Source organism: Anabrus simplex, chromosome 1, assembly GCF_040414725.1.
Source record: "Anabrus simplex isolate iqAnaSimp1 chromosome 1, ASM4041472v1, whole genome shotgun sequence".
NCBI classification, from domain to species: Eukaryota; Metazoa; Arthropoda; class Insecta; order Orthoptera; family Tettigoniidae; genus Anabrus; species Anabrus simplex.
This window is the reverse complement of record NC_090265.1, coordinates 1,444,212,156-1,444,788,871: the sequence shown is the minus strand read 5'-3', so window position 1 is coordinate 1,444,788,871 and position 576,716 is coordinate 1,444,212,156. Positions and strand designations below refer to the sequence as shown.

Genomic DNA, 576,716 nt, shown 5'->3' with positions numbered 1-576,716 from the left:
CCATGACCATAAATGGTCATTGTGTTCACGAGGGTCGAATTGCAACCCTCCAGAAGTCAACGGTTCCACCACCCAAGTGGATGGATGGTCAAAAGTGTAAAATATTAATATGTGAAAATTTCAGGAATGATTCGCCAAATTACCGGCAAAATAAGGGTCAACGAATTTTGTGTGTGTTCAACATTTAATTTCAATAAAATGTTCCTTCAACTTTTGCAAGGAAACAGTTCCAGGAGTTTGTTCTTGTAGAAAAGTAAACCCTTGGTGACCGTTTAAATATCCGTCCCCATTCCTTAGATGGAGCCTTCCAATTTTTCCGTTGATCCGATTTAATATATTTTTGTGTGCTTTTATGATGAGCCTTAAAGTTAATGATTAGAGTGTCCCGTTCAATCCTGTAGTACTGATTAGATTGGCGCCCGTACATTTAATTGCAGATCTTATACCTTCATATTTTTTTAATTATTTATTAGTTACGATAGATTCGGACCGTAACACCCCCTGAGATAAATGTTGGTTGGGGCTCAGGTTTGAGCGGGTACAGTACATTTCATCTAACACAACTGATACCATCTTATCCTCATTCTGAAGGAATTTGCTTTTCTCTTTGAAAAATGCTTTATGTGAAGTTCCTATGCCTGGTCAAACGGGGCCAATTTTACCTAAGAATTGCTTAAGGTAAACATGATGTGACAAATTCAAAACCTATGTCTGTCTCATGGACTGATATGCACCAGGAAATGAGTAGCACATTGTTGCAGGCCAAATCAGGAGTTCTTGGGAATATCTGACTTGTTTCATTAGAGAGAGCTCCAACTCTTCCAGACAGAATTATATTTTATTACCCTTTTATGTATGAAAACTATTTAAATCTAGAGCCTGTTTCAAGAAGTTTATTAGCAATATAATCCTTTCATCAATTTCAATTCTCTCGTCATTAAAACTCTGAAGATGACTCACCAGATTGTCATTTTGACCATATATTGCACTTTAGATCACGTTGGCCTTCTGATTCTAGTATCCACTTGAAGTTTTCTGGAGGCACATACATATTTTTGTAAAACACTTTAACATCCAAACAACTGGTAACCTTAAAACTTACTGTAAGTGATGGGATATCGGTAGATCCTTACTCCTTTACATTAATAAAAAGAACATAGTCTTTATTGACTAATGCGGAATGGTTTTGTGTCGATTTTCATCACCTCACTTTTAAAGTCATCAAAACTAGAAATCTTATCGTGTTCACACCAGTTGCTGAAATATTGTTCATCTCTAATTAACAGGCGCTCTGAACGAGCGGCTGAGTCTTTCCTAGCTTTAGGGACCTTAACAGTGAGATACGAGGGTTGAACGGAAAAAATACTGGGGTAGGCATAATCTCTGAGTCTGGGCTTTTTCCGGAGCACAATCACTGTTTTACCACCAAATACAGGAAAAACTACCTCTATAATTATACATTTATCTTCAAAATGTGTAATGCACACTAGTGAGTTATCTGTCACTACAAAATCGTCACGATGGATACATTTGATCCATGTCTGTCGTACCACTTCATCCTTAGGGAATCTAAATCGTGAAGTGTCTTTAGCACCGTAATTGGATTTGCATCCAGCCACAAAGCACGAACAACCCATTCTAATAAGTCATACCACACTTGTTTTAAATCGTAGATAAACTAGATTTAAAAATAGAACAGTAATAAACCCTGTCTTAATGCAACTCGAGGCAAGAACTACACTCGCGTTTCGCACATGTTTACAACCGATCGTGCCGACATTTTGATTAGTGCAGCACCTCCTAGATATAAGGCATCACAACCGTTCTAGTAATATACTGTGACGTCAGCATCGGCAGGCAAGCTTGCATCTATTCCGTAATAACACAGCAATGAGTTTGGCCATGTAACGCTGAAATTAGAAGAGTTTTAATTCGTTTAATGGTACCAATTCTAATACCGTTGTACGTAATGGTACTGATGCGTTGGGTACTCAACTGTAAGGAGAATTACGACAGTGATAATGAAGTGCATGGATTATGTTTCCAAAAGACGAGGTTATGCGGCAGATATGTTTACGTGCAATTCCAAGACAAGACTACAGATTTACTAATAACTCAGTGGTGAGTAACTATTATTATTACATACTCACACAATCATAATGAGCATAGACCTATGACGTATTTAACTACACGCAACAGCTGCTGATATGTAGGCATATTTACTCTTCAATGATATAAGGTTATGTTAGCTCACAATCATGGAACGCATTATTTCTACGGTATTATTCATTTTATTGTTATTACACGCATTAAAACATACCACCTACAAGAGCTGCTGGTGTAGGCCGATTCACTCTGTAAATGCACGAATTTCGCTCACGGTGAAACGTTATTTTACAGGTATGCTACAGACATTTCAAAGTCGGTGATGTTTTATGGGAATAACTGGTACTGATCCTCAGGAAAAACTTTTAACTGCGCCTCTACCAAGACCATGACTATCAGAGACTGCAGTGCTTTATGTCTTTCCCAACTGCCCATCACATTTATCGTCACATTCCGGCAGGTGAAGAGAAGAACCAGGCAAGAAAGTATAATGGAAGGAGGAGCAATAAACAGAGTCATTGAAGATAGTACATATCTCATACCGTACACACAGTTTCATTCCACAGTCATATACACCTGATAAGTACAATAAACGTGTTGTAACCTGATGGTTGTTGTACTGTGATGAAGGGAACAAAAGTAATTTTTCTGTACGTCGATACATCAAGGCAACCATACTGCATAGCATATGTAATCATCTAATAGGACCTGGCCTTTATTCTAAACGGGTTTTATTAAAGTATAAAATATTTCTAATGTATATGTGAACAAAATTACTAATACAAATGCGGTATAGTCTTTAGTTACAAAACATCATAGCTGCATTACAAGGAATGAGTGTAACAATGTGTGGAAAGATTCAAGAAATAAGTTAATTCTAGTCCTAGTTGGTGACTTGAACACCGAGGATGATGTCCCCAGAGTTAATTTAACAGTCACAGTTAAAACATTTCTTAGTTCATAAAGGAGTATGTGTTTGATTTTCTTGTTATACGTTCAACCTTCTGCCTGATATCTCCTCATGTTTACAAATTTACGGCCGACATCGAGGTGAAGGGATATAATGCCTGCTTCTTACCCGGAGGCCCCGAGTTCGATTCCCGGCTAAGTCAGGGATTTTTACCTAGATCTGAGGGCTGATTCGAGGTCCACTCAGCCTACGTGATTACATTTGCGAGGTATCGTACGGTGAGATAGCGGACCTGGTCTAGAAAGCCAAGAATAACAGCCGAGAGGATTCGTCCTGCTGAATACAAGACACCTCGTATGCTAATATGCTAATATTATACGTGCTAGTTTTCTTTTAAGTGCATGTAATGCCTATTTAAATTGAAGTATATTTGTAACATCATGTTGTGCTGTTAGCAATTTGGCCTAAGTAAGTTAACATTGCAAGATGCTGTCGTGTTTTACAACTGTTAAAGATAATGACCGAGTCACTAAAATACGGTAATAACGACAGTATAATTCAGTATACTTTAAAATTTAAACGCTATTTGTCAGTAAATAAATTATTCCATTGGCAAAAAAAATATTAAAGTCACGTCTGTGTTTAACCATGTTCTGCTTTTCTCTGCATTGCTATCGCCTCCTTAGTGTGACGTCACCACGCTGTTGTTAGTCCTTATTATCTAGGAGGTGTTGACTAGTGTCGATCGGTGTATTAGGGTCTGAGTATTGTAGATGGTCTTGGTTTAGGCAGTGGGGAATTAGAAAATATTAACGATCATAAATGCTCATTCGAAAATTGCTTCCTCGCTGTTAGTTTCATGCTTTACTTTTAATGTCTGTACAGAACGCTGAAACATGGTTTTTATCACAAAAAATTGGGTATTAATGAAATCTGATAAAGAAACACCTTAATTAAATAAAATAAATGTTCAGGTTTGATCTGTTGTTAAATGTTTCGTTTTTCAGGTATTTTATAATAAATAAATTAGTTTCGACAGACAGAAGAACAGTTATGGATTAACTAAGACGTTTATCTGACAAAACAAGACAGGTACGAGTAAAATATTAAACATGTAGGTCTTGTTCAATAACATTTGGTATATTGATATCGCCATGTTTTGTATACCTGTATGTATAATATTATATTTCTAACACATCTTATGAACAAATTGTAGTGGATGGCACAACACAAACAGCCGTAAATCGCGGAAAAGAATAGTTTGACGATGCACGTGGTTTCACGCAGCAAGAATTCATACGAATAAAGATAAAATTACTGTCATGGATACTTTCGCTGTCTGTCAAAATGCTGACTAAGATGCGCGCCTCTACGTCTTACAGTTTCATATTTCGTGGGTTCCCTTCCCATGATGCTCCAGTGAAGTCAGGTTTCAAATAACTTCGAAACCAGTGCAGAGAAATAGCACTCATGTTCGCCCGGAGTCGGACCAGTCAGCCAACCAGCGGAGCTGAACATGCGTGGTTCTGAGACACCTACACCAATCGGGACCGTTGGAGTCGTTCTTGGACCAATCTAGAGTTGGGAACGGAGCAGTTGCTCCCATGATTGTTATCGGTAATGCGAGTGCAGCGCTCCATCCGGTATTAACCGGTAATAAACTGTTGCTTAGAAACCAATCGGTGCTTTGGAGGGCGAGCGGAGGACGGAGGAACAGTGTTGAATGTGTGCTCGCTTGCAGTTCCAGTAGTAGTGGTGCGCAGCGGATGCGCTAGCGACGTAGTAAACACTGCTTTATAAGTATGAACAAGGCGAATATATGAGATATATACATTTTCACTTATCATTAGTGTTTAATTATAATAAGAATAAATATATATTGTTGTTTAAAGGGGCCTAACATCTAAGGTCATCGGCCCTAATGATATATTATTATTATTTTATTATTATTGTTGTTCACCACTGTGGTATAGTGGTTAGTGTGATTAGCTGCCACCCCAGGAGGCCCGGGTTCGATTCCCGGCTCTGCCACGGAATTTGAAGTGGTATGAGAGCTGGAAAGGTGTCCACTTAGCCACAGGAAGTCAACTGAGTAGAGGGGAGGTTCAATTCCCTCATCAGCCATCCTCGAAGTGGTTTTCCGTGGTTTCCCACTTCTCCTCCAGGTAAATGCCGGGATGGTACGTAACGTAAGGCAACGGCCGCTTCTTTCCTTCTTCCTTGTCTATCCGACACTGCTATTGAGGCAGTAGTGGTGGAATCCCTCGCTGAGTCCGAGGGTGAAACGAACCCAGGAGGGTAAACGGAAAGATATATTATTATTATTATTATTATTATTATTATTATTATTATTATTATTATTATTATTATTATTATTATTGTTACGGAGTTATCCGTGGAAGGCAGAGGTGAAAGAAGGTGCGGGCTGGAATGGGTCTAACTGCAAGGCCGAAAGATTAATTAAAATTTAAATAAAGGTTATATTTTCAATAGACAACAATGTTTAACAAATTTTCACTAGGCGAAATAACAATGAAAAATCAGGTACAATTATAACTTTACAAACGAAAGCACAAGTTAAGGGGTCTTTACAAATTTTGGGCTTCGAGCCCCAAGTTTATAATTCCTGAGCTCTCAGCTCACTACCACAAATTACCAAAGGGCAGAAAACCCCTCTTTCAAGGAGCACTTGCTCCCAACTTTTAACCCCAAGCCTCCCAGAGGCACTTTTCAAACACAAGAAAGAGCCGAGCCGCTCTCAATTTTTCAAGCCTATTGAAGGCAATACCAGACTATTACACAAATTGCCATCAAGGCACCACTTACATCAAATAAAACGGGGGTATCTCGTACCCAACCTACTGGGCCTTAGTGGAAAGAAAAGATTAATTAAATGGCCCAAAATACCAAGATGAATGGAGGCGTTGCTTGCACTCCTACATTAAACCTTATAAAACCTAAGGGGCACTAGGCCGATGATACAGGGGCTATTCCCAAACTAGGGAGGTGACTCGTATAAAAAAATTTTAATACATTAAGAGAAGAAAATCGGTTATGAAAACGTAGTCACCTCAACTCAAAATGAAGGGGAGCTCGAAAGGGTAAAGCACTCTCTATCCCCGATTTACAGTTAAAGTAATTAGAAATTTTTACATAAGCCGGCACTAAGTTACATTTTTAGAGAGGTAGGTTACAATTGAAAAGGTTTCGGACCTTCCCCAAGGGCTAAACTTCTGAGCTATCAAGAAATAAAGATGTTAAAAGGCCATTACCTTGTAGAAAAGCCGCTGGCGGATGAAAGAGGCGCTTTCCGCCTCCTGCTATACTTCCATACACTAAGCTAGATGTAGTACGAGTGGCGGAGAGCCAGGAAAATCAGCAGTTTTTATACTCTCGGGGAAGATTCGAGACCTTTCATGAATGATTAAGACACACCCACAGTCGTTTATTGGGTAGCTTACAGTTACACATCAACATTGGAGAAGAAAGATGCCATTGGCTGAAAGTTAATGACAGAAATTTACGATTGGCTAATTTCAAAACTGGCGGAAAGAAAGATTAATATTGCCAACCCACAAATGAAAGAACAACATTTAGTAAAAAAACAAACTTATGAATACAAAATATCTTCAAGAAAAGTTCCTTCACTTCGCACCAGGGTGCATGATCATAGTTTTTGGTAGAGACATCTGTGAGAGAATATCCACACTTCTTGATAATTAGTAAACAAAAACAATTCGAAATTAACCCAGTGACATCTTCTGATAAACGGTTGAATTAATTCAGTTTTAAAGTTCAGAGTTTCAATTGTAGAGGAGTACTTTAAGGCGGAAAATTCAAATGTGCGGCGTATAGGGGTACCAACCGGAACAATTATTATTATTATTATTATTATTATTATTATTATTATTATTATTATTATTATTATTATTATTATTATTATTATTATTATTATTATTGTTGTTGTTGTTGTTGTTGTTGTTGTTGTTGTTGTTGTTGTTGTACGTCCCACTAAACATTCCAGCGGTTTTCTGCGACGTCGAGGTGCGGGAATTCTGTCCTACAGGAGTTCTTTAATGTGCCGGTAAACCTGCCGACATGAGGCTGTTGTATTTGAGCACGTTCGAGTACCACCGAGCAAAGTCATAATTGAAACCGCAAACTTGAGCTCAGAAGGCCGGCGCTCTACCGTCTGAACTACTCATCCCTGTACATCATATTAAAACATTCCAATCAGTTTCAGTAATAAATGAGCTACGAGCATCGTATATAATACATGTTTACATGCAATGGAATATAAGTATTACATAAACATTTTTACCATTAATAATATTGTAAATGCATTTGCAAGGGTATAATATACGCCAATATTCAATGTATATTATTCTATCCACCTGCATCTATTGCAAACTGAATTTCAGCAGATCAATATCTGTTATTCACAGTGTTACAAATAATGCGGCAATCTTGAAACGACTGCAGCATTTGAATGACAAACGTAGGAAAACACACGCATCTGTTGAGTTAGTACTGATACCTAACTTGTAATTCCACCCAAGTTCACCGTTACAACATTACCCACATTAGCATTTGAACTTTCCGCGAGTCAGTTAAATCACAGGACTACCGGAGGTCTCCGGAGGAAGAACGAAAAGAACTGCTCTGCCTTTCTCCTACCGTTCTCAGCTGTAGACCAATCCCGTCGAGTGCAGGTGATACGGAACACTGTTCTTTCGGAACGGGGTGTTACTAGACCAGTCCCGCCGAGTGCAGGTGATACGGAACACTGTTCTTTCGGAACGGAGTGTTGCTAGACCAATCCAGCTGAGTGCAGGCAATACGGAACACTGTTCTTTCGGAACAGGGTGTTGCTAGACCAATCCAGCTGAGTGCAGGCAATACGGAACACTGTTCTTTTGGAACAGGGTGTTGCTAGGCCAATCCAGCTGAGTGCAGGCAATACGGAACACTGTTCTTTCGGAACAGCGTGTTGCTAGACCAATCCCGGCGAGTGCAGGCGATACGGAACACTGTTCTTTCGGAATAGGGTGTTGCTAGACCAATACACAGACATATAGATCTAGACTGGCAATGAGCAGCACGATTCTGAAGCCGGAAGCGTGCGGCCGCCGTCATCTTACGTCACTACACTATCCCAATGCATTAATGTAAAACAGTGTCCGACTCGTTGGCTGAAAGGTCAGCGTACTGGCCTTCGGTTCAGAGGGTCCCGGGTTCGATTCCCGGCCAGGCCGGGGATTTTAACCTTAATTGGTTAATTCCAATGGCACGGGGGCTGGGTGTATGTGTTGTCTTCATCATCATTTCATCCTCATCACGACGCGCAGGTCGCCTACGGGAGTCGTATAGAAAGACCTGCACTTGGCGAGCCGAACCCATCCTGGGATATCCCGGCACTAAAAGCCATACGACATTTCAATGTAAAACAGTGCCCGAAACGGGAATACTGCACAGGAGATAATTAAGATAATTAAAAGCACATAGAAATAAGAACAGTACTACTGATTAATTCGACCTACTAGGTCCTGTATATCAATTTACAAATGCTTTAAAATAGCCAGCCTTTTATAGAGCAATCTATGGTCAAATCTGTTTCCATTCACTCTCTTACAGCATGATTCGCACTTATATTCAAGTACGGTGATAAGGGGCGGCCGTACCTTATGTGCTGAAGTGCTGCAGCACATTGCCTATTTGAAAAACAAACGACTTTAAAAATATTATGTTGAATCAAATACAGTGCATTGAAAAAGACCTCAGCCAAAGAATAGGAAATCATTCAACTTCCCTCATAACCAGGTAACTAACTTGCCATTTGCTTTACGTCGCACCGACACAGATATGTCTTACCGGCGACGATGGGACAGGAACGGCCTAGGAATTGGAAGGAAGCGGCCGTGGCCTTAAGTAAGGTACAGCCGCGGCATTTGCCTGGTGTGAAAATGGGAAACTACGGAAAACCATCTTCAGGGCTGCCGACAGTGGGGCTCGAATCCACTGTCTCCCGATTACTGGATACTGGCTGCACTTAAGCGACTGCAGCTATCGAGCTCGGTAAAGGGTAACTAACTAGTCGTGTGCTCCACGCCGGGTGCTGTGCGGATCACAGCTCAGCGAGTTTCTCTAAGCTTTTTGCCAGAAAGCAGGAATTCTGCCTTTTGCGCATGCGTGCCCAACTTTTTCGATAGGCTGTGGACACAACAGCCAAAACCGACAAGACATCGCTTCACAGCGATTCTTCTTTCGATCACAGAGAGGGAGCACTAGTCACACTTGCATTCCGACCGAAATGAGAACGTGGCAGGTGGCACCCTCTCGACTCAGCGGTAGTATTTAAGAGGGGGTCGCTCAAAGCAATCGGGAGAACAAAATACTGTAGAGTTGTTCCATCCAGGTCTTTTAATACCAAAGAGGATATAATACTCCCAACTTGCCTATTCCATAGCCACCTTTGTAAATCAATGAACTATAAAAATTGTACTTTTTATGTTGTCAAAATAAGGACATGATATTTGAATTTCTTTAATAAAATGTCTAGTTTATAAATGTCACTACAAAAACATAACATGTAACTTAGCATTAAGACGTTGCTGGTTTTATTAAAATGATTTTGGTAACATTGGGAAGTTCTGTTTTTGCTCCCTCACACCATGTGTTTGAGTTCATGAATATTTTGCCATTGCAGGTGTTATTGTGTGTTTAATTGTATCGTTTTATAGTTTTCTTTATGAGAAATGTGTATATGTGTTGGGGTTGTTTGCGTGTTTCTTCAGCGTGGAAAAACTCAGTGGAGAGCCCCTTGAAAACCGCATACCGGTATGTTTCTCAATATTTTTATTTTCTGGAGGGGAGATGGGTTACAGCACACAAGTGATTTTCTGCACCAGCCGCCACTGAGGGTGATGCAATTACACTAATAAGGCCTGCCGGGCTAAGTGGTTCAAACGGTTGTTCTTCTGATTCCAACTTGGCAGGTTGGATCCTGGCTCAGTCCGGTAGTATTTGAAGGTGCTCAGATACGTCAGCCTCGTATCGGTAAATTTATTGGTACGTAAAAGGTCTTCTGCAGGACTAAATTCTGGCACATCAGAATCTCCGAAGATGTAAAAGGAGTTAGTGGGACGTAACGCCAATAACTTCATTATTATCAGTGCCTATTATTATTATTATTATTATTATTATTATTATTATTATTATTATTATTATTATTATTATTGTCCAACTCATTAGCTGAATGGTCAGATGACACCCTTCCACATGATGTCGCATGTTGATTGGCTGACTTTGGCGAAGTACTGCATTTGTCATATTCACTGAACTTGGTGGAACGCTAAAAACGGATGCACCAAGTGCGTATGAACCAGCATTTGCTGATCGATATGGGAAACATTCCTTGAATGTAATGCTCATATGAGGACCAAATTTAGAATTCTACAGTTGAGAGCGTGGTTTGGCAACCACGGGGCTCTTAGCTGAGTTCTTGCATTGCTCCCACTTACTTGTGCCAGGCTCCTCACTTTCATCTATACTATCCGACCTCCCTTGGTTAATTCTTGTTCTTTTCCGACCCCGATGGTATTAGGTTGCGAGGTCTAGGGAGTCTTTCATTTTCACGCCCTTCGTGGCCCTTGTCTTACGTTGGCCGATACCTTCATTTTTGAAGTATCGGATCCCTTCCATTTTTCTTTCTGATTAGTATTATATAGAGGATTGTTGCGTAGTTGTACTTCCTCTTAAAACTATAATAATCATCACCACCACCACTTAGAATTCTATTATGTTTGTGGGAATTGGCCTGGTAGTGTCAACGATGTGGGCTCTAAGGCTAAGTGACTTGAACAATAAGATGACTAATGGTTTGAGACCTTTCCCTGGCGCAGTTCTGCTCGGAGACTCAGTCTATCCTTCTATGCTTCGCTTATACTACCAGTAAACCAAGATTTTGTTAGTCCATCTTAACAGAGATTTCCAAGAGAACATAAAAAATGAAAAATCAAGGAAGTTTATAGAATGTGCAATATACTGCAACCCAAAAACTTTTCGCAAAGGACATTTCTACTCTCACATTACTTTCAATTCTTTTACTGGTACCCTTCTCCCTATGTACCCTAAGTCAGAATCAAGTGAGCCTATTGAACATATGGATTAATAGCCAGTTGTAATCAAGCACTTTGAACATATGGATTAATAGCCAGTTGTAGTTAAGCAATAGCCTACTGCTGGGAACAAACACAAACCAAGAACACATGCAACAAACCGATTCTAACCTCCAATTGGGTCAGTTGACTAATTATGAGTGAAGACATTTTATTAGTCATGTATACATCTTTATGAAACAGAGTTTGGTTAACCAATAAATATTTTTATGAGTTCTAATATTATTATATTATTAGTTAGTTTTAGTTACGGTAGTTTTCTTTCGGAACAGGGTGTTGATAGACTTGTCCCGCCGAATGCAGGCGATACGGAACACTCAGTGTTGCAAATCCAGTGTTCATTTAATAATGTAGATTATCATCCAATATAAGCTAGAAGAAGCTAAATCAGAACTAGAAAATATTTTTAAAAGTAAGGCAAATATTTATAACACTGCTCATAGGGTTAGGAATGAAACAGTTCGTTGTTCCGTCCTTCAATTAGCAAACTACTATAACCGCAAGCAACGGATATTTTAATTACGTACACTGAGCTAGTCTTGAGAGGTGGAGGTGGTGATTACTATTTTAAAAGGAAGTACAACTGGGCACTATCTTTCTTAACACTAATCAGAAGGAAAAAATTGAAGGGGTCTGACACTTCGAAAAATGAAGTTATCGACCAAAGGAACACGAAGGGCGTGAAAGTAAAACACTCTAAGTCTCGTGACCTAATACCGCCGGGGTCGGAAAAGAACAAGAGTTGACCAAGGGAGATCGGATAGGATACGGTAGATGAAAGTGAGGAGCCTGGCACAAGCAAGGAAGTTTTGTGAGGACGTCGGAAGATATTAAAACTCAAGGATGAGAAAGACTGTCTTAATATTACATCATAAAGGCACATTCCATGCTCCCGCTGGACCATTAATGAGTTACGTACCATGACTAAATGATCATAGCTAGTTTCGCAGTTGCTACCATATCATACATGAAGGGAACATAGGGAGAGAGAAAGAGAGAGAGAGTAAAAATAAGTCTTCGTTGATAACTGGGGATACCACAAAGCCACATCACGTAAGGTACGTTGGATGAAATAAGTTAGATTTAGCAGGGAAAAAAGCTGCAGCGAAAATATTGTTCTTTTACGTTAACGATGGATTAAATAAGCTAGATTTAGCGGGGAAAAGCTAAGTTGGCAATACTGGGAACTGTTCTTTCTGAACAGGATGCTGCTAGACCAATCTCGCTGGAGTGCAGGCTTGGTGCAGGCGATACGGAGCACTGTTCTTTCGGAACAGGATGTTCCGGCATACTGTTCATTTAAAGATCAGAGGCCTGTTCCACGAACGAACTTTGCAACTTTCCAACTTTGCACTTTTCACTTTTCATTTCTTGCAAAGTGCAGAGTCTTACTGTTCCACCATGATCTACTATACGCGAACCTTTTCTTGATACCTAAACTCCCCAGTGCTGATTCGGTAGACCTCGGTTATCTTCGAGATTCGTATCAGCAACATTTGAAACACAAACCATGAATCGGTTATGCATCGCCGTGAGACATCTGGCATACACTTTACGTACTAGTACTGTTGTTTACACAACAAAGCCAAACTATAGAATTCTTGCTAGGAACAAAATTCGCATCGAGAAATGTTATACAATGGGCGTGTGGCACAGTTGTTGGCTTAATATAATAAAAGTTCAGAAAATTCATATCGATCGATCATATTATCGATTCAATTCAGATTTCATTTCTATTCAGTTGGCAGTATAACCTGAACCGGGAGAGCTCCCTCCTTACTCCTCAACCCCGTGAAACCCGGTATCAAGAAAATGTTCGCGTATAGTAGGTTGTACTTTTCCATTTCTTCGCAAAGTGAAAAGTGATCCGATCAAGTTTATTCCATGGTCCAACTGTATAGGCCTAATACTCCATGACTTCAATGATTTGTTTTAGAGCTGGGAACGGTAGGAGCAGAGCGGAGCAGTTGTTTTCGTGTAATGGTGATCTTGGGTAGAATTACAATTTAGGTTTCAATACTAACTCCACAGATGCATGTGTTTTACTACATTTGTCATTCAAATACTTCAGTCGTTTCAAGATTGCCGCATTATTTGTTCCGCTGTGAATAACAGATTTTGATCTGCTGAAATTCAGTTTGCAATAGGTGAAGGTGGATAGAATAATATACATTGAATATTGGCGTATATTATACCCTTGCAAATGCATTTACACTATTATTAATAGTAAAAATGGTTAAGTAATACTTGTATTTCATTGCATGTAAACATGTATTATATACGATGCTCGTAGCTCATTTATTACTGAAACTGATTGGAATGTTTTAATATGACGTACAGGGATGAGTAGTTCAGACGGTAGAGCGCCGGCCTTCTGAGCTCAAGTTTGCGGTTTCAATTATGACTTTGCTCGGTGGTACTCGAACGTGCTCAAATACGACAGCCTCATGTCGGCAGGTTTACCGGCACATTAAAGAACTCCTGTAGGACAGAATTCCCGCACCTCGACATCGCAGAAAACCACAGGAATGGTTAGTGGGACGTACAATAATAATAATAATAATAATAATAATAATAATAATAATAATAATAATAATAATAATAATAACTTAATAATAACCTTTCTTTTAGTTTACCCTCCAGGGTTGGTTTTACCCTCGGACTCAGCGAGGGATTCCACTTCTACCGCCTCAAGGGCAGTGTCGGATAGACAAGGGAGAGGGGAAAGAAGCGGCCGTGGCCTTACGTTACGTACCATCGCGGCATTTACCTGGAGAAGTGGGAGACCACGGAAAACCACTTCGAGGATGGCTCATGAGGGAATCGAACCTCCCCTCTACTCAGTTGACCTCCCGAGGCTAAGTGGACACCGTTCCAGCCCCATTACCACTTTAAATTCCGTGGCAGAGCCGGTAATCGAACCCGGGCCTCCGGGGGTGGCAGCTAATCACACTAACCACTACACCACAGTGGTGGGCAATAATAATAATAATAGAAATAATAATAATAAATCATTAGGGCCGATGACCTTAGATGTTAGGCCCCTTTAAACAACAAGCATCATCGTCATCAATATATCATTATTCTTATTATAATTAAACACTAATGATAAATGAAAATGTATGTCTACATATATATAAAATAAGAGTTTTGTCTGTACATTGCTCAGATTTTGAAAATAATTGTATTTCTGTATCGGTCATGTCCATAGTAACAAGAAAATGCACTGTTTACTTTTCCGTAATTTCTGTCTGTCTGTCTGTCTGTCTGTCTGTATGTATGTATGTATGTACACGCATCACGAGAAAACGGTTGAAGAGAATTTAATGAAAATCGGTATGTGAAGTCGGGGGATGAGCCTCTACAATCTGGGCTATAAATCATTTTGCTCACGCTGAGTGAAATGGTAGTTTAGGGGAAGGCCTAAAATTGAATTCTCAACTATTAAGTTATTAGTAGTCGTATTTTAAAGAAAATGGGTATGCAAAGTTGGGGAATAAGTTGCTACAATCTAGGCTATCAATAATTGTATTCACGCTGAGAAAAATGGTAGTTTAGGGGAAGGCCTAAAATTTAATTCTCAAATATTGTTGTTATTAGTAGTCCTATCTTGATGAAAATCGGTAGCCAAAGTCAGAAAATAAGTCGCTATAGTTTAGGCTGTAAATTATTTTATTCACGCTGAGTGAAATGGTAGTTTAGGGGAAGGCCTAAAATGTAATTCTCAAATATTTCTTATTAGAGGTGTAATCGATGAATGCTACATAACTAAGGTTATTAAATTTCCTATTATTCATGTCTTATACATTGTTACCGTACTGGCTATGATCACAAAGATATTCATGACTTTGGATTTTTGTTACTAAGTCCATATCAGCGCCGAGTAACGAGAAAATGGGTAAACAGTATTTAATGAAAATCGGTATGTAAAGTCGGAGAATAAGAAACTACAGTTTATGGTATAAAATATTTTACAAATCACAAAGTCGAAAGAAAACTAAATGTGAAGGCCTACAATATAGAAAGCTCATAACATTGATCAACAATAACATTACATTGACCATTGTTTGTCGTGATGTGCTTTATGTCTTCTGTTGCCCCTCATCTCCGGTAGATAGGATTGCTGCTGCGTACAGAGTATTTTTTATTTGATTTACGTTGCATCGATACAGATAGGTTTTATGGCGACGATGGGATAGGAAAGGGCTAGGAGTGCCTTCGGCCTTATTAAGGTACAGGCCCAGCATTTGACTGGTGTGAAAGTGGGAAACCACGGAATACCATCTTCAGCGCTGCCGACAATGGGGTTCGAATCCACTATCACTCGCATGCAAGCTCACAGCTGCGCACCGCTAACCACACGGTCAACTCGCCCAGTCGTACCGAGTGTAACAGCCTGTCTGAATATTGATGGGAAGTAGCTGGGGAGTTAGATAGCTTTCTTCTTTAGCATGCCATTCCCCTGGTTTATAAATTTTCTGATACTACTGGTACGTAACACACTGGATCATCATAGCATTCGGGCTATTCAATCCCTACTCTGAGGCACTGATTGCATATTTAGCGGAATAATGGCAGATGAGTGTTCATGGCAATCTGCGGCCTGGTCATCCCAGCTCTGGAATTTTGGACTATTAGATTGGCATCGCAATCTAACCGCAGCACTGTTCGTTAAAAGTGATAAAACGTGCGACTTTCCATTTGATCGAGTATTTTATATGATAGCATTGCTTTTAATCGCTACATTCATACTTACGTTTTTGTAATGACCTATGTTGATTTCAGGTTAGGAAAACCACAAAGTCAGTCTTTCTGAGAATCCCGTAGCGAAGCACGGGTACATCAGCTAGTATTTTATATATTCGCCTTGTTCATACTTATAAAGCAGTATTTACTACGTCACTAGCACATCCGTTGCGCACCACCACTACTAGAACTGCAAGCGAGCACACATTCAGTACTTTTCCTCCGTCCTTCGCTCGCCCTCCGCTCGTCATCCGAAGCTCCGATTGGTTTCTAAGCAACAGTTTACTACCGGATAATACCGGCTGGAGCGCTGCACTCGCACTACCGATTGCTATCATGGGAACAACACTACAGGTGCTGCTTGGCAGCGGACCTGAACGGTTTGGCTGGTATAGTGTGTGCGGTTGCGAGTAACGTACGGTCAAGTGTAGTGTAGTGCAGTGTGTGCTACATAGTGTATTACAGGGGCGGTTTCTCCATAAGGTTGCAGGTTTGCGCTACCCCCATTAAATTTTTATGTTTATTTTAGGTAAAGTTTTATCATTTGGATTACTCAACAACTGTATTTTCATTCAACAAGACAAACCTTTCAAGAGGTTGAAAGAGCAAATATTGACTACAGGGTACTTTACAAGCCGGTACTCTTAGATGTTCACTGCAGGAGCCGAAAAGTTTGCACCGGGAAGTCAACCTAAGGTAGGATGAAACCAGGGCTGTTCGAGGGGTGCGCGGGGTTGCTAAAAGTGTGCTTTCTGGCTGCTAGAGGGGTGCGCGGGGAGAGGAGAAGATAGTTCTTATACATTGCTTAAATGGAGGTTTATCAACCTGGCTCTTCCTACCACGGCCGACTGCATCCCTCGCTGCGCTAAGGAGCTAGCTAGAGCGAAGCATCAAATCGGCCGTGCTCCTACTAGCAAAGTCAACTCAAGACCTTAGCGGTCTCTTTGATGTTAGTCAAACTTCTGGTCGGTGAAAAGGCTTCCGCAGCGCCAAATAGTTCCCTAGGTTTGTTACTTGTTCCTGAAGTCAGGAGCTTTCTTCAGTTTGGTTATATATTCCGGTGAACTGACTTGACGAATTAAACTTTTTTGTGGAAATATATCACAGTTTGTATGTTATTGGGGTTCGTTACCAACTCTTATATTTCGTACATAGAAGGCTATGAATAGTTATTGTTCTCAGTGGTGTATGTAGCAAAATAATAGTAATTTAATATGATATTGATATCTTATTGCACTGTGTACTTAGTAAGCTTCGTTCGAGTTCATTCCATTGCTGATAAGTTCACATAATATGTGCGACGTTGAAGATGGATCCAAGAAAACTGTTGGCAATACTGGCAGCAACAGCATGTTCCATATTCATAATGGCTGTCAGCTGTGAGCAAGACGTGTGTGATGCTGTGACGCTTGAGTCCCCTGTGAAATACTTTAAAGTGGAGAAAAATTAAGTAGGAAATGTAAACCAAATTGTTTTAAACGTTTACAGTAGCTTACGAGATTAGAATCCGCTGTGGACTGTGCAAGACGTGAAAAAGACCGCGTAGCTGACCGGCGTTTCTGTGTACAGTGTTTACGCCGCTCGCTTGGAATTTAAACTCCACGGAAAATCCAAGTCTCCAGTGAAAGGTCGATGTGTCAGGTCAGTTCAAACTATGCACTCGCCGTAAATAAAACAGGAAGGGCCTTAATACGGTATGGGAATAGGATCCTTGGCGTATTCGATAATAATAGTAATAATAATTTGTACTTTATATTCGTAACCGCCCTTTACCTGCATAAATGTTGTCATGAGGGGATCATGAGTTCGTTTTTACTTTCCAAATGACGAGACTACAATATTTACAACATTCCTGGAAACATTGTATTTTGCAATCCCACTCACGAGTGGGTTTTTCAGCTTTTTGAACTGTGAGAAACTGCCACTGACAGTCGTTGCGCGAGAGCGGAATCTTATACTTATGTTGTTAAGCCTCCATGTGCCTCACACAAATTGCATTATGGAATAAAAATAAACCTTGCTTCTCTCGCCTCGGTACTCGTCAGTAATGTGTAGGTTTTACATGGTCAATAAAGGAATAAATAGGTATGGTACGTAATCAAAGTACAGCTATGTGAAAGGAAGTGATTTCGTTGGATGCTTCACTATTTCAGAATGAAGTACTTGTCAGATAGACGCACGGCGTTAATAATTAACTGGTTGTGGCGGAGATGGAGAACGGTGACGAAAAGGGGGAACAGGGGATATGCTCACGTGCGGAAGGATAATTTTCCTAAGCTCTTGAGTTGAATTTCAGTACAGAGACCGTTGCTGCTCAATGTAAGATTATGTTATAGAACAGGAGTGTCATCTAGCGACACCGGATAGAAGTTCATCTGCTGGATCACGGCCGGTTGGATCCCTCGCTGCGCTCCGTAAGGAGCTAGCTAGAGCTATTCGTCCTGGCTAGAGCGACGCATCAATTCGGCCGTGGCTGGATATATAACTAATGGCTCTAAATTTGAAAATAAACACCGCCATTTCTTTCAGTATAGTCGTGAGCTGTGTTATGTGCGTACAAGCTAAGTAGCTTATTGATTCAATTGTGTAAACATTCGTGTCAGCATATGTGTTTTTATTATTATGCGTTTTTATCAGTTAGTGGTATTTTGCCAGATCATGAATTCGGTGCAGCCTTTAATGTCTAGGCCGTATCCGCAACGGACTGCCGAAGAAAAATCCGAGGTGAAACGAATGGGAAGGCCCACGCGACGTTTAATTTCGAAACCAGATACATTACAAGAGGATATTTTTTCAATACCGGAATTAGGCTACCTCCAAGTGTTTCATTTCAGTATGGTAAAATAATTTTTTAATGAAAAAATATTCATGCGTTATAGTAATATTCCTGAAAATAGAAATGTAAAATGTTTCTGTTATTTTTAATAATAAAAAAGTATTGTTGATGTATCTAGATTTGAAAATTAGCCTGTAATCATATTATAGCTGTCACTGGGATACCCGTGGAATGCAGAGGTGAAAGAAGGTGCGGGCTGGAAATGGGTCTAACTACAAAGCTGAGATATTGATTAAAATTGCATTAAAGGTTATATTTTCGAGAATAACAAAACTTAACAAGTTTCACATAGAATTTCAGAGTTTAACAAATAACAAGAAGTTAACAAATCAGGTACAAGACCAGGAAAACCAAGATATAGAGATAATTTAACAAGCTGGGCTACAAGCCCCACTTTACACAATTTCTGAGCTCTCCGCTCACAATCACATATTTACCAAAGGGCAGAAAACCTCCAATAACATGGAGCACTTGCTCCCACCTAGCACTGTCTGGCCTCCTAGAGGCACATATCCAAAAGCAAGAAAGAGCTGACCCGCTCTAAATTTTTCAAGCCTATTAAGGGCAATACCAGACTTTTACACATGATTGCCGTCAAGGCACAACTTACAATGAGACAGGGATATCTTGTACCCAACCTAACGGGCCTTAGCCGACAAGAAAAGATTAAGTAAATGGCCCGCAACACCAAGTAGAATGGAAGTGTGTACTTGCACTCCTACGTGAAAGCTTTTCAAAACCTAAGAGGCACTAGGCCGATGAAACAGGGGCTATTCCCAAACTATGGAGATGACTCGTATAAGAAAAATTTAAGACATTACAGAAAGGAAGAAAACCAGTTACAAAACGTAGTCACCTCAAACTAGTATGAAGGGGAGCTCGAGAGGGTAAAGCACTCTCTATCCCCGAATTACAGTTAAAGATATTTGAATTCTTACACAAACGATGGGAGATTACATGTTTATTACATAGCAAACGTTTCGGACCTTCCCCGCGGATTAAACTGCTGAGCCAGCAAGAAATAAATATGTTAAGTGGTCATTACCTTGTTGAAGAGCTGCTGCCGGATGAAAGAGGCGCTACCCGCCTCCTGCTACACTTCCATACATTATGCTAGATGTTGTCCGAGTAGCCCAGAGGCAAGAAAATCAGCAGTTTTATACCCTCGGGGAAGATTCGAGACCTTTCATGAATAATCAAGCCACACCCCCTTTCTTTATTGGTCCGTCTTGAAAATGCACTCAAAGTCGAAGAAGAAATACATGATTGGTCAAAAATTAATTACAGAAATTCTGGATTGGATAAGTTCAAAACTGGCGGAAAGAAAAGATTTATATTGCCAACCCACAAATGAAAGAACGAAGTGTAGTAAAGAACAAACTTATGAATACAAAATTTCTTCAAATAAAGATCTACTTCGCACCAGGGTGCATGGTCATAGTTTTTTAGTAGATACATCTATAAGAGAATGTCCACACTTCTTGATCAATGGAAAATAAAACAAGTTGAACTCCACACAGTATTGACAACTTCGTAATCACAAAATTTACTGTAGTGACATCATCTGAGAAACTAATGAGTTGATCCATTTTTTAAAGTTCAGAGTTTCTCCTGTAGAGGAGTATTTATTGGCGCAATATTTAAACTTGCGGCGTGGAGGTGTACCTCCCGGTACAATATCATTGGTAAAAATTGTGCACCACTGAACTTTTAAACCACCAGCCGCCACTGGTGTATTACTATATTTTACCTCTTCGTGTAGTGCGTGTGATATGGCAGAGCATAGTGGGGGTGACGAATCGCCTGATCCGTCACAACTACAGGTTGAACGGGAAATAGAAATCCGTATGGAAGATGATAACTCACTACTTGATTCCGTTCAATTATCCAATTCTTCTTCTCAAAATATGAAAGGAGCTAATGATCCACCCCGCTCTGTTCTACTCCGCTTGTTGTAACTGAAACGTATCCTAGTACTCACTATGGACCATATATTGTATATGGGAAATCTACCAATCCACAACATATGAGTCATTTATACCCGATGGCTTTGGGGCGCTAATTTCACGAAAATAATTTAAAGTGCGAAATCCATTACTCGCAAAGGACGTAATCGCCTTCAGATTAAATTCGCATATGCAGTGCAAGCCAATACGTTCTTAACTAATCCTCTTCTCACTATTTTTCAAGTTAAAGCATTCATACCCAGTTCCAATATTGTGCGTGTAGGTTGAAAAAACACGTACTGAATCTGAGATTCTTAAAAACTTAAAATCCACGATCCCAGTCAAACCTGTTAAACGCCTTAACCGTTGAGTCACGCAACTAGGTAGTACAGAATATCTACCCACGGGCTCTGTTAAGGTAGTATTTCGTGGTCAGGCGCTACCTCAACATGTTTCCCTATACGGTGTTTATATGGAGTTGAACCGTTTATTTTTGTTCGTATTCTTTGCCGCAAGTGCCAAAGATATGGCCATAGGGACAAGAATAGTCGGACAAATACTAAAGGATGTGGTCGCTACTGACTCTTTCATTCTACTGAAGACTGTCTACAAATATTCTTTAAATGCGTCCACTGTCACGGTCCCCATCTGACTGGCTCTGCCTGTTGTCCCGAACAACAACACCAGCTCCACATTAAGAAAATTATGAGCACTGAGAATATCTCCTTTAATGAAGCCTTGCCTAAGCTTCATCCCCCAAGTTATTCTCCTGATCGGCTTAAGCAACAATTTCCCCCTCTACCTCAGGCTACATCCCCTATGCCTGCCGAGCAACCAAGAAAACGCAAATTCACTCAAATTGTTACTCATCAACTTCGACCTGTACCTGTACGAGGATATGACCGAAATCGTTATCTAAATCTCATCCATGCTCCTCCAGCACCAGTTTCTCAACCCCTTTCATTGCCGTCCACTATCCATTCAACCGCCCCATCTGTACCGCCCGCTTTCGGAGCTCGTCCTGTATCCGGAAGTGAGTCACACCCACCGTCGTTAGACAATAACCAACGCCAACTTCTGGGAGATAATCATCAAGTATCTAATGATCTTCACATGCTAAAAGACAGTGCATACTCTATGTTTTCTTTTTATGATTAGTCTCACGCAGGGAACGCCAGGAGTATCCTAACTAAAAACATGAACTAAAATTACGTATCCAACAAACACACCCTCAGACGGTAGCTTTATAAGAAACATGGTTTTACCGTGTCATTTTCTTCTGTTCCAGGTTATAATATTGAACGGTATGATGGACGAGAATTTGGTGGATTTGGCACTCCTCGTTGAAAATAACATGCCATATCAACCATTACACATTACTACTCAACTTCCTTCCACCTTCAGTATCGGTATACTTTATCGTGATATATACCTTATCAATATGAATAACAATCAATCACTACTGATCTGCATTTAACGCAGTCGCCCAGGTAGCAGATTCCATATCTGTTGTTTTCCTAGCCTTTTCTTAAATGATTGCAAAGAAATTGGAAATTTATTGAACACCTCGCTTGGTATGTTATTCCAATCCCTAACTCCTTTTCCTATAAACGAATATTTACCCCAGTTTGTCCTCTTGAATTCCATCTTTATCTTCACATTGTGATCTTTCCTTCTTTTAAAGACACCATCCATACGTATTCGTCTACTGATGTCCTCCCATGGCATCTCTCCACTGACAGCTCGGAACATACCACGTAGTCGAGCAGCTCGTCTCCTTTCTCCCGAGTCTTCCCAGCCCAAACTTTGCAACATGTTTGTAACACTACTCCTTTGACGGAAATCGCCCAGAACAAGTCGATCTGCTTTTCTTTGGATTTTTTCCCGTTCCTGAATCAAGTAATACAGGTAAGGGTCCCATACACTGAAACCATACTATAGTTGGGGTCTCACCAAAGACAAATATGCTCTCTCCTTTACATCCTTACTACAACCCCTAAATACTCACACAACCATGTAGGGAGATCTGTACCCTTTATTTACAAGTCCATTCATGTGATTACCAAAATGAAGATCATTCCTTATATTAATACCTAGGTATTTACAATGATCCCCAAAGGGAACTTTCACCCCATCAACGCAGTAATTAAAACTGAGAGGACTTTTCCTATTTGTGAAACTCACAACCTGACTTTTATTCCCGTTGATCATAATACCATTGCCTACTGTCCAACTCACTACATTATCGAAGTCATTTTGCAGTTGCTCACAATCTTCTAACTTATTTATTACTCTGTACAGAATAACATCATCTGCCAAAAGCCTTACCTCTGATTCAACTTCTTTACACATATCATTTATATATATAAGAAAACATAAAGGTCCAATAATACTGCCTTGAGGAATTCCCCCCTTAATTTTTACAGGGACAAATAAAGCTTCACCTACTCTAATTCTCTGAGTTCTATTTTCTAGAAACAGAGCCACCAATGTAGTCAGTCTCTTGTCTAGTCCAACTGCACTCATTTTTGCCAGTAGTCTCCCATGATCTACCCTATCAAATGCCTTAGAAAGGTCAATCGCGATACAGTCCAATTGTCCTCCTGAATCCAGGATATCTGCTATATCTTGCTGGAATCCTACAAGTTGAGCTTCAGTGGAATAACCTTTCCTAAACCCAAACTGCCTTCTATCAAACCAGTTATTAATTTCACAAACATGTCTAATATAATCAGAAAAAATGCTTTCCCAAAGCTTACATACAATGCATGTGAAACTCACTGGCCTGTAATTTTCAGCTTTATGTCTATCACCCTTTCCTTTATACACAGGAGCTACTATAGGAACTCTCCACTCATTTGGTATAGCTCCTCCGACCAAACAATAATCAAATAAGTACTTCAGATATGGTACTATATCCCAACCCATTGTCTTTAGTATATCCCCCGAAACCTTATCAATTCCAGCTGCTTTTCTAGTTTTCAAATTTTGTATCTTACTGTAAATGTCATTGCTGTCAGAGGTAAATGTTAATACTTCTTTAGTATTAGTCACGTCCTCCATCTGGACATTATCATTGTAACCAACAATCTTTACACACTGCTGGCTGAATACTTCTGCTTTCTGAAGATCCTCGCATACACACTCCCGTTGTTCATTAATGATTCCTGGAATGTCCTTCTTGGAACCTGTTTCTGCCTTAAAGTACCCATACATACTCTTCCATTTTTCACTAAAATTAGTATAGACACCAATTATGCTTGCCATCATGTTATCCTTAACTGACTTCTTTGCTAGATTCAATTTCCTAGTAAGTTCCTTCAATTTCTCCTTACTTCCGCAGCCATTTCTAACTCTATTTCTTTCCAGTCTGCACCTCCTTCTTACTCTCTTTTCTTCTCTGTTATAATATAGTGGATCTTTACCATTCCTTACCACCTTTAAAGGTACAAACCCATTTTCACATTCCTCAACAATTGCTTTAAACCCATCCCAGAGTCTGTTTACATTTTTTCCGAGCTCGATAGCTGCAGTCGCTTAAGTGCGACCAGTGTCCAGTATTCGGGAGATAGTAGGTTCGAATCCCACTGTCGGCAGCCCTGAAAATGGTTTTCCGTGGTTTCCCATTTTCACACCAGGCAAATGCTGGGGCTGTACCTTAATTAAGGCGACGACCGCTTCCTTCCCACTCCTAGCCCTTTCCTGCCCCATCGTCGCCAGAAGACCTATCTGTGTCGGTGCGACATAAAACAACTAGAAAAAGTTTACATTTTTATTTACCGTTTTTCACCGACCATAGTTATTAAAAACTCCATCATGCCGGCTTTATCAGCCATATGGTACTGCCTAACAGTCCTAATTTTAATCTCTTCCTTTCACATTTATTTTTAACTACCACAAAAACAGCTCCGTGATCACTAATACCATCTATTACTTCGGTTTCTCTATAGAGCTCATCTGGTTTTACCAGCACCGCTTCCAGAATATTCTTCCCTCTAGTTGGTTCCATCACTTTCTGAATCAGCTGTCCTTCCCATATTAACTTATTTGTCATTTGTTGGTCATGCTTCCTGTCGTTCGCATTACCTTCCCAATTGACATTTAGTAAATTGACATCACCCGCTACAATCACGTCCCCTTCCTTATCATTTCCCACATAGCTGATCATCTTATCAAATAATTCTGAATCAGCATCTGCGCTACCCTTTCCTGGTCTGTACACTCCAAAGGCAGCAAGTTGCCCATTATCTTTAGAGGTGAGCCTTACCGATATAATTTCGTGTTCGTCATCTTTAACTTTTTCGTAGCTTACAAATTCTTCTTTCACGAGAATAAATACTCCCCCTCCTACCATTTCTATCCTATCTCTACGATATACCCTCCAGTTCCGTGAGAAAATTTCTGCATCCATTATATCATTTCTCAGCCATGATTCAACTCCTATTACAATATCTGGTAAGTATATATCTATTACATTACTTAATTCTATTCATTTCTTTACAATACTTCTACAGTTGAGCACTAAGAGTTTTATGTCATCCCTACTTGATTTACAGTTCCCTGTTCCCTTAACACCGCTCCTTAGGCCACCCTGTTTCCCTGAATGTACCTCCCTATAACCCTTCTAAACAAATTTCCTAACTTATATATACCACTGCGGTTTAAGTGAATGTCATCTAAGCGCAGATCCCTATCTCCTACCCGCCCATTAGGATCTAGAAATTTCACTCCCATTTTCCTTCATACCCAGTCCATAGTCTCATTTAAATCTCCAATCACCTTCCAGTCAGATCCCTCCTACACAGTATTCCACTGATAACGATCTCCGCTTCCTTAAACTTCACCCGTGCTGTATTTACCAGATCCCACACATCCCCAACTATGTTGGTACATATACCTGCTTGTCTTACGTTGTTAGTACCAACGTGAAACACTACCACCTTCTCCCTTCCCTCCGCCTTCTCTTCTACTTTCCTCAACATTTGTCTTAATCTAATTCCTGGATAACTCTCTACGCTGGTACCCTTTCCTCCACACACTTTCCCGACATGTCTAATGATAGAATCTCCCATGACCAGAGCCTCAACCCTACCCACCTCATTTAATCCCCTCCCCTCCTGGTCAGTCCTATCTTTCCTGACAGCTGCAGAAGTTACTTCCTCCTCCCTTTTCTCCATCCCATGACCCTGTTCCACCTGTCTTTTCCTATCCACTACTCAACATTTCCCTTTCCTATCTCTTCCCTTTCTCGAACCTCCACATTCTGGCAACAGTTCCCTGTTCACCATCTTCCCTCGGTTGTTCTACCTGCAGTCTATTGCCCCCCGGATATTTATCTTTCAGAAGAACAATGTTCGAACTATTTCGCTCAATATGATCATGCCTCAAAGATCCTAATCCTCGGATATCTTAATTGTCACCATACAGTGCGGGGTAGTGACTCTGACTCGTCAAAAGTACCCATCGCTTAGATGCGTCATATCAACATAAACTCACAATACTCAACGATGGCTCTCCTACAAGATTGAATCCCCCAGGATCCCCTCCCAGCGCGCTAGATCTTACTCTATGTCGTAGTTCTATGGCACCACTCACAACCTGGCATTCTTTGGTGGATACCTTTACAAGCGATCACTTTCACATCATTATTACGTACGGCCTCAGTAGATCGAACCCGTCTCTGTTTGAAACCAGACATATTCCTACTGTACGATCGCTTAAGAACTTTGACGCGAACACCTTCCGCTACTTTATCGCGACTCAACTTTCTTTTATGCCTTCTCATATGCGAACATAAGAATCACTCCTGCAGATCGTCTTTCGCTATATCAATATCTATCACCCTTTTAAAGTCGTTCAAACTACTCATTCACGGCAACCTTGTCGCCTGCGTTGGTGGTATGATGAGTACCACAACATTATACAGAAAAGTAAAAGATTATTTAGCCTTTATCGAAAAAACTTATCGCCTCACAACTATTTCGCTTTAAAACATCATATTGCTTATTCCCGCCAAGTTTTAGTGCCCAGCGACAGGAAGCGTGAGGAGCTTTATTTCATCACTCACAACATCCACACCGGTTACGCAACTCTGGAATGCTATTCGAAAACTGACACCTGTTTCTCAACATGCCGCAAGTGCGATAATCCCTACAGATGTGCTTGAGTAGTTTCTTCATTATCTCACTCTGGTCAATGTCGTCCCTGCCGGTACCTTTTCACAAGCCTATTCCAGTCGTTATTCTTCCGTTTTATTACAACCTATTACACTATATGAATTCGAAGCAGTTATCCCTACATCCTCTCAGTCAGCACCCGGCCCTGATTACATTACCTACAGTATGCTGCACTTGTTGCCTCCCACAGCTATGCAAGTCATTCTTAAATACTAGTGCCCTATCAAAGGAATTACTTCTTTCTTGTGCCAATCCTTAAACCGAATAAGATAGCCTCTGATTTCCACAGTTCCTCAGTTCGTGTATGAGGAAAACATTTCTTAAAATACTACTCCAGAGATTTCATTGGGTGCTCGAATATTATAAACTGGTCCCAAAAAATCAATATGCGTTTCTAAAAGGCCGTAGCACTCACGATGCTATAAACACCTTTGTACTCGATCTAATATCGGCTAAGGAACATCGCCACAGTACCATAACTACGTTTCTTGAAATTCAAGGAGCATGTGACTCTATTCCGTTACATATGTTATGGGATTTTCTTTCTGCTAAGAATTTCCCACCTGGTTTTATTTCCATTTTACATCAATTATTTACATACCGTAATCTTATAATAAAATCGTCTCAACATCCTATTTCTAGTCGGAAGACGTCAAATGGATTACCACAAAGAGACATTTCCAGCGGGATACTTTTTAATCTTTATATGAGCGATTTTGACAGGTTAATAACGCGCTCCGCCCGAATAACAGCGTACGCTGACGATATCGTTCTTTACCTATCTCACATCAACATAGATACATGCCGCGAGCGAATGTCGCAACTTATGAGTGAGGCTACCTCATGGTTGGATTCCCATGGCCTTCAGCTTGCAACATCCAAATACTCAGCGATGATCTTTACCCATCGCCGTAAATATGACCTGAACCCTCTTCTATTCGATAAGTATTCTATCCCTATCTGTACCTATTATAAATACCTTGGACTACATTTAGACCATAAACTAATGTGGACTCACCATATTAAATATTTACGTAATAAAACTACTTCTTATTTAAATATCCTCCCAACTGTTACACGCAGAACTTGGGGAGCGGACCCGGCGACCGCTCTTTCTTTATATCAGGCCACCCTGCGTTCCTATTTGGACTATGGTGCCCATGCCCTAGATATGGCTTTAGTACATCTAAATACGATACACTTCAGCGCTCTCCGCAACTGTCTTGGTGCTTTTCACACAACACCTACTAACGCATTACTTGTGGAAGCTGGCGATCCCCTCTAAAAACACGACGACTTATGTTAACAACAACATACCTCTTCAAGAAATTTGCCATCATCGCTACTCCCCTCACGCCAATATTACAACTATTGTTCGAACTTTCCGCTCTTCCCCGTCAAAATCTTCAAAAATTGCCGGCACTATACCACGCATATAGGTATTTACATGAATATCGCGATGCTCTTTTGCGCACCCCTACATTGCCGTATTACTCTTTTTCTTATGAATGTTTCATTCATCGTCCTTATATTATTCTCCCTACTGCCTCTAACTACTGCCGCGTTGCAAATCAGCACTGCACACAGCTTCAGCTTCACAAAAATGTACGTGTCTCTCCCTTTAAATGCATTGTCGATATGTACACAGATGGCTCTAAGTCATCGACTGGCGTTGGAGCGGCCTACTTCGTTGTTCAACCTCAGTTTGCCCAACAATTTGGATTACCTAATTACTTCTCCATTTATTCTGCTGAACTCTTTGCCGTACGCCAAGCTCTCCTTTTTGTTACACAACACAATTTGCAAAAGCAACCATCTACACCGATTCTATGAGCTTATTACAATCACTCTCCTGCACCTACTTCTTATACAATTGGTACCTATATAACGTAAAACATCGTAGGTTATGATTTCATTTCCGTGCTGACGTACAACTAATATGATAGAGTTTGAGGAATGTTCCAACATTCAACACACTGTAAAATATATTAAATTTATTGGGCGAAGACCGGTTTCGACTCCCTTGGAGTTATCATCAGTTCTTGTTCAATATCAAATCAAGGGGAATCAGATAACAATCATCGTTAGTGTTGCCTACATACAACTCGATTGGTTGACATAAGACATGATAATAAAAAAATACACACATAATGGCGATTGCCTAAAAACACATCAATGGGTTGCAGAACATACACCTTGAATTGTAACTTACACATAGTATGCGATACTTGCAACTTAAAAAGTTCTTAGTTCTGGTTTAAACTGTCATCTGTTCATGGAACACGGAACACTGGAGACATATGCATTGGTTGAAAATATATACAACTCTACATGAAACACATATAATGATATTAAACACATGGAGCTTTAAGAATGTACTTGGACTTGATAGTCTAATTTCTATCTAATTAAACTGGATGAAAGATATACACGTTGAAATGAAATACACACAAACATAAACTACTTGGCACTTAAAAAGTTTTTGGTTCTGGTTTAAAAAACTGGCGTGTGTTCGTGGAACACGGAATAGACTTGTTGGTCTTGTTTCAATCTATTGGAAACAAATGCACTAGTTGAAAATATACGCATTGACATGAACATTTATACATTTATACGAAACACATGGCACTTAAATGTTCTTGGATTAGGGTTGAAAAATACTGGCGTATGTTTGTATAACTCAGCATAGACTTATCCATCAGTCTTGTCACAATCATCTGAAAACATGTGAAACTTTTGAAACAAAACTTAATGACTAATTATACCACACAATCACATGAAACGTTTGATAATTTACGAAATTTCTTGGACCTGGTCTAAAACACTGCACGTGTGTTTGAAGAACGCGGAATAGATTGTTTGGACCTTTCAGCTACTTGGATAAATGAATCAGCGCAATATATATATACATTGGCTTGAAATGCTTGGTATCTTAAGAAAGTTCTAGGGTCTGATTGAAAAATATTGCCGTGTGTTTGTGGGACACGGAACATAATTTCCGGTCCTGTTTCAGTCAACTTGAATATATGATATGTGCCAATTTAAATCTACCAATAAGTTTATTCCATACTATTCTAAAGCACTGCTAGATTACGTAAACTAAAACAAGCAATTTCTACATTTATTAAATGTTTCAATGTCAAACGTATTTCATTTCAATTATGTCATATATTCAAGTTGACTGAAACAGGACAGACAATTATGTTCCGTGTCCCACAAACACACGGCAATATTTTTCAATCAGACCCAATAACTTTCTTAAGATACCAAGCATTTCAAGCCAATGTATATATATATATATATATATATATATATATTTCAGCTGATTCATTTATCCAAGTAGATGAAAGGTCCAAAAAATCTATTCCGCGTTCTTCAAACACACGTGCACTGTTTTAGCCCAGATCCAAGAAATTTCGTAAATAACCAAACGTTTCATGTGATTGTGTGGTAAATTAGTCATTAAGTTTTGTTTCAAAAGTTCACATGTTTTCAGATTATTGTGACAAGACTGATGGATAAGTCTATGCTGAATTATACAAACATACGTCAGTATTTTTCAATCTAAATCCAAGAATATTAAAGTGCCATGTGTTTCACATCAATGTATAAATTTTCATGACAATGTGTATATTTTCAACTAGTGCATTTGTTTCCAATAGATTGAAGCAATCCAACAAGTCTATTCCGTGTTTCACGAACACACGTCAGTTTTTTAAACCAGAACCAAAAACTTTTGAAGTGCCAAGTAGTTTATGTCTTTGTGTGCATTTCATTTCAATGTGTATATATTTCATCCAGTTTAATTAGATAGAAACTATACTATCAAGTCCAAGAACATTCTTAAATTTCCATGTGTTTAATATCATTATATTTGTTTCATGTAGAGTTGTATATATTTTCAACCAGTGCATATGTCTCTAGTGTTCCGTGTTCCATGAACAGATGGCAGTTTAAACCAGAACTAAGAACTTTTTAAGTTGCAAGTATCGCATACTATGTGTGTGTTACAATTCAAGGTGTATGTTTTGCAACCTATTGATATGTTTTTAGGCAATCGTCATTATGTGTGTAAATTTTTATTATGTTGTATTATGTCAACCAATTGAGTTGTATGTAGGCAACCCTAATGATGACTGTTATCAGATTCCCTTTAATTTGATATTCAACAAGAAATGACGACGACTCCAAGGGAGTCGAAACCGGTCTTCGCCCAATAAATTTAATATATTTTACAATGTATTGAATGGTGGAATATCCCTCAAACTCTATTATATTAACGTAAAACATCTCATTTATACACTTGATCATTCTAACGTATACCTCACTTTCATCTGGGTGCCAGCGCATATTGGAATATTGGGAAATGAACGAGCCGATACTTATGCAAAGCAAGCAGCACGTCTTCCGCTTCCCGCCTCTACTATAGCCATTCCCCCCATTGATTATTTTATACATGTCAAAAACAAGACCCACTCTGAATGGCATGATACTGCCAAGTACAAAGGTAGATCGTGTTCTCAACCGCAAGCTGTTATTCCCTTACAACCGTGGTTCATAACAGGCCAGTACTTTAGACGACATATTACTACTATCATCCGTCTAATATTTAATCATGTCCTTACTCCGCTTTATAAATATCGATTTCATCTGACAACTCACCCCCTATTGTGAATATGGTTACCCCGATGGAGATGCTAATCATATATTTTTCTAATGTCCTTTATATCGTTCAGCCTGCCAACATTTTTTACACCGCCTTGCCCAGCACAAATTTTCATTACCTACCAGTATTTCTTTTTACTCTGCAATTTCAATGATTACCACTTTTCTTGATGACTCCAACCTCACTATATGACTCGATATCATATTATTTTCATTTGTCTTTTGTCGGTATGCTCCTGGCTTCCTTTGTGTATATAACCTGATCGTTTTTTTGTGGTGACTCTTTATCCATTCTCAGTTAATCTTCTATTTTGTTACTACCTCCTCTATGAAGCTTATCCCTTGCATACGATACAGTTACCGCTCTATGAGTTAATCAAATATATAATGGGCACCTCTTTTTCCAAACCCCTGTGTCTTCTGTCGCGTGTATAACGCAGTGCTTCCATTTGTATATCTATTTATTTTACGGTGTTTTATAACTCTCATAAGAATATTGACTGGGCAAAACTCACAACGAGCCCAACACAACATTTCACGTAAAAGGAGAAGAAGAAGAGCAACTGCTCCGTTCCCGGCTCTACTTTATTTTTCTCTTTGTCGCGGCGAACTTAACGGTATAATTGTGGTACCGTTAGTTTTAAAGTTTTAGTAGGCCCTATCATGTTAAAGAAAGGTTATTACAAGAAGCTGGCCGTGCTGGAAGTTGTCAAGGAGAAACGGGACATCCTTTTTGGTAACTTTAAAAATAACCACTCAAATGATGACGCGCCTCAATATTAACGAAAGTAACACCAACACATCCACACACAGAGGGAAATTCACCCTTCATTGGAAATCCCGTTGCTATATTAAATGGATTATCAGGCCAACGTACTATGCTAGGAAATATTACATTTACTATAACATCTACGACTTTGATAACAGTTCTGCAAATAATTGATTTTGATGTCCCATGCATTGCTGCTGCACTGTGCAGCTGGGCACTATCAAAGCCTACTAGATTCTAGAAGGCCTGGACTTCCTTTCTATCCTCTTTGGCCAGGACAGAGAGACAATTTCTTGCATTAAAAGCGGGGTAATAATTTTTCTCTTTCCCAACGCTAGGTTCTGTTGTTTGACGCGAATTCTATGATTACGTGTGTTACTGCAACGTGTTTTATGAGAAGAAATAACATATTAAACTTCATTTTATAAGGCAAGGCCTTATCTAACATGAAATATGAAGAGTTTTGTCCATTTTTAATTTATTTGGTCTCACGATTTGCTATATATGGATGGTTGCTGAGATGCACTTAACATTTGTTTAGTTATGTGCTTCCAAATTACCGTCAAGGTGGTGGTGATAATTGTTTTAAGAGGAAGTACAACTAGGCAACCATCCTCTATATAACACTAATCAGAGAGAGAAACTGGAAGGGACCAGACACTTCGAAAAATGAAAGTATCGGCCAAAGGAAGACAAGGGCCACAAAGGGCGTGAAAATGAAAGACTCCTTACCCTTCGGAAACCTAATAGCGTCGGGGTCGGCAAAGAACCAGAGTTGACCAAGGAAGGTCGGATAGGATACATGAAATTTAGGAACCTGGCAAAGTAAGTGGAAGAAATGCCAGCACTCAGCTAAGTGCCCCGTGGTCACCAAACCAAGCTCCAAATTTCAGAGCCCCTGGGTCCAATTGCCGTCAAGTTTCTCTTTCCATTCTGTAGGTTAAGGTGGTTTATTGTTGCGTGCCTAACTGCACATCTGACACAGCAAAGAAATATACACAAATATAAATCTTCACCTTTTTCCTAAAGATCCGAGTTTAGGGGACAAATGGAGGCTTGCTATTTCTCGACAGGGCAGCAGAAAAGGATTTCTTTGGGCTCCTAATGATAACTCCAGAATATGTAGCTTGCACTTTGTTGAATCAGATTACAGTGTAAGTACAGTGAGGGGAATTATGCTCCCCGACAAAGTGCCGACGCATATTCGTCTTCTTCTTAAAAATGTATTAATATTTACAACGCAGGCGTTAGAATATCTCGGGAAATGTAACCTTGTACGAAAGCTGAAATTCCGTACCGCTCCAAAGTTTAAAGAGACGTTTCAGTGCCGCGACTGTGATCAAGCACACATCACATACGTCATACAAAAATTTTCAGGCCTGTTCTTGATACTAATGCAAAGAAAGTGACTAAAGACTGTGATTTATTAAACAAATTCAAGAGAGAGCCTCTGAGCAGAAAAGTGTTGAAATTATAGAAATAGGGAAAATCGTGTGAGTACTTCTATTTAGGCCTATTTCCCTATTTTTTATTCTTGTGTGATAATCAAGTGCAAAATGAAAGAAATATATGTAGTTTCTAAGTTGTTTTATATATTTATATCTGATTCACACCGGGCATAATGATAATAAAATGTATTATTTCACGTTATTGTATGAATCTTCAATGTAAGGACATAGACAGAACATGAGAACAACAGAACATAAACGCGATCCAAGCGGCCATTGCCTGAACTACTTTGTTCGCCCAGAAATGTGCCGGCTTGTCCAGGCCATCTATTATAGCGTAGGCAACGGCACAATTTACTAATCAATGTAAACATATACGAATCTGTTCTTTTTTCGGAAAGGGATTGACTGACTTCCTTTTGTTGCATTCGCCGTAAAATGATAACATCTAAATATTTACTTAAAAGATTTGCCCTGGCTCAACACCCATTGCTTCCTAAATTGCAATTATTAGATGAATACTCTCTTCTTTCACAGGCCCGCCGTCGTAAGATGCCTGCTTTGTTGTATGCATATCAATTTCTTCTCTCCTATAAAAATACTATCTTACGCACTGCTTCTTCTCCCTTTTATTCAGTGTATTTTGACTGTTTATTTTTGTCCCTTCTATCATTATCTCCCCTTCATCTTCTGTTTCCTCTTCTATTCCTGGTTCTTCTTTGACTGGCCCTCCTTTTTAAAAACTACGTTTTGCTCTAAGTGATTCTGGCGTCAACATATATACAGACGGCTCAAAAAACTCTCCCCCTTTGGGTGGGAGCGGTAGAATAACACCCACGGTATCCCCTGCCTGTCGTGAGAGGCGACTAAAAGGGGCCTCAGGGGCTCTGAACTTTGGAGCGTGGGTTGGCGATCACGGGGCCCTCAGCTGAGTCCTGGCATTTCTTACACTTACTTGCCCCAGGCTCCTCACTTTCATCTATCCTATCCGACCTCTCTTGATCAACTCTTGTTCTTTTCCGACCCCGACGCTATTAGGTTTGCGAGGGCTAGGGAGTCTTTCATTTTCACGCCCTTCGTGGCCATTGTCTTCCTTTGGCCGATACCTTCATTTTTCGAAGGTCGGACCCCTTCCCTTTTTTCCCTCTGATTAATGTTATTAAATAGAGGATGGTTGCCTAGTTGTACTTCCTCTTAAAACAATGATCACCACCATCACCACCTCAAAAAAATTTTGGTGTTGGAGCAGCGTTCTATATTGTCAATACCAATGTTGCTGAACTCTATCGTTTACACAGTGACTTTTCTATCTACACTGCGGAAATGTTTGCTATTCGTCAAGCTCTCATGTACATTAAGCATCATTCTATACCTAAAGCAGCTATTCATACGGATTCTCTCAGTGCCGTTCAGTCGCTCATGTCCTCTCATCTTTCTTTTTACTTGTATTTGTATCATGTTAAAAGTCTAATTCATTCCTTGCATCAAACTGGAGTGGTTCTCACCTTTGTCTGGATCCCTAGTCATATAGGTATTTATGGGAATGAACAAGCGGATTTATTCGCTAAGCGAGCTGCTCGTGATGGAAAATCCCTACTTAAAATTGGAGTTCCTCTACCCGATTTTTACCCTGTTCTTAAACACTCCGCTGTGGCAAGAAGATTGGACTCGATCAGCTTCTTATAAAGGTCGCTATTATTACAATATTCAGCCTTGTATTCCTCCCTATCCTTGGTATTTGAAGGGTAACTATTCTCGCCGTCACATTACCAACATTATTCGTCTTCGCTTTAATCTTGCCCTTACTCCTCTGTATAAACATCGTTTTAACCTCTCCCCCCACTCCTCCTGTCTATGTGGTACTCCGAGTGCTGATGTAAATCATTCTTTTCGTCCGGCTTTTATTTCTCGTCTTATCAGTCTCCTGCTATAATAATGCTATCAATCAATATCTGGATGACTCTCATATTCATTTGTAAATGACTGTCTTTTTATTGTTCGCACGGTTACATACTCCTGCTTGAACTGTTTTTTACTTCTACGTACTTCCTTTGTTATGTTACGCGCTACTTAAGATGTGTACATAGACATGATGCTCAGACCTGCGTAGTGAGACTCATTGCATGTGACCTTCGTAGTGTGAATAATTGCGTGTGATTTCGCATTATAAGTGTAAAATCACGATAATAAGTGTAGTGGCTGGGTGAAATAATAGAGCCCATAACCTCTCCAACAACAACAACAACAACCTTTTGTTGCATGTTTCAATAAATTGCCTACCATTTCAAGAATATAGTCAGCCTGTTTTGTGGTAATACGAAATCACTCGCGAAATTCCGTCGAAGTGAGGTTATGAAAATTAAACCTGTCTTTTGCACGTTCTCTTGTTGGATTTTTCATCATTGTCCTCACTTCATGCTAACAAAAACTCTCGTCGTAACGTGTTTATATCACTAAACTAGTGATAGGCGAATGATGCGCAAATTCGAGCAGGCTCGATACGCTACGTAGGCTCGATACGGTATCGAATCTGTTCGAACTCACAGGTGGCCCAGATAGGTTGCGCAGTAGATGTTAGTTTTCCCTCGTCCTGCTCGTGACGTCATCACAGGAGCACCGTGACTGTGTAGCATACAACCGCATGTGTTTCTCATTTCGTTGTTTATATATGTCTGTCTTATAAAGAAAGGATTTCCACGTAATAACCATACGTAATTTCTTTCCGTATATTGCTGTTGTTTTATATGGCGGCCTACTGTATTTTGCATAGTGTGTGTGTCGTAGTTAGTTTCTGTGAGATCTCTGTTGAGTTGCTGTGTTTCGTGCAGTGAGGTGCACTTATTTTCTTGTCGTTAGTTGCGTGAACAGTGTAATAGTAGCTGGAGTGAAATTTATGTGTTCATTGTACATTATCATTGCGAAAGAAAACTGTGCCGTTAATGATTCACCGACCGAGCTCGATAGCTGCAGTCGCTTAAGTGCGGCCAGTATTCGGGAGATAGTGGGTTCGAACCCCACTGTCGGCAGCCCTGAAGATAGTTTTCCGTGGTTTCCCATTTTCACACCGGGCAAATGCTGGGGCTGTACCTTAAGGCCACGGACGCTTCCTTCCCATTCCTAGGCCTTTCCTGTCTCATCGTCGCCATAAGACCTATCTGTGTCGGTGCGACATAAAGCAAATAGCAAAAAAAAAAAAAGATTCACCGCAATCTACAGCGACACCTGATTGTTCAGCAGAGGGATTTCGGTACCCCGCCGGCTACATCGCCGACCGTGAGAAAAGTATGACAGGTCAATGCCAATTCCCACTGGGGAAATGCTTTCCATTTCTTCTGGTACAGCCCCTGTGGGATGGATAGAAATGTTATCTCGGGGAGGTCTACTCGTTCCATCGTTAGAATGGTAAACCAAATAAAGGAATTTGAGTAAATTTTCAGGGACACTCACGGACTGCTGAACTGTGACGCATACCTAATATTATACGCAAAGTGTGTCAAATAATTAGCAGTAAATTCCCCGCTGTACCACCAGAAATATTAAAAATGTATGTTACAACGAGAATATTCATACGCATACGACAAATGAACATTCGAACAAGAACTGAAAAATCCATAGCAGCTCATCGGCGAAAGGCACGACAGTGGATTTCATCTTCAAAAGCACCACTCCATGACATCTAATCTCACAGGTAGAATTGTGTTCTAATGAAGTGTTTTTTCTGTTCTTTCTTATTGTTTAATTTTTAAAAAGTTGACTATCTATGCGGAGCCTCCGTGACCCAGACGGTAGCGCGTCGGCTTCTCACCACTGGATACCGTGGTTCAAATCCCGGTCACTCCATGTGAGATTTGTGCTGGTCAAAGTGAAGGCGGAACAGGTTTTTCTCCGGGTACTCCGGTTTTCCCTGTCATCATTCATTCCAGCAACACTCTCCATTATCATAGCATTTATCAGTCATTAATAAATCACTTTGGGAGTGGCGACCCCATTGTAATAATAGCCTATATGTGGTTCATTCATTACATCTCTGACCCGGTCAATGACTGGAAAACAGGTTGTAGGTTTTCCGGGACTATCCATGCATGGTTTCGAATATGAACTTACTTCTGCTGCTGTTATAATATGTGTTAAGCTTTAAACTCGATACCTGCGGAATTGAGTCAGTATATCGTATGTTAACATACGGTAGTTCCATCACGGAATTTTTGCTTAAAGATTTAATATGACAAAGATTTCATATCTCTGAATATTTATGTTTACAGATTTGAAAGCGCGTAACCTTCCTCAAACTGAATAGAGGAACTTGGAAATGTTAATAAATTTCAAGCGTTGGTCAGTGTGCCGTCACGTTACATTTACGCCTTATTCGTAATGGAAATAATGAAAAGTTACTATGCTGTACTCTTTTTCAATCTTATAACAGCAGTAATCTTTATGTCTGGTCTGCAATTAGTTCTGAGAAACTGTAATGTTTGCTGATATTATGAGATTCCTACTGATTTGCGCGCTCTGTGCTCGGCTGCTTTGCTCCTACAGCTCCTACTGTGACGTCATTTCGATAACAATAGCAGCTCGGCTCGTGTTGGGCCCAACCTTTAGTAGTGTTTAAGAACCTTGGTTCGAACTGTCAGGCGACCTCACACCAAAAAGCTCGAGAAATGCTCGAACTTTTTCGAACTCCAACGTCATCTGTTCGAGAAGCACGAGCCGGCCTCAAGCACATCGTTACACTAAACCAAATTTTACGCCGAGAACCTCGTGTATGTTCTTGTTAATTAAGTTAACAGAATCTTTGCAATATTTCTGAAACTTTTCACTTCATTTCTTTGCACTTTGCGTTTCTGTACCAATGGAGGAACATAACAGAAACATTTCACTTTGCAAGCTAAATCTGAAAAGTGATGGTGGAACAAAATCTGAACTGAAAAGTGCAAAGTGAAAAGTTTCACAGTTCGTTCGTGGAACAGGTCCCAGTTCCGAGTCCGGAACAAATCCAAAATAACTGCTGTGTTATTTTTTGCCCATCTCTTATTTGTTGGATTATTGTAAAGAAGAAATCGTATATGCATGGTAATGTAAATTAGCGACACCTTTAATAAAGTATCCGATGTATTTAATATTTAAACGAGCCCAGGATACTACAGTCTTGATTTCACGAACCGAGGGCCAAAAAACGTTTTACTCTGGTTGAATAACAAAAGAGAATCGTACTCCGCCTTTTATTCAGTATCAGTGCTCACTACTTATTCTCTTTGGTGCTCACTACTCATTAAAGTGTGTACTAGAGTCTCGTCCGCGACATCGTACTGTACGGTTCGTAGTGTTCGAGGTTTCGTGTTCGGTGTCTGAAGTTTCTAGAACTTACTCCTGCGTTCGAGTGCTAGCTTGCGTGTGATTGTGAAGTGGTGGCATGAGTTCTGATAGTGGAGGTACTCGGGACTTTCATCCCGCGTCAAATAGTAATGTTGAACGGGAAGAAGAAGTGAAAATGGATACAAACGTGAATGATAGTTCTACTACTACCCCTTCGTTGCAAACTTCGACCCAATGCAATACTAACCCTCCCCTTCCTGCTCAACCTCCTAATACTAGTGCATGTAATTTATACCCATTAAACCACCCAGGACCATATCTTGTTTTTGTTTCATCCAAACAAGGTAATAACATTGGCAACCTACACCCTATGGCTATTGGGCGTTTACTCCATGAAAGGAACTTTCCTGTTAAATCCATCCAGTATAAAGGCCGTCACAGAATTCAGGTAAACTTTCACTCTCCTAATCATGCTAATGACTTTTTGCAGAATAAGTTCCTTGATACACACAAGTTGCATGCCTTTATTCCTCACTCTAATATCTTCCGCGTAGGCATTATACGCGGTGTTGAGAAAGATCTAACTGAATCCGATATTCTTACTTTACTTAAGAGTGACGTCAAAGTTCATTCTGTTCATCGCCTACGCCGTAAATCCCTCCAAGATGATCAGGCAGTATATCTACCTACCGGCTCCGTAAAGATTGTTTTTTGCTCCAAAACGTTGCCCAAATATGTTTCAATCTATCATGTAGTGTTAGAAGTCAATCCCTTTATATTTTACCCCATTATTTGTTCCAAATGCCAGCGTTATGGACACACCATACGCAATTGCCAGTCCACTAACTTTCGCTGTCGCAACTGTGGTTTGAATCATCCTCCCTCAGACTGCCTTGCTAATGTCAAATTATGTGTACATTGCAATCGGGAACACGAAACGGGTTCATCAGATTGTGCTGTTCATCAGAAGCAAGTGGAAATCAAAAAACTAATGTGCACTGATAACATCTCCTTCTCAGAAGCTTCTGCTCGACTATTTCCACCTACTTATTCTGAGTATAATAACATTCAACAATTTCCTCCCCTACCCTCTCAACATCCTTCTCCAATACCAGACACCCCTCGCAAACGCAAATTCACACAAGTGATTGTTACGGATTTGCCACCTAAGCCTTCTCCCGGATATGATAGAGCTGGGTATCTCCAGCTAGTGCAATCCACTACATCCTCTCGCCCCTCTCAATCTCTGAGTTATCAATACGCCATTCAACCCAGTCAGCCAACTCCCTCAACATCGAGCCCGTCAATGCCTCTGCAACCCGCACAGCATCCCCAAACAGGTTCTACACTCCCACAGCGAGAACATGTTCAACAGTGTGTTCTCAATCTTCTCATGCAGCTTACTCAACTAATTGGAGATCACCCCAATATCTTACCAGTTATTAGTCAACTTCGCGAAAGTTTACACCTTATCTTTAATAATGGTAGTACGCATCCTTCAATGGAATGCTAGGAGCCTACAAAATAAACAATACGAATTCAAAATTCTCATGCACGAAACATCTCCTCATATAGTCGTTTTGCAAGAAACTTGGGTTTCTCATACAACTAACTTTTATTTTCCAGGATATTCTATCGAACGCCATGACGGACCAGGATTTGATGGTGTCGCACTTATGATACATACTTCGTTATCGTACACTCCATTACATCTACAATACATAATACCAAATCCTATTCCCTAGGTCTTATATATCAGAACACATATGTTATAAACTTGTATAATCCCCCTGATAACTACATCTCTTTTGCCCAATGGTTCAAATTTTTTAATCAGTTTCCACCTGATACCCAACTGTTGTTTTGGGGAATGTCAATATTCATCATACTCAGTGGGGAGCCCCGCTCAACACCTCCAAAGGCACACAGTTCTTACATGCTGTAACTCAACATAATCTCTTGCTTCTGAACGGTGGTTCCCCTACCAGGCTCACTCCTCCTGGTTCGTTGCCTAGTGCAGTCGATCTATCACTTTGCCGCAACTCTATTGCCTCTATAACCACGTGGCGGGTACTCAGTGACACTCATACAAGTAATCACTTTCCTATCCTCATTACTTATGGCCATGGGTATATTACTAAAAACCCACTTAACGACCATTATATCGCTTCGCTACGTTCCATGAAACAGTTCAATGCTTCGTGCTTTAACTCCTACATGGTAACCCAATTGGAGACCTTCCCTGTAACAGAATTATCCTATCACTCACTTCTCAAAATAATAACACGGTATCTGGACCTATGCCATCCTTTTACACCACCATCAAACTCCATGACAACTGGTGCCTCTAAATTAAAGTGGTGGGACAGTGAATGTCACCAATTAATCCTTAAACGCAAGAGACTCTTCAAAATTTATCGTAAAACTCTAACCCCTTCACAGTACTTTCACCTCAAACATCATATTGCTCATATCAGACGTGTATTCAATCATGCAACCCGACAAAGATAAAAACAGGAATGATAATAAAACCCCATAAATATAACCAAATGAGCACAAGAAGCAAAATACTTACCATCGAGCAGGAGCAGTATTAACAAAACCAGCGTGGAGGGCACAGAACATAAGGGAAAGGACTGGATCGAGCTAACTACTTGAGGGGTTGCCAGGTCAATATTGCTAAATGAAAGCAAGATTAATGTTTAAATAACTTGAACTTTACTTAAAATTAGGAAAAATTTAAACAGAATTTAGGAATGAAAACTGTAGAACAAATAATAAATTTGTAAATAATGTCTTTCAATTATAGGTAAAAATAAATTTTTAAAGCAAAAATTACTATGAGTGCGCACTCGGATAACAATGTAAAATAATTTTTATGTAGTAATAAATAAGTAAATAGAAGAAAGATAAAAATTGTAATAATTCAACTCATTAAATTAGGAGACAAATGTCTATTTTTAGGATAAATAAAATCGTGAAAACACACTCAGATTACAAGCTACACTTTGCCTTAGAATAAATGAATGCCAAATGTTAAAACGGATCCGTGCATTAAATATTAATTACATAACTGGCCAGCTTTTCTTGGTGAGTAAGTATACTACAATGAATCACAATAAACTGGAATTTGCTTCCGGAACCAGTACACAAGGATTTCAATCACCCCGAAACACGGAAACACACTCAATATATAAGGCAACGATAGCAGACCCAAAAAAAAATTCCACACGAAAATAATGAAAGGACACAAGAGAAAATCGCACGAACCCGAATAAAAATATGTCTCAAATAAACTACAAATTAGGAAGGGAAACACTTAAAATTTCACAGACAACAAAACAATGGTACACACGAAGCATACAGCTTCCCAAAACAGAAGCCAACATCCAACTTAAAGAGACAATAGGCAAAGCCCACACAAAATTAGCGTACCGGAGATAAGATAAAAACATGGCACGCAATAATGAAAGAAGAAGGAAAGAAAAACGGACGCGAATAATCTGAGGAGGGCAAAAGTATCATCAAGAAATAGGGAACAAATTCCAGTTTATTATAACCAGAATATTACAATAATTATGTATAGTCTTTTAAATTTAACATTTCTTCCAACCAAAATATTAATAAAGGATTTAAATGCCGGTTACACAATTTTAATTTTAGGAGGCCTTGGAAAACGGTAATGGCCGAATAAGACCGGAAATAAACCATCCCTTTAAGTAATTAAACAATGAGCCATTACGAAAACAATACTAGTACATAACGTCTTTCAAAACGTTGTCAACAGTCCATCGGATGCCACAAATATGAGCCAAGAAATGTAAAAAGTAATCCACCAACAAAATTAATAATAATAATAACTTTAAGAAACAGAAAAAGGCAGCACAACGATAATCTCAGTTAAATTAAAATCATGGAATAATAGGTCTCTCACCCGCGCATATACCATGTTCCAGAATTACTTCATAAGAATAATTTGGATATAGAACATTACCAAAATCACGTTAAGTTACATTTTAATATTTAGCAGATACAATTTATATCACTAAAATGTCCGATGAAGAAGAAAGTCCAGCTTAATTTAATGCATAAACGGTGGTCACCAGGTCCATAAACTATAGGCCTAATTTCAATTACAGTAGCGGAGTAGAGACGAAGTAATATTAACAGCGTTGCCAAAACATTTCTTCTAATATAATAGTTGTCGCAGATAGCTTGATACACACGTTCTTCTCCAAATAATCCGGCAGCAGAACAGTTTCGAAACAATTAAGTAGATACTTGTACTTACATTTTTGGGTGTCCAATTTAATATACTGTAATCCAATAGCTTACATTCTAGCTCATTTTGTAATGAAGAACCCTCCTTCAGATAGTTCGGTCACACTAATTTTAAAAAAACAGTAAATATGAAACACACAACATTATTTCGCTATAATTCAGGCAATGCTTTAATTAACGAGGCTATTAGCCTGGTTTATCAAACTCCACTCCAACAACTTTCAATCGCATTTTGTACACAACTTCTCCAAACGCGTCCATCTTGGCGAGCTGCTGGTAACAGACTGGCGTGCAGGCCGGACAAGCCGCGCGTCGCTCAGTTGAAGCTCGACACTGCGCACACTCAAGTCAAAAATTTGCTTATTGAGCCAATCAGAATTTCGAAGCAACCGACGTAACAATGGTAAGAAGATACATTTTAAATCGCCACAGTTTCAGGCACATAATTTAACGGCAATGCAAACAATGGCCGAGAATTGCAGATTAAAGTCCCCACACACAAATGTATATGTCCAACAATGAGGGTATCGTAAATTATTGTCTCAAATCAAAAACGACGACAGGCCTGGAAAACTTTTATATCCTCTTTCCATAACCATATTTCTGCATCTCAATTATGGAATGCTATCCGTGCTCTCACCCGGGCTTCCACTCACGTCCCACGCCCTCAAATCCCGCCGACTATTCTGAATGACTTTCTAAGGTCCCTCACTCCAGATCATGCACTTCCACCTTATACTCCAGCTATCTCTCTTTCCACTCGTCAGTGTTCAGTCCTTTCTCGTCCCATCACTCTCCCTGAGCTCACGTCCGTTCTTAACTCCTGCAAATCATCCACTCCCGGTCCTGATTATATCTCTTATGCTATGTTACAACAGTTGCCGACCAAAGCCCTACAAGTGCTTGTTCAGTACTTTAATTTTGTGTTACATACTACCATTCTCTTTGCATACTACGACTCCTCCTCCCGAGTGGAACACTTTTTTCCTAGTCCCGGTTCCAAAGCCTCGACGTCCAATGACCTCCCCTCACAATATTAGGGGAATAATTTTGCCATCTTGTATACGCAAACTATTTCTTAAACTCATGCTCCAAAGGTTTCTCTGGTACTTAGAATATTATTCCCTCCTTCCCAAGTATCAGTATGCTTACTGTAAAGGTCGAAATGCTCAGGATGCGATCAATATGCTTATAATAGACATCTTACTAGCTAAATCTCGAAAAAAAAACACTATTGCTGTCTTCCTCGATATACGAGGTGCCTTTGATTCCGTCCCCCTATCTACTATTATTCGTAGTCATGTGCTACCATACTATTCTGTGGCATACGACGTGATTCAATATACTCCTACTATTATTCATTCTAAAGAATCTTCTTTTGCTATGCTCCCTTACCGGCTTTCATTTTTTCTTCTACATTCTAAAAAAGTTCGCATCTCATCCACTAATGCTTGTCCCAATTTTTATACTGATGGATCCAAAAATTCTTGTGGTGTCGGCGCTGCTTTCTATTACGAACAGACTCAGTATGCTGAATTGTTTCATTTATCGTCCCACTTTTCTATTTTTTCTGCAGAACTCCTTGCCATACGACAAACATTACTGTACATCAAACATTCATCCATACAATCTGCTAATATATTCACTGACTCTCTCTCCGTGCTCCAAACACTAAAATCTAACAAGTTTACGCTGAACTGGTATGTGTATAATGTCAAACACATCCTCTTCAATTTACACCAATTAGGTGTCCAAATAACCCTCATTTGGACACCTGCACATAAGAACATACCAGGCAATGAACGAGCCGATCGCTTAGCGTAAGAGGCTTCCCTCTTATCTACAACCCCAGCTACATTTTCTGTTCCAGCCACAGATTTCATATCTCTCCTCAAATCACAACAACGACAAATATGGCAAAACACATGGACAACATCTGCATGTCAGAAGGGCAAATTCTAATCATAGTCTCCAACCCATATTACCTACTACTTTCTGGTATCAACATGCCACCTACACTCGTCGTCATATCATCAATATCATACGTCTTCGCTTTAATCATTCCCTCACACCTCTATATAAATTTCGATTTCGCTTACAACCGCATCCCCTATGTCATTGTGGATCTGTAGATGCTGATATCAATCATCTCTTTTTTCAATGCCCATTGTACAACTCTCCTCGCCGATACCTGTACTCCAGCTTAATACAATACAATTATCCACTCCCCTCGTCAATTGCATGTCTCGTATACAAGCCCTCTCCCACAATCATGCGTATCTTAAATCAGTTCTTAGATCACTCTAATTTACAACTCTAACCCCACTTTCCCACAATACATTGACACTACTTACATATTTCACCATATTCTCATTTGCCTCCCGCCCTCCCTAACGCCTCCTCTTCAACCAAGACACATAGCTACCGTTTATTCTCATCTCCCCCTCCACCGATCGCGTGTACATTTTCATTGATGTTCAAATCAACACACTGTCGCCCCACTTCATCTTTTGTTTGCGATTTCACCTTTCTCTTACATGGTCCTTGGATTTCACTGACACTTTGCGCTCTCTACATCCCCCATATACGTTGCTCAGATATTTATTTCCATCTGTCCAAAGTCCTACACTCTCACATATATCCACCCCTCCGTCGTTCCACTGCCCTCTCCTGCTTATCCCTTATATGTTGGCCCGGTGTGTATGTTTTGTAGAAGTCGCTGAGACGGCCACTCTAGCGTGAAGATTAGTATACCTTGTGTCCCTGTGCTTTTCCTATATCTCCTAATCTTGTATACATATTTCCTCACTCTCCGTTGTCTAGGTGATACGTCTTTTCCTGAACTACTTCAAATGCTTTGAACACATTTTGTGAGTCCGCTGCATGGTCTACTTCCCTCAATCTCTTCAAGTACTGTACTTCGTACTCCGAAAACATTGTAAACTGCATTGGTGTACTACTTTATTGGAATTGTGCGCGCGTGTAGAACTAGTACAAATATAATACAGTATTGTGTCTGGGTGAAATAACGAGCCCAAATCAACTTCACGAACAGAACAGAACAAACTCATTAAAGTGTGGTTAAAGTACTATAATTATTGTTGTGCGGTTGTATGGTTGTTTGCCTTTGCACTGTCATGCTTGAATGGTAACCACATTTTTAGGAGGTACTAAATTGGAGTAACATGTGGAAGATTTTCCTTTCCGCGCTTGATGAGAATTCTGCACGCCTAAAATAAGGAGAAAACTTTTTGCGAGACCAATTGCTTAATTTATATCGATGGCCTTTCAACCACCGAATGCTCGACAAGGTAATCTTTATTGGTAATATGAACTGATGGACAATTTATTTCTTACGGAATATAATAAGCGGAAGGTTGTCCAAGGGATTGTGTTCTTAGACCGGCCGAGGCGGGTACTTCTGCCTTGCATTATCAGAGTCTGATACTGATCAGCTGATTGTCATTTAACTTCCAACTAGGACTAGAATGTTATTTTTTATATCATTATACACCCTTACGCCGACCAACTTGAGTTTAGTAAAAATAAAAACTTCTTGCGTGAAAATCTACGTGCAATTATTGTTATAACCTTTTCGTTCATTTTTAATGCATTTCCCCAAGCTTTTGAAGTCGTATTCGATGGCACGTATTTGTAGCTATTACTTAAGGCACTTGAATGAAATTACTGTACAATTGGAGTATAAAAGTTCATTTGATATTAGCTGTTGGAATTTTAATGGAGTTTCAGCTTTCACCATGCATTTCTGTATCATTGCATATAAATACCTAAAACTTCACATGTTGAAAAAAAAAATACGTAATCACTACTACACATTAAGCTGTATACAGATATAACAATGTATATAGGATATAATATTTCCTGAAACATGAGTGCATTTATAGACAAAACTTTCTTGTTCTGAATTAATGTTGTTGGAACTAGTGTCTTCTTCCACACATTCACTATCACTACAGTCACTTTTACTCCCTATACAGTCCAACAGAATATGCTGTATTTCTGTGTCAGTTGTTGCTTGTTTTCTAGAACATACCATGTTGTAAATCACTGAATTACAATATGTGATAAATCCATAGATAATCAATAGATCGGGTTGATACACGGGCCTACATCAAATGAAAATCTGGCTCTTCTTTTCGACCTTGTGAGTTTTGTTTATGTAGTATCTGTAGAGGGCAAGTAATGGCTACACAAGTCACAAAGTCAACTGCTTTTTTGTGGGACACATTATCTCTATAGGCCTAAGGCAGGGGCTAAGAATGATAGATATGTGTAGAACTCATCATCCATCACAAAGGAGTTAAACAGAAATGTTGATTGTTGCACTTAGTTTGTGAAGCGCATTCAATTGCTGAATGGCCTAGAACATGTCTCTGAGTGTTTAGGTATGACCTTGGGCCCCATTCTGAGCTGTGTCCTTCCTCAGTGACCCACAGCTTGAGACATGGACCGGTGAGGACAAGTTTCCAGCCGAGCCTGAATTGCATGTAATTCCGTATGTCTGGCTCCTCCCTTTCGTTTTTTGCTATACGATTTTCCTTGGAACTCTTGTTCCCTTCTTACACGTATGGTATCAGATTTACAAGGCTTAGGGAGTTTTTTGTTTTCTCATCTATCAATGATCCTGGCCTTTCTTTAGTTTTTTCTTTACCATCTGCTTTAAGCTGCACCGACACAGATATGCCTTAACTAAGGGAAAAAATGGAAACTATCTTCAGGGTTGCCAACAGTGAGGTTCAAACCCACTATCTCCCGAATGCAAGCTGATAGCTATGTGACCCATATCGCACAGCCACTTGCTCAGTTTTCTTTAATCTAACCCTCCTCAGGAGTGGAAACTGTCCCTCTTTCTGCTAGGTATGATTGTTATAAAAGTTTGAATTGCTATTGTTTGGGAGTGAGAGTCACATTTTGCTCCCTCTAAACAACAATCACCCCTCTCAAGACCATTGCTTTTTCCCTTCAAACATCAGTCACCACCACCACCACCACCTTTCTTGCGGATAGACACTAAGGTTTACATAATTTGCATGAATTTATTTGCAAGTTAAGCTCCAACAGTTCTATTGTCGAACTATAGAAACCAGACTTGACTCATCTCGATCACAAGTAATAGGGAAAAGGAGGTCTAATTCTCATCACTTATATAAACATTCCTGTGAAGATGTGTCACACAATTCGTCTTAGATTGGATCTCTTGCAGCACAGCTTTTCACATCATTGGTTCGTTCCCCCATGCGGTCTAGATAGTTCGAGACCTAGCTCGCTCCTCCCTGTGTCTAACCTTGAATTAGCCCAGCATGTCACGTGATACCCTTGGCTCTCTGCGAGGACTTGACAAAATAGAATAAAACACCACATCATGTCGGGCGAACAAGCATCAGCTGTCAGTTTCATGGTCAAGGTTGCCTTAATAAAAAGGATGTCACCAAATTAACACGCTAGGCATAAATAAATGTAACTGTTAGAGAAAAATATGTGTAAGTGCACTTATGTCATTATTTTGATAGGGACTGTACATTGTGGCTGGATGGACAACAGAGCTTTTTTTTTTTTTTTGGCGTCCTTCTGTCACTCAGCATACCCTCTCCACTTCATCCGTGCTGCATTTGCCCTCCCTTGAATCTCTTGCAGCAGATCATGGGTACATGTTGTCCGTGACCCAAATTCATGAAGGATTCAGTTTTCTTCAACTCTCTTCCATCAATGTTGATCATTGCTTTGTCATTGCATACATTAGCCATGTACTCTGTTTTGTCTAAGTTTAATCTCAGTCTAGTTATCAAAGAGGTTCTTCCATGTTGTGTTAAGTCTTGTAGTTCTTCTCGTGAACTTGCAGCCAGCAGTACATCATCGGCATACAGAAGAGACCAAAGTATCTGTTACTGGAACTTTTTAGTGTTGTTATCCATTATGATGATGAAAAGGAGAAGAGAGAGAGTGCCAAACCTTTGTGGTCTCCAACATGTTCGCCTATAGGAAAGGAATCTGACATTCCAAGTACATGTCCTCCTGCACTTGTGGACCCTCTGATAACTACTGTACGCACACTTTTTATTGATAGATTTTTGTACTTGGTTGAGGAGTAAGAAGGGAGCACTGCCGGTTCTGGTAGCACTGCCAACTGAATGGAAATGAAATCTGAATTAAATCGATAATGTGATCGATCGATATGAATTTTCTAAACCTTTATTATCTTACGTCAACAACTGTGTCACACACACAACATATAATACTATATAACATTTCCCGATACGAAACGTGTTCCTAGCATGAATTCTATAGTTTGGCTTTGCTGTGTAAACAACAACAGTACGAGTACTTATTGTACGCCAGATGTCGCACAGCTATGATAAGCAATTCTTAGTTTGTGTTTCAAAGGTTGCCAATATGAATCTCAAAAATAACCAAAGTCGACCGATTCAGCACTAGGGTGTAAATCTATCGCTAAAAAGTGTGCAGATAATATACAGCCCATCAGTTTTTTCATCTGTTCTTTAGTATATCAGTAATGATAATTATTGTAATAATAGGAATGTTAAGATTTATGAGCATGTATTCAAGAATATTCAGAATATGAATGTAGTCTATGTAGCCTACTGATGATATTTTTCTTTTCAGAACTGGCAAATCGTAAAATATTGGAAGAACTTCAATTGAAAAAACAACTGCTTTTGAAACAAGGTGTTCAAACTACTCTTAGTACTCCAAATATAACCACTCCAGTTCTTGGCCCTGGATCTGGTGTTAGTATAATTGATTTCTTTCCTTAGTATAATTGATTTCTTTCCTTCCATTCACAATGCCTTTGTTATATTATTATGAAGAAAATATCACTCATAAGAGTAGTTCACTTCCACAACTGCATAACCATTGGTAGATGTTTGTGAAGACTTGAAATTGCTCTTGTAAGAGACCTCTTTATGTTGGGCCAGTCCAATTGCAATGAAACATGGTAGGATGATCAATTAAGGCACCATAAACTTCATGGTAATAGTCATTCTGCTGTAAAATAATATTTACGTACTTAAAAAGTAGTAACTGCTTGCTGCTGTTTCTAAAAGGAACAAGATGTATCAAAGATATCAGTTGCAATAAAACTTGGCATTATGATCAAGTAAAACTTCAGATCTCTGCATGTGTGACATTATTGCATATGCTAAAATGAGGAATCCAGCAGTTTCCTCTCTTGTGCTTATAAAACATTAACGTAGCTGCTACGCTACATTAGGTGACCCCCTCCATTTGTGTGCCATTTTGAATTAAATATGGTATCTCCTTATTTCCTATTTTATTATGTGTATGTGCTGGTAATGAATCATAAATAAGGCAAAAATGTTAATATTCAGGCGCTCACAACTAACGTGCCAATTGGGTCAGCACATTTACATTTGGTTATTACAAGTACTTAAAATATAACCTCTGACCTGATCGGGCATTGGCCATTGTTTAGTCTTTCGTAGGAAAAATTAAATGGTGTATGGCTTTTAGTGCCAGGAATGTCCGAGGACAAGTTCGACTTGCCAGGTGCAGGACTTTTGAATTGACACTCATAGGCGTCCTGCACATCATGATGAGTATGAAATTATGATGAAGATGGCACATACACCAGCCCCTCTGCCAGCGGAATTAACCAGTTATGATTAAAATTTCCGATTCCATCGGGAATCGAATCTGTGACTCCGGTGACTAAAGGCCAGCACGTTAACCATTTAGCCATTCCGCAGGAGATTTGGTGCAAGAACTTCAAGCCACATTTTTTTGCTTACTTTCACTACATCAAAGTCTACTGAGTGTTAGTGTCTATAAAAATGAGTGATTTACTTAGATGCAAGTGGCATCCTTCAAACAATGGACCGTCCCTTATCGAGTGAACTTAACCATTATTGTTTTTCGAAGAATAAGCTATTAATTTTCGTAAGGAACTTTGGTTTAATCCCCCTAAAGACCCAATTTAACAGTGAGTTTGAGGAAAACAGACAGATTGGTGAAATGGAATGTGATGAATTGGATGTTATAGCCTTTGATCTGGACCCTTCATCACACATTGAATATGGCAGTTCCTGAAGCAATTAGTCATTTGAAGATACCACATTGAACGCAGGTGAACATCTTATATGTGATCTGTATCATATAAGTGAGGGATGTGAAGGGGTGGAATGGCACTTGTATCAAGATAAAAAAATAAAAAAACATTTTCCTTTTACTGGTAATTCTAATTTCAGTTTTAATTTCCCACATAGATCAAAACCACCTGATTACTACGAACAGTTTGTAACTGATGAAATCATTCAGCTCATGGAGGATCGGAGAAACCAACATGCTGTGAGTCATTAATGGGTCTAGACTACAACACAGTAACATCCAACAAACAGCAAAGAAATGGAAAATTTCCTCGGCATTCTCACCAGGAAGGGATTAGCATCATTCCCTAGAATCAAGTGATTGTTAGTCAAAGAAAATTCTTTATTAAACTCTGTAATCAGCAAAGTAATGAGTAGGAATCTGTTTCAGTTATTGCTTCAGTTTTGGTATTTCATCTTGCAAAAATATCACCCATCAGTTCAAAGCTTAATGACTCTCTTTCACATCAAAATATTGTGCAGAAAATTTGGTTATAGATGAAAGCACGATTTTTGTGGAAATCTGTCAAACAGTTCAGTCCTGACAAGTCACATCAGTATGGCATAAGCTAAAGATTTTAAAAATTTGTGATAACAGTGGATACACACCAAAAGTGAAAGTGTATATGAGGAAAGGTACTGCGATGAATACAGGCAAGTCTATGGCAAAATCTGTCCTAATGGAACTGATGAATCATTTTTTAGATCTAGGGCATGTAGTGTATACATACAACTTCCACACCTAACTAGCAAATGAATTACTCACCTTGGTGGCACTGTGAGGAAGAACCGAAGAGTTTTACCAAGAAATCTGCCTGGTGCAAAATTAGAAAGAGGGGAAATGACTTGTGGCAAGAATGCAAGTGGTATTGTGGTTACCAAATGGGTTGACAAGAGAGAAGTGAACATGATACATACTAAGTATCCCCTTGAATTTGTTGACACAGGGAAATGAAACAGAAAAAATGGTATAGTTTTCAAGCCCTGTGTTGTAATAGAATAGAACAAAGAAAAAATAGAAATTGATGTTTCAGACCAGATGTCCTCCTTCAACACTGCTGTCAAAAAAACAATATGATGTAACCATAAAATTTTTGAACTACTTCTAGGAACAACTATTATATAATTCTTTGCTTACTTACAGAAACTACACAGGGGCAGTCAAGGTGAAAGTCTTGCAATATCCATAACTGCTTTCAGGGAAAACTATCCTCGTGACTTCATGAGGCTACAGGAAGAAGTCATTACAGCTGTCAACCTGACAGGACATCATTACCTGTATGAAGCCAACATCTTTCCTGGAAAAGGGAAGAATAAAAGAAGAACCTGTCGGAGTTTGCTATAAGAGAAATGTCAAAGCAGACAGTTGTGCAAAAGCAAAAAATCTGAATGAAGAAGGTGAAAGCATTTTATGAACAGTGTCCTGATAGGCCCTACTTATGTAAACTTATTTGTTAAAGAAGTTTCCTTGAATTTTATCACATTGCTTTCCGCTTTAGAAACACATTACGAGTTTGATGTAAACACAAAAAGACTTCATTATCACCAGAAGAATACTAAACTATGTATGAGATTTTTATTTTCTGTTTAATTATTTTTCATCTTTAAATACACACAAATGATTCTTGTATAGTTTTCTACTGAAATACATTGTAATGTCAAATAATTTGTTCAAATTTACCTTGGCCATTATCACATAAAATTATATACTGACCCAATTGGGCCGATAAGTGACATCACATATTGCATAATTTTGTAAATGTTCTATGCTGCGTAGGTGACCGAATTGAATTGGGTGACAGTGTTACGTTATTAGCTTATCAAGGAGTCTCTTGAGATACCAGGGTTCATTTTTTCCACACTAGAATGCGTGCAGTTGGTATAAGAGTTCCATTTCATGTTGTTGGCCTGGTCGGACCGGCATTGGTATTCATAAATACCTACCGTATCCTGCCGGTATGATTTGATCTTCATGGCAGATAACATGTTAATAGCAGGCATATCTATATACAGATGACCAGTATTTCAAAGTATATAATATTTCAGCTTCGTTATAAATTGTACTGAAGGGATTAAAACCCAACTATTTATATACTGGATATTCTTATACTTTACATGCTGGTAAAATAGGTATGTAGGTCATTAAATTTCATTCATGATATCAAAATCTCATTTTATGTAATAGAACTCTGTATACTTCTGAAGCGCATAACAAGGCCTTTGCAAATCGTCATCAGCTAACATTTTTATAAAAATATTTGAAGCCATTTCTTTTCAGTTTTGACTCAGTTATTTTATAACTGTTGGGTTCTTCAGTCTGCCAAAACTAATTTTGAGTAATAAATTTATAAACTACCTGCAAGAAAACACATGCTAATGGTATTACACTTGAAAAAGAAATAACTTAATTAAAATAGAATGACATTTTTCGTTCTTAAAAGGACATCAGATTCTATAAATCACACTCAAATATTTAGAAACTAGCAAATGTACCCGTGCTTCGCTACGGTACTCTACATTGTATACGGATATCGAAGTAAATTACTGCACATGAAGTGAATAAGATTTTAAAATTGGGTGTGTCTTGGCTTTATCCGAGAAACAGCATTGTGAAATCCACAGACGTTGTTTCCAATGAAAGTGTGATTTGCGGAATTGCGATGATAATGGCAAGTCCACTTGTCTACTGCAATTCACAAAGAAGTTGGTAATATTCATTTAACGCCTGGCCCCATTGCCTAGTGCGCGACCAAAATCGATTTGGGGAGGTTTCATTACAATGGCAGATCCCATTTCCTACTTTCAGATAGATTACAGTTGAGGAACTTTTAATATATTTGCAAGGACCTTCCTTACTGCCAGTCAAAAGTGAGTTGCGTTCTTATCATTATAATGGCAGACGCATTTTCTAATGCCAGTCACCTTACTGCCAGTCAAACCGAGTTGGTGAGTTTCCATTATAATAGCAGGCCACTATGCCTAACGTCAGTCACATTTTAGATGGGTAAAATTGCTTATAATGGAAGACACCCTTGCCTACTGACAAACAGGATCGGGTAAAAGAGTCTTGAAAAAAAATTCACGCTCCCTTGTCTTCTGCTAGTCGAATCGAGAAGCAAAATATGCATTAAAATATTGCACACGAGATGGAGGACGACCCAATTCTTACTGCCTGTCAAAGTCGATGTGGGGAGGAGTGTATACAATAGCAAACACCCTCCTTCTGACAGTCACTGTCGATTTGCATAGTATTTAATAACAATGGCAGACAAACCCTTTCTAGATCGCTACAAATCGACGTCAATGAATGAATATAGTCGTCATACGGAAGTATATGGATGTTTACCTTCATTTACAGAATAACTGCTACTAAACGGCACATCAAATCGAAAAAAGGATTGTAGGTGGTCCTATGATTTATTAATATTTATATATACATCGCACCAGTCCGACTTGCTTTTATATATATAAATGACGGATAAGCATGAGCACGTTGAAAAGTGAAGACTTCCACTTCGAGATTCATAACTCCTAAACGGTGCATGATATTAACAAACGGTTTGCGCCATCAGACGCCTCATTTATCACTCTACATGTTTGTTTCTAAACCATTTCCTCGTATCTCTCCTATTTAGTGGGTAAATTGAGTTCAAAATTTGGAAAGGGTGAAATTTGGGTACATTTGTAACGTTTTACATTACTTTTTGCCTACTTATGTATAAGCTAGAATCATGAAATTTGGTCCACATATGGCACTTGATCGTGCCAATGTGCGAACCCAATTTGATGATCCTATCATTCATATAAGTGTGTCAAACCATGAAATATACTTGTAAAAATCACCAAATTTATGAACAATCCAGAAACACGGCCAAATCTAACGTATAAGGGAGAGAGATACGACAAAATGTCATAGGACCAAAGATGTAGATCACTCCGAATTGAAGCGAGATTGTGCCATCCGTTTTGTGATACGACTTCCCATTTACCCAACACATTGCTCAAATTTACCTCCATATTTCGATATCTTTGGAAGTAAAAAGTGAAAAATTTGAACATTTTGGAACTTTTCCGTCGGTTAGGGACCAAAAGCTATAATTTCACCAAATTTCAATTTTCTACCTCGTCTGGCAGGTTGTGCCACCATCTTGATTTGGGGGATGGGGGATAAAAAATAGGAAATTCCCGAAAATTTTTAAGCCCACGAAACCTATAGGTTGTCGTTTTGGATAAATTATACGACTGCGTTCTTATGCTGAGCCCAAAATTTGAGGCCCCCCAGCGTGCCCCCTTGAGGAAATATTGAGAATTTTTTATTTTTCTTAGGGATCCTGGGGTCATCAGCTTCTCCCGTACCAAGTTTCAAATTTCTGAGATTTCTGGAAGTGCCTCATTAATTCACGTCTTTTTTCATTTTAAATATTTATATATACATCGCTCCAGACCGACTTGCTTTTATATATATAGATGACAGATAAGCATGAGCACATTGAAAAGTGCAGACTTCCACTTCGAGATTCATAACTCCTAAACGGTGCATGATATTAACAAACGGTTTGCGCCATCAGGCGCCTCATTTATCACTCTACATGTTTGTTTCTAAACTATTTCCTCGTATCTCCCCCATTTAGTGGGTAAATTGAGTTCAAATTTGGATAGGGTGAAATTTGGGTACATTTGTAACGTTTTACATTACTTTTTGCCTACTTATGTATAAGCTAGAATCATGATATTTGGTCCACATATGGCACTTGATCGTGCCAATGTACGAACCCAACTTGATGATCCTATCATTCATATAAGTGTGTCAAACCATGAAATATACTTGTAAAAATCATCAAATTTATGAACCATCCAGAAATAGGCCAAATCTAACGTATAAGGGAGAGAGATACGACAAAATGTTATAGGACCAAGGTTGTAGATCACTCCGAATTGAAGTGAGATTGTGCTCAAAAGGAATGTCTGCACAGTCATTAAATTTGCCTCCATATTTCGATATCTTTGGGGGTAAAAAGTGAAAAATTTAAACATTTTGGAATTTTTCCGTCGGTTAGGGACCAAAAGCTATAATTTCACCAAATTTCAATTTACTACCTCATCTGGCAGAATGTGCCGCCATCTTGATTTGGGGGGACGGGGGATAAAAAATAGGAAATTCCCAAAAATTATTAAGCCAACGAAACCTATAGGTTGTCGTTTTGGATAAATTATACGACTGCGTTCTTATGCTGAGCCCAAAATTTGAAGCCCCCCCAGCGTGCCCCCTTCAGGGAATTTTGAGAATTTTCGATTTTTCTAGGGATCCTGGGGTCATCAGCTTCTCCCGTACCAAGTTTCAAATTTCTGAGATTTCTGGAAGTGCCTCATTAATTCACGTCTTTTTTCATTTTTAAATATTTATATATACATTGCTCCAGACCGACTTGCTTTTATATATATAGATGTATAAACATGTTTATTTCTGTTTAGAAAAGTGTAAACATTTATGTTTATTTCTGTTTAAATACTTGTGGATTTGAAAATCGGGAACTTGTTCCTATATTGTTAAAAATTGTGTTTGTTATGGTTATGATTATTTGATAAACATTTCTGAGTGGCATTTTTATAATTAGGTTGATATACTTTGTTGAAGTAAGATAATATTATTGCTAGAGTATTCTTTAGTCTAAGTTCAGTATTCTGCTTCCAGATTTTCAAGTTCGTAAGTATTTAAACAAAAATAAACATAAATGTTTATACTTTTTTGAATATTGAAATGTGATTTGATAGAATCTTTCTTTTAAGAAAGAAACATTTCATTCTATTTTAATTAAGTTGTTTCTTTTTCAGGTATAATACTGTTACTGTATGTTTTCTTGCAGGTTATTACTCAAAAATTTGTTTTGGCAGCCTGAAGAACCTAACAGTTGTTATTTTTAAAAATAAAAAATCAGCTAACATGGCATGTATCAAGCTAAAGGTACTAGAATACCTTCAAGAAGTTGAGGTGTTTCGGCTGCTGTTGATTTTACAGCAAAATAATTATTACCATTAAATTTAATACAGTATATATTAATTCATAATTCACCCAAGTTTCATTGAAATCTGCACGTTCCAACCCAACCAGTTCCTTTGTTAGAAATGAGGTAAAGAGAAGGTCAAATTCCTTTGTATCTTGCTGTTTCAGGACTACTGTGTGTCAATGCTTATTTTTTACTCTAAGGAAATTCCTGTGAATATTGAAGATAATGTTTTGCTTTACAGGCTGCAGCCATGATTCCTGAAGGCTACGTAATATCATCATCACAGAGAGCAGCTCTGCAGCATGCCAACAGCCAGTCTTTTGGCTACTTTGTGCCTCAAGATTCGTCATTTGGCAATTTGATTTTACCCGTTCTTCCACGGTATGAGAGTAAATAGTACACAAAATATGGCGTGTATCAAGCTGAAGGTACTAGAAGAATACCTTCAAGAAGTTGAGGTATTTGAGAAACCAAAAGTGGAATTAGAACAGTATGCAACCTCACCTCACATTGCATCTCGAATGCTACACACTATACAGGCCTCTTTTGGTGATATTGAAGGCAAGCTCATTGCTGACCTAGGATGTGGATGTGGTACGCTGTCTATTGGAGCAGCAATGCTGGGTGCAGGATTGTGTGTTGGTGTTGATATTGATTCTGACGCATTGTCGATATTCAGTAAAAATGTTGAAGAATTTGAGATTTCTAATGTTGAAGGTGTGCAGTGTAATGTAATTACTAATATACCAGAACAATGGGACAATAAATTTGATACTGTAATAATGAACCCTCCATTTGGAACTAAGCACAATTCTGGAGCAGATATGGAGTTTCTTCGTGTTGCATTAAGACTAGCTAATACAGTTGTTTATTCGCTTCACAAGTCATCTACCCGAGAACATATTTTATTGAAGGCATGTGATTGGGGTGTCAAGGCCAGAGTTATTGCTCAGTTACGCTTTGACTTGGCAGCCACATACAAATTCCACAAGAAGCAATCTGTAGATGTTGAAGTTGATCTGGTGAGATTTACTTTACCTATGTGAAAGTGTTGATAAAATGCTATATTGTTAAAAAATTGTTTCTTATAGTCATGATTATTTGATAAACATTTCTGAGTATCATTTTTATAATTAGGTTGATATTTTGCTGAAGTAGGGTAATTATTGCTAGAGTATTCTTTAGTGTAAGTTCATTATTATTCTTCAGTCATTATTGAGAGATTACAAACTGACATGCTCTAGTGTAGTCTCATTTATGAAGACCAGTGCTGTTATATTATTCATTTCATCGTGCATAAAATTATGAACGTAATAAAAAAGACATCTTGGTGTTCTTTATTGACAGTAAATTGTAAAGCTAAGATAAGACAGAGTTGTTTGATGTTGGTGAAAACTGGTAATTTATAATGCAGGTTTTATTTTACTATCTAATCCTCTTTTTTGTTCTTAATTCATTCTGCATGGGTTTTGTATGCATGATATGTTTCAAAATGGTGGTCAGTCGCCAGAACTGAGATTGGCGAATTGGAAAATTTGACTTATAGAAAATAGCATAGTCATTGGGTGGTGTGAATAAAATTGAGCACACACTCTTTACTCATGAATTTAGAGCAGGCATTCGCAATGAGGTGAATAAAATCCGCCTGTCGGAAGCAATCACTCACAGCAAACCTGTGACCGTGAGCACACACTCCAGTCGCTCAAGTAGCAGAGTGGGCGCTCCAGATTTCTGGTGAATAAAGATAAAGCAGGCACTCTTTCCAGTAAGCGCCTGCTCACGTTTCCTTGAGCTAATTCAGTAGGTGACTCCAAATGATAGCGTCAAGTTCAATAGCATGACAGAGGTAATGGTGGTGGTTAATAAGAAAAAAAAATTATATAAACTTTGCAGAGAATCATCTCAACTGGATTACAGAGTATTATAAAGGTCCAGTAAGGAGCATGCTGAAGAGCCTCCGTGGCTCAGGCGGCAGCGCATCGGCCTTTTACCTTTGGGTTCCGTGGTTTAAATCTCGGCCACTCCATGTGGGATTTGTGCCGGACAAAGCGGAGGCGGGACAGGTTTTTCTCCGGGTACTCCAGTTCTTCCTGTCATCTTTCATTCGAGCAGCACTCTCCAACATCATTATATTTCATCTGTCAGTCATTTATCATTGCCCCAGAGGAGTGCGACAGGCTTTGGCAGCCAGCATGATTCCTATGGTCACTGCTTCATTCATGCCATTCCTGACCTGGTCAAATGACTGGAAACAGGCTGTGGATTTTCAAGGAGCATGTTGAATGGTTGTCTGTCTGTCTGTTAGATCATCAGCCCAGAGGCTGGTTGGATCCTCAAATAGCACCACCAAAGGTTATACGGTTATAAGGAAACCCCAAAAACCAATGGCAGCACCAAAATGAGGCATACTAGGCAAGATGAGTAGTGAAGTAGTTTGCCATTGCTTTCCTCACTGGGTCAGAAAGTACTATTGCAGCACAACTGACCCTATGAGCAGCACCTTTCATAACACTCAGATGCACTAGTCATGTTCTGAATGTCATTACTCAGCACTACCCATACCCCAGCAACTTCCATATTGTCACAGCCATGGTTGTTGACTGGGACTTCGGTGGAAGCTACACTTTACTCTGGCCTGTGCCAAGAGATGGATGCAAAAGTACTGTATCCATCAAGAAATGACAGCAGGCAGAGCTGAATTGTTAGTGGAGCATTTCCTTGGGCAATCCCAAGAAACAAGAGGGGGTGCACTGACAAATGAAAAAATGTAAGTCTTCTTGCATTATGTTGGTGACCGTGGGTTTCAGTGTAGAGTTGGTGAAGACATCTCGGAGAACAGTCAAAAACAGTTTCGCAGGTTTTGACATGAACAGAAATGAAAGCAGATTATTAGATAAAATTCCAACAAATGTTGCTTGGATGCAGGAAGCACGGGCTAAGTAGCAAGAACGTTTGAGCTTCCCTTATGCTGTCTGGACTGTAGACTGTACTCATGTACAAATTAAGAAGCCACATGTTCATGAAAATGACTACATTTGCAGAAAAGGCATCCATAGCATCAATGTACAGGCCACTTGCAATGGAAAGGAAGAATTCAACCAGTGTAGATGTATCGCGGCCTGACTCTGTCTATGACTCCGAAATTTGGACAAACTCCGATGTTTGCAGAATTTTGACGCCTCTGCATGCAGTCGAAGGGATGACAACTTCTGCAGGTCTTACAACTTGGCTTACGTCACGCCGGCACAGATAGGTCTTATGGCAACGATGGAATAGGAATGGCGTAGGAGTAGGAAGGGAGCGGCCGTGGCCTTAATTAAGGTACAACCCCAGCATTTGCGTACTGTGAAAATGGGAAACCATGGAAAACCATCTTCAAGGCTGCTGACAGTGGGGATCGAACCCACTATCTCTCGGATGCAAGCTCACAGCTGTGCGCCCTTAACCGCATGGCCAACTCATCCGGTCCTGCAGATCTGGCTCCTTTAAAAATTTCATTCAATTGACAATATATTATTTTCATAATTAATGTTTGTTATTTACGTTATAGGCCAACCATTTTCCTCAATTTATTAATGTCGTAATATTCAGGCTATGATTTCATACCTTTCAGACGACCGATGGTAGGGTTATTCTCCCCCTGCATCAGATTCATCAGCCACTTCTCCCATTATTTTAACGATATGCATTTGTTTCCCATACGCTTTAATTCTACTTTATATTTCAGTCTTGTTTTCATGTTTAGTAATCTTTTACCAACAGTTGTTGGACGGAGATTCTTCTTCCCTTTCTACCACTTTTCCCACCTCTGTGGGGTCCTGTGTGTGAATTGTGTCGCACATGTGGATTTGGCCCTTTTTTACGGCCGGATGCTCTTCCTGACGCCAACCCTAGATGGAGGCATGTAAATCAGTTAATCACTATTGCATGTTTCTGTGATGGTTGGTAGTATAGTGTGTTGTGCGAATATGAAGAGGAAAGTGTTGGGACAAACACAAACACCCACTCTCTGGACCAGAAGAATTAATCAGAGGCAATCCTCGACCCAGCCGGGACCCTCTGAACCGAAGGTCTCAGTGCTGACCATTCAGCCAATCGGACAGTTGTTGGATGGAAATGTTTAAGTAAATTTAGCGAGTAGTTCACTCTGAACTGCATTTATTGCACTTGTTTTCTTGTGCTTCTTACCTGGTAACTGTGACTTTGAAAACATAATTGTATGTTCCTATAAAATGGAGATAAAAGCGGACTGGAATTCCACACTGTCGTCTGCCATGTTAAGCCTTGAACTACCCGGAAGTCATCGAAGTGTTATCACAGTCTAAGGTGTTATGTACATTGCACGTGCACGACCTTGATCAGTGACACTGAGTGGATGCTCCAGACACTCGAGTGTATGCTGTGCTTCTGCTCAATATTTTTATTCACCTCAAATGCGGAGTCAAAGCTTATCGGCAGGAAGACACTCGGGCACTCAGCGAGCACACACTCACTCGCTTAGACTCATTTTTATTCACACCACCCATTGTGTAATGAGTCTGGCAAAGAAACTTTGCTGTATGGGCTGATCGCAATTTAGAACATGATACAGTCAAACTTCTGCAACTCAAATTTTTTTTAGTTAGAAGAAACTTTGCTCAGTGAAAGAAGGGTCGAAATAAGTGAGCACTTTTTTCGGCTTATCCCTAGACACTCGACCGTTTCCAAGAAAATGGCGGTCAAAGTTTCTGATGTGCTTTACATGCCTATTAGTGTGTAGTAAGTTCAACCGGCGTGGTGGTGCAGTGCCTTATGCCGCGACTTCACACTTTTGCCCCAATGAATTTTTTTTTTTTCATTTATTTACAATTGTCCATTGACAATTGCTGCACGAAAGGTTTTGTTCAGTGTATTTTACAATATTGTTGTCCTTATTCATCTTTGTTCTGTCTGGTAAATGCATTTTGAAACATCAAAAAATGCATGTAACAACTTATTTGAAATTGTTTGATCCATTATGCGTGGTTTGCTGCAAACGTTTTGCCAACATGTGAAATCTTCAGTATTATTAACAACATTTCTTTCTCAAGTGGTATTCCCACCCAGAAATGTAACTGTGGCAAACCCACCTTTGCACGATGCTTGTGGTCTGCGAAATTTCTATGTTTCGAATGTTTCTTTTTTCGGTATCATCCAAGGGAATGCACTGTATCAGCCTGAAGCGTTAATATAAGAATGAACCTACAAAACATTGTAATCGCTGAAAAATCACACATACAGTATAACCTCGATTTTGTGTGACCTCAATTTAGCATAAACCTGTATTTAACGGAAGAAATTTCCAGTCCCGAAAATTGTTCCATGAGAGCAATTCAATTTTATATTCAATTTAACATAATTCACAATTGAGGAAAACCTGCATTTAGCGTTAAGGAAATGTTAAAATTTATATATATATATATATATATATATATATATATATATTTCTATTCGTTTTCGTTATGAGACATTAAGAACCTAATTTTAAGATTCACATAAGCTTGCTAAGGAAGTTTCAAGGTAGAAGAGGAATTTAGTACGTGGGCACTTAGGACTAAAGTGAGATGTCGGACTCAAATAAACATTCAGTCGCTCTAGCAGAAGAGAACCCCCGTTTTAATGATAGTGTTATTATAACCTTCGAAAATTCCTATATAGTAATCTGTGCAATATCCTTCTGTTACAATGAGAACCCTTGTACTGATTCATCCATTATTATGGGCGAATTCGCGCCTGTTACCTTTTATCCATTATCAGTATTCATACACTCAACTCCAGCGTTTATATTGAATGCGACTAATCATCTCCTGTATTGATTCCTCGGCACGCGCGAGCAAGTCGATCTTGAGCGAGCCTGAGGTCTCCTCACAACTCTGACTGGTGTAAACAAAAATTGAGAGAACATGTTTTCTCAGTAAGTGCAATGACAGTAGTTGTTAACTCGTTAGAAGTAAAGGCTGAAATAAACTATTGCTTAATTTTAATACTATGTACTGAAATAAAATAAGAAGGTGATACTTCCCCTTCTCAAGACTCATTGGTGTGCATAACTAATTTCAGAGGTTAGGTTATGTATTTTCGGTCTTCTTAAATTTCAGAAAGGCTATTACCATGTTAATTTATAGTGAAAATGTTATGATTATTCCACAGAGCTTGAAATATGTTTTCATATTTATTTTTTTATTTCCTAGTGGCTTTACGTCACACCCACACAGATAGGTTTTATGGCGACGATGGGATAGAAAGGCCTAGGAGTTGGAAGGAAGCAGCAGTGGCCTTAATTAAAGTACAGCCCCACCATTTGCCTGGTGTGAAAATGGGAAAAGGACAGAAAACCATCTTCAGGGCTGCCGACAGTGGGCGTTTTCATAATACGTGCACGGTAAATCTGGGTTAGGTGATGCTTTTTGAAGTAAGAAAGGGTTTTCCACAAGCCTCTGGAGTGATGCTATTACAATTTTTAAGAATGAAACTGAATATGCATGTTAGGACTAATGGAATTAGTAAATACTTGCTAATGAGTAAGCCACTGCTTGGAAAACATCCACGAAAATTTTTAAACAAACCGATTGCTGTTCTTAATACAACTTCCCACATGAGGAGGCTGCCACAAGACAAAGTATGTCGACTACACAGTATTTTGTCTTTTAAGTTATTGACGAGTTTGCTAGTGCGCCAGACAGAAATAACCATCACAGGACTCAGGAATAAATTGGGAATGTGGCATGATGTACATCTCGTCAAATGTTATATAGATGATTGCGGAGTACGGTTACTGAACCTCATATTGCTGCATTAGCGATGTCATGAAGTCGTGTCCAGTTGAGACCGAGATAATCTCATAGCTGTACAAGAAATTTAGGAATGGAGCCTCGAGCTCCAAAATGGACGGAAATATTGTCTAGGTGATATCTGTCTTTATAGTAGTTGATGATTGGCTGGTAAATCGACTTCTTCTCGGTGTCCACATCTTCGACCTAGCCAGCCTGCAACTCGAAGCATGTTGTGGGATCTAAGATTAGTCTTTGCTTGCTACCTGGTCGAAAGGCTATCACGTCAATACGCCTGTTACTCCCATCGCTAGCTAGGCCAGAAACCTCTTCGTACAGCTTGAAACTGTGATCCCTCAGCGAGATCGCGATCATGTGTCGTATTGAATGATGACGGGAATTTCTCAGTACCTCCCCATGAGGACAGGCACACAGGACATGGGCAAGAGTTTCGTGCTCTCTGTGGTAATGCCGAGGGTGTTGTCCTGAGACCTTCCCGGCACGGAGTGAACAGCGCACACATTAGCTGTCATCTTGATGACCTCTCTCCATTCCGCACAGGATAAGCCTCGGTGATTTCTTATCCATTTGTTCCCTGGCGTGTATTCCTGGAAGAGCCCAACGCCCTTTCCTTTGTGCGGCAGCTTCATCCATGACTGAACTTCTCTGTCTCGTAGTATCTGTCGGACCTTCCTTACATTGGGAAGATTGCTGCTTTTGGATATAACTTGATTATTCATTTCCATGCCTAGATCTTGCAAACAAATTATGTGTTCTTGCTCCAAGTTTCTAGTTGCATTAATGTAGCCATTATTTGCAAGCGTTAATTTATTACAGATGTTAATATGCTGCAGTTTGGCTTCCCAAGTGGTGCAAAACAAACCGAGGTCTTTATACCTCCTTTCGGTGTACACCATGTAATCCGGAACGTTTGCTGGTAGTTGGAATACTTCTTTAGTTCCACTCTTTAATATTTTATCCGCATCTGATAGAAAAGTTTGAGGGATCTTGTTAAGGGGAGTAACTTGAAGTGGGTAAATAAGAGTAGGTGATATTGAAATATTTAGAATTGAAATTTCTGGTCTGATTGCAGCAATGGTGAGCTAACAAGGGTGTCAATCTTGTTTCACGTCTTGTCAAGTACGGCTTGTGGATCCATTTTTAAGTTCATTAATGAAGTTTACACCTAAGTAGCGAATTGCACTTCAGTTTCACTGTGATTTAATTTCACAGTCTTTATTTATGATGATATTCTCGACCGTTAGCTGACCTTTCTTGACAGAAAGACAAGCTGATTTTGAAGCGCTGATGTCTAGACCAAGTTCTTTAAATCTTTCTATAGCGATCCTGGCTAGTTCAGTGGCAGATTCAGTGTTTTACTCAAATATTACCGTATTGTCGGCAAAACACATTATAGTGAGGTTAGGCTGCTTGTTTGCAATCGAGTAACCATAATTCCCTGCTAAAGAATGTTCAGATTGTTCTTCCACAGTATGATTGGTAGCGATGTTAAATAATGCCGGTGACAAAGCGTGGCCTTGAAGCACACCGCTATTAATTTTGACGGGTTTTGTTCCCTGTTTTCGGATCTGTATCTGTGTTATGTTTCCGTCTTGTAGAGCAATTAGCAGCCTCGTCAGTTTTTCGGGCACTCCGACTGACTCCATTGTGCTCTGGAGATTCGCATGTCCGATGTTATCAAAAGCTTTTCGAACGTCCAGAAATATAATGCTGCTTTGTCCTTTTTTTGCTTAGTGTGCTGTAAAACGGCTTCCAAAATTGAGGTATTTAAAGTACTGGGTGTATTGGTGAAACCCCTTTAATTGTCATGAAACACAATGTAATTCCGAAGCTGTTTATCAAGAACTTTCTCGATGACTCGTCTAATAACTGATCATGTTGTAATTGGATGCCAGTTACTGGGATCATTTACGTCACCTTCTTTATGAACTAGAATTGTACGAGCTTTCTTGAAAGTCGATGATACTAACCCTGTTGTTAGCATTCTAGTGGCGATAATTGTGATTCTCTGAAATCATGTTTTTTTAATAGCTCGGACAATTACGTGGTCAGGACCGCTTGCAGTGTCTATCTTGATTTTCTGCATTGTCTGAACAATGTCTTCTTTAGATATGACCGGATTGTATAAGTCATTAGCCTCCATGAGTTCACTCTCAGTGCCCTTTTGAGGGTACTCTGGTCTTTTGTGTTTGTTCAGCCTAGAAAATATGATGTAGATGTTGATTCCCATAGGGAACCTGAAATCATGCTGTTCTTAATAGCTTGGACGATTACGTGGTCAGGACCACTTGCAGTGTCTATCTTGATTTTCTGCGTTGCCTGAACATTCATATTCGGAGCTGGTTGTGTTGGTTGTGGTATCATTAGATGCCAAGCAGGCATCAATTTTTGGTAATGAGACAAAGTCTTTCATAGTGCATTGGCACTGCCAGTGGCTCCAAGTAGCCTATGCAGTGACCTCCACGGTATGCACTAGCCATGCGTCTTGGTGGGTGTGCTATGTACCAACTGATGAGCCCAACTTAGCACATGGGGCTGAAATGCTGGCAACTAGGAATGAGTTAGCTGGAAAATTGATAATGTCCAATAACGGACCGTTTATATTGGCTAGAAAATATGTCTGAAAAGCATGTGTGCAATAAATCAAATCAAATCAAAATCTCTTTATTTGCAAATGAGGTGTCTACCTCGGTGGCAAATGGTACACTAAAATACACTATTGTCAAGCACTAAATTTTAAATTAACAAGAGACGAAGAAAATTTTCCTAGAATACAATATTACACAATTTACGCTAATAATTTGTTCTATTAAACACACACATCATCCTTAATAAATTTATATTGTTTACAAAATTCTACTTATAATATCTTACAAACATAGTCAACTCATATACAGTATGTGAAATTACTTATAATAATATACAACTGGTATAAGATTAAAATTAACATTGAATTTATTTACATATTTATATTTTACCCATTTTGGAACCTAAGTAGCATAACGACCTGCTGCGTCTTAACCAGAGCCCCTTTTGCCACCACTTTTCAGAGTTCCTGAAGGGCCTTCACAGCTACCATAGCGGTCCCAGGGCCCTCGAAGTCCCCACTGTACTTCACCCCTACAGGCAGTCCCCTACTTGGGCTGTCCAAACTCCATAGACCAGGGGATGAAATTAATTTAATCACACACATTTTTTATTTACAATATTCTTTACTGGTCGAATGCCCTCTAACATTTCATTTATTTTCTCTGTTGTTGTTTATTCTCTTCTTGAATATCTGTACAGATTTTGGAAAAGGATCAAACACTACCCCTGGTAAACTGTTCCACTCCTTCACGCCCTTCCCAATGAATGAAAATTTACCCCAATCGCTTCTGCTAAAATTCCTTCTAATTTTGTACTTGTGGTCAGTTCTACCAATATAATTATTTTCCAACTGAAGCCTTTCACGGATATCTCTCCATGCTTCTTCTCCTGTATAGGCTCTATATAATCCTATAAGTCTAGTTTTCTCCCTTCTCTTAAAGGTTCCCAACCAAGTTCCTTTAACATTTCTGATACACTACTCTTTCTCCTGACATCCCCTGTTACAAACCTTGCTGCTTTCCTCTGCACACCATCTAGTTCTTTTATTAGGTATTCTTGGTGAGGATCCCAAACACTGTTTGCATATTCCAATAATGGACGAACCATACTTAAGTAACTTTTTTCTTTTAATTCTTTGTTGCATCCTTTAAGTAGCCTCATTTTGACATGTAACGATCTGTATGCTTTCCCAACAATGTCATCAACATGACCCTTCCAGTGCAAATTACTTTCAAATCTCACACCTAAGTATTTGCACTTGCCATCTTTAGGGATAACTACCTCATCCAAAGTATATTCAAATTCAGTTTTAAAGCTCCTGTTTTTAAATGTTGTAACAGTTGATTTGCCTCCATTAATCTTCATATTATTTTCTTCAACCCATTCTTGGATACTCTCAAGGTCCCTTTGTAATTCTGAGCAATCCTCAATGTTATTTATTTCCCTATAAACAATTATGTCATCTGCATACAATCTTATTTTCGATGTTATATTGTTCCCTAAATCATTTGCGTATATTAAGAAAAGTAACGGACCGATTATACTACCCTGTACAATTCCCTTCCAAACTTTCTCTTCCTGTGATATATTATTTCCTACTTTGACTTTCTGAACCCTTGAATTTAGAAATGTTTTTACCCAACGTGTAACCCTTACGTCCAATCCTATTCCCTCCAATTTCTTTAATAATATTCCATGTTCCACTCTATCAAAGGCTTTGAAAAGATCTATGGCTATGCAATCTAACTGGCCTCCTGAATCCAACTGATCTGATATGTCCTGCTGAAGTCCCACCAGTTGTGCCTTGCAAGAAAATTTCTTTCTAAATCCATACTGGCTCCTCATGAACCAATTTTTATCATCACATATCCCTCTGATGTACTTTGCTATTAAACTCTCCAGTATTTTACAAACTATACTGGTCAGGCTGATTGGTCTGTAGTTCTCTGGTTTCCTTTTATCACCCTTTCCTTTATAAATTGGTATTATTATAGATTCCTTCCATTCCATTGGTATTACACTATTATTTATGACATAGTCAAAGAGAAATTTTAAATAAGGCACTATATACCACCCCATTGTCTTTAATACCTCCCCAGTAATTATATCACTTCCTGTTGCTTTTCCTTGCTGAAGCAGTTGGATTTCTCTGAAAATATCTTCATTTGTGAATGAGAAGCTTCTTGTTTCCCTATGTGTCTCTCCCTCTCTATCTTCTGTTATGGTTTCCAAGTCCTGACAATCTTCTACTGAATCTCTGAATTCCCTACTGAAGAGGTTTGCTTTCTCAGTATCTATTAAATAGTGTTCACCCCCTTCTCCCACCATTGTAGGAATTTGGATTCCTTTTCCTTTTTGATTCCTGATATATGAATACAGCTTTTTCCATTTCCCTTTGTGGTCATTACCCTCTTGAAGAATGCCATTCATATAATTCTCTTTTGCTTCCTTTTTCACTCTATTCAGTTCCCTCATTAGCTGTTTTCTAGTTTCTCTATTCTCCCTACCCTTTTTGATTTTCCTGTTTACTATTCTACATTTTCTTTTTAATTTTCTTATTTCCCTTGTATAATAAACAGGGTCTGAGGTCATTTTACCCTTCTTAACAGGTACAAATCTCTTCTCTCCTTCCCAAATGATTCCTTTAAATTTAGCCCAAAGTGTATCCACATTACTCCCTTCACTTATCCAACAAATGAATTGTGATTTAAGGTAAGTCCCAAATTCATCAACTTCAGTTTTTCTGTATAATTTCTTGTCTTGTGTGACCCTCTTATTAAGCCTTTTTGGTACCAGTCCTACATCCATTATTACAGCCTTATGGTCACCTATTCCTTCAATTACCTCAGTTTTATCAACAATTTCCCATGGTTTAACCAAGAATACATCTAGTAAGTTATTGAGACGAGTCGGTTCTTGTACTACTTGTGTAAATTCTCCTTCCCAAATTAACTTATTTGCCAGTTTCTGTTCATGGGCTTCACTTGCAGCTCCATTCCATTCAACTTCAGGCAAGTTTAGATCTCCCCCAATTATTACCATATCATTATTGTTTTTATGAGTATAATCTATTATTTTCTCAAATATTTCCATGTCTCTTTCCTCTCTTCCAGGCCTGTATGTTCCTATAATTCCCACCTCCTTCATATTATGACAAACTAATTTTATCCCTAATATTTCATCCCTTTCATCGGTAAACCATTCATGTGAACAATAAGTTTCCTTCACCAGAATAAACACCCCCCCTCCCTTTTTATCTCCTCGGTCTCTACGATAGACTGTGTACCCTTCTGGAAATACTTCTCTATTACCCACCCCTTCTCTCAACCATGATTCTACTCCCATCACCACATCAGTCTCATAAGATTCCATCAATGTACCGAATTTTAATTGTTTATTTACTACACTCTGACAGTTTACCAAGAGCAATCTCAGACCTCCTTCCTCCCTAAAACTTGACTATTGCAATTGGGTAACGTTTGACTCATGAGTTGAGAACGTCCCTGGAACCCAGGTCCTTGTACATAGATCTTGATTTAAGGGTCTGGGTTTTCTGGCAAGTTTCCCTGTATGTGCCAGTTTAGTGGTATGGGTTTTCTTAAGTACAGATTAGTTTGCAAATCTCTGTTGATAATTGTAGCAATTTGTCTACCGAGATTTGCTTTTCCATTAGCATTCAGATGTAACCCATGCCTAGTGAACATTTGCCTGCCAAGACCTAAAGTATCTACTACCGGTACATAGACATTTCTAAAACTCTTACATAATCTCTTGATTTTTATATTTACATCATGTACAGCTTTGTTCACACATGAGTCCTCTAAAAGGTCATACCTAGGTGGCACATTAACTACAATTACTTTTGAGTCGGGTAGTTTGGAAATCTTACCTCTGAGAGTTGTAATTATTTCCTCACCTTCATTTGCAGCAATGTCATTTGTACCACTCACAATTACCACATAATTGTCCTTCTCTAACACAGGATCACAACTTGAAAGGACGTCTTCAGTTTTGGCACCTGGTTTTATTAGTCCTAAAACCTCAGTTTCTGGATTCTGCAGCTCATCCTTGATGCCTTCTGTCATACCCCGCCCTTGACTGTCTGCGTAGAGATGAATCTTTGGAGATCTTGACTTTCGGTTGGTTTTCTTCTTCTGTAGGTTACCTCCACTGGATTTAAAATTATTTGGAAAACTTGGTGTGTCTTCTTCTGGAACTTGCTGAAGTAATTGAAATCTATTTTGGCACTGCAAAGAGTTTTTTCCCGGTTTTAAGTTGTACGTAGTTTCTCCCATATGTTTAACATTAGGCCTAAAATGGCTACGCGTCACTTCCGTCCACGGCGATCTTTCTTCTCCAATGTCTTCTTTATCTTCCAGTTTCTTTATTCTGTCCTTTAAGCTTTCATTTTCATGTTTCAGAGCGCATAAGTCTTCTTGTAGCACTCCTAAAATCTTAATTATAGTTTCGTATGTCTCTCTTTCTTGTTGTTCTGCCTCACTATCGGTTTGTTTACACTCGGGACACAGCCACTCACTTTCTTCAATATCAGTCCTATTTACAATATTTGCACAACGAAAATGGTACCATTCATCACACTTACGACACGGAATCCCATTTTTAACTACTCTTCTGCATTTGCCACATTTTTCACTGCATTTTACACCATTATCTACTACGGATATCACAGACTCACACACAGTAGTCGCCATCTTACCGGCTACGTTTTATACTTCTTCTTTCAGCCTGTAAATCGGTTGTTCGTTTATAAACACATTGCGTATGGCTTTTTGCCACTGATTGTAATAGTAGAACTGAGTTAATTAATACATGTACTTCATTCTCCTCCTCTCTCTTCCCCTATTCGTTGATTTTTCAGGGTTTGAAGAGGTCCTCTATGAATGTTGGGCTGAATTAAGTTGGCTTTTTCTTCTCAGTTCATAATATTTCTGAGCAGGGTGTTTTGGCCTGGGAAGAATATGAGGCACTGAAGCTAAGAATTGGACAGTCATTAACAGCATTGTCGAAGTTGTAGTCTGTTAGGTTTTCAGAAAACTTTGATTTCCATTTAATCAGCTGATGGTTGTGCTCATTCATATTCGGAGCTGGAGTAGTAGTGGTGTTGGTTATGGTATCATTAGACTGACGATTCTCTGGGGAATTTCGTAAAATACTGATTTGACTTTGCTTCTTGACCAGCGTATCTCTGTGCACTGTAGGGTGAGCTCTGTTAATGTGTATGCTTACACCCCTATCGGGTCGATATTATTTTCCACATTGTACACCATGTGATTGTTGTTCATCGGAAAGATTATTAGCCATACTACGAACACGTATATGTATATGTGACCATATAACTTATAATTGAAATATTCTTATCGATTCGCTGTTATCCAGAAAGGAATATAAAATTAACCACGTGATCTTCTAACATAACTGTTGTGTCGACTTGATTTTCTGAATGAGGCAACAGAATAGTATAAAATATATAACAACCAACAATCACATAACAAGAGACAGGTATAAAAGGTAACCTTACTAAACGTATCAACTATCAAAAATCTACACCACATGATAAAATTAAAAACTATATACACTTCTAGTCCTCTCGGATAAAGGATGTACTCCAAAAGCAAAAGCTGTAAAAACATGTAAGTTTAAAGTAATAAATATCTTCCTTTATCATTATCTCCACAAAACTGTGTCACGTTTTATACCTTCCGCCAGCTTTGAGTGAAATGTAGATCATATCCTATGCAACACCATGCGAAGAGTGCAGGTTGCCCTTCTTATAGACAGCTTAGTGAATGTCAAAAGTAGTAAACATGGATGGACATAAGTATATAATTGAAAAAAAAAAAACACCAACTACAATTAATTGGGATTTGAACACAACACAAAAGTGTAAAATCGCGGCGATAGCTGCTGCGCCACCTCGTCTTTTGAACTTGTTACTTGCAAAAAGGCACATCAAGCACATCAGAAACTTTGACCATCATTTCCTTGGAAACGGTCAAGTCTCTATGGATAAGCCGAAACATGTTCGCTTATTTCGACCCCTCTCTTGGTAAGCAAAGTTTCTGGAAAATTGGGTTGCTACACTTGGCGGGTTCCCCTCATAAGTTCTATTAATCAAATTTTTAAATGTCTCTAAGAACATTTCAAAGCCAGTGGTAATTTTTATATACAGAGCATTCTAGATTATCCCCACATAAAACTTGTTCCTGTAGTAAGAACCTCGGTCATCTCCTTACTCGAGAATAAGCTGCCTCTGCATTTTAGTCAAGAGTGTATTGCTTGACTAGCCATATGCCATAGCATCTTAATAGTACTGCACCTCACAACCTTGAGTAACCCCATAACATATTTACTTGAAACCCTACTTTAGACTACTTTGCAGCCCTCAGCAAGCTATTTACATTATGAGGTGAAGTGTAAGTTGGGAGTTCCTGATCTGCTGGATTACTCGGCCCTGCTCAGAACAGTAACATCAGTGCCATGCAGAAGAAATGTGTGCTGAAAAGTTCAGGTGCAATTGAAAAACAGAAGTTGATTGAAGAAGTAGGAAAAGGTGGAAGAAAGTCATTGCAGCAGAATTTGGCATTTCACAGCTAATGGGCTGTCAACCATCATGGAAAAGACAGGCTAGATTTCTAATGCTACGCAAGAGCAGGTTTTTCTTAGAAAAAATCTTCCACACTTCCACTCCTAGGCTCTATGCTTTATGAACCAGCCAGAAATTTGCTAAGGAGTGAGGTATTCAATAGTTCCAGTCTCCTATAGGTTTGTTAGATAAATTTAAGACCAGGTAAGTGGCTGCATGGTTTGGGTCACGTAGTCATCAGCTTGCATTCGGGAGATAGTGGGCTCGAACCCCACTGTCGGCAGCCCTGAATGTGGTTTTCTGTGATTTCCCATTTTCAGACCAGGTAAATCCTCGGCCTGTACCTTAATTAAGACCACAGTTGCTTCCTTCCCTCTCCTAGCCCTTTCCTATCCAATCATTGCCATAAGACCTATCTGTGTCGATGCGACATAAAGCAAATTGTGAAAAAACAAGGAATGCAGCAGAATCGTAGGCTACAGAAAGTGGTTATCGGTGAATGCTGGTATACCCAAAGCTGACTGTGAAGAACGTCGTAGTAATGTGCTACCAGCTCTTCTGGAAGACTATGAACCTTGTGTTTTCCCTGCTGATGAAACAAGCTTGTTTCTCAAGTGTTTACCTGAAAACCTTCCACACTTAATGGTTAAGAATTTAACAATGGAAGAAGCAGCAAGGAAAGAGTAACTGTAATGGTTGCAGCAAATATGACTGGTACTGAAAAATTAAAATTACTGGTGATTTTTTTTCATAATTGTTTGGCTCTTCAGTCTGCTGAAACTAATTTTGATCAAATAGAATTGTATTTTAATTAAGTTGTTTCTTTTTCAAGTATAATACTGTTACCATGTTTTCCTTTTCAGATAGTTTTTAAATTTATTAATCTAAATTAGCTTTGGCAGACTGAAGAACCTAACAGTTATAATGGAGTTGAAACTGAAAAGAGATGGCTACAAATATTACCAAAAAAATACTAGTGATTAGTAAATCTGTAAAGACCTTGAAGTATCAAAACACCGAGCTCGATAGCTGCAGTCGCTTAAGTGCGGCCAGTATCCAGTAATCGGGAGATCGTGGGTTCGAGCCCCACTGTCGGCAGCCCTGAAGATGGTTTTCCGTGGTTTCCCATTTTCACACCAGGCAAATGCTGGGGCTGTACCTTAAGGCCACGGCCGCTTCCTTCCACATCCTAGGCCTTTCCCATCCCATCGTCGCTATAAGACATATCTGTGTCGGTGCGACGTAAACCAAATAGCAAAAAAAAAAAAAAAAAGTATCAAAACAAATAAGAAATCATGGATAACCAGTGAATTTTTTAAATCATGGCAGTAGCATGCATTGTGGGTATGCAGGCTAAGCCGGGCTTACCCGTTGAATTAGAAAAGCAAAGTAAGCACTAACTCAACTGTAAGTGTAACAATTCACTTTATGTTGTCAGTTGTCAATACTGTTTTTTTTAATAAATTTGCTGCAGTGTGGTTTTCTGCAGTACCGGTAGCGAGGGTACGCTATACACTAGTGATGGGCAACGCTCTTGCTCGAGACTGACGTCGCAGATCTCGAGACCGATCCTCCTGTAGTGCAAGCTGTGCGACGTACCAGTAACTACGACTGCAAACTTGATAGTATATCATTGGCAGTTATTGCGTGAAATAACGTTCTCGTATGAAAATGTGTGAGCCAATACATTTTGTCAAAACCATGGAAAAGTACTGCGTGTTCGACTATGAACCCCTTAATACCATTAACGAAAGTGAAAACCGAATGTCAACATCTGAAACTGTTCACGGCTCATTTGAGGTGGACATCTTAGCTGAATAACCCTGCAAAATTTGTGAATAACTGTTGATAGAATGTACACCTACTTGGATACTAGAGGCGTGCATTATTCGAACTTGAGACGGGGAAGATGTGCTTTGCTACATATGCAACCCCCATTACACATGAGTGGAACGTGTAATCTAAAATGCCCGACTTTGCTCCAATTCTTTCAGCAGGGATGATGGGCAACGCTCTCGAGGCCGATTCTCGTGTGCTGCGAGCTGTGTCAGTTCTCATATGGAAACATGTGTGACGATAAATTTTGTCACAAGGCTAGGAAAGCACTGCATGTTGATTTATGAGCTCCTTAATACCATTAACGAAAGTGAAGACAGAATGCCAGTATCTTAAACTGTTCACGAGTTATTTGAGGTGGACTTCTTAGCTGAATAACCCGTCTTATTTGTTAGTAACTGTTATTATGATGTAAACCTACCTGGATGTCTCACAATCGTTGTCGGCAGGGTAGCTTCTTGTGATTCAGACCGGGCCGGAGGTGTTCTGTGACTATTCCTCTTCATTTATATTTTGAGTTTTTAAGTGTCGGATTATCCCAGAATTATTTCTGCCGACGTAATTTACTTCTTTTGAATAAATAACACAGCGGACTGTGCAATGTGGCATCTCTTCAAAATAACCGACATCCACGTTGCATTCCGGACATCGTCTTCAAATTGTCGCGTACAACTAGACACAATTACACATTGCACTGTCATATACCGAAATACCTAATTATTATTATTAACAAATACATCGCAGATGGGCAGTGTAACAATAACCGGCATACTGTTGTGGGCAAGTTTTCCTTCGGAAACAGGACCATAAGGGATTGGAATAAATTACCTGCAGCAGTCTTTGATAGATTCTCTTCCGGTATCAAATTTAAGATGATGATTAGTGCTAGTGCGAAGTAAAATGTTGTTAACGACGGATACTGAATTTGTGATTGTCTGCTGGATTTAGAATGTTAAACTAGTACCGTAGTACTTCTTTTAGTACTTTCTCTCCATGGAATTGCTTGTTGTAGCTGTTGGGTAGTTATGTTTTAACTTTAATATCACTTGTAGTGTTACGCTAGTAGTAGGTAAGTTCAACCTATAGTATTGTAAGCCATAGTGTTAAATAATGGAAATATTTAAGTTGTGTGTGAATTTGTGTAAAATGAAGCTGGATTTAGAAAGTTAAACTAGTAGTATTTCTTGTCATATATTCGTTCGTTGTTGTAGTTACAGTTGTAGGGTAACGATGGGTTAACTTCATTTTATCACCACTTGTAATGTTAAGCTAGTAGAAAGCTCAACCTATTGTATTATAAGCGGTAGTGTTAAGCACTGGAAATACTGAATTTGTGTATGATGCTGGATTTAGAATGTTAAATTAGTAGTACTTGTAATATTTCCTTTCCATGGAATTGCTTGTGGTACGCTTGCTTTGTTGGGTAATTATGCTAGCTTTACGTATGACGCAAATACCCTTTAGCATTGTAAGGAATTATTTTCTTCGTCACCAGAATATCGGTAAACACAAACAGTGGTCATAATATGATATTGAATGTAGGGTCTGATAACGATGTACACCTACCTATCGAAAGAATTGGAGCAAACTGAAGCTTTTTAGATTACACATTCCACTAATGCTTAATGGTGGTTGCATATGCAGCACGGCGCATCTTGCCTCGTCTCGAGTTCGAATAATGCACGCCTCTAGTATCCAGGTACGTGCACCTACTGTAGCCGTCAGGTACCAGTACCTACCAGTGCATACAATGCCAGCATGCGTATCTTTTTTAACTATGTTGTACTGTGTCAAAGTAGACCTCGGTAGAAGTGAACGCCCTAGTCGCTTGTTGACACGTATTTACGAAATTGAGAAGGCCCGTGGTTGGCTATTCACATACACGGCACAAACAACATTCAGCCCCGACTTGCTGTAGGCCTACGACACGCTACTCGCCGCACAATGCGGGGACAACGCTCTCGAGATATCTCGAGATTTCTCGCGAGAAGTAGTGCCTGCGCTGGTCTTGAGAAATCCCGAGAAATCTCGATACCTCGTCTCAGACTGCCCATCACTACGAGTAAGTTCAATGCATCCAAATAAGCACCCCTGTCGAAGAATCTTCACCCTCAGAATGTCTACGGAGTGGTAATTCGTGAGAGGCTAAAAAATACACAACATCAATCAATCAATCAATCACTTGAGCACCTCTGTTTTTCCGAACGGTCCCGCTATATTGTACAGTGTTTTGCACGCAATTGGGCATTAAGGTGAATAGCAATTCTAGATTTTCCAAACGTTCTCACAGCTCTAACGGTGTAGAAATGTGTGACTGCGATTTCTCATGCTTTTGAATGGCATTGTGCAAGTTACTCAGATTATCAAAACCAGTGTCGGACAAAATAGTTTGTTCTTTTGCAAATAGTGAACATGGCCAGCAAAACAGTTTATTAAACTTAGAACGTCCAGCAATCCATTCTGTTTCACTATACTGTGAAGTTTGAAAAGACAAACGTACTCTTGATTTTTGTTTTTATGCGTCCCTTTAAGATTGGGCACATCTGAAGAAGGTTTTTCCAGATTGGAAAATCTCCAGTTTCTCACATAAGCTCCTAAAACGAAACGGTTTGTCCAACAGTGGTTTAATCACACAAATTGAGTCAGCCATCGCAAATATTACGATAGTTAAAACTAAGAAGAAATTATATTTCACTAAATAGGCTACTTCTACAAAGATACACAATTACGCACTCACGACACAGGCTAATTATAAGCACTTCCATGTTGTATGTTGTTGTTATTATGAAAATCATTACAATGTACGCTCCTACAAACACGCCACATGGTCCACTACAATGGTGGTACCGGTACTTACTAGTAGGCAAGTTTTTCTCACACATTTACATTTAAGAAGAAACGAATTCTCAATTCTAAAAGGAACTGGATACTCGTACTTTTAAAAAGTTTTTCACTGCTGTCAGTTGTCACTCTCAAGACCTGTTCCAGCAATAAGCCAAATCACAGTACATCAACTTATCATTAATTCTCAAAAAGCTGCTTCACACTGCTACACCGTGCGATCAAGCGGGGCAGCGTTGAGTTCTCGGCTTACCAAGCTCGCTTACTGGCGCGGTTACTACGCATGCATTACCTTGTACCCAACAACTACAACAAGCAATTCCATGGAGAGAAAATATTAGAAGAAGTACTACTAGTTTAACATTCTAAATCCAGTAGACAATCACAAATTCAGTGTCCGTCGTTAACAGCATTTTACTTCGCACTAGCACTAATCATCATCTTATTTGATACCGGAAGAGAATCTATCAAAGACTGCTGCAGGTAATTTATTCCAATCCCTTATGGTCCTGTTTACGAAGGAAAACTTGCACACAACAGTATGCTGGTTATTGTTACACTACTGTAAGTGACCATTGTCACCGGGATATTCCCCATCTGCGATGTATTTTTTAATAATAATAATTAGCTACTTCGGTATATGACAGTGCAATGTGTAATTGTGCCTAGTTGTACGCGACAACTTGAAGACGATGTCCGGAATGCAATGTGGATGTCGGTTATTTTGAAGAGATGCCACATTGCACAGTCCGCTGTGTTATTTATTCAAAAGAAGTAAATTACGTCGGCAGAAATAATTCTGGGATAATCCGACACTTAAAAACTCAAAATATAAATGAAGAGGAATAGTCACAGAACACCTCCGGCCCGGTCTGAATCACAAGAAGCTACCCTGCCGACAACGATTGTGAGACATCCAGGTAGGTTTACATCATAATAACAGTTACTAACAAGTCATTTAGTTACTAACAAATAAGACGGGTTATTCAGCTAAGAAGTCCACCTCAAATAACTCGTGAACAGTTTAAGATACTGGCATTCTGTCTTCACTTTCGTTAACGGTATTAAGGAGCTCATAGGTCAACATGCACTGCTTTCCTAGCCTTGTGACAAAATTTATCGTCACACATGTTTCCATATGAGAACTGACACTCGTAGTTACTGGGACGTCGCGTCGCACAGCTCGCAGCACACGAGAATCGGCCTCGAGAGCGTTGCCCATCATCCCTGCTGAAAGAATTGGAGCAAAGTCGGGCATTTTAGATTACACGTTCCACTCATGTGTAATGGGGGTTGCATTTGTAGCAAAGCACATCTTCCCCGTCTCAAGTTCGAATAATGCACGCCTCTAGTATCCAAGTAGGTGTACATTCTATCAACAGTTATTCACAAATTTTGCAGGGTTATTCAGCTAAGATGTCCACCTCAAATGAGCCGTGAACAGTTTCAGATGCTGACATTCGGTTTTCACTTTCGTTAATGGTATTAAGGGGTTCATAGTTGAACACGCAGTACTTTTCCATGGTTTTGACAAAATGTATTAATGCTATTTCCTTTACGTCCCACTAACTATTCTTTTACGGTTTTCGGAGACGCCGAGGTGCCGGAATTTTGTCCCGCAGGAGTTCTTTTACGTGCCAGTAAATCTACTGACACGAGGCTGACGTATTTGAGCACCTTCAAATACCACCGGACTGAGCCAGGATCGAACCTGCCAAGTTGGTGTCAGAAGGCCAGCGGCTCAACCGACTGAGCCACTCAGCCCGGCACAAAATGTATTGGCTCACACGTTTTCATACGAGAACGTTATTTCACGCAATAACTGCCAATGATATACTATCAACTTACAGTCGTAGTTACTGGTACGTCGCACAGCTTGCACTACAGGAGGATCGGTCTCGAGATCTACGACGTCAGTCTCGAGCAAGAGCGTTGCCCATCACTAGTGTGTAGCGTACCCTCCCTACCGGTACTGCAGAAAACCACACTGCAGCAAATTTGTTATTTAAAAAAAACAGTATTGACAACTGACAAGATAAAGTGAATTGTTACACTTACAGTTGAGTTAGTGCTTACTTTGCTTTTCTAATTCAACGGGTAAGCTCGGCTTAGCATGCATACCCACAATGCATGCTACTGCTATGATTAAAACAATTCTCTGGTTATCCATGATTTCTTATTTGTTTTGATACTTCAAGGGCTTTACAGATTTACTAATCACTAGTATTTTTTTTTTTTGGTAATATTTGAAGCCATCTCTTTTCAGTTTCAACTCCATTATAACTGTTAGGTTCTTCAGTCTGCCAAAGCTAATTTTGATTAATAAATTTAAAAACTATCTGAAAAGGAAAACATGGTAACAGTATTATACTTGAAAAAAGAAACAACTTAATTAAAATACAATTCTATTTGATCAAAATTAGTTTCAGCAGACTGAAGAGCCAAACAATTATGAAAAAAAAAAATCACCAGTAATTTTAATTTTTCAGTACCAGTCATATTTGCTGCAACCATTACAGTTACTCTTTCCTTGCTGCTTCTTCCATTGTTAAATTCTTAACCATTAAGTGTGGAAGGTTTTCTGGTAAACACTTGAGAAACAAGCTTGTTTCATCAGCAGAGAAAACACAAGGTTCATAGTCTTCCAGAAGAGCTGGTAGCACATTACTACAACGTTCTTCACAGTCAGCTTTGGGTATACCAGCATTCACCGATAACCAATTTCGTGTAGCCTACGATTCTGTTGCATTCTTTGTTTTTTCACAATTTGCTTTATGTCGCATCGACACAGATAGGTCTTATGGCAGTGATTGGATAGGAAAGGGCTAGGAGAGGGAAGGAAGCAACTGTGGTCTTAATTAAGATACAGGCCGAGGATTTACCTGGTCTGAAAATGGGAAATCACAGAAAACCACATTCAGGGCTGCCGACAGTGGGGTTCGAGCCCACTATCTCCCGAATGCAAGCTGATGACTACGTGACCCAAACCATGCAGCCACTTACCTGGTCTTAAATTTATCTAACAAACCTATAGGAGACTGGAACTATTCAGTACCTCACTCCTTAGCAAATTTCTGGCTGGTCCATAAAGCATAGAGTCTAGGAGTGGAAGTGTTTGGCAACTCATAAATTTCATCCATTTAAACATTATTTCTTCTAACTGTGGAAGATTTTTTCTAAGAAAAACCTGCTCTTGCGTAGCATTAGAAATCTAGCCTGTCTTTTCCATGATGGTTGACAGCCCATTAGCTGTGAAATGCCAAATTCTGCTGCAATGACTTTCTTCCACCTTTTCCTACTTCTTCAATCAACTTCTGTTTTTCAATTGCACCTGAACTTTTCAGCACACATTTCTTCTGCATGGCACTGATGTTACTGTTCTGAGCAGGGCTGAGTAATCTAGCAGAACAGGAACTCCCAAATTACACTTCACCTCATAATGTAAATAGCTTGCTGAGGTTTGCAAAGTAGTCTAAAGTGGGGTTTCAAGTAAATATGTTATGGGGTTACTCAAGGTTGTGAGGTGCAGTACTATTAAGATGCTATGGCATATGGCTAGTCAAGCAGTACACTCTTGAATAAAATGCAGAGGCAGCTTATTCTCGAGTAAGAAGATGACCGAGGTTCTTACTTCAGGAATAAGTTTTATGTGGGGATAATCTAGAATGCTCTGTATAAAATAATATTTTACCACTGGCTTTGAAATGTTCTTAGAGACATTTAAAAATTTGATTAATAGAACTTATGAGGGGAACCCGCCAAGTGCATTGCAAGAATTTCTGAATCTTGTTGTTTAAGTGTCATTCATGAATTATTTTTGTTACCGTGTTTTGATGGATCAGCGGAGCTGAAAGAAGGTGCGGGCTGGAATGGGTCTAACTACAAGTCCGAAGATGAATTTAAAATTTAAATAAAGGTTATATTTTCAACAGGTAACAAGAGTGAACAATTTTTCACTAAGTGAAATAACAATGAATATTCAGGTACAATAATAATTTTACAAGCGAAGACACAAGTTAAGGTGTCTTTACAAATCCTGGGCTTTGAGCCCCAATTTTACAATCCTTGAGCTCTCCGCTCACAACCACAAAATACCAAAGGGCAGAAAACCCCTAATTACATGGAGCACTTGCTCCCGCCTAGTAATATCAAGCCTCCTAGAGGCACCTTTCAAAATATCAGAAAGAGCTGACCGCTCTCTATCTTTCAAGCCTATCAAAGGTAACAACCAACATTACTATCAACTGCCCTCAATGCAGACCTATCAAGAAACAGGGGTATCTATTACCCAATCTACTGGGCCTTCGTGGAAAAGGAACAGATTAATTAAATGGCCCCAAAAAAGAATCAAGATGAATGGAGGCGTGTACTTGCACTCCTACATGAAAGCTTGTTAAAACCTAAGTGGCGTTAAGCCGATACACAGGGGCTATTCCCATACTATACAGGTGACTCGTATAAGAAAAAATAATTTAACACATTAATGAAGAGAAGAAAATCGGTTATGAAAACGAAGTCACCTCAAATCCAAATTGAAGGGGAGCTCGAGAGGGTAAGGCACTCTCTATCCCCGATTTACTGTTAAAGTAATAAGAAAATGTTTACATAAGCCGGCACTAAGTTACATTTTTGAACTTTGAAAAGGTTTCGAACCTTCCCCGGGGGTTAAACTGCTGACCAAGAAAGAAATAAAGATGTTAAAAGGCCATTATCTTTGCTGAAGAGCTGCTGCTCGAAGGAAGAGGCGCAACCCGCCCCTTGCTATACTTCCATACACTAAGCAAGATGTTGTTGAAGTGGCGACGAGTCATGAAAATCAGCAGTTTTTAAACCCTCATGGAAGATTCAAGACCTTTCATGAATAATTAAGACACACCCACAGGCGTTTATTGGTTCCCCAAAAGTTACAGATCAAAAATTGAGGAAGAAGGACACTATTGGTCCAAAATTAATTAAAGAAATTCGGGATTGGATTAGTTCAAAACTGGCGGAAAGAAAGATTTATATTGCCAACCTACAAATGAAAGAACGAAATTTAGTTATAGGAAAACTTATGAGTATAAAATATCTTCAAGAAAAGTTCCATCACTTCGCACCGGGGTGCATGATCATAGTTTTTGGTAGAGACATCTGTGAGAGGATGCCCACACTTCTTGATAATTAGTAAACAAAAACAATTCGAAATTAACACAGCGACATCTTCAGATAAACGGTTGAATTAATTCAGTTTTAAAGTTCAGAGTTTCGGCTTAGAGGAGTAATTTAAGGCGGAAAATTCAAATGTGCGGCGTATAGGTGTACCAACCGGTACAATTTTATTTCTTTAAGTAAATACTTTGATTTGAGCTTTTATTTCGTCTCTTATTTGGTAGCCTTAGTCACCTTGAACTACTAACTTGTCAAGTGTTAAATTAAGATCCTGCCCTCTTCTCCTTCTTTTATTTTGGGCCCTCTTCCATATTTTATTTGTATGCTACTGCCCCAAGGTAAGTAATTTTGTGCTTTAATGTTGTTTTTGTTATTTTACTGTATTCGTTGTAGTCTGTGTCCTTGGGCGTTGCAATTCTGACGCCTACACAATAGAACAGTATCACTCTTATTACAGGATTAAGACACAATCTGTTTTGTACAACTTATTTTTATATACGAGTCAACTTGCACTGATAAAGTTCACATTTGCCTTCCATAGTTCCTTAAAAGCAATGGCTTTCACGACACTGCATTTTATTATAATGACAGGACGAATATTTATTGCGCACTAACTGCATTTTTATAGCGACAGAATGGTTTTGTTGTAAATGCCTAGAGTTTGGTCTCTCCTTTCCTCATTTTTCTGAGAAATAGCACAAAAATGATAATATACGCTATATGTTATCTTTATCATCATACGTCAGCCAAGAAAACTGTTCTACCAACTTTATTGGAAACTTGCAGATCGTTTCAAACTTAATTCATATTTTGAGTTGAGTGTCTAAGACTTGCATAATAAATTGTATTTCGCACCATCCAAAGTGCCTTGCTTATTTAAATTACATTTGGTAACTTTTTCGTAGTTCAATAATTACTTGTCTCGGAATATTTACTGCAACATGCAGACTAGTCAATTTGTAACACAGTATCAACCCTTCCTTCTCCATTAACACTTTCATTAACAGATCCAATATTTCTGACAGTTTCTAATTGTTTAGGAATAAAAAAACAAATGAATACATGTTTTGGCTAGTTTACTTAATTATGCATTAGTATCACCTTTTTGTTTAAATTTAGTTGGAACATTGTCTTTAAATAATAACATACTATAAGAAAGTACAAAAAGTTTACAATTTAACACTTCACTTCTTACTACTTCCTATCACTACAAAAAATAAAACCAAGCACTGTTAATACTACCAAGCAAGTGATCAACAATATCTCATTTTTACTCCAGTAACTTAACCAGCGGTAAGCATTTGCAATGTAATCAGATTCTTGAGATTAGCTATACAAATACAGTACATTACAAAAATTACTTAAAATTTTTAACCAGCCCACCTGGTGGCTATGATCCTTAAAGCATCAAGTCTATATGTTCTGACACCATAGTTAGCCAGTTTGAGTCCCGTAGGTGGAAAAATGTTCACAGTTAGAACGCTGGGCGGCAGGGAAGGAGAGGTGGAGGTATACAATTTATAATCACTAGATAGCGTTCCATAAACCTGGATTCAATTCCAAACCTCTCCGCTGTGCTCATATAGAGTGAGGGCATATGATACTGTTGATGGTGGTTCGTCGGTATGATGGAGACGTAAGGCTTTGACAAGACCCCTGGCTATGTGCTGGCACCAGAAACTTGCTACGAAGATTCACCTCACTTCATAACCGACCCCATAGACAAATGGAACAAGGGATGGAAATGAACTCTTTAACTGGGTGTGTAATCCGCTACAGCTATGGAGCCAAGCTCTGAATACAGGAGACGAGTAGAATCTAATCCTGCCGTCGGCTGTACTGAGAATGGTTTTCTGTGGTTTCCCCTTTTCACTTCCCGGCAAACACCAGAACAGTTCATATTGACCAGCAAAAGTCGGTTGATACCTTCCAACTCCCTGCCCTCATCCCCCAACCTCATCAACAGAAGACCAGCTGTATCATGGAAGAAGATCGGCCGATTGAACGAAGAGCTTCAGTGGGTTGCCGAAATTTCCGGGTCACTATTTGTAGACGGCAACAGTTGTATCGACGACAGGGACTTCAGCAGGGATGGACTTCATCTGAACCAGCGAGGGGTGGCGAGAGTTGGTGAACTCTTTTCGAGGGTTATTGGGTCCTTTTCCACCCAAACGGATGACGGCGCAGAACGGGCATTCGAATGACGATCCACGACGGGAGCAGATTCGATGCAAATACAACGACATCGGGGCCACCAACAGGACATTGTGAGAGGCAGTGATACCGGATCGGGTAAGTTTCTTAGATTGTTGCAGGTAAACTACGGAAGTATTGGTAATAAAATCGCAAAATTCGAAAACTTAGTTGATGCGAGTGCTCCTGATATAATTGTAGGAACGGAAAGTTGATTTATCGGATAATATATAATTCAGAAATATTCAGGTCTAAATTTCTAAAGTCTAGACGGGGTGGATGGTCTAATGGAGGGGAAATTTTCGTTTATGTTAGGTCAGAGCTAAGCAGTACGTTAAAATATGTTCTCTATGACTGGGAAATAATTGGGTTGGAGGTAAATAATCGATAGAATAAACAAAATATAGTAATTATTGAAGCTTATCGCCCGCCGAAATCAGGTTTAAACACGATCACTCGTCTTTCAGAATTGACATGTGCAAATATAAGCTACGGGAAAAGAACTATGATTGGAGGGGATATATCGTCAGTAAACTGGGCTGGGTCAACTACTGGGGGCCTATCACAGGAAGCGGTGAACCTATTAGTGTGGAATAATGGCTTTTTCCAGGTCTTTACAAAGAACACACATAAACGAGCACTCTTAAACATTTTTCTAGTCAGACCGAATGACATAGTTATATCTTGTGACGTAATTCAGGAAATGAGTGACCACAGTGCAGTGGTATTCGATCTCTCTTGGGAAACTTGTAATACGAGGCATGTGGGAATTTCTAAGACTATTTAGTGCAATGCGAAGGGAGACTCCGTAGGTTTCCAAACTATCTGAGGTTGTGCTATACTAATTGGTTAAAGGAGGGCAAGGGGATGGATGACATTTGGGAGAACTTCAATACTATTTTAAATACTGTGCTGAATAAATTCCTTCCCTAAACGATAATTAGGGAAATTTCAAATCCGCCGTACTACACCGCGACTATTAGGAAGCTTAAACGTAAGACTAGGAGAACGTTCAACAGAAGAAATAATAACGATGCGTGCAAAGCGGAGTATAGGCGTTTGGTGAAGCTTTTGCTAACAGAAAAGAAAATGGCTGAAGAGAAATATCTTGCCAATATCCTTAATGAAAATCAGAATTCCTGGAACCCTTTTTGTATACAGGATGAACAAAAAATGCCACACGTGGAGGTCGGCACGTGGTTCCTCGTCGAAATTCACGACAAAACTTTATCTTGCAAAACCTAGTCCCACCAATAGGTTTAATAGAAATGCAAGTTAAGAAACGAGGCCCTGACAACGCTGAAACGGCGTGCAGCGTAGCCAAGCACACGTCACATGAACTCGTTGCTCCGCCGGAGCTGTCTCATTAGCTCAGTGAGACGAGGTAATGCCATAAATCGCGGTTGTACGGACTCGCCGATGTTCGAGTCGCGTTCGTGCCAATTATTTTTCAGTGAATGTATCAAATTTTATCCAATGTACACCTCCACTATGCAATACACTATGTTCTGTCTTACCGTTACAGTTACCGGTACCTTTATTTAAACATTCAAACATAACATGAACTTCTTACAGACGTAAGCGACAACTTTGTTTCGTCCATGGCACAAATAAAGCCAATACGTAGAACATAATAGCATAGCCGGTATGTACACTTACGAGCAACGTTCACTTCACAGCAGATGTTCAAAACGACCACCTTGCATTTGCAAACACTTCGCCACTCGCTGGAGCATATTTTGCCGGACCCTACGCAACACACCTGCATCCACCATTGCCGATGCAGCTACACGCGAGCTATTAGGTCTTGTACATCCATGGGTGGAGTACTATAAACATGTTCCTTTAGGTGTCCCCACAAATAATAATCTAGTGAATTAAGGTCTGCGGAACCTGGACGCCAGAACATTGGACCTCCACGACCAATCCATTTCCCTGGAAACACTTCATTTCACCAGTTACGCAGTCATTCCAAAGTGTGGCGGTGCACCATGCTGAAATCATAGCTGTCGCCGAATACCAAGTGGAACGTTTTCTAAAGCGTCAAGCAAAGTATTGCCCAGAAACGTACGATAGCGCGGCGCATTCAACTTGTCCGACAATAGGCAAGGGCCTAAAAGCACTCCTCCAAAGCTTCCAGCCCACAGGTTTATGCCAAAGCGTGCCTGAAAGCCACGTTCACGGTTGACATGTGGGTTGTGGTCGGACAAATAATGGCTGTTGTGATGGTTGAAAATACCTTCCCGAGTGAAACTACATTCGTCAATCCATATCACATTCTTTACAAAATGTTCGTTATCTTCAACTTGTTTGAAAAGCCATTCACAGAACTGTACTCGTTGAATGCAGTCTTCTGGTCGCTGGTGTTGAGTTAACGTGTAATGATATGGATCCAGTTTTTCGTCGTGCAACACGTCAACAACCAGTGTTGAGATGCCTGGAACCGCCTTGCAATATCACGGGTACTTCGCCGAGGTGATTGGTGAACGGCTTCAAAAATCTCGTCCTCTGTTTGTGGAGTACGTCTAGTCCTTGGACGACCTCTGTCCACTACTTGTCTACGAAGTTTACCGGTTTCCTGCAGGCGTTGCTCAAGGCGACGGAAAACATTATTATCGGGACGGCGCCTTTGAGGGTGCCGTGCTGCACACTCACGAGCAGCAGCAGAAGCTTGGTTATCGGATGCACCCAACACTAAAAGCATATCGACGTATTCGCCATTTGTGTACTCCATGCCGCCCTACATGCACTTGACAGGACCAGTTATGGTTGTGTACTGCGTGGTTAATCGACTCATGCATTCAGTTGAATGGATCACACTGTCATGTGTTCGATTATTGTCATATGACAACAGGATGTCATGCTTTCAAACGCAGCTACACGACGGGAACTAGGGACCTGACGTCACACACACAAAAGAAAAAACCTGACGTAGATTCGAGCCGTAGCTCCATGGTGTATGTGGGTTTGATAACCCAGCCGTCTACTCAGTGAGCTGCGACGGCTGGTACGGTAGAGCGGGATGAAGCACGTTTCTCTATTACATTCCGATGCGATGCAGGATGTGACAGTGTTGCCAGCTTCTCGTTTCCGACTTGTTTTCCAACAGCACCAGATTCGATTTGGCTATAGACACTTTTGTCTTGCAATGGGATGAGGAATCGAATGCCGACCTCCAAGTGCGACACTTTTTGTTCACCCTGTATATACGAAGATCGAAGGGAGAGAACAAGTCAGTTCCTTCTCTTTGTATAGGAGGCGATTTATTGGCGACAACAGATATAGATGAAGCGGAAGCATTAACTAAGCACTACGGAAAGGTTTTTAATCCAGCGGCACAGTTATTCAGGGAAAATTTTCCGAAAACTAATAATGATTTCCAAATTAAAGTCTTTCTAAACTCAGACGAAGTAAATCATGTGGGCCAGATTCTATTTCCAGAGAGGCAATTAAACTCGGGGGTGAACTGAAACAGAAAGGTCTCCACATCTCTCACCTCAAGGTAGCAGCAGCGAAGTGATTGGTTGGGAAATGTGTTGTGCCTCGAGGAGGTCGTGTGCTCTTTCCAGTCTCGAATCCACCTGCCGAAATAGGCAGGGTGGCGAGAATATATAGGGCTAGATATAATCCTAGAAAGTGTGCTGTGAAAAACAGCTGAGCTGGTGACTTATGACGTCAGCGAAAGATAAATAGATGAATATGCAATATGGCGACCAGTCAAACTTTAGCGGGATGGAGTGGAGGATTAAACGTTATAACATGAGCATTGTAGAGATGAAGAGGTTAGGTTCTCCAAAACTGTAAAATCAATATATATAACACACGAAGTATATGGCACAATATCTCCACACGTGCGAAAAAAGTTCAGAAGAGCATTTTTAGCAGCGATGATGTGATCCGGAGTATTCAACAGTGCAAGTCCAGCATAGGTGGATAATGTAGGTAGAATCTTGAAGAGTAGACGATGAGATGTTCCAATTGCGAAGTGTGGTGCTGGATCAGTGGTGGCGCCAACCAGGAAACAGCAACACTTGGAAGTCCGTCGAAAGGTAGAAAAGTAAGATGCACACACGCTGGAAGAAGAAAATCAACGAAGCAGTAAGGCCGTACTAGAGAATCGCAGGTGTGTTTCAGGAGGAAAGGGTAAAAGAAAAGAAAGGGGGATAGGGATAATAGAGCGCTCCATAAAAAGGTGGGGGATAGTATAGAAGGTTACAATAGTAAATGTTTAAAATATTGTTATATTAATGTGATCCAAGGATGTCTTGAATATGAAGAAAGCACAAGTGAATGAATGAGCGAGGCAGAATCGAGAAGATAGGAAAAACAGTGAGCACAGTGAGAAATGAGGCTTGACATATAGAGACATAAACATGTTAAGATACATATAATTTAAGTTGAGAGAGGTGAGCTCCCTTTACATCAAAAGGAGAGGACACCAATTGTAAAATGGCACTGACAGGAGCTGGGAGAGCGATCACAACGGTGTGGCCCTGTCCAAGAAAGAGAAAGCTTAGCTGAAATAGTGTCCGGAGCAGAGCTCTGAGGGTGGGTTTGTAGCAAGACCAAACCACCGATTTTAAATTTAGACTGAACATGATGACGATTATAAAGAGTCCGGTGAATTTTCTACGCGACATACAAATTCTGAAGGGCAGTTTGCGATAAAGTTTTAGAGGAATGTGAAGGTTGATCAGATAGAAGGGTGGAAAGGTTCCAATTCAAAGATAATGGAGAATTTAACTAACGACCTAAAACAATAGAGCAGGGGAATAACGTGCAGATTCATTAAGGAAATAATTAAATACTAGTGTTAAAGATGGCAATAAAGTATCCCATTGTTTATGATTATCATATGAAAAATGTAAAGGGGTATTTCTAAGTTACAGTGATAACGTACAACCATATTTGCTTGAGGACGGTAGAGGGTAGTAGTCACTTTTAATGCCTAAAGAGAAACAGACATCATAAAATAGTTTAGATGTAAAAATACTGTCATAATCGCAGACCAATTTCTTTGGAATTCCAACAATAAGAAACACGCGTGTGGTGAGGACATTAACCAAAATGCTTGAGGAAATATTACGTAAAGGGCGAAGCACGAGCAATTTAGAGAAACCGCCCAAAATGGTGAAGAAGTATCAGTTGCCGTGAGATGATTTAGTGATAGACCGACGATATAAATATAAAACGTCTCCGCAGGGTAAGGGGTAGCATGTGTCCCTGATGGTAAAGAATTACGGAGCTTAGCTGCTTGGCACATGTGACACCGACGAACGAAATCATAGATGGTTTTCCGCATGTGAGGCCAAAAAATAAAGATGATATACGTGAATGGGTTTTCGCCATGCCAAAATGTCCACCTACTGGGGAAGAATGGTAATAATTTAAGATCATGATTTGTAGGGATTTGGGTAAAACAACTTGGGAATAGATCTAGGATTTAGTTTGAAGACAATTAAACATTTAAGGATGCGAAAAGAACCTTTGTATTAAATAGAGTTACTTAATTGTTGGCAAAAAGGATCAGAGGCTTGGTAAGAAGGACAAGATTCAAATGAAGTAGGTAGTTAAGTCAAAGATGATTTGGTATTAACACAAAATGTAGAAATATTGGAATCAGAAACAAGCGGATCAGCATGAAGATCATGAGTCTGCGAATCTGGGGGCGAGTCAATAAGGCGAGGAAGAGCATCAGCAACTGGATTATCATTACCAGAAACAGAATGTAATGAAAATTTAAATCTGGAAAGGCGCAGTAGTCAGCGACCGGTACGTCCAATTTTGGGGGCATGATTTAACAGCCAGGTAAAAACTTGATTGTCGGTCTTGATTACGAACTCTTTATGCTCTAAAAGTGAGAGATATGTTCTAGTGTCAAAATTAGAACTAAGACTTCGCGCTCATAAGTGGAATATTGTCGCTCAGTAGGAGAGATATGACTGAAAAAGTCTACGTGTGAAATATTACCATGTTTAACTTGATGGAGGGCACGTCCAATGGCAGTGTCTGAAGCGTCAGTATGAACTTCAAAGGGTAGTGTAAAGTCTGGACATTGTAAAATAGGAGCTTGTACAAGAAGTGATTTTAAATGATCAAAAGCAAATTGCTGTGGTTCTGACCAGCAAAATGTTATCCCTTTAGGCTTCAAATAATTGGGCGTTTCAATGATTTGAGAATAAGAGGGGATAAACTTATTATAAAATGCAGTCATGCCAAAAAACGGCACGTAGCTGTCTAATATTTCTAGGGGGAGGAATATGATTAATAGCAGCGATACGCTCAGGGTCAACGGAGATACATTGCCTGGACAAAATGTGCCCTAGAAATTTAAAGGAAGGACGTGCCACAATTATTTCAGCAGGATTGACAGTAAGATTGGCTGCCCTTAATCGTGACAATACTTCAGTCAAATGGTGAATATGGGTAGAAAAATCAGGGATAAATATAAGCAGGTCGTCAATATATGGGTAAGTAAACTTATATTTAATGTCCGAAAATAATGAATCCACTAATCTTTGTGTAATTTGAGAACCTAAGTTTAAACCGAACGGGAATTAAGTGAATTTAAACAAGCCATTAGGAGTTATAAAGGCGGTACATCTGCGACTAGCAAGATCAGGGGGAATTTGATGACAAGCAGAATTTAAGTCAAAGATGGAAAAATATTTAGAGTTAGAAAAATATTGAAATGCCGTATGAAAGTTTGGAATAGAGTAAGCATCATATACTATGTTACTATGTAGTTTTCTGTAATCTACGACCAAGCGTGAAGAACTATCAGGTTTATCCACTAAAAATGCAGGGGTGGCATAATGAGAAAAAGACGGAACGATGGTACCTTCGGCTAACATTTTGTCGAGTATTTGGTTAAGTCGTGTTTTTCGCGAGGGACGTAATTGATAGGGTACTGAACGAACTGGAATGTTGTCGTGAAGATCGATATGAGCTTCATAGTTATGAGCAGTTCCCAAGTTAGGGGATATAACATCCTGAAATTCTGTTAGTAGCTGATTATGATCTTCACTTTCAGGAGTAGAATAAAAAACAGTTATTGAAATAGGAAAGGTTAGAGCATGGGTTCACTAAAGGGATCTTGATGGTGCGGTCGAAATGAAAAGATACTGATAAGTTAATAGTATCACAAATTAACCCTCTGAGAGGTAAAAGTCGTATCCCAAAATTACCGGGAACGGCAAATCTCTAACGACATGGAATCGATAGGGCCAAGCGAGATGTTGAATTAAATGTCACAACACATGCAGTGTACAGATGAAGAGGTAAGTTCACCAAAACTTTAAAGTCAATATATATAGCAAACGAAGTAGGGTGGCATACACCCTAGTGCTAGAAATAAGACGTGGACGTTGATACCCAGGCATTTTTTCAAATGGTTCTCCTGTAAAATAGGTGTAAATGTCGACAATGAAATCAACAAATAACAATGTTATAATAACGGTTATATTAAAACTTACCTAAACTGTTTTATACACCAAATCCATCCATTTCTTCGCTGCAAAAGTATCAATGACCTTTCTAAAAAGGCGGCGTTAGAGGATATTTCTCCTGAAGTTCTTTTTTTCTACAGCTAAAATGCTTATATCACACAAACGGGGATTCATTATTGAGTCTCTTAGGGTGAGTCCAAAGCCTTGAAGCAGCCTGAGACACATCATCAACAATGACACAGTTATTCCGAGGCGTCTGCATGCCAAGCCGACCAATCAATGGATTGAACTACAATTCCCTCAAGGAAGTATAAATAAATAAATAAATAAATAATAGAGTCTCTTAAACATGTTTTAACCCTCAACCACAGACGTGCGGTCAAAAGCATAGAATATCCCTAGTGGTCTCGTAGACCGCACGTCTGTGGGAGCGTGATTGTTTTTATCCGTTGTCAGAATGGATACTAGACAAGGTCTTTCGCATAAAGTCAGAGTTATTGATGAAAACTTTGATGACACAGTGCTTGAGACAATGGAGAATGACGATAGTGAAGTTGACTACGGAGATGAACAAGATTACGTTCTTCAGAGTGATCATACATCTGGTTCGGAATTATCAGCTGACGAATGTGAGGAAGTGTCGTGTTCCAGGAGCGAACCTCGGAACCGGAAGAATTACTGTGGTAAGAATAACTATAAGTAATCCTCAGAAACATTCACAAGTCGTTTCAGAAGAAGACAACATAATATTGTAGTACGTCTCCCTGGGTTACGCCCTCCCGCTCGAACAGCTACTAAAGAAGATCCTTGCCAAGTGTGGACTTTTTTATAACTGAGACTATGCAGCAAGATATAGTTACATGGATAAATGTGAAAATCCGGATGGAAAGAATAAAGTATAACAACCAACTGTCTTGTGATATGGCTGATGTCACTGAAATGAAAGCTTTTATTGGGTTGCTGCTATATTCTGCCATATTCAAATCTAATTCCGAGGATACCCGATCTCTGTTTTCTACTGATGGTACAGTACGTGATATATTTCGGTGTGTTATGAACTGTAACAGATTTGCATTACTCCTGTCTTTTCTGTATTTGACAACTCAATTAACCAAACAGAGCGAAAAGATCTAGATCCCGCTGCTCCCATTTCACAGATGTTCGATCAGTTTGTTCACAAGTGTCAGAATATTCACACCATTGGGACTGCTGCTTTTGTGGATGAGATGTTTGTAGCTTTTCGTGGCCGCTGCAAGTTCAAAGTTTTCATGCCTAACAAACTAAGTACGGACTAAAAATCATGTGCCTTACCGATGCTCGCAACAACTACTTTCCCAATGGGTACACATATGTTGGGAAAGATTCAGATGGAACTAAACTCTCCCCTGAAGAAAAGAAGCTAGCAAAGTCAACTCAAGCCTTTCTACTCACATACAAGGAACAAATAGGAACGTCACAGCTAACAGTTGGTTCAGTTCAATTGAAATGATGAAGGCACTGAAGGACAGAGGGCTAACATACGTAGGGACCTTAAAAAATAAGCGTGACGTACCTAATGAGTTCCTGCCCAATAGATCACGAAAAGAAGGTACCTCGCTTTTCAGTTTCACGAAAGATGCAACAATAGTGTTCTTTGTTCCAAAAAAGGCAAGGCCGTAATACTAATTTCATCAATGAATCACGATAAGTCGATCGATGATGAAACAGGCAAATCATCGATGATTTCCTACTACAATGATACAAAGGGGGAGTAGACTAACTTGATGAGAAATGTGCTATCTACCCAGTAAGTCGCAGAACTAGAAGGTGGCTAATAGCGATTTTCTTTCGAATTCTGGACAAAAGTTTTGTAAATGATTTCATTCTGTTCAGCTCCTATAAAAAATCCTGTAATTAAAAGGTTTGATTTTATGAAGACCTTGTTAGGACAGCTCGTGGAAGAACATATGCAGAGCAGGATGAAAAATCCTCACGTTAGCCGGGAAGTCCGAGGGTGCATAGAAAAGTTCTAGGAATTCGTACCGAGCTCGATAGCTGCAGTCGCTTAAGTGCGGCCAGTATCCAGTAATCGGGAGATCGTGGGTTCGAGCCCCACTGTCGGCAGCCCTGAAGATGGTTTTCCGTGGTTTCCCATTTTCACACCAGGCAAATGCCGGGGCTGTACCTTAATTAAGGCCACGGCCACTTAATTCCAATTCCTAGGCCTTTCACATCCCATCGTCGCCATAAGACATATCTATGTCGGTGCGACGTAAAGCAAATAGAAATAAATAATGTAGGAATTCGTGACGATCTTATCATGGGGAAAGAGGAAAAGCTAGGGAAACGAAAAACATGCTACACTTGTGACCCACGGAAGAAAAAAAATAGCGTACCTCTGTCAAATGTGCAAAAAACTGGTGTGCTTGGAGTATACAAAGAAAGTGTGTAAATCGTGCATGGAAGATGTGTGATAACATTGAGAAAAGAGAAGTTGACAGTAAACTTTGAAACTGTAAACGCAAAAGCGCCACGAATGGCTTGAGCATTCTTTTATTGCCTGTTGAAAGTAGTGTTTTAAGCCATTCTATTTTTTTCTTTAAACATATCCTAGTTTAGTTTTTATTTCATTCAATAATTAAATGGATAGTACTCCACTAATTTCATTCTATGACGAACATTACTACTTATTGAATTTCGATAGATACGTTCATATGCACACTCACGTATTTCCAACTAGTAGTTGCTACGGCACTGTCCGACTCGTTGGCTGAACGGTCAGCGTACTGGCCTTCTGTTCAGAGGGTCCCGGGTTCGATTCCCGGCCGGGTCGGGGATTTTAATCGTCTCTGATTAATTCTTCTAGCCCGGGGACCGGGTGTTTGTCCCAACACTTTCCTCTTCATATTCACACAACACACTACACTACCAACCACCACAGAAACACGCAATAGTGATTACATCCCTTCATATAGGGTTGCGTCAGGAAGGGCATACGGCCGTAAAACAGGGCCAAATCCACATGTGCGACACAGTTCGCACCCGCGACCCCACAGGTGTGGGATAAGCGGTAGAAAAAGAAGAAAGAAGAAGAAGTTGCTACGGCACTGAGCATTTCTTATTTTATAATTAAAGTATTCCATATATTGCATCTTTGCTTCTTAAATCAAGGGCTGCCTGGCTGAGGCGGTAAGGGCGTGCTCAGTTCGCACGGAAGGATGTGGGTTCGAATCCCCGTCAGGAAGTCGTAAAATTTAAGAAATGAGATTTCCACTTCCGGAGGTGCATATGGCCCTGAGGTTCACTCAGCCTACACCAAAAATGAGTACCCGGTTAATTCCAGGGGGCAAAGGCGGCAGGGCCTAGTGGTAACCACTCTACCCCATCAAGTGCCGTGGTTACGGATAGCGGAAGCCTTTACCTTCCACCCTCCAAGGGCCTTCATGGCCTGTACGGAGATAACTTTGCTTTGCTTTGCTTTGCTTTTTGCTTCTTAAATCAAGCAAAGGAGTGTAATATAACATCAATGTAGTTATTTTACATCCATTGTCTTATTATTGTGCCAACAACATATTAAATACAACAGCGGTATCTGAGACCGGTCTGTGTTGACGGCTCATATTACGCACGTCTGGTTGAGGGTTAATCCTCTTGCATGTACTCATGGCTCACTCACTGCTTGCTGTGGTAGCGGGATAACAATAGCTTAGTGACCTCCACTGATATGGAGTCCGTCATTTAAAAACAAGTACATCGGTAGGTTTTGTGGTAAAAATGCTTTTGATCGTAATCTCTGTGGCTCAGGCAGCAAGCAATGTGCCAGCCTCTCAGCACTGGGCTCCGTTGTTCAATCCAGATCAATCCATGTGAGATTTTTGCTGGTCAAAACAAATGCAGGACTGGTTTTTCTCGGGTACCCCGGTTTTTCTTGTCATTTTTCATTCCAGGAACACTCTCCAATATTATTTCATCTGCCAGTCATTAATCATTGCTCCAGAGGAATGCAACAGGCTTCGGCAATTGACAAAACTCCAGTCCTTGCCGCTAGAAGGAGCTTCATTCTCTCCATTTCTGACGTGGAAATAGGCTGATAATTTTCATTTTCTAATGCTTTTGCTCATCAGCATAAATAATGAAAACCTCATTTTTTTGCTAGGGCTTTACGTCGCACCGACACAGACAGGTCTTATGGCGACGACGGGATAGGAAAGGCCTAGGAGTTGGAAGGAAGCGGCCGTGGCCTTAATTAAGGTACAGCCCCAGCATTTGCCTGGTGTGAAAATAGGAAACCACGGAAAACCATTTTCAGGGCTGCCGATAGTGGGATTCGAACCTACTATCTCCCGGATGCAAGCTCACAGCCGCGCGACCTCATTTTCAGTCTGTTCTTCAACCGGAGTACTATTTTATTAGTTTATACATTTTTGTCTTAGGAAATTATTTATTGTGTTATGTTAAACTTCTTTTCATTCACTTATTCTACATAGCCTACTGGATATGTCCCAGTCTAGCCTAAGCAAGTATCGCGAGCGGACGTGCCATGGCTAGTGTGCCGGTCGTGAAGAGTGGAGTAGAGGAGGGAGCGGAAGGGTCAACCGGAGTGTGACTAGGAAGATGATCGGTGTGGAGCAGTTTAGGGTCGCTGTAGGAAGATGGCAAGGAAGAATAAAGAAGAGAACAGTCAGAAGCAATGAAGGCAAAATGGAGATAGGTCTGAAGGTAGAGTTGTAGTTGGTGGCGGCGGTGGTCACAGTGTTGTTGGTGATTGGTGGAATATAAGTTAATCCAGACCATATGAACAGTGGTAACATGAGCTGGGAGGACGTCGAAGATATAAGGAAGATAGTTGAGGAAGTAATAGAGGAGTTCTGTCCTTTTGATAAAAAGCTTGTTGCAGGAGCAAGCTAAGGAACATGAAAAGACGAGGCTATGATTCGAGGAGATCATGAAAGAAACTAGAACAAAAATGGAAAGTAGTGACAGGCAAATTGTATTTTTAAGGGAGAAAATAAAAACCTTGGAAGAGGAGGTGAGAAACTTAAGGCGGGAAACAGCGGACGTTAGACAAGAACGTAGAGAAAAATCCATATTTATTCACGGTATGAAGGGAGAGAAGACAAAAGCGAAGGTGGATATCATTTATAAAGTGGTAGATATCGTTCAACAGAGAATGACAATAAACTTCAGTGAGGTTGACATAGACGATGTTGTGAGAGTAGGTAGAATAAGGGGGAGTAGACCAATAAAGGTTACGTTGATATTAACACTGATGGAGGACATATTGGTGAAGGACGCCGGAAATCTGCAGGGTGATACAATGTGGATTAAAAGAGACATAGGAAGAGACGAGAACGAGAAGTACAAGACTCTAAGGAAGCATCTAGTGAGAGCAAGACTGCAAGGGTTGAGGGCGCAGATCACGGGCCAGATATTAGTAGTTACCAATGGGAAATGGACGCGGAGGTGGTCTGTGTCCAAACTCAAGGCAATGGAAGAGGGAATGGGAGTGAGAGTGGCAGAAAGACAGGTTCCAGAAAATAGTTCTGAAGAAGACGTTCTTGGTTTGGCAGATAAGGCGATAGGAGGTTGTGTGTCGAGGGAGTCTATCATAAGGACAACATCCAACTCCGATCAGAGTTATTATGGACAGTCTTAAAGAGACAATAAGTGATCAGAACAGAATTATTATGGATAATCTTGATGAGTCAATAAAATATATGAGAGGTACGATGAAGGACAGAGAAGGGCAGAAAGAGAGAAGAGTGACACCTAGCAAAGAAGAGGGCCTTGAGGAAAGGAATAAGTATGAGTTTAAAAGAACTGTGGGGCATGAAAGGCCATAAAGATGAGGGTGCAGTAACGAGAAGCAGGAAGTTAAGTAAAGAGAGTCAGTAGATGATGATGGTATGGATAAGTGAAAATGTATTACTATTATGGCAAGAGAGTAATATTGTAATGGGGTATTATGTCTGAATGTTAAGAGGGGTAGTGGAGGTATTATATCTGACTGATAAGAGAGCTAGTATTGATGTAGTTGGCTGTTGATAGATGTGAGTGGATCATGGTAAGAGAGGAATTGTATTGAGGTATTATGTCGGATTGATAACAGAGGTAGAGTTGATGTGGTTGGCTGATGATGTATGTGGTCGGCTGTTGATGTATTGTTATATATAAGAGGTGGAGTTGGTGGTGTAGTGGAGACAAGAATGATTGATTTATAGAGGTGGTATGGTAATAATTGAAAGAGAAAGAAGTGGTGGATGATTGAATGGTAAGAGAGGTAATTATGTCTAGTTGGTAATTATGGATGGTGGAAGAGGTTGAGTTTGTGGAGTAGTGGAGATGTCTGATTGATAAGAGAGGTAGTGTTGATGTGGATGGCTGTTGATGTATTGTCATATGTAAGAGGTAGAATTGGTGGACTAGTGGAGATAAGTAATAATAATATCATTTGTTTTACGTCCTACTAACTACTTTTACGGTCTTCGGAGACGCCGATGTGCCGGAATTTAGTCCCGCAGGAGTTCTTTTACGTGCCAGTAAATCTACCGACACGAGGCTGTCGCATTTGAGCACCTTCAAATACCACCGGACTGAGCCTTGATCGAACCTGCCAAGTTGGGTTTAGAATGCCAGCGCCTTAAACGTATAGAGCCACTCAGCCCGGCAGTGGAGATAAGAATGATGGATTTATAGATATGGTACGGTAATAATTGAAGGAGAAATAAGTGGTGGAAGGATTACTATACATGAGAGGATTTTGTTTTGAAATGGGTTGAGCGGAAGCTTGGTGAGGTATGCCTGAGTGAAAAGTGGTAGTGATGATCTGGTGGGCGATTGAAGTATTGTTAGATGTAAGACGTGAAGCTGGTGGCATAGTAGTGGTAAGAGTGATTATTTGAGACATTGTTTTGGATGTGAGGCCAAGTAAAGCTGTCTGGCAAGAAGGAAGTAGACCATGTGGTAATTGCAAAGTGTGGAGTTTTGTGTCACACTAGCGTAACGTGGTGGCTGACTTAGCAAATTGACTAGGTCAGGAGGTAGGGCAATAGCTGAGGTGGAATGTACCGGGTCTGCGATGTCAGCCAGGTGGGAGGTGTAGTTTTGTAGTTTTCCAGTGTCGTACTGCCGATGTTGCATTTTATTTTATTTATATTTTATGTTTCTGCCTTATTTCCAGGGCTAACGGCTCTTCGGAAGTCAGCTGACCGTGGGCCATTTGTTTCCAAATACTATATTGTTTTATTTAATCGAAATATTATTTTGTCATTGTTCTCAAGCAGGGAAGTTTATACATTCTGTCTTTCCTTGGGCTATTATGGATTTGAACACTGTATTGGGCGAAGGCCTGTAAGGTTCAATAAATCCAGTTGAGTGTAAACCCAGTTAAGTATTATTAAAACTACAATAACTTAGTGAAATACGAATTTTTTAAATTAACTTCATGTGAAGTCTGGAGCTGAGGAAAATCTATAATTCTGCATTTCATTTGAACAACTTGGCAGTCGATGATATCATGTCAGTGCTTTCAATCTCGACTTTTGGGAGTCACTGAAACTTACATTGCCATTCAGATGGACACCTTTTTGCACACACTTTTCAATGAAGGCCTCACATCTTAGGTCCTGCACATTTGCAAAAGCTTTACAAGACTCTAATTTGTACACCTCTTTGTCGGTCTGCCATTACCCAGCAAACATAGTAGGTTTGACTTATAATGTTATTCTTGCCTTTATTCCAGTCTTCCAAAACTATACGAACATTTCTTCATTGCTATCTTGAACTCAATACCGGAAAATGATGCTCGTCGGCATGGATTGAAACAAAAGAACATTCTTGAATTTCTGACATTATGCTGTCCTCAACAACAGAAGTTATAACCTCAATAAGTTCATTTTGAATATCTGCTGAGATGTTTGGAAGGAGTGGTTTACGAGGAAGTTAAATCCCTGACAGAGGATTTGTGTCAACGAAGTGGCTCGTTCGAAAGTCACAGTGTAACAGATGTATTCAGACTACAGCATATGACCTCAAGAGTCCTAACACAGACGTCAAAGTCCTCACAGAAGTTCCGCACTCAGGATGATCTTCCCTGCCTGTGCGCATGTGTCCCTTCTATATTGCCATATTTATTGAGATTTGAGAGGGTAGAGAATGCACATGATTTCCCGGCATGGCGAAGGATCTCCAACATCCTGCGGTACACCTACATTTGAGACGGTTCACCCTTCCACACTGTAAAACAGCACAGATAAATCAATACTCCACAACTCCCCGACAATTTTGAAATCAGAGATAACAGTTGCACACAAGGATCTTTCTTCTTGCAGTGTTAATGCTTGTTTTACTTTCTATATCGGAATCCCATTCTTGCATTAGCCAGCACCGTATGCTCTTGATAGTAACAAGCATCGGCACTTATATACCCTCTCCCAGGGGACAGAGCAAAGTGTAATTACCACCATTATGCATCTCCTCCTGTTAGCCAAGAAAGTAGACTTTCTCAATGGAGTTTCTTCAGTTTTGAGTAGCAAGAGAACAAAAACCGAGCCAGAAAGATCCTGAGCCATATTGCACAACTACAATTGGACCCTTCAGTCAGTGGTGATTTAAATCCAGCATTGGTAATATTTTCTGATGCGGCGTGGTTTGGTTTGATCGAGTGGTTAAATGCACAATATAACCACTATTGGTCCTGGGAAAAAAGTGATTAATTCATGACACTCCACTTCACCAATATGGGCGTTCGGTGTGTCATTAACAACGGCGTTCGTTTTCAAGAGACCACGAACTCTGACCGTTATATTGAGTTGATCCTCAAAATCGTTTTTCTACAACTGACCAAGGAGGAAAGTACACTTGGATGGGTACAATTCAACAAGATGAGGCTACAACCTGACGACTGCAATGTATAATGTTTTAGAGGAACAGGTAATTGCAACAGGTTTATGGTCTATCCGCAGTCCAGAAAAACGCATTGCAAATTTTATTTATGGTGGAGTTTAAGAGATAAGTTGTATAAAAGTAACCAAAGCACAACAGAAGATTTACGTCCTACTAATGATTCTCAAGATTACCAGAGATACTTGAAATTTGTCCCGCACCTGTTTTTGAAGTTCCCTGTGTATTTAATTCTCTTTGTCTACTTTCTGGCAAATCAAATCGAATCGAACAAATTCTCTTTATTTGCAAATGAGGTGTCTACCACGGTGGCAAATGGTACACTAAAATACATTATTGTCAAGCACTAAATTTTAAATTAACAAGAGAAGAAGACATTTTCCTACAATACAATATTATACAATTTACGCTAACAATTTTTTCTATTAAACACGCAGCTCATCCTTAATAAATTTATATTATTTACAAGATTCTACTTATAATATCTCCTGTACTTACAAACATAGTCAACTCATATATAGTATGTGGAATTACTTCAGATAATACTATACAACTGGAATAAGATTAAAATTTACATTGCATTTATATATTTATTTTTTAACAATTTTGGAACATAAGTAGCATAACGACCTGCTGCGTTTTAACCAGAGCCCCCTTTGCCACCGCTTTTCAGAGTTCTTGAAGGTCCTTCACAGCTACCGTAGCGGTCCCAGGGCCCTCGAAGTCCCCACCGTACTTCACCCCTACATGCAGTCCCCTACTTCAGCTGTCCATTCTCCACAGACCAGGGGATGGAATTAATTTATTCACACACAGTTTTTATTTACAATAACCTGTACTGGTCGAATGCCCTCTAACATTTCACATATTTTCTCTGTTGCCGTTTATTCTCTTCTTGAATATCTGTACAGATTTTGGAAAAGGATCAAACACTATCCCTAGTAAACTGTTCCACTCTTTCACACCCTTCCCAATGAATGAAAATTTACCCCAATCGCTTCTGCTAAAATTCCTTCTAACTTTATACTTGTGGTCCGTCCTGCCGATATAATTATTTTCCAACTGAAGCCTCTCATGATTTCTCCCATGCTTCCTCTCCTGTATATTCTCTATATAATCCTATAAGTGTAGTATTCTCCCTTCTCTTACTTAAAGTTTCCCACCCAAGTTCCTCTAACATTTCTGATTCACTACTTTTTCTCCTGAAATCCTCTGTTACTAATCTTGCTGCTTTCCTTTGCACACTATCTATTTCTTTTATTAGGTTTTCTTGGTGAGGGTCCCAAACACTGTTTGCATAATCCAATAATGGACGAACCATTCTTAAGTAACTTTTCTCTTTTAATTCTTTGTTGCATCCTTTAAGTAGCCTCATTATGACATAACGATCTTTATGCCTTCCCAACAATGTAATCAACATGGCCCTTCCTGTGCAAATTACTTTCAAATATCACTCCTAAGTATTTGCACTTGCCATCTTTTGGGAAAACTACTAGTGATGGGCAACGCTCTCGCTCGAGACTCTCGAGACTGACGTCGCAGATCTCGAGACTCTCGCGAGAATCTCGAGACCGATCCTCCTGTAGTGCGGGCATGCGACGTACCAGTAACTACGACTGTAAACTTATCTTTCTCATATGAAAACGTGTGAGCCAATACACTTTGTCAAAAGCCTGGAAAAGTACTGCATGCTTAACTATGAACCCCTTAATACCATTAACGAAAGTGATAACGGAAAGACCGAGCTCGATAGCTGCAGTCGCTTAAGAGCGGCCAGTATCCAGTAATCGGGAGATAGTGGGTTCGAACCCCACTGTCGGCAGCCCTGAAGATTGTTTTCTGTGATTTCCCATTTTCACACCAGGCAAATGCCGGGGCCTGTACCTTAAGGCCACGGCCGCTTCCTTCCACTTCCTAGGCCTTTCCTACCCGATCTTTGCCATAAGACCTATCTGTGTCGATGCGACGTAAAACAAATAGCAAAAAAGATAACGGAATGTCAGTATCTTAAACTGTTCACGACTCATTTGAGGTGGGCATCTGAGCTGAATAACCCTGCATAATTTGTTGAATAACTGTAGATAGTGTGTGCACCTACTTGGATACTAGAGGCGTGCATTATTCGAACTTGAGGCAGGGAAGATGTGCTTTGCTACATATGCAACCCCCATTACATGAGTGGAACGAGTAATATAAAATGCCCGACTTTGCTCCAATTCTTTCAGCAGGGATGATGGGCAACGCTCTCGAGAACGATTCTCGTGTGCTGCGAGCTTTGCGACGCGACGTCCCAGTAACTACGAGTGTAAGCTTGGTAGATATCATCAGCAGTTCTCATATGGAAACGTGGGTGACGATAAATTTTGTCAAAAGCCTAGGAAAGCACTGCATGTTGAACTATGAGCTCCTTAATACCATTTATGAAAATGAAGACAGAATGCCAGTATCTTAAACTGTTCACGAGTTACTTTAGGTGGAATTCTTAGCTGAATAACCCGTATAATTTGTTAATAAGTGTTGTTAGGATGTAAACTTGCCTGGATGCCTCACAATCGTTGTTGGCAGGGAAGCTTCTTGTGATTCAGACCGGGTCGGAGGTGTTCTATGACTATTCCTCTTCACTTATATTATGTGTTTTTAAGTGTCGGATCATCCCAGAAGTTATTCTGCCGATGTACCGGTATTTTACTTCTTTTGAATAAACAACACAGCGGGCTGTTCTATGTGGAATCTCTTCAAAATAACCGACATCCACGACTTACGTTGCGTTTAGGTACATCGTCTTCAAGTTGTCGCGTACACCTAGTACAATTTCACATTGCACCGTCATACATCGAAGTACCAAATTATGCCGGGAATACTCTACAACATTGTAAGGAATTACATCCTTCGTCACCAAAATATCGGTAAACACAAGCAGTGGTCGTATGTTATTGAATGTGGTGTCTGATACCGATGTACACCTATCTGTAGAAAGAATTGGAGCAAACTGAACCACTTTAGATTACACATTCCACTCATGCGTAATGGTGGTTGCATACGCATCAAGGCGTATCTTGCCTCTTCTCGAGTTCGAATAATGCACCCCTCTAGTATCCAGGTAGGTGTACCTACAGTAGCCATCAGTTTCTGTACTTGGCCTATTCATTCGTGTACTTTCCACTGCGTACAATGCCAGAATGCGTATCCTTTATAATTATGGTATACTGCGTCAAAATAGAACTCGATAAAAATGAACGCCACAGTCGCTTGTTGACACGTATTTACGAAATGGAGAAGGCTTACTCGGCACAAACAACATTCAGCTCCGACTACCTGTCCTGTAGGACTACGACACTCTGCTCGCCGCACAATGCGGGGACAACGCTCTCGAGATCTCTAGAAATTTCTCGCGAGAAATAGTGCCTGCGGTAGTATCGAGAAATCCTGAGAAATCTCGAGACCTAGTCTCAGACTGCCCATCACTAAAAACTACCTCATCCAAAGTATGTTTAAATTCATATTTAAAGCTCCTGTTTGTAAACGTTTTAACAGTTGATTTGCCTCCATTAACGTTCATATTATTTTTTCAACCCATTGTTGGATACTCTCAAGGTCCGCTTGTAATTCTGAACAATCCTCAATGTTATAATCACAGCAATAGAACCAGCTTTTGGGTGGTTAGGCCGTGTGCATAAAGCAGAGTTTCGTCCAGACGTGCCATTTGGACTCATCAGCTGGAATGGCACGCCCCTCCAGGACTCTGCTTAGCAGTGGCAGACCAAACTGTGTGGCCCCGCCGAGTTAGCAAATCAAGTTTGCTAACCTGCTAAAGGAGAAAAGATTTCTCCGTTCAAAAAACGCTCCCCCATTGGAGATACAACATCAAAAAAGGCTTTCACAGCCGCAGATCTTATAATCACAGCAATAGAACCAGCTTTTGGGTGGTTAGGCCGTGTGCATAAAGCAGAGTTTCGTCCAGACGTGCCATTTGGACTCATCAGCTGGAATGGCACGCCCCTCCAGGACTCTGCTTAGCAGTGGCAGACCAAACTGTGTGGCCCCGCCGAGTTAGCAAATCAAGTTTGCTAACCTGCTAAAGGAGAAAAGATTTCTCCGTTCAAAAAACGCTCCCCCATTGGAGATACAACATCAAAAAAGGCTTTCACAGCCGCAGATCTTATAATCACAGCAATAGAACCAGCTTTTGGGTGGTTAGGCCGTGTGCATAAAGCCTCAATGTTATTTAATTCCCTATAAACAATTATGTCATCTGCATACAATCTTATTTTTGATTTTATATTATTCCCTAAGAGCCTCCGTTGCTCAGACGGCAGCGCGTCGGCCTCTCATCGCTGGATACCATGGTTCAAATCCCGTTCTCTCCATGTGAGATTTGTGCTGGACAAAGCGGAGGCGGGATAGGCTTTTCTCTGGGTACTCCGGTTTTCCCTGTCATCTTCCATTCCAGCAACACTCTCCATTCTCATTGCATAGCATCCATCAGTCATTAATAAATCACTTTGGGAATGAAGACCCCATCGTACTAATAGCCTATATCTGCTTCATTCACTACATCTCTGACCCGGTCAATGACTGGAAAACAGGCTGCACGTTTTCATTATTCCCTAAAACATTTACATATATTAAGAAAAGTAACGGACCGATTATACTACCCTGTGCAGTTCCCTTCCAAACTTCTCTTCCTGTGATACATTATTTCCTACTTTGACTTTCTGAACTCTTAAATTTAGAAATGTTTTTATCCAACGTATAACCCTTACGTCCAAACCTATTCCCTCCAATTTCTTTAATAATGATATTTCATGTTCCACTATATAAAAAGGCTTTGGAAAGATCTATGGCTATGCAACCTAACTGGCCTCCTGAATCCAACTGATCTGATATGTCTCGCTGAAATCCCACCAGTTGTACCTCACAAGAAAATTTCTTTCTAAATCTATACTGGCTCCTCAAGAACCAATTTTTATCATCACATATCCCTCTGATGTACTTTGTTATTAAACTCTCCAGTATTTTACAAACTACACTGGTCAGATGATTGGTCTGTAGTTCTCGCGTTTCCTTTTATTACCCTTTCCTTTATAAATATGTATTATTATAGATTCTTTCCATTCATTAGGTATTACACTATTATTTACGTCATAGTCAAAGAGAAATTTTAAATACGGCACTATGTACCACCCCATTGTCTTTAATACCTCCCCAGTAATTTGATCACTTCCTGCTGCATTTCCTTGCTGAAGCAGTTGGATTTCTATGAAAATATCTTCATTTGTGACTGAGAAGCTACCTGTTTCCCTATGTGTCTCTCCCTCTCTATCTTCTGTTTCGGTTTCCAACTCCTGACAATCTTCTACTGAATCTCTGAATTTCCTACTAAATAGATTTGCTTTCTCAGTATCTGCCAAATAAGTGTTCAACCCATCCTCCCACCATTGTGAGAATTTGGATTCCTTTTCCTTTTGGATTCCTAATATATGAATACAGCATTTTAAATTTCTCTTTGTGGTTATTTCCCTCTTGAAGTATGCCATTCACATAATTATCTTTTGCTTCCTTTCTCACTCTATTCATTTCCCTCATTAGCTGTTTTCTAATTTCTCGACTCTCCTTACCCTCTTTGATTTTCCTGTTTACTATTCTATATTTCTTAATTTTCTTTTCTCCCCTTGTATAATAAACAGGGTCTGAAGACATTTTACCCTTCTTAACAGGTACCTACAAATCTCTTCTCTCCTTCCCAAATGATTTAAATTTAGCCCAAAGCGTATCCACATTACTCCTTTCACTTATCCAACAACTGAATTGTAATTTAAGGTAAGTCCCACATTCATCAACATTAGGTTTTCTGTACAATTTCTGGTCTTGTGTACCCTCTTATTAAGCCTTTTTGGTACCAGTCCTACATCCATTATTACAGACTTATGGTCACCTATTTTTTCAATTACCTGAGTTTTATCAACAATTTCCCATGGTTTAACCAAGGATACATCTAGCAAGTTATTGAGACGAGTTAGTTCTTGAATTACTTGTGTAAATCCCCCTCCCAAATTAACTTATTGGCCAATTTCTATTCATGGGCTTCACTTGCAGCTCCATTCCATTCAACTTCAGGCAAGTTTAGATCCCTCAATTATTACCATATCATTATCATTGTTTTTAATGACTATAATATATGATTTTGTCAAATATTTCCGTGTCTCTTTCCTCTCTTCCAGGCCTATATGTTTCTATAATTCCCACCTCCGTCATATTATCACAAATGAATTTAACCCTAATATTTCATCCCTTTCATCGGTAAACCATTCATGTGAATAAGTTTCCTTCACCAGAATAAACACCTCCCACCCATTTTATTCTCGGTCTCTATAATAGACTGTATACCCTTCTGGAAATACTTCTCTATTATCCACCCCTTCTCTCAACCACGATTCCACTCCTATTACGACACCAGTCTCATAAGATTCCATCAATGAACCGAATTTTAATTGTTTATTTACTACACTCTGACAGTTGCCCCATACTTTCCCGAACAATAGCAATATAGAGTTATAACGAAATAATTATTGCATAGAGCCTTGCCCTGTCTCTGTATCACAAAGCATGCCTTGTCCATATGCTCAACTGTTCCTTTCCACTTATAAAATTCCTATTCTGATAGAAATTCGCGAGTTTTTGTCTTGCTTGTAATACCATGGGCCTCACACACCTGATCCTTGTAACTGTCAAGGTCATAACAACCTTGCTGACAAATTGTATTCTACTAAAATAGGCATGATACAGTTTCTAGGTTGAATATTAGAAGTGTGTCGTTTTAAACTGAACCTTGCGGGGAAAGACTGCTTACAAATTTCACAGCAAAATGGATTATTAACCAGCGGGTTTCTCGTGGATTATATTACATTCCAGGATGAATTTCAGAAATGCGTTATTTTAAATTGTAAATTCTGGGAAAAATTTTGTCACAAATTCGATAGCTAATGAGAGGAGGCATTTCGTTCACGGAATTTTATCTCTAAATATAAAAAATTAAACGGCCGTGCACAGACGCCATGGATTGCTGTAGGAAATCCTACTTACCAACCCAGTCTCACTATACGGAACACAAAATTAAAATACAGCACGTGATACAAAACACAAAATAAAAATAATTTCACTTCATTTTCCCACAAAACAGGGAAAAGGACAGCTATGTTCCAAAGGCAGAACACCTGAAGTATCTGCAACAAACGAAACCTACACTGAAGAACATGGAACTTGCAACACCCAGAAGGAGTGGTGCTACATTGCTGCAATTGGACATGCAGGACGAGTGTTCGGTTGTGATTCGATTATTACACTTTCACGACCCTCTGACCGCAAGTTTGGACAATAATCAATACCGGATGTGCCCATCACGAGTTGCAATACATTGATGAATTCGTCGAGGCATGGAGTCAATAAGGCCCTGGATCGCTTCCTGAGGAATTGTGGCCTATGCTTGCTGCACTGCACGGGTCACTTGTTCCAGAGTTGTGGGTGGTTGAGGACGGTTGGCCAGTTGTCGACCCATCATGTCCCACACATGCTCAATAGGACTGAGGTCCGGGGATCTGGGGGGGCATTCTATGGTTGTGATGTCGTGGAGAGCTTCTCTGGAGATGCGTGCAGTGTGAACCCGGGCATTGTCCTGCTGAAACATCCCATTAGCAATGTTCGCCATCATAGGGACAACCACCGGATTGAATACTGTACCCTATCAACGTACTGTCGAGCAGTCATAGTGCCCTCAACAAGCATTAATTGTGATTTCACATTAAAGCCAATAGCTCCCCAGACCATAATGCTTGGTGTTGGCCCTGAGTGCCTATCGACAATAAGATCTGGGGGGCCCCTCTCCTCGGCACGTCGGCGCACACGATTCCGGCGATCACTGCGGGCAAGACAGAAGCGCGATTCATCACTAAAGACGACCCTATGCCATTCGTCGACCCACGACGATCTTTCTCGACACCAGGCCAGCCTTACACGTCGCTGTTGTGGGGTCAATGGAACACCTGCAGGGACGCGGGCTCGTAAGCTAGCTGTACGCAGGCGATTACCAACTGTTTATTGTGTAACGTGGGGTGCCACAGCTGCTCGAATTTGCGCTGCCGTTGCATGGGGTTTCATCCGGGCCATCCGAATGATGCGGCGATCCTCTCTCACACTTGTCTGTCCCGCTGGGCCTGTGCCAGGTCTACGAGTGTGGGTACCTTCATTTGACCACTGCTGCCATACACGTTGTACCGTAGATGCCTGTCGGCCAACACGTGCAGCGACAGTCCTTAGAGATAATCCAGCCTCACACAGCCCAATTATCCGAGCCCTCTCAAACGGCGACAGTTGTTGATAGCATGCTCTTCTCTGTCGTCAGGCATGTTTGACGGGGAACACTTCACTGCATGGACTGCAAGTTAACTACGCTACACCAGAGTCCGTATACTGGAGTTGATTCCTCCGCGACCAATCACGTGCGGAGACCTGTAGCAACAATCCAATGGGTCTGAAACCTTGATCGTTTACATACCTACATGGCATCGTTCCATATCTTGAAAATCAACACAAACGACCAATGCCTTCATGGTGTTGCAATTTCCATTTTCTTAAGTGTATTACATAATTGGCAACTAACACAAGGAGGCATTTCATTCTCTGAAGTTTTACACAAAATACAAAAATGTGTTAAAATAGCCACGATCAGAACACGTTGAGAGTTGTGAAACGCTACTTCCACAAAATAAAAACAGGGATGATCATAATGTATGGTGTAAAACTACTTACAACCATACATTCACTGAATTTTATCACAAATAAAAACTAGGCATTCGTTTGTAGAACATTTTATCCAGAAGAAACGTCAGAGCTAGAAAACTTTGAATTCTACCCCACTTCTACGAATTATGGCCCCTTCTCCGCAATCGGACTCCGTCCAAGTCGTCTTAAAAACAAAACATCACCCCCACCACAGTGTTCCCACTGAAGTATTGTACAGTACGATGGCTTGAAGATGTTCATTGTCTGGTACGATTAGAAGTATTTCACCATATCAAGGCATATGTTGCAAATGCTAATTTGCCAAAAATTAAGTCCTGTAAAAATATTAAAGAACAAATCCAACACCCTTTAATAAAATGCACACTAGCATTCTTTTAAAACATTTCTTTGGAACGTGAGCCTTTTCTCAGGCGATTTCATAGTAACATACCACTTGCTCCATTTTTGTACTCCCATCTGAATGAACTACTAAGAAGTTTGATGAATCACTTTGTCAAGCGTCGTAAATTGGCAAATGCCATTGATATTAAGAGTGTGATTTTGCTTGATCTATAGGATCCAACAAAATTGAGGTAGGTAAAGTTGATGTTGGATTTAGTACGAAAAAAGGTACTTAAAGAACAAAAATTGTCACAGAAAGAAATTCTTGTTTTTAAACACAAATGACAGAAAATATTAGTGGCAGTTGTGACAAAACTGTTGGATAAGAGTCCTTTAAAGTGTAGATTAGTGAAAGGTCTTACGAGTTTGAATCCACACATAATATATCAGCAACCAAGTCTTCGTCAGACCCGAATGGAATATGTCTCAGAAGTGTTGCATGAAGCTAACAGAATAACTGAAAATGTGGCTGATAGGGCTAAAGCACAATACATTTCTCTGTGTTGTGAATTAAAAGAAGCTTTGGCAACTAAATTCCAAGAATATATCTCAATATCTGATAATCATATGGGTTCAGGCATTTCCTTTGCTGACATTTTAGCAGAAAACAAACGGTATAGTGAACCTTGGCAAGTAATAAAGCTTTGTCGTATACTGTCTCATGGAAATGCTACAGTAGAGAGTGGCTTTTCTATAAATAAATCAATGTTGGTAGAAAACATGCACGAGGAGTCAATTATTGCACAGAGACGAGTGTACGATTCCATTTTGTACTATGGAGGTGTCAGATGCATACCAATTAATCATAGAATGTTGTTATCAGTGAGATGTGCTCATAAGAAATACCAGGATTACTTGGAGAAGACACGTCTGAAGGACAAAGAAGAGGACAGAAAATAAAGCTGAGAAACGAAGAATAAGTGATGAAATAAGAAGTTGGAAGACGAAGAAAAGTTAAAGGAATGCAGTCACAAGAATGTGAAGCCAGAATTGAAACCAGAGAAAACTCTGTGTAATTATGTTGTTGTGCTGAATTATTATTATTTTTTACATTATTACCTACATTGTGTATTCATTAGTAATTGTAATACTTTCCTTATTCATGAATAAATAAATTGTATTAACATTTATTATTATCTGACATGCCATTATTAAATTGTATGTACTTTACAGTGCAAAATGTTGTAATACCTATTTCAGTAATAAATATTGTGAACAGGTGTTCACGAGCTAATGGTGGAAGATGGTGTTACAAATTGTGCAAATGCAAAATTTTTGTCAGGGAAATACAATATTTTTGTTCAGAGAAATTAGTTTGACACTCTGGCTGGAATCCCTGTTATAGGAAATCTTTCACTTCGGTCCTCATTCTTAGTCTAATTTTCGTTATCCTGTTGCTGATGTTCTCTACCATAACCACATACTCCTCCAGCTGTTTCGAAATTATTAGGTCTATTCCAATTTTTTGTCTCTTGGCCACTACTCCAGTATAGTGTATATCCTTTCCTCATTCTCTTTTTTCTTTTCCTCTCCCCCTACTTTGTTCAACCCCATCATTTCTGTACACCCTTTGCCATTTTCCAGGAAGGTTTCCCTTTTGCTTGACCTAGCCTTTCCAGATTATTACCACAATCTTCCCAAGACTATTTCTTGAATTCAACAATTAATTTTTTAACTCCGTTTCTTTCATCTATGTACAATTCTCTGTACGCTCCAGTCCTTGTTTAAATCCATTTCTGACATGCCTTCCTTTTACATTTACAGGCTGCCCTCACTTCATAATTCCACCACGATGTTTTTTTTGCTTTTTCCCCATCTTTACACACTGTTGTTCCAAGGCATTCCCTTGCTGTTTCTACTACAGCTCCCTGCATGCCATCCATTCTCTTTCATATCCTGAACCTGCTTAATGTCTATTCATTGCAACATTTCATTAATCATATCCATGTACTTCTGTTTAATTTCCTCGTCCTGGAGATTTTGTACTCTTATTCACCTGCACACACATTTCAATTTATTTATTCTAGGCCTAGAAATACTTAGCTTGCTACAAAACAGATAGTAATCTGTATTATAAAAAAATTCCCACAATACATGCACATCCCGACAGATTTCCTAAATTCAAAATACCAAATGAGTTGATCCGTTATTGGACATTATACATTCTCTGCTATGATATAATTTATTATCAATCTGGTGCCCTTAACTTCCCATGTGAAGAGGTGTTCATAACTGCTTCCCATTCCTAGTAGCTTACATATCCTTCCCACATTTTCGTATCCTTCAGTTCTACGAGGGTAAATCAATAAGTGTCTGCAATAAATTTTTTTGCTAGTGGCTTTACGTCGCACCGACACAGATAGGCCTTATGGCGACGATAGGACAGGAAAGGGCTAGGAATGGGAAGGAAGCGGCCGTGGCCTTAAGGTACAGCCCCAGCATTTGCCTGGTGTGAAAATGGGAAACCATGGAAAACCATCTTCAGGGCTGCCGACAGTGGGGTTACTTTGTGACTGCAGTATTACTTTGTGACAGTGAGGCATCACCACATATATTTTAATTTCACAGTTTTGCACAATGTCTTGCAGGCAACTTTTTCCAATATTTCTGAAGTATAGTATATGCTGCCACATATTAGAAACTTTTCGGACTTGGTTTCAACTTTATCTTGAAATAGAGTTATAACTTCTGTGGGCTTTGATACCGCGCGTTTTTTTTTTTTTACTTGTGAAAATGTGTGATATCGTGGATGATTGGTTAGACACATTCAGATAAAGGTAAGTAAAACATGTTTTACTACTAATCAGCTCTCTCAGGTTTAAATTTTAAGTTCATGGGATCATTTTAAATAGTGAAATCACGGGGCTGTTATTGGAACCGGGCAGTGCTGGGGTAACTTTGTGACACAAGTGTTTGGGATGTTCCAAATTGATTCCGAAGAGTTAATAGCACCTAATTCAGAGAGTATCGGACGTAAATCAAAGTAGTTAATGTTTATAGCATAGAATCCAAAGAGTTTTAAGGATAACAAATAATACCAATGAAAAATTGTTACATTTCAGTACCGAAGATGGCGCGGAAGTATATCCGCCGAGTTGGTTCCCGCCCATACAGAAACTGTCCAAGAAGCTTTGGAGGAAATTAAAAACAAGATTTCACTCCGTAGCGCTGCAAAAAGTATGGTATTCATAGGGACACACTGTGGATGAAATTAAAAGAAAAACATCCGATGTCATATGGGAGTCCAAAAAGTCTTCAGTGAAGAGGAAGAACGTGCATTCGGTGCTCATTCAATTGCCATATCCAAGTTCGGATTTCCCGTCATAACATACGACTTGCGATGTGTGATAAAATGGTATTTAGACTGCAGAGGACGAAGTTATTCCTCGGACAGCAGTGACATGGAAGATGTTCCACATGAAGACAGTGATGATAGCGCACCAAACGGAGAATTGTCATCTGATGGAGAGGGAACACGCAACGAGAGTGATAAAACAACTGGAAATTATGTCATTGTGATTTTTGATGGGGAATTCTTTCTAGGAATAATAACAAATGCAACAGAATATGGAGCTCATGTAAATGTCATGAAACGGTGGTGAAAGCAGTGGAAATGGCCAAGTGAGGACGAGATATTTTACGCGAATGAAATATTTACGAGAATTAACAAACCCATACAAAGAGGCAGAAGAGAGATACTTGATGTGCCCGAAACGGAAATGTTTGACGAGGAAAACTAGTCGTTATGCATTATAAGAAACTGAGAAGCAAGTTATCTTTTTCTTTCATGTGATTGTGTTTCTAAAATTAATGTTGTGTTCGTAATTTTGGGCAATAATATTGTTTTAATATAATTGATTTTTTATTTTCTCCTTGTATGTAGTACCTATTGGTTCGCTGAGGTAACATGGGGTAACTTTGTGACATTTTATTTTGAAAATATTTTGTAATGCATACAAGAAAACGTAACCATTATTTCCTTGATTAAAGATAAAGGTTCTAGTTTTGGAATTGTGCCGCTGAAAGAGTGCAAATGTATATATATTCGCCTTTATTTTCAAAAAACACTAAAAACTGTCACAAAGTAACTGCACTTTACGGTATCTCCCGGATGCGACCTCACAGCTGTGCGCCCCTAACCGCACGGCCAACTCGCCTGGTCAATTTTTATGATTTATTACAAAAAGAGTACACACTTATTATTGATATAATTTTTCAACATAGTTACCCTGCTTTTCAATGCACATGGTCCACGGTTTCACAAGCTTTCTAATACCCTCTGCAAAAAAAGTTTTTGGTTGCGCAGCAAGCCACATATGCACCACTTCCTTCACCTGTTGATCAGAGCTGAATTGACGGCCTCTTAGAGCATTTTTAAGTCGACCAAAACAGATGGTAATCCGACGGGGTGAGATCGGAACTGTACACAGAATGTTCTACCACCTTGAAACGCAGCATCTGAAGAGTCTGAGTGGTGTGGGCAGCGGTATGTGGATGCGCATTGTCATGCAACAAAAGAACTCCTTCCGACAAATCGACCTCGGCATTTGTTGTGAATTGCGGGTTTCAACTTGTTTACCAGCATATCACTGTAACGTTCACTGTTTCCCCCTTTTCCTGGTAATGTTCCAGGGTTGGCCCTTGAGAGTGCCAAAACACTGTGAGCATCACTTTTCCTGCCGAAGGTTGACTCTTGAATTTCTTTTCGACTGGGGATCTGGGATACTTCCATTCTATGCTCTGACGTTTGCTCTCTGGTTCGAAGTGATGAACCTATATTTCATCTCCAGTGATGATCCGTTTGAGAAACGTTTCACCTTTGTTAGCATGATGGTCCAGTAGGTGCTGACAGATTCTCACACGTTTGCACTTCTGCTCAATGAAGTTTTTTTGGAACCCATCTCGAACAGACTTTGTGAAAGTTAAGCCTGTTATGCACGATTTCATATGCAGAATCATGGCTAATGTGCATATGGTTTGCCATGTCATCAACAGTCACTCATCTGTTATTCAGGATCATATCAAGTACTTGTTCAATATTGGTATCAGTTATGGCTGCAGATGGACGCCCGGATATTTCCTCATCCTTCAAGCTCGTGCGACCCTTTTTGAACTGTTCAATCCACTGGTAAACACTTCGCTGTGACAAAACATTGTCCCCGTATTGTGCTGAAAGTCTTCTATGAATTTCTGCTCCTGGTACACCCTCAGATCACAAAAAAAAAAAAAAAAAAAAGGATTACAGAACATTGTTCTTTCTAGGTGCGAACAGTGTGTGTCGTGGCCATCTTTACATCGCAACAGCGTAAGCTGTAGTAGTCTGATAACGCTGACACCTATCAAGACATAGACAATAGTGCCATCTAGCGGCTGGGGAGCACACAACGCCACAGAGCCAACCTAAAGACAATTATAGCAAAATTGCAGATACTTACTGACTTGCCTGTGTATTTTCAACTCTTGTATTGAAATCGGCCATTAGTAATATCCTCTATCCTAAACTTGCTGTTCACCCAGAGTACAATGTCAATCAATGGTTCATAGAACTTGTTAACCTCGTCTTCATCTGCACCCTCACACAGTGAGTAGACTGAGACAATTCTCGCACTCATTCCTCCAACACCAAAATCTACGCACATAATCCACTTATTTACATGGCTAACAGAATCTGTTGCGTGCAATAGTATTCTTGCTGAACAGTCCTACGTCACACTCTGCCCTTCCTTCTTTAACCCGAATATCATTCTTGTAACTCATCCAGGCGCAAAATCTTTGTCGACTCACCCAGTTCTACTTTACTCCCTACTGAATTCCATTTTGTTCACCAAGTTGTTTCCAAGGAGTCCCTGGACTATGAAAGTGGGACCCCGTTACTCCCATAGGTCTGATAATTGTTTAAAATGGTCTGAACTTGATAAATTCTGTGAAGCAGGATGTCTACACATAGTCCCAGAGAGGATATCTCTAACGGGTTAGGGACTACCGAAGGATTGTACAGTCCTTGCCACCTGAGCACAAGGAGGGTCCTGACTCAGAATATGTCCTGAGATATTTCCATAGCAACAGGTATCCTGACTCTCAGCATAACTTACTAGCCTCCCACTCAGCCACTGCCCATGGTTCACGAACTTGAACAAGACTACAGTAACCCACAATCCTCATCCTATTTCCTCCAACAGCTTAATATGCCCACATCATTTGCTCATTTACGAGGCTAACAGAAACTGTGTGTGCAAATTCAGAAAATACCAGCACTTTCAGATTAAAATTCACCGACAGTTACCAATTCAACTGGATTGGAAGATGCAATCATCATAGATTACCATCATCATCAATGTCCCACTCCAGTCACCCGGGTGTGGTTAACAAGCCTTCTCCACTCTTTTCTATCCTTCCACTTTTCCAACTCCATTACTTCCGCCACATCCAATCCAGGTTCTCTAATGTCCTTCCAAATCAGATCCATCCACCTTCTCGGTCTTCCAACTGGTCTCTTTCCAATTCCCTTCCTGCTACCCCTTCCTTTCCCATTCTTTCTACATGTCCAAACCATCTTGGTCTTGCTTTCTGTATGTTCTGTACTAACGGTTCTATATTTAACTCTTCTCTGATTTTAATATTTTGAATTATATCTCTTCTTGTCTTTTTAATCGATGTTCTTAAAAATTTAATTTCTACTGCTTGGATCTTACTATCTTGTCTCTTATTAGTTACCATCGTTTCTAGTCCGTATGTTACAATAGGTACGAAATACCGTTTATATATATACAGTGGAACCTCAATTCTCCGTTTTTGGAGGGACCATTAAAATAAAACGTAGAAGGGAAAACGGAAACTCCAGGAATGAATGAAAGCAATCAGCAATTTGGCTAAACATCACAAAAATGAAATATGTTATAATATTACAACACTCTTAAACCAAACCAAAATACAGCCCTAATGGGCCTTTGCCTGCCAAGCGACCGCTGCTCAGCTCGAAGGCCTGCAGATTACGAGATGACGCATGGTCAGTGTGACGAATCCTCTCCGCCGTTATTCCTGGTGGCTCTCTATATCGGGGCCGCAATCTCACCATTAGATAGCTCCTCAATTAAAGTTAATCACGCAGGGTGAGTGGACCTGGAGCCAGAACTTATGTCCAGGTAAAATTGCCTGACCTGGCCGGGAATCAAACCCGGGCCCTCCAGATGAGAGGTACGCAAGTTAGATCACGAAACAGGCGTCAAACATTAATTACCGGTACGCGAATTCAAAATCTCGATACTTTACATTCAGTTTTACAGAGGAAACTTCGTCAGTTTACCGTGAAAACTTCTTTTAGTTCAGCAACTTCGATTAGCCAAACTCTTCGAAAAATCTAATGTCAAGCCAAACGACAATCGACCGCAAGTAGTTTTTAATTCTCTCATCTAATAAAATAAAGCACATTAGATACAAAATTGCCCACCATGATGGCTAAATCCCTTCTTTTCTTAATCTTCCATTGTAATTTGGTCTCTGGTTCGTAGTTAGTTTCTTGAAATCTTGTACTGTACCACGTAAGTTAGGCCTACATCGACTTTTAAAGATTATGTTGAACTCAAGAATGATTTTGAAGGTATCGATTCTCAGAAGTTCTCGAATGCATTATATTCAATTCTGCCCATCACCAAATACAGTAGAGACAATACGCGACACTCAGCAAGATATCGAGTACAGCTATTAGAGCTCTCTCTAGCGGATTGACCTGAGAACTACTGATTCTGTCATAAGAGCATGTGTATTTGTGTGTGAAGTTTTTGGTGTTATTTATGCGTTTTCAGTGAGTTACCATAGTTGATATCTCCTCTCAACATGAGGGGAAAGGTATGTGCTGTGTTTGGCTGCAGTAACTATGAAGTAGAGAAGAATGCACGGTCTTTCTTTAGTTTCCCTCGTGACAAGAAAATGTAAGTAATATTGTGTTTGCATATATATTATTCCAGTGACATCTTTATAGTAATTCATAATCTTCTGACCTGCTCGATCCATATTTTAACTGGCTTAAAATATAATACGCATATTTTATTGTATAGTGCAGTAGTTAATCTTCAATACCAATGTGTTGTTGTAGGTGTGATCTGTGGGTTTGATTTAATTCAGGAAAATACATACGCATATGAGTGTGGCTAGTTGTGTTCCCAGTTATCCCATTTGGAATGCCATAATGCGTTGCCAAGCACTGAAGAAAATATGGGTGATTTAAGAAATGTACATATTTTGTTGAAACAATATGATGATGCAAATTTGCTTTACCCTAATGTAATGGCATTATGGCAAGTATTGCTTATAGGGAAAGTCTGAATGTTTTTGAGGCTAAATTTACAGATTTTCTTTCTGTCAGTAGGCTTCATGTTAAAAGGAAAACTGTCCAGCTCTTAAATGTAAATTCATTAAATAATGTGTGTAAGGAATGGCCGATATTTTTTTGACAAGTGTTTTAATATGATACAATGCTTTTAAATGAGAAAAAAGAAAAATCTAGTTGTGAACATTCAGGCAGGAATTCTAAAGCTAAAAAAGTAATGCATAAATGAAAGATCAAGCCCTTTCACAGCAGTCCATTTCACATCTTGATTATACGTCTAATTTCAGTCTTTAAATAATAACCTGTTAAATAATTCTTCATTCATTTATCCAGAATTGCTTTAGTAACTTTGAAGTTAATATCTTAGTAACACTTTCTTTCTAGATGTAATTTACTTATCTATTTCTGTTGATATTTGAATTTAGCGCAAATTTTCAGGTCAAGCCACTAGGAACGCCACTTGCGACTTGTCTCCCATTTTAACAAGGCTAAATCTGGAAGTGTCGCGTATTGTCTCTACTGTATTTGCCGTCACTAATCCAATCAAATTGGAAAGAGAAAGAAAATCATCAAAACATTAGAAATTATGGTTATTCGTGACCTTGGGTTCAGCTGGAAAGCGCTTGCTGCACATGTCAGTACGAGTTGGAAATGATACAAACCATATATTTTGTACATGTAACGTGCACAAATAAAACGACTACGGTTTTTTATTTTTAACATGAAAACTTAAAATTTCCAGTCTTATATTAAGACCAAAACAGTAACAGGCAATCCCAAGACCTCCCGTGGCTTTTTGCATATAAGGTGCAATATCTGTTCGGGTCTTGATAACATAATCGTATACGATAATATTAAAATACTAGGTTTGTGCAAGATTTGTGTTAAGAAGGAGCAGTTTTGATTCCTGCTTGAAAGTCCAGTTACTATACAGTGCCCTGAGGAAAGTGCTGAAAACCTGTTCGGCAAATCGAAAAAAGTAAAAGAGCTGTCGAAATGCTCTGCATCTCCTTACAATTATTGTGGCCACTCCTCGCTTTATAATTTCCAAGATTCTCTAAACAGTACCACCCGAATTCGATGCTAAGATGGTCCCTTATGCAAGTTCACTGCCGATCGCTTGTCCAGTAGAGTACCGGTACTTGCTCTAATTATCGCAATGACGACTATAGTTTTTCGTGAGGTACAGTTTATTGAAAAACGCTTGATCGAGGATTTAGCATTGATGCGACTGAAATTTCTGGAAGGTTGATCTGGAAAATCATTTCTTCGAGGAACGAATAATGCGGGATTTTTACACGATTTAATTACGATGCTCGCAAGACCACGTAATTTGAATGCATGATCCAGGAAAACAGATTCCAAGAACGGATAATCGAGGTTCCACTGTAATGTTAATTTTGTTCTCTTGGGTACTTTGTCATCCCATAAAAGCTCTCTGACTTGATGATAAAATATTGTACGCCGTGCGCGTAGAGGCGCGCGGCTGTGAAGCTTGCATCCGGGAGATAGTAGGTTCGAATCCCACTATCGGCAGCCCTGAAAATGGTTTTCCGTGGTTTCCCATTTTCACACCAGGCAAATGCTGGGGCTGTACCTTAATTAAGGCCACGGCCGCTTCCTTCCAACTCCTAGGCCTTTCCTATCCCATCGTCGCCATAAGACCTATCTGTGTCGGTGCGACGTAAAGCCCATAGCAAAAAAAAAAAATAAAATATATTGTACCTTTACTTAGTCTGTTATTAATTTTAAGGTTGATTTCATTACTTCCATTAATAATGATACCCAGGTATGTAAACTGTTCTACATTCTCCATCTATGTTCACTTGGCTTTTCTTTTTCTCTTTTCAACAGTGCATGACTACAGTTTTCTTTTTACTAATTACCATTCCAAACTTCTTCAGATTTTCATTTCAAAAGTCCACTCCTTTTTACTTACTTCCTTTTCTCTCTTTCCCCAAATCACCACATCTGCAAATACCAAAGCATTCACTTCATCACTACTGATACTCTATTTTACACGTTTTATGAGTTCATCCATCAATATAATAAACAATAATGGTGACAGTGCACTTCCTTGCTTGAGACCTTTTTTTGTATAAAATGTTTCAGTCACCACTCCCCACTTCTACACTGCTTTTCTTCTTCTTCTTCTTCTTTTATGACCACATAGGATCACTTTAGTCAGTCCGTCGTTCAGGTCTCTTTGAAGGGATTGTTCGGGCTTTGCGGTCCTCCCAGTACTTCTTTAGACGCTCCGATCTTCGTGCCCTTTCCTCAGTTGAAAATGTGCGTGTTGTTGGTTTGTTTTGTGTAAGGGTAAAGCGGAGGTTTGTATTCTTGAGTTTTGTATTCAATTTTATTTTATTTTTGGTGTCTTCTGTTGTAAGGCCTATTTCCTTCAGATCCTCTCTTACTTCTCTGATCCATTTACATCCTGTTGTGGTATTTTTTGAGACGAGATTGTGTTGTACTAGTTGTTTCAGAAGTCTCGAGTCCTGCATCCTCATGATATGTCCAAAGAATCCCAGTCTCCTCTTACGCATAGTATCTGTAATGGGTTCTAGCTCTTTGTACACGACTTTGTTAGGTATTAACCGCCACTGTCCATCTTTCTGATATTTTTTGTTGATACAGGTTCTTCCAATCCTCCTTTCAATTTTCTGAAGTCTGTCAGTCTTTGATTGTTTATTCAGGTAAAAGAGTGTTTCTGCTGCATATGTAGCTTCCGGTTTTATAACTGTGTTGTAGTGTTTTATTTTTGTATTTATTGATAGACATTTCTTTTTGTAGATATCCCATGTTAATTTTTGTGCTTTAGCTAATCTATTTGTTCTTACTTGGATTGAGATTTTTTCATTTAAGTTATGTGTTATTACTTCTCCAAGATATTTAAACTGAGTTACTATTTTGATTTTATTACCATTTATGGTGACTTCTTTTAGCTGTGTTGGTTTTTGGGGCATAATTTCTGTTTTTTCAAATGATATTTTGAGGCCAATTTTATTTGCAATGTTTTGAAGTTCTGATATCTGGGTTTTTGCTTCTTTTATGTCCACTGCTAGTAATGCTAAATCGTCAGCAAAACCCAGGCAATTTGTTTTGATTTTTCGGCCAATCTTTATTTTGGGGGGACATTTTCTAAACCATTCCCTCATTACCATTTCTAGAGCACAGTTAAATAATAGTGGTGAGAGCCCATCTCCCTGCCGTAGTCCAGTTTTAATTTCAAATGTCTCTGATGTTTCACCCCTAAACTTCACTTTTGACTTGGTATTGGTGAGAGTCAATTTTATCATGTTTATTAATTTGGGGTGTAGTCCAAGGTGTCTTAAAATTTTAAACAGAGATTCTCTATGGATGCAATCATAAGCTTTCTTGAAATCTACAAATGTTATCACCATATCTCTGTTTCTTCTCCTGTTATAGTCCATTATCAACTTAAGACTCATGATCTGATCAGGACAGCTCCTCCAGGGTCTGAAACCTCCTTGATATTCTCCTAGTTCTTTCTCAAGTTGTAAACTTATCCTATTAAGGATGATTATTGAAAATATTTTGTATGTTATATCTAGGAGAGAGATTCCCCTGTAGTTATTAGGGTCGGTTTTGTCCCCTTTTTTGTGCAGAGGATGAATGAGGGCTGTAGTCCAGTGTTCTGGTAGTTCTTCTTTAATCCAGATAGAGACAAGTTGTTGATGGAGGGCAACTTTTGCTGAGTTTCCTGCATATTTCCAGATTTCCGCAAAGGTCTGATCTTCTCCTGGCGCTTTGTAGTTTTTTAATTTATTCAGAGCCTGGTAGACTTCCTTTATTGTGGGGGGATTGATGTTTTCTGGTGATGTTTTTATCGGGGTGTTGGTGTCCAAATGAAGGAGTTCTGTAGGTTCCTCACAATTTAAAAGCTTCTTGAAATGTTTAGCCAGAATTTCTGCATTGTCTTTATTGTTATGGGCCAGCTTACCATCTTCATCCTTCATCAGTAGGGTCGGGGGTTCATATTTTTGGAGTTGCTTTCTGAAGGTTTTGTAGTAGTCCCTTGATTTAGTTTTACTGAACTGTTCTTCAATTAACTGCAGGGTGTCCTTATGATGTTGTCTTTTTATTCTTCTTAAGACTTGGGTAGTTTCTTTTCTCTGTTTTACTAGCTTTTGATAGGATATTTCTGTCTTTTGGGACTGATGTAATAGCCATGCCTGATGTCTTTTCTCCACTGTTTCATCACATTCACTGTTCCACCATTGGTGTTTTTTACGTGGTTTAATTGGAGCTAGGTCTTCTGCAATTTGTTTAAGCTTGTGTACTAAGTCTTCAAGTTTGTCTGTGATTTTTATTTTTTCAGTTGCTTTCTGGTAATTTTTGTTGTTGATTAGCTGGGTAGGATCTATTTTTCTTTTAGTTTTAAGGGCTTGCTTTTGTTGTCTCCTCTGGGGAGTGAGTTTAATTTTAATTTTAACTACGTAGTGATCTGAACCTGTGTCTATTCCTCGGAGGACTTTGACGTTATAGATCTCTTTGTGGTGGTATTTGTCCATGCAGACGTGGTCCAGTTGCCATTCTCCTTTAGTGTAGTCAGGGTGTTTCCATGTTTTGAGTTTTTGAGGTTTCCTCTTAAAACATGTAGATTTTGAGATTAAATTATGGTTTCTACACAGGTCAACTAGTCTCTCTCCATTTTTATTTGTTTTCTTGTGTGCTGGCCATTTTCCGATGATGTCACGGTATTTTCTTTCTCTGCCTAGTTGAGCGTTGAAGTCGCCTATTAATAATTTTATATGGTGTTTGGGGATGTTATCTATGGTCTGGTCCAATAGGTCCCAAAATTCTCCTGTTTCCTCCTGGTCTTTTGAGGAGTTGTTTTTATCATTAGTGGGAGCATGGGCATTTATTATAGTATAGATTTTATTAGATGCCTTTAAGGTGAGCGTTGAGAGTCGTGGAGACTGTGATCTGAATTCTTGAACTGAGTTTATTATTTTAAGGCTGACCAAAAATCCTGTTCCAAATTGTGGGACATTCTTCATCACTCTCTTCCCGGGTATACCTTTATAAAGTCTGTACCCTTGAGATTCCAAGGCATCCTGGTCAGTGTTTCTAATTTCCTGTAATCCCATGATAAGAATTTTGTGTTGGTCCATTATGTCGGTGATCACTTTTAGTTTACCGGTTTGCATGAGTGAGTTTATGTTGTGTGTAGAGAAGTATGTTATCTGCTTTGGTTTGATTCTTGATTTTGTCTCATTCGTGTATGTAGTACTGGGGTATTTCCGTGCCTCCGACTTCACGGTATCTTTCAGGTGGCAGCCCACCGTATCCGAATGCTGCCTTCTCTGAACTCTTGGTTCAGCCGGTGGAGTATTCCTTAAAACTGCTTTTACTCTCATGATATAACATTTTTATCTTGTTAATTAATGATTTTGGTACATTCCTTTTCAGTAGGCATTCCCATACATGTTTTCTTTTAACTGTATCATAAGCTTTTTCCAAATCCAAAAATACAAATATGATTTCCTTGTTCCTTTCCAGGTGTTTTTCCATTATTGTTTGCACTGTAAATATCAAGTCTAATATAGATTACCATTCCCACCCCCCAACTATTTGCAAATTTTATTCCGTCTGGAAATATGAAGTAGAAGTGAACTGAAGAATGGTCCTCCTAAGTACCTCCACTGTGGCACACCATTAAAAAGCAGAATGCTAGGCCCATGGGACTTGACCTACCCCGTCATCTTTGGGCTCAGGATGCAAACCAATCATGGACGCAGTGCTGACAAATATGACTTAAAGCAGTTTCCTGTGACTGTAGAAATGACAATCAGACCATCAGCCACATTGCATTTGGATGTCCTGTCAAGTCCTATACAGGCAAAAGATAAAATTTCATTGTTGTCATTACTGAGGTAACTGACTGGCTGAAGAATCTTGATTGTCAGCAGCAAGGCCTGCTGCACCACAGCCCATTGAATTCTCTCCTTTTCATTTGTTAAAAATGCATCTTCTTCAATTTTATTTCCCCAACATGCTCTGAATGTCGATAGACAGACAGATGAATAAATAAACTGGTATTTAATAGGAGGAAAGACCTGTTCTGGTGCATATCAGTTCAGCATTTCACTTCAAAGGAAAACAGTTGAAAATGCAACACACAACAAACATCCGAGGACTGAACTACTGTTCTTCTACGGGTCAACCAACTCAATCCACTGGAAAGTAGGGGACACTTTCACCTTAAAAGATGGCTGCTTGAAGAGGAGATTTCCATAAAGACATTCTTAAGTCATTATAGGCTAATGAACCAGAGGTCTTGTAAGTATTTTCTTGATCATAGGAGGGAATACTAAAACAGCATAAGAGAAATAAATTTTAAAAGTATAACTGCAATTAATCATGTTTATTCATTCAATGAACTGAACATTAAATTTTGTTGCCAATTTGTGTTAGATAACACAGATGTATCTACCATTACAACAAAACAAACTTCAAAGAATACCAGCACTTGCACATTCAAATTCACCAAATGTTTGTATATTTGAACTGAAAAATTCATAGAGAGCAATTATTATTATTCTTTTAAATTTTGCCTTTCAAAATCTTTGAACAAAATATTCTTCTCCAGAACATGAAAACTAATCTTTACTTTTCCAACAAATAATAACACAAAGAATGTATACATAAAAATCATAAACAAGAGTTTCTTTAATTCTTTCATATGAAATACAGTAGAAGTCCGCTATAGCAAGAATTCATAACAGCGAAAAATTTATTCGCTGTAACGGATATTCGTTATATCCGATTTTTATTTTGTAAAACCCCCATACACATTAAAACAGTATGAAACAGCAATCAGTTTGTTCAAAACTTGCATCTTCGTGGATAATATCCACTCTACGGCTTACTTGTTTGTTATTTTTCAAAATCTGATACGTGAAGTGTATGTTTAATTTCATTCAGAAAAAATTATAGTACCGTATTTCTCCGAATCCAAGACACCCCCAGTTTTTCCTTCAAAACATTTTAATCAAATCAGTCTTAAAAAAAAGTGCTTTGTAAAATCATATGAATGCCTTTCTTTTACAATACGCATTTTAGACTATTTTTAGACGCCAAACATTGTCTTTAGTTATGGCGTATTATTTTACAGCTGCACAATTATTCTTTATTTCAGCAGGTTTAATAACCATTAACTTAAAATTGGTGTCATAATATCGACGAGCACCTGTTGAAAATTTGCCAGCAATACCTGTTCCACGTATCTTTATAGTACGACGATCCATCACGAAAATATTCCTCCTATCTATAAAACTTAATTTTACTAAGTGTCAGGTACAGTAAACTCGTTATAACTCTGCTTCTGAGTAGCCATGACCTTTCTAAGAATTCAAAGGCTCACATTTTTTGATGCCATTCTGCAGATTTGAGAAATTATTGTGTAGAGGCTAATAGAATATCATTCTCTCTTCACTATTTCCTGAGATCCAGTGACATTACACATAGGCACTGTACAACCAGTCGCCGCTGCTTGCGATGTATAATAAAGAGACGGTCGTATATTGTCAAAGAGTTTTGTGTGCACGCGCGAGGGGGGAGGGGGTTGAAAGTAGCAGCGTGGTTGCTACAGTAGTTGCCAAGGCCGCAAATGGAAGACGACCCTTGATTTTTCACGAGATTCTGAGAAAAAAAATTGCCGTCTTGGATTCGGAGAAATATGGTATCACTCCACAGGCTTCTGTGGCAAACATTTCTGTTTTCTTCTGCAAACAGCATCACCTAACCTAACCGTATAGGTATCATGAAAATATATTTCAAAGGCACGTAAAGAAATGATAACCTCCTCGCTAAAATTTACAGGGGAATAGCCATTCCAAAATTCAACTGGACGCGAGAAAACAAACTATCCTCTGAAATCAGTGATGTACTCTGCCATATCTAGAGGTGGGTTATGTACATCAAAGGTATCGACGAAATATCACTGTAATATTTGTCCCAAATGGAACATAATAATTGCTTTTACACCAATAAAGTGAAAAATCTGCGATAAATTAAGAAATACCGTCGTTACTAGAGAAATATCTATACGTACTTACGGGCTGTAGACAGGACTCCTTTACGTTGTATTCCACTGATTGTGCCGTCTTTTCTTTCTTTCTTTCTTTCTTTCTTTCTTGAGGTCCAGGGCTTGCACCAACGAATGGGAGTGCTATGTCTGTGAACTGTCATTATCTTTGTCCATATGACTAGCGCGGACAGTTCAAACAGCAAAATAGCATGATCCCTGGACCAATAAATATATTACTTCTTTGTTAAAAGGAAAATAGCATGATCCATGGACTAATATATATATATATATTTTAATGAACGAGTTAGGGCACAAAATGAATTAGCAACATGAAGAAAACGATACCTAATGAATTCAAACAACTTCAGTGAGCAAAGACATCACACCACACATACGGAAGTGCTACGACGTAGCAGAAAAAAATAGTTGTAAAGTAGTAAAGTATATATTCATATTATCCCCTGCTAGTAAAATATTTCGTACTATTTCTTAATTTACAGCAGATTTTACACTTTATTTGAGTAAATAGAATTATTATATTTGGGACAAATATTACAGTGACATTCGTCGATACCTCTCGTCTATATAACCCTAGAGGTGTATCACGTTCTTACTTAATTTCAGTATATAACATTAAAATTAAGAGGCCGTTTACTTCAGCCTTTATTTTAACAATTAAACAACTGCTATCGGCCGCATTATTTACGCACTTATTACGGAAACGTGTTGTCCTCTTTCATTTCAAATTTACTTTTTGAGGACAGGAGTTGACGGGTATTACTAATCAACACCAACATTGCTTTCGAATGTCGATGAGAGATCTCGCAAATGCACATAACAAGAAAACACCGTACTGAAGATGATCGATAGCTATTTGTGGCAACCATTTTAGTTTTTCTTATTCAAACAGCGTCACCTAACCTAACTTAAACCGCATTACATTTATCGTGAATACACACGTATTTCTAGCGTCAGTAGAAAATATCCTTCTCACTATAAATTTACATGATAATAGCCTTTCTGAAATTTAATAGATGCGAGAAAATAGAAACTAACCTCTGAAATCAATGATGCATGCTCAGCCAGATCTTGAGGTGTATTCCATCCATAATTAATTGCAGTATTTAATATTGAAATTAAGCGATAGTTTTCTCAGCCTTTATTTTTAACGAGTTAACAACTGTTATCGGACACATTATTTACGCATTTATTACGCAAAAAGTTCTTTCAGTTTGAATTTTCTTTACGGAACAGCAGTTGGTGGGTATTACTAATCGACTCCGACATCGCCTTCGAATGTCGATGAAAGAACTCGCTAGCGGACATAGTGAGGAAACGATACCGAAGGTGATCAATCGTATGCGACATAATCGCTGGGGTGCATAAATATCGGTAACGGAAAAAATCGCCCGTAATAATGGATGCATCAGTGATAGGGCTCTCGCTCTAATTGAAGGATAATACGCAGTTTAATATATGAATTTTGAAGGGACCACAAAAATTGTTGTTACAACGGGGCTCTCGTCATATGCTGTACTTGCTATAGCGGCCTTCTACTGTATTTCCTTTAATAAGTTTGAGTAAAAATACATAAATAATGTCTACGCAAACATTTGCATACTGAAAGGACAGACCTCAAATTTTGATCCTAAGTGCAGGAAATTTCAAATTTGTCACTTTAGTTCTCAAATGTTCGTGGAGGGGTAATAATGTAGTACCATATTCACCAGGACAATTTTCACACTGCTCTATCAGCATATTAAAATACATAACTTCCCACTGACTACTGGTAAACAAACCATTTGCTTTGTAGAGACATGTTATACTAAAATAATTAGGCATTTCATATTAGAAAGGAAAAATTAAAAGTTACAAAATCTAATGAGAGGGCATAAATAATGAAGAGACACTACATCCAATCAGTTCAATATTTAATAACATTTTAAAAACCTGGCCAACGGCCGTAGCCGTGTTGAAACACCGGATCCCGTGAGATCTCCGAAGTTAAGCAACATTGGGCGTGGTCAAGATTTGGATGGTTTGCCACGCGCTGTTGGTGGGGGGTAAAGGAATGGAGGAGCGGAAAGGAACTGGCCATTCTACTGTATGTAAACTATGGCTCGGGCATACCTCTGCAGAGGTTCAGACCTGCTTTCGGGCAGAATACACCCTTACCTTACCTTTAAAAACCTGGTGACCCTTGTTTTCTCCCTGCTGTAAACATGTAGATATGAAACAAATTAATTTGTAGGTATGATGTGTAGACTATTAAGAAACAACAAACCAACAGGAACACAGGCTACTGCTAATTTCTTGAAGTGGACACAAACTTACTGCATGTATAAACAGAACAAAAAGAATTGCTTATGGGCTTTAGGTTTATCTCCATGAAACTCAAAACCAAGAAATTGGTGTCTGTGTCTTCATGAACATAAGGACAGGAAATGACCCAAAAGGGGAACGTCTACATGTCATGAGCAGCTCACACTTTTTAAGCTACAAGAAACTTGTTCCACAAGTATATTTTAATTAATTGAATTTTAGCGTTATTTATTGATTATTAAACATATTACACTCTATTCTGAGGATTTCATTACAGACAGAGCAACAAAGTACTCTGATTTAACAGTATCAAAAGAGTCATACGAGAAAGGAATTCTTAACCTCAGCTACACAGAGCATTACGAGTGACATATCAACCAAATATTTACCCATAATTAAAGCGGTGGGTGAACAAGAAAATATTATAGTGTGGCATAACAGACAAACAAATGTTACATTTATGTCAATGCCAACAGAGATGCAATAATTCTGAAACAATTACGCTATGTGTGCATGCGTGTGAAAATGATGTAGGTAAATCTGATGACATACTATTACCCCTTCACCTATCGCATTACCAACACAAAATTTCTACACAACAAATTATCACATTTTATTATTACAACTTTACACAAAGTTTAGCAGCACCTAAATGTTACAAAAAAGATGAATACGATCAGAAGTAGTTGCCTTCAATTTAAAAATGTACTACTACTTTTACCTAATACAATAGTGTGTCAATTATCCAAACTAATCAGGATTCAGGGCCATTAATCACCTCAATTAACACTGAAAAGGAAAGTGTATTACAGTAGGAATACAAAAATTAAAATCAAATTTAGTCAAGATTAAAAAGTCGCAAAATAATTATATACGAGCGATACAAATATGAAAAACTTACAGTTATCATCTAGTGTTACATCACCAGGCGAGTTGGGGATGAGGTTAGGGGTGCGCAGCTGTGAGCTTGCATCCAGGAGATAGTGGGTTTGAGCCCCATTGTTGGCAGCCCTGAAGATGGTTTTCCGTGGTTTCCCATTTTCACACCAGGCAAATGCTGGGGGTTGTACCTCAATCAAGGCCATGGGTGCTTCTTTCCCATTCATTTCCAATCCCATCATTGACAAAAGACCTATATGTGTCAGTGCGACGTAAAGCCAATTGTTCTAGTGTTACATCATAATACTTTACTTTCAGAAACAACCTTTTTCAAATGTGCAAGGAATTAATTGAGCTATTCAATTAAGCTGTCCTAATGTATCTTTCTTCCATTAAAAGCAAAGCTTAATTCTTAACAGCCTTCATCTTGGAGAATTTACACAGATAAATAGAGATGAACAATGTTAACACTCATACTAACATGAACTGAAACGGGGTAAAGTATCCTTTCTTTGATTTACAATGCTAAGCAGATACCAAGCTTAACCCCTCAGCGCCAACCTCTATACGTGGTATAGACCCTCTTTTCTTCCGTAACCGCTGACCTCTATACGTGGTATAGACCCATACATGGTTTCACATTTACGGCTATAGCGCGAAGAGTTTTGGAGTTACTGATATGCAAATTGTTTTGTTTCCAAGAAGACAGTTTCGGGTTTATCAGTGTTGTAAATAAGAATTGAAAAATCGTTATAATGTAGTTGTTTCTGCAAGGATAATTATTTGTCAAGTAAGTCTGAGCACTAATCTCTTGCTTTTTTTAAAGTCTGTTTGCTTCATTCTTTCCCACAGAATAAAATAAAGAAATGATGATCTGAGAAGTTTGTCTTTTCGTGTGATGTTCTTTGCTCTATTTGTACATTGGGAGTGCGGTTTATTTATTATATTTGTCTTTATTTCTCAGCTTGTAATATTTTCGTAACTCTCCACGAGCGCTCTGTGTAGGCATCAGTTAGTGCTGCTTTCTGGCATACGATACAAGAACCAGTTGTTCATTGTATATATCTCGTTTGAAAGACGTTGTCTCGACCTTTTATCTGAAATACGTATCGAGTTGGTTTGTTTCGTCATAAATGTTATTCCCCCTCATTCAGTTTCGTCCTGTTGCTTTCGGTCTCGCTGCAGCTTCATCAGTCCGTGTGACGCGCCGCGCTCAGCCGTGGTATGACTGACAGTAACGTGCTTGAAATATTGTATAATTCAGATGAAAGTTTAGTCGGAAGTAGTAGTGACAGCATAAGCAGCAGTGATAATGAAATAGATGATGTAGCAGTGGTAAATGATGAGAGTGACGAGGAGGAGGAAACGGTACTTGGAAATTTCATGTAAGAGACTATAGATAATTATACAGGTCAAAGAGAAGTTTTCAACGGTGAATTCTGATTGCTAAATTCTCTAATAATACTCACACAGGTCACAGAGACAAATATTGAGCAATTACCTTATCGGGTTCAGCTGGTGAAAGGTTTGTTTACAAAATACACTCGCTCGGGAGGGGAACGAAATATTCAAGGCCAGCGCGCATCAGATAATACAGTTCCAAGGTTGCAGGAAAGATATTTTATCAGGAAATTAGCACCCAAGAGTTGGAAATCCAAACCTCAGAGACATTGTATCCTGTGTTCAAAACACGGCGAAAAGAAGACATCAGTGTACTGCTGCCAGAAGTGTGACTTGAGTCCCTGTCTCAAAGAGTGCTTCGAACTCTATCACATGGAACTAAATTACTAAGGAAATGTGAAACAATTATGTAATTATCTGCATGTACAGTTCTGTCATAAGGAATTCCAAATTTCATGAAAATCGGGCTACTCTTATACTTGCAGTAATGCTTTAAGTGAATCGATGTATTTCAGTCGCGCGTAGTTGAAATCTCATCCGGCCGCGGAGTAGGAAGCTATTTAAATGGCTGCGACGCTGAGGGGTTAAGGTTACAGAATTTACTTCTCTCTAAAATGATACATAGCAATATTTTCTCAATGCAACGAATTAAAAATAATATACGTAGAAAAAGTTTGAGAGTTAAGGTTGAATGAAAATGAAAATCATGCAAGGCAATTATTTGCAAACAAAGAACCTAGCTCTGAAAATGTTGTCATCCATTGTAGAAAGAACGTGATTTCCAACTCGGCTAAGAGCCCCCACTGCAGCTGCGTGATAATGGGGAAAAGGCACTGAATTCTTGAACTTAACAGGATAAATTGCACCTTCAGGGAGCAAGTCATTAGCCTCAGAAATGCTCAGTTTTGCTTGCCAGTTAGCAGTGAAACTGCAGAATAACACAATGAGCCTGTTTGTGCTTGTATTTCGTATTCCATTCAGAAGTTAGAAATTATTTTGTGTTTAGTTGTACAGTGAAGGGTAGTGAATATTTGTCATGCAATAGCCTACATATGGAATATAATAGTGTGAAATTGACCAGCGTGGTGCATATTTGTCTTGTGATAGGTTAATTATGAATACGGAAAAAGTCGTGAAATTCCTTCCTAATGAAGGCAAATTTAAAGCCTGTCAACAAGTTGATTGGCATCCACTTTTTTAAGTGCACAGAGTTGGCATGAATATTGAAACTCGCACCTTCCAATTTTGACTCAATCACTTGTATCGGTCTTTGTGGGTCGAAGTTTTGTTTGATTCACAATGGCGGCCAAAGTCATTCTGCTGCAGTCACACATGGCCGTGTATAACCTCCAATTCATCGTCTAAGTGTGTGACCAGAAAAATAATGTTTAATAACCAACTGATCCAAAATAAAAGGCTTCTAATAACATTTGTGTTAGAGTGTGATCTGCAGTAATACTTTGATATTTTTATGGGACCCATTCAAATGTTTTCATATTTGTTGTTTGGTGTTTTTAACACTTTTGAGTGCACTATTATTTTATAAGCCCCAGCGGAATAAGTTTTCATATTTGTTCTCTCGTATTTTTCATACCTTTTAATACTCTCTCATAGAGTTTTCATTGTACCTGCGGATATACAACGTAAAATTCCATTAAAATTGTATCTAGTGTTTCCATATCCCTGCTGGATAGTTTTTATTCATGCATTCAGTAGTACATTTTCCTTGTCTCCTGCAGAAACATCTCAACAAGGTTTTACTGAAATTTTTTTTATATTTCTAGTTGCTTTACGTCGCACCGACACAGATAAGTCTTATGGCGACGATGGGACAGGAAGTCTAATGGCCTAAATTAAGGTACAGCCCCAGCATTTGCCTGGTGCGAAAATGGGAAACCACGGAAAACCATCTTCAGGGCTGCCGACAGTGGGGTTCGAACCTACTATCTCCTGAACACTGGATACCGGCCGCACTTAGGCAACTGCAGCTACAGAGCTCGGTTTACTGTATTTTAAAACCACATGTTAACCTACTCTCGCAGTTGATGGTTTAACTATAGCTTTCATATGGCACGAAGGCTGAAAATATAAAACAAATCAAACAGGGTATGTGACATTTAAAATCCTTCATTGGGATAAATGAAAATTTAAACACATATGGACATGCCGTATGGTATCAAAATCGCTAATATCTTAACATTTGCTTGTCAACCATATTATATCCTGGTAATAGACCAGAGAGCGCACATACAACCCATATACAGTAAATGCCATTATAACGAACGCCAGTTTAATGAAATGTTCAGAATAGCGAAATTATTTTTAGGCCCCTTCCCATTTCCCTATTTAATGTGTTAAAATATTTCACTGTAACACATTTCGAACTTTCAACATAATAAATTACAATGTAGCCTTTCTGCTTATATTTAATACCTTCTTCCTTCAAAATATAATTGAAATTCATCCTGTTTTAAACGCCGCGTATTTCGCACAACATATCTCTATACAGCTAGTACCAGGCGGTACACACTATACAACACAGGCGAAACTGCCCAATTACAAATCAGCGAGAGGTAAGCAAACACATAATTCTGACGAGCAGGTTGCCTACCCAACAGCACATGAAGATTATCTTATTCAGTTTTGGTGTACCAGTACTGAACGTTATTATGTACGAGTAATTTCTTGTACACAAAACGCAAATTAAAGCCAATTTTCTATTAATAAAAACATTTTCAAATATTGGGGTGCGCAGATTGGATTACAGTATTCGCATTTACAGGATACGGTTCAGGTAGCCACTTTTCATACTTGTATGCGATTGGTCGAGCTGGATATCGATTTCAATGTAACCAATACGCAATAAGTAACGCTATTGGCTGGGTAGGAACGCCATATTTACAATCAACCAATGAACGTTACACTTTCACATCTCTACACTCAGTACTGCAATTTGTTTATTCACGTCTCACGACGCGTTCATTGTTTATCTTTCGTTCGTGAAGCAACGTGTGTATTAGTGTGCCAGTTAACTCTTTCACCAATATGGATCAAAATAAGCAAAAGCAGTTTTCTTTAAAAGAAAAATGTAAAATACTTCGGGAAATGGAGAAAGGAGGAAAGAAAGGAGAAATAGCGAAGAAGTATGACATCAGCCCTTCAGAGTCGTAAAATTCCTTACTAATGAAGACAAAATTAAAATCTGTCAGAAAATGGACTGGGCGTCCGCATCTTGAAGCAAGCAGAGGTTGCAAATGTTGAACTCACACCTTCGAGTTTCGACTCTATCACTTAAGTTGGTCGAAGGTTTGTTTGATTCAAAATGGCGGCCAAAGTAATTCCTGCCAGTCGCACATGATCTAGTGTAACCTCCAATTCACTGTCAAAGAGTGTGACCAGAGAATAATGTTTAATAACCCCCTGCTCTGAACTAAAAGGCTTCTACTAAAGTTTGTTTTAGAGAGAGTGTGATCTGCAATGCCCTCGCGCACGTTTTCATATTTGGTGTTTTGTGTTTTTCTCAACTTTCAGTGCACATGTTATATTATGAGCCCCAGCAGAAAAGGTGTTTTCATATTTGTTCTCTCGTGTTTTTCACATCTTTTAATAATACTTTCCTCTCATCTTTAAGATAGGGTAAATATAGTTTGCACTATACCTGCGCATACACGACGTAAAATGCCCTCATTACACGTTATAATTCTCATGTTAGGTCCGTACTGAAACGTACGTAAATACAAAGTATGTTACAAGTGTTGTTATTTTTTTTAATATCCACCTATTCAATATAAAGAGAACTTTTTTAGAAATTAATTAAATGAATCTATTTTGGAAATTAATTAAATTTAATTAATTTAATTTCTAAAACAGATCTCTTTATATTGAATAGGAGGATATTAAAAAAATAATAACACTTGTAACATACTTTGTATTTAAATGCCCTCATGTCGGAAAAAGTCGTATTTAGTGTTTCTATATCCTGTTGAATAGTTTTAACACAAGAACCTTGTTTATCCGTATTAAGTGGGACCAGAACTGATCCGGATTATCGAAAATCTGGATAATCCGGAAAAAACTTTAAAAAATACAGTACATGTTATATTATTTATTAACATAAGTTGTACAGTAATACATTTTTTCAATTGTACAAAAAAATAAGAACACTTTACTACACTTACGACTGTTTTATGCACTAAAATAATGTGTAAGTTTTTCTATTTTACATTTGTATAGTGTTTGCGCGCAGCACGATCACGAAGACATTTTACTAACAACAGTTGTGTCGGTGTGGTTTCGGTCTAGGATTCTAAATACGCCATCAGTTTGTCCAGCTGCATTGTTCCCTCTCCATGAGTCATTGATTCTTCCGATTGAGCGCTGGTTTCATTTCCGAATTCACCATCAGTGAATTAGTAGTGCGTTGCATTCAGAAGAGCGTGGATTCAAAACCCACCTCGGCCATCCTGTGAATGGTTTTCCACGGTTTCCCATTCGCAATTCCAGGTGAATGCCGGGACAGTACCTTTGATAAACCGTGGCCGAATTACTTCCAATTCCTGTCCTTTACTATCCTTGGCGGAAAAGATATTCAAGAAGAGTTGACCCCCTAAAAGAAATACTGTACAAGTAAAAATGAATTTTTATAATTTTTGATCCAGATAAACCGGAGATCCAGATTAAAGAGGGCCGGATAAACGAGGTTCTTGTGTATTTGTATATTCAGTAGTACGTTTTCTTGCTTAACATGTTCTTTTGTGTTGTCCGCTGTAGAAACGTCTTAACGAGGTTTTACTGTACCAGTATATCATAAATGTCATAAGAGAATACTAAACTGTACCAGTACATCATAAATGTCATAAAAGAATACTAAAACTACACTATTCATAATTCATAAAATAAACACATCTGTAAGTTCTATAGTAAATTTTAGCAATAGTCCAACCTATATCATGGCAAAGTTTATACAGATTTTTTAAAAGAAACATTTTAAGTTTACTTCGACAGCAGTACCAGTACTCAACAACATAATTAAATTTTGCAACAGAACCATGGATTTTGAAGTAGAGGAAAGTAACACAAAGTAACATTTAAGTTAACATAAAAGACATGTATTCCAACATACAGATTTCTAAAACAATAGATATTATAACTGGTAGGAATCCATGTGATGATGAGGAGGAAGAGGAAGATGTGCCTCAAAGTGTTCAACAGAGTCTGACTCTTGTGCAGCCAAGAAACATGGCATTTAGTTTTCAGGATTTTCTTCTGGCACTAAGTGATGTGCCAGAATCTGTGTCAAATTCAAGTGCAGTGGTTGCCGACTGCCTTGAATATTTGTTTGTGTCTGGGAGTGCTCAGAATAAAATCTGAGACTTTTAGTCAAGGACATACTGTACCGGTAAGGGTAAAATTTGAGATACTGAGAACTTCTTGCAAGTACCTGTATGTTACATCATTACCATGTATATATATGTATCTTAATTTTTCTCTCATTTAATAAATACAGTATTAAGGTTTATTATGTGTAAATTTACGTTGAAATAACATATATTCTTCAACAGGTTTAGCAAGGGGCAAGTTCTTAACAATTGATTAATTCCAGTACAACAAAATTTCACTATAACAAACTAAATTCTGAGGTCCCCAAAACGTTGTTATACTGGTATTTTACTGTATATAACTAATAACAAATATAAGAAAACAAATGTTATCAGAAGAGACTGGATATTTTCAATGAATCTGACATTCGGTTAATCAACACACCACTGAATATACATGCCAGTTGCAGATGACCTATATATAAATTTTAAAATAAATATACCATTTTACAAGATATTAGACCTGTTGTCATCCAAAGCCTGGGAATAATGCTGAACTTGGTAAGGGTATTTTTTAATGTTTACCTTGTGACTCCTTATCAAGTTACCATTACATATTCCATCCTTACATGTACAGGTCATGTTTCTTACATTTTTGTTTAATTATATTTTACACAGGTTTACTATACTTGGATGCAACCAAGGCACAATATGTATTATTAAACCAAGATGCTGGTAGATAAAAGAATATAAAATTTAAATCAGAGCAATAACAGAATACCTCAACAGAGACAAATGATATATGTTTATTGATCAAGCAGGTAGAAGTTGTATAATTTCCAGTTATGTATGACAATTAGCTTGAGAATGACAAATGCGAGTTTAATATTCCAGCAACTTGGTTATGATTTCTTGCACACCACTGAACTGCACAGGATACACTTGCACATCAACAGCTATACAAAACATGAACAATGTATGATGAATTATAGGAAATTTTAGAATTTCACTGGTAGGTAAGAGATCTAGGGACTTCAAGCTATAGTCTGAAGACATTTTTAGTTTTCTCAAATATTAAGAAGTATTATTTATAGGAAACAAAACAGAGCTATTACTACTTGCAGTGTTGTGAAGTTTAGTGATATGAAACAGTGTTTGGTTAAATACTTCTGGAATTTATAAAGACTACTGGACATGCATGCACAGTCACTATGGTGCAGTAAAGGAGTATACGGTATTAGAATTTTAGGTTAGAAAATGTAAACAAATATGAAGGGGCAAATTCTCTATAGTGGCAGCTTATCAATTTTAATCGACATACAAACACTAAAAATAAAATCTAATATTATCATAGCACGTAAGTAACTACAGTACAATGATTAAAAAGAATACAAAAGATGTATAAGAATGAAACTCTATTTTGAACAAACTGCAGAATAATGCTCAAATGGTGAAAATAAAGAAACAAAAAATATAATTTACTGATCAAATATAATCCATTATTTGCAACGATACTGACTGGGAGGAAGATAATAGACTTTATGCATTTTAAGTTAGGAAACATAACGCTTGGATGGAAAAGATCACGACTTCTAAATGAAGGTTTCCTTTCGTCTGTAAACAGATTGGACTGATACAATTGTTCAACCAAGAAGTTAATCAACCTGATATTTACTGATTTTATGGAGAGAAAAAAAATATTTGAGTTTCACAATTCAAGTGTCCTTCCAAAAGTAAAATTCAGTTAGTAGTGATGCAAAATTAATTTTTGTGATTAAATTTGATGATAGAGATTTCTTTTGCAGGGTGTAGTGCATAACTAGAATGAAATTATAGTGGCGAGACTAATGAACTACGTACCTTGATCAAAGTTGTCTTGTAAGAGCCTTGGCAACTTTTTACATTCTAATTTTCTAACTTATTTCAGACAAACAGCTCACAATGGCTTAAAACCATGTTCAAAAAATCATAAGCAAAGCAGACTGGTCAAAAAAAGGGTAACATTTCAAAGTTGCTCTATTTTACACAGAACGTTGACTATAGAGCCTCTTAGTTAAATTACTATTGTTATACAAAAGATGTTTGCCTTCAATCTTCAAGCTCATAATTGGTTTTCAGAGCATCAGTTATAATTTGTGTAGAAAGGAGACATTTTAACAGGTATTCTTCAGGAAATGCTTGTTTATCAGAATTGTGTCAATTGAAGAAAACTTATTTAATTGAAGCAAACTTATTTCAGAATTTACATTTTGATTCCAATAAATTAAAATAAAATGCAAGTGATGTCAGAACTTACAGAGCAATTGGATATTATTGACGAAGGTGAATTGCTACACCTTGAATAATAATTTCAAAATTCATTTACACTAGCATTCATTCACATTAGAAACAAACACATACATAAAAAATTACAGCAAGAAAACCAAGCTTCTGGAGTATTAGGCTGTGGGTGTGTGCAGAGTTTCACCCAGGGTGTGCTATTTGGGCGGAACGCTGCACATGTCCGTGGCCTAATTACTCAAAAGCCTGGATCTATTGCTGTGATTTTTCAATCTAAAGCCGTGAGAGTCTTAATTGGCAAACACATACAGGCCTTGTTAAAATGTATTAAGACTATATTTAGCAAGTAGCCTACATACATGCAAAATGAACACATCACTAAATACTTTAATTTCACACATTTTGCAATTCTAATTAGGAATCAGGGCTGTGTGAAATCAGAATACGTTTATAAAAAGTTCTAAGAGGCACAGTGGACCAAAACCACAAAAGAAAAATAATTCAGATAGTTAATAGGTAGAGAACAATTTCTCCTGACTGACCAACAGAAAAGCACTACACAATGGCCAAAGGAAAGGTACAACTGTAATCATACAAGAAATGTTAATGAACAAAGTAAATAAGTATGTACTAGGTTATATTTCTGCTAAGAAATGAAAATGGTATTCCTGTAGAAATAGGGCCAACACACATTTAATGGTAAGCATGCATATTAATATATGCTAAGACCTTTCCTAACAATGTTTACAATCCTACAAGACATTCAACATTGATTGAAACTATCCTAAACTCTGTGTTTAAAAAATTGATGTCTGGCAAAATGATAAGTGTGTCAGGATTTTTTAGTTGCTTGATTTTTTGAGTGGAAAACAGATGAAATCAATCTCTCTCAATTTCAAATATTGAGCTACGGAGACAAAACAAACATTTATAGTATACAGCTTAACTGATATTGTCAGAATCAATCTGTGCTAAAAAAAAATAATTATAAATACAGAAAGAACTGAAACATACAATTTTATTTGGAAGTCATAATACAGATATTTTCAGAGAAGATCCACTGGTAATAAATAGCAGCACATTCATGTTGCAACAATTTAACACTCTGCTTAGTTGCAGTTTCACAATTATACTGCAATGATTTCATTTTATCTTTGTGAAGACTACTATTTGTAGAAGTTTAAATAAGAAAAGAAATGCTTTATAGCCATACCTAATGAATCTTGGCAAATAAAGGAATAGCAAATTCAGTTATATACCATAGTACTTTTTACCTTATGTGTTTCCTTTCCATTGCATTTATATTTAAATTAGTAATGGCTTTGATAATTATGTAAGTCTACATTTATAAGTTTTTGAAGGAAAATTTCTTCTTAGCCATGTGACTAGTGTCTTCTTGTTACAGATATTAGATCATATCACAAATATGTTTCATGACATAAAAATGTTAAAATCTCCCTCGAATCAGAAAGATATTGCGTATTATATTACTTCAACAATTGTACAGACTGTCACAACAGTGGTAAAAAACAGAACATCTTCAAATGACAACCATTTTATGAAGAAATATGGGTATACAACTGCTGAGAGATTATAACGAATTTTTAACCCCTGGAATGTTAGCTGAACTTGAACTTTCCACAACAAATTCTACATATTAGCAATTGGAAGAAAAGCACGCAAATAGGCTAGTAACATTATAAGGAGAAAAAAAAAAAAAATCTCATGGGTGAATTCTATAATTAGTAAATTTAATCTTTCTCTCAGACAGTCAATTTGGTAAGGTCTTATCAATTGCAAAGTTGGAGATCTTACACTATCTTAATGGGAGAGCATTTATATAATCACATCCCTAAAACAAATGTTTCATACTTTGTAAGTAATGAAACTGAATATACAGATATACGGTAATTATTCGGTAGTAGAAACTGCACCACCCCTGAGACATTAGCGAAACAAAGAAACGTCTCATACTAGACTTATAGTATAATTCAGTGTTACAGGAACAAATATCTAAAAACATAATTACAGTGGAACCTCGATATCTCAAATCACCTCGGGAGCTAAATTTTATTTTGAGTTGTCGAAATTTTGAGCTAGCAAATCTCTACCTATTAACTATTATAAATAAAGAGATATAGAGAATACCGTTTATGAGCATATATAGCGCATAATTGAATCATATGTATCTACGGACTTATGCTGAATACAGTATCTTTTACAGTATTTAGAAATATATTAACAAATTCATATTTTACGGCATCGCTTTAATTATGACCCTTATTAAAGTAACATCGGTGCGATGTAAAACAACAAAAAGATAGAATACAGTACATACAGAAGTGAAACAAGAAACATACCTCCATTAATAAATCGTTACTCTTTTCTGTGTTTTACTGTTAACCCTCTTTTTTTTAACATACTTTTCAACAACATTTATTGCTGTGAGAAACACTGTCATTTATATTCGACGGACTCTGTATGTAGGTACGAAACCACGCAGCCAAGATTCGTAAATGGAGCTTGTCATCCACGACTTCCGGGGTTGCTTTCATATGTGACCAGTAATGAAATCACACCTGAAAAACAATAAGGCTTTATCGATTTTTTGATTGCTAGAAGTTTGTTTTTCGGTTCCCGTCATATTAGCTCCCATCATCACTGTAACCATTTCTTTACTTGTTAACTGTTCCTCACAAACTACAAATGCTGTATTGCACAGTCAATGTTGTACAAAATTCGAGTTACGGAGTATTTTTTGCTTCAAGGGAGGATATGTTTGCTTTGAGAAATCGAGAAATTTGTGTAACCAAATTTATAATAATAGAGAAATAAATACACGTGAAGAATAGGACAAATGGCCGGGAAAGAAGTTACTTCAGGATACTGAAAATTCGAGTAATGGAGGTTCGAGATATCGAGGTTTGACTGTATAATAAAAGGCACAATATGCAGTAACTGCCTAAGAAATTTATACGACAATGTTAACAAATCACCATCCACATCTCCAGCTTCATGGAGTTTATACACATACTAACAAACATAAACTTCATTAAACCTTATGATTTTTTCAAAAAAATTTCAGATGATATGAAGATGTATAAAAAGTGTAATGAAAATGCAACACTGTTACTGCTTAATAAGGTTAGTCCTTTAACAAACAAAAATCATAATATTCTCAAAAAGAGAACTGTCATTAAAAAAAAAAATACTACAGGAAGTCAAAGTATTTCTACTCCCTGTCAATCAAGAGTTGGGAAAATGAATCTGAAAACCAAATTAACAGGAAGATCCCAACAGGTTTCTAAATAGTAATAACACACAACTTACTATGCTCTAACTAAAAATACATTAAGCATAAATAAATAAAAAAAATAATAACAATAAAAAAATCTGAAATGAAGCATTAAACACACCGACTGTCAATAGAGTTTTCTTTTTCTTAATGCTTGCACTGACCATGAGTTCAATATTTGGAGGATGGTGCTGTTTGTCCTTAGTTGAGATACAGAACTCCTGGCCAAGCTAGCAAATCTGAAACTAGACCATCACCACTACTGTTACGGGACATATTTAAAGAGGGTACATCAACATAAAACACTCACATAGATTATATATAAATTAAAACTCAAAACAACAGTATGTCGACAGTTGTCAATTACATATTTCAATAAACATATTTGTGGGTATTCACCATCATTAAAATGGTAACTATATTCAGTGGCATTCATCATTTAAACTGTAGATTTAACAAGTTTTTTTTTTTACCTATGTCTTTTGAAGTAATTTCTAATAATTACCAAAACACATGCCTTCTCTTCTAGACTTCAAAACTATTTTAAGAACACACCACTGATAAGGAATTGATACAGAGGGAAGGAGTATACTGTATATTAGATATAGAAATAATAATAATAATAATAATAATAATAATAATAATAATAATAATAATGTATTATTATTCACTAAAAGTTGTTCCAGTGCCTGTAAAAATGATCATATGCTAAATTTCAATTCGGTTTATTATCAAACAACCTGCCACAAAGTTTGAAAACTGCAATTCTTTGAGCATCTGTCAGAATGGTGTGGTGGAACTGCTCACCATTGCGAAAGTCATTAATGTACTCAGTTCGCCATCATAAAATGAACCATGTTTTAAAGTCTGTTTATTACCATGAGAGGAGCAAGAAACAAAGGTTCAAGCGAAGTTAGCCATTTTATGGTCTGACAAAATAACTTAAATGAGTACAGCACCCAAACGTCACACTTCTGGCAGGATTTTCTTTTGTTCTTAATACAGCATCATTCAGTGCACACTACCTAAGAAAGGTAGATGAGAACATAGCTGGCTACATTTTGGTCCCGAAGACATTGGTTAAAAACAGCTTTTACTGATTAATAATAATAATAATAATAATAATAATAATAATAATAATAATACAAGAACTTCCTCAAAACATAACATTTTATAAAATGGGGCTTAAAATACCTACACTTTTTTTTTTCCTTCTGCAATGATTTTCCAACAAATAAAATATTGTATATCTATACACATTCTTTCAGCACCGTTTACTGCAGTGTTTAAATTAATTTACCAAACCTGTTAGATTGACACAGAATCCCCTTTATAGGACAAACATCTATACCATACTCAATTTTTAACAGGACATCAGTCACACAAGCTATCTGTGTAATTACAACATTTCTACTTGTACAAAAAGACTCTGAAACTACCCTTCTTTTAATAGTTCTATCTAACTCGATTTGTTCGATATTGTATAAGGTTTTTATATTTTTAAATAATTTTATGATCCTTATATTTCACACTGAATATAGAAGTGTCCCTAACAACATTTGATGTCTCAGAGATTGACATTCACATATTAAAAAAAAACTATTAAATCAAACTTTGGGGAATGGTTAAGGCATAAAGGTAACTCATAATAAAACTAAAATCTTAGAACTGTTTCTCAAGGAGTATCCACGGCAGATATATTCATTATCATATCCAGCTGAAATGTTTATCTGTATTCAAATGATCCATGGAGTGGATACACCTTTAAAAAACATTTTATGAACCAGTGACATAAACACAACAGCTTCATATTATGTCCTAATTCTACATAGCAGAGACCATGTTAAAATGGACAATAGCAGTGACCTCTGAAACAATTTATAAAACTAGAGGCAAAGTACAAACATAAATCCCTAATTCTCATTTTATTTGGCAATCACTACGATATCCAAGGTCAACAAAATATAAAACATTCATACACAACATTACCATTTGCAAGAAGCCCCATTAATGCACAACAGGCAACAAAGCACAGGGGCTGAAGTAAAGGGGACACAGTATCACTTCCAACATACCACTACACATGTGGATCTTGGTTATATAACTCTCTTTCTTATTCTCAGCCATCTTGAACAATACAAAAATTACCATTTTTTTTTTTTTTTGTAATAGCAAATCAATCCCATTGTGGTTGAACTTAAATTCAGAAACACACATGGATTAAGAGCCATTACATGGATTATCACTCATTAAAAAAATCCTGCTTCAATATCATCTGACACAGATGCAGGAAATATAAGTGATTAAAAAATAATTACATTACACATTTACTGGAGGGGGAGGGAGGAGAGGGGTATATAATATACAAGGAAAAATAATGGAAATGAAAAGCAACCATATTAAATTACTGATCACTTCTAATTAATATTGCCTAGACAGGTTCTACCTTTACAAGGTCACTGGTCGGAATGCCCGTACACATCCATGAAATAATGGACAGGCCACTCCCTTCAAACATGATGAGTCAGCCCAGAACTGACAAGGAACAGTAGCTAAATCATGTGAAACATGGCAATGAGGACGTTCGCAGCTACCCTCCAATAAAAAGCTGCAAGTCCGCTGACTGGCAGAATGTCTCCTATTAAACAAAATAAATGTGATTCATTACATACAACCAATCTGGTGTCTTACTGAATAGAAAAAGCATGATCAAAGAGATAATATTTCAACAGAAAGATTACTCACAGGATTGTAGATAAAGTTATTCTTAAAATAAAACAAATTTTAGGAGTTTTTAGAAAATAAAATTATTAACTAAAGATTCCTCTTTTTTCTAACATGGAATTTAATAATTTTTAAAAGTAGTACTGCTTAAGAGCAAAGAAATAGGGGAATTAAAATATTCTTTGTCAGCATAGAAAATATCAAATTATTTTCTGTTCACTGAACTCAACAGACTAAAAACCAGTGGAAGTCTTATAATGGGCGTGGTTAAGATATTTGCCAATCTTATGCTACTTCCTGCACCTCCATGGCACTAGAGCCCTGACGAACCTTGGCCTATCAGGCGACTGCTGCTCAGCCCGAAGACCTGCAGATTACGAGGTGACACACAGTCAATGTGTGACGAATCCTCTCAGTCATTATTCTCGGTTTTCTAGACTGGAATTGCCATCTAACCGCCAGATAGCTCCTCAATCACGTAGGCTGAGTGGACCTCGAACCAACCCTCATGACCAGGTAAATATCCCAGACCTAACTGGGAATCAAACCCGGGGCTTTGGGGAGAGACCACAGGGCCCAGACATGCTTTCTGCAAGCGAGATAGAAAAAAACACCCTCTTTGTTCAGATGTTTTGACTTTTTCTGTTCAATGTTATGGGTCAATTTCTCCAATACGAATCGATCACCTGTTTATAATAATGTTATTTGCTTTACATCCCACGAACTACTTTGACGGTTTTCGGAGAAACCGAGGCGCCGGAATTTAGTCCCACAGGAGTTCTTTTATGTGCCAGTAAATGTAAGACATGAGGCTGACGTATCTGAGCACCTTCAAATACCACGGGACTGAGCCAGGATCGAACCTGCCAAGTTGGGGTCAGAAGGCCAGCGCCTCAACCGTCTGAGCCACTCAGCCCGGTGATCACCTGTTTAGTGTGGTAGTAGCTTAAATCTGTGAATGCCTTTGAAATTCTGCCAAAGACAAAATATAATCTTCTTTATGTAGCTGTTTTGGTGGTTGTGAAGCCTAATCCCAAGATCCTTTCGATATTAAATTATTATTGACAATCCACTTTTTTATAGTCACTGTTTCACATCTCTCTCTCTTTCTCAGTCCAACCTTCAAATGAATATGGCAGTATAAGACAAGTTTTCATACAATTTGTTACCTATCAACTTTGTCTTGGACTGGATGAATGGCTCCGTGAAGGCTCTGTCTAATCAGACTTCTCATTAGATCCACTCACTGAGTTTATGTTCATTCAGTTGGTAATCATTAACTTTCCTCTTAATGACTAGTTCATCACTCCAAGTTTTCTATTACTGAGTTCATATCGTGAAAGCAGAATGAGCTCTTATGGTCAATGCCTTTCTTATGGGTGAATGAAGCATACTGTTGCCAAATACAATATGTTGATTTTCAAGTCTAGATAAACAAACAAATAGAATCAAAGTAAGAAGGCTTTCACAGCCAGAGTCAATATAATCAAAATCTTCTTGGCTATTCTGCTGTGGTCTACTCCTCTCATTCCTGACACATTTTGACTACTGCTGTGGCAGTCATCTTCTGTGGCATCGTCTAAGTACTCTCTCCTGTGTGCCACCGGCGACTGCGATGGTTGCTGGGGAGGCAGCTATATTTATATCTGAGCGTGCGGCCTCCAATTGGTTTGTCCATGCAGTCTGTCATCTGATTATCTGAGTGCACGACCTCCGATTGGGTTGTGCTGAGCAGTCTGTCGTTTGACTGAATCGCTGGGCACATGATCTCCAATTGGTCCGCTGTTATCTTGAACACCGTGGATTATGAACATAAGATCGAAGAACTTCTTGATCCATCAATCTACAAGAAACTTCCCCGCAATCCGACTATGAGGATTCTGCGCAAGACCAATGCTCTGATTAAGAAATCTTCTATTTTACCAGATGAACAAAAGAAGCTGAAGAAATCAGAAGCCTTATCTCCAAAACTGTATGGTCTGCCTAAGATCCAAAAGTCTGACGTTCCTCTTCGTCCCATCGTTAGTGCCATTGGCTCTCCATCTTATGAAGCTGCAAAATATTTAGGCAACTTACTAAACCCTTACATAGGAAATATTCAGAGACTCTGCCTATTCATAGACAGATTGCGACATCGAGGGATATACTAGTCAGTTTTGACGTCGTCTCACTCTTGGTGCCTATCAAGGATAATCTTGAACATATTCCATATGGAATAACAGTTTTATTTGGAGTTCTTTGAGGAGGAAGCTATGCAGGCTGCTCTGATATGTGAATATTTCCTATGTAATGTTTTAGTAAGTTGCCTAAATATCTTGCAACTTCATAAGTTGGAGAGCCAATGGCTCTAACGATGGGACGAAGAGGAATGTCACACTTGTGGACATGGAGAGGAGGCACATGATGGCTTTCTTACACATCTGAACAGCATTCATGCTCGTACACGATTCACTATGCAGAAGAAAAAGGAAGAGGTCAGGAGGCCACTCCATCCCAGAAGACAGCCAGCTGACAATAAAAGAGAACTACCCAGGAAGAAAGGCATCGCTTTTTTGTCATATATTCAGGACGTTTCAGATCATATTGGGAGGTTCCTTGTCAAGACCATTAATCAGCCGACCCGACAGTTACAAAATATGTTATGCTCTGCGAAAGATCCATGTGACCCTCTAACATCTACTGGAGTCTACAGGATACCGTACAGCTGTGGAGCTGTTTATATTGGCACGACTGGTAGAAGTGTCAAGACTCGCCTGACGGAGCACAAAAGGAACTGTAGCTTGGGGCAATAAGAAAAGTCAGCAGTAGCAGAGCATGAACTGCTTGACATAAAGGATGGGATCTGTTATGAGGATACTAATATACTGGCCACAACATCCCACTTCCACGCCCGTCTCTACAGGGAAGCTATTGACAAACCTCCAGATAACCTTAACAGCAAGGAGGAAGGAATTTAGCTCAGCAAGGCCTGACACACCCACTATATAACCTATGGCTGAAGCCAACTAAGATCAGGAACATCACAGTCAACCAACCAGAGGACCAACTGATCGGCACGATCCAATCGGAAGTCGTGTGCTCTGAGATACAATCAAATGACAGACTGCTCACTGCAACCCAATTAGAGGTCATGCGCTCAGATATTTAATCAGATGACAGACGGCACGGCAAAAACCAATCGGAGGCCGCATGCTCAGATATAAATATAGCTGCCTCTCCAACAACCATTTCAGTCATCAGCAGGATACAGGAGAGAGTACTTAGACAATGTCACAGAAGATGGCTACCGCAGCAGTAGTCAAAACATCTGCCAGGAATGAGAGGAATGGACCACAGCAGAATAGCCAAGAAGATTTTGATTATTAAAAATAGAATATGCAATCCTGTACGATATTTTATCGAGAACATGACGGTTAGCAAGAAAATTAGGAAAATGCTTTCTTACATTTATTAAATAATAACATTATAAGTTTCCTTCGAAACAAAATTTTTCCTCTTTTTTTTTTTTTTCCACTTTGACCTTCAAATTATTGCCATAGGTGATGGTAGTGCTTAAAAGTTTTGATATTTTAGGTGCATTCCTTTTAAAAAATTCAAATGAAGTGTGAGGATATTTTTATCAATAGAAAACGTCATCGCGACCAATTTTTTTGCTTTATAAGCCAAAATAAAACAAAATACAAAGTTGTGGTGAAATATTTGTTTATCTTCAAATGAAACTTGCCAGAAACAATACTTCCATGAAACTGCAGTTTCCTTTTGAACAGCACTCATGAGAAGAGTTCACCGACTCCCCTGTGGGTGTCCAAGGTATTTTATCCATAAATAAATTGAAGCACGCCACCGAACCACGCTGTATATCACAATTTTGATCAAGTTGAATTTATGGCCCAACACTGATGTATAGAGCATTCTGCAAGAAACATGGTAGGAAGTTATTTACAAGCACCTAGTTGTGCTGCTGTAAGTTTGACACCAGGTAGAACAACACTCATACCCGCCAACTTTCCAAATGATCTATAAGTAAAATCCCTGTACGTCAAAATACCGTATAATCCCGAATGCGGGTCGTATTCAAGCCGTTCATTCTCGTAAATATTTACTATGTTTACACGGAGTATTGAAATAGATATGAATACGGTTACTGTACTCAATATACCACATGTAACCGGGCATTCAGGTCTTAATGTGTTTTAGTTGCGTCCTAGAAAACAAAATCGATTTTTTTCTCAATACGGTTACAGTGGCATGTAAAAGTGAAATGTAAGGTAATGAAATACAGTAAATCAAAGAATATGGGTAAATATATGGTAAATATGAAAGCCGCTGCTGCGGATGCTCGATCAACATTTGTTTCACAAGTGTTCGCGAATAGCTGATCTCGTGGGATATCGTACTTTGCGAGAGTCGAGACTGTTGGTTACGGAGGTCTACCTCGCTCACATTCGAGTTCCGTATCTGTCCCGTAAAAGTGCTGTCTCGATAGTAAGCAATGGATTCAAAACGGCATCTGCAGTCATTTACCGTGAGCGAGAAACTTAAAGTTGTAAGTGAAGCAGAAATATACGGAAATTGTGCCGTTGGCAGAAAATACGATATTGATGAATTGTGTATTCGTAATTGGCGGAAGGAAAATCTTCTAAAAAGTAACGCCAATCGCAGAGCGTTCCGCGGGCAGAGTGCAGTGTTTACGGAAATTGAAGAACGACTCCACAAATTTGTGATAGAAAAACGTGAGTTAGGATATAGTGTTTCTAGTGAAATGTGTCAATTGAAAGCACTAGAGATCTAAAAAGAACTCATAACACAGGGTTTTACTGCAGGCCACGGATGGATCCGAAACTTTTATCAAAGAAAGGGATTGTGCATTCGGAGACGTACATCTATTTCACAACGTCTCCCTGGGGCATATGAAGAAAAGTTAACGGCCCTTCAGCATTACATTATTCATTTGAGGAAGCAAAATTCTTATTTGCCGTTGCAAATTGGGAATGCTGACCAGACACCTGTCTATTTTGAAATGCCGTTGGAAAATACAAAGGATACAAAGGGTTCTAAAAGTGTAACCATCAGAACAGGTGGTAACGAAAGCAATGATGCACAGTAATGTGCGTATTAACGGATGGAACCAAACTCCCTCCATATGCGGTTCTGAAAAGGAAAACACTTCTGAAAGGAAACTTGTTGTCCGGTGTTATTGTTAGAACACATGAACCGGGCGAGCTGGCCGTGCACGTAGAGGCGCGCGGCTGTGAGCTTGCATCTGGAAGATAGTAGGTTCGAATCCCACTATTGGCAGCCCTGAATATGGTTTTCCGTGGTTTCCCATTTTCACACCAGGCAAATGCTGGGGCTGTACCTTAATTAAGGCCACGGCCGCTTCCTTCCAACTCCTAGGCCTTTCCTATCCCATCGTCGCCATAAAACCTATCTGTGTCGGTGCGACGTAAAGCCCCTAGCAAGAAGAACACACGAGTCCGGCTGGATGGACAGTGCGTTAGTTCAGGACTGGGTGAAATGCGTTTGGCAACGTCGTCCGGGAGCTTTATTACAAAAACGAAACATGCTTGTGTTGGACAGTTACCAAGGACGTACAACTGACGCCATGGAAGGTATGATGAGAAAAGGAAAAACCGACCTTGCGATAATTTCTAGAGGACTCTCTTCTATTCTATAGCTGTTACATGTGTGCGTGAACTGGCCTTTCAAAACTGCAATGAAACAGTTGTACACCGAATGGATGTCTGATGGTGATTACGCGTTAACACCAACTGGACGAGTGAAGAGGCCTGAAGTGGGACTAATATGCAGCTGAATCAAGACCGCATGGGTGCGCATTCCCAAGGATCTAGTGTCCAAAAGCTTTAAGAAATGTGGAATTTCAAATTCAGTGGACGGTAGTGAGAACGACTCTTTGTGGAAAGATGCCAGCGACAAAAGTTCCTATGGTGAAACTTCAGATGACGACTGTGAATTGTGAATGACCTGAGTATTGGACCGATTTTATTTACGATTTTTGTGATGATTTTATTAATTGTTATCTGTTTGAATTTATATTTGTGGTATATTTGAAGAACATTAAATACTGTAGGTTATGTAAGTCATTTTATATTTTTCTGTATTTTGTCACCTTAGATTTAGGGTGCGGGTGTTATTCGGTGGCGGGTGGTATTCAGGATTATATGGTACGCAGGAGTACAATGCACCAAAATGTGGTAAAACATGATAAAAGTCATGTATTTTCTTCACTTAAGATAATTATGAGATTAACAGCATTAATATAAAACACTGATGACATTATAAGGGACAAAATATTTCACTTCAGTTAAACTAACACAAATATCTTTAAAATATGGCACTGAAATCAACTTACACAATGTCATTTGTTAATTCATACAACTAATTAAAACTTTGAAGTAAAGAGTGTGTTGGTGTGCATAATTATATGCACACAAGTTATTTACATTATTTACACCTTCACATGCACATCTTCATTCTGATTCAACAGCTTAAGTTGTGGCTTGCTTTGCTTTCTTCAGAAAGTCAATAGAATGTGTGTTTATGCATAACATGCTTCAGAACTTCAGGTCTTCAAGAAGGAAATGGCTTCCAGAGTTCCATTGGACATGAACTTGAACTGTGCACTATTCTTCTTAATCAAGCTAAAAATTCATTTACACTCTGCTTTACTATGTGATATAAGAACAGACAGCATGAATCTAGAGATCCTATCATTTATTATGTCCATTCACTCCATGGATATTCAACAGCTGTGCCCATTTTGAATCATTTGTAGCTTGATTATTTACAACACTATAAAAGTCGTCTATCTGAAGAGCCGTAAACTGACTTGCTGTAGGAAGCAGGCAATGTTAGAAAAAAAAAAAAAGAAAAAAAAGAAAGTCAGTGCTTTTTCTACATCAGACATTAGAGATTTACTTCCTTGCCTAAGGTCCTAAGTCAACCTAAAGACGACATATTATGACAAGAAGATCATAACCATAATTTTTGTTATTATATGTATTTCAAAATTATAATTATTCCTGCAACATTGTCTTTGTCTGGTATACAAATGTTTTAGTTATCATCCCTCTTTTACAAGTTTCAAGGGACCAAGGAATATTGGTGTAAAAGGGGGGAAAGTGTAAATCGTAGGTGGTTAAAAATTTGTGGAATATATTCTTTTATTACAGTAGTTACTTTCTTAGAATGGCTATAGAATTATCTAATGCAATATTTTCTCTGAATGAAACATTTTAATTGCTACTATTGTACCTGTATTTACAACATCAACACAAATTTATTCCAGATGGAAAACTACACAATCACTGCTGCCTACCAAAATAGTCCAGAATCGATTTCTGTTTACACTTCTTATTTCTTATGACCTCTATTTGTTTTTCAAGCTCATAAAGGTTATGAAAATTATTTTCATCCCCCTCTACAGATGACAAGATACCTGCATAAAACATCCACTTGCTGCACTTGCATCATGAGAACTGGTAGGCATCACTTCACTGTCTTCCTCTGCTTCATCACTGTCACTGGTGGGAGACTTGGCTGCTGTTTGCTCAGCAACCAACTCCTGCACACTTCTTTCCTCTGCAGTGATCACAGAATCATCTAGCTGAAGAAAATATTCAGTAGTGCAGTCTGACTGCAACATTCTCCATACATCAGGTAGCAAGTCGTCTTCTTCTTCTTCTTGCAACTGAGATTCGGCATGATTCTTGAAAAAATCCTGCTTTCAAGAAACAATCTGAGATGGTAGTCTGCTTCACAGCTTTTCAAGACTATGCAATGAAGTGAAGCGCATCCAGGATTGAAATTTTACTGTAAATGATGATGGATCCTTTCCAGCGTCCATAAGGAATAAAATTTGCTGCACCAGGTTCTTCCTATAAAGTGACTTAAAGGAATGAATAACCCCTAAATCCATAGGTTGTAGCTTGCTTGTGCAGTTAGCAGGAAGAAATTCTATCTGCACATTCCTCAAATTAACATACACGGGACGTGCAGGACAACGGTCTATGGAAAGAACGATCTTCCTATTTTGCGCACCCATTTTTGAATCCAGAGCAATTAACTGCTGCCAGAAAAGATCTGAGGTCATCTAAGCTTTATGGTTGGCATCACAGGCAGTAGGTAGTGATCGCACATTCTTGAAGCAACGATGCTTTTTAGATTTCCCTATCACATAGGGGTGGAGCTTCTCAGAGCCATCAGCATTGGCTCCCAACATCACTGTGAGTCTCATCTTGCTACGTTTCCCACCATGGCATTTACCTCCTTTGACTGCCAAAGTCTTGTTGGGAAACACACTGAAGAACAGTCTCATCTAGGTTAAAAATGTTCCTGGGTTCGTAATCCTTGGCCAGCTCCTGCAATCTTCTATCGATCCATTCTTCCACAGTTTTATCACTAACTGCATTAGATTCCCCAATAGGTTAGGTTATACCTTTTCCTTAATCGGTCGATCCAGCCATTGGACGCACTGAAATTTTCAATGCCAAGAATGTTTGTCACTTTAAGCGCCTTTTCCCTTAAGATTACACCATCAATTGGAATGCCTGTGGCTCTTGAATTTCAAATTAACGTTTTACAATTTTTTCCATTTTATCGTATTTGCAGTATGACGCATAATTGGAGTTTGGTCCGCATTCTGAAGCACTTGATGTAATGCTTCCTCTGTTTTTCACAATTGTATTCAGCATGGATACATGAAGGTGCAATTCGCGTGCCAATGAAACACGTGTTCTGCAATACAAATCAACCTTTTCTAATATTCAAACTTTCTCATCCACAGTGAAAGTTTTTCTTTCTTTCTTTTTTTCCATTAGTAGCAGGAAAACAATAAAGTGATAACAAAGAAGGATTAACAAATACACACAATGAGAAAGGAAGATCACGGCAATTCACTCTGACTGCTCAACTCACATAACAAAAACAAAAATGTAACAAAAAAACAAAAATTCAGTAAATGTGACAAATCAGCGACAATAACTTTAACAACTCCAACAACAAACGCAAATGTAAAACAATAACCGTGAAATAACGAACTCTAGCAAGACAAATACTGAATCACTTGATAACGTCTCCTTCTTGTGGCTTATACTGTACTTGCCTTTTCTTATCTTGATAATTTGATGGGCTTCGCGTGATAGTGGTTATACTGTACTTAGCAATAGAGCAAACATCTGCTATTTCCTTCTCCTTTGCGGTTTTGTTAATTCAACTCATTGGATTTCTTCTTCTTCTTGAAAGATTAATGGGCACTTTATTGTTGTCGGATTTGAAAATAAGGTTTAGGACGTTGTGAAAAACACCTGATATCTAAGAATGCGCTGCGTTGGTTACGTGGAAGTTCAATACTGAGAGTTCTAAGAGTTATTATAGACCATGGTTGTTTAATTTGCTCGTCATGCCATGGTTACTCAAAGCGTTTTAGGTTAGTTGTGACACCATTTTACCTCGAATTCTTCTTCCTCTCGAACGGCCTGTCGTGGCGTAAATAGCGGGAAGCATAAAATGTCGCAAACGTAATTTTGGGGATTTTAATACATTGTGAGCAAAGGAAATCTCAGGGGACCAACAAAAAATGTTGTAAAAGATGGGAAAACGTAAAAGCCGGGAACATAAATGCGGGGTAATACTGTAATTTTATTTGGCTGAACATGGCCACTAAGTTGCTGAAACTAGTCCCAAGACTGATGTAATATTATTTACTTGTATTGAAAATACAATTTATTGTCAATTTATTTCTTATAATTAGAGACAAGAATTATAGGCACTAAAAACAGTTAAAATAGGCAGGCCTATAGGCTCTTAAATTAGCCAAAAAAAAGGCATTTAAATAGGCACTAACATGTAAAACAGGCAACAAAATAGGCATGGAAAAATTACTTATAATTCATTAACACACTCAATTACTATAAAAGGAATTTACAAGCAACATTTCAATGTTTTCCGGTAACAATCTTGTTTTCCTCTCGTGCATTATGTTTTTTTACTGAGAGAAAGATCTCTCAACATCACATGAAGTGATTGGACAAAACTTCAGTGAAGTCACTTCCCAACTGGTTTTATTTCGCTGACAGCGGCTGCCTTCCCAGAGGTTCAGACAAAACTTCCTCTGACTTCTTCCACAATCCTAAATGACTCCACCAGGGTCATGCCACTCTTCTGCAAGTTGGTGTTGCTCCTGGCAGCTTGTTGAAATTTGAAGATGCTCTGGTTTATACAGGGGCATATTAGCTCCCAACACTGCAGTGCATAGGTCTGAAGAAAATGGTTGTTGGTCGCTGCCCAAAGTGGACTAGTAGAAAAGTTGCGTTGATACAGATTTCTGTACTCGTATCAGATGCATTGCAGTAATCCTAAGTTGATCTATGTGGTATTTTTCTCACATTTGATCTGAAAAATAATACAATTGACATAAATTACATTGTCCCTATGTCTTAAATTTCTACAGTTTGGGCTAATTGGCAATAATGCTTAGTATATATCATGCATTTGTACAAAACTTCAAAGTAGGAACAAGGGAATTAGTAAGTTACATGGAAATACGTGAAAGATGCGAACGATACCAGAGTAGCGTAGAGGAGAAATCCGTCCTTTATGCTTACCAAGGACCCACCAAGCTGGCCCTAGCAGTATTCTTACTTATATACAAGAATGAAAGTGAAATTTAGACACTACAGCACAGTGGTAAAGCCAGAGGGTCTCTACGCTTCAGAGAGCCTGACAATGAATAAAATGGGTGAACTTCAAGATCTCGAAAAAAAGGAGAGGAGAAAAAGAAAATTTTAGGACCACAGAAAATTGCTGATGGCGAGTGGAGGAATAGAAAAGAAAAGAAAAAATCACTGTCACCATGCGAAAGCAAAAGCTAAAATTCTATGGGCATCTAGAAAGAACGGATGAGAAACAGCTAACTAAGAAAGAGATGCAATAGAAAGTGGAGTTACAATGGATATGATTCACAACAGAAAATAATTTAAAAGCCGAGTGTACAGCATCAAAACATTCCAGGAGAAACCATCGAAATGTAGACCCAAATTGGTCATATCTGAGAAAGAAAGGAAGATTAGAAGTGAAAGGAAGAATAAGAAGAAGAAGAAGAAGAAGAAGAAGAAGAAGAAGAAGAAGCCTTAGGTTCAATGCAGTCCATAGGCAGCCAAATTCGGAAATAAGAAGAAGAAGAAGAAGAATGAAAACGGAGGCACTATGAATCTTAGATTTGTGAACATTTTATTTGTTTCTATTCGCCAGCTTTGGTCAGCCAGGTCAGCTGTCATGAAGACTATTTTCTATTGCCTGCAATAGATCCTGCATCATGTGTGCCCACAAGGCCGCTACCCTCGTTGAAAATTAAAAACCGCAAAATTTGAAACTGTCGTGACATGCGCCCATAACCTTATTTTTGTCACAATTTAGTAAGACTCTAGAGGGGATGCTAGAGGCTTGTTAACCTGGGAGCTTATGCCCCTCAGACTCTCTTTACTTCCCCCCCAAAAGCACAACGGTTACTAACCGGACCTCAGCAGTCCAGACGAACGGTCTTTTCGCTGGCCTGGTCTTGTAAAGATAGTCTTGGCAACCTTGTGAAACACGCTGTGGTGTCGTCCTAGCCGGGCTACATTGTATCTGCAACCTGTGCTTAGCGACTGCAACCTGTGCTTAGCGAAGTGTAATAGAATTCACGATTTTTTATATATATATATATTTTCTTGCAAGTTGCTTTACGTCGCACCGACATAGATAGGTCTTATGGCGACGATGGGACAGGAAAGGGCTAGGAGTGGTTAGGAAGTGGCCGTGGCCTTAATTAAGGTACAGCCCCTAGTGTGTGCCTGGTGTGAAAATGGGAAACCACGGGAAACCATCCTCAGGGCTGCAGACAGTGGGGTTCGAACACACTATTTCCCAAATACTGGATACTGGCTGCACTTAAGCGACTGCAGTTATTAAGCTTGGTTCACAATTTTTAAAGAGAGTTTTGAAAATTGCATTTCAGTTGTAAATCTCTATTGTCACAGGAAATGATCACAATTCAAAATACCGATTTAATTTTCATCCATTCTGTGTTAAGAGACCACCGGCGTTCTAACTCATCGTTCAGTAATTTAATTATTTACATTTTAGCAATATAAAAGAATAATTGAAAGTTCACGACTAATACAGCATTGCAACAAAACAACTTGCCAGAATACATAAATTAATTGGCTTATATATGCTACAGTGAAATGTGATTATAGTTCTCAATCACAAAAACGATAAAAGGAACAAATGAACTTACCTCCTTACTACAAGCTTGACAGACTACCCTTCCATCCGTAGTGAAACTGGGATCCCCTGTGATCCACTGCTTCAGCCAGTAGGACTTCGGTGATTTTTCTTTGGGCATTGCCGCAAACATACTTCTTTTTCTTCTTCCACTTCACCATAAATCACAACAGTTCTGAACATAAAGGGTACGTGTTCAACAGTTCGCATCAAAAGGGAGGTACAGGGCATATGGGTTGTGCAACATAGTTCGACGTTGACTGGTTCTCTCATATGTCTTAGGTCTTAGGAGGTTGGAGGGGTTGAAGGCTTCGAGGTCAAATTGTTCCTTGTTTCTCCTGATGGAAATTTCCCTAGAACTACTTCTGGTGACTTCTGAGAATTCCCATTTTTGTTCGTAGGGTAAACAGATATTGAAAAAAAGAGAAGATAATTCTGTCGAGCACAGTAGCTACAATATAATGCACTGGAAGAAAATCGGCTTTTTAAAAATACAGCCAAATGGCATCAGATAGGCATTTGTACTCCAAATAGGCACAAACCCCTGAAATAGGCATTCATAGGCACAATAAAACCATCAAAATATAGCTAAAAAGATCCTCAAACAGATTTATATTTCAAAAGCCAACGTTTCCGAACACAGGAATAAAATAGGCAAATTCCCGTCTCTACTTGTAATTGCCTCTGAATGTTGGCAAGAGAGCTTGCAAGTGTACGTAGCGAGAAAACGATACCAAAGTTGTTTGATCGCATTTTGTGGCAAACGGTTCAGTTTTCGTATTCACACAGTGCCACTTAACCTAACTTAACTGTACTGTGTGTATGATGAAAACATATTTTAAGCGCCAGTAAAGAAAGGATAACTTCTCGCGTATGTGGGTAAAGCCTTTCCAAAATTTAACCGGACACGAGAAAATATATCAACTAACCTCTAGAAACAGTGATGCGCTCTGCCATATCTTGAGGTGTATTGCATTCTTACTTAATTTCACAGTATAGTATTAAAATTTAGCTACTGTTTACTTAGCCTTTATTTGATTCATTTTGGTTTATGAAACAGCAGTCAACAGGTATTACTAATTAACCCCAAAATCGCCTATGAATGTTGACGAGAGAGCTCGCTAGTGGACATAGTGAGGAAACAATACTGAAGATGATTGATCGCATGCAACATAATAGCTGGTGTGCATAAATATTGGTAAAGGACAAAAAATTGCACATGCTTTATCGCTCGTAATAACGTATGCGTCAGCGATAGGGCTCTCGCTATAATCGAAGGATAATATACAGTTTAGTATACGAATTTTGAAGGAACAGACAAAAGCTGTCGTTATAATGGGGTTCTCGTTATGTGCCGTACTCGCTATAGCGTATTTCCACTGTATATCCCACATACGGAGCAATACATGAAACAACAAGTGTATTAATCCTTATGCTTTCAAGGTAATGATCTATCGGTAACCACGATTTCTGCAAAAAACTGACATGGTAAAGATCCATCGTTACATGCCTTTGTTGTTATTATTTTGTTATTTACATACCAGATTGCAGCATTTTGCACGGAATAAGAAGAGCACATTTTTAACTTATGCTATACTCCGCGGGAACTGCCGACTATCCGTATTTATCGATATTCTTAGAGTTTAAGACGTGCTTACTGGAGTTCGATGTCTTGTTTACATTGTGGTTGGCAGCAAACATGCGAGCGTTTCTCTCTGTTTTTGTTGATGATACGGGATTAAATAGTGCAATTAAGCAGTATCATATGCATTATATTTAATTTACTTGCTAGTTCATTAATTAAATAGTTTTCTTAGGTAATCAGGTGCATATTGTAAGCAAAGTGTTAGATATAGCCTAGTCGGATATAGTTTATTTAGGTTAGGCCTAGTTATTTATCGCATGCAACACGGTGAAGAGTGTTCATTTAGCTGACGATATCACTGAATATCTCGACAATTATTCAAGTGTTGATGTTTCTTTGTCCGAATCAGGAAGTGTAGATGGCGATGATAATAATCCAGCACCTACACTAAGAAATGTGTATTTTATACAAAATGTTTCAAACAAATTTATTAAAAACCACCATTCCAATACTTTACAATCTTTAAGTTTAAGATACAAATGTTACATAGATGTTAAAATAGGACATGTTTCGCTTAAGCTTTGTTAATTTGTCTAACACTAGTTTTTCAGACAGTGAAATGGCTCTCCTAAATAAAGGGTTGAAATTCAATTGGCCTAATCCTAACAATACGGACGATTTAATCACCACAATTGCCGAAATTGAATTCAATATTGCAAACCTTCCCGTTGATAAACAAAATGACGTCAAATACAAAATAAAAATAACTTCCTTCTTTAGCTAATGAACTATGGTCCACGTCCGATCCGATTCTTGAGAAACAGATACACGAGATAAAGAGTAAAATTAAGAACAATAATATAATTGTTACGAAAGCAGATAAAGGTTCCACAACCGTGTTGCTTAATAAAGATGATTACATAAAAAAAATTGAAGACTTCTTTTATACTAGCACATATACCATAATAAATAAAGACCCAATCCCTAAAATCCAACAAGGTTTAAATAATTTATTGAAAAATTCGTCCTTTCTTTTACAAGAATACGAATGTCACAAGCTTATATTAATGAATCCTAAGCTACCAACGGCCAAAGCCTTACCAAAAATTCATAAAAACGAAGGACCCGTGCACCCTATCATAAATGGTAGAAACAGCCCCACCCACAATGTCTCAAAATTCTTACATAGTTTCTTGAGTAAACTCTTTAAATTTAATAACAATGCCTAGGTCAAAAATTCCATTGATTTTTGCAAAAAACTCTCCAAATTTATGTTACTAAACAATCATATAATGGTTTTACATGACACTGTCAACATGTATTTGAATATACCTATAAACGAAACTATAAGTATCATTAAGAGGCGGCCGGAGCTGGAACGGCCGGCCACCAGCTCAGTAGTTGTTGTAACATGGGTCAAAAGTTTGTAAGAGTTTTTATAAGGAAACAGAACAAGGTAAAATTATTTTGTTTTTATAGCGCACGGTAGTCTGTGATACACTTTTCATTAGTGCAAAAGCATTTCAAAATGAAATGCAAATATAGTTATAAAATGGTAGTTAAAATAACGAATCTCCATATGAAATTGAGCTCTGAACCACGGTTTTCCTAAACTTGTTTTAAGTCAAGATGGTGTTCAAATTAGAAGCAAACTATACCGTAGGGAAGTTATTTTCTTCTCTAAGGGGCTACTTTAACATACTTCAAAATTAGGGATTCTTTATATATTTAATCGTGATTTTAATAAAGCTCTGCTTATTGACTTAAGAGTGTCGGCCAAATTCTAGTGCTGGTAGTTCAGGCAGTTTCCGTCAGATGCCGCAGCGTCACAAAGCCTTGTCCTAGAAGAGGGATGATGACAGATTAGCTCTTACCCATGCAGGGATGTGGTGAGTGAGATCTGCAGCTGTTATCAGTCGCTTCCTCACCCTTGCATAACAAGCGGCAGTGGACACGCTCACAATACTTTGTTACTCGCTAGTTGTGGTATGACTTTTCAATAGCACGTTACATTTTGTCGTGTTTTATTATGCCGTATCTTTTTACCAAGTGCAATGGAATGGCAAAATGCTTGATTTGTAATAAGACATTAAACTTTATTAAAAATTTTAACACTGGGCGAATTGGCCGTGCGGCTAGAGGCGCGCGGCTGTGAGCTTGCATCCGGGAGATAGTGGGTTCGAATCCCACTGTCGGCAGCCCTGAAGATGGTTTTACGTGGTTTCCCATTTTCACACCAGGCAAATGCTGGGGCTGTACCTTAATTAAGGCCGCGGCCGCTTCCTTCCAACTTCTAGCCTTTCCTATCCCATCGTCGCCATAAGACCTATCTGTGTCGGTGCGACGTAAAACCACTAGCAAAAAAAAATTAACATTCATCAACATTATTCTTTAAAACACGCTGAAGAATATGACAAATATGTTGGTGAAGAACACCATGAAATTGCGAATGAACTTATCTGAGGTAGGTGTTATCCGACTTTATTGAATTGTCTTTGTTATATTAGTGACGCAATGATGCTTACTATTCAAACTGAGACAATGAACTTATTTTTATTGGTAATTGTACGTCGGAGGTGAATCGTCAGTTCAAATAAGCTACAACATACCTCACTAAAAGAATGGCTAAATGGCATAACGTTACAGAAAGAGATGCAGTAATAGTTGAGAATACGCATACTGAATAGTAGTTGCTACTAATGTTTTTGTATTATCTCTATGTGTATACGTTTATAAAACTATTTTAAGGTTTAGTAGAATAAGAATAAATTGTTATAAATATATGTTGTTTCTCTTTCAGTTGTAGCCTATTACAATATGGGCAGTGGCGGTTCTAGATACTTAAAAACCGAGCTCGATAGCTGCAGTCGCTTAAGTGCAGCCAGTATCCAGTATTCGGGAGATAGTAGGTTCGAACCCCACTGTCGGCAGCCCTAAATATGGTTTTCCGCTGTTTCCCATTTTCACACCAGGCAAATGCCGGGGCTATACCTTAATTAAGGCCACGGCCGCTTCCTTCCCACTCCTAGCCCTTCCCTGTTCCATCGTCGCCATAAGACCTATCTGTGTCGGTGCAATGTAAAGCAACTAGCGAAAAAAAAAAGAAAGAAAAAGTTAAAATGGGCGGGGGGCCTGTTTGGAATTGAAAGTCTTGGTAACGGAATTCAAAAGATAAATAACCATGTTTATGAAAATACAATGGGCAACATTAGCACAACCATTAACATGTTTATTTCAAATACGTTATATCTGTAAATTATCAATTTCTTTACTAATCAAGGAATTTTAAAATAATTATTTCACTAAAACTGAGCCCCCCGCCGCCAGGGCTAGAATCGCCTCTGGATGTGGGTTTAAATCTAAGTTTGTTACTAGTGTGCACAGAAACTCACCGCTGCACTGCTTCCCTTGCTCTCGATACGAGGCTGGCAGGCAGACTTCCCCTGTTTCTGCATTACAACCCTCCTTGAGGCTCCGTGCATGTGTCACTGTAATACCTATTACAGCTGGGACAGATAGAACGCAACCGTTTCGGGAACACAACGATTGTTGAATGAAACAGTTACAAGTGTATAACCATTTTTCGGTTTGGTGGTGATTATTTTTGTTACGGAGTTTTTCCGTGGTAGGTAGAGGTGAAAGAAGGTGCGGGTGTGAATAGGTCTCCAGCTACGAAAGCAAAATTAATTTAAAATTTAACAAGGTTATATTTTCTTTTCAAAAACAAAAAATAACAAGCATGGCAGGTACAAAGTAGCAAGTCAAAAAGGGTAGTTACAATATTTACAGGAATTGGGCTTCGCGCCCTGATTTTACACAGCTTGGGCAATCAGCTCAGTTTTACCCCAAACACGAGTTTTAACAGAGGGGCAGAAAACCCCATTCATACCTAGGAGCCCTTGCTCCAAATTACACTGAAAAGCCTCCACGAGGCATACAACACTGAATTTTCAAAAGAGCCACTCGCTCTCAAAATTTAAGCCTCTCCCAGGCCACACCAAACTCCACCTTCAAGTTGTCCTCACTGGACATAGACACAGGGGTAAAATACCCAACCTACTGAGGTCTATTAAATAAAAATGAGCAATTACATGACCTCTAAAATAACAATTTGAGAGGAGGCGATCTTGCACTCCTAATACACTTGTTTTTTAAAAACCTAATCTGGCTCTAGGCCACTAATGCAAGGGCTAATCCCATACTACCGAGGTGACTTTAGAAAAGATCAATTTGTTTTACATTAACGAAGAATAGGTTGAGAAAATAAGTTCACCTCAAGACAATGTGAGTGGGAGCTCGAGAGGGTTAGCACTCTCTATCCCAATATGCAGCTTAAAAGAGAATAGAAGAAAAGATCGTTACATTTTAGGAAAAGGTTACATGGAGGAACGCTTCGCACCCGCCCCGAGAGTTAAACTGCTGAGCTAGCAAAGAAAGAATTTATTAATCGGCCATTACCTTATTGATGACCGCTGCCGAGGAAAGAGGCGCTTCCCGCCTCCTGCTATGTACTTTATACACTGAAAGATGGAACAGAAGTGGCCCGGAGACCCTAAAATCAGCAGTTTATATCCTCTCGCGGAAGGTTCTAGGCGTTAGGGGAATGAAAACACCCTCCCACAAACTTTTTATTGGCTCGGGTACAGAAACATATCCAAGTTGGGGGAAGATACATCGGATTGGTCGGAAATAACTCAAAGAAATTCAGGATTGGTTAAATGCAAAACAAGGGGAAAGAGAGGGGTATACAGCCAACTTAAACAATAACAGAAAGAAATTTTTGCAAGGACAAACATTTGAAATAAAAATTTCTCCAACAAAATAGTTCTTTGACTTCGCACTAGGTTGCACTATTGTTGATCTTCAGTAGTGTCCTCTAGAAGAGAAAGTTCACACTTCTTACTTCAAGCGAAACAAAAACACATCACAAATGACACAGTTCAAAAACTCAAAGTTTTCCATGTGGTGACATCTTCAGAGAAGGTAAAGAATTAATAGCGTAGATAAAGTTCAGACTTCCTCCAGCAGAGGAGTTTCAACTGGCGCACATTTTAAATTAGCGGAGTGGAGGTGTACCGCCCGGTACAGACCTCCGCCCCCAAAAGTTCCTCCCGGGGTGACACATGAAATTGTTTGAAAACAAGGTCCAAGTTTTGATGTAGATATGGAGATTAATTGCCAAAAAAAAATTTATAAGATTTTCTTAATTTGGTTTGATTTAGTTTCAAAATTTTGTTGTTGCAGATGAAGTATAGTTTTTAAGTTTGTAGAAGTAGAATTCTGAGGATAAACTTTTAATACTTAAAAGTGATGAAAAATTTTGCAATGTCCACCAAATATTGCAGTTGAATTCCCAAGTGTAGTCATTGCTTATAGTAACTGTCCAGGTAGTTGATGTTGATGAAGTTGGATGGCCAGACCGGCCGTTGCAGCTTGCGTCCAAAGGAGGCCGCTCGGACCCCTCAAGTACCCTGAGATACCGCTCGCCCGCACTATGAGGGGAGCAGTGGTGTTGAAACACGCCGTGCCCGCGGTGAAGGAATACAGGCTGCGGGCAAGTAGCAGGACGTGCGCCGCACATCAGCCTAGGCCGGGAGGAGAGCTCCGGCTCGCCGTGCACATGTCGTCCTCGCTGGGGCCGAGGGGGCCCGTCCTCGAACCCAGCCGCGGCACAGCGCCGCGCGGCTGCGGGGGCACTGAAACATTTAAGCTAGGCGGCAGAATTGTGTTGGACCATCATGTTTCTTTTGAGGGCACAGGCATGTAGAGAGATTGAGGGGCCAGCGGCGTGCAGATATCCATGGCATTTCAACTAAGCCAGCCACTGTGTGTAGTGGAGCAGGAGACGGGAGCGTGGTAATGGCCGTGGCAAGGACAGGATGGCAGTTTAACAAATCGGGGGAGGTTTTACAGAAATGCTTACATATAAAATAAAATAGAAGGAGCAGAATGCCTTAAGAGTGGAACTCAAAAAAAAATATAACCTTCATATTCCTATCAAATTATATGAAGCAAGTTGACACAAAATTTACACCGGTTTCACCTGGGACAGGTGAACCCTAAATATCCTCTCGGTGGCTGGATTGCTTACTAACAATGTAACCGGCGTAAGAAAATCGAGAATAATGCATGGCCCATGAAATCTGGGGGTAAGCTTGCCCGCGGGAACAAAATTCTTGACCATCACCTGGTCACCTACCTTCAAAGTGGTGGGTCTCCGTCCACGATCATACTTTTCTCTAACCTTTTCATGAGATACCTTAAGATTGGCTTTAGCCTTCTTCCAAAGATCTTTAATATTATCCGGATCTATTGTCTCGGGTAGAATGTCACTCAGAGACCAAAGGTTAGAGAGCGGCGTGTTGGGAACAAACTTGAACATCAAGGAAGCTGGAGTGAACTTATGAGATTCATGAACCGCCGAATTCAAAGCAAAAGCTAACCAATGCAGGGACGTGTCCCACCTGGAATGATCTTCATGATGATAGGCAATAAGTGCGGACCTGAGATTACGATTAACCCGTTCAGCCAGAGATGGTTGAGGGTAATAAGCAGAAGTAGTTACATGAGAGATGGATAAGTCAAAACAGAATTTACGAAATAAGTTAGATGTAAAAGCCTTAGCATTATCAGATACAATATATTGGCACGGACCAAAAGAAGCAAAAATAGAATTTAAGCAAGTAATGGTAGACTGAGCGGTAGCCAGCTTAGTCGGAAATAACCAAGAAAATCTGGTAAAACCATCTACACACACAAGGATGAACTTGTTGGCATTACCCTTTGACTGGGGGAATGGTCCTACATAATCAATATACAGGCGTTCCATGGGGCGCGACGCTTGCTGAGAAGACAAGAGGCCTACCTTGGTGGACATGGTCGGTTTACTAAGCAAACAGGATTTACAAGCCTTTACTAGTTCACGGATTTCACCGTCCATACCTTTCCAGATGAACATTTCACGAATCTTTTCACGAGTTTTAAAGATTCCAAGATGCCCTCCTAATGGGGTCTCATGATAATACTTGAAGATCATAGGTACAAGAACCGCTGGAACAACAACTTTCATCACCTTATCATGCCTCGAAGGGCAACATAGAACACCATTCCTCAGAACATAAGGGACAACATGTTCCCCAGAAGAAAGGGTTTCCATTATCGGAGCCAGCGTCGGATCTTCACGTTGGTATTTCTCGATATCCCTAAAGAGCATGGGAGCATCTGTTAGGATGGCATTAACCTTAGATAGTATGGACTCGGAAGGTGATGAATTGTCGACCGGTTCGTGGGTCTCGACGTCGTTAGAAAACATACGGCTGAGTCCATCAGCAACAACATTTTCGGTACCTCTAATATGTCTAACATCAAACTGGAAGGCAGAAATACGGATGGCCCAGCGGGCTATACGACCAGTACGACGCGGCCTACCTAAGACCCAGTTTAAGGCTTGATTATCTGTCTCCAGGTCGAATTTGACATGTTCCAGATAGAGACGGAACTTCTCTAAGGCGAATAAGACTGCCAAACCTTCGAGCTCATAGATGGAATACTTGGCTTCTTGAGCTGACAATGTCCTAGACGCATAGGCGATGGGGCGCCTCCCTAGTTCAGTCTCTTGAAGAAGGACTGCAGCTACCGCTGACGACGATGCGTCGGTTTGGACAATGAATTTCTTCGAGAAATCAGGCATAGCAAGTACAGGGGCATTACAAAGAGCTAATTTAAGGTCTTCAAAAGCGGCTTGTTGAGAAGGTCCCCACTCGAATTTGATGCCTTTCCTACGAAGAAGGTTTAAGGGCGCCGCTCTATTAGCGAAGTTAGGAATAAACTTCCTGAAGAAATTCACCATACCAATGAACCTGGCGATACCTTTAATGTCCTTAGGAGGTTTAAAATCACGGATGGCCTGTGTTCTAGAATGATCGACTGCTACACCATCAGGTGACACAATATGCCCTAGGAAAGACATAGAGGGCTTAGCAAAGGCAACCTTGGACAACTTAACAGTTAACCCAGCCTTACGAAGGCGATCGAGAACCTCTCGCAGATGATCTAGATGTTCTTCAAAAGTCTCTGAAAATACGACGACATCATCCAAGTAGTGATATAAGTACTCAAATTTGATGTCGGAGAAGACCCTATCTAGTAGCCTAGTGAGTACAGCTGCTCCCGTGGGGAGCCCGAAAGGCACGCGGTTGTATTCATATAAATTCCAGTCCGTGGCAAACGCTGTAACATGTTTAGACTCTTCGGCAAGGGGAATTTGATTATAGGCCTGATTCAAGTCCAAGATAGTAAAGAACTTGGCCTTACGAAACCATGAAAAACAAGAATGAAGGTCGGGAAGGGGCACAGATTGTAACACCACCTTCCGATTGAGAGCCCTGTAATCAATGACAGGCCTGAAGCCTCCTTGGGGTTTCGGGACTAAAAAAATAGGCGAAGAATACGCTGACTTAGAGGGCCTAATAATACCGTCCTTCAACATCTGATCGATGATTTCTTTTAGAGCCTTCATTTTAGGTGGAGATAGCCTATAAGGTGGAAAACGGACAGGAATCGAATCCGTGACCTCAATTTTGTATTCAGTAAGGTCAGTAACACCAAGAGTATCAGAGAACACCTCGGGAAACGACTGACACAATTTGCGAATACTATCAGCCTGCTCCTCAGGTAGATGCCTAAGGTCTAACAACATCTCATCCTGGGTAGGCGAAATAGAAGAACATGATGCAGAATTACACTTTAATAGAGGGATATTACAATTAGAGGCAAATTTGAAAGTGCAAGACCTATTCTGAAGATCGAGCACAAGACCAGTGTGAGAAATAAAGTCCGCTCCCAATATAATGGGGCAAGACAAGTGCTTGGCCACAAACAATTTAACTTTCCATGTGAATTGAAAAATACGAATTTTGACATATAAGGAACCGAGAATTTCTAATGGAGAGGAATTAGCCGAAACGTATTGGATCGCCGACAAACAATAGTTAGGAAGCTTACAAACAGATTTCAATTTTGAATACCAATCAGCCGAAATAATAGAACAAACACTACCTGAATCTAAGAGAGCTGTTATAGGCTCGTTATTTAACTCAATTTTGAGAAAAGGGACCGGTGCGGGGGAATCCGCCGCAATCCTAAGACAGTCTTTGGGACCTTCAAAAGATGAATTTGAAAATTGCTCGGTCCCTGAATTTACAACCTGTTTACCAGGGGCTGAGTCTCGGGAAGATGGATTAGTCGACTCAGCCGAAGCCACTAGTCACTTTTTATTATTGGCATAGGTGGAATTTGCACCAGAAGTTGAGCAGGAGGGGGTGCTATTCGAATTGGGACAATTCTTGGCGATATGTGAGAAAGCCCCACATTTAAAACAGCCTTGTGATGACCCGGCTCCATTCCTTGTCCCACTTGACTTGATCAGTGGACACTTGTTGCGCAGATGGTCAGGCGACCCGCAAGCATAACATTTACGGGGATTGACTGGTCGGCGAGGTGGAGGCCGAGTATTACTAAAGGAAAGCGGGGGTTCTTTCGCGACACGCAAAGAATCGGCGTATCTAACTCCTTCCGCTGAGACGGCCAATGCTTCAAGTTCAGAGAAAGTTTGCGGGCACGCCGCGAAACACAAATATGACCTGTAGGGTGGTGAAATCCCTTCCACAATAGCTTGTACAATCTGATCCTCAGGGAAATGAAGAGCAAACACCCTAGTATAAAACTTAATGTCCTGTATGAAATCAGCCAAGTTTTCATCCAAGCGTTGTACACGGTAATAGTACTTCTGAATAAGGGAGGACCTGGCCCTAGCCGGGATGAAGTTAGCTAGCAAATGGGCATGGAAATCCTCAATAGATGATTGCTCGGCAATGGCTCTTACGATTTTATCTGAGAGAATACCAATAGCATACGGATAGATAATTTGCAAAATTTGACATGGAGAAAGAGAAAACACAAGGGCATGATCCTGAAATTCAACTAGAAATCTTAAAAATGAAATTACATCACTGGTGGTATTAACGGAAAACTTAGAGATGCCTCTGAGCAACATTGCCAATGGATGAGGCAAGCTGCTAAACCCGGGTGACATAGTAGGTAAAGGTTTCAATGGCAAGGAAGTTAATTCAGAACGGATGTTACTCAATGATGCACGACGTTCAGATTCGTTGTCCAATGGGGCAGGGATAGTTTGAGCAGCAACGGTTATCCTATTCACTTCTCCCTTGGGAGGCGCTTCCTCACTACCTGCATTCACTGTGGTGGGTAGATCGCTTTTGGGAGGAACCTCCCCTGTTAACAATTGAGTGACCTTGCTAGATAATTCAGACATATTTTCAAGCAGCGTACTAGCTTCCTTCTTCTGAACGTCATTCAACTTTAGAGACAACAGATCGTTAACCCTATTCGAAAAATGATATAGCCTAGCTTGCACACGCTTAATTTGATTAGGAGAAGGATCATTTTCATCAAAAAAACTAACTACAGAAGCTAGCCCAGTAATATTCTCCGTGATCGTGGAAAGAGAGTCGTCAATTTCTTTCTCTCCCAAATTGGGGATGGAAATGGGCAAATCTAGGGACTCTCTAAGCTTGTTTGTGTCTACTGCAACCGTGCCTCCAGATTGTACGTTTCTAATAGTCAATTCATAGATCAACTCCTCCTTGCGCAAATAGTTAAGATGGAGAACATCGCGAGGGCCGGGCATGGTGACAGAACAATTTTGAAAAACTCAAAAAAATTCCAGCAACTGGGAAAATAGTTAGAGTTCGGAACAAACAATGTTTAGCCGTCAAAAGGGGCTAAATTGAGACCCATTCAACCACGCTCTGCTACCACTTGTTACGGAGTTTTTCCGTGGTAGGTAGAGGTGAAAGAAGGTGCGGGTGTGAATAGGTCTCCAGCTACGAAAGCAAAATTAATTTAAAATTTAACAAGGTTATATTTTCTTTTCAAAAACAAAAAATAACAAGCATGGCAGGTACAAAGTAGCAAGTCAAAAAGGGTAGTTACAATATTTACAGGAATTGGGCTTCGCGCCCTGATTTTACACAGCTTGGGCAATCAGCTCAGTTTTACCCCAAACACGAGTTTTAACAGAGGGGCAGAAAACCCCATTCATACCTAGGAGCCCTTGCTCCAAATTACACTGAAAAGCCTCCACGAGGCATACAACACTGAATTTTCAAAAGAGCCACTCGCTCTCAAAATTTAAGCCTCTCCCAGGCCACACCAAACTCCACCTTCAAGTTGTCCTCACTGGACATAGACACAGGGGTAAAATACCCAACCTACTGAGGTCTATTAAATAAAAATGGGCAATTACATGACCTCTAAAATAACAATTTGAGAGGAGGCGATCTTGCACTCCTAATACACTTGTTTTTTAAAAACCTAATCTGGCTCTAGGCCACTAATGCAAGGGCTAATCCCATACTACCGAGGTGACTTAAGAAAAGATCAATTTGTTTTACATTAACGAAGAATAGGTTGAGAAAATAAGTTCACCTCAAGACAATGTGAGTGGGAGCTCGAGAGGGTTAGCACTCTCTATCCCAATATGCAGCTTAAAAGAGAATAGAAGAAAAGATCGTTACATTTTAGGAAAAGGTTACATGGAGGAACGCTTCGCACCCGCCCCGAGAGTTAAACTGCTGAGCTAGCAAAGAAAGAATTTATTAATCGGCCATTACCTTATTGATGACCGCTGCCGAGGAAAGAGGCGCTTCCCGCCTCCTGCTATGTACTTTATACACTGAAAGATGGAACAGAAGTGGCCCGGAGACCCTAAAATCAGCAGTTTATATCCTCTCGCGGAAGGTTCTAGGCGTTAGGGGAATGAAAACACCCTCCCACAAACTTTTTATTGGCTCGGGTACAGAAACATATCCAAGTTGGGGGAAGATACATCGGATTGGTCGGAAATAACTCAAAGAAATTCAGGATTGGTTAAATGCAAAACAAGGGGAAAGAGAGGGGTATACAGCCAACTTAAACAATAACAGAAAGAAATTTTTGCAAGGACAAACATTTGAAATAAAAATTTCTCCAACAAAATAGTTCTTTGACTTCGCACTAGGTTGCACTATTGTTGATCTTCAGTAGTGTCCTCTAGAAGAGAAAGTTCACACTTCTTACTTCAAGCGAAACAAAAACACATCACAAATGACACAGTTCAAAAACTCAAAGTTTTCCATGTGGTGACATCTTCAGAGAAGGTAAAGAATTAATAGCGTAGATAAAGTTCAGACTTCCTCCAGCAGAGGAGTTTCAACTGGCGCACATTTTAAATTAGCGGAGTGGAGGTGTACCGCCCGGTACAATTTTTATTTTTTTGCTAGAGGCTTTACGTTGCGATTATCGTTTTAAGAGGAAGTACAACTAGGCAACCATCCGCTATATAACTCTAATCAGAGAGAAAAAATGGAAGGGATCCGACTCTTCGAAAAATGAAGGTATCGGCCAAGGAAAGACAAGGGCCACGAAGGGTGTAAAAATGAAAGACTCCATAGGCCCCCTTACATAATACCGTCGGGGTTGGAAAAGAACAAGAGTTGATCAAATGTGGTCGGATAGGATAGATGAGAGAAGAGAATATCGTCTACTGCAGCTGGTTATTCAAGGGAAGATACAAGGCAAAAGAAGACCAGGAAGAAGGCGCATTCCTTGGATTGATAATTTGAAAACTTGGTTCAACTGCTCCACTACTGAGCAACATCCAAAGCAAGAATCTCTATGATGGTAGCCGATCTTCTGAAAGGAGACGAACCAAGCTCGATAGCTGCAGTCGTGTAAGTGCGGCCAGTATCCAGTATTCGGGGGATAGTAGGTTCGAACCCCACTGTCGCCCCCTGTGGGTAGGGGTGGTAGAATAACACCCATGGTATCCCCTGCCTGTCATAAGAGGCGACTAATAGGGGGCCCAGGGGCTCTGTACTTTGGTGGAGTATAGGCTGGCGACCACGAGGCCCTTAGCTGAGTCCTGGCATTGCTTCCACTTACTTGTGCTAGGCTCCTAACGTTCATCTATCCTACTTGACCTCCCTTGGTCTACTCTTCTTCTCTTCCAACCCCGACGCTATCAGGTTTGCAAGGGCTAGGGAGTCTTTCACTTTCACGTCCTTCGTGGCTCTTGTCTTTCTTTGACCGATATCTTCATTTTTCGAAGTGTCGGATCCCTTCAATTTTTTCTCTCTGATTAGTGTTAATAGAGGATGGTTGCCTACTGTAGTTGTACTTCCTCTTAAAACAATAATCACCACCACCCCACTGTCGGCAGCCCTGGAAATGGTTTTCCGTGGTTTCCCATTTTCACACCAGGCAAATGCTGGGGCTGTACCTTAATTGAATCGATTATTTCAGAAACCAGTCAAGTGCCAAGTCTGTCATTTATGGGAAAATGAAAGAAACTGTCTAGCATCAGACAATATGTTATGGTATGTTAATATTTTAGCTTGAAAGTATTATTTCTCTTAATAATTTCTATCTAAGGAAAAATATTTTGTGCTTATTAACTTCGCTGTAAAAAAACCGGAAAAAAATTCCACTTAACTGGTTTCTGAAATAAACGAGTGTTGCAAACATATTTTTATGGGACAATTCTTGAATTTTGAAGGGATTTTGTCATAAACCCCATATTTGTTAAAAAAACATTTTAATAGGTTTAGACTGTATTGCTGATACAAAAGGATGAAATCAGCAATGCCTGCTCATCATGACAGGAGGTAATCAATCTGCATAAACAAACTCCACAGCACATTCTGTCTCTGTAGTAGGCTATTGTAAAATGCTGTCATAAAAGTGTTCATATTCTGTCAGGTAAGGTTTTAAGGCATTTAGTTCATGTATCTTCTTGATATTGATGGGCACCTAAAACAAACAATAACAAAGAATAATGTAGGGCTCAGACCAGGTACTTCCTTGTCTGAGTAAGAAATATAACCTTCTCCTTTTACCCTTGCATTCCGAATAATATTACGCGTGTGAGTTTGTTTGTCTACCACTCCTTGTTTCCTTTTAAGATACAGGTTTGTCTTCTGATTTTCTTTTGCTACAGTAGTGGCTTTACATCGCACCGACACAGATAGGTCTTATGGCGACGACGGGATAGGAAAGGCCTAGGAGTTAGAAGGAAGCGTCCGTGGCCTTAATTAAGTTACAGCCCCAGCATTTTCCTGTTGTGAAAGTGGGAAACCACAGAAAAGCATCTTCAGGGCTGCCGACAGTGGGATTCGAACCCGCTTCTGAATTTTCAGACATATCACTAAGAATATAAAAAACACTGCACTAAACAAAAGAAACACTTTTTGAATCTGTTGTTCACAAAACTAGGAACATGCGATTCCAGAAACACAACAATGACAACAAAAACAGATGAACAGCTGGTTATTCTGGATTCAGAACAGTAGCGCCAACTGGAAAGGTACCAGCAGTTTACCGCAGAAACCAACCAAGCGGTGTCATTTAACTGGTTTCTGAACTAAATACGAAATTCAACGTAATGCCTGACCATTATAAGACGACGTTTCTTGACTGGTTTCAGCACCAAAATGTGCGTATACCCTCTTAGTAACATATTCTGCCATTAACTCATTTTTCCATTTTTTGGCACTTGACTGCTTTCTGAAATAATTGATTCAATTAAGGCCACGACCGCTTCCTTCCCACTCCTAGCCCTTTCCTGTCCCATTGTCGCCATAAGACCTATCTGTGTCGGTGCGACGTAAAGCAACTAGCAAAAAATAGAGATGTCACTTGAAGAAGAAGGATATATGAAAGTGAGGAGCCCGGCTCAAGTAAGTGGAAATAAAGCTAGGACTCAGCTAAGGGCTCCGTGGTCGCCAACCCAGACTCCCAAGTTCACAGCCTATGGGGCCCGCTTTGGTCGCCTCTTACGACAGGCAGGGGATACTCTGGGTGTTATTCTACTACCCCCACCTACAGAGGGAAGTTGCAGTGCCCCTCAGGGCTCTCACCAGCACCGTTTCCGAGTTTCATAATGGGTAGGTATACAAAACCATCGTTTACAATCCTTGTATTTCTTTGAAATGGGGTTTTCCAACGTTACTAGAATAACTCACAGGTCAGATAGGTCATTCTGGTGAGCAGCGTTGCTATTGGCTAAAGCGCCTGACATCACCGAGAGCGAGAATGAAGTGGTAATTTTTGAGCTTAGTAGTTACTCTAATTACACTCCACTCAAGTCATGAAATACAGAACTAATGGACCTTTAGATGCTGTAACATGCATTATTTACAACTTATACGAAAACATACTACTTCAAATCCGTCTTTGTAAAGACAAAGAGCCTCTCACAACGGCTCGAAGGTTGGAACGCAGGCCTTCTGCCCCTTGGCAGGTTCGATCCTGGCTCAGTGCGGTGGTATTGGAAGGTCGACACGTTAAAGAACTCTTGCGGGACAACATTCCGGCACCTCTGCATCTCCGAAAACAAGTTATTTGATTGAATTCAAATTTTAACACAGTATGCAATGGGATGTTTTATACATTGTTTATATATTTCAGAACTATTTGTTTCCAAGAGGAAAACATGGTTATAAATTTGTAAGGCTTTCTTTTACTCAGAATTGTTGGAAAATTCCGTTCTTGGTCGCGTTACAATATTTATCGTATGTCCACAGATTCACTGTGTGACTAAAAAATGCGTAAATGAATTAACTTCTGTTATATCAGTTTGTATTTTCATTGGATGGAATTATATTATGTATCACTGACTGGCCGGTACAGGGAAAGATGTGAGGCGGGGACGGGTTTGATGCACTACTTCATTTCAACATCGGAAACAGTGTCTGGCGTGCTGGCCTTTGGTCACAGGGGTCCCGGGTTCGATTCCCGGCAGGGTCGGGAATTTTAACCATAATTGGTTAATTTCTCTGGCATGGGGGCTGGGTGTATGTGTCATCTCCATCATTTCATCCTCATCACGACGCGCAGGTCGCCTACGGGAGTCAAATCAAAAGACCTGCATTTGGCGAACCGAACTTGTCTCCGGACACTCCCAGCACTAAAAGCCATTCGCCATTTCATTTATTTTTGTCGGAAACAGTACCTTATTTCGACTGTTTTGCTCAGCACTAACCCAGGCTCAATAATTTCCTGGAATGTTTCGCATTCCGTACAAATGTCAACACCATCAGCTCCGTGCAAGTACTGTATCACAATTTCCTGGTGACAGACTGTGACGCTGGAGGGTGAGAGGGGAATCGCTCGCTCGGCCTTGGCCTTTCTTACTGACATCTATGCACCCGCGATGTAACTATCAGTGGAGTTAGCTGTCGACAGCAAGGAGACTAGTGGCGATATTTTGAAATAAAATGTGGATCTAGAACCGACTCCCGCCGCCTCTTAAAACTAATCTTTCAAAACAGAATAACTTAAGTAAATTTGAAATAGAAGAATTCATCAATCTACTGAAATTTGTTCTAAAACATAACTTTTTCACATTTAACAACAAAATCTACATCAAAAGGACCTTGCAATGGGCGACCCAAAATCGGGTCTTCTTGCCGATATTTTCATGGACAACTTAGAAACTAATAAGATAATTAACAGAATCAATGGTCTTCAATTGTGGCTGAGATTTGCAGATGATACATTCGCATCATCGACAAACATTAAAATAACAATGATAATATATTACAGTACCTCAATGACCTTGACAATAATATCAAATTCACTAAAGAAGACAAATCCAATAATTCTTTGAATTTCTTGGATTTAAATTTGTAACAGAGGCTAATGATATTTTTATATTCCAAATTTACAGGAAACCTTCGTCTGCTCCGTTGACTATAAAGAATTATTCTTTGCACCCACATTCTCATAAGCAAGCAACTTTCAACAGCTTAAGCCACAGGGCTCTAAAAATCCCACCTTCTAATGCCAATAGAAAAAAAGAATTTGGTTATATTAAAGATTTAGCTGAACTTAATGGCTACAAACCAGATATGGTCAATAAAATTATAGGTAAAATCAAACTAAGAACCGCTTCAAAATTAACCCCTGAAAAACCTAAAAAAACAAGTTTCACTGCCTTTACCTTTACTAACCCGACTATATATCGTATAACAAATCCGCTAAAGAAATATGACGTCAAAATTGCGTATAAAACTCGAAACATAAATCGTAATATGTTTTTTAACTCCAATACCATAAGTTCAGTAGATAATAAATTCTCGAATTCCGGAATCTATAGACTCAAATGTGCCCAATGTACTTTTACGTACAAAGGGCAAACCGGACGCAGTTTCAAAACTAGATATTTGGAACACTACAATGCCTCAAAACATAGAAAATATTCAGCTATGAGCAATCATATGAAGGATACTGGTCATAACTTTACCATGATTGAAGAAGACCTTCGTATTATAAAATGCATCAACAACAGTAAACTGATGACCGAGTTCGAAAATGTCTACATTTTTTCGGATCAGCATTATAACATTAACAGTAATCTAAACGATGTTCTCGACATAAATAGCCCTTTAATTGAACAAATCGCTAATTTACTCACTGCCTTTAATATAAATACCAATAATTTCAGGAAAATATTTAATTATAAACACGTTAACAACTTCCTACCGCAATAGTAGCCATTTCCGAGTCACCAATTCACGCATGCTACACCCCCTCCGCCTACTCCTAATGTCCTCAATGCTCCGCCTACCCCCTCTCTTGACTCATTCTCCGCCTTCACAGATGCAACCCTACAATACATGTAGTAGCAGAATAACGACTGCCAGATTGTCTCAAACAACCAACAAGGCTAGTCACCTCTCTGTCAACACTAGGGGTAAGCGTTGTTAAACGTCCACTTATTAGTAGAATGTTCTCTGTGTTTCCAAAACTTACATTTATTTTTCCTATACATTTCAGTCTTCAACACATGTCACACTGCGAATTCTCCCACATCTAAGGCTTTATTGAACACGCTATTTGTTGAATCTACGCAAGACAGCTCATGACTACAATCTACTACAAAGATTATTCCATGAAAGAGACACAACACTTCTATACACTAATGCTTCAAGCACCTTTTGACCTTATTATGCAACTACTTGGAGTCAACAACTCTACTGTAATTCTACGTACCTGATTCTCATTCAACAATGTTCAGATATTTATTTTTCGATATTTTAATTAATCCATGCTTCATTAATATCAACAAATTTGTACAATCCAATTGTATGTTGGATATTTATGACTATGTCTCATTCTAAAAATACTCAACTTGTACTATTTTTAGACAAACACTAATATTCATTCCATGTACATATAATACTATGACAAGTTTATTATTGAATTCTAGTTACATTTAAGCATAGCTTTCTCCACAGACTAGATTTTTATGACTGTTTTATGTTGTATTAACACATGTATTATACTTTAATGAGGAACCCAGTTCAGGGCCCTGACTTAGCTGAAGATGCTTACAAAGCTTAAGCGCGGCATGTCCCATTTTAACATCTATGTAACGTTTGTATCTTAAACTTAAAGACTGTAAAGTATTGGAATGGTGGTTTAAAAAAAAATTGTTTGAAACATTTTATATTCTGTACTCCAATATGGTTATCATAATGAGATTCATAACATGTAATAATTTTTTTTTAAGGGATACATAATGTTACACAATTCAATCTATCCTTGGATCTAATGCACATAGAATCTTTATATTTACCATGCTAATGACAAGTAATATGAGCTTTCTACTAACTTCAATCATAAATTTATGCACTGAACACTATTTCTCAGAATTACTTTATAACTTTCAAAATCTGAAACTTGTAACTTTGTTTCCGCACTTGTTATTTTTTTAAAAATTGAACCCTCTGGTTTAGGGACACGACTTACATGCAGTGATAATAAGTGATATACTGTATACTATATAAGTTCACAAACTTTCATGTTGATATATTTATTGGTGTGCCTTCCATGTAATTTCAAAATAAATGTATGCATAGTGGGGTAAATATAGCTGACAGTTTTCACACAAACATCAGTTGAGAGCTTGAAAGCGAAAGGGTTAACCATACACAGCAAATGCCACAAACAAGATAGTTAAGCTATTCAAGAAACTTGAAATACACACAAAATTCAACTCCAGGCTAGAGGTATGAAGTCTTCTTCCACTAATGAAAACGTAACAGTTCCATGAGCAGTATACCAAGGATATGGTTTTGTAGATAGAGGACCTTCAGAAGGGAGACAGGATAATCCATACGTACCAAATTAACAAATTACATGAGACGTAACAGTATATCAACCAACTGTAAAAACTACTACAGCAAACCATTTACTGTATCGCACATACTCCGTACACTTCAGTGAAGCTAAGCTTCCAGCATACAGTACATCACCTCCAAAGAAAAATCAGAGAAGCATCAAAATACAGGAACATCCTATGATCTTTTAACACATATGATGAATTATGCCTTTCTAATGTCTGAAGAATGGCATCATAATAACAAGAACTACCATAGAGCAGCTGCATGCAAACCTTGATGGTGGTAGTTCGTCTTCACAATCTGATCTAGTAGCAACAATCCAGCTGCCTCTGGCAGCCAGCCTTGACAAAACCTACTGATAGACCAATTCTGAAGGCAAAAAGTTCACCTCTGTACAGGCCATGAAGGCCGCTGGAGAGGTGAAAGATAAAGGCTTCCACTACCTGTAACCTTGGCACTTGGTGGGATAGAGTGGTTAGCTCTATTCCTGGCCGCTTTTGCCCCCAGGAATTAACCTGGTGCTCATTTTTGGTGTAGGTTGAATGAACCACGAGCACATCTGGAAGTGGAAATCCTGTTTCTTAAATTTTTTAATTTCCCAACTGGAATTGAACCCATGTCTTCCGTGAGAACCGAGCACACTTCTACCACTTCAGGCAGGCAGCTCCTGAAGTGGACACTACAGCCAATACAAAATTTGTACGGACTTCTTTCTTCTGAAATATATCTTGTTAAAGTTAATTATGGAACATTGCAGGTCAATTCAATTATGACAAAATGGAGACTCCAAAGAGGATTTACCTTTTACGGTCCTTCTGGGGAGTTCTAGCATTGAAGGTTCGTTCGTTTAATTTATGCTCAGCTTCTGGTCCAGTAGAAAGCACAAATTTCTTCGGAACAGCACTCGATGATGATATAAAGTTGTCCACAGACTATAAAAAAGTAAGTTATACATAAGAAAACTGTAAATTAGTGAAAGATAAAAAGAAGTTAGACAGCTGATATCTCATCAATTACGCTCAAGAAAATGTGACAAACGTAAAGAGAGGAAACAATTCCCATATCATCCTGAAATGTATAGTTGGCGACAAAACATGACAGCCTAAGTTCTTGGAAGCAAGCTGGAAGGCAGCTGTCAATCCCACCCTGCACCCTGCTGAGTTAATGAGCTCTGAGTGATCCTTGCTTGGTAGGCTTCAGTCTTGACTCTTTCTTCGTGTCAAGTGCAGTGTAGTGATCTAGTGAACATTATTAATAGTAACATGGAATAATTGATATTTGTAATATTTATAACTTATCAGTTTAACGCAAGAGTAGTAATATGTTGGTCTTCTTCCGGCCATGGGTAAATCAGGAATCACAGTGTAATGAAGCGAAAGTAAATCAGCAGCCTTCTTATTTTTCTTCTTCACCAAGAATTCCAACTAAGTGTGACAAAAATATGATTGGCAGAGGTGTTAAATTATGAAAACAAACCGTGGTGTTGGTGACAAACATTAAAAATTTCTTACGAGGTGTTCTAGGAAATGGCGATGTTATAACTGGCAAAAATTTAAATAATTTAGCATTGGAAGCGTCAGGAATCTATGTTACTATGGTGAAACAAAATTAGTTAAAATCAGTGATGTCAATGCCTATGTAAACCCCACTAAAAAAAGTTCAGAAGCATAAATTAAAATTTGATAAATTAGACAATTTCACTTGGGACATACAGTAGAGCGAACTAATTAGGACTGGAGTCTGTTCGGATTATGAAGTTTTTGGATTAACCTGAAAATATTTTCTAATAAGAATGTTATTGTTTTCACGTCCCGATAACTACTTTTACGGCTTCCTGAGACGCCTATGTGCCGGGATTTTCTCCCGCAGGAGTTCATTTATGTGCCAGTAAATCTACTTACACAAGGCTGACATATTTGAGCACCTTCAAATACCACTGGACTGAGCAAGGATCGAACCTGCCAAGTTGGAGTCAGAAAGTCAGCGCCTCAACCGCCTGAGGAAAATAGTTTCTACAATACAGTACAGTACATACTGTAACTTGAAATATCCATTCTTTAGCAGTTACATTAATAAAATACTGTATAAAATTACAGTAGGGTAGTTAAGAACCTGTAGAAGAAAAAACGACATTGAAAATGACATTAGCGAGTGGATGGAAGCTGACTGTCATCAATTACAAACAGACCAAGAAATTGTAGCTATGGCGGAGAAAGAATCTGGAGATGACGAGGAACAGAGTGATGACGAAGAAGGCCACAATGAATAACTAGGGTCACATTCAGATTCCGCGGCCGCCTTAGAACTTGCCGTACGCTACGTCGAGCAACACTCCTCTGCTACGCCAACTGATGTGATGTTTATGAGACGCTGGTTTAACACTGCATCTTCGAGTAGGTTCAAATCACTATGGCAAAAGAAACTAACAGACTTTGTAAAGATAAACTACCAGTGATTGATGGTTTATGATGTGTAATTATGTTTACATTAAGTTATTCTTGTAAAATATGACTACAAAAATGCAAGTAAATCTTCATTCTATTATGTTCTTTCATTTCAATAAGGAGCATTTATTTTAAAAAAATTGAATATTTTAGTTCGGATTAACGGGACTCTAGTGTACTTCGAACAATTTTTGAGCAATATAGGGATGGTAAATCTCCAACAATATGTGACCTAACAGAATTGATGAAACAGAAGACAGTTGGGACAGTGATACAGACCACTATCTGATCTGTAGTGAACTAAGTATCTCTAGACCTAGGGTAGAGAAAGTGAAATCTGTCTGCAAACGAATGAGGGTAGAAAATCTCCAGGACGAGGAAATTAGAAGTACATGGATATGATTACTGAGAAAATTTGAACAGTGGACTGTAAGCAGGTTCAGGATATAGAAATTGAATGGGTGGCATACAAGGATGCTGTAGTAGAAACAGCAAGGGAATGCCAAAGAACAACTGTGTGTAAAGATGGGAAATGGCAGAATGATGAAGTGAGAGCAGCTTGTAAACATAAAAAGAAGGCTTATCAGAAATGGCTCCAAACAAGGATTTGTAAGTTAGATGAAAGAAACAGAGCAAAACAAATAGTTGTTGAATCCAAAAAGAAGTCGTGGGAAGATTTTGGTAATAACCTGGAAAGGCTAGCTCAGTCAGTGGGGAAACCTTTCTGGACAGTAATAAAGAATCCTAGGAAGGGAGCAAAAAAAAAAAAAAAAAAAAAAGGAAATAAACAGTGTCTTGAATAATTAAGGTGAACTCATAATAGATCCCAGGGAATCACTGGAGAGGTGGAGGGAATATTTTGAACTTCTTCTCAATGTAAAAGGAAATATTTCTGGTGGTGCTGCGAATAGCTAAGCTCATGGGGAGGAGGAAAATGATGTTTGTGAAATTATGCTTGAGGAAGTGGAAAGGATGGTAAATAAACTCCAATGTCATAAAGCAGCAGGGAAATTAAGACCTGAAATGGTGAAGTATAGTGGGAAGGCAGGGATGAAATGGCTTCATAGAGTAGTAAAATTAGCATGGAGTGTTGGTAAGGTACCTTCAGATTGGACAAAAGCAGTAATTGCACCTAGCTATAAGCAAGGGAACAGGATGGATTGCAACAATTTTCGAGGTATCTCATTGATTGGTATACCAGGCATTCACTGGCATCTTGGAAGGGAGGGTGCAATCAGTCGTTGAGAGGAAGTTGGATGAAAACCAGTGTGGTTTCAGACCACAGAGATGCTGTCAGAATCAGATTTTCAGTATGCGGCAGGTAACTGAAAAATGCTACGAGAGGAATAGGCAGTTGTGTTTATGTTTCGTAGATCTAGAGAAAGCATATGACAGGGTACCGAGGGAAAAAATGTTCGCCATACTGGGGGACTATGGAATTAAAGGTAGATTATTAAAATCAATCAAAGGCATTTATGTTGACAATTGGGCTTCAGCGAGAATTGACGGTAGAATGAGTTCTTGGTTCAGGGTACTTACAGGGGTTAGACAAGGCTGTAATCTTTCACCTTTGCTGTTCGTAGTTTACATGGATCATCTGCTGAAAGGTATAAAATGGCAGGGAGGGATTCAGTTAGGTGGAAATGTAGTAAGCAGTCTGGCCTATGCTGACGACTTGGTCTTAATGGCAGATTGTGCCGAAAGCATGCAGTCTAATATCTTAGAACTGGAAAATAGGTGCAATGAGTATGGTGAGAATATTAGCCTCTCGAAGACTAAATTGATGTCAGTAGGTAAGAAATTCAACAGAACTGAATGTCAGATTGGTGATACAAAGCTAGAACAGGTCAATAATTTCAAGTATTTAGGTTGTGTGTTCTCCCAGGATGGTAGTATAGTAAGTGAGACTGAATCAAGGTGTACTAAAGCTAATGCAGTGACCTCGCAGTTGCGATCAACAGTATTCTGTAAGAAGGAAGTCAGCTCCCAGACGAAACTATCTTTACATCAGTCTGTTTTCAGACCAACTTTGCTTTACAGGAGCAAAAGCTAGGTGGACTCAGGATATGTTATTTCATAAGTTAGAAGTAACAGGCACGAAAGTAGCAAGAATGATTGGTGGTACAAACAGGTGGTAACAATGGCGGGAGGGTATTCGGAATGAGGAGATAAAGGCTAAATTTAGGAATGAACTCGATGGATGAAGCTGTACGCATAAACCGGCTTCGGTGGTGGGGTCATGTGAGGCGAATGGAGGAGGATAGGTTACCTAGGAGAATAATGGACTCTGTAAGGGAGGGTAAGAGAAGTAGAGGTAGACCAAGACGACGATAGTTAGACTTGGTTTTTAACGATTTGAAGATAAGAGGTATAGAACTAAATGAGGCCACAACACTAGTTGCAAATGGAGGATTGTGGCGACGTCTAGTAAATTTACAAAGGCTTGCAGACTGAAACGCTGAAAGGCATAACAGTCTATAATGATAATGTATTTATGTTGTTTTTTTTGCTTTACATCATACTGACACAAATAGGTCTAATGGCAATAATGGTATAGGTAGGGTCTAGGAGTGGGAAGAGGGGCTGTGGCCTTAATTAAGGTACAGCCCCAGCATTTGCCTGATATGAAAATGGGAAACCACGGAAAACCATCTTCAGGGCTGTCGACAGTGGGGATTGAACCCACTATCGTCCAGATGTAAGCTCACAGCTGTGCGCCCCTAACCGCATGGCCACCTAACCTGGTGTTGGAGAATGAAGAACTGGACAGACAATTCTGACAATTTTGTTGTAACAACCCCATTCAAGAAATACAATTGTTATTGTTCATTGCGGTGGACGGTTTGGTTTTATTAGGGATGCTCTTCTAGATACACATACTAAAATGGCGGATGCTCCCGCGGATTACCACAGCAGCATGAAAAACTGGTTTGAAGAGAAGATACTATGATGCTTAGAAGGATCACCTGTGATAGTTATGGACCATGCCTCCTACCACAGCCGTGTATTTAACCGTAAACACAATCAATCCTGGAAGGAAGATCGAAACCTTCAATATATGATTGACAAAAATATTCCTGGCCCTCATCCTGTTCCTATAATTCAAGTACTTCTCGAAATTATTGCAGAGAACACGTCTATTGGAGAAAACAAAAAGTATGTAGTAAACGAACTGGCAGCGAGTTATGGAAACATAGTTTTGCACATACCACCATACCACTGCATTTTTAATCCAATTCAGGTGGTGTAGTCAGAGATGAAAAGGAGGACCACATCACAAAATCTAAGAAAGAAACCATTGGAAGAAATTACTCAATTATTGAAGGAAGCCTGTACGCTCGTGACACCTGACAAGTGGAGAAATTACGTCAGCCATGTGGAGAAAAAAGAAAATATCTACAGAACATCCACTCCATTTTTGACAATGACAGGATTTGTACACAGCTAACAGATTCTTCTTCTGAGGAGGAAGACAATGAGGATTAAGGTGAAAATTTTAATAAGAAGAAATTAAATGCTTTAATTGAAATAGGCACGTATATGATGATACTGGATTTAGAATGTTAAACTAGTCATATTTCTTGTAATATTTTCTTTCCATGGAATTGCTTGTTGTACTCTTGTTGTTGTTGTTGTTGTTATAGTAGTTGGGTACTTATGTTTTAACTTTTACTTTATTATCACACTACTGTAAGTGACCACTGCCATCGGTTCCCAATTGTGATGTATTTGTTAACAACAACAACAACAACTAAATAATAATAATAATAATAATAATAATAATAATAATAATACTTTTTCTGGGGATGCATGTGTCAAATTAAATGCCTTTTTTTCCTGTTAACAAATATTTATGATTAATAATGTAAAGTAAGAGCCTCCGTGGCTCAGATGGCAGCGCGTTGGCCTCTCACCGCTGGATACCGTGGTTCAAATCCCGGTCACTCCATGTGAGATTTGTGCTGGACAAAGCGGAGGCGGGACAGGTTTTTCTTTGGGTACTCCGGTTTTCCCTGTCATCTTTCATTCCAGCAACACTCTCTATTCTCATTTCATAGCATCTATCAGTCATTAATAAAAATAACTTTCGGAGTGGCAACACCATCATACTAACAGCCTATTTATGATTCATTCATTACATCCCTGACCCAGTCAATGACTGGAAAACAGGCTGTAGGTTTTCAATGTAAAGTAAAATAAAGTAAAAGTAAAAAAAAATAACAATAAAACCGGCCTGCAAAGATTTTCCAACAATAGTAATTGTATGTGATATTCTTTGCAAAATAATTTGTATGGAGTACACTTCAGTATGGAAGTGAGAGTTGGACTCTGGGTAGATTAGAAAGGAATCGACCTGAAGCTGCTGAAATGTGGATATGGCGGAAAATGACCAGAACGAGCTGGACGGAAAGAAAAACCAACCTAGAAGTCTTAAGGGAAGTTAAAGAAGAGAGAAGATTTTTAAACGAACTTGAAAACAGGAAATTAAAATTTATTGGACATGTCATCAGACACAATACTTTCATCACTAACATACTTGAAGGGAAAGTGCTGGGAAAGAAAGGGAGAGGAAGACCTAGGATGAAGTATTTGGACGACATCAAGAAGAGGTTAGGTTGTGTCAATTACATGGAACTGAAACGAACAGCCAATGAAAGAAAAGAGTGGTTGCATCGACAAGGCATTAGCCTTTAGTATATTGATTGATGTAAAAAATAATACCAGTTGTTTCGTATCACGTACAAATGTGTCACAAGTCCATCTCATGTTGATGTTAATGGAGCTTCGTTGTTGCAAATGAGGTTTGGATTGGTTGTATGGAATGCAGGTATGGACATATCTGACAGAAAATACTGTATGTGCTCTGTTTTAGAGAGGAGTATAGGAACACTGGAAGAACAATTAGAACAGTTGCAGTTCACACATGCGCAATGTCAGACAAGTTCAAAATGACAGGATCGCGTTTCTCTGTAGTCTGAGAGGAGAATCTGAGAACGTGTACCACGCCTTTGTCTACAAGTTACAACATGCACTTGAAGTCGACTGAGTGAATGTGAATTAGTTTCTGTTAAAATGGCAAGTGGCAGTGATGTTCGGAGGTGAAAATGTGTGAATAATCCCAACTCTTTCTGTTATATATGTGGCCAGTATACAATTAAAGGCCAGAAGAGAAATATTATGCCATTTACAAAAGGCCTGTATTAGGCATATTTTAACATGAAGTTAGGTGATCAGGACAAGAATTTTTCACCCCATATTGTGTGTAAAATGTGTGAAGAAAACATGTGACAATGGTACAATGGTTGTTGCCGTCAATGCCATTCGGAATCCCAATGGCTATGTGGAAACAAAGAAATAATTTTGACGAATGTTATTACTGTGTATGTAAAGTGTCCGGGTTCAATACGAAAAACAAAAAGCATGTTGTGTATCCCTGCCTTCCATTTGCCATAACCCCCTTACCAAATAAACCAGATATTCCTGTCCCAAAACCACCAATACAGTTACCACAGAGTGTGTCTTCGTCGCCTTCAAGTGCGGAGGATGGTGGTGATGATACCTTTGTGCTGGATGTTGAGGATAAAACTCCACTTTTTTATAATTAGTGTGACTTAAATGATTTGATGCGTAACCTAGGCCTCACTAAAGAAAAGAGTGAACTTTTAGGATCAAGATTAAAAGAGAGACTTTTTTTACTTCCTGGGACATTCATATCGGGAGGAAGAATTCCGGCAGAGTTTTGTTCACGAAGATGAACTTGTGTTTTGCTGTGATATACCGGGCTTGATTCGTTGTCTTAGAAACTATTTACCAAGGAAAGGACTGGCGTCTATTTATTGATACCAGTAAAAGAAGTCTCAAAGGTGTTCTTCTGCACAATGGAAATAAACTTGCTTCAGTGCCACTTGCCCATTCAACACCTCTTCATGAAAACTATCACAATTTATCTATGGTGTTGCAGAAACTGAATTACAACGATCACAGATGGTTACTGTGCTGTGATTTAAAAGTATGCAGTATCATATTAGGGCAGCAAGGAGGATATACAAAGTTCCCATGTTTTCTGTGCAAGTGGAACTCTTGGGACAGGGATCGTCACTGGTTAGTGTCTGAGTGGCCCAAGAGGAAACAGTTCGTATCTGGAGAAAATTTTTTTGTAAATTGGCCATTAATTGATCCTCAAAGTGTGTTATTGCCCCCTTTATATATTAAATTGGGAATTACGAAACAGTATGTGAAGAGTTTGGATAGAGGCAGTCCCTGCTTTCGGTACCTCTGTCAGAAATTTCCAGGGCTGTCAGATGACAAAATTACGGAAGATGTTTTTTACGGCCCCCAAATTTGGAAGCTTATGAAGGATGCGACATTCAGTACGACGATGAACGAAATACAGCTTCCGGCATGGGAATCATTCAACGATGTTTGTAGCAAATTCCTGGGTAATATTAAAGATGTCAACTACCAACAGATTGTGGAAACCATGCTGTATAATTTCCAGAAATCGGGTTGTCGCATGAGCTTAAAATTACATTTCCACCACAGTCATCTGGATTATTTTCCTGCAAATTCAGGAGCATTCAGCGAGGAACATGGCGAGCGGTTCCATCAGGATCTAAAAGAAATGGAACGAAGGTATCAGGGGCGATGGGCGATGTCAAATTACTGTTGGTGTCTAGTGCGAGATAACACTACTGCACAAATGCAAATGAACACAGCGTTCATTCACATCAAAGTGCAGCAAACAATAGAGTTCTTGTAGTGGGATTCATACATTCTAGCAATGAACATGTTGTATTTTTGTGTATTTGTTGCAATTTGATCATGTTCCATTAAAATTACATATATTCTCTATTATGGTGTTTTCTATCGAAATTACAACAATATGCCAAATTTGGATTTCAAATACTGTACTGTACGTGATGGGCAAAAATGGTTTACATATTTTAAATCAGCACACCTAAATTAGGGTAAATCACCCCTTCAACCTTTCGCCGGAGCAAAATTTTTTCTTTTCGCAGGCCGGTGTAATCCAACAGCTTTTTATGGTATGCAAACACCCTAAAGTGGGAGTTAATGCCTTAAAGTGTACTGTGCTGTGAGCTTGCATCCGGGAGATGGTAGGTTCGAATCCCACTGTAGGCAGCCCTGAAGATGGTTTTCCGTGGTTTCCCATTTTCACACCAGGCAAATGCTGGGGCTGTACCTTAATTAAGGCCATGGCCAATTCCTTCCAACTCCTAGGCCTTTCCTCTCCCATCGTCGCCATAAGACCTATCTGTGCCTATGCGACGTAAAGCCAATATAAAAAAAAATGTATACTGCTTTCCCTTAACTGTCAGACGCTACAGCCTGGGCCATGGAGGAGCCAGTAATAATACTAATTATGAACAATAATTAATAATAATTCTGTTGTCTATTCATTCACTATGAATAAATTATTTTTTTCACTTTTCAAATTAGTTTACATTACAGTGTCCAGCCTATTCATGGGATAAAATTGGGTAATTTGATCATTAATTCTGTTAACAATTATATGATAGTAGCAGCAACAATAACAGCAAATGATATTATTATTATTATTATTATTATTATTATTATTCACATGGCTATGGCCCTTGCCTTCATTTGGCCGATACCATTTTTCGAAGCGTTGGATCCCTTCCATGTTTTCTCTTTCATAGTGTTAGATAGAGGAATGTTGCCTAGTTGTACATCTTAAAACAATAATTGCCACCACATCATTCTTATAATGTTCCAGCATTTATGTGGCGTTGAAATGGAAAACTAGAGAAATCATTTCAAGAACAGCCGATGGTGGGATTTGAACCCAAAGCACCTCCCGACTTCGGGTTACTAGCCCGTCGCCCATCACTGAGCTAGTCCAGTTTTATGTGTCATTTAAGTTTATGCTTTAGTATTCAGGGGTCTCTTTTCATAACCTAATAACCTACTTTAGATTGCCATAATACAGTATTAACATTATTTTCTTCATGTCTAAATTCCTGAGCTGCTGCTGCTACTACTACTACTACTACTACTACAACAATAATAATAATAATAATAATAATAATAATAATAATAATAATAATAATAATAATAATAATAATAATAATAATAATAATAATAATAATACAGCTTACAACAAAATGATAAATTCCATAAAAATGTTTTATTCCTGCTCTGGCTCGTTTGGTGCTGAGGTAGACGACTTGGCAACTTTGACTACGGTAGACATAGTAAATCCTATAAGCCGCTAATAGACACCAGGCTACTGCTGGAGGGTAGTGGTGAGGCGAGATCATCATGTTTTGTCTCCAAGTATAACACTGCTAATCATTCTGTGTAACTTTTCAGCACATCTTCAAATGGCACTTTTCTACATGTTTTTAATATTCAAAGTTCATGTTTTAGGTGAAACATAGGATTGGCCAGGCTCAAGTATTATTCAGTAATGGCATAGAATGTTTACTCAAGTGATTTTTACCTATTCTTCCAGGATATTTAGTATATTTTGTTAATTCTGATATGACAACTGATAATTGAACTGCATCTTGCAGGTTGTATTTTTTTCTTTTTTCTCTAAACATATCTTAGTTGGTACAGGCCCCTTTGAAACTAACTTACTGGAACATTAAATTATTATCTACCCATAAAGCTGTTATTTCATTGGCAAACAATATTCCGTATTTACGCAAATAATCCCCGCATTTTTTTTAAAATTTCGGGCACGAAATTGGGGTGCGGGTTACAATTGCGTCAAGGTTTGCAACACGCTCCTGGTTCGCATAGTTTTCAATGTTAGGTACAGTTATGCTTTGTGTAACCGTAGATGGAAGAAAACTGCACCCATATGTCATATTTAAACTGAAAACAATTCAGACTTTTAATTCAAAACTGCCTTTACATATTTAAAAAAAGTATTTTACAGAGCAATTTAAATTAACATTTTTCAGAGCCTCGATAAAAGCGCGTCTTCCGGAACGTGCACGGGTAGCTTTCCGCAAATTTCACTCACTTCAGTGTGTCTACGGTGTTTTTCATAATTGCTAAGTTTGAGTGAAATCGTAATTTGTTTGTATTCAGCATTTTAAGGAATGCCACTATATCACGTACAGTAGCAGGCAGTGTACGGAGAAACAGGATCTGCGAACACTGGCGATCAACAGTTGGCGAAAAAGATTGGCTCATAATTATAATCAATTTATATGCTCCGAACAATATTGTCAATGCCAATGAACCTGCATCATTTTTTTTTTTTAATGCCGAGATCAAACGGACTTATGGTTTCAAAGGAGATGGGGTCACTGTACAGCGTTGCAGTGCAGATGAAGCGAAAGACTTCCTCACCTCGTCATAGGAAAGTTCGATAAGCCACGATGTTTCTGAGCAGGTATAAGACATCTAAAAGTGCAAACAGTACAGTAATTTAAAAAATAAGGCACCTGCACAGGGGAGCCAGCATCATTTGTCCTCGTCTTTGAATCTTTTTTTTCTTCTTTTGTTGCATGAAGTTATGTTTGCCAGTGATTTATCCAAGTGCTATATTTGAAAAATGGAAATGCACCTTGTTGAATACATTTTGGAAATAGTTTTTTCCCCATGACATTGAAAGGTTTAAACTGTGAATCAAGATGATTGCATGCAATGCCTTAGAATATTTTGCACACTTGTAAACTACAAGAGAAGAACCATTGCGGGAAATCATAAAAGGATAGTGTCACTATCCTGCGTTGCAATGCAGGCTGAAGTGGGAGACTTTCTACTTCCTCCCCTCGTCATAGGAACGTTTGATAAGCCACAATGATTTAAGGGCATCAGGTACTTTCCGTGCGAGTACAAGGCATCTAAAATGCATGAAATACAGTAACCCAAAGAATAAAGCTCTTGCACAGGGGAGCAAGCATAGATTTCTCCTCGTCTTTGAATAATTATTTTCCTTTTTTCTTTTGTTGCTTGAATTATGTTTGCCAGGGAGTTATCCAAGTGCATTATTTGAATACTGTAAATGCACCTTGTTGGATACATTTTGGAAATAGTTTTTTTCCATGGCATGTGAAAGGTTTAAACTGTGAATCAATGTTAATTGCATGCAGTAACGAGTCTTAGAATATATTGTGACGCAGAAAGGGTTGGCATTTCTTAATTACGAGTTGGCGGTTAATTTGAAATCACGTAATTCAAAGTAACATTTTTGCTTCCAAATGACTTCGAACTAACGAGGTTTTACTGTATCGCAAAACTAACAAACGAGTTGGCAGGTGTCTGTTTCAAGTGTTTACATTGCACAAAAAGAATTATCCACCACTGGTTGCGTTACTAACCGAGTAAAAAGAGACCACGCGGGAGAAGTCTTTCAGATGTGGAGTGTGATAAATTTGTAAATAATTTAGGAAAGAATTCTAGTGATGCAAAAGACAAAGAAACTTCCGATCTAAAGCAAATGGACCCCATTGCAAGGTCAGATGAATTAAATACCTGTCACGTAAGAAAGCCTGCTTGCTAATTTTCATGGCATATATATTTTATAGCAGTAATAATGCATTTTTATAATCTCAAATATGTTCAGGCAAAGTAGCTATACAGTCATGATCGCGTGAAACTCTAGGAGTGATATTGATGTATCCACAAAGACACACAAAATGCTGTCAGTTGTGTACACTAATTTATTTACAAATTTTCACAACACACATAACCTAATCAACTGCCATCAGAAACTAAAAAAACACTACTACGGAGAATAAGAAGAATGCGACTGACATCTTGAAAAACATTTAACTGTTAGAGTAACATGTGATCAGAATCACAACATGGGCTCATGAAAACAACTCCTGTTAAACAATAATTCAATTCCATCATCAAGACTGCCTCCTTATATATGTTGCCTGGCCCGGCTTCTAGGAGGATATTTCACAACATATCTTCTCGTAAATTCAAGAGTGCCTAATAGCCTAGTTATGATGTAAAGAACTTTCTACAACCATCTAGTGCAAGCGATTCCAACTGAGGTGCTCCCATGGCCCCGGCTGGCCCCGGTGCTGTGCTGTAGCCCCAGAGAGGTGGTGGGGAAGGAGGGGAAGTGGCAGAGGCAGAATCACAGGTCGTCAAGTCAGCGCGCAGCTTATGAAAACAATATTATTTATGACAATTCTGTGAACACATAAACAAACAATTCATTCTGTACAGACATTGCGTTTGCCACAATGTACTTTTAGTGTGTAAGTCGATTGTTGACATCGTTTTACGGCAATTAATTTACTAATAATGGGTACAATCGATTTGGCAGTAGAAATTCTAAGCACAGCCTCTAAGACAACATCAGACGGAGAAGTCCTAGTTCTACATTTATTTAAATTCAGAATTGAAAACATCTGTTCGCATGCATAGGTTGTACCGAACATTGACGTAAATTTTAAGGCAAGTGCATGAAGTCTGAGAAATTCTTGTGGATGAACACCTTTGTAAAAGGAAATTAAATCACCATCGTAGTGGTAGTACCTGTCCTTTAGGATTGCGTTGCACTGTAGTTTTATCAGCTCTGTTTGGAAATATGATTGTGATTTTTCAGGACGTGCTGAAAATGGTGTCATAAATATTTCAAGTTGAGGTGCCATATCATTTATTTCTTTGAATTGAGAATTGAATTCATGGTGCAAAGTCTGTAACAACATCTGATAGTCTCTAAGATATTTGTAAGTAGACAAATGTAATGATTTTAATGAAGTAAAATAGTCAAAATTTCCGGCTTCAAGCTGACTTTTCAATAACAAACTCTGCATTTTGAAAGCCTTAATTCCATCACACGTGGTGCTAATCAATGTTTCTCCCTTGCAATGAAATATTTAAATCATTCAAATAAGACGTTATGTCCGCCAAGAAAGCGAGGTCAGCTACCCATTGTTTATTCCGCAAAGTTGGTTGTAGAGAACCTTTCATCTCCATTAACAGAGCAATTTCTTCAATTATTGCAAAGGAGGTTGCTAGCAATTTCGCGCAACTTAACCAGCGCACAATACAATAAACGGGAATGTCCCTACATTCTGCCTCGAGATCTTTTAAAAATTCTTTGAACCCCGGATGGTTCAAACCTTACTTTCTGCAAAAAATTCACACATTTTGACACAGTATCCATAACATATTTAGAGTTGCAAAACTTTTTTGCACATAATTATTCTTGATGTAAAATACAATGCACTGCGTGGAGTAGGTGGGGAAGGAGGGGAACGGTGTTGCTGAGTGCAGCGCTGGTGTTGGAATGGCCTGATCTAGTGTCAAAGATACGCCATTCTGGATATTACAGCGCGTTCCACAATACTGTAGTGGATTATTCATCATATATACATATATTACATATATATATATATATATATACATATAGTATATATACTATTAATGTGGTGTTCTTCCATTAAATAAACACATATTAATATATATACAGCACATGTTTAATGGCATAACCTGACAAATAATACGATTGTCCGTAAATAATAATAATAATAATAATAATAATAATAATAATAATAATAATAATAATAATAATAAATGGATGTAAACACTTCATAGCCATACCTCACAAGTCATAATAATAATAATAGTAATAGTAATAATAATAAAGATTCGATCTTGATACTTACATTACTTACCCAAGAGTTAAAGAACATTGTTTTCAAGTTATATCAGTCCATTACATTTGCGTCAAAATGAAATGTTTGTTTATGCCTACGTTACTCTATCGATGGAATTTTAGTTAATTTCATTTTTTTCAAAATAATCCTAAAATTAGGATGCGGGAATTGTTCACGTAAATATGGTAGTAAATCATATTTCAATTATATCAATCATACGGGGGGGATCAACTATAAACAAGACTTTTATTTTTTATTTAATTTAATTTATCGGAAAACACAAAGCAATTACAATTTATTTTTCCACATAGTTTCTTGCTCTGGAAATGTATTTGTCCCAGCGCATGGGCAGCTTTTTGATGCCCTCATCGTAAAAAAAAAAAACAGGGTTGTGTCACCAGCCACACTCTTGTAATCTTCAAATTGTTGCCCTCCTAGAGCTTCTTTAAACGGTCCGAACAAATGGAAATTGCAAGGCGATACGTTTGGGGTGTAAGGAAGATGATCAAGTGTAGTTAGTGCATTTGCTGTAGCTTGGAGACAGAGCTGCAGTATGGGGGCCGCGCATTGTTCTGGAGGAGGATGACCTGTCGAATTGGTTGGTCTCGTCTTTTGCGGCGATATGCAACTTTCGCCTTGTACAACAGCTCACAGTAGTAAGCAGCATTGATTCTGCGTCGCACATGCAAAAAAATTAATCAGTAAAATGCCTCGCCGATCGAAAAAAATGGTTGCAAGAACCTTGCCAGCTAACAGTCAAGTCTTTGCTTTCACTGGTGCTGCCTCCCCTTTCCTCCGCCACTCCTTATTGGCTTGTTTGGATTTGGGAGTATAGTGGTGGACCCATGTTTCGTCGCAGGTGATGATCCGACTCAAAAATGCATCACCTTATTCCACAAACCTAGCTGTAAGCCTCTGACAGACCTGCAAACGTCTCAACTTCAGATTTTCAGTCAAATGACGAGGGACCCATCTAGAATACACTTTACGGAACAGCACGTCATTGCTTCACAGCTCCCATAACTGATTCAGACTTACTCTGCAATATCTGATACTCTCACCCGTCGATTGTCATCAATAATGTCTTCAACAGCACAAATGTTTTCGTCTGTAATGCTGGTCCGAGGACGGCGATCGTATTGCTGATTTTCCACACGTCTCGTCCTTCCTTGAACTTTTTATGCCAGGCAAACACACGCTTCCTTGACAATGTTTGATCACCAAACTGTGCAGTCAACTCTGGCAAATTTCTGCTACTGGAACTCCTTCACGAGCAAGAAATTTTATAATAATGCGTTGCGCAGTGCAGGGGTGCACCTGTTGCTCCAACATCGTGAGCGTTGCTGACGAAACGACGGAAAATATCTAACAGTACACTCTCCCCACTCTCAACGGTCCTGCCTAAACATTGCAGTAGCATGGGACCAGTCCAACCAACGGTTGATGTCCAGGAACAAAAATCCTGTTTATATTTGATCGACCTTTGTATTTTGTAAATTATCACTGAGGGTACAAATTTGCAACATCTTGATATGTTTATATTATGTCTGTTATTTATCTTCATTTTACTGATTTTATGTTAGTTTTATGATGTTTACAATGCATAAATATTTATATTGGGAAAAATTCCCTTTTTGTTTTTCAAAAATTATAACCATTATGCAATCATCATCATTATTAATTAATTAATTTACTGTCAATCGGTCATCACCATTGATCTGCATTGAGGGCTGTTGTCCAGCTGGCAATTTCCCTATCAGTTCTTTACCTAGTCTGTTCTCAAATGATTTCAAGGAAGTTGAAAATTTATCAAACATCTCCTTTAATAAATTATTCCAATTCCTAATTCCTCTTCCTATAAATGAACATTTGCCCCAATTTTTTATCTTTAAATCCAACGTAATAGTCATTTTGTGATCTTTCGTAAGTACCAGGAGCAGCAAACAATCAGGGGTAAGCACAACCCACCAGCGACTGCCAGTCAGCGATCAAGCAGCACCCAACACCCTGAATGGCACAAGTAGTCATCCAGACTGCGCAGTCAACAGTGTGCCACCTTCTTATATGTCTGGAGTGCACAGCCACAGCATCAGTTCATTACTGACCTTCAAAGAGAGAGCAGACCTCTTCAGAATGCTGGATGCAGTTTCTAAGAGATACCAACCCAATTCGACCACGTCCTAAAAGCTTAGAAAATAATTTTGCTATATTCATCAACTGCATTTCTTTGCAGATGAAAGCTACCTGAATTTTACATTGTCTCGTTCATGTCACCATGTATAAGACTACAAAATATTTTTGAGAAAATTCAAGGTAATTTCATTCCTCTTACCTTAGTCTCAACTTCACTTAGCTCCTCGTTCAAGGCGCGAAATTCAATCAAATGAACTGGCAAGCTCCGAGAACAACTTGACTCTTCATCATAAAATTGAAGTTCTTGTGAAGACTCTCCAGCAGGAGAAAGACACTGCAACTTCTAAATTCAGGAAACAATATTATATGAATTATAGTCATCTTAAAATGTGCTAATGGAACACAATACACACACGATTAATAAAACACAGTCTGTATGAACACACAATAATGCAATTTATCAAAAGTGGTTTTTGGATTTATATTTCATCATGAGTGTATGTATGTCCAACCCTTGTCTCGTTTTTCTATGGGGTACGGGTACGAAGGGTGATAAGTCTTCGTAATGAGTTTTTACGACTGTATGCCCTTCCTGATATCACCCTCATCAGAGGAGTTACCGAGATAAAATGAATGACATGGTATATGTATGATATTAGGGAGGGAGAGGGTGAAATTTGGTGCTGGCACACAGCCAACTCCTGTCAAGTAGCACCAAGGGGTCTGCTCAAGGCTTAATGTCCCTATCCCATGAACAAATTACCATCAACAGCATCATAAGTTGTTTGGAATTGAATCCAGTCTTTTGGCGTGCAATCTAGTGATTAGAAATTGAAAACTACCACCTCTCCTAACCTCCTGGCTAATATTCTGATGGTAAATTTATTTCGACCAATGAGATTCGAATTGGCTAACCACGGTGTCAGACCATATAGATTTGAAGCCTTAATGATCATGGCCACCAGGTGGGCTTGTCCCATCATTAGTGAAATTCCTAAAATTACATTAAATATGACCTAAAACATACATGACAATATCCACATAAAGTTTATAGTTAATCATAGTCCAGCTCTGTGGCTAAATGGCTAACGTGCTGGCCTTTGGTCAAAGGTTCCCGGGTTCAATTCCTGGCAGGATTGGGAATTTTAACCATCATTGGTTAATTTCGCTAGCACAGGGGCTGGGTGTATGTGTTGTCTTCATCATAATTTCATCCTCAGCAAGATAGGCAGGTCTCATACGGGTGTCAAATCAAAAGACCTGCACCTGGCTAGCCGAACATGTCCTCAAACACTCCCGGCACTAAAAACCTTACGCCTATTCATTACAGGGACATAGGTCACGAAATAACGAAAGCCTTTAGATTAAGAAATAATTTTAAAATGTTATCAATCAATGAAGATGTAAGATTTAACCCTCTGATAGGTGCACACTCTAAAAGTTCGGTCATGCATATTTGAGAGATACTCGCCAAGATTTATCTCAATGCTGCCCATAAAAATGGGAGGTCTAAGATGACAGACCGCATATTTATACACAACAATGCATTTAATGTCTTAAACGTGCTACATATTCATATTTTCAAGACGGAAAATCATTATTACTACAAGAAGCAGACAACTCCAACTAAATAAAGCAGGCTGAAAAGTGCCTTCATCTCAATGAAATCTGTTTCCTGTGCATCCTACGACCAAATGTAATTGCAGCAAATGGAGCACACATATTTGTTTGTATAGTCTAGGATCTGTTGGATCAAACACATGGAAAAAAGGCAAGTACAAAGGGACTTTAGTATATAACGCAACACATTCTTTTCTACAAGCAGGTAGGTTTTATTGAGGATTCAAAAACAGCATGTTATTCCACAATCCTTTTGCTACAATAGGCCCTACCCTGTTTTTCAACATAATCTCCATCCAATGCTCCGGCCGTACGCCACCGTAATGCGAGGGCCTGTATGCCTGCATGGTACCACTCGATTGGTCGATGTCGGAGCCAACGTCATGTTGCATCGACGATTCCCCCATCGTCCACATAGTGCTTCCCACGGAGTGCATCCTTTATTGGGCCAAACAGATGGAACTCGGAAAGCGTGAGATCCGGGCGGATGAAGAACAATCCATTGAAGTTTCGAGAGCTTCTGTCGGGTACGCAGACTTGTGTGAGGTCTTGCGTGTCATGGACAAGGATAATGGACAAGGAGATGTTCGTTTGCATTTTTGTGGCTGTGAACACGCTGAAGTCGTTTCTTGAATTTCCTTAGAGTAGCACAATACACTTCAGAGTTGATCGTTTCACCAAGGAGGAGGACATCAAACAGAATAACACCTTCAGAGTCCCAGAAGACCGTAGCCATGACTTTACCAGCTAAGGGTACAGATTTGAACTTTTTCTACGTGGGAGAGTTGGTGTGGCGTCACTCCATGGATTGCCGTTTTCTTTTCAATTTGAAGTGAGATCCACGTTTCATCGCCTGCGACAATGTTTCACAAGAAATTGTCACCTTCAGCCTCATAATGAGCAAGCAATTCCACATAGATGTTTCTTCTTTTCTCTTTATGGTCTTCCGTTAGGGGTCGAGGAAGCCAGCGGGAACAAAGCTTTGAATACTCCAACTGGTGAATAAGTGTATCAGCACTACGAACAGAGACATAAAAGTTTCGAAGTTCAGCAGCGATGTGTTGGACTGTGATCTGCTGATCATCTCAAATAAGGGTGTCCGCACGTTCCAACTTTGCAGGCGGCACAGCTGTGTGCGGTCGGGTGGCTCGCACGAGATCAGACAGGTTTTTTTCGACCTTGCTGTGATGATGAAACACACTTCGCCCAACGACTCACTGTGCTTTTGTCCACTGCCAGGTCTCCGTAGACATTCTGCTAGTGCCTATGAATATCTCTGATGCCCTGGTTTTCCCCAAAAGAAACTCAATAACTGCTCTCTGTCTGGTACACACCTCCATTACAGACACCATTTTGAAGGCTAGTTGTAGCGGTGCCGCCGACCAGAAATAAATGAAACTCTATGAGACGAAGCGGGAATATTCAAAGATGTCCCAAACAAAATTCCAATTGTTTTAAACCGAAATTGGCCAAGAAATAAAATGTGTTGCATTATATATTGAACGCCCCTCAATATATATTCCAAGAATATTTGTGTAAATTTTTTGGCCGGTCCTATTACTTCTGGACGATAGAGCAAAATTTTATGGCTTGGATGTTTTACTCTGTGCAGTGGAGTTTTCAGCCGATTCCAAGAGCTTATAATTTTATTATTTTTCGTTTGATAAGCTATATAACATTCCCTTCATCAGCCACAAATATAAAATTCACTTAGTATGTTTCATAATAGTACTAATATTACTATTCAACCACAATATTTCAAGTAAGTCCATTTGTGGATAAAATGACTTGTTAAAACTGATGATCCATATGTCTCTTGATGTGATTTTCACTGCCCCTTTAGTGCATCAAATCCTTGTTGAATGAAGCCTTTCAATGTGTACGTCTGTAGCGACAAGGTAATAGACTATGATAAGGCGTATCCTTAAAATGATAACTACAAAGGATTTATCCGCCAGGTTGTGTGTGTTTCTGCAATATCTACAAAAAGGAGTAATGAACTAAAATGATGATAACCCTACTGAAACTTCACATAATAAAACACAGGTATAAAGTGAGCAAAAGCTTACATTCCTGGGAGGCAGCTGTTACATATCAATATCAATAATAATAATAATAATAATAATAATAATAATAATAATAATAATAATAATAATAATAATAATAATAATAATAATAATAATAATAATAATAATGTTATTTGCTTTACGTCCCACTAACTACTTTTACGGTCTTCGGAGATGCCGAGGTGCCGGAATGTTGTCCCACAGGAGTTCTTTTACGTGCCAGTAAATCTACAGACACGGGGCTGTCGTATTTGAGCACCTTCAAATATCACCGGACTGAGCCAGGATCGAACCTGCCAAGTTGGGGTTAGAAGGCCAGCGCCTTAACCGTCTGAGCCACTCAGCCCGGCTGTTACATATCATGAGGTGGGCCTTCTGCATCTGCTAGTTTTAACTGCAGGTTTTCTTCTGCAGCATATTTATTCAAATTATTATTCCTAGTTTGTTTTTGCGACCTGTAAATTTCCAACTTTTCCAATAAATCCATGTGTCTCCCTTAATTCACCAGATATTAGCATCATCATCATCGTTACAAGATATTACAATCATTGCATATTGATGGTTTTCACTTTATAAAGGAAAAATTAAATGTATCCTCCTAATTCAATACAAAACATAATTCCATCATTAGATGGAGCAATAAAATTCAAACATGTTTAGACTTATTTGAGCCATCTTCAGTGGAATATGGGGGCGGGGGGTTAAAGTAATCTACACAATACAAGCTAAAAAATTGCTAAAAACATAATGAAGGAATAAATTAAAAATAAAAGAGAGAAGTGGAAATAAAAACAATAACAATACACAATATTTACATCACTAGATGAGACAAATTCAGTGAAAAAAGGGGTTAATATAAAACATAATTGAATCCAAAAAATGTGTTAAACTTAAGAAGAAAATAAAGATAACAGATGGAACTAAAAAACAGTTACAAGTAACTAATCTCATATCTGTTCCGTATTGAAGATAACAATAGGTAAAATTCTTTCAAGAATAAAACTTACTGTGTCCACCTATTCAACACAATTATATTCTGTAGTGATGAAATCCTACATGAATTACATATACTAATTAGGAACATGTTTCGCCCTAGTTTTGGGCATCTTCAGGCTAGTAATAATCTTCCAAGAGCTTATAATTTTATTATTTTTCGTTTGATAAGCTATATAACATTCCCTTCATCAGCCACAAATATAAAATTCACTTAGTATGTTTCATAATAGTACTAATATTACTATTCAACCACAATATTTCAAGTAAGTCCGTTTGTGGATAAAATGACTTGTTAAAACTGATGATCCATATGTCTCTTGATGTGATTTTCACTGCCCCTTTAGTGCATCAAATCCTTGTTGAATGAAGCCTTTCAATGTGTACGTCTGTAGCGACAAGGTAATAGACTACGATAAGGCGTATCCTTAAAATGATAACTACAAAGGATTTATCCGCCAGGTTGTGTGTGTTTCTGCAATATCTACAAAAAGGAGTAATGAACTAAAATGATGATAACCCTACTGAAACTTCACATAATAAAACACAGGTATAAAGTGAGCAAAAGCTTACATTCCTGGGAGGCAGCTGTTACATATCAATAATAATAATAATAATAATAATAATAATAATAATAATAATAATAATAATAATAATAATAATAATAATAATAATAATAATAATAATAATAATAATAATAATAATGTTATTTGCTTTACGTCCCACTAACTACTTTTACGGTCTTCGGAGATGCCGAGGTGCCGGAATGTTGTCCCACAGGAGTTCTTTTACGTGCCAGTAAATCTACAGACACGGGGCTGTCGTATTTGAGCACCTTCAAATATCACCGGACTGAGCCAGGATCGAACCTGCCAAGTTGGGGTTAGAAGGCCAGCGCCTTAACCGTCTGAGCCACTCAGCCCGGCTGTTACATATCATGAGGTGGGCCTTCTGCATCTGCTAGTTTTAACTGCAGGTTTTCTTCTGCAGCATATTTATTCAAATTATTATTCCTAGTTTGTTTTTGCGACCTGTAAATTTCCAACTTTTCCAATAAATCCATGTGTCTCCCTTAATTCACCAGATATTAGCATCATCATCATCGTTACAAGATATTACAATCATTGCATATTGATGGTTTTCACTTTATAAAGGAAAAATTAAATGTATCCTCCTAATTCAATACAAAACATAATTCCATCATTAGATGGAGCAATAAAATTCAAACATGTTTAGACTTATTTGAGCCATCTTCAGTGGAATATGGGGGGGGGGGGGTTAAAGTAATCTACACAATACAAGCTAAAAAATTGCTAAAAACATAATGAAGGAATAAATTAAAAATAAAAGAGAGAAGTGGAAATAAAAACAATAACAATACACAATATTTACATCACTAGATGAGACAAATTCAGTGAAAAAAGGGGTTAATATAAAACATAATTGAATCCAAAAAATGTGTTAAACTTAAGAAGAAAATAAAGATAACAGATGGAACTAAAAAACAGTTACAAGTAACTAATCTCATATCTGTTCCGTATTGAAGATAACAATAGGTAAAATTCTTTCAAGAATAAAACTTACTGTGTCCACCTATTCAACACAATTATATTCTGTAGTGATGAAATCCTACATGAATTACATATACTAATTAGGAACATGTTTCGCCCTAGTTTTGGGCATCTTCAGGCTAGTAATAATCTTAAGGTCAAGTCTTTAAACCAATTAAACATTAGAACTTAAAACTAAATACAAGGGTCGTATGCTTAAATTTTTTTTTTTTTTTACAAAACGTTGTGCTTAGGTGATATTTACATAGATTTGCAATGTGTACATTAATTAAAATCCAGAATTTGTGACAAGGAAGCAATTAAAATTATCATACAATTACTAGAAAATCTCCAAAGCGTTAATTGGAACTTCTCCAACTGTATGAATGAACCATTAGGTTGATAGTTTATACAAATGTGTTCACGTTGACTAGAAATTGACCAAAGCGTAAAATGGAACTTCTCCAACTTATGGATGAATCATTAGGTTGGCAGTTTATACAACTGTGTTCATTCAAAGGTGGTGATGGTCACCTATGTCGTAAGTATACAGCTACAATAATAATGTTATTTGTTTAACGTCCCACCAACTACTTTTTAAGGTCTTCGGAGACGCTGAGGTGCCGGAATTTAGTCCCGCAGGAGTTCTTTTACGTGCCAGTAAATCTACCAACACGGGGCTGTCGTATTTGAGCACCTTCAAATACCACCGGACTGAGCCAGGATCGAACCTGCCAAGTTGGGGTTAGAAGGCCAGAGCCTTAACCGTCAGTATACAGCTACAAAACCAGAACCGTGGTATAATGTCGATCTTGTTGGGCTCGAAGCATGGTTGGATGGTAATATTTTAGAGGTTAAACGTGTATGTTGGAACATATTGTCAATATCATTCATTATTCAGGTGCTCATCTGATAAAATGTTTCTTGGAATTTTGTGCCATTCTTGTCGGATTACTGCTCCGGTTGGTACATTGTTCTACCTTTGGTAGGATTTATGAGTATTGTCTGTAACTGAATAAGAGAAAAAAAGGAATTTAGAATGATGAATGTAGAGCCCACATAATAATTGTAAAGATGAAAGTGTTATAGCCCATAAATGTGGGCGAACTTACTTGTCCAGTCAGATGTTAGCTGGATCCACTTGTTCCGGTTGTGTCTGAATGACTAACCTTGTTACTTCTAGTGAAGTATCGATGCGGTAATGGAGGGACGGAGCATAGAGGGGAAAGGTGAGTGAGTTTTAACTTGTGCGCCTGTATTATTGCTTGAGAGGCATTACTCGATTTGGACTGGGCGGGCCTAGCATTAGGTGTGATAACTGGAGCGCATGTGTACTGTGACTGAAACATACTGGGGACTTTATTCAGATTTACAGCCTGGATTAACCTTGGAGTTGCCTCATATAACGGATTTTTGTTGTCAATGACGTCATTAAGATTATTATTTTTATTATAAGTTTGCTCCAAATAAATGTAAAAGTTTTCCATCTCACTCAATAATTTCCCCTTATCTAGGCTTCTAACGATCGTCAAATCTTTCTCTATTGAGGTGAATTTATATCCCGTTTTCACTCATATGCTGGCTCATGGCTGAATACTTATGTTTGGAAGCATTGTAATGTTCCAGATACCTTGTAAAATCAAATAAAATCAAAATCTCTTTATTTGCAAATGAGGTGTCTACCTCGGTGGCAAATGGTACATTAAAATACATTATTGTCAAGCACTAAATATTAAATTAACAAGAGAAGAAAAAATTTTCCTATAATACAATGTTATACAATTTACGCTAACAATTTTTTCTATTAAACACACAGCTCAACCTTAATAAATTTATATTGTTTACAAAATTCTACTTATAATATATGCCTTTGCTGGCGGGACCTAGTGTTTACACTGCACTAAGTCTTCTGGTATGGGCTAGAGCAATTTTGTTACTTTCATTGATCTGTCTCTGTCTTATCCTTGGCTTTGACAAAATGAAAGTGACTGAGGTATGAGCGATGATAGTAATGCCATTCCTTACGCAGCCAGTCCCTGCTATGAATGGTGTGAAACTGTTGCTCACAGGGTCGGTTGGTGCATCCATTTCAGTGGGCTTGGCAGACTGATATGTAATAGCAACTTCTGGCTCGGTGAGGAAAGCAACGGGAAACTACCTCACTCCTCATTTCCCTAGTACGCCTCTTCAGTGATGCCTAGGCCATCTATGACAGCTCATGGCGGAACTGTTGAGGATCCAACCAGCCTTCGGGCTGATGACTAAACATACATACACTTATAATATCTCTTGTACTACTTACAAATATAGTTAACTGATATACAGTATGTGGAATTACTTCAAATGATACTATACAACTGGTATAAGATTAAACTTCACATTGCATTTACTTTTTTTTTTCTTTTTTTAAACCCATTCTGGAACCTAAGTAGCAAAACGACCTGCTGCGTCTTAACCAGAGCCCCTTTTGCCACCACTTTTCAGAGTTCCTGAAGGGCCTTCACAGCTACCGTAGCGGTCCCAGGGCCCTCGAAGTCCCCACTGTACTTCACCCCTACAGGCAGTCCCCTACTTTGGCTGTCCAACTCCTTAGACCAGGGGATGGAATTAATTTATTCACACACATTTTTTTTTAAATTTATAATAACCTGCGATTCCTTTAAATTTAGTCCAAAGTGTATCCACATTACTCCCTTCACTTATCCAACAACTGAATTGTGATTTAAGGAAAGTCCCAAATTCATCAACTTTAGTTTTTCTGTACAATTTCTTGTCTTGTGCAACCCTCTTATTAAGCCTTTTTTGTACGAGTCCTACATCCGTTATTACAGCCTTATGGTCTCCTATTCCTTCAATTACCCCAGTTTTATCAACAATTTCCCATGGTTTAACCAAGAATACATCTAGTAAGTTATTGAGACGAGTCGGTTCTTGTACTACTTATGTAAATCCTCCCTCCCAAATTAACTTATTTGCCAGTTTCTGTTCATGGGCTTCACTTGCAGCTCCATTCCATTCAACATCAGGGAAATTTAGATCTCCCCCAATAGGGATGTATAGAACTAGCACCGATAGAGCGCAGTGCTGTTGTACTGGGTAAGCGCAAGGCGCTCTTCATTTGTCTCCTGTGTACTCATGCCGCTGATATCCACGAATTTAAGTTGTTTAAATTGTTATTTTCGTGACTATGCCGAGCTATTGTAGTGTTCCTCTTTGTAAAAATCAGGGAAGCTCGTTTTCGTTTCATCAGTTTCCACAAAATAAAGAAATGAGGAAGAAATGGTTACATGCTATTAGAAGGAAACATTTCGGTGAGAAGAATCTGACCGAAAATATTAAAGTGTGTTCCCATCACTTTCAACCCGGAGACTTCACGAAAACTTTGTTGGGTAAGTGCGACTTACGAACGGAAATAATTCGTATTTTCTACCTATAAAGTGATTAGGCATTTAAAGGTGAGAGGGCAAGATTAAAACCGGGCGCTGTTCAATCGCTTTTTCCATGGACCACGAACACAAAACAAGGAAGAGGCCATACACCAGAAAATCGCCGGATTACCACGATAAGCTTATAATATTGGAATCTGCAGAAATCATCCCCATTGAAGTACGGGAAGAAATCGTGAATATACCCGAAGAAGTGAATGTAACATCTGTAACTCCCATTTTCAAAGACGTCAGTACTCAGACAAATACTACAGGTAATTTGGTTGTTGAGCAAATAATGAATAATCCTGATGCCGTATTGCTTTATACAGGGTTTGCAGACATCCAACATTTTAATTTGGTGTTTGCTGTTTTGGGAGAAAACAGATACAATTTACAAATATTCCCTCTTGAATCCAGACTGTGTTTCTTATTGACAGTTATGAAGCTAAGGACCAACAAATCTGACCAGGAACTAGGCCTTAACTTCGGAATCCATAAAACTACTGTTGGAAGAATATTTAATGTTTGGATTAATTTCATGTACTGCCAATTTAAAGAGTTGAACATATGGCCTGATAGAGAAAATGTCCTTGGAAACAGCCCCCTTGCTTTTAGACAGAAATACCCCTCGACTAGAGCAATAATTGATGCAACTGAGATTACAATAGCAAAACGTAAGAACCCTACAGCACAGGAAGCTACATTTTCTACATACAAAAATGCAAACACAACAAAGGTATTAATAGGTATAAATCCATCTGGTTTCATAAGTTTCATATCTGATGCATGTGGTGGGGCAATATCAGATAGGCAGTTATTTATCAGATCAGGAATGTTAGATCTCTTGGAAGAAGGAGATTCAGTTTTGGCAGATAGGGGGTTCAACATTCAGGATCTGTTATGCACTAAAGATGTAACATTAAATATCCCACCATTTCTGAAAGGCAAAAGGCAGTTTACTCCATCAGAAAACATTGAAACTAGGAGGATAGCCTCTAAAAGAATACACATAGAACAGGCCTTAGGACTTGCTAAAACATACAAAATACTGCAGTCAAAATTGCATGTCAGTAAAATTCGTCTTTCAGGGAGGATAATATTTGTATGTTTTATGTTATGCAATTTCAGTAAAACCATTATGTCAGGTTAGAATGACTGGAACAAAATATTCATGGTAAAACTTGTCTAATTTTGCCACCATTTCATGAATGAAAACGTCATCACTCTCTCTATTTCCAACACTAGCATGTCAACAGCAGTGTACACAACAAAGCTACAATAATGTCTGCCTGTAACAAACAGCTGGCCTTGCACTTGGAAGTAATGGTTGTGATTTTTCTTGAGTATCACTGCACCACTGCTTTCGCCCAAGTATGGAACACATTTGATTGAAATAGCTTCATTTTTATTACTTGGCAACCCTTTAAGTTCCAAGACTCTATCCTGTCCAATTAATCCATCACAAGATGCTGCCAGATAATGTCTGGTAGGATGAATAATTAGGCCACACTTTTGGACTACATGGCCTGTTAGCTGAGAATATCTGTCCCTTGCTGAGTCTTCCATTTGAAGTCCCCATTTCATATCACTGGAGCAAAACAAACTTCCCTTGAATAAGGATTTTGCTAGGGCTTTAGGAGTTTTTGAGTGACAGATTTTCCCAAAATTACTTGCTGTCAAACGATATTTCCTCTCTTTGAACCATATACTTTGCTGGGATTGTTGTCTAGTATTTTCCTCAATTTTCTTCCTTTCCTTATCATTGACTCTTACAAGATTTTCAGCTTGTGTCGCGCATGGATCCTCACCATAATGGTGGTCATGAATGACATCAAAGCAGCCGGACTGTTCTTTTTTTTAGAGCAAAAGAAAAAGCAAGCTTATGTTGGGAACTTTTCACAATACCTTCAATATATTGCTGATATCCAGGCTGATTAACTCCTGACAATGGCCTAACATCACGACAGGGTTCCTGGAAAACTTGTTCCAAGGGCAAACATTCCACTTTCATAGGGCTAACTGGCCTCAACCGTTTGGAAGGGGGGTGGTGAAAAATTTGTAAATTTCGGGTGCATGTTTCTGAACACTGAATAATACCAGCCTTGGAGAAGTGCTCTAATGCATAGCTTACAGCAGCAATATGCTTACAACATGCCTTGGGGCCTGCTCCAGCAACACATTCACATTCCCCTCCTATAATGTCACCAGGTACTCCTAAAATAAGCTTCACATTACAGCTCTTATGTTTTGTGTACTCGGATTTCAGAGCACTGCATATTAGAATTTCATTCGATTGAAAAAAAAACATTTTATAAACAAAACAAACTTTTCACTGAAAAGTCTGTATCCAGCATCACACAATGATTTGTAGTTGGAAACAGGTGCTCCATCTATTTCCAATTTTCTAAATACAAAATAATCCATCAAATGCACATTTGTGATGGTGATCTTCACCTTATGGCTGATGGTCAATTCTTCAAAGGATCCAGTACTAGGAAACTGAAGAAATTCACATGCCTTTGGTGGTGGACAAGGCTGTATCTGCAGTTTCATGTAAGCCATCAACCTAAAAAAATACGTGAATTGAAGACTATAAGCAAGTAGAGTAAGTGCGTATTTAAATCTCTATTTATGATATAAGTCTTGTGGAGGTATATTTATATATTTCTTAATGTACAATAATCAAGTAATTGTAATCTTTAAGAAAAGGCATGCTGACTCCTATTCATTATTTAGATAATAAAGCGTGTTAGAATTTTGTAATTACCGCTGTACTAATTCTTCCTTCCTCCCGCTAGTTTTAGCGCCTCTGGTCCGTAGCTCATTTTTCAGCTGTTTAACGCTTAAAGGCTGAAAATCGTCCATAATATACTAGGGGATAAACCTGTACAAATAATTAATATCGTCTTGGAGTAAAATTAGAGAATATATAGTAGGCTTCAGCTTAGGAAACTTGGTCACAATCTGTACATTTCTCGCAGCTGACTGGGAGAAACATAAGACGATCGCCTTGCGCTTACCCAGTAGTACACGAGCGCTATCTGGCGCGAACTTTCTCTGCCTACATCCCTATTATTACCATATCATTATTATTGTTTTTATGAGTATAATCTATTATTTTCTCAAATGTATCCATGTCTCTTTCCTCTCTTCCAGGCCTGTATTTTCCTATAATTCCCATCTCCTTCATATTATCACAAACTAATTTTATCCCTAATATTTCATCCCTTTCATCGGTAAACCATTCACGTGAATAATAAGTTTCCTTCACCAGAAAACCCCCCCCCTCCTCCCTTTTTATCTCCTCGGTCTCTACGATAGACTGTGTACCCTTCTGAAAACACTTCTCTATTACCCACCCCTTCTCTCAACCACGATTCCACTCGTATCACCACATCAGTCACATAAGATTCCATCAATGTACCGAATTTTAATTGTTTATTTACTACACTTTGACAGTTTACCAAGAGCAGTCTTAGACCCCCTTCCTCCCTAAAACTTGACTGTTGCAACTGGGTAACTTGAAATTCCTTACTTTCCTGAGTTTCATTTTCTAGTTGACTGAGCCAGCTTGTGTAAAAGCTTCTCCCTGTTTGACCGAGATACGTGAACCCACACTGTGTACACTTTAACCTATAAACACCAGATCTTGAGTAAACGTTGTTATTATTATTGACCTTATTGTGGTTGAGGAATATGTTATTTACTGTACTGAAAGGCTATGCTGACGTGTTCTTTTTTTAACCTGATGAGTGCTACGCCCACCTATAGACGGGCTGACGCGGCCGGTCCACCAGTGCTACGCCCGTCTATAAACGATGCACGAGAATTTTAATTTATTTGAGTTTCCCGGTTCACTTTCGAGTGTGAATTTGATCTCTGACATGTTCTGCCATCTGTTGGGCATTATGTAGAACTAACTGATCAGAGATTATAGATTCGGGAAGTAACTTACAGAGGTTTTTGTAAACGTCTGTGGAGTTCATCTGTGGTGTAAACAAACATGGCGGAACTACAATTTAGTTGCTCTTGCAGCGATATTATTTTGGATCAGAGAATCTTTCAGTTACTAACCACAGCGGAAAATGATGATGGAGATGATCATTTTAAGGAATTGTTAAGCGATTTTGAAAGTGAGTGTGATAGAGAGAGTGCCGTAAATATTGTATGTGAGAGAGAAACAGAGCCTCCTTCTAAACAAAAGAAGAAAAACACGGCGAGTACAAAAGCTATTTTATCACTAACTTCGTGGCGGACGGATTACTTTTCGTCACCAGAGATTCAGGTAACTGTGACAGGCTCTGTGGGCCAAGTAGTGTTTGATGACAACCCGAAAATCATTGATTTTTTAGAAACTTGCATGCCAGTGGAGTTGGTGCAGATAGTTGAACAAATCGGCATCACAAAAAACCAGTAGAAAACATTTATCACCACATTCCAGCTTTGGAAATGTATTTTTTTAAAATATCAACTTATATACTTCTATGAAGTTACATGTATTAGTTGCCTACACATTTTAGGAAAAAATATTATTTTGGACTCTTTACTTTGTATAAAGAAAATGCACGCATGGGCACATAAGTGCAATTTTGTTTTCTCTCAAAATAATATTGAACATAAGTGTAGGATTTCCCCTTTTCATTTAGATTTATAAACAACCAACATTTATAAACATTTTGAGCTAATCACCCCACTGATAAGCTAAAAATTAAGGCTTCTACAATTTTTTTTACATACATACATACATACATACATACATACATACATACATTATCATTATAGACTGTTATGCCTTTCAGCGTTCAGTCTGCAAGCCTCAGAATTTACTAAACGTTGCCACAATCCTCGATTTGCAACTAGTGTTGTGGCATCATTTAGTTCTATACCTCTTATCTTTAAATCGTTAGAAACCGAGTCTAACCATCATCGTCTTGGTCTCCCTCTACTTCTCTTACCCTCCATAACAGAGTCCATTATTCTCTTAGGTAATCTATCCTCCTCCATTCACCTCACGACCACACCACCGGAGCCGGTTTATGCGTACAGCTTCATCCATCGAGTTCATTCCTAAATTACCCTTTATCTCCTCATTCAGAGTACCCTCCTGCCATTGTTCCCACCTGTTTGTACCAACAATCATTCTTGCTACTTTCATGTCTGTTACTTCTAACTTATGAATAAGATATCCTAAGTCCACCCAGCTTTCGCTCCCGTAAAGCAAAGTTGGTCTGAAAACAGACCGATGTAACGATAGTTTCGTCTGGGAGCTGACTTCCTTCTTACAGAATACTGCTGATCGCAACTGCGAGCTCACTGCATTAGCTTTACTACAACTTGATTCAATCTCACTTACTATATTACCATCCTGGGAGAACACACAACCTAAATACTTGAAATTATCGACCTGCTCTAGCTTTGTATCACCAATCAGACATTCAATTCTGTTGAATTTCTTACACACTGACATCAATTTAGTCGTCGAGAGGCTAATTTTCATACCATACTCATTGCACCTATTTTCAAGTTCCAAGATATTAGACTGCAGGTTTTCGGCACAGTCTGCCATTAAGACCAAGTCATCAGCATAGGCCAAACTGCTTACTACATTTCCACCTAACTGAATCCCTCCCTGCCATTTTATACCTTTCAGCAGATGATCCATGTAAATTACAAACAGCAAAGGTGAAAGCTTACAGCCTTGTCTAACTCCTGTAAGTACCCTGAACCAAGAACTCATTCTACCATCAATTCTCACTGAAGCCCAATTGTCAACATAAATGCCTTTGATTGATTTTAATAATCTACCTTTAATTCCATACTCCCCCAGCATGGCGAACATCTTTTCCCTCGGTACCCTGTCATATGCTTTCTCTAGATCTACGAAACATAAACACAACTGCCTATTCCTCTCGTAGCATTTTTCAGTTACCTGCCACATACTGAAAATCTGATTCTGACAGCATCTCTGTGGTCTGAAACCACACTGGTTTTCATCCAACTTCCTCTCAATGACTGATCGCACCCTCCCTTCCAAGATGCCAGTGAATACTTTGCCTGGTATACTAATCAATGAGATACCTCGATAGTTGTTGCAATCCTTCCTGTTCCCTTGCTTATAGAGAGGTGCAATTACTGCTTTTGTCCAATCTGAAGGTACCTTACCAACACTCCACGCTAATTTTACTACTCTATGAAGCCATTTCATCCCTGCCTTCCCACTATACTTCACCATTTCAGGTCTAATTTCATCTATTCCTGCTGCTTTATGACAATGGAGTTTATTTACTATCCTTTCCACTTCCTCAAGCATAATTTCACCAACATTATTTTCCTCCTCCCCATGAGCTTGGCTGTTTGCAACACCACCAGGATGATTTCCTTTTACATTGAGAAGATGGTCAAAATATTCCCTCCACCTCTCCAGTGATTCCCTGGGATCTATTATGAGTTCACCTGAATTACTCAAAACACTGTTCATTTCCTTTTTCCCTCCCTTCCTAAGATTCTTTATCACTGTCCAGAAAGGTTTCCCTGCTGCTTGACCTAGCCTTTCCAGTTTATTACCAAAATCTTCCCATGACATCTTTTTGGATTCAACAACTATTTGTTTCGCTCTGTTTCTTTCATCTACGTACCAATCCCTGTCAGCCTCGGCCCTTGTTTGGAGCCATTTCTGATAAGCCTTCTTTTTACGTTTACAGGCTGCTCTCACTTTATCATTCCACCAAGATGTTCGCCTTTTCCCATCTTTACACACAGTTGTTCCTAGGCATTCCCTTGCTGTTTCTACTACAGCATCCCTGTATGCCACCCATTCACTTTCTATATCCTGAACCTGCTTTCTGTCTACTGTTCGAAACTTCTCACTGATCATATCCACGTACTTCTGTCTAATTTCCTCGTCCTGGAGATCTTCTACCCTTATTCGTTTGCAGACAGATTTCACTTTCTCTACCCTAGGCCTAGAGATACTTAGATCACTAGAGATCAGATAGTGGTCTGTATCATCGAAAAATCCGCGAAAAACTCGTACATTCCTAACAGATTTCCTGAATTCAAAGTCTGTTAAGATATAGTCTATTATGGATCTGGTACCCCTAGCCTCCCATGTGTAGCGGTGAATAGCCTTATGCTTGAAGAATGTATTTGTAACAGCTAAACCCATACTAGCACAGAAGTCCAGCAAACGCTTCCCATTCCCATTAGCTTCCATATCTTCCCCCACATTTTCCAATCACCCTTTCGTATCTTTCAGTTCTATTCCCAACTCTCGCATTGAAATCGCCCATTAGCACTATTCTATCCTTGCTGTTGACCCTGACCACGATGTCACTCAATGCTTCATAAAACTTGTCAACTTCATCCTCATCTGCACCCTCACATGGTGAATACACGGACACAATTCTTGTCCTAATTCCTCCCACTGACAAATCTACCCACATCATTCGCTCATTTACGTGCCTAACAGAAACTATGTTGCGTGCAATGGTATTCCTGATAAAGAGCCCTACCCCAGACTCTGCCCTTCCCTTTCTAACACCCGTCAAGTACACTTTATAATCTCCTATCTCTTCCTCATTATCTCCCCTTACCCGAATATCACTTACTCCTAGCACATCCAGATGCATCTTTGCTGACTCAGCCAGTTCTACCTTCTTTCTTCCATAAGCCCCATTAATATTGATAGCTCCCCATCGAATTCCATTTCGTTCGCCAAGTTGTTTCCAAGGAGTCCCTCGCCTGTCAAATGGGAGTGGGACTCCATTACTCCCATAGGTCCGAGGCTTGCTTAAAGTGTTCTGAGCTCGGTAAATTCATGAAGCAGGATGCTGCCCTACTTGCACATAGTCCAAGTGAGGATCTCTCCTCTAACGGGTTATGGACCACCGGTGAATTGTATAGTCCTAGCCGCCTGAGCACAAGGAGGGCCACGACTCAGAATATGTCCGAGATGCCCACTCCCATTCCATAGCAACTGGTATCCCGACTATCAGGACCACTTACTAGGCTACTCAGCCGTTGCCCATGGTTCACGAACTAGGACGTGACTACAGTAACCCACAAACATGAACCATATGAAACTCAGCACTGAGGTACCAAACAGTCAACTGGTAACTCAGCACTTAAAAGGTTAAACATTAGTGATTTGATGAATAGCCGGGCTGTTATACGTAAATGTGGCATAGCTATTTTTCTTTGATTTCTCTGGGACTAGGTTGGAAGATAGCCTAATTTTGATCTTATTAATTAACCAATTGATTATACTTATTTTAAAGCCATTTAACCGAGCTAACTGTCTTATATAATTCAGTTCTATTTCCAAACTTTTTGGCAAAAGAGGAATTTTTAGTGCTTTGACTATGATAGGCAGCTAGTTTTTGGGTCTTAGGATGCATGCATCAATCGGTTGTTGAATGTCATAAAATTATTTGTTGGAATACACATTAAAATAATTTTGTTACTATTGGCGTGAGCTTTTCCACATATTGTACCTTACGGAAATGAAATCTTAGTGCACTCACAAAACAGCTGACATTCTACAATTTTAACAGATTTTAAATGTATTTATATATGAGACTAACTAGTGACATTGTATTTCAAATATTAGAACAAGGTTTTAAAGTTTCAAACACAACAAATAGTTATATTGTTTTTAATAAGACAACGTAATATATAAAGCTTTATATTTAAGAGAATTTCAAAAGTTTATTATGGTTAAGTTTGTTAACAGTAAACAATAAGGGTAAGTTTCTAGAATAATGTTACCGGTTTAACCTTGTTAAGAATGTTTATAGCTGAAAATGTTCAAAATTTGAATGAAACATGTCCTATGTTTTTAATAATTTAGCAATAAAATAAGGATGAGATCCTAATTTTATAATTGCCTTTAATGTATTGAATAGGTGGAAATCAAAGTTTTATTGTTCTCCTTTCCCTTCACTGTATCACTCAATACAGAATAAATTTCTAACTTCTGAATTGAATGTGAAATACAAGCACAAGCAGGCTTTCTGGGTTATTCAGCAATATCAATGAAAACCAGAGAACAAACTGAACTTTCCTGAGGCTAACGACTTGTTTACCCTCTACAGTTCAGGAATTCAAGGCCATTTCTCATTTTCTCTGACCGGCCTCCTCTTGTGAGTGCTCTAATCTGTGTTGGAAATCACGTTCCTTTCACAAGGGATGACGAAGAACATTTCCAGGGCTAGGAAAAATGTGATTGTACTAAGCGGTAACAGTGAAAATTTATGACGCGATGAGTGAGGTATTATTATGAAGATTTAATAAGACGTCAAACAGGACTTTGAATTTACCAAGCGCTAACTGAGAAATTGTCTTAATGAGGAAATCCACTAATGAGGTTATACTGTATTTTTTGCATCTCGTTAAATTTTGGAATGGCTATTCGCATGTAAATTTATAGCATAACGTTTATCATTCTCTACTGGTGCTTGAAATATGTAGGTTAAGTTAGGTTAGATAATCTGTCTGAATAAGAAAACTAAAACATTTGCCATAGAAGCCACTCCAATTTTTCAGAATGAATTTGAACATACAATACACGTTCATATTTCTCGGAATTAGAAAAATAACTAACGAGTAGGACATAGTATTGAAAACTGCAAAAATGTAAGTTTTGAATAAACTGATTGCCATTTCATGCTGATTTTAATGTGTGTGGGGTTTCCCCTCAACTTTTTACAAGAAATCGGATATAACGACAACCCATTATAGCGAGTAAATTTTTTGCTGATATGAATTCTTGCTGTAACGAACTTCTACTGTATTTATTCACCATAACAAAACATTACAACCTTAAACAAACTCACCATGCCACACCACAATGATAAACAATACAGTAAATTAAAATAATTCTTACTCGAAAAGTAGTGCCATCTCTGACTCTATTAAATGAATAAACAATGCCTTTTAAAAAAAGAAAGCTGCATTAACAAGTGATCACAATAATTGAACTTATTTAAGCCATACCCCATCAACCTCCTAAACACCACAACAATCATTACCAAAAAAAAACTTTAAAAAGAGGGGTTTGACAAGGTCTTGAATTTGAGAGTTATAGCCATCCTCTACTGGCAACAGAAAACCAATGACAGGGAGGAAAAGGAACAAATCTGAGCATTGCATAATTTTACCAGATCTTCTGCAGAATCGGATAAAATAACATTCAAAATAGACTTTCAGTACACATACTGCAGTATACCAAAAAGATGTTAAGTACAGAATAAAAAATGACCAACAATATTACCAGCAAACCTCAGAGTTTTGATTTCCTCTCCTTAAGATTGTGATTACCTTTCCAAATCCCTCTTTGATTTCCTTTACTACATGTTCTATAGAAATACTGAAAAGGAGAGGGGACAAACTGCAGTCTTGTTTCACTCCTTTCTAAATTGCTGCTTCACTGCAGACTAACTTTTGTATAGACTGTAGAAAAGATCACCAGATTTGAGCAATGTGATACTGACTTTTCATTTCAAAGCTGCCAATGAGAACAGGATTTCCAGTCCCGTGGCATCTAATAAGAGAGACACCTTCAACTATGACTCAGCAGCAAGTAAGAGAAGGACTTTAAGACAATGATGAAACAGCTTGAAACGGCAGAAGTTTCAGAACCCTCATATTTTAAGTTCTGCAGTCACTGACTTGAAACTGGAAGAAATAATTAACTGATGGGAGGTCAGGAAGCATTCTGATAAATCTGAAATCTCCCACCTAAAGTAAATAGGAGAGCTGGCAAGTATGACTCCGGTACTGGTCAACACTGCCGACATGTTAACTGCAATGTCTTTCTTTGCTTCAGAGACTTTAAAAAGGGGGGGGTTTGACAAGGTCTTGAATTTGAGAGTTATAGCCATCCTCTACTGGCAACAAAAAACCAACGACAGAGTCAGGATCAAATGATTTTTTTTACAACTGGCTTTACGTCGCATCAACACAGGTAGGTCTTATGGCGACAATGGGATAGGAAAGGGCTAGAAGTGGGAAGGAAATGGCCATGGCCTTAATTAAGGTACAGTTCCAGCATTTGCCTGGTGTGAAAATTGGAAAACACGGAAAACCATCTTCAGGACTGGCGACAGTGGGGTTCGAACCCACTATCTCCTGAATATTGGATAGTGACCGTACTTAAGTGACTGCAGCTATCGAGCTCGGTAGAGATCAAATACTAGAAGAGGTCAAAATAAAATACAGAATGAGACAAAAGTGTATATCGGCACCTTTGATCTTCAACTGTTACTCCAAGCACATCTTCCAAACAGTCTTCAATGACATACAAGATGGCATCAACATCAGCAGAGTGCCGATCAACAACATTAACTAACCAGATGACACCGTGTTGACTGTTGATAGTCAGGAAGGACTACAGAGGCTACTGGATCACATGTGATGGCATGTGAGGAGTTTGGGTTGAGGCTGAATGTCATGACCAAATGATAATGACCAAGCAGCCAGTGGCACATCGAGGCATGTCAAACCTCTCCACAGAGTTGCAAAGATGACTTACTCGAACCTAGGGTCAGTGAGGACTGGGACCATTCCCATGTCGTATGAGGTGACTAAAAAGGGCCCCAAGGGCTCTGAACTGAGCGAGCATGGGTTGGTGAAGACAGGGCCCCTAGCTGAGTCCTGGCATTGCTTCCACTTACTTGTACCAGGCTCGTCACTTTCATCTATCGTATCCAACCTCACTTGGTCAACGCTTGTTCTTTTCGACCCCGACGGTATTAGGTTGCGATTCCTAGGGAGTCTTTCGTCTTTCTGCCTTTCATGGCCATTGTCTTCCTTTGGCCGATATCTTCATTTTTCGAAGTGTCGGATCCCTTTCATTTTATCTCTCTGATTAGTGTTAAAGAGGATGGTTGCCCAGTTGTATATTCTCTTAAAACAATCACCACCACCTCCACTGCTGTATTAATAATGGTGTATGGTCTCCAAAGAGGCCTGGCGCAGGTCTTTCAAGTTGACACCATATGAAGTGACCTGCGTGTCTGGAAGTACGGGGCCCTACCTATGATGAATTCTAATGATGAAGACAGCATATACACCCAGCCCCCGAGCCATCGGAATTCACCAATAAAGGTTAAAATCTATAACCCGGCCGGAAACTGAACAGGGACCCCCTGGACTAAAGACCAGCACGCTAACCATTTAGCCATGGAGCCAGACAGTTAAAAATAATGACCACCACATTTCCATATAAAGACAGTCATAAGTGCACATTGTCATCTAGGAATCAGCGATCTATCATTGATTGTCGTCTGCAACCAAAATCTAGCAGAATCAATTTTGGATGTAAAGAGTATATCAAGGTCCTGAAATGGAAACAGATCATTTCTCAGTAGTTTCACCAGTTCGCACAAAGCCAAGATGGATGAAGGAAAATACACCCTGCATGGAACAAAAAGAAACACCTTACAAAATATTGGTCTTTTAAGAAATCAAAGCATAAAATGGCTATACCAAAATAGACTTTTAAAAAAATGTTATCTGTTCAGGGCGTCGACCCATATGGATCTGTTGCCCCTACTGGCACCATATTATATGAACCTGCATGTACTTGGAATGGTGGTAGTGTGGAATGTTGTGTGTGAGGAAAGGAAGATTAAGAATGTCACAAACACCCAGTCCCCAGGCCAGGGATTAAAAACCCCTGAACTGGCTGGGAATCGAACCCGGGGCCGCCGGGTGACAGGCGGATGCGTTGCCCCCTACACCACAGGGCCGGACAAAAATTAGACTTAATAATCTAATTCAAGCAAAACCAGTGAGTACCAATGTGGAGGAAGAATGGTCAAATTTTAGCTTAGCTTTGAAACAAGCAGCTTTTGAAAGTTTAGGAATAAAAAGAAAATGGAAGAGAAAAAAAGGGCCTGAGAATCTGGGATGAAGAGATTAAAAGGGTCATATCAGAAAAAAAGAGATGCTTACAAGAAATTTCGGTCAACTGGTAAAATACAAGATAAACTAAAGTACAATTATAAGACAGCAGTAGCTAAACGTGAAGTTAGACGAAAACATAGAGAAAGTTGGGAAAATTTTGTATCTACATTGGAAACAGACTTAACAAGACCACAACCACAAACTTATAACATTTTGAAGAAATTAAACAGGGAAGTTAAGGAAGAGGTAGAACTTGAAACAATACCACCAAATGACTGGCTTAATTATTTTCAAATGCTCTGGACAAGTTCAAAAAATGAAGTGTTAACTTTGCCAATATCTAAAAACAATAAATTTGAATTTATAACATTAGAAGACCTAGACCAAACTTTGAAGAAACTAAGGAATGGTAAAGCACCTGGAGAGGATGCAATACATGCTGAACTGTTCAAATATTCAAGTAAAACTTTCAAACAAAGATTCCTCAGCTTTTAAAATCAAATTTGGAATGGAGACAATCCACCAGAAATTTGGCAGAAGGCAATAGTTATACCACTTCATAAAAAAGGTGACATAAAATACTGAAAATTACAGAGGAATTAGCATTGTTAACTCAGGTTATAAAATACTGTATATGCAAATATCATTAGATAAGTTGCAGCAACATTATGAAGATAAATTGGGGAATGAACAACAAGATTTCCATAAAGGGTACTCCTGCACTGATCCATATTTCACTATGAAAATAGTAAACTTTATTTGTCTCATAGAAATAGAAAAATGTAGAGAATTCAATATGGAAACACACACTGTACTTGTGGACTTTAAAAAGGCCTTTGAACAAGTATACAGAAACAATTTGCTTGAAAAGCTAAAACAAGACAATATCTCTAAACAGATTATTAAAAATATCTATGGGGTTGATGCACAAGTTCGTGCGGTGTTCTTTTGGGTTGGCAACAATGCAGCGTGAAGTGATTGCTTATCGTTATTCCGTTGTTTTAACTGAGTTTGGAGTATGTGCGTTGTGAAACACAGGTTTTCTTGATTGTGAACATATTATTTGTGTACACTTCAGACAAACAGATATGGAATGTCAAGTTGAGAAAAGTAAGCATTTGCGACATGTTTTACTCTTTGAGTTTAACCGAGGATCCAGTGCAGCAGGAGCGGCGAGAAGTGAAGTGTACGGGAATAAAGCAATTGCTGAAAGAACAGCACAAAAATGGTTTTCCCACTTTTGAGCAGGACAGTGACTTGTCTGATGATCCACATTCTGGAGGACTTTCAGATTTTGACGAAAATCGCTTGAATGAGTTGCTTCACAAGAATCCTCGACAAACAACACGGGAAATGGCGCAAGTTTTTTAATGTGATCAGTCAACTATTGTACGCCATTTGCATTCGATGGGTAAGGTACAGAAATTGGGTATATGGGTACCACATGTGCTAAGTGACAGCAACAAAAATCAACGAGTAAATATCTGCTCGTCATTGCTTGCCCGGCACCGGCTGGCTTGTGATAGGCACGAAGCATTCCTTTCGAACATTGTCACCGGTGACGAGAAATGGTGCCTGTATTTCAACATAAAGAAGAGAAAAGAGTGGCTCAGCCCATCAAAAACTGCAATTCCCCATGCCAAGGATAGTGTCCATCCACAGAAAATCATGTTGTGTGTTTGGTGGAACAAAGATGGCATTCTTCACCACAAACTTCTGAAAAACGTAACGATTACCTCTGCTGTGTATAGTGACTAGCGAAGACTGCTTGCAGTTGCTATTGACAACAAAAGACGAAGACAACAACCAGTCTTATTGTTCCATGATAATGCTCAACCGCATACAGCGCGATTGACCAAAGGTGCGATTGCTGAACTTGGCTGGGAACCTCTTCCTCATCCTCCGTATTCTCTGACCTTGCCCCCTCAGATTTCCATCTTTTCCGCTCTCTTTCTAACCACATTCAGGGGTAAGTGTTGCTGACGAAGCTTCTCTTGACCAATGGCTAGCAGATTTCTTCCAGTCAAAACCAAAACAGTTCTACAGGCGAGGCATTCAACTGCTACCTGAACGTTGGCAGAAAGTCATAGAGAGTGTAGGTGAATACATCACTGATTGATTGTGATTGAGAGTTACAGTACGTAACAGTGACAGTAATATAAAATATGAAATATAAGAACCACACGAACTTATGCATTGACCCAATACAATATCTACAAATCCAATCTAATTTCTGTAAAATTGAACAAGAACCAGACCAAGTGGAAATAAATAAATGATGGTGTACAACAAGGCTGCGGACTCTCCCTTCTACTGTTTATAATATATGTGAATGCAATAATGGAAACAAGGACGCCATCGATCAATATCAATAAAGACACCTTGAACACCTAGACACCATATTATATGCTGATGTTGCATTGCTGGCTACGACTGAAGATGACCTAAAAGATCAGTTTTCAATCTAAGAAATGTTTCCTCAGATTTTAATATGATTATTTCAACAGGAAAAGACAAAAATAATGGCCTTCAAGGGAGGAGAACTGATACAACATTGGAATGTGTTCAATTATCTCGGGTACAACTTATCATACCAAACAGTTTTAGATATACCAGCAAAAATTAATAAATTCACAAAAAACTGCAGGAATAATGAACAACATGAAACCATCACTTGTTCAGAAACATACTCGATTGCACCTTTATAATACCCTAGCTAAACCAACATTTTGCTATGGATGCGAGGCATGGACGTTGAATTACAGCATGAGAAATGACACTCATGCGTTGTACAGCAGGGTATACAAAATGGGACCAAAAAAGGAATGAAGAGGTGCTAAGAGAACTGAAAGTACAACCGATAACTGACTACAACATCTTGTTATCAGGAAAGCTGGAAACATCATACACAAAGGATGGAACTTGACAGATTGCTAAAAGAGATTCTTCGATACCAACCCAGAGAAAAAGATCTGTAGGACATCCAATGAAGAGATGAAGGGAAAATGCAAGACTGTAACGGGACACATGGCTCAATACTTGGAAGGATGATGATGATGATGATGCCAGACAGTGCTGTATTGAGGAGGTGAGAACCACATTATTCAAGCTCTAGAAAATTCTCAAACCTCAACCTAGACACCAGAGTATGTCATCTCCATTGCTAAGTCTTTTCAGACCTCCTTTACAGAGCAGACCTGGACAATGACCAAAAGCTTCCCTGAAGAAAGAAGGAAAAAGAGAGAGAGAGAGAGAGAGAGAGAGGCTTCAATATAAGATACTAACACCATATGCTCTGGATCAGCTGGGTACACTGGATGTGAAACGTAGACATTTTGACACAGATAACACAGATATGGGCGATTGCTAAGACCGTCTAGTCCTGGAAATCTGATACTTCAGTCGTATGTCTGCTCCATCCCATCTGCAGGGAAAGATATGCGGAAAATGCAGCCCACACAAAACAAGAATCTTGGCTGTTAAATCAACGTCAGTGGTTCAACATGATTGCAAATGCTTTGTTATCGTGAATCCTTGCTGATACTGTTCCACTACCATCCTTCCAGTCCTGGGCACGATTACAGTTACCCATTTTGTATCCTTTTCCACCTTGTAGGTAGATTGTCTGTACCAGCAATGTTTCATGATAAACAGACTACTACTACTACTACTACTACTACTACTACTACTACTACTACTACAAGTGCTATGCATGTAACCGGGCACTGGCAAGGAACTGACTGTTCCAGAATAAGCAGGATTGAAAAGAAAAACTACTAAAGAACACACCCAGAATAGGCACTCTGGAACTAGGATCTCCGATCTTCGAACAAACAGCTTCCTAATCAGCTTCTCTTTAAGGTGAAGTATGACAGAAGGTGAAGCAGATTTAAATTCTGCCTTGAATGAATTTTATAGCACTTCCTAGACCACTCTGCTTTGCTTTAAAGACCTTTGACAAGTGGTTAAGTCCAAGTATCAATTTATTTATTTTCATCTTGTACTCTTTCTCCGATACTGTGCCTGTTCCATTTAAAAATTTCTCCTGATTTCATGCAGACTGATGTAAAAACAATCTCTTGTACTCTTTCTCCGATACTGTGCCTGTTCCATTTAAAAATTTCTCCCGATTTCATGCAGACTGATGTAAAAACAATCTGACAAACTGGTACAGCTGAAGCTCCTTATGTCATAGAATCTGCAGTATCTTATAAATGACTTTGGAGAATAGCTATTCTCCATTATGAAAGAGAATAACAATTTACCCACCCTTGAGACTCGAATCTTATATCAAAATAAAATAAAATCAAAATCTCTTTATTTGCAAATGAGGTGTCTACCTCGGTGGCAAATGGTACACTAAAATATATTATTGTCAAGCACTAAATTTTAAATTAACAAGAGAAGAAGAAAATTTTCCTAGAATACAATATTATACAATTTACACTAACAATTTTTTCTATTAAACACACAGCTCATCCTTAATAAATTTATATTGTTTACAAAATTCTACTTATAATATCTCCTGTACTTATAAACATAGTCAATACAGTATATGGAATTACTTCAAATAATACTATACTATACTATACAATACAACTGATATAAGATTAAAATTTACATTGCATCATTTTTATCATCACATATCCCTCTGATGTACTTTGATATTAAACTCTCCAGTATTTTACAAACTATACTGGTCAGGCTGATTGGTCTGTAGTTCTCTGGTTTCCTTTCATTACCCTTTCCTTCATAAATTGGTATTATTATAGATTCCTTCCATTCCTTTGGTATTACACTATTATTTATGACATAGTCAAAGAGAAATTTTAAATAAGGCACTATGTACCACCCCATTGTCTTTAATACCTCCCCAGTAATTTGATCACTTCCTGCTGCTTTTCCTTGCTGAAGCAGTTGGATTTCTCTGAAAATATCTTCATTTGTGAATGAGAAGCTTCTTGTTTCCCAATGTGTCTCTCCCTCTCTATCTTCTGTTACGGTTTCCAACTCCTGACAATCTTCTATTGAATCTCTGAATTCCCTACTAAATAGATTTGCTTTCTCAGTATCTGTTAAACAGTGTTCACCCTCTTCCCCCACCACTGTAGGAATTTGGATTCCTTTTCCTTTGTGATTCCTAATATATGAATACAGCTTTTTCCATTTTCCTTTGTGGTCATTTCCCTCTTGAAGTATGCCATTCATATAATTCTCTTTTGCTTCCTTTTTCACTCTATTCAGTTCCCCCAGTAGCCGTTTCCTAGTTTCTCTATTCTCCCTACCCTCTTTGATTTTCCTGTTTACTATTCTACATTTTCTCTTTAATTTTCTTATTTCCCTTGTATAATAAACAGGGTCTCAGGTCATTTTTCCCTGACCTTCCTTGTTACACGCTTTCCCCTTTTATTCTGTTGAAATTGTGTTCTCTCTCTTTTTTAATTAGTCCCAGTTGGGTATATGTTCCAACTCATTAAAAATTGGTATACAGTGATACATATTCTGGCCAATATACTCCTAACATAACGAAGGACAGGTTTTATTTAGGAATCTTCTTTCATGCAAGATACTTTTTATCATGATCCTACATCCATTTTTTTCTCTCGCATAACAATTAACATGAATCTAGGTTCCACTGGCTATTCATACAATAAAATAGAAAATGTTACAGGTTGCCAAATAATGGTATAATTAAAAGTCAGGTATCTTGCCTGTGGTGGCAACAGTGCATGCTCCCCCTGATCATCCAGCCAGTCTGATCCCAGGTACAGATGCTGAAGGTAACTCAAGTCCGACAGAAGCTGTTCACCATCCTCGCTCAGCTCCTTGCGTAGCCGACAGTACTGCAGGCTCTTTCCACTGTCCACGCCAGCATGGCCAGGGCTCCCACAGCAGTCGGGGCAGAGCACTGGCCTGGGACCAGGGCTGCCTCGCCAGATATCATACCTGCCACCAAAGCAAACTTTCAGGAACAAACATTTTGAGGAGTTTAGGTCATTTTACTTACTATAGCTTAAGCAAAGACTTAACATAATATAGCGCTGGACATTTTTTCCATTTCAATGTCTACAGTATTGTTACATGCCAGCCTTGTTGGTAGCCCCTTTCAGTACTACCTAGAAGGGACTAGTGAGTCAGAAGATCTGGGATCTCCCAGCTGTGCTGTAGAGCGAGACTGGTTTTTCCATTTATTGTTATGATCAGCTGGTTTACCTGTGAGTTTCTGGGAGATGCAACGAGAATGTTCCGCCTCTAGCCACATTGCAAATATTCTGGTACACATCACCCAAGCTATAGAAAGGGAGGCTAGCCACAGTTGGCCAGTGTTGGATTCCGTGGTGGACTCAGTGTGAGACTCCATGTGCTGAGGTTCGGTGGTTGGGCTAAAGGCGACAGAGGTGTTGGCTATCGTTAGTGTACCATCAAGGTCTGAATGAGGAGATCCGATTGTTGTTACGTCGGGAGTGTAGAGTGTGTAGGTGGACTGAAGACGGTGTATGGGATAGAAGACTGCGAGTGTAATTAGAAATGCGATAAGTTTTGTGAGGAGTACTGTCCTACTGTTTAGCAATATTCAGCTGTCGCTGTTTAGTTGTTCATTGCGCTTCACTGTGTGAATAATTAGACTGCCCCTGGAGTTGAACCCAGGAACAGTCATCGTGTGTTGTGTAGCTGGTAGCCTGTTACCATACCTAGCTGTCTGCATGCAGTTGCTGTGAGTGCAAGTGAAAGGCCTGTCAATCAGGATTAAACCCCCCAGCGTGTGAGGAGCAACAGTGCGCCCACTTGTCTGCTATGGTCACAGCAATGGTGCGCCATGACATTTGAAACGCTAGTTATGTTGCTTTCGTAATAGTTATTTGTTTTATCGTAAGAAGGAAGGAAGAGTTAACCTTCGGCTATACTATCTATCTATTACTGCCAAAAGATGTCGCATATATTCACATTAATTTATTTTTTAAAGCTCTGCACACATGTTTCAAGTTTGTTTTAAACTTTTCAGGTCCTGGAGCAGTTGTAGGTGACACAGAATTATCTAATTTACTCGTTAATAATGGTGGTGAGAGTAATGCAGAGGATGAGTTTGCTATTACTTCCAGTGAAGATAGTAACTCCAATGATGTATTTCGTGATAATATGCTGAGAAATTTGAACACGTAGGGTGACTACTACACAGTCATGGTACTGTAACGGTTCAAATCCCGTTACAAGGTGATATATGTATTTTTATTATTGTATGATTTTATCTGTATTTTATTATTATTATTATTATTATTATTATTATTACTATGTCAGTATTATTATTATTTTATCTGTGATATTGTTACTATTATTGTAATTATCCGTTTTATTCAATTTTGCAATTGCCTGTTGCTTGCAAGATTGCACTTAGATGTATACACATATACGTATGTGTAGTATAACACTCAATACCTGTACAGTGAGAATTGTTGTATATATCAGAGATCGGATGTGACGTTGGTGCATTGTGCAATATTGTTGGCGATTCTGCCAAGTCATCGCCACTCCATGGCTACGTCATTGTATTTATTTAGAATATGCGCTCAGAGAGTCAGCCTCCGGGCTATTTCACCACTGGATGTAATATCTGTCGCGTAGGTGGGAGTATGTCATTGTTATTTCTGGAGATTACGTAGCTGTGTCAAACAACGTCTATATAAGGTGGGTCCATATTGTAGCGTCAGTCATTACTTATACGGATGCAGTACAGTGAAGTAGTCTACTAGATCAAGAGGCCTTAAGTGGTCAGCCAACCAGTGTGAACGAGAGATGGTGAAGACTCAGTGAGCCATTATTGGTCATTGAGAGAGTGAGACCAAATGGTTGGTCCGTCACTTAGTGGAAGACGCGGACGCAAGGCTTACCACGGAGTCAGAGAGGGCAACCCTGGACCTGCCAAGAGGTCATACCATATTGACTTACAAAGAAGTCAGATGATATGGAGAAGAAGCAGTCTCAAGGATGTATCACCACGTTAGGCGTGACACATCTACAGTAAACACCAGAGCAATGGATTACGTCGTAATTACACTCAAAGTGTTAAAGGTACAGTCAAGTGAATCAGTGAGGGAAATATTTCGTATAAATTGTTAAATGTCCGGTCAAGAAGAATTCAAATTCATGCCTAGTTTCTGTCAGTTGCAATGTCATAATTTCATATTCTCATCTGTTTTATCGCAACAAGACTCACTATTTTTTGATATATTATTTAAAGAATATATATTGTTCTATCAAACGAATTCAGAGTTTCATTTCATTGACAGTAAAATATCTTAACCTCAAAATTAATGGGGAAACCGAACGCCAATCTCCTTTTCCCAGAACTTATATGGTATGTTGTCAAAAGTAAGCTTATTACCCCACACCCTAGAGATAGTCAAGAGTCTCATTCTATTATTGCTGTACTGAGTGACAGCTGGCGCCCTTCAAATAACGTATGTGTAAGTAAGCAGGTAACAAGTAAGTGTGAGTACAAGGTCCAACAAGTGTGTATTTTATTTAATGAATGTTAATTTTCATCATTTCCATTTTAAATCCAGATATTCAGATTTTTCAAGTTAAAATTCAGATTAATATGTTTCAAAAGTTAGGAACATGTTTACAGTACTGACCTGCAGCTGGCCAGGGATAATCAGGTTAGCATATGTTTATAATATTATGTAGTATGTTATTCTTATTGTGCATTTTTTGACAATTTCTCACCTGCCCGTTTGGAAATCATCACAAAATTCATACAATACCACATTCAACATTGGGATTAGGCTAGAAATAAAGCAAGTTGCGGTTGCAGCCCGTGTTTTACAATGTCGCGCTTGAGGGGTTAAAGCTAGAAGCTTAAAGGTAGTAACGAGCCAGTCGTGCCCATTCATGGTTTAATAGAAATGTGTGTGTGTGTGTGTGTTTGTGTGCGCACGCGCATTTATTGGGTCATCCTGAAATAAATTAAGAGTAATAAAACAGATGGCATTTTATTCATAAACAAACTAGTGTCAGAAGTTAGAATAGAGCCTGTGATAGATCATTGTAACCTGAGTGAATCAGTGAGCCAGATACTGCAGGTTTCGACCACCACTGGGAGCATTCCCAAGCATCGGTGTATAGAGAAAAGAAAAGAACACACACACAAATCTTTACATTTTCATCTTGTGTTAACTGCTGGATCCCAGCTGAGACCAGAGACCACGCTAAAATGGAAACTAAGTTAAATTCGCTCTTTGATATTATGATGAAGACGATGGAGAAGAAGATGAAAGAACGCCACCAGAGGAGTGGTGGTAGTTAGGGTGTACCTTATTTTCCGACTTTGAAATTTCTGCACGTTCACCCTCCAATTTTGTTTGAATTACTCTAAAACATGCCTATACAAAATTCTAAGCCGTGCCGATTTGAGTGTGAAGTCACATGAAGAACAAGTCTGGACTTGCCACCCAGCGCTGAGTTAGGCCTGAGCCTATCGGTTCATGCATTGTTATCTATCATGTCACACATATTTTTGAGTCGCTAATCTAACAATGTTTTTAATAGGAGATATAAAACACCAAATAACTAGACACAAATTACCACCCAAGAGACAAGTGTTTCAAGTTTTGTTTTATAACATACGGGAGATAAAATTAACTTTCAGTGTAAGTGCTAAACTTGTGGTTCATGAGTGCATGATATTATGAGAGAAGCAAGAATTCTGACAAGAGCTAATCAGCATTGTACACAAAAACTTATTAACTTGTACTAAGATTTACATTCAAGAAGTATTTGACGTTAAATTGTACTCAGATTGCAAAAAAAGGTGAAGATATTTTTCAGCATCGTGAAGAGGAGTTTAGAAATAATTTGCAGATCTATTTGATATTGCACAAGCAAATACTCTACAAATGATGAATTGGAAGAAGACAGGATGTTTTTTTGTTGGCAGAGAGAGCCAGGACATACAGGCTACATTGGAAGAGCAGAAAAATAATCACGGATAAAGAAGAAATGACGAGGCAAAGAAAATCACCAGAAGAGAAAAGGAAAGAGAAACAACAGAGTGCAGTGTCTACTTCTCCTGCTGTACCCCCTTTTTCATCATCTGAAGATGACAAGGTGAATGTCAAGGGCCCAAAAGAAGAAAGATTTTCAATTGTTAATATTATCATTTAGACTTTCACGGGCCGTGTAACTATTCATGAGGTATATTTTTGGGCTTATGCAGTGTAATTAATTATAAAACACACTCAACGCATTTCGAAAGGAACGTTGCCGCTCCCTAGCATCTTCAAATACCACCGGTCTGAGCCAGGATCGAACCTGCCAAGTTGGGGTCAGAAGGCCAGAGTCTCAATCGTCTGAGCCACTCGCCCTGACAGTTGGAGAAGCAACTTTTCAGGGGAGTGCTGGGGCTTCCTCTTCTCCTTCTGACTGTTCTGGTCTTTGGTAGGAAGGCTGGAAAAGTTTCTGGGAGAAGTCCTTTTCGTTGCCTTTGTCTGGGAGGACATCCCGGCCGAACGTGCCGGGGAAGTGCTCTCCCTAGATGATGTTGGCAGTGATGTACTTGCAGGTTTCCAGGAAATTACAGCTACTTTCTTTGGATCTCCAGTTTCCTTACTTGCTGTAGTTTGTTTGTGGCTTGAGAATTTTCAATGACAGTGTTTTACTGGTAAACGGTACAGAACAATCTGGTGAGATCCGCACTTTCGTGGCTTTCTCAGCGAAGGAGACGGAGACCTCCGGAGCAGCCATGGATACGAGCAGGACGGATTACCAATGGCAGCACTGGCTTCTGGAATTTTAGCTAACATATACCTCGATTATTTGGAACACATTCAGATAGTAGGCCACATTGAAGGACTGGATCTATGGCTACGATATGATGATGACACCTATGCCATAATAAATGGAGAAATCAATGACAGTCTAAGTATTCTAAATGTTTTAAATGGTTTAGACATTAACATTAAATTTACAGCCAAAGAAGAATAAGAAGATGGTATGCTCAATTTTCTAGATATTCAAACAATTCGGAAAAACAACATTTTTCCAGTTTAAAATTTACAGAAAACCTACTTTTACACTGACCACAATAAAAAGTGATTCTTTACATCCCATTTCACAAAAGAAATCTGCTTACTATAGTTTTGTCAACAGGGCCTTTGAAATACCGTTAACAGAAAGTGAGAGAAAGAAGGAACTATCTTACATTCGTCAACAAGCCCTACATAATGGTTTCAGTCTGAAATTCATCAACAAAATCATCTCTAAATCCAAATATCAACAACAAATTAAACAGCCATCAGAAAAGACTAAGAGGTACATCAAATTCACCTTTAATAACCCGAGGATTTATGAAATCACAAATTTGTTTAAGAAATACAACGCCAAAGTAACTTTTTCAACCAAAAACAATACGAAAGATTCTTTAATCACAATACAGCCAATAAACTTCAAGATGACGAATTCCAAGAATCTGGCATTTATAAGTTGACATGTACTCAGTGTAAAAAGCATATGTGGGACAATCAGGAAGGAGCTTCATAATTAGATATCAAGAACATGTCAATGCAGAGAAATACAGAAGATTCTCTGCTATGGGAGCTCATATGAAAGAAGCGAACCACAAATTCATCAATATCAAACAGGACCTTCAAATCATAAGTAAGATCAATAAAGGAACACTAATGAACAACCTAGAAAACATCTACATTATTCTTGATAAATTCGAAAATGGGGAAAGGAATCTTAACGAAATGAATGAGCAAAAAGACCTCTTATACGAGCACATCAGCAAATACATGGAATGGGTTGACAGACAACAAATAAGACGAAAAAATGTAATAATCAAGCACGACATCGCGGATTCACTGCTAAGTCTCGCTCCTCCCTCAAATGACGTACTAGATGATGACACAACTCCACTTCCCATTTCTTCTGTGGATTTCACGAACAATCAAACCGTGTCACATTGCTACTACACTAGGTTGTGCACAAAGACAGGTTCCCAAGGCAGCGCGGAATAAACATCTTTCCAAGATATGATAACGTGAGACAAGCTGCCCTATCCAGATGACCGCCATTTTATAACAGAGAAGATACCAGAGAACTTTTACCAATCAAACAATCGACACAGCAAATATTTTTTCCATAACCTATAGATTAACGCTTGTGCTTATTGTCCAATATTTTTCTTCTAAGTTTTCCTTATACAGCTGATGATGACCACTAAGTGGTTGAAACATGTTCTGTGAGTGATAATGTATATTTAATTTTGCCCAACGCAAAAAATATATATCGATTAGGTGGTTCTTTAATTATACTTGTTGATTATACTCATCGATACGGTCATGATGTGGACAACTTGCAATATCCCGGCTTCACGAAAATAATAATACTTCTGGGCTACAAAATGCATTAATTCATGCTTTAAACAGGATACGCCAATGAATCCGTATCTACTTACATCATAGGCCAATGATTTGTAGATGAACACAACAATCAAGAAGAAATCCATGTTAAACTGCAGCAGGCATGGCGAATATTAGTTTGGAGCATACACAACAGGACTTCCTTGATAAATTAAGCAGATATGCGATAACTGGAAAAGGCTTTACACAATAAAACTTGTTTAAAATAACACACACTCCAAATCACATGCTAGTCTGACTTTAAACTCATTTTTGTGACCTTTTTAGCTTCCTGCACAAGGTCTTAAGAAAATGTTTTGTCATAACAGGAACCAGAACTCCTGGTCTTCAAAATAGAAATAGACTCCAGAGATTCATTGGACATGCATGATCTGAACTCTGTTCTAGTTTTCTTCACAAGGCTGGAAACACGTTCACATTCTGCATTGCTATGGGGTATGGTGAGAATAGAGAGCATTACTCTAGAAATTCAGTTATACTTAAGAAGTCCATCGGTTCCACAAATTCTTGATATTTGTGCCCAACTGGAATCATTTGCAGCATCTTGATTTGCAGCCGAAGTGTCATCTACCTGAAGAACACAAAAACTCGAACACTTCCTTAAAAGGCCAAAACTTTTGAGGAACGCCAACTTCGTGAACAAAGTACATCAAAGAATATAGGTTAAATCATAACAAGCGAACAGAACGGAACAAAGAATTTTCAGAGCAAAGTCTGTCGACACCTAAGATTCAAAATCAAAAATCTCTTTATTTGCAAATGAGGTGTCTACCTCGGTGGCAAATGGTACACTAAAATACATTATTGTCAAGCACTAAATATTAAATTAACAAGAGAAGAAAATTTTTCCTATAATACAATATTATACAATTTACGCTAACAATGTTTTCTATTAAACACACAGCTCATCCTTAATAAATTTATATTGTTTACAAAATTCTACTTATAATATATCCTGTCCTACTTACAAATATAGTCAACTGATATACAGTATGTGGAATTACTTCAAATGATACTATACAACTGGTATAAGATTAATATTTACATTGCATTTATTTATTTACTTTTTTTTTTTTTTTTTTTTTTTACCCGTTCTGGATCCTGGATCACACAGAAGAACTGTCATCCCGGCTTTAAATTAAATTCCAATAATGACACAAACATCACACGGTTAAAAATACCAATCATATCAAAGAATGAGTTATCGACTATCGTGGACTTGGCTTCGACCAAGACCGAGCGTGCTTCGAGCCAAGCAAACAATCAATTGTACGGAAGTGGAGTAATTATCGAATGTTAACGTTTCAAATTTCTGTCTATGAAGTCGTAAAATGACACCGTCCATCCGTAAAATGCTGCAGTTTCCGTAAATTTTATGGATAAACCGTAAAAGTTAGCAGGTATGCACATCTCATCAAGACTATGAATTCTGAATTGTATCTACTTTCTTGAATACTACGAAGAATATTTTAAGACTTCTTCTCATATATTCCTACAGCTAAGTGAACTAATTTCTTACAACAAATGTGTTTTCAGGAAATTCTATAAACAATTTTTCATAGTGTCAAACTTATAGGTTTTAAGACCATCTTTAAAACAACTGTGTTTCAAATACTTTGTTCTACACGCGATATGGCTGAAGATGACCTTTAAATGGATCAAAACTAGTCCCATTAAATGTTTATTTAATAAGCACTATTTAATTTGTATTGAAAAGGTGGAATAACCCACTCATTTGATTTGATTAAAAAATTACAAACCTACTGTGTACCTAACATAGTGATACCAGGTGCAAATAAAAGTGACCCATGGTGTTCCCTGCGTGGTGGTACTGATTACAAATAGTTTCATGGCTCTAATTCGATCATCCCTTAGTCACCCCTTTTAGTCGCCTCTTAGACAGGCAAGGGATATCGTGGATGTATTCTTCACCTGCGTCCCCCACCCACAGGGGGGCAAAAGAAGACTGAAGACGCCTAGAATAACATGGAGAATGATCAGATGAAGACAGAAGACCACCAGGAGAAGATGAAAGATCACCAGGAGAAGACAGCCAGAAGAAGATGGACGATGAACAGAGGAAGGTCGACAAGGGTCTCCATGAGATAAAGCACGTTCCACAGGTCGATGCTCTGCCCCGAAGACCTTGTCCACAAGACTGCAAGTCCTGATCCAGGAGAAAGATCATGTGTTAAAGATGTTGACATTTGAACGTAGCAGCAAATGCTTACACACTTACCAGTAGGACTGGTAACTAAGTGAAGTTTAAGCTTGTAGATACTTCTTTGTTGTTCTGTTGTGGTAATAAAGTGTTAGCAAGAAAGATGAAGTTAATATTTACAAGTTGCAAGTCAACACCAAGCATCAAGTTTCCTGCTGAGCAACCATTGTGGTGTTTGAAGGAAACTGGAGCTGTGAAGCCTGGATGTAACTGCAGAGGAACAGCAATAGTCACCTTCCCTTTGTCTCGTTGGCTTACCAGTCTGCAATACACGAGGCTGCGGGATTTACACCAGCGAGGACGCTGACTGGAACTGTGCCTTTGGCCGACATGAGGTTTATCCCGCCCCGATCCACTGGTACTGCCTGAATCTGACAAGAGTACGAGTACAGAGAACAGTGAAGGCATGGTACGCCCAACAAGTGTACACCATTGGAAATCATGAGAACGACCTAAGATGGCTACATAACCCTGTAAGGAAGAGAGGTTTGTCTCCCAAGCTCCGGAGGAGGTGGAAATACACTTACCACATTCTGACGGGATTAAATGACATCAGCTACCAAGTACGACCAAGGCCAAGATGCAAGATGAAGGTGGTACATCTAGACCGACGGGCGCCATCCCGAGGAAGAGTTGAGAAGATAACTGACCGGGACGATCAGCTCTCAAATGGAGCCAACGTTATGTGCCAGCCCTGTGTTAGCCCGTTTCGGTACTTCCTAGAAGGGGCTAGTGAGTCAGATGACCAAGAATCTCCCAGCCTGGTTGTAGGACAGGGCCGTGTATTGTTCTAATTGGCCAGTATACCTGTGAGTTTTTGGGAGATGTGACGAGAATGTTCCATCTAGACACATACGAGTAACAACACAGTAAAGGTTTCCACCTATTCAATACAAAATATATTCACAATATTTTAAAATTACATGGAACTAGTTTCGACCCATCTAGGGGTCATCATCAGCCACATCAAAGCAAAGATCACTCTTGACGAAATCCTAAGAACATGTTAATTTTAACAGTAAAATTATTATGGAATAACAAGTGAATGTGGTAAATGAAAAGATGCAAGCTCACAGCTGCACGCCCCAGTTAGGAAGTTTCAGAAAAATAATATGTAATATAAAGTAGTGAATATCATGTGAATCTGTTAAATCAAGATGAAGAGGATTTGCAGTTAGGGAATACTGAATATGTATATCCTTGAAAATGAACACCTACAACCTGTTTTCCAGTCTTTGACCAGGTCAGGGATGTAATGAATGAAACATATATAGGCTGTTGTTACAATGGGGTCGCCACTCCCAAGGTGATTTATTAATAACTGATAGATGCTATGAAATGAGAATGGAGAGTGTTGCTGGAATGAAAGACGACAGGGAAAACCGGAGTACCCGGAGAAAAACCTGTCCCGCCTCCGCTTTGTCCAGCACAAATCACACATGGAGTGACCGGGATTTGAACTACGGTATCCAGCGGTGAGAGGCCAACGCGCTGCCGTCTGAGCCACGGAGGCTCACCATGTATATCCCTATTTTTGTATAATTTATAATTTGGGTAAGAGCCTGTACACATGGCCTAACAGTGAAGATTGTGCAACATGGGAAACGGTGACTATATTGGGTAAGACGGATGAAGTTGATTAAAAGTGTTGCAACAAGTGGCTTGGCAACCCAGGGTACAGCCGGGAAGTATAGGCTGAAGATTGCTATTCATCACGTGTTCGCTTATTTGTGCACCAACCACTCTGTATCCAACCCGGAAGCTTCGATTTTGAACAAGCTTGCGTCGACCGAATGATGCTTGAAGATGCTTCAGAGGTAGCGTTGCTACCAGTTGTCCTTTGGCAGATGCTATGCCACATGCGCCAAGCATATACAATGGTATATAATATGTACAAATATACATGTGCACATGCGACGAGTTGACAATTATTAACAGAGTCATTACGAGTGTATTACGAGGTTATGACTAGTCATTCCTGGTGGGTATCCTGGCGAAAATGCTACATAGTGTTCATTTATCAGTCATACTCTGGTTTATTCTTCTCTGAGATGATGCACAGTATGTGTAAGAATGTTCTGTAGATTGTAGATGTTTATTTTTTTAAGCAGCAAAATAAGTTGGTCTCATCATGTGATGATTATTGTTGGTGCTTACGGTATTTTGTTTTGTTTTATTTTGTTTTGGGAGTAAATTCTAGTAGTGAAACTTATAATAAATCTTTTATAGGTGGAGTAAGGAAAACTTGGCATGCTAGCCAAATTTATTTCCAGAGTTAAATAGTAGCAGATAAGGTAATGAAGCAAGTTTGGAGCATTGTCAGCCTGATGACCGTCGCCTTGGGAGGAGTTCATTCATACTCTACAGAGTCAACTATTCCAGTAAATCTTTTGCAGGTGGTGCCCAATTTCATCACTTTAATATTTTATTCTAGTTACAAATTATCAATTTCGTGTTTCAATATCGCCAATCTGTGACAACAAACAAGAGTTTTGTCTGTACATTGTTAAGAATTAAGAGAACTGTATTTTTGTATTGGTCATGTCCACAGAATGGAGGAAATGCAATTTTAATTTTCTGTCATATCTGTATGTATGTATGTATGTATGTATGTATGTATGTACACATACGCATCACTAGAAAATGGCCAAACAGAACTTACTTAAAATCGGCATTCAAAGGCTGAGAATAAAGCACCCCCTATAGTCTAGGCTATGAATAATTTTATTCACCCAGGGTGAAATGGTAGTTTATGGGAAGGCGCCTCAAATATAAGTCTCAAATCTGTGTTATTAGTGGTTCTATCTTCAAAACAAAAGTGATACGGAATACAATTTTTGATTATTTATCTCATACATTTTTATCATACGAGCTATGATAACAGAGATATTAATGAATTTAAACTTGTGTTGCTTAGGCTGCATCAGTGCCAAGCATTGCAAATATGGAAATACTGTTCTATCTTATTTAATCAAAATTGGTAAGTTAAATTGGGGAATAAGACACTACAGTCGAGGGTATAAATAATTTGATTCACGCTGGCTGAAATGGTGGTTTAGGGAAGGGCCTAAAATTTAATTCTCAAATATCTATGTTATAAGTAGTCCTATTGATAAATACTACGTAACAAAAGATGTAGAATCGAGCTCAATAGCTGAAGTCGCTTAACTGCGGCCAGTATTCAGGAGATAGTGGGTTCGAACCCCACTGTCGGCAGCCCTGAAGATGATTTTCCATGGTTTCCCCATTTTCACACCAGGCAAATGCTGGGGCTGTACCATAATTAAGGCCACAGCCGATTCCTTCCCACTCCTAGCCCTTTCCTATCCCATCGTCGCCATAAGACCTACCTGTGTCAGTGCGACGTAATTCTTTACTTAACACTTCAGTTCGTTTCCAGCACATTTCATACATCGGAGTAACATTACATTTGTATATGCGGTATATTTGTTATGGCAAAAACAGCCCTATCAATATGACGTCAACAATCCCACAAAAGCCGTCAGCCGCACGACTGTACGTACGTATCTAGACAGCGCGGTCCGAAGATTGTCCGTCTGTTTCAGGTCTCCTCACTGCCACAGTGTAGTCGTAGCAGGGGAAGGAGCGGTAGTCCGACGGCCCAGTGCTCCCTGAGTGTGACTGTGCTCTCCGAGCGCAATGACTGGATGGCCCTGCACTAGCACTAATGATCTTAAACGTTTTGATACCAGACTGGAATCTCTCAAAGACTGCTACAGGTAATTTATTCCAATCCCTTAGGGTCCCATTTATAAAGGAAAACTTGCCCACATCTGTATGCTGGTTTCTGGCCCAATTGTATGCTTGTGATAATTTCTCGATAAGTACGAGCAAGGTTCCAACTTATTCCTAATACTACTCCAGGCAGCCCTTCCCATGTAGCTTTTATAAAGACCACACAGGCTAGCTCTAGTTCTTCTAGATTCAAGACTTTCCCAATTAATGGTATACCTTCTATTCCTGTTTACGAAACTCATCACACTTCACTGAACTTTTTCTAGGGAACATATTAAACATACCCTGCACGGATTCCGGCATGCAGACCCATATTCAAGAATCGGTCTTACCAAACATTTATAAGCTTATTTTTGGTACCAGAATTAGCTTTCTTGAGATTCCGCATAATAAAATGTAACGATCTCCAGGATTTCTTAACTATATTTTGCACTTGCTCTGAAGTCTTTTCTAATAGTAACACCTAAGTACTTACGACTTAACACCACCCACCCCCCAGTACAAAATCCCTCTTTCCTGTCTTTTTTTAAATACTGAAACACAATTTCTTGCTTTTTCCTCTGTGGATATTCATTTGATTTTCATACGTCCATTTGTCAATCGTATCTAAATGCCGCTGAAGCAATAGTTCGTCCTCCTCTGTCTTTATCTCCCGATATATGACTCAATCATTGGCAAAGAGGCGCACTTCCGATTTTATCGAATCAGGCATATCATTATTTGAAAGTACGAAAAGAATTGGCCTAATAATGCTACCCTGAGCCACACCAGATGTAACGTGTTATTGGAAAAGATAGCGTTTCTCCCAGAAGCACCTTCTGAGATCTTGCATTGGAGAGTTTTCGTATCCGTTTCACCACTCTGATGTAAATATCCATACGTGCCAATTTGTTAAGGAGGATGTTATGTGGCACAAGATCGAATGCCTTACCAAAATCAATTACTACTAGATCAATCCTTGACCCATTGTCAAGCTTATCCGATATATCTTGACATACAGAATAGAGCTGGCTTTTGCAGGAGCCGCCTTCCCTAAAACCATGCTGCTCCTTAAGTATCATTCCAGAAGAGTCCCATTTCAACCTAAAATAATCTACTATTAATTGCTCCATTTGTTTGCATACGACTGGTGTCAAAATTACTAGTCTGTGGTAATTCAAGTTGCTATTGTCACTCCCTTTGTGAATAGGAGCTACAGTGGCCGATTTCCAATCATCTGGAACCCTTGTATTGTTCGGTGATATATTACAGATTCTTATTAAGTACTACAGGACCGCTTCACCCCCGAGTTTAAGTGCCTCTCCGGAAATAAGATCTGACCCACAATATGTATTTTTTCTGAGTTTGGAAAGACCTTCACACAATAATGAAATTTTAATTGGAAATCATTATTAGTTTTCAGAAAATTGTCCCTGAATAACTGTGCTGCCAGATTAAAAGCCTTTCCATGGTGATTATTTAATGCTTCTACTTTATATCTGTTGTTGCCAATAAATCCCCTCCTATACAAAGAGAAGGAATCTACTTGTTCTCTCTCTTCAATTTTCGTATATATTTAAAAGAACAGATTCCATGAATTTTGATTTTCATTCAGGATATTGTCATGATGCCTTTGCTGGCAGGACCTAGTGTTCTTCTGGTATAGGCTAGAGCAATTTTGTTACTCTCACAGATCCGTCTGTCTTATCCTTAGCTTCGACAATATGAAAGTGACTGAGGTATGAGCAATGCTAGTAATGCCAATCCTTATGCAGCCAGTCCCTGCTATGAATGGTGTGAAAATGTTGCTCATAGGGTCAGTTGGTGTATGCATTTCAGTGGGCTTGGCAGACTGATATGTAATAGCAACTCTGGCTCGGTGAGGAAAGCAACGGGAAACTACCGCACTCCTCATTTCCCTAGTATGCCTCTTCAGTGATGCCTAGGCCATCTATGATGGCTGATGTCAGAGCTGTTGAGGATCCCACCAGCGTTAGCGCTGACGGACTGAACATACATACATACATATTTTCATGATTTTTCTCTTCAGCCACTTTCTTTTCTGCTAGTAAATGCTTCACCAATGTTATATACTATGCTCTGAATTGATCATTTTTGTTTCTTCTGTTGAACACTCTCCTAGTCTTACGTTTAAGCTTCCTAATAGTCACGGTGTAGTACGGTGGATCTGAATTTTTCCCTAATTATCTTTTTAGGAACAAATTTAATCAATCCTGTATTTAAAATGGTTTTGAAATTCTCCTAAATGTTGTCCATCCCCTTACCCTCCTTTAGACAAATAGTTTTAAGAACCTACGGAGTCTCCCCTCGCAGAGCACCAAATAGCCTTAAAAATTCCCACATGCCTCGTATTACATGTTCCCCAAGAGAGATCAAGTACCACTGCACTGTGGTCACTAATCCCCTAATTACGTCACAAGATGTAACTATGTCGTCTGGTTTGATTTAAATAACATCTAAAAGTGCTCGTTTACGAGTGCTCTTTGTGAAGACTTGGGAAAAGCTACTATTCCACACTAATTAACTTAACCGGGCGAGTTGGCCCTGTGGTTAGGGACGCGCAGCTGTGAGCTTGCATCCAGGAGATAGTGGGTTCGAACCCCACTGTCGGCAGCCATGAAGATGGTTTTCCATGGTTTCCCATTCTCACACTAGGCAAATGCTGGAGCTGTATCTTAATTAAGGCCACGGCCGATTCCTTCCTACTCCTAGCCCTTTCCTGTCCCATCGTCGCCATAAGACCTATCTTCTGTGTCGGTGCGACGTAAAGCAAATTCTAAAAAAACTAATAAGTTTACTGTTGATAGATTTAGATCCCCTGCTGCAGGTAATTTATTCCAATCCCTTATGGTCCTGTTTATGAAGGAAAACTTGTCCACATCCGTATGCTGGTGTCTAGCCCTAATTTTGTGCTTGTGATAATTTCTCGATAAGTACGACGAAGGTTCCAACCTATTCCTAATACTACTCCAGGCAACCCTGCGGGACTCACACAAAGGGGGTGACAATAGCAACTTGACCACACAGGCGAGCTCTAGTTCTTTTAGATTCAACACAAGCAAAAAACATGATGAAGCACCTTCGCCTCGCTCAGCTATCTTACTTCTGCATGGTACGGGATATCAGGATACTCCGCTTTGATGTTATCCAAGAACTCATTGAATTGACGGTGAGTGAGTCCATCTGAGCGAAGATAATTTACCATTTGCACAACTGTTCCTATTACGTCTTTAACCTTGGGGATTTTTGCACAGATTGCCTCCTGGTGTATCAAGCATTGGATTATACCAAATTTCAATACGGGTCTAAACACGAGATTAGTTACGTGTAATAAAGCATTGGATTGCCGCCATTAGGCCACTATCGCCCTGTCATTTTTAATTTTACATAGCTGAGGAAACCCGTGCATAGATCAAGTAAAGCAGAAGCTCCCATCAGTCATTACACTCATCAACCACTCCCATTTTAATCCCATTGGCTCAAAAACGCCCTCCACAGATTGGAAAATATTGAAACCGTTAGTGGTGTCTTTGAGAGCTACCAAGTCTAGGAAATCCTCGGTGAAAATACAACCAATAAACCCATAGCCACACCCACCAGAACATCGCTCCCTCCAATAGCCTTACACCGTTACAACACGCGCAGTAATACACTCTCTTCCTTCCCTCCCTCCAATAGCAGCCCCCCTCCAATAGTTACGTCAACGCAAACAGATCCCCCTCCAGCACAAAACTTCAGTTATAACACACGTAGCAAGAAGTCTACTGTTGCAAATACTTCTAACTCATAATATTACAAGCTATCTTTGTCACCGTCAAATGGTAAGTGCATACGATTCTACTTCAATATTTTCCAATATCTTTTCACACAATTAACTCTACGTTTCTTGCTTCCATTTACAGATTCCACTTTTATATGCTTTTTCAACTAGAATATCTACAAACTCACAATTTACAACATTTGAACATCACTTCAAATTTTGAGATGGTCCATAGTGATCCTATTTGAAACTGTTCTTCAACTTCTATTCATCAACTTCATATCCTCAACGTGTTCTACAACTTCACCATATGCATCTGACTTTCGTCTTTTATCTTCAAGATCATGATGAACTTCGGATCTCTCGACTAACTTTGACTTTTATTCTCTCCTCTTTACTTTGATTATATAAGATTTTTCGCCATCGTCTAATTATAACCGCCATGACTATCAACTTTACTTTTATGCAATCTTACTACTTGTTGTATAACAATCTGTTGTTTTATCCATTGTACTTATTTTAGCAGCCTTCTAATGTTAATTTTGTTAATACTTCCACTATTGTATCTCATCACATTGTATTTTCAAACCATCATTGTTATTTTTAATGTTATTTTACTTCAAATCTCTTCAAGATTTTAAAATTCATTTCATTACTACATGTCGTTTGGACGCTTATTTTTAATTTAAGGTTAAGACTATGGCTGATGATGCCTTCAGGGAAGGCGAAACATGTCCCACTATTAGCTAACAAATTTATGTAAATCATCCAAGACGATTTTGTATTGATTAGGTGGTCTAATAAATAACTTATTGTTATTATTTCGACCCGAAGATTGTCATCCACCCCTTGAATGAAAATAACGAGCTGAGCTATGTCCACAATGTCTGTTGATTTGTCGAGGGCGATGGAAAATGATACCAAATTTGCTGCTTTCTATTGCTATTCCATATTAACGGACATATCATGTATTCTGCGAGCCACAGTTTGAAGAGAAAGAGAAATTTCTCAACTAGCTCTGTAGGACAAATACATGCCACCACGCCCATTAGGCATGAAATCCCTTCTCCGAAGGGTTTCCCAGCTTTGGCAATTCACATTGAACATTTGTAGCTTGCTAGTAAAATGGGTCCACCACCTCACTCTCCTCTATCTCCTGTCAGACAAAAATACGGCAAGTGTTCTTCAGATAATTAAATCATTTCTTCATCCCTGTTTGTAAACAAGCATTTTAAAATTAAAACAATAATACAGAATAGTGATGCTTGAAATTTTCTTTCAATTCTTCCAACTTCAATTGGCGACTGCCATCTATCAAATCACTGTAATCATCCCTATGGTTCGCACTGTAGTGCCATTCCAAAATGTTTTATTTTTTTATTTTTTTAAACACATTAAATCTCGGTGGCACACTAAACATTTGGCATGCCCTTTTTATGCTGTACAGAAAAATGAAATTTCCCATTCTGCTTTAATCCTTTGCGGACACATTTTTTGCTTGTGTAGTCCTGCACTAGTGCATTTTTTTTCTTCGAAAAAGGTGTATAGTTACAATGAAGGTATAATGAAGATACAAAGTCTGACTCACAACATTATACAAATCATTCCAGATACACACTATAAACAATAAACGTGTAGTTGAAAGACAGTTTGCCCCTTTCCTATTTATATTTCTTCTCCGTGTGGTACTTCTCGAAGCATTCATTTGTATTTTTTCTCTTGCACAGCAGTCAGTCTCAACAACAATTTGTTGTACCAATTATTCTTCTGTAAAACATAGTGTAAAAAAATTCAACAGGAGTAGATGGTTTCTTACCTGTGAAAGGTGAGAAACCTCTAATCAAAGTGTGAGGTTTCTTTACAAAGTTAGGATCAGCTGGGCGATAAACTCTCCAACCATTGGCTGGTTCACTACTATTTATATCGCTTTCATTCTCGCTTTCAACTACTTCTCTTTTGCTAGAATTGTGATCATCACTCTCAGAAACATTAAACTCACTCTCCATAACTGATAATTCGTCATCACTGCTATCAATTTCATCCAAAAAGCGAGCTATATCAGACAAAGTAGCATTACCCTATCTGCGCGCCGCCATTTTTACAGCTGATTAATGTAAAAAAACAGCCCGTTCTTTATTTACCTGTAAAACTCGTAAAACAAAGTTTTAACACAACTAGAAGGCTATGACATTCCTAAAGGTTCTATACAATAACTATAGATAGCAGCGAGCACGCATAATTGCTTCACACATGTATATACAGTATTTACTGTGGAAATTAGTGGCAGGTATATCCCGACATACATCCAGAACAGGAAACTGGGATGTCAGGAAATGCTGACAGTCGTCCGCTGAGGGTTAAAGGCTGCTGCTTCACCACTCTTTTTTTTTTTTTGGTATGATGTTGCTCAGTCATGACAACTGCAAAACTGATTTAGTTACACGCTGTCAACAAAGCGCATTGGACTAGACTAGCGACTGATGGATCGGCTGCTCACTTCGGCGTGGTGGACGGACTGCGGGCTCAGCCAGCCAAGCTCATCCCACCACTACATAAACTACCTTCCACCAAAGCACTCGGGGAGCGCTGTGTGGATGACCCTGTGCTAGTGTAAAGTGAAAAGTAGGAGTTGTAAATGACAGACAATGAATTTGTGAATTTCTGCTGGATTTAGGATGTTGAACTAACAGTATTTCTTGTAATATTTTCTTTCCATGGAATTGCTTGTTCTACTGTTGTTGTTTTGTTGGGTAATTATGTTTTTAACTTTATTTTATAATCACTTGTAATGTTAAGCCAGTGGTAAGCTCAACCTATAGTACATTGTAAGCCGTAGCGTTAAGCACTGGAAATACTGAAGTGCGTATGAAATTGTATATGATGATGCTGTATTTAGAATGTTGAACTAGTAGTATTTCTTGTAATACGAAGGTCGATCAAATATAAACAAGATTTTTGTTCCTGAACATCTACAGCTCATAGGTCTGGCCCCGCGCTTCTGCTATGCTTAGGCGGGACTGTTAGGAGTGGGGAGAGCATGCTGTTAGATATTTCCCACCGTTTCGTCAGTAACGCTCATGATGTCGGAGCAACAGGTGCACCCCTCCACTGCGCAACACATAATTACAAAATTTCTTGCTCGGGAAGTAGTTACAGTGGCGGAAATTTTTCAGAGATTGACTGCACAGTTCAGTGATCAAACATTGTCAAGGACGCGTGTATTTACCTGGCATAAAAAGTTAAAGGGCGAGAACATGTGGAAAATCAGCAACACGATCGCCGTCCTTGGACCAGCATTACAGACGAAAACAATTGTGCGGTTAGACATTATTGACGACAATCGATGGGCGAGTATCAGAAATTGCAGAACAAGTCTGAATCAGTTGTGGGAGCTGTCAAGCAATCATCACAAACGACCTACAGTTCCGTAAAGTGTGTTCCAGATGGGTCCCTCACCTTTTGACCGAAAATCTGAAGTTGAGATATTTGGTGGTCTGTCACAGGCTTGATCATCCTTTACAGCCGGGACTTATCGCCCTGCGATTTCCATTTGTTTGGACCACTTAAAGAAGCTCTAGGAGGGCAACAATTTGAAAGTTATGAGAGTGTGGAAGACTTCATGCACAACTGGCTGGTGACACAACCCTGTTCTTTTAACAATGAGTGCATCAAGAAGCTGCCTATGCGCTGGGACAAATGCATTTCCAAAGCAGGAAACTATGTGAAAAAATAAATTGTAACTGCCTTGTGTTTTTCAATAAACAAATTTAAATAAAAAAATAACATCCTGTTTATATTTGATCCCCCCCTCATATTTTCTTTGTACTCTTGTTGTTGTAGTTGTTGCTGTTGTTGGTTATGTTTTAACTTTACTTTATCATCACTTGTAGTGCTAAGTTAGTAGTAAGTTTAACCTACAGTACTGTAAGACCATCTTTAGTGTTAAGCACTGGAATTAAGTTGTGTGTTAATTTGTCTATGATGAAACTATATTTAGAATGTTAAACTAGTAGTATTTCTTGTAATAATTTCTTTCCATGGAATTCCTTGTTGTATTCTTGTTGATGATGTGTAATTATGTTTTTACATTATTACCACAGTACAGTAAGTGAGTGCTACCACCAGGATATTTCCCAATTGCGATGTATTTGTTAATAATAATAAATAAATAAATAAATAAATAAATAAATAAATAAATAAATAAATAAATAAATAAATAAATAAATAAATAAATAAATAAATGACATGTATAACTACTCCTAATTACAGAACTCACATACTACATTATGTACAGAATAAGAAGTGTGAGCTTTGCACGAGTAGCTGAGCCCTCCCCCTCCCCAACAGATGGCGCTGCTAATACCTAAGACCTAGTGTGATGATCAATGACATGAATAACTACTATATATATACCGAATTCACGCTTCAACAGTTGTACAATTTGGAGATTTGTGAGATGATTTTGCATTGACCGAGGTGTATAATGCCATTCCTATTCTGATTTTGCAGAAGAAGAATTGACATTTCAAGGAGTAGAATACAAGTTTGAGGACTTAACATATGAATCTTCATGGCATTCTAACAGAGGATTTCACTATAATTACATTTAAGTCATTCAAGCATTAGAGGAATATATTCACAGCAACAATAACACACAATAATTTTACCACGACAATTGCTATTTCCACATGCAACAATACATCATATTATCAGGTACAATTTTCAGACACATCCACAATGCCTTCTACAGTCCATCTCAAAGATTCCAGTGTGTTTTGAGAAGTGAATATATTTTGATAATCTCAGAGAATGTTCCACCACATAATTTAAGGTTTAACTTTTTTTACAATTTGCTTTACATTGCATCGGCGCAGATAGGTCTTCTGGCGACGATGGGATAGGGCTTGGAATGGAAAGGAAGTGACTGTGGCCTCAAGGTACAGTCCCAGCATTTGCCTGATATGAAAATTGTAAACCATGGAAAACCATCTTTAGGGTTGCCGACAGAGGGATTTCAACCCACTATCTCCTGAATGCAAGCTGATAGGTACATGACCCAAGCCGTGTGGCCACTTGCTCAGTAAAATTTAAGTTTCATGTGCCTCTGATCCTTAGAGAATGCCTGTGTTGCAACTGATTAATGTATCAATCAGAGAGTCAAGATTCTTTGTGAAATTTTCAGTTGTTTCACTACCTTCTAAACCCTGTGAATTAACATTCTGATAACATTTGATCCCAATAGTGATCGACATCTATTGAATAACTGAAATGCCTATCAAACGTTCATTTGTGGTAATAAATTAGGGACCAAATGAGCACATGTGAGTAGCATGGTAAATTATACCATAAGGGCATTTAAGGCTCTTTACCAATTTTCGTAAGTGAACCTCAGAATACAAAAGCAGACTGACACTCATGATTTAAGCAGTGCTTTTGAGAGACTTTATTTTCAAAAGTAGAGGACCCAAGAGAAATGCATTACTATTTTCCACTCCTTTTTTACTTTTTAGTTGGCACTGCTTTAACATTGTGTCTACTACAATTTTCTGCTTTCTGTTGAGAGGCAAACTGGTTGGCTTGTGTGAACGTAAAAATCCAATATATATATTATTTTTTTAAGTAAATGTACTTGAGCTTTAGCAATATTTACTTTATTCTGTGTTCTGATCAAAGTAAATTTCTAATTCTTCAATCTCTTCTTTAACATAATACACATTATGAGAGTTTTCTAGCTTCTCTAGGAGCAGCTTCCTCTCCATTTTGAAAAAAATATTGCTGTATTTCGGTGGTCTAAAATGTCTACCTCAAGAAGGTCGATCATATCCAGATCGGCATCGGTATATGATACTTTATTTTTTGCTAGTGGCTTTACGTCGCCCCGACACAGATAGGTCTTATGGTGACGATGGGATAGGAAAGACCTAGGAGTTGGAAGGAAGCAGCGGAAGGTACAGCCCCAGCATTTGCCTGCTGTGAAAATGGGAAACAACGGAAAACCATATTCAGGACTGCCAACAATGGGATTTGAACCCACTATCTGCCGGATCCAAGCTCATGGCCACGCGCCCAACTGCACAGCTATATGATACAAACGGGCTTGTTGCAATACCAACATTTCCCGCTTTGCTCTCCTAAAACACAATATATTTTACATAAAATGCTCACTAACTAATTAAGTGATAAAGGTGACAACTATAGGCCTACTGCCTAAATCCCTTTCACACAAACTGAATAGCAACAAAGCAATTGGCAATTATTATGAAAACTTAAGATAACTGTGGCTGAGAGCTTATGACAATACTAGCATAATGCTGCTTAAGGTGACAGATGTCTACAGTTACATTTCTGTTAGATCCGTATAGGGGAGCACCGAGTCAAAGAACAGCTAGAGTAGGTTTCGAAAGACAACATTCTTCTACATTAAGCGTTGACCTGTCCAAGTTCTTACCGCAGTAGATGTACCCATTGTAGAAAGAAATGTTCCAAGAATCAGGAAGACATATCAATTTTAGTTCATACTTGCATGGCTTACTGGGCATATACATCTTGAATCTTTATCTCTCCCTGAAGCTGATCAGCATTTCATCAATACACACTGAGGACCTAACCTGCACATGACAGTTCCTGAAAAATTTGTCAAATAACTCAGAAATTGCTGCTGTACGATTGATTTTTTGCTTACATTTCTGCCGTCAAAGTTGCCAAATCTTAAGTTTGAGAGAAGAGTTTCAAATCTGTTCTTACTTATCACGCAGTGCAATATTTCCCTCCTGGTACCATCTGTCGCAAAAATTCACTTTGTGCTTTCATGATCAGATATGAAAGCTGCAGAATAAAATAACAAACCAATGAAGACATTCAGCCCCATCATATCTACATTTCTTAAGTCTGTTTGTGATTTGCACTTGCTTCTCTCTCTCTCTCTCTCACTGGTGAGTTTTACATTTGTCCATCGAAGAGCGATACCAAGAATATCATCTGTTATGAGAAGATTCCATACAGGTATGGGATCAGCTTCATTATCAATTTGAGCTGCACGTTGTAAAGCTGGGAGTTTCAAAATATTCTGTTTCGGTGTCCGAGAATGCTTGGGGACGCAGGGTTTTGTTGACCATTTATATTTATTTTTTCTGTAATAATAATGAGGTTGAACCACGTCATCATTACTATCAGCAGAAGATTCAGTCGCACTACTTGCTTCTAGCCCATCATTCACTGCACTGGCTATTCACTCATCACTTCCTCATTATTTTCACTATTTTCGGAGTCCGAACTATGATCACTATGTCTCCAACTGTCTCCTTTACTACAGTACTCTTCAAGCAACTCCTGCACAACTTTAGTAAAGCTTTCACATGTAAAACATGTTCTGAATATATCCATAGTAGTCTTATTTGTGACAGAACTGATTATTTTAACCATGATGATTCAATTTTGTCTGTATTGACTAACATTCAATTTCTATGAAACACTTTTCCACCTTGTCAATACTTTAAATTTCATTATAATTATCTACCGTACATATTTCAAGAGTTCAACTGCTCTCTACTTCAGCAGTGCAAAATCATCAAACAAAATCCTTGGACTTGACACGTTTGCACAATACAATCATCAACAAAACAAATTATACATAAATCTTGAAATCGTTAAAATATCTCTTTTGTGTCTAAACTGTTTACTTACTATGTCATTTAGTAAAAACTTTAAAAAGAGAATTTTAAAATCTTAAAATGAATAAAACCTATCGAGTTAGTCACCATATACTAAAATTTGAAATGCTGTCTGCTCTGTTCTTGAAAACTAATTCTTTCCTTAAATCCTTATTTACACTGCTATAGTTCTAAAACCTTTCATATAAATCTGAATTTCTTCTCTTAATCTCGTCCGACCATGCAAGCCATGATATTTTAATGATTTCAAGATTTATGTATAATTTGTTTTGTTGATGACTGTATTGTACAAATGTGTCAAGTAGAAAGATTTTGTTGGATGTTTTTGCACTGCTGAGGAAAAGAGCAGCTGAGCTCTCAAAACATGAAATGAAAATCCACAGCCTGTTTCTAGTCATTCGACCGGGTCAGGAATGGAATGAATGAAGCTCCCATCTAGCGGCGAGGATAGGAATTATGCCGGCTGCCGAAGCCTCTTGCACTCAAAACATGTACAGTAGATAATTATAATAAAATGTAAAGTACTGAAAAGCCGGAAAAGTGTTTTATAGGAGCTATTTGTGACACTCGTTCCTGCAGAACTGCTCATATTATAAACCACATTCATGAAGTGTTATCACTGAGACTGTTCACTTCACACCCACTGATAATGTAAATACCGAGGTCCGGTCTCACAGGCTGCTTCCAGAAGATCAATCATGACTGCATATAACCTTGAACTTGTACTACACGGGGGAAGTTATTTTCATAACGCAACAATACGGTTCCCCCCCCCGCTATTTGCTTTACGTCGCACCGACACATAGGTCATATGACGACGATGGGACAGGAAAGGGCTAGGAATGAGAAGGAAGCGGCCGTGGCCTTAATTAAGGTACAGCCCCAGCACTTGCCTGGTATGAAAATGGGAAACCACGGAAAACCATCTTCAGAGCTGCCGACAGTGGGGTTCGAACCCACTATCTCCCGGATGCGAGCTCACAACTGCATGCGCATAACCACACGGCCAACTCGCCCGGTAACAATAAGGTAGCACAAGTTGTTGCAACAGCAGAGTTTTGAGATAGTCATGAATCCCACAACGGTCTTGGTACTTGAGGGTTAACAGCCTCCAGTTTTCTTGTACCTTCTTATGGTTCTGGAAATCATGGAAGGTATAGTTCTCAACACTTCTGCAACATAATGTATGCAGCGACAATCTTCCAACAAAGCAATAGCTTTTGCAGCATTTTCAGGACTTACTTAACAGCATGTTTATTCTAGAAAACTGATTACAAGGGCTAGAATTTCTATGTAAAAACATATTTGTTTGTTTTTATTTGTTTTAACAATGGTTAAAGTAAAAATTTGTTATATATGTTTATGAATTAAGATATTTGGAGTGGTTTAAGATATATTTGAGTTTCCATATTTGTCCATATTTTGGGGTATACCTAGTATTTGTTTTGGAAAACCTCACGTATCTTTGCATAGTTGAAATTTAAATGTTTTATGATTTCAAACTTATCTTTGTCAGATGATTGTTTAAAATTTATTTTACTAGCACCTGTATTTCAGACGGGTTCTTGAATTTCTATAGAATATTAAAAACAAGTTATGTGGTATGCACATTGTTTGATTTATTGCTTGGCTTCGGCTTTGGCCTTATCAGTCACCACACAGAAAATACCTGACCACAGAAGGTCTGGTCCAGTCAATTAGCAGAGCATTAGTACCAATTAGGTTAACCTGTTCTATTTAGTACTTCATTAATCATTAACAGTCGTGTATAACCTCTGAGTGCATCTTCAGTGTAGTTTATACATCTGCTCCTACACAGTATTAGTCAAAATGTTACTGGATCGTAAGTCCTCATATGTAAAATTACGATTGCATGCAAGTGATTTAATGAACCAAGGATTATCAGCAGATCGTAAAGTAATTTTTTATACTGCTTGCCAGAAAACAGTGCTAGCCAAGAATCCAGGATGTAGTGATATGTGAATAATCAGTGCAACTTTAATTGGTGAATCAAGAGTGGCACTACATCTGGATTTATCTCCTGAAGATGTTGCAAGGTTTAGAATTGTTCCCATAAATTCTTGTGATGTTAAGCAGAGTATCAGTGAGTACGAAGCAATTTTAAAACACAACAGATGCAGTTGCAATAATGAAACTTAAAAACAGTGTTCTGTAACCCACCTCTGTTGATAAACTTAACCATAATAGGTATTTGATTTGATACTGTACTGACTTGTCTAAATCTATTAAAAAACTATTTAAAATAGTTTGTGTTAGGTCCACCTTGGCAGTACCCTTTTTATAATTGAAAATTATTTATACATGTTTCAGGAACATTGTGCATTCCCTTCATCGGTGCAGTCCAATAAAAGAATAAAAACAATACAACACTACCTTTTGTTTAGCCCACAATTTAAAGAAGTATTATACCATAATTCACCATGTCAATGAATAAACAAATTATCATTACATACAACTTTTAATATTTTGATAATGTTGAATAAATTTAAGATCTTCAAGTTTTTCTTTTTCTTCCTTAAATGATTCAATGCTAGATTATATAATGGGTTCTCATCTGTACTTCATTTAAACTTGATTCAAAGTCATTTTTTTGAGCAAGATAAATTCCTGAGCTTTCCAAAACATTCAAGAATTTTCCCTTTTCCTTGGCCGAATGTATTAATTCCGTCATTAGAAATGACTGTAAATTTATGATTGTTTTCAACCATATGTTCTCTCATTGCAAAATATCTTTCATGTTTGACTGCATTAACATGTTCTCTGTACCTCATAGCAAAATTTTTTGCAGACTGTCCTATGTATCTACATGTTTGGCATGTCAATTTGTAAATTCCTGACTTAGTAAATATACATTTATTCTCAATTTTATTTGAATTGAAAATTATCTTAGTATTATTATCAGTTTTGTATGTGACATTAATGTTCCTTTTCCTGAAAATTTTAGCCAGTTGATAAAAGTGATTATTTCAAAAAGTTAGAACTGCAAATTTCTTCTTCTCCTTTTGATCTTTAACTCAAGTTGTTTTTGGTTCATTTTTCGTTTTTTATTTAAAATTCTATTAATACATTTTCTGGAGTATCCGTTGTTATGAGCAATTCAGTGGATTATATTTATCTGTATTATTCTTCTTAGACATACTGTAGGCATGTTCATAGCTCTAAAATAAAGCTGTAAAATGTTATTTTTTTTATGTTAACCTGGATGATTACAGTCGTTTCTGATAATAGTATCCGTTTGAGCTGCCTTTCTGAAAATTTGAAAAAATGACCAGACTTTCTAGTAATTTGGCATGTCAATTTGTACATTCCTGACTTATAAAATATACATTTATTCTCAATTTTATTTGAATTGAAAATTATCTCATTAGTATTATTATCAGTTTTGTATGCGACATTGATGTTCCTTTTACTGAAAATTTTAGCCAGTTGATAAGAGTGCTTATTTCGAGAAGTTAGAAGTGCAAATTTCTTTTTCTTCTTTCGATCTTTAACTTAAGTTCCATCATTCTCAGATTCCATCGTAAAACGCACTTGTTTATCCAAAATACTTAAATAGAGTACAGTCTTGTTAATCCGAACTAACTGGGACCGGAGTCTGTTCAGATTACCAAATTTTCGGATTAACCAGAAAATATTTTCCAATAATAATGTTATTGTTTTTACGTCGCGCTAACTACTTTTACGGTTTCCGGAGACGACTAGTGCCTGCCTTTTCTCCCGCAGGAGTTCTTTTACGTGCCAGTAAATCTACTTACACGAGACTGACGTATTTGAGCACCTTCAAATATCACCGGAATGAGCCAGGATCGAACCTGCCAAGTTGGGGTCAGAAAGTCAGCGCCTCAACCGTCTGAGGAAAATAGTTTCTACAATACAGTACAGTACATACTATAATTCGAAATGTCCATTCTTTAGCAGCTACATTAATAAAATACTGTATAAAATTACAGTAGGGTAGTTAAGAGCCCGTAGAGAAAAAGAGGACAATGAAAATGACATTAGTGAGTGGATGGAAGCTGACTGTCATCAATTACAAACAGACCAAGAAATTGTAGCTATGGTGGAGAAAGAATCTGGAGTTGATGAGGAACTGAGTGACGACGAAGAAAACCACAATGAACAACTAGTGTCACATTCAGATGTCACGGCCGCCTTAGAATTTGCCGAACGCTATGTCGACCAACACTCCACTGCTATGCCCACTGATGTGATGTTTATGAAACACTGGTTTAACACTGCATCTTCGAGTAGGTTTCAATCACTACGGCAAAAGAAACTAACAGACTTTGTAAAGAAACGACCAGTGATTGATGGTTCATGATGTGTAATTTTGTTTACATTAAGTTATTCTAGTAAAATATGACTAACAAAATGCAAGTAAATCTTCGTTCTATAATATGTTCTTTCATTTCAATAAGGAGAATTTTTTTTTTTTCTAATTAATATTTCAGTTCGGATTAACCGGCCTGTTGGATTAATGGGGTTCAGTTTAACGGGACTCTAGTGTACTCTAATAGTCCATCAGGTTTTACCTTTTGTCATCAATAATAACAAACATATCATCGACCTATCTTGAACATGTAATCAATCCATCTTATCCACTATTTTATTGTATTCCATGTAATCCATGAATATGTTTGCTAAAATACCTGAAGTCAGTGAACCCATAGATTGTTAGTAAATTTTGTTGTCAAAAATGAAATTGTTATTTTTCCAAAGTATATTCTAGTAATTTTAAAAAATTCTTCAATTTCCATCTTACTTAATATGCTGTGTTGCATTATATTATTTCGTACTATTTTTGTAGTATCTACGATAGGAATGTTGAAGTACATATCTTTGATATCCAAACTATGTATCGTGTAGTTGTCTGTAAGTTCAATATTTCTGATTCTGTTACAAAAGTCAATAGTATTAATTAGGTGCATCTGGCTATCAAACGTATAGTCTTCTTTTACAAAATCTTTACCTAGGGCTTCCATTTTTGAATAAATTTGGCTGTCTTAGATAACGGACTATTTCGAAAATGAGGTATTGGTCTAATAGGAATTTCTTGCTTATGAATTTTTGACAGGGCCCTTAAAGTAGGTATTGCACCCGCCCCCAACCCCGTTGAGTCTCCGGCGATATATCTACAGGGTCGTCAACGGGTATAAAATCAAGTGGGCATCAAAATATATATATATATACAGGTTGTCCACCAAATCCAGATTTTAAAATTCCCTGACATTTCCCTGTTTTCCAGACATAAAAACCAGTTTTTTCCCTGACACATGATGACAAAAAAGCATAATTATAAAGGAAGTGTCAGTAATATAAAAATACATTTTTAAAACTTAACATCCAAAAAAATAAATAAGCAATTAATGTGCATATTAAAACTTGGAAGTTTAATTTAGTCTGATTAAATTCACTTTAAGTTTTTTTAAAAATGTATTACCATTACTGCTTCAGCGAAGAAACTTCTTTGTAGCCACCAACGACTCAAGCTTCTGCCATCACCCACCACATCTTTTCTAATTCTTTCAGCAACAAAGCGGCCTTTCTCTTATTTTTTGCAAAGAATCTTCTACTTCCAATATTTCACGTTTCTCCTTTAGATTTTGAACGTACAAAGCATGAGCACTCCTTGCAGCATGGAGCATGTTCTTATTAATGGAGACCTTTTCAATTCCACCAGGGTTTGGGATAGAATCATATATTATTCTTTGTGCTACAAGGGATACTTGTAGCATGTTCTCTACTATAATTTTTTTATTAACAGGAAAACCACATTCAAGTGAAGCATTTCCATGAAACAATATTAGTATCATTTTGAGAAATGAAGCCAACTTTTCTGTTTTCAAATTTACTATTGGAAGAACAGTGCAAAGCCAAAAGTGATCTAACCTCTCATCTTTAGAATACAAAGAATTCACTTCTTTCAAAGTATCATTCTCACAAACAGAAGTGAACTCCCTTTGTACATGAACGGCTTCATTACCCGAGATCCATCTGTTTTCAACAAAGGCATTTAAAGCTATCCTTAGCAGTCTGCTGCTTAGAGGCTACTTGGCTACACTTGGATTGAAACAAGAAATTAATTTAGTCAGTTTATATGCTAGCGGTGAGCAGATGTGGCCAACAGCTGGAAACTGCAGATGACGATGACGATATGCCAGCAGTGACCTTTCCAGTAACTATTTGCACAAAGCTACCATTCCTCTTAGACAATCTGTGCAAAACACTAATATATCTCTATCATTTAATCCAGGATTGCCACGAAGTGCTGCTTTAGCAGCATAACCTATGTCAATTTTAGATGCAGGCAGAAGATTTTCTTTACTGTCTAAATACGTTTTAGGAGATTTTCTGAAGACTGCAGTGACTCAGACTTAACAAACCTTGTCATGATATTTATCATCAATGAAAGATTCATAAAGGAGTGATGCAAATGGGAAATCTGTCTGAAACTTTTAGGAATGGTTCCAAATATCCAACAAGTGATAATAAAAATGACAACTTGGCCTTAAGAACCTTATCTTTAAGTGAAGTTGATACTATTTTGAAGCTGTTAAAGCTTGGGATTTTCTTGTCTCTGTTTGTTCCTTCCACATATTTTTCGACATTAGGTAGGATATCTATAGCATGTTCAATGACTTGAAAATTTTCAAGCCATCTTATAGCACAATATTTTGAAGGAAATACGTTTGAACCTGAATAATGTATATAATCAGCACGACTTGCAGGAGCGTAGCAAAACAAGAAGTGAAGAGCACGAAGAAACTCTGCAATATTCAAAATCAAATCAAATAAATCAAATCAAATCAAATCAAAATCTCTTTATTTGCAAATGAGGTGTCTACCTCGGTGGCAAATGGTACACTAAAATACATTATTGTCAAGCACTAAATATTAAATTAACAAGAGAAGAAAATTTTCCTATAATACAATATTATACAATTTACGCTAACAATGTTTTCTATTAAACACACAGCTCATCCTTAATAAATTTATATTGTTTACAAAATTCTACTTATAATATCTCCTGTACTGCTTACAAATATAGTCAACTGATATACAGTATGTGGCATTACTTCAAATGATACTATACAACTGGTATAAGATTAATATTTACACTGCATTTATTTACTTTATCCCGTTCTGGAACCTAAGTAGCATAACGACCTGCTGCGTCTTAACCAGAGCCCCTTTTGCCACCACTTTTCAGAGTTCCTGAAGGGCCTTCGCAGCTACCGTAGCGGTCCCAGGGCCCTCGAAGTCCCCACTGTACTTCACCCCTACAGGCAGTCCCCTACTTTGGCTGGCTAAACTCCTTAGACCAGGGGATGGAATTAATTTATTCACACACATCTTTTTTTATTTTATTTACAATAACCTGCACTGGTCGAATGCCCTCTAACACTTCATTTATTTTCTCTGTTGCTGTTTATTCTCTTCTTGAATATCTGTACAGATTTTGGAAAAGGACCAAACACTATCCCTGGTAAACTGTTCCACTCCTTCACGCCCTTCCCAATGAATGAAAATTTACCCCAATCGCTTCTGCTAAAATTCCTTCTAATTTTATATTTGCGGCCAGTCCTACCGATATAATTATTTTCCAACTGAAGCCTCTCACGGATATCTCCCCATGCTTCTTCTCTTGTGTAGGCTCTATATAATCCTATAAGTCTAGTTTGCTCCCTAGACCACTGGGTTTCTTTTACTGCCATTTTATATGAATTATGCACAGTATGCAAGCCACAAGATCCAATGTTCAACAAAATAGGAGCATCTAGATCATCTAATAAATTACCAAAATCCTGAAGGAACTTTTTATTAATATTTGGACCATCCACTGAAATTTGTAATTTTTTTAGATAGAGTCCTTGCAAAAAACCATTTAACAAATCTGAGGAGGTAGAGTGACCAAGAAACATGGAATCAAAATAAGAAGTGCATACTTCATTAGTATCAGGATTGAAACAATGAACTACAAGATCCATTTGGCCTATCTGAGAAACTTTATTCAGTGACTCATCAAACCCAATGGTGAAATGTGTGCACTTACTACCCATCTCAAGAACTTGTTTATGGAAATAGAGCGCCAAACTATGAGTGATTGTATATGCAACTTTTGTTCTGTGCAGTTGAACTTTCGAAGCTGTTTCAGAGTCTGGAAACATTACTGGAAAAAACTGAGAACGCAATATAGGTCTAATTCATCGAGCTCACCATTCCCCAACAACACAGAATATTCAATAGTAAGCAGATCAAAACATTGAAAATTCGATCGTTCAATCATATAGCTATTGATATTATTGATTACTTCACATTCGAGATCACACTTTAACTTTTCATTAAAATTTATTCCTGGCATAAAAGACATGCCTTAGATTAATGTTATAAAAACTGAAAAATGTGTTTGTATTACACGGATAAATACGGTATGTCAATTTTATCTGGCAGAAGAATGAATTTCCAGTTTTTTTCCTGAATTCCCTGACATTTCCAGGTTTTCCCGTTAATTATCGAATTCCCTGACATTTCCCTGTTTCCCAGGTTTTCCATACGGGTGGACACCCTGATATAATTTACAGGCTTAAAGAGTAGGAGAATATGGGTGCCATGTCACTAACAACGATTGAGAACATTATTAAAAATTGGAAATAAAAAGGTTTATTATACTCCTGATAATTATGGAACCTGATGCAAAATAACTATGATGAATATACATGAATAAATACAAATTTTGCAGCTACCATGTTGAGGATTGTTTAAAATATATTGAGAACGAGACTAAGTACAACTGTTATATAATGTCTTTGCCATGATCTCGCATATACGGAATATTAAACAAATAAACTCACTCAAACTACCCCCGCTGACACTGGGGCACCATTATACAACTTACACACAAGTCTGAGTGAATACTAACCTAAATCTAACCTGTTACCCAACGAAATAACATACACCATCACCTATAAGCAAACATTATCATCAAAATGCCACGAGTCAGAAATGAACCCATGACTCTGGACACATCACATAAAGTGACCGTTAGGTCAGAACCAATGTCATTCAGAACACAATCAACAAACACATCACACAACCGATACACAAACAAAAATTAATATAATACACTGAATACATCTCGTTGCTGTGTAAAAACCCACCCGCTCTTAGCGGATGCCAACGAGATCCGAACTCATTTCCTTCGACGATTGAAGATGGGACTCAAATCCCTAACTGCACATAATAATTATAATAATAATGTATTTCTCAAAGGGTTTACTGGTCTCCGTCGGTAGTTAACTTCAGCTGAGATAGGTGAGTGATTTATATTTCATGATGAAACAATTCTACCGAGCTCGATAGCTGCAGTCGCTTAAGTGCGGTCAGTATCCAGTAATCGGGAGATAGTGGGTTCGAGCCCCACTGTCGGCAGCCCTGAAGATGGTTTTCCGTGGTTTCCCATTTTCACACCAGACAAATGCCGGGGCTGTACCTTAATTAAGGCCACGGCCACTTCTTTCCACTTCCTAGGCCTTTCCTATCCCATCATCGCCATAAGACATCTGTGTCGGTGCGACGTAAAGCAAATAGCTAGCTGAAACAATTCTAAAAGTTGCCGTGTTACTCAATGATTGCGACAATATGTCCTTGGCATATAGCTGGACACAAAACCTCCACCATCCTTCCTCGGGAACAAAAAAATAAGTGCAGGCCTCTCTCTCTGGGTTACAAGGACGTTCCCTGCCACATAATTCATACTTTCTTGGGGAGTCTCTATGCTCCTTCCTTAATACATCGTCCCTTTCAATCTCAAATGACACTTTCTACACTTCAATACACATGATGACTTACTTCGCTCATTCATATCAATGTGGTAACACACAATTTACGAATCACTTCATAGTGCATTGGCACTGCTGGTGGCTTTAAGTGGCCTATGCAGTGCCCTCCACGGTATGCACTAGCCTTGCGTCTTGGGAGGTGTGCTAAGTCCCAACTGACGAGCCCAACTTAGCACACGAGGGCGAAACGCAGGCGACCAAGAATGAGTTAGCTGGAAAATTTATAATGTCCAATAACGGACCATTATATTGGTATCACTTCATCTCATTAATAAGGCCCTGAATATCTCGGCCCACTACATGGGTTTTATATTTCCCACCAGGAGTCCCACCTTCAGTACCTTCTGTCAACATGGACTAACTCATTTACAGCTGACGCGGCGGTCCTTTCTCTTCAGCTCACATAACACGGCAACTTGATAACCCAAAAGGAACAAAAATATATATCATGGCAAAGCTTTCTGTTTGTTATTTAAAAGGGGCCTAAAACCTAGACTATTGGCCAACATGATACCACTCCTACGTGATGATCTAAATCCATCTTTACAACCAATTCTAAACTAATACGGAATCAAATAGTACTACCTCAATAAACACAAATGTGCCGTCACCTCTGGAATCCAAAAAACAAGCGCCTATCTATTATTCAATGAAGGATCGGATCTCTGAAGATTCACTACAGCACTCCTTCCATCCGTGATGACTAATCTACATAAAATATAACTCATATGCATGATAATCCAATTGGTTGAGTACCAGTCAATTAAATGAACATTCCAATGGAAACTATTGGCACTAACCATTCTACACACAATCAAACTAGGAAAAACAGATCCAAGAAAATTCCTGAAAATAAAAGAATACAATCCCAAAACAAATCTTCCCATATTCACAAAAATCTAATTCACTCAGACTTGATACTAACTTAATACTGTGCCCTTAATTGAGCACATTTACATTTTAAACAAAAGAGATCCTATCAATTACTATTTACAAATTAATGAACTTTAAAATGGAAATTCTGTCCGTATAGGAGTCGTGCTAATAAAATGGATGTACTCAGCCTCATTCTTAAAGACACCTTGGGTAACAGTGGGAAATCCATTAGTATGTTTACTCCTTCATGGCCTTCAGGTAGACCGCTGTGATGATCCGATGCGAACTGGAACTCCTAGGATGAAACTCCATAATCCTTGCGACTGGGATCTCCTTAGTTAACTACGGCACACAACACACACAGTTAAGTCCGTTACGCACATCTGCTTCAAACACGCACTTTTCAGCCCGATTTTCGATCCAAGATCCCAGGATCAGAAATACTAACAAGGGGTTATTAATTAAACACCCACATTTAGTTTAGTAGTGTATCTCTGCTCACTATATTAATTCCAGTTCAAGTTCGTGCTGGAAATGATGGTCAAATAACCCGAACGCAGTCTCTATTAAATTCACCAGTATGAGTTCTTCTCATACATCACTTGAATTAAGTGATTTCCACCGTTCTTTAAATTAAAAGTTCACACACAAAGGAAACTGCAGCCCGGGACTGACACGAGTCTGTCTCTCACGAGATAAAAGCAAAGAATGCCTTGGGGCGACGCTTCCCGCATCTTATATCAACTGGAAAATTTCTACACACCCTATTCACGGGATGCTAGAGGCACAATAGTGTGATAATCAGGTGACCAGTAAATGAAATGGCGTATGGTTTTTAGTGCCGGGAGTGTCCAAGGACATGCTTGCCTGGTGCAGGTCTTTCGATTTGACGCCCGTACGCAACCTGCGCGTTGTGATGAGGATGAAATGATGATGAAGACACATACACCCATCTCCCGTGCCAGCAAAATTAACCAATGGTGGTTAAAATTCCTGACCCTGCCGGGACTCGAACCAGGGACCCCTCTGACCAAAGGCCAGCAAGCTAACCATTTAGCCATGGAGCCGGACAGGTGACTAGTGATCTTACAAGATGCTTAAGACTCGCCCGTACGAAATGTGATCGCAGAATCCAGAGTAATAAATAAATATCTGTCCTTATTTCAAACTCACACAAGGGACTTCCCCCTGTTAAGTGGATGCTGAGAAATTAAACACAGGGCCTCTGTAACTTTCCACTATTACATAACCACATATTCCTTCTTTTGCAGGCAATTATCGCCATAAAGGTCGTCACATATCCTAATAAAATTCACTGATAATGAACAGTTCTTATAGATCCTTGTCCGATGCAATATCAAAATCGTTAATCGTTAATTTCCTCGATATTAAAAAAGAAGTTGGCCAAGCTGTTTTAAAGATGTTTCTGAGATTTCAATGGTGAAAAGTTTATCTCCCCCCTAACAAACGACTTGTGGTCGGGATAACCCCTCCCTTCTCTTCATCCTACAGTTTCCTGACCAAGCTTGCTGGGAACACACTCTAGCTCCGCGCATGGCATTCCACGCTTCGAGTCCCTGTGTACTTTTTTCCAGACAAGTAAATGCGCGTTCTCTTTATTCCTAATCCTTGCTCCATGCCCCTGTCGGGTACAGTATCTCTGGGCTCATGTTAACTAGACAGTTATTATCCTTGGAGTCTTAATAAAAAAGGGCTGTTATTGAGAATTTGTTTTAGTTTTTTCTGAATAGATGACGTGGGATTTTTTTTTTACCAATTCAAAATGATTGCTCGTTAGAAAATTCTCAGTCTTTTCAATATAATCTTGTCTTTTTATCAACACTGGTGATGAAAATTCCAGTGCCTATGCTGACACTGGTGTGCACAGAGCCAGTGCCAAACGTGTCACCGCGCCAAAACATTTATTCATTGGACTCATTGGACTCGTATAAAAAACATTTATAATTCATGTATTGACGAAAAAAAAAAAAAGGAACTACACACAGATATACCGTAATTTGTATTAATATTTACGTGCAAAATACTACAAAATAACCCTCAAATAAGTTTTCCATTGACATTCAAGAACAGTACTTTTTTCACTTTATTCGACGACAGTCTGTTAGTGAAAATTTGACCAGCTTTAGAAAACACACCTTCGGCAGGCACGGACAGCTAAAAAGTAAATGTTGTGATACTGAAGCTTTCTTCCCAACCACCATTTTAACGGATCTGCCTGCCTAGCTATTAAGGGGTCTTGCAGGTATGACGAAGCATACACCCTTTTAAACATGTTATTTGAACGATATACAAGATTTACAAATATCTCACACCGCTCAGTTAATGCAGTCAAACATAAAAGATATTCAGCAATGGGAGAACATATGGTTGAAAAGAATCAAATTTACAGGACATTTCTAATGACATGGAATTAATACATTTGAAAAAAAAAAAGGGAAAATTCATGAATGTTTTAGAAAGTTTAGAGATTTATCTTGTTCAAAAAAATGACTTTTAATCAAGTTTAAATGAAAGAAGTACAGGTGAGAACCTATTGTATAAACTAGCGTTTAATCATTGAGGGAAGAAAAAGAAAAACTTGAAAATCTTAAATGTATTTAGGTATTCTCATTCAACATTCTCATTCAACATCATCAAAATATTAAAATGTTATGTAATGATAATTTTCGTAATATTTCACTTTTTTTTTTTAAATTTTGTTAGGGCCATCTATGGACCACGGTGCTTGTGTTTTTAGCTGTTTCTTGATGTCATCGTCATCGTTTGCCACAACTGGTGTTCTTAGTGATTGGTTTGGCAGCTGTTTTCTTGTTGGTACCTCGAGCTTTTCTGATGGCCCAGTAGTCCTTCATTTTCCGGCTAAATTCAATCTTATGCTACTCAGACCATTTCCTGGTCTCGTCTTTTGGTCTGTGGGTAACTTCTGTGAGGGATGTTACAAAGGATTTAGTTTTAAGAGTTGTATGATAGTTACTCCGATCAGCTATGACATTTTGATTTATGGAGTTCCGAAAGGTCCTTCTCCATTTGCTTCATCCAAACAAATCCAGTAGCTTTGCCCTCGTTAGCAGCCTTGAAGATCCTATGGGATAACCTATTTGAGTCCATTCTGGATAGGTGTCCATAAAGAGCCAGTCGCCTTCTTCTGATGGCATCTATGAGATTTTCTTGGTGTTTATATAGCTCACGATTTTGTTGATACCATCGGCTTCCATCTGGTAAAATTCTTGGTCCCACTATCCGTCTCAGGAACTTTCTTTCTTGTACCTCGAGGGCTCTTAGTGGGGTCTTCTTAGTTAAATATAGACATTCTGCTGCATAAAGGACTGAAGGTCTGATTACTGCATTGTAGTGTCTTAGTTTGACATTCATCGACAGATTTTTTGAAGCATATAGTTTTCTATAGGCATTGTAAACCTTATCTGAGTCTCCTGTGTTCAAGAGCCATTGTTTCGCTGAGGTCCTCTGAGAACCATTCCCCAAGGTACTTTACACTTCTGACTCTCTTGATGTAGATATTATCACTGACACTCACCATTCCAGGGGTATCTTTGATATTGGTAACAAACTTGGTCTTTCCTATGTTGATCAAAAGACCCGTTTAGCCGCTATTGAGTGCAGTGTTTGGAGCTGAGTAGTAGCCTCCTGTATGTCATTTGCCAATAAAGTCACATCGTCTGCAAAGGCTAGGCATGGTATCCTTAGGTTGTCTGCTTTAATCCCCATCCATAATCCAGTGTTCTCTGGAAGGAATCTCATCCACTCTCTAATGATCTTTTCCAGGATGCAATTAAATAATATGCATGAGATGCCATCTCCTTTTCTCACCCCTGTTTTAATGGCTAAACTCCCCGAGAGTTGTCCTCTAAACTTTACTCTGGCTATGGTATAGTGCAAGGTGGCTTGCACCAGCCTATTGATCTTGTCGTTAAGTCCTAGTTCTCTTAATGTCTTATGAAGAGTAATTCTGTCTACTGAGTCATATGCTTTCTGGAAGTCGACAAATATAGCTACCCATTGTCGGGCTCTTGACTTGCTGTATTGAAGGATGGTCTTCAGATTTTGTATCTGCTCGGTACAGGACCTCGATGCTCTGAACCCTGCTTGATATTCTCCTAATTCTTTATCCAACTGTCTTGTTACATGGCGTTCCAGAATCTTGGAAAATATCTTATAGGTAACAGCAAGGAGTGATTTTCCTCAGTAGTTAATGAGATCTGTTTTGCTTCCCTTCTTGTGGATTGGATGGATAATGGCTGATGTCCAATCATCTGGGAGCCTCTCACTAGTCCATATGTCCAGAATTACTTTATGTATGCTCCTGAAGGTGTGTTCTCCGGCATGTTTTAGCATTTCTGCTACTATCCCGTCTAATCACTTTAGGAGAAGTAAGGGCAAAGGTGATGGTGGATGGAAAAATTGGAAATGAGTCTGCTCTTAATACAGGAATCAGACAAGGTGATGCACTCTCAGCTACTTCGTTTAATCTGGCTATTAACTAAGTCCTTGAAAAAAATAATGGATACCGGAAATATCGTATATAAATCTAAAGAAATTTGTGCGTATACAGACAGATGATGTAGTGCTAATGGCCAGGAATGATAGATATTTGAAGGAAATGTCTCTTGAAATGGAGGAAGCAGGAAAACGGATAGGATTGGAGGTGAATGACAGTAAATCCAAGTACATGCATGTGACTGTTATAGAGGGCAGAAGAAGTCAAGATAATCCAACAATAAATGGCCATAATTTTGAGATTGTACGGTTTTGAGTATTTGGGAACCATGTTGACAAACAATAATAGAATAAGTGAGGAGATACATCGTAGAATAATAGCTGGAAACAGGGCCTAATATGCAAATCTTACATTATTTAAATCAAGTCTATTGTCTAAATCTAAAAAATTCAAAATATATAAGACCCTTATTAGGCCTGTAGTGACATATGGCTCAGAAGCCAGGAATCTTTTAGTTGATGCAAATAAATTAAGAATATTTGATAGAAAGATTATTAGATGAATATATGGCCCAAGCAAGCAAGCAAGCAAGCAAGCAAGCAAGCAAGCAAGCAAGCAACTATCCCGTCTTTCCCAGAAGCTTTATTAATCTTGAGTAGTTTAATTATATCTCTGACTTCTTCATAGGTTGGAGGAGGGATAAACTCAGTATTAGGGTTAGTTGGTTCTGTAACCTGGAGATGTTCAATAGGTTCTTTTGCATTTAAGAGTCCTTTGAAGTAGTTAGCTAGGGTCTTAGTACAATCGCTGTCATTAAGACACAGGGATCCATCTGGTCTCTGAAGATGTAAGGCAGGGGAAGCGAATTGGGTTGTTTGTTGCTTGAGGCCCTTGTGTAGATCTCTAGAGTTGTTCCTTACAAAATCTTCCTCTGCTCGCTTAATCAGTTCCTGGTTGTGCTTCCTCTTGGCTCCTCTTATGATGCTCGACGTAGTTTTCCTTTGTGCAATAAAGGCTTGTAAATTAGCTTTGTTCTTATGTACATTCCATTTGATCCACGCTAGCCGCCTAGCTTCTATAGCTTTATCACATTCGCTGGACTACCATGGATGCTTGTTCCCTTTAGGTCTATTAGAGATTGTTTCCTGAGCCGCTACTGTTATGGCATCCCTAAGTTGATCCCATTTTGTAGATGTGTTAATCCTGTCGGTATTATGAATCAGTCTCTCTTGGTAACTAGTGCCTCTTCTTTGAGTTTGGTGATATCAAACCTAGGGATCTTTGTGCTTTTTGCTAACATACCCGTGGTCTTTAATTAGTGGTTTCAGGTTCATTTTAACCAGAGACAGGTAGTGATCAGAGTCGATGTTGGCTCCTTGTATCACCTTGACATTCATAATATCCCTGTGGTGCAGCTTGTCTATTGCTACGTGGTCGATTTGGAATTCACCCATCATGCTATTTGGACATTGCCATGTCATTGCCTTTCTGGGAAGGTGTTTGAAAGCTGTAAACATCCAAAGTAATCCATACTTGGTGCCGACACCGATTATGTGTTCCTCATTGGTGTTGGTTTCTTATGGGCAGGATATCTTCCTACAATCTTCTGGTATTAATGTTTGTTTATTCATTGATGTAATAGATAAGAAAAATGTTCCACCGATCAATACATTTATTGTGGATGAATTATTACACTAGTACCGGTTTCGACCTATCTTGGCCATCATCAGCTAGCACACAAATTTACAGTCATGGGATAAATTACAAAGAAGTTACTTAAGAGCATCCGGATGTCTGATAAAAAATGGAAGTTAGATATATTACAGTATGTTGCGTTAAATAGCTCTAATTAAAAGTAATGATGGTTAGAATAAACTAAAACCTATTGATTGAGCATGGACATGAGTACATAAACACATTAAAATATATATGGCACATCATAAGACACTAAAAATATATAGCACAATAAACACATTAAAACATGGATGTTATAAAACGTCTATTAAAATTTGAGTTCATGTTGCGTTGCATTCATTCTTCAATCCTCTTGTAGTTCATGTGTTGATTAAGTTGAATATCGAGAATGTTCTATGGTTGATATACTTTGTATTGGTATGTTATGAGAACTCTTGTCAGTAAAATTCGAAAATTAAGTTGATGTAGCAAGATAGGTTTTATCGGTACACAACCTCCACAGCAACAACAATAACGACCATATACGTACATAGACGAGAGAAGTGTCACCACCAACTACTCTGATATTAAAACCTATCTTGCTACATCAACTTAATTTTCAAATTTTACTGACAAGAGTTCTCATAACATACCAATACAAAGTATATCAACCATAGAACATTCTCGATATTCAACTTAATCAACACATGAACTACAAGAGGATTGAAGAATGAATGCAACGCAACATGAACTCAAATTTTAATAGACGTTTTATAACATCCATGTTTTAATGTGTTTATTGTGCTATATATTTTTAGTGTCTTATGATGTTCCATATATATTTTAATGTGTTTATGTACTCATGTCCATGCTCAATCAATAGGTTTTAGTTTATTCTAACCATCATTACTTTTAATCAGAGCTATTTAACGCAACATACTGCAATATATCTAACTTCCATTTTTTATCAGACATCCGGATGCTCTTAAGTAACTTCTTTGTAATTTATCCCATGACTGTAAATTTGTGTGCTAGCTGATGATGGCCAAGATAGGTCGAAACCGGTACTAGTGTAATAATTCATCCACAATAAATGTATTGATCGGTGGAATTTTTCTTATCTATTACATTGAATCCAATCAATACGGAATATGAAACTTATAAATAATAATATTCATTGATGTGGTGAATTATTTAATTTATTTAAATTTTCTAGCCAACATAGGACTACTTTAGTCAGGTTTATGGAGGCTTTTCTTCTTTTTGTCGCCCAATACTGTTTCATCCTTTCTGAACGTAATTTTCTTTCTGCTTCTGGAATCACTCTTCCTATTCTCTGCTTGTTGATTTTCGTCTGTAGTCTAGTGTGTTTATCTTTCAATATCTTGAGTATATTTGTTTTGTATTTTAAATCTTCTACAGTAATGATTATTCTTACTCTTCCACAATTTTTCTATTATTTTTCTACTGATTCTATTTTCTGGTGACTGTATTAGATGCCTTAAGAATGATTTGTTTCTTTTTCATTATGCTAGTCAAGTCACAGGTTCTATTTCTTTATAAATTGTTTCATTGGAAGCTAGTCTCCAGACTCCATTTATTTGATAATTTTTATTCAAACAGGTTCTCACTATTCTCCTTTCTAACTTGAGTACTTTATCTATTGCAACTGTGTTTGTTGTTTTGAATAATGTTTCACATGCACATGTAATTTGTGGTTGGGTGACTGTTTTGTAGTTTCAATTTGGTTGCTAATGAGAGACACTTTTTATTATATGTATTCTTGGTAACATGTTATGCTCTAACCAGTTTATCTATTCTATTTTGCCACGCTGGTTTTTCATTCAGGTTATACGTGATTATTTCGCCTAAATATATTTTTCTACAATTTTTATTTCTTGGTTTCCCAGCTTAATTTTGTTTGCAAATGGAAGTTCAGTTAGCATAATTTCTCTCTTTTTTAAATGAAATTTTCAAACCAATATTTTGAGCTACTTCCTGTACAGATTTTATTTGTTGTTTTGTTTCCTGAATATCATTGGCCAGAAGAGCTAGATCATCAGCAAATCCTAGACCGTTCAAATGTACATCATCCTTCTGGGTTCCAATTTTTATGTTTCTCAACTAGATATGCAGAACATTATAATGACCAAAAACATAATAAGTTATCTGCGATGAGTAACCACATTTATTTATTTATTTATTTATTTATTTATTTATTTAATTATCAGATACAGCCTATGGAGGGCCATTTTACACTAATAATAAGTTTAAATACGTATAAAAGAGCACAAAGGTATAAACAACAATAAATTAACAATTTTAACAGTAACAATGTAACAACAATGACAAAGGTAACTGGCAAGGGTCGGTTACTGAAATTAGGAAGAAGAAAGGTCGAGGGTTGGAGGGATGGAAGAAAGTGAAAACCTGGGGAGGACTTAGAGGAATCTTCTAATTTTTTGTTTGAATGATGCGAAAGGTGTGAATATGTCAATATCGGGTAGCGAGTTACCAAGAGTAGGGAGACGGTGGAAGATAGAGCGTTGTTGTAAAGTTAGGCGCGGATGGGACACATGATGGGTGCGCCGGTTGCATGTAGGGCGGGGAGGAACATGTATAGGGAAGTACGCCGGCAGGAGTGTTGCATTTGGTGTAGCCATTGATTATTTTGTGAAGGTAACATAGATCAGAGAACTGTAAACGGCTTCTCAGGTCAAGTATATCCAGATAGTTCATAATGTCAGATTTAGTTTTGTTCTTAAAGACAGGATTGCGAGTCTTAACAATGAAAGTGAAAAAGTTAAAAATACTATTTACTTGAGATATGTTTGTGATAGCAGATGAGGACCAAATAGGGGAACAAAAGTCAATAATGGGGAGAACATACGAGACAAAGTATAATTTTAAGGCGTTAATATCATTAATTTCAGTAAACCTGTAAAGAATGCCTAGAGTACGCATAGCACGGGATTTTATAGAGTGAATGTGAGCAGAGAAGGTTCGTTTACAGTCTATTATAACACCTAGGTCTCTTACCTGAAAAGCCGATTGCAATGTATTCCCCTGGATGGTATATGCAGTGTTCATTCTTTGCTTTAGTAATGAAAAGGAGATTGTATTGCACTTCTTAACATTAGGAGAAAGATTCCATTTCTTAAACCAGTCACCACACGAATTAAGAACAGTCTGTAATTCATCACGGTCATCAGGCGTAGACACTTCTCTTAGGATTTTCAGATTGTCAGCGTACAAGAGGAGGGAACACTGACTATTTTGGGTGCAATTAATTATGTCATCGATATAGAGAACAAAGAGTAGGGGTCCCAGAATACTGCCCTGAGATACACCTGATAACACAGGTAACCATGATGAGGCAGATTCAGGGAGTACCACTCTTTGTTTTCTGCCGGAGAGGAAACTTGTTATCAATGACAAGATGGGGCCATGGATATTAAATCTGGTGGCGAGCTTATGAAGAAGAAGTGCATGATCCACTGAGTCGAATGCCTTGGACAGATCTATATAGATTACATCTAACTGAGATTTATTTTCCATTGCTGTATTGATGTGGTGATTGAGAACAGTGAGGTTAGTGAGGCATGATTTTCCGGGAGTGAATCCGTGTTGTTCTTCAGAGAGGTACGGCTGTGTGAAGAAGAGGAGTCGGCGGTGGATTATTCTTTCAAGGACAGAGGATAGTATTGGCACGATAGATATTAGGCGGTATGATGAGATATCATGTTTGTTGCCAGATTTGAAAATAGGTGTGATATCAGCTTGTTTCCAGCTGTCGGGGAATGTACCAGTAGCCATACACAGGTTTAAAATTGTAGACAACGGTGCACAGAGAGATGCAGATGTATTTTTTAGGAATATAGGGCTAATATCATTGGGCCCGGTGGAGCGATTTGTTGGGAGACTGCTGAGAATATTTTGAACTTCGTTAGGGGTCGTTGATATTTGCGACAGAGAGTAACTGCAAACACTATTGATCTGTGGTAGTTCTGTGAAAGGTGCCGGAAGGGTAAAGGTGGAGTGAAAGTACTCATTGAATTTTTGAGACCTTAATTCAGTTGGGACATCATCACTATGTATTTCAAGATTCAGTAGTATCCGGGGTGACTTTCTACGTGATGAAATGAGGGTCCAGAATTTTTTAGGGTTGTTTTAAAGGTTTCCAGTTATAGAAGTGATGTGCCGGTTGTAGTCATTTTTAAGATGCGATTTTGAAATTTTCCTGAGGTGTTTAAAAGTATTATACGTGTGTGAATTGGGGATGGACTTCCAGAGGGACCACGCACGGGTTTTGTTCTTTAGTAGCAATTAAGTTTCGGCACTCAGCCAGGGGAAATATTTGTGTGTTCTGGGTTTGGAGAAAGGTACATGCCGCTTAATGGTAGTAAATATTAAATCCTCAAACAGGGAAACCGCACTGTTGACGTCACGCTCAGCTGATAACCAGCACCAAGGGAGGGATGACAAGTCCTGGTTGACGACTAGCCAGTCCACTTTACTCCACAGAGGAAATGTTTGCCTCGGAGCAGGTGGGAAGTCTTTATGTTGATAAGCAGGTAGGCTGAGGGTAGCTTCAATTGAGTCATGGTCAGCGGTAAGAATGTTTCTGCCAACAGATACACTAACACTAGGTACTGTAGAGAAGAGGAGGTCCAATGTTGCCAGATTTCTGGTGGGTTTTAAGCAGAACTGATGTAGATGAAGACCGTTTATGAAATTAGACAAAATAAATGAGTCCACAGGGTCGGTTACTGTTCCAGTGGTTGTAGATTACCAGGATACGTGCGAATTGAAATCACCGATTAGCACAATATCGTTGGATTTATTCAGAGCCAAAACCGTTGAATTAAAGCAATTTTCTAACGCTGTAATACCACCGGAGGGTGGGTGGTAGAAGCAGCCAACTAACAAGTTTTTAGTTCTGGAGATCGTAATTTCAACCCAGGTTATCTCACATTCAGTTTCTAGGTCAGGCCTGTGACGGGCTTTAAGTTTATTACTTACTGCAATCATTACACCTCCCCCATGCTTACCGGTACCTCTGTTTTTACGGAACACTGAAAATTAGACGAGAATGGAACTTCACTGTCCGAGACAAAATCAGGTAACCAAGTTTCCGTGAAGCATAAGATATCAAACTTGCTAAATTCAGGTTCACTGAGTACACAGTCAGTTAGTTTGTTTTTCAGGCTCTGGGTATTCTGATAACAAACATTAAGCGGACCTGGATTTAAATGAATGTCGCCGGAAAGAAGTAGTAATATAACGAACACAGCACGTGAGGAAGCATGGCAACCTTTCGTCCTTTCACTGGAAGAGACAGGGGCATGGCGAAGCACAGGAAGATCAGAGACAGACAAAGCAGAGAAAATATAATGCCGTTCAGCGAAGCACCATTGCAGTACTGAACCACACGACACTTCACTTGCTTCAGGGATGGTTGTAGATATGAAAGCACAGTACGAGACACTTCTATATACAAGAAAGACTAAGAAAAGAAAGTAATAGGTCGGAGGTACAAAAACATGTCCGTTCCCAGTTACTGCCATCATTACCACCTTAACAGGTCACAAATTTACTAAAATAGATCGGGATTTAAAAATCTTAAAAAGAATTGAAAAAGGTAAGCTCAATATGGAATATGAAAACTTATACATCTTCCTAGGTCAACAATTTAACAAAGACAAAAACTTAAACGACATTATAGATAACAAAAGTACTCTTTACGAACAGATTCCAATTCTGTTACAAAAATAATTCCTTCAGAATATTAATGTTTATAAAATATTTAGCGCCAAATCAGTAAACACACCCACCAATCAAAAAAAAAAAAAAAAACACACCACCCCCCTCCCCTTCTCCCACTGCTGGCAACTCCCCATCACGCGCAACGAATAAGCCCTTAGCCATGCCTTCTCAAGCTCAACGCTGTCCGCCAAGACTTCACAAATACAACACGAGAAGTAAGAGCTCAGCGACTGCCAGTTGCTCTAAAGCTCTCAAAATAAGTTAACATCTCAGCGGTCGAAGGAGTAAGTGTCAACACTTTTCATTTAACTTCCACTATTTAACCCCCTAATTCCAATTATGATTCTTCATTAAATTTTCAAAATAACTCTTTAATTACAGAATTTCAACACCCACTTGGCTACCCACTGATTGACAACAACTTTTACTACAACAATGTTCCCTTTCGACTAGTACGTTCATTTCAACACGTCTAACAACAAAGAGCCACACCTATCACAAACTCTTCCCACAAATACTACATCAAAGAAGATGGCCTAATGACATCTACATGAACTCCAATATAGCCTACGACACCAGCATTCTAACTAATATTATATCAAAAAAGAACCACGCCATATGAAAATTCTTCAAAATTTGTAAGCATTTAAATGAAAATCAATAACTACCAACTTCAAGAACCAAGGACTATTATCAATGCTCAACTTTCCTCAAGTTTATAACAACACGCCATTTGACAATCAATTGGAATGTGCTTTCTGATTTTTAACATTATTGTATTATCTTTCAATATCAAGAATCAACCACCTATATCATAATTCTCAAACAATTGTCATGTTTTTAGACTCAAATATTATTAAGTAATAGTATACTACATTTTAGATCGTAATAGTTGTTTAATGATCTCTAATCCATTTTACAAGACATAGTTACTTTTTAACGGTATTCATAAAGCTGCCTCTGTGGATCCGTGGTAGTGTCGGCCTCCGGATCCCAAGATAGCGGGTTCAAACCCGACAGAGGTAGTCGGATTTTTGAAGGGCGGAAAAAAGTCCATTCGACACTCCATGTCGTACGATGTCGGCATGTAAAAGATCTCTGGTGATACATTTGGTATTTACTCGACCAAATTAATTAAATCTCAGCCATAGACGCCCAAGAGAGTTTCGGTTTACTCTGTCTGCCATCTAGCGGACCTAGAGTAAAACGGAACGTCGAAATTGACGAGCAGACAGCCAGATGGCGTCAAATCGAAATGTCTGCACACGGTAGCTGAGGCCATACGATTATTATTATTATTATTAGTATTCATAAGCCATTTCCAATCAGGTACCTGATCTATTCTTAAGGTAAAATATGACTGATAATGCCTACTATTGATAGGCGAAACATGTACAATCCAATGTATTAATTTTATGTTAATTTTGATAAGGACAAAAATGAAATGGCGTATGGCTTTTAGTACCGGGAGTGCCCAAGGACAAGTTTGGCTCGCCAGATGCAGGTCTTTTGAGTTGACGCCCGTAGGCGAACCGTGCGTCGTGATGAGGATGAAATGATGATGAAGACAACACACACACCCAGCCCAGTGCCAGTGGAATTAACCAATTATGGTTAACATTTCCGACCCTGCCGGGAATCGTACCTGGTACCCCTGTGGCCAAAGGCCAGCATGCTAACCAATTAACTATGGAGCCAGATGATAAGGACAAAGTCCTAATTTTTTAAGATTGTATTGTATTGAATAGGTGGGTAAAGAAAAATATACTAGTGTTATTTAATACTCGTACTTAAGGTATCTGAGAGTAAAAACGCTGCTTGATGGTCTTAGTTTATATGAGTGACACTGTATGAGTACAACCTACTGCCTTGTAGGTTGATGTGACTGGATACCAAAGATTAAGGAAGAAAAACCTGAAAGAAATTCTCCCTCTGTGTTAGGTTCAGCAGGTCAACAGAGGGATTAATGAGAAAAGTGCTTTCAAGAATACGAGCGTTGGATGTAGAAATTGAAGACAGTGACATCAGTTTGGTGCGAATGATGACTTACAGCCTAATGTTACACCAGCTACCAAAACCAAATGAAGAATAAGTATCAGAGTGGGAATGTTAAATATTCTGATGTTGACAAACAAAACTGAAGAGTTGGTTGACCTCATGGAAAGGAGGAAACTTCCAATCATGAGATTGAGTGAAACACAAGGATGAAATCCAACTGCTTCAGCAAGGAAAAGCAGCAGGAAGTGATTAAATTACTGGGGAGGTATTAAAGACAATGGGGTGGTACATAGTGCCTTATTTAAAATTTCTCTTCGACTATGTCATAAATAATAGTGTAATACCAAAAGAATGGAAGGAATCTATAATAATACCAATTTATAAAGGAAAGGGTGATAAAAGGAAACCAGAGAACTACAGACCAATCAGCCTGACTAGTATAGTTTGTAAAATACTGGAGAGTTTAATATCAAAGTACATCAGAGGGATATGTGATGATAAAAATTGGTTCATGAGGAGCCAGTATGGATTTAGAAAGAAATTTTCTTGTGAGGCACAACTGGTGGGATTTCAGCAGGACATATCAGATCAGTTAGATTCAGGAGGCCAGTTAGATTGCATAGCCATAGATCTTTCCAAAGCCTTTGATAGAGTGGAACATGGAATATTATTAAAGAAATTGGAGGGAATAGGATTGGGCGTAAGGGTTATACGTTGGATAAGATCCTTTCTAAATTCAATGGCTCAGAAAGTCAAAGTAGGAAATAATATTTCACAGGAAGAGAAAGTTTGTAAGGGAATCGCACAGGGTAGTATAATCGGTCCGTTACTTTTCTTAATATACACAAATGATTTAGGGAACAATATAACATCAAAAATAAGATTGTATGCAGATGATATAATTGTTTATAGGGAAATAAATAACAATGAGGATTGTTCAGAATTACAAAGGGGTCTTGAAAGTATCCAACAGTGGGTTGAAGAAAATAATATGAAGGTTAATGGAGGCAAATCAACTGTTACAACATTTACAAACAGGAGCTTTAAAACTGAATTTGAATATACTTTGGATGAGGTAGTTATCCCAAAAGATAACAAGTACAAATGCTTAAGTGTGAAATTGAAAATTAATTTGCACTGGAAGTGTCATGTTGATGACATTGTTGGGAAAGCATGTAGATCGTTACAGGTCATAATGAGGCTACTTATAGGATGAACAAAGAATTAAAAGAAAAAAGTTACTTAAGTATGGTTCATCCATTATTGGAATATGCAAACAGTGTTTGGGATCCTCACCAAGAATACCTAATAAAAGAAATAGATAGTGTGCAGAGGAAAGCAGCAAGATTTGTAACAGGGGATTTCAGGAGAAACAGTAGTGTATCAGAAATGTTAGAGGAACTTGGGTGGGAAACTTTAAGTAAGAGAAGAGAGAAAACTAGACTTATAGGATTATATAGAGCCTATACAGGAGAAGAAGCATGCGGAGAAATCCGTGAGAGGCTTCAATTGGAAAATAATTATATTGGCAGAACTGACCACAAGTATAAAATTAGAAGGAATTTTAGCAGAAGCGACTGGGGTAAATTTTCATTCATTGGGAAGGGCGTGAAGGAGTCGAACAGTTTACCAGGGGTAGTGTTTGATCCTTTTCCAAAATCTGTACAGGTATTCAAGAAGAGAATAAACAGCAACAGGGAAAATAAATGAAATGTTAGAGGGCATTTGACCAGTGCAGGTTATTGTAAATAAAAAATGTGTGTTTAAAAAAAAAAAAAATTCCATCCCCTGGTCCATGGAGTGTGGACAGCCAAAGTAGGGGACTGCCTGTAGGGGTGAAGTACAGTGGGGACTTCGAGGGCCCTGGGACCGCCACGGTAGCTGTGAAGGCCCTTCAGGAACTCTGAAAAGTGGTGGCAAAAGGGGGCTCTGGTTAAGACGCAGCAGGTCGTTATGCTACTTAGGTTCCACAATGGGTAAAAAAAAAAGTAAATAAATGCAATGTAAATTTTAATCTTATACCAGTTGCATAGTATTATTTGAAGTAATTCCACATACTGTATAAGAGTTGACTATGTTTGTAAGTAAAGGAGATATAAGTAGAATTTTGTAAACAATATAAATTTATTAAGGATGATCTGTTTGTTTAATAGAAAAAAATTGTTAGCATAAATTGTATATTATTGTATTCTAGATAAAATTTTCTTCTTCTCTTGTTAATTTAAAATTTAGTGCTTGACAATAACATATTTTAGTGTACCATTTGCCACCGAGGTAGACACCTCATTTGCAAATAGAGAGATTTTGATTTGATTTGATCCGGGGAAATAAATATCAGATTGGACTAGAGTCTCTACTGTCTGGAAATGAAGTAGAGAGAATGGAGTGAGATTTTTAATACATAAAGACATAGGTGCTTGTAGTCAAGAGGTGTTTGTTAATGAAAGGATAACCAAGTTATCTGTGAACTTGAGAGGAAAAAAATTCTATGTGATCCAAGTTTATGCCCCACACGTAGGATGCCCAAAAGAGGAAAAGGCCAACTTCCTTAATAACTTGGAAAAACACTGAGTATGAAAATATAATTGTAATGGTTATGTTAATTCACAAGTAGGCTCACACTGGACATGATATGAAACCATACTGGGCCCTTATGGAATGGAAAACAGAAATGAAGAGGGAGAATATATGCTAGATCTATGCATGAGAAGAAATCTGATAGTGAGCAACACTTGGGTCAAGAAAAGGGACTCCCATAAAATCACAAGATATAGCTGGGATGAAAAAAAGCGTACAGTAATAGATTATTTTCTGATAGATAAAAATGTATGGAAGAATATAAATGATGCCAAGGTAATCAAGAAGACCCTGGCGGAGACCACAGACTGCTGGCTGCAGATATTGCAGAGAAAATACCTCCAAGAATCTTCACCAAAAGACCCAAAAATTAAAACTTGGTGACTTACCGAGCCAAGTATACAGGAAGAATTCAGGAATGTGGCTGCAGACTGTGGCCAAGAGAAGAACTGAAAATGGTAGATGAAGAATGGGACACACTAAAGAAGGCTGCGGTAGAAACAGTAGGAAAAGTATGTGGATGACAGAGACAAAAACAAAAATCTAAAGAAACTGTTTGGTGGAGTGATGATATTAAAAAGGCAATCAATGACAGAAACTGTGAAAAAAAAGCCCTGTATCAGGCAAGAACACAGGGAGATCAACATGTAACAGAGCTGTCAGTTTATAGAGAGAGAAAATTACAGGTCAAACAGTTGGTTGTAGTTGAGAAGCAGAAACGCTAGGAAGATCTGGCTACCAGAACAACAAAGAGCCGTATGTACGATATCCTAACTGGTGTAAAACCTTCAATTATTATGTTTAATATATTTTAATTCTATTTTATGATTAATACAGGCTTTCCTGTAAATATGTATTATAAATTTGTATAACCTCAAATACGTACATATATAAGTGTAACCTCAAAATCTATATAGTTGAAAGCGGTAGAAAACTCTATAATGTTCATCTATTAGATTTATTCTACTATAATTTGGTATATATAAAGGGTTCTGGTAACTTACTGTAGGGTTTATTATCCAGATACATGTAGAGACATTAGGAATGTTGTAGAGATTTTGATGTGTATTGGTAAACGGTAAGGAAGGTTTTAGCTGGATCCGTTACTGGAGTACTCCATTCGACTAGCTGGTCGATCGATGTTTTGAGTGGGTTCCATTAGAGTGTTGTACGAACCCTTCCAGAAATCTACAATTCTAGACGGTGGATCGAACAGTATATATATCGAGCCGTCTATCAGTAAGTCAGTCAGGTTTCACTCGAAGGCAAGTGATGGACTGTGAGTGACTGTTGAGCTCCAAGGTGGAGTCGGTGAGTTCAAGAGAGTGTATGTTATAGTGCACAATTCAGTGTTGTTGATATCTGTACTCCGCTATTAAGTGTTGTTGTGTTACTTGCTACTGTTGTAACGTTCCAGACGTTACAGTGTAATTATGTTAATTTTATTATGTGTAATTAATTCAGGAATTTAACGTCATGATATTTATTTGGTATGTAATTGTATTATAATTCATGTTTAATCATTTGCTCACTATCATTTCATTACTTTGTAACTACGACTTATAAACGAGGGCTGAATATCTTCATATTCACTTAGATTCTTGCGACAGTTGGTTAAAATTAACTTGCAGTAAATTTCCTCTATATTGCCACATCACCGAGGAGGAAGGGAGGACAAATTTAGACATCAAGTTCTGAGTAAAGCGAGCACGTGTTCACGCGTCCTAACGTAAGCTACCGTATTTCGACCAGAATTATTCGAACTGATCAACGCCTATATTTTCAAAGGAGCGTCATGTTGCCATGGATACTGATTGAAAGGACGAATAGAAGAACAGTTGATATCTTGTGTGGGACCCATCTACTCTAAAATCTAGAGTGGGGAGAGAAGTGTCATCTGATTGGACCACGTGTAGCGGCCTGTAATTAGCGCGAGAGAAAGTTATAAAAGGGCGTGTTGGAGCTCCTGGAGGGTCTCTCTACAACGTCTTATTCGCTTCTGCGAGTCTCTCTACATTATTCTACGATCTTCTACGAGGCTTCTACTTGATTTTCTACTTGATTCTGCGTCTCGATACTTAGAAATTCTGAATGAGGGGTGTATAGCCACTCTCATGAGGAAGTACGTACAGCACGGTTACAAGACCGGTTTGAACCAGTCTAAGTCAATAGATAGTTTTAATCTAGATAGAAATGAAACTTCAGAGAACATTATCAGTAAAGTTGGAAGGATTCTTAATTGAGTATCCTCTCCATATAACCCAAGGTGGTTCTTCTAACTGTGACTTAGGGCTTATCTCCAATATATGGGATAAAGCATAATAGGGAGTGTTAGTTTTGAAGTCATCTTCCAATTAGTGGTGGGTGCAATTGGCAAGGCAGGAATGGTACTGAGCTGCAGATGAAGAGATATCAAAGACGGACGGTGATGTTCCCGCTACAAGGAGGGAAGCTTTCCAAGGACCAGCAGAACAAGACGACATGGTGAGCAAGCGAGTTAAAGATATTGCAAGTTTTCGCGAAGTAGAGTCATTCAATTTTTTATTAAATTCATTTTCTATTTTAAATTCAGTTCTCGTTAAACCGTCGTCATTTATATTAAATATAATAAATAGTATTTTTCTAGTTCATTGTAATCAATCTGCCTTAATTAGCCTTTTGATTTCTAATTCTCCTACTTAATGATTAGTGTACTATCACCTCACCCCTGTGATAAGAGTCTGTCCAAGCTTGATTATAAATTTTATCTTTAAGTCCTCAACTTAAAGATTGGCGCCCTTTGCTTGCTTGGTTGCATTTCTCATTTGATGATTGTTCTCCGAGAGGGGAAGTAACATAAATGCCGCTCCAACGTGTGGCGAGAAAATCATTAAGTACGGAGCAGTTAATAACAGTAACAATATCAGAATTCGTATTATGGGCAAAATTTGGATATCCACGTTTCATTAAGAGTGTTTGATTGTGGGAAGGGTCATGGCTGATCAGACGAAAGAGGAGAGGATGTTGCGCAGTGGACGAGCGATAAAAGGCAATAACGTAGTGAGTTCAGAGGAAGAGTTGTGTAGTCTAGTAGAGGAAATTGAAGATAGAAGTGTAAGTAGTATGGAGAGTGAAGGCAAGCAGAAAGAAGTCAGTATGGAGTCAGATGATAGTAGGATGGGGGGCGAAGCGGAAGTAAACACTAACAATGAAAGTAATAATAATGATCAGTTAATGGGAATGATGCAGTTAATGTTAAGTAAGATAGAGGACAGTAAATCGGAAATAAAAAATGAATTGGAACAAATTAAAGCAGATGTAGAACAAACTAAATCTGAGCTTAAAGGTGAATTAGAACAAACTAAATCTGAGCTTAAAAGTGAATTAGAACAAACTAACACTAAAATTGAGAATATTAAATATGAACTTAAAGAACAGTTAGAGCAAACTAAAGCTGAATTAAGTAGGGAGATGAGGGAAAATAAGGAGGAAGCGAATCGGAGAATGGACGAACACAGTAAGCAGTTACGCGATCTGGTGGTAAAAAATGAACATTTTAATAAGCGATTAGAGGACCAGGAAAGTGAATATGTACGGCAAGGGAAAAAGGTAGAAGAAAAGTTTGCGGAACAGAGAAGTGAATTCCTGGAATTAATGGGGAAGGAAAACAACTCTACTAGGGAGGAAGTAATGAGGCAGGTCACTAGTATTGATAAGAGAGTTGAGACTCAAAGAGGGGAAATACGGGTATTTAAAGACCACGTCCAACAAGAGATTGACACGGTAAAGCTTAGAATAGAAGATGAGACCCGGGCAAGTGAAGAAAGGTTTGCGATAGCTGAAGAGAATAGGATTGAAATTCGGACATTGAGAGAGAAGCAGGTTAATTTGGAGAGAGAAATTGATAGGAGAGACAGGGATGTAGAATGCCGGATGGAGAAAGCAGAAAATAAGTTAAAACAGGTGGCAAAGGATAAACAGGTTTTCACGGGAAGGCAATGTCTAGGAAATAGCTACATTAGGGAAATTGAACTACCTAAATTTAATGGGAAACAAACGAACCCGCTAGATTTCCTTAAGATGATAGAGAAACGGTTTGAAAAGCGTCTAGAGGAAGGGTCTATGGACTGGGAAGACGTTATGGAAAATATTGACCATGCTTTTGTAGGAGAAACTCGATCTTGGTTCATGGTATATAGGCAGACGATGACGAACCTGAAAGAATTCAGAAATAAATTTAGAGAGAAATTCTGGAATGAAGCGATACAAGCTAGGGAGAGAGAAAGGGTGGTATTTGGGAGGTACAAACAGCATGAAGGAGTCACTATGACTGAGTACTTCCTGGCACATGTCATGATTTGTCAGAACTTAGATGGTATAACCGAAGGGTCTGATGTAGTAAGACTACTTTTGAGACATTTTCCGGACAGGGTGAGAGAAGCGGCCTGTATGCAAAAAGTAGGAACTATTCAGGAGATGGAGAACCTACTAGGCAGTTTTGATGCGTTAGGTAACCTTAGAAGTAGAACGGAGAATATTCAGAACTTTAGTCATCACAACGGAATGAGACATAACGGTAGTACACAGAATCACGAAGCTCGCAATCAGTTCAGACCTCAGCAGAACAGCAGGAGCGGAGCAGCTGAATATAGGACAGGAAATTCCCAACGGAGGCCAGAGCAATGTACTAATGAGTCCAACGTCAATACACAAAGGGAACCTTTAAACTAACGAGAGGCTGTAATGTTAGGTCAGAATTCCAGCCTAGTAAGAAGGTAGCGAAGTGTCTTGCCATGAAAGTGTTACCATATGACCTAGATGTTAGGGACGATTTGTTGTATGAACCCGAGCAGAATAATGAAGAGTCAAGTAATAAAGCAGTCAATCCCGTTGTTAAATTGAAAGTCTGGGGGGCGTGGGTTAAAGTTTTGATTGATTCTGGTAGCCAAATATCATGTATTAGTTCTCAGTGGTATGAGTCATTAGTGAAACAGGGTATTCAGTTGGAGGAAATGCCTGTTAAGTCTACTTTCATCATTACGGCTGTTGGAAAGAGGTCTAAGCAAATTTGTAAACAAGTAGCTGTCCCGATCAGTATTAATAATTTTATTAGCGTTCAGATATGTTTGGTAATTCCGCATTTAATATTTGATCTTATCTTGGGATCTGACTGGTTAACGTTAAAATTGGCTCAGTTAAATTACAATGATCTAGTGCTAAATTTGAGGTGGAATAATGAGGATATTAAGGTCAAGTTTGAGGAGGAAATTCAGAGGAAAACGGAAGTTAGTACAGTGTGGAGAATGAAAGAGGTTTCTAAAGTAAATGAAGAGGCTAGAGAGGGCCTGAAGTTGTGTCAGTTGTGGATTAATGAGGATAAAATATGTGGCTTGAAAGAAGCCGTAAGTAGAAATGAGTTAAATGAAATCCAGAAGGACAAGTTATTTGAAGTGTTATGTGAACACGTGGAGATTTTCTCCGAGAAACCTGGTGTTACCCATCTGTATGAACATTCTTTTTCTGTGCTGGATAAGACTCCATTCAGCGGACCGCGATATCCGATACCACACAAATATGCAAAAGCCGTAGAGGATCAAATTCAAGCTATGTTAGCAGACGATGTGATTGAATTATCAAACAGTCAATATGTTAATCCCTTAATTGTCGTGCCTAAGTCTGATAGATCAATACGTCTGTGTATTGAATGCGAGAGCGTAGTGAGAGTGTTAGGTTTGCCTGAGGAACCCCCTCGTAATGCTGAATTTTACGTCCGACTGGCACGGGAGAACCTGATTAAATCTGGAGATAAACGTAAAAGGCAACAGAAACGTAAGGTACTGGATAACTTTGAGGTAGGTGATATGGTTTTGGTGAGAGTTACCATGTTGTCAAATAGTGAGGATAAGGTAACAAAGAAATTTTTTCTTTTATATCAAGGCCCTTATAAAGTACATAGAAAACTTGGACCCTGTGCTTACAAGTTAGCGGAGGGCGAGAGCGTAATGAATGGTTCATACAACATTAGTAGTTTAAGGAGATACCTGTCGTGTGAGGTGGCTGAACCGGATTGTGAGATATAGGTCAGTAACTCGGGGAAGTTGCTACTTGTTATGTCAGACTACGAGCGGTATGTGTTTACGGCTCTATTGTGGTGGTATTTCCTAGTTGTGTTTGTAAACAAGGGAGATGTTTGTGTGACGGTAGATTTACGCTCGTTCATTGACGATAGATCATTTGTTTTCCGTATGTGAGGCCATGAAATTAGATATATTATTTGTTTTCTGAGATGTTACAGAAGGCTAATTAAAGCTGACGACGGCAAATAATTAATTTTCCCGTATGTGCATTTCTAACTTGCAATAGTTTTACCGTGAGCTTAAATCACGTGTGTATTTGTGTGAAGTGTATTGCATCCTGCTTCAAGATAAGGTTGAAACATTCGAAAGAGTGATAAAAGTGTAAATTGTTTGTATCATTTGTTTTCCATTTTTTTTAATGTAAAAGATTGGAAGAGAACGTGTTACTGCTATCTAGCAAAGAATGTCGGAGAGATGGGAAGTAAAAAGGACAAATAGACACTCGGCAGAGTTTGTAATCTGAATTGTATATATATTATGTGATATTCTCTAGGGTAATCTTGTTTTTTACAAAAATGGAAAGTTGCTTGTGATGGGCATAATTTAGCATCTAAACCTCAAGATGAACTGAAATAACAGACAGTCGCAATGGGAAGCAGTCTAAGAGAGATATGGAAAGAGTGAGATATAATTAAGTGTATGAAAATAATGTCGCTCGTTATGGGCAGGTAATAGAGGTATTTCAAGTCAATGTGGGAGTAAGTGTGTGAGTTCTCAACGCATGTAATATTTGTTAAGAACTCATGGGGGCGTATGTAACGTTCCAGACGTTACAGTGTAATTATGTTAATTTTATTATGTGTAATTAATTCAGGAATTTAACGTCATGATATTTATTTGGTATGTAATTGTATTATAATTCATGTTTAATCATTTGCTCACTATCATTTCATTACTTTGTAACTACGACTTATAAACGAGGGCTGAATATCTTCATATTCACTTAGATTCTTGCGACAGTTGGTTAAAATTAACTTGCAGTAAATTTCCTCTATATTGCCACATCACCGAGGAGGAAGGGAGGACAAATTTAGACATCAAGTTCTGAGTAAAGCGAGCACGTGTTCACGCGTCCTAACGTAAGCTACCGTATTTCGACCAGAATTATTCGAACTGATCAACGCCTATATTTTCAAAGGAGCGTCATGTTGCCATGGATACTGATTGAAAGGACGAATAGAAGAACAGTTGATATCTTGTGTGGGACCCATCTACTCTAAAATCTAGAGTGGGGAGAGAAGTGTCATCTGATTGGACCACGTGTAGCGGCCTGTAATTAGCGCGAGAGAAAGTTATAAAAGGGCGTGTTGGAGCTCCTGGAGGGTCTCTCTACAACGTCTTATTCGCTTCTGCGAGTCTCTCTACATTATTCTACGATCTTCTACGAGGCTTCTACTTGATTTTCTACTTGATTCTGCGTCTCGATACTTAGAAATTCTGAATGAGGGGTGTATAGCCACTCTCATGAGGAAGTACGTACAGCACGGTTACAAGACCGGTTTGAACCAGTCTAAGTCAATAGATAGTTTTAATCTAGATAGAAATGAAACTTCAGAGAACATTATCAGTAAAGTTGGAAGGATTCTTAATTGAGTATCCTCTCTATATAACCCAAGGTGGTTCTTCTAACTGTGACTTAGGGCTTATCTCCAATATATGGGATAAAGCATAATAGGGAGTGTTAGTTTTGAAGTCATCTTCCAATTAGTGGTGGGTGCAATTGGCAAGGCAGGAATGGTACTGAGCTGCAGATGAAGAGATATCAAAGACGGACGGTGATGTTCCCGCTACAAGGAGGGAAGCTTTCCAAGGACCAGCAGAACAAGACGACATGGTGAGCAAGCGAGTTAAAGATATTGCAAGTTTTCGCGAAGTAGAGTCATTCAATTTTTTATTAAATTCATTTTCTATTTTAAATTCAGTTCTCGTTAAACCGTCGTCATTTATATTAAATATAATAAATAGTATTTTTCTAGTTCATTGTAATCAATCTGCCTTAATTAGCCTTTTGATTTCTAATTCTCCTACTTAATGATTAGTGTACTATCACCTCACCCCTGTGATAAGAGTCTGTCCAAGCTTGATTATAAATTTTATCTTTAAGTCCTCAACTTAAAGATTGGCGCCCTTTGCTTGCTTGGTTGCATTTCTCATTTGATGATGGTTCTCCGAGAGGGGAAGTCACACTGTGTATAATTGTGTGCTGTGTCTTGGTGACAAAGTAATTTACATAAAGAAGTGAACGTGTTCTCGTGTGATATTTATTTCCGTCAAATAAAATCGCATTAAGAGAACGATAAAAGGATAGGAATAAGAAACTGTTATGCAGAATCACTACCTATAGACATTTGACGTGACTGGAACTGGAGACAGTAGTATCTAAAATGAAAACAAGTCAACTGGATAGGATGAATTTAGTGTTGAAATGATCACAGCACTAGAAGAGTTTGGACAATAGTGGATGTACAGAGTACTGAAGAGAATTCGGAAAGAGAATGTAATACTCAATGACCGGAAGCAGGGAGCCATCATACAACTGGTGAAAAAAAAAAAGGTGATAGGAAGAAATGTACCGACTATAGAGGTGTGACTCTATTGTCACATGGCCTCAAAATCTACTAATCCATACTTGAGAGCACGATTAGAAAATATGTTTAAACTACACTGAGGATGAATGGATTTAAACCTCACAGATCAAGTATATACCTTATTTTTTTCCTCCAGAATACTCTATGAGAAGTATTACGAGAAAGGTAAAATGCTTATAACTGTTTTTCTGGACATCAAAAAAGCATATGACCATGCACCACATAAGCATACCGGGTGGTCTACCAGCCCCTTGCAATCCAGTTTTATGCATCCCTTCACATTTACTACAATGCTGAAAGACATTAGTCCCTCTCACTAAACCGAGGTTATATAACGAGATATGTGTTTATGGGCTAAAAGGCAGCAGGAATAGTGAGCGCCACTATTAATATATTATGGGTACCTCAAATGAACCCGTACAATGAGTACAGATAAGCAGAACACGTACATTAAAACAGGAGGTGGATGCACAGACCGGGAGCACGGTACTGTATAGGCTGGGAAGTGGGCGCCGTAGGTCAAGTGTCACAGTAGCTCACATGGCAAGCAGGCAGGGAGATATGCGATAGTGGACAGTGCTCGAAGTAGGAGGTTCGAATCCCACATAAGAATTTTAACAGCCAGTTGCCTGGGATGTGGTAAGGTTGCATACTTGATAGCTTCCAAGGACTGATTTGTTTATTTGACCCTGTAAAAGACCATATGTACTGTTGCAGTGGGTATGGTGCTGGGTTGGACGAGGATGTGGAGATGATAGTCTGTGGCCAGTATAGGCTGGAAAGTCGGCGCTGTATGTCAAGTGTCACAGTAGCTCACAAGGCTAGCACGCGGTAGGATGTGTGATAGTTGACAGTGCTCGAGGGTTAGAAGGTTGAAGTCCCATGCAAGCATTTCTTTTATGTCAGTTGCCTGGTATGTGGCAAGGTTGTTTACTTAATACCGGTATTTTTCACAGACTGATTTGTTTCATTGGCCCTGAAAAGGGTCACTGGTATGGAGCTGGGTTGATAGAGGCTAGGAAACGTGAAAGGATTTCAGTTACCCAAGACATTTAACGCAGCACCTGCTCGAACTGACGACCTCTGTGGTCGATACAGAGCTGCATTTGATGTTGTAAGGACCGTCTGGCCTCAGCGATGAGTTGCCTAAGATGACAAGGACGGCCAGCTACTGTGCAAACATTTGTTTTACATGGCCCCACAGAAAAAATCCAGGGGTGTAAGATCGGGTGATCTGGCGGGCTAGGAGACAGGTCCTCCCCTTCCTATCCATTTATCAGGATACATCACATGGAGATGGCTCCGGACGACCATTGCTGCGTGCAGTGGAGCTCCATCATGTAGGAACTACATCCTGCAGCGGTCAAGGAGTGGTACATGTTCCAAAAACAGTGGTAGTTCATCTTGCAGAAACAGCAGATAGTATTGGCTGGTCAGATGGCCATCAAAGAAATGGGAACCGATGAGGTGATCACCCATGATTTCACACCATACATTCACGCCCCACTGCACCTGAAAAGCTGTTCTTCGCACCCAATGGGGATTATCCACACTCCAGTATTGCATATTATGGCGATTATCAGTTCCATTGTTGTGGAATCGTGCTTCGCCCGTAAATAAGAGAGTCGCTAGAAAAAGAGGATCACTGTCCACATTTTGTAGGATCCATTGATACAATGCCACCCGGGCATCGAAATCATGACCATGGAGCTCCTGGTGTAAGTGGAGATGGTAGGGATGAAACTGGTGGGTAAGCAATATCCGCATAACAGAAGCTCGGCTGATGTTCCGTCTCCTGTGCAATGGCCCATGTGCTAGTATGAAAGTTTTGCTGAATAGCATCAAACACGACCTCTTCATTGTCAGCAGATGACACAGGATGATCCTGAACAGGCTGTGTCCTTCCCAGGGATACAGTGCCCTGCAGCCGTCTTTCCACACTCCGAAATGTCATGCCTGTCGGTTGTCGTCTATCCGGATAGCGTTCTTGGTACAGGCGGTGCGTCTGGTATGCATACTGTGTAGCTTCTCCATAGATAAGTAACATATCCACATACTCGACGCTGGAATACATCTCGAGGCAGTGAATAAACTTTGTGTTGTGAATTGTTTTGAAGGAGGGAAGTTCGCGCAGCTACATTGTGGCATCGCATGTTGTTATCGTTCCGATGCGGCATACTTTGCCCTACCTGTGGTCTACGAAGCTTGGAACCTGTACGACGTAGCTAACTGAACACAGACCATCATCTCCTCATTCCCGTCCAACCCAGCACCATACCCACTGCAACAGTACATACGGTCTTTCACAGGGTCGAATAAACAAATCAGTCCTTGGAAGCTATCAAGTATGCAACCTTACTACATCCCAGGCAAATGGCTGTTAAAAAAAATTCTTATGTGGGATTTGAACCTCCTACCTCGAGCACTGTCCGCTATCACATATCTCCCGCCTGCTTGCCATGTGAGCTACTGTGACACTTGACCTACGGCGCACACTTTCCAGCCTATAGAGTACCATGCTCCCGGTCTATGCGTCCACCTCCTGTTTTAAGTACGTGTTCTGCGTATCTGTACTCGTTTTACGGGTTCATTCGAGGTACCCATAATGAATTAATAGTGACACTCACAATTCCTGCTGTCTTCTAGGCCGTAAATACACATCTCGTTATATTATTCCGGTTTAGGGAGAGGGACCGATGTCTTTCTGAATTGTAGTAAATGTGAAGGGATGCATAAATCTGGATTGCAAGGGGCTGGTGGACCACGTGGTATAAGAGAATGTTTCAGACATAAGAAAAGTGCCTGATGACATCATAAGCACAAGAACAATGATTAGATAACGAAATCAAGAGTTGTATCCAGGTCCAGGATGGAAGGTCAGGTAGGCTTGAAACAAAGAGTGGAGTCCAACAAAGAGTTGTCTTTCACCACTCCTCTTCATAATCATAATGGAAGAAGTTTTACAAGCAGTTAAACGAAAGGATTCAACAACCAATGTGCTGGTTTTTGCTGATGATATAATGGTACGAGGTGAGACAGAAGCAGAAGTACAAGCTAGACTAGATCTTCTGCATGAAGCTTTTACAACCTTAGGTCTTAAAATCAGCAAATCAAGACAGTTGGATTGGTGATGAGTAGAAACTCTCCAACTGTTCATCTATGAATTAGGTAGTGTTCCATCTTCAGACAATACCACACATCAGGAGATTAAAAACAGAATACAGAAAGCTATCACACTGTACATCAAATACTTTGGGATTAAACATCTGTTAGTTTCTGAGATTAGCTTATACAAAATATATCCGGTACCTACAGAATACTGACGTATGGTCTGGAAGCAGCAACACTTACTGGATCAACAATGAGTTGTCTTCAGGCAAGAGAAATGAAGTTCCTCTGTTCTTATCTACAAAAACCAAAGTTGGATAATATAAGGAATGTGGATATCCAGCAGTACATTGGATTGGAAAGAAGCTTGCTGGAGACCCTACAAGTGAAGAGACTGCAATGGTAGGGTCACAAGAAAAGGGTGGATTCCCACAGGACTCCTAGAGCATACTTTGACCACAGTGTTCCTGCCAAGAGACCAGAGGAAGACCTTGTGATGTTTGGGAGAAGCACATTTTCAAGGACCTTGAAATCAGAGATATAAACTGGCATCACATACATGAACACCACCTCTGGATGGGACAGGACAAACTGGAGGAAGCTCGTACACAACCGCACCCAGCTTGCTGGAGTAACGAAAATGATGATGATAAATCCTAATCTTGCTGATTACAATGATGACAAACATTTTACAAACATGTGGCTGAAGGGGGTTCAACACAACACTACAACATGTGCTTGAAAAAGGGAGGAATATTACGACCTCACATCCAGTGATATTTCTTCCAGGTAGCATGAGAAAAATAATAATAAGTAAGGTTACTGCAAAAAACAATCCATACTTCACTGTTTGCTCATAAAACAAAGCCAACAATCTCACCTGTCAAAAACTATAGATTAAATACTTAATTACACATCATTTTTTCAGTATTTATTACGTACATTATGTTTATCATGCCAGTGAGTGTTGATGTGACTTGTCGCTCACTTGTTCCTATCCTTTACACATATTGACCAGTCAGCCTGTTCATCTTGAGTGCAAGTTCTGAACCTCCTTTCTAATTTCTCCTCATAAAATGGTGCTCTTATAATATTTCTCCTCTATTCTATACATAATATTAAGAATATTCACCACAGGAAAATTTGCACTTTATAACAACATGCTGCTCTGGCACTACACGTTTTACTTGAGAAACTACCTAAACAACCTATTCTGCATGATGCTCATATCTTTCAAACAATGTAATGCAACATTACATAACACTGGTCATTAAAAACCTATCAATTAATATGGGCAATTTATAGTACAGTAGAACTGTGAAAAGAAGTTAAATAAAACATTAATTATGTAATACAAAATGGACTAACAGAAACATTTTTGGACCAAGAAACCAATGGTGCAACTTGATAAAGAATTCATAAACAGACATGAAAATAACAAGTGTCATGACAGTTATGATTATATTAATAAAATGTACACTTACCATGACTGAGAAAGGTCATTCGCCTTCACATTATCTGAAGTCTCCCAACCATTCTTCTCACTTGGCAATCCAGGATTAGAAGATTTAAGCCAACCATTTTTCCATGCCAGTAAGTTATTGTTGTTGCAATTACAACAAGTCTTCATTGCTGAACTCCAACTCTGTATTTCTATTTCTGGATTGCCGCATGAAGTTAAGCAATGATCCTTAATGCCTGACTGGGCTCTATGGTTAGCACATGAAGCAAATGTAATTGCAGTGCCATATTTCTTCTCACGGTGACAACATGTTAAGCAAGGCTCAACATACTTGTTTAGATCATCTTCTAAACAATTTATTATTTTTTCAGCAAACTGATCATCACCAGGGAAGTAGAAATCGCTGGTACCGGATTCTCCCATTTCATCATGTCTACTCCTTTTAGGATCAATTTCTTCATCACTCGTGAACATTTCCTCCGCTTCTTCCGTCTGACAACATTTTTCTGTCTGCTTAACACGGAACTTAGGAACAAAATTACTTTCTTTATGAAAATAAATAGTAGAAGCAGGGCTGTTATCACTACATCTATGTCTGCCACCATAAGGTTCCTTTTCTTTATATTCCATATATTTCTTAGGAGTTTCTATACCAACATCATTTTCTAAATACAATGCTCCACTTTCACTTCTTTTGAATGACACTTCCTCTAAATTATTGGGAATAGCAAAAGTCGTTCCATCTGCATAGCAGCCAGCTGTGTTATGTGATTCAAGGCTCTCTTGACGTATTGGTCGGAAGTGAGTCCGATTTGAAGTTAAGAGGTCCTCCTCGTCTTTCTCAACATCAGCATCTGTTTTTTTCTCGCATTCATCGCCAATAGAATCTATCTCTTGCATGCTATTCTGTGCCACATCATTTGCTTGCAGTACATTCAATTCTAATGCATTTTTAGGAATTACTTCAGTGAAACTGCTATCTTCTTTATTGTGGTTCAGAGCATTAAAACTGTAATTTTCAACTCCTTCCATTAGGCTTCTAAAATGATGGGCTGGTTTATGGGGGTAAAAACAGCTACTAGTAAATATGTTAGTATGGGAATGTTCTAGATCTGACCACTTTTGATTGCAAACAGTGTGAGACAAACCACCCATGGAATAATTAATGCTTCTCCAAGATACACTTGTAAGAAAGGAGGGAAAATTTTCCAATTTTTCCCAAGAAATCTTGGTCTTTGATTCAGCACTTCTATTTACAATAAAATTAGCTTTCTCATTTTTAAACAAAATGTTACTTTCTTTTTCTCCAGATCTTGTGCCAACAACATTACTTGCTTTCAAATTATCATCTCCCACAAACTTTTCATCATCCGTATGCACAACTTGAAATTTTCCTTTTGCAATGAACTTTTCAGGGAAGGTATTTTCCAATTCTTTTTCAGGAATTTTCTCATACTTTCCACATAATGCATGTTGATCTCCAAGAGCATATTCCATTCCATAATCTTCTTGTTCAACGGAATTATCCTTCGATGGATGATCAGACCAAATAGAACTGGTGATATTTGTGCCACACTGAATGAAGGAATTATTCTCAGAATTCTGCTTGTTGTTCAAACTGCACAATTCAACAGCTAACAAATGTTCATTAGGGGAAGACAGCAACTGTTGAAACTCCAATGGAACTGCAACTCCATTCACTATGGTGCCAGGTGATTGAGGAGAGTCTTCAGGATTCCAAATAGCTTCAATACTATGGTCAAATTTTGCAATAAGCTGAGCAAGATTGCTGTCATCTAAACCTTGTTTTGGAGATTGTTCCTTATCATCTGAGCTATGAATTCTGTCTTCTTCGAAAACATCCCCAATATTTTCCACAGCAACTGCATCATCCTCAGACTGACGTTCATACAGTCGGCGACACACACCAGTTTTCATTATTTCCTCATCACCAAGGTTCTGCTTGTTGTACTTAAAAACTCTCAACAAGTCAGAACTACTGCTGTTACTGAAACTAACTGGGCAAAATTCTGAGAATAATTCATTCCTCTCACTAGCCATGTTCCATGCAAATCCGTAGCCAAGTTCCTTCTCGTTTCTACCAATATTAAGTAGCTGACTTCTACACTTCATGTTATTTTGAGCAGTTTCCTTGGTTTTGTTATGTTGAATATTACTAAAACTTCCACCTTCAATTTTCTTACAAAACGAATCAGTAAGAACTTTCTTTCCAGTCCAAACAGAAGAATGATTGGGAATTAGAGTTATAATACTTGCACTCGTTTCAGTTGATTTGCTATTCAGTGGTGGAAATGCGGCGTAGTATCTGCAAAAAAGAAAACAGTATGAGAGAAAGCCATTTACAGTTTCTTGATTAATCTCTTTCTCCTTGCTTCATTGAACTGTGATGAAAAATAAAGTAAGGAATGCAGAGTCATAAACTAAAATCGAACATTGTGAAAAAAACAGGGCTGAAATAGGAACTACATTAGACCGCAGCCTACAAACCTGGAAAATTGATATTATCTTCATTGTGAAACCAGCTGTGAAAGCCTAAGCTATTCTGTCAACCCCTTCTCTTGTATTCTAAAATTAAGCTCTGTTACCATTTCAGTTGCTTCCATAAAAGGAGCATCAACCTATAGGTGCAAACACTTGGCCTGGATGAATTAATCTAATACAGTAAACTCTGCGACAGGCTTTGGCAGCCGGCAAAATTCCTATCCTCGCTGCTAGATGGGGGCTTCATCATTCCATTCCGACCCGGTCAAATGACTGGAAATAGGCTGTGGATTTTTCATTTTCATAGTAAACTCTCACCACTATAGACTAACTTGGAAATTGTGATTATTCCGACAGCTTTCTCTCGCGTACTAAAACACAGCAATATTGTAGTGTGTTTGTGCCAAGACCACTTAATGTTTTGTATGCTGTCATACAAGCCCCCCCACCATTCACTTCACTCTCCCTACGCATAGGGAGCCACAAGGTGGAGCCGTTATTAAGATAACTTGTTATTCTTTCGGGACAGCTCCCTTAGTAGCAATTGGAAAATCTTTGTTATTTAGGTCTCATTACCTGTCCCACTGAACCCAGCTTGCCCGGTGGCCATGACCGTTAAGGCATCGAAGTCTGAACGGTCTGACAACATGGTTAGCCTGTTCGAGTCCTGTTGGTCAAAAAAAAATTTCACAATCAGAATAATCGACAGCAGGGTAGGGGAGATGGTGGTATACAATTTCTGATCACTAGATTGCGTGCCAAAAGCCTGGATTAAATTCCAACACCCACTGCCCACAGTGCTCGTATGGAGTGAGGACACATAAGATGCTGCTGATGGTGATACGCCCGTCAGATGGGGACGTTAAGATTTGATCAGACACCTTGGTGCTATTAGACGGGAGTAGGCTATGTGCCAGAACCGAGTTTCACCCTCTCCCTTCCTACTATAATATATCACATAATTAATTTCATCCAATTCACTTCTCTGAAGAGGATGACGTCAGAAAGGGCAACGCATCATAAAAACCCGCCACAATCGATTCATCCCATACCCTACCCCATAGAGAAACGGGACAAAGGTTGGACAAACAACCTGTTCCACTGAACTGTTTTAACTTTTGCAGTTCTCGCTAAAGGTCTAAACTTTGCTGTAGCGCCTGGAAGAATTCCAATTGAGGAACTTATTACATCTATAGAATCCTCGGTACATAACCTCACACCTGAAGAAGCTGAGAAAGTTGGACAAGAATGTTCCAGAGTTCTCAAGACCGCTAATCCACCCTAAGTCCAACTTAAAACAAGGTGAAATCCAGGCACTAAAAGATCTAAGGGGACAATTCTGATATAATCGTTCTCCCCGCTGACAAGGGTAACGCGACAGTGGTGATGGATAAGGATGATTATGACAACAAGATCTTGTCTTTGTTAGCTGATCCCATATACAGGATTAACAGTCGTGATCCCACAACTCGCTACTCAAATGTGACCCTCAAATTGGTCAAACAATCTCCTATTCCAGAAGATACAGCGAAGAGTCTCCTTCCAGGGGATTCTATTCCTCCGAGACTATATGGGATTCCTAAAATACATAAGGAAGGTGTTCCTCTTAGGCCTATTGCGAGTACGATTGGTTCCCCAACATATGCCTTTCTAAATATTTAGGTAGTCTACTTCAACCACACCTGGGTAACACCCCTTCCTACATTAAGGATTCCACACATTTCCTTCAGAAGTTAAAAACTATATCACTTCAGCCAGGCGATATATTGGCGAGTCTCGACGTAATGTCTCTGTTTACGAAAGTACCTGTTGATGGTGTTATGTCTCTCATTAATGGTATTTTCACTGAAGAGATCACAAGGCTTTTCTACCACTGCATGACCTCCTCCTACTTTCTATGGAATGAGAAATATTATGAACAGACAGATGGCGTGGCCATGGGAAGTCCTCTCTCTCCTGTTGTGGCTAATTTCTTCAGGGAAAACTTCGAAGAGAAAGTCTGTCGTCAGCACCTTGCAAACCGAAGATCTGGTGGCGTTATGTGAATGATACGTTCGTCGTATGGATGGAAGGTGAAGACAATCTTGGTCACTTTCTGGATCACCTTAATCGCCAGCACCCTTCCATTTGTTTCACCATGGAAATGGAATCTGACGGCAAAATACTATTCTTAGATGTTCTCGTCACCAAGAAAGAGGATGGATCTTTAGGACACAGCGTTTATCGTAAGCCTACACACACCAATACATATCTCCAGGCAGATTCTCACCATCACCCTGCCCAGAAACATGGTATCCTTAAAACTCTGACTACCAGGGCCAGGAGGATTTGTGAAGTGTCAGCTCTACAAGAGGAAATTAACACCTTGAGAACCACCTTTGAGAGCAACGGTTGCAGCAGAGCTTTGATCTCAACAGCTCTTAAATCGACACATAATTGGACGTCTGTTAAGAAAAAAGATGTAAAAGGAACGGCTTACCTACCTTACATACATAACACGACGGATCGTATTGCTAAAATCTTACGTAGGTACCATGTACGAACTGTTTTTGGAACATCAATTAAGATTAGGCAACTCCTGCGACAAACTAAGGATAGTTTGCCTAAATTGCAACAACCTGGTATCTACAGAGTTCCCTGTACTTGTGGCAAGGTTTATATTGGGCAGACTTCGAGAACGGTATGTACTCGCATCAAAGAACATACCAGGTGTATCAGACTCAACCAACCTAATAAATCAGCTGTTGCTGATCATGCCTTAACACCTGGTCATGATGTTTTGTTCCAAGAAGTGGATGTTCTTGCCCGTATAAAACAATATCACCCAAGAATTATCAGGGAGGCAGTTGAAATACGTAAACACCCAGATAATTTCAACCGCGATACAGGCTACAACCTCAGTGAATCATGGCTACCTATTATTATCAGAACCATTAGAGAGTAATGCTTTACTGTTGCCATTCGTTGTCTCTATCTGGGGCTAAAATGGCATCCCGTTTACATCTTAGGGCACCATTTCAAGTTCCTTGTTGCTTCCTCCTAGCAACCTGTTATGCGTCGTTTCATTTTCTCTGTGTCTCCTGATGAAGAAAGGCAAGGTTCCTTTCGAAACGCGTCGAGTGTGTTTTTATCATTAATTACACGGCATAAGCCCAAAAATATACCTCATGAATTATTATTATTATTATTATTATTATTATTATTATTCACTGCCTCAAGAATGATATGAATCTCAAAAACCTCTTCTTATATTTCTCCAAGATGCGCTGTAGACTAGATTGTAATGTATGTGAAAGTTTGTTGTTGAAATGTACGCATCAACATGGCTATGGCTGCACCAAGCAGGCCGACTTTCTCACGCTAGTTGCAGTGATGCCACTGTACAAGATGAATCTCACGTTGCCTGGTACCTGGTTTTGTGCCATTACAATGGCATACTAGGCAGTTCTCTTATATAGGCTAGTGGACCTGGACATATGTGGGTTGAAGCTTTTTGATTTTCCTGGGCACATAATTATTCCATTTATCTCTTGCTGTCGATATCATTACATCAATGAGGAGATCTGTATTAGTACTATTTTAATTCTGTTTCTTCTGAATTGATATAGATTAGATGTTGTTATGAAACTTAAAATTCATCTTTGAAATATACACTTACTGGTGTCCTGAATTTTATAGTAGTTTCTTGGAAAATGTGAAAATAATGGTGCTGTTAAGGATTAGTGATAGTTACTATGGTTATTATAAACAAGTCATCTATATTCCTTGAAGATTAAAGTTTCCTTATACAGTGAATATTTTAAAATTATGAAATTCTATACATTTTATATGTATTTCATCTATACCAAGAAGAACTTGCAAGTTCAAAGAAGTATATGCTAGTATATTTAATGCTGCTGCTCAATGGTAAGTATTTTGCTTCTTGTGCTCATTTTGTGCTATTTATGGGTTTTCATTATCATTTCTGCTTTATCGGGTTACACATCTACTCTGGATGGTTCATACAACATAAACCCAAAATAATATCACATATATTAATTTGGGCTGGAGAAAGCATCAATACTAATAAAAGTTGTTTCCTTTTACTTACTTGTGAGCCTGATCTTGAGGTGACTGAGGAGGAGGTTGCGAGGTGGTAACTGGTATATTCACAGTGCTCTCCCCTACAAACATACACATGCATAATTATATTCTCAGCAGAAAGACAGAAAGAACATAATACCATTCAAAAATTAAAATATAGTTTTAAAGTAATTAATTGAACTTAAAGAAATTTGCTAACCAAAATTATTACAACTGATGAAGCGGGCTTGTCAGAAATCAGGTAACTAAGGTGCAGGTTTTTTTGAGGCAAGTGTCTTTATACTGGTTATGTTAGTGGAATCTAGTTACTAACTATAATGAGGGGTTTACCAAACTTAAATACTGAAGTGACTACTGGTCTGTTCATTTTAGTGACTAGCTAATCAAGTAGAAAAAGGAAGAACACGGAGGATTAATTGATAAAATGCTCATGACAGACATTTAAAAGAAAAGGGGGCTGAGGGTGAGACCAACATGGTAAGACTATGTAAAGGACATGACCAGGTGGATAGAGTATTCAGAAAGGGGAGGGAAGAGGACAAATGGGTGGCTGCTAATCCACCATGCCTAGTTTCCTGAACATGGATGGTGGAATAAGAAGTACTGAATCAATTGTCCGTCTCTATGTGCCATTAAGATGACATCTACTCTGACAACTGAATGGAGTGCCCATAGATGTTTCCATTTTCGACTAGACAATCAGATTTTCAACTACACAATCAGATCCTTCAGGATTAACTTTGCTGCTTCTTTGACGGAGACTATCCACCTCAAGACTACCCCGTCCTCATCTCCATGTTCCCTCCACTTTTCCGAGCATAATTATTGGCTCAAAAGAATCAGACCGTCTCACTGTGTGTCCAAAGTAACTCAGAATTAGCTTCACAATAAAGGTCTTAAGGGATATATTGGGTCTGATCTTTCGAATAACCCACGTGTTTATTTTCTTGGCAGTCCAAAGTAGGCCTATATGTAAAAGTTTCCACCAGCACCAAACCAGCGTACAGACAGGAAGCACCCAAAGTTATACCTTCTGAACTATAGTTTCTTGGTCTTACTAATGCATAGCTGCCAACTTTTAGAGATAAAAAATAGGTTGATTTTTTAATTCTTCGATTTCATCACATATATTATGCCACGGTCTAAGTGAAAAAAGGACAGGATAAAAGGCATACATATCTGCAGTAAATATTTACAAGAAAAAGTACCTAATCACTCATTTACAAAACATACATATGAAAAATAATACAGTCGAACCTCGGTATCTCGATCCTCCATTACTCAAACAGTCGTTTGTCCTATTCTTCATGTGTATTTATTTTTCTATTACTCAAAATTCGGTTACACAAATTTCTCGATTTCTCGAAGCAAACATTTCCTCCTTTAAAGCAAAAAATACTCTAACTCGAACGTTGTGCAACATTAACTGTGCAACACAGCATTGTGGTTTTTGAGGAACAGTTATCAAGTAAAGAAACGGTTACAGTGAAGCTGGGAACTAATATGACGGGAACCGAAAAACTCAAACTTCTAGTGATCGGAAAAATCGGCAAAGCCTCGCTGTTTCTCGAGTGTCAATTAATGAGTACAATTTACGAATTTCATTGTGTAGATCCGTATTGATACAGTTAAAACTAAGAAACAATGCTAGGTTTTGGTCCACCCAATCAATACACATCGAGTATGACGCAAGTGCGATAACAAGTATACATACATACATTATCATTATAGACTGTTATGCCTTTCAGCGTTCAGTCTGCAAGCCTCTGAGAATTTACTAAACGTCGCCACAATCCTCGATTTGCAACTAGTGTTGTGGCCTCATTTAGTTCTATACCTCTTATCTTTAAATCGTTAGAAACAGAGTCTAACCATCGTCGTCTTGGTCTCCCTCTACTTCTCTTACCCTCCATAACAGAGTCCATTATTCTCCTAGGTAACCTATCCTCCTCCATTCGACTCACATGACCCCACCACCGAAGCCAGTTTATGCGTACAGCTTCATCCATCGAGTTCATTCCTAAATTAGCCCTTATCTCCTCATTCCGAGTTCCCTCCTGCCATTGTTCCCACCTGTTTGTACCAGCAATCATTCTTGCTACTTTCATGTCTGTTACTTCTAACTTATGAATAAGATATCCTGAGTCCACCCAGCTTTCGCTCCCATAAAGCAAAGTTGGTCTGAAAACAGACCGATGTAAAGATAGTTTTGTCTGGGAGCTGACTTCCTTCTTACAGAATACTGCTGATCGCAGCTGCGAGCTCACTGCATTAGCTTTACTACAACTTGATTCAATCTCACTTACTATATTACCATCCTGGGAGAACACACAACCTAAATACTTGAAATTATCGACCTGTTCTAGCTTTGTATCACCAATCTGACATTCAATTCTGTTGGATTTCTTACCTACTGACATCAATTTAGTCTTCGAGAGGCTAATTTTCATACCATACTCATTGCACCTATTTTCAAGTTCCAAGATGTTAGACTGCAGGCTTTCGGCACAGTCTGCCATTAAGACCAAGTCGCCAGCATAGGCCAGGCTGGTTACTACATTTCCACCTAACTGAACCCCTCCCTGCCATTTTTACCTTTCAGCAAATGATCCATGTAAACTACAAACAGCAAAGGTGAAAGATTACAGCCTTGTCTAACGCCTGTAAGTACCCTGAACCAAGAACTCATTCTACCATCAATTCTCACTGAAGCCCAATTGTCAACATAAATGCCTTTGATTGATTTTAATAATCTACCTTTAATTCCATAGTCCCCCAGTATAGCGAACATCTTTTCCCTCGGTACCCTGTCATATGCTTTCTCTAGATCTACGAAACATAAACACAACTGCCTATTCCTCTCGTAGCATTTTTCAATTACCTGGCGCATACTGAAAATCTGATCCTGACAGCCTCTCTGTGGTCTGAAACCACACTGGTTTTCATCCAACTTCCTCTCAACGACTGATCGCACCCTCCCTTCCAAGATGCCTGTGAATACTTTGCCTGGTATACTAATCAATGAGATACCTCGATAGTTGTTGCAATCCTTCCTGTTCCCTTGCTTATAGATCGGTGCAATTACTGCTTTTGTCCAATCGGAAGGTACCTTACCAACACTCCACGCTAATTTTACTACTCTATGAAGCCATTTCATCCCTGCCTTCCCACTATACTTCACCATTTCAGGTCTAATTTCATCTATTCCTGCTGCCGTATGACAATGGAGTTTATTTACTATCCTTTCCACTTCCTCAAGCATAATTTCACCAACATCATTTTCCTCCTCCGCATGAGCTTGACTGTTTGCAACACCACCATGATGATTTCCTTTTACATTGAGAAGATGTTCAAAATATTCCCTCCACCTCTCCAGTGATTCTCTGGGATCTGTTATGAGTTCACCTGAATTACTCAAAACACTGTTCATTTCCTTTTTCCCTCCCTTCCTAAGATTCTTTATTACTGTCCAGAAAGGTTTCCCTGCTGCTTGACCTAGCCTTTCCAGGTTATTACCAAAATCTTCCCATGACTTCTTTTTGGATTCAACAACTATTTGTTTCGCTCTGTTTCTTTCATCTACGTACAAATCCCTGTCTGCCTCGGCCCTTGTTTGGAGCCATTTCTGATAAGCCTTCTTTTTACGTTTACAGGCTGCTCTCACTTCATCATTCCACCAAGATGTTCGCCTTTTCCCATCTTTACACACAGTTGTTCCTAGGCATTCCCTTGCTGTTTCTACTACAGCATCCCTGTATGCCACCCATTCACTTTCTATATCCTGAACCTGCTTACTGTCTACTGTTCGAAACTTCTCACTAATCATATCCATGTACTTCTGTCTAATTTCCTCATCCTGGAGATTTTCCACCCTTATTCGTTTGCAGACAGATTTCACTCTCTCTACCCTAGGCCTAGAGATACTTAGTTCACTACAGATCAGATAATGGTCTGTATCATCGAAAAATCCCCGAAAAACTCGTACATTCCTAAAAGATTTCCTGAATTCAAAGTCTGTTAAGATATAGTCTATTATGGATCTGGTACCCCTAGCCTCCCATGTGTAGCGGTGAATAGCCTTATGCTTGAAGAATGTATTCGTAACAGCTAAACCCATACTAGCACAGAAGTCCAGCAAACGCTTCCCATTCCCATTAGCTTCCATATCTTCCCCCACATTTACCAATCACCCTTTCGTATCCTTCAGTTCTATTCCCAACTCTCGCATTGAAATCGCCCATTAGCACTATTCTATCCTTGCTGTTGACCCTGACCACGATGTCACTCAATGCTTCATAAAACTTGTCAACTTCATCCTCATCTGCACCCTCACATGGTGAATACACGGACACAATTCTTGTCCTAATTCCTCCCACTGACAAATCTACCCACATCATTCGCTCATTTACGTGCCTAACAGAAACTATGTTGCGTGCAATGGTATTCCTGATAAAGAGCCCTAACCCAGACTCTGCCCTTCCCTTTCTAACACCCGTCAAGTACACTTTATAATCTCCTATCTCTTCCTCCTTATCTCCCCTTACCCGAATATCACTTACTCCTAGCACATCCAGATGCATCCTCTTTGCTGACTCAGCAAGTTCTACCTTCTTTCTTCCATAAGCCCCATTAATATTGATAGCTCCCCATCGAATTCCATTTCGTTCGCGAAGTTGTTCCCAAGGAGTCCCTCGCCTGTCAAATGGGAGTGGGACTCCATTACTCCCAGAGGTCCGAGGCTTGCTTAAATTGTTCTGAGCTCGGTAAATTCATGAAGCAGGATGCTGCCCTACTTGCACATAGTCCAAGTGAGGATCTCTCCTCTAACGGGTTATGGACCACCGGTGAATTGTGTAGTCCTGGCCGCCTGAGCACAAGGAGGGCCACGACTCAGAATATGTCCGAGATGCCCACTCCCGTTCCATAGCAACTGGTATCCCGACTCTCAGGACCACTTACTAGGCCACTCAGCCGTTGCCCATGGTTCACGAACTAGGACGTGACTACAGTATTCTCTCACCCATGGGTAACTAATGTAGATATCGAGCTGGAATAATATTATTATTATTATTATTATTATTATTATTATTATTATTATTATTATTATTATTATCATTATCCCTTGTATGTATAGCTGTGAAGTGTTACATCCATTTAGTATAAGTATTGTTATTATTTACGTAGTTGAATGATTGCACGGTGTGTGAGGTTATGTCATGAAAGTATTAGTATTACTATTATTTACGTAGTTGAATGATGCTATTGAGTGTGAGGTTATGGAACACGTGTTTTACATAGACATTTATATCAGTTCTGTTACTGTAAATACCTGTAAATTAATATTATAATTTATTTTTACCTATATATATATAAATATAAATTGCAATCCATATTTGTGAAACACTCTGTAACTTCCAGAATGGTATAGAAACTAGAACAATTGAGAATATTCTATACATTGTAAACTATGTATTGGACACTCTAAAAGTTTCACAAAGATATATAGACTCCTGGCCAGGCACATTTATAAGGAGGTGATCTTGACGGTGACAAGTGAGTTGTGGAACGAGTTACTGTTAGTTATTGCTGAATTATTGTTTAGAAGTTACTGGTTGATGAGTATGGTGTAGCAAGAAATATTCTTGTGACTTTGCAACATGCGGTAAGACGCAGTCTCCATATTGAAGTGACATGCTTGTACACAGTCAACTGTTTTATTTGTGTTTCAAAGTTGTAACCTCTATGTGCTGTGTTATTCAGTTGTTTTTAATAATGGTGTCTTTGTTGATATCCTCAAAGTGAAGTGTGTTGTGATACTGTGATTAAGGTTATATGTGTGTGTTAATTTGTGTATATATGAGAATAAAATTCATTGTACCAACTGACAGCATCTTGTGTGCGTCTTTGTGGATACGTTAAGTGTCAATTAATTACCGGTCACGTACAAAAACAAGAAGTCGGGGAAGACAAGCTCCATTTACAAAACTCGGCAGCGTGGTATTTTGGAGAAGTTTCACCGTGAAGGGAGGAAAAGTTAACCAACACAAACAGAATAGACTGATTTTTTCCAAGGGTGTTAACGGTGCTATGTTTCTTGTTTCAGTACTGTATGTACTGTATCCTGTCTTCTAAAAAGTTACTATAATAAGTGTTATAATTATAGTGATGCCATAAAATGGAGTTTTTGTATATTTTTAAGTACTGTTAAAAATAATGTATTCAGTAAAAGCCCGTAGGTACATATAACTCGAAATAAAATTTATCTCTCGAGGTGATTCGAGATATCGAGGTTCCACTGTATTTATATCACACCGACACACACAACAAAACCCATAATAGTTTCCTTTATTAGACTGTAAAATGAATGGAATTTTAATTTTATAGGTATCTCTGAACACTTGGAAATACCATTTGTTATGTTTTTTGGCCTTAACATGAAGAGAAAATACCAGGAACCGTCACCAACAGAACTCCCTGAAATACATTCAACTCATTAAAATTAAGAAGTGAGAATGAACAAAAAAGCACTGAAATACGAGAAGCTACCACATAAAAACAGATCGGTATGTCTCATACATTATTAACTTACGACTTTTGACACGGGGAAACCGCTACTACAAGAAACACGTGGCCTACAACTCCAACGAAATTATGCACAGAAACTATGTTAAAGTGTGGGAACCACACAATATGAAACTCATTCTTTCATCCCGATCAACCGAGTCGCTGTCCGACTCATTGGCTGAATGGTTAGCGTACTGCCCTTCGGTTCAGACAGTCCCGGGTTCGATTCCCGGCCGGGTCGGGGATTTTAACCTTCATTGGTTAATTCCAATGGCTCGGGGACTGGGTATTTATGCTGTCCCCACCATCGCTGCAACTCACACACCACACGGAACACTATACTCCACCACAACAACACGCAGTTCTCTACATATGGCAGATGCCACCCACCCTCATCGGAGGGTCCGCCTTACAAGGGCTGTGCTCGGCTAGAAATAGCCACACGAAATTAAAAACTGAGTCGCTAGCGTGTGCTAGGTTTTTCTAGCCTCTCTTGCTTGTAGGACGATTGCCGTCTTAAATTCCCAGCCGTAAAGCACACATGCTGCTGTAGCGAGCAGGAAACACTATACACGAAGGCGATGGACGATACTCTCGGGAAATAAAGCACCAAACAAATACGGTTGTGAAAAAGAGGTTGGGTAAATTACACAAGCACATAAGAATTTATCCTTTATCCTAGGGGAAGAGTATCGACTGTACTGGAGGTTATGTTGGTCAAAAATAGGAAGAATTAAAAATAAATCAGAAAATTGGAAGACGAGTTAAAGACAACAGAAAGTTTCAAGGTAAATCGGAAGGGTTGGTTAGTATGCTAATGTAAAGATAAAATCCCACTCTTTCACTTTCCTCCTTTAAAGTATGATATTCTCCAAATCCTTTATTTTCAGCTATCAAAGGGTACCGTCTGCTATCTTCAGTTATTTACATTCACACCACCAATCCTCAATCCATGAACGGACTTGTCCAATCCAGGTTCTCTGTCACATGCTCTGCATGTTAGGTACCAAAATGGGTGAAAAGAAAAAGGTAATGTAAATTTAAATCTTATATCAGTTGTATAGTATTATTTGAAGTGATTCGACATACTGTATACGAGTTGATTACGTGTGTAAGTACAGAAGATATGAGTAGAATTTTGTAAATAATATAAATTTATTAAGGATTAGCTGTGTGTTTAATAGAAATATTGTTAGTGTAAATTCTATAATCCTGTATTTTAGGAAAACGTCCTTTCTTTTCAATTTAAAATTTAGTGCCTGATAATGTATTTTTTGTGTATCATTTGCCACCGAGGTAGACACCTCATTTGTAAATAAAATTATTCTGATTTAATAACAATAATAATAATAATAATAATAATAATAATAATAATAATAATAATAATAATAGACATAATATAGGCTTTGGGGCTCAGCCGTGTCAAGAAAATAAGGTGAAATTCCTTACGTATCGCAGAGAACTTTGCTCTGCGTCTTCAGAAGAAAATCTTGACTGTCCACTAGAAAGGCTTCTCAAACAATGAGGTTTGAATTTAGATGTTAAAACAGAAGTGGAAGAGGTACATTCATTCGTCACCAGATGGCTCCCTGGTCACGGTACAGCACTAGTGTTCGAAGCGAAATCTGACAGAACCATCAGAATCAGTCTGAGAGGGTCACGTAACAGGTGTATGCACATATGAAAGTATGACATTGACACAAGCCTGGAATGAAACATCTGGCGATGAGGAATGTACAGATTTGGAAAACACCGAAACGAAATAACAATAGTGAAGGGACAGGGAAGGGAACTACCTACGTAAATCCTTAATGGCTGGCAACCACGTATTACTTAATTGACGGCCAGTGTCCCTGTTGAAATTGTTAGGATTTCTACGTATTTCCACAGCTTCCCGCATAGTCCTGGATATGTAGTGTCTAGTATGGGCAAGAGCTCAAGCATCTTGGAACACGATATCATGACCCAACGATAGAGCATGCTCAGCTATTGCTGATTAATCTGCCTGGTTGAGACGAATATTTCGTTCATGTTTCTTGATACGAGGGTAATCCCAAAAATAAGGTCTCCTATTTTTTTTATAAATACAGAACTCTGTTTGTGTGACTGTTGGTCACAATATTGTGAAGTGTGTTTCCCGCGCTCGCATATAAACATGTGCACGCCGTGGTGACGCACTCAGTCTTGGCTCGGCAGCTGTTGAGAATGGAGCTATTAAAAGAAATAAGTTTCATAATGATAGATCCGTATTGAACTGTGATTACAATAGAGTAAAATAATATATTATTATTGGTCCACCTTTTCAATACAAAATGAAAATTACATAGGGACTAGTTTCGACCTAGTAATAGGTCATCATCAGCCTGAAGTAAATTAAAGCGTAAATATCGAAGAAAAACAAACAATGTAAACACAAGTACAGTCTTTTTAAAGGTACATACCATGTGGGAATTTGAGTAGAGATATATTAAAAATAATAACTCTTCCAATTGACGAAGCACTGAGCGGAAGTTATGTAAAGTTCGGTGCGCCGTATATTATAAAAGACCACTGTGCACTAAATGATGTAATAAAGAAGAAGAGTAGGTTGAATGCTGGCTTCTTCTTAGCTGTTGTATATTCAAAGAAGATTACGTCTTATTTTATAAGGTATTGAAAGACGTCAAAATACATGGATGTTGGAAAGGCTCTTCATTTTTTGGAACAAGGCAATTGTTGCGCGAGGAGGCTTAGGAAACCAGAGAAGCGCTATATTATGTTAAAAAATAGAGATCCTTAAAAAAGTTCCGTGCGTCGTATAAATTGTGGAAATGGAAATCGAAAAAACTTGGTTCTTAAGCGATAATGTTGTTCATTCAGAGATCAATTGAAAATAAAGAATCGTTATTCGGGTTTTGAACGCAAAAGGTACTGAACCGATTGAAATGCATCACCAATTGACGGAAGTGTATGGTGAGTCGTGCATGGATGTCAAAAATGTTCGTAAGAGGTGTAGAGAGCTTGCAGCCGGTCGGACTGAAATTCAGGACGAACGAACGAATGAGCGGGAGACCGCCAATTTCCGTCGAGACAGTCGTGAAGGTTGAGCAAATCATGCATGAAGATCGGTGGATCACCCTTTGGTTCCTGAGGTTTCCCGAAGCACCACTCAGAATTTCCTGAACAGCAAGGTGGCGAGCTGGTATGACATGGACGCAGCATCTACAAAAATGCATCGGCCAAAATGGTGATTATGTAGAAAAATAGCTAAATGTTCAAGCTGTAAAATGATGTAAACCATTGTAGAAATAAACGGGTCTATGTATTAAAAAAAAAATAGGTGACCTTACTTTTGGGATTACCTTCGTACGAGTACCAAAGGGACCAGCATGTTTGACCAATGTATACCTTACCGCAAGGGCAAGGAATTTCGTATACCCCAGGATGAAAATGTGAGGACAATTTGTCCTTGGTTTTACCCAGACTGTGAGCAATTATAGTGACGGTGCCAAATACGGTTCTTATATTGTGTTTGCGTAGGACCTTGGCAATTTGATCTGTGGTGTTGTGAATGTAAAACAGGTAGGCAGTACCCTTCACGTCTTCCTTCTATGAGCCTTGCTTGGTCATTTCTCTGGGATGCAGGGCTCTATGAATCTGCAAGTTGCTGTAACCATTACCCTTGAATGTGACTATGAGTGTGTCCATCTCCACCTGGGTATTTGATGACTCACAAATTCGTCTTGCCCTCTTGGTGAGTGTTGTGAGAATGCCTTGCTTTTGTGCTGGATGGTGGTGAGAATCTGCATGAATATATCGATTTGTGTGGGTAGGCTTACGATAGACGATATGTCCTAAGGAGCCGTCCGGTTTATTTCTTACTAGAACATCCAAGAAAGGAAGGCATTTGTCCGACTCCATCTCCATAATGAATTTAATTGAAGGATGTTGCTAATTTAGGCAGTTTAGAAATAGATTAAGTTTCTCAGGACCTCCTGTCCAGACCACAAATGTATCTCCTATTTTCATAACTGTAATACTCGTCCTGGATCTACCCTTGCAATTACTCTTCACCATTCATCTGCATATAACAATTTTACTGTGACCAGTTGCAGACTTTGGAATTCCTTACCAGTCAGTATCAGGGACAGTGATTTATTAACTAAATTCAAGAGATATTGCCAAGATTACCTGTTGAAAGCTACCAACTGACATGTACTAAATTATAATATAATATACCTGTAGCTGCAAGAAAGTATTGTAAATGTAGTTAAGTGTAAGAGAGGGCCATGCACCCTAACTTCGCCACTTGGAAGAAGATAAATAATTCAAAGTAATAAACTTCATTGTTAGGTTCCGTATTGAGTTGAGACTATGCTTAAAGTAAATACAAAATTTTAATATTCCACCTTCTCAATACTAAAAAGAGTTTTTACATGACTTCACAAGATTTTACTTGTCAATGTGAACACTTCTGTTACTTTTATCATTATTCGCAAATATGGTTTTTCACTTTTATCTGTCATTCCACCACCATCCCATCCCTCTAGACCCTCTCTCATTTCTCCACACTATTTTTATCACTATGTCTTTTACTGTTGTAATTTGGCTAGGCTGATGATGGTCCACAGTGGACCGAAACTAGTACCTATTAATATCATTGTAATGTTTTTGTAAAAACATCAAATGATTTTTTAGTATTGAGAAGGTGGAATATTAAAATTTTGTATTTACTTTAAGCGAAGATAAATAAATAAATAAATAAATAAATTGCTGGTACAATAAATAATAAGTCTGGTGATTCACATTTACCCGTGGCATATCTTAAAGCAATCAGCAGTTGTATTGGAGGAAAGCATAGTCCTCCTTGATTTTCCATCATTAGTGCATCTTCAAACATTGAAAAAATGTCTAATACAATTCGTTTAACGAATCTGTACTTAATTTTGATTTTGCTATCCCTGCAGAATTCAACTGGGTTTTGTAAATCTCTTATAGCTCAATGAGGAGTATGTGCGGCTTGGAAAATCTCCTGGACCATTTTCAGTATCTTCCACAAACTGGGCTGTGTTTAGTATGTCCGCCATTGTATTATCCTCTACATTCGACTTTGTGAAGTCGAAGTACGGACCATTGGCGAATTTGAAGCAAAGTCTCGGCCAAAGTCGACTTTCTGCAGTCTCACCTTTAAGAATAAATTGACGAGAGGGTCCACTTTTCAATTCAATATATCAAGTAAATGATATTGCGTAAGTCTTCAGACTGCTTCAGCCACATAGTGGCCATTTTCAGCCAAAGAAAAATTAAATTATGTGATAACTAAAACATATGTACGCCAGGCAATGTTGTAAGAATAATTATAACATTAAAATATATATAACGAAAATTAAGATTATGATCATCTTGTCACATTATAATGTCTTTAAGTTGACTTAGGACTTCAGGCAAAGAAGTAAATCTGGAAATGATAGCCAGAATTAGGAATGAATAAATATACAGAAAAGAAATTTAAAAAGAGATAAATTATTTATGAGACCTCTAATGTAGGATGTAGAACCAGCACTGACTTGCTGGAGGAGCAGGCAGGCGATGTAAATAAAGGAGTGGATAGGGAACAAGCACTAACTTCTTGTAGGAAGCAGCCAATGTAAGGAAAGGAATAGGTAGGGAGAGGAGGGGAGGGGGTAAAAAAGGGAGGGGAAGGGAGAGGGAGGGGTAAAGGAGAGAAAGGGTATCTAAGGTGGGGCTGAAGGATGAGGAAATAAAGACTGCTGCTGAGAGGGGAATTTAAAGAGATTATAAAACAAAAAATTGTTTATATCTGAGGAATGATTACTAAAACAGGAAGTAATAAATACATACATACATACATACATACATACATACATACATACATACATACATACATACATACATAACATACATACATACATAATCATTACAGACCCTTATGCCTTTCAACGTTCAGTCTGCAAGCCTCTGTGAATTTACTAAACGTTGCCACAATCCTCTATTAGCAACTAGTGCAGTGGCGTCATTTAGTTCTATAACTCTTGTCTTTAAATTGTTAGAAACTGAGCCTAACCATCATTGTCTTGGTCGTCATCTACTTCTCTTACCCTCTATAACAGAGTCCATTATTCTCCTAGGTAACCTATCCTCCTCCTTTCGCCTCACATGACCCCACCACCAAAGCTGGTTTATGCATACAGCTTCGAGTTCATTCCTAAATTAGCCTTTATCTCCTCATACCGAGGACCCTCCTGCCATTGTTCCGACATGTTTGTACGAGCAATAATTCTCGCTACTTTCATGCCTGTTATTTCTAACTTATGAATAAGATATCCTGAGTCAACCCAGCTTTCGCTCCCGTAAAGCAAAGTTGGTCTGAAAACAGATCTATGTAAAGATAGTTTCATCTGGGAGCTGACTTCCTTCTTACAGAATGCTGCTGATCGCAACTGCGAGCTCACTGCATTAGCTTTACTACACCATGATTCAATCACACTTACTTTATTACCCTCCTGGAAGAACACACAACCTAAATACTTGAAATTATCTACCTGTTCTAGCTTTGTATCACCAATCTGACATTCAATTCTGTTGAATTTCTTACCTACTGACATCAATTTAGTCTTCGAAAGGCTAATTTTCATAACATACTTATTGCACCTATTTCCAAGTTCCAAGATATTAGACTGCAGGCTTTCGGCACAATATGCCATTAAGACCAAGTCGTCAGCATAGGCCAGGCTGCTTACTACATTTCCACCTAACTGAATCCCTCCCTGCCATTTTATACCTTTCAGCAGATGATCCATGTTAACTACGAACAGCAAAGGTGAAAGATTACAGCCTTGTCTAACCCCTGTAAGTACTCTGAACCAAGAACTCCTTCTACCATCAATTCTCACTGAAGTCCAATTGTCAAGAGAAATGCCTCTGATTGATTTTAATAATCTACCTTTAATTCCATAGTCCCCCAGTGTGGCGAACATCTTTTCCCTTGATACCCTGTCATATGCTTTCTCTAGATCTACAAAACAAACACAACTGCCTATTCCTCTCGTAGCACTTTTCAATTACCTGGTGCATACTGAAAATCTGATCATTACAGCCTCTCTGTGGTCTGAAACCACACTGGTTTTCATCCAACTTCCTCTCAACCACTGATCGCACCCTCCCTTCCAAGATGCCAGTGAATACTTTGGCTGGTATACTAATCAATGAGATACCTCGATAGTTGTTGCAATCCTCCCGTTCCCTTGCTTATGGACAGGTGCAGTTACTGCTTTTGTCCAATCTGAAGGTACCTTACCAACACTTCATGCTAATCTTACTACTCCATGAAGCCATTTCATCCCTGCCTTCCCACTATACTTCACCATTTTAGGTCTAATTTCATCTATTCCCGCTGCTTTATGACAATGGAGTTTATTTACCACCAAATAAAATGTTTGATTTCTCTGAAATTTCATTTAGATTGAAGGATTGAAAAACTGTTCCAGATGGATATAACAACTTTCCGTAATACTTGCAGAGGGCCTTTTTGTATAACTTTGAGAATTTTCATGTCTTGATTGATGTTAGTGAACTTATGGTTAGTATCACCCATGTGCTGTCCCATGGCCAAAAATTTTCTCCTTTTTAAATTATTTTCTATATATTCATTCATTCCTAATTCTGGCTATCATTTCTGGATTTACTTCTTTGCCAGAGGTCCTAAGTCAGCTTAAAAACATATGACAAGAAGATCATAACCTTATTTTTTGTTATATATATATATATATATATATATATATATATATATAATTCGCTGGGGCCATCAAGGACCACGTTAAGTCTTGTTGCATTTGACACTGAACTTGGCTTTCTTTACAGCCCAAATTTCCCTCATTCTTTGTGAGTGGGCCTGCTTACGCTCCTCTGTCCAAGGGGCACCGTGTCTTCTCTTCGGTTGCTCGTCTCGGTTTAGCCCATTCGTCAATATTTTCTTGCGGAAGAGATCTCTGTTAAGGGCGTCTTCAGGTGAGATATGTAGCATTTGCAGGTCTTCTTTGGTATTTCTAAACCAGGGAATTGTGGTTTTGGGGTTTGAATCAAAAAAGTGAAACATTTCTTTAGTTAACTTTCTTTCGTCCATTCTTTTCAGATGACCGTAAAATCGTGCCAATCTTTTTCTGATTGTGTCGGTAATTTTCTCTATTTTGCTGTAGACTTCCTTGTTGGATCTCTTTTGATGGATTCCATTTCTGTACTTTGATCCCAAGATTCCTCTCACAATTTTGCGTTCTCTTTTCTCCAGTTCTTCAAGGAGTCCTTTGTTGGCATTTAGAGACAGGGTTTCGGCTGCATATAGAACTACTGGCTTCAGAACTGTTTCATAGTGACGTATCTTGGTGTTTTGGGAAAGGCATTTTTTGTTGTAGATTGTGCGGGATGTTTGGTAGGCAATTTCCAGTTTGTGTACTCGCTCCTGAAGTGCTTCTTTGTCCAGTCCATTTTTCATGATGATCTCACCCAGGTATTTGAATTTGTCTACTCGGGTGATGTCCCCGTATTTTGTATGGAGTTTTGGTGGAGCCTCTTTGATGTTAGTCATTACTTCTGTTTTCTCAAACGATATCTGTAAACCAGTTTGTTCGGCAATTTCCTTTAAAATTTCAACTTGAGCTCTAGCGGTTTCTATGTCGTTTGAGAGAACAGCAATATCATCGGCAAATGCTAAGCAGTCTGTTGCGATCCCCTTGGATTTGGTTCCTATTCTCAATGGACTGTAGTTGGTTTCCTGAAATCTCACCCGCCAGGTTCTGATGATCTTTTCAAGAACACAGTTGAAGAGTATCGGGGATAACCCATCACCTTGTCGGACTCCTGTTTTGATGTCAAAGGAATGCGAGAGACATCCGTGGAACTTCACCTTGGATTTTGTATCGGTCAGGGTGGCTCTAATTAATGCCAGCAGTTTCAAATCAACTCCAAATTCATTTAAGATGTTTAGCAGGACTTCCCGGTCAATGGAGTCGTACGCTTTCTTAAAGTCCACAAAGACAGACACATACCGCTTGGACCTTAGTGCACAATATCTGATGATCGTTTTGAGATTTTGGATCTGTTCAGCTGTTGAGCGACCTTTTCTGAACCCTCCTTGGTATTCACCTACTTGATGTTCGACTTGTGCTTCCAAACGCTCCAGGATGGCAAGTGATAGAATTTTGTAAGTCATGGGTAGCAAAGTTATTCCTCTGTAGTTGTTGATGTTCTTCATGCTGCCTTTTTTGTGTAATGGATGGATCAAAGCTATTTTCCAATCTTCAGGTAGGGTCTCCTTGTTCCAAATTTCTTCTATTTGCTTTTGCAAGATATCAAGTGATTCCTCTGCGGCATATTTCCATAGTTCTGCTACTACTGAGTCTTCCCCCGGCGCTTTGTTATTTTTGAGACGGGCAATGTGGCGCTTGATTTCATCTCTGTCGGGTGATCTGGAATTTGGGTACCTCGGTCTCAATGGCGCTTTGCGGTTTAGAGCAATTAAGTAAATTCTTGAAGTAATCTGCCAGAATGCTGCAATTTTCTTCATTTGACATCGCCAGTGTGCCGTCCTTTTGCTCAAAGCATAGAGATGGTGGTTTATAGCCAGTGAGTTTGCGTTTGAAGGCACTGTAGTACTCTCTGCTTTCATTCTTCCTAAAGTTTTGTTCTATCTTTTCAATGAGAGATTTTTCGTATTTACGTTTCACAGTTCTGAACACCCTAGCTGCTTGGGCACGTTGGGTTTTGTAGGTTTCCCAATCATTTTCTGATTTCGTAGAGTAGTACTGTTTCCACGCATTGAGTCTTTCTTGGAGGACTGATTCGCAGGTACCATTCCACCAGGCATGTTTTTTGCTTCTCTTGATTTCTGCAACGCCTTTGGCGGCCTCAACAAGGAGACTTTTGGCGTTGTTAAAGTCACAGTCATTTGGTCTAGCCTTCTCCTGGAACTCCTCGACCCTTTGCCGAAGTTTATCATTGTCGAAGCGTGTGATCTGTTTGGTTGTCTTCCTTGTGTTTGCGGGAATTGGTTTGAATTTGATAAGAGACATATAATGATCTGAGGCCACATTGATGCCTTTCTTTACCTTGACATTCATAATCTCAGGGCTGTTTCTCCTGGAGATTGCAGCATGATCAATTTGGAACTCTCCGAGAGCTTGGACGGGAGAACGCCAAGTCATTTGCTTTCTGGGTAGATGGCGAAAGTGGGTCGACATGACCTGCAGGTTGTGATTTTCGCAAATGGACACCAGTCTTTTGCCATTGGGATTGGTTTTTTTTGTGAGCAGGGTAATTTCTTATAACTTTCTTGTACTTCTGTTCACGACCTAGTTGGGCATTGAAGTCACCCAAAAGAAGCTTGACATGGTGTTTGGGGATTTTGTTTAATTTTTCATTCAGTAGGTCCCAGAAATTATCAACTTCGTCTGGATCAGACTTGTTCTTATCGTTTGTAGGAGCATAGAGCGTAGGTTTTGTTCGCGCATTTCATTGTGAGTATAGACAATCTGTCATTCACAGGTTCAAAATTTGCAACCAATTTAAGAATCTTGGTTCTAACAGCAAACGCGGTTCCAAGCATCACAGCTCCATTGAGGATTCCTCTTTGCGCTTTGCTCTTGAAAAATCGGTAGCCTTCGGATTCAAAAATCTCTTCATCTGGGTACCTTGTTTCCTGTAGAACCATTATGGATATCTGATTTTCGTGAAGAGCTTTGGTGAGGGTTTTCAGCTTGCCCGTTTGTGTAAGTGAATTTATGTTGAATGTTGCTAGAAAGGTTTTAGATTTTGGCCTGAGTTTTTGACTCTTCGGGGTACACCGAGACGCTCCGACTCGTCTCTTGCATGATGTCGAGTCTCCCCCAGAATCCGAACGAGACTCGTGCGCCGTGGCGTTCACGACGAGGGATTTATCCGAAGATTTACCCCCTGGGGTATGTTTCTTGAAATGTTGTGCCATCATGCTTTTTGACTTGACTTTGCTTTGGACGGGTACCCATCCTTTTACAACTAGGGTTGTTAGCCCTAGAGGTTGCCTCAAGAAGTTTTCTGGCTTCTGGTCATTTACCAGTCTTCGCCATAACCCTGGCAAGGAACCAGTTTTTTTTTTTCACGGTGGTATTTTATTTCCCTACTACCCTCTGACTCTGCTGGCAGCAGAGCCAGCGAGCTTCCCCAATTCCAATGGGACGCGCCCGATGGGGGTAACCGGTAAATCCCCACACGGGATTTTTTGATATTATATATATTTTAATCTTATAATTCTTACAACATTGTCTTTGTCTGGAATAGATATGTTTTAGTTATCACATAATTTGTTTAACCCTTTCCCATAGACTATCTTTGACTCACTGTCTGCTGAAGCCTAGAGTAATAATTTGTTTGTCAGGTATAGTTGTGGAGTACCTTCACTAAGTAACTTATTCAGTAAAAACCATTTAAGATAACGCTTTCAAATTTTGTAACAATGGCAAATACACTATAGTTATTCTAAAATTATACAATGAGATCACCTAATTACATGCAGGATCGCCCTCCGTTCAGAATGATACATCAAGAATCGACCAATATGGTGCATAATGTTAAATTGTTTGTTCTTGAAGTCAGCCTGAATTGCTGGAGCTGATGGAGCTCTTATTTTCTTGGTAATGCACAGAACGCAGGAATTCACCCTGAATCTCCCAATATATTTCATTTTTGGGATCAGTCGGGTGAAGATATTTAGATACCAAATCATTCTCCCTCTCGGACATACAAGTTATAAACAATTTTTCATTGAATGGGATGGGAAGATAAATTGACATTAGTTGCAATATTATGTAATTAAGTAGAGGCTCATAGTCCAAAACAGAATTAACTGGAGAACTAAAACTGATAACTATGTTTTGTACAAGTAGGCCTAATATTTTTTAATTTTTTTTTGCTACTTGCTTTACGTCGCATCGACACAGATAGGTCTTACGGCGACGATGGGACAGGAAAGGGCTAGGAGTGGGAAGGAAGCGGCCGTGGCCTTAAGGTACAGCCCCAGCATTTGCCTGGTGTGAAAATGGGAAACCACGGAAAACCATCTTCAGGGCTGCCGACAGAGGGGTTCGAAGCTACTGTCTCCCGAATACTGGATACTGGCTGCACATAAGCGACTGCAGCTATCAAGCTCGGTCCTAATATTTTAAAAGGAGACTGTACCTGAATGAACATTTCCTGTCCTGTGCCGTATTTTGATTTCCCTCAGATTCATATCCTGTCCCAACTGCTTCTCATACCATTTTCATTCTCATACCTACAACTTCAAACTCACTACCTTTGCATTTGTCTACATATTGATCTAATTTGTAACAAATATCCTCCACACTCAACTGGTTATGAGAAGCCATGATGCTGCAATGTATTTACATTCAGTCAGCTGTTTTATCTAAGAAAACATAAAAGAACACTTTATTTTAGGATTCCGTGCATGCCAGTTGTATCTAGGAAGCATAGGGAATTCACCGATTTCAAAAAGTTGTACTTTTTGCAGACAGATGGCAGAGGAAGTCAGTTTGAAAGTCGAGTACGCTTTACTATGCAACCCGCAGGAGACAATGTGAGACTTCAGTACGCTTTACTACGCAACCCGTGGGAAAGAGTTAATTTTTATCTGGCTGAAGATGGCCACTAAGTGGGTGAAACTCGTGCTGAGACTTTTGTAATATCATTTACTTGATATATTGTATTGATAATATTTTTATAATTGCACTTCAATACTGAACAAAAATGAAATTTGTAGCTTATAATTAAGTCTTAACTATGAATGAGAAAGTGATGATGAGTTTGGTGGGTACAAAGTCAACAATGTCTTGTTCTTGAATACGACCCATAGTAGAAAAATTTGGACTGGGAGAAAGGAATGAAAGAGGAAGTCCGCTGGTAGAATTCTGCACAGAACATAATTTAGTCCAAACGACGGTTGTATACATAGACAAGATCTAGAGACACTGGAAGGTATCAAATAGATATTATTATGGTTAAGCAGAGATTCAGATACCACGTATTTGATTGCAAGACCTTCCCAGCAGCAGACATGGACTCTGACCACAGCTTGGTCTTCATAAAATGCCATCTGAAATTGAAGAAAGGAAGGAATGCAAGAAGATGGGACCTAGAAAAGTTGAAGAAAAAGGCAGTGAGGGATTCTTTCAAGAAACATGTTGCACAAGGACTGAATGAAAACACTGAAGGATACACAATATATGAAGAGTGGACAATCACAAAGAATGAGACCAGTAGGTCTGCTGAAGAAACGTTAGGAAGAAAGGCAAGGTTAAGTAACAATCAGTGGATAACTTGGGAGATATTATACCTGATTGAAGAACAGAAGTACAAGAATGCAAAGAAAATGAGAAGGGCAGGAAAGAAAACAGGCAATTAAAAATGATGTAGATAGGAAGATCAGGAGAGCTAAGGAAGAATGTCTGAAAGAGAAGTGCAATGATGTAGAAGGTTGTATGAAAGGTAGTACTGCATATAGGAAAATCCAAGGAACCTTTGGCAAAAAGGAATAGGTGTATAGATACTAAGAGCTCAGAAGGAAAACCACTTCTAGTGAATGAAAACAAGGCAGAAAGACGACAGGAATATATTTAACAAATTGCTTCAAGGGAAAGAAGTGATGATGAGGTTCTGGAACAAGAAGAGGCTGTTAATGCCAATGAAATGGGAGACCAAATTCGACAAAGCTTTGAGAGATCTGAACAAGAACAAGGCACTTGGAATTTATGACATACCTTCAGTTACCGACTGCCTTAGGAGAAACCAGCATGGTGAGGTTATTTCGTTTAGAGTGTAATGTAGTTTAGTTATATCTATTCTCAAGAAGCCAGGTGCTGACAGGTATTTTATGCTTGCAAAATGTTATCTCTTCTTATTTACAGAAGGATGTAAAGACAAGTTGAAGCTGATTAGAGAGATGATGCATTTGACTTCAGAAGAAATGTAGGAAGAAGTGAAGCAATCCTGATTTTACATCCGATCTTATAGGTTCAAATTGAGAAGGACAAGTCCACACACACAGCATTCGTAGAACTAGGAAAGGGATTCGGTAATGTTGATTGGACCAAGCTATTTGAGATTCTAAAGATGATCTGGATCAGATAAACGAGGAAGAAGGATCATCTACAATCTGTACAAAAATCAGTCTCCGGTGATAAGAATTGAGGGGTATGAAAAAAGAACAGTAATCCATAAAGGAATAAGGCAAGGCTGCAGTTTGTCCTCGCTAATTTTCATTGTTTATATATAACCGATGGGGAAGGAAATCAAAGGGGGAATCGCAATCCACGGAGAGAAAATCTAAACTCTGAGATCTGCCGAAGATTATATTACTTCACCTGAGTCTCCAGAAGATCTGGAGAAATTGCCGAATGATATGGACACAGTCGTTGAACAGTACAAGATGAAAATAATGACAAAATTTACCCAGGAGAAGAGATAGAATGATAGGGCACCCCTTAAGACATTGAGGACTTGTTCAGTTAACTTTTTGAGGGAAGTGTAGGCAATAAGAATGATAGGGTTAGACCAAGGCATGAATATGACAAATATATTGGAGTAGATGTTGGATGCAGTAGTTACATAGAATTGATATGGTGGTGGTGATTATTGTTTTAAGTGGAAGTAAGCTAGGCAACCAACCTCTACCTAGAAATTAAAAGGTTAACACAGGATAGGGTGGCATGGAAGGCTGCTTCAAACCAGGCTATGGATTGACGACCCAAACAACACCATCACCACCACCACCACCACCACGAACAACAACAAAAAAAAACCATTGTTTATCACAAAACCAACACCATGCTCTTCCTGTTCCTCATGCTGTAAATAGTAATTGTGTGTTCACCAAATTGAATAAATGATTCATTTCATCTTTCACTATATCCAATTTCCAAGTCATATAGTAAGGCAGGAAAAAATGAAAGGAACACACAACAGGAAAAACATGACAGGTCAATGTGGAAGGATAGAAAGGGGAAATAAATCAAACGAACAACACACACACACGGACAAGGACTATCTCCACATCTTCAAAGACATCAGGTCTTCTCTCATCAATCCCAGTTCTTCTAAATAATTTCTTCTCAGCCCCTGACAAGCTCGTTTCTGCTTTCCAGCTTCAACACTCACTGAGAGGCCATCTTGACAGATCTTCAGTCTTGATGATGGAAGTGTAGGATGAGAAGAAAGCCTGATAAACAAAGGAAAAATTTGGACTTGTTCAATCCTTTAAATTATATACTGACATCAACCCATTGGGTTCCTTTCCTCTTGCATTTGTTCTGTGCTCCTATTCTTATAGTTTTGCTTTTCCTGTTTCCTTTGTTGATTCAGCTTTCTTCTCATCCTACACTGCCCACATCAAGACTGAAGATCTGTCAAAATGGCCCCTCAATGTGTGTTGAAGTCCACCCTCCTGATGAAGCTGTGAAGCAGAAACAAGCTCTTCAGGGGCTGAGAAGAAATAGACGTAGAAGAACTCTGATGAGGAGAGGGCCAATCTGTCTGAAGCCGGCAGGGTATGAAGATGTAAAGATTGTCCTTGTCTTTTTGTGTTTTCCATTTCTTCCTCTTTCCACACTGACCTATCCTTGTGTTTTTCCTGTTAAGTGTTCCTTTCATTGTCCCTGTCTTTCTATATATGATCTGATTTGCACTTGTTTTCTCCTTTCTATTACCTACTTATAATGTCCAAATTTCCTTGATTCATGTTCATCACATTTCATATGCCCACACTATTTGTATTTACAGCTTCGGGCAGATTATCTTTTTCTGAATGGCAGCATCGACAGTCTTCACCATATCATTAGCATCACCAGTACTGTGCAATAGCCTGTGCTCTTCCTGAGTGCCTTCCAACCTGAGAGTACCATCTCCTGGCACTACTAATTAATTCATTTCATTCATTTCCTCCATGCAATTTTCTTGGTAAAAGTGCAAGAGTGGTTTACCATTATCTGATGTATACAGATAAAAACCGACTTAAATGAACATCAAATTTAATGATCAAATTGCAGAATGCAGCTACTGAAATGTGTGAGTAGTGTGCCATTCAAAACCACCGGCCTGCGAAGATTTTCCGGCAAAAGCAATTGTATGTAATATACATTACATTTAGTGTCCTTATGTAAAAAAATATAATACCAGTTGTTTCGTATCACGTACAGATTTGTCACAAGTCCGTCTCGTGTTTATGCTAATAGAGCTGCGTTGTTATAAATGAGGTTTGCATTGGTTGTATGGAATGCAGCTATGGATATATCTGAGAGAAAATATTGTATGCGTTCTGTTTTGGAGGGGAGTAGGTAATCGTACAGGAACACCAGAAGAACAATTAGAACAGTTGCAGTTCGCGCATGCGCTATGCCAGACAAGGTGAAACTGCCAAGATCGTGTTTCTCCGTAGTCTGAGAGGAGAATCTGAGAACGTGTGTCACGCCTTTGTCCACAAGTTACAACGTGCATTTGAAGTCGACTGAGTAAATAAATGAGTTAGTCTGTGTTAAAATGACAAGTGGCAGTGATGTTCAGAGGCGAAAATGTGTCAACACTCCCAACTCCTTCAGTTATATATTATGTGGCCAGTATACAATTAAAGGCCAGAAGCGAAATATTATGCCATTTATAAAAAGCCTGTACTTGACGTATTTTAACATGAAGTTAGGTGATCAGGACAAGAATTTCGCACCCCATATTGTGTGCAAAAAGTTTGTAGAAAACCTGCGGCAATGGTACAATGGGTTGTTGCTGTCAATGCCATTCAGAATCCCAATGGCTTGGCGGGAACAAAATAATTGTAACGAATGTTATTTTTGAGTATGTAAAGTGCCTGGGTTCAATACAAAAACAACTGTGTATCCCTGCCATCCATCTGCCATAACCCTCGTACCACATGGACCCAATAGTCCTGTCCCAAAACCACCAATACAGTCACCAGAGAGTGTGTATTTGTCATCTTCAAGTGCAGAGAATGGTGATGATGATACCTTTGTACCGGATGTTGAGGATAAAACTCCGTATCTTTATAATCAGTGTGACTTAAATGATTTGGTGCGTGACCTAGGCCTCACTAAAGAAAAGAGTGAACTTTTAGGATCAAGATTAAAAGAGACATTTTTTTACTTCCTGGGACATTCATATTGGGAGGAAGAATTCTGGCAGTATTTTGTTCACGAAGGCGAACTTGTGTTTTGCTGTGAAATCCCTAGCTTGATCGTAGTCTTGGAACTATTTACCAAGGATATGACTGGTGTCTATTTATTGATACCAGTAAAAGAAGTCACAAAGGTGTTCTTCTGCACAATGGAAATAAACTTGAATGGGTGACTGGCATTGAAGCAACATCTCTTCGTGAAAACTATCACAATTTATCTATGGTGTTGCAGAAACTGATCTACTACGAACACAGATGGTTACTGTGCTGTGATTTAAAGGTGTGCGGTATCATATTAGGGCAGCAAGGAGGATATACAAAGTTCCCATGTTTTCTGTACGAGTGGGACTCTCGGGAAGGGATCGTCACTGGTTAGTGTCTGAGTGGCCCAAGAGGAAACAGTTTATGTCTGGAGAAAAAACCCATTGTAAAACGTCCAGCAATTTATCCTCAAAGTGTGTTATTGCCCCCTTTATATATTAAATTGAGAATTATGAAGCAGTACGTGAAGAGTTTGGATAGAGGCAGTCCCTGCTTTCGTTACCACTGTCAGATGACAAAATAAGGAAGGTGTTTTTGACGGCCCCCAAATTCGGAAGCTCATGAAGGATCCGACATTCAGTACGACGATGAATGAAACACAGCTTCAGGCATGGAAATCATTCAACGATGTTCGTAGCAAATTCCTGGATAATGTTAGATGTCAACTACCAACAGATTGTGGAAACCATGCTCTACAACTTCCAGAAATTGGGTTACTGCATGAGCTTAAAATTACATTTCCTGTACAGTCATCTGGATTATTTTCCTGCAAATTTAGGAGCATTCAGCTAGGAACATGGCGAGCAGTTCCGTTAGGATCTAAAAGAAATGGAACGAAGGTATTAGGGGCGATGGGATGTCTCCATGATGTCAGATAACTGTTTGTGTCTAGTGCAAGATGACACTACTGAGAAACACAAACACAAATCAACACAGCGTTCATTCACATCAAAGTGCAGCAAACAATAGTGTTCATGTAGTGAGATTCATACCTTCTAGCAATGAACATGTTACTTTTTTGTATATTCGTTGCAATTTGATCACGTCCCATTAAAATTACATATATTCTCTGTTATGGTGCTTTCTATCGAAATTACAATCTGTCGAATTTAGATTTCAAATAGCAAAAAAACTGTGTGATAGGCAAAAACGGGTTACATATTTGAAATCAGCACACCTAAATTAGGGTAAATCACTTCTTCAACCGGAGAGAAACTTTTTTTTCTGCAGGCCGGTGTAATTTATTGTAATAATTGGTATGTATGCAGAAAATATGCAAGAATTCAAGGAAATTTTGTTTCTGATGCAAATCTTACCATTACAAGCAGCTGTTGGATGGTTAATCAAACACACACACACACACACACACACACACACACGCACACACACACACACACACACAAGAAAAGGAAAGGAAAGGAAAGAAAAGAATAAATCTGTGACAAATTAAGTCATTGCCATTCTCAGGAAAACAAGGACAAAATAAGAAAATGACATTACAGGCCCAAGTCTTACCTTCACTTTGGATCTCCTTCAATTTGGTGCATAAATCATCCACCAATTTTTCGATCCCGCACTTCTGAAAAATAAAGATTAAGGGAGGAATCAATTTTATTAATTTCCAAGAAGATTTGTTACTATGTTTGAAGATTATATCAATATAAGCTGTAGTTAAAAGAGTACAGTTCTTATACCATTCTGTCATATAAGGATTTAAGAAGTCAAAAGCAGTGTTATCAACATAAAAAACAAAAAAATTAAAAGAATACACACTAATTAAAGTGATTCTCAAGATTGACAAGAGATAATTCAAGAACATGAATGAATGAATGAATGAATGAATGAATACATGAAAGAATTTTTATCAGAATAAGTATTATAAGCACAAAACAGAAAATCTTAAGTTAAATAGTTAAATGTGTTAAGTCAATAATCTGTCATTTTTATTTCAATGGATAGCATACAAGTTTCACCCTGTTTAAGGACTTTCTCAGTGAGATTTTTAGATCAATGTTGCATTTAAATAGGTACATTAATTAACAATATAAACTTCACAGGTCAACAATGAACGCTCAGTAATGAAATTAATGACTGTATTAAGTAGGTGTCAAAGTGATGACTATAAATTTGATATTTGGAATGTTTAAGCTACCTCCAGCAGGCCGCGCTAGCCATGACTTCTTAGTGGCGCTGCATGTATGGGGTTCCTGCATCTTATATTATCTTAAAAGATAACGTCTAAAACATGCTATCCAATTCGAGGCAACCACCTGAGAGAGAGTCTCTATGTTTGAAGGAAAAGTTTTCTTTCCTCTGGTAAAATTTATGTTAGTGATACAGAATAATTATTGGTGCTATGATTTATTGAACTTCTACCTAATAATAAACAGTATCTAGTATATGTTATCTTAAGCTTTTGATAGCTGATCTTATAGACAAAGCAATGTATTGCAGTAATACACACCTTATTTTCTTACAGATTAAATCTTCTACCATGCCTTAAAACTGCATTAACCATCCAAACAACTTCTGCTATGTAAGTGGCCATTTACAATTAAACCGCTGAGATGTCCAGGAACTCCATAATACAAATCGTATGAGCTGTATTTAGTCTGTCCCTTATTTATTCTGGATCAAGACTGGTCACTACATATTATATGTAAACCTTGTTTAACAGTATTAGGGAACCATTTGCACAGAAAGAAAAGATCTATGTCCTTTGCCATTACAATGATTTGGCAGGAACCAATGAATCACTATGACCAGGGTTTCTTTTGCTCTCTGTTTTACTTTCTCAGCAAAAATCAAACATAAAAAATAGTCTATCTCACTGTCAGCACCCCTTAAGATAGTTTTACATGGTTCCCAATTTTTACACCAGCCTTAATTAAGGCCACAGCAACTACCCCCAGGCCTCTCCCATCCCTGCATCACTGAAAGCTTTTGATGTGTTGGTCTGGCATTAAACAACTAGCACAAAAATAGTCTATCCCGATCTTGAAACTGCAAGGTGATGACAAACTATCAATTTCAAATCCTCCCAAGAGTGAAATGTAAATTTTTCAGAGAATTGAGTGTGATGACGAATCTATTCATGGAGAATGAGAAAGTGCTTCCAATCCTGAATTCATCCCTGAAGTACACAGTTCCAAGCCACAACTTTTCACGCAATGCGAACTGAATGATTTTTCTGAAGAGCAAGCAGAACTTTTGGCTTCAAGGCTAAAAAAAAAAACCTTCATAAGAACGGCACAGGATCTGCCATTTTAGAACAACTTTAGGAAAATTATTTTCTTTGGATGGTCCAATGATGTTTTGTAATGACATTCATGGTCTCTTTGAGGAATTCTAACAGCCATACACAGCTTCAGAATGGAGGCTCTTTATCAATTCTACACAAAAAACCTAAAAGCAGTTCTCCTACATTGCAGGAATATAAATCTGCACCCATTAAACATTTAAAAGAAAACTGTGAAAGTATGAATGTGTTCCTAGAGACTGTTGGATACCACCAACACCAGTGGAGTACCTGTGGTGAATTGAAGATAATCAGTACATTGATGGGTTTGCAAAGGGGATTTACAAAATTCCCTCACTTCGTCTAGTTTTGGGACAGTCAAAGTACTAAAGAACACTATATCACATGCAACTAGAAATCAAGATGCACTTGTAAGCCACTCCCCCCACTTGTTAACTACTCCACATACAGCTTGGTTTTATGACAACTTTCATTAAGACACTACGTAAAAGAAATTCAGAAGCATTCCCATAACTAAACCAAAGTTCGCATACATTTTCTCTGTAAAATTAAAAGAAGGGGTAGTGGGGCTACAAAATTTGACTAAATCTTGAGTGAAGTGAAACAAATGGTCTGAAAAGGTTTCCAGTGAATTTGTGTGAACTTTTTGGGGCAAAATGAAGTCTCCTGGCTACAAAGGAGTAGTTCAGAAATTATTGGATGTTGGCCTATATCTCACAATTCTTAGCACTCTCATTTACATTTTTTTCCAACAAACCTTGGTAATGTGGGTGATGAGATGGGGTGAATGATTTCATCAAGAAATTAAGCTGACAGGAAAATATTACCAGGACTTCTGGAACAAATTTATGACAGGGGACTACAGCTGGATGTTTCGTTGAGCTCATCTGGCAAAAATACACAAAGGACAACCATCTAAGCACTTTAGCTTATACTGGTGTAAAATGGATTTATTGTGTGTTTTTGGATATCAAGTAAGAGTCAAAAATTATAACAGGATATGCTAAGCATTGAATTTTTAGGGTGGTATATTCTCATCAAATATACATTCAACTGAGGAGATTGAAAATGATATATTCTGTACAACTGTGTTATCAGATCACAAATATTTCCGGAATACAATCATTTCAAATGAAGAAAGAACAATAAATCTCTAGACATTAAAAACAAGCAAAATATAAAAAGAAAATGGACTCATTTGCAGGCTTAACCCTTGAGCAGGCACGCCTATGTACAAAAGTGTGCCAACAACAAGTAACATTGCCTTAAAACGTCTCATTATTGTTTAACAATTTCAAGTTTGTAGCTATTCCTTCAATGATGCTTCAGATAGCACAGTAATAAGTTGTGCCATCGTACCTCCAAGTGAACAGTAGTGAAATGAAATAAATTACGGCAGTGTCATCTTAGACCACAAAGTACGACACATGCCCGGTCATGTAAGTTTATTTCCTTTACTCTTATTTCGTTACATTTTCAATGCAGAGTAATGCAATGTCTATTGGTTCTTGTCATACTGTCTACTGGTTGATGCTTCATTCCAAACCTGGTTGGATCCTCCAAACAGCAACTGTTACACAGTTCTAGGGAAACTGCAAGAACTGCTGGCTACATCATAACTGAGATATAATACAATGCACGATGAGGAGCGAGGTGGTTTTCTGTTGCATTCACAACTGGGTAAGAAAGTTATATTCCAGGCATTTTTGCTATTTTTCAAGCGTGCACAATTCTGGAACTGTTGATGAAGAGAGAAACCAGAGATAATCTTGAATTACAACGCAGCAAAGAGAGGAGTTGACACAATGGGAGGTGCATATTCTGTCTTCCAAGTGACACGAAGATGACCATTAGTCATATTCTATGCTCTCATAGATACAGCAAGAATCAACGCGCAAATTATCTCTTGTACAAATTAGGCCAATTGAAGGAAGAAAAGATGGATTTTCTTGAAAGAGAACTTTCCCTCCATGATGTAGTAATTTATGGAGAGAGCTAAAATTCTTAAGATTCTCATAAACGTCAGCCCACAGCTGAGACAACAGCGTAATAAAAAGTTTATTTTTTGATTAGGTAATTTAACAACTTGTAAAATTTTCCTTGGTAGTACACAAACAGTTATTCCTTACGTGCACGTGAAGTACAACATGCGCGCGAACGTGATAAGTAAAACAGTGTGTCCACTTTAGGGTAAATGATGTTTCCACAATTTCCTAGTTTCAACAAAAAAAACAAAAAAAAAACAAAAAAAAAAAACATTGCGACACCGTTACTTATATTACTTTGGTATCTAAAGCTGAACTGGATGTCAGATTTGAATTTGACCAAGCTCAATAGCTGCAGTCGCTTAAGTGCAGCCAGTATCCAGTATTCGGAAGATAGTGGATTTGAACCCCACTGTCGGCAGCCCTGAAGATGGTTTTCCATGGTTTCCCATTTTCACACCACAGCTGCTTCCTTCCCACTAGTCCTTTCCTGTCCCATCGTCGCCATAAGACCTATCTGTGCTGGTGTGACGTAAAGCAACTTGTAAAAGAAATTTTGAATTTAATATAGTTGCCCAAACCTTTTCCCGTTTCTCTTGTCAGATATGAAACAAGATGAATCTTCGTAGAAAGTTTTTACAACAGGATGCCCTTCATGACATTAACTTCATCAGAGGTGTTAAGGTAATTAAATGAAAAGTGTGATGTATGATAGTAGGAAGGAGAGAGGATGAAATCTTGTGCTGCCACATAGCCTCCTATTGTCGAATAGTACCGAGGGGTCTGCTCAATACTTAACCTCCCCATCTGTTGGACAAATACCATCAACAGTATCAAATGGCATCGTGAAGAGCTTTTGGAATTGAATTCAGGCTTTTGGCATGCCATACGATTAGAAATTGTACCTGTCTTACCCCGCCAGCCAATATAACTATGGTGAAATTTTTTCGACCAAAGGGAATCTAACCAGCTAACCACTGTCAGACTATATAGACTTTGCGCCTTAAAGATCATGACCACCAGGTAGGCTCGGATTTGAATTGAATAAATCTTCAAAAACTTGTATATGAAATTCTGAGGAAATGTCCACCAAAATAATGGATGGCAACTTGGTAACAGGTAGGGACCCTCTTAGAGGCAGCCCTGCCCAGGGAGTGGCGCCCCTGCCTATGTGAGTCCCAGACCACACTGACCAGGTGTGTAACATCTGGTAAAGGGTCCCAGCTCAGGGTAACGAGTGAAGACCTCAATGGCAGCAAAAGCAGAGAATATGATTTGGTACGGTGGAGCTGGCAGAGGAGGCAACGCATTTCTCTGGGGATAGTACAGATGGAACCCACTGCCTTGTGGGATGAAGAGGGATCCTCAAAGGCTAAGGGAGTAAACCCCAAAAGAAAATCAATTTCATTAGGCCTAGCAAGCCACTAAAAGAGCTTATTTGTAGTTGATTTCTAAACAATTAAGAGCCTCGGAACGCATTTATCAACTAAATTAAGACGCCAGCATGAGCAGATTCATGTCAGGGATGATGGTTTATGGCCTGATGATAGACAGAGTCCTGCAAAAATGCAAAAATTCTGGAGGAGACTAACATGGATTGGGACCATCAACTTACTCAGTCTCACAGGAAAATGTAAAGAACTAGTGAAACTCATGGAAAGGAGGAAATGAATGATACTGGGGCTGAGTGAAACCAAATGGAGAGGGAAAGGAATGAAGAAATTAAGAAAACAGTATACACTGTATTGGCATGGAAATAACAAAGAGATGAGGAATGGTGTTGGTTTCATTATGAGTAAAGATCTAGAAGGAGTCGCTGACATTCAGTATGTTAGTGAGAGAATAATAAAGGTGACTGTGCATTTAGGGAAAGAAAAACTAACTTTGGCACTGCACCTCAAAACTGGATGTCGTCAAGAGGATAAGAACCAGTTTCTTGATGATTTGGAAAAGGTTATTTGTTAAGAGAGAGTGATCATTATAGGAGATCTGATGCACAGATTGGGACAGTTGAACAGGATATGAGAACGCAATGCGACCTCATGGATATGGTGGACAAAATATGGAAGGTAAACATCTCCTTGACTTCTGTATGAGGAATGGGTTGGTGGTGAAAAATAGTTGGTTCAAGAAGAGACAGAGCCATAAGATAACATGATACAGTTGAGATGGACTACAAAAGACTGTAATTGATTAAGTCATCTCAGAATGGTAACAGATGTCAGAGTAATACCCAGCAAGAGCCTTCACAGTGACCACCGTCTATTAGTAACAGACCTGACAAACTTCTATGTGCCAAAAGTACAGAACAGGAAAATGTCAAAAATCAAAGTATGGGAACTCCAGAAAACAGGTAAGAGAACTATCAGAACCAGATAAAAACCCTGTTACCAAGAGATGAAAGTTAAAATGGGGAGGTAGAATGGACCAGACTAAGAGATACATTGATTAACGAGGCAACTGAAGTTTGTGGAAAGACAAGTATGAAAACAAGGGAGAAGGAAACACCATGGTGGAATGAAAGAGTAAGAGCAGCAATCAGGGAAAGAAATCTCTAGCAGAAAGAAAGGGATCAGGAGAAAAATAAACCAGATCTTACTAGAGACGAGGCAAAGATCAGAAACCTCGAACAATTACACCGAAACAAGAAACTGCACGTTAAAAGAACAGTTACAGAAGAAAAGATGAAGGCATAGAATATATTCACTCAGAACCTGGAGGAAAGCAGCAGAGGCAATAAGAAACTACTGTATAGTGTTATCAGAGGCAAAAGGAAAAAATGAATACCATGAAGGCACTTCAAAATGAAAATGGAAATCTGGTTAGGACAAAAAGTGACATGAGAGAAGTCCTGAAGAACCATTTCGACCAATTCAAAAACACAATACAGAACCGGAAATCCAAGCCTACAATGAAGAACCTCCCATCACCTGGACAGAAACTGAGACAGCCTTAAAATCTAAGCCTACAGGAAAATCTTCAGGTGCAGGTGAAGTGAATGCAGCAAGATAAAGAAAGCAGGCATCCAGGGTATACAATGGGTGCACAGAGTACTAAATGCCATATGGACAGACAACAAAATACCCGCCCGCAGATTGGAGCAAGGGTGTTACAATTCCCCTGTTTAAGAAAGGCAGCAGACGGAAACCCACCAACTGCTGTCTCATGGGCTAAATATTCTATAGAAGATCATAGAAAGAAGATTGAGAACCATCACTGAATCACAGTTAGAGGAGGAGCAATATGGGTTCAGAAGTAACAGATCAACAATGGATCTAATTTTTAGCACCCGCATGCTGATGGAAAAGTATTGGGAGAAAGACAAGAACCTGGTCATTGTATTCCTGGATATAGAAAAGGCCTATGATAGTGTTATAAAAGATAAGAACTGGGAGTGTCTGAGGAAAGGAAATGTGCCTGAAGGACTGGTAAGGAAAATTCAGATGATGTGCAAAGACTGTACTAGCTGTGTACAAATTGGGGAAGGTCGATCATCATGGTTTGAGACCAAGAGTTGAGTTAAGCAAGAAAGTGTGCTGTCCCCACTACTGTTCATCACTGTTATGGACAATATAATGAAGAACGTCAAGGAAAATTTAGGTTAACTGAACGCAGTGGCCCTTGCTGATGATATCATGATTTGGGGTGAAACAGAAGAGGAAGTACAGACCAGACTCAACATATGGAAATTCCAGTTCCAGGAATATAACCTCAACATTAGCGAGACCAAGACAGTGGTAATGGCAGTCAACAGAGAAGGGCGTCCAGCAAGTGTAAAACTAGGAGACCACCAGCTAGAGTGTGTGGATAGTTTTCCTTACCTTGGAAGTGTAATCTCCAGTGATAATTTGGTCAGAACGGAAATTACTAACAGAGTGCAAAAGGGATCAGAATTCTACCAACAAGTAAGAACATTTTAATGGGATGACGGGCATGTGATGAGGATGGAGTCTACAAGAACAGCCAAAATAAATTTGGAAAGACAGGAGGAGGGAAAAAACCTGCAGGAAGTCCTAAAACCAGATGGATGGACATGATCAAGGTTGATCTAGTTACCAGAGGATGGACAGTGGATGATGTTCTCCATGACAAGTTGTATATGGACAGAGAGAAGTGGAAGAGGCTCATTAACAGTACCAGGGAAACTGGAACTGTATGATGATGATGAACTTGCTCTGTTTTCAGATTTCATTGTATGGGACTGAAAGATGGGTGGACCCAGGGTATCTTTTTCATAAGTCAGAAGTAAAAGAAATGAAAGCAGCAAGAATTACTGCTGGTAAAAACCAGTGAGAACAATGGTAGGAGGTTACTGGGAATAAGGAGTTCAGGGCACTTAAGAATAAACTCCATACATAGGACAGGTTACCCAGGGAAAAAAAAAATTGGCTCACCTATGATGGTTAAGAAGAAGTAGAAGGAGAACAAGGCAATGATGGCTAAACTCAATTTCTTACATCACACCAACACAGATAGGTCTTATGGTGACAATGGAACAGGAGAGGGCTAGCAATGGGAAGGAAGCTATCGTGGCCTTCATTAAGATACAGCTCCAGCGTTTGCCAGGTGTGAAAATGGAAACCACAGTAAACCTTCTTCAGGGCCGCTGACAGTGGGGTTCTAAACCAATATGTCCCGAATCCAAGCTGACAGCTACTGACCCAAACCACACACCCACTTGCTTGGTAAACTCAGTTTTTAATGACGTAATGATAAGAGTCGTAGAACTAAGAGTCACCAAGGAGCTTATTGCAAATTGAGTACGATGGCAATGCTTAGTTCATTCACAGAGGCTTGCAGACTTTAAAATGAAACGCACACCAGTCTGTAAGGAATATATATGTACACTAGGCATCAAAATGTTTAAACTCACCTCTGAAATTCTCTTCATTTATTTAAACAGATACTTAATATACAAGGTCTCGCTTATAAACCCCGACCATCCAGCGGTGTTTCTATTCTCCAAGACCTAAGCAGCTGTACAGGAGGTGTGCGCATAGCTCTTGATCTTGCAAAGAGCGTGCACGTGTTCAACCTAGCATCAATAGCCAGTCTGAATCGCAGCTGTTAACATAGTGAGAGAGTTATAATTGTAACACCGTATTTTCATATGTAAGTTATTTTAACTACAAGATAGCTTGACGGGTACTCGATGTATTTGTTCAGAAATTTACTGTTGAAGTGCCACCTTCATCAGCACAGATTCATGTAATATATATATATATATACATATACAGCAGAATGTCTGCTTGTCTGTAGGTCTGTTCCTTACACAAATCCATACCGTTCCCCCAATCTGAACCAAATTTTGTATAGGACACTGCGGGTAACCCCATTTACCAGAAATTTTAACATCTCTCTCCATTCTTTAGATTTAGGTCCTTTGGCACATTAACATAGGCTAATATAGGCAAAATATTCAATTTGTCGTACAAGGACAAGACAAAGCTCATTTTAAGCCTCACGACGCGTACATCAAAACTTGGTAAGGCCCTACGGGCCGCAAAAACTATGTTTTAAGGGCGTAAAACTAGCCGTTTTGGAGATATCACACTACCCTGCTCTAGGAATTTGATGAAGAAATGACCAGCAGTAACCATGGCTAGAGCCCTGCACGAATGCGGATATCTGCTAAGTTAGTGTCTTGGCAGATGCATGGTATGTACTAGCCATGCGTCTTGGTGGGTGTGCTATTTACAAACTGATGAGCCCAACTTAGCACATGGGGACGAAACGCTGGCAACCAGGAATGAGTTAGCTGGAAAATTTATAATGTCCAATAACGGATCTTTTATATTGGTCTTGGTGGATACGAACTGTATGGCAGTGTAGATAATTTTGCTGATAATTTCTAAATAATGATGATTATTGATTTTCACTCAAGTATACTCTTGTTTTTGCTTGAGGTTAGGCGACCCTTGACATTGGTATGGGAGAACAGTGATATACAAAGAACCATAAAGCCGTAAATCTGACCTAAGCCTAACTGGCTCCTGCCCGCAATTAATGGAAGGAAGGAACAAAGTTCAATACGTCGGTAGTTGTCACAAGAGAAAATTCCTCATAAACCTGTGACTGTAGGGGTTCTGGTGCCTATTGAATTATGTTAACAAATCTGTTTCAATATACTGGGTGTAATATATAGTTAAATATTTAAATTACCCATGGATAACCAATTTGCAGATGCAGATAACCATTCGTGGATGCGAATGAAGGAAGTGCGGACGCGGAGTAGATGCGGATATTAATTTTGTACCATGGCAACGTCAACCCAAGGATTCTGCAGTAAAATACAGGCCTGGTGTTTGAAGTAGGCATGTACGTAACTGTAGGCTAGGCCAAGGAGAGATTATGCTACACATGACTGTCTTGAAAAAAGCACTGTGGGGGTAAGCCACCTCTATTGGGTTAGGGTCGGGAGGGGATGGCATATACAAAAATAATTGAAAATAGTGTTGAAACCACAGGTTTCAGGGTCGCTGAGATGAACAGTGACACTCCGCATGTTGTTTAAGTCCAAGTTCAGTTCCCATCAGCATGGGGGTGATAAAGTCTGAAAAGAGTCCAAAATGGCCCAGTTTATGGATTTATGTGCGTGCACCTCTGAGTGGGAGCGGAAAGGGGATGATGTATAGTAAAGTAGAATCCATAGTTTTCAGCATCATTGAGATTAATATTGACACTCCAGATGTCGTTTAAGACCAAGTTCACCCGCATCGGCACAGGGGTGAGAAGGGGTGAAAAAGAAAATATCCAAAATAACCAAGATTATGGATGAATGTATGTTCCCGCATAGCTTTCAAACAAACAAACAAACAAACAAACAAACAAACAAACAAACAAACAAACGAAAGAAAAGAGAAAAAATGACCGAGGGGGCAGGACTCCCTTAACTCCGTGACTCTTCAGATGTCATACTCAGGTTGAAAAGGGGCGAAAAAAAGAATGTCCAAAATGACCGAGATTATGGATGTATGTGTTATATTCCAGCATAGCTCTCAACTAAAACTGGTGCACACATGACTTACTATACTATCTGGAAAAAAACACGTGGGGTAGGACACCCCTACCACCCCTGGCAGAGGGAATGATACTAAAAATTAATCAAAAACGAATCCATAGTTGAAAGAATTTTAACTTACTGTAAAGAGAAAATTACCAAAATTGTAGATTTACGTACAGTATCTTCCAGAATAGCTCTCAACCAAACTTCATACAAATATGAATTACTATTTCGAAAAGATACTAGAGGAGTAAAACACCTTCTAGCAAACCTACGGGAGGGAATGACGTACAAGAATAATTGAAAACGACCAATATTAGCGTCAAATCCATAGTTTCCGTGGTCGCTGAGTTCTATTGGGTCACTCTGGATGCCGTCAATTGCGCAGGCATGGCGAAAAGTGGTAATGAAGAAAATGTCCAAACCTACAGAGATTAGTTTTGATGAACGAGAAAGAAAATAATCTATAAGACTTGAAATTAAACACAACAATAACATCTAAGCTACAAAATAGTTCTTAATCAGTCAACATCACAATAATGAAATTACAAAATCGATGATACTTGTAGTCAAAAGGGATCCAAAATCCAAGTAATGGGCCCCTTATAATGGTACTTATCGCTAGGAAAGTAGAACAATGGTATTTGTCATGTTACGGTAATAATCAAAAGTAGCGTAGACTCGCGGTATTCCACTCATTATGGTACTACGTAAAGGTAATGAAATTTGCACATGTAACATAGACCTATGGTGTTTTGCATATTGCAGCGCCATTTACAGACAACGCAAACCTATGGTGTTCATCACATAAGTGTACTAACCACACGGACTCGTACTATCCTGTGGTGTTCCTCATATAGTGGGTACTAATCATAAACCAGAACTATGGTGTCGCTCATATAGTGGTACTAATCACAGGTATTGTAAAAGCCGGCAGCGTACTCTGTTGCTACTAATCACAAGCACATTTTGTACCTGACATAGTGGTACTACGTGCAAGTATAAGTGACTCATGGTGTTCCCCGCGTGGCGGTACTAATTACAAGTAGGCTCATGGTTCTAATTCATCACCCCTTGGTCGCTCCTTTTAGTTGTCTCTTACAACAGGCAGGGGATACCGTGGGTGTATTCTTTTTGCTAGGGGCTTTACGTCGCACCGACACAGATAGGTCTTATGGCGACGATGGGATAGGAAAGGCCTAGGAATTGGAAGGAAGCGGCCGTGGCCTTAATTAAGGTACAGCCCCAGCATTTGCCTGGTGTGAAAATGGGAAACCACGGAAAACCATTTTCAGGGCTGCCGATAGTGGGATTCGAACCTACTATCTCCCGGATGCAAGCTCACAGCCGCGCGCCTCTACACGCACGGCCAACTCGCCCGGTGGGTGTATTCTTCATCTGCGTCCCCCACCCCCAGGGGGTAACAGGTAATAAAATACCTAAAGGAAACAACAAAATGCCTGGGCAGCACCAGGTAATACAGCTAGTTGTAAATAAATTTGAAACTAATGGCTCAGTTGTCAATAAAAAACATATGCGCACACGAACAGTTTTAACAGAGAAAAAGCTAGATGACATTAGTGTGAATCTTGAATGGTCACCAAATAAATCAATCACAAAATTAGCACAACAGGTAGAGGTTTTGGTTTCTTCTGCACACAGAGCTACAAAGCTGTTACACATCAAACCATACAGGTTTACATAAGCCCACCGTTTAAAACCTGCTGATCCAGCCACAAGAGTGAGATATTATGAGTGGTATCTTGCATCATTGAATTATCATTTATTCAACCCACAGCTTGTGTTCTTTGCGGATGAGACCTGGTTTCATCATAATGGTCATGTGAACAGTCATAACTCCCACTATTAGTGTGCAGAAAATCATAATGGTGTTTATGAAGTCCCTCATTATGAAAGATGACACTTCCAGCATCTTTTATAAGGTAAGATTTCATATAAGATTGTATACACGCTTAAAGCAGGACGGTCGCGCGCAACATAAGTTGGGCTGAGGCAGCTGCTGTAGCACAAACACTGAGCACTCGGTCTGGGTTTAAAAGAGGGACCCTGTTGATTTAGTTGGGTGCAGATCTGTTTTCCTATTGGAAGTATTTGTCCATTCTGATCTATTACACACTAAATTAGGATATTTAACACATTCACGCCCATCATCTGAGCGGACCATTTAAAGGGCTGGCCCAGCTATTCCAGCTGTTAGTGGCAGAGCAAACAACAACGAATTCTTTTCACAATAAGTTCTAAACTAAACAGGATATGGAAACAAAATTGTCCACATACCTTAATAAAGTCCTCTAGTGTCTCTGTAGGGTGTGGTAGGTAATGTCACACTGTCCTGGGTGAATGGAACATCACACTTTCCAAAAAAAAATAGCGCGTTTCACTAATACTTTTATTTTTGAAGCACGCTTAGCACATTCTTGAGGGGAACTTGACTTTATTTAATGGTGGAAACTGAAAAAGAATATGCTCTCTTCTCTTCCCATCTCACCTAAATGGTGATCCTTGGCCGGTGCCCTTTTTGGCGGTAAAATCACGGGACGTTGACTTGGAGCTGATGAAGTAGATGAAGCTGAAATGTCGGAGAGAGGTGACTGTACTGTATGTCAGGCTCACTTTTCCCCACATTTGAGATTTCCCTGATGTTCCTTTAGATCTTTTGGTACACCCGTACTTGACCGTATTGTTCCACATACGGCAGTGTTCTGTCCCCGTAATTGTTTCGCGAGTCCAATGTTATTGTAATAATTGTCCATATAGACTGTATACCCCTGGCCAAAATAATTTTCAAACAGCTGAAAAACTGTGCTTTGTAAATTCGCACCACTTGCATCATTTATATTGTCCCTACACGCCATGGTTACACTTCAGAATGCAATTATACACACGCTTGTGCAATCACAAACCAACTACACAGCTAGTTGGGCCAGTGCAAGGCTACCTTCGGAAACAAAACAAAAGAAGCGCATTGGGAGGAAAAATCGCTGTGGCCATGTGGTTTCTGGTGAGCAGAAGCATTCATAAGGGTATTACCTTCATCTCTCTCGCACATATTTTTGACCAAAATAGATCCCAGCTGCTTTTTAGGAACGACTCCAGTTTAAGGTTGCGCTTATCCGGGCTAACTCGGATACGGTTCACAGCATGGTCACGCGCTATAGGCAATAACTCGGATATGGGCGTGAATGTGTTAATGAAATTTCATTATTATTTTGGTATTGCACTCAATTCTCTATAAACCGGGATAATGTAGGGTTAAGGCTTTTCAGATAAGTAAAATCACAGTTAATCCCCAAAAAGTTAAAAACAGAACAGGCATACTGAAAGTACAGTTCAAATGATAACAAATTATACTACTGCACGGTATTGTTTTTTATTAACTTACCCAATACGATGCAGTAAAAGTAGCACTTAGCACTTGGTTCTTGTACACAACAGGCAAATTTTTGCCTCTGTACATTTGAAAGAGCAAGGTTCTTTTGCTTTTCCAATGATGAGTAAATGTAACTTATGAGTGCCCCTCGGATTCGCGCAGGTCATAACCATCATCCTTTCTTTAGATGCTTTAAAGCCTGGTGCACAACGCTCCTGTTCGAAAGCAAGAGTGCGGGTTGGTAGATATTTCCAATACAGGCCAGACTCATCTGCATTGTAAATTTGTTCTGGGACCAAACCCTCATCCAGAACAAATTTTTCAAAATCCGAATTGAACTGCTGAACAGGTTTTGTATTTCCACTTAACAACTTGCCTTTTGCACTGACATCACAGATGCCATGTGGCTGTTTAAAACGTGTAAACCATCTGGATGACACATCAAAATCACCCTCCATCCTAAGAGCTTCGAAGAAAAACTTCACTTTAGCCATACAGATCGGTCCCGATACTGGAGTCCCTTGAGCTCACTGCTGTAAAAACCACTCCAACATGCATTGATCAAGCTCCTCAAACCTAGATTTTCCATAGTTTTTCGGTTTGCCATACCACTGTTTGCACTGGACGAACAAGCAAATGATAGAAGTTTGTATTTGTTGCGTATAGCATTCCGCAACGTTATACTGGACAAGCCAACGGCCGTAGCCGTGTTGAAACACCGGATCCCGTGAGATCTCCGCAGTTAAGCAACATTGGGCATGGTCAGGAGTTGGATGGGTTGCCACGCGCTGTTGGTGGGGGGTAAGGGAATGGAGAAGCGAAAAGGAACTGGCCACCCTACCACACGTAAACTCCGGCTCAGGAACACCTCTGCGGAGGTTCGGACCTGCCTTCGGGCAGCATAACCCTTACCCTTATACTGGACACACATCTGTGTAATGACAGAACCCCGTTCTATATTTTGTACAATATCCAACTTCTGCTGAATCGTCAAAACAACATGCTTCCATCTGGTTGCCATTGTTTGCAAACTGAACTGCACTGGACAAAAACAAGACAATGACTGAGTGAGGGGGTGTAGAGTAGAGCAGGTGTTCGCAGCTGGTGACCTACCAGCTACAAATAACTTCAAGGTCGCGGCACCCCTGCTACGACTCGCAATATTATCCCAACCCTTTGTAATTCTGTCTTACTGTAAGTCCTAACACTCGTGCATTTTTAGTGTTTTTGATATTTCAGTTAAGCCGCAATGCAGTTGATCCGATTATGGTAAATCAAGAGTTGAGTGTATGTAGGTATTAGGAGAGAGATACTTGTAATGCAATCTTCAATTAGTATACAGTGAACGTCAGCCTGGATTCTGTTATACTGCTATACCAAAGAATATACAAACCTTTAAAAGACTGTTGTTGAAATCATCTACTGTTAGCTACAATACAAATTACTTTCCCTCCTTTTTGAATATCTTTGTTGGTTTAGACTGTTTTCCAATACTGTCTTCTATTATGTACTGCACCAATTTTTGCAAGGTAGAGACTCACTGAAGAAATGGGGGAGAAAAAGCTAGCATATGGGAAAGAAGTAGATGATAAGGTTCTGTGAAGAAATGGGGGAGAAAAAGCTAGCATATGGGAAAGAAGTAGATGATAAGGTTCTGGAACAAAAAGAGGCTGTTGATGTTCATGAAATAAGAGACCCAATTTTGAGGTCAGAATTCAACAGAGCTTGAGAGACTTAAATAGGATCAAGGCATCTGTAATAGATGACATACCCTTAGAATTACTGACTGCTTTAGGAGAAACCAGCATGGCAAGATTATTCCTTTTAGTGTGCAAGATGTATGACACAGGAGAAGTCCCATCTGATTTTAGGCAGAATGTTATATATATCGTATGGCTTTACAAGTACACAAAAAAAAATCAAATGGAAATGTCCAAATTTGACAACCAGTCCAGAGCACTCGGAGTCACTTGATGTAGTAGAAGCCTCAGATCACCATTAAATGCTCGAAGTGGGCACTCCTTAACGATGTGTTCCATTGTCTGCTCCTCCGCTCCACAGTCGCAGTCAGCAGACGAACGGAAACCCCATTTCTTCAACATGTAGCCACACCTCCCTTGACCTGTTCTAATTCGGTTCAGCTTCGACCAGGTTTGACGCGGCAGTTGGAATCCTTCAACCTTCTTTGTTGGATCTTGAACCAAGTGAGCGTTGTTGGGTGGATGTTCATGCCAACGATGTCGCCACTCAGAGGTCATGTCGAAAGAGCTGATACTTTTAAAATCAGTCCAGGGTGGTTTGCGTGATTTCAGACGAGTTGTTGGTGGGTGTTGTAGGGCATCGTACAAGGGAGAGTTCTTATGAGAAGAGATCTTCTTGAGCAATTTTCCCCAAGCTGCTTTCCTCCTTAGATCTGGTGGGGCAATATTAGCTAAGACAGGTAACCACTGAATGGGGGTAGATCTGACAGTACCAGTGATCACTCTCATGGCTTCATTAAGCTGGACATCAATCTTTGTTGTGTGAATGCTGTTGTAGTACCTATTCCCAAGAAAGCAAAGTGAAAACTACAGCATTATTAGCTTAGTATCTAAAGCTTGCAAAATTTTAACATGTACCATTGTTTATATAAAACATATGCTAAAGGAACTCAAAGAGGGAATCATAATCCAAGGAGAAGAAATCAAAACTATGAAATTTACCTATGGTAAAATCTGAATCTGTAAAAAATCGGGAGAAATTGCTTAATGACATGAACACAGTCTTGGAGGAGTACAAGATGAAAATAGATAAATTCAAAGCAAAATTAATGGACTGAAGTTGAAAGTCAGGTGATGCAGCAAATATAAGATTAGAAATAAAAACAGAGGAAGATGAATATTGCTACTTGGGTAGTAACTTAAATAACAATGGCAGAAGTAAGAGGGACGTAAAATGCAGACTAGCACAAGACTAATACATTGACAACGGGCCCCAATCGAAGGCCGCTACCCCATGTGGACCGGATAGTTCAAGCTTCCAAGAAAGAAATTACACTGCTGCAATGAAACTCAAAATGTATTCAAGATATCGACTTCAAACTTGGAACACATACTCGCTAGGTTGCTTAGTAGCCTGTACAAAGTGATAAATTTCAAAGCAGTACAATTTGTGGCTCCATTTAATAGACTTTCTAAGCACAGTGTAGTACAAATGCCCTATTTGTGCCTTTCGTATATTCATTGTTTTCAAGTGTGCAAGGATTTCTCTTTACGGTTACTCCCCATTTAGTGTTAGCCAATAATCATTAGAAATATATAATTCACTGTCATTCAGTACCTATTATAACCAGTCTGTACACAATTATTATTCACAATTATCAGTGTCTATCAGCAACTGAATACGCCGCACCATGTTGACATCCGCACTGGAGCTCCAGGAAACAGCTCTACATATCCGACATTATTTTGTTAAATACATGAAGGTTTAAAGAAAGGATGATGCAGCGATAACTTATATTCCATGACAACACGGTTTGGAATTCCTAACCTCGCCCGCAATTTCATCAATAATCAAGGAAATACAAGATGCATAAAAGCAAGAATTCTCACAGCCTGCCACCTACTGTTGGCTGTCACCTGATGTCAGCTGAGAAACTATAAGAATTCTCAGGAGTCATCAACCATTAGACATGAATCTGTATATAAATGTCGAAATACTTTGTTGTCACATAGGGCACATTTCCATGGGCGTGCCATCTTGTACAATGTTTCTCTGTGCATAAGAACACCCATGTATATACGGACTTTCTATAGCTACGAAGACCGTACAATTAAAAAACTACATTCAAAATAAAGCCCGTGATCCCTCTACTCAATGACATGATTGAGAGTACCGTAGTTAAAATTACAGCCAACTGATAGTACAAGCTACAAACTATGCCCAGGTGTATAAACGGAGATCTTCGGGGGCACATCAACAACCGCTGGCCGCAGACCCATGGAGATCTCTGGGGCCGGTCATCAATGTATCAAGAAAAGAAATTTGCTCATTTTGAACACTGATACAGGAATTACAAAGATGTTTTTGAAGGCTTTCATCTTGAGCATGGCACTGTATGGAAGTGAAACATGGATGATAACTAGCTCAGAAAGAAAGAGAATAGAAGCATCTGAAATGTGGTGTTACAGAAGAATGTCGAATGTAAGATGGGTAGATCGAATTACAAATGAAGAGGTACGGAATCGAATTGATGAGGAGATTGATTTCGCACACTGGGGAAAAATGCTGGCAACCAGGAATGAGGTAGCTGGAAAATTTATAACGACCAATAACGGACCAAATATATTGGTATTATAAATTTGCTCATTCGGAACAAATATTTCAGGTTCCCTATGGAAATCAACATCATGATCATCTGATGACCAGGCAGACATCAACATTTGAAAATGAGAAAGTCTCTCATACTGCATTGGCACCGCCGGTGGTTCCAAGTAGCCTACGCAATGGCCTCCACCGTATGCACTAAGCCATGCGTTTTGGTGGGTGTGCTATTTACCAACTGATGAGCTCAACTTAGCACAATGGGGCGAAACGTTGGCAACCATGAATGAGTTAGCTGGAAAATTTATAATGTCCTATAACAGACGAACTATATTGGTATTATAAATTTACTCATTCGGGACAAATATTTCAGGTTCCCTATGGGAATCAACATCTTTATCGTCTGATGGCTAGGCAGGCATCAATATTTGAAAATGAGTCAAAGTCTTTCATAGTGCATTGGCACTGCCGGTGGCTATAAGTAGCTTATGCAGTGGCCTCCATCGTATGCACTAGCCGTGTGTCTTGGTGGGTGTGCTATTTACCAACTGATGAGCCCAACTCAGCACAATGGGCAAAACACTGGACACCAGGAACGAGTTAGGTGGAAAATTGATAATGTCCAATAACAGACCAACTGTATTGGTTTTACATACCACTTAGTCGAGCAACTCGTCTCCTTTCCCTCAAGTCTTCCCAGCCCAAACTTTGCAAAAAATTTGTAACGCTACTCTTTTGTCGGAAATCACCCGGAACAAATCGAGCTGCTTATCTTTGGAATTTTTCCAGTTCTCAAATCAAGTAATCCTGCGGAGGGTCTCATACACTGGAACCATACACTAGTTTGGGTCTTACCAGACACTTATAAGCCCTCTCCTTTACATCCTTACAACAACCCCTAAGTACCCTCAAAATCATGTGCAGAGATCTGTATCCTTTAATTACAATCCCATTTATGTGATTACCCCAATGAAGATCTTTCCTTATATTAACACCTAGGTACATACAGTGATCCCCATAAAGAACTTTCACCCCATCAATACAGTAATTAAAAATGAGGACTTTTCCTATCAGTGAAACTCACAACCTGACTTTTAACCCCGTTTATCATACACGCTGCTGTCCATCTCACAACATGGCCCATGTCCTTTTTGCAGTTGCTCACATTCTTGTAACTTATTTATTACTCTACACAGAATAACATCTGCAAAAACCCTCATCTCTGATTTCTCTTCTTTACTCATATCATTTATATAAGAAAATTTAAAGGTCCAATAATACTACCTGAGGAAGTACCCTCTTAATGATTACAGGATCAGATAAAGCTTCACCTACTCTACATCTCAGAGTTCTATTATCTAGACACATAGCCACCTATTGTCACACTTTTGTCTAGTCCAATAGCCCTCATTTTTGCCAGTAGTCCCCCATGATCTACCCTATCAAATGCCTTAGATAGGTCAATCACAATACAGTCCATTTGACCTACAGAATCAAAGATATTTTGCTGGAATCCTACAAGTTGAGCTTCAGTGGAATAACCTTTCTTAAACCAGAAATGCCTTCTATCGAACCAGGTACAAATTCTGCAAAAACGTCTAATATAATCAGAAAGAATGCTTTCCCAAGCTTACATGCAATGCATGTCAAACTTACTGGCTTGTAATTTTCAGTTTAATGTCCATCACCCTTTCTTTTATACACAGGGGCTACTATAGCAACTCTCTATTCATTTGGTATAGCTCCTTCATGCAAACAAAAGTCAGATAAGTACTTCACATTTGGTACTGTATCCAAACCCATTGTCTTCAGTTTATCCCCAGAAATCTTATCAATTCCAGCAGCTTTTCTAGTTCTCAACTTCTGTATCTTACTGTAAATGTCATTGTTATAAGTAAATTTCAATACTTTGTTAGTATTAATCACCTTCTCTATCTGGACATTATATTTTTAACCAATACTCTTTACCTACTGCTGATGGAATACTTATGCCTTCTGAAATTTCTTGCATACACAGTCCTCTTGTTCGTTAATGACCCCTGGAATGTCTTTCTTGGAACCTATTTCTGCCTTGAAGTACCTATACATCCCTCCATTTTTCATTAAAATATGTATGACTGCCCATTATGCTTGCCATCATGTTATCCTTAGCTGACCTCTTTGCTAGATTCAAATTCCTAGTAAGTTCCTTCAATTTCTCCTTACTCCACAGCCATTTCTAAGTCTATAATTTTCCAACCTGCACCTCCTTTTCATTTTTGCGGTTTCCCTGTAACTGCATAATCTTTGGTGATGCTTTTCGAGGATCCAACAAGCCTTTGGGCTGATGACGTAGGTGGCTGGTGATTATTGTTTTAAGAGGAAGTACAACTGGGCAACCTTCCTCTGTTAACACTAATCGGAGGGAAAATTGAAGAAGCCTGACACATCAAAAATGAAGATATCGGCAAAAGAAAGGGAAGGGCATCAAAATGAGACTCCCTAGGCCTCACAAACCCAATACCATTCAGACCTGAGGTTGACAAAAGGAGGTTATCACTTATAAATTGACATCCCAATAAAGAACAAATGTAATTTAGTGAACCCTGAATGAGTATTACCTGCTAAAAACTTTAAAGCAGAAGTGTTAGAGGATGGTGCAAGAGAGTATTTTATATAAATTAATTACCTTTAGTTGTCCGACTTGTTGGCTGAACGGTCAGCGTACTGGCCTTCGGTTCAGAGGGTCCTAGGTTTGATTCCCGGCCGGGTCGGGGATTTTAACCTTAATTGGTTAATTCCAATAGCACAGGGGCTGGGTGTATGTGTTTTCATCATCATTTCATCCTCATCACAATGCGCAGGTCACCTCCAGGAGTCAAATAGAAAGACCTGCACCTGGCAAGCCGAACCCGTCCTGGGATATCCCGGCACTAAAAGCCATACGACATTTCATTTCATTACCTTTAGTTAAGATTAAGTCAGGAGACTCGCACAAGTAAGTGGCAGCAATGCCAGGCTTAGTTAGGGGCCCCTGGTCACAACCCACCCTCTTAATTTGAGTCCCTGGGGGCCATTTTAGTTGCACGGGTTCCACGGTTGTATTCTATGACTCCCACCCACAAAGGGTTAAATTTGTTTCTACATTCACCCATAAGCAATTATACCAGAAACCTGATTCTAACCTCAGTTCACTCAGTAAGTTCGTGTGGGAGAAATGTTTCTGTTTCAGTAGCCAGTCCTAGGTCATTTATTTCCAGAAAGTGGTTTTCTTCTGTTTTTTATTCTTTTGTTGTCGCAAACATACCATTATATGACATGTTTTCAGTTACACCTGTGAACGGAGATGTGGAGAAAGACTGAATCGATGGTACCAGTCTTCATGTCCCATCTTGGTTGCGAATCATGTTTGTGCATTTAATCGACAAGTTAGAAGAAGTAAGTGTGACCACCAGAAGGAAATAAGGAATGTTGATGATAGCGTAGTATTTTTAAACGGTGACCTTAACACCACTAAAACATTCCTTGACTGTTGCCATTAATGCTTTCACGGCCCGTACTTATAGACATGATATTGTATAGGCTTTTGGGCTTGTGCCGTGTCAAGAAAATAAGGTGAAATTCTTAACGTTTCGCAGAAAACTGTGTTATATTTTTCAAGTGTTTTATACCGTGGCCTATATGTTTTAATGTGTTTAATGTACTCATATCCATGTACACTCAATAGGTTTTAGTTTATTGTAACCATCACCACCACCTTTAATCACAAATATTTTAACATAACAATACTGCAATATATTTTACTTCCATTCTTCATTAGACATCCGGATGATCTAACGTAACATCTTTGTAATTTTCTCTAATGACTATAAATGTTATGTACTAGCTGATGATGGCCATGAAAGGCCGAAACCGGTACTAGTGTAATAATTCATTCACAATAAACAAGTATTGATCGGTGGAACACTTTTCTTGTCTACACATTGAAAACTGTGCTCTGCGTCCTCAGAAGAATTCTCGACTGTCCAAGAGAAAGGCTTCTTAAACAGAGCTTTGTCAAATTTTCTCTTATAATATCTACTGTTTTGGAAATGGGTATGTTAGAATACATGTCTTTAATATTAAGACTGTGATATTGTGTTACTGTCTGTTAATACAATGTTCACCGAGCTCGATAGCTGCAGTCGCTTAAGTGCGGCCAGTATCCAGTATTCGGGAGATAGTAGGTTCGAACCCCACTGTCGGCAGCCCTGAAAATGGTTTTCCGTGGTTTCCCATTTTCACACCAGGCAAATGCTGGGGCTGTACCTTAATTAAGGCCACGGCCGCTTCGTTCCCACTCCTAGCTCTTTCCTGTCCCATCGTCGCCGTAAGACCTATCTGTGTCGGTGCAACGTAAAACAAGTAGAAAAAAAAAAAAAAAAAAAAATCACTGTTCTTAGTTCTATTACAAAAATAAATTGTGTTATCAAGTATTGTTGAAGAAGTAAATTTAAAATGCTTCCTTAGAATATTTTGTATAAATTTAGCAGTTTTATAAGTTGGGCTATTTCTAAAATTGACTACTGGTCTTATTGGTGTGGTTTGTTTATGAATTTTTGGCAATGTTCCCAACGTGGGTTGTTAAGTTTTTAAGTTTGTTTTTTCCTACCAGAGAAAAGAAAATAGGCTCACTTCTATTTAGCTCTCCGTAATAAATTATTATTATTTTTTTTTTATTTTTTTTTTTTTCAATCATAAAGAATTCAAATTTCCTGTCAAATGTTTCCCACTCCTTTTTTTACAATTTGCTTAACATTGCACCAACGCAGATAGATCTTATGGCGACAATGAGATAAGAAAGTGCTAGGAGTGGGAAGGAAGCGGTTGTAACCTTAAAGTACAGCCCCAGCATATGACTTGTGTGAAAATGGGAAACCATGAAAAACCATCTTCAGAGCTGACAACAGTGGGGTTTGGGAGTTTGAACCCACCATCTTCTGAATGAAAGCCCACAGATGCGTGACCATAACCGCACAGCCAACTCGCTCGGTTTTCCAGTTTTTTTCCTGAGAATGAAATAAAATGAGTGTTTTATGTTACCTCTCACTCGATCTCATTCTAAACTAGAAATAATTTTTAGTATTTGAAGATGAAAGTCATATATGTTGGGATTTAACTGAGCTTAACATAAAATTTAATTTCACTCCTAATCCACATCTGGTTGACTTTGATCCGAGTCATCATTACATAATTTAGTACAACACGTCTTTCCTTTAGTGATTTAAAATGCCTTGGAGTTACTTCATGTAATAAACGATTTTTAGTCCTTCAAAATTTTGGAGATTTTAATTTTTAAGTTTTAAAATCTATTTATGTCTAGCCTAGCTTGCATATTCCAAATGTATTATTTTGGCCATTATGGTCTATCTTGTTCTGTATTTTAGTCCACGCCCCCATTTTTTAAAAAGTCCTTCCCCAACTTCACATCCTTACCATTCAGCAGTGGTTACATCAACTCCTCCCCCTTCCCCGCCAAAACAGGTAGGCAACGTTGCATTTGTTTTGAATTACGGGTCACCTGTTGTTTAAACTGTTCTGGTTTGATAAGTAAACAAGAAGCCACACAGTAAGCCTGTCACTATATTTAGTTTCAAGTCGTCTTTTCAGTTCTTAAAGTTGTGGAGCTGATTTGGTTTTCGGATTTATAAGCTACAGAAGGAGTGAACTGCAACAAGTTGGAATACAAGAGGACAAATTGGGGCAAATATTCATTTATAGGAAGGGGAGTTAGGGATTGGAATAACTTACCAAGGGAGATGTTCAATAAATTTAAATCATTTAAGAAAAGGCTAGGAAAACAACAAGTAGGGAATCTGCCACCTGGGCGACTGCCCTAAATGCAGATCAGTATTGATTAACTGAATTTGATTAATTGAAATTGGCTCGCATGTTCTTTGAAACAATATCACATCAGTTTATGATTCACAGTCAGCTGTAAGTACTTGATTTATGGTTTATTCACAAGCAGCCATGCAGTATGTCTATTTGTTTAATTTTAAGGCCTTCTTTTCCTTTAATCTTGCAAATTTGATTAGGATTTTCTCCTTGTTTTCCAGTGTACTAGAATATTTGATCACAAATTGTTTTCCATTTTAAGATGTATTTCAACACACAAGGAACACAGGTGCAGCTGTACTAGAAATTTCAGTCAAGTTTTGCGATACACACATTGTTTAAGACATTATATAGAATATTCAGAATATTCTACAGAAGGAGAGATTTTTTAAAATTATAATTTTAAAGATATTTACATTTAACAATTGAGAATTTCATTTTCTATCCCATTAATGGGAATGATATACAAGTTGTATTTTCGTAATGGCGAAGCTATAGAAAGGAGCACTCACGGTTTAGTAACATGAGCGACCGCTAGGTGGCGCACGCCAGTTCACTGTCGCACTAGTAGCGCTGAGAGGGAGCGCCGAGAGGAACAACAATGCTGCCAACTGTTGGTTGGAGCTCCTTTCATTCCTTACAGCTGTCTTCTTGTGGGTTAGCAATGGCTGTTTGTACAGGTTATGACATAAAGGTGAACACGTTTTCGGTCGATTTTAAGCAGAACCAGGACAATTTAATTCTCTTGCTTGAAGGACAGTTTGATTAGTACCACTAGGAATTGCGGCAAGTGCAGTCTAGTGTAAAATTGACTACACTTAAAAATAAGATTTTTTTTTGCATGCCGACGTCGTGTTGAAGGCGGGAAACAGTGCGGCTGGAATTTCTTTGCCGGCTCAAAACTTCCCTTATTTGACATCACACTCTTTTGTGTACTGTGGTGTAATTTGCCCAAACCTATTACTGCATTCATCAAGCAGGAATTAGGTTTTTCTCCAAATACCATTGTTGATTGGTGCAGTTTCTGTCGGGAGGTGTGTATTAACCAGGTACACACCAACAAGAAGAAAATCGGTGGTCCCGGCATTTTCGTTGAAATTGACGAGAGTAAGTTCGGCAAGTCGAAATACCACAGAGGACGGCATACTGAGGGACAGTGGGTGTTTGGTGGTGTCGAACGGGGCAACTGTAAAAACTTTTTTGTTGTGCCTGTTGAAAGACGCGATAAGCATACCTTGCTGGCAGTCATTCAGGAATGGGTTGTGCCAGGAACTATCATCATCAGCAGTGACTGTTGGAAGGCATACGATTGCCTGGAGGACGAAGGTTTTCTTCATTTACAGGTGAACCATTCGGTTCAATTTACAGACAGTGATCGAAGCGGGCGTCTGAACAGGCGGAATAGGAGGGTTATGCCAAATGATAGGCCATCTGTTCACACGCAAAACATTGAAAATAGGTGGTGCCATATGAAGCATGGGAGTTCCTCCGTTCCAGGGTTTGGAAGGAAGAAGGCCCACTTTGTCGGGTACCTGGCCGAGTTCCTGTTCAAATTGAACTTCCCATTAGATATTCGTGTGCACGAGTTTTTTTTAAGGCAGCTGGTCAACTATACCATCCTCTCCATTAAGTAAAGTTTGTTTCAATTATGCTTTTTTAATTATTAATAAATTTTGAAGTATTTCAGGTGAAGAGTGGTTATTGTGAAACATTTTTTGCATTTTAACTATTCATTGAGTAAAGCAAAGGGGGTCTGGGGGCCTAAGTCCCCAGGTACGAGGATTTGATGAAAAGTGAGGTTATCGTGAAGTATTTTTTTGCATTTTAACTATTCATTCTGTAAAGCAAAGGGGGACCGAGGGCCTAAGCCCCCAGGTACGAAGATTTGAGGAAAAGTGAGATTATCATGAAGTATTTCTTGCATTTCAAATATTCATTCCGTAAAACAAAGGGGGTCTGGGGGCCTAAGCCCCCAGGTAGGAGGATTTGAGGAAAAGTGAGGTTACTGTGAAGTATTTCTTGCATTTTAGAACCTCTAAATGACTTTCTTTTCTTGCCGTGCGGACAGTATACGCCGCGGCGATAGAAAAGAGCCTTTCGAAGGGAGTGTGGCCCCAAAGGGGCCACTGTTCTCATGACAGAGATTGGCCTGTAGGTGCAAAAATTCCTTTGACCTAATAAATGATCTTTATTTCTTGCGCCAAGGTCATTTCAAACTTCCCGGGCCGCTTCATAATACGTTTTTGTGCAATGGTTGGTAACAAATTCTCGGCCTCATCCTAAGTGTCAGTGACGTCATCCCGTTACTTACATGAACCAATCACCGTTAAAAGCAATGGAGTATGGCGACTAAAACAGTATTTCTTATTATAAAAGTAAATGTACTTCTAGGGGCGGCCGGGATGGACCCTGGCAAGCGTATTGAACACATCTCTCTTCCTCTATCATTATACGGTAAAATTTTAAGCGTTTCAAGTAACATTATATGTAATAATCCTTGAGTTCTCCTTTCTATATTTTTACCTTTGTAATATTGTATTTTTATTTGTAAGATAATAGTCGATATCCACAGAATATTTTGTGAGCTTTTTGTCGCTGATGAAGAAATTGTACTAGAAATTTCAGTCAAGTTTTGCAACACACACACTGTTAAGACATTATATAGAATATTCAGAATATTTTACAGGAGAGATTTTTTTAAAATATAATTTTAAAGATATTATTTACAATTAACAATTGAGATCTTTGTTTTCAATCCCATTAATGGGAATGATATACGAGTTGTATTTTTGTAATATTGTATTTTTATTTGTAAAATAGTAGACATATTGGTAGTATGTAATTTGATCAAGTCCAGAGAATATTTTGTGAGCTTTTCGTCGCTGATGAAGAAACTGTAATAGCGTACTCGAAACATGTACGATAGATTAATTTGTATGTGTTAAATAGATGTTTCTATTAGTATTGACAATACGGACACACATCAGCTGTTTTTTCAGCGTTGTAATTATATCACACCCAAACATGCACGTAACCATGGTATCTACTAGAAAGATCTGAACTAGGCCTTTGCTAAGGCCACAAGATATCAATTAATAAATTAATTATTAAAAACAGTAAGACTGGAGAAAGCTGAAAAATCAGTGACCAGGAGTGAAGCTACAGGGTTGTTAAAACTGGAAACAGCTACAAGGAAGTCTCTTTTCCCTCTTCATTTCATAACAAGCAACGATCTTAACAATACCGGAAAGAGCTGCATGCATCTGTTCGAACTAGAATGTTTGTCTGTGATGGTGGTTGACACGAGTTCATATTCTGTTGAACAACATTTGGTTGTTGCAGTGTGGGTACAAGAGAGACGCAATACTGGTGCGATGGCAGGTTTGGAGTTTCCCTGCCCCAAAATAGGACATCATCATGATGCTGAAAGCAAGCTTTTGAAACTGGGAATGTGAATAATTGTGGACAAAGCAGGAGACACGCAGTACATGCACCAATGTGCAGACATCCGTGGAGCAGTCACCTGTTAAATCAGCATGTACACGCTCGGCAGATCTAGGAATACCTTGGACAAAATGTTACTACTTAAGATGAAAGATTTAGGCCCAAAACAGTTTCAACCACTGTCTGTTAAAGAATTGAGTGATATTGATATGGACATTTGACATGATACTTGTGCTGTCCTTCTCCAAGGATTCCATTCAGAACATGAACACAAAGGTTCACAGGTAAGTGCACAATGTACCAAAATTCAAGAAATTGCAACATTGTGTTTTGTATAAAGGACAATCCCCATTTCTCACAGGAATACTGGAGAAGAATCCACCACGTCATTATCTGAGTCGGCATGACTATGAACCACATTTTGAACCATATTTTTCTAATGGTTCTGGTTATGGGCAGCCATACGAAGAGATGCTCCAACAATGGCTCTATCTCCAGCTCATTGAAGCAGCAATAGTAAAGATCATTATCCTGCAACAAGATAGAGCCCCCATGCATTTTGCTATCAGGGTTAGAGAATGCCTTAATGAATTGTTTCCAGAAAGGTTGACTGACCTGGCCACAAAAGAGCCCTGACTACTGTAGTCCAGACAGTGCTTTGTGGGATTTCATTAATGATAAAGTCAGACAATAGTGCTACCGAACACCAGGCAATCTGCGGGCCGCTGTGAGAGAAATGTTTGGATCACTGAAGATTTTCTCTAGAAAACCTCTCATCGAACATGGCATCATATTTAGTTGCATTACAATAATGGTGGTGCTCACAATTATATTTTGGACAGATATTGAATACATCTTACAACGTAAGTGATTACTTGCACAATGAGCGCTGTGCACTCCCTTACTCAGTATTCTGCTTATTGTGAGAATGTTGAAGACCTGAGCTTTGGATAATTCCTATACCTTTCAAACTGATTGTTAGGAAGAAGGAGGCCATGGCATTCCTAGCATATTAGTAAATAATGACCCTCAACTCATTATAGAACATCATGTTGCACATTTAGTGAATGGAACACTCCTAGCGAGTAACAATGATAAACATTTTCACATACTGTACAGTTGGTGCCCAAAATACTAACAAATCTGTTGTTGTGAGAGACAGTAACCATTGGTGATAAATTTAAAGTAGTTATTATGTCATCAACTAATCAAATACTGCCCACAGTGCAGAGGAAGAAGTGAACTTGAACAATGACAGCAACTCAAACAAAACCGATGAAGTATACAAGAGTTATCACAACTCTGGCGCAGAATATACAGCATGTTCCGAGGAGAAAGACAAAGTTTTGATAACAAACTGACATTCCAGCACAATATAAATCATGCACTGCTGGAACTGGGCAGTTTACATACAGATCATTAGTCATAACTCAGTTACCATCACTATCGTTTATTGCACATGGAATGTATGATGATATTATGTGTTCTTCACAGAGCTGCAGCACACTGAACATTGCACACATTACTGTACATGAATGATCGTTGTTCTTTAACCAAGATGTAAAGGTTTCATTCTAGTGTGACAAATGTTCCATGCTTAAAACCTGCTACTATCCAAGTTTTTCTATTCCTAAATAAATAACTGCATTAATTTTGATATTTTATATGCTTTCTATTCACTAGGACCATACCATAGTTAATACATCCACGCAGTACTAAGTAAGGGTGCACATGAACGTGTAATGAGCAACGCCGGCTTAATAAAATGAAATAAAACAAAACAAAATAAAGAGAGGTAAAGCGACTTACGGCCAACCCTGTATTTTGGTGACTGTTTAAGGAGCAATTTTAGAAAGATATGAAAGTGTAAGGAAAATGTTCAGGCAGTTAATAATGATTTAAGTATAGCAGTTGAACTCTATGATTTCTGATATACGTATGTAACTGAAACACGTATAACCATTCTGAAGAAACTTTCCATTGAAAAATCTAAACTCACTGAATATGGCTCCAGCAGAAAGCAAAGAAAAAGGAAATTAAGAGTTGATGAAACTAGGAACTCTCATAATGAGACGCGACAGCCCAAGGGAGGAATTTCAAGTAGGGACATACTAGGCAAAGCTCAACCACATGGCTGCAGAGTCGGAAAAATGCAGGGAAGCATATAAAGATACAAAAACAAAAATGTTATTCCTGAATAATATAAGAAACCTGACGTCAAAAGAGGTAGCTTCATCAGCTGCAGCTCTACATTCACGTTATAGTACTGACCTAGACGAGGCAATAAGTCAAGAATATATTCAACTATGCAGTCATTTAATTAATGTATTCTCCTAAAAATATTCAAGAAATAAGCTCTCTGATTGAACAAAAGGGTTTACATAGACATACAAAGACATCAGTTTGTATTTTAATCTCTGCACCCCTGTACCTAACAGTTTAGCCGAACATTCATTCACTGCAACAAATTAAAACATATCTTCATTCTTGTTCTAAGGAAAGCTTACAGGTATTTTCTCTTATGTGCAATGAAAGTGAACTCTGATATTGTGATTGATGCCTATGCAAACAGACAGCGTGAAATTTTTTTTTTTAAATATTAAAATACCTCTCTTCAGTGTTCTCATATTGGGAAGAGAAGCCAAGCACAACTTCAGTGACTCTTGACGTAATATTTTTCTGTGTATTTTTTCCTCTTTAATGTTTGTAATTTGTATACTGATTACACTAGCCAACATGATTTTGCAGTAAAATAGAAAATAGAAAATATGTAGTTCTTATGGAAATCGCTGCCCTGATTCCAAAAATGATGCTATTTGTTTCCTATCACGTCTAGTTTTGACGCAATTCAGTGTTTTATTATCTGCATGAATTCGTAAGATGTAATATTGAGAGATGTTCTCGCGCAACTTTTTTTAGAATACAATTATGTGATTTGATTTGTTATTGTTTGCATTTTATTATAGGTTTATTGCTGTCTAAATTTTCATTTTGTAATTTGGGACTTCCTGGTAAATTCATAACTCCCCCAGATACGCAATAGACCGCGAGGTATGTAGGATTAAGGATAAGACAGTTGAGAGTTTGTCTTTCATCTTAGACCATTTGAATAATCAGAAATGTTAAAAGCCCCAGCCCTTATGCAATGTTTATGATGGACTGATAAAGCAGTTTCCTTTCAAAGATAACAGTCCGAAAGTATTATACTCAAGAAGATGAACTTGTATTTTGTACGGATGTTTCAAATCTTCTACGTCGCTTGGGAGAGAAAGAGTATGATCCGAGTAACTGGCGTGTTTTTACTGACTCTTCCAAAATAAGTTTAAAGGCTGTTTTGCTTCATAATACAAATGTTCTGGCATCCGTCCTCTTGCACACAACACAAAAATGTCTGAAACATACAAGACCTTAAAGTTGGTGCTTGAAAAAATTAAATATCATGAGCATGGGCGGCAAATTTGCGGTGATTTGAAGATCATTGGATTGTTGCTGAGACAACAAAAAGGCTATACAAAATTTCCCCGTTTCCTATGCGAATGGGATAGCAGGAGACGGGATAAACATTGGGATACAGTGAATTGGACAGAAAGGAAACAACTACAACCAGAATCCAAAAATGTCTTGAATGTAAGTCTTACTGACCGTGAAAAAATTCTACTTCCACCCTTGCACATAAAATTTGGATTGATGAAACTGTATGTCGAGGCATTAGATAAAAGTAGCCTATGCTTCCAATATTTATCCACTAAATTTCCCTCATTATTAGATGCAAATTTCAAAGAAGGCGTTTTTGATGGACCACAGATTCGTAAACAGATGAAGGATAAAATTTTCACAGACACGATGACCAAAAATTGAGAAAGAGGCATGGAACGCATTCAAAGATGAAGTGACTAAATTCCTTGGCAACATTAAGGACCCTCAATACAAAGAAATTGTAAGGAAAATGTTGGTCAAGTTTAAGGAACTTGGTTGTAATATGAGCCGTAAGCTTCATTTCTTAGCTTCGCATCTGGATTATTTCCGTCTAAATTTAGGAGCTGTCAGTGAAGAACAAGGTGAAAGGTTTCACCAGGATCTCAAAGATGCAGAACGACGCTATCAGGGACATTGGGATGTGAACATGATGGCCGATTACTGTTGGTCGCTTGCACGAGACGACCCTTCTAGAGATCATTCATGAATTTCAAAAACCCGGAAATTCCACGAAAAATGGGAAAAGGCGGAGGTGTGAATCTAACCTGCACATAATGTAAGTAACAAAACCATGTATGTTTAACCATGTAATTTTTATTCAAGGTATGGTTATATTAATTTAAAAGCAACTGTACAGTTGAAACTAAATAGGCGCTTTATGCTTCAGCTTCACGAATTTCAATATACATTAAAAATATAATACATACTATCTACTTGCTTACAAAGCGGCATATGTGTATTCAATGCATGAAAAATATGATTACGTTTTGCAAGCTGAAATTTACATTAATACATCAAATTTAATCAATACTAAGTATCAACAATTTTACATAAGAACAAAATAATATTTTGTAAAATTGCCACCAAACCAGACGTGATTCGCCAAAACTAATTTTTTTTCTCGAATTCTGCATTAAGAAATACATAAAACCCACCTAGTTTCGTTTTTACCGCACAAAAAATGTTTTAATTTGCAGGCTAGTGTTATTCATAGTCGTCCTGATTATTTTCACACATACCAGCAATTTTGTTTTGTGGGGGGAGGGAGCAGAGACACATTTTGTTAATGCCCCAGGGTGGCAAAAATGTTAAATATGGCCCTTACACATATTACAATAATATGGAATAAAAATTAAGGAACACACTCTAGATGTAAGTAGTTAACTACCATGAAAAAATTAGCAACCTCACATTCATTTCTCTTTTCACTTCGTATGTGTGTGTACTTTAGAGTTTAAGAATAACTACTGTGTTGTTAGCCATAAAACATGCATGAACTATACATTCCAGTCAAAAAAATACATGGATAAACAAGCAAATAGATGTGCAGTACATTGCCAACTACAAGCCAGCTCTACAAACAAACCTGATCAGTAGCAGACATGAGGCATTCCACAGCAGCTGATCGTTTGAGCTGTTCGCAGTCCCATACATCCCAGTATTCCTCCCTCCGACCACGTTTACGGCCTCGCCGACCCACCTCCTGAATACCCAAGCCATACTGTATTCATCCCACCCAATGCACAAACTACTAATATTGCAACAAATTAACACAATCACCTGTAATAAAGATTTCATACAAAAAGGAAGTATTGTAATAATACACTGAAGACGCTCAGATACATAATGTTAAATCTTCTATATTACAATCCATACTAATTCACACGTAGAAGAACTGGAATATTATATACAGAGCAGAAAAAAATTTATAATTTTCTACCCCATATTGCCAAATCATGCAGAAAACTTATAACAGCGGTTTATAAGCTGCATATCCTTACCACTGAAAAGTGCAAATAATACATTTATATTCAACAGCATAAAAATACAATTTCATCCTGATATACACTAATGAGCAATCAAATTAGAGATACCTAGTAAGTAGTGTATAGCACCCCATTTCATCTTTATGACTGTAGTAATGCAAAGTAGCATGGACTACACAAAGCAGTGAAAGCACTGGGGAGCCATACTGATCCACAATTGCTTCACAACCTCCCATAATCCACGAAGATTGGTAGAGGCAGAGTCCAAGACACACACATCCCTCTCAACACCATACCACATGTGTTCAATGAGATTGAGATTGGGGCTTCTCGGGGTACAGGCAAGCATCTTCACACCCAAGAACTGCTCATCGAACCAGTCAGCCATAATTTCAGAGCAACGGGCTGAAGCATCGTCTTGCTGGAGGTACAGGTTGCCTGCTGCAAAGTACTGGAGCAGCAGGTTCCTGTAAAATTTGCCAGTGAGGGCACTGTCAGATGTACCAGAAAATCCATTTCATCCCAATTGATTAGTCCCCATATGAAGATACCACCACCACCGGGCTGAACTGCACCCTGCTGACAAGAGAGACCCATTGCCTCTGCTCAGTCCCCAAACGAGGACCCCACTACCACGGGCTCGAACTGTACCCAGCTGACGAGAAAGATCCATTGCCTCATGTAGATGATGATGCACTTAGACCCGACCGTCAGCATGTACCAACAAGTACCTCAACTCATCCGTCCATGTGACCTTTTTCCATGCTTCGAAACATACAATGGCGGTGTTCCTTAGCCCAAGTCAGTCATCATGCCCTGTGATGGGTGTTAAACAGAAGTACCCTCGTGGGACGCTTGCTTTGGTACCCCATAGTGAGGAGATAGTTCTGGATGGTATGGCTGCTCACACGTCACTGTTGTCTAGCAATGAATTGAAAAGTGATCTGCTGCACTGTGGTCTGCCTATCTATTGTTATGATCCAAGCTAGCTGGCAGCAACCTGTCATTAATGTGCCATACACCACAACAGTTAACCCTGGTGGCCGTAGTTTTGCCCAAATCCACGTATTAACAGCACACTCTACATACGGTGGCCCTTGGAAAGCCTAGTGTCTGAACTACTTCAGAAATGGAGTGGCTCAAATCTTTGGCACAGACAATCTGGCTGTGATTAAATGTGTTGAGGTCTTTTATCTTACCCATCCTGTAATCAACTGTTACTTGTACGGCTCGAACAATGTCTGATGTCCTTGCTGTTACATACCACGCCCTTCAGTTACATTCACTGGGCCAAGCACAGTGCCATTACCCCACTACAGTAGCTAATTCAATTGCTCACGAGTGCACACAGGCACCAATACATGATCACTAATGAAATCTTATAATACATCTCATATTGAACATTACAGATTATTGATGAACTTCATGAAACATTCAGGCTTCACAAGAATTTGAACAAAGAAAAATTTTAAAAGGAGAAGTACTGTATATCTGTTACACACTCAATCTGCAATAAAAGACTAGGCTCAAGACCTATTGCTCATCAAGAACGCCATAACTCAAACACAGCCTGTTTTGAGTTATGTATTCCATTTTATTGATTCTTGCATGTACTTTTAACTGGTATACATAACTCAAAACAGGCAGTTTGAATTATGACGTAATAAATGAGTGATATAACCATTGACAGACAGGAGGTAAAGAAAGGTGGTAAGGATGTCTGAAAAGAGAAAACTGGAACAAATATATCTTGCTACAGGGAGGTAATATCTGTGAATTTATTTATTTTTTCCTTTCCACTTCAAAATTACCCTGATACATATCAACTACAAACAATAATGGCAAAAAATTGCAGTCTTGCATGAGCCTTGCAACTTCTGTGAGCATTTGACTGACAGTAATAACCTACCTTGAATCATAATTCAATAACTTTTCCTCTGGTACTGTCATGTGTACTCGCTAAAGCTAAAAAAACATTATAAGCTTCCTCCATTGCCAATTCCACAATTTCACTTTGCTCGAGGTTCTTGTGGGGTTATTACTAACTTACTTTAACTAATGTTATTTATGCCCGCCTGGTGGCCATGATCATTAAGGTGACAGGTGGTGGTCCATAATTTCTGATACAGACTGCGTGCCTAAAGCCTGGATTCAATTCCAAACCTCTCCACAACGCTCATATGGAGTGACGGTATATGACGCTGTTGATGGCGATTCATCTGTCAGATGGGGATTTTAAGTCTTGGGCAGACTCCTTAGTGCTACGTAACAGGAGTAGGCTATATGTTGGCACCGAGTATCAACCGCTCTCTTTCTACTGTTGTACATCGCATCATTCATTTCATCTCATCAACTCCTCTGATGAGGTTGACATCAGGAAGGTCATCAGGTATAAAAACTCGCTACAAAGATTCATCTTGCATCATATCCAACCAACCCCATAAAAAAATGGGATGAGGGTCGGACATATATAAAATACTCTAACTAATGTTAGTGCTTATAGATCTTTCTCTTTCTAATTCCAGAGTCCAGTGCTGCTGTTGCCATCTTCTCTGAAATTATCTGTCAAATATATGCAACAAATGCGGGGGGGGGGGGGGGGAAGCAGGAAGTATACCAAATTTAGAATTACTTTTGACAGTATTCATCCTAATTTAAAAAAACCGATCAAATGTAACATTTTTACACCTTCATATTTCCTTTCCAACATGAAAAAATTGTAAGTTTTATAATGTGATTTCTTTCTTGTTTGTAGATCAATTCAAATTCCGGGAGGGAGTCTTCAAGTATGCTTGTATTTCACAACTGTTACCAAGATGTGAAATTTCTGCAAAACACTATAGTAAAAATCAGTAATTAAGAGAATGTACCAAAGAATTTAATGTGATAATACAGCAGGCCAGAACTCTATTTGAAACAATAATAATAATAATAATAATAATAATAATAATAATAATAATAATAATAATAATAATAACAACAACAACAACAACAACAACACTCATCATCAAAGCCACTTACGACCAGATGAAAGTGTAGAATCAGTGGAATGGACATCGAACAACTGAAAAATTTGAGGCCTTCTAAAAGGTGCAGAAAATTACCTCAAAAGTATCCACCGGAGAAACAAGTTTATGAAAGAAAACAACTGACAGAAATCTAGCAAGAATTCCTCAAAAACAACACTGGGAATTTCTACACCTTCCACGACAATTTATCAAAGTATCAACCACCATCTTTATGTTTTCATTAAGCAAATGGAACATTAAAAACAAACACCAAAGAGAACCGCACAATTCTAGCTGACTAGTTTTGAGACTACCTCAACTGTGATCCTTCAAAAGAAAGACTGAACTTCGGAAAGTCCATGCCAAACCCTGATTCACAACCTATCTAAGGCATTTGATAGGGTAAATCATGGGAGACTACTGGCAAAAATGAGAGCTATTGGACTAGACAAAGGAGTGACTAAATGGATGGCTATATTTCTAGAAAACAGAACTCAGAGAATTAGAGTATGTGAAGGTTTATCTGATTCTGTAATCATTAAGAGGGGAATTTCTTATAAATCTAAATGATGTGAGTAAAGACCTGGAATCAGAGATAAGGCTTTTTGCAGATGATGTAATCTATATTAATATATGAAGAGGTACAGTTTGTTTGTATGTAATGGCTAATCTCAGGAACTAATGGATCGATTCTAGAAATTATTTTACTAATGTAAATATACATTATCCCTGAAGGACATGGGCAGTATTTTATTTTCAAAACTATTCGAGGGGGGGCAGGCGATGGGGGAGATATAAAAATAATTGGCTAATGTAGGCGAAATATCGAATCTGTCATACAAGGGCAAGATAAAGCTCAATTTAACACTTTGGCGACTATGAGACCCGCCGGCGGGTCACGCCAACTCTTTACTTCTGGACGGTGAGACCCGCCGGCGGTCTCATGACACATTATATATACTGGAGCCGTGTCGCGCGCCGTTCACAGATTATGCTTTCGTCCTTTCTGGTTCGTCTCTACATAAGGCAAACTAACTTCGTATACAGTGGGACATGCAGGGAGTACATAGGAGCTAGGATAATTAAGAAAGTATTCAATATGCTGGTTCCATTACTCAAATCATTTTATATGAAGAAAATATATACAAATATAAGAATAGAGACATTCAAGTTAACACAGTTCAGAAAATCATAACTATCAGTTGTATTAGAGTCGAATATTTAACAGCATCGTTATTATTATTAATAATAATAATGTAAAGAAAACTATATCGTACACATGGGTTATTAAAACAGTTAATAATTTGTTAAACTAATACACTGATGGTAAAAAAGGGAATTAATGCAACAATGTGAGGTACCACTTCAGTGTTGCTTATGAAAACAAAGCAAGCACTACGATGGCTTCTTGGGACAGTCCTCACAGTACGTGGACACTTTCTTGCAGTGCTTCTGAGCATAAGTTCTGTCATGGATGCTCACTAGTTCTGCGTAACAACTGACGCAACGTTTACGTACTTTTCTATTTCGGCCATCTTTTTCTTCTGTTTCCTTCAAAATATGACTGTGTTTGGGAGAAGTGGAGAGAGTAGCTGCTTTTCTCACACTGTTCCCCAAAATTCCAACGACCAACTCCTCTCTAAATTTTCCAATTTGAAATTTCTCCCCCATTACTTCATTATGTAAAATGAGCGCATTCACAACAGCCGTTCCAAGCAGAAGTTCCAGTGCAACTTTATTATACCACCTAATTGTTCTCCTCAGTACAGTGAAATAGCTGCTCAGTTGGTCAGATAAGTCAATACCTTGCTTCTTTGGGTTGTAGTATAAAATTGCTTCAGGTTTCACTACGTTTTCGCCTTTCCTATTCTTTTTTCCTGTATCAATCATATCTAATTTATGTCTCGTAGAGATGAATCTCACATTACGTTTATCTTTCCAGTTTGCTACAACAATTCCAGAATTACTTTCTTTGCCAACTATCTCTCCCTTCTTCATTGATGGACATATCAGTACATTTTTGGGAATACCTTTCACATTTTTTCTTACAGTTCCTACCAAGTGTGTGTCATTTTCTATCAAATACTGGGCAATCAACAAATTATTATAGAAGTTGTCTGTTACCAAAGTACGACCTTGGCCAATATAATCCTGCATTAACTTTTAACAACAATATTACTGACTCGTTCATCAGATGTAGAAGGAACATGGGTCACCTTTCCCTGATAAACAATTACCTCGTAAGTGTATCCTTTCGAATCACACAACTTGAACAATTTAACACCATATTTTGAAGCTTTACCAGGGATGTATTGTCTAAAAGACAAACGACCTCGAAAAGGCACCATTGTTTCATCAATTATTACAGCTTCCCCAGGAACTTTGAAAGTTTTGAAATTACGCACAAGAAGGTCAAGCAAAGGTCTAATTTTACTGAGCTTGTCTGACTTATCTAGTGTGGCATTATCTGCAAAATGAAGAAATCTCAAAATATCCTTAAATCGGTCACGTGTCATTACTAACGGTACAAAAGCGCTGCGGTATAAAAAATGCTTTGACCAGTAGTCTGATATTTTAGGGTACCTTACTAGCCCCATATAAATAATGAGTGCGAAGAAGTTCCACAACTCGGGCTCAGTTATATTTGCCCATTTATTTTGTTTTGTGTTTTTTCCATTGCGGTTTGTTTCCACCAGTATCAAGTTAATAATGTCATTACTAATTATACCTTTGAGTATCTCTATTGGCGTATCCCTGTCACATAAATTCTGAATTTTTTCTGTTGGTGGACGTTGGAACTGTTTAAGATGTTGTCCAGTGACATCAAACCATGAAAGGTTTATTTTCTGTCCTACCTGAATCACTGGTGTTTGAAGGCCTGGTTGTCCATTTGCAGACATCAGCCCCGTGTGTTGTGTTCGTTGTCGCAGCTGATCCCCAGGTGGTTGTCCATTAACTTGACGCTGAAGGTTGTCCCTCTTTTGTATTTTACGTGGACGAGGCCGATCTTCTTCCTCCGAGCCTTCGACGTATGAATCATCTGAAGTACTTTCAGATGAAACCACATATGATGAACCACTGTCATTTGCGTCTTCTGCATCATCATCGCTTATGGAAAGAATTGCGGCTGATGAACGGGTTTCCCGCAGTTGGTTTGGAGTCTCATGAGAAGCTGACGGAAGGGGATCTGGAATGCACGTGCTTGATTCGCAAGAGTTAATTTCAATTTCGTTTTCCTCATCGTCCTCCGAAATAATCTCTTGGAGTAATTTAGAAATATTTTCTACATCCATGCAATTTATTCTGGAAAAAAACAATATTGTTCACTAGAAACCCCCAAGCAGTGATGTAATGTACGATATGTCTCCAAATATAACTAATACTGAACCCTTCTGTTCATTGGAACAATTGTATTAATTTGAGTATTGGATATTGGAATCACACAAGGCCACCCACGAAGCCGATGTCTTACAGTATATGTCATAAAGGGGTCCAGAAGAAGCGTTCTTATGTGAAGTGAGCGCGAGCGTCATTATGAGAAATCTCCAGAACTCATTTAAAGGAGTTATGTCCCAAGCCAAGCCTCTTGATGAAGATTGGGGACGCTTTCCAGTTCCCGGCTAAACTTATTATAGGAGGGAAGAATGAAATAAATTAATATCTTTGGTTACGGAAGAGATGCATTGGATTTGAGACAAGAATTGCAACCTGTATTATTTCTGCTTTATTTTGATAGGCATTAGAGCTGCATTCATTAATGCATTCGCTAATTTGAGCTCATGATATAATTAATGCGGGAAATTTTCCCGGGCGCGCTAAGATTGCACGCAGTCAAGCGGCTTGATGACGCTATCCGGAATTATAAATTAAGGCCGCCAGAGCATATCAGGGTCATTCATGGACCGAGAGGCTGCGTGAACGAATCGTCATACTGCGTGATGGTACTGAGAACAACGCTTTGTCTTCGAGCTACACCGACTACCCGTACTGCTATTTCTGCAAGGAAGTAAGTACTCAACTTGAATATTCAGATGAATTTAAGATTTTACCTGTGAGAATCTGCTATGGGGAGATGAGGTACTGCTTATAAGAGACTAATGAACTAGTAGCTTCAATTTTCTGTGAGGTCAAGGGATTACGGACGAACTGCTAGAATTAATATTGGCTCAGGTTAGGAATTATAAAACTATATGTTGTCCGTGTGATAGGGTGATAGAACAGTGACTGAGAGTAGTGAAGAAACTATAGTGTACCAGGTTAAAACTCTGAACGAGACTTGGTCAGTGTGACGTGTGAGACACGCTAGTAGTGGAAACAGGCATCGAGTTTGGACAGTCTGTAATATATGAATTTATTTTCAGTTACCCCAGCATCAAGTCAGAACGAGTGTTTGACAGCATCATTGCAAAGAAGCCACAACCAGGAGCTGAAGCCAACACAACAACGGGCATCGATCCAGGAACGTTGGGAGCACCTGATCAGCACAACATCGAAGGGGACACCTTCCGACTACAGAGGGAGCTGTACGAAGACGCCACACAAGCAAGAATGTCTCCAAGTGGTCAACAGTATCTGATGCCAGCTCTGCAGTCTATCAGAATGTGGTAGATCCAGTGGTCCACAGGGATGGCCGCTCCGCTATGTCCCCGATAAATTAAGGTCAGAGCTTTCCAATTCTGTTTCAAGCATGTCATTTAAATTTAGATAGGAATATGGGGGCCGTCAGTCAACATATTTGTGGTAGTAGGAAAATTTCCCTTGTAATTTAGAGCTAGGCCTCAAACTCGAACCCCGTACTTTAAGGTAGATGTTATTTGTAGAGTCCTTGTTAGCGAAGTTATAGTTCATTTTGATTACGTTATTTTAACGTACGTGTTTTTGTAAGGGTCTGTTTGAACTCATTTAGGCATGGAAGTAGTCTACAGATAGGTACTTTTATTAGATCGCATTTAGGCATTTGTTTCTGCAGACGTAGAAGTGTATCGTTATGACCAAGTCGTGACCAAGTGGTGACCAGTAATTCACCCAGATTCACTGATAGAGCGAGCGAGTCCAAATATTTAAGAGATTTGAGCCCATGAGAGGCAGAAGTAAAATTTGCAGTTGGCATGAGAGAGCCCAACCATTGAAAGTTTATTGAATATATTTTGGAAATGCCTAGTATGGCCATGTGACGATCGCTTAATGATTAGTGTTTTGTAGCACCAGGATTTAGCCCATGAGAGGCATAAGTAAGATGAGCGAGATTGCTGGAGGTATTAAGACGAGGGCAGATAGCCCAGGTATATTTAAATGAGGGCTTTAGCAGCTGACTACGTGAAGTGTTCTTTGAAAGGCAAGACTTTAGCCTGTCACCCCGTTTGAGCTCATAAATTAGGGGACTGCCGCAAGTGGAATGGTGAGGGTGGAGGTCATTGAGCTTGACGTCACAGGCTTGTGGGTTGGTCGTCTGCAGTATGTCAAGAATGCAGAGAGGGGAAGAAACGACCTTCATGTTTTGAAAGCAGAGAGAGATTTGTTTTATGTCCTATTTGTTTTACGTAATATTTTAACACTGGCCCGTTTTATCCTGACACCCATGTATGTGTTGATTGGGTCCTTTTATATTGTGTGCATAGGTATCTTGGACGCCTTACTTGTCATGGGACTAGGGTTCGTGACCGAGTCAGGTCATTGTAAATTTTGTGGTGATTTTTGTTTGCACCGGGGTTCGACGGCGCGAGGCATTGTAAATTTGTATGGGAATCATTGTTTTTGTGTAATTAAGCAGATATCCATCTTTCTAAACTTCGTTACTTACACTATTGTAACATGCTTGTTGCAGCTCACGTGTTTTCGTGAAGGCAGTAAACTGGTAGTCATCGGCTCAGCGTCATTTTACCATCTCATATTGAAATGCTCTTTCATTTGTAAATAATTCAATTTTATGTAATAAATCCCTATTTGTTAAACTTTGAATGCAGCGGTGTTTTCTGTTCGATATTTTATTTTTATTTTCAATTTAGCCGAATTCTTACCTGAGTAGGCACATGTCCTAGTGTTTTATCTTTATGTTGCCCCGTTATACCCATGTTATCCCTGAGAAGAGCGCTCTCCTGGCTGATTGAAGAGGACGGTGTTCAGGTAAGACTATGTGCACCAGCTCACGTCTGTGAGAGTTCGTTCACTACTGTACTCTGGGTTCGAGACCGGCCTTCGCCTGGACGGAACTTTAAAGTGCAGTAGGGCACAATACATATCTTGAATTCGTTTGAAACGCAAGAATAAGAAATACAGCTCACTTACCGAGTCATTGTAATAATTATATCAGCAGAAATGCATACACACTTAACATGTTGCTTCACAACACTACGTTCGATCAAAACAAACAATGCTGCATAAAGACCGCCAATTTCAGTGAGGACGCCGGCGGGTCACAGAGTGCGCGCGAACCCCGTGCGTTACTTGTGGACGATGAGACCCGCCGGGCGGTCTCAGCACACAGTGCACACAGTGCACACTAACGCCTATAGGCTGTACTTAAGATGTGTAATAGTATGTAATATATCCATTAGAGTTCAAGTATCTCTGATTTTTCACTTCGTTCCTAATGAATAAACTCGGAAAACAATACGCCATCGTCAACGTGTTAAGCCCCTTGACGCAAAGAACAAAACTCGGTAAGCCCGACAACCATGTTTTAAGGCCCTAAAACCAACCATTATTGAGATATTGGCACCACACTACCCCAGCTCTAGCAGGGGTAACCGTAACCATGGCAACATCAGCTGCAGTATTCTTACAGTAGCGAGATTATCCGCAATACATCACAAAAACGTAATATGTTACAAACATTAAAACTGGTATTCGGAATCTCCTTTAAAAATAAAACAACACAAATTTTTGCTTTCAGAAAATCCACTAAAGGGGTGAGGGTGGGTTGTGAAAAGAAGTGAAGGAGTTGAATTCTTTATATGATGATACATATATCTCAAAAATGTTACAGACGTTAAAACTGGTACTTGGAATCTCCATTAAAAGTAAATGAACACACTTTTTTGGAAAATCCACTTAAGGGGGTGAAATAATGAAAAAAGTGGGTGAATTTTTAAAATGAGTAGCTTTTCCTTCTACTGCTTTGAGGTCACGGGTGCGAACTGTGTCGCACATGTGTATTTGACCCTGTTTTACGGTTGGATGCCCTTCCTGACGCCAACCCCATATGTAGGGATGTAATTACTATTGCATGTTTCTGTTGTGGTTGGTAATGTGGCATGTTGAGTGAATATGAAGAGGAGAGTGTTGGGGCAAACACAAATAACCTGTCCCCAGGCCAGATGAATTAATCACATGCGATTAAATTCATCGACCCTGCCCGGAATCGAACCTGGAAACCTATAAACCGAAGGCCTCAACGCTGATCACTCAACCAAGGAGAAGGGCAGTTTTTAAAATGAGTATATCTACACTATATCTCATAAACTTAACATGTTACAGATGTGAAAATTGGTATTTGAAAACTCCTTCAGAAATAAAGAAACTTTTTTTTTCCGACTTAAAATAGGACTGTTTCTCATATGCAGAGCTCCATGTCGCATGTTCCAAATTTAGCTTTGCCAGTAGCCTCGTCATCTTAACTCCATACGGCAATGCCACAAACGTGGTTTAAAAAAAGGTTCTGGGGTAAATGAAATGCAATTTTTCGGTGAATTTTTATACTTTAGGAATTTACAAATAACGTCTCAGTGCAGTACCGAGGAACGATTCATTTTTACCAACTTACAAAATCCTCGCGAGCAAAGCCGTGGGCGACAGCTAGTTCTGTATAGAGTAATAAATAAGTTACAAGACTGTGAGCAACTGCAAAAAGACCTCGACAACGTTGTAAGATGGACATCAGGCAATGGTATGATGATAAACATGGTTAAAAATCAGGTTGTGAGTTTCACTAATAGAAGTTTTCACAGTTTTAATTACTGCGTTGATGGGGTGAAAGTTCCTTACGGAGTTCACTGTAAGTACCCCGGTGTTAATGTAAGGAAAGACCTTCATTGGGGTAATCACATAAATGGGATTGTAAATAAAGGGTACAGATCTCTGCACATGATTATGAGGGTATTTAGGGATTGCAGAGTAAGAATGTAAAAGAGAGGGCATATGAGTCTCTGGTAAGACCCTAACTAGAGTATGGTTCCGGTGTTTGGTTTCCCCACCAGGAATACTTCATTCGAGAACTGGAAAAAATCCAAAGAAAAGCAGCCTGATTTGTTCTTGGTGATTTGTGACAAAATAGTGGCGTAATGAAAATGTTGCAAAGTTTGGACTGGGAAGACTTGGGGAGGGGAGGGGGGGGGGTGAAGGAGACGAGCTGCTGCACTAAGTGGTATGTTAAAATACCAATATAAATGGTCCGTTATTGGACATTATACATTTTCCAGCTAACTCATTCCTGGTTCCCATGTGCTAAGTTGGGCTCATCAGTTGGTATTTAGCACACCCGCCAAGACGCACGGCTAGTGCATACCGTGGAGGCCACTGCGTAGGTTACTTGGAGCCACCGGCAGTGCCAATGCACTACGAGAGACTTTGTCTCATTACCAAATATTGATACCTGCCTGGCCATCAGATAATATACAGTAGATGTTGATTCCCATAGGGAACCTGAAATATTTGTCCCGAATGAGCAAATTTATAATACCAGTATAAATGGTCAGTTATTGGCAGCCAGGAATGAGTTAGCTGGAAAATGTATAATCTCCAAAAATGGACCATTTATATAGGTATTACAAATTTACTCATTCGGGGCAAATATTTCAGGTTCCCTATGGGAATCAACATCTATATCATAAGTGGTATGTTCCGAGCTGTCTGGAGAGATGGCGTGGAGTAACATTAATAGACGAATAAGTCTAAGTGGTGTTTTTAAAAGTAGGAAAGATCACAATATGAAGATAAAGTTGGAATTCAAGAGAATAAATTGGGGCAAATATTCGTTAATAGATAGGAGAATTAGGGATTGTAATAGTTTACCAAGGAAGATGTTCAATAAATTTCTAAACTCTTTGCAATCATTTAAGAAAAGGCTCAGAAAACAACACATAAGGAATCTGCCACCTGAGCAACTGCCCTAAATGCAGGTCAATTTTTGACTGATTGATGACTGATTGATTGATTGATTGATTATATTGCATTATAACCCCTGACAATACAGGAAACAGCAAAGATCATCCGATTCTTCATAAATAATAAAGCCCCTGGAGAATATAACATCACCGCGGAGATGTGGAAACTACGAGGTGACCCTGTAAATGGAATTCATGCAATCTTATGCCTGTTGCTCACGGTAAAATTTTCTGTCAAATTTATTGTACAATAATTTAATTTTATAAAATTTCTGTTGCTCACAGTCAAATTCAAGTTTTACAAAACCTTTGGTAAAACTTTTCATAAAATAGGACATGTTCTATTCCGTAAAATTAATTTTACTGTTGCTCACAGTCAAATTCAAGTTTTACAAAACCTTTGGTAAAACTTTTCATAAAATAGGACATGTTCTATTCCGTAAAATAAATTTTACGAAAAGAACCAATCAGCGAAGCTGACATCACGATGATGCTGGCACTATGTCATGAGAAGATTGTGAAGCTCGATTGTAAACAAACAATTCTTTCTAAAATGGCAGGATCCGGGTGGACTAAGGAAGCTGTTAGTGCTTTACTGGACAAATACCAGAAATATCCATGTTTGTACGAGGTTAAAACGCCACTTTACCACAACAGAAATGCAAGAAGAGAGGCAGAAAACACAATCACTGAATTCCTATATGAATGCTGGTCTTTTAACCTCAACTAATTTTCGACCAAGGACAGCAATCCTCTACCTTCTTCTCCTCTTTTGATCCAATCCCGAGTAAAGCATTTCCGGCATTTCTCTTCTTCCTTCTTACCACTGTACAACATAAAATTGCAGCTAAAGCAGCAAGTTTTGCTTTGTTTGTTGGAGCCATACTCTCAAACACACTGTAAGTTGTTCTTGGTTTAAAAGTTTATCTATAGATGGCAGCACATACACATCTTAGTTCAGAAGTGATTCATAGATGGGCATCCTGATGCTTCCACGGACTTTATAAAATATTTTACCGTGAGCAACACAACTTGTTTTCACCAATTTTTTATAAAATTAACTGTACAAAAAATTTTACAAAACATTTTACCGTGAGCAATAGGCATTATTCAAAATGTGGGAAACTGAAGCGATCCCGCAGGATTGGAAGTGCGCATTAATACACCTATTGCACAATAAAAGCGACAAGGAAGATCCAAACATCAACAGAGGCATGTCCCTACTACTGATCACATGCATAATTCTTTCTAAAGCTCTCTTAAACTGTTTAAAAAACAGACAGATTACCCTAAACTGTTTAAACAGACAGAGAGATTACCTCACTGGCGAGTACTAAATAGGTTTCAGGAAAGGTCAATCATGTATTGAACAAATATGGAATTTGAAGACTATTAAGGATTCGCCAAGGTACTGGCACAATAGTCACTTTTGTGGACTTTACGGAGGTGTATGATTCTGTGGACAGACAGTTCTAGATACTCTAGAAGAAATCAGCTTGGACAGTAGACCAGAGAACTAATCCGGCAAACTCACATGAATACGACTTTTAAAGTGAAATTCCTTGGGGAAACTTCTGAGCCATTTGAAATATGTACGAGCATTCACCAAGATGATGGCATCTCACCTATTCTATTTAAGTTCTAGACAAAGTTATTAGGGAATGGGAAAGGGACATGAAAAGTGTGAGGATTAGAAATTTGGGAAGCAAAGTCAACGTGAAATGTTTAGCTTTTGCCGATGATCTAGCAATCATTATTAAGACCAGACATGAAACCAGATACACTATACAGAGATTACAAAATATAGCACTGAAGGCAGGCCTCCAAATATCATATGAAACTCAGTACATGGAAAACTTACATCAACATAGCAAAAAAGTTTTGCTAGGGATGGAAAACAGCACAATTTCATAGGTGTCCCCATTCAAATACTTTGGAAAAAATCATAATACCATCAGGACTAAACAGTAGGGCCATCATAGAAAGATCTACCAAATTCCATAAGACTTACGTGGAATTAATACAGCAAAAGAGTCATATTGTCTAATACAAAATCGCAACACTACAAGACAGCTGTTTTGCTAGAAGCTTTATATGCCTCAGAAACCATATCCCTCGGAGGTCACTTTAAAATTACAGAAACTGAAAAGCAAGAAAGGCAAATTCTCCGAAAAATGTATTGCTCCATGAGAGAAAATGGAATATGGATTAAGAGGAAAACAGCAGACCTCTACTCACTACCTGAACAGGTTTACTGATGCCGTACGAAAGAGATGTCAAATTCTATGGCCATATCTACAGAATGGACAATGACAGACTCACCAAAAGATTATTTAAAGTAATCATTTCAAAGAAGGTCAAAAGTAAAGTGGCTAGAAGAAACAAAGGCAGACCAAGAAATTAATAATCACGGATGACATCACAGAAGACTGTGGAGAGTTTGGTACAATAGTAGCCAAACACAAATTTATGGAGAAGCCTAAAACGAAAACTAAAAGGAAGTTGTCCACAGAATGCAAGATCAAACACAGTGCATTCATGAAGATATTTTCGGAGGATAAGAAGGCAGAAACCATCAGACCAACGAACAAGTTCAAACGTGCACTTTGAATGGGCATAAGGAAGAATAAGAAGAGGAAGAAGTAGAAGAACAAGAATCATATGGTGTCGGATAAAATTTTGCAGACATTTTGATTTGATGCCACTTAGACTATCAACATGTCAATTTTTGCTGCTTTGTTATACTGTACTCTACAGGAGTCAGAGAAACTGGAATGCTCTTGGGCAATCTAAGAATGAGGTTTTAATTGATTTTGCCAAGTAAACACCAAATATGTCTCCAGTGATCTTCATGTGATGATCAAACTACTTTCTGCCCTTCAAGAAACCAACTACCTTTGCCAGGTTTGACCTGCTTTCTTGTGATCTGGTGGCTGTCACTCTACCACTGTTCCACAGAGAGTTGCTGGAAAACCAGAAATTTTTTTCTGTGATAACCTTTTCTCTAAAATATGAAAATACAGAAGTAAATGGTTTCATATGAAGCTTAACCAGACAGACAGCCAGCCAGCCGGCCATTTCTCTTACTTTTATCTCTATTTTGGTCTATATGAACAACACACACATTTTAGTTTCATGCCAGGATACCAAAATAAGAGATTTTTTACAGTTTGTTCGGATCCTTCAAACAACTGTTATTTTTAAATTTAGGATATGTAAAAGTAGCTTTCATTCATTAGTAGAGAATATATCATTTGCAATATGTGATAAGTTCTACTGAAGGTCAAATATTCTCTTCTCTAAACAATGGTTCTTTAGAACATAGATATTAATACAGATGTGCACTATATTATGTTTATTAAATTTCTTTTAAAGAAAGTTTTTGAATGCAGTGCAACAACTTAAAAAAAAAAAAAAAACAGAATGTGGAGTGCTAGTAACAATGAAGAAGCAGCGTGTACCTCAGTTGCAGATCCCCCCAATCTTTAAAGATTCTATGTAGAAATTAAAGTGAAAACATGTTAACATGTCAAATATATCACCAGTAATTTTCATGCCGACATTGTAAGATTATTATCGATACTGAATTAAGATTCTATAGCATAGCTCCAAATTTGATGGTGATACCTATTATGACAAAGGAACTAATTTAAAAAGAAAAACTGGTAAGTACAGTACTGTGAAGTTAAATCTGACTACTCTTTCTTTTTTTCTTCAGGCACCGGGCGAGTTGGCCGGTGCGGTTAGGAGCGCGCAGCTGTAAGCTCGCATCCAGGAGATAGTGGGTTCGAACCCCACTGTCGGCAGCCCTGAAAATGGATTTCTATGGTTTCCCATTTTCACACCAGGCAAATGCTGGGGCTGTACCTTAATGAAGGCCACGGCCGCTTCCCTCCCATTCCTAGGCCTTTCCTGTCCCATCGTCGCCATAAGACCTATCTACAACTAGCAGCTAGAAAAAAAAAAAAAATTCTCCAGGCTACACATATAAGATACAGTTCTGAAGTTATTGTACAGTAGAATAAATATATATGTAATTTATACAGATTCCAATATGCATTACACAGACAGAAATATGAAAAGAACACACGATAGGATGAACATAATGGCAGGTCACACTTTTCGCTTTATGTCGAACCGACACAGATAGGTTTTATGGCAACGATGGGATAGGAAAGGCCTAGGAGTGGGAAGGAAGTGGCCATGGCCTTAATTAAGGTACAGCCCCAGCATTTGCCTGGTGTGAAAATGGGAAACCACGGGAAAATCATCTTCAGTGGGGTTCGAATCCACTATCTCGCAGATGCAACCCTAACCGCACGGATACTTGCTGGTACCAATTATATCTTCCACTAATAATGATGTTATTTGCTTTACGTCCCACTAACTACTCCTTTACGGTTTTCGGAGACGCCGAGGTGCCGGAATTTAGTCCCGCAGGAGTTCTTTTATGTGCCAGTAAATCTACCGACATGAGGCTGACGTATTTGAGCACCTTCAAATACCACCGAACTGAGCCAGGATCAAACCTGCCAAGTTGGGGTCAGAAGGCCAGCGCCTTAACCGTCTGAGCCACTCAGCCCAGCATATCTTCCACTACACACATAGATCCATGGAGGGGCAGTCCAGAAGTTTTCAGCTTTGAAATGCCATTCAGAATCCAACTAAAACGGTTTGTGATGTATGCATCGATGAAGCCACCTTCGAATCTTGAAAGGCACTCATACACTCGTGCAGAGACGCTGCACTTGCAAGAGGAGGTGTTTCCACCACTGACTTCACTGCTTCAAAATGTTCATTAAAGAAGTTCACAGCTTCTATCCATGTTCCCCATCTGGTGATCACAGGCTGTGGAGGTAAAGGCTCATCTGGTAACAATTTCTTGTAACACTGCACGTGATAGGGAGATTTGCAGAAAACTATTCTTGTTGCCGATACTAAACCATTCACTTCAGGAAATATTTCTTTTATGTTGTCAGCTACTCTATTTAATCCATGTGCCAAACATGTGAAGTGGACCATATTGGGGTAAAACACAGAAAACACAACCACAGCTTATATGGACGGTGTTATGCATCAACTGGCTAAGCGTCAAATCTTAGTTTTGGGCAAAACGCGTTCAAAGGTTTTCACATTTAAAACCATCTTAGAAGAGAGATTTTAGACAAAATAAATCAATATTTGGTACAGTTACATAATGGGGTGCACGTAATGCTAATATTCACAAGAAAATTCATTCAATGAAATATTTTCTTTGTTTTCCTCAAATTTAACTTAGCCGTATTTGCAGTTTACGGGTCGAAGATATGCATCAAGCGGCTAAGCACCAAACTGCGGCGGTTAACGTTTTGATGCTCAAGGTTACGGAACTTGTAGTTATGCAACAACAAGTTAAGCGCCACTATGTGAGATTTTGTTGTTAATAACCAAGAACCAGCAATAACATATTGGATTTTCAATACCTATTACTATTTTAGTGTATAAGAATTTTACAAAAACATACATTAATAGGACTATGTGAATAGCGGAAAGTGTTTACTAGGTTAGTGAACAGTTAAATTTTGAAGCAAAATATAAAAGAACAAGCAATAAAATATTGGGTTTTCAATACCTATTACTATTTTATATCAGAATTGTACAGAAACATACATTAATAGGACTATATGAATAGTGGAAAGTGTTTACTACGTTACTAGGTAACAAAATATAAATCTAGTTACAGAAATACAAAGGACACATTTGAATCACATACATTAGTTTTTCATTTTCATTTCTCACACACTCTCAGTTTGAGGTGTACAATCAAGGTTTTCGTCAAAACCATCTATATCGTCATATGTTCCGCCATTTGAATACAGTTTTTCATAGAAACCTCTACAGTCACTTGGAATGAGATGCATGATACTCTTCAAGTCTTTCAGTTTGGGTTCTGATATTGGCTTCCCATTAGGCCATAGAAGTTCTAGACTGTCATCCCGAAATAAGTGAATATGGTTTTTTCTTTTTGATTTCAATTTCCCTGGTTTTCAGCCAACTGACAGTCTTACCTTCAACGTCTTTCTTCCTGTTCACTACCTTCTTTTCTAAACAAGCAGATCCCACGAAGTCTTCTTTCTTAATCTCTTTTACTATAAATTTATTTTTTCTACGGCATTGCTTCATGACTTGTATGTAATCATCAGGAGTGTACAGCCGCTGCTGAAGCATTAAGGAGCACTCTATGTCTCCGAAGTCATCATCATTGGGCAAGAAACTGTGCCCAGGTATTAGAAATTTCATTCGAATGGTTTCTAATGTTGGATGTGAAGCCAGGATACTCTTCAACATAAGAACAAGCTTTATGTTCCTGTTCTGTCCCCCACAAGAATCCGACCACAATATTAGATGTTTCTTTCCCTCGTCCAAATTTTCCAAGAGATGTTGTCTGAGACAAGACCCTATCTCTTGGGCTCCACGGCCAGCTTGCCCTTCTACCCAGACATAGCAGTAGCCTTTATTTGACCCTCCATCATGAACTCCACAGTTGTACAGCCACAGTACACGTTTGTAGAATACTATATTAGTGGAGATTTTTGGCAAAGGTAGAGTCCGCTGGAGGTCGAATGTCAGAACCGCTAAATCTTTGATCGCAGCAGCACGCTTCATATCATTCTTCATTTCGGAACGCGCCCTTTCTGCTACCACTTGATGGATCTCCAGTTGTTGCCTTAGGTCAAGTGAATCCTCATGACCTTTCAGTTGAGCATTCAGAGAATCGCAAACATTGCAGGTGTCTTTCTTAAGTGCTTTTCGCCTCAGATTGAATTTAGTATAAAATATTTTCTTGTAGGAGGACATTAACACAGGCTCCGAATATTCGTTTCTGTACAGGCCGTACATGACCGGAATAGTGACATGTGATGCGAGGAAGTCACTACTAGTCTGTGCCCTGCAATAGTGTGACTTATACCTAGGGAATTGGTTTATGTGGCTGATTACTTCGGTCACCTTACCTTCGTGTAATCTATTTACAGCGTTAGATTTCCCCCTACCATCTTTAATCACTTCGAAATTTCTTGTCTTTTTCATATATGCATCGATCCTGTCCCCAGATATTTTAAAAGTTTGAGTAAAAATTCGTTTGCATACTCGCACACCCGCCAAAGTGTAAATTCTAGTGCAGGTTCTTCTGCTACCTCAACCATGGATACTTTGCTAGAAATGAACAAAACCTTAGCTTCGTAAGACTCTAAACTCCAGAAATTATTGAATTCCTTCCTTCTTTCTTCTATACCTACTTTTTCATGGCATTTATCCTGGCAATGGAAGTCTCGAAATTCTTTAGCATCGACAATCTTCCCACGTTGGCTAACTTATGACTCGTTTAGCTGGCATTTCTTTTTTCTGTCGTCCCTGCTCTGATCAGATACTTTTCTTTTTCGTCCCTTTCTTCGTCTTCGTTCAGATATAGGGGCTGTGATCAAACTTTCTGAATTTAATGAAGGCAAATCAGTGATCGCTATGGAATCGTTGACACTTTAATTTCCAACTTTCACATTATTAACAGAGTTGACGATTTCCGTGACACAATTATTACTAAACCTCACTTCAGATGTGGCTTGACAGTTCTCTACGGTGGCATGTTGGTCTGTTACATTACTTTCCTGTACTGAATCATTATCGTTGTTTCGTAAATTTGGATCAAACGTGGGAGGATTTTCGGTATCTTGCACACTGAAAAAGTCATTTTTTGATGTAGGTGTGAGTACATCCTCACCACAGTGGAATAAAATATCGCAAGTATCGTATGCAGCAGGTAACAGAGGGGTAAGTTCAGCAGGGTCACTTGAAAATGATTCCCATTGGCTTCTTTCTATAGCGCAGCTTGCTGCAGGAGACAGAGTATCCTCGTCTTCTCCAGCCATGCGACTTGTTGCTACCTGCAACAACATAATACGTTACTTCCCCAAGGCTTTACGTAAGATATAAAGAATTCTAATAATCTATTCGTCTAATATTCTGGAACGTGAAAGCGTATATCAAAGGAAATGATGGAATTTACACATACTCGAGGGAGAAGACCACAATATCAGTTGAAAACGACTCACTCGCCCCATAACCCATCCTTAGAGGAAAATAGCAAATAAATGATGAAGTCGGAAAACAAATAGATGAAAAAGAAACACTGACTAACTGTTGAGGAATCGAACCCACATCCTTCCAGGCACACCATTACACCATTACCACCTGTGTTAACGCATCTACTTCAAGGCCTTAGTGGGCGACTTAATTAATTACTAACTTAATGAGAGCTTATGACCATGCTATACGTATTACTAAACTGCTTTGTGAAATTAAGTTACATAAATCAAAACAGGCAACTGTACACTTATATCCAGTAAAAACAAGCAAGCACTCATGATAATGCACTGTATAACAATAACTCGTACTTCATACCTGTGATATATAGGACATGTCCCTTTCAGTTCTACTTTCAATCTCCTCCAGCTGTTCCACGGACAATAACGCAAGTATTTTTTGCGAGATATAAGAGTGACGAGCACACCACACCACAACAATTCTAGAGACAGCACGCCAATTCTTAATGAACAAACAGTGTTTCCAACATAGGCTACTAAAATCAGCTTGCCAGTTAATATTTCGGGAGAGAAAAACTGTGTACGATGTCGCTTAGCCGGATGTTACAAAACGCCATATACCACTTACCGAATCAGACCTTTCAATAAGGCGCATAGACGGTTGATGCATAACTTGTAACCCCGCATTATGATAGTGGCGCTTACGTTTTTCTTCTGTTACATCTGTTTAAATTCAAACAGAGCTCCATGAGTATTCAAGCAGTTAGTTCGATCCCTTAGGCGGTAGATGGTGCCAGTATTATATTTTCGGAAAATTGTCGCTAAGCCAGTTGATGCATAACACCGTCCATATACGATGCAGCATCTGAGTAGAGCACCAACACCTTTTCTTTGTTAATACCCAGCTCTTTAAATCCACTGTAGCACGATTTGTCTGTTCCAGTGCTTTGCAGTCAATTAAATAAGACCTACACGGAGCTTCTGGATCCTCTGCTAGGAGATTTGCAATGAAATGACCGAAGGCATAGATTGATTCGTCAATGGCAATCCAAATGTATGAATCACCAAGTTCAGCTCTAATAGTTCCCACCCTGTCAATGTAGCGGGAGTTCAAATAGTACTTCCAGAGTGTTGATTCATCCAGAATAATGAAGTTGCAATACTTGCGTAGGAATCCTTGAAACTTCGGCACGTTTGCAGCAACCATTGACATGCACAAATCTTTATTAAATTCACTGGTAGAAGACGAAGAAGGTTCCAGTGCCCTTTGTGTAAGAAAAGTTCCTTCATCGGAGCAAGTTTTTTATTTCTCACATGAAGATCAGTTTTTAAAAGCTGTTCTAATTATGACATCATGGAGCACCCAATATGTTTGTCACATACCAATATAATGGTCCGTTATTGAACATTATAAATTTTCCAGCTAACTCATTCTTGGTTGCCTGCATTTCGCCCTTGTGTGCTAAGTTGGGCTCGTCAGTTGGGACTTAGCACACCTCCCAAGACACAAGGCTAGTGCATACCATGGAGGCCACTGCATAGGCTACTTGAAGCCACAAGCAGTGCCAATGCACTATGAGAGCTATGTCTCATTTCCAAAAATTGATGCCTGCCTGGCCATCAGATGATATAGATGTTGATTCCCATAGGGAACTTAAAATATTTGCCCTGAATGAGTAAATTTATAATACCAATATAATGGTCCGTTATTGGACATCATAAATTTTCCAGCCAACTCATTCTTGGTTGCCTGCGTTGCCAACGACGGAAATTACTCGACTATTAATCTGGAGTCTTCTATCTCGCGAGGTTCCTGGATACATCTAGCTTCCGGACTGTTCTGGAAGACCCAGAGCAGGTATATAAGGAGAGGAGTAACTTGGAGTGACAGTGGGTCAGTCAGTCAGTAAGAGACTGAGTTAGTAAGAGTGAGTGAGAGCGAGATTGAGTTCGCTGGAGCGCAGTCAGTGATGGCCTGGGATAGTGCAGCCTGATGGAGCATCTGCCTGATGGAGCCAAGGGCTCGTTCCTGTTTCCCTGATGTCGCGTGTGTCTCCCGAGACTGGCTGCTGGAGGAGAACCTGGAGTGTTCTGGAGCAGCGCGAAGGGAACAATGGGTGCCGACGTGTGCGGACTGCAACCTGCGAGACTGACTGACGTGTAGGCTGTGGACCGTGACAGCGCTAGCGAGTGTGAGTGAGTGGCTGAGTGAGTGTAGTGAACATAATCGATGACTCTGTGTGTGTGTGTGTGTGTGTGTCATTGTAGATGGAACATGAGTAACTAAGAGAGAGAGCGCGAACCGTGGGAGTGTACTTGCGTAAGTTGTAATCTCGGCTATCGTCTCTGTGTGTGTAAATCTGTAATTGTAGTGCTAAGTTAATAAATCTTAGAAATAGGACGCTACCAGGTTCTGTACTCATTTATTCATTTATCTACCCCGCCAACACGTAACAGTATTTATCTAGACTGCTGATGCTAAGTCTGTTGTCACCAAGCACTATTTCAAAACTGTGGTCATGGAGAGGCAAATGTAAAGTTTGGACCATAACACACTGCTCGTGGAGAGGGTAAGGGAAGCAGGGGAGCAGGGGAGGAGTGTGTGGAATGTGTGTTTCTTTTGTTTTTTACCCCACACCTTATTCTTGCCTTTTGGAATATTGTAAGTAGCCGTTTCACTTATTGACCACTGGCATTCTTTTGTGTAGCCTGAGGTAGTACAATCCACATTTTACTTTCATCTTTGCCTACTGAAATAATCAGCATTCCATCCTTCAATGTATATGCTCGTGTTAAGCTTGTCTCTTTACTGTCGTTGAGATTATTCTTTTCTAATTCGCTTATAATTTGATATAAGTTCTCATCTGTGCACTGTAAGTTTCTTAAATCTTTCAATTGCTCTAAGAGTTCTTCATCCTGTGGTATTAACTCAATATTTTGAATTACTACTGAGTGCATCTGCCAGTACATTACTTTTTCTGCTACAATATTCTATTCTAATCTGGAATTGCTGTGTAAATAGCATCCATCTCGTTATCCTTTCATTTGTCATTGCAGCTTTTAACCCGAACATCAATGCCTTATGATCTGATGTTATTACAGTAGGGTATCCATTATGCTCTTTTTCCACTTTTTTTTTTTCTAGTGGCTTTACGTCGCACTGACACAGATAGGTCTTATGGCAACGATGGGATGGGAAAGGCCTACGAGTTGGAAGGAAGCGGCCGTGGCCTTAATTAAGGTACAGCGTGTGAAAATGGGAAACCACAGAAAATCACCTTCAGGGCTGCCGACAGTGGTCTTCAAACCCACTATCTCCCGGATGCAAGCTCACAGCCGCGCGCCTCTAACCGCATGGCCAATTCGCCCGGTCCACTGTTGTAAGGCATAAACGATTGCCAGCAGCTCTTGCTCTGCTGGAGTATAGCTTATTTCGTGACTTCTCAATTTTCTACTCGTAAAGGCCAAATAAATACGATTTTGGGTATTTTCTTTTTCCTCCTGGTAAAGGCAAGCACCTATTCCTTAGAGGCATCCGGTTGTATTATAAATGCCTTCTCATAGTCTGGGTATCCTAATTTTATACTTTTCACCGTTAAATCTTTAATTTTCTGAAATGCTTTCTGCTTCTTTGTTCCATTTCCATCGATTATTTGTCTTTAACCGATCTTGTAGCGGTGCTGCGACATTATTTTGTATAGCCTTCACAATGATCCGCAAAAAGTTGAGTCATTCCGAGGAATTGTGTCACTTGTTTAATCTTGTTCGGACGTGGAAAATTACATATTGCTTTTATTTTGACAGGATTAGGTTGTATTCCCTCACCATCTATAGGATCCCTCTCTTCCTAACAAGGATTACCAACATAAATTCCATCCACCTACAAAAAATCTTACACCAACCGCATTTGACGATGTAGAAACGGATATGTTGAGCAAGGGACCCCCAAAAACAACTGGGGTAATGCATCATACTACCAGAATATTATAACTAACATTACCGAAACAGAACTTGCTTTACAAAGGATCCCCCATATGATATACGAGACTAAGTTAGACATGAAATCAGTAGAAAGATCCCGCAATACATCAATAATATTCACAATAATAACTTAAACACGAATACCACCAATAGATCAAACTTAAACTCAAAAATAAAAATAAGACAAAATAACCTACTAATAACGAAGGCCGACAAAGGCAACACTACGGTCATTATGGACAAAAATTATTACATAACAAAGACTAAAAAATGCTTCCAAGACAACACTTTTTCTATTAAACGCCAAGATCCAACCAATAACATACAAAGGAATTTTAAAAATTTACTCAAAAACACACATTTTCTTCTTACCAAAACTGAATCTGCTAAACTTATAACAATGAACCCCCAATTACCATCCGCGAAAGCCTACCCTAAAATTCACAAAGAAGATGTACCTATGAGACCAATTATAAACTATAGAACCAGTCCAACCTATAAATTATCGCCATTCATCCAAAAATTAAAAAAAAAAAGCATTATTCATTTTTAGCAAACAAAACTCAATAGATTTTTGCAACAGAACCAAAGAACCCAAGATTGAACAACACCATACCCTGGCTGCATTTGACATAACAAACATGTACCCTAACATTCCTGTTAAACAAACAATCAAAATAATAGAATCTAATTCAAAAAACCATTGGATAAACAAATTCATAAATTTACTTGAATTCGCCATAAACAATAACTATTTCAGATTTCACGATTCCATATATCAGCAACAAGGCTACCTATGGGGTCTCCTGCCTCCGGAATATTAGCAGAAATATATATAGATTACTTAGAACACACGTCAATTAATAAAATAGATAATATACATTTTTGGTGCAGATTTGTTAACGATATCTTCGTAATTATAGATAATAGATCCACTGACGTACAAACTATACTAGATAAACTTAACACTTTAGACCCCCAAATTAAATTCACTAAAGAAACCGAAAATAACTGTACACTAAATTACTTAGACTTGACAATAACCAGACACGACAACCACTTATCTTACAGGATCTACAGGAAACCCACACACACCTTAAATACCATAAAAAATGACTCCATCCCAATACACACAAAAGAGCAGCCTATTATAGTATGATATATAGACCTTTAAATATCCCAATGATAGTAGAAGACCAAAATAATGAATTGAAATTAATCCACGACATAGCTAAACATAACGGATATAGCAAAGAAATGGTCAACAAAATCATTCACAAAATAAAATCCCAACCTAAAACTAAATTAACTAAAACAGCCAAACCTAAAAAAAATTATGCCCTATTTACCTTTAACAACACCCATATATATATACCATAACATAACACTAAAACAGTCAATAATAATAAATACAACCAATCAGGTGTCTACCGTATCAAATGTAACAACTGTGACAAGTTATATTGGATGTACAGGCAGAAACTTCACCATCCGCTATAATTACCATATAAATGCAGTAAAACATAACCATTTCTCATCAATAGACCAACACGTAGAAGAATCTAAGCATAGCTTCACAGACATCAATAACGATATGACGATACTAAACAAACTCTAAGGGCCCCCTCCTCAACATAACCAAAGATTTCTATATTTCTTTGGACCAATACGCTAATCCTAATCATAACATTAACAATATTACAGAGAAAACCAGCATCATTTTTGATAAAGCCATTCCGGCATTAAAGAATGATTACCGGTACCTCAAAATAGTGTACCCGATGAATTTACTGGACATATTCCAAAATGGCGCCTACGTAAGGTAGAGACCAGCCGAAGTAAAGGAATGTGTAGCAGAGTATCGATATTTAAGTATGTTAGAAGGCCATGACTGATTTAAACCTACCACTATGAAGGCAATGTGCAACAGAGTAGAATCGACTGCATTGTTTTAAAAAAAAATAAGAAGGATCGAACGGATTATTAGAAAAACTTACTTAAAAAATTGACTTCATAACGACAAGACGCGCTGAACATTGCTCTGAAGAATTAAGCAAGATTGATAGTTTCTAACGAAAATATTAAGTTGAGACGACGATAATATTGAAGGAAACAACGTGCTAATCCCTGAAATACTGTAAGGAGGATATAAACCCCGGAAATTATGGAAATTTCGTCCGGATACTTATATGCTAATCATCTTGAAGCATAAGGTTGACCGAGACGCGAGAGCTGAAGATTGAACTACAACAGGAGAAAATAATTGCAACGATATCATAAATAGAGAGGCGATCATTGGAAAATTATACTTCCCAAAGGAAAATAAGCTAACTTTGAATATACGATTAACACGAGGCAAATAATCTTCTACTGGCCTCAAGGAATAAGAAAATATTTCTGCAGAGGAAGGCTAGCAAAAAAGATATATATAGTTATCAACGATAAATACTAAGATTTCAGAGAACCATGATGAATACATATGTTTCAGAATTGATGTATATTATCTACAGTATTCCTGAGGAAATGATGGCTTGCTAAATTGGCATAGACCGACCTGGGGAGAGATGTCGTCCTGGCAATTAAAACCACCTGACCCGAGAGGAGGAGGTCACTCAACCTGAGCTACCAGAGATGAGGATCCGTCCAGTTGTCGATCCATGGCCTGGGACCAAACCGTGGAGCAGTTGAAGAAGAGCAACTAAGGCCCGAGATATTAAATGGCGAGCTAAGTAATAGTAATAAGTAGTATAATTTCTTATGTAAAGTATTACCAGAATGTGCAATGGAACTGAATAGCCTAAGCGTGAAATAATTAAGTGTGCAATTAATATAAGGAAATGCAGTGTGAAATATCTAAGATGATATTAACATATATTAAGTCAGTGTGAACTTAAGATGATATCTCGTGGCATAATGGTTACGTATTTATTATATTATCTTAACCAGAGGAGTGAGAATACGATTTTTAAAGTGACATAGTGTAACAGATGTTTGCAAAAAAAAATCCCAGTTAGCTAAAAAGATCTATGAATGATATAGTACCATCCGAACCCAGCTTACGTCATAGAGGGACGCATATTTGAAATTGTTTAATTTAGGTTACCATACTCTTTGCTGAATGATTACATTGGAAGAGTAGATACCGTATTTGGGGTTGTGTGTGGAATTATATGATAAATCGTGTTGTAAGAAATGAATTCTGCGCTAAAAGAATGTCATGTCTCGTTATATTTAATGATTATTGGAGGTTAAACGCGTTAGTTGCAGATGTTGAATAAGTTAAATATAAGTTGAAATGCTAGGGGCTTTACGTCGCACCGACACAGATAGGTCTTATGGCGACGATGGGATAGGAAAGACCTAGGAGTTGGAAGGAAGCGGCCGTGGCCTTAATTAAGGTACAGCCCCAGCATTTGCCTGGTGTGAAAATTGGAAACAATGGAAAACCATTTTCAGGGCTGCCGATAGTGGGATTCGAACCTACTCTCTCCCGGATGCAAGCTCACAGCCGCGCACCTCTACGCGCACGGCCAACTCGCCCGGTATAAGTTGAAATGAAGGTTATAGATGAAATAATGGAAGTGTATGTGATGTTTTAAGTGAAATGATGCGCAGATTAGTAAGAAATGAGACGTATATGATATAAATAATATGTGGTATATGGGCAAGAGTAAGGCAACTACGGAAAGGAAATATGCCCCAGGGAAGAACTATAACAAGGTATGGTTAGTAAAATTATATATATATTTAGATGAAGTTTGAGAGTGATTTGACAGTAGTAGCAAAATGGTGATGGGTAGATTTATGCATGATTATGTCGTATTCTGAATGAATGTTGATTGCATGGAAGACGAAACTATTATGTAACCAGTATGATAATATAACATTGAGATATCGTAATGCAGGCACTTGCACACATGTATATGATAAATGCTTATTGGCTGTGTGCACACTGAACTGAGATACGTTACATAAGAAATTAGAGTAGGGAAATAATATGAGATTTACATAGGATATCATCGATGTTTTTAATTTGAAATACTATACAAGCGAATATTAAGCTAGGAGCCGTATTTTAAATGGCAAAAGGACCAAGAAACTTAGTGATCTGATTTCTCATTTTCTTCACTTTATTCAGCACCAACGAATTCAGATAATTTTTAATATAATTCAGATCAATGATATTAGAATTCAGGACACTTTTATTGAAATTCAGATTATTCTTACAATAATATGAATACTGTAATGGTAGCATTTTTCATGATGATGAATATTTAACACCGCAAGTGGTAGAATTATTTATTGAAATACTGAATTTTGACTGTGGTCAGAAGATTATGATATATTTGTGTACATAAATGACCAGACTTAAGTTTTGGTAGGAAGATGAAACAGAATTTGAATTCATTTCAGGAATACTCAACCCAGAATGTGGTGATATGCGAATTTAAATTAGAAATAAGCCAGCGCTGACTTAAAATAACTTATTCAAGAGTTAAAATACTTGTTTATTAGGTTAATGACTGGAAGTTCATGAACTTGTTTTGAGACTTAACCATTTCTTTCGCGATTCTCAGTAATTTAATAAATATGTTTCTAGATTATGTTTTATATAATTGAATAAGTTCTCATTTGTAGTGATAGATTGTAGTTATATTTAGTGAATAAGGTACTCGATAAGCGGATATGTCTTAGAAAATGTTAATTGAATTATGCGTATGCGGAGTTCACGATTGAGCGTTGAATTACGGAATTTTGAACTGCGTAGGGTGTCACTATCTCTCTTTGGACGCACGTTAAATGGAATTATAGAAAAATTAACCATTTTTCTGGAAACATGGATACCCTGAAACGTTTATCTGACTAGCTGGGAAAATAACTGTGGTCACCCTGACCCGAAGGGTGCAATAGTAAACACACGCTCTAACAAACCAACGAATCACAAGCCTGATCCCGCCCCTACTTCCCCAATAGTCACTCCTCCTTCCCCTCCACCTACATCCCCCTCCACAGCTAACATGAGCCCCAGACGCACTCGTAGTAAAACACAGCAAACCTTCAGACATATTGGTACAAGACCTCCACAACAACAATAGTAAGTACTTTTTCCATATACACACCAGGCATTCCTTCATACATACACTATACTTATATTAGCTTATCTTTACAGACTATACCACAAACGAACATAGACGAGAGAGGTGTTGCCACCAACAGCTTCTAAATTCAAACTCAAGACCTGCAGTTTATTATATTAAAATTTACTGGAGCACATCACAGTTGGATTATATAACACAAAATTTTTTCACGACTAAGGTTCATTCCAACATGACATATCAGCTCAGAACATTCTCGAAGATTACCTCACACAGTTAAACCAACATGACATACAAGCAAAGGAACCACACAGAAGATAGAAGAATGGAATCTAAGCAACATGAACTTTTAATTAGCATTTTAATGTGTTAAAACGTTTTAAGTGTTTTATATTGTGGCCCGTATGTTTTAATGTGTTCTGTATACTCATGTTCTAACTTATTGTAACTTTTTACCTTTGACCACAGATATTTTAACTTCATGCTACTGTATACTGCATTTCCATCCCCCATTAGACATCCGGATGTCTAACACAAACTTGTGATTTTGTCTAATGGCTGGAAACTAATCGTGTACTAGCTGATGATGGCCGTTAAGGGCCGAAACCGGTACTAATGTAATCTATTTACAATAAATCGTGTACTGATTGGTGGAAAAACACATTTCTTGTCTATACATTTGTTCTCATGCTGCTTATCCTTAATATGATTATAGATAAATTGTATTGATGCTTTCCTGGAGTTGTTACGTCCTCTATTAACGCATCTGATCCTATTTCCCAAGACTCGATTTGTGCTATAATCCAACTTGAAATTTTACTATATTCTTCGCCTCTAATATTTTCTACCTTTTCTTCTATCTAGAAATTGGCAGGTTTTTAATTTTTTATTATTATTATTATTATTATTATTCTCATTTACCTCTAATCTATAATCGAAAGATCGAGCAGTCAGGTTTAATCTTTGTCCTTCCTGTTCCTTTCTTTTGTATCTCTGCAACTCAAGACTCTCCGCTCCTTCGATGTCTCCATTCATGTCCTGATCCTTGATTGCACGTTCCCATTTGTCTTCATTTTGGGTCGCTTCTTTCAGATCCTGCTGGCCCCGTGGTGTAGGTGTAGCGTGCCTGCCTCTTACCCGGAGGCCCCGGGTTTGATTCCTGGCCAGCTCAGGGATTTTTACCTGGACCTGAGGGCTGGTTCGAGGTCCACTCAGCCTACATGATTAGAATTGAGGAGCTATCTGACGGTGAGATAGCGGCCCCGGTCTAGAAAGCCAAGAATAACGGCCAAGAGGATTTGTCGTGCTGACCACATGACACCTCGTAATCTGCAGGCCTTCGGGCTGAGCAGAGGTCGCTTGGTAGACCAAGGCCCTTCAAGGGCTGTAGTGCCATGGGGTTTGGTTTGTTTTTTTCTTTCAGATCCTGAATATATCTTCTATTCCTTTATTCTCTATCCTGATCATTCCCATCTTCTCTTCCTTTGTATCTTGGCTTTCTTCTATGATTGAACCTATCCATTTCATCTAAATTGATTTCTAGGTTGGTGATAAGGTATAAATCTATTATTTTTATTGTACCTTTCACAACCGAGGGTACCTCTTCTACACTTACATCTGTCTTCTTCTGACCTTCTTTCTTCTCCTTCAATCCACTCTCTTCTTCTATAGCTTCTTTCATTTCCTCTATGATCACTTGGTATATTTTTATCCGAGTTCTCCTGAGTTAAAAATATTTATTGTTTCATCATTATTTATGTTTTGCACTACTCTGTTTGTATGAGGTACAGTGGTCATATCTGACTGTCTTAGAATGTTTTCCATTTCAATTGCCATCTCTACATTTGCAGCTACCAGTATCCTTTGTACATCTGATGGAAATTATTTCTGGATGGTCTTAATTGCCTCCAACTCATTAGGAGCTGTATCTAAATATTGGAAACGATGAAACTCATATGCAAAATAGTCACTGAATCTAGTTTGTCCATTGGATGCACATCTTTTAGAATACAATTAAAGTCTCAGATGATGTTGCACTTCCGAATTCCAAAATCTCCTAAAGAATGTTGTTTTAAAATCGTCATATTCATGGAAACTGTATTTGAATGCTTGAAACCACAAATTAGGATTTGAATCTAAATGTTTTTCTATTACTCTCAGCCGTTTATCTTCAGGGATTTTATCCTCCTTGAAATAATCTTCCATTTCTCTTAGAAATCTCTTCGGTGATATACTTGCTGAATTATGAAAGTGTTTTGGTCTGTCATTGTAGGTCTTAATAATATTGAGTATAGCTGGACTTCCATTACTATTTCCCATTATCACTTCACCATTACTATGAGTAGTTTGGGCCGTCATCGTAGGTGTTGTTCCTCTTTCATTTATGTGCAATTCCATTGCCCTTTGCCTTTCATTATAACTAGACATCAGCGACTTAGTCATTTGTATTTTTGTTTCGTATTCCCTGTATCTCTTTCTGGATTTGCCTAATTCCTTCCTCTGTTCTATTTATCCTCTCATTAGCCTCTACCTTATTCCGTTCTATATCCTCCTTCATAATATCTAACTTGTGTCCGATCTGATCTCGGGCTACTACAAAATACACTTCCATTGTTTAATTCGCCATCGCAATTCTGTCATTCATCTTATTTATTCTTTCTTGACATTGTCCCCATTTTTCTTGTGAATCAACATTCAAAGTCTCTATATTTTCAGCTAACTTCATAATTTCATTTTCTTTTAAATTTTTGGATACCACTTCTATTCTCTGATAATTCTTCTCTAACCCTACTAACTTCTTCATGCATTTCTCTATTTTTACTTTCCATAATTTCGATCATTTCTCCTCTAAAATTTATTATATCATTCTTGATCTTACCTATTTCTGATCCAATTTTTCCCACTTCTGTTTTCATGACTTCATTCTGTCTCTCATATTTCTAATCTCTTCTATTTGTTCTTGTTGTCCTCCCTGTATATTTCTGACCATTTCTTCCACAATTTCTTGCTGTTTCTCCTCCTGCCTTCAAATCATTTCTTCCACCTGTTTTTGTTGTCTCTCCTCCGGTCTTCCATTTATTTCTTCCATGTGCTTTTCTTCTTCTCTCATCTCTTTGATAATTTCTTGTTGCTTCTTGTTTTCTATTTATTTCTTTTCAACATTCCTTGCTGTTTTTCTTCCTGTTTCGTGCTCATCTCTTCCACCATTTCTTGTTGTTTCCACATTATTTCTCTCAAAATCTCCAACATTCATCTTTGTTCTTCCTTCGCTTTCTCTCTTTTGTCTTGGTTATTTCTTATCGCTTCCTCCGTTTTCTGTAATTTCTCCTCCTGTTCCTTCTGATAATCTTCAAATTGTACACTTATTTGGCTCAAATTAGACATCTTGATCTACATTTTGGTTCTCTAATGTTTATATAAATACTCTAATATTCCTATCTTTACTTCAATACAAAGAAAAATAACCCTCATTTTTCAAATTACTAAGTATAATCCGCTTATTTATGTATTTTCAATAGCTGGTTCAATTGTCCGGAATCAACCTTACTGAGTGACATTCCTTATTCCAGTTTTTTATAATAATAATAATAATAATAATAATAATAATAATAATAATAATAATAATAATAATAATAATACTCATCCTAAATATTTCACATTGTGATTTCATTTCAAAATAATGAAATTTCATCATTATTTTCACAAACTTTATCCTATAATTATTTAATAACTATATTTCATATATACATATTTCTGGCAAACGTATTCTTCAACGGTTATAACTATTATTATAGCTAAAAAAATTTTTATCAGCCCCCTCTTTCTTTATTGCTAAATGTCAAGTTTTCTTCTTATACCTGTCCCTTTCTCTTACTTCTTTTACTCTGGGTTCCACAATTTATTTTTATATATTGGCTCTATCTTTATCTTCTTTTTCTAACTTTAACGTTTATCTCCATTTCCATTTCTTCTTTTATCTTTCTTGTCATCTTTACGTTGCTTACATGCTAATCATAAATTCTTCTTTGGTTTCCCTTGCCGTCTTTCTCTTGTCTTCACATTAGGCTACATCCTTCCTTAATTTCTCTTGCCATTTTTCTTGCTTGCCATCTCTCTCTTGCTTTCTCTTACTTTTTCTTTCTTGCCTGCACATTGGGCGTCAATTTTTCTTTGCGCCTTTCCTGCGTCCAGGGCAGGTCGCGAAGAAATCCAGACTAGCAGACTCAGGGTTGATTGCCTTTCAAAGTTTCCTTTTCAACATGGATCCATGAAAGTTGCGAAAGCTTTCTATCTTACAGATAAGTCATCCGCCACAAACATTAATGGATGTCTCCAGCGTACCAATTATCAATTATATCGAGAGATAATTCCTAATCTACCTTGAATTAAGAAATAAATATCTACACATATAATGCTTATGCTAGAGTATAAATATGAACACCAATATATCATTATCACAACTATTTATTCAAATTCTGAAAAAAATCGAGAAAAAAGGAAACGTAGTTAAAAGAAAATTATCAACTCATTTAAAAATTCATTACTTAGGTTTCATTGTAGTGCTTAGGATCCTTGATTGAATTGTAATGATAATAATGTACAACAAGAAAAATCAAATAATTATGTTAAACTCAAATTACTGAAATGAATTCACACATCATCTTCCCATCATTAATTATCTATACTAACAAAAATGTTCCTAAACTCCAATCGAAGTTTCTCAAATTACTTACTAATTGTTTCAGGAAATATTATATCAGCATCGTCTTTACTCTTCTTATAATCATTTATCTGTTTATTTATTTAGGATGAGCGTCAAGTTTTCTTTATTCTGGGATTATGCTTTGGGATGCAACAGGAAAAAAATAAGTACCAAGTCAACCATAACATGCGCTAACATCTACATTAATATCTAACATCACTTATCAGCTCAAATATATCATTCTTCTTATTAATCTTACAAATTAGTTTAATTACGTAAATGTGTCTAATGAAAGAAGTTGTCAGATAACTAATTGAATTCCAACACATTACCTAGTGTCATTTACTAAACTAGGTGTAAAATATTGTTCTTGAAGACTATCATTTATTTTACCTACTGGAATTATAATACTTGTGCTTAGGATTCAATGAGTGTCATGTACTTCTTCAACGAATACTTAACATTACGGTAGAGCTGTAGGTTAATTTTAATCAATAACTTTTCCTACAATGAATTATTTCAATGATTTACTAGTGCCATAACTTATTATAAGCTTCACCATATATCTTCATTCATGTTGGATATGGAATACCTGTCAACGATTATACATCATGGTATCAAGTATATTACTGATCCTGGATTGCGTCAATACTCTTCTCTTTATCTTCACAATTAATCATTCCCTTCCTTACTGACGAAACAATACATATCACACTTATTTATCCTTCCTCATATTCATTTCATATTCCAACATTATTTTCTTCATATCTTATTAACATCTCTTCTTTCTCTTCCAAATAATTCTTAACTGTATCTTAATTTGATGCTTGGAATCCTGTAACAATCACATTCACTTGATTAATCCATTTCTTCTCAATTAATCTCATTACCATTTTATATTACTCTCATATCCCTATATAATTCTATTCTGATTTTATATGGCACTGTTTAATCTTCATACTACAAGATATTAACCATCACTCACCATCACTCACTTATAACCTTAACTATTCTACCAATGTAGATCTCGTAATTCATATATAATAACCTCTTCACATGCTTAGATATCACTACAATGGCACTTACATATTGTTCACTTTACATTTCCTAGTCAAGGATTGGTTATGTTATTCACATGACTACTGTCAAACGGGGCAATTTCGGACACGGAGGTGGTTTAGGACAGTATGGTAGATTTGCCGTATTTTATCGCATAGCAACGAGCCGCCGGAGTTTTGCACTTCCACGCGCGTTTTAATTTGACCTTGAGGTTATGTTTCCCACGTTCTGTGCTTTTAATTACGAATCGACTTCATACTTTGGAAAATTTCCCGTGTGCAATGGCACTGTTGAAAGTTCATGCATTATCATTAAGTGGATACTTTCGATTGTCGCGGTTGGAAGGAATGCATTATAACTATGGTTCTTAGCGAGATCAACTGACTGAAGTGTTTATTAACGATTGCTGTGGAATTTTGGTGTGATTTAGTGAAAAATAGTGTTTTACGCACACTTTACTGAAAATTGAAAGCAGTCTGGGTGATTTCGGACAATGCCTAGAAATTATCAGAGGCAGAAAGAAGCTGCTTCGAGGGGTAATTATGAACCAAAATTATTAGAAAAAGCCTACGTGATATTAAACGTGGCAAGTTGTCTTATAGGAAAACACTTGATTTCTACGGTATGCCTTGGTCCACATTACAAAATAAAGTGCGGAATGTACATCCAAAAAATGGGAAGACAACCAAAGCTAAATGAGGAAGAAGGAAATGCTCAAGGGAGCTTGTCACCCTCCGGCCATGCTCCAACCCAACACAACCTGCTACTTCCCGCCGCCGCCGCAAATAAAATTTTCTTCCTGGGAAGTCCGCCGAGATGAAAGCAGCTCAGAAACAAGTGATGGCGTTGGCAGCAGTGAAAATGAATGAATGAAGATTTGTATCGTTTGTAAGAAAAATTATTAAGATTTCTCAGCAGGATCTCTGTACAGTTTATAACTATTAATATTTCAATTTAGACCAGAAAACTTTACATTTACCATGTCAGAAAAGAAAAGATCGATCAGTAACACATTGCATTTATCATTACAATGATTTTAACCAGCTAGTAATATTTTGGACACCCTCAGAACACTTTAAATATCACAAAACTAAAGCAAAAAGAACGAACAATTGAAATAAAGGACTATTTATGTCCAAAATCACCTAACATGCTTTGAAACTTCGGACAGCGGTTTAAAATGCATGTGCGCCCGGAATCACCCCGAAGTATGGGGTGAATTCGGACACTACTTTTTGTTTTCTCAGGAAAACCTGCGTTGGCGTATATTTTTCGTTTGTAGGGTAGTGCATTAATTGAATATATTCCTCATTATTAGGATGATAAACAATACAATTTCAGATTCCCTTCGTGAGTTACGACGAAAATAACCTCAAAACCGTCTGAAATCACCCCGTTTGATGGTATCTATTATTGCTATATTTTGACACAAATATATACACGTTAATTCACAAGAATCTAACATATCTGAGCTAATTTGTTAATCACGTTTAACCATCTATTCACCATAAAATATTAACGATTATATTACAATTTAGACGATTATTTAACTTGCTGCGCTAAGAAATAAAGACATCTCTTTCCGTCAACTCCACTGGGATTGAATTAGATGCTCCAGGACATCTGTGATTCAGGCTCGGCAATTACATCCCCTCACTGGTCATCAGGATGCTCTGGGATAGGTAAGGTTCCTTTGCCGTCACCTCAGCTCAGCCTCCTCCGGATATCTCGCCATTGTCTTCTTAGAACGTCATCAGAGCCATGTCTTGCGCAAATATAATAGAAATAAACATATATGAAGTTAGTTGTGTCATAATACAGAATTCATAGCCTTCTAACATTGAAGCTTCAATGTGAATTCTGTCGTTTTAACTCGTCTTAATAGAGTTTGTACACTACCAAAATGTCTACCCTTAGATATCTGTACTAAAGTTGTTATTTTATGGGTTAATTTAGCTATTCCTCCATATCCTCAAGATTTTCTTCCTTGTAATCGTGTCAATGGTTAGCCCTTGCTGTCTTGTTAATCCAATGTATGCACTTCTTTCCAATTTTCTTCTTGTGTCGCAGATTTATTTACGGTTTCCGTAATTATGCGTTCTCCAATAAGTATACACATTCTGCCGATCTTCTTCCTTAAATGAATTTCTTTCTAAATCTTGAAATAGTGTATGCGTTAGGTATCTCCAGATCAACACGACCGTTTCTCAACCTTGCTCTGTCAATTTTTCCTTTTTTTTCAATAGTAGTGTCCCAACAATTCTGAATTCTTTCTTTGTCTCAGTCCCTGCCACCTTGATCTTTTCTACTTCGATCCCGTAATATATTGTATCTCACTGATACAGATGACCGAGTTTATGCATCCTATTTAACTTAGATCTTCGCAATTGCATCCATTTTAGGTCCATTCAATTATCATTTTATGACAGTGAAATGGCAAAATACTAACTACTTTTCCTGTAAGAGAATATCTTATAATTTTTATAATTCACAAAAAAAATTCCAATTTCACTTTTCAATTCATTAAAAAGGTAACAGCAATATTTAGCGCATTTGTCATTACTGAAAAGGATCGTAAAATGTTTACGAATACATTGCCACTTTAAACCGACAAAACGTGGTCCGCCCGTCCGTCTTTGTGGCAACAGCAGCAATGCAGGTGGTGGAGAACAACCAGCCTGTTAACAAGTGAGTCAGCAAAAATAATTACACCAGTCATTTCTGTTCGTCCTGGCACAATCAACAAAGGGATATCAGCATAAATTTGAAAAGCTGTATAGTAACCAGTTGACAGTGAAATACAGTACAGACAACAATTAAGTATATAGTATTTGGTGAAGTTAAACTCATCCTCTAGATTCCCCCAAGGTTCTTAAACACACTACTAAAGGTTGGGCCCAACGCAAGGCAAGCTGCTATTGGTTAACAAAATAATATCACCATAGGAGCAAAGCAGCCGAGCCCTGAGGGTGCGTCACGCAAATCAGTAGGAACCTCATAACAGCAGCAAAAATTACAGATTCTCAGAACTCTCAGCAGATCGTACATAAAGATGGAAAGAGGGTACAGCAAAGTTAGTTTTCATTATTTCTATTACGAATAAGGCGTAAATATAAATGCAATATGTGAATACCTGATGGTACGCTGACCAACGCTTGAAATTTACTAACATTTCCAAGTTCCTCCATACTTTAAGGAAGGTTATGTGCTCTCAAATCTGTAAACACAAATATTTAGATATCTGAAATGTTTGTAATATTAAATGTTGACAGCAAAAGCTTTGGAAATGAAACTACTGTTTGTTAACATACGATATACTGATTCACTTCGGCAGGTACCGAGTTAAAAGCTTACTGTAGCACATATTATAACAGCAGCAGAAGCAAGTTCGTATTCAAAAACATGCATAGATGTTTCTACTTTTTTAAATTACAGAATAAGAAAGAACAAGAAAGACATTTAAATATAACACAGTCCTACCTGTGAGGTCAGACGTCATGAAGTGGTTAGTTTTGAAGACGAAATCCACTGTCGTGCCTTTCACCGATGAACTGCAGTGGATTTTTCAGTCTTTGCCCGAATGTTCATTTGTCACATGCGTATGAATGTTCTCGTTCTAACATACATTTTTACTATTTCTGATGGCATGGTGGGGAATTTACTGCTAATTATTTGACACAGTTTGCGTATAATATTAGGTACGCATGATAGTTCAGCACGTCCGTGAGTGTCAGTGAAAATTAACTCAAATTCCTACATTTGGTTTAGCCATTCTTCTGATGGAACGAGTGGACCTCCCCGAGAACAATTCTATCCATCCCACAGGGGCTGTACCAGAAGAAGCGGAAAGCATTTTCCCAGTGGGACTTCCCATTGACCTGTCATATTTCCTTCCACAGCAAGAAATGTACCAAAATCCCTCTGCTGAACAATCACGTTGTTACGATTAGAGTACGTCAGGCAGAATATGTATCACTGTACACCAGTTCGTAATGAGTTTGAGTATATAACCAACTGCGACTATTTAGAGATATAACAAAGGGCAATCCAATTGGAAGCAAACTGGGATTAATGAGGTGTCCGTGGAGGAAACAAGGAAAAATAAGTGTAACATTTAACCAAAATAGTATATTCTTTCCACAAGAAACATAACCAAACAAACACAATATTTCAATGTTGAAAATACAGCAACAACGTCTGAATGACAACTACGTAATTACAACAGAGTCCTAGACCATTTACAAAGGATTTATGTAAGACAATTTAAAAAAAAAAGATCTTGCTAATTTCCAAGCCCCAGCCTAACAAGAAGAAAGAGAATATCATTTGAACAGAATAAAAGGGGAAAGCGTGTATCAAAGAAGGTCAGGAAGGAATGGGGCGGGATCAAAACACCAAGAGTGGCCCAAGCACAGAACCATGTGAAGAGCCAATGTTTTTTCAAAGTTTACTTGCTAAAGTACAGGCCCACATTCGATCATTGAAGCCTCACCACTCAATGCATCATTTTAGTGCCTTTGTTTTGTTTAAAAAGAGATAATGAAGTTTAAATACTCATATTTAACTTAAACTGCCCATGGTCATGAAGTTAAAGTTACGTCCGCATAATAAAGTCCACTGGGCAAATAATAATAACATCATCATCAACAACAACAACAACAACAACAATAATAATAATAATAATAATAATAATAATAATAATAATAATAATTTAAAAAACACACTGTTGCTCACCAAATATAGAAGAAACAGGAGTAGAGATTCCCAGCAAACTACTGGGAACTCGTAGGACGACACTCCAACCTCACTCAGTGCCAGTGCTGGACTGAAGACCGAGCGGACGGAGGAAGAATTTATAGGGCGAAAGAAGGTTCGTGAAGCACACAGGTCTTCGAGAAACAACACATAGTGACGTGGCGAGTGACATGAGCAAGTGGTAGTTCAGTACGTAGCGACGTGTTGAGCCAGTCGGGCGATGTGTGAAGCAGCAGCGGGCGTACGAAGTCAAGTAGGTAGTGCTTGTTATATATTCAATAACGTAGCGGCGTGTTGAGAAAATCCAGCGATGTGCAAAGCAGCAGCGGCCGTACGAGGTATAGTAGGTGAGTGCTCGTTACAAGGTGCCGCTGAAGATTGCGGTGAAATTAAATGCACGGTTTTCTATCGCAATGTCCTGAATTTCTGTCTCATCTTCAATCATACGTAATGCTTCAGACATATCCAGCAGCAAATCCACAAGTTTAGATGTTAGTATCACATTATCACTTTATGAAATCATCACAGCTTTATTGGATAACTGAATATTTTCCAAGTTGGCGCCCAGAAGTAACAATCTTAATGTAAATTTCACGTCGATTGGTAGCAGATGTTCATAGAAATATCAAAGTCCTCTTATCTGAGAAAATAAATTTTCCAGAGAGTCTTTGTTTAATCGAGCAGTCAATATGTACTTTATGTTGAGAGACTGGAGGACACTAAAAGGCCAAATAATGAGCGGATGACCATCATAAAACCTTCCTGAAATGGGAGCAAATTACTCTATTTACCAACTCTCATCTGTTCACAGCCTGTGTACAGCTGCCTTAGCATCCCTTCTAGGACTTGATGATCATTACCGTACCCACTTGCGAGCTTTTTCTTATCATTAGGCGTTCTTGCATTGAGGATATCAAATGAGTCATTTAGAAGCTGGAAGAAGGAAGCAATATGTTCCTCACCAGGCATAAGAAAGCTAATAGCTTCCACTGTATGATTAGAAAAACAGTGGATGGCAAAGTACACTCGCTGGTGCTCCCTTTTATATTTATGTGTTGCAATAAGAGTTTCGGACAGATCTTCATCTCACCGTGGTCTAACGCAAGCAACTTTTCAATGGTTTGTTTCGTAACAAGGATGTTTCCTGGAAGAATCAGCCCGTCATCTGTGAAATGATTTCTCATTAGCTTGTACAGGTGTGGAACATCAGCAAAGACCCATACTCTTTTCTGTGGATTTCAGAGATTCTGAAAACATGTGGTAGTAAGAGTAACATTCAGTTCTTTTCACACACCTCTACTTTTAGCTCCTAGATCGGATACCATGGCAACACTATACCCTGCATCTTCTAGGGAGCATATCACCTTCTGAAGCAAAGTTGCAGACATTTGCAGGTCATACCCAATAAATATTGGTTGTTTCCACGCAGAAAGCAGTCCGCGAGCCATTACTATATGTACATTGCTGTGTGGACCAACAATGTGATCTTCCTCTTCTTCAGAGCAAACTCTACTGTGCACGTTTATTTAATCAAAGCAGATCACACCCGCGTGCTCCAAACTAGAAAATCTTTCTGCTTGAGCTTTCATTAGCAGGAGTATGTCGTTGAGCATTCCTTTCCGGCAGTAGAATGAGCAATTTACTGATCTTTCCAGAGTAGATATCCCGGGAAAGTGGAAAGCTTTATTACGTACATAAATGTAACATTTGCGGGAAACAGCCGCAATGTTACTGCCTTGCATATATCCTCTCTGGTCCACTTGACCTGCTTCTTATCATTCAATCAAATTTTAATCTGAGTCCTGGAAAGCAGTTTCCACAAAATGCAATTAATTTCACTGTCCACCTTCCTATCTTTTTGACTCGACTTTTCTCTTAGCTCTTGTTTTGCTTTCTTCAGTCTTCACGCAGGTATTTATTTTTTATTTGCACTTTAGTGCACATCAGAAATAATTTCCTATTTTGTGCTTCCAGTGCCTTTACTTTCTTTAAAAGGAACTCATCTTCATCTGAGGTAGTATCCTCAGTAGCTGTGGACTGATCAGTTTTTCTGCTCTTCGGAGATAAATTTTCAAGAGTCTCTATAGCTCTCTTCTTAGTTTCTCTGGCTAACTGCCTCTCCAATCTGTTCTCCATTTTTCGCTCTGAAGACTGTGGAACTGACGAATTTCTTAGGAATAATTGTACACTTACTGGGCTACTACTGTAAATGCTGCCAGAAAGGCTCTCTGTAGGTACTGCATCTATTTTCAAGATCTTGTTGGGAGATAAATGCAGTAATTTTGCTCTTAAATCACGAACATAACTGGATTCCGTAATATACTGCAAACACACGGTAGAAGTAGCTACATTGAGGACGTCCTTCCTGTTACATTTTTGTATCCAAACTTTTTGCAGGTCTGAAGCTTTAGGAAATGAATGATCTTTTCGTCTTTCTACTGTGTGACAGTCAGTCAGTTATAGCACGTCCAAACATTGTCAGTTATTTTGAACAGTTATCATCTGCTATAACACATGTAAGAAATGTTATTCACTTTCAAAATTTTACAAAAAATGAAAAGAAAAAAAGAAAGAAAACACGCAAATATATACACTACAGTGATACTATGAACACAGAAATTTCACTCCAGCTACTATTATACTGTTTATGCAACTAATGATAAGAAAATAAGTGTACCTCACTGCACAAAACAGTAGCTTATCAGAGATCTCATAGAAAAGATCTACAATACACACACTATGCAAAATACAGTAGGCCACTATACAAACCAATTGAATAGCTCATTGATGAAAGGCACCAAATCCAACTTTTAAAGTTTTGCAATAAACACAAAAAATTATTTTTATGCTCTTGTATTGTAATATGGGACATTATTTGTTTGTACGTGTGAAATGCACACACACACTGTTATAATAAAGTAAAAATTGTATTGTTGCGTATGTTACTAACACTTTTACTGACAAAATACGTAAATGGACTTAGTTCCTTTCAACATGGAACGAATAAAACCTGTAAGCGAGCAATAACATTTACGTTCTTGGTTTATATCCTTTATTTCTAAATGACTATATGTATATGCAAGCATGAAAATAGAAGGTAACTTAAATGGAATAACTTATTTTCTTCAAACAACACACGAAATTGTTTATTATTTTGTTACGCGGTATGTTTATATAAACCCATTATTAATAAAACAGCTGCACAGTAGTCACAGATATTGAAGAACAAAAGCATGTTAGTAAAACAAGTAATACTGTTAGAAAAGACAGGTAAACCTTTTTCACTGACACAGCCATTCTAGTAACTCATCAAAGAATGCTTTACTTGCCTCAGAAGTCATGACATAATGATGAACCTTCCTGAGACCATTCTTTTTCGTTGATTTGATTGGTACTCATCCTTTCTCATTGGGCTTCATGATTCATTAGAGGACCCTTTCTTGGCCCAGGCTGAGACAAATGGAATGTGTGATGGACAATGATCCCAATGAAGGAACGAGCAATCACTCTGCCAGGATGATCTGCAGAATACTGGAACTCGGAAAACGACACAGGAGCAAACACCACCTTCGCACTTCTAGGAACTCCCTGTTGATTCATCACTTAGGCCTTTAACACACAAGCGTTTTTTTGTCGTCGTTATCGACTGCAAAAATACGCATCTTCGTGGCCGGCTCGACCACTTCTGCAGTTCATTATGGCCACATTTTGTGGTCCGGCCAGCGACAAAATGTGGTCCGGTCAGCTTCACCGCTGGGACAGTCGGCAAGTGGAACTTCGGTCATTCTCATTTATAATGAATTCTGAAGAGGAGGCTGTACTTCTTTTGCTTATGCGAAGACGCAGGGAAAGAAGGAAAACGCGGACAATGTGGTTACATCCAATAGTAGAAGTCCGGCAACAGTTGGGGAAGTTTCATGCTTTACAGTATATCACGAACTCTGCAATTATCCGGATAAGTTTTTTCCAGTTCTTCAGAATGTCAAAAACGTCTTTCGATTAACTACTACACGAAATAGGGCCAATTATTTCACGGACAGATACTGTGGTGAGGAAGGCTATATCGTCAGAAGAGACTCGCAATAATTAAAAATTTTGTAAATATATGTAGATCTTACCTATTTCATTTTTCTCCTCTGTGCTTAAGTTCTGTAAGTTGCTGTGAAAGATTTCACAGATCTTCACCCATGTTCTGACCTTCTCAACTCGGTTGCTGTATGCATCACTAACGTAGTTCCATACAGCGGGCTCGGCTTGAATCTCGGCAATGAACGTATCTGTATCAAACAACTCCATCACGAATACTGCCAGCGGGAACTTGTCGCCAGGATGTCGCCCGTGTGTAAAGGAATGCGCTGCAGTCGGCAAGTGGTCGGTGGCCAGGATCGGCTACAGCTGGCGACATGTGGTTCGCATGTGGTCGAGAAAACGCTCGTGTGTAAAGGGGAGGTATTTTTCCCATTGCATTGTATGGTAACGGCAAAGCGGTGACAGCCGGCTACACATGAACCACTTTTTGTGGTCGACAACGGCGACAAAAAAACGCTCGTGTGTAAGGGCCCTTAGAGTTGTTTTCCTATAATGCTGAGGCCACCACGCGTCCACATCAATGATGTTAGTTCCTTCCACCATTTTATTGTAACATCCTTTCCTGCGTTAGCAATGATTGTACAATATTCTTTAGGAGTGTAGAATCTGTCGCAGTATTTAATTTGTTTCCTGAAAACACCAAAATCCCTATCACAAGGCAGGAAGGAATGACCTCTAATAAGGATGTGGTGAATAATTTCCTCGAATCATTTATCTTCCATCAAGCCCATGCTGAAACAAATAAATGAATGATTCCTATTTTGGCCTGGACACGCATCCGAGTACAAGTGAAGTTTCTTCGTGCCTGGTTTAATCTTGTTGGTGAGATAGTCCAATATGAATGTGCACACTTCATTGGCCCCTTTCTTGACCTGCCCTCATGATACATGTGTACTTTGGAATTGTTGTCTTCGAGGTTGTGTATTGCAAATACATGTACTCATAGCTGCCTTAGGTAGAATATTCCCTGAACAGATATGTAAGGAAGAGGTAAATTTTGCATGTAGTCAATGGCAATACAGATTGTATCATCAGAATGGCAGGATTCTGAGCATGATTTCATAGAAGAATAAAATTTGTGACTTATGCGCTTATGAATATTTAGCTCACTTGCTGCTGCTAATTTAACACCGTGATACGTGCGGAAACTTCATTTTGACCTCAAGTTCTTCACAGATACTGCACAAATCTATTTGGGGTCTACCAAATTTGTAGCCAAAGTTCTTATTGAAATAATCAACATAAAATATATACAGGATATTTCAAAAAGAATATAAGTTTTTCAAATGCATATATTTATTCAACTGTAAGACATACGAATCTGAAACTTTACACACATATTTATGAACCTCTCAAGTTCACATTACAGATGTTCAACATGTCCTCCATCAGCGACACAAACAATATGTCGATACTCAAATTCCTCCCATACTCGAGCAAACATGTCCTTCGTCGCTGATGTTATGGCATTACTGATCCGGTTCTTCAACTTTTCCAAGTTCTGTGGGAGTGGTGGTACATAAACGTTGTCTTTAACGAAACCCCACAGGAAGAAGTCACAGGGTGCCAAATCCGGTGACTGTGGAGCCCAGCTGAGATATGCTAAGTCGCCAGCTCCTTGACGACCAATCCAACGGTTTGGTAGAGTTTCATTCAGATATTCACGCACTTGGCGAATCCAGTGTTGAAAAATTAAGTTGTCTTTGTGCAGCCTCGGAAACAAACAGTTTTGTAACATCTGTAATTTAATGTAGTCTTTTTAATAAAGACAATTACAGTATTGTAAAGGTGGAATTATAAAATATAAATTTTCACAAGTTGATACTTTGACAATACGGGCTCTAACATGAAATTTATAACGTGCAAAGTTTTGTAACATAGCGAGATACTGCTCACTGTTAACCGTGTTTCCATCAAAGAAGAATGGGCCGTAAACAGATGATCGGGATATCGCACAAAACACACTGACTTTGGGCGAATCTCGTACATGTACATGTTCTGTGTTTGTTCACCTGACCACTAACATGGAAAGTCGCTTCATCACTGAACACGATGCATTGTGCAAAAGTGTTACCATTGTCAATAGCATCAAGAATCTTGTTACAAAATACAACACGTTTGCGTTTGTCATCAGGAAGCAGAACTTGTAACAGCTGTAACCTGTACGGCTTCATAACCAACTGACGTCTCAAAATTGATTTTGAAGGACTATGTTGGAAAGCAGTTTCAATTCTTGCAACATTTCCTTCAGGAACACGAGGGCGGCCAAGACTCTTTCCTTCACATACACATCCTGTATCTACAAACTGTTAATACCATCTGGGAATGTTCCACCCATTCGGAGGATCAATTTGGTACCTCAACCTGAAACATCTTTGCACTGTAATCACGGAATTGCACTTCACAAACTCGAGAACACAAAATAATTTCTGCTGCGGAGTTACCAAGCAAAACGAAAGACAACCGACATCTAGTGGCTATTAATATAAACTAGACTACGTATTTGTTTCTCTAATAGCCGAGCCGAAGTGCAGCGATCGATAGTTTGGACAAAATAATTTGTATTACGTATATTCTTTTTGAAACATCCTGTATTTTACTTCAAGACTGGGATGTTCCCCACAAAATAAATCATGCATTCTTTTAAGATTCAGCCTTGCATCAAAATAATTTACTTCGTTACCCCCATAATGAGAAGTTTTGACTGGAAACTGGAGAATGTGGTCCTTAATTTCAGTGCAGATTTCACGTGATATAGCATTCATCTTTTTACTGAATCCTCTCTTGTCTACTGGGCTTTCGCCTTTCACCAACAGCTTAGCTATCCTGAATACACGCTTCTGCGTTAGTCCGTGTAAACTAATGAATGCAATCCTACAGACCTGCAGACGCTCCTGATTTCTAAGAACAAAATATGTATATGCTGATTCACGTTCCATTTTGATCGTTCTCCGTCTTGATTAACAGCCCTAGGTCTCCGCCGTTTAATGGGATGCCATTTAATCAGTCTCTGTAAGTGGATATCCTGTTCATTTTTGGTTTCATGATCGTAAAAGGCACTAAATATATGCAGCCTCTCTTCTTCTTATAATATATTGAATCAGTGATGCTTGCACATAAAACAAACAAGTTACGTAGGAAAATTCTTTGTCAGATATCCATTAAGTAATCATAACTTCAGTATCAATCGCTCAAATTCCTTTTATGGAAGTGAAATGGTTGAACAGATAATATTTAGGTAAAAACAATAATTTCCATCATACCTGCAGGGAGGTCCAATATTTTTCTGAGGAACTGCCTTTCCTGCATAGCTTGTACATGCAGTACCCTTTACCCTCGATCGCTTTACTTTATTCCCGGCATAATTTTCTTCTTTGCATTTACGTTTCTTTCCTGCCATAACTTTGTTGTCCATGATGAAAATATCTTTAAGAATACAGCAAGAGGAAGATTAATAATATGCAGAGCACAACAACCACGTAGGATATATTGTCAATGGCAACATTCAACATCTATGTAAACAAATGAAACAAGCACGCAAATCTTGACATCTGAGACACAACAGCGCTTTCTGCATAGGTTGGTTGGCGCTGGTAGATATTCCGTGTTGAAATGCACTAACAGCAGGACTAAGTCTCTTTCAACATGGAATAACTAACCTGACGGCTGTGGTAAGGGCAGAAGCGCTGCCAGGACACGTTTCCCTTCAACACCAAAACATGCATCTTGCTTCTCAGAACGCAAAATCGCTGTAAAACAAATTTCAACAACGAACAATTCAATTGCAAAATACGGAGAGAAATTACACACAGATATTATGTGAAAATCGTTTCTTTATATGACAGACAGTGGTAAATAACAAAATAAGATATACGCGCGGTTCTATGCTGCACAGTCACGGTGCTCCTATGACGACGTCACGAACAGGACAAGGGAAAACTAACATCTACTGCGCAACCAGTCTAGGCCACTCGTGAGATTCCCCTTTAGTAAATGGTACAGAACCACATACGATCGTGTCAAACGACAAACACTGCATCATTCCGATATTTTCACTAGCTCAGTGACTCAAACCAGCTGACCACATGGCCTCCTCTGAGTGAAACCGAAACTTTTAAATTAAGATGAGAGTGCGTAAAGTTTCCTCTGAGTGAAACCGAAACTTTTAAATTAAGATGAGAGTGTGTAAAGTTAACAAACATTTTGGAAATAATAGGCAGGAGAAAGATTAAGTTGAAAAATCTCTCTCAAGCAATGAAAAACATTGAATCTGTCAACAACCTAACCAAGTAACTCAGCAAATATTCAACAATTTGTTGGAAAAAGAATCATATCTTGTGTTGGACTTTAAGCAGTACACGACTGACTGAATAAAAACATCAGCAAAGAAAGCAGTCCAGAAGCAACTCCTCATCCTCCTCTCCGTCGACCATTAGTCGATTCTAAACTTTCCAAGAATACAAAATACACTGAGCAGAAGAGCTGCACAGCCTTACAATGATGATTAAGGAATTACAGGTATAAGACAAAACTTTTAAAAGAACCTACGATTATGAAATTTTCTCAGGCATGTTGACAGTGAATCACAGAAGATGACACAAAAGTAAATAGTACCTGGTTGCCACTTACGATTATGGTCTTCACAAACAACAATAGGAAACTGTGACATTTATTCGGAGATATAGAAAGTAGCCTACTCCCATCAAGGTGCATGATGGTCTGCCATTTTGCATCTTGCCCTCCACTTCATTCAGTCTGTGGCATCATTAGGCATGAGTAGAGGCATGATTTTTTCACATTAACGATAAACGCGACAAAAATATTTTGAAGCGATTTTAAGATATCTTTACGAATCATATGTTTCTGGTTAAGAAAATATGGATATTATGTTCGCGAATTAAAGCGATAAGGTCATTTTAAAGCGAAATTCAATCATTTCACAATAAGCGCGATATTACAGCGAAATCTGCAGTGAATAACGAACTTGACATTTTGTTCCAAGATTATGTATGAAAAGAAAAGGAAGAGCGAAGGAATATTCATCAACAGGAAAGAAATATGTTATCATTAATATTCTGGAAAATCTCTAAGACATGGAATTAAAGAAAAGGGGTTGGCTCCAGGCTTCTTGCCAAACAAAATGTTTGGAATGTTGTTCTTGTGGTGGCTGGTAATCCCACCCCTGCCTGTCTCCTCACGGCATTGTGCAATCCTGGAATCCCTAATGAGGTCTACAAGCAGCACAATTGACTGGTGTATTTCGGCTTCGTGGTCAGGTAAAATTATGCAAGTGATCACAGACAGTAGCGAAGATGCGTCGCTCGAAAAGTGTTACGGTGCACAGCAGAGCTAAACTGTTTGCGAGTGAAGGTTTATACGTTTCGGAATGCAATATTTTAATGTGTAAATTTTGTAATGTCGTATCGAGTGGGAGAAAAAAGATACTGTCTGAAAACATTGTTTTAAAATAAGGAACATTCAGAACGTAAATTTAGCATCCAACAGCAAAACGACAGGCAACAATTGAACTCTCATTAGATATGCAAAAGAAAGCTAAGAGTGAAAGAATAGAATTTATTCACGAGACAACAGCGATGCTACTGAAAGCCAACATCCCGCTGTAGAAGGTAGACGACCCTGCAGTCCGGAAATGGCTTCAAAAGTATGTACCAGGTATGTACAGTCTATCAATTAAACCTCCACAATCAACGATCAGTGATAGTAATTAAACCTTTAATGATTAATTTTAGAATTTCATCAAAGCAAAATTAAAGCGATACGGCAATATCTATTTCGCGAAATAACGCGAAAATTATTATCCTTCTCGTGAAATCGTTAAAAAATTAATGCGAAAAAATCATGCCTCTAGGCATGAGTCAACAACAAGGATGATAGAAATTAGTAAAGAATTCAAAATCTGTATGAAAATAGTTTGAAAGAAAAAGTTAATATTACCTCCCCTTTCTTAAGAAATCAATTGCTCCAGTTTTTCTTTTCCCAGGACAGAATATTTATCTACCTACTGTGTAACAATGGGACACCTTGAGATGTCACTTTTTGAGTTTTACTTCCAATGATATTACCTCCGTATTAATACCTCAAAAGAGTTAAAAATAAGGAACCAAATAACCAATAAGAAGAATGGGTCAGCTTCCTCAAAAGGGAAAAGGTGTTATCTACTCATATCTTATTTAAAGAAAACCTTTCAGCAAACAGCTGTATAAAACACCATGATGGCTTGTCTTGCAGTGACTGGCGTGATGCTCTAAAGATGACTGCTAATGTCGCAGCCGTTCGAGCCATGCCAGGCAGGTCCCAGGATAATAACCGTTGTCAGCATTACCACAATGAGATAGAAACCCATTCACATGTCCTGGGATACCGTCCCTATTGCGAAACCCTGCGACTTTCTAGACACCATGCGATACAAAGCTCCATCGCTCAGTCATTGAGAGACACTGGTTACACACTGCATGAAGAGGTCTATGGATTGTCGGAGAACGGCAGTACCCATAGGATTGATATGATAGCCTTCAAAAATAACAACAATGGATACATTATTGATCCTACGGTTCGATTCGAATCACATGCTAACCAGCCCAGTGAAGTACACGAGGAACAGAAAAGCATCTACAAACCAACTATCCCCTTCTACTAAGGTGAATATGGACTGGATAACATCGAAGTTATAGGCTTCATGATCGGTGCAAGAAGAACAATTCCTCGAGTTCTTCGAAGAATTCCGCTCAAGATTCAAACTATCAGAGTCGTTGACGAAAAATGTGGTCCTCCAAGCCTTGAAACGTTCATTATCCATACTGAGAAATCATGTATATAATCATAAATGTACTTCGTATACTTTGTCCTCAGGGGCAACCTCCTTATGGGGGAAGTGTTTATTCTCTGAATAAATATATACTTATATATATACACACATATAGAAAAAGACAGTAGTAGAATATTAATAAAATTATTGCATTAAAGAAAAAACTTATTTTATCTAAGTCAATACTCTACAACAAAGAACTCATTTGAATAATTACCTTATTCTTATTAGAAGACAATGAAAGGAGATCGTCAGGAAGGTCCAGAGTATCCCTTTGAAGTAGACTGAGAATATAGCGTGTATAGACCACTGCATCGATGCCACGAGCTTCAAGCTGCTCATCAAGCCAATCTTGGACAGCAGAGGGCATCGATACCAACTGTGGGTACTTCATGCTACTCTGATCCTAGAATGAATGGTAATGTGAACAAACTTTAATTTTTATATATATATTTATATCAAATATATAACAATGCATCAACAAATTAAAAGCTATACTTTTTTACGCCATCTAAAAAACAAAATGTCTGATACATAAATGTACTGATTGGTTTACACAAGCAACTTCAGCTGCTCTTTCTCCAAATAAGTGGAGAGATAAGTAGTAAACCACCAAACCATTCATCATAAATGTTGGAACAAAACAGATGCATGCAAAAAAGGGCTAACCATCATTTTCTTAAACTGGAGAAAAAGATACTTTCTCACTGATGGATATAATAACATTCTGGGCTTTGTAAACAGACAATATGGCCAATAAGAAACAATAAATGTCTAGATAATACTTAATAATTTACATTAATTTATTGCAATGAATACTCTTCTAGGGCAATGCAATATTAAACAGAAAATAATATCTGGATTTTTCATTCCATTTTGAATTAATGTCGTACTGAAATGGACATGTATTAATGTTATTGTTTTTACATCCCATTAACTATGGTTTTCAGAGACACGGACATGACAGAATTTTTCCCCACAGGAGTTCTTTAACGTGCCCATAAATCTACTGACACAAGGCTGACGTATTTGAGCACCTTCAAATGCCACCAGACTGGGCCAGGATCGAACCCGCCAAGTTGGGCTCAGAAGGCCAAGGCTCTACCGTCCAAGCTAGTCAGCCCAGCAAGACTACTATATTCTGTAGCATTTGCTATCCTGCCAATATTGTGACATCATATGCAAACTTTTAGTAACAATCAGTTACCCCGATTTTACAATTTTGTCAAGATGATTCAGATAGCCCAAGAACTTCGAAGCCTTGTATTTCTTTACAGGCAATTCCCTGATGGTAGCCCACTTCAGTAAAAGTAATTTATATCATTAACAGTAGGTGGAAGCATCTAACTAGATTTGTACATACATTCAAATAGTGACTGCCACAGATAAAGCAAAGCCAAAGACTGACGATGTCACATTGTTCAGTAAAACATACTACTTTGCTTTCATGTATGTGGCTTCTCTTGTATTGTTAACAGAATACACAGTTGGGCATAAGTACTTATCAAATGCTGTTTTGTTTTTGTTGTGTGCCACGCTACCTACCTGACTGGGTGTCAGTTTGCTCACACATATCGTTTCAGTAAAATCTGAGGCAGTTTTGATCAAGTTCACTATCACGACAAAAAAGAAAACTTTTCCTCTTGCAGAGAAAGTAAACTTGATTCACAACGTGGAGAGAAACATAAATGTGCCAGTTGGTGAAATCAGACTGGCAAATTCTCCATAAACAGGAATGTTAAAAAATAAAGAGAAAACTCTGGAACAAAAAAATTGGTTTCAAAGCAAAAAAGAGAAATATAAGTTTCAAAATCACTCTAAGAAGAAATGGAATCTATGGTAATTGTGTGGTTCAGTGCAGCATGTGGTGAAAACATACCAGTTGATAGGGTACTAATAAAAATAAAATCTGAGTTATCAGGGAAACTTGGGCAAAAGGGCTTAAAAGCTACAAATGGTTAGTTGTATAGGTTACCTGGAGGACATTTTGAGGAGAGAATGCTGCAGTTAGTAATGAAAGTGTTTGACACTGGAAATAAGAGATCCCACGACCAGTGTTCCCAACACGTACCCATTAATTCCCACTGACAAGTGAAGTGACACCCTTGATATTGAACACACAATCACACAAAAACATGCTTATAATATTTATAATATATCACTATAACGGTGGCCCAAGTCGTTCCCATGCAAAACAGTGCATTCTACCTTGAGATACATCTGAACAATCATCTATTCAGTCCTAAGTGAGGAACCTGGCTAACGCAAGCAAACATAATATCGATATAACATGAGAAAACATACACATTTTCAGTGTCATGGGTAGTTCGTTACATTTTCAATCAACGGTGTCACAAACCCTCTGCTTAAAGTAATAATGAAACGTAAAATATATCTGCTCTACTAACTTGATAATCTTCAAAGAGCAGATGAGGGATTTCAATGAAGTGATTAAAGCAAAGTGGAAGAGAACAATAAGCACATCTCACCAAAGCAACATTTTTACATTCAACATCACTTTCACATCAAAACAGTCTAATATCAAAAGCTACACTAATTCATTTTGAAACAATGATATACTAAAGTCAAATTCATAGCCTGCCTTCTGCCAAGCTAATTGCAAACATTGGCTTGTACTCTGGTGTAGAAAATTGATTGTATATTGCAGAGAAAATTATAATTACATGAAATACATATGGTTTTTTACATTGTAGTCTTACAAAATCAGCAATCCTTCTCATAAAGCTTATGATGCCAAAAGAACTACACATCAAGAGGTTGGCAACATTGTTCTTTCACTGGCAATATCTGAATTATAACATCTTTGTTTGGAAAACTTGCATCTAAACTGGTATGATCTTTATGACTTAACCAGGGATCACACAGCAAATCACTTATGTTCACCAAGAACTGAAATTAGAAGAAGTTTCATATGCTCTTTAGTCATTTTTCCACTTTTGCTTGCCTCTACATGGACATATTGCTTCAAGTTTCTGTGAAACATTTATGCCGAAGTGTCTTCTGTCTCTTGAAAACAGGTATACAGCTTGTTAGCTAACCTGTGGGCTTGCATTTGGGGCATAGTGGGTTTGAACTGCACTATCGGTAGCCCTGAAGATTGTTTTCTGTGGTTTCCCACTTTCACACCAGGCAAATGCTGGGGCTGTACTTTAATTCAGGCCAGAGCCTCTTCCTTCCCACTCCTAGGCCTTTCCTATCCCATCGTCGCAATAAGACCTACGTGTGTCGGTGCGATGTAAAATCAACTGTAAAAGAAAAAATTGTACAACTTTGTGTAGAGCTATGTTTAGACTGCAACACACAAGCTGTAGTTCTCTCTCCTCTGTGAGATAGTTTATTTTTGTTTTATTGTATGGCTTTCAGAGCCAGGAGTGTCCAAGGAAATGTTCTGCTGATCTGGTGCAAGTCTATTTGATGCCCACGGACAACCTGTGCATCTAGATGTGGGATGATAAGGTAGAAAGAGGATGAAACCTGGTGTTGGTACCCAGCCTATTCCTGTGAAAAAACAACAGGTCTGCTCAAGGCTTAATGTCCCCATCCAATGGACAAATCATCAACAGCACCATATGCTCCATAACATTCCATATTGTGACGAAGTCTGCAAATTTGCATGGAAGGCCTTGGTGGAGCAATCCAGTCTGGCTCCCAGTCACAAGTGACATCACCATCTGCCCACTTGCTTCAGCTGGCAACCAGTCAGAGACGAGACAAGCACGAATTGGCTAGCCCATCTGCTACCACCACTGGGGGCCTCACAGCAGCGTAGAAAGGGGGCTCAATGTGTAACCACAGCATTCAGTCTTCAGAGTGTTCCAGCAGCATCTTGTCCGAAGCCCGTTCGACCTGTCTTTTATAGTGGCATGGCTGAAGGCAGGGTGGTGGATACATAAATACTGTACATGACTGGTAGCGTTTTCTCTAAGACTTAGTAACTAACTCTTACAGTCATTTACACACTGGCACACAATTACTCTAGGTAGCATGCTCTCTATGTTATCACTGTTCAGTTACAGAGGTTCTCAGCTGGGCGCCAGTTGAGGCTAGCCCAGTGCGGCTAGTAGCAAGCATATGTCACAATGAAGCGAGAGAGCGAACACACTTTGCAGGAAAGCGAGGAAGCATTGGTGTTCAATTGCGATTACGAAGCTCTCCTCCACTACTCAGCCAAGTGCTGACTGGGATACATTATTTAAAATAAAACTCTAAAACTGCAACCAAAACGCGGACCTTTTCAAGATATTCCAGTTTGATTTATACTGTACTCGATATAAACAGTCCGTTTTATTTTCTTACATTTATTCATTCTAAGAAAACTGACACTTTATAATTTTTGTGTTACAGTCTATCATATCAAGCCACAGGGTTTAAGCGTACAAGCTACAATTTACAACTCCTTGGATGGGAATGACAGGATTTTCATTTTTTTTTTTTTTTTTTTTTTTAAGTAACATTCCTGTTATTCATTAAGCAAAAAGTAATATAATTACATAATGCAACAATTATGTTGCACAGTGTTGTAGTATTGTGTGACTTTCCCTGTTCACTGAATTTCTGAAAATAGTATTTAAAATTTAACAGGCATCCAGTGATAATGGCAAGAGGGAGTTTTATCACGAGTGAGGACATAGATATTTACTGTCCCAGATTAAAGTACAACAACAACAACAACACAAATGTATCTACTAGATAGATGTACAGTATGCCTTCAAATAAATAACCTCAATTATATTTTATTCCTGGCAAGCATGATTGGATTGTTGGTGAGTTTATTACATTATTTAAACCCAAACAACCACAAGCCACAGATTATCCACTTTAACTATGTATTATAACTCTTTCTGAAGCACCTATCAAAATGTAATAATAGTAAAAATGTGTAATTCATTACATACATTATAAAAATATTTGAGACTGTAGGCCTAACTCTTTATTGTATCTGGTCAAAATACATAAACTGCAATGAACATAAGTAATTTACTTCTTACAATGTAAATTGAAAATGACTGGATTTCTGCCTCTTTCATTACTTTTTGCCTCCATTTCAAACTCTGGTATTGCAGTGGTATTGCAGGCCAACCTTCATGGCCTGTGATGTAGCCACGTCACTGTGGCTGAATAGCATATGCTGCGCTCATCGCCTGCCAGCCCGCCCACTTACTGTGCTGGGCGCTCGCATGACTGAATGCTCAGCATGAGCATCTCTGCTCTAGTATTTCAGTTAAACACTTACCAGCTAAAACAGTTCACTATGCACTGTACACTACCGTGGCCACACAGTCACAGTTTACATGCATGCACACACAATCTCACAATTCTGACCATGGTGCACAGTCTGTTCCTCACAGAAATCTTCAATTCACTGTTCTCCCTTTCACACTGCTGCACTGTTCTGTGAGTTCACATGCAGCACGCCCGTGCTCCCAAGCATACACTCCACAGCACTGTCATTCACAGAACTGAACCATCACAATGGCTGGCAGACTGCACTGCACGTTCTCAAACGCCGACTGATTGAGCTTACACTTAACTCCCAAAGCACATTCGGCCTGTCATTTATACAGGAGGGGTGGGGTGGGGGCAGCCCTTCCACCAGATACTTGGGGTGAGGAAAAGCTGTTGGAACGCTCTGGAGACCGAATTCTCTGGTTACACCACGAGCTTCCTTGCTAGTTGTACTACTTCTTAAAACAATATTCACCAGCATCACCACCACACCGCTACGAGGGCTCCGGTGACGTAACAGTGGTAGCAGATGGGCTAGCCAATCCGTGCCTGTCTCGTTTCTGACTGGCTGCTAGGTGACGCTCGCAACTGGGAGCGCCCACATTGTATTGCTCCTTACAGGCCTTCCTGACAAAATGGCAGACACCGCCAAACTGCCCTACTTCAAGGTTTGTCCCAAGCTGCTTCACGATATGGCACCAGGCATTCTAAATGGACAAGCATCATCTTCCCTCAGGGATGCCACCACATCCTGCAGACGACTTCGTCCCCACAGGACTGTACAGCCATACCTTCTTGAAAACCCACAGAGTTCGCCAGCATGTCGTAGCAAACTTTCATCCTGTCACTGGCTACCTTCAGATCTTGCGAGGCATAGTCGTGGATCCTGTTGAACCAGTCGACATCAATTCCAACACATAGTACGTTGCTGGCTGCTACCGACAAAGTACCGATCCACACATTAGGGCACGTGACAGGCATACCTCCCTCCCGAAGCTCAGATCATGTTGGCAGGGGTCATGTCCATTGTCTCGTGTGTGGATGTTCGGTAAGCCATCAAGATGAATGGGACTCTCTCATCGCAGTCCCTCAGGTGCACCAAAAACCACCTTCCTGCGGTGTTCCTTGATAGTCTTCATGAAGCGCTCCACCATGCTGTCTAACTGAGGGTAGAGAGGCATCATACAGGTCTTCTGCACTGCCAGATGTTGCAGAACCTCCTGCATCAGGCACAACTCAAATTCCTACCCTGGTTAGTGTGTAGTTACCTCAGTACACCCAGGCGGCAGAAGTCACCAAGATGTCTGTTACTGTAGATGCCTCTTGGTTACCGATAGTGTAGACCTCTGGCCACTTTGTGACGTAGTCGATGACCAAGAGTACGTTATGGTTCCTGGCATCAGATTCAGTGAATGGCATGTAGATGGCATGTCTGGCATGTACTCTCGACATCATTCCTCAGGAGCACCCAACAGTATTCCTCTCAGACATGTTCTAACATCTTGTTCACTTCCAGGTGGCCAGCAGTGGTGCCCACATGAACTCTGTCACAACTTCTGTCCTAATACCCCTGGGAATTACCAGCTGGGCAATCTGCTTCTTGCCATCGGTTTACTTCCACACGTGGGTTAGCGCATCTATATGACATTAAAAGGTCAATTAAATATATGAATGTCCTCCTTGTCAACATTAATATGGAATTTACTACGATTTCATTTTAAGAAACAAAGTTCTCTTCTCAGCAGCTTAAACTACATTGCTGACCTTCAGAGATGCCCACTGTGCCCAGTATGCCTTACAGATTGGACTGCATTCAGCAATGTCCTTCCATTCCGGTCGCTGTTATGACTTAACGTCCCACAGAATCTGCCCGATGCTGTCGTGCTCCACCTGCTCTCTCCTCAAAGTGACTCAATCCCAGCCTTCAGCTGCATCGGCCCTCACGGCCTGGACGTCCACAGCACCCGCCTGCCTACCCGTCTTCAGGCGGAGTCTCCTTCCTTGTCAGTGCTCAGCGATGAAGTCTTACACTTGAAGGCATTGTGTCCAACAAACTATCTACCCCTTCAGGCTATGGAAGCTTAGAAGCCAGTCAGAGCAGGGTGGTTGGTATGCAGATGGAATAGCTGCTCATACGGGCACTTGTGGGAGTGCTCCAAGGTCTTCACAATGGCCAGCAGTTCCCGACACGCCATGCGGTAATTCAGCTCAGCTTTAGACAATGTTTTACTGTAGTACAGCTTTAGACAGTGTTTTACTGTAGTAAGCTATCACTTTCTCTTGGCCATCCTGCACCTATGACAAAACCCCACTAATTCCCATGTAGCTGACGATGGTGTCCACAATGAACTTTATTATGCATCGCTAACCTCAGCAGTCGATTGTAGTGCCTCTGTGTAACGCGGGCCTCGGATTCCCCAAATCCAAGACAACCCCAAATTTTCCTTTTAAAAAATTCTATCAGGCTTAAAAAGTGCTTTGTGAAATGATAATTTTATTTCTGTAGTGTCTGTTCAAAAGGTGCTATTTCCACTTCAAATTATTTTATTAGTATTTCATCCATATCCATTGCAGTAGTTGAATACTATCGATTGTCATGAGTAGGGCTCGGATCGATATGCTCGATAAAATCTCCAGATATGCTCGAAAACCATGTGTTATATGCTCGATAGATATGCTCGGAAAAACATTATATGCTGTTAAATATGCAGAATATGCTCGAAAAACACTGTTAAAAACTATAGAAAGGAAAGTGAAACTAAAAAACCAATAACATATCTTTATATACGAGCTTTATTTTCTAATTGTATGTATGATACACTGCGATATACTCGCATTCAAGTTTCAAGTATATATATGAGAAGTTTTCTTATAAAAGTTACAGTTTAAAAGTTCATTTACAAGATGTTCAGAATTAGGCGAGTCATTGAAGTAGATCTGCATTGCTCTGTACAACAAGAATTTTTTCTATGTTTTCAGTTTTGGATGATTTTCTTAAATCAGTCAACAAAAGTTTCAATGATGAGAACGATCTTTCGATGTCAACTGACACGAGAGGTTAATACTTGAATGATGCTGCTTCTTGTGCAGAGCAGTTCGGAAAATCCTCTGACGGTGCAGACTCGCCATGCAGCATCCTCTCCAAGTCCAACGCTGCACTCCAACCGGGATTTCGAGCCAGCACGAACTCCAATTTTTGTTTCACAGTTTTCCCAGTCTATCCAGGCCACGAGTCGGCTTCTTGGATGACTCCTTGTATTGTAGCGACCACTTCAACCAACTCCATCCCTCGCGATTCCAACTTTAGGATGGCCTCAGGAATGATGCTCACGTAGGCTTTTATGAAAGTCAAGGATGGCATCAAGCCCTTCATTTTAAAAGCAGCCTTAGCTTTCGCGATGTACTTGCTGTCCGCCTCATCAAACGTACTGATCACCTGGAAAAAATATAAATGAAAAACATCAGCCGAGGAGAATGAATAACTGAGAAAATTACAAAATTAGGCGCCGTATGATGGAATAAAGATAAAGGATATGACAAGAATGATAGAGAAAATCTCGAAAATGAGAAGATTTTAAACATTTCAACTAGTCTTACCTCTTCAATTGCCCTATGATTTTCAGCGTAATACAAGGCAGCCAATATCCAAGTTCCCCATCGCGTCAATATGGGCTCGGGAGGTAAAGGGAGCTCTGGATGCATCGTCTTGAAGGCACGGACGCGAGAAGGAGCCTTGACGAAAATTTTCACTGAGGAAATGACGCTGTTCACGCTGGGCGATTTTTCGCGCAGCTCCTCAGCAACTCTGTGCATTGCATGGGCAAGACAAGTAACATCTTCGGGTAGAGAAGCTTGAAGCTCTTCCCAGCCTTAATCATGTAGGGAGCAGCGTCAGTCACTAATGCAAGTAAGTACTTTGTTTACCTCCTCATCCGAAAAGGTTGGCCACAACAAGCCTGAAACAGAAATGCATAAAATGAAGAATGAACCGGTCAGTTAATGGGATTCCGACATGCCGTACGACTGTAAGAGATAGTTAACTATCAGAACTATCAGAGTCTTCACTGAGCATACGTAGAATGCATTGAAATTATAGCCAGATTGTACTTATTTTTCTTTGGCAAAACGCTCAAAAAATAAATTAACAAACATATACTTACGCAGAGCTGCTTGAGCTGTTCGCACAATGGTACCATGGTTTGTCACATCTAGCTCCCTGCGCAGAATTAGGTGGCCCTTCCCCGGTTCACTGAGACTGAGTTTTCCAACAATAATGTTGGCCATGTTTCTTCCACAACTGTCTGTGGTCTCGTCGATAGATAACCAAATTGGGTGGCTCCCGATGTCGTCCCTGATTGCGTGTAGAACCTGGTGAAGAAAGTACCTGAATGAATATTCTTAGTGGAATGAAGGTATTATCGAGAGATTACCTTCATTACGACAGAGCCAGACCCATGTTAAAATTATTTCTAAATTGTTTAAACGAGAATGTGGAATACGACAATCGTGCATGAATTCATACCTTTTCATACTCTGAAGAAACAATTTTTACGTAGGGTCGACTCATGAGGCAACTCTCTTCCTGCAAAGTCCTTGAAGAGAGCTCTAATCTCAGCATGTTCGACCTTGTAGAGGGGTATGTTGGCACTTAAAAAACGTCCTACAAACTCTGGAAGAGAACTCGTCCGAGTGCTGTTGCTGATTGAACAAAGGTTGTACCAGCACTTGTTTCTTCAATTTCCTTTTTTTAAATTCTTCAACTTTTGCTGAGTGCCCACTTGTGGCTTTATATTGAGAAAATTGAAAACCCTTCGAAATCTTGATCTGAAAATAAATAGGTAGGTACGCATAAGTGAGAAAAAATACATTGAATGAACAAAAATAAAGCATTGTGGACTATTAAATTATTTTTAAATACGAGCAGCCTCTCAACGATCCCATGAAAAACCAGCAAATCCAAACGTCAATTTCAGTCTCGGAAATGTAAAATTTGAGGATCTAACGGGTCTACACTCCGAATTCTTAAGACTTCTCTCTACTTACCTAGTAGGTAGGCACCGTATGCTGCACATACGGCTTACTTGAAATTTCAACCGTTTGACCAGTAATATCTTTAAGAACCTAGATGTGAAAATGTCAATAAGAACTTACCTCTTTTTCGCACATTTTGCAGAAAAGAATTTTCCCGTCAGTAGAAAACGAGTCGGGGTCTTCCTTTGCACATTGTCGGAGTAAAACACTCAGAGATTCCTTAACTTTAGGCATCGCGTACCTGGAAATCACAAGAACTCGATAGGGACGTACGGATACGATTACGAACTGAGAACTGAGAGTAGAATGCAGAAACTTCACTTGACCGGGTCGGATCTTCCACCACTTCATGGGAAAAGCCACCTAAACAATACTGGTTTCCAAAATAGGCACACCACTAAAATACCTCACATTTCAAAGTGAAAGGATGCTTGGGGCTTCCAGAGCTTATCTGACGAGTCGCACTCTAATCCGGCAGAGGCCAATTAGGGCGTGTGAATGACCTCACTAAAGGTTAAAAACCTGCGGTTCTATTATTCGCACCAGATAGGCTTTTCAATAATTATTTCTGTTTTAGAACCTTAAGGATGGTCAGGGCCCGAATTCGGGGGGGAATTCGAAGAAAAACTATTTAGACGAAAACCACAAGAATATGCATTTATATGCTTCTATTCTGAAAACTGCGGATTTATGCATTTATATGCTCAATAAATTTATTCTGTTGGTCCCAGGCAGATGAAAATACTACCGAAAGGCTTCTTTCAATGTGTTGTATTCAGGAAAAAAATATGCTAATATGCTCGAATCCGAGTCCTAGTCATGAGCAATCCAGACCAGAAAGATGTAATTCCTTAAAACTCGTTCCATACCCGATAATGGGTGCCTTTTGTTATACGTTTCCTTGCGTTTTTACACAACTTTCTTAGGATGGAAATAGCACTTTGTCCTCATTTATAATAAATGAGAAATAAAATATACGCACCTAAGTACCAGTATCATGCAAATCCTAAACACTTCCCGAATCATTTTAATTAGAGGTACGTGATACTGCCTTTGAAAATTCAGGGACTTCCTATTCGCGAGCCCACATTCGTATCACATCTTGTATTACAGCCACTCCAGGTTTTTTTTACGCACATTCCTCACAATTTCACGTTAGACTTCTTTAAGGAATCCTTGTTGCAGGCCAATGAATGCCTTGCTTGGAGAGAATGCATTTTTTGACTACCTTTGTCTTCACGCCAATGCCGAACATTGCCTTTAATTATGCCATACTTTCTTGTGGCTGCACTATTATTCTTTATTTCCATGTTTTTAATAATCACCAACTTAAATTTGGCATCATAATATTGACTAGAGCCCACTGAAAATTTGCCGGCAATACCACTTCCAAGTGTCTACAATACTACGGTGCATTACGAAAATATTTCTGCTGTCTAAAAAATGGTTACTTTCACTAAGCGCCAGGTACAGTTTTTTTTTTTTTTTTGCTAGTGGCTTTACATCACACTGACACAGATAGATCTAATAAAAGGAGAACAATAAAACTTTGATTTCCACCTATTCAATACGCCTACATTATTATTTTTTTTCTTTTTAGAGTAGAAACTGAATTGTTAATTCTTCAACTAAGGTAGGAAGCTTCTTTTTGATATCATACCTAGTATCATTTTCAAAATCTACTGGTAATTGTCCTACATTCGACTCTGCTTCTGCTATTGTAGTTATCAAGCCTTCCATTATGTGTAGGTTAGGCCAGTTGAATTTAGATCTTTTATTGAGTAAATTTATTTTGTTCTCAATGAAAGTAGTGGTTCATGTTTGTGGGTTACTGTAGTCATGTCCTAGTTCGTGAACCATGGGCAACGGCTGAGTGGCCTAGAAGTGGTCCTGAGAGTCGGAATACCAGTTGCTGTGGAATGGGAGTGAGCATCTCGGACATATTCAGAGTCATGGCCCTCCTTGCGCTCAGGCGGCTAGGCCTATACAATTCACCGGTGGTCCATAATCCATTAGAGGAGAGATCCTCACTTGGACTATGTGCAAGTAGGGTAGCATCCTGCTTAATGAATTTACCGAGCTCAGAACATTTTATCAAGCCTCGGACCTATGGGAGTAACGGAGTCCCACTCCCATTTGACAGGCGAGGGACTCCTTGGAAACAACATGGCGAACGAAATGGAATTCGATGGAGAGCTATCAATATTAATGGGGCTTATGGAAGAAATAAAGTAGAAGCGGATGAGTCAGCAAAGAGGATACATCTGGATGTGCTAGGAGTAAGTGATATTCGGGTAAGGGGAGATAACGAGGAAGAGATAGGAGATTATAAAGTGTACTTGACGGGTGTTAGAAAGGGAAGGGCAGAGTTTGGGGTAGGGCTCTTTATCAGGAATAACACTGCACGCAACAGAGTCAGTTCTGTTAGGCACGTAAATGAGCGAATGATGTGGGTAGATTTGTCAGTTGGAGGAATTAGGACAAGAATTGTGTCCATGTATTCAGCATGTGAGGGTGCAGATGAGGATGAAGTTCAGAAGTTTCATGAAGCATTGAGTGACATCGTGGTCAGGGTCAACAGCAAGGATAGAATAGTGCTAATGGGCGATTTCAATGTGAGAGTTGGGAATAGAACTGAAGGATACGAAAGGGTGATTGGTAAATGTGGGAAAGATATGGAAGCTAATGGGAATGGGAAGCGTTTGCTGGACTTCTGTGCTAGTATGGGTTTAGCAGTTACGAATACATTCTTCAAGCATAAGGCTATTCACCGCTACACATGGGAGGCTAGGGGTACCAGATCCATAATAGACTATATCATAACAGACTTCGAATTCAGAAAATCTGTTAGGAATGTACGAGTTTTCTGCGGATTTTTCGATGATACAGACCACTATCTGATCTGTAGTGAACCAAGTATCTCTAGGCCTAGGGTAGAGAAAGTGAAATCTGTCTGCAAACGAATAAGGGTAGAAAATCTCCAGGACGAGGAAATTAGAAGTACATGCATATGATTAGTGAGAAGTTTCACACAGTACACAGTAAGCAGGTTCAGGATATAGAAAGTGAAAGGGTGGCATACAGGGATGCTGTAGTAGAAACAGCAAGGAAATGCCTAGGAACAACTGTGTGTAAAGATGGGAAAAGACGAACATCATGGTGGAATGATGAAGTGAGAGCAGCTTGTAAACGTAAAAAGAAGGCTTATCAGAAATGGCTCCAAACAAGGGCCACGACAGACAGGGATTTGTACATAGATGAAAGAAACAGAGCAAAGCAAATAGTTGTTGAATCCAAAAAGAAGCCATGGGAATATTTTGGTAACAACCTGGAAAGGCTACCCAGGTCAAGCAGCAGGGAAACCTTTCTGGACAGTAATAAAAAATCTTAGGAAGGGTGAGAAAAAAAGAAATGAACAGTGATTCGAGTAATTCAGGTGAACTCATAATAGATCCCAGAGAATCACTGGAGAGGTGGAGGGAATATTTTGAACATCTTCTCAATCTTAAAGGTAATCATCCTGGTGGTGTTGCGAACAGCCAAGCTCATGGGGAGGAGGAAAATGATGTTGGTGAAATTATGCTAGAGGAAGTGGAAAGGATGGTAAATAAACACCATTGTCATAAGGCAGCAGGAATAGATGAAATTAGACCTGAAATGGTGAAGTATTGTGATAGTACATATATCACACCCCCGAATTATATATAGAAGTTATAGATATTATTGTCAGTATTCGATTTATTATTATTATTATTATTATTATTATTATTATTATTATTATTATTATCGGTATTTCATTTGTATGTTTTGTCATTTATATTTATAAGCTGGAAGATATCCACATATGTAGGTATGAGTAATTTGTTTTGCATGAGTGGGAAAACATTGCTTTAATAACTCTGGTAATTTGAATGAGTCATATGGCTACCCCAGTGTCTGTTGTGATGTACTTGTGTCGGGAAATTCATGAGTCATGTATATATCCCAGCCTGATGAGATGAGCTTGCTGTTGTACCAGGGAAATTCGATGATTCATGTAAAACTCCAGAGTTTGTTATTGTCTTGGGAAGAAGAAGTAGTTCAGGGCTTGGTCTTGACTAGAGATCACTCATGATTGGTGGGCAAGCACCAATCCAGACGTATCATCTGAGAGGAGGGGGATGTTGATGTCTATAAAGGTTGATCATACGGCGGCAACCTGGAACATTGTAAAAAACATTGTAAGGGTGATTGTGAAGGTGATTGTAAGGTAACTACTGCAACTAGAAGCAGTAACACTGTATGAAGGAACGACAACTGACGCACTGTACGGGAAGGAAGTGGTGCTGATACACGGTACTGGAGTGACACGGCTGCAATGGACTGGACTTCAAACGTTCGTGGAGCGTAGTCTTGTTATGTTCGTGGAAAGTGGCTGATTGTGGAGAGTGCTTGCGCATTAAGTATGGTAGCACTTGTGGAGGCCTAGCATTATATGTTGGTGAAAGCTATCTTAGACGTTCCATAATTTATGTTGAGGATCGACAGACGTGTGTATATATCTTTACAACATGTGTTAAAATATGTGAACACAATAGTACAAGGTACAGTATCTGTGTGATGTGGTAACTGCCGATTATGAGAATCGGTAAGTCGAATTGATATAGAGACAGTGAAGGGTATTTATCTTCATACATGTACATTGTTCATCGGACTATCTACAAATGGTAGCTTAGTTCTCGCTTTTGTTTTCCCACGATTTTCATTATTATTGTTGTTGTAAATATGGAGTCTTCCAGCAATATTTTATGTGTGTATTATATGTATAATGTTATATGTTGATGAGGTGCTCATGCACGGAATTTGTTAAGAATATAGGTAGCTATTTTAGAATCAGTGTTATTGATGAACCTAGTTGCAGTTCCTACCTAATTAGTCGTTTTCAGGAGGTTAGGTAAAGCCTGCAGCAGATGTACCAGTACGCAGCATTATGTACACGCCCTGGGATATAAAGTTTATCATGCTCTTATCTAAATTCGAGGGATCCATTCTGGTGAACTCTGGCGCCCATACTACGGACATTTCGGTTAATTATGCTTATTAATTTTATTAAGTTTTTGAGTAATTTTATTTATATATTTTTTTTTATGATTTTATTTAATTATTATCATCAAAAAAGTTACAGTATAGTGGGAAGGCAGGGTTGAAATGGCTTCATAGAGTAGTAAAATTAGCGTGGAGTGTTGGTAAGGTACCTTCAGATTGGACAAAAGCAGTAATTGCACCTATCTATCAGCAAGGATTGCAACAACTATCGAGGTATCTCATTGATTAGTATACCAGGCAAAGTATTCACTGGCATCTTGGAAGGGAGGGTGCGATCAGTAGTTGAGAGGAAGTTGGATGAAAACCAGTGTGGTTTCAGACCACAGAGAGACTGTCAGGATCAGATTTTCAGTATGCGCCAGGTAATTGAAAAATGCCACGAGAGGAATAGGCAGTTGTGTTTATGTTTCGTAGATCTAGATAAATCATATGACAGGGTACCGAGGGAAAAGATGTTCGCCATACTGGGGGACTATGGAATTAAAGGTAGATTATTAAAATCAATGAAAGGCATTTGTGTTGACAATTGGGCTTCAGTGAGAATCGATGGTAGAATGAGTTCTTGGTTCAGGGTACTTACAGGGTTTAGACAAGGCTGTAATCTTTCACCTTTGCTGTTCGTAGTTTACATAGATCATTTGCTGAAAGGTATAAAATGGCAGGGAGGGATTCAGTTAGGTGGAAATATAGTAAGCAGTCAGGCCTATGCTGACGACTTGGTCTTAATGGCAGATTGTGCCAAAAGCCTGCAGTCTAATATCTTGGAACTTGAAAATAGGTGCAATGTGTATGGTATCAAAATTAGCCCCTCGAAGACTATATTGATGTCAGTAGGTAAGAAATTCAACAGAATTGAATGTCAGATTGGTGATACAAAGCTAGAACAGGTAGATAATTTCAAGTATTTAGGTTGTGTGTTCTCCCAGGATAGTAATATGGTAAGTGAGATTGAATCAAGGTGTTGTAAAGCTAATGCAGTGAGCTCACAGTTGCAATCAACAGTGATCTCTAAGAAGGAAGTCAGCTCCCAGACGAAACTATCTTTACATCGGTCTGTTTTCAGACCAACTTTGCTTTACGGGAGTGAAAGCTGGGTGGACCCAGGATATCTTATTCATAAATTAGAAGTAACAGACATGAAAGTGGCAAGAATGATTGCTGGTACAAATAGGTGGGAACAATGGCAGGAGGGTACTCGGAATGAGGAGATAAAGGCTAATTTGGGAATTAACTCGATGGATGAAGCTGTACGCATAAACCGGCTTCGGTGGTGGGGTCATGTGAGGCGAATGGAGGAGGATAGGTTACCTAGAAGAATAATGGACTCTACTATAAAGGGTAAGAGAAGTAGAGGTAGACCAAGACAACGAAGGTTAGACTCGGTTTCTAACGATTCAAGGATAAGAGGTATAGAACTAAATGAGGCCACAGCACTAGTTGCAAACCGAGGATTGTGGCGACGTTTAGTAAATTCACAGAGGCTTGCAGACTGAACGCTGAAAGGCATAACAGTCTATAATGATAATGTATGTATGAAAGTAGTGCTAGACAAATTTATTGTAGTGGGTACATCTTTTAAAGCTGGAGTGGATTTATTTATTCTTGTCGGCTGATCCCTCAAGTTTAATTTACTCTCATTTAAATGGAAAAGTTTGTTTTCTAAAGTCTTTTGTTTCTTATCTAGTATGTCAACAAGCTTCTCTCTAGCATATAGTTGGATTGAACCCCATTCTAAAGGGGATAACTGCTGAGAAATTTCTAACCAATATTTTGTAAACTAAGAGGTCCGCAACCTCACTGTGCACTTATTGTTCATTTCCATTTATATAATTTGTTTTCGTTTTTCTTCTTAAGTTAACACAGTTTTTAGTTTCAATTATTTTTTGTATTAACCCCTGTTTCACTGAATTTTATCGCAGTGAGTTGTTTTTTGCTCCACATGATGATGTAAATACTGTATATTGTGCTAATTTTGTTTCTGAGTAGGCTCTCTTTTGTTTTTTCATTTGTTCCTTCATTATGTTTTTTGGCATTTTTTAGCTTGTGTTATGTAAATTATTTCACCCCTCCCTTTTTTTTTACTGAAGATGGCTCAAACAAGATGAAACATGTTTAATTTGATTACTCCGTCTAATGATGGAATAGATGATGTATTGAATTAGGAGGATACACTCAATTTTTTCACCTTTGTAAAGTTTATTTGTGATGTTACTAAATTCTACAGAATTTTTGACAGAGCTTCTGTTGGAAAATGTATAATATTTGGCCAAAATTTTTTGTATGAATTGAGAGACATTGTAAGTCTGACTACTTCTGAAATATTTTTAATACTCAAGCTATGTACATTTTAACGTAAAATCCCATTGCATTTGTTGACTGTGTTTTATCTCAAATTTTTATGTATCACTGTTATTTTTCTGATGATGACCTCTAGGCCAGGTCGAAACATGTCTCAGGTATTTTAAACAACTATGTAACTTCAAACAGACCATTTAATAAATGGCAGAAATGTACAGAATAGGTGGACCTAATATAATTGAATTCTATTAGAATTTTGTCTTATAAATAACTCTTAAGGTAATGTGTGTAATATACATCCCATATACCCTTTCAAGATGGCGTCAAGTGAGACGGTAGAGTAAAGTTGCTCTTGCTACACCCTGTTTGAATTGCAAGTTAATTAACTGAAAGTGCTAATCCATATTAACAAAGTTATATATTTAAGTAACTTCTTCTTTAAAAAGTAATCACGATGCCTGTAAAGGAAGTAGCTAAGAAGATATCGGCTTTCGAAGATTGCATGAAAGACTTTCAAGCTCGCCTAGACTCAGCAGTCAGTGCCACCAACCCACTGAACGTGCTCCAAGCGCTTGATAGCGAGTTCCAAGCATTCAAGAAACAGGCCAGTGAAGACATCTCCAAGATTAAAGGAGAGTTGAAGGCTCAGGAAGATCGACTCCAGAAACAAGACGATGTGTTGGACGAGGCCGAACAGTACAGTCACCAGAACTGATTTTTATTGCATGGTGTCCCGGAACAGCCTCCCGACCGAGCTCGATAGCTGCAGTCGCTTAATTGCAGCCAGTATCCCGTATTCGGGAGATCGTGGGTTCGAACCCCACTGTCGGCAGCCCTGAAGATGGTTTTCCGTGGTTTCCCATTTTCACACCAGGCAAATGCTGGGGCTGTACCTTAATTAAGGCCATGGCCGCTTCCTTCCCACTCCTAGCCCTCCCCTGTCCCATCGTCGCCATAAGACCTATCTGTGTCGGTGCGACGTAAAGCAAATAACAAACAGCCTCCCGAGGATGTCTACATTAAAATGCTGGACACGCTGAAAAATAAACTTTCGGTAGAATTTTCAATTCTTGATGTGGATCGCTGCCACAGGCTAGGCCACCGTAATCGAACGTCTACTGAAGTGGTCTCACAGGAAAATCGACCTATCATTATTAAGTTCCTTCGATACCATGATCGTGCTACATGTAACTAATCTCATGATTAGACCCTATTGAAATTTGCTATAAATGCTTACAATACAGTGATTATTTTAATCCACCTATTCAATACAAATTGGTTTTGTGTTGCTAGTTCATACCTGTAAATTCGTGTTGTAGTATTCGAAAGCCGATATCTTCTTAGCTACTTCCTTTACAGGCATCGTGATTACTTTTTAAAGAAGTTACTTAAATATATAACTTTGTTAATACGGATTCCGTAGATTGTGATCGGGTGTGGCGGGCGAAGCGAGCTTTGAAGGGCAGTGGGCTCATGCTAACAGAGTCCCTCGCAAGTGTGAGAAAATATATCCTTTATCAGGCAAGGGATTTATGGGAACTGCAGAAATTCTGGACTCAAGATGGACGCATTTGTGTTTTAAGAGAAGATGAAACTAAATCTCAAATATCCAGGCACAGTTAAAAAAACATTGCAGGGAGTATGATGAACTCGTGAACTTAGAGAAAGAAATTATGTGTGTAGTAATTAGTTTATAATTGTGTGTGTAAGTGTGTGCTTGTGAAAGGCAGTGGATCTACTCACCAGGTTCCTCAGGTAAGCTTATTTTACATCTTACTTAATTTTTCTTTTCATACTGCTTAGTTTCTTATGTTTGTTGACCAGTACAACGGTAATACCATTGACCTGCATTACTCTCCACAGCCCTCACCCTCCCCTTCTCTTTCGTCCCTACCACCTTCAATAGGACTTGTGTTGCAAGAGCAGCTCAGTAGTCACCCGCAGTCGTTACACTGTTGCCACCTAAATGGCCAGTCATTATTAGCTCATGGAAGAGGTTCAGGCTATTTTTGAAGTAAACAATGCACATAATATTGGAATTAGTGAAAGCTGGATGCGTACAGACATGCCGTCATTGACAGCTAACCTTGACGGATACTAAATATTACAGTTCAAAAATAATAAAGGTGCTCTACAATCCACCTATTCAATACTTTATTTCCACTTATAGTGGTTACATAAACACAATAACACTTATTTGGGACATGTTTCACCCTCAATTTAGGGCATCTTCAGCCTAAAATAATCTTCAAAATTACATATAATATTACATATGGAAACTAAAATAAAATTTAAAAATTTTCAATAGGACCAAAAGTTATGTTTATAACATGTAATACTCATGACCGCCATGACCGTATTGACAAAATAGGCAGTGGGCTTCTACTTTATTGCAGAAATGACCTAAAATGTAAGATAATTTCTACTTCTGACCCAAGACTTACACTGCGACCAGAATTTATGTTTGTAGAGTTAGACTGCCATAAAAAGATATTAATAGGGATTGTATACAAGCCACCTAAAGACAGACTGATGATTTTGAAGAGGCATTAGCAAATCTTATCTCGGCATACGATGACATTATAATCATGGGCGACTTGAACACTGACCTTTTGAAGCTGACTAGTGACGCAAACAATCTACTGAATTTATTTCTCGCTACAAACATGACAATTTTGCCACACAACGCTACTAATCATGTTCGTTACTCTGACCGCACAAGTCATACCTTAATTGACCTTCTTGTGACAAATCAACCTCAAAAATTAATTAAGCACGGACAGATCCCTGCTCCTGGAATCTCTTCACATGACCTATTGTACGTGTGTTATTCTACACTAATAGCTAAGTACAAACCACGCTACATTACAATACAAGACTTGCGTCATATGGACCGGAATAAACTACGCCGCAATGCATATAACTTGCCTTGGGATAGTATACTAATTTTCAGCAGAACATTAACTCTAAAGTAAACAAATTCAATTCACTGGTACTGGAAATATTTGACAAGCACGCACCAAAGAAACAGGTAAGAATCACCCGTCATTCTTCCGCGTGGCTAACGGCCGAAATAAATTCTGCCATGGCCAGTTGTGACAAACTGTACAGACAATACAAACAGACGCATGAGACAGATGATTTTGAGCGGTACAACATTCTGAGAAACAGAACCAAGCAGTTAATTAGGAATTCTAAATATAAACACTTTCAGGAATTGATGAACAACAACAGCCCAAGACAAAAATGGAGTAAATTACGCACGTTAGGTATAGGTAAAGCCGTAGAGCATCATGTACCAAGCATATCGCTAGAGGCTTTAAATGATCATTTTGCACAACCAAAAATAGCCTCTACCTCCTTCCCTAAAAATTCACTACCCTTGTTACAACAGCAGTCTGTGTATGAACAATTCTCTTTTAGAAATGTCAGTTCGAATGAAGTTAAAAGTGTGATATAATTACATCTAATGCCACAGGTAATGGTGACATTCCTATATCGTTTATTTTTTTGCTAGTTGCTTTAAGTCACACCGACATAGATAGGTCTCATGGCATATCGCTTATTAAGGATATCTTGGAAGCTGTTCTGCCAATACTAACTCATATATTTAACTACTGCCTCACAAACAGAGTTTTCCCAGATGTTTGGAAAGATGCACTAATTAGACCCATCCCGAAGAACTCCAAGTTAGATTCTCCTTCAGATTACCATCCTGTATCCATCCTACCACCCTTATCCAAGGTGCTTGAACATCTAGTTCATACACAAGTAACTGAATACCTTACCAAGCATTCCCTCCTTAATCCCTTTCAATCCGGCTTCAGGAAAGGACATAGCACTGAGACAGCTTTACTACAAGTGACAGATGATATTAGACGTGCAATGGACCAACGGGACGTGACTGTACAGACATTATTACATCTCAGTAGTGCCTCCGACACTGTCAATCCTCAGTTACTACTGCAGAAACTATGAGAGCTAAATTTTAATAGTGTATTACTTCGTTTCTTTTCATCTTACCTTGAAAATCGCCAGCAACGTGTGACTTGGAAATTTGAGTTCAGGATGGCAAAGTTAAAACCTCGGTGTCCCTCAGGGGTCGGTTCTCGGACAACTGTTATTTATCATCCAAATTAATGATATATCAAAAGCTCCTAAATTCTGCAAATTGCAAGTGTATGCGGATGATGTGCAGATTTACTATCATTCAAAGTCGAGTGATATTAATACTGCAATTACTAAAATAAATTCCGGCCTTCAACATCTTAGTGACTATGCAAATAAAACTGTTTATTAATGAACCCAAATAAGACTCAAGTTATTATTATCGGTACCAGTAACAACCTATATTCCTCTCAAGCAAAAGGACATCTCCCCAATAATTTTAAACAATAAAATCATATCCTACTCTACTTCAGTGACTAACTTAGGAATTATTATGACTGAGACCCTAAACTGGACTCAACAGGTGATAAGCACATGTAATAAAGTATATAAATGCTTATATCCCCTGAAACGGTTCGCTAATGTATTCTCTGTTCGACTTAAAGTCAACTGTTTTCCAAGAACTCAGCAGGAGCACAATTACTCAATTTTACTGAATTACGTTGTATATTTCTATATATACGTACTTAACTTCCCGCAACCGAGGCAAATACTGGATATTCAGGATATTCTCCATTCTACTTTGGCGTTCGAGACTACAGCGCATGACCTTGAAAGTGCCGCGCTGATCACCGGGAGCTGGCAGTTTATTTCTATAAATCTATTCGTCTGCGACTTCAACATATTTATGGATCTTCATATGTTGTTCGATAGTGTTGTGACTGTACCTGACAGAGTGTAAAAACTGACCCATTTGACCGTTCTCCACTATTCATAAACATTGTGAGACTTTACCTATCATTCGTGTGCCGTACTACCATTCATAATATTACGTACTGTTTTTCTTTTAAGTGACTCACAATTTCTACCCCCATCATCAATTTATATTTCATCTTATACCGATCCAGAGTTCACTTAATCTTTTTCTTTTTCATATGCATTGTTTTTCATGTTTTTTACGTTTTAAACAGCTGACGATGACCTGGACTAGGGTCGAAACCGGTCCCATTTCTAATTACTATTAAATAAGAATGTAATCACTACATTTCTTTCTCTTATGTATTGAATAGGTTGAACCTCTTTTTCAATTATTTAATTTTTAACGTTAAAGTACAAATAATTTGCTCTCTGATACTACCTATATTTGACTACTGTGACACTGTATTGACCGAGACAACCTGCGACAGTAACAAGAAACTGGACTGGAGCCTGAACAGCTGCGTAAGATATATCTTTAATCTGCGATATGATGCTCATATATCACCTTATTCAGGGGTCACTGGGCGCCTATGGCACCTGAATTTTCAAATTCGGTTTTGAAAATTTATTTTTTGAAATCCGGAGTTCCCTTACATGTACGTTCCCACCACTTTACAAAGTAACAAGTCGTGCGGTATTTCACGTTTTTTTCTGTAGCTCATATATTCTAATATGTTCACTAAACATTTTCAGTGCTTTTGGCAGAGTCTTGAATTCTGTAATTGCTCTTCGTACCTTGGAACGAGACATTTCAGTTCTGCGCGAGAGCTGTCTAGCGGTCATGGGAGATATCATTGTAACCCGTCAAACAAGTATCCTTTCATGTGGACATATAATAACACATCGAGTTCCATTACAGATGATCAGCTATCGGTAGCCGATTACAAAGATCAGACCAGATTTGTAGAGAAATGCAGAGAACTACTATGTTAAATAATTCCACAAACACTACATTACCGCCTTCCTTCCCGTGACTAGCCGTTCCTAAACTATTGCAGCCAAAGCAGAGCTGATAAATTTCCGTGGAATTCATTCTTTGCATTTAGAACATATGGAATGACATGATTATCAGTTCTTGTAATTTCACCGAACATTATTTATACTTTTAATTTAATTACAGCATCTTGGTATTGAACGGTTTGCACTTTAGAAATATGGTTGTTTTTATTCCTGCGCATTTATGGAAAATTGGCAATGTAGCATCAGACATCGAAGCCTGCGAACTCTGAAGCCATTTAACGCTAGTGTATTTTACGTTCCTGTGTTATACTTGAGAAAATCAGCAAAATTAAACGAATGAAGCCACACAAATTGACTGATGTGAGTAAAAAACAGTGTACCCTTTCGGATTTCTTCGTAAATAGAAAGAACACAAAGTGATACAAAAGCGAGTGAATGTGAGAAAACACTTGATGGAAGTGCCGATTGCAGTGTTCAGGGCGACAATGACCAGCGTGAAATTTATGGTGTTCAAGACAAACATTAAAAATACATCGAAATTTCAGTTTTCAGGCAAACGGAAATTTCAGCACTTTCTTTGAAGTGCGTAAAGAAAATGAATGCTAATATGTTACAGCATTTGAATGCATTGTTCATGGTATCTTATATTGCAAAGAATAACAGACCCTACACTGATTTTGAAGGTTTGGTTACATTGTTAAGCAAGTTGAATGTCATTGATTCAGAGAAGTATGTGAATGATAGTGCAGAGAATCATAGCTTGAATTACTGCCATGGCTGTGCTATGAAGAAATGCAGTAACTTTCGTAGTAATGCCGACAAAAATTCTAAAGTTGTGTCCGGATTTTCAGGACCGTTTAAACTGGAAATGTTTAAAACATACGAAAAGTCCTATCCTCACTCGAAGTGTGAGGAGGCTGAAAAAAATGGTATAACAGCCCCAAAGGGCCTTGGGCTACCAAGCGACCGCTGCTCAGACCGGAGGCCTGCAGATGATGAGGTGTCGTGTGGTCAGCACGATGAAGGCCGTTATCCTTGGCTTTCTTGACCGGGGCCGCCATCTCACCGTCAGATAGCTCCTCAATTGTAATCATGTAGGCTGAGTGGGCCTCGAACCAGACCTCAGATCCACGTAAAAATCGCTAACCTGGCCGGGAATCGAACCCGGGGCAGACATGCTACCCCTACACTGCGGGGCCGGCAGGAGGCTGAAAGTTTAATGAAAAATCCCGAATGTGCACTTTTAGCAAAGTGCTTAAAGGAAATTGATGCTAATATGTTACAGCATATGAATGCATTGTTCATGGTATCTTATATTGCAAAGAAATAACAGGCCCTACACTGATTTTGAAGGTTTGGTTGCATTGTTAAGCAAGTTGAATTTTACCGATTCAGAGAAATATGTGAATGATACACAATGCAGAGAATTTATTTCATACATTGCCTCAGATCTTCGTGAAGATTTTAGCCTATATGTGGCATTAAGGAAAGTTCATGTCAGTATCTTACTCGATGGATCAACAGATAAATCTGATTAGGAACTGATATTTTACATTCTTTTTTAAAAAATAAGGTGACTTTCTATTGTGTCATTGGAGGATGCTCTAGAAACAGAATTCCTTCAGTTAGGGCTTGGAGAACTCTTTACGGTACAAAACTAATAGGTATAGAGACTGATAGAGGACCATGTGTGATTGGTGTCCGTAATGGTATGGTTACAAAAAATCTGAAAAAATTGAGAACTTGGTAAAACATTCATTGTGTTGCACGTCAACTCCAACTCATTGTTCTTCGCTCACTAAAAAAGGTGAAACTTAAAAATCATTGATGAAATGGATTCTATACTCAGGAAACTATATATGTTTTATCGACATTCACAAAAACGACTTTGCAAACTGAAGAAAATTTCGGAGTTGCTGGAATGTGCATTATCTAAATTGCAGTACTTGCATGAAGTTAGATGGGTAGCAAGCAAATTAAATGCTTTGCATGCAGTTGTTAAAGACTGGGAATGCCTAGTGGTGCATTTAGAGAATATTTCTGAAAGGAAAGGTGAAGACAGAATCACGGCCATTAAAGGAATGGGCGACATCGAACTTCTCGGCAGTTTGTCGCTGACGACGGCCATAGAGTTATTTCATCTCAAAGTTAGTCCAGTTGCGTCCTACGGGATAGAAAACATGTGGGTGCATCTTACCAAGGCACAATTGCAAAGTTTAAAGAACACAAAATCAGCATTTCTTAAGAGATCACTTTGTCTATCCAAGTACACTCCTTGCTTACGTGCTGACAAGAGAACTGTTCTATGTAGAAGAGCTACATCTGAAGTTCCTGCTCCCCACCACCACAGCGTATAAGGCACTACTGCAGGAACTTCATCATAAGAGGAACAACATATCGGATGATTTTTACCTCAGTGACGTAATGATTAATTTAGAATGGATGCAAGGAGGTTATGAATTAAGACATATATTAACAAGGCTCGCCGTGCATGGATTTCACCATAAACTGTGAGAATCCAAGCAATTCCATAACACCTGCCATGACTGTAAGTGCAGAAGATGTGGTGACCTCTGCGAGAGATACCATGTACTAAAGTGCAAATTGAGAACAGAATCTCTGAGAAACTTTTGTGAGACAGTGTAATACTTTGTATACTTGTATTCATGCACATTGTGCGCAATTAAATATTTATTAAATACAGTTATCAGGTGTGTCGAATAAGAATTTCACGAGCGACAAGGAACATATTTTGGCAAGTAGGATTACCTTTCTGAAACACATTTCTTCAAAGTGAGGACATTCAAAGTACAACTGGTGTTATTGACGCACATTTCTGGCCATCAGAAAAACAACTGGAAAATTATGGCAATAGTGAAATACAGCTTCTTGCCACTCATTTTTCAAAACACCTTCAAATTGAGGAGAACAACATAGAAGACATACTGAGCAAGTAGTACTGGTTCACAGTAGTCAGGAAAGGTTTTCCACTGAATGATCTACTTGAAAAATTGCAGACTGTGAAAGAACGATTTCTGAATTTGGGAAAGCACCTTAGTATACAATGGCAACAATTCTTGTATCGACTCATCATGTGAGCGAGGGTTCAACATGATGAATATTATTAAACACAAACTGCGAACCAAGCTTGCCAAGAAAAACTTAAGTGGTCTCATGATGATATCTTTGAATTGACCATCTTTAAAGGACATTGATGTAACAAAATGTACTGATCATTGGTGTTTTGGTGGGAAATCAAACAAGCACATGTAGTGCAATTTTAAAAGACGCTGACCTTGAAGGCGACTGGTGATTATTTGGGTTAGTACCTTAAAATATAAATTTCCATTCTTATATGAACTGATAGACTATACTACTTAAGGTCACATTTTAAAAACAATATGTAGCTTTATCCTAGTCTAACCTGTGGTTTTCATCATGTATATTTGCAAAAAAAAAAATGTGCTGGCTCCAAGGGGCTGACTACTGAATTATTTCTATTTTTTTCTACCCCTGACCTTATTATAAGGAGCTGTCATGGCTTCGAGTGCACCAGCATGTGAACTTCTCATGCTATCACTTCTGCACAAAGTACTTTCCACTATTACTCGCAACTATCTGTTGTAAGGGTTCAAATCTTGTTACAGGGTGATATCTGTATTTTTATTATTATTATAATTATTATTATTATTATTCAATTCAATTATGTAATGATGATTGTTTGCGTGATTGTAGTTAAATGTATGTATATATACATGTGTGTAGATTAACACTAAAAACATGTAAAGTAAGCCTTGCTACATAATATCATATATGGATATGCTTTGTAGTAAGTTTTGACACTGCAACGCACATGTTGCAATACTGCTAGCGTTACTGCCAAGTCATTGCTCCATCATGGTATGAATTTAGCGATGAGCTTTTTTAGAAACCTAGGGTGCCCCAGGCAATTTCACCATTGTATGTAACATTTGGAGCCAGGTGGGAGTAGATCATAGTTATTTCTGGAGATCGCATAGGTGTGTCAACCAAATGTCTATACAAGCTGGCTGTATTGTAGCGTCAGTCATTAGTCATTGGGAAAGTGAGGCCACAGTTGGTCGGTCAGTCAAATGGATGGTGAACAGTGAGCGAGTCAATTGGAAGGAGAGACCTCAGTCGGTCAGTTAGTTGTGAAGATACAGACGAAAAGGCTTGCCATGAAGTCATGGCAGGATAGACATGCCAAGAAGTCATATGGATGGAGACACTTACCAAGAAGTGTTGTACTGGGATGATAGTAGTCAGTCATCTGGATGGAGAAGCAGCAGTCACATAGATACTTAGTCGTCAGTGAAACAAAAAGGACACATCACCAAATTAGGCTTGATACATCTATACCAAACACCAACTCAAAGGAATACGTCGTAATTACACTCAAAGTGTTAAAGGTACAGTCAAGTGAACCAGTGAGGAATAAATTTCGTGTATAATTGTTAAATGTCCGGTCAAGAGGAATTCAAATTAATGCCTAGTTTCTTTCAGTTGCAATGTCAAACTTTTATATTCTCATCTGTTTTATCGCAGCAGTTCTTACTATTTTTATTGAAGTTATTTCAAGAATATATTTTGTTCTATCAAATTAATTTATTGTTTCATTTCAATGGTAGACTTAGATAACCTCAAATTTAATGGAGAAACAAAACGGCAATCTCCTTTTCCCAGAGCCTATATGGTATGTTGTCAAAAGTAAGCTTATTACCCCACACCGTAGAGATATTCAAGACTCTCATTCTATTACTGCTGCACTGAGTTGTAGCTGGCGCCCATTAAATAACGTATGTGTAATTAATCGGGTAAGAACTAAGTGTGAGTACAAGGTCCGAGGATTGTGTATTTTATTTACTGAATAGTAATTGCCATAGGTTTGTTCCAACACAATTCCGAATCGATTCTGAACTATCTGCTCATGCACAGTAACTCGACGGGCGTTCCAACATAAATGAGAATCGGTTCTGAATTCCCAGCTTCTTGTTCCAATATATTTCGGAACTGATTTGTAACGGTTCTCGGTTTAGAGTGAGAACTAGACGTTCTGGTCATGCGCACTAAAAGGTTTGTTCCATTAAGAATTTGGAACGCAATTTGCGCACTTAGATCTGCACTTCCTCTATAACCCTCACGGCGGGGAAAGTAAGAAAAATGAGTTATTTAGATGGTGACAGTGACCTCTATGACGAAAGCTTAAGCGATAAGGATGAGTTAAATATGAACATACTGAGAAAAAAAGAATTTAAATTATTTAGGTAGCATAACTAGCAATTCAAGCTTTATAATTAAGTTAGGCCTATAATATCGAAGCCGAGGTTACGAATAGTGGAAGCCTTCACCATCCACCATTCCAAGGGCCTTCATGGCCTGTACGGAGATGTTTTGCTATAATACTGAATATTTTAAGTTGATTGCGTAACTTTTTTTTTCACGAGATTTTAATCGTAATGTAAACATATCGGTATAGGTACCTCCGTCCAGGTAAGCATTGCGATTTGCTGAGCTTCGATAAATGACTCGTTTTCGGACAGATTATGGTCACACATCTGTGAGTTTGCATTCGGAAGTTAGTGGGTTCGAACCGCCATTGTCGGTAGCCCTGAAGATGATTTTCCGTGGTCTCCCATTTTCACAGCAGGCAAATGTTGTAACTTACTTTCATTAAGGCCATAGCTGGTACCGGTATCTTTAAAAAAATAAAGAAATTCTGCCTTCTGTAAATCCTCGCATGTAAACTTGCCTTTTCCATTAATGTTCCCTGGAATGTCCTTCCTGGAACCTGTTTATGGAAGTCCCACCAAGATGTGATCTCAGATCGCTGGATTTAGAGTTCAGAGTGCTAACCTTAACACCACAGTTGCTTACGCAATCAACTATGTCAATGCACAATTTCAAGTGCAACATGCACTGGTTATGTGGGTTGGACCCTGTCTTGAATTTTCTTTTTGAACTGCCCAACTGTGATGCTGAAAGGATATTTTTCCAAAAGGGTATAATATTTATAGGAGGAATAGGGAAAGCAGGGGTGCTAGGGTTTTCTTATTAGATATAAATCAGTTTGCAAGTCATTAAATATTAAAATGTAATAAAAATGAAATTTTATGTATTAGACTTCACATCAACGCACAAGATTTTCTTGAGAGTAGTTACCGGTAGTGAAAGGGGGGCAGCATGGAGAAATATGTACAGCTATATTAAAACACAGAAGGGGGTAAAAAAAAAAAATTCCAGACCTAAAATGGGAGTCAGGAGGGCTCAGGATGGGAAGAAGATTTAAACTCTGAGAAACATGACCAACTTTTTAACAAATAAGTTGATCTGGTAGGGTGGATATACCCAACTGGTAAAGGAAAATACAAAGGGCAATAATTTTCTGGATGTATTCATGGTCAAATCTGAAGAAATGTTTATTAAAACAGAGGTACCTAATAGAAGAAATGAATGATCATAGCGCAGTAATGTTAGAAATAGCTGGGCTGAGTGGCTCAGACTCCTGTGGGACTAAATTTCAGCACTTTGGCACCTCCAAAAACCATAAAATTAGTTAGTTGGATGTAAAGCAAATAGCATTATTATTATTGTTGTTAGAAATTAACACTGAAGCAAGAGGAGAGAAAAGAGAAAGGAAGATAGTTAAGTTGTATGATACGGCAGACACAGAAGCAATAGGATCTTTCTTTGCAAACAATTTTAACAAGAGGATAAATGGATGGGAAAATGTAGAATTGCTATGGGGAGGACTCAAAAATGTATTTCTGGAAGGGGAAAGAGGAGAAGGTGCTGATAAAAACTGTCGGCAATTTAAAGACCCATCATACTACAATAGGGAGTCAAGAGACTAAATTGGGTGACAAGGAATAAAATTAGAAAAGGATGAAATAAGGTGAAAGTGTAATTGTTACAAAGGGAATTAAGGTAAAAAAGGAGACTAAGGATTTCCTTGAGAGTAAGCACAGCAGAGAGTAAGGACAGAGGGAGAAATATGTATAGTATCTTAAAACACAGAGGGGGTGGGGGTAAAAAATAAAATTCCAGACTTAAAATGGGAGACAGGAGAGCTCAGGATGTGGCAGAGGTTTTAGAGAAGAGTGAACAGTTGGATTGTATAGCAGTAAACATGTCTAAAGCTTTTCACAGAGTATACCATGATACTTATCAAGAAAATGAGAAAATATAGGACTGGATAGGAGGCAGGTGGGTCATCAACAGAACCTCAAAAAGTGGGGAGGGGTATAGGAGAGAGCAGTAAACTGGCACCTTTACATTTTTGTAATTTTTGTGAAAAATATACGAGGAGGATTGAACTTGCAAATTATATAGAGAGAAGGGAACTGTTTAGATGAGTTTAAAATATTGCAGGAGGATCTGGACAAAATACATACAGTATCTGGACTCAGAAAAATGGGATGTAAATTAATGTTGAAAGGAGTCAAGCAGTTAGTTTCAGGAACAAGACATGCAGGATAGTGCATAATTGCTAAATGGTGGGGAGAGAAGGTGAATTTTTAAGATAATGATAGATACTTAGGGGTCACATCATACAGTGGTAAATCTCACTGGGGAAGGCATATATGGTATGTAGTTAATAAAGCATTTAGGTCACTGCACATTGCAATGTGGATATTAAAAGGAACAAGCAGGGGTATAAAAGAGATGGCATATTTAATACTTGTAACGCCTCAACTGGAGTATGCTTTGCAGGTAAGTGAACCTTATCCAGAATTTTTGGTAAAAGAATTGGAGTGGGTACAGAGAAAAACAGGTTAGGTATGTGATGGGGACCACAGAACGACCAGCAGTGTTAACATCATGCTATGGAAACTTGGGAGGGAAAGTTTGACAGAAAGGAGGTTGAGAGCAAGAATGGGGAGGGGGGGTATGTACGTGGCATATACAGGAAAAAGTGCTTGGGAGGATAATGGAAAGAGATTAAAGACTGAAGGTATTTATAGGGGCAGGATCGATCGCGAGTTTAAAATAAGGCTACACCAATGGCATAATAACTGGGGGAAATATTCATTTGTGGGAAGGGGGGGGGGGGGGAATAATGGAACAGCTGAGCAAAGGACATCTTCAATCATTTCCAAAAATATGTGCATTCATTCAAATGTAGAATGAGGTCATGGCAGAAGGAAGCAAGAAAATACCCCATTTGGAAAATAAATTTTCTAATTCTTATCTGTTTACACCATGATTAAATTCTGGTGAAAAGGATCATAGACTTACTGCTTATAACTTTATACACTGACTGACAGAGCAAATGCAACACCAAGGAGGAGTGGTTATAAAGGGATGAAAGTTGGGAAAAAAACAGTCGGCGCGGAGGAATAATTGATGTTTATTTCAAACCGATATGCAGGTTACACAATGCGCACGGCATCGACTCAGTAGGATGTAGGACCACCGCGAGCGGCGATGCACGCAGAAACACGTCGAGGTACAGAGTCAATAAGAGTGCGGATGGTGTCCTGAGGGATGGTTCTCCATTCTCTGTCAACCATTTGCCACAGTTGGTCGTCCGTACGAGGCTGGGGCAGAGTTTGCAAACGGCATCCAATGAGATCCCACACGTGTTCGATTGGTGAGAGATCCGGAGAGTATGCTGGCCACGGAAGCATCTGTACACCTCGTAGAGCCTGTTGGGAGATGCGAGCAGTGTGTGGGCGGGCATTATCCTGCTGAAACAGAGCATTGGGCAGCCCCTGAAGGTACGGGAGTGCCACCGGCCGCAGCACATGCTGCACGTAGCGGTGGGCATTTAACGTGCCTTGAATACGCACTAGAGGTGATGTGGAATCATACGCAATAGCGCCCCAAACCATGATGCCGCGCTGTCTAGCGGTAGGGCGCTCCACAGTTACTGCCGGATTTGACCTTTCTCCACGCCGACGCCACACTCGTCTGCGGTGACTATCACTGACAGAACAGAAGCGTGACTCATCGGAGAACACGACGTTCCGCCATTCCCTCATCCAAGTCGCTCTAGCCTGGCACCATGCCAGGCGTGCACGTCTATGCTGTGGAGTCAATGGTAGTCTTCTGAGCGGACGCCGGGAGTGCAGGCCTCCTTCAACCAATCGACGAGAAATTGTTCTGGTTGATATTGGAACAGCCAGGGTGTCTTACACATGCTGAAGAATGGCGGTTGACGTGGCGTGCGGGGCTGCCACCGCTTAGCGGCGGATGCGCCGATCCTCGCGTGCTGACGTCACTCGGGCTGCGCCTGGACCCCTCGCACGTGCCACATGTCCCTGCACCAACCATCTTCGCCACAGGCGCTGCACCGTGGACACATCCCTATGGGTATCGGCTGCGATTTGACGAAGCGACCAACCTGCCCTTCTCAGCCCGATCACCATACCCCTCGTAAAGTCGTCTGTCTGCTGGAAATGCCTCCGTTGACGGCGGCCTGGCATTCTTAGCTATACACGTGTCCTGTGGCACACAACACGTTCTACAATGACTGTCGGCTGAGAAATCACGGTACGAAGTGGGCCATTCGCCAAGGCCGTGTCCCATTTATCGTTCGCTACGTGCGCAGCACAGCGGCGCATTTCACATCATGAGCATACCTCAGTGACGTCAGTCTACCCTGCAATTGGCATAAAGTTCTGACCACTCCTTCTTGGTGTTGCATTTGCTCTGTCAGTCAGTGTATTTTCAGAACAAACAGTCCCTCAGTATGAAGATGATTAATTTTTATGACATTTTCGGGTCACTTGAGGACTTGCTGAGAATATTTCTGAGCAGTTTCAGCAAACTCCTCATTTTAAAAGGCAGTATGGGCAGAATGGAAAACCATCAGCTGTAAGTCAGGTCAGCAGTGGTAATTTATAGTTGACTACTCTTCGAGCATTCATTTCTCAGCAAAATGCCTATACATGTATTTTATTCATCTTTGGTATAATACATAGTGTATGCATTGCTAATTTCAGGTTCTCATATTTCTGTGGTTCATGGGGCATCAAACTAAGTTTCAGAGAGTTGCTGACAGATTTGATGTTACCATCAGCTCTTTAAACAGGGTGCTCCAAAGAGTTGTTCTATTTTTGAGCAATCTATCTATCTGCCCAAATAATCACCTGGCCTACAGAAGTTGAAAAAACAGACAGTGAACTACATTTCAGAAAAAGAGGGTTTCCAGGTGTTATTGGGGTCATCGATGGCTCTCAAATAAAAACTGACAAACCAGGAAATGACCCGGATTCCTATAAAAATAGGAAAGGCTTTTATTCTATATCACCAAGCTTGATAGCTGCAGTCGCTTAAGAGCGGCCAGTATCGAGTAATCGGGAGATAGTGAGTTCAAACCCCATTGTCGGCAATCCTGAAGATGGTATTCCATGGTTTCCCATTTTCACACCAGGTAAATGCTGGGGCTGTACCTTAATTAAGGCCACAGCCGCTTCCTTCCCATTCCTAGGACTTTCCTATCCCATCGTCGCCATAAGACCTATCTGGGTCGGTACAACGTAAAGCAAATAGAAAAAAATTCTATACCTAAAGGTATTTAGTGTTCCATCCATGTTTAAGTGTCGCTGTATTGGAAGAGAATGGCATCGACATTGTTGTGGAAAGAGCCTTGCCTCAACAGGATATAGGCGACGTTGAGGACGATGCCGATGATAGAGATGCTAAAAGGATTCGGAATGACATTGTCAATACATTAAGAATGTAGACATAATTCATTCCTTATCTCCTCATTATAGTAATCAAGTACCCGCCAAATTACCGATTTGTTTCTCCCGCGTTCCGAACACTTATATTTTAAAGGAAGTAAGCGAGTCAGGAACATATTCACTGTCTTCATATTTTTCTTACCTCTCGTCCTATCATGAACACAATACAAGATCTGGATCCTCTCGTCATACCTGTAAATCACACTGCTGTGTACAACCGCTCCTTCATAATCTGTGTGTCTAGGTCACGGAATTCGCTACCTGTGAACATTAGAGACAATCCTTCTCATCGCAAGTTTAAAGTGGATTGCTGTGAGTATTTGCTGGGTAGATCCCGCTCACTTGCTGGATAATTGTTGAGTGAATGAGGGAATTTAATGAGATGAATGAATGGATTACTGTAGTTACATTATTTAAGTGTTCTTTATTTTGTGTATTTTGAAGTTAAGGATTCTTTTATTATTATTATTATTATTATTATTATTATTACTATTGCTACTATTAGTTTTACTTGTATTCGAAATTATAAGTTATGTAAATATATACTCATCTAGTGGTTAAGTGTAAGAGAAGGCCTTGAGCCCTAATTTCGCCACCAATAAAGGCATTATCTATCTATCATTCTCTTCTTCTTGTTTACTAGCCATTCTCTTTCACTGCGCTTTCTTTTTATTTCTTTGTTAGGCTCACATGGCTTAATGCCACTACAAGATTGTAGGAGTTCTTGCTCTGGGTGCATATTGTTATAAACTTCTACACTTCTGAATCATAACAGTAGTAATTACACGATGGAAAACTGCACTCGTTAGTTCTGGGGATGTAGGCATAAAATTATAGCCTATCAATTCTACCAACATAAAGAGTTCAAAATGACTTCAATGAGTTCAGATTACGATGTTAATTTGACTATGACAATGACTAATTTTGTTTCCGTGCTCAACATTATACAGCAGATGATAAGTTTTGAAAACAAAATCTACATTGGTAAAAGATATGTTCTGTAACAGAAATAATGATGAAAATGAGCAGTTCTGTAACCCAAACGGAGTTTACATGCTTCCATGAACAGTAAAAATAATAAGTTTCAACTCTGATTATTACATAAATGTTGTAGCTGGCCTTGTGATGGAGTCTGTAAAACGTAACTCAATTTCCCAAAAACTGTCCGATGATCAGTTCTGATACTGGACCACTCATTTGCTTTAGAACAACTCATGTACAGTAATTGCCAGAGCTTCTGATATGGGCTGCTAAAATTTCTTACTCATATCCAGGAGTCAATCAATCAATCAATCAATCCTTACTCTACTTAAACCGCAGTGGTACGTATAAGTTAGGAAATATGTTTAGAAGGGTTATAGGGAGGTACATCCAGGGAAACGGGATGGTCCAGGGAGCGGTGATAAGGGTACAGGGATCTGGAAGTCAACACCGTGGGGCCGGCTATTAATAGATATACAGTTACCCGATATTGTGACAGAAGCTGAATCATGGCTGAGAAATGATGTAATGGATGCAGAAATTCTCTCACGGAACTGGAGCGAGTATTGTAGAGATAGGATAGGAATGGTAGGAGAGGGTGTATTCATTCTGGTGAAAGAAGAATTTGTAAGCTACGAAAAACTTAAAGATGACAAACATGAAATTCTAGGTGTACGGCTCATCTCTAAAGATAATAAGCAACTTTATGTCTTTGAAGTGTGCAGACCAGGAAAGAGTAGCGCTGATGCCGATTCGGAATTATTTGGCAACATAATCAGCTATGTGGGAAACGACATGGAAAGGAACGTGATTGTAGCGGGTGATCTCAATTTACAACACCAGGAGTAGAAATGGTGATAAGACAGGCGCTGCCGGAACAGACAGGTCCATCTAGTATTAATTGAACAAATATTCTTAAGATCCCTCCCAAAGACCAAGCAACACATCAACGGGAACAATTTTCACACCAGACTGTATCAAGTGTCTAGGAGTTTCTTCTCAATTAAGCAGCAGCCTAAAACTATGAAACAGCTTAATATTGTACTCTTGTCAATTCCTTGACGTTACATGAGACCCAAAGTCAAGACGCTAACAGTTTCATTCACAATGTTCTTGACCAGTCTACCTACAACAATCGACTTTTAAATCTCCACTTGTGCATGACAACACATTTAAATATTAGTTACGTCAAGAACATGAAAATGAAAATCGTGGGTCAAATAAGCCCCAGTTTTAATATCACCCTTTCTCAAGACTTATGATTTAAAAAAGAAGATCCGTTTCATTTTATTTTTATTTTTGAACATTTTAAGTTAACCAGAATAGAACTGCCAAATTAAAACACATTTAATTTAAATTTATATTTTCAATCTTGACCAACCTACAAGCAACAATCAGTTCAAATCTCCACTTATTGTTGACGACACATCCTGTCACCAGACACGGTACGTCAAGAACTTAATATGATATAGGGGTCATATAAACCCCGATATCCAATCCTCTTTACCGAAAAGAAGATCCATTTTAGTTTTGGACATTTTTCATATTCGATAGATTAGGACCAAAAAAAAAAAAAAACTTAACTGTATTAACTTATGTTTGTATATATTGTATATAATGTATATACTGTATATAGTGCATATATTGGTATGTTTATATTGGTTAAAAAGGTCCCAAACCTTGACCTAAAGGTTGTTTTAGGCTGAAGATGCCCAAAATAATGGGTGAAAAATGTACCTGACCAAATAAGTCTACATAAAATCATGTAGATAATAACCACATTAAACGTGGAAAGTATTGAATAGGATTTAAGTCAATAATTTATTAATCTATTTGATACAAAATAATATTTCAACAATCATTTTTTTTTAAACTGCGCTCCAGCTCGAAAGTCTAAGATGTAAGATAAAAAAAGACTTCGTCCAGTGGAGCGTTATCTAGAAAAGTGCCCATAACACTGGCAGCATTTCCTCGCTGGATAGCAAGTCCTATCCGCTGTCTCAGGAATTCTGTTGAAGAGGTGTCTCCAGTGATTGCTGTTAGTCGTTTGCCAATATCTGAAATCAGACTTTTAGCTTCTTGACACCACGTCCCCATCGTTTCGACTGCGAATACCACGAAGATGTAGTTGTCCGTTATTGCTTTGTATTTCGCCCTTTTATTGCGCACAGCCATTTCTGCAGCGGAACCAGCAGCCTTGCCAGTGTGAGGCAAATGCGAATAGGTGGTTTTTTTTTAATTAAATTATCCTTGATATCTATGCCTGATCTCAATTTACCAAATATCAATTGGAAAGGTAATGCGAACGACAAGAAGCATGACAAACAAAAAAAGTTAATATGGGAAAGACCTGATTCAGAAAGTGATGGAACCAACTAGGGGGATGAATATTCTGGACGTGGTGCTGGTAAAACCAGATGATTTCTACAGAGAAACCAAAGTAATAGATGGTATTAGTGATCACGAAGCTGTTTTTGTCGTAGTTAAAAATAAATGTGAAACTAAGGTCTTAAAGGTAGGACTTTTAGGCAGTACCATATGGCTGAGAAAACAGGCATGAGGGAGTTTTAAAAAAGTAACTTTTAGGCAGTACCATATGGCTGAGAAAACAGGCATGAGGGAGTTTTAAAAAAGTAACTATGATCGGTGGAAAACAGTAAATAAACATTTAAACAGACTCCGGGATGGGTTTAAAGCAATTGTTGAGGAATGTGAAAATAGGTTTGTACCTTTAAAGGTGGTAAGAAATGGCAAAGACCCAATATATTATAATGGAGAAGTAAAGAGACTAACGAGGGAACATCGGCAATAGTTAAGTCTCTGATGGCGATGAAACTTGGAAAACACATTGAGGTACACGTAAAAAAGATATCATCAATTTTGGGTGCTGACATTCATTACGGCATTTACTAAGAGGCCCAAAAGTTGCGACATTTCAAGTTCCGCACGAACAGCGATGAATACCTGCTGGCCAATACTAAGCCAGAACACTGCCTGCCTAATGCCACACCTCTGCACATCCTCCCCTACCCCCTCGTCACAAGATGGAAGGCTGCATCAGCCGTCGCTCCTCCAAGGACACAGTAGATTTTGTCAACAACAAGATTTCAGGGAAGTTCTTTTAATACTAGTAAGACAGCAATCAGCTTCAGGGATTCTGAATTAATTGAATTCAATAAACACTTTTATAAAATTAAAACAAACAACATTCGCCTTGGAAGGAGCAAATGAAGAGAACATCCTTGTAAAATATAGAACAGTGACAAAGGAAAGTTATTTTTCACAAACATTTTTATTAGTAGACAAGCAGAATATCATATATCATACTGAAAAGTGCTGGAAACAAAACATTTTATAACATCTGTTACAATAAATATATATTGTTTTAAAATAGGCTAAAATAATTAAATCCACTTCCCTCCCATTTCACCACCCCATTCAACCATCCACATTGATTTTAATTTATTTCAATTTTTCAAATTCACATAGATTTCAAATAAAATAAGGTACTTATTTATTAAGATGTTCTTAAGAAGATAAATACTTTGTAATTTCACTTAAGTGTTGTAATACAGCTGAAGATGTTCCAAATGGAATGAAACATGTACTGTATATGATTGATTATTTTGCAATGTAAATATAAGTATCAAAAAGGTGGAAATTTACTGTTATTGATTCATTGTAAATGGGATTTGATACGGGAAATGAAGCTAATTTCTTGCAAACATACTGCTTAGTCGAGCAGTTCGTCTCCTTTCTCCCAAGTCTTCCCAGCCTAAACTTGGCAACATTTTTGTAACGCTACTCTTTTGTCGGAAATCACCCAGAACAAATCGAGCTGCTGTTCTTTGGATTTTTTCCAGTTCTTGAATTTTAAAAATTCTAGTGAGGGACTAGTTGGGGTCTTACTAGAGACTTATATGCCCTCTCCTTTACATTCTTACTACAACCCCTAAATACCCTCATAAACATGTGCAGAGATCTGTACCCTTTGTTTACAATCCTGAATATGTATAGCTATGCTGGCTGACGGATATTCGTGAGATCAGCTCCTCAGTCAAAGTGAATTAGCAGGTGTTATTTCCTAGTAATATATATCAAACGTTGCGTTAAAGTGTGCAAACATAATCTGAACGTGTTTCAAGTAAAAGTGTCTCCCCTATGTGGCCATATTTTTATCAATTAAAATATTCCACTGTGAAACATGATGACCAGGAGCAACACGCGCAACAGCAAGGAAGCGAATGGTAGTGCCAACCTCGTGGAAGAGACCATCACGAGGATCCTGAATGAGACTGCCAGCTCGGGTAAGTTTCTGGACAGAATTACAGGGGCAATATTGGAGCGAGTGACCACACTTGTCGTAAAGGAACTGGAGAAATCTCTCCAGTTCAACACTGAACTTGTAGCAGATTTAAAGAATAAACTTGAGTGTCGGGACAAGAAAATCCCTGCACTTAGGGAAGAATTTGAAGCTAGAAGTGCCTCTCACGAACAACATAGTAGGAGAAATAATCTTAGAATTTTGGGAGTGCAGGAGAGCTCACAAGAAAATACCGACTAACTTGCCACAAACCTCTTCAGAGATATAGGGGTGAATATAAATATCAATGATATGGACAGAGGTCACCGTGTTGGGCCTAAATCAGCAGGGTAAACTCAGCCTATCATTGGCAAGTTTACTCATGTTACCATCCGCGAAGATCTCACGTCCACTAGATTCTTCATACTGAAGACCGCCATACACAGTTTCCACGTAAGCAACTGTTGGACTGCAGACGGTGATATCATCATTAAGAAACCTGATGGGTGGCAAAGTGCGTACTAACCAGCTGTGTGACTTACCGAAGGATGGAGATAGCTACTAAACGGACAATTCACTTGACTGTTCTGATCTTTCATTTCATTTCTCATATTTCACTTTATTTAAATACCACCTTAGTGTAACTTAATAAGATTAGCCCACTGTAGTTAGATTATTCATTCACTTAATTATTAATTTTTCATAAGGTGGCTGCAAAAACTAATGGGTCACTCTCCTCTGACAGTAGCGGATATTCCTCCCCAGTCACAATCCCTTTCAAGGTCTCAGTCTCCCCTCCACTCTCCACAAACAGAACACGACCTTGTGACAACTGTCCACTGACCTCTCCTGGAATTACCCCCTTCCTTCTCTCACAACTAGAAACCTGCCCCAAGCTTAAGTTTCCTCTTTCCCTAAAGGTCTCAATATAGCTCATCTAAATGTACATTCATTGTCTGCCCATTTCCACAAACTTAAAGAACTTGCTCCGGACATATTTGATGTTTGCCTTCTCACTGAAACCCCACTTCATGATCTGATCCCTTCGCAGACTTTCAACATATCTGGCTACCGTTTACTCTGGAACGACAGAGCAGGAAAGAGGGGAGGAGGTGTGGCAGCGATAATCAAAACCAGTTTAAAGCCTAGGATAACTGCATGTTCAGATAGCGAATACAATAGACGACCCGAGTTCCTGCTTTTGGAAGTAACTGTAGCCCATCAGAAATATGCTGCCTGTGTGATGTACAAGCCACCTGCGATTGGACATTTGGAGGACGTAGAGAATGCAGTGTTATACGTACTTCTGCAATACCAACATGTAATTGTCATGGTTGACTAACACGCACACTGGAAACAACAATGCTGAATGTCGGCAACTTATAAACACGACTATGTCTTGCGATATGAGCATTTTGCAAACACTCCCTACACACCACACCCTCACGTCATACACGACAATAGACTTAATAATTGTCAAGAATACAAACAAAGTACTAAAACAAGGACATATCTGTACCAGGAATTTCAGCTCGTGACCTAATATACGTGTCCTACTCCTTAAAGACCCGATAGACAAAACCAAGGACTATTACATTCAGAGATCTCTCCAAAATTGATTACAGTATGTTTACTGAAGACGCACTAGATGTTCCATGGCACCATATACTGACAGTTGATGACATTGACATTAAACATACCGGTATTCAAAGAATATCTGACAGCGCTCTATGATCGACATGCCCTGCCGAAAACAGTACGGGTAACACAAGCCCCAGCACTGTGGCTAAACCTGGAGCTAAAGGAGTTAATGGCAAGACGAGATGCCGCACACAGAAAGTTTAAGCGACAACCGACACAAGACAATTTTGACGCATTTAAACAGCTACAAAATCAAAATAAAACATTGCAGGCAGTATGTAACGCTAGAATTAGACGTGCACATTCCCTATCAAAACAAAATACTAGACTTAGCAAATGCTGGGACTGTACCTTAATTAAGGACGCGTTTTGCCATGTAAGAAGATTGCACAACTTATTGATAACATGCTCAGCAAGAGGAAGTTTAGTGTAATATTGGGAAATGGCACTAGCAGTGAGAAAACTCTAAACAATGGTCTTCCTCAAGGTTCTGTATTAGCTCCTCTGCTTTTCAACCTGTACATAGCTAATATACCTAAAACTAGCTGAAGGAAATTTGGATATGCTGATGATTGGGCTCTGGAAGTACAAGATAAATTCATGGAAAACACTGACAGCTGATCTTACCACCTTTGGACAGTACTTTCGCAAATGGAGATTACAACCAAAGCCAAATAAAACTGAAGTTACATGTTTTCACCTTAGCAACAAAATGGCCAATCATGAACTCAAGGTTCAGTTTGAAAACACTTGTCTTGCCCACAACAAACATCCACAATATCTATGGATTACCCTTGACAAAACTCTGTCCTTCAAGAAAAATCTTCAGAAAACGGCTGCTAAGTTACGATCAAGGAACAACATCTTACAGAAGCTGTGTGGAACAACCTGGGGATCATTAGCATCTACTCTATGGTCTTCAGTTCACGGTCTTGCGTACTCTGCTGCAGAATACAGCTCATCAATATGGCTGAACAGCAGTCACACCAAATTAATTGACACTCAGCTGAATCACACTATGCGTATTATATCAGGGACAACTAGATCTACTCCCACTTTCTGGCTACCTGTTCTATCTCATATTCCACCACCTCACCTCCGTCAGGAAAATGTTCTCCTATGAGATCATAAGAAAATAACTAACAACAGTCAGTTGCCAATCCATGAAGACAACTTATCAACAGGCTACAATTTAGACATCCACCTGTTAGAACAGCCAGAAACCTAGCAGACATTAACTTTAATCTGCTTCAGGCCTGGAAGCAAGTATGGATATCCGGTGCTCCATCAGAATATCACAATCTACCATGGCTGAAAAACAAACCAGAGGGTTTTTATCTTCCACGGAAGACCTGGACAACCATCAGCAGGATTCGCACTTGCCATGGCATATGCGCTGACTCCCTCCATAAATGGGGAATACTTAAATTGGCAGCGTGCAGTTGTGGTGCTGTGAAGCAAACAGTTCGGCACATTGTGGTGCAGTATCCTCTCACCACCTACCAGGGAAACCCTAGAGACTTTTTTCTGTTCTCACCTCTGTGTGTTGACCATGTAAATAACTTGAACCTGTAAATACTTCAAACTGTAAATATTATGTATTACTACTGTATTTATATATAATGTGATGTGTTAGCCATATGCTAAATAAAATAGTCTATTCCTTTTCCCATTTTCACACCAGTCAAATGCTGTGGCTGTACCTTAATTAAGGCCATGGCCGCTTCCTTCCCACTCCTAGTCCTTTCCTATCCCATTGTCGCCAGAAATTTAGTCCCGCAGGAGGTCTTTTACGTGCCAGTAAATCTACCGACACAAGGCTGACATATTTCAGAACCTTCAAATACCACCAGACTGAACCAGGATCAAACCTGCCAAGTTGGGGTCAGAAGGCCAGCGCCTCAACCGTCTGAGCCACTCAGCCCGGCTGCAAAATGACTAATCGGCGACATGTTACATTAGGATCTGATAGGAGTACAATTAATGAAACACTACTGGTCAACAGCTGACAAAGATTATATATGCATCAATTACAGATGAGACCAAGTGTGTTCATGGCTAGGGCAGGACTTTTTCATTTAACCATTCATTTGTAAAGAACTGGTTCAGACTTGCCACTGTTTCAGTAATTCTATACTAAGACATGGGAACTTAAGGTTTTCACAAAAATTATTCATTCTGAAAGACCAAAAACACCAGTGACTACTGAAGTTCAGAGGTAAGAGAAGCCCTGCTTCCTGCGCAATCTTTTAAAAAAGTCCCTATAAACCTATATGCCGAATACTTTCCTCCTCCCACACAAAAAACAAATTCCCCTGATTATACCAGACTCATTTGCGAAATGATTGATTTGACAAAAGACAGTTCAGGTTTAGGAAAGGTCATTCCAGTGAGGCTCAACCTGTGGGATTCCAGCAAGATATAACAGATATTTTAGATGCAGGTCAAATGGACTTTATTGCTATTGACCTAACAAAGGCTTTTGGTAAGGAAGATCATAGGAGACTGCTGACCAAAATGAGATCTATAGGACTAGACAAAAGGGTGTCTGAATGGGTGGCTAAATCTCTACAAAAGTTCCAGGATCCAAAAGCACAGGCGAGAACGGCTCCATGGCTATAGGCCGTGCATCTGTGTGTGACGGCATGGGTGACAGCATTGAGAGGTCGAGATTTACAGTAATGGCAGATAATCTGAAAGGAAACTGATGACCTGATATCTTTTGGCTGTTTGACACAATGTACAAATATAATATAGATCAAACCTAGCAAATCAAAGGGCCACTAGATTGGGTAAAAGTTTAATAACTTGTTTGTAACAAAGAGGTTTACAGCGCAGCTAATATGATGTAACAAGACCATGACCATGGCTAGTGACAAGAACATGACAGAATATGAAATACATCCAGCTAGTGACCAAACCATTAGTGTAGATTGGTTAAGCCCAGCTAATGACAAGACCATTGATCAGGATTCTTTAGGTCGGCCTATGGACAAGACCATTGGGCTGGGGGCAAGCAAAGGGATCTGGGGGCGTAAGCCCCCAAGTAAGGGCCACGAGGCAGCCAGCAGACATCTAGCATCCCCTGTGACAGGTCCACTGTAATCCACGGAAAACCACTGATAGTGACCGGTTAGATTGTGAGCACCAAAAACCACTGATAGTCACAGGGTTAGGTTAGGTTTGGTGCGACAGAATTTCTAATAGACCAACTGTTGTCACTGAAACCACTATCGGTGACAATGACTGAATGCAATAAACACAAATATTGCATCAATTATTGGTCTATCAATGTTCCATCCAGTAGATACTCTAGGAACGCTAAAAGAAATCTCTCTCTCTCTCTAAAACAGCAACTAATAAACAATCATGGGCAGGATGTCCAACCTCACCAATAGTATGTTCTGGACTATTTCTATTTTTAAATTCGTCATCTACTATTTTGCAATTTTTGTTGAATATTTATGTGACTAAAATGAAGGTGGATAAGTTACATGGTCTCCATTTAATAGGAGGAAAGTTTCGTGGCAATGAAACTCAATTTGGGCTTTATGTACTTCTATAATTTTTCACAGCTAAGCTGAAAGCAATTCAGTCACATAGGTACGACAGTGACATCTTTCATGGTGAATACGAATTACTGTACAATTCCATCTGTCTTAATAGTAATGTACTAAGTATTCATTTAGGCTAGACTTAAAAATCTGTACCTGTCAAGTGACATGTTAGCTTAGTGGTAAAGCTAACGGACTACGAGATTGGTGGTTCAATGTGATGAATTTCATTTTGATTCTGTATAGACAGGCTATAATAAACAAGTATAAATGGTTCACCTAGTCAATACATATATTTATTTACAACTAGCTGATGTACCCGTGCCTCTCTACGGAATTCTACATTGTATACAGAAGTCTGGGTTAGGTAGTGTACACATTGTGAGCAAGATTGTATTAAATTGCATAGCTCTTAACGTTACCCCAGTCACCAAATGCTTTTCCTCATATGAAGACCGGGTTAAGGAATTTTCATTGTAACGGTAAGTCCGCTTGCCTACCATCAGTCACAATCACGTTGGGCAGTTTTCATTATAATGGCAGACACTCACTCACCACCTGCCTTTTTACATCCTCAGAGAGACATGAACATAGGTCATGACAATGACGTCGGTAGGAATGGCGCGTTTAAAAGCAATGCTTTCATATGAAATACTCGATCAAACGAAAAACCACACATTTTCTCACTTTTAACGAACAGTACTACGCTGCTGATCTAACAGTCCAAAGTTTCAGAGCTGGAATGACCAATTCGCAGACAGCCGTGACCCATGAACACTCTTCGTCTTTTCTTCGACGGGGAGGGGTGTGTCAAATAGTGGAAATTCCTGGGAGTACCCAATGAGTCGGAAAAATCTCAATTCACTTACTGGCGGTGGAGAAAACTATCTGACTTGGAGGAAAATTTTCCTCCAAGCCAGACGAGAAACCTCCTCTTCACTGCTAATTTGGAATAAAATGAATGTAGAATTTAATAAAAGTGAAGACGAAGAAGCTTTTCTTAAGAAACGGCTCTTTTCAGGGTTGAATACTGAGCTATTTAATTAATGTGGTGCTATAATTTGAAATAGGCCTAATTTGTAATTCTAGACAGGTCATGCTACTACTAAGTGAGCCTTGCTCATTCAGAACAGCACGCCAGAGAAGGGATCGAATAGCTGGAATACTATGATGAACCAGTATGTTACGTACCAGCAGTATCAGGAAATGTATGAACCAGAGGAATGGCATGCTAAAGAAGAAAGTTTTCTAACCCCCAGCCATTTCCCGCCAATATTGTCAGGCTGTTAAACTCGGTACACAGCAGTAATCCCATCTATCGGAGCTGAGTGGCAGCATACGAGACAAAAAGAACATCACAACAAACAATGGTCAATGTAATGTTATCGTTGATCAATGTTATGCGCTTTCGATATTGTAGGCCTTCACAATTAGTTTTCTTCCAACTCTGAAATACCACTCTTATAGTCAGTACGGTAAAACTGAATAAAACATAAATTATTGGAAATTTTAATCTCTATAACTTTCGTCATGTAGGTAGTACTTTTTGATAGTACCAATAACATAGGTTTTTAAAAATTCTCTGAAATACCACTCTTATAGTCAGTACGGTAAAACTGAATAAAACATAAATTATTGGAAATTTTAATCTCTATAACTTTCGTCATGTAGGTAGTACTTTTTGATAGTACCAATAACATAGGTTTTTAAAAATTAAATTTTAAGTGCCTTCCCCTAAACTATTTCATCCAGAGTGAATAAAATTGTTTATAGCTTAGACTGTAGTTTCTTATTCCCTGACTCTATATACCGCCTTACATTAAATTCCATTAACCCATTTTCTCATAGCTCGGCGTTGATATGGACTAAGTAACAAAAATACAAATTCATGAATATCTGTGTTATCATAGCCAGTACGGTAAAAATGTATAACACATAAATGATCAGAAATTTAATTCTATATAACTTTAGTTATGTAGTATTTATCGACAGGACCACTAATAATATAAATATTTGAGAATTAAATTTCATTCCATTTCACTCAGCGTGAATAAAATGTTTTATAGCCTAGATTGTAGTGGCTCATCCCCCGACTTTGCATACCGATTTTCATTAAATTCTCTTCTGCCGTTTTCTCGTGATGTGTGTACATACATACATACAGACAGACAGACAGAAATTACAGAAAAGTAAAAAGTGCATTTCCTTGTTACCGGTACCGTGGACACAACTGATACAGAAATACCATTCTTTTCAAATTCTGAGCAATCTACAAACAAAACTTATTTTATATATATATATAGATTTACGTTTGCAAAAACATCAGAAAAGGTGCACAGTACATGTTTCAGCCTCAGCTGCTTTCACGTGTCAAAAACAAAACTTAAAATTATGAAACTTAACATGTTATAAATAAAATTTACATTCTTGTAAAAACCTAGGAATAAAAATTAATTAAAACATTAGAGATGAAAGGGTCATCTCTTATTATATGAATGTAAAACAATATTTTGGTCTACAAAAATCATTCATCTTGATAGATGTATCGCGAGATAATTTCTAAGGTAACAATCTTATTCATTAAAAATTTTTGTTTCATGTAATATACTGGCAGCCTAAACTTTCTGAAGTACAGTATGTCAAATGTAATGGCAGCCAAGTATGTGTGTAGGAATTTGAACTGCCGTCAAACAACCTTAGGATATGCCACCGGAGTTCAAAAGATCAAAGATCATTGCTTCCTTGAAAATGAAACCTGGAAAACCGCCCAACGTTCCCAAAAGCTATAGACCCATAGCATTATTAAGCTCAACCTACAAGCTACAGGAAAGGCTGATCTACAACATACCGGGCGAGTTGGCCATGCGCTTAGGGGCATGCAGCTGTGAGCTTGCATCCGGGAGATAGTGAGTTCGAATTCCACTGTCGGCAGCCCTGAAGATGGTTTTCTGTGGTTTCCCATTTTCACACCAGGAAAATGCTGGGGCTGTACCTTAATTAAAGCCACGGCCGCTTCCTTCCCACTCCTAGGCCTTTCCTGCCCTTTCGTCGCCATAAGACCTATCTGTGTCGTTGCGACGTAAAACCAATTTTTTTTTTTTTTTAAATCTACAACAGATTCAGTCCAGTCATCTTCAAGATCCTCCCTGCGGAACAAGATAGCTTTAGACCGGAACGAAGTTGTGAAGACCAGGTACTAGCTCTGACGACATTCACTGAAGACAGATTTGAAGAGAAGCTAAAGACCGGTGCAGTGTTCATAGATCTCATGGTTGCTTTTGACACTGTATGCAGGGACGGCTTATTGTATAAACTCCGGAAAACCATAGGGCGTAAAAATACTACAAATCTTATCAACGGCATGCTTTCAGATAGAATAATTCAAGTAGTCATGAACAATACCTTGAGCAAACCAAAAAGGCCAAATAATGGACTCCCGCAAGATTTCATATTAGCCCCTTTGTTATTCGGTGTATCTCGCAGACATCGCAGAAACTGTATCAAGACAATTTGCCTATGCCGGAGATATTTGCATAGCCACGCAACACAAAACATTCCACAGCCTTGAGGACACGCAAACGAAAGATCTCTGCTTACTGACAAATTTCTTTCAAAAGTGGCGCCTGCCACCTAGCACGTCCAAAACAGAAACATCTTGCTTTTAACTGAGTACATATTGGCTCATACCATGTAGAAAGTGACTCTCCATGACAGCATTTTACTGTACAACCCAAACCCAAAATATCTCGGTGTAACACTGGATCGGACACTGTCATAAACATCTCTCCAACCTTGCAGCCAAACTAAGTACCAAGAAACATCTTATCTAAGCTATCTGGCAGCACATAGGGATCCACAGCGGCAACTTTAAGTACTTCTGCCTTAAGTCTGGTTTATACAACAGCTGAATACTGCTCTTCTCGCTGGCTGAATAGCGCCCACACTAAGAAAACTGACACCGTCCTGAATCAGACAATGCGGATTATCAGCAGTGTCATCAAAACAACCCCACTGCACTGGCTTCCAGTCCTTAGCAACATCCTTCCTCCAGGGGCCTGTTCCACGAACAAACTTTGCAACTTTTCACATTGCACTTTGCACTTTTCAGTTCAGATTTTGTTCCACCATCACTTTTCAGATTTAGCTTGCAAAGTGAAAAGTGAAAAGTTAGGAATCTTTTGACTTTTCAAGCCTGTTATGTTCCTCCATTGGTACAGAAATGCAAAGTGCAAAGAAATGAAGTGAAAAGTTTTCATAAATCTTGCAAAGAGATGATTCCTTTTTCATATGTTAATTAACAAGTATGTACACTAGTTTCTCAGCGTAGAATGTGGTTTAGTGAAATAAACATGTTACGACATGAGCTTTTGTTAGCATCAAGCGAGGACAGTGATGAAGAACCCAATAAGAGAACGTACAAAGACAGGATTAATTTTCATAACCTCGCTTCGACATAATTTTGCGAGTGATTTTGTATACCCCAACACAGGCTGATTATATTCTTGAAATGATTGGTCATTTATTGAAACATGCAACAAAAAGAAGTCAATTCCTGTCCGAAAAAGAACAAATTCTTATATGCTTATATACATTGGTTAGTAAATGGTGCCCAGCTGCACAGTGTAGCAGCAATGCATGGGACATCAAAATCAATTATTTGCACAACTGTTATCAAAGTCGTAGATGTTATAGTAAATGTAATATTTCCTAACAGTACGTTGGCCTGATAATCCACTTAATATAGCGACAGGATTTCTAATGAAGGGTGAATTTCCTTCTGTGTGTGGATGTGTTGACGGTAGCCTACTCACGTTAACATTGATGTGTGTCATCATTTAAGAGGTTATCTTTAAAGTTGTCAAAAAAGGATGTCACGTTTCTCCTTGACAACTTCCAGCACAGCCAGCTTCTTGTAATAACCTTTCTTTCCCATGATAAAAACTTTAACGGTACGGCAATTATACCGCCAAGTTCGCCGCGAAAAGTAAAGCATTAAAATCATAGAGTATTAGGCCTATACAGTTTGCTTATGGAATAAACTTGATTGGATCACTCATTCGCAAAGACTTTTTACTTTGCGAAGAAATTGAAAAGTACAAGCTAGTTCATGGTGGAACAGAAAGAATTTGCACTTTGCAAGAATTGAAAAGTGAAAAGTTGCAAAGTTCGTTCGTGGAACAGACCCCAGATCTATGCCACATGAACAATCTTGTCCGAGAAGCAAGTAAAATACAGGCCAACAAATCACTTCCAACTCATCAAGACATCCAAAGAATCGCTTCAACCTGACTGAAATCCAGACAACCTCCTCTGTTACTGGCTCGAAAACTGATGAAAGAAAACCACTGTGGACTGTGAATTTGGAATGAAGAATGGACTACTAAGGCCCCCGACAAATAGAGATTGATCTTTGACCCTACACAGCCCCCCGGCCGGATTTCATCTCCCGCAGATTGTATGGGTCCCACTAAACAGAGTGCGCACTGGACATGGAAGAAGCGGCTCTGGGATGCATTGTTGGGGCCTGCGACCATCTCCAAGCTGTGACTGTGGTGAAGAACTCCAGACAATGCGACACAACCTTCAGATGCCCACATAGAGCCTTCCGTGTAACTATAGACGATCTCCTGACAGCTTCAACAACGGCTGCAACAATTGGACATCCTAGTTTATTTTTCATTTGTTAATTTATGTATTTACTTACATTCTACATAATTTTTGTATTTCTTCTTTCTATTTTTCTGTATTGTACATCTCTCTCTCTCTCTCTCTCTCTCGATTTGTACTTTATGTTTTACTTTGACTTTTTATATTTATTCCGTTTTGTAAATTATTTGTTGCTTTTACATGGTACTCAATTTGTGCGTGGCTTAACTTGTACCATAAGCTAAACAAATAATGACATTTGTATTATAAAATAACCTAGCATTAGTGTTATTGGTCTTTAACCCGCCGTTGGTCGAGCCTAACGGACGAACGCGGATGGTCGAGAGTGAGCGAGACACTCACCTGTCATCCTTGGTGAGGTTTTCTTAACTTTTGTAGACTATTTTAACTTTGTTATTTTGGGGGAAGTTATCATTTTTATTACACAACTTTTAAGCCACAGACCTCTTTATATTTTTTAACGTCGCACCAACACAGATAGGTCTTATAGATGTTGATTCCCATAGGGAATCTGAAATATTTGTCCCGAATGAGTAAATTTATAACACCAATATAAATGGTCCATTATTGGACATTATAAATTTTCCAGCTAACTCATTCCTGGTTGCCAGCGTTTCGCCCTCGTGTGCTAGGTTGGGCTCATCAGTTGGTACCTAGCCCACCTACCAAGACGCTGGCTAGTGCATACTGTGGAGGCCACTGCGTAGGCAACTTGGAGCCACCGGCAGTGTCAATGCACTATGAGAGACTTGTCTCTTTACCAAAAAATTTTAATGCCATTTATATTGGTATTATAAATTTACTCATTCGGGACAATTATTTCAGATTCCCTGTGGGAATCAACATCTATATCAACTGATAGCCAAGCAGCCATCAATTTTTTGCTAAAGAGACAAAGTCTCTCATAGTGCATTGGCACTGCCGGTGGCTCCAAATAGCCTACGCAGTGGCCTCCACAGTATACACTAGCCAGCGTCTTGGTAGGTGTGCTAGGTACCAACTGATGAACCCAACCTAGCACACGAGAGCGAAACGCTGGCAACCAGGAATGAGTTAGCTAGAAAATTTATAATGTCCAATAACGGACCATTTATATTGGTATTACAGATAGGTCCTACAGCGACAATGGGATAGGAAAGGCATAGGAGTGGGAAGGAAATGGACATGACCTTAATTAAGGTACAACTGCAGCATTTGCCTGGTGTGAACATGGGAAACCACAGAAATACATCTGCAGGGCTGCCAACAATGGGGCTCGAATCCACTATCTCCTGGATGCAAGCTCACAGCTGCCCACCCCTTACCGCATGGCCAACCCGGTAATACTGCCAACTGAATGGAAATTAAATCTGAATTGAATCGATAATATGATCGATCAATATGAATTTTCTAAACCTAGGCCAACAACTGTGTCATACACACACTATAAAACATTATATAACATTTCTCAATGCGAATCTTGTTCCTAGCATGAATTATATAGTTTGGCTTTGCTGTGTAAACAACAACAGTACTAGTATGTAAAGTGTATGCCAGATGTTGCACAGCGATGCATAAGCGATTCATAGTTTGTGTTTCAAAGGTTGCCAATACGAATCTCGAAGATACCCGAGGTTGATCGATTCAACACTAGGGTGACCATGTATCGCTAAGAGGTGCGCATACTATACTGTGCTCCTTTTCTGATGTTTCTGCAAAAGTAAATTGTAAATAAATCTAAATGTATTAACTAGGTGGGCCATTTATTCTTGTTTATTATATTGGTGGCTCAAATCGACCCAATGGCCAGGAATTTATAAAAGATAAATTAAATGCGTCTAAGATGAAAATATATAAAATGTAAATGAATGTGACTTTTTATAATCTGCTTTACGTCACACCAATATAGGTCTTATGACAACAATGGATTAGGACAAGGCTAGGAGTGGGAACGGAAAGACCATGACCTTAAGATACATCCCCAGCATTTGCCTGCTGTAAAAATGGGAAACCACAGAAAACCATCTTCAGGATGCCGGCAGGGGGGTTCAAACCCATTAACTACCGAACGCAAGCTGATTGTTACATGAACCAAACCACACAGCCACTTGCTCGGTAAATGGATGTAAAATAGGATAAGAAGACAGGTGGAGTGAAGATGGCAGGAGGAGAGTAAAGAGAAGAGTTAGAGTAGGTAAAGCATTACCTAATCCTGTAACCTTTACCAGGGGGATCAACCAGGGCAGGGTTACTTAGTTTTGTTTGTATACGAGTAAAGAACTGAAATCAGAGATAAGGCTTTTTGCAGATGATGTTATACTGTATACAACAGTAAACAAGACACAGGATTGTGAGCGACTACAAAAAGACCTTGACAATGTTATGAAATGGACAGCAGACAATGGTATGAAAGTAAATGGGATGAAAAGTCAGGTTGTCAGTTTCACAAAGAGGAAAAGTCCTCTCGTGATGGGAATCTGCCACCTGGGCGACAGCCCTACCTGCAGATCAATGATGATTTGAGGATAACTTATGAATAAGCTACCCAACACATTCTCCTAACAAAAGGTTAACATTAACAAAAAGTTAATGACATACTTCCTCTCTAGTAGTATAGCATGGAAGCAAATAATAATCCAGCTGCATTAGTTGTCAGTTGCATAAGTAGTGACTCACAAGTATGAAGGATGAGTTTTCCACCTAATCAATACTTTATAGGTAGTGACTCATAAAAAAACAGCATCTGTACAACTGATCTACCAAATACGTTACATCTTTCTTACCTCAACATATATGATATACTGGCATCATCAAATTTACAGATGTTGGAACGTCATCTAGTTCACGGGATGTCTTGTTATGCTGGTTATCTTCAATTAGGAAGTTAACTGGCTGAGAAGCAACGACTTTCTTGTGTTTATTCTTCATGTCCACACACAGAAGTGCCTAGGTGATGATTATTAGTACTATGCTGTTTGATACTACTATTAATACTGCAAAAGTTCAGCTTTAAGTAATATACCTGTTCGACAAGAACAATTACCGAGGATGAGCCAGCACATACATTGTGCACAAATGCCATTTATTGTAGATGTCGTTATTAAGTCTGACAGTTCAAAAAATGCTTAAAATTTCAAGATATCCATTGTTTATAAATAATGTCGCACTATGAAAAACTTGCTGTTACACATTTAAAATAACGGGAATTTCTGTGAACTTCGGAAAAAATGAAAGTCTCATTTTTAAGTTTCCACAGTGTTTGCCGCAGTATGCGTTAATAGGCACCATCCCATTCTGAAACCGAAAGGAAACAGATATGAATTAGAATGACAACGATCTAGCATCTTAAAATAAACACTGATCTACTCGCAAAGCGTCGTCACAAAGTCTTAGACAATAAAAAAATTCTCAACCATTCATAGCAATCTCTTCAATTTTTTAAAATAGGTGACAGGAAAGAAAGCAATCAGCAACTTCCAAAGCAGATTTGAACAGACAACACAAAACGTACACAGAAGCCCCAAATTGTATGTTTTGTACACACATACGTACAGAGACAGTTTATTTTATGCCACCAGACATTACAGAGGTGTATTGTGGCGTTTAAGTTTGGCATCTGCTTGCAATCATACTAGTCAAGGAATTTTTTGTGCAAAAGTTGTGATATTATTACGTGAAATACCAGCATTAAATCTATACAGTATAGCATTCAACAACAGCGGAAAAGTACCAAAATCACATGCTGTATAATAGCTAAATGCGTCAGGGCTCGTATAACATAATACAGAAGACATATTCGTCTTATTTCGATATTTTTCCCTCGAGTCACACGGTGCGATTGCGAAATCTCAAGCGCCATCCTTAATACGACTATAACAAACTGATAACTTCACCATAAAACTGTATTCTACATCGATTTCCGGTACCCAGCGCATATCCAGCAATCAAGCGGCTATTCTCACCTGTGTGTTTTGGAGGGATGATGTTACACCCCAACCCAGGCATACACACCCCACTAGAAAGTAAACATGGCTGATTGGCTGCACAGTAGTGATGGGTCGTTCATGAACGAACTGACTCTTTTGAACGACTCATTGGAGAGAGCTAGCTCAGAGCTAGCTCTCTCAATGAGAGTCGACTCTTGTAAGAGCTAGCTCCCTCCTTGCTCCTTGAGAGCTAGCACGAGCCGACTCTTTTATCAACAGCTAGTCGTTCAATTACGAGTCGACTCTTGTATGAGCTAGCTCCCTCCTTGCTCCCTGAGAGCTAGCACGAGCCGACTCTTTTATCAGCAGCGACTCCAAGAAAGAGCTAGCTCGTCACATCGACTCTCGTTCATTTCTAGCCAATGCCATGCCTCAGATAATCACGTGACGTACTGAAGCAGCTTTCTTTTTTATAGGCTGCCCAGTGTAGCCTCTTCCCGCATTCAGTCAGTGCTCTGAGTGCAGTGGTTGTGGGCTGTTTGTTAGGTACGTTTTTGTGCCATAGTTCTGGCAACTTGCAACGTAACGAAACAATGAAATGAAATAAACAACATGTTATTGAGCAATACTTACCTGTTCACTTCCTGTATGCACTCATAATCTATGAAGGATTTAGGGCCAAGTATAGATCCAGTAGCTTAGGAGCAAATAAACGACACGAAGTTCGGGTTAACTAACCTCAACTAAGCACGAACAAACAGTCGCTATCCAGAATACTGAATATACCACTCGGCAAGTAGAAACGGCGTAGTTTTATTCTGTCTGAAATAATTAAGAAATACTCTGATAAATCCTCATCTGTTTCTTAAATGAGTTCGTAGTTATGAATTAACATATTGCCAAAATCTTTCGGTTTTACGGTACAGTGGATAAAATAATATACCGTAGTTTTAAATCGAATTAAGGCAAATAGAAAATAACACTAGTTTTGGCTTTAAAATATAGGCTAAATAACTCATACCAACGTGTATATCGCAGTACATTTTCAAATAATTATTTATTGACGTGTAAGAAGTCCGACTCCTTAGCTGGATGGTCAGCATTGAGGCCCTCGCTGCAGAGGGTCCCGGATTCGATTCTCGGCCAAGTCGAGAATGTAATTCTTCTGGCTCGGGAACTGGGTATTTGTGTTTGTCCCAACACTTTCCTCTTCATATTCAGACAACACACCACAATACCAACCACCATAGAAACACGCAATATTGATTACATCCCTCCGCATAAGGTTAGCGTCAGGAAGGACATCCGGTCATAAAACAGGGCCAGCCGGGCTGAGTGACTCAAACGGTTGAGGCGCTGGCCTACTGACACCAACTTGGCAGGTTCGATCCTGGCTCAGTCCGGTGGTATTTGAAGGTGCTCAAATACGTCAGCCTTGTGTCGGTAGATTTACTGTCACGTAAAAGAACCCCTGCGGGGCTAAATTCTGGCACCTCGGCGTCTCCGAAAACCGTAAATGTAGTTGGTGGGACGTAAAGCCAGTAACATTATTACTTATTATAAAACAGGGCCAAATCCACATTTGCGGAACAGTTCGCACCCGCGAACCCACAAGTGTGGGAAAAGTGGTCGAAGCGGAAGAAGAAGAAGAAGAAGAAGAAGTAAGTTTAGATAGTGTAAGGAATGCCAATATATTGAACATATACGACTCATACGGTTTAATCGTTCTTGAAAAAAAAAAATAGAAGAGAGTGTGACCATACTGTACACGAAAAATAGGCAAAATGCTATGCGTACTGTAGTATACTTGGTTATATGTACATTTGTGCTGATAGTAGTTTCCATTATTTTCGTTAAAGATCGCGTTTAATCAGCTATGTTTCCTACGCTGCATTAATGAATGAAAGAATCTGTTGTCCCAACGCGGAGTGTCAAGTGAAAAAATTTCTGCAGCTCCAGTCGAAAGAGGATATTCTGATGACATCTTTTGAGTGAAATGTAAACTACGTGCACAGGAATATTCTTCTTATGCTTATCTGGATTGCCGGGGTGGAACGGAAGTATTGCCAATATCTCGAACATACGTCCCGTACGGTGCATTCAATCTTGAAAGACATCATTTTAAGGAGAATGGAAGTTAGGCAAAGTAATATTAGATGTCATCAATCAACACTGTATATTTGTGACACGTTTCTTCGTTACTGTGTATAAAACTTTATCATCGGATTAATTGCGAATTTTGGCAGCAATGTACATTTGTTTTATTCCAAGAGTAGCGTACCAAACTGTACATTGTGTTGCCATCTGTTGTGTAAAAGGTGAACTATCTCGCTCCTTCAAATAAAGACGGAAGTCATGATTAATCTAGAAGATGTAAAATCACGCTATTTTGGGCGCTTATGAATAAAAAACTCATGGCTTAGTGTATACTATAGTAACTTACATCCCATTACATTCTTAAACAATTATTTATTAACGTGTAAGTATTGCCAATATCATGAACATACGTCTCGTCACGGTGCATTCAGTCTTGAAAAGCATCATTTTAAGAAGAAAGGAACATGGGCAAAGTAATATTAGATGTTATCCATTAATACTGCATATTTGTTAAACATTTCTTCGTTACTGTATATAAAGCTTTATCGTTAGATTATTTGCCAATGTTGCCAGGAGTGTATTTGTTTATTTGTTTTATTTCAAGAGAAGCTTTCTGAACTAGACGTTGTGCTGCCATCTGTTGTGGAAAATATGAACTATTTGCGCTATATCGTTCGTTCCCGGAAGTCATACAGAGCGACCGGAAGTCATGAAGAGCGACCGGAAGTCATAAAGAGCCGTCTGCCCTAAACCGGATGAACGAATGAACGAACGAACCTGGAGCGGAGAGCGGCCTTTGACTTCCTGGCTCGCTCCTACCTTCCCGCTCCCAAGAGTCGACTCTTTTGAACGACTCTCAGTTAGGAGCGGGAGCGAATGAGCTAGCTCCCTCAAAAGAGCTAGTTCGACCCATCACTACTGCACAGAGATACTGTGATTGCTATGATGAGTAGCCATACAACAGAGCCTCTATCGGTATATTTCAGAATGATCCCGCGCGGTTAACAGGCATTTCGCCTATTGGTTAACCCAAGGACCAAATACATGAACCAATAAACCAGATGAACTATGGTTTCCTTCCACTGTGGCAAGGCGGAAAGGTATACAATTTCACGTTAAACCCCAAGCCAGCCATGGTGTAAATAATTGTAAGTGGAAACGAATAACGCCGTATCGACATGGTACAAAAAGTTGTTTACATTCGAAAGAAGGTTATTTCATGGACAACTACTTGTCGTAGATGCTGAAAAGTTGAAACATCTGTATGTGTTGACTTCCGGATACCAGTACATCACCAAGATCGCGGCTTCAAACCCGGTAGAGGTAGTCGGACTTCTGAAAGGCGGAAAAGAATTGATTCCAAACTCCTTGTCATAAGATGTCTTGAAAAAGGTATCTGGCGACAACCTTCGTGTTTATCCCAGTTCATAGGTACCTTCCATTTCGTTATTTTTGTTCTTGTATTACTGATATAACTGCAGTGTGTTGAAGCAGTAGCGGCAATTAGGGGGAGCAAGCAAGGGGGGACAGTCGAGTCGGCTCCGTGGTGTACCGGTAGGGGTAGCGTGCCTTAGGCCTACTCTTACGCAGAGGCCCCGGGTTCGATTCCCCGCCAACTCAGGGATTTTTACCTGGATCTGAGGGCTGGTTCAAGGTCCACTCAGCCCACGTTATTAGAACTGAGGAGCTGTAGATCGCTGTATAGGCCGCCCCCTAGTGGACTTTGACTGAACTAAAAACCGAAGACAACCGATCTTTGCCGAAGGAAAAGGTGGCAGAAAAAGCAAAAATGGAGTGAGCTGTTTTTGGTATGTTTGTGTATAACGATAATTGTGGTGCAGTGGCGTATCCTGGAATCTCCACCGAGGCATGCAACTAGTAACCATGCAGTAACACAATGTATTAAGTAAATTTCAATACTACTCGCTCTAATTACATGTAGGTGAACTCGACTCTGCGATTCTTTTTGCAGAATTCCTTGGTGTCGTCACCGTAGTAGTCCTCACGTGTTCTCATCTCAACAAGAAGCTCCTTCTCTATAGATATCATTCCTAATGCAGAGAGACGACTTTGACCTTGAGAATTTCAGACGAAATATTTTATTCGCTTCAGAGCCAAGAAAGAGCGTTCTACAGATGATGATGCAGCGGGAATAGTTGTAATCAATGTGCACAACTTACAAAGTTCGGGAAGACCGCTGTGGAGACCACTAGTCAATAGGAATTTCTGGATTGGAGCCATAGTCTTATCTTTGAAGTGTTCAGAAGTTAACATTGCCCTCAATTCGGATTTATGTCGTACTATATCAAAATATTTTCCATAAACTTCAATCAATTTACTGAATTGCTCTTCAGGAAAATCGACAGAAATAAATGAATATTTCTTACAATCAAGCATTTCAATGAAGTACAGGTCTCCTAATGAACAAAAGCGACATTTTAACTATGCTAGAATAATATCATGTATTTCCAGGTAAACCCTCTTATACTATCTTTAACCGAAAATGAAGTTTCTTCCTTTCTTCTCTTCCTTGGTGGATCAAATTTCTCTTCTGTTCTGTCCCAAATGTTAGCAAATCCACTGTTTCGCATTATATATACTTTAGTTTCTAAAGAACTCACTTCTGTGGTGCAATATGCAATGTCTAGTGTCTTAGATTGAAGGGTGTTATATGTAACATCAGTCAATGAAAATATTTCATTAAAAAGGTTCAGAAGAAACTTGAACTGAAAATAACTTCGCGAGAAACCCGCTTGCATCGTTAATTGTATTGTTATCCCAGGCCCAGGTTCCTCCAAAATGCTTTCGTAAAGCTCTTGGTGACGGGACTTAGCCACGCCGCGGATTTCTTTTTTTGAACGAGGACATAGCCAGCGGGCCTAATCACTGTGGATTAAGGCAAGCTGCCCTTCTCGACATGATCCTTCCCGACATAGTTTTAATGCAAGCTACTGTTCTCGACATGCTCCTTCCCGACATAGCTTTTATGCAAGCTGCCCTTGTCGACAAGCTACACACTGTTTATATCGGCACGACTGGCAGAAGTGTCAATACTAGCCTGACGGAGCACAAAAGGAACAGTCGCTTGGGGCAATACGACAAGTCAGCAGCAGCGGAGCATGCATGAGATCCGTTACGAGGATACTGACATACTGGCCACAACATTCCACTTCCACACCCGCCTCTACAGGGAAGCAATTGAAATACATAAACATCCGGATAACGTTAATAGAAAGGAGGAAGGACTGAAGCTCAGCAAGACCTGGTACACCCCCTTACATAACTTACGGCCGAAGATCATTTTTTTAGTGATATCAAGTATATGGGAGCCCCAGGGCGAAAAAATATGCCCTCTTACTCATCTGTCTCCGTGGTTACTTGATGAGTCAGAAAAAGTCGCGTGTTACCGGTACCTACACTGGCGGGGGAAAAATCCACTCGTTCCCACCGGAGGTGAGTCAGAATTGAAACCCCCTCATCGCTGGGCCATAACATGATTTCGACTAGGAAGTGGGTCAGTCTTATAGAAACAGAATTTTGTACCTTTTAGTGATTACCTGAAATGTTGTCAAATTTGGAAAAGGCCGAAAATACAATTTGGAATACAGGAGCCAAGGGCCGCGGATTCGGTAACGTGTTGTTGGCTTTTTGGTCCTGATGACCCGTTTAAGCAAGGAAATACCCTCATCATTCGATTGCGCCAGGGTGATCCGAGATCTTGTCATCCCTACCTGCTTGAAAATCTACTGCTGAACAGTGGGGATTTGAAGATTCTGGCGAATTTTTAGATTGGATGTGTACCATGGTGTACCGGTCATGCGCCGCAGCACCTTGTTCTGGAATACCTAGAGTCGCCGAATGTGCGTCTTGGCAATGTAGCACCAGGCCTCACAGCAGTAAATAAAGATGGGTCGAACGCACGCAAGGTACAAAGACCTCTTGATGCGTTCGCCGAGATGCCTATTCAGTAGCAGAGGGCGCAATGCTACTGCTCTGGCGTTGGCTCGCTGTAATGCCAGTTCCACATTCCATCTCCAGGTTAGTGCTTTGTCCAGGATCATACCAAGGTACTTGACACGGGTCAACCGTGGCAGCTCGGTGCGCCGGATTTTAAGATGACAAAACCTCGGTGGCTGCTTCGAAAAGAGGATCGCCTGGGTTTTGTCCGGGTTAATTTTGACCTTATTCTTGGTACACCAGGATAGAAATTGGTTAATCCAGGCTTGCATTTTCGCTGTGGCATCACAATATCTTCGCTGTGCGGTATAAACTGCAATGTCATCAGCATATTGTTGAATTTCTATTCCCGCTACCTTGGGGAGATCGTTCACATATAGGGCGTACAAGGTGAGCGATAGTGCCCCTCCCTGAGGCACTCCTGCCAATAAGCGCCGAGGGGTGGAGTTCTCACCATCGCAAGTGACAAAAAACTGTCGATCTCGAAGATAGGACTGAATAATTTTGACTAGGTAGAGGGCTACTTTGTATAATTTTCCCAGTTTCACGATTAGATTATCGTGCCAGACGGTATCGAAAGCTTTATCGACATCAAAGAAGATCGCTGTCACGCTACGCCGTAATGCGAACGATCTTGTAGCATATTGGACCAGGCGCAATTCCGCCAATGGAGCTGAGCGTTTGGCCCGGAAACCAAACTGCTCCGGTCTCAATATCCTACTGGATACAAGGTAACAACTGAGGCATTTCAGAATAAGTCTCTCGAAAATTTTTGACAAGTGGGAGAGAAGGCTGATAGGGCGGTAATTCTGTGGAAAAAGTCTGTCTTTCCCCGGCTTAGGAAATGTAAACAGACTCTGGGATGGGTTTAAAGCAATTGTTGAGGAATGTGAAAATAGGTTTGTACCTACAAAGGTGGTAAGGAATGGTAAAGATCCACTATATTATAACAGGGAAATAAAGAGACTAAGAATGAGGTGCAGGTTAGAAAGAAATAGAGTTAGAAATGGCTGTGGAAGTAAGGAGAAATTGAAGGAACTTACTAGGAAATTGAATCTACCTATGACAGCAATGACATTTACAGTATGATACAAAAGTTGAAAACTAGAAAAGCAGCTGGAATTGATAAGGTTTCGGGGGATATACTAAAGACAATGGGTTGGATATAGTACCATATCTGAAGTACTTGTTTGATTCTTGTTTGCATGAAGGAACTTTACCAAATGAATGGAGAGTTGCAATAGTAGCCTCTGTATATGAAGGAAAGGGTGATAGACATAAAGCTGAAAATTACAGGCCAGTCAGTTTGACATGCGTTGTATGTAAGCTTTGGGAAAGCATTCTTTCTGATTATATAAGACATGTTTGTAATGTACCGGGTGGTACACCTCCATGCCGCTAATTCAAACTTTGCGCCAGTTGAAACTCCTCTACTGGAGGAAGTCTGAACTTTATCTACTGCGTAAATTTTCAAGTTTCTCAGAAGATGTCACTACTTGTAAATTTTGAAGTTTCTGAACTGGGTCGTTTTCGATGTATTTTTGTTTTGCCTGTAGTAAGAAGTGTGGACATTCTCTTCCAGATGGCACTACTGAAGAAATACAATTATGCACCCTAGTGCGAAGTGAAAGAATTATGTTTTTGAAGAAATTTTGTGTTTATAAGTTTGTTCTTTGTTAAATTTCTTTCAGTTATTGTTTATGTTGGCAATATTAACCCCTTCCTTCCGCCAGGTTTGAATTTAGCCAATCCCGAATTTGTTTGATTAATTTATGTCCAGTCAGGTGTATCTTCTTCAACTTGGATATGTTGCTTAACCCTAACCAATAAAATTCTTGTGGGAGGGTGTTCTCATTCCTGAAACGCCTCGAACTTTCCGCGACAGTATATAAACTGCTGATTTTCGGGTCTCCGCGCCACTTCAGTAACATCTTTCAGTGTGTAAAGTACGTAGCAGGGGGCGGGAAGCGCCTCTTTCTTCGGGCAGCAGTTCATCCACAAGGTAATGGCCGTTTAATAACTTCTTTCTTGCTAGCTCAGCAGTTTAACTCTCGGGGCAGGTACGAAGCCTTTTACAATGTAACTTTCCCTTAAAATGTAAAGACACTCGGTATCAGTTCTATCTGTTTAAACTATAAATTGGGATAGAGAGTGCTTAACCCTCTCAAACTCCCACTCATATTGCTTTGAGGTGAACTTATTTTCTCAACCGTTTCTTCCAGTCTAGCGTAATGTAAATTGTCTTCTCATATAAGTCACCTCTTTAGTATGGGATTAGCCATTGCATTAACGGCCTAGTGCCAAGTAGGTTTTAAACAAAATGTATTAGGAGTACAGCTTCGCCTCCTTTCAAATTGGTATTGTCGAGCCATGTAATATTTCTGTTTCTTTACTTGATAGGCCTCAGTAGGTTGGCTATTTTTACCCCTGTTTTCATGTCCTTGGAGGACAACTTGAATGTGGAGTTTGGTGTGGCCTTTGATAGGCTTAAATTTTGAGAGCGAGTTGCTCTTTCTTGAAAATTGAGTTGTTGTATGCCTCGAGGAGGCTTTACCGTGTAAAGAGGAGCAAGTGCTCCTAGGCATGATTGGGGTCTTATGCCCCTTGGTTGAATTCTGTATATCGTAAGGTTGGGCTTATAGCTCAAGAATTGTGTGTCTGGCTCTCGGAGCCCAAATCCTGTAATCATTGTAATCGTACATTTTCGAATTGTGTTTCAGCTACTGAGTACCTGTTCTATTTGTTATTTTTTAATCTTTAAAAGAAAATATAACCTTGTTAAATTTTATCTTAACTTTAATTTCGTATTTTGGGACCTGTTCACCCCCGCACCTTCTTTCACCTCTGCCGTTCCACAGATACCTCGGAACAGTAAAATTAATAAATGGTTTGATAGAAGGCAGTTTGGACTTAGGAAAGGTTATTCCACTGAAGCCCAACTTGTAGGATTCCAGCAAGATATAGCAGATATCCTGGATTCAGGAGGTCAATTGGACTGTATTGCGATTGACTTATCTAAGGCATTTGATAGGGTAGATCATGAGTGACTACTGGCAAAAATGAGTGCAATTGGACTTGACAAAAGATTGACTGAATGGGTGGCTCTGTTTCTAGAAAATAGAACTCAGAGAATTAGAGTAGGCGAAGCTTTATCTGACCCTGTAAAAATTAAGAGGGGAATTCCTCAAGGCAGTATTATTGGGCCTTTATATTTTCTTATATATATCAATGATATGTGTAAAGAAGTGGAATCAGAGATAAGGCTTTTCGCAAATGATGTTATTCTGTACAGGGTAATAAATAAGTTACAAGATAATGAGCAACTGTAAAATGACCTTGATAATGTTGTGAGATGGACCGTAGGCAATGGTATGATGATAAACGGGGATAGAAGTCAGGTAGTGAGTTTCACAAATAGGAAAAACCCTCTCAGTTTTAATTACTGCGTTGATGGGATGAAAGCCCCCTTTGGGGATCATTCTAAATACCTAGGTATTAATATAAGGAAAGATCTTCATTGGGGTAATCACATAAATGGGTCTGTAAATAAAGGGTACAGATCTCTGCACATGGTTATGAGAGTATTTAGGGGTTGTAGTAAGGATGTATAGGAGAGAGCATATTTGTCTGTGATGAGACCCCAACTAGAGTATGGTTCCAGTGTATGGGACCCTTGCCAGGATTACTTGGTTCAGGAACTGGAAAAAATCCAAAGAAAAGCAGCTCGATTTGTTCTGGGCGATTTCCGACAAAAGAGTAGCGTTACAAAAAATGTTGCAAAGATTGGGCTTGGAAGACTTGGGAGAAAGGAGACGAGCTGGTCGACTAAGTGGTATGTTCCGAGCTGTCAGTGGAGAGATGGCATGGGAGGACATCAGTAGACGAATAAGTTTGGATGGTGTCTTTAAAAGTAGGAAAGATCACAATATGAAGATAAAGTTGGAATTCAAGAGGACAAATTGGGGCAAATATTCGTTTATAGCAAGGGGAGTTAGGGATTGGAATATCTTACCAAGGGAGATGCTCAATAAATTTCCAATTTCTTTACAATCATTTAAGAAAAGGCTAGGAAAACAACAGATAGGGAATCTGCCACCTGGGCGACTGCCCTAAATGCAGATCAGGATTGATTGATTGATTGATTGATTGATTGATTGATTGATTGATTGATTGATTGATTGATTGATTGATTGATTGATTGATTGATTGATTGATTGATTGATTTATTTATTTATTTATTTATTTATTGTTCAGGCAGACCTTTGCCGTCTTCCAGGCCGTTAGGTAGTAACCCGGGGAAAGGCAGGCCGTGAAGGGGGCAGCAAGGAATACCACAGCCCTGTAGGGGAGGGACTTGATTTCCTTTACGGTGACCCTATCAGCCCCGGGAGACTTATTCTCACTAAGTCCTCCGCAGGTGTGATGTCAGTCACTGTGTCCCTTGCGGTCCTACTATGTCTGAAAGCTGAAGCTATTTGTTCTATCTGTCGGTCTGTACGGTCGTCATCGTGGCGGGTGTAATGTACTGCACACTGACTCTCGATTGAGTCAGCGAAAGCTTCAGCTTTCTCCAGAGGGGAGAAAACGAGACCCCGTTGGCCATGAAGTGCACGACGGGGTTCTCGTGTTCGAGTCAGACTACGAGTAACCCCTCCAAAACTCGCGGTCTGAGTCGTTTTCTGTGAGAGTGCGACAGAGTTCTTCCCATTTTTCAATCTTGTGTTCCAGCAACCGTTGGCGAACGACGCGGGCAAGTTCCTGGCATTCTGCCTTGTCATCTGGGTCGCGGTAGAGTTGCCATCTCTTCCGATATAGATTTTTAATCTTGATCAAATCCTTGAGGAGATCCGGAAGACCCTCCTCAACTTGTGGACAGCGGGCCGAACGAGAATTTCGGGCAACTTCCTGGATGTGTTTCCTTGCATTGAGAATCTTACGAGTAAGATGCTCAACTGCCCTGTCAACATCATCCCGGGTGCGTATTTTGAAAGGTTTAAAATTTCTATCCACATGTTTCCTAAACTTGTGGTAGTCCAAGTTGACATGAGGGATCGAAAGAGATGGCCGCCTCCAGTCGCTCCCAGGCAAGATTGAAAACAATGGGATTGTGATCAGAGTTTAGCTCATGGGGAACAACAAAATCGATTGTTCTGTGATAATATTTAGATACTGTCACATCAATGACGTCAGGTAACCCATTAGCCGGGTATATTGTGGGCTCCGTGGGAGCACACACCTTGACGTCACTGTCTCTCATGTAAGCACTTAATATACTCCCCCTAGGATTGGCCACCCTAGAGTTCCAGTCTTGATGCTTGCAATTGAGGTCCCAGCCACTACGGTGGGTACGTGGCCAGGGTTCTCCAGAAGAGCATTTAGTTCCACCAGATTAAAGGGTGCATTAGGTGACAGATATGTTGTAAAAATACGATAATGGTAGTCCCGATGTCGGATTTCAATCACGAGGGATTCCAGTACGGAGGGGGGAGGGGGTCGAGGACGTGATGGGTAAGACTAGACTTAACCAGCACAGCGAAACCCCCACCCTTCATCCCGACTCTGTCTTTCCGGTAGACTACCATTCTTTTAATTTTGAAATGCATATGCTATTTTAGGAACGTCTCGCCCAGTAGCATGATGTCTAGGTTATGGTCAGAGATAAAAGCCTCAAGCTCATACCTCTCACCGATAACACTGTGACAATTCCAAGCACCAACCCTTAAGTCCATAGTCCGTGGCGTCAATTGCGTCGTCTAAGGGGCTGAGAAATACCGCATAGCGGCATCATAGCATCATAGCAACGATGTCTGCTAAACCAACGAGGTCAGGGAAGGAGATTCCGGTACTACTAAGGGAGGGAGTGGGAGATGATGAGGGGGCAGCAGCGCCACCGTAGAGACTCGCAAACGAGACCCCTTCGGTCACAGGTTTCGAGGGTGGCAGTGCACTCTTCTTCTGTCTTTGAGTTGCACCGCGGTTTTCTGCTTAATAACAGCCTCCCGCAAGAGTTGGTACCCTCTCCACGAAGCTGGATGTTCCCCCTTACAGTTAACGCACTTGGCGGGAGCCTCCGGTGTGAGCGGGCAGGCCGCAGCCAAGTGGTTTTCTCCGCACTTAACGCATCTCAAAGGCATCTTGCAGTAATTCGCAGTGTTCCCCAGTCTCTGGCACTTGAAACATTGAGAAGGTCCTTCTCTGCCTCGGCATGCCTCAATTTTTACCTTGGCCCCACACAAGTAGTTGACAGAGTAAATTGTTTTGGAAAATTCCTCATTAGGAAGCGTGACACTGATTACGCTAAGGGGGATAAACTTTTGGGTGGTGGCATCCATCCTGGTGTATTGATAAATATCCTTAGGTTGGTATCCTAGCGCAATCAGCTCTTCCCTAACCCAATCCATATCAACTGTTGAGACGATATTTCGAATTATAACCTTCAACAGCCGCTTGAAGGGCAGCTGGTGGGTATAGAAGTTGGCATTAGTAGAGTCGGAATATTGGGTCAAGAGTCCTGCTCGTTGTCGATATGATACTTTAGTAGTATAATTGGATGGTTCGGGCGCCTCCTCCTCCTCCGGCTCCCAGGGGCCCGCTCCTCCTCCCGCGGGAAATTCGAATTCGTAAACAAAGCCACGTGCTTTTTGACAGCTATCAACGACAACAACGCATCGCTAACCTCAGTACTGCCATCTTGACGGGCCTAAACCTCAACTTAACTACACTAGCGCCAGATTTGAATCGGTAAACAAATCCACGTGCTTTTTGACAGACAACAACGTATCGCTAACCTCAGCGCCGCCATCTTGATGGGCCAAAACCTCAGTGCTGCCAACTTAACATTACTAGCGCGAGATTTGAATCTTTATTCTTTATTATTATTATTTTTCTCAAGATCACAGTAACCAAATACCCAATCGATCCATTGAATGAGAAAAATAACAATGTTCATCCTAAGCCACCAAATTCCACCAACAGAAATTGACAACACAAATTCCTAATAAAATGAATAATACAAACGGTAATAATAATAATAATAATAATAATAATAATAATAATAATAATAATAATAATAATAATAATAATAATAATAATAATAATAATAATCATCATCATCATCATCATCATCATAATAGTAATAAACCCCAAACGTACTCCTTGGACATGCCATGAAGTCCGTTGGATACTCCGGAAACTTGACCCACAAAGTTTGATTCAACACAGTAGTCATCCTCCGTACCTTCATGTCACGTCCATCGTCTCCCCTAAATATATATATTGCCACTCCAAATTATGTTCTTTAAATAAAATATAAAAGACAAATTATAACTACTGCTACTGTCCGGCTGTGTCATCACCCCTGGTGAGAAGAAGGCCGCCCTCCCGATGATGACACGACCGGCGCTATCCGTGGGGTCGCAAGGAAGGCCCCAACAATCCTACCAGATGACAATGCATTTCTCTCACCATTCCATTGCGGCCATCCCCATGAAACTGGAGCCGCTCTCCTCTCTTATCCCGCGTTTCACCTTCATTTGCTTATTTGTATTTGGCCCGTCCCACCCCGCCTTCTTACGGGTGTGTCCTGCTCACCCTTGCCCCTCTTGCCTTACCATCTCCTACTATGCTTGGATAGTGAGAAAAAAGCACCGTCACTGCCTCAAGGTTCTAGCATACTCTACTCGTGTCCTTATGCACTCAGCACTTTCGTCACATTCATCCTTGCCGTCACGGCACATTCCTTCACCGCTATTGTACTTCTGCTTGACCCACTCCGGATTGCTGAGTCCACACTCCCTTACATCACCAGTCTGGAATTTGTTTACATTCATCTGCTCATGTTGCAACTTTATCCTTGTGCTACTTCTCTGTTTCTGCACTTCATATTTAACCCTACCTAATCTAATTCAAAAACGCAGCCACACTCCACATTAAATTTGCCATCCCGTTTCCATGAAAATATACCATGAGTCCTTCTATAACTTAATAACTTCTCCATACTTCTCCAAGACTTAATCAATAATACCTCCATAAATAATACTACAACAGTAAATACACCACCACTTCTCTATACTTCTCCAACACCACATTTCATCATACCAAACCGCCATCCCTTCACCTTCATCCCTTACTCACAAGTTACTCATAATTCAATACCAACACAACTACCATCACTTTACCATCTTCCCACTACAAGAATAAATAGCCCATCAATAAATAATTCTACAACAATAAATACACCATCATTTCTCTATATTTCTCCAGCACCACATTTCAACATCAAGCCAACATCACTTACCACTTACTCGCTCCATAAATTCAATACCATCACATAAATTTGCCATCAGGTTTCAATGAAAATATACCATCAATCCTTCTTTAACTTAACAACTTCTCCGTACTTCTCCAAGACTTAATAAATTATACCTCAATAAATAATACTGCAACAGTAGATATACCACCACTTCTCTCTACTTCTCCCACACCACCTTTCAACATACCAAACCGCCATCACTTACACCTTCAACCCTTATTCACAAATTACTCATAATTCAATACCAACACAACTACCATCACTTTACCAGCTTCCCACTACAAGAATAAATGCACCCATCCACAAATAATTTTACAACAATAAATACACCACCACTTCTCTATACTTCTCCAACACCACATTTCAACATCAAGCCAACTTCACTTACCACTTCCTCGCTCCATCAATCCAATACCACACATATTCATCAATATATGATACTACAACTATAGATACGCCACCACTTCTCTATACTTCTCTAACACTACATTTCCACATACCAAGCCATTTTCACTTACCACTGCATCTCTTACTCACAGCTTTTACCATCTTCACATTACAACAATAAATACACCACCATTTCTCCCTACTTCTCCAACCCCACCTTTCAACATTTATTCATCAATAAATAATACTACAACAATATATACACCCACCACTTCTCTATACTTCTCCAGCACCACATTTCAATCTACCAAACCTCCTTCACTTACACTTCATACCATACTAACAACTTACTCATATTTCAATACCAACACATCAATAAATCATACTACAACAATACATACACCACCACTTACTCTTAAATTCGATACCAACACATCTACCACTTACGACTTCATCCCTCACTAACAAATTACTCGTAATTCAACACCAACACATCAATAACTCATACCACAACAATAAATACACCACCCCTTCTCAGTACTTCTCCAACACCACATTTCAATAAACTCAACCGTCTTCACTTATTCTGTCATCGAACCATACCAGCGAACATCACTTCTCAGCTCTACATTCTGTCGTCAAACCATCTTTAACTTCGCTCTTCAATACACTAATGTTTTTGCTTCGAGTAACAACACCTCTCTCATTTCCACCTGTACCCCACATGTCTGTCAATTTTCTGTGCCTTCCTGCTTCTCTACCACCTCTCTTGGTCGCCATTTCATCACTATCTTCACTCTGCTGGTTTTCTTTGCCTCCAACTACAGCTCCACTCAGGTCCCTTAAACTTCTGCTCCTCCCCCTGCTCCTACTCAGATCCAGACTCTCCCAGGTCGCCCCTGACCTTACCTTTTTACCCTTCTCTTCTCTTACTTCACTGCTTTCACTTTCCTGCCTATCCTCTTCACTGATTATGGTCCCATTTTCACTTGGCCCCTCTCCCTGCCTCAATTCACATAGACTACTGATACTTATGGTGTTTTGCCTATCATCGCTACTGATCGCTACTCTTTCCTCTTTTTCTTCGTCTTGTTCTATCTTCATTTCTAAGTCCATCAATCTATTCACAGACCAGATTCTCTTCCAGTTGCTGCCTGTCACCACTAGTTCCTGTCCTTTGATCGTTGCTCTCAGCCCCTGCTTTATAGCTCGTATCTTGTGTTTTCTCAGTATTTTTTCATTCCTAATCGCCTCCATTCCCACGTCTCTCTTGATCCATATTTTTTCCCTCTGCACATTCCCCGCATTGCCTAACACAGCATCCGCCATCAGCGTAGAAAACAGTTGAATTTTGATAGGCCTGTTGCCTCTAATTCTCCCCACTCTCTGCACATCATCTATGTCCACTTCACTAAAATTTACTTTCAATTTCCCCTGTATTAAGTCCACACACCATATATAAATAGGCACTTCTTCCTGCGATTTAAAGTGTTGGCTTCCACTTCTGCTTTCAGTTTCAACGTCTCCTCCTCTAGTCGTCCTATTTTTTCCCTTAATGTTGCAACTTCTTCAGCGTTTTTCCTCACTTGTGCTGTTGTATCGTCAGCCCATTCTCGTAACCATACCTTCATTTTTTCAAACTCCCTGGTTTTTTTCTTGAATCATATTTTTAAGTTGCTCAAACGGGCAGACTTACTCAACCAAATCTTTTATAATTTTTCTGAATTCTTCCATGTCTTCCCAGGTCTCATTTCCACTAGATGTCGGGCCTGGGTTCAGCTCAACCCCCCCAATCCATAGCAATATTATAACCACTGCCGCCGATAGCAATAATTCTCCTTTAATCTCCATTTCAACTCTACACCAACCTGATATCACTTCTTCTTTCTTTTGTCTCCCCTGCCACCTTTCTATAGTTGCTCTGCATTGTTCCACACCAATCATTGTCCATAAACTCCACACAACCTTCCAGAACTCAGCACTCTCTCTCCCTACTCCCACTCCCGGGACCCTCCACGCAATACGTCCGCGCTCGACCGTGGCTTAAGCTGAACTGGCGAGATTTGAATCGGTAAACAAAGCCACATGCTTTTTTTGACAGCTGTCATCTGCCACCTTTAATCAAGAGAGCACCGTGCTGCCCTCTTGCAGGCAATTTCGTCAGCTGTTATCCGCCATCTTTAATCGACGGAATACAATGCTGACCTCTTTATGGCTACTACCTTAAGCACGTAGTAGCGGGCAATTTGAAAAGTTCCGTTAGCTGTCATCAGCCATCTTTAATCAAGAGAGCACAGTGCTGCACTCTTTAGCTACTTACCTTTGAAATGTGGTGGTGGAAAATTCCACGTGCTCTTGTTTGGAAACAAACCCACGTGCTTTTTTGACAGCTGTCATCCGCCATCTTTAATCAAGAGAGCACAGTGCTGCTATCTTTAGTTGAAAAGTGGTGACGGCAATTTGAAAAAATTCACGTCTCTCGTTTGGAAACAAATCCACGTGCTTTTTTGACAGCTGTTATCCGCCATCTTTAATCAAGACAGCACAGTGCTGCACTCTTTAGTTGAAATGTGGTGGTGGCAATTTGAAAAATTCCACATTCTCTGGATTGGAAACAAACACACGTGCTTTTTTACAGCTGTCATCCGCCATCTTTAATCAAGAGAGCACCGTGCTGCACTCTTTAGCTACATACCTTTAAAATGTGGTGGCGGATATTTGAAAAATTCCACATTCTCTTGTTTGGAAACAAACTCGCGTGCTTTTTTGACAGCAACCATCTTTAATCAAGAGAGCACCGTGCTGCACTCTTTAGTTACATGCCTTTGAAATGTGGTGGAGGAAAATTTGAAAAATGCTTTTGGACAGCAGCCATCTTTAATCTACAGAGCACCGTACTGCTATCTTGCGGTCAATTCCGACAGCTGTCACCCACCATCTTGCATCGCAAACCTCAGTGCTGCACTCTTTAGCTAAAATATGGTGGGGGAAAATTTTTAAAATATCTACAGCAGCTATCTCTCAACGCTAATTGCACAAGATGGCGGCTATACATGACTCCTCAACGGTGCTTACGCAAGATGACTGCTATACATAGGTTCTTATGAGACTCCCTTGGAATACTTGCGCAGATGGCGGCTATAGATAGCTCCTTATGAGACACCCAGGGATGCTTCCTTAAGATGGCAGCTGCTCTTATGAGACGGCTTAAGGGTCCTTGCACGAGTTGGGTTGAGACGCCCTAAGGATGCTTGCGCAAGATGGCGAACACAAGATGGCGGCTATACTCGACTCCTCTGAGACGCCTTAAGGGTGCTTGTGCAAGATTGCTGCTGCTCTTATCAAGAAAGCTAGCTTAGAAGCTAACGTGCCGTGCTAGTTCGATTCATTAAATTTGGGGCTAAATGCAAAATGTTAAATATCTCGAAAACGGTGCATCGTAGAGCAAAACGGACAACATTTTCCGCCTAATATCTAGGTTCGCAGTATGAGGAACATGATAGCGTAAGAAAAACATAGTCTAATGATGAGATCAACGGTTCGGTTCCTACTTAGGCCCTTTGACATTTGCTCTATTTTAGCTTGTATTGAAGCAAGGTTTTGTAACATGATCAGGTCTAGCTATGGTAGAGAGTATAACGTGCTATGCTGGTTCCATTCAGTAAATTTGGGGCTTAAATGCAAAATGTTAAATATCTTGAAAACGATACGTCGTAGAGCAAAACGGACAACATTTTTCTGCCTAATACCCAGTTTCGCAGTGTCAGGAATATGATAGCGTAAGAAAACATAGTTTTTGATGAGATCAACGGTTCGGTTCCTACTTAGGCCCTTTGGCATTAACGGCTATCTAATTCTACAAGGTGGCGGCTATACATAACTTCTTATGAGACAGCTTAAGGGTGCTTGCACAAGATGGCTTGAGACGCCCTAGGGATGCTTGCGCAAGATGACGGACACAAGATGGTGGCTCTACATAGCTCCTTAGGAGACGGCTTAAGAGCGCTTGTACAAGATGGCTGCTGCTCTTATGAGACTCCCTAGGGGTGCTTGCGCAAGATGGTGGCTGTTGTTATGCATGTGGTGGAGGGCAATTTGAAATTCCATGTGCTTGCGGCCACTTTTAATCAACAGAGCACCGTGCTGCTCTCTTTATCTACTACCTTTGAAATGTGGTGGCGACAATGGCTACGTAACAGCTGCTATCTTTAATTAACAGAGCACCATGCTGCCATCTTTATCTACTACCTTTGAAATGTGGTGGCGACAATGGCTAGGTAACAGTTGCTATCTTTAATTAACAGAGCACCATGCTGCCATCTTTAGCTACAACCTCAGGTACCTGGTAGCGGGTAATTTGAAATACTGTACGTGATTTTTTGACAGCGGCTATCTTTAATCAATACAGCATCATGCTGCTATCTTTAGCTACTTCCTTCGAAATGTGCTAGCAGGCAATTTGTGACAGATGTCATCTTTAATCAACAGAGCATCGTGCTGCTATCTTTACAGCACTAAATCTCGTACTTTTGAAATGCGGTGGCGGATAATTTGAAAAATGATTTATTGAAAGCTGTCATCCGCCATCTTTAAACAATAGCGATTATACTTAAGGTGTTAAGGCCTTTTCCTATGTCAAGGCATTGCTCTATCGAACAAGTTTAAACCTGCATCGCGAAGGCAAGTGTGTGCAGCGATAACATTATTGTGCATGTTTAGACTTGCAGATCACAAAAGAAACAACAAGACTAGAATCAAACGCTGTACTCAATACAACATGTGTTTAGAACATTGTTTGATGTGTTCAGAACACTACATATGTGATTAAGACTAGAATCGAACACTGTACTCGATACAAAATGCGTTTAGAACATGTTAGTGGATACCTTTGTTCTAAGAAATCAGATTGAAGCATAACAAAACTAGAATCGAACACTGTAATTGATGTTGTTAACTTCAACACATGATCAGAACATTGTTTGATGTGTTCAGAGAAAAAGTACAATTTCAATTATTTGCCTAGTGTAAAATAAAAAACTATGGAATCACACTCTGCACATGTCGCGTAGCCAACTCGCTCAGTAAACGACATTGCAAAACTACAACTTCAATGATTTGCCTAGTGTAAAAATCAAAAACATACTGTGCACATACTGCGTAGCTAACTCGCTCGGTAAACGAGAGAGCAAAAGTACAACTTCAAAAGATTTACCTTCCATCATTCGTCTTGTGTGAAAATCAGTCGAACAAGTTATCGCATTAATATAAAATATCAGTCAATCTGTTAGCATGGGTTACAAGCATGTAGCTCATGCGGAAGGTAAAATTAAACAGAACGCTTAGTGCTATAAGAAATACAGCGCTTACATTTAAGTCCCTAGTAGTTGAACAAGTCATCGCATAAAAATGAAACATAAAATATCGAATCGGAAACATATTATTGTTTCAATCTGTTGGCATGGCTTACAAGCATGTAGCTTGTGTAGGAGAGGACTACTATGCAAAATGCTGAACCGAAAAAATAATCGTGATATTGAATGGAACCCAGGGGTTACGTCTTATCATAAGAGCAAAAGGACACTTCCTCTACCTCCTCCTCCTTCTAGGGCTAATGGGCTAAAGGGCTAATGGGCTAAAGGGCTAAAGGGAAAAAGGGCTCCCCTACTACCTTACCACGCCCTCCTCTTACAAGGAGTTAGCTGAAGTAGGTACATTTTTAACAGCAGCAACACCCTCATCGATCGCTATCAGCAAGAACGCTTCTACTTGGTTAAGTGTAGCAAATTAATCTTTATTAGTAAATGGTTTTATGTTCAGAACAAAGAATGGAACCTAGGGGTCACCTCTTATCAGAATTACCTAATAAAATCGCCGAGGTGCAATGAGTTGCGTTTTTCTAACATAAATCAGTTTCTGCTCGATAGTTTTTAGTGTTTGGAACACTGAACTTTTCAAGAACGCAGCAGTGAGGTTAGCGATGTTCTGTTGTTGGATTTTAAATTAAACGCCACGACATGCATAAGGTGGCAGCCTTGAGGTTTAGCGCTGTAAAGATGACAGCAGTGAGGTTAGCGATGTTCTGTTATTGGATTTTAAATTCCGCGCTACAACATGCATAAGGTGGCAGCCTTGAAGTTTAGCGCCGTAAAGATGGCAACACTGAAGTTAGCGATGCTCTATTGTCCTTCAAAGTGAGGTTTGGGTCCGTCAAGATGACAGCTGTCAAAAAAGCACGTTGCTTTGTTTACCAACAAGAGCACGTGGCTGTCACAGCAACAGAACATCGCTAACATCACTGCTGCGTTCTTGAAAAGTTCAGTGTTCCAAACACTAAAAACTATCGAGCATATACTGATTTATGTTAGAAAAACGCAAGTCATGGCAGCTCGGGAATTTTATTAGGTAATTCTGATAAGAGGTGACCCCTAGGTTCCATTCCTTGTTCTGAACATAAAACCATTTACCAATAAAGATTAATTTGCTGCACTTAACCAAGTAGAAGCGTTCTTGCTGATAGCGATCGATGAGGGCGTTGCTGCCGTTAAAAATGTACCTACTTCAGCTAACTCCTTCTAAGAGGATGGCGTGGTAAGGTAGTAGAGGCGCCCTTTTGCACTTTAGCCCTTTAGCCCATTAGCTCTAGGAGGAGGAGGAGGTAGAGGAAGAGTCCTTTTACTCTTATGATAAGACGTAACCCCTGGGGTCCATTCAATATCACGATTATTTTTTCGGTTCAGCATTTTGCATAGTAGTCCTCTCCAAAACAAGCTACATGCTTGTAACATATGGCAACAGATTGAAACAATAATATGTTTCCGAACTGATATTTTATATTACATTTTTATGCGATAACTTTTTCAACTGCTAGGGACTTAAATGTAAGCGGTGTATTTCTTATAGCACTAAGCGTTCTGTTTAATTTTACTTTCCGCATGAGCTACATGCTTGTAACCCATGCTAACAGATTGAGTGATATTTTATGTTTATGCGGTAACTTGTTCGACTGATTTTCACACAAGACGGATGATGGAAGGTAAATCATTTGAAGTTGTACTTTTGCTCTCTCGCGTACCGAGCGAGTTAGCTACGCAGTATGTGCACAGTTTGTTTTTATTTTTACATAAGCAAATCATTGAAGTTGTAGTTTTGCAATGTCGTTTACTGAGCGAGTTACCTACGCGATAAGTGCACAGTGTGTTTCCATAATTTTTGGTTTTACACTAAGCAAATCACTGAAATTGTACTTTTGCTCTGAACACATCAAACAATGATCTGATCATATGTTGAAGTTAACAACATCGATTACAGTGTTCGATTCTAGTCTTGTTATGTTTCAATCTGATCTTAGAACAAAGGTACCCCCTAACATGTTCTAAACACATGTTGTATCGAGTACAGTGTTCGATTCTAGTCGTGATCACTTATTTTGTGTTCTGAACACATCAATCAATGTTCTGATCACATGTTGAAGTTAACGACATCGAGTACAGTGTTCGATTCTAGTCTTGTTATGTTTCAAGCTAATCTTCTTAGAACAAAGGTATCCCCTAACATATTCTAAACGCATGTTGTATCGAGTACAGTGTTCGATTCTGGTCTTAATCACTTATGTAGTGTTCTGAACACATCAAGCATTATTCTAAACATATGTTGTATTGAGTACAGCGTTTGATTCTAGTCTTGTTATGTTTCTTTTGTGATCTGCAAGTCTAAACATGCACAATAATGTTATCGCTGCACACTCTTGCCTTCGCGATGCAGGTTTAAACTTGTTCAATAGAGCAATGCCTTGACATAGGAGAAGGCCTTAACACCTTATGTATAACCGCTATTGTTTAAAGATGACGGATGACAGCTGTCAAAAAAATCATTTTTCTAATTATCCGCCACCACATTTCAAAAGTATGAGATTTAGTGCTGTAAAGATAGCAGCACGATGCTCTGTTGATTAAAGATGAGAGCTGTCACAAATTGCCTGCTAGCACATTTCGAAGGTAGTAGCTAAAGATAGCTGCATGATGCTGTATTGATTAAAGATGGTCGCTGTCCAGAAATCACGTAGAATTTTTCAAATTACCCTCTACCACGTACCTAAGGTAGTAGCTAAAGATGGCAGCATGGTGCTCTTTTAATTAAAGTTAGCAGCTGTTACGTAGCCATTGTCGCCACCACATTTCAAAGGTAGTAACTGAAGATAGCAGCACGGTGCTCTGTTGATTAAAGATGGCCGCAAGCACATGGAATTTCAAATTGCCCTCCACCGCATGCATGACAGCAGCCGCCATCTTGCGCAGTAGCCTCTAAGCTAGCTTTCTTCATAAGAGTAGCCGCCATCGTGTGCAAGCATCCCTAGGCTGTCTCATAAGGAGCTATGTATAGTCACCATCTTGTCGCCGGTATCTTGCGCAAGCACCCCAAGGGTGTCTCATAAGAGCAGCAGTCATCTTGTACAAGCGCTCTTAAGCCGTCTCCTAAGGAGCTATGTATAGCCACCATCTTGTGTCCGTCATCTTGCGCAAGCATCCCTAGGGCGTCTCAAGCCATCTTGTGCAAGCACCCTTAAGCTGTCTCATAAGAAGTTATGTATAGCCACCATCTTGTAGAATTAGATAGCCGTTAATGCCAAAGGGCCTAAGTAGGAACCAAACCGGTGATCTCATCATTAAACTATGTTTTCTTACGCTATCATATTCCTGATACTGCGAAACTGGGTGTTAGGCAGAAAAATGTTGTCCGTTTTGCTCTACGACGTATCGTTTTCAAGATATTTAACATTTTGCATTTAAGCCCCAAATTTACTGAATGGAACCAGCATAGCACGTTATAATCTCCACCATAGCTAGACCTAATCATGTTACAAAAACTTGCTTCAATACAAGCTAAAATAGAGCAAATGCCAAATGGCCTAAATAGGAACCGAACCGTTGATCTCATCATTAGACTATGTTTTTCTTACGCTATCATGCACCTCATACTGCGAACCTAGATATTAGGCGGAAAATGTTGTCCGTTTTGCTCTACGATGCACCGTTTTCGAGATATTTAACATTTTGCATTTAAGCCCCAAATTTAATGAATCGAACTAGCACGGCACGTTAGCCTCTAAGCTAGCTTTCTTGATAAGAGAAGCAGCCATCTTGCGCAAGCACCCTTAAGGCGTCTCATAAGGAGTCGTGTATAGCCGTCATCTTTTGTCCGACATCTTGCGCAAGCATCCTTAGGGGTCTCAACCCAACTCGTGCAAGGACCCTTAAGCCGTCTCATAAGAGCAGCCGTCATCTTAAACAAGCATCCCTAGGGCGTCTCATAAGGAGCTATCTATAGCCGCCATCTTGTGCAAGTATTCCAAGGGAGTCTCATAAGAACCTATGTATAGCAGTTATCTTGCGTAAGCGCCCTTAAGGAGTCATGTATAGCCGCCATCTTGTGCAATAATAGTTGAGAGATAGCTGCTGTAGAATTTTTTAAAATTATCCGCCACCATATTTCAGCTAAAGTGTGCAGCACTGAGGTTTGCGATGCAAGATGGTGGGTGACAGCTGTCGGAATTGACCGCAAGATAGCAGCACGGTGCTCTGTAGATTAAAGATGGCTGCTGTCAAAAAGCATTTTTTTCAAATTTTCCGCCACCACATTTCAAAGGTATGTAACTAAAGAGTGCAGCACGGTGCTCTCTTGATTAAAGATGGTTGCTGTCAAAAAAGCACGTGAGTTTGTTTCCAAACAAGAGAATGTGGAATTTTTCAAATTGCCGCCACCACATTTCAACTAAAGAATGCAGCGCGGTGCTCTCTTGATTAAAGATGGTGGATGACAGCTGTCAAAAAAGCACGTGAGTTTGTTTCCAAACAAGAGAATGTGGAATATTATCAAATTGCCATCACAACATTTCAACTAAAGAGGACAGCACGGTGCTCTCTTGATTAAAGATATCGGATGACAGCTGTCAAAAAAGCATGTGGGTTTGTTTCGAAACAAGAACACGTGGAATTTGCAACCACCACATTTCAAAGGTAAGTAGCTAAAGTGTGCAGCACTGTGCTCTCTTGATTAAAGATGGCTGATGACAGCTAACGGAACTTTTCAAATTGCCCGCTACTACGTGCTTAAGGTAGTAGCCATAAAGAGGGCAGCACGATGTTCCGTTGATTAAAGATGCGGATAACAGCTGACGAAATTGCCTGCAAGGGAGCAGCACGGTGCTCTCTTGATTAAAGATGGCGAATGACAGCTGTCAAAAAAGCGTGTGGCTTTGTTTACCGATTCAAATCTCGCGCTAGTATGGTTAAGTTGGCAGCACTGAGGTTTAGGCCCGTCAAGATGGCGGCGCTGAGGTTAGCGATACGTTGTTGCCTGTCAAAAACACGTGGTTGCCAAAAAAACCACGTGGATTTGTTTACCGATTCAAATCTCGCGCTAGTGTAGTTAAGTTGGCAGCATTGAGGTTTAGGCACGTCATGATGGCAGTACTGAGGTTAGCGATGCGTTGTTGTCGGTGATAGCTGTCAAAAAGCACGTGGCTTTGTTTACGAATTCGAATTTCCCGCGGGAGGAGGAGCGGGCCCCTGGGAAGGCCCCCGGGAGGAGGAGGAATGTGCCCCTGGGAAGGCCCCTCGGGAGGAGGAGAAGGAGTGGGCCCCTGGGAGCCGGAGGAGGAGGAGGAGGTGCGCGAACCATCCAATTATACTACTTACTTTAGGGCTTCCCTTGTGTTGATGACCCGAAGGTCACCAGTGCACCGTGTTGCAAATACCTAAAATGCTGCTGGTAGTTGGTCTTGTCAAAGGCTTTTTCTTAGCAGGGGGGCGTGGTGTCCATATGCTCGACCTCCCCACCAGGAGCGTGGGGCTTCGCAGTCCCATTCCCGCCACACAGACGGTGGTGTCGCCGAACGGGAGGCGCTGGTCGAGGGGGCGGCTTCAGTCGCCGTCCGGGGAGTAGGCGACTGGGCAGGCACTAGTGCCTCTGGCCCGGTGCTTCCACTGGTGGGTAGAGCGGAAAGAGGGGAGTATGAATTCAAATCTTTGTTATAAATGAATATCTGACAATTAGCAGTGCGTTTCTTAAGAACATATCGGGCTTTAGACTTGCCCTTTACCTTCCGAGCCGTTGTCCGTTGACTGTCAGCTGCAGCTTTAGTAGCGGGAAAGGAAGCCAAAAGTTTCGCTTGGTCATCTATTGTAGTGCCGGGTGGTAATAGAGTTATCGTAGAGGAGCTGGCTGATGAACCAGCAACCTTGTCAACATTACCGAACCGTTGTCCTTGTCCGTACCAGCCGTGTCCATGGCTGGGTAGCTCAGTCGTTCCAGTCAGCCAATAGCAGCGCGGGGGACTATACAGCAACCCGCGATACACCGCACTCGCCCAACAACACAAGATCGCTCCGCACTCAAAGCAAACCAATCACAGCAGATGCTTTCACTTCAGCAGAAAGATCTCGAATCGCTGCCGAAGATCAGGGACATCACAGTCAACCAACCAGAGGATCCATTGCTCGTCGCGACCTAATAGGATGTCGTGCAATTCGAGATCCGCCGCGTACCAATCAGAATTCATGCCCACATATATTCAACCTGATGACAGACTGCACGGCGCGAACCAATCAGAGGTCGTGAGCTCAGAGACCCAACCAAACGTCAGACTGCTCGACGCGACCCAATCGGAGGTTGTGCTTTCAGATATTCAGTCAGATGTCAGATTGCACGGCGCGAACCAATTAAAGGACGCACACTCGCATATAAATACAGCTGCTTCCCAAGCAACAAACACACATACGAAGACACATCTCACGAGAGATCCTCAAGCCTACTGCGGGGGACACACGCACAGGCTTTTCTTCTCCAAATTGGACTATACTTACGTCCACGCATCCCTTCGTCCTTTTTTGCGGCCGGGTGGCCATTATCTATAGTTGCTACCCAGCTGACCCCGAAAATCATAGGTTGACGCCTCGTTGGCTGTCACCATGTTCACCTGCGCCATCCAAGACATTGCTCCAGCCATTTCCGAAAATGATTTCTACAACGCCATCCGCTCCGCAGGCTTCTGCGTACATGACGCCTACCGGCTATTGAACGGCACCAGTTCATTGCCATCTCCACTGATTCTTCTATACATACCAACGTTGGTCGACCAGCAGCGCCTCATCACGCCGGCGTATCCGTGCATAACCGCCACTACCACGTGGAATCTACTCCTCCATCCATACACTACGCCGACCCTTCCCATCGTCCACATGCAATCAACCTTAACCTCGCAACAACCCACGTCGACTTCCTCTTCCCTTTCCCCTACAACAACTATTACCACCACGACTTCCGCCAAGACACATTTGTCCTCCTCTCACATCCCGGCTACATTTGCCACGACTACCCACCCATCGCCGATTATGACCTCCTGCCTTCCAATTTCTACACTTTCTACAACGTTCTATCCCCTCCCTCCTCACAACAACACCTGGCATCCTCCGACTCAACGCCGCCATCGCCTCAATCACCGCTTCAAGACAACGTCGCAGCAACTCCACCGCCATCAATGCCCACGCAGCAATCCACATCTAATCATGGTCTCCCCAGCTGTGTGATCCGTGGACTCGACCCTTCCATCTCCAGCCAGGACTACCTACAAGAACTTCACGCCGCCGGAATCCCCGCCTGTCGTGCGTTTCGCATTCCGACCAGTTCAGGACCAACATATATGGTACGTCTCCTCCTCCGGACTATCGCCGACGTCCAGCGCCTCATTGCCCCCGGAGCCCCCATCTATGCTCATCGATATAGACTGGAGCCTTCTCGTTCACCGCCTGCACGCTCTCAAACCTACACCATCCGTCGTCTCCCCCGGCCGACCCCTCCTCCCGTTCCACCTCCTCAACCCGTTAGTCCACCCCCTCTTCCAACTAATTTCTTCTTTTCGCCACCTCCGTCCCCCCTGAACTTTTTCGACTCTTACTCGCTTCTCTTGTAACCTTCTCATCGGTGTTTCATCTCCTTGCTCTTCAAAACCCTCATCACCCCCTTGCTTAAAACTTATCTTCCTTCAGTTCCGTCACGTCTCTCTTAAGTCATATATTAAAACCGTCCACATGCACCTCCCTATTCCACAATTCTACTTCCCTTCTACCTTTCCCCTTCGAACATATACCCTATCATTTCTCACTTCGTTTACCCACCTTCCCTTTTCCACACATCTCCTCGACACGTCCGCATCTTTTGGACAGAGCGAGGGCGTAACCCTCTAGGTGGCCCTACCCACCCCTTCAGGGTGGGGAAGGGAAACGTGAATAGTAGTCACCAACCAACATTCCTGCTCCCGCGTTGACTTAAGTGATTTGGAAACTGCTTCAACCGATTGTACCTACACTCTACACGGAGATCGGGTTTATTGCCTTAAATTTGTATTCCGTCAGGGGGACCGAGTGACAATCGGGAGTTTCACTCCAGGATATCAGCTTCAGACGACTCGGCATTAAACTGGATTACGAGATGGATCACGACGAGACACATCTATCGTAGGAAACCATCGCATCATTCTGCGGTTATCGGTAGCGAGTTCCTGATTCAAGAACTCGCACCGGGGACCGAGCGGGCTCTGCCCTACCAGCTGTAGACATTCCGGGATTCGACCTCCGCGTGTGAGAGAACTAGTGAGTGCATGGACACTTCACTTAGTGCTACCTCACAAGCACCAGTGCACGCAATCATGTCCGAAGTGCCAACTCAGGTTTCATCAACCACCACACCCACTACCACCACCTCCATCAGCACTCCACCTAACATTGTTCAAACGACCACCATCGCCTTCCATGTCTCTGTGATGTCAGCCTCCTTGTCCACTCCATGCACCAGCCGTCATATCCCCATGCTTCCAGCTCCCGTCCGGGACCCTCGAGTGCAATGCAAAAGACACTCTTCTTCACGTCCACTGAAAACTGAACCATCATCACGACGTTGGGCTGTCACACCGTCTTCATCTTCACTATCGCTCAACATCGCTTCGTCGTACCTCCATGGCAAGAACACTATGGACACCAAACAACCTCCCCCACACCCGTTCTCCCATACTGACTTCCCTCCTCTCCCTGTATTTCGTCGCCCTATCACCTCCGTACGAGAAATCCAGCAGCGCCCATTGGCACCCACACATTTCATCTTCTCAACTCATCCGCCGACTTCAGATCTGCCAGGAAAACCTTCCAGGTCCTTAAAAGTTTCAACATGCAGCGCCAAGAAGTAGCGGATATCAGACCAACTACCAACGGCGTGATTATCAAGATTAATGGGGAAGCAGCTCGCTTCAAATTAATTAACTCCATAGACTCATTCCACTTTGGCTCCACTATCGCTTTCAAACCCTTGACCGTCCCTGCTCATAAAACCCCTCCTCCATCCCCTCGATACAGCCTTTTTAGCTGTGTGGTGCGGGGAGTCCACTCGGATATCACTGACGAAGAAATTCTATCTGAACTCCATTCAAAAGACATACATGCCTGCAAAGTTTTCCGAATCAAAAATGAGTCAGGGACGACTTACATGGTAAGAATTATTCTCCCGACGACCGCGGATGGGGATCGCCTGCTTTCAACGGGGGTCTACATATTCCGTCGGCACTATCTTGTGGAGTCTTACCGTGCTGCGCCCCCGCACCAACTGAGATGCGAGCGGTGTCTGACCAATAATGATCACAGCACTGCACAATGTAAAGCCGGACGGCCGGTCTGCGGTCACTGCTCCCAATCCCATCCCACCCCAAAATGCCGAAATACCCAGGATTCTCCCCAGTGCCACACCTGCGGACAGAACCACCCCACATACCCCCGCCTTTGCAGAGCGCATTCCGCTCCTCCCGAAAATCGCCCGACTTAGTAGCCCCCATTCGAACCATCGACCCTCCCACCACCCCCAATAATACACTTTTTCCTCCACCTGCTGTCGAAGACGTCGTTCGTTTAATAACCCTTTCCTTTCTCGATATCTACCCCCACCATCGCCATCTAGTCCTCTCACACTTGCAAGCTGCAACGAACCAGGCCCTTAATCTCCATTTTCAAATATCCCACGCCGGGCTAAATACTCATTTTTTCACACGGCTAGAAACACTGGTATAATCATGGCAGGTAGTTTACAAAGAATTCCGGCCACCTCTCCCATCTCTATTCTTTTCCTGAACGTACAATCCTTTCACTGCAAACGCTTACACCTTCAGACCCTTACCTCTCAGCACCCAGTACAATCCATTTTACTCAGTGAAACAATTTTTCATGCAGAGCAATCTTCCCATCTCCCAGGCTTCACCCTCCGCCGATCAGACCACCCTGCTGATATCGGTCGAGGGGTGCCGCCCTATCCATCCGACCTGCACTTTCTCTTCGCCTCCATCACCCTCCGCACCCCCTTTACTTTCCAGAATCCATCATTGTTACCATCAACTTTTTATCCCGGTTCCTTCATGTCGCCACCATATACAATCGTAACATCCAACATCTTCCTCTTCAGTTCCTTGCACATCTTCACAGCACCTTCACAAACTTCATTTTCCTCGCAAATCTTAACCTTAATAGCCGCACCCACCGCGAAACCAATAACCTCTCCAACTTTCTCAATCCTCCTTAATCCCCTTGCCAGGACCATCCCGTGCCAGTTCACAAACCACCCCCGATGCAGTTATCGCCCACAATTCTCTCCTCCATCTCCTCACAGTTTATGTACCAACATTGGGAGCGACAACCTCCCCATCTTACTCCAAATCCAAACCCACTCTCCACGTCCCACCCCACCTCCCCCCATCAAAAGACCGAATTACTCCCTAGCCAACTGGCCCGCCTACCGAGATTCAATCTATTCTGCTATTGAACAAGCGCCTCCACTTCCAACAGACGCTCCCTCCACCGACACCTACACCGAACTTATCCAACATACTTTCACCACCACAGCCGCGGGCCACATTGCTACCAACTCCTATAGTAGCACCTCCAAACCTAGACTAACCCCTGAGTTCCGCCACCTCCAAAAACTTTCTCAATCCTACCTAACTGAATACTAATGGACCAGAGACATCTACCTCTTACGCCTTCACCGACAGACATTACGGACCATTGAGAACTACCTGCAGACGTACAAAAGATGATCTTGGAGGGCCACACCTGTTCATCCTTGAAGTCCCTTCATACCAACTCATCCCAGTACTGGAGACGACTATCCTCGATCCTTGGACAGACAAGCTCCCCTAAATACCCCATCCTTCACCAAGGAAGATCCCCCAGTAACACCCCGGAAAAACTGGAGGTCTTCGCAGAACACTACGAAAGACGTTTCACACGCCCATTCGACATACACTTCGACTATACGAACGTCGCACTCTACCACACAATCCGCACATCCCCCACGCTTTCCCCTTCTTCTACCCTCGCCCTAACCAATCACATCCTTCATACCCCTATCACTGACAATGACATCCTGGACGCCGTCCGCCGGACAAGGAACACCGCCCCAGGATTCGACAAACTCCAGTACCACTAAGTCACGGAAGCCCCGCCCGCCTTTATATCATTACTAGCTCAATTCTTTACCTTCCTTCTCACTTCCGCTTACTACCCTTCCCTCTGGAAACAGGCCATCATGCTACTCTTCCCTAAACCCGGTAAGGACCCCACTAATCTCGATTCCTATCGCCCCATCTGCCTTATCGTCGTCATAGCCAAAATCCTTGATAAAATTCTAGCCCGTCGTCTCTATAACTATATCCACTCCATGCACCTTCTCCCAGCCTCCCAATGCGGTTTCCGACTTGGCTATTCCACCCACCACCAACTCTTCCGTCTTATCCAGCTGACCTCCAGTAACTTTAATCGAGCCCGTCCTTCACTCCTCATCACATTTGATTTTCTTTTCGCTTTTGACTCTGTATGGTATGACGCCCTCATCTTCAAGTTACACCATTTCTCTCTTCCCCAATCCTACATCCGTCTCCTTTCATCACATCTCACTGACCGCTCTGCAACCATTCACATACAAAGCCACAATTTCCGATCCTTCCCCATGAATGTTGGCGCCCCCAAGGCTCCCCCTGTCTCCACTGATCTTCCTTCTATTCGTCGCGGACATTCCACAGCCCCAACCCCCCATATATATATATATTACAGTTCGCGGACGACACAACTATTTTCGCTCCATTTCCGTCTGTCCAAGGCATCAACAAGCGTCTCCGACCCTTCCTTAAATCCTTTGTAAAATGGTGCGATCGCTGGCACCTCCGTCTCAATCCTACCAAAACCCAGTCCACGCATATCCGTCCCCGTAAACGCCGCCTCTCCATTACATGGACTCCAGATGGACTACTCGAGCTCATCATGTGCAAAACCGCTAACCGCCCCAACTAGCCCTCAAGAACCTCGGAATTATCATCGACGAACACCTCACCTTCCGCCCACACTTCCTTCATATGAAGACACGCGCCCAGCAGAGATCCAAGCTGCTCCGCCGGCTTGCCGGAACGAACTGGGGTCTCCACTCCCAACTTCTAATCCATACGTACACATCCTTCATTCGCTCATTCATCACATAATGACATCCGGCCTGGCTCGCTACAACTAGCACCAACCACCATCTCCTCCGCCCACTCCTATCCATGGAGAGAAGATTAATCCGCATAGCCCTCCGCCTTCCCCCCACCCTACCACACCCGTGACCTCTAACCACCTTCCCAATACCCAAATTAGATGTCCACACCTCGGCTATATTCACCGCTTCATCCAGCGCTCCCTTGACCAAGGAAATCCCCTCATAACACAACCCTACCAAGCTCCTCTCAAAAGACCTCTCGAATCCTTACCACAATCCACCACTTCCAAGCCCTCACAGCGTCCGGCCATCGACCGGTCCCGTAAGGATATCTTCAGCATCGGACACCCAGATAAGCATCTTATATTACGCCCAGGGGCTATATGCACCGCTCTACTCTCACATGGTACTCTCACCTTCAAAATATGTATGCATTTATTTATGTAATCTTACACTACTGTATTTATATGCCTGTCTTTATAACATAATACTATATTGTATTAACTGACATCATTACTTGAATAAGTACCATACACTTACAGTACACTTAAAAACACCTTATCACCTAGCTACCTCTCTTATCATTCATCCATCATACAATACACATGCAGACACCATCACTTCTTTACTTTAACCATTACAATGCCCTTCGAACTCAACAATCCATCCATCTTATATATCTCAAGACACCATTATATGAATAAGTGCCATACAATTACAGTACACTTAAAAACACCTTATCACCTCGCTACCTCTCTTATCATTCATCCATAATACAATATACATGCAGACACCATCACTTCTTTACTTTAACCATTACAATTATAGACACCATCACTTCTTTACTTTAACCATTACAGTGCACATACAGACCCCATCACTTGAATAGATACCATCTAAACTTCGCCACCTCTCTTATCATATATCTATCATCATCACCTTTCATAATTAACACTTCAGTTCCAGTAGATACCATCCAACCTCCTTTATATCTCCAAACTCGTAACAATTACACTACACATATAGATATCATTACTTGAGTAAGTACCATCTAAACTTCGCTACCTCTTATCATTCTTCACTTGAATAAATACCCTCTAAGCTTCACTACCTCTCTTATCATCCATCCATCGCACTCCACAATCATTCTCTTCAATTCCATACCACATATCCTTACATATATACCTCTTATCATTAACTAATAAATCACTCACCAATACGATCTCAATACACATAAAGACACCTTCACTTGAATGAATACCCTCTAAACCTCGCTACCTCTCTTATCATCCATTCATTGAACTCCACCATCATTCACTTCAACTTTGACACAACAATCACTTATACTTAACACCGCCCCTTACACACATCTATTTCATAACACAGGCAAACCATGTTACTTACTACTGTTACTTGTCTTTTTACTTCTCGTAATTACTCTTTCTTCCATTTCTCCCTTTTTACCCCATAGCTCCTTCAAACTCAAGCTTCTCCCTTTAACCACGGCACTTCTTACTTCTGCTTCCTCCCTCAAACCATTATTCTCGCTCCGATTCTGTCCACTTGTCTTTCCCTGTGATTCTTCTTCCATCCTCTCTTCCTGCATCCTGCTTTCTTCACTCGCGCTGACCTCCGACACTAGTTCGTTCATTAATTTCCTGACTACTTCCATCCTCCTTGCATTTCCTTTTTCTTCAGCTCTTTTTACGATAGCTTCCCAGGAACCCCATCTACTCAGTGTTCCTCCCTTTACAGTATGTACATCAGCCCTGGTAGTTTCTTCTTGCCTCGAACTCTCAGCCCTGCTTTTTTCTTCTTGCCTCAAACTCTCATCCATTGATTTCAGTTTCGATACTGTCCACTTCCGGGTCCAATTCCTGCCGCTTACCACAAGTATCTGACCACTAATATACGCTCTCAGCCCCTGGATTTTCGCTTTCACTAAGTGTTTCTTTAGAATTTTGAAATTCCTACTCTCTTCTCTTCCGAAATCCCTCTTCACTCCAATTTTCTCACTCTGCAGATTACCAGCGTTCCTTATCACTATATCTGCCATCAATGAAGATAGCAGCGACACTTTTATGGGCCGTGGAAGCCTTCATACTTTAAAGCACTTCTTTAAGTCATATATGCAATCTTGTCCTACCTATAATTCTACATCGCAGTGCGTTAAGGAGATGGGTTTACTGGATTCCAGTTTTATATAAAAAGGGAGAGGAATCTCCGAATGCAAGCTGATAGCTATGTGACCTTAACCGCACGGTAGAAGCGACCATATTCTCAATTAAGCTTCAGCGCCCCAGCATTTGCCTGGTATAAAAATGAGAAACCAAAGAATCCCATCTTTATGGCTGGGGTTCTACCCCGCTATCCCCGAATGCATGCTGATAGCTACGTGATCAAAACCGCGCAGTTAGCGACCGCATTATCACACGCACAGATATTTAGCACACTGAATGTTTTATTGTAAACGAATAAGCTATATGCAACACACACATACAATGGTTTCTACATCGAACAATATCTGTCAGCTTTTTGACAAAACTGCAGGATTCTGCCCGCCCGTCCGGATGTGACGACGTGTCGACCAAAGATGAATATCTGTCAGCATTTTTGCTACACTGTAAGATTCTGCGTGCACGTTGCTAGCATACAAAGCACTTACTACGCAGTATAGAAAAAATATTCCATCCTTTTACTGACTGCAGTCCATCACTTACGTATTAGAGATTACAATTAAAACATGGATATGTACGTATACAGTATGTTTAAAAAATATGATTCAAGTGCGGTATAGCCCCCAGCATTTGCCCTGCTGAGCTTTGACGCTGACCTTAAAGTTTTCAACGATGCGAGGATTAAATAGGACATAGACTAGCAAGGTAGTAGCCGTGGCAATAGTTAAGGTACATCCCAGCATTTTCCTGGTGTGATAATAGGAAACCACGAAATTCGAACCCACTATCTCTTGGCTGAGGAGGATTTATTATGCAGACCACGCACTTTGCCTCATAATCTGCAGGCTTTTATAGGGGGCTGAGCAGCAGACGCTTGGTAGACAAAGTCCGTATTACCGCTCGTTGCAGAGCCAGGGGAAATACGAACCCAACCCTCTATTAATACAGCCACAGCATTTGCCTGTTCCGAGTTCGATTTGCAACTATCATCTCGCTATTGAGGCCAGCTGAACTGCAAATTGCAACGCTGTCATTTACGGAGGTAAGCGGGGCAGTCAACTCTCATCGCTTAACTCACGGTTCTTAACAGAACAAGAACGGTGTTCGCACCATCACAGATAGGTCTTATAGCAACGATAGGAGAGGAAAGAGTTAGGAACGAAGCGGCCGTGCGGTACAACCCCAGCGTTTGCCTGTTCGGATGGGCTGACGTATTGGGCATTACACCCTAGGCCGTTAAAATAGAAAAATACATTTTGAATAAGCCAGGATCGAGTTGTACTCAGATAGGTAACGCAGAGGGTTTGTCCTGCGGGCCCTCTAGATAATCTCAACACCAGTAGATCATCATTCCTGTTTCTATTATATAAATGTGCTCTAGGGTGAGCAATGAAGTGGGACAAACTTTAAGAAGATGCATGACTTGAGACGCATGTAACTTTCAAGGACGGCGAGTCAAAAACCAAGTTCATACTGCAGAAAGCGGACTTTGCTCTTTCAGTAAACTATTTCTAATGATCATCGCACGGAGCCGTCTCCTTTGTACAGTAAATGCAATTCAATTTCCCTTTTATTTTTATATGTAAGTATTGATAATCTCAGGTAAGCTAATAAAAGTGTATGCGTGTATGTGATTACAATACCTATGTGCATTAAAAATGTGCGTGTGAAGGAAGGGCCGGGTTCGATTTCTAAACACACAGCCCTCAAACCAAGCTATTTAACATAGAGTTTATTTCTACAAAGTTCGCTTAAATAGTAATCACGATATTAGTGGTTGTGATTCTTGTTTTTAAGAAATTGAAACGACAGAAAGCATTTGTATGTGTGTTTCGGATAGGTTATTCGTTTAAAATCAAACATCTGGTGTTCTAAACTCCTGTGCGCGTGATAATGCGGTCGCTAGCTGCGCGGTTTAGGTGACGCAGCTATCATCATGCATTAGGGGATAGCGGCGTCGAAGCCCGCTGTCCGCAGCCGTGAAGATGGGTTTCCGTGGTTTCTCAATTTTACATCAGGTAAATGCTGGGGGATGTACCTGCAAGAGAGGGGAAAGAATCTACATCGTCAACCATAATAATATATTTATGTGGTTCGTCTGCCATAATAATAGATTTAGGTGCTTTCCTATTTTCACCAAGTTATGTCAACATTACAGTAGACAATTAAATGCCTCTAGTATTCAATTCTATAAGATTAAAATGTTACAATCAAAAATTCAGTGTTCTAAATACAAAACACCTGTTGTAGCAGTGAGGTTTGGCGCTGTCAAGATGGTAGCACTGAGGTTAGCTACGTTCATTTGTTTAATTTCCGCGTCTACGTGCTCAAAGTACGTAACAGCTGTCAAAAAACATGTGGATTTTAAATTCCGCGCTCCCCTTACATGCTTAAGTTGGCAGTGGAGAGGTTTGGGTCTTTTAAGATGGCAGCAGTGAGGTTAGCCATGTTTTCTTGTTTAAATTCCGCAGCAAAACAAGTGCATGTGGTTAGGACCTGACAGCTGTCAAAACACATGGATTTTAAATTCCGAGCTCCCACGTGCTTAAGGTGGCTACAATGAGGATAGGGTCAGTTATGATGGCGCGAGTGACGTTATATGTGTTCACTTGTTCAACAAGTGCACGTGGTTAGGTGCTGACAGCTGTCAAAACGGAAGTGGACTTAAATTCCGCGCTCACGTAGTTAAAGAGGTTTAGCCCCAGAAGTAAGGCTGTGGGGCTCCTGAATACGCTAAGTCAGCACCCTTTCTTCTGCGTCAGCACCCGAGGGCGTTGACACCGGCCAAATTTCATTGTCCCCGTGACGTCACGACCACGTGCTCTTGTTTGTAAACAAAGCCACGTGCTTGGCCACGTGCTTTCTGACAGCTGTCAAGCCGACAGCTGTCATCTTTTAAACAAGAGAGCATCGATAACCTCAGTGCTGCCACCTTTACAACGCTAAACCTCATAGCTGCCACCTTATGCACGCGGTGGCGGGCAATTTGAAATTCCACGTGTTTTTGACAGCTTGCAAGGTGGCAGCGTCCATCCTTAAACAAGGGAGCACTGTGCTGGCATCTTGACAGGGCTATAATTTCATGGCTGCCACCTTATGCACGAGGGTGCGCGAAATTTAAATTCCATGTGCTTTTTTGACAGCTGTCAAAGTGACAGCCACAATCTTTAAACATGACAGCATCGTGCAGGCATCTTGACGGGGTTAAAACTTCATGGCTGTTACCTTATGCACGTGGGCGCGAGAAATTTGAAATCCCATGTACTTTTTGACAGCTGTCATCTTTTCACTACGCGGGCATGGACTTGAAACATGGCTAACTTCAGTGCTGCTATGTTAACAAACCTAAACCTTGACTGCTGCGACCTTATGCATGTGATGTGACTGGCAATTTGAAAAGTTCTACGTGATTTTTTGACATTTGTCAAGATAACAGCCGCCATCTTTAACCACGTGCACTTGTTTTGAACATGGCTTACTTGATTGCTGCTCTTTTGTCGGAAGTAAACTTTATTGCTACCGCCTTATGGCACGTCATTTAAATTGATCTTAACGGGACTTAGCTACGTCGTGGACAAGCAATTTGCCCTTCTCAACCTACTACCATGTTAGTTATGAAACAAGCTGCCCTTGTCGACATACCAAAATCTTCTAGCAAGCTTCTGTTTTTGATATACTTATTATCTTATAACGAGCTTGCCTTCTCAGCATACTATTATCATGGAGATCCTAGTTTTTCGGCATACTTAAACGAAGCAGCTGTTTTTAACATCTTAATAAACATAGATTTAAAGCAAGCTGCTCTTCTGAGCACTCTGAGACCTTCTTTTATTGACATACTTACCGTCTTATGAAGCTGCTGTTTTTGACATGTCACAGAGCATAGATTTAAAGCAAGCTGTACTTCTGAGACCTTTTCTCTCGGCATACTTACCATCGTAAACTAAGCTGCTGTTTTAACATATCTGTGAACATAGATTCAAAGCAAGCTGCACTTCTGAACTCTCTTAGACTTTAACATAACTGCTGATACCTTAATCTACGTTGTTTATAGAATTTAAAAAAAATTAACAGCCTTCACCTCTTCCTCCTCTTTGTCCTCCTCTTCCTCTTCCTCCTCGAGTAATGTGGAGAGGTAGAATTTAAGCAAACGATCCTAACCTTGTCTTGCGAAGATGAGGACGGAGGGGTAGGAGGAGGAGGAGTATGTCGTAAGGAGAATGTAATTCTTCCATTGATAAACATGTGGACACAGGAATGCATAATCCAAAATAAAAGAATATGCCAATTCTACACTGTTTATTAACATTGCATCTTGTATGTACAAGTTAATTATAGAATGTGTAATTTTTTCTGCATCTTGAATGATAATATAACTTTTACACATGTTAGTGTACCCCTCCCTTCCTAAATGATAATGTAATTTCCCCTTCTTACAGATAATGTATGTAGAGCAATGTTATTGTTACATGTTGCTCTGCCACTTTCTTAAAAGTTAATTATGCATCTTGTAATTTTACATGTTGCTGTACCCCCATGGAACACTAGTAATGGAATCACTATCCCACACACGTTTACCATCAACAGGAAGCAATGAGCATTTATTTTGCTCGATGGTATATACATGATGTTTGCGTGATTGAATTCTTTTTTTCGTACAGAAAGCGGCATTTCTAGATGTTAGTACATCGCGATAGTGTTAAACGTGTAAACGGCTAACGACGCTTGAAGGTACCACGCCTTTTCCTTTTTGAGCAGACTGTGAATTTGGGTGTCATAGGCATACATTTTTGGTGCTAAACCAATAAACGCAGTCATGATATTCATGCCACATTCATCTTTCATAAGCCCTATGACTTTCTTGTTCTGTGGCCGAATGTTAAATAGGTTACTAGGTGAAAAGTAAGAAGTGTCAAAGTATTGAGAATAGTTTCGCCTCACATCGTAGACGTCTGTCTTCCGAATATGATAAATAAAAATATCTGCATCCATATACAAAAGTGTAAGATTAGAAGACATTTGCTTTGCAAATCCATAATGAAAATCATACATTTTTAAGTTTGAAAAATCAAGTATAGCCATTCCCAAATAAATTGGCTTGGGATAGACGATCTCAGTTTTATCATTTCAACAGAAATAAGGTCACGATCAAAACATGATAGGCTTTGAAATTTGGTTATGAGATGTACTTGCGTGCCCCATAACGGCCATACCATTAATTAATTAAATGAATGTCGCGATGTTTGCGTACATTTTCCATGCTTTCTTAATAAATAGAGTTATTCATCAATTTGAAAAACGTACTCTCAAATGTTGTTGTAGCACGTTGACGGTGTTCAGTATTTAAATCCATGTACTGTACGGTTTATGCTCTGCTTCCTGCTTAAACGCAACGATACGATGAATACACTCTAACTGTAAGCCGCATTCGAGACATTGAACAAGACATTGTATGTGAATAACATACCGCTTTTTCGGAAAAAGTGTTGCAAGCAGTTTACTATGCTTTGATGTATGAATAGGTGGAATTTTTCAAAACAAAAAGGAAGGTCGGAATGTGAATCAAGCAAATGAGAAGGGTATGCAAGAGAAGCCTCTAACACGTAGCCGCGATTAGGATCTTTAGCAGCTTTAAAAACATCAAAATGTTGAATTTTAGTTTCTGTTAGCCATACAAAATTTTTACATGGTAATGGCTGTGACATGGCCCACTCATACAGATTATTTACATCGAAACACATGAGATAAGAAACTTCTTTCTATGAATTATAATTGTCTAGGTAGGGATTATTTGCATTCGCATGCCTGTTAACAAGCGAAACCAGTCCGCCGCGAATGCGGCGTTCAAAACACAAAAGCATGTCGACATCTGTAAGAAGATCAATTTAAACACCGGTACACTTTAGCATGATATCCCATGAAGGACTGGGTGTTGTGTAGTAATAGCAAGGGTCTAATTCGTAAATAGTTAAACACATTTTACGAAACTTTTCAAAAACATCAGAGTAAAAGTGTATCTACCTTCAAATACAAGTCTGCATATTCACCTAATGGTTGTAGATGAAAAGTTGACCACACTTGGCAGGCACGCAAATTGTCTTCGTCTGAAATCGATACCGTTTGCTTATCGTATGACGATGAACTTAGTGACGGTGTGCTACATTCACTTAACACACTTGTAAATGCACACTGAGGACGAAATTTTGTTTCTTATAATGTTTCAAAGCTCTGAATACAGTCATAGGGCATAATACCTTTCCTTATACAAAGTTTAAATTGTTTAGAATCTGGAAAATACTCTCGAAAGTATTTCAAGTCGTCGCTTGAAAGCCCATTTACAAGGGTATCAAGTAGAATGTTCATAAATGTATAGGAATCTAGAAAGCGAATGCTAATATCACCTACACGATAACTGAATGAAATAAAGCGTTCATGATTTTGTGCAATCACAGAGAACTTTGTAAAATTTAATTGTGCAAATACACGAACAATAAAGTGGCTATCGTAGCCTGACAACTTATGGAAAATGCATGGATTAAATGTAGGTACACGATATAAAAGATTGCGCGAATCATGTGCAGGTACGCGATATTTCCCAGTAAAGTGGGAGTGATCTCTAACCTTAATCTGTGGGAAAATAATTGGCTGCTTACAGATGTGACATTCATCAGTTTCATCATGCAAATTCATCTCATCCAATATCATTTTAATTGGCACTGGTTGCAAAATAAGAGTATAAACGCGTTGTGCCAACTCTTGTAATTCTCTTAACAGCCATGCAGTACAGTTTTCTCCTCGATACATCTTAAAAAATGATAGAGATGCATCGTATGAACAAACAACTTGTAAGCTACTGAAAACGGATTGTGCTTTTGCACATAATTAGTGTAGGGTTCGTTCAAGTCTGGTTGGCAAGGATGAAAAGGTACTGTAAAACATTCAAAATCTGCATAAACAGTAAAGGAAACAGGTTCTTGACGATAGTAGATCTCAAAGTTCATTTCCGCATTTTCTCTGTTTGGCAGAACAAGTTCTACTGTTGGATGTGTTGCACAATCATTTACGTGTGTAGCTAACATGCTTTCTGTTGTATTACAAACATATAAAAGATGAAGATTGTGTTGTTTTGGAGATGAAGCTGTGTAAAGTTGTCCTACAATACTCTCTCCGTCAACACCGTACACAGAAAAGCAAACATTACGGTAGTTTTTTCAAACGTAGAAATGTTTGTTAAGTCCATACGAAAAGTAACACCTTCAAAATTTAATGACTGTTGTAAATGAATAAACATATCCTTATACTAAAAAGTTTTTGAATGATAACATTTTGCTGGTTCTATCGCCCTTGCGATACACCATAGAAAGAAATAGTCATAGTTATTCCGAATATTGATAACTGCTTTCTTATTTACAATGGCTTGGGGAAGTTTAATATATTGCCTAACTGAATTTAATGGATCCAATTTACATACATTAATCTGAAGATGCGAAATACTTTCGAGTGCTTTGTTGCTCGCACCCTCTTCAGAATTTTGAAATTTAGCGAGCAATTCGTCGACAATATGTTTGTGAAACCATTCTGAAATATTGTCTGAACATAACAGTTTTGTCATTTTAGAAGAAATGTAAAATGTTTCATGAATTTCCTGATTATCTTTGACAAGACTGAAGAAACAAGCAAGGCTGGCGTTTAGTTTAAGCGCCGTATGCATAGTCAGCAAAGAAGTGACTTTTTCTTCGAAAATATTATAACAAGAGTTTAAGAAAGAATTTGGATCTAAAACATTCAATGAATTTCGAATAAAACCGCTTACTATACGCGATGAAAAACACGTATGTATAGTTTCCCAATTCGTTGCTATAATTATATATCAACGAAATTAATGATACAAGATTTGTTTTATTCCACGGCATATAATAAAAATAGATCGTTGATTTAGTTGTTATAATTCTAAATCTGTTAACACACTAAATCTATTGGGTAAAAATACTTGGAAGTCCTCACAGACGCATAAAACACTTTCACCAAATTTTGTTTTCAGTTTCCGAAGCAAAATTACTTTAAATGGCTCATTTAGTGGAAGATCGCTTAGCCGCCTCGCTGTAGGAGCTGAAATGTGACCTAGCTAGTTAATCCTCTCCATTTTTCTACAAAAGAAGGGAAATGCTATTTTTAGAAATTTTTAAGAACTACTTATACACATTAGTTTAATAAAAAGATAGAAACATAACTTTAAAAAAGATGTGCGCGTTCAATGTAGATATACCTTCCTGTGTGTGCGTAGACAGCAAACTGCGACTCGGATGAAGTAAACGGCAAATATCAATCACGATGATAATTCTCGTTACAAGCAGTTGTTGATCTTCTGTTAAGAAAACAAAACATAAAATATTAATGTATGTCTGTTTAGTGATCAGCTCGAAGGCTGGTTGAATCCTCAACAGCTTCGCCATCAGCAGTTATATATGGCCTAGGCATCACTGAAGAGGCGTACGAGGTAAATGAGGAGTAAGGTAGTTTTCTGTTGCTTTCCTCGCTGAGCTAGGAGTTGTGGTCTGCTAAACCTACTAAAATGCATGCATCAACCAACCCTATAACCATCAGTTTTACACTATTTATAGCAGGCAGTGGCTGCATATTAATGTGTGTATGCTTCGTGATCAGCTCGAAGGATGGTTAGATCCTCAAAAGCTCTACCATTAGCAGTTATAGATGGCCTAGCCATGACTAAAGAGGCGTACTAAGTAATTTAGAAGTCAGGTAGTTTCCCGTTGCTTTCCTCACCGCGCTAGAAATTGTAGTTTGCTAAATCTACAAAAATGCATGCACCAACCGACCCTATGAGTAACAGTTTTACACCATTCATAGCAGATACTGCTGTATAAAGAATAATATTACTAGCATCGCTCATACCTTTGTCACTTTCATATTGTTAAAGCCAAGTATAAAAGAGAGACAGACCAATAAACTTACTTTTTAGCAGATGTCACTCAAATAAAGTAAACGAAAAATATCAGAGACGATGATGACTTTCTAAAAAGAAAGAAAATGATAAATATAAAAAAATCAAAAATTAAAAAAATTATAGTGTTCAAAAATTAAAGTTACTATTTTAGCATATAGCACTCGGATAATGTAGACGGTAGATATTAATCCCGATGACGATGATGATTTTCTAAAAGGGAAGAAAAAGATATCGTAAATTTGTATAGGCTTAATTAATGTTTTTTAAAACAGCACACATGCACACATGCACACATGCCTACCTTAGTTGAAAGCAGCTTCGATCAAAGGGAGAGAGTAGGTAGAATTGCTTATTCATATATATACTGATCGATGAACAATACGGTCAGCATTTTTTATGATGAACACACACACACACTACACTGCCACTACGTTGACGGTCTTCTCGATTAATGCCTAGCCTTCACTACACACAAATCCAATATTATGTTTTACGATAAATGTTTGCCTAATTAGATCTACTGCACGTAGAAATCGTTACGATGCACGTCTTAATAGCATATGTACTAGACGAAGAATATTTCTTAAGTTGTCTTTTTGCTATGCGAGGAGCAGTTAGTGTATACGTTAGCACGCACACACACACCTTGGTTGCATACAGTCGTAACAAAAGTTTACTCACGATATAATTTATCCTATCCGGCCTCCCTTGATCTACTCTTGTTCTTTTCAAACTTACGATTATACAGCGTTCGTAGTTCAAACAGCAGCGTACTGGCCTCTAACAGTAGCTCACGCAGCAGCGCGATGGGATTTGAATACTACATAATTTATCCTATCCGGCCTGCCTTGATCAACTCTTGTTCTTTTCAAACGTACGATTACACAGCTTTTATAGCTCAAACAGCAGCGCACCGGCATCTAACCGTAGCTCACGCGGCAGCGCACTGGGCTGTTACTGTAGTTCAAATCCCGGTTACTTGATGAGCTAAACAAAGAATTTTTAATGACCTATTGTAGCAATCTAACACAACCAACTCTTTATACATACATTTTCTTAAGTAAGCGGCCGTGGCCTTAAGTTAGGTACTATCCCAGCTTTTGCCTGGACGAGAAAACGGGAAAACTACTTCGAGGATAGCTGAGATAGGAATAGAACTCACCACTCCTTATTTAACCTTCCGTGGCTGAGTGGAGCCCATTCTACCCCTTTTCATAGTAAATACCGTAGATGAAATCGTGGCTACTTGTTATGAGATTTGTGCACAAGAAGTAAAAAACTACTTCCAAGATAGCTAAGGTGGAAATCGAACTTATTTCACCTTCCGAGGCTATGACTTGCGAACTTGGGTTAGCGACTACGAGGCTCCTGACCTGAGTCTAGTCCGCCTAGGGTTGTCGTATGCATTGACGCAGTTTACGAAGGATAATACAAGGTGTTTACTAAAAACGGAAGTGTTGCCTCTCTCTCTCTCTCTCTCTCTCTCTCTCTCTCTCTGTACATTTGTTGTACAGTTCCACAAGAAATATCCTTGCTGAAGCTGAACGGAAATGATGACACTATACATTCCAACTCCCGTGCTGTACGGAAAGTTACATGCGGCTCAGCTCTGAACAAGTACCTCTTACAATACGTCCTGAAGGGGTCCTACAAAAGCGACCGCTGTTTAGTCTGCAAGCAGGTTCGATCTTAGCTTAGTTCAGAATCCTACATCTACCGAAATCCGTTAAAAAGTAAAAATAACTCGGACGAAAGCCCTATCTAACTTCAAAGATAAGATTTGTGCTGTTCTAGCGACAATTACAACACGCAGCATTTACCTAGTGTAAAATTATAGGATTCGAACACACTATTTTATAGAACGCTGACCAGCGCTTAGGTAAAAATCCCTGACCTTACCGAGAATCAAACCCGTGTTTCCGTATACCGCTCCTTAGCCTGAAGATTTGCATTAAGCGGTTCTTAAGTAGAAATCTCTGTCCTTACCGGGAATCTAACCGAGGGTCTACCAAGAAACCGCTGCAGAGACGCCGAAGTCCTGGAATTTAGTCTTGCAAGTGTTCTTTTACATGCTAGTAAGTCTACTAACACAAGGCTGACGTATTTGTGCATCTTGAAATACTACCGGACTGAGCTAGGATCGACCTTGCCAAGTTCGGTTAAAAGGCCAATGCCTCAACCGATTGAGCTACTCAGTCCAGCAAGTAAAGAATAATCTACTCTATGTCATAATATGGGTTCGCATTAACAGCAGACTATTCCATAGCTCAAACAGAAGCGCGCGGGCCTATTAACTCTGGTTCAAATCCCGGTTACTTCATGTGCTGGACAAAGCAGAGGCGGGACAGGTTTATTCTCAGGTACACTTCTAACAAAAGTTTTAAAGCAAGTTCCTAATTCCTATATGAATGTTCGATTATTTAAGTTCATTTCTTGTCTGTAAAGAGTACGTTTTATCAGAGGTTAGTGCACTGTCGCCTGAGCTAGATAGACGCATTTAATAATAGGCAGCATGAACTAGTATCAACTTTTGATAACCTGCAAAATTGACCATATAACCTATTCTATTCTAGTAATTTCTGTCTTTAACTTCTGCGAATGTATTCTATCCCCCTAATCCGGTCAAACAGGCTGTAAATTTTATTTAAACGACAAAGGAGAATACAACGTGTGTGTGTTTTTTTTGTACGGTTTGGCGAGCATGTACTTTTCATCTCGTCCCCAATGTTCGCGAAAAATGCGAAGATACGCCGCTGTTCTCTGAACAAAGTGAGAATAGAGAGGCGACAGCGCACTGAAATCCTAGTCAACACAGTTTTTATTATTATTATTATTATTATTATTATTATTATTATTATTATTATTATTATTATTATTATTATTATTATTATTATTACGGGGTTACCCGTGGAATGCAGAGGTGAAAGAAGGTGCGGGTTGGAATGGGTCTAACTATAAAGCTGAGATATTGAATAAATTGCATTAAAGGTTATATTTTCGAAATTAGCAAAACATAACAATTTTGACATAGAATTCGAACATTCAACAAATAACAACAAGTTAACAAATCAGGTACAAGACCAGGAAAGCCAAGATTTAGAGGCACTATAACGATCTGGGCTTCAAGCCCCACTTTTTACAATTCCTGAGCTCTCAGCTCACAACCACATATTTATCAAAGGGCAGAAAACCCCTAATAACCTGGAGTACTTGCTCCCACCTAGCACTGTCAGGCCTCCTAGAGGCACATATTCAAATACAAGAAAGAGCTGACCCGCTCTCAATTTTTCAAGCCTATCCAAGGCCACAACGGACTTAAATATTAACTGCCCTCAAGGCACACTTACAAAGAAACAGGGGTATCTTGTACCCAACCTAATGGGCCTTAGTAGAAAAATAATAGGTTAAGTTAATGGCCCGCAACACCAAGTAGAATGGAGGCAAGTACTTGCACTCCTACATGAAATCTTTTAAAACCTAAGAGGCACTAGGCTGATGACCCAATGGCTATTCCCAAACTATGGAGGTGACTCGTATAAGAAAATTTAATACATTAAGGAAGAAAAGTTACCTAAACGTAGTCACCTCAATGCAAAAATGAAGGGGAGCTCGAGAGGGTAAAGCACTCTCTATCCCCGATTTACAGTTAAAGATATGTGAAGTTTTACAAAAGCGACAGCAAATTACATGTTTTCAAGATAGGTTACATAATAAAGGTTTCGGACCTTCCCCGTGGTTTAAACTGCTGAGCTAGCAAGAAATAAAGATTGTTAAGTGGCCATTACCTTGTTGAAGAGCTGCTGCCGGATGAAAGAGGCGCTTCTCGCCTCCTGCTACACTTCCATACACTAGGCTGGATGCTATTCGAGTGGCGGAGAGCCAGGAAAATCAGCAGTTTTTATACTCTCGGGCAAGATTCGAGACCTTTCAAGAATATTTAAGACACACCCACAGTCGTTTATTGGGTAGCTTACAATTACACATCCAAATCGAAGAAGAAAGACACGATTGGTCAAAAATTAATTACAGAAATTCTGGATTGGCCAAGTTCTGTTATTGCCAACCCACAAATGAAAGAACGAAATTTAGTAAAGGACAAACTTATGAATACAAAATTTCTTCAAATAAAGTTCTTCCACTTCGCACCAGGGTGCATGGTCATAGTTTTTAGTAGAGACATCTATCTTGATCAGTGGAAAACAAAACAAGTTGAAATCCACACAGTATTGACAACTTCGTAATCACAAAATGTACGGTAGTGACATCTTCTGAGAAACTTATGAGTTGATACAGTTGTTAAAGTTCAGAGTTTCTCCCGTAGAGGAGTACTTTAAGGCGGAAAATTTAAATGTGCGGCGTAGAGGTGTACCAGTCGGTACAATTATTATTATTATTATTATTATTATTATTATTATTATTATTATTATTATTATTATTATTATTATTATTATTATTATTATTATTATTATTATTATTATTATTATTATTATTATTATTATACGTCTGTTCATGCTTGCCTAGAAGCTCCGAATTCGATTCGTAACAGCTCGCTCTGTAGAAAAAAATATTCTGTTTATGTCTCTCGTAGTCTACAATCTGTTTATGCTGGCTTCTTTCAAGTTCGATTACCAGCGAAGTTAGGGATTTATATGTAGTCTACTCTGCCGGTCCCGTAGTGTGCCTGCCTCATAGCCGGAGTTCGATTCCCGGCCAGGTCAGGGTTTTTCTCTTAATCTGAGGGCTGGTTCGAGGTCTACTCAGCTTACGTGATTAGAAATCGAACCCGGGGTCTGCCAAGCAACCGCTGCTCAAACAGTATTCCCGATTTACCTCTTAGGACCGGCAGGGGCCGGATCAGGAATTTAACTGCGCAGTCTCTATTTAATTCCTCTGCCTTGGGGACTGGGTGTTCATGTTCGCCTTAGTACACAACATACTACACTAGTAACTACCACAAAAACACGCAATAGTGAATAAAAACCAAACCAAACAAACCCATGGCACTATAGCCCTTGAATGGTCTTGGCTCACCCGAAGGCCTGCAGATTACGAGAGAAAGAAGAAGAGCTGCTCGACTAAGTGGTATGTTCCGAGCTGTCAGCGGAGAGATGGCGTGGAATGACGAATAAGTTTGAATGGCGTTTATAAAAGTAGGAAAGATCACAATACGAAGATAACGTTGGAATTCAAGAGGAAAAATTGGGGGAAATATTCATTTATAGGAAGGGGAGTTAGGGATTGGAATAACTTACCAAGGGAGATGTTCAATAAATTTCCAATTTCTTTGAAATCATTTAGGCAAAGGCTAGGAAAGCAACAGATAAGGAATCTGCCACCTGGGCGACTGCCCTAAATGCAGATCAGTATTGATTGATTGATTGATTGATTGATTGATTGATTGATTGATTGATTGACTGATTGATTGATTGATTGATGATTGATTGAATCTTTGGTGGAACGTGAGAGGGGATGTAACCTTTGTGGAATATGCTTGTTTTAAAATATTTGGTGGAATGTGAGAGAAGCTTTAACTTTCGTGAAACATGCTTGTCTTAAACTCTTTGGTGAAACGTAGAGAAGATGTATCTTTTGTGGAATGTGATGTGCAGTACTTACCTACAAACTGTGGTGTGCTTAGGCACTTGTAGTGGCTAGATGTCTTACATGTTGGTGAGAGCTATTGGGTGCTGTATCTCAGACTTTCCATAATTTATATTCTGGAAAAATTAGCATGTGTTGCTCGAGTGAATGTATCTTTAAACCAAGTGTTAGAATCAGTGAGCACAGTATTATAAAGGTACGGTATGTGTGTGATATAACAAGTGCCAATTATGAGTACCGTATATGCAAGTTCTGTAAATACACAGACACAGTGAAGGGAATTTATCTACAGTATGTGCTTTGTAATTAATGTTCAACGGACTGACTGCATTTGGTAGCTTTGTCCTCGTGTTTTGTTTCCCCACTGTTGTTGTTCTTGTAAATATGGATTCTTCCAGCAGTATTTTTTGAATGAATATTGAATTTTCACGACCGCATTGTGGGTTCGGATCCCACTGGTGTCTGGTTGGCCATTTTTGTTCTGTACTTAACATCTCTTCAACACGTACTAAATGTTCGTAACACGACCTAATAGGTTGAAAGTCGGTTTCGATTAGGCTACTATGCGGTCGTGAAAATTCAATATTCATTGACTTGGCCCTCAACGGGCAACTTAAACGCACTCTACAGTGTGTAGCTCAGCTGTAGCTCAGATCCTTTCCAACAGAACAAAGATGGCCTAGGCCACCATAGCTCAATTGGTAGAGCAACCGACGTGAAATCGGGAGGTTGTGCGTTCGGATCCCACTGGTGTTTGGTTGGCCATTTTTGTTTTCTACTTAACATCTCTTCAACACGTACTAAATGTACGTAACACGACCTAATAGGTTGAAAGTCGGTTTCGATTAGGTTACTATGCGGTCGTGAAAATTCAATATTCATTGACTTGGCCCTCAACGGGCAACTTAAACGCACTGTACAGTGTGATGGTAGTAGTACCAGAGCTGTAGCTCAGATCCTTTCCAACAGAACAAAGATGGCCTAGGCCACCATAGCTCAATTGGTAGAACAACCGACGTGAAATCGGGAAGTTGTGGGTTCGGATCCCACTGGTGTTTGGTTGGCCATTTTTGTTTTCTACTTAACATCTCTTCAACACGTACTAAATGTACGTAACACGACCTAATAGGTTGAAAGTCGGTTTCTATTAGGCTACTATGCGGTCGTGAAAATTCAATATTCATTGACTTGGCCCTCAACGGGCAACTTAAACGCACTCTACAGTGTGATGGTAGTAGTACCAGAGCTGTAGCTCAGATCCTTTCCAACAGAACAAAGATGGCCTAGGCCACCATAGCTCAATTTGTAGGGCAACCGACGCGAAATAGGGAGGCTGTGGGTTCGGATTCCACTGGTGTCTCGTTGGCCATTTTTGTTATGTACTTAACATCTCTTTAACACGTACTGAATGTACGTAACACGACTTAATAGGTTGAAAGTCGGTTTCGAGTATTTTGTGAGTTTATTAATGTATATTTGGTATGTTGATGAGGTGCTCATAAACGGATGTTATTTAGAGTATTTAGAATCAGGGGAGCCGCCTCTGTGGTGTAGTGGTTAGCGTGATTAGCTGCCACCCCCGGAGGTCCGGGTTCGATTCCCGGCTCTGCCACGAAATTTGAAAAGTGGTACGAGGGCTGGAACGGGGTCCACTCAGCCTCGGGAGGTCAACTGAGTAGAGGTGGGTTCGATTCCCAGCTCAGCCATCCTCGAAGTGGTTTTCCGTGGTTTCCCCACTTCACTTCCAGGCGAATGCCGGGATGGTACCTAACTTAAGGCCACGGCCGCTTCCTTCCCTCATCCTTGCCTATCCCTTCCAATCTTCCATCCCCCTACAAGGCCCCTGTTCACCATAGCAGCAGGTGAGGCCGCCTGGGCGAAGTACTGGTCATACTCCCCAGTTGTATCCCCCGACCAAGAGTCTGAAGCTCCAGGACACTGCCCTTGAGGCGGTAGAGGTGGGATCCCTCGCTGAGTCCGAGGGAAAAGCCGAACCTGGAGGGTAAACAGATGATGATGATGATGAGAATCAGGGGAGTTATTGATGTACCTAGGTGCAGTTCCTACATATTTAGTCTTTTACAGAAGGTTAGGTAGGGCCTGAAGCAGATGTATCAGTACGCAGCTGCGCTGGGAGGGAAAATTATCACGCTTTATTACCATTAGAGGGATTCATTTTGGTGAATTCTGGCGCCCATACTACGGACATTTCGATTAGTTATTTATATTAATTCATTTCAATGATTATATTAATTTATTTCAATTTTCATTCATATTGATTAATACGTTAACAGTCTTCAAACGAAGACACCGAAATCGACAAAGAAAAATAAGAAAATTTGTATCGGAGAGAAACCGTGACAATGGAGGAGACCCTTGCTGCAGCAGAAAAGTTTCGAATGCAAGCACGAGAAATCATCCCACACTACGAGAAAGATTTTGTCATCAACGCCGACCAAACAGGTATTTGGAAAATAAGTATGTTTGTTTTATATCAAAGTAAAATATCACGTAGACAATTATTGTTCTCCCTGCTTCTATGACCAATATCATTCTAGCTTGTGCAGTAATTCGTCACGCGAACAACAAGATCATTAATAAAAGAGGGTAGAATAATTTGTATAAAATACCACGAATAAAAGTATTAACTTTTCAAACAGATCCTGTACGATTTTTTCAGAACACTTTTCTCACTGAAAAAATAATATACTGTTATTCATTCGAAAGTGATCATTATTGAAGACATCTTGTGAGAGATGTGAAATATTTGAAAAAATATCGTCCATCAGCGGGATTCGATCCAGCGATCGCGTGCTTACGCCACTACCTCGTTGTCTTTTTCGCAAACATAGCTTGCTCATAAGCGCAGTGAAATTTTTCATTAGGGAAATGGCTGAGAATTGCGCCTTACTACTTGCACCTGTTATACTCCTGGTCATGCCCTGTACGTGTACTCAAGGTGGATGTACCATAGCCTCCCTTGGTAAGACACTTCTCTAGTGTGTACAAAATACACAACTGTAGACAAAGCTCTTTCTGGAATGTACTAAAAAGTAGAAGTTGCCTAACAAGTACAAATAGCCTGGCGAGGAGAATGACTCAGCGGGAAGCACGTACGTCCTTCCGCTCTTGCTGCCAGCTTGGTCATCTACGAAAGTAAATTCTCGATCAATGAAAAGAACTACCACTCTTGCAGAACTACCACTCTTGCAGAACTACCCCCATTTTGTAATAATATGATAGTAATTCCTAGCAGCATTTCTGAGTCTGCCTCATTCCACCTGTTCCATCATTTGTTGTTATTACAAGGATTGCCTGTTCAGAAGTGTAGATCGCACGCCTAAAGAAATGATAAATTTTACGTTGGTATTTTATGTTTGATGCTGGTCCGAAGATGATGCAGAGAGGACTTCGGTAAAGACGATCCTTATCTTTTGATTTGTAAAATGATTGCAGATTTTGAAGGGGATTGTAGGGGTGTATATTATGACTTGTTTAGTCTGTCTTTGAGTATCAGTATTTACTTGGACAATTTGTGTATAATGTCTCTGCAGCTTGGCTCATATTTGCCGAGTCTGCTGATAAGTGGATCGGGGGTAATTAGTTGTATGTTGGTAGAATTTATTTGTTTTGTTTCGAAGTCTAGAATACATGGGATTTTAGATTTGGAGTGTATTTGTTGTGCGGAATCCACGATTCTTTTGACTGCGAATCTGAGTACCCAGTTTTGTATGCGCTGGAGTTTCTGTATGTTGAATTTGGAGATCGAACCGCTGGCTGAGAAAGCATAAGTTAATATTGGTCTGATAGACGTCATGTGTATGATTTGAGTGTTCTTTTATGATAGTGTGCGTTTGTAAAGTATTAGAGGGTAGAACATGAATATATGTGTCTTGGCGCATTGTGCTGTGTGTTTATGTGAGTGGTGAGCTTTAAGCGAGAGTCAATTATGATTCCAAGATATGAGTGTTTGTTGGTCCACTGTATGTTTTGAGTGTGAAGCATGAGATTTTCAGTTCGATGGGTTTATCGTCTGGTGAAGTGTATTGCTGTGGTCTTAGTGGAATTTACTTTGATTTTCTACTTGTTAGCCAGGATTGTGATGATGGGAGATGATATTGGAGGTGTTGCATGGCTAGGTCTGGGTTTCTGCTGATAGCAAATGTGCCTGTGTCATCAGCATAGACGGCTGTGGTAGTGCGTCGTGTGCTGGGTATGCTATTTATGTATACTCTAAATATAATTTGGTCCTATAATATTGCACCCACAATGCGAGAGCCCTAATGATAATCTAATTAATTTAATCGATTTTACATATAAAATTCAGCCATAAGTGAGTTCAGAACCAGCACTTAACTTGGAACTTGCCGAAGACCTCCCTATAGTAATCTTTCGCCAGCAAAATTTCCCACTCTCACAGTTTGTTTTGACAATTTAGTCATAAACACCACATAATAAAAGACAATGCATCCTTGATGAACAATATTCACCAGGCTTCCTACGGGAAAGCATATTTCCAGAGCAAGTCAACGATTGAGCTGCAAAGACAAGGAAATGAGATTGGAGACCGAGGATGGCAAACACCCATCAACCTTTGACATATTGGTCGCACCCAAAAATATGAACATCGAAAAACTAGCCAGCCAATCGAAATTGAAGAAATTTATAGCGCCAAACCAGGCAGAAAAATGTAATGAGTTTATTTTGTGATACGAAGATAATTTATACGCGAACTCGGGTGCTCCTCACTTCAAACAAATTTTGAGATAACTGAAGTGCATAATTAAAATATGGGTTGTTAATTACAAGAAAGTGCTTCATCACAAATTTCGAGATAGAGTCTAACAAGGGATGTCGGCAAACTATAGCCAACCATCACTCTTCCGCCATCTAAACGGACAAAGGGGTGCAACTCAAGCCAAGCGTGTGATTTGAAAGTGTACGATAGGATTTGAAGTCAGACTTGCCTAATGGATTTGCACTAATGTTACGAACTCAAGACACCAAACAGCTGATTACATAGGCAGCTGAATAGGATATCCTACTCCGATAAACTCCGTCTGCCGGCGCATGAATGTAGTAAGAATGTAGTAATCCGCGCGCTAAGGACTGCTATAAAACAGATTGTAGTAGGACTTTTACTTTCATTCATTTTTCAGTCGTTTCAGTCGCAATCAGTACTCAGTCGATATTTTGACCTTTGTCTTTGTGTCAACACAGAAGAATGAAGCCGAGGGTAGGAAGAGCTACCGCGCTGCGATAAATTACGGTACGGTATTTGGTAAGTAAGTCTGCAGATAAATAGTAAATTTTGAATTCACAGACATTAGTAGCATTGCCAATCTTAGTCATGAGATTTAGGAAGATGTTGCATATTGTATTTCATTGATAATGACAATGAACTTGAATACGGATTATAGAAGGAGGAAAGAAAGGTTCCTTTGCTCCACGACTCCAATTTAGAAACATAAAATTAATTAATTAATTAATTAATTAATTAATTAATTAATTAATTTATTTATTTATTTATTTATTTATTTATTTATTTATTTATTTATTTATTTATTTATTTATTTATTTATTTATTTATTTATTTATTTATTCAGTCATTGAGTCTTTACAGAGGTTTCTCCCTTTTGACTCTAAATTATAAGGAATGAACGACAAAACCATGTAAAAAATAAATAATTGGCGAAGTTGCCAAATGAAATGAAACCTGTTATTTAGATTATGTAAGAAAATAACTTACGAGGGAAGTACCCCAGCTCGAACGGCTGAAACCGACTGGAAGTGCGCTTAACATACGAAGATATATCTGTTCTACTACCCATCAAGGGAATTTATCTGTAAAACTCCGCATTAGTGTACAATCAATGATTGGAAGTTACGGCGTGCAAAGATTGCTGAAACACAATTCGCAGCAGAAACTTCCGTGCAACAGGCACTTTGGAGCATTATAGTAACAAGAAACAAATGTGGTGCAGTATCATCTGGAAAAAGGTTGCAGTATTTCGGTACAGATAGTTGGTTGTAGATGACGGAGTGAAGATGGATGATGAAGTATCGGTCATGTAACGTGGCCTGCGTGGTATCTATTTGCAAACGTACAAAATCAACAAGACGTCTGACATAGATCTTGTATTCCTTAAAAAAATTACATCCAGAGTTTGACAGTCTTTGGTTGCCTTTGGTGGCAATATCTTTCATGTAATATCTTTATTTGGAAAACATTCTTCAACGACGCTGTAGCCTTTGTGTCCTGACCAGGAATCGCAAAGTAATAGACCTCTTTCACCAATATGTTCAGCGAGGACCGAATTAAAGAAGCTCTTCGTATGTGCTTTAGTCATTTTGCCATTTTTACTCGCTTCAACATGTATGTTCCGTGGACACATTGCTGTCAGTTTCTTTGCAACCTGCGGACCAAACGTTCCATCCTTTTCCTGCAGACAAATGTAAAACTTATTCGATGTAAAACTTGTTCGCAAATTTGCCATTCATGGACACAGCCACATCAATTGTGTAACTATGCGTAGAAGTATGCACATACTGTGCCAAACCAACTGTTGATTTTCCTCTCTGTTTGAAAATGTTGCAGAAGAAGTTAGTTCATAAAAAATGGCACTGATCACTATTCCACACGCATTCGTTCATGATATTTCCGTCTTGAATAAACATATTCACGACTGCCAAAAATGTTTCTGCTGTTTGTATAACAACATGCTCTTCTTCAGTCTCTTTGCGAGCCATGAACATAGTGATAAGTCTGGACGAAATATTATATTCGTCTTTGAAGACCCTGACAAAATGAAACGAAGCTTTAAAATTGTCCAGAGAAACTGCTCCAGCGGCCTCCAGAGCCCACGCTTGAATGTGCCAGTTGTGGACCACTGATCCATTATCTCTAGCTCTGTCAAATGGTGATTTTACAGACTCTTTTAAAGCCTTCAATTTTAATGTTTTGTTTCCCTTGAACAGACCTAGGTCTTGCCTTTTGCGCGTCAAATAATCTAAAATTACCTTGCAGTTTGATTTCGACCTAATGCAGCTATAACGCTTCATTAGTTTCTCATATGAATTGTAACCGAGATTATAATAATCCTCATAAATGTTGTCCAATGTTCGGTCATCAATACTCCGTATCACACTTGTTCGTACACGTTTTTGGGATGAAGGAGCGAAATCACTGTCACGTGTAGTTCATTCCGTTACTGGATTGTCGGTACGCTTGGAACCCTCATACTCATGTGCTGTTTCTTCTACGCCGTCCGCCTCTCAGTCACCATTTCTCTCCAATGTGCAGATATGTAGTTCTGTTACAGATTCATTGTATTTCTGCATTATGATATCATATAACATGTATGCAAATGGCCCATCCTCTACTCAACTTACATCTCCACTATCCAGTTTGTAGCGTCGGCGTACCTTTTCGCGCAGCAACTTCACAACGTTCACAGTGTTGATTGGTTTCCACATGCTCATGTCGGACGTTTGTGTTTGCACTATACTACGACACACTGCAACTGACTAACAGGCATTGCGTGCACAGTTCCAAAAGCACGGCCTGTGTGCTGACTGTTACATGGCGTTGGCGACCGTACACGTAGTTTTACAGATGAATGTCCTTGACAGCTATTGACATAGGTACAACTGTATACTTGAAGACCACTTTCAGTCGGTTTTAGCCGTTCGAGCCGGGGCACTTCCCTCGTTAGAATAAGGCAATAATTGTCAAGGTCGGCAAAATAAGGCAATCTACATTTGCAAGCACACACCTGGCTTTCACCCACATGCTCATCGCATAAGTCGACTAGTCTGGTATTACGATATACCACTCCGAACCGACTCTGACATCACAATGCATTATGCTGAGTGCACTGTCCTTCCTACTGCAGGCTCTAAGCCGTCCTCATTACCATTTAAACATCTGTACACTTGTGCCCTTACACAACAACGTCTTACCTCTACACCACATGATAATCTCACTTTCCTTTCACAGCACTAATAATAAAATATTAAAAATGATTTTACAGCACTTACGAATATATTTAAATTACCATCGTTGTTCCATTCTTTCCAGATCGACACAATAATTTTATGATAACTACTGATTCTACACATTTGTTGCTGCTTGTCACGTAGGAACTTTTTCCTCAATTTCTTGTTCCACACAAGCACCTACCAAACGTCAGTCATCCATCTCAATCCCGCATAAAATACATAATGAGTTATCTTTCCTCTTGATCCAGCCTTATTTTTGTATAGCCCCAAGAGCCACCAAATTAATCCCGCTCTCCACTTCCTATCCCAAACCTTATGTTAATATTGGAGACTTGGATAACCTTATAAAATACACTAACAAGGGAACATTGGCAATGGGAAACTCGCCGATCGCGATAAAACTTGGGAAACACATTGAGGTACAAGTAAAAACGATGTCGGCATCAATTTTGGGTGCCAACATTCATTAGGGCGTAAACTACGGGGCCTAAAATTTGCGACATTTCAAATTCCGCGCGATCAGCGATGAATACCTGCTGGCCAATGCTAGGCCGGGACACTGCGTGCATGGAGACACGCCTCTGCACCTCCTCCCCTCCCAATCCAATTGGTTCGCCACCGCAGGTTTCCCTTCTCCTCGCGCTTGCCGGCTATTTAGCTGTTGAACGGGACCGGCTCTATACGTTGCTTCTTTTCGTACTATAATTATTGAAATCCTTTAAATAACGTTCCGTTTCAAACATAATGATAATAAATAACCTAAACTAATATACCAATATCTTATTCAAATGTTATATTTTCATTTCTGCTAATTCCGGTGAGTTGTCACACTTGTGGGTACAACTCCGAGTCAAGTAGCCTTCCACCGGGCGTGGTCAAACGGGGGATGGGATACCGTGTCCTACCTACGCGTAAATTATTATTTACTTCTAAAACGCGTTAAAGCTGTCGTAGTGTCTTTTAGAGTGGACGTACATATGGAATTAATTAAATTAAATCACCTACCACTAAATAAATCTCCCACCTTTAAACAAAGTTAAATACACTTTTATGTAAAGAAATTACGTGCCCGTGTAGAGGATCTCAATTAATGTAATGAGATTCGGTACCTCGGGATATCAAAACCTGGTTACAGGTCCTGATCTTTTTATGTCCCCTTCCCCCCACCCATTCTGTGTACGCTATCAGTTATGTCATAACGAAACGACATCGCAGACGACAACAACAGCAGTTATAAACTTCGATTTTGAAAATCCTGGTATTTTCCGTATTACGTACACTAGTATAAGGAATAGGCCTATAGGTAGAATATTTTTATTTGTGCTTGTACTGAACGATTTATTTATGTTTTGCAGTGACAGGCACAACACATTTCAATTGCAGCAGCGATTGTCCAATATAAATAAACTTAATGCATAGGCAACTTCGATATGAGTATGACATGGAATGTAGTAAAGTTCGACGTAATAAGAAAAGCCTTGAAAAATAAGAAAAAAGATGTGCATTTATATATGCAGTAGATATACAGTAATCACAGGCAGACCTGTAGTCTTACGTTACCGGTACTTTTACGTTTTAGCTGACGAAGGTCTATGTATTCACAAAAAGTTAAATGGCTATTGTACGAACTGGTAAAACAACTAACAATTAACAGGCAACACAATAAATGACTCCGTATACATTACATCAGGTGAACTCCCCGTCAGTAACTGATAGTAAACAAAAACAATTTTAGGTCTATTCGAAACATTAAAAATTGAAAAGAAAACAGAAACAAAACACAATTAACAACAGGTACCATACATTTTTTGCTAATTGCTTTACGTCGCACCGACACAGATAGGTCTTACGGCGACGATGGGATAGAAAAGGCCTAGGAGTTGGAAGGAAGCGGTCGTGGCCTTAATTAAGGTACAACCCAAGTATTTACCTGGTGTGAAAATGCGAAACCACGGAAAACCATCTTCAGGGCTGCAGACAGTGGGACTCGTACCCACTATCTCCCGGATGCAAGTACACAGCCACGCGCCTCTAACCGCACGGCCAACTCGCCCGGTGCAAACGTTTTCATAAACATTTCAGAAAATGTAAACTGACTAATACAATGTGGAAATTTCAAAGGAGAGATATGAGGAGGGCTGATAGAGTACGCAAAGTGTAGCACCGGTTCTCTTCGACAGCTAAGTAACCGGCAAGCGCGAGGAGAAGGGAAACGTGCGGTGGCAAACCAATTGGATTGGGAGGGGAGGAGGTGCAGAGGCGTGTCTCCATGCACGCAGTGGCCCGGCCTAGCATCGGTCAGCAGGTACTCATCGCTGATCGCGCGGAATTTGAAATTTCGCAAATTTTAGGCCCCGTAGTTAACGCCCTAATGAATGTTGGCACCCAAAATTGATGCCGATATCGTTTTTACTTGTACCTCAATGTGTTTTCCAAGTTTCATCGCGATCGGCGAGTTTTCCATTGCCGATGTTCCCTTGTAAGAGAAGCTCTTTTCCTACATACTTTTACCATCCTTTGCCTTTGTATGTCCTTAATTCTAGCTGTCAGAACTCGCAGCCTACTACATCCTTTCCCCTTTCATGTCTCAGACCAAATATAACCCATGCCTACACTCTCAACATAGTTTTTAATTTCAAACGACCAAACTCTTTTACTTGCTGTTTGTATGCTTTCTGCAATACTGGGCCACCTTGCCCTCGTTTCAACAGCATCCAGTTGTTCAGAACCCTTCTGACAAAATCTACTTTATATAGTCTCCGCATAATAATAACGCCCTCACATTCGCTGTACACATCTCATAATTATCTTACTAAATATATATAATTTGGTTTAATGTATCGCTATCCTTTTTCAAATCCTTACAGTTCTGCCCCACATAATGCTCTGCTTAGCACTAACGTCCTTTATACTCTCTACTTTGCCCTCTTAATGTGATCTTCCCATCCTCCTCTTTTATTTAACAGCACTCGTAAACACTCTATGTAATCTACTTCTTCTAGATCTCTCGCTGTAATATCCAATTCATTTCCTTTTCCTCCTATTCTTTCGTACAACTAGCACCTTCGATTTATTACTGTTCATTTTTAATGCCCACTTCCCTCCAAACTCCGACAACTCCTTTAAACTCTTTTGTAATCCCCCTCCTGTTAAAGCCGTTAGGATGACATCATCTGCGAAAATAGTTTCTGGGATCTCTAGTTTTTGTACTACCGGCACTGCCGTTTTTTCACACCCATGCCCTTCCAGAATATCATTAATGAATAGCAGAAATAACTACGGCGAGACTTTACATCCTTGTTTTAACCCGATTTTAAGTCAATAGACTCACTAGTTAAATTCTCTTCTACCTTAATGCAACAGTATGCCTTACGGTATATCGCCTCGATCGCCCGTACCATCTTCCTTGAGGCTCCCAACCTACCTTATTTCTCTATCAGTGCTATTATACTCACGGTGTCAAACGCTTTTCAAAGTCTATGGCTGCTAGGTACACACAGCCTCGTTCCCTACTTAATTTATTTATTTATTATCATCTTAACTGCCATAACGTTATCTATTGTCCTCTTCCTTTTCGAAATCCTCCCTGGAGCATTGATATTATTGAATACTCTTCTGCCAAAATCGTTAACCTATTTGCAAAAAATCCTGTATAAATCTTACTCAGAGAGTCTAGCAGCGTTATTCTTCGATAGTTATCCGGCAAATTTTTATTCCCTTTCTTTTTGTATATCGGACAATAGGGAACATGCATGATCCGGGGTTTTAATTAAAATATGCTAATATGATTCAAAATTCCATGCAGAATTCAAAAATGTGATCAGAATATACAAATAATAACTCCAAACATGATAAAAATCTAAATTAAAGTACGAAAATGTCACCTGACGCAAGTCATCGTTCAGGTTGACTGAATTGTCAGGAGAAATAACATATAGTGTGCTGAGAGAAGCAGGATACACTTTGCGTATCTCTACTTTATGTTAGTGTCTGGTATAGTTAAATTCGAGGTCTATACATTGGATGATAATTTGAGTGGTATATTTTAGACTTAAAATGAATTCTGTGTAGGACAGTGAGGCAGAAAACTTATAAATGGTGTATAGTTCCGATGTGCAATAGCACACCGCATACCATCCCAAACAAATTGTTTATAAATGTTCCAAAGACGCTAAAACTAGGGAGAAATGGATTTTGGCGAGCCGGAGAAATGCTGGAGACATATCGGAAATGTCTACAGTTAATTTTTTTAAGATCATGTTAACGTAAGTTGAATTTGTTTGAATTTTCAATCACTTTACCATATCAGTTGTTCTAGTGGTATAACTTTAAATTTCAATGTATGGTGCTTTAATTAAATGCTTCAATTATATCTTGGAATATGAAAGTAATAAACAGTGCATTAATTAATGCTGATTATCAAAGTATTCTCCAAACCTATGTTTTGGGTGATCCATGTCAAGGTAATAAATCAAAGGAGTTATGACCATATTGACAGCTCTAATTATACCAATTTATCTTGGCATGCGACAGTTATTTACCTATGTCTTTATTGAAGAGCTTACATTTATAAAGAAATTTAGGCTATAGCTAAATACTCTATAATATTATAACAAAAAATAGGCGTCTACATCATGAAAGAAAACAACGTGAATTTAAAAATGTATATGTCCACCAAAAAACAATGCTTGTCTGTTGGGGTCTTATAAGTTAACAATGCTCAGTTATAATCATTATCATAATAGTAATGAAGGAAATAACATAATTGCACACAGGTGGAAATAGTGATGTTGGTATTTAGAATAATATTCAACTTAGCCTAAGTTATAGGTTATACAAGCCAAGTCAATAAACCGAAGGGTAAAATTTTCGGGCAAGTATGCCATGCGGTTAGGAGCGCGCAGCTGTGAGCTCGCATCCGGGAGGTAGTGGGTTCGAACCCCACTGTCGGCAGCCCTGAAGGTGGTTTTCCGTTGTTTCCCATTTTCACACGAGGCAAATGCTGGGGCTGTACCATAATTAAGGCCACGGCCGCTTCCTTCCCATTCCTAGGCCTTTCCTGTCCATCGTCGTTATGAAACCTATCTGTGACTGTGCGACGTAAAGCAAAATGGTAAAAGACACAGCACCCAGAGACATTCCTGTATTGCACTTTTAAAATGTCACCAAGACACTGTTCTTGCGTGATATGCTCAGCTTATTAAAAGCCAAATGTAATTAATGTTATTGGCTTTACGCCCCGCTAACTACTTCTACGGTTTTCGGAGACACCAATGTGTAGGAATTTAGTCCTGCAGGAGTTCCTTTACGTGCCAGTAAATCTACCGACACGAGGCTGACGTATTTGAGCACCTTCAACTACCAACGGACTGAACCAGGATCGAACCTGCCAAGTTGGGATCAGAAGGTCAGCACTTCAACCGTCTGAACCACTCAGCCCGACTTGTGTGAAAACTAGATGAAGTCATATTTATCTTTATCTTTATCATGTTTAACTTCTTCCCTCCACTAAGATATTTAATGTTCCTCTATCATGGGCCCCAGAAGTTGGTAGGCCAGTTGCCCCAACCATAAATATATATATATTTCGGGAATGATAGATTATAGACCTATAGTACTATGATCTTTCTTTCTTTCCTTCTTTCTTAATCAGTTTATCCTTCAGGGTTGGTTTTTCCCTCGGGCTTCTACTGCTTCGAGGGCAGTGTCCTGGAGTGTGAGATTTTGGGTATGGTGTTACAACCGGTGAGGAGGGCCATTACCTCGCCCAGGCGGCCTCACCTGCTATGCTCAACAGGGGCCTTGTTGGAGGATGGGAAGATCGGAAGGGACAGACAAGGAAGGGGGAAGGAAACAGCCGTGGTCTTAGGTGCCTGGAGGAGAAGTGGGAAAATACGAAAAACCACTTCGAGGATGGCTGAGGTGGAATTCGAAACCCCTCTACTCAGTTGGCCTCCCGAGGCTGAGTAGACCCCGTTCCAGCCCTCGTACTATTTGTTTTCAACTTTCATGGCCGAGCCGGGAATCGAAACCGGGCCTCCAGGGGTGGCAGTTAATCACATTAACCACTACACCACAGAGGCGGACTAGTACAATAATGCTACCTATATGTTTATGTTAGTGCTGAAATCCGATTTCTTATTTTACTAATGTTGAAAGCCCAAACATGTAATGTTATTCCTAATCAGTCTAGAAGGAAATGTTGAAGGTGATGTGATTTCTATCGAGGTTCGTTGTTATCCTAATACTATGAGTTACAGTACATTGCACGTACATAAAAGATGCCACTTATAAACTTGCTTTCTATCCGCGAATTTCTGCGGCCACAAAAGTCACTATTTTTAAAGAATGATGACATCTACACATGGTAGATTGTCTGACTGTGCTGTTTTGAACCATTCTTCTGTCATTCTGAAGTTATTCGCGATCACGAATAATAAACAATCATCTTTTAGTAACGGCTGATGCACAATGGCTGGTATAGCTGCATGCGGTACTGGATCGTGACGTCACAGCGCACCGCTTACGTCAAAGGCCGTTTCACTCGCCTTGGGGAAAGGCACTTTTACATTTTTTTTAATGGTAGAAAAGGCAACTTACCACAATGTAATACGTTTACGCACTATTTCATTGGTGTACTTTTCAAAAAACGTATTTTTGAAAATTATGCATGTTCCCCATTGATCCCACATTTCCACTCTTTAGGTATTTAACCACTATTAAAGATCCTATTAAACAATTTTGTTATTCCCTTCTCATCTGTCTGCATTTTCATATTTCTTTACAAAAATATTTATTCCATTCCTTCCTCCCGCCGATCTACTCTTCAGTTTGCCTAAACCATCTTGTACTTCCTCTATAGAGATATCCTTGTCAAGTTCATATATACTAACTTCCATATTTCTCCAAGAATTCCTTATCGCATCCCTCAACTTCCAATTGTCCTTGTCCCCTAATAAACCGCTGATTACCCACTGGTCATAATAAATCCTAGCTTTATCGACCCACTTTCCTCCTTTGTTAATTTTGTTTATTCTTTCCCATACTCTCTCCGCTTGATTTAACCTGCATTCTCTATTAATTAATCTCCTTTATTGCGTAGTCCATAGCTTCTTCCTCACTACAATTTTATTTTTGAACTCCGTCCTTAATCTACATAAAGTTTCTCTTATTTCATTACCTTCACTTAATCTATATGTTTTCAGAGCCTTCATAGCTGAACACCTTAATACTTCGCATTCCTTATTGTACCATTCACCTCCTCCCCTCTTCCTTCTTTCCTGCCATTGCTCTATCCGTGCGACTCTCCTTATAGGACATTCGACTAGGTCTAAGGCTCCATCGATATTATATTCTTTCAAGGCTACTTCCAATCCGCATCTGATTAACTCTATCTCATTCTTCATGAGGTCATCTAGTTCTCTTCGGTAATTCTCAGCCTATTTATATTTAGTGTAGCTCTTAACCCTCTCTACCACCCTCTTTTTGACTCCCCTTAATTCCCCTCCATTTCTTTCTAACCACACCCCAACAGGCGCATGGTGTGATTTGACCCAATCTTCAATCTCCATCCTTACGATTTTCCCTAGCTTATCTTCCGAACACATCACCAAGTCAATCACACTTCCCCCTGTGCTGTAATATATGTCAATTTACCTTCTCGATCCCCCTCTCAGAAGCCATTTAGAATATATAATTATCTGGCTCACAAAAATCCAATAGCTTTCCACCGTAGTTTTTTTTCCTTGTCTTTACTTCTTCTTTCTACACTGAGGTCTGTCTCATCTTCTTTACTGAACAGTGAGCTTTGTTCCCCTATTCTAGCATTCCATTGTTGGATGCGCTAGCGAGTGATTGACTGTTCCAAGAGCTCTGTGTTATCTCAGCAGTTAATAATTGTATAAATTTACCAAATTTTGTGTGTGTGTGATACATTTAGCTGCCCAAATAATTGTGTTTAGTGTTTGTATGTAGTAATCTGCGATTAGTGGCATTTATTTACAGTTTTCACACTGAGTAGTTCCGTAGGCGTTCGCTAGATTACAACCTGTAATTTAGGTCTGCGTGAAAGAAGAAATATCTGTTTCTTTTTATTAGTATTATTAAAATATCAATAGGCCTGTTCATAAAATACTTACAAAGACGGGATATTAAAAAGAGTCGTAACTTCGGCAGCGGTTATAGTCTATTTGTGCAAGCATTTGACAAGGTATTTCAAATAGCAGTTCAACGGTCCCACCTATTACGAAGGTAATAACTTCCTTAAATAACGCAATACTCTTGTAAATTTTGTTTAAAGAATGGTTTTCAACAGAACAAACAGTATTTCACTGGCGAAATAGTTAACAGTCGTAATTGTTATTGATTATTGTTGCTCTTCGTATTCAGATATTGGCATTGTTGGCTAGAGTCGTGAACAAAGGGTGTAGTGTACCAAGGAAATATACATAAAAATCAGCTGATTCTTGTATTCGGATCATTTATAGTACTGAGTAGGCGGTTAAAGTATCCGTAATTTATAATTCACACCCTCGACATTTCAGTATTTATGAGCGGTTAGCTAATAATCAAGTTCCTACATTCCAATAATTGCAATTCAAGTCCCTGGCGTAGTTTAGACAGACATACTTTTGATAACTTATTGTAGACAACCTCATATTTTTAAGCATTTAAGGACACTTTTATTCTCCGTCCTGCGGAGTAGGGAAAATGATAGTAATCCACCATCTGTAAAGATCACATAACCATATTTCAGTTGAGAATTGTAATGTAGATACGGTACCGTATATTAGATAGTATCTTGCCTGTTATATTTGTGTGTATCTTTGTGCAAACGGCAGGTTTCATTTCTATTACAGCATAGTAGAACAAAGTAGTACTAATATGAATATGTATACGTGTTTAACTTTGTTGGTAATCTTTGAGTACCGGTACCTACCGGTAGTTCTTACGAATATCTAAATTTAGGCCTAATTGGAATTCTCATTTCTATTTATGCTTAGTAAGAAGCTAGGATACGTCTGAATGTAGTTTCAACATTATTGTAGTGTATTATAGTAACTTATTAGAAATTAGAGTGCCTATTCTATTATTTTGTGAAGTTTCGCGAATTTCGAACTTTAATGGAAAATTACTTTTTTCTGTTTTTACTTGGTAATAACCTGTTGTAATTAGAATTCGTCTGAACGTACCGGTAGTTAAAAATTATTGTAGTGTATTGTAGTATCTGTACTTAGTCTGAAAGTAGTTTAAAATTATTGTAGTGTATTATAGTATCTTATTAGAAAGTAATGTGTTTATTCTATTACTGTGGAATATTTGTGTAATATAGTACCATTTCTGTGATATCTGTAGTAACTCTCTTACTAAAATTCTGTTGTATTAATTAGGACAAACTTAACTGCAGTTAAGAATTGTGTAATTCCTGTGTTTTATTCTCTGTTCCCAGTAATTAACAGCAATTTCCATCCTGTTAGCGTGTTGTAGGAATAAAAAAATCATACAATTAAGTAGTATTGTAGTGAAGTAGTAGCTATATTAATTAATTTACTGTCGTGTGATCTTTGTGAACTAACCTAGACAGTAGTCCTTTCCTTTCATTTTTATTTTGCACAGAATAAGTTATGTTCCTTTTGCTTTTCTTTTTATTATTTAGTAAAGAATGGCTAAGCAGTGCGAGTGTAGGAACTGTTGGTGTGGCCTGGCAATGAGGAGTATGAGGGAGGAGTTGGAGGACTTGAGGGAGATAATTAGGATTCTCTCAGACGACAAGAAGGAAAGTAGGCCTCCAAACAATGTACAGGATACAGTAGGGGTAATAGAGTGATGGGAAGGCAAGGGGGCAATTGTAGAAGACAAGTAGTATAAAGTTTTAAGGGGAAGGAGATTGCAGGTTAAGGGATCCATTCAGGATCAAAATTCAGGTCAGGTTGTCCCCGTTTTTACCATCAAGGTAATTTGCCCCAGACTAGACAGCCGATCCCAGGCGTGCTCAGTCCGAAATATGATAAAAATAATGCCCTAAAATACATACACTCTGGATCTTGATGGGGAACATATAACTAAATACGGACACGGTGAGGTCAATCAAAACTACAATAAAGCAAGGCGAAGCATGACGTCAGTTTTGGAGGAAAATCTGTTCATTAAAATAAACAATATAAATATTTAAAAAAATAGCAAAATATCAAATAATCAGATTTACATGACTCAGATTGTTGTTTTCCCTTTCAGCTGTCAGCTGGATAAGGTCTGAGAATCAGAATATTTTACAAATTGACAGTGTATGCCGACACACATACTTAACATATCATATCATTTTTTAAAATGTTTAAACATTTCTTTTAACACATGGGCTTGCGTGCGCGCACCACGTTCCTGGCTATAATTTTTGTTAACACTTTTAACTGTAAATGAGTACGTTCCCCATTTCTGCACACTTAACATTGCAGTGGGGTCCGTAACCTTAAGAAAAGGCGTGATCTAACGCGCAAAAGGGGGTGGGTCAAAACTAACCTAACTGTACAATTTTTTAACACGCTGATTGGTAAAACATCCTACGCACAAAATATATACACCCTGGAATCCTGAGCAATCTCATGAGCACAGCAAACAATGTGGATAGGAACCACACCAAACAAAACATGTAAATGGCAATATATACATTCAAAGAAACAAAAACATGATATCATATTTTCCAGGGTTCACCAAGGAAAGCATGCGGCATTCACGCAACTCAAATCCACTTAAAGCCTCAATGGAAATTAAGGAAACATAATTACACTCTAAGCAACACTTTCTATTCAACGCAGGTTCCTGAAAAATAATTATCTGACACAAAATCAATAAAAAAAGCAGAGTAGGCTTTACCTTTGTCACGAACTTACAAGTGAGGTATTACACGACAGTAGTTGCACGACCAGGGAAAATTAAATTAGACAAGCAATTATCCAAATGTTCCCAACGGAAGGTCGTAGCAAGGCGTGGAAACAACCCGAGCCCACCGAGGTTAGGTGGATTAAGCGATAAATAAATGTTACTGCCTAAAATAAAAACCATTTTCAAGTTGAACAGAGACTTTAATGTAAAGATAAAAAATGAAATGAAAAAATTACAAGTCCCTAAGAAGAAGTTAAAAAAATTAATTTAAGCCAAGAAATATAGGTCATTAAACTTTGACCAGGGTTAAAATTGAATAGGCCGTTTTCGCAATTAAGTTCCTTGAGCAAATTATCAATGTTTAAACATAAATGAAGAATCGGAGTACTTATGAGAATCCCAACTCCGAGATCTTAGATTAGTTACAAAATAATAATGGAGTAACATAATAATATTGGAATAATGGAGCTGTGATGCTTGGAAACGCGTTTGTTGTTAGAACCAAGATCCTTAAATCGGTTGCAAATTTCGAACCTGTGAATGTCAGATTGGGAATACAAGATGGCGTCACCGAAGGATGTAAGTGAAGATAGCTCCCGGTTCTCTTGCGAAATAATCGGGAATAAATGTTGTGTAAACAAGAAGCGAGTGAATGGTATCCAGTGTGAAAAGTGTTTAATTTGGTACCATTTTGAGTGTATATGTAGTGCTGGTTTTGCTAAAAATGAAGACACTTGGACATGTGTTAGCTGTGGCGAGAGCAATTTGAATGGCGGTAGCAAACCTAGGCCTACAACGGTCAACGAATCGCTGGCGTCTCATTACTTGGAGGATGGAGGTAATGATAATGAACTTGTAACTCTCTCTTTATTGCAACAGGATTTACAAGCATTAAAAGCGGAGAATGAGATTTTAAAAGAAAAGGTACGTTTACTGGAATCGAAAGTACCGGTACCAGTAAACACTTAGAACACAAGTGGCTCCGAGAATTCTAGCGCGTGGTGTCAAGTTGCTTCAGATTCTAGGAGGAAAAGTGTACAGTTTAATAAGGACAACTTTGTAATTGACACCAAAAATAGATTTTCAGCCCTGAGGGAAGTAAGCGATACGCAAGGTATCCCTATAGGAAGCAGTCAAACGTATAGCGCAAAATCCGTTACGAGAAGCGGCGAAGTTAGGCCTAAAATCCCACACAGTGCACCGGCAAAAGTGTCGAACATTCTTATATTTGGTGATAGCCAGGCGAGGGGAATTGCGGAGAAAATGGTCAATGAAGATATTGCAGCATCGGGAGTCATCTATCCTGGGGCCCCAATGAAGAAGGTATTGGAAAACACGGAGCAAGCGGCAAGAAATCTCGGAAGTCGTGATGCAGTAGTGATCATCGGCGGGACGAACGACGTAGCTCACAACAACGCTAAGAATGTTATTTCTGAACTTAAATGTACACTAGGTAAGCTGACTCACACTAACATCTTTGTAGTGAACGTGCCCCACAGGCATGATTTGATTAGAGACTCGTGTGTGAACATTGAAGTGGACAAAGTTAATAAAGATATGGTTAAAATTTGTAAACATTTTCGTAATACACAGGTAATTGATAGCAGCAGTTTCGAGAGACACTGTTACACAAAGCATGGCCTTCATCTGAATAATTCAGGTAAACGAAAGATAGCAAATATTGTTCTAGATTTTATTAATCATAAGATATGTACTGTAAAAAAGGCAACTCCCTTGAGTTATAATACTGACCAGGAAAACTAATAGAAAGAGTCAGCTGTACTTCAAGCTGGCTCAGCCAACTAGAAAATGAAACTCAGGAAATTAAGGAATTTCAAGTTACCCAATTGCAACAGTCAATTTTTAGGGAGGAAGGGGGTCTGAGATTGCTCTTGGTAAACTGTCAGAGTGTAGTAAATAAACAATTAAAATTCAGTACATTGATGGAATCTTATGAGACTGATGTGGTGATAGGAGTGGAATCGTGGTTGAGAGAAGGGGTGGGTAATAGAGAAGTATTTCCAGAAGGGTACACAGTCTATCGTAGAGACCGAGGAGATAAAAAGGGTGGGGGGTGTTTATTCTGGTGAAAGAAACATATTGTTCACATGAATGGTTTACCGATGAAAGGGATGAAATATTAGGGATAAAATTAATTTGTGATAATATGAAGGAGGTGGGAATTATAGGAACATACAGGCCTGGAAGAGAGGAAAGAGACATGGAAATCTTGGAGAAAATAATAGATTATACTCATAAAAACAATAATAATGATGTGGTAATAATTGGGGGAGATCTAAACTTGCCTGAGGTTGAATGGAATGGAGCTGCAAGTGAAGCCCATGAACAGAAACTGGCAAATAAGTTAATTTGGGAGGGAGGATTTACACAAGTAGTACAAGAACCGACTCGTCTCAATAACTTACTAGTGTATTCTTGGTTAAACCATGGGAAATTGTTGATAAAACTGAGGTAATTGAAGGAATAGGTGACCATAAGGCTGTAATAATGGATGTAGGACTGATACCAAAAAGGCTTAATAAGAGGGTTACACAAGACAAGAAATTGTACAGAAAAACTAAAGTTGATGAATTTGGGACTTACCTTAAATCACAATTCAGTTGTTGGATAAGTGAAGGGAGTAATGTGGATACACTTCGGGCTAAATTCAAAGGAATCGTTTGGGAAGGAGAGAAGAGATTTGTACCCGTTAAGAAGGGTAAAATGACATCAGACCCTGTTTATTATACAAGGGAAATAAGAAAATTAAAATGAAAATGTAGAATAGTAAACAGGAAAATCAAAGAGGGTAGGGAGAGTAGAGAAAGTAGAAAACAGCTAATGAGGGAACTGAATAGAGTGAAAAAGGAAGCAAAAGAGAATTATATGAATGGAATTCTTCAAGAGCGTAATGACCACAAAGGGAAATTGAAAAAGCTGTATTCATATATCAGGAATCAAAAAGGAAAAGGAATCCAAATTTCTACAATGGTGGGAGAAAGGGGTGAACATTCTTTAACAGATACTGAAAAAGCAAACCTATTTAGTAGGAAATTTAGAGATTCAGTAGATGATTATCAGGAGTTGGAAACCGAAACAGAAGTTACAGAGGGACAGACACAGAGGGAAACAAGAAGCTTCTCGTTCACAAATGAAGATATTCTCAGAGAAATCCAACTACTTCAGCAAGGAAAAGTAGCAGGAAGTGATCAAATTACTGGGGAGGTGATAAAGACAATGGGGTAGTACATAGTGCCTTATTTAAGATTTCTCTTTGACTATGTCATAAATAATAGTGTAATACCAAAGGAATGGAAGGAATCTATAATAATACCAATTTATAAAGGAAAGGGTGATAAAAGGAAACCAGAGAACTACAGACCAATCAGCCTGAACAGTATAGTTTGTAAAATACTGGAGAGTTTAATATCAACGTACATCAGAGGGATATGTGATGATAAAAATTGGTTCATGAGGAGCCAGTAAGGATTTAGAAAGAAATTTTCTTGTGAGGCACAACTGGTGGGATTTCAGCAGGACATACCAGATCAGTTAGATTCAGGAGGCCAGTTAAATTGCATAGCCATAGATCTTTCCAAAGCCTTTGATAGAGTGGAACATGGAATATTATTAAAGAAATTGGAGGGAATAGGATTGGACGTAAGGGTTACACGTTGGGTAAAAACATTTCTAAATTCAAGGGTTCAGAAAGTCAAAGTAAGAATTAACGTATCGCAGGAAGAGAAAGTTTGGAAGGGAATTGCACAGGGTAGTATAATCGGTCCGTTACTTTTCTTAATATACGTAAATGATTTAGGGAACAATATAACATCAAAAATAAGATTGTATGCAGATGACATAATTGTTTATAGGGAAATAAACAACATTGAGGATTGTTCAGAATTACAAAGGGACCTTGAGAGTATCCAACAATGGGTTGAAGAGAATAATATGAAGGTTAATGGAGGTAAATCAACTGTTACAACATTTACACAGAGGAGTTTTAAAACTGAATTTGAATATACTTTGGATGGGGTAATTATCCCAAAAGATGGCAAGTGCAAATACTTAGGTGTAAGATTTGAAAGTAATTTGCACTGGAAGGGTCATGTGGATGACATTGTTGGGGAAGCATACAGATCGTTACATGTCATAATGAGGCTACTTAAAGGATGCAACAAAGAATTAAAAGAGAAAAGTTACTTAAGTATGGTTCGTCCATTATTGGAATATGGAAACAGTGTTTGGGATCCTCACTAAGAATACCTAATAAAAGAAATAGATAGTGTGCAGAGGAAAGCAGCAAGATTTGTAACAGGGGATTTCAGGAGAAAGAGTAGTGTGTCAGAAATATTAAAGAAACTAGGGTGGGAAACTTTAAGTAAGAGAAGGGAGATAACTAGACTTATAGGTTTATATAGAGCCTATACAGGAGAAGCAGCATGGGGAGATATCCGTGAGAGGCTTCAGTTGGAAAATAATTATATCGGCAGGACTGACCACAAATATAAAATTAGAAGGAATTTTAGCAGAAGCGATTGTGGTAAATTTTCATTCATTGGGAAGGGTGTGAAGGGGTGGAACAGTTTACCAAGGGTAGTGTTTGATCCTTTTCCAAAATCTATACAGATATTCAAGAAGAGAATAAACAGCAACAGAGAAAATAAATGAAATGTTAGAGGGCATTCGACCAGTGCAAGTTATTGTAAATAAAAAATGTGTGTGAATAAATTAATTCCATCCCCTGGTCTAAGGAGTTTGGACAGCCAATGTAGCGGACTGCCTGTAGGGGTGAAGTACAGTGGGGACATCGAGGGCCCTGCGACCGCTACGGTAGCTGTGAAGGCCCTTCAGGAACTCTGAAAAGTGGTGGTAAAGGGGGCTCTGGTTAAGACGCAGCAGGTCGTTATGCTACTTAGGTTCCAGAATGGGTAAAGAAAAGAAAAAGTAAATAAATGCAATGTAAATTTTAATCTTATACCAGTTGTACAGTATCATTTGAAGTAATTCCATGTACTGTATATCAGATGACTGTATTTGTAAGTAGTACGGGAGATATTACAAGTAGAATTTTGTAAACAATATAAATTTATTAAGGATGAGCTGTGTGTTTAATAGAAAAATTGTTAGCGTAAATTATATAATATTGTATTATAGGAAAAGTTTATTCTCTTGTTAATTTAATATTTAGTGCTTGACAATAATGTATTTTAGTGTACCATTTGCCACCGAGGTAAACACCTCATTTGCAAATAAAGAGATTTTGATTTTTTTTTTTGGATACTCACAATCAAATGCGCGAACAAAACCTACGCCCTAGTTAACGCACATGCTCCTACAAACGATAAGAACAAGTCTGATCCAGACGAAGTTGATAATTTCTGGGACCTACTGGATGAAAAATTAAACAAAACCCCAAACACCACGTCAAGCTTCTTTTGGGTGACATCAGTGCCCAACTAGGTCGTGAACAGAAGTACAAGAAAGTTATAAGAAATTACCCTGCTCACAAAAGAACCAATCCCAACGGCAAAAGACTGGTGTCCATTTACGAAAATCATAACCTTCAGGTCATGTCGACCCACTTTCGCCATCTACCCAGAAAGCAAATGACTTGGCGTTCTCCCGTCCAAGCTCTCGGAGAGTTCCAAATTGATCATGTTGCAATCTCCAGGAGAAACAGCCCTGAGATTATGAATGTCAAGGTAAAGAAAGGCATCAATGTGGCCTCAGATCATTATATGTCTCTTATCAAATTCAAACCAATTCCCGCAAACACAAGGAAGACAACCAAACAGATCACACGCTTCGACAAAGATAAACTTCGGCAAAGGGTCGAGTAGTTCCAGGAGAAGGCTAGACCAAATGACTGTGACTTTAACAACGCCAAAAGTCTCCTTGTTGAGGCCGCCAAAGACGTTGCAGAAATCAAGAGAAGCAAAAAGCATGCCTGGTGGAATGGTACCTGCGAATCAGTCCTCCAAGAAAGACTCAATGCTTGGAAACAGTACTACTCCACGACATAAGAAAATGATTGGGAAACCTACAAAACCCAACGTGCCCAAGCAGCTAGGGTGTTCAGAACTGAGAAACGTAAATACGAAAAATCTCTCATTGAAAAGATAGAACAAAACTTTAGGAAGAATAAAAGCAGAGAGTACTACAGAGCCTTCAAACGCAAACTCACTGGCTATAAACCACCATCTCTATGCTTTGAGCGAGAGGACGGCACACTGGCGACGTCAAATGAAGAAAATTGCAGCATTCTGGCAGATTACTTCAAGAATTTACTTAATTGCTCTAAACCGCAAAGCGCCATTGTAACCAAGGAACCCTTACTCAGGCCCAGATTCCAGACCACCCGACAGAGATGAAATCAAGCGCCACATTGCCCGTCTCAAAAATAACAAATCGCCGGGGGAAGACTCAGTAGTAGCAGAACTATGGAAATATGCCCCAGAGGAATCACTTGATATCTTCAAAGCAAATAGAAGAAATTTGGAACAAGGAGACCCTACCCGAAGATTGGAAAATAGCTTTGATCCATCCATTACACAAAAAAGGCAGCATGAAGAACATCAACAAATACAGAGGAATATGTTTGCTACCCGTGACTTACAAAATTCTATCACTTGCCATCCTGGAGCGTTTGGAAGCACAAGTCGAACATCAAATAGGTGAATACCAAGGAGGGTTCAGAAAAGGTCGCTCAACAGCTGAACAGATCCAAAATCTCAAAACGATCATCAGATATTGTACACTAAGGTCCAAGCAGTATGTGTCTGTCTTTGTGGACTTTAAGAAAGCGTACGACTCCATTGACCGGGAAGTCCTGCTAAACATCTTAAGTGAATTTGGATTTGATTTGAAACTGCTGGCATTAATTAGAGCTACCATGACCGATACAAAATCCAAGGTGAAGTTCCACGGATGTCTCTCGCATTCCTTTGACATCAAAACAGGAGTCCTTGGTATTCACCTATTTGATGTTCGACTTGTGCTTCCAAACGCTCCAGGATGGCAAGTGATAGAATTTTGTAAGTCACGGGTAGCAAACATATTCCTCTGTATTTGTTGATGTTCTTCATGCTGCCTTTTTTGTGTAATGGATGGATCAAAGCTATTTTCCAATCTTCGGGTAGGGTCTCCTTGTTCCAAATTTCTTCTATTTGCTTTGAAGATATCAAGTGATTCCTCTGGGGCATATTTCCATAGTTCTGCTACTACTGAGTCTTCCTCCGCGCTTTGTTATTTTTGAGACGGGCAATGTGGCGCTTGATTTCATCTCTGTCGGGTGGTCTGGAATCTGGGCCTGAGTAAGGGTTCCTTGGTCACAATGGCGCTTTGCGGTTTAGAGCAATTAAGTAAATTCTTGAAGTAATCTGCCAGAATGCTGCAATTTTCTTCATTTGCCGATGATATTGCTGTTCTCTCAAACGACATAGAAATCGCTAGAGCTCAAGTTGAAATTTTAAAGGAAATTGCCGAACAAACTGGTTTGCAGATATCGTTTGAAAAAACAAGTAATGACTAACATCAAAGAAGCTCCACCAAAACTCCATACAAAATACGGGGACATCACCCGAGTAGACAAATTCAAATACCTGGGTGAGATCATCTTGAAAAATGGACTGGACAAAGAAGCACTTCAGGAGCGAGTACGCATACTGGAAATAGCATACCAAACATCCCGCACAATCTACAACAAAGAATGCCTTTCCCAAAACACCAGGATACGTCACTATGAAACAGTTCTGAAGCCAGTAGTTCTATATGCAGCCGAAACCCTGTCTCTAAATGCCAACAAAGGACTCCTTGAAGAACTGGAGAAAAGAGAACGCAAAATTGTGAGAGGAATATTGGGATCAAAGTACAGAAATGGAATCCATCAGAAGAGATCCAACAAGGAAGTCTACAGCAAAATAGAGAAAATTACCGATACAATCAGAAAAAGACGGGCACGATTTTACGGTCATCTGAAAAGAATGGACGGAAGAAAGTTAACTAAAGAAATATTTCACTTTTTTGATTCAAACCCCAAAACCACAATTCCCTGGTTTAGAAATACCAAAGACGACCTGCAAATGCTACATATCTCAGCTGAAGGCGCCCTTACCAGAGTTCTCTTCCGCAAGAAAATATTGACGAACGGGCTAAACCGAGACGAGCAACCAAAGAGAATACACGGTGCCCCTTGGACAGAGGAGCGTAAGCAGGCACACTCACAAAGAATGAGGGAAATTTGGGCTCTAAAGAAGGCCAAGTTCAGTGTCAAATGCAACAAGACTTAACGTGGTCCTTGATGGCCCCAGCGATATATATAATGGAGTAGAATGTTTCTGCTGACTACTTCAAAATTAAACTAAATGTAATTCGGATACGCTAAGTCACCAATCACAAGTTCCACCAGGAACAAACACCAGGAACGCAAACTTAAGAATAAACAATTACGTGAAAAATATACACGAAGAATCACCCCAAAAAAGAAAACACTTTTACAGAATCAGATATTTAAAACATTAACCACCGCGTAACGCAAATTACGAAGTCACAAATCCAGCCCCACGTCAAACGTCAAGAAGCAACATAACACAATTACCGCAAGTCAGATGTCAGAATTAAAACAAACGTCATAGAATTTAAATGTCAAGTCAAACACAGCATACACCCACACATAAGTTATGAATGTCACCATAGCAACGAGGTAACGTGACCAAATAAACCAAAATGGCGGCTCCCCGAACAGTTACCTACCTGAGCAAGAACTAGTCATCTGAAACAATTTTCAACCCTTTCATTCACCTTATTTCACACTTTAGTACGGATAGTAGGATATTTGAGATATAACTAGTTGAATTACCCCAGGCGTGAGTGATAAGGATACTCATTTTTAAATGTAGTAGTGCAGGACACATATTTGTTACTAAAACATCTTTTGATGTATGAATTACCTTTAAGAAAACGTGCTCAGAATGATTATCAAACCAAATAATCCTACAAATCATTACATCGAAGCCCCATAAAATACTGGTACTGCAATTATTTCTCAACAAGATAACCTTAAATTAGGGATTCCTTTTGTCCAAATAGTTTCTCACTTTCGGAGGTAATGAAAGTATACATAGCACGATTTAGATGAATATATTCCAAAACCATATAGTAAGAATCAATCGTCGTTAGAGCTTGTCACTTCATGGTAGTTCCGCGACCAACAAGAACAGAAATGCTACTTACAGATATCCATGATGAAAAGAAAAATAAATCAAAGAAATTTAGCGCATCGCCATTTGGTGATACAATCACCCCGGATCAAAGGTTAACATTTTTCCTCCTTCTTCTGCTCAAATGTATTCCAAACGTCCAGCGGCAACAGCGAGAGTTGATCCTTCTTGTACAAATCAATTCGTAATGATAATTGCCAATCACTCGATTGTCGTTAACGCATGGAGAAAAAAGAAACTGAGATAAGTATGGAGATTGCTGCTAGATGGCAGTACAATCTCGACGACAGCATGCTTACTGAATGCTAGCGCTACAGTGGCGGATCCGTACAGAAATAAGCTTGCAGTATAAAATTCTTCCAATTCAATTCCTATGAGCCGAAATAATCATGATAATTAGTTTTGATCAAAAGGTAACTTGATAAGTGTCTAAGTACACTACAATACATACCCGAAATCCGTGACACCTTTCAACACCTATTTCAACGTTGTAACCTGGAAGAGATGACATGACACAAAATATTCCTCCGGGGTTATATCGTAAAAGAAAATCCGAAACAAACCTCGCGATATAAAACTCTCTTCAACTACAACAACCGTAGGGACATGGACAGAAACAATAAAATCACGAAGTACAGGCCGCTCCAATAAAAGTCTCCTCGGTAGACAAACATATCACCCTCGCCAACACATGGCGGAATGACTCAAATTGGAGATCGACGTCTCCCAAAATAAAGCAGCAATACCAAAACCACAGGGTCCAACCCTTTACACACGCTGCTCAACAGTCTACCCGAGGCAAGCCACACAATCAAGAAAATGCAGGCCTTTCAGATGAGGAACGCGTCCTCTTACTCAAGATCACACAAATAATATTTCATGCCCTAAAGTTTCATAAAACTTAAGAAATATGAAGGACGTCGTCTAACATTCGCTCGAATGCAAGTAACACGACCGCGCTGGTCACAAGTCAAGGCACTCGCGCTCAAAGTAAACATGAATAATAAAGTGGACAACTCTGTGATAAATATGGTAAACTGAATCTAAGAAATTGCCACGCTGACAATCGATCATGTCTGAACATGGGAAAGGTACTGAAATATCTCAATCCAACATCGCGAGAAACTCATATTGAAAATAATAATAATAAATATTAAACTGATAATAATAATAACAATAATAAACTTTACAGAAATTTTATTCTAATATTCGGAACTCGAAATACGAAACTGCGTTCGTGGAACTCGTGAACCAATAATTAATTTACCACCTAGATATACAAAATAGTCGTGAAGTTGATGCTAACAACTTCGTGGATCCACACTCCACCGTCTTAAACACTCTCATTCACACATCATGCAATAAATCCCAGAAAACTTGACGGCATGTTTCCGTACACTTTGAACTCCCAATAATAATACTTTAATCTAGTCCTTCCTGACTTTAATTTGAATCCTTATTTACATTTACAACTTCGCCCCGAGACGTACACTGCGTCTCAAACATCAAAGTAAACAAATCCAAAAAAATATACGAGGCTATAATAAGAAACTGACTCGTAAAGAAATGACGCTAACCACTCAGCTAAATAAATCAGGATAAAAAGTAAGGAAGCAAGCTACGACCTCATGCAAACGGTCCAGATTTATGTTACAATTTATATTTACATTAACAAGCTTCCTATCATTTACTTTAAATAGGACGTAGTCCTTCCAAACAAAGCTACATCTACAGAAATTAAATATCAAACTAACCTATCCCCTTTTGCAACATTAAACATGTTCACACACACATAATTACATTAAAACACTGTACTCATCTGTTATGTTGACATAGGGCCGCTCGTCCTCAGGAAACAGCCGACCCCATCTTGCTTTTAGCCCGCCATATCGGTGATAATGCTGCCTTCAGGAAATACTTTGATCAGCCCTTTTATCTCCATCGAGGGGTGGAAAGGTGATGCCGTATTTTCCGTTGTTGCTTCTGCTTCAGGAAGTCGTCTAAAACATCCCCTCGTTCACGATGTAGAAACTAGGTCAAGATCAACCGCACGGTTACGAGAATACTACAGCCGGGGTAAATTCCACCGACCGTGACAGTTCCCATTCAGTAGCGGAACCGCTTCTCTTATCTACTCCCGCAACTAGATCAAATATTTCCCATTTTAAAAGGCTGGACTGAAAATTGAAAAGTTTATGCCCTCAGAAAACTATTTACACAGGCAGGCTACAATGCATTTTGAAATGATTAAATGGAACTGTTCTCTCCCTTTGGTAATCGCAATTTAAAAACCATCCTCCAAGTATTAGAAAACTTGAGTATATCAAATGTAGACTGAACGTCTTCCAACAAAATCTTACGAGTCCCCGCACGATCACTCGCGTAAATAACAACTTCTTCTTACGATGTTACCTGCACAAAATCTCGCCGAATAATAGGGTCACTAACTGACGCGGTCTTCGTTTTTATTAACTCGTCCTCGAAGACGGCGTCGAATCCTCGAATGGGGCCACATCTCACCTAGATCAATGCCTCGCCATATCGACGGTGGCTCTATCGTTTCATTGGCTCGACACATCGCGTACCTGACGCTTACTTCAATCATTTCTTATAAGCGACCCTAGCCTCTCGCCCGGGCATCCGAAATGTTGTCCGTTGGAATTCTATTGTTCCCTTGTTCGGTTTTGTGTGCGTCATGTCGAAATTCCACCTTCCAAACTTAGCTGGTGAGCAAACAAATCCGACCTCCAAGCTCCCTGCAGAAATTGCGACATGTGCTGTTGAATGTAGATGTTTCCTACCAGTTACTAGCACTTAATAAAAATGGAATATTCTCGGTACATTCGAATAAATGACCGATTAATTAAATGAGCACTTCAATAAGGGCTCAAGGTGTCGGTGAGAAATCGGTACGGGTCACTGCAGGTAGAACAATCGAGGGAAGATGAGGAACAGGGAACTGTTGCCGAGAAGTGTAGATGTAGGAGAAAGGGAAGAGGAAGGGAAGGGAAGTGTGGAGTAGTCGATAAGAGAAAACAGGTGAAACAGGGTCATGGGATGGAGAAAAGGAGGAGGAAGTTGCTTTTGCAACTTTCCGGAAAGATAGGACTAATCAGGAGGAGAGGGGATCAAATGGGGTGGGTAGGGTTGAGGCTCTGGTCATGGGGAATTCTATCGTTAGACATGTTGGGAAAATGTGTGGAGGAAAGGGTACCAGGGTAGAGTATTTTCCAGGAATTAGGTTAAGGCAGATGTTGAGGAAAGTAGAAGAGAAGGAGGAGGGAAAGGAGAAGGTGGTAGTGTTTCACGTTGGCACCAACAACGTAAGACAGGCAGGTATAAGTACCAACATAGTTGCGAATGTGTGGGATCTGGTAAATGTAGCAAGGGTGAAGTTTAAGGAAGCAGAGATTTTTATCAGTGGGATACTGTGTAGGAGGGATACTGACTGGAAGGTGATTAGGGATTTAAATGAGACTATGGAGTGGGTATGTGGGAAACTGGGAGTGAAATTTCTAGATCCTAATGGGTGGGTAGGAGATAGGGATCTGCCCTCAAATGGCCTTCACTTAAACCGCATTGGTACATATTTTTTGCATGAGGGAACTTTACCAAATGAATGGAGAGTTGTTATAGTAGCCCCTGTATTTAAAGGAAAGGGTGATAGACATAAAGCTGAAAATTACAGGCCAGTCAGTTTGACATGCATTGTATGTAAGCTTTGGGAAAGCATTCTTTCTGATTATATAAGAGATGTTTACAAAATTAATAACTGGTGTGATAGGAGGCTGTTTGTGTTTAGGAGAGGTTATTCCACTGAAGCCCAATTTGTCAGATTCCAGCAAGACATTGCAGATATCGTGGATTCAGAATGTCAGTTGGACTGTATTGTGATTGACCTGTCTAAAGCATTTGCTAGGGTGGATCATGGGAGACTACTGAAAAATATGAGTGAAATTGGATTTGACAAAAGTGACTGAATGTGTGGCTCTGTTTCTAGAAAGTAGAACTCAGAAAATTAGAGTAGGTGAAGCTTTATCTGTCCCTGTAATAATTAAGAGGGGAATTCTGCAAGGCAGTATAATCAGACCTTTATGTTTTCTTATATATATATATATCAATGATATGTGTAAAGAAGTGGAATCAGAGATAAGGTTTTTCGCAGATGATGTTATTCTGTACAGAGTAATTAATAAGTTACAAGATTGTGAGCAACTCCAAAATGACCTCGATTATGTTGTGAGATGAAGAGTAGACAATGGTATGATGATAAACGGGGATGAATGTCGGGTTGTGATTTTCACAAATAGGAAAAGTCCTCTCAATTTTAATTACTGCGTTGATGGGGTGAAGGTTCCCTTTGGGAATCATTGTAAATACCTAGGTATTAATATTAGAAAGATCTTCTTTGGGGTCTACTTCTCAATTCTCAATCCAAAGATTGGTTGACAGCAATTCGTCTTCTCCACCCTTCTCTGTAATCCGCTAATCTCTTCATTTCCACGTATGAGCTTGTTCTTACGTCATCTCTGATCTGTCTTGAATATTGCAGCCTAGGTCTTCGTCTTCCTCTTTTACCTTGAATCATTCCTTCTATGACATTAACTATGAAACCATTGTGCCTATAGAGATGGCCAATTAATTAGACTCTTCTCTTTCTTATTGTTGCTAAAAGGATCTTTTTCACCTATTCGTCTAAGAACTTCTTCATTGGTGAGTTTTGCTGTCCATGAGATCTTTTCCATCCTCCTCCAGCACCACATCTCAAATACTTCCAGACATTTCTTATCACCTGCACTAATAGTCCACGTTTCTGAACCGTACAAGGCCACACTCCAGACAAAGCACTTAATAAATCTCTTCTTGGTCTCCACATTGAAATTCCTTGATGTAAGTAGTATCCTTTTCTTGTAAAAAGCAATCTTTGCTTGGGAAATTCCGCTCTTTATGTCGACTGAACTTTTGCCATCTGGAGTGATTTTACTTCCTAAGTAGGTAAAGACATGGCGGTTGCATACCATAATTTCGGTCTATTTTGTATTAATGTTCATGTTATACTATATCTCAATATCTTATTCATTCTTATTAATGCACTTTGTAGTTTCTTTTCGTTCTCCTCTATGACAACTATGTCATCAGCAAATCTTATCATTTTGATTTCTACTCCATTTATATTTATCTCTTCCATATCCTCGTTACATTCCTCAGTGCCTTTCTCAATATACAGGTTGAACAGCACTGGTGACAAATTACATCCCTGTCGTACTCCTTTCTTTATATAAGCCTCCCATACTTCACCATTTATGTTTATGATGCCCTTTGGTTGTTATAAAGTTCATATACTATTCGTCTATCTCCAAAATCTAGACCAACACTGGTCATAATCCTCATTAACATATTCCAGTTCACATTATCAAAAGCTTCTTCTAAATCCACGAATGCAATAAACAGAGGTTTCCTAACGTTTAGCATTTTGTCTATAACCTGTCGTAACGTTAGAATAGCTTCTTGTGTGCCTCTATTTCGTATAAATCCAAACTGATCTTCAGCCAAATGAGGGTCAATTTTATTGCTAATTCGGTTATGTTTTATTCTTGTCAATATTTTTACGTGTGCGCCAATAGACTCAAGGTGCGATGCTCTTCACAGTTTAGAGTTCCAGGTTTCTTTGGTATGGGGATTATGAGAGACTTCTAAAATCTTCTGGAATTTCTCCGGTTTCGTATATTTCCGTAATCAGTTTAAAAATATAGCCGTGTGTTTCATCATCCAGTCTCTGTATCATTTCTCCAGTTATTTCATCGCATCCTGGCGCTTTATTAGGTTTCAATTCTTTCGCAGCCTTAAGATATTCTTTTGTTAAAGAGTGACCCAGTTGATCCCTTGCCTCTTCATTTTCAAGGTCATTTATGTCAGTAAGTTCTTCATATAATGTTTCTATGTATCGCTTCCATCTTTCTCCCACTTCTTTGCTCTCAGACAACAGTTTACCGAGCTCGATAGCTGCAGTCGCTTAATTGCGGCCAGTGTCCAGTATTCGGGAGATAGTAGGTTCGAACCCCACTATCGGCAGCCCTGAAAATGGTTTTCCGTGGTTTCCCATTTTCACACTAGGCAAATGCTGAGGCTGTACTTTAATTAAGGCCACGGCCGATTCCTTCTCACTCCTAGCCATTTCCTGTCCCATCGTCGCCATAAGACCTATCTGAGTCGGTGCGACGTAAAGCAACTAGCAAAAAAAGGACAACAGTTTACCATTTTCACATAATATGCTGTTACTACGGCCAATGACTGTTCTAAATTGTTTCTTAATCAATTTATAAACAGTTTCCGTGTTTCCTTTCTTTATTCTTCTATTTCTTTGCATTGTCTCATAAATTCTTCCTTAGCCTTCTTTGCTTCTCTCTTGGCTATGTTTCGGAGTCTTTTATAGTTTCTGATTCCTTCTTCACTCTTTGAGTTTTTAAATTTCATCCTTTCCTCCATAAGTTCAAGCACATAATCTGTAACCCTTGGTTCTCGTGCGTGTTTCGTCGTTTTCCCTATTACCTGATTTGCAGCTTCTATGATAGAGTGTTTAAGGCCCACTCATTTCTCATTTATTGTACCATTTGGTATTTCTGCGACGTTCTGTTTTACCAGTGTTTGATAGTTTTCCTGTTTTCTGTCTTGTTTTAGTTTCCTTACATTATATCTGCAATATTTTTCCACATTCTTCCTCTTCTTTCTTAGTCCTAAATAAGATTTTAACAATACTAGATTGTGGTCACTCGCTACATCAGCTCCTGGATAACTTTTGCATTGTTTGACTTGGTTACGGTATTTTCCCTTACCATAATATAATCTATTTGGTACCTCGCTTTATCTCCAGGTGCTGTCCAGGTATACCATCTTCTCTCGAGTTGTTTGAACAAGGTGTTTGTAATTACTAGTCATTTTACTTTACAAAAGTCTATTAGTTGTTGTCCTCTGTCATTTCTTACTCCAAGACCATATTGTCCTACAGTCTTCCCATCTTCTCCTTCACCAACAGAAGCGTTCCAGTCTCCAAGAAAAATGAGATTCTCGTTGTTATTAATAGTATCCACCCACTCCTCTAACAGATCATATACCTGGTCCACTTCTTCATCTGAATGATTCGTTGTTGGCATGTACACCTGTATTATTATTATGTCAACTGGTTCATTTTCTATTCTCACCATAATTATTCTATCACTGTATTGTACATAGCTCTGAACTCGTACACCTACGTTTTTACTTAATACTATTCCTACACCTGCATGGCTTCCTTTTTCTTCAGAGTATGTAATTCTAAAATTATCACTCCAAATGTCCCCCTTCTCAGGCCACTTTATTTCACTCACTCCTAATATGTCTATGTGGTGTTTAGCCATCTCCTTTCTTAAGTTCACTAGCTTACCCCAAATCACATAAATATGATTGTAAATAAAGGGTACAAAAAGAAATGGCGTATGGCTTTTAGAGCCAGGAGTGTCCCAGGACAAGTTGCCAGATGCAGGTCTTTTGATTTGACACCCGTAGGCGACCTGCGTGTCGTGATGAGGATGAAATGATGATGAAGACGACACATACACCCAGCCCCCGTGCCAGAGAAATTAACCAATTAAGGTTAAAATTCCCGACCCTGCCGGGAATCGAACCCAGGACCCCTGTGGCCAAAGGCCAGCACGCTAACCATTTAGCCATGGAGCCGGACATAAAGGGTACAGATCTCTGCACATGGTTATGAGGGTATTAAGGGTTTGTAGTAAGGATGTAAAGGAGAGAACATATTTGTCTCTGGTGAGACCCCAACTAGAGTATGGTTCCAGTGTATGGGACCCTCACCAGGATTACTTGATTCAGGAACTGGAAAAATCCAAAGAAATGCAGCTCGATTTGTTCTGGGCGATTTCCGACAAAAGAGTAGCGTTACAATAATGTTGCAATGTTTGTGCTGGGAAGACTTGGGAGAAAGGAGACGAGCTGCTCGACTAAGTGGTATGTTCCGAGCTGTTAGTAGATAGATGGCGTGTAATGACATCATTAGACGAATAAGTTTGAGTGGTGTCTTTAAATATAGGAAAGATCACACTATGAAGATAAAGTTAGAATTCAAGAGGACAAATTGGGGCAAATATTCGTTTATAGGAAGGGGAGTTGGGGATTGGAATAACTTACCAAGGGAGATGATCAATAAATTCCCTATTTCTTTGCAGTCATTTAAGAAAAGGCCAGGAAAACAACAGATAGGGAATCTACCGTCTGGGCGACTGCCCTAAATGCAGATCAGTTGTGATTGATTGATTGATTCCAATCACCAAGTAGTAATATTCCCCCTAATAACGCTGGTTTCTAAAAGTAACTCCTCAAAAACTTATCATTAGCATAAGGAGATCCCTTAGGGTGACAGTAAACACACGCCATACATACCTTTCTTTCTCTTCTCATCTCCCTCCGTATCTCCAGTCTTAACCAAACTACTTCATCCAACTCGTTCTCAATTTCCTCTACTAATTCACTGACCCCTTCTTTAATTAACACTACTATTCCTCCTGGCGTTTGCCCTTATTTCTCTGCTTATTTATTGACTTGCATTTAACAGTAAACCCGCCCCACGTTATCTCCTTCCCTGGTGGTATCCAAGTTTCCAATAGTGCAACAATATCAAAACTTTCGACCACCTTTATCATCTCCTTATTACTTATTTTACTTAGTAATCCTTCAATATCCACAAATCCTGTGTTCAGATCTGGTTATAACTTGCCTTCTCTTTCTTCTCCATTACCATCTTTATTTTTACTTCTCGTCACTATTGCACTCTCCCCTTCTATATCCACCCCTTCATATTTTGACAATTTCTGACGTTCTTTCCCGTCTTTCTCTTCTCTACGTTTATTATTCTTGTCCCAGAGATAATTTTAACTCCTGCTTCTCCCCTTCAATTTAGTGCCTTTCCTATTCTTATCATCCCCCGATCCACTTCCTCCTTTATTATACCCATATCTTCTGGACTCTGTATTAGGTTCCATGGGCATCACACACCACCTCCACCTCCTGAACCTTTAAGCGTAGCCCCACACTTCCTTGCTCACTTGCCTCTTCGTTGGTTTCAGTCCTTACCTCGGCCCCTTGCTCTGCAGCCTGCCTTCTATCTTGCCTTGAATTCAGGTCCTCTTCATTCTTGAGCTTCTCTTCCATAACTTTCAGATCTGCCACTGTCCAAAAACGCCTCAATTTTTCGTTGAAAAAAAACAGCTGTTGGCCCACTTAAATGCGCCCTCAGCCCCTGGGATATTGCTCTTCCTTGATGTCTCTTCGGAATCTCGCTACTTTCTTTACCCATGTCTCTCTTAACCCATTTTTGTCCTTGTAGGTTGCTCGAATTTATTATTATATCCGCCATTAGGGTAGATATCAATTGGACTTTTATGGGTCTGCGACCCTTCTCTTTACCTACACCTATCACATCGTCAATGTCCACCTCAATAAAATTAACCTTAATTGTATTTTATATAAGGTCCACGACCTTGTATATAATATCTATCTTCGTCTCTGGACCTTCTTCCTGCACCCCATATATGAAAAATCATTTCTTCAACCTATCCTGGCTGATAGCTACTACATCTCTTCAATATAACCACCTACTCTTCTAGACTTTTAACTTTCTCTCTTAACACTTGAACCTCTTTCTAGTGACTTCCTATCTTTGTCTCCACCTCCACCATAAACTTTTTCATCCAATCTCTCAGATCCTCGTGGCCCTTGCTCACAGTCTCCAACTTCTCCAATACCCTATCAAACGGGCATTGCTCCTCAATCACTTCTTTATCCACATCCCGAATCTTCTCCATTTCTTCGCAATTCATGTTTCCGCAGGTGTTCGTGCCGGGGTTCAATTCCACCCGGCGCCGATCACCAGCAACACAGTTATCACCGCCACCACAAATAGCTCCTCGTCAATCTTACCCTTTCCATCCTTTCTTGCCGTCCGCTCCGTAGTTCTCTTCCACCTCCTCAGCCAGCTCCCGATAGCCACGCGGTACTGCTCCACTCCCACAATGACTCTCCGCACTGACCAATCCACACCTCTACACCTGTCGCTTGCTAAGGCTAGACTCTAGAAACATAATATGACAGGCAGAGGTTTGTTGACAAATATTTTGCAGTAGCCAGCAGTCTCGACTAGCAGGGAAGCGATCCAGACTTGCAGTTAGATATGGCCAGCTGATCGCGTACGATTCATCACGCCAGTATGAAGTTGTTGTCAAATAGACAGATTTGAAATTTGGAAATAATTTTGTATAGTTAGTTAATAGTTAGTTGAAAGCAGTGTGAACATCACGAGATTTCCGTGTGATAAGACATAAAAATGCATTGCTTTGGATTAAACCACTCTTCAATCAACACGTGTGAAGCAGTCATTATGAATTAAACCGGCCTGGGTTCGAGAGCCAAAATGATGCCGTGGAAACAGCCGATTGCAGGTAAAAGGTAAGGAAATGTTAAATTTGTTCTTATTGTAACTTAATGCAAGGTCCAGTGTGATGTCCGTTTTGGTATAAATAATGTAGAATCCACATTTGGAAGGATTAAGTGGCATATGAAGTATAGAGAAGTTCATGTACCAGTTAAATGTATTAACCTGTTTGAGAAATTAGATCAATTAAACTCTAATCGATTGAGGTGATCGTGACGAGGACGTAAAATTTACGAGTGTAGTAAGTCAAAATGCAAATCACATTAGAGAATATGTCAATTAAATAGCTCAAAGACGAACTTACCAAGGGGAATCTCCCGACGAACGGGAAGAAGAAATCGCTACAGGCGCGACTACGGGAAGATCTCGTGGAGAAGAGCGTAGATCCGGGAAAATTTTGCATAGAAGTCAACGAAGATGCCGACGACACATCTGATGAGGTAAATATAACCGAAATGTGCTCTAACTTAATGACCATAATGCAGGCACTCATTATAGAACAGAATGACAAAATTTCAGGCAAAAGTTCAGACGAAATTTCTCGAGCTAACTCAGCTTTAACCGGACAAATATCACACAGAATCATCGTCCAGTTGGAGGAGGAACATAAGAGCAAAGCTACGGAAGAGCCCAGCGCAGTTAGGAAGTGCTACCAGTGTGGAAGTGCGGGACATCTGAAGAACAAGTGCCCAGCCTTGACGTCGGAAAACTAGGTCCGGCCCATTCTGGATAGAGGGGGGTGGGACCGGGAACAGGAATGCGCCTCAAGACCAGACAGATAAGCAACCCTGGTCAAGTAGGAAAGGTATTGGTCAGATAGTGAATAGAATAGGCCAACCCCGCCCAGCTATCATCTTAAGGATTAGCAACGAGAGTTTTTCAGCCATACTCGACAGCCAAACTAGCCATTCAATTGTTAACGGGACTGTTACCAGATTACTACCGCCTAAGAAGTCTCACCATCTCGGAAGTGTAGTGGGAGCAGCGGACGAGGTAACTTATTCAATCCGAGGACAGACTAATCTAACCGCGAAATACATGAAGATGCCTCACCGTAATTGATGTTGCAGTGATTCAGAACCTGATACCGGACATCATATTAGGTCATGAATTTCTGGGGGAAGTAAAACTCTTTCAAGATTAAAAGTATTGTGTCCACCTTTTCAATACAAATTACTTTTTAGTGATTAAATTCTACATGAATTAAAAACACAAGTTAGGAACATGTTTCACCCAGTTATGGGCATCTTCAGCCTAATACTAATCTTAAGGTCAAGAATTAAAACTATAAACATCGGAACTTAATAGTAAACTAACTTAATACTAAATACAATTGTCTTATGCTTTTTACATAGTTTACAATAATTACAATAATTACTTCTCCTTTAATAGTAAATATTATCAGCAGAAAGGCCTAGCTATGGGAGACCCTTTATCTGGCATTCTAGCAGATATTTACATGGACTATATAGAACATACAAAAATTTCACGAATAAAGGGCATTAGTTTGTGGCTAAGATTTGTTGACGATACTTTCGTAATCATCAATAAGGACATTACTGAGAGTCACGATATATTAGTCTTACGGAACGAAATAGATCCTATCGTCAAATTCACCAAAGAAGATGAGGTCAACAATTATTTAAATTGTTTAGATTTAACAATTACACGCTTGAATAACACTTTTGAATTTCAAATGTTTAGGAAACCCACTCATTCACCCATAACTATTAAAGATTCGTCCTTACATCCTAAGACCCAAAAACTAGCCCCCTATCATAGTCTAATATATAGGGCACAAAGAATTCCTCTTTCGCCAAAAAGTTTGGAAACAGAGCTAAATTACATAAGACAGTTAGCTCAGTTCAATTGCTTTAAAGTAAATGTAATCAATCGGTTAATTAATAAGATCAAAATTAGGCTATCTTCCAACGTAGTCCCAGATATACAGCTACTCCACATTTACGTATAATAGCCCGGCTATCCATCATATCACTAATATTAATAAACAGCGCCAACATGGCCTTCAGGACAATGAATAATAATCAGAACATATTCTTCAACCACAATAGAGTCAATAATAATAACAACATTTACTCAGGATTCGGATCACCCATCGGAATCTCAACATGAAATCAGACCCTAAAATCAGACTAAATTTCATTCGACGAAAGATCCGAAAGATATGTTCAAAGAGTACTCTATCAATGTAAAGTTCGATGAAATCTTGTTTCTTGCATTTAACAACTTTATCAGGCAATATCTCCTTAACCTTAAGTTGGGCTACTGGCATCACCAACACGTCCTGTTTGTCCCTTAAGGCCCCAATGAGTATTTCAGAAATGAGCGACATCTGTGCTCCAGAATCAATTAATGCGGAGAAATTTATATTGCCTATCCTCAGATTAACAACAGGTAATGTACGCTGAATTTTCGGTCTAGGTAGTGGAGTATCCTCATACAGTAATTCTGAGTCTTCTGTGTGCCAATAATTGACTTCAATTTTACATAATTGTTTTATCCGACAATCCTCCTCCTGATTTTCAGGCGATCTCCTTTGGTCTAGATTGGAGTTTCTTTAGCACCTGTGACTTTAATGTCATGATCAGGTAGTTCTATCCGTTTTGCGTGTTCTTGGTGCTCCAGGTAAATCATCAGATTGGTTTCGTTCCTTGAAGTATTCATTGGTTTCACGCCACCTCTTCTCAATCTCTGTCTGATGCGAGCCTTGGTCCCTTTCTTGAGTTCCATCTTTCTTTTTCCATGTAGTCCTTGGCTGGCAAAGTAGATTTCCTCGATACGTACGTCTTCTAAATCCTCTATATCGAGTGGGAGTAGTTTGCATAACGTCCCTGTCCTCTGCGTGCTCTCTTTCTTGGCGATCTGGAGGTTTAATTTCTACGGGGTTGGGAGTAACATCTTTACTCCTGTTGACTCTGGGCGTCGACTACATGTTCGAAGTGTCCAGTCTTAAAAAAAGAGGATCTAGTTGTTCTAAGTCTTTAATGTCGGCAGCGACCAAGATTTCTAGGACAGTGGGCGGAAATTGTAATTAATTGGCTCAATTATTTTTCAGGTAGCGGTGGATCTAGAAATTGCGCATCTTCTTAAGTTGATCCAGAAAAAAGTTTGAGTACCTCGAAATATTATACCGTTTTGAGTACAACAGCATATTAACTATGTGCTCAACTTCAGTGTTCCAAAATCTTTCTAAAAGAGCCTCATTAAATTCTGAGTAAGTTTTGAAGCTGAATTTAAAGGCTGTGAACCACGAGAGTGCGCCACCTTCTAATAGCTTCGACACAGTGCGAAGTTGCCTGTCAGAGCTAACGTGATTTTCTAGAAAATACTCTTCAACGTTTGCTAGGAATTCTCTAGCAGTACATTCCTCCTTTCCTGAAAGTTTCGCAGGTCTATCATCTTGTACTTTTATAATAGTAGTTACATTAGAATTGTCACAACATGATACCATTGACAATGATGGTGAAAATGAAAAATTCCTTTGCTCTAATAAGTTAATTTTATTATCGAGGACATCTACTTGCGCCTGCATCGTCATTTCCATTTCCTTAACTTCTGTTTGAATGATCCTTTTTACCTCTGCTACGTCCTTACAGAGACGGGTGACCTGAGTAAGCGTAGTTTAAAGATGAGTTGTGAAGCGTTTATCAAATTCTCCTTCTTTACTTTTTAATATTATTAATACTACCTATATCGTTTTTGAGCGAATCTCTTAACATTTCCTGGAATGAAGCTATCTTGGCTTGCGCCAATGAAAGGTTGCCATGCGTTTTCCCTAAATTCTGCCTTAAGATAGTATAAATCTTGCGATATTTGATTTGAAGCTGGTAAAATAGCCTGTAAATCACCCTTCATGGTACTCAACACCTGTAATCTAATGTCTTCTTATACCGCTTTGAGGTTACTGACGAATTGAGTATTCATTTCCGTGAACCTCCTTCCTATTTCGGCATTAGAGTCACTAAATATTTTTACTATGCGTGCGCTAGGCTGCGCAAGCCGCTGCTCAAGGATACCGTTTGAATCGGAAACTTGTTTATCCGCCTCGGCAAATATGGTTTCAATTTTGGTATCTGTTTCGGGAAATTTAGATTCAGGGCATCGTTCATATCAGTAGATACCCCTGTAATTTTGGAGTACGCTTCATTAAATTTAGTTTCAATTTTGGAGTTCACCTCGGCAATGCTATTTGTTACGGGGTTACCCGTGGACCTGCAGAGGTGAAAGAAGGTGCCGGGGTGAATGGGTCTAACTACTAAATCAAATTTAATTTAAAACTTTAACGAAGGTAATATATTTTTTGTAAAATAAAAAAACTTTAACAACTTTTCACTTAGTGAGATAACAATGATATATCAGGTACAATGACAAGGTTTAGACAAAGCAAGAAAACCCAAACTTTAATGACTGTTTAGTAACCAGGGATTCAAGCCCCTCGCTTTACATTACCTGAGCTCTCAGCTCAACTTTATAAAAGATTACAATTTTACACAAAGAGCAGAAATCCCCTAATACCTGGAGCACTTGCTCCCAAAATTGCAAAATCAGGCCTCCCAGAGGCAATTTCACAACACCAGAAAAAGAGCTCATGCGCTCTCAGTTCTCAAGCCTATTCCAGGCAACACACTATGAAAATCTAATAATCACTGGCCTTACAAGGCACTATTTACAAATAGCCATCTTATTACACAGAGGTATCTAGTACCCAACCTACGGGGCCTTAGTCAGAAAGAACAGGTTCAATAAACGGCCCGAGTGCAACTGGAATGGAGTCAAATATTGAGCTGCACAAGAAAAATTACAGACCTATAGGGCACTCGGCCAACAAAACAGGGGCTAATCCCAAACTAATGAGGTAGCGCGGATGGAAATCACTTCAATACATTGCAGAAACAAATGCGGTACCTCAAACCAAGATGAAGGGGGAGCTCGAGAGGTATATCACTCTCTATCCCCGGATTACAGTTAAAGATTTATGAAATTTTACATGAGCCGAACGGAGAATTACATTTTAAGGAAGTTGGTTACATAATAAAGTTTCGAACCTTTCCCTCGGACTAAACTGCGGAGCTAGCAAAAGTGAAGATGTTAAGTGGCCATACCTTGTCGAAGAACAGCAACCTGATGAAAGAGGCGCCTCCCGCCTCCTGCTTGACACACACACTTAGTTAGATGACGATGAAAAATGGCCAAAAGACGGGACAATCTGCAGTTTGTAAACACTCGGGGAAAGTTCGAGACCTTTCACGAATAAAACAGCCACACCCTCATAATTTTATTGGTGAATGAAAAGTTTACACTCAATATCGAAGAAGAAATACGGGATTGGTTGAAAATAAATTACAGAAATTCTTGATTGGCTAAATTCAAAACTGGCGGAAAGAAAAGATAAATATTGCCAACCCAAAGACGAGCAAAATTTAGTAAGAAAAACTTATGAATACAAAATTTCTTCAAAAAGGTTCTTTCACTTCGCACCAGGGTGCATGATCATAGTTTTCTAGCAGTGACATCTATGAGAGAATGTCCCAACTTCTTGATAAATGGAAAACAAAACGAGTTGAAATTCACACAGTACTGGAAACTTCACAATAACAACATTTTAGAGGTGCCATCTTCAGAGAAAATTTATAAGTTGGTCCAGTTTCAAGTTCACTGTTTCTCCTGTAGAGGAGTTCTTTAAGGTGCAAGATTTAAATGTGCGGCGTAGAGGTGTACCTCCCGGTACACTATTCATTACTTCAGAAGTGACGTTGGCATTTGCCTCGGTGAGTTTAGATTCAATTTTGGAGTTTGCTTCAGCAAGTTGCTGATTCATATTAAGCCGAAGGGCTTCGATAGCAGCAAGTATATTTTCCATATTGCTTACTGTAGAGATTGAAATTATGAGTGACTCCCAAAATATTTTGAAATCAATGTTGCCTGACACGTTAAGGTTGGCCACGTATATCTCCTACTTGTAGACTATGAGTTCTCCTTTCGGGCCTAACACGTTGTGGCACCATGTATATCACTCCTCTTTCTGTACCAGTAACTGACACGCACTCATTAACGCGTGTAACTGAGCATGAGGGTTTCACAGGGCGTAGAGTGTGGTCTTATGTTAGGAGATTGTACAGAGAGGGAGTAAAAGATTGCATAAACTGGCCACATAGACTTTATTTAAACGAGCGGCTTATTATTTCCTTGAATAATTGTCAAATTGGACTCTCATCCACATTTAATAATCAATAAACTGATAATAAATGTATCAATCTTAGAATAAAATTCACACATGAAATTAAGAAAATCTCTTGTTGATATAATTAATTAACTTTCGATAAAGAAGTTCATACTTGAAGTTTATAAATGACAACATTAATTAAGATCACCTTGAAATAGTTGTTTTAAGTGAATAATGTTCATTCTTGAAGTTCATGAATAACAACAATAATTAAGTTCACCTTGAAATAAAGATCATTCTTGAAAATGGAACTAACGAAATTAATTAGAATTTCTTTCTGAAATTATCAATTGGTGCGAGCAAATAAAGTTCAATCTTGACATGCCTATAAAATAGCAAGCTAAAGTTCATTCTTCAGTTAGCTAACTAACTAACGTAATACGGGTATAAGCAAAGTTCCACTTCGTAGACAGGTTAACGGAAGTTTCCACTCGCTAACAAGTTTGTCGGTACGACTCAATATAACACTGGCTTTAAAAAAATAGCAAATCATTTGAAAAATTGGAAAGTATAAGTTCAAAATCATGAGAATTAAAGTTGCTAGAAAGTTTTAGTGACTTGCTGAATTTAAAAATTACTTAATAAGACACAGTTTACACCGTTCCTTAATGACACAGAGGCATATCACCTTATTGAAGTGCTGGCTCCGTTGACTGTGTCCCTACATTCTGTAGTATCATGTCCACCATGGATCAGTAACACCGTCACCATTTATCCCTTGAAGTTCCATATCCACCATAGATAAGGAACACCATTACCACGTATCCCTCGAAGTTACCACGTCTCCATCGGCGAAGTTCACATGATAATACGGGCGGTCGGTGCTTTACACACGTCATTTCGGGTGATATGGCACTGTTCATTCCAAGTAGGATGTCTAATATGCGCAGTAATTTGCACCAAGTCCATTAGTAAGATGACTGACTTGTTAAGAAGCACTGAATTTACTACGTTCCACTCGCCAGTTTAATGCGATTCAATAAGTCTATGCTAAGATAATTGAACTTTCATGATACCCTGACTTCACTAAGTTCTGACTGGCAGGTTAATGCAGTTCAAGGAAATTGAAATAAAATCTATTCATTCAACTTCACACGTGATACCAGTGCACGATTCAGTCTATGTTCCCTATGGGTTGAGAAACAGTCTACCATCACTTTTTCACCACAAAATATTAAATAGTGAATGGTAATGTCTTTACTTCTAACCATGAAGTATTAGGCAAGTAGTTTCCACAAACTAAGTCCTAACTGGTTAATTTACTCGTAGAAGTTTAATACGTAGACTCGTCGTATTAATTGACAAGTTTATCACAGTTCTATCACACATGGTATTAACATGTCCGATGTCTAACACTTGTATACTGTATTGTAAGTCTCGCAAAATGTTTTAAGTATTTGGAAAGACTTAGAATGCAGGATTAATACCGCTGTCGGTGTGAAGAGTTTTCGGCTATACCTCGCGGGTACTTAGTTCGGCGTTTGGACTCGACACTCGTGCACAAAGTTAAACTTTACAGCCAGCACAACCTCGGGCAGCAGATCTCCACTATGCTGTGCTGTCCCTACACTGACTTGGATTTTTTTTGGGGGGGAGGCGAAGCCCGCTCCCCCCGCGTGACCATCGACTCAATCTACATGGCCTCCGACATGCTATTAGTTCTAAGAAGAGAAAGATAGCAGGGAAGAGTGGAAGTATGATACTACAGGAGTATCTGCCTGTCCCCATGCTCAGCATGTTACCAGGCCAGATGTGGTGGTGGGTATCAATAGTGGTGTAATCGGGTAATATGGGTCAGGACAAAACCACATAGGCGGGAATAGAAAGATGCCTACATGTAAAACCTGACATTTTGTAGATAGCACATGCAAGGATGTGGTTCTGGAGAGGTCCAGATAATTGTGTTAGTTGGGAACAGGTGTCATGCTCAAGTCATAAGCCTATTCCACGCCAGTCGAGTTATTCAGGGGATCAGTCCTTCTGGGCACTGCTGTGGCTAGCGCGGGCCTTGCCGGCTGCGGAGCCATGCGTCGAGTACCACTAGGGCCCGCCGCACAGCGCCACCTCCTTGAGGTCCCTCGTAACCAGTTTCCGATCTCGGAGAATGAGGCCAAGCCCGCCGAGGCGGGGCCTCCTGGAAGGGGGTGGGTCATGGCGCCGGGCCTCCTTCCTCTCTGCCCGCGCCATGGCCCGGTATACTGGGCAACTGCGATGGGAGGCCGGGTGGCCTCCGCGCAGTTGGCGCACACCGACGCCTCCATAAGTGTAGCGCAGGCCGTGTAATGGTGATCACCACCATAGCGGTTGCACCTTACTTGGAGCCCACAGCTGACCTAACGATAGCCCCACCTCAGACAGCGGAAACACTGCAAGAGCTGTTGAGGGGGATGTTTCAGTCTCACCTGATTGCCGCTACCCGCTGAGGTCCCCTCCTGATTGGCTCCTCGGTCGAATGCTGTCCTGGGGGCAGTCCTGGGTTTCTGCTGGGGCGCCCTCTCCTGGTGGGCCGTCTTCTTCTTCTTCTTCTTCTTCTTCTTCCTGGTCGTGGGGCGGCGTCTCCTTCCCGGGGTTCTCTTCTCGACAGGGGAAGAGGCCTCGTCCTGGTGGCACTCCTCCCGGCCTGGTGACCTCGGGATAGCGGGTGGCCCACTGCGTCGCCGTCTTCTCCCTCCTCCTGGCTGCCGGCGGCGTCGCTCGTTGCTGGCATCTCTGTGCGTTCCCTGTCCTGTGGGGCGCATAAGGATGTCTGCATTGTGAACGAGGTGCTAGCAGGCCGGGCCTGGGTAGCAGCCTCTGAACGCCCGGGGGCATCCGCGTCCGTGCCGCATTCCGCCATCCGGGTCGCCTTCCTGGTCTGCGCTCGGGTGGTGGGCCTTTTCTGGGTGGCCCGGGCAGATGGTGGACGTTCCTGGTTAGCGGCCTTGTTGGTCTGCGTGCACTTCGTGAAGTACAGCAAATCAACCTGGGTCGCACCGTCGCAGCGCAGCCGTCGACCTCAGTCCTCGGCTCCAGAGGAGCCAAAAAGCGTGGGTCCCTTCCCATCTGCTTGTTCCTCTGCCTCCTGGCTGTCTGCGTCCCGAATGTAGACGTCCCCTGTGACGTCTGGATGGCTGTCTCCTGGCTGCCAGTGCCGGTAGGGCAGCTTATCAATCCTGGTAGTCGGGTGACCTGAAAGTAAGCAGAAAAGCTCCTCTTGTAGCGGCTGATCCAGCCTGGGTCCATGGGGCGAATGATTATCGCCCAGTTCAGGATGTCCATGATGTCGCTGGTAGAGAGCTCCTTTCCTGCAGCCCCCTCCAGCCTGGTGAGGAGCTCGATGATGAGGTATGCCTCCCTGTAGGAGTCGCTTCCCTGCCGGTACTGCACCAGTAGAGCAGGGAGGGCCATGTTTAGTGGGACGGTCCTGTGGTCGACCCAGTGAATAATCTCCGCCACTGCTTCCTTGAAATTCTCGGGTAGGTCGTCTCCTAGTTCCATCATCCCTGTTGGTTCCTGAAATAAAAATCTGAAAGACAAATAGCACTAAGAAGTGCTTCCTGACAAGCTCGTACTCGCACTTAGAAGTACATTTTTTTTTGCTAGGGGCTTTACGTCGCACCGACACAGATAGGTCTTATGGCGACCTTGGGATAGGGAAGGCCTAGGAGTTGGAAGGAAGCGGCCGTGGCCTTAATTAAGGTACAGCCCCAGCATTTGCCTGGTGTGAAAACGGGAAACCACGGAAAACTATCTTCAGGGCTGCCGATAGTGGGATTCGAACCTACTATCTCCCGGATGCAAGCTCACAGCCGCGCGCCTCTACGCGCACGGAAAACTCGCCCGGTCTTAGAAGTACAAAGTAGACAATGCTCTTTCGGAATTGTACTAACAAGTACAGCTGCCTGACTAGTACTACGAAAGTACAGTTCGCCTGGCGAGAAGAGGGACAGCGGAGCGAGAGTCACATACGTGTTCTCGATAGCGCAGTCAAGCTCGTCCTCAACTTGCTGGATTTTTTTTACGGGGGCCCCCGTAGCCCGCTCCCCCGGCGTGGCAATCGACACAATCTACATTGCCTCCGACATGCTATTAGTTTCTAAGCAGAAAAGAGATAGCAGGGAGAGTGGGAAGTGATACAAGGAGTATCTGCCGGTTTCCGAGTTAGGCTCGCTACCACGGCAAGAGTTTGTATTCGTTAGGTGGTGTTGAGGTATGGTATAGAAAGGTTCAGGGAAAAACCACATAGGCAGAAAGAAGAAAGAGCCTACAAGTAAAACCTGACATCTTTTGATAGCACATGCAAGGATGTGTGCTGGAAAAAGGCCAGAGGTTGTGTTAGTTAGGAATATGTGTCATGCAATCATAACCATTTCCTTGCCATTTTCTGTTATTATGGGGATCAGTACTATTTGACAATGCCGGGTCGGCTCGGGTCTGCTATCGCCTGGGCTTTGGGCCACAGGTTTGTCCCATTGTCCAGCAGCCAGCAGTCCCTGGTGCCAAGTCTCCTTTTGGAGAGGAGGCATTAGAGCCAAGCCTTACATGCAAGGGGCTATCTTCTTCCGCCTGTCGATGTCCCTCTGTGCGGTGTTGTTGGAACACATTTGCCACTGCAGATCTAAAACTAAGGTTATTAATAACATATGTATATACAGGTTCTTATTGGAGTGCCGTCTGTTTGCCTGCTCTCATGTCCAGCGTTCTACTTAAATAGGAGTGAAATAACTCATTAAACAGATGGATATTAATGCTGTTTGTAGAGCGCGGGCTGGTGTTCGGCTCCCATGTCTCTGTCGGGGGGCGGAGGTGGATTGATAGGTCCATGGCCGTCTGGCTGCGTTGTCGTCGTCTTCTTAAGTTGTACTTCTTATCAATCTTCCTCGCCTGGTCCCTGGGTCTAGGACAGCTGAAAACATATTTACATAGGTGTCTGCAGTGTGTGGGTTTATGTGGTATATAGGTGTCAGCGTGGGGGAGGGGGTTGGCTACCGGCCCCTTGCCCACCCAACTCTGTGGCTGAACAGAATGTGCTTCGGTGTGGGGTACTTTGTGTAAAGATCGACGTCGTAGCGTCCGATCCCGCTTACTAGCGGGTTGATCTTATTACCCAATGACTTTCTGTACATTCTTAGTGTCTGTTTGCGTATGTGGTGACTTATTAAGCTGACTTTCGCAATATCGCGTAGTTGGCGTATTGGTGTGTCGTAAGGGAGTCTGGCCGTTGCTCGTATGCATTTATGTTGATTAGATCCAGCTTATCCAGGTTCGTCATTGCAGTGAACCCCCACGCTGGGGCTGCGTACATGATTATTGGCTTAATTAGAGTCTAATGCATGTTTATGGCTACTTTCGTGTTTATACTGGACTTTTTGTTCAGTATACGATATAGCTGGCTAAGTCGTATGTGTGCTTTTGGATATATTTGATGTGGTGAAGCATGGTGAGCTTTCTATCTAGGACTACTCCCAGGTATTTGGCTTTGTCATGCCATGCGATATCTTGATTGAAAAGCTTCAATGGTTACATGTTGACTGGTCTGTGAGTATATCTGTTCTTTCTTGTGAACAATATGGCTTAGCACTTGTCAACATTGACCTTGATGCGCCATTTCGTTAGCCATGGCTCGAGAGTTCTTAGCGCTACTTGAAGCCTCTTCCGAGTGCACGCTAGTCGTGAATGTTGTACTGTGATAGCAGTGTCATCGGCGTAGAGGTGTGTAGTAGTGAGTTCTGTAGTAGTCATGTCGTTTGTATACAGGACGAAGAGGATTGGGCCGATAGGGACCCTTAGGCTACTCCCGCTCTTATCCTGCGCGTACTAGACAGGGTGTTGTGTACGTCTACTTTGAACTCTCGGCCCTCCAGATAAGATTTAATAAGTCTTATACAGCCTGTGTGGAATTCGTGGTCTATTAGTTTCGCTAGTAGGCCTTCGTGCCAGACTTTGACAAATGCTTTCTGGATATCAAGCAAAACCGTTCCTAAAGCCAAACTGCTCGTTGCGAATAATACCTTTTCCTTGATATGCCCTATTAACCTTTTCAGTAGTATTTTCTCTAATACTTTACTGAAAGCGTCCAGAAGGCTGATGGGCCTGTAGTTGTTAGGGTCTGACTTGTCTTTGCCTGGTTTTCCAAATACGAGTATTCTAGCCCTTTTCCATTGTTCAGGGTAGTATTGTAGTCTGAACATTGCATTGAAAATGCTGGTAAGTATTGTTAGGGCTTTGTGAGTTAATTTCTTAATTATAACATTCTGGATCTCGTCTGGGCCAGGCGCCTTCTTGGGGTTAAGATGACCTATAATCCACTTAATTTCATGTATATTTGTCCTCTTAACCTCGGGCTTAGGTGCGTTTTCAAGGAATTCTACTACCCTTGCCTCAGTTTGCCTGATGAAGGCGGGGTCAGATGGTATTTCGTTCGGAGTGAAAGCCGCCTCTATCGAGTCCGCTATGATTTCCGCTTTATCACGGTTCTCGTATACCGGGCCATTAGGTCCCTTAATCGTAGGGATGCTGTGTGTTTCTCGCGTGAAGTGTCTCGCTAGATTTCACACTGGCCTGGTGTTTGTATCGAAAAGTCTGAGGTGGTTGTTCCACTTTTCCGACCTGCATTCCCGTAATTGAGTTTGTATTTCCGTGTTTAGTTCGTTTTTCATCCCGCGATCTTCGTCTCTGTGATGTCGAGCCCAGTTACATCTGTGGCTGTTGCGCCTGCGTATTAGCTCCTTTATGTGAGCTGGAATCTCGAAAAGCGGGGATTCTTTGCGTTTGCTTAGCGGTATGCTCGCAGTTGTGGCTGTTTGAATTGCTTCTACTAGGGTTTTTACTGCTTCGTCGATCTGGGCTGTGCTGTCTAATAGCATGCCTTCGCTTCCCTGTAAGAGTGTGGCTTGCTTGTGTTCGAATTTGCCCCAGTTGGCTGCTTTATAGTTGAGCCGGTGTTTGGGGTTTTTCTCATATTCCTCTGGGTTCGCATCTAGTGTAAATATCACTGGTTGGTGCCTCGACCCAAGGTCGTTCACTACCGTTATGCTATGCCTTTGAGGAATATGTCGCAGTAGGGCTATTTCTAGTATATCGTCGACCTGATCGTTTGGCGCTAGGAACGTTGGTTCACTGGGGGCTGTTACCACAAGTCCTGGGTTAGCATGTGGGTTATACGGCCTTGTGCCTGCTGGGTTTGTATTCAGGCACCCCCAACTGGCGTGTTTCGAGTTTAAGTCCCCTCCTAGCATTGTGTTTCGATTTAGCCTTAGTACTGCTTCTATATCCTGAGTGTTTAGGCTTTTTGGTCTGGAGTATGCCGCAATGACATTTATGAGTTTTCCTTGCACTGGTAGGGCTATTCCGCATGCCTCCAGCTTGACCAGCTCTGGCATGTCTACCTCCATGTGTTTGATGTCCTTCCTTTCCAGGACTGCCACTCCTTCCACTCTGTTAGCCTTATCACTTCTGTGTATTTTGTAGCCTCTTATGGTGAACTTCCTCCCCGGTGGGAGGAACGTTTCTGTTAGGAGTGCTACATGTATGGTGTTCGCTGTTAGGAAGGCTTCGAGTTCATATTTTCTTGACCTGACGCCCTGGCAGTTCCATATTAGAACTCGAAGCCCTTGTGTGTTGTTGGCGTTATTATTATTATTATAATTATTGTTATTATTATCATCTTCGTTGTGTTGTTAAGCCATCTAGGGTTAGTTGTTCGGAGATCGCGTTCGCCAAGTCCCCTAGCCATGGGATTGATAGGGTCGTAGCCAGCAGTATGGCTATCATAACTCCAGTTGTTACGATTTCTTTTCCCTGAACACCCTTCCTGCCATGTTCCCTTCTGGCTGTTGCACCTGTGTTAGTGTTTCAGGTGTAGGTGGTAGGATGGTAGTGGCTGGTGTAGTTGTGGGGGCGGGCGTTGGGGGTCACGGTTTGCTGTCGGCAGGTGTCCTGTGGGGTGTGGAGCTGGCCTGGGGCGGGCCCTGTGGCAGCTCGGGGGGAGCTCGCGTGGTCTTGACCTGCCCTTGGTTCCTTGCATGGGGCTGGGCCTTCCTGTTGTTGTTGCCGGAGGTCTTGGCTTGGAGGGTGGTGTGGGCTGGTTGGGCTGAGGGTCCGGGACTGTGTTCCCCATCCGTCCGTATGGGCTTAAAATTTAAAATGCCTCCGCCTGATTGGCGCTGCTTGCCTGAAGGGCCTTGGTTTTGGCCCTTTGTGCCTGAAGGGCAGCAGGACCTGAAGGGTCCTTCTTGCCTGAGGGGCATGGATTCTTTTTGCGTGAAGCGCTTAAGCCTGAAGGGCCTGCTTGAGCTTTAGGGTTGCCACGCTTGTCACCCTTTGGCCCTTTGCCTTGATAGGTGGCTTCGAAGTCCCTGCGGCTGGGACATTCCTTGAAATTATCCGCGTGTTTCCCCCCGCAGCTGGCGCACTTAAAGTGTGCGGGGTCGCTGCCGTGGGGGCAGTCGCGGGACAAGTGGGAGGTTGCGCATCTGCGGCATCTGGACTCCAGTCGGCACACCGCCCCTGGATGGCCATGCCTCTGACACACTCCACATTGGTGGCCAGTGGCTGGGGGACGGTACGGCTCGACCGACACCAGCATGTTTGCAGGCATCCGAATTTTCCGCAGATTGTCCGCTTCTGGGGTGTCCGCCACGGCAACTTGGAATAGGTTGCCCTTGGCTGGCCTATTCCCTGTTCGCATCTGCACCACAGAGAATGCGGGGATATCCTGTGATTTCAATGCAAGCTGGATTTCGTCCGCATTACTTCCGTTGATGGGGGTCCTCACTACGAACCGCTTCATAGTGCTTGTTACGGAGTTATCCGTGGTAGTAAGAGGTGAAAGAAGGTGCTGGGATGAATAGGTCTCAATCTACGAAATTAAAGTTAATTTAAAATTTAACAAGGTTATATTTTCTTTTTTAGATCAAGAAATAACAAATATAACAGGTACTTAGTAGCCTAGCAACAAATCGAGAATGTACAATTACAGTAGCTACACGATTTGGGCTCCGAGAGCCAGACACACAATTCTTGAGCTATAAGCCCAACTTTACCCGTATACCATATTCAACCAAGGGGCAGAAGACCCCAATCGTGCTCAAGAGCACTTGCTCCCAATTACATAGTAAAAGCCTCCACAAGTCACACAGAAACAAATTTTTTTTGGGAAGAGCAACCCGCTCTCAAAGTTCCAGCCTATCAAAGGCCACACCAAACTCAACCTTCAAGCTGACCTCCAAACACATGAAAACAGGGGTAAAAATACCCAACCTACTGAGGCCTATTAAGTAAAGAAACAGGTCAATTACATGGGCTCCAAAATACCAACTTGAGAGCAGGCGAAACTGCACTCCTAATACACTTTATTAAAACCTACTGGGCACTAGGCCGCATATGCAAGGGCTAATCCCATACTAAAGAGATGACACGATAGGAAAACTATTACATTACGAAACGAAGAAAAATGGTTGAGAAAACGTAGTCACCTCAAAAACAATATGAAAGGGAGCTCGAGAGGGTTAGGCACTCTCTATCCCAATTTGTAGTTTAAAGAGAGAGAATTTATACCAAGAGTCTTTTACATTTTAGAGGAAAGTTACATGGTAAGATGTATCGAACCTGCCCCGAGAGTTAAACTGCTGAGCTAGCAAGAAAAGAAGTTATTAAAAGGCCATTACCTTATTGATGAACTGCTGCCCGACGAAAGAGGCGCTTCCCGTCCCCTGCTACGTAATTTACACAATGATAGATGTTACTGAAGTGGCGCGGAGACCCGAAATTCAGCAGTTTATATACCCTCGCGGAACATTCGAGACCTTTCATGAATGAGAACACCCGCCCACAAGCCTTTTATTGGACGACCAAAAGATTACATGTCAGAATTGAAGAAGAAAACCAGGCTTGGTGGAAAATTAATTACAGAAATTTATGATAGGCCAGTTTCAAAACTGGCAGAATGAAAGGGTTAACGTTGCCAACTTAAACACAAGCTGAAAGAAATTTAATAAGGAACAAACTTATAAATACTAAATTTCTTCAAAAAAGGATTCCCTCACCTCGCCCTAGGGTGCATAATTGTAGTCCTTCAGTAGTGCCATCTAGAAGAGAATGTTCACACTTATTACTACAGGCAAAACAAAAAATACATCGAAAGCGACACAGTTCAGAACACTTCGAAATTTACAAGTAGTGACATCTTCTGAAAAACTTGAGAATTAACACTGTAGTTAAAGTTCAGGCTTCCTCCAGTAGAGGAGTTTCAACTGGCGCAAAGTTTGAATTAGCGACGCGGAGGTGTACCACCTGGTACAGACCTCCCCCCCCCCAAAATCCCTCCAAGGGGTAACACAGAAGAACATAACCTTTTGCTTTAAAATAAGGTCCAAGTTATGATGTTGATATATAAGTTAATTGCAGAAGTATTTACAACCAAATTTTTTTAAAATGATTGGATACAGTTTCAAAATTCTTTGTAGTTACTTCTGATGTAATGTCTTTATGCTTGTAGAAGTTGAATTCAGAAGGAAAAACGTTTAATACTTGAAAGTGAAGAGAAATTTTCTAAGTCCAACAAATATTGCAGTTGAATTCAAAAATGTAGTAATTGTTGATATTAAATGTCCATGTGGCTGATTAAGTACATTCAATGTTGATTAAGCTTGACGGCCAGACCAGCCGCCGCTGCTTGTGTCCAGAGGAGGCCGCTCGGACCCCTCGAGTACCCTGAGATACCGCTCGCCCGCACTATGAGAGGAGCCGTGGAGTTGAAGCACGCCGCGCCCGCGGCGAACATACAGGTCGCGGGCAAGTTGCAAGTTGTGCGCCGCACATCAGCCTTGGCCGGAAGGAGGGCTCCGGCTCGCCGTACACTGGTTGGCCTTACTGGAGAGGGGCGGGCCCATACCCCACCTCAGTGGCGGTACGGCGCCGCGCTGCTGCGGGGGCACTGAAACATTAAGATCTCGGCGGCAGAATTTTGTTGGACCAGAATGATTTTAGGGTACATTCATTGTGGTGGAACTGAGGGGCCAGCGGCATGGAAATATTTATTTCATTTAAATAGCCACTGTGTGTTGTTGAGCAGGAGATGGGAGCGTGGTAATGGCCATGATAAGGACAGGATGGCAGTTTAACTGGTCGGGGAAGGTTTTACAATAAATGCTTAACTACAAAGAACTTGCTTCCAAGGGCAGAAGGCCTCACAATGAACCCCCCCCCCCAAAAAAAAATATAACCTTCCGAATACCTTCAAAATGTTAAAATAATTATAAATGCAGCTACGTTAGCGCGGAAGTTACACAGGTTTCACCTGCGACAGGTGAGCCCTAAATATCCTCTCGGTGGCTGGATTGCTTAATAACAACGTAACCGGCGTAAGAAAATCAAGGATTATGCACGGCCCATGAAATCTGGGGGCAAGCTTGCCAGCGGAACAAAATTTTTGACCATCACCTGGTCACCTACCTTCAAATTGGTGGGTCTCCGTCCACGATCATATCTTTCCCTAACTTTTTTATGAGACACTTTAAGATTGGCTTTAGCCTTCTTCCAAAGATCTTTAATATTATCTGGATCTATTGTCTCGGGTAGAATGTCACTCAGAGACCAGAGGTTAGAGAGCGGCGTGTTGGGAACAAACTTGAACATCAGAGAAGCTGGAGTCAATTTATGTGATTCATGAACCGCCGAATTCAAAGCAAAAGCTAACCAATGCAGGGACGTGTCCCACCTGGAATGATCTTCATGATGATAGGCAATCAACGCGGATCTCAGATTACGATTAACTCTTTCGGCCAGAGATGGTTGGGGATAATAAGCAGAAGTAGTCACATGAAATATGGACAGATCAAAACAGAATTTACGAAATAGATTGGATGTGAAAGCCTTAGCGTTGTCAGACACAATATATTGACACGGACCAAAAGAAGAAAAGATAGAATTTAAACAAGTAATGGTGGACTGAGCGGTAGCCAGCTTAGTCGGGAATAACCAAGAAAATCTTGTAAAACCATCTACACATACAAGGATGAACTTGTTGGCATTCCCCTTTGACTGGGGGAAGGGTCCTACGTAATCAATGTAGAGACGTTCCATGGGGCGCGATGCTCGATGAGAAGACAAAAGGCCTACCTTGGTAGACATGGTGGGTTTACTAAGCAAGCAAGATTTACAAGCCTTTACTAGTTCACGAATTTCACCGTCCATACCTTTCCAGATAAACATTTCACGGATCTTTTCCCGGGTTTTGAAGATGCCTAAATGCCCCCCCAGTGGGGTTTCATGATAGTACTTGAAGATCGTTGGCACAAGTACAGCTGGAACTACAACTTTCAATTTTTGATCATGCCTCGACGGGCAACATAAAACACCATTCCTCAGTACATAAGAGACAACATGTTCCCCAGAAGAAAGGGTTTCCATGATCGGAGCCAGCGTCGGATCTTCACGTTGATATTTCTCAAGATCCCTAAAGAGCATGGGAGCATCTGTTAAGATGGCATCAACCTCAGATAGCATGGACTCGGCAGGTGATGAACTATCAGCCGATTCATGGGTCGCGACGTCATTGGAAAACATACGGTTGAGTCCGTCTGCGACAACATTTTCAGTACCCTGATATGCCTGACGTCAAATTGGAAGGCAGAAATTCGGATGGTCCACCGGGCTATACGACCAGTACGACGCGGCCTACCTAAGACCCAGCTTAAGGCTTGATTATCAGTCTCCAGGTCGAATTTGACATGTTCCAGATAGAGACGGAACTTTTCTAAAGCAAATAAGACTGCCAAACCTTCGAGCTCATAGATGGAATACTTGGCTTCTTGAGCCGATAGAGTCCTAGAGGCATAGGCGATGGGTCGCCTCCCTAGTTCAGTCTCTTGAAGAAGGACTGCAGCTACCGCCGACGACGACGCGTCGGTTAGGACGATTAATTTCTTCGAGAAATTTGGCATAGCAAGTTCAGGGGCATTACAAAGAGCTAATCTAAGATCTTCAAAAGCGGCTTGTTGCGAAGGCCCCCACTCGAATTTTATGCCTTTCCTACGAAGAAGGTTCAAGGGCGCCGCTCTATTGGCGAAATTTTGAATACATTTTCTGAAGAAATTCACCATGCCAATGAACCTAGCAATAGCTTTGATGTCCTTGGGAGGCTTGAAATCACGGATGGCCTGCGTTCTAGAGTGATCGACTGCAACACCATCGGGCGAGACGATGTGCCCTAGGAATGACATAGAGGGTTTAGCGAAGGCGACCTTGGACAATTTCACAGTTAACCCAGCCTTACGAAGGCGATTGAGAACTTCCTTTAGATGATCTAGATGTTCTTCAAAAGTCTCCGAAAATACGACGACATCATCAAGATAGTGGTACAAGTACTCGAATTTGATGTCGGAGAAGACCCTATCTAGAAGTCTAGTGAGTACAGCTGCTCCTGTGGGGAGCCCGAAAAGCACCCGGTTGTATTCATACCAATTCCAATCCGTGGCGAAGGCTGTAAGATGTTTAGATTCTTCAGCCAGAGGAATTTGATTATAGGCCTGATTTAGATCCAAGATGATGAAGAACTTAGCTTTGCGAAACCAGGAAAAACAAGAATGAAGGTCAGGAAGGAGCACAGATTGTAACACCACCTTCCGATTGAGAGCCCTATAATCAATGACAGGCCTGAAGCCACCTTGGGGTTTCGGGACTAGAAAAATAGGCGAAGAATACGCCGACTTAAAGGGCCTAATAATACCATCCTTTAACATTTGATCGATGATTTCTTTCAATGCCTTCATTTTAGGTGGAGATAGCCTATAAGGTGGAAAACGGACAGGAATCGAATCCGTGACCTCAATTTTGTATTCGATCAGGTCAGTAACACCAAGAGTATCAGAGAACACCTCTGGAAACGACTGACACCACTTACGAATACTGTCAGCCTGCTCCTCAGGTAGATGTCTAAGATCTAACAACATCTCATCCTGGGTAGGCGAAATAGATGAACATGGTGCAGAATTACATTTCAATAAGGGGATTTTACAATTAGAAGCATATTTGAAAGTGCACGACCTATTCTGAAGATCGAGCACAAGACCAGTATGGGACATGAAGTCGGCTCCCAATATAATGGGGCAAGACAAATGCTTAGCCACAACAATTTAACTTTCCAAGTAAATTTAGAAATACGAATTTTGACATTTAAGGAACCTAAAATTTCTAATGGAGATGAATTAGCCGAAACATATTGAACCGAATACGAACAATAGTTAGGAAGTTTACAAACTGTTTTCAATTTGGAATACCATTCAGATGAAATAATAGAACACACACTGCCTGAATCTAGTAAAGCTGTTACAGGTTCATTATTTAACTCAATTTTGAGAAAAGGCACCGGTGCGGGGGTATCCGCTGCAATCCTAAGACATTCTTTGGGAGCTTCAAATGATAACTTTGAAGACAGAGTTTTCCCTAAAATTTCGACATGATTGCTTGGGGCTGAGCCTCGAGAAGAAGGGTTCGCCGACTCAGCCGAAGCCACTAGTCACTTATTATTATTGGCATTGGTGGAAGTTGCACCAGAAGTTGAGCAGGAGGGGGTGCTATTAGAATTTGGGCAATTCTTGGCGATATGGGAAAACGCGCCGCATTTAAAACAACCTCGAGATGAACTGGCTCCATTATTTGTCCTACTTGATCTGATCAATGGACATTTGTTGCGAAGATGGTCAGGCGACCCGCAAGCATAATATTTACGGGGTGTGATGGGTCGGCGAGGTGGAGGCCGAAAACTACCAGAGGACGGAGGGGGATCTTTAGCTACACGCAAGGTATAGGCGTATCTGACTCCTTCGGCTGAGACAGCCATAGCCTCTAACTCAGCGAAAGTGTGCGGACGCGACGCTAAATACAAGTATGAGCGGCATGATGGAGAAATACCTTCCACAATGGCCTGTACAATCTGATCTTCAGGGAAGTGAAGAGCAAACACCCTGGTATAGAATTTAATGTCTTGTATGAAGTCAGCAAGATTTTCATCCAGTCTCTGTACTCGATAATAGTACTTCTGAATCAGAGATGACCTCGCACGAGCAGGAATGAAATCTGCAAGAAGGTGTGCATGAAAATCTTCAATAGATGACTGTTCCGCTATTGCCCTAACAATTTTGTCCGAGAGAACACCAATTGCATAGGGATAAATTATCTCCAAAATTTGACATAGAGAAAGAGAAAAAACAAGAGCATGGTCCTGAAACTCAACTAAAAACCTTAAGAATGAAATAACTTCACTGGTAGAGTTAACCGAAAACTTAGAAATACCCCTGAGCAACATTGCTAATGGATGAGGTAAGCTGCTGAACCCGGGTGACATAGTAGGTAAAGGTTTAAGTGGCAAGGAAGCTAATTCAGAACGTACATTATTCAATGAGGTACGTCGTTCAGATTCATGGTCTAATGGGGCAGAGGTTTGTTGAACTCCTATAGATTTAGTACTTTCTTCCCCGGTGGGAGAACGGTTCTCGCTGACTACGTTTACCGTAGCGGGTTGGTCAGTTTTGGGAGGAACCTCCCTGGTTAACAATTGGGTAACCGTACTGGACAATTCAGAAAGATTTTCAAGAACCACACTAGCTTCCTTCCTCTGAACGTCATTCAACTTCAGACACAACAGATCGTTAACTCTATTAGAAAAATGAAATAACCTGGCTTGCACACGTTTAATTTGATTAGGAGAAGGATCATTTTCTTCAAAAAAGGTAATTACAGATGCCAGCTCAGTAGTATTGTCCGTCATCGTGGAGAGAGAGTCGTCAATTTCTTTCTTTCCCAAAGTGGGGATGGAAATGGGCAAATCAAGGGACCCTCTAAGCTTATTTGTGTCTACCGCAACCGTGCCTCCAGATTGCACATTTCTAATTGTTAATTCATAGATTAACTCCTCCTTGTGCAAATAGTTGAGATGGAGAACATCGCGAGGGCCGGGCATGATGACAAAGCAATTTTGAAAACAAACGGAAAAATCAAAAAATTCCAGCAACTGAGAAAATTGTTAGAGTTCGAGAATAAAGCAATGTTTAGCCGTCAAAAGGGGCTAAATTGAGACCCATTCAACCACGCTCTGCTACCACTTATTACGGAGTTATCCGCGGTAGTTAGAGGTGAAAGAAGGTGCTGGGATGAATAGGTCTCAATCTACGAAATTAAAGTTAATTTAAAATTTAACAAGGTTATATTTTCTTTTTTAGATCAAGAAATAACAAATATAACAGGTACTTAGTAGCCTAGCAACAAATCGAGAATGTACAATTACAGTAGCTACACGATTTGGGCTCCGAGAGCCAGACACACAATTCTTGAGCTATAAGCCCAACTTTACCCGTATACCATATTCAACCAAGGGGCAGAAGACCCCAATCATGCTCAAGAGCACTTGCTCCCAATTACATAGTAAAAGCCTCCACAAGTCACACAGAAACAAAATTTTTTTGGGAAGAGCAACCCGCTCTCAAAGTTCCAGCCTATCAAAGGCCACACCAAACTCAACCTTCAAGCTGACCTCCAAACACATGAAAACAGGGGTAAAAATACCCAACCTACTGAGGCCTATTAAGTAAAGAAACAGGTCAATTACATGGGCTCCAAAATACCAACTTGAGAGCAGGCGAAACTGCACTCCTAATACACTTTATTAAAACCTACTGGGCACTAGGCCGCATATGCAAGGGCTAATCCCATACTAAAGAGGTGACACGATAGGAAAACTATTACATTACGAAACGAAGAAAAATGGTTGAGAAAACGTAGTCACCTCAAAAACAATATGAAAGGGAGCTCGAGAGGGTTAGGCACTCTCTATCCCAATTTGTAGTTTAAAGAGATAGAATTTATACCAAGAGTCTTTTACATTTTAGAAGAAAGTTACATGGTAAGATGTATCGAACCTGCCCCGAGAGTTAAACTGCTGAGCTAGCAAGAAAAGAAGTTATTAAAAGGCCATTACCTTATTGATGAACTGCTGCCCGACGAAAAAGGCGCTTCCCGTCCCCTGCTACGTAATTTACACAATGATAGATGTTACTGAAGTGGCGCGGAGACCCGAAATTCAGCAGTTTATATACCCTCGCGGAACATTCGAGACCTTTCATGAATGAGAACACCCGCCCACAAGCCTTTTATTGGACGACCAAAAGATTACATGTCAGAATTGAAGAAGAAAACCAGGCTTGGTGGAAAATTAATTACAGAAATTTATGATTGGTCAGTTTCAAAACTGGCAGAATGAAAGGGTTAACGTTGCCAACTTAAACACAAGCTGAAAGAAATTTAATAAGGAACAAACTTACAAATACTAAATTTCTTCAAAAAAGGGTTCCCTCACTTCGCCCTAAGGTGCATAATTGTAGTCCTTCAGTAGTGCCATCTAGAAGAGAATGTTCACACTTATTACTACAGGCAAAACAAAAAAAAAATACATCGAAAGCGACAGTTCAGAACACTTCGAAATTTACAAGTAGTGACATCTTCTGAAAAACTTGAGAATTAACACTGTAGTTAAAGTTCAGGCTTCCTCCAGTAGAGGAGTTTCAACTGGCGCAAAGTTTGAATTAGCGGCGCGGAGGTGTACCGCCTGGTACAGTGTTGTTGGGCAATAATTTTACAAAATTAGTACTCAGCCCTTTTAGCACTCCGATAGCAATTTCGTAGCTCTCAAAGCTTTGGATGTGCAGCCGGATCGCTTCGTGTGCATCATTCTCGGCCTGGAAAAATAGTATTTTCTCTGGTCATGCGGTAGCTTTGTGAAGGGCTCCATTTCAAGTGTCTTAGTTTTGGTAGTGTACACCGTAAGGAAGGGGGATTGACCCCTTACGAGTGGTTGGTTTCGTGTGTTGTGGTGGTTGAGGTGGGCTCTGACGTGTCTGCCTTCTGTGTGTGGTGTGCTGGGGCTGGGTTGAGCCGATAGATGTTTCGATGCTATCGGCTCGGGTACTCGGTTTACGTCTCCCACCTTCCTGGGCCTTGCGGCTCAGGGGCTGGGTTACTTTGCCTTTCCCCTTCCCCTTCTTCCTCCCTTTTGCCTCCCTGACGTCACCCTGGTTTCCCGGCTGGGTGGCTGGGACCTCGGGTTCGATCACCCCGTGCTCACTGAGTCCCTCTTCCTCGGAGCTTTCAGATTCGGTCTCCCGGGATGTACCTGAAAGGTCAATCACCAGTGGAGCCTCGTCCGAGTTTCTCATTTGCTCGGGTGGGGGTTAGACTTTATTTAGCACCATCCGCCGAGTCCGTCTCTTTCTCTCTTTCCTTCCCTTGTGCGCTGTTGCCTCTGCGCTCGGGTTGGCGGAACTGGGTCTCGCTTTCCGGCGTCCGGCGGGCTGACCACTGGGTCGGGTTTGGGGTTTCGGTTCGTGTTGGGGGGAAAGGTAGCCTCCAGTTTATGTTGGGGTTGCTCCACAGTCGCTGGCTCAGCGGAGCCATACGACTGTTCCTTCCCGTGGTCGGGTTCCGGTACGTCGGGGCCTAGCCCCGGTTCCCGGTCGCCCTCACACAACGTCACGCACTCCAGCTCGGCTTCCAGGCTTCGCCTGCTCTTAGTTCGGGAGTCAGCCCTGCGGCTGGCCGACCAAGTGGGGAGCGGCTGCACTGGTATGTGCGAGCTGGCCTGTACTGACGGGGTGGTGATTGGCGATGTCGTGGTGGTGGTAGTATTGGTGGTGGTGGTGCACGCATAGTTGCGCATAGCGCGCCCCGACAGGTAAACTCCAGTCGTTAGGTTTACTTGCTGTGAGTCAGGTGTGCAGTCTACTCCCAGCTCCTCTAACACTTGTCGTTCCCCGTTCACGGAGCACGCTAGGCGCTGAGTCACCCCAGTTCCCGCTCGGCCGGGTCATTGACCTGGGCGAGGGCCGGTAGCGAGAAGCTATGCGCGCTTGTTGCGTTGAACCCTACTAACATATTCAATACATTATTACTATTACCGTGGTTTGGTGGATCAGCAGAGGTGAAAGAAGGTGCTGGGATGAATAGGTCTCAATCTACGAAATTAAAGTTAATTTAAAATTTAACAAGGTTATATTTTCTTTTCAAGATCAAGAAATAACAAATATAACAGGTACTTAGTAGCCTAGCAACAAATCGAGAATGTACAATTACAGTGGTTACAGGATTTGGGCTCCGAGAGCAAGACACACAATTCTTGAGCTATAAGCCCAACTTTACCCATATACAAGATTCAACAAAGGGGCAGAAGACCCCAATCATGCCCAGGAGCTCTTGCTCCCAATTACACAGTAAAGCCTCCTCGAGACACGCAGAAACAAATTTTTTGGGAAGAGCAACCCGCTCTCAAAGTTCCAGCCTATCAAAGCCACACCAAATTCCACCGTCAAGCTGTCCTCCAAGGACATAGACACAGGGGTAAAACTACCCGACCTACTGAGGCCTATTCACCAAAGAAACAGGACAATTACATGGCCCCAAAATACAAACTTGAGTGGAGGCGTAACTTGCACTCCGAATATACTTTATTAAAAACTATTTGGCTCTAGGCCGCTTATGCAAGGGCTAATCCCATACTACAGAGGTGACTTATATAAAAAAAATTATATTACATTAGGAAGGGAAGAAACGGTTGTGAAAATAAGTTCACCTCAAAGCAATAGGAGTGGGAGCTCGAGAGGGTTAAGCACTCTCTATCCCAATATGTAGTTTAAAGAGATAGAATTTATACCAAGTGTCTTTTACATGTTAGAGGAAAGTTACATGGTAAAGGCTTCGAACCTGCCCCGAGAGTTAGACTGCTGAGCTAGCAAGAAAAGAAGTTATTAAAAGGCCATTACCTTATTGATGAACTGCTGCCCGACGAAAGAGGCGCTTCCCGCCCCCTGCTACATAATTTACACAATGATAGATGTTACTGAAGTGGCCCAGAGACCCAAAAATCAGCAGTTTAAATACCCTCGTGGAACATTCGAGACCTTTCAAGAATAAGAACACCCGCCCACAAGCTTTTTATTGGACGGCTAAAAGATTACATGTCAAAACTGAAGAAGAAAACCAGGATTGGTGGGAAATGAATTACAGAAATTTGCGATTGGCCTATTTCAAAACTTGCGGAAAGAAAGGGTTAACATTGCCAACTTAAACAATGGCAGAAAGAAATTTAATAAGGAACCAACTTATAAATACTAAATTTCTTCAAAAAAAGGTTCCTACACTTCGCACTAGAGTGCACAATTGTAGTTCTTAAGAGGTGCCATCTAGAAGAGAATGTTCACACTTCTTGCTACAGGGAAAACAAAAATACATCGAAAACGACACAGTTCAGGACACTTCAAAATTTACAAGTAGGGACATCTTCTGAGAAACTTGAGAATTAACACGGTAGTTAAAGTTCAGGCTTCCTCCAGTAGAGGAGTTTCAACTGGCGCAATGTTTGAATTAGCGGAGCGGAGGTGTACCGCCCGGTACAATTACTAAAGAATAATATATTGCCGATGGGAGTAATTGGCGGGGTTCGGCGCTGTGATAACTGCGCTTTATCCTCCGCTGATGAATTGACGGCCGTAGAGTGGTCAGAGTGCCGTGATAACGACAGCTCCTCACTCTCCGTCAGTAATCGAGGTTCTCCGTTGAGTATCTGTTTGGTTCCAGGCTTGCCGACAAATTGCTCTTTCGGAAGTGAAGAATTGCTCTTTCCGGAGTAGCAAGCCTGGTCCCGTGTGTGTATCTGTTGGGACATTCTAATGCAAGCTAGTGGACGCGTCCGCTGTTAAGCCCGTCCCTGGGCCACAGATTCCCTATCGAACCCTAGGTACCGAAAAGCGGTAACCGGTTGGGGCAGATAGTGTATCCACTCGAAGTTCTCTGAAGGTCTCAGTGAAAGGAGAGAGAAAGCGGAGCGAGAGACACGCACATCCTTCCGCTACGACAGTCAACTCGTCCTTTCGACTTGCTGGATTTCTTTCTCGGGGGAGCCCCCCAAGACCGCTCCCCCCGCGTGACCATCGACTTAATCTACATGGCCTCCGACATGCTGTTAGTTCTAAGAAGAGAAAGATAGCAGGGAGGAGTGGAAGTGTGATACTACAGGGGTGTCTGCCTATCCCCATGCTCAGCATGTTACCAGGCCAGATAAGGTGGTGGGTATCAATAGTGGTGTAATCGGGTAATAAGGGTCAGGACAAAACCACATAGGCGGAAATAGAAAGATGCCTACATGTAAAACTTGACATTTTGTAGATAGCACATGCAAGGATGTGGTTCTAGAGAGGTCAAGGTAATTGTGTTAGTTGGGAATAGGTATCATGAACTAGTCATAAGCCTATTCCTCGCCATTCCAGTTATTCAGCGGATCAGTCCTTCTGGGCACTGCTGTGACTTGCGCGGGCCGTGCCGGTTGCCAAGCCATGCGGCAATAGCCACTAGTGCCTGCCGCACCGCCCGACCCCCTTGAGGTCCCTCGTACCCAGTCTTCAATCCCGGAGAATTAGCCCAAGCCCGCCGAGGCGGGGGCCTCCTGGAAAGGGGTGGGTCATGGCGCCGGGCCTCCTTCCTCTCTGCCCGCGCCACGGCCCGGTATACAGGGCAACTGTGAAGGGAGGCCGGGTGGGCCCCCGCGCAGTTGGCGCAAACCGGCGCCTCCCTAAGTGTAGCGCAGGCCGTGTAATGGTGATCACCGCCACAACGGTTGCACCTTACTTGGAGCCCACAGCTGACCTGACGGTGGCCCCACCTCAAACAGCGGAAACACTGCAAGAGCTGTTGAGGGGGACGTTCTGTTCCCACCTGACTGCCGCTACCTGCTGAGGTCCTCTCCTGATTGGTTTCTCGGTCGACTGCTGTCCTGGAAGCAGTCCTGGATTGCGCCTGGGTGGCCCGCTCCTGGTGGGCCGGCGTCGTCGTCTTCCTTCTCTTGGTCCGGGGGCGGCGTCTTCCTCCTCCGGGGGGTCGCTTCTCGGCAGTGGAAGAGGCCTCGTCCTGGTGGCTCCCCTCCCGTCCTGGTGACTGCGGGGTAGCGGGTGGTCCCGCTGTGTCACTGTCTTCCCCCTCGTCCTGGCTGGAGGCGGTGGCGTCGATCGGTGCTGACACCCAACAGCCTTCCCTGTCCTGTAGGGCGCATATCGATATGTGCATCTCGACAGACTCGCTGGCAGGCTGGGCCTGGATAGCAGCCTCAGAACGCCATGGGGCGTCCTTCTCCACTACTGCTGTGCTGCTCTCCACCATCACGGGCGCTTTCCTGGTTTACGCCCGGGTTACAGGCCCGTCCTGGTGGGCCTGGGTCTGCGACCATTTCGCTCTGGTAGGTGGTTGACGATCCTGGTTGGCGGCTTTGTTGGTCTGCGTGTACTTCGTGAAGTACAGCTTTCCAACTGGGGTCGCGCCGTCGCGGCGCTCGGGAGCACCGCCGTCGTCCTCGTTCCTCGGCTCGGTCTGTGTGGCTGTCTCCTGGCTGCCGATGCCGGTAGGGCAGTTCCTCTTGCCTCGTATTCGGGTGACCTGAAAGTAAGCAGAGAAGCTCCTCTCGTAGCGGCTGATCTGGCCTGGGTCCGTGGGGCGTATACATATCACCCAGTTCTCGATGTTCTCGACGGCGTCGGGGGAGAGCTCCTTCCCTGTGGCCCCCTCGAGCCTCGTGAGGAGCTCGATGATGAGATAGGCCTCCCTGTAGGTGTCCTCCCCAGGTACTGCAACAGTAGAGCAGGGACGGCGTGGTTCAGTGGGAAAGTCCTGTGGTCGACCCAGAGAACAATTTCCCCAACTGCTTCCTTGAAGTTTTCTGGTAGGTCGTCTCGAAGTTCCATCATCCCTGTCGCTTCCTGAAATAAAAACCTGAAAGAGAATACCACTAAAAAGTGCTTCCTGACAATGCTCGTACTGCGTACTTAAAAGTACAAACAGTAGACAATGCTTTTTCGGAGATGTACTAATAAGTACAGCTGCCTGACTAGTACTGCGAAAGACAAAGCGCCTGGCGAGGAGAGAGAGAGCGAGTGAGAGGAACACGTCCTTCCACTACGGCAGTCGAACTCGTCCTCGACTTGGTGGATTTTTAATACGGGGGGCCCCGTAGCCCGCTCCCCCACCGTGACCATCGACTCAATCTACATGGCCTCCGACATGCTATTAATTTCTAAGAAGAAAGAGATAGCAGGGAAAAGTGGGAAGTGTTGCAAGGAGTATCTGCCGGTTTCCGAGTTAGACTCGCTACCACGGCAAGAGTTTGTGTTAGGTAAGGTGGTGTTGAAGTATGGTATTGAAGGGTCAGGGAAAAAACACATAGGCAGAAAAAGAGAAAGGGCCTACGTGTAAAACCTGACATCTTTTGATAGCACATGCAAGGATGTGGGCTGGAAAAGTCCACAGGTTGTGTTAGGAAGATGTGTCATGCAGTCATAACCATTTCCTTGCCATTGTTTGTTATTATGGGGATCAGTCCATCTTGTCACTGCCGGGTCGGCTCGGGTCCACTAGCGTCTGGGCTCTAGGCCACACGTTCGTCCCTTTGCCCAGCAGCCAGTGGTACTTGGTGCCAAGTCTCCGTTTGGAAAGGGGGATTAAGATTACTTGGTGCAAGGGGCTATCTTCTTCCGCCTGGCGATGTCCCTCTGTGCGGTGTTGTTGGAACACACTTGTCACTGCAGATCTGCAACTATGCTAGGGTTATTAGAACAATATATACAGGGTGAAGCGTAATTCGCGCACTCGGGCGTCGCAGCGCGACTCCTCACATGCCAGCAATAAAAAAATGTCTCTTACAAAATTTCGTCTTGCGAGTATATCTGGTAGAAAACGGACGTTAAAATGTAGCAATCTGGCAACACTGTAACCATATGTAGGGTAACTGGTAACTATAGGCCTGTCTGCCTCCCCTCTGTATTCTCCAAAATACTGGAAAGAATTATGTACGATAGACTGTTATCATTCTTAGAGAAGCATAATATATTAGCTGGTTGCCAGAATGGCTTTCGTAAAAATTGATCAACTACCACAGCAT

General features: G+C 39.6%; 3 protein-coding genes across 6 annotated transcripts; 2 read left to right on the top strand and 1 right to left on the bottom strand.

Moving 5' to 3' along the window:
* The first annotated feature begins 46,263 nt into the window (after window positions 1-46,263).
* Window positions 46,264-57,919, top strand: LOC136879272 (SOSS complex subunit C homolog). 2 transcript variants are annotated; one of them, XM_067153103.2, is made up of 3 exons: window positions 46,264-46,540; window positions 50,016-50,140; window positions 57,764-57,919. In XM_067153103.2, exons 1-3 carry the CDS (start codon window positions 46,519-46,521, stop codon window positions 57,917-57,919), a joined length of 303 nt encoding a protein of 100 aa, XP_067009204.1. In that variant the 5' UTR covers window positions 46,264-46,518. The 2 variants fall into 2 exon arrangements, with proteins under 2 accessions (XP_067009204.1, XP_067009198.1); XM_067153097.2 differs by having other exon boundaries at window positions 46,277-46,684.
* A 10-nt stretch (window positions 57,920-57,929) lies between these two features.
* Mettl5 (Methyltransferase like 5) lies at window positions 57,930-58,845 on the top strand. The gene has a single exon (XM_067153085.2). It carries the CDS (start codon window positions 57,930-57,932, stop codon window positions 58,566-58,568), a length of 639 nt encoding a protein of 212 aa, XP_067009186.2. The 3' UTR covers window positions 58,569-58,845.
* An 86,066-nt stretch (window positions 58,846-144,911) lies between these two features.
* On the bottom strand, window positions 144,912-459,013 carry LOC136860653 (uncharacterized). Of its 3 annotated transcripts, XM_067138771.2 has the most exons (11): window positions 458,928-459,013; window positions 457,749-458,259; window positions 404,862-405,050; window positions 353,550-353,666; window positions 320,763-320,826; window positions 295,449-295,521; window positions 288,879-291,182; window positions 224,240-224,474; window positions 196,165-196,308; window positions 179,567-179,697; window positions 144,912-145,565 (listed from the first exon to the last, which is right to left on the bottom strand). In XM_067138771.2, exons 3-11 carry the CDS (start codon window positions 405,036-405,038, stop codon window positions 145,376-145,378), a joined length of 3,435 nt encoding a protein of 1,144 aa, XP_066994872.2. In that variant the 5' UTR covers window positions 405,039-405,050; window positions 457,749-458,259; window positions 458,928-459,013; the 3' UTR covers window positions 144,912-145,375. The 3 variants fall into 3 exon arrangements, with proteins under 3 accessions (XP_066994872.2, XP_068081649.1, XP_068081648.1); XM_068225548.1 differs by lacking the exon at window positions 353,550-353,666; XM_068225547.1 differs by lacking the exon at window positions 457,749-458,259 and having other exon boundaries at window positions 458,928-458,994.
* Between the last annotated feature and the right edge of the window lie 117,703 nt (window positions 459,014-576,716).

Coding starts and splice junctions, on each gene's coding strand:
- LOC136879272 (XM_067153097.2), top strand. CDS start 46,654: ATGGCCTTTCAACCACCGAATGCTCGACAAG. Junction 46,685..50,015: donor ACCACCGAATGCTCGACAAG/GTAATCTTTATT, acceptor TTTTCTTTTCAG/AACTGGCAAATCGTAAAATA. Junction 50,141..57,763: donor TTCTTGGCCCTGGATCTGGT/GTTAGTATAATT, acceptor TTTGCTTTACAG/GCTGCAGCCATGATTCCTGA.
- LOC136860653 (XM_067138771.2), bottom strand. CDS start 405,038: ATGAAGTACCCACAGTTGGTATCGATGCCCTCTGCTGTCCAAGATTGG. Junction 320,827..353,549: donor TCATGTCTGCTACTGATCAG/GTTTGTTTGTAG, acceptor TTTATTTTTCAG/AAGTGCGGGATCGAAAAATT. Junction 179,698..196,164: donor TAAGTGAAGTTGAGACTAAG/GTAAGAGGAATG, acceptor ACTTTTTTATAG/TCTGTGGACAACTTTATATC.
- Mettl5 (XM_067153085.2), top strand. CDS start 57,930: ATGGCGTGTATCAAGCTGAAGGTACTAGAAGAATACCTTCAAGAAGTT.